The sequence below is a fragment of the Battus philenor genome, unplaced genomic scaffold (genome assembly GCF_028537555.1).
Source record: "Battus philenor isolate CCGP_79_NKW_IND1 unplaced genomic scaffold, ilBatPhil1.0.hap1 SCAF_2, whole genome shotgun sequence".
Lineage (NCBI taxonomy): Eukaryota > Metazoa > Arthropoda > Insecta > Lepidoptera > Papilionidae > Battus > Battus philenor.
This window is the reverse complement of record NW_027181682.1, coordinates 14347488-14762057: the sequence shown is the minus strand read 5'-3', so window position 1 is coordinate 14762057 and position 414570 is coordinate 14347488. Positions and strand designations below refer to the sequence as shown.

General features: G+C 33.8%; 10 protein-coding genes and 1 long non-coding RNA gene across 18 annotated transcripts; 5 read left to right on the top strand and 6 right to left on the bottom strand.

The window, feature by feature from the left end:
* Positions 1-603: 603 nt before the first annotated feature.
* Tctp (translationally controlled tumor protein) lies at positions 604-2461 on the bottom strand. The gene is made up of 3 exons (XM_068764766.1): positions 2346-2461; positions 1884-2142; positions 604-1017 (listed from the first exon to the last, which is right to left on the bottom strand). Exons 1-3 carry the CDS (start codon positions 2371-2373, stop codon positions 786-788), a joined length of 519 nt encoding a protein of 172 aa, XP_068620867.1. The 5' UTR covers positions 2374-2461; the 3' UTR covers positions 604-785.
* A 1115-nt stretch (positions 2462-3576) lies between these two features.
* LOC137922072 (zinc finger protein 184-like) lies at positions 3577-19664 on the top strand. The gene is made up of 17 exons (XM_068764924.1): positions 3577-3711; positions 4111-4209; positions 4302-4401; positions 4506-4747; positions 5142-5337; positions 7707-7939; positions 8697-8940; positions 9933-10042; positions 11052-11198; positions 11608-11763; positions 12382-12526; positions 12875-13076; positions 14093-14234; positions 15494-15652; positions 16418-16591; positions 17688-17837; positions 18355-19664. The coding sequence occupies exons 1-17, from the start codon at positions 3577-3579 to the stop codon at positions 18448-18450; spliced, it is 2730 nt and encodes a 909-aa protein (XP_068621025.1). The 3' UTR covers positions 18451-19664.
* A 727-nt stretch (positions 19665-20391) lies between these two features.
* LOC137922450 (patronin-like) lies at positions 20392-119940 on the bottom strand. 6 transcript variants are annotated; one of them, XM_068765447.1, is made up of 25 exons: positions 119689-119940; positions 75119-75214; positions 55612-55827; positions 51225-51407; positions 48523-48767; positions 47766-47857; positions 46846-46986; positions 44856-45023; positions 43454-43690; positions 42165-42482; positions 41650-41772; positions 39985-40178; positions 36867-36926; positions 36097-36170; positions 35435-35723; positions 34821-35048; positions 33170-34018; positions 32267-32503; positions 31352-31556; positions 30631-30705; positions 28995-29084; positions 27574-27681; positions 24997-25212; positions 22898-23180; positions 20392-21949 (listed from the first exon to the last, which is right to left on the bottom strand). In XM_068765447.1, exons 1-25 carry the CDS (start codon positions 119809-119811, stop codon positions 21805-21807), a joined length of 4995 nt encoding a protein of 1664 aa, XP_068621548.1. In that variant the 5' UTR covers positions 119812-119940; the 3' UTR covers positions 20392-21804. The 6 variants fall into 6 exon arrangements, with proteins under 6 accessions (XP_068621548.1, XP_068621542.1, XP_068621547.1 ...); XM_068765441.1 differs by lacking the exons at positions 55612-55827; positions 75119-75214; positions 119689-119940 and having other exon boundaries at positions 35435-35711; positions 51225-51402; XM_068765446.1 differs by lacking the exons at positions 24997-25212; positions 55612-55827; positions 75119-75214; positions 119689-119940 and having other exon boundaries at positions 51225-51402.
* Positions 119941-122948: 3008 nt separating this feature from the next.
* On the top strand, positions 122949-125674 carry LOC137922224 (serine/Arginine-related protein 53-like). Its single transcript, XM_068765165.1, has 3 exons — positions 122949-123506; positions 123916-124241; positions 125437-125674. Exons 1-3 carry the CDS (start codon positions 123113-123115, stop codon positions 125521-125523), a joined length of 807 nt encoding a protein of 268 aa, XP_068621266.1. The 5' UTR covers positions 122949-123112; the 3' UTR covers positions 125524-125674.
* LOC137922225 (mitochondrial import inner membrane translocase subunit Tim13-like) lies at positions 125390-126205 on the bottom strand. The gene has a single exon (XM_068765166.1). It carries the CDS (start codon positions 126102-126104, stop codon positions 125832-125834), a length of 273 nt encoding a protein of 90 aa, XP_068621267.1. The 5' UTR covers positions 126105-126205; the 3' UTR covers positions 125390-125831.
* A 452-nt stretch (positions 126206-126657) lies between these two features.
* Positions 126658-128285, top strand: LOC137922117 (U11/U12 small nuclear ribonucleoprotein 25 kDa protein). Its single transcript, XM_068764995.1, has 3 exons — positions 126658-126935; positions 127040-127111; positions 127722-128285. Exons 1-3 carry the CDS (start codon positions 126789-126791, stop codon positions 127962-127964), a joined length of 462 nt encoding a protein of 153 aa, XP_068621096.1. The 5' UTR covers positions 126658-126788; the 3' UTR covers positions 127965-128285.
* On the bottom strand, positions 128094-146371 carry row (relative of woc). The gene is made up of 20 exons (XM_068764994.1): positions 146252-146371; positions 145909-146177; positions 144697-144803; positions 144424-144612; positions 143125-143289; positions 142226-142435; positions 140375-140775; positions 139963-140291; positions 139228-139372; positions 138919-139071; positions 138218-138463; positions 137088-137303; positions 135579-135758; positions 134236-134368; positions 133728-133819; positions 133172-133308; positions 131669-131826; positions 130571-130710; positions 129640-129747; positions 128094-129102 (listed from the first exon to the last, which is right to left on the bottom strand). Exons 1-20 carry the CDS (start codon positions 146282-146284, stop codon positions 128968-128970), a joined length of 3546 nt encoding a protein of 1181 aa, XP_068621095.1. The 5' UTR covers positions 146285-146371; the 3' UTR covers positions 128094-128967.
* A 1198-nt stretch (positions 146372-147569) lies between these two features.
* On the top strand, positions 147570-170152 carry LOC137922102 (tyrosine-protein phosphatase non-receptor type 23-like). Of its 2 annotated transcripts, none has more exons than XM_068764972.1 (21): positions 147570-147750; positions 147823-148025; positions 148689-149011; positions 149094-149267; positions 149812-150098; positions 150632-150822; positions 150895-151039; positions 151397-151628; positions 153093-153292; positions 153891-154023; positions 154851-155024; positions 155780-155929; positions 156248-156334; positions 156944-158461; positions 158985-159451; positions 160419-160562; positions 160647-160775; positions 161618-161796; positions 163182-163366; positions 163843-163965; positions 169689-170152. In XM_068764972.1, the coding sequence occupies exons 1-21, from the start codon at positions 147664-147666 to the stop codon at positions 169949-169951; spliced, it is 5394 nt and encodes a 1797-aa protein (XP_068621073.1). In that variant the 5' UTR covers positions 147570-147663; the 3' UTR covers positions 169952-170152. The 2 variants fall into 2 exon arrangements, with proteins under 2 accessions (XP_068621073.1, XP_068621072.1); XM_068764971.1 differs by having other exon boundaries at positions 156938-158461.
* Positions 170153-172191: 2039 nt separating this feature from the next.
* On the top strand, positions 172192-392288 carry spir (spire type actin nucleation factor). Of its 2 annotated transcripts, none has more exons than XM_068765506.1 (17): positions 172192-172792; positions 230236-230273; positions 293263-293386; positions 317625-317776; positions 328358-328558; positions 333371-333543; positions 333958-334021; positions 334422-334536; positions 368630-368745; positions 382053-382170; positions 384358-384466; positions 385388-385505; positions 386678-386824; positions 387638-387739; positions 388173-388307; positions 388542-388729; positions 389426-392288. In XM_068765506.1, exons 1-17 carry the CDS (start codon positions 172531-172533, stop codon positions 389622-389624), a joined length of 2361 nt encoding a protein of 786 aa, XP_068621607.1. In that variant the 5' UTR covers positions 172192-172530; the 3' UTR covers positions 389625-392288. The 2 variants fall into 2 exon arrangements, with proteins under 2 accessions (XP_068621607.1, XP_068621606.1); XM_068765505.1 differs by having other exon boundaries at positions 385388-385532.
* A 1152-nt stretch (positions 392289-393440) lies between these two features.
* RFeSP (Rieske iron-sulfur protein) lies at positions 393441-397483 on the bottom strand. Its single transcript, XM_068765022.1, has 4 exons — positions 397192-397483; positions 396956-397099; positions 395340-395517; positions 393441-393822 (listed from the first exon to the last, which is right to left on the bottom strand). The coding sequence occupies exons 1-4, from the start codon at positions 397394-397396 to the stop codon at positions 393534-393536; spliced, it is 816 nt and encodes a 271-aa protein (XP_068621123.1). The 5' UTR covers positions 397397-397483; the 3' UTR covers positions 393441-393533.
* Positions 397484-405678: 8195 nt separating this feature from the next.
* LOC137922261 (uncharacterized) lies at positions 405679-410729 on the bottom strand. Its single transcript, XR_011107511.1, has 3 exons — positions 410463-410729; positions 410250-410363; positions 405679-405724 (listed from the first exon to the last, which is right to left on the bottom strand). It is a non-coding gene; the product is annotated as an uncharacterized lncRNA (long non-coding RNA).
* Positions 410730-414570: the final 3841 nt, after the last annotated feature.

Below are 414570 nucleotides of genomic sequence, written 5' to 3'. Positions count from 1 at the left end.
TAAGATAACATAGTCTGGCGTTAAACATAATAAAAAGTTCGAATTTCGTTTTATGACATATAAATTTAAACGTTAATTTAATGAAAATAATTACCATCACTTAGATAAAATATTTTTAACTAAAAAGTGGCAAGCCATATGCACTACGATACATACACAATCAACAAGCAGACTAACACCTTTGTTGTACCATGCCCCACCTTAAAATTCTTATGCATACCTAGGTAAGTTATATAATTTTTATATTGAATGGAAACGGTTTACTTTTTTTTATTTATTTGTTTTTAACTCGTGTCGAGTTTATTTTCGAATTGCCTCCATGTGGGGCATGGACCCCACGTTAACAAACACTGCCTTTGTGTTAAGTCAAGACGGTAACATCTCTTTAAAATATAAATATAGAAAATATACTACATAGACAATAAATTTACTAGGGTCAGACGTTTTTATTAGTGTCAAACGTGTTTAGCGCCAAAATTGAATCTTATACTTGAAATTCGCGCCATCTAGTTTTACTTAATGGAACTACCAATAGATTATACGCCGTAAGTTCAACAACTCTACACCCAAATTTAATTATTTAATACGAAATAATAGAAATGGTATTTGTAGATTAATTTATTTATAGTATGCAACATTTATTTTTACAAAATTGTTCAGCCTTGTGATAGGGAGCAGCCAGTCCCAAATGCAGACATGATCACATAAATAAATAAAAATGAGTGGTTAGGCGCCGGTGTTGTAACATTGGAATATAACCGCTTAAGCTGTATGGTATTGTTTAATTAGAACTTTTCTTCTTCCAAGCCATGTTTGAAGAACATCATAATAGGCGTGGACACTCCGTCAATATCTCTATACTCCATCATGGCTACCATGCCATCGCAGTCCATTGATTCTCCAGTGAAAAACTGGAGTTCCTTAAACCTGCCTAGGATGTCTTTCATGACTTTGTTCATGTTGGTTTTAAATACATCTACTTGGTCTGGAGATTTCTCTTCCAATTTTGAGACTAATCTGGAAAAACAAACAAATAAACACTTAATACAATAACATAATTTCACTGACAGAATTCTAATAACATTAAAAATTATCCATAGTAATTTGTAAGCCCTATTTCATGAACAAACATTATAGAAATGAATGTTTTTTCATTAGAGTTCTTAATTTTGCATCAAAAGCTCCAATGATTAATATTATACATAAATCATTGGTATTAGACGATGCATTCTAACAAATGACTTATACACAACAATAATTGTGTAATTTAAACATAGGAGTAACTTATTAATTACTTTTAAACACAATTAACTAATTTGGTAAACTGATGACAGTTAGGCTTTCAGGAAGTATCTGGGATGCAGGCAGCACAAGAACAGTCAGTGATGATCCTTGCATAAGGCCAATGCCTTACAGTGGGTGTATATTGATTGATTTGATGATGATGATAATGATGAAAATTAACAATCACATTTTTGGATGAAGTTGAATTCCATTCAAACCAAAGGTAAAAAGCTAACAATTATCAATGTAATAAAATTAATACATCTGACAATCACAGCCTCGACATTGATGATTAGACAACATACAGATAAGCCATTGACCTCTCGAGTCACAAAAACTGATACATGCAAGAACTTGACTGTAACATATGGACACTAAAAACACCACAAAAACTATAAGAAATATAAAACCATACGACTATATCACTTCCGTTTGTATGACAATCATAATTATATTCATGTTTCTGAAGCGAACAATGTAAAACAGTAGTTCGAAGCGTGACACAGAAAAGATTGACAGTTTCATGAACAGATTACACTATGACACAAAGTGAAGGTTTTGATCACGTTTAAAAGCAAAATATAGTACAGTACACTCACTTTTTCATATAGTCTTTAAGGTATAATGTGTAGGACTTCTTGTCGCCGAAGGCATAAGTTTCCACTAGCCTGTGGTTAAGGACGATGTCCACACCACTTTCCACGGCGGAGTCCGTGCCCTCATCCGCTTCCTCAGCAGAGGGGTTGAAGCCCTCAATTTTGATGTCGCCTTGTGCTCTAGTCACCAATTTACCGGTGACTTCATAGATAACTTCGTCAACTAATTTCATTTTATACGTGTCAGAGAACATCTCATCACCTAAAACAATCACACAAATGAATCATATTTAATTAAACATAACACTTGAACACACATCAGGAACTCAATTGTTGCCTATGTGGCAGAGACGTATAAAAATACGAGAAAATATTAAAGATGTCACAATCACTTTGACATTTTTGCAATATATGACCAAAATAATAATCACAATTTATTCTTAATTTAATATTAATTATATTTACCGGTAATAATATCCTTATAGATTCTCATTTTGATGGATTCAAGGCGATTAAAATAATAAAAACCGAAACTACGGCTCCCAGCCCCAAGAACTACACCGGAAAGGGCTAAAAAAAGAAAGATTTTTTTAAATAACAAGTTTAATGTTGCCATAAAACAACTTAGATCCGAATACAAATACTAGAAACGCAGATATTAAATTCATAAAATAACTTTTTTAACATTTTACAACTGTTTCAAGTATTACGTAAAAGTTTATTAAAATATTGTTATCTGCATAGAATTTAATGACAAGATGCCTTTTATTAATGGGGAGAATTTATTAAAAAAGATAAAAACTTCATAACTTATTATATTATTGATTTAAAATTATAAAAAATCTTTGAATATAAAACGGGTGTGTTTTGTGTTCTCTTAATAATAATAAAAAATTTACAGGGGGCTCATCCTAGAGTTTTGAAATGTTATTCGTAATGGTAGTACCACGTTTACGATTACCGTTTTTAAAAAGAATGTTCATAAATAGTTGTGAATTTAATGAATTAATGACCATGGTAATAACTAAAAGATCATATGGTCATATATAGTGTAATTTAATAATCAGCAACAGTAATGCGCTTTACTGAGATATTCACACCGCGTCTTTTAAAAAAAAACTAATCATTAATACATGTTTGGTAGTAATATACAATACAATAACAAATAACCAGATCCTACAAAATTGTCAAGTTCATAAAAAAAGAATCGAAGGGATAAATTTTAACATTAGATTGAAAACCAATGTCACAAATATTTTCTTAATATTTTTAACTTTTCAACAATTGCCCACCAAGCAGCTCGTGCTTATTTTTAATCGTTTCGAAACAAAATTTTACGAATAACCTTCACCTTATTTTATATAACAAACATTGAACATAAAATATTAAGGTATGTGTAATATGTACCGTCTTCCGTACAAAATATGTGCAGAAAATTAAAATTCTGTCTTTTAGTTAAAGTAGCCTAGACTTACAAAATTCAGAGGGTTTAGGCTATATTTTCATTAACTATTTGTTACAAGTACTACATAGTTTACAGTAGAACATCTGGCATATTTTAAAAGTTAAAAACAAAACTTTTACTTTAGAAGGTTGTATGAAATACAGGACAAATTTATTTCGCATTTTTTAAAGCTAGTAACACTATCACAATTAGATTTAAGGACGTAGATGGCGTTAATTCTCTTGTAACAAGATGGAAGTGTTCCTATATAACTCTACAGTTTGTCGATTATGTGGAGAAGAAAATGACAATGGAAATTTATTGTATTTGAGTGAAGAAAATAACCAAAATCTCAGTGAAATAATTAATACATATTTACCAATTAAGGTAAAGTTAAGTTTAAATAAATTGTGATTGTTTTGACTTCAAAATTATTAAGATGGCTGACTATTTATTTGAAGTAAACATTTTCGTAACTTTATTATGAGCTATCGCTGTATACATTCTCTTTAAAGGTCTGTAAGTGCGAATTATTATAATTAATATTTTCAATTATAATTCAATGTTTAAATAAATCACATTTAACGTATAATTAAGCAAAAACTCAGTAAATAGTGGATCGTCATTTCTAATTCAAAACGCCACATCCGCTAAATTTCTTTTGACATTCTTTGTTTGTTTATTTGGTACATTTGAATTAGATATCAAATGAAGTATTATTTCCAAAATTTTTAATGTTCTGTTCTAAATATCTAAAACATCTGCGTAATTTCCTTATAATTATAGGTATCAGATGATGGTCATCTTCCTCGTACAATTTGTCCTGGATGTACAATACAGTTAGAAGCTACGGTAGAATTTCTTAATTTAATAATAAATGGACAGGTATTTATCAGCTATTATTATTTTTTTACAATATATGTATTATTTTTGTTACCTTTAAATATAGTCTTAAAATATTTTGTCATCATTTGCAGAAAGTTTTACGGGAACTATATCAAAGAGAAAAAGAATACAAAAAGTCCTACACGCCCTCAAATGATCTTGAAGTAATAACTGAGAAAATTATTTACGAAAGTAAGTTTAAGTTAAGACAGACTTTATCTTTTTTCTTTTAATCATTTTATTAACTTGGTTGTGTATACCATGTCAAATGCCCCTTAAAATCTATTTATATGCAGTTAACACGAGTGATGGAGTGTATCAAATTGAACATCCTATTAGCCTACAAGTTGCTGGGTTAGAAAAGCCAAAAAGAAAAAGAGGCAGACCTCCAAAGAAACCAAAGAGCCCCGAGGAGTTAGCAAAGGAGGCTTCTCTCAAAGTACAGGAGGAGAAAAGTAAGAATGAGGGTAACGATAGTGATGAACCAACAGGGAAGCGACGTAGAAAAACACCCACCAGATTCAAGGAAGTGGTTCAGGTATAACTCAACTGTATGTTATTCGTATTTTACCTATAAAAGCTAATACTATTTTAACTAAAATAGTTCTTTAATGTAAATGCCAATACTTATTACTCTGTGTTGTCTCATAAGGCTGTTTTCCACAACTAAGTGGCACTGTATTTAATTTTTATTGGTACATACTGTAGATAAAGTTGTGTTTATTAAAAGTACATCAAGCTTTGCTAATTTCAAAATGGTATTTAGAAATACCAGTAAGTGAAGCAGGATCTTAAAAATGATTCTATGTAAAAAATCTATGTGGTATGCAAATGAGTTGGTTACATATTCATTTAAGATTTATTTTGTGTAATGTAAATCATACTTACTTGTTAAGAGCACAGTTTTCATGCATTTATAATATAATGAACAGGGAAAAGAACTGGAAAGGATATTTAAAGAAGAAGGTGTGACTGACGGTGAAGAGAGTGACTCCGACAGTAAACAAGTTATAACTGACCAAACTGTTAAAGTTTGTGAATCAAAAGAACCAGAAGTTATTGGGCATATGGAAACTTCTGGAGAGTTGGTGGTTGTTGTAAAAGGGAAGGGGAGAGGTCGTCCTAAAGGTTTGTGTAATTGTGTTACGAGTAAGATATTCATATGGAACTATAGGGGATACATTCCTAGGCGACAAAATAAAAAAAATGTAATAAAATCAATTTAATGCAAGTTTTCTAACTTTTAAAAGTTGTTACTGGATCACAATTTTTGTAATGAATGTGAAAGAATAAACAATAAAACATGCAAAGTGGCTATTTTATGGTATGCAACAGAAAGCAACATTAAAAAAATACTTTATTTGTGGAGTGATAAGTCTGCTTTCATTCTGTTTGTTTACATTCTCAAATACTGGCAATACCATTCAAAAATATACTTTAGGTATAGTTGTAATAAGATCTATTTTCCTTTTTTTTAAGTCCATTTAACAGTATTTACCTATTGGAATCCTTTTATTATTCTGTATGTACTTATTAGACCCACAAAGAATGAAAATGTGAATGAAGGAAGTGAGAATTAGGAGCTTTTACTGTACTGTTTTAGTTAACCTGCATAAGTGTATAAAGCTTTTATACATTATCTACAATTTCTCAGAATTGCAAAATTTTTAGTCTGTGAAACTGGTTACATAAGATGTAGACAGCTGACATGCCTGCAGGTGTGATGTGGGTCCACTTTTTTGGCAGAATCTAAATTATTCTTAAATAACACTGCAAATCACAGCATGAGCCGCTTTAGCCCTCTGGCCATTGTCTGCATTGTGGGTTAGCTTGCACATCCTTGTGAGAGGGTATAGACTTCCTAGAAAGGATGTTTAGTTATGGTTGCAATTAGCCATAACTAGAGGTACGGAAATTTCGCAAAAAAAAAAATCACCAATTTCGCGTTTATATTTTTCAAAATTTAAAAATTTCACATAAATTTCATTTTTCACATTTATATTTTTCATATTATAAAATTTGGGTAAATTAGGTTATTAAACAAAAATAATTGTTTAGTAATTTTATTACTAAATATGAAAGTAAAGTTTAACAAATATAAAACTTCAAAGTACAAGTCTTAACATTAAACAATTTTAAATTATTAAAAGATAACATTGTAGAAATTTCAACATTTGACTTCTTAAGCGTCGTTCTTCGGTCCGTTACGACGACATTGTATATGCTGAAGAAGCGTTCAGCGTCCACGCTGTTGGTTGGACTGCAAATACTCTGTAATGCTGCTTCAGCAAAGGACGGAAAGTTGCATTTGACAGCCAGCAATATGTCACTTACATTGGAATTTTCATTTATATTAATAGACCAAAGAGTTAACCTATGAAAGTGCGCATACCCATCAATTAGCTCATTTTGAGGAAATCCTTGGAAAAAAGGAATTTTCGAAAAGCTTACCGTATCTTCCACAAAAGTTTTGTTTTCATATTTAACTCGTTTTTGTTTCTCGAACATACCAAAAATTGTGGATTGCTGTTTAATTGCTGAGGCACATGGCATAGAAGATTTCTTTTTTCAGATTTTATGAGTTTTTTCTATGTATCTTTTTTGTCACCATCCAAACGAATGTTACAATATTGGCCAATCACAATATTTGTATCGGACATATACAGACCATCTTTCTTAAATTCTAGTATTCTATCTGTCAAATCTTTCTTAGGGGGTCCCATTTTATGAGCACAAAAAGAAATATTTTTCTAAAACATTTGCGTGCCCAAAGCGTTACAAATGAACACTGCTCGAGTGCTCGCAAGCAACGTCTGTTTCGTCCGAAACGAACTTCACTCAAGTTCAATTGACGCGAGACGGGACTCGGGCGATACGATAATAATTTAATATACATTATACATACATTTCGCATTTATGTGTAATTTTCGCATTTATTCGCATCTATTTCGTAAATACGAAATTTCCGTACCCCTAGCCATAACTAAACATCCTTTTTCCAGGGGCCATGATAAGAGTTTCTTAAAATGAAACATATGTTGTAATTGGTTTCGGAGACTAAAACATTCTATGTGTAGTGGTAGTCGGGTATTGTGGCTACATTATGCTTATATATGTAGCAATACACAGATAATGCAAGACAGTGAGATAACCATTGATCTGTTTTAATCAAGCTAAGGATGAATTACATGCATCTGTCCACTGGACACATTCCCTTGATCCTAAGTTAGTAGCTGGTTTCAGTTTCACCTGTGATTATTTTTATTTTAACTAGTGATTTTACATGTTATATGGTATCTTGGACAAAAAAAAACACCAAAATGATTAAGACTCATTTTATGTTGACAAAAAATTATTAAAAAATTGTTGATGAAAAAACCAAAGACTGATATAAATCCACTGCATTCATGTATTACACCGTGTTGTTAAACTAATTATAGAAATTGATTTTAAATTTAAACACATTTTAAATTTAAGACATTTAAATGAATTTCCAGGACGAACGCGCCAGACGCGAGAGCAATGTATGATCTGTGGCATGCTATTTTCGAGTATCGGTCGCTACATGTCGCATATAGCTCAACATGGACCTGTATTGTACCAGTGCACTCAATGCAGTGAAACATTCTCCACAAGGCTCCGGTTTTGCGATCACCAGACCGAGACTAAGCATATTGGACAGAACATTCTTCAGTGCAAAGACTTTACACCTACTGAACCATCAAACACGGTGTGTATAATACAGTGAATAAGTTTTTATTGACATAAAACAATTGTTGATTGGTTATATTTATTTATAAACTTTATTTTCCACTTGAAATCATTTATTTATTTTACTTGTATATATTCTGAGAGAAATGCAAGAAATTTTTATCTAGATAGAAACTAGTATCAAATTTAGCTGTCCTTTAATGGCATCTTTTATCTTGAAGCTATAAATTATAATAAATTACTTTCGCTTGAATAATTGTTTAAAATGAATTATAAGAAGGGGAATTTTAAGTGAAGAGTAGTAAGTTTTATTCATTGTCTTTACTGGCATAATTATGTTACATATCTCTCTTATAATACAATAAATATCAATACGAAAATGTATATTACATCATACTATTAGGGGAACCAGATCATAATGTTGTTTCTGCGCATGTCAATATTTCATTGTTTTGATTTGGTAGCTCAATATACTTGGAAGACTGTTGTTAATAACAAAGGTGAATATATTGTTGATGAGAAATAAAATCAAAGAAATTTTAAAAATGTAGTTATGTGATTTTAACTTAAGAAAGCAACATTACTTTCCGGTCCCCTAATATTTTGTCAAGAAACAAAAATTGTTTTGCTCCTTTTAAACACCAAAATAAATGCTTCACAACTCAATCTAAGCTTTAACTTGCTGATTAAAAGAATTAGGTTTATTTATTGAATTCTGGTGTAGTGTATAATAACGATTTTAATAATAACTACAAGAATTTTTATATTGTATACAGAAAACAGGAGATGTTGAAGAAACTAAAAATGCCACAGAAAAGAGTTTGAAAAAAACACAAGAGTCAACAGTCGCACCTGTAAATAATCTAGTCAGTAATGAACAGTCTACGTCCTTGCCAGCCAATCTACCTGATGCTCTACCAGATCTTAGTTTTAAAGTAGAAGACAATAATGATGAGAGCTCAAAAGAAGTCAAAACCGAGCCTGAGAAAGCCGAACTCAATAGTTCTGAAGAAACTAGCAGTAAGTTTTGTTTATATTTTATAATTTCACCTACTCTATACTCTAAGTTTATTCTGATAGATGGCTTTTTTTCCACTCAACGCAAATATCATATTTTATCCTTTCTTTTTTTATATTCAAATAAACAATTCAAATTAAGGTTGTCTGGTGAGAAATGAATTGTACATGTATAATGTATTGTCACATCAAAAGGAAAAACCCATTGTATAATTTACATGATTTCTGCACATGAATAATTTAAATTGAATATAAATCATGAACTTTGTTTATACTTTAAAGTATAATTTATTGCAGATATATCTATAATATTTATATTACACACATTGTTTCTATAAAAAGTTTTTTATCTTTGTCTTAAGTCAAAGTGTCTGCTAATTATACACTTCTGTAAAAGAAAGAAGCTTTTTGTCATTTATTATTATTATCCATAACTTTTTAGTGAAAATTACATTAGTTGAATATATATCTGACTACCTGATCTACAATTATTACTTTATGAGGAATGTTTCGAGTTTATGGTGGCAGGGAGCAAAAGGCATCTAGCTTAAAACGTGTTTGAAAGTAGCAAAGCTAGAAGAAGCTCCTGGGGGTGCCTCAATTCGGGTCGCTACATACTACTTGGGAGGCATACCACTTAGATCGCTTCGATGAATGCTCCATGAAGTGACTAGACTCAAGGGCCCCATGAGGAGATCTTAGATTGGGCTGTCACTCTTAGATAATACTCGCTTAGCTTTCTCAAACAAAGACGCCCGGAAGGGCTGAAAAACGGCTTAGTTGGTTGCTACTGACTGTTTTAGATCACTACTGCCAATTCGGCAAGCATTAGCTCTGGAAGAAGATAGCTGAAAAAACTTCAGCAATGCTTCTAACTAGTATGACTTGAGGTTAGCATTTTAAGACCATATGGTTATTGAATAGCATTTGTCAGAATAATATAGTAAAGGTAGAATTCTACCCTTACTCTCTAATCACGGATTTCTTTTTTTTAGAGAACAAAGAAGCAACTGCTGAGAAACAGATGAAAGTGAAAGATAAAATATCATGCAATCAATGTGGCAAGGAGTTTCGAAGTCGGCAAAGTAAATCGCTTCATATAAAAGTAAGTATTTGTTGTTTAATTTGCCATCAATGACTTTCAAGTGACATCATCTGACATTTCTTCATATATGATTAACACAACTTGAAATATTAGTAGGCAACTTAGTATTTATATAGTAAAATTTAATACTTGCAGTATTACTTGCTTGTTACATTTTATCTTAAGTACATTACCAATAACAGTGTTGCTATCTACAGTTTTGTGACCTATCTTTTACCATCCAGTGAAACAATCAATGTAGACCCTAGCCGAGTTTCTTTAAGACTTGAAGAAAAAACACCTAATTTTTGGTTCTGCAAGTTTGAGTTTACAGGGCGATTGGTTTTAAGCTTTAAATTGCTGAATGTATCCAACCACCTGTATAAAGCGATCACTGTGAAGTGTGTTACATATATATATATCACTGCGACAGCCCAATAACTTTTGACAGTAGAGAATTTTAATGGACAGATAGTTAACAATAATTAATTTTTATGTACAAATTTAAAATTTTTTTTCTTATGATATTATTACTTACATCACTAATACGACTTTTTTTATTTCTGAAACCATTTATTTTGTACCAGTATATTATATATTAATTAACAACAATTGAGCGAAATATTAATTGCTTTAATGTTTTTACACCTATAACCAATCACCCTCTGTAAATGATTCAACCCATTATCACACTAATTATAATAAATATGGCTCTTCAAACTGGAACAATGTAAGCAGTGTATATAATATTTTCTGTTTTGATAGTGGCAGTCATATAAGTAAACAAGTTTCATTATTCCTTCTTCTAAATTGCTTCCTCTCATAGCTGAGGGTTGTGGCCAAATACACATAAGCCTTTGCTACCATTTTTTTCAAGGCTGTTTTTTTTATTTTATTTAAGCGGTCATCCACTATGTTGTTGCAAGCTATTGAAATAGCGTCACTTCAGCGATTAGACAACCGTTATCTAGTCAAGTTTCATTATAAGAGAGAGTAATTAACAATGTATGGTATTTGTGGGTGTGACCAGGCGGTGCATCAAGGCGAGAAGCCATTCAAGTGCGGGGAATGCGGTGCGGCGTTTGGCTACCCCCGTTCGCTGGCCTTGCATTCCATCTCACACCGACGGCACAAGTCTGCCTCCTCCAAGGGATACGCCTGTGATCTCTGTGGGAAGGTAAATGCATTAACTAATACAAATTTCAGTATTATAGTGAGCTTTGTATTATATACCATTGTTAAGATTCCAGACTCCATTGGAACATAAACGAGAACCTCTATTATGAGTGCACACCCTGAGCTACAATTCTACCATATTCCCAAAACTGGACAAAAAATTGGAAGATTAGATGTAATTATGGAAATTTGTGTTGCGGTCAAATCCCAACCATTAATCAATAGTTTTGCATGTCTGAACAAGCGATGCGAACAGTGGCGGCGCTTTATAAGTCTGTGTATAGAATATGCAAATTTTTACAAGCACCAGTCGCTGAAGTTAAATAATAATAAAAATTAAATATTATCTAACTTTTATATTATATATTTTGAATTTGAATGAATAACAAACAGCATGTGGTGTTGATCAGGTGCTGAATCACCCGTCGTCGGTGGTGTACCACAAGCAGGCCGCGCATGCGGGGCAGCGTTACGTCTGCGGCACCTGCGGCAAGCACTTCCGACACAAACAGCTGCTGCAGCGGCATCAGCTCGTGCACTCGCAACTACGACCTTTCAACTGCAAGGTAAAACACATGTATACAGTCCCATTAGCAAACGTAATCGGATATAATCTCAAGATGCCATCCGATCGAACCACAACTAAACCTAAGTAACAGCTGACCAAGTCGGAGTTCGGTTCTCTCTGATCCCTTCTGATAACCTGAGCCAGGGTCTATTTCGGTACTAACATATTACAATTTTTTTTTCGGAGGGCCTCACGTTTCCCCTTTTTGCTTTTTTCCGTATTTGTATTTTTTTTTTATAACTTTGCCATTCTTTACAATGAAAAAGAAATTGCCTTCTCAATATCTTGTGTTCATCACTTTTTAGTCTTCTTTTGCACATCACCTTGTTTCCGTCATCTACATTCCTTGTTAATTTTGTTTCTTTTTAAAGCATCTTGTTTTAAATTATTTTCTTTATTAATAATTTTTAATAATCATATTTTATTTGTAATTTTATCTTTCGATCGATAGTTGGCTTGATATTTTGTGTTCTTGTGGTCGGGTGTGACCCGTGTCTTTAAGGTACTACAACATAATATCCGTTCAAAATTTCATGTTTTTACCATGACATATAACATTTTATAGCTTCTTCAGGAATTAGAGAAGCCTGGATATAATCATTATTCTAATTTCCAGACCTGCAGTGCCACTTTCAAAACGAAGGCGAATCTGATAAACCATCAGCTACTGCATTCTGGAGTGAAGAAGTTTATCTGCGAGATCTGTAAACACAAGTTTGCACACAAAACAAGCCTCACCCTACACATGAGGTGGCATACTGGTTAGTTTGATACACATTACAACTCAATACAATATATTTATAATTCAACAATACCTCTCTTTGTGTCGTGGTTACATTCCAAAAACAACCCGACGCAAAGCGAATTAAGATTTTCTATAGAAAATCATGTAAACATCGAAGATTCCAGGTTTATGAAAATACTATTTATTAAAAAGATAATTGAACAAAGTATTTGTTTAAAAAATTTATATTTATATTGGTACATGGTGTTTTACAGGCACACATACAAATGTTGCCAGTTATATTCATGCGAGACCCCAGATCTGTAATATTTAGTTATATATTTGCAGTATACGGCCCATGGTTTAATTTTTTTTGTGTTTGCAGGAGTGAAGCCATACTCGTGCAAGATGTGCGGCAAGAGCTTCAGCCAGAAGGGCAACCTGTCGGAGCACGAGCGCATCCACACGGGCGAGAAGCCGTACCAGTGCACGTGGTGCCCGCGCCGATTCACCACCTCGTCGCAGCACCGGCTGCACGCGCGACGGCACGCCGCCGAGCGCACGCACTGCGCGCACTGCTCCAACCGGTGCTTATTCTACCTGCGACACACACACACACACATACACACACCATATAACTCATATAAACCGCCTAGCTCCATGGTTACTAAGGCAGACGATAACTGTTATAATTTATAATAATGCATATTTCAATTCAATGGTGCGGGGGAATTAAAACTATGCCTTGGGTCATTACATTACATATTACCACCCGACTGAGTACATATATATAAATATACATAATATGGGAACATAGTAGTATGTGATAGTCTGTGCTGAGGCTCCCTGGGAGTGATGAGATCTAAGGGTAGTTGCCCTGCTGTGTCGAAACTCCCGCGGAATCTGCATAAGCTACTTTGGCAGCAGGGGCAGTCTGATTCAAATAAGTGTGTATTGTGATTATATATTTAACCAGTTATTCTGGTGGAGTATCTAATGTAAAATAAAATGATTCGAGACCTGGTTCCACCTTCCGAGCATCATTGATCATACAAAAGCCGTTGTTTGCATGTTGGCTTCACAACCTGACAAGATATGTCAATTCTGCATTAGCCGAGGCTCCGCAGGGAGTCATATAAAGCAGCTAATATGCATATGCTTACACATGGATTTAAATACCTGGGTTCGATTCCTGGGCAGATATATGCTCCATGTGAATTATTTAACAATGTGTATTTAATTACACTGCTTCTATAACATAGATATAAATAATAGGCGATAATCTGCAAGTCAATAATTTTGCTAGGTGCAAGCACAACTGACATCGAATGAAAAAATAATGTGCAACATTAGACAAGTGAATTATATGTGTCAATCACTCTCTACAAATTGATCACTCTGAAATATGTTACTTAAATTTTTTTATTTTGTTATTATTGTAATGCAACAGGCTAATGTCTTCCAATAGTGCAAAGCCTTAAAAAACGCCTTTTCTTACCGTATAATAATAACGTACATACACACCTATTTAAAACTTTTACATGCATAAAATATTACCCTGTATGAGAGTAGGGAGTTTCTAAGTGTCGTGTATTGGGGGCAGGTTCGCGACACGCAGCGGGTGGTCGAGTGCGGTGCGGCGCGAGGCGGGGGGCCGGCTGCGCTGCACCGTCTGCGGCCGCGTGTTCGTGGAGCGCGCCGCGCTGCCGAGGCACGCGCGCAGGCACGCCGCGCAGGCCAACAGGGTGGGCACACGCACACGCGCTTACGCATAATACGCACCCACGCACATACGCATCAACACACACACACACATACGCAAGAACACGCGCATACATACGAATATAAGCAAATACACGTGAACACGTGCATATATGAACATAAACAAATAGGCGTGAACACGCGTATATGTACGAACATACGACGCACATACCTATGAACGCGCCATACACATACACAAATTTGCGCGCACACGCGCATCACGCACGCACACAAATCACGAAAGTAGACATAAGTGAACAAGAAAAACTAAAAGGAGGATAATGTACGCTTATTATACTGACACTGTACGGAGTGTGTATATTGACTGTGTGGAGTGGAGTATGTATGTGGTGTGTGCTTGATTAATGATTCCAGATATATATAGTGTAAAGTATACATTATAGTTAATATTTGTTTGTTTACTAACATATAAGTTCCATAGTTGGATGAGAAAGAATAAAGTTCACTATTAATTTTGAATTTAGCACAGTATATATAGGAAGAGATAGAAACTAATTTTAACTATAGAAAAAAATATTAAATATCAGAAATACAATTTTACAGTAAATCAAAAGAATATAAGTATTACGTTGCAAATAAGTTGGCAAAAATCGCGGTAGCAAAAAAGCGTGCGAAGCGTCCGAGTACTAGCTACCAATAGCAAGCAGCGGCCGGCGCGAAAACAGCCGAAGTTGACCGATGCGCCAGCGCATGCAATAACCGCTAGCGTAATGTAGATGCGCTCTTTGCGTTACTAAAGGTACGATCATTTAGTGCGCGTCCTTTTACGTCGCCGCTGCATCATACATACTTGAAGGTTACAGATTTTAAAACATTGTATTAAACATAAAACATGTTTTTTTTTTGCATTAGGAAGAGCATGATTATACAATAATGAACTTGAATAAAAATTACACCAGACAAAATGTCGAATTTTTTAAAGGTTTTCAGTCAAATATCCAAAATTTTGAGTTCAACCACAGTTAAATGGATCCTCTTTGGACTATCTTTAACATAGATATAGAAAAAATAATCCAGTGTAATTTGCGTCATTAGTCATACCTAATACCTAACTGCCTCACCCTATATTTAGGCTACAAGAGTTTTGGTTAATATTCAATGTGATTGTCTAGTCTACTATGTATTACAAAAAAAATTACATCGGATTTTTTTCCCTTATTTACGGTTTTTATATAAATAACGTGACTTCAATTATAATATTTATTTGTATTTTGTTGTTTAGCAAGCGAAGCAAGTGAGCCTGCTGGTGCCGGAGCCTCAACAGGTGCAGCCGGAGGTGGAGAGCATACAGCCCGCGGAGGACTCTGAGGACGGCGTTATATACATCACCTACGACGTCGACGAGCCGGAGTCCTCGCTGCACATACTGGAGCGGGACCAGGTCGGCATTTATTGTCCAGCTGATAGACCACCACTGCAAGGCATGGGCCTCCCCCAAAGGTCGCCACAATGACCAGTCTTTGCGCTGACTGCATCTAGCGTCTTTTCTCGACCTTGACCTCTAGTGTTGGGGCGGTTACCCCACCCCTAGTTACTAACTACTGGTCGTCATTTAAGGGTGTAATCCATTACAAATAACAACAATGAGCTTAATGCTATTAAGCATTTCTTTTTTGAAAGGATTGGCTGAATCCAGTCTAAGAAAACAGGGTTTTTAACTTTTTTTGAAAATAAATGAAATAATGTAGGTAGTAGTAATGTTTGTATATGTAGGTAGAGCAAGGTAATGAAGATGCTCTCCTAAAATCAATGATTTCACAAATAATAATTAACGTAATTGTTATATAGTAAGAAAAGGCGCTATCAAAAATCAATTTTACTACATATTAAAGGTAATTGTTGCTTACTTTATGTATGTGTCACTCCCTCTCTCTCCCTCTGTCTTTGTAACATTCCAATAGAAGAAGTAAATGTATGTAACATATTTTAGTATTATCATCTTATACAGGTGATTGGAAATAGTCGTAAAAGCTTTTTGTAGACATATGCGCTATGCATTTACACCTTTAAAACTTTTATACCTATAATCAATCCTTTAAAAGACCAGGAGAGGAAGTAAGAGTAAGAAGAAGTTATTTGCAACCAGCTAAGAGGTACTTTCCAGAGGAAATATGTAACTAATATGTAATGTTTGTGATAATTCCAGACTGTGAGCTTTGATGACGCGAAGATACTGTCAACGCGCGAACTGTACTCGGGCCCATCGCTGTTAGTGCCGGAGCCGGAGCTGGAACAACTTGAGCTGCAGCAGCTACCCGCGGCAGAGAACGACGACCTGCCCGACTTGGTGTTGCCAGACGGGGCGCGACAACATCTTCCCGTAAGGCGTCGCTTTGTTTATTAATTACAACCAAGACAGTGTGTGTTAGTGTTACGGAAACAAAATCAGTTATCATCATTTATCTAGATCCAATATGGGTAATTTAAGATGGCTCAAAGTCACCCAGTGAGCAATGGAGAAGTCTTTACTTTGCTACGTGGTCGAATCAGAAATAAGATCTGCGTAAGAACCAAGATCATCGATGTAGCTCGAAGAATTTGAAAAAAGAATTGAGGTATAGGTAGACCGATAACATGATCAAGAATCTCGACCTTGGCGAAAAAACGCTGGATATGGGAAGGTACCGTTCTTCGGGGTGACTTTCGGCTGACATGATGATGATAGACAATAATCCACCTTAAGCTCGATATTATTAATATTTAGTGCGTCTGGGGGTTATCCTTTGGTACTGAAGGCAGTGCCCCAAAGATTTTTCAAAAATATCTATAAATCGCCATAAAGGCTGTGCTTGGGGCTTCAATACTAGATCGAATCAGATATTAGATCTGCAGCAGAAACAAAGTCACCGACGCAGCTCGGAAAATTGCTACATAAGTGGTAGTGGGCGGGGCATATCAGTCGTAAAATTGTGGGCTCTTGTGACCGAAAGGTCCTCAAGTGGTCCCACACTAGATGGACCAACGAACTAAGAGTCGTAGGTAGTCACTGTATATGGGTAACGCAAGGTTGGTAGCCATCGCAATATTTTTAAGATGCCATGCTTTGCAAAGGGCGTCTTTTGACTGATATGATGTTAGATTATTTATAGTGACAAGTCAACTTATGTATGTCAAGAGAAATATGGCTTTTTGAGCAGAGAATGACCCACGTTCTCCCACATTGACTTGGTTTTTTGTCAGAATCTTCTGTATATATAGTACCTAGCCTTCTAGGGGTTATTACATGTTGCTATCGTCCTAGAGCTCTCCAAGCGTCTCTTTCATTCGTAGAAACCACAAAGGGTAGTGCTCGTTATAGTTGCCTATGTCTCATCTTTTTTATTTGAATATTATTGTAGAATGCTAGATTTTAGGACAATTTTCGCCAAAACAGATTGTTGTTAGAGATGTAAATTAAAATATACTTTTTTTGTCAGGTGACCGACGAACATGGCAACCCACTACACTTCACAATGCAAGACGGCACCCGACTCGCCATCACGTCGGCTGACGGCAAATCTTTGCAGGTTATCACGCAAGACGGTCAGACAATTCCCGTGGAAATTAACGGTTTTACCGATGAGGAGGTTAGTTGCATTTGGGATATCCTTTGCAAAGACTTAAGTTGCAAATATAATTGCAGTCTAGTTGCAAAGTTATACTTTATATATTGTACGTTATAAGGCATGTATTGTCATTCATAAATAATGTATGAGAAAAATTGTAGTTAAATTTTTTTGAAATTGTAAAATAGTATGCACTTTAGGTTTGATTAAAAAATTAAATCTGTGTTCGTGCATAATTAATTTTAATGTGCAGTAATCCAAATTTTGAAACGCTTTTCTTAATATATTATTACTATTTATTGCTTCCGAAATCATTTAATTTTGTATAGAGTTTACCATACATAAGTACAACAACCAAAAGCCTTGGGCAGGCCTTGCACTACGTGAACTGACCACATAGTCAGGGTGACCGTGGCCATCTTTGGAAGGATACTTATGCCTTACAGTGATGGAAGTTTATCAGCTGACAAGATGATGATGAGCTGTGCATTAATATTTTTAATCACCCTGTATAACTTGTTTATATTACATTTGTTAGGAGGTAGACAGTCCAGACACGGTGGTGCACCAGCTGAACTTGCAGAAGAGTGTCGACGGCGCTGCGCCGCTCACACACTACTATACGTTGGCCTAGAACAGCTTAAATATAAGGTACTTTGCTATTTCTGGAAAAGCTGACGGCATCGACATTAAATTATAAAATCTTCATCAGATAAAATTTGATTTATTGTGTTGAGTAATGGAAATATGGTATCTCACTTAAGGCCTCAATCGTACATCGGACTATGCCATAGGCCGTAGATGAACAAAAGTAATATAGCCCTGTGGATTGGCAAGATAAAGTGGCAGTAAACAGGCCACATATTTCGGAGCCAAGTGAACAGATGGCTCTTTAAGAGGTCCGAAAAACGCCTGGATGCTGGCCTCTTTCATTCGATTTTAATAGAAATCTATAGGGCGAGGCTTTTGTCCAGCTGTAGACATCCAATATCTAACATGATGACCTTGAGCATTTAATCCTTATTCATACAAGACTGTTCCTTACAAATTAGGTGACCTATCATTGCTGTGACCGTGACTCTCCTCTTAGCCTTAGGTCTAAGTCTTGAACTAAAATATCTCTGTGTATCAGGGTCTCTTGCTCTTAAGCTGGCTTTTGCTATAAGACATGTCTAGAGCAGCAAATATTTAGTCTGTCCCTCCCCCGCTAGAACCTTTTTCAATCTGAACATTCCATATAACTTTATCAGGTTTTTGTTGTATCTTTTGAATAGAGCTCAAAACATAATATATCTCGAATCTGTTAAGTACTTAGCTTTATAGTATAGTTCAAAGTCGGTGCCGTTGCTTGATAATCATTACATGTTAATGAAAGTGATTTTTTTAATAGTCATTAATTGTTTTAATTGCATAATGTTACCATAATGTGCTGTTAAATATTCTTTGCTCAAACGTAGCGATTGTCTCAAGTACATTTTAGCATTATTTTAACAATTACTATTAGGTATTTTATTGCAATATGAAAATGATAGTATTTATTTTTAATTATATTACTTTTATGTAATTAGTGAAGAGTTTTAAAATAAATATTGCATTTAGATGTGTCCATGTTGAAATGTATACAGGTGTTAAGACGGCTAGGGTATGTGCTTTTGCTAGGATTGAACTGCATTTATAAGTAATTGTATCGTCTATATCGTATTGATGATGAGCTTCTAGTGTAAAGTGCAGTATATGACAAGAGTTATGTCAAATGATAACTTTTGAATAATCACTAGCCTGATATATTATAACAATTTTATAATTACAGGTTAATATATGAATGTGTAATGAGAATTATATTAATAATAAAAAATAAATAACTGTAATAATAGATGCCAAAAATGAATAATTGAAAATTTTATTCTGTTTTAAAAGTTTATTCCTTACAATTCATATTGATTGAATTTAATAACAAATTTGACTACGTGTCAATTTTATAGTATTATAAAAGTAATTTGATTCCATTATAATTCTGTTCTTTTGTTATTTAATGGTCATTAATACTATTAAATGGTTATTAATTACATTAAATATGATTTTAAAATATTTTATTGTTTTTTTCTTTGTGAATGTTTATAACGAATGTTACAAGGGTTTTTATAGTTTGAATATTACATTTGAAATAGCGTTATAAGTTTTTTGCAGTTTTTGAACATTGATATATTTCCAAAAATAACGACAACAGCTGTAGTCGGAGGGGCCCTTCGTACTGACCCTTAGCCTAGACACTCCCTGAAGAGTTCACCGAAGTGATCTATGAGCTAAGCGGCCTCCCAATCCGGTAAAATTGTATGAAGTGGGTCCGAGCTGTGATTCCTCTGGGAGCCCTCGAACTACTTTAAAAAAGGATTTAGGCTAGACTCACAGCGCCCTGCCATCTCAAACGCGCCGAATCTGTAAATGCTATTTTGGGCAGCAGTGACAGTCAGCTTTAATAAAAAAAATTGAGTTATTTCTTTTTGTGTATTCCCAAACTGATGCTATAGGAAGGAAATGAAACACGTGAATAATATGAAATTCAATATTATTTCGTTATGCTTTTATTAATACAATATATTTGCATACAATACACTATCGGTAGTATATAATTGATGACCAATCTCATCGAACAATGAAAAAATGATATTCATCAATTTTCGTTTAACATTCTTTCAATAAATAGCTGTATACAAAAACAATTATGTACAGGATAAGGCAGTACAATTACCACGTAAAGTGTGCCTAGTCTTATTTTAGCTATACAAGCAGTAAAAAATGGAAATTGGATAACGTTAAATGAATTATTTAAACAAATACGCAATTACTAAATCGCCTCGCTCCAGTCGATCAAATAATCACTAAAGAGTTAAATATTACAACGAGAAAGCACGATTAGTTTGTGAATATCTTAACGGGGATGTGTTTACCTAAGGAGGACCGCGCCGGCCGTCGCCCGCGTCCGGCACCCTCTCACTAACATATGGCAACACCGCCACCTGCCTCACGCGCGCCATCCACTAGCCCCGACTACGCTCCCCTCCTCCTCCTCCGGGGGTCTAAACTAAACAGCTACGCACACATTCACAGTTCTCAATTTCTTTTGTTACGTACACTCGAATACATTCAGTCTGATTCAACAAACCACATGTCGAAATAAACAGAAAACAATATTAGAATTAATTACAAGTTAAAAAGAAAGATTAAAAATACGTTTTTGACTTTTGAGACACGATACTCTTATACTAAAACGATTTAGGCCATAACGAGCTAGTGGCATGCGGCGAGTGGACAAGTTGTACAAAATTTGAACACCGACGCCTCAGACTGCCGGGCACACGCGACGGTTGAGCGGAATTAAAATTAAAAATGCGCAAAACAATCACAACGCTAACGCCGGAGCGACTTTGACGCCTAAAACTTAAAAAACAACCCTCGAATATCTTACGTAAACAGATTAAGAATAAACATCGAGCTAGCGACACAATCCTCATGACTATCAACTGCATTGGTTCTTTTTAATCTGTATATAAGATAACCATTCGCGAGTATTAAAACCTAACCAGATTCGAGCTCATTCTATCCCATTTAACTGTACCGTACGACGATACAGGCACCGATTTTGAAGCTGCTTCCAATACTTCGTATGTTCTGCAGTTTTATAAACAAAAGTAAACCGGTCGATATCACAGCGCACTTGCCGCCCGCAATGTCACTCGGTAACGGTGAGAACTGACGTCTGTAGGGTACCGATGGATTCTAAACAAAGGATCAGGAGCACATGAATAAAAGACGATCGATCCGAGCGCAGCCGGTGAACACTGGCACCTAATAATGCCCTACGAAGCGTTCAACTGAAGAATAATAAAGGCTTGACTCGAGTGCCGCCGGCGACTAGAACTTTATTAAATAAAAAACAAAACTTCAGTTTCGCTCGTGGACTAGCAGTCGCGGCGCGGCGGACGTCGCTCTATATCACGAGCGCCATGTCCTTCTTGCTGGGGAGCTGCACCTTCTTGCCTTGCCACAGCGAGTTGTGTATCGTGAACGCGTCGATGGTGACCGTCAGGTGCTTCGTGTGCACTTGCGAGAAGCACTTGCTGCCCGAGTTGTATCTGTGGATGGTCACGTATTTGTTAAGCAAAAATAAAAATAAATGTACCAAAGTAGGACGCCGGTGAAGAAATTACTAGCGCCATCTAGCATAGCAAGCCCGTGTACAAAAATGGGACGTCCTACAGCTGACTTGATCATAAGAATATAAAAACTGTGGTCAGAAGATAAGTATATAGTAATACCTCGGTCGATATATATAAGATATATAATGTAAATATTGAAGTCCGCAGGCATATAAAAGACATCTACGACTAATATTGAAGTTATTGTCGAAACCTTTTTACATCTTAATACAGACTATGGGTAACTTCGACGATTTTTAATTTATTTACAAAAATTATGAATTCTAATAATAAATATGAAAATTAACTCGAAACGCACAAACGCTGAAAATGTTTTAAATATTCCTATAGGCAAAAAACTTGTTCAACGTTCTCGGAGTTAAAAAATAATATCCACTGCCGGAAAAAGTTGCTGACAGACCGGTCTTTGTGGTGATCTTAGGGGAAGACCTATGCCTTGCAGTTTGTTGACTGACATGATGATGGACTACTGGACTGCGAAACATCCTGCAGCTAAATGATGATGAATATATACTGTTTTTTCTTATAGGCGAAATCATCATTATACGTGTTATGCGGACGGGGATGAGTTACCACCCGTGCATACATTTTTTATTATTATATACTTTTATTTAAACTTAAAACATGTAATGGCGGACTTGCATGCTTTATAGGAATTCTGTACCAGACAATTTATTTTGCCTTCACTCATATTTCTTCCTCAGATTTCAGACAAATGCAATGGCAGGTTTGACTTTAATGATTGCGTCGGAATTCAAATCAACCTTCGTATTTGAATTCGAAAATGCAACAATAATTTATAACTAAAAAGTATTGCGGTTGTAGTGGTCAGAAACATGTGATCGTTACAAATGTGATACTTGCTTGAAGAACTTGTCGAACATGCGGTCGTTGACGTGCTTGGGGCCGGTGCCGTAGAGCTTGGCCACGTTGTCGGTGTCGGGGCAGTAGGAGTAGAGCGCGCGGAACTGGCAGCCGGCGTCGCGGAACAGCACCAGGAAGTGCTTGCTCTCCGAGCGCGCGATCTCCTCCAGCACGCGCCGCTTGGCCTCCGCGTTCACGGCGCCCGGGAACACGCAGTACTCCACAGCGTTCAGCATGATGCCGCGATTGGACTTCGTCGCCGGCTGCTTGTACAGCTTCGGACCTGAGCGCAACGTACCCTCCCTCATTACCAACACATGTATATCTGTTTCTACTCTGTTATTACAAATCTATCCTTCAGATGTACTACGTGTGAATTATTCAAAATTCTAATTAACCCATTCGCTACGCGTGTCGCTTATTGACGTCATCTACATGTCTGCCTGTGTGTACACTTGACCATGAGTTCCCGATGTCTTTATTTTTAGAACTAGGATACTTGGAACTTGAACGATGATTTCAGCGGTGTTACTGCACGCACTGCCGTAGCGAAAAGGTTAAAAAAATTAATTCTCCATAATAAAATAAACAGTGTACTAGTAAAATACAAGTAGATTGTATTCCAACGAATCTTACGTCTACATTTAACAACTGATGGATGTCGATGGCATGATGATGAAGTGCCACAGTAACGTGTTAATTAAAAAAATAAAACTAAAATCTCTGTGAGTAAGCGGATGTAAGGAAGCGTCGGTCAAACAAACAGGGTTAGAACGTAGTGACAAATCACAAAACCATGCCTTATGTCTATGACTATAGAGTCTGTGTTGGCATGACATCGCGCGCTGGTGGAACGTGAAAGTGTCGGCTCGTGAGCTACCTACGTAAGACTAGAAAGATCTATGAACCTTTACGCCGTTCCCGATAGGATGCTTCTAGAACAGAACGCACAACTAATGAAATACTTTATCGTCTCACTTAACACATTCTATATGAACGACTACATCTCGTGCCCACTAAATTATTTACTGTTAATTTTAACTACAATCTATAGTTATTTTGTTAAAAAAATAACCAAAATGAATTCATTTTGATACTGATATATTTTATGAAAATATTTTATAAAAATTGATAAATTTTATAAAAATTGTCTTGTATATACATAAAAAATTGTTGATACCGTAAAACTACATCGATTCTACAATGAAGAACAATACTACTACTGGAGATTATTAAATGATGGCTTATATTTTAAACAAATTAAAGACCGAATCTCGTGGTCTTTAATGGTGACTTCTTTTTTAGACCAGAGACATCGCTGTTTAAGTGGCAGCGCGTAGAGGGCGTTAAGGTAGCAAAGCTAGACCCTCTAACTCTTTATTGGCTCCATAGAGTGATTACACTCAAAGGGACCTCGGCTGTCATACGTCGAATCTTCTAGATTATGTGGATTTTGAATGATTTACAATGCATCTTAATAAATAATGCACCAAAAAGTTTTACAAAATTTCTTCTTAAGTAACAAAATGGTGATTTTAAATCGTATAAGTATGCGCCAAATTATGTGGTCCCCGTGTATGTTTTATAGATTTATTTGCGGTCCTTAATAAGTTAAGACGGCCTGTAATGTTTCTATTTTTTGTATACAAGGGCGTTATTTAAAATATGGTTCCAAACATTATTAACTGCATAAAGGCTTTTGAAACTAAATAACTAGCGGGTTTAAAATCTTATAATAATGATATCCTAATAGATATACCGGCGCAACGCTCGTACAAGTTATTAGTCAATCTCCATAGCGATTAATTTATAACTTGTTATATTGTAACTCTTAATTTGTAGAGAATACTTCTAATTGTGTCAAATAATATTGCGACACAAATGCTACAAGTGGCAGCACTATCGTAGTTCACAAGTTATTACATGTTCATTTGGTACCTTAGTTCCTAGATAATTTTGTTGTACAATAATAAAGTTTTCTTTGAAAGATCAACATGTCAAAATCGTGACGTCACGCTTTTCAAAAGCACCTGTGACTACTACTGTACTCTTACAAATATAAAATAGTTTCGTGTATAAGTTTGTTTGGGCGAACTCACCGGAGTAGTCCATGATGGAGGAGTGCGTGGACGAGACGTCGGAGGCGTCGTCGGGCGGGGGGCGGCGGCGGCCGATGGCGGTGGGCGCACAGGGGGCGCAGGGGGCGGAGGGCAGCGAACCAGGCCCCGACGCCGGCGAGGTGGCGCCGCGCTGCATGCCGCGCATGCCCGGCGAAGCGGCGCGCCGCGGCGGAGTAGCGCGCCCCAGCCCCGAGTCTGGGAACGCGCCCACGTTATCATGCTACCCTATCGCCCTACAACCTACCTCCACATCCCTAAGCCTTCATTATTCTTGTAACGCAGCGATTACCAGCCCGTGGTACTCGTACAGCTAGGGATATGCAAGCTCTATCGCCCTACGCCTCACAACTTATCTCCGCACTTATTTATTTATTAGTCTTGTCATTCCCAAAACCTTTGGTATCCATATTCCTGAAGATATCCAAGGTCCTTGAAAATTATATTGGCAACAGCAGCAATACGGACAAGTTTAAACAGTTATATTATATAAACATTGTTACACCTTTGTTGTTACCACCAATACTGTTACCAATGGCTAGTAGTTAAAAACCAACTTTAACTTCAAAATCCACATCAATCAGAGCACATTTAAAAAACATCACATTTATTTTTTCTGCTAGTTCCTTTCCTCGTATAATTCACAAAAAGGTCATGGGAATCGAATCCGCGACCTGATATGGTGTAAATCCTGGTTTTAAATACCTTACTACTATATCTGCTCATATCGATATTTTATTTAATAAAATAAACATCAATTATTTTTAAAGCATTAGCGTACTAACTCATTTGGATATATAGAAGCCCCTCACCACTTTACAGTTTGCAATTATTTCGTAATGTTAACATCGTCCATTGAAGTGTTTGCGTTATACAAAAACAAATATTAAATATTGCAACATCAATGTATTTACAAAGATTTTTTAAAAGAAGTCTTATTCGTCGATGATTAAATTAAACATGTACCGAGTTAATAATAACGTTTAGGCATTAGGTATAACATTAGACTAGCATAAGAATAAAATTAGTAGAAAGAAGTAATATTTAGGTATTACGCAGCCAAGATCGACTTAGAAATCTAGTAATTACATTCGCCTATTTCTATATAAAATAATACAATGACATACTACATTTGTTAACGTTCAGAAAATTAATCTAATTTTATATATTAATTTACGTAAAGGACGGTATGTATTTAAATTCTTTTTCTAAATACCATGTACGAAAATGTTTATATCATTACACACATAAAACTATTTTGGCAAAAGCGCCATCTTTTGAGAGACTGTGGCAACGTAAGATATTCTTAATTTTCTATTGTTTGTATCAGCGCCATCTAACGGCACTGATAAAGAAATTATTTGATTCTATCTTAGCGACGGCTTATGTTGTCTACATTTTTAATATATATAATTAAATAAAAGGAATAACGTAAAATCAAAAGATTTTTATAAAGGTTTCAATGTTTCGAGCGAAGCGACACTATTCCTACGCTATGCGCAAACGCAAAATAAATTTTAATACGGCGAACTGAACATAAGAAGCCGAATTTCATAACAGTCAAAAGCAAAACTTTTTTAATACAAAGTAATTTATATACTTTACAATTAACATCTATATGTATATTAAGTTGAGTTTTTTATTTGACCCACGTATTTGTAAATATCCTTTACGTAGAAAAGTTGCTTATTTAAAAAAGTTACTGATATTAAAAATGGAATAAACGAATTATTTTTTATATTAGTCTACTTATTAACAACAAACGGCTATAGAAAACTTAGTTTAAAAAATTTCATTCAATCATAAATTTTGTAAAGGGTATTTAGAGTGTGCATAATCGAATCGTGTATATTAACTACGCAGTTAAAGTTGCGAGAGTATCTTAGTGTTCGTCTAACGATGCCACGCCAACACCAAACAGTAGATAAGATAAAACATGCATATACAGATATAACCTGAAAGAAATATTACCATATCCTTACATACAGATAATATATGGACCGTAACCAAAAAGTAAGATGTGCACAAGACAAGAAATATCACTCAGAGGAGACATTCTCTATGGATTCTTTAAGTCAATGATATGTTACATATTTTTATAATGTTACTGAATATTCTTTTTAGTTTAAATGATATTTTTTCCTTCTCTAAAATTCATTTAAAATAAATGAACATTTATTTTCGAGATGTTACTATTTGCTCTAGTTACCTCTTATTGTCTGAATACCTTCCAGTGCTTCCACGAGAATTTGAGTGAGTCTTTACATAAATATTTAATTGAATTGAGAGGAGAGGTCGCCATGCTCTTCAGTTGTTTGGGAGGGCGCTTTATACAATAACCTTGTACAGACTATTTAATAAGAAAAATATGATTATTTATATATCATCATAATTATTACATTTCAAGTATCGTATTAAATTATTTTAAAAATAATTGTCAATAGGAATGTCCCCTGCGGAGCGCTGCAACAAAAGTAGAACCCAACGCACCAAGCCAATACCCGGCAGTACCAACGTGAGAGAAGCCTGTACATCGGTGTTGATTCAAACGTGTCTTACCGCACAAGTTCATAAGAGAGCTAGATTTCCTCCCAGCCTTAAAGTTACTCTGGTAAGTGGAATATTTAGACCTTCCACGTGATGACTGAACTTCATCGTTCACACGCTCTGAAATGTTTCCTATAAATGTCATCGCGCAATCACATGCGTCAGTTATGGCGGCGCCACGGTTAACAATGGCACAGACGGAGCGACAACATGCAGCCAATAAGCACGCTCCGCGGTGTGCGTCGCATTCCTTTACTATGCGAGATGCACTGATAAATGCAAACAAAATTAATGCTATGTCGCGATATAGTCTCTCAAGGCAAATCTCGAATGACAATTACATTATATTACAGTAATGAAACAGGAACCAACTGATGCGCGGAAGGTCTAGAGGGGGGTATTTCGAAAATTTTGGATGAAGCTAATAGAAATAAACCGTTTGATCGATTTTAGTTCCAGTTTGCAAACTACATAAATAAATCGCCAAAAAAATAATAATACGTATAAAAGCGTAAATTTTGCATTTGAAGTGTATCTAAACCAATCTATGCGTTGCTGAAATAATACACATATATAAACCAATCGAGGATAATAAATAATAATTTCGAAGCTGCTACAAATAAAATCAAAAAGCACTTTATACTAACTATGGGATATTAAGCTATTGGACCTTCTCGTCGAATAGCACGTGAAAGAGCATTTTATTTATTTGCCACGTGTAAACTTTTTGTACGTATCACAAAAAGTTTATCACGTCATTTATCATTGTTATAAATACAAGAAAACACATTCAATCAAATCAAATATAAATTAAGTTAAAAGTTACATTTTCAAAAATGTGAGTTCAAAATAATTTAATGCTGGCAAAGTATGTCCGGGAAATTTGCTTTGATCGTGAATTTAATTTAAAAATATATTTAATGTACGTTATCATAACATATCCCCAGACATTTTACTCTAGATAATTATATTACTCCGCTTAAAATAGTAATATTTTTAAATTATTAGATTTTTAATATTATACAAGTTTAGTAAAATGTTTAGTTTACTATTTTGAGAGGAGTATAAAGAGAGTGGGCAGCGAAGCAAACACGCCGTGTTAGTTTTCGCATGATAAATATGCAATAATATCTTCAGCTCTGATTTATTATATTATAATCATTGCTGCTACATATGTACTATGTATTTAATTAATTCCATCATCATGTTAGCCGAAACAGGCAGACTGCAAAACATAGACTTTGACTATGTCATCGGTTTACCTGGGGGTCTATCTAAAAATTATAAATAATTTAATCTCAAGCAAAAGCTCGACATCATAGTAAATTTGATAAACAAAAATACGAATTGTTTTTTATGACATGCTATATGATGTAACCAGAGCTGAAGATACAAGGCGCTGGAGCTGGTCAAGCAAGCGGAGTGGAACTGACCTCGTGAGGTCTTGCATGAGCCGCGACGGCCTAACGCGCCGCTGGATGCACTGCCCGGGGACACGCCCCCGCGGTCTTCTACCGGCGACTCTGAAAACCATCGATATTTTATTACTCATAAAACATTTCAAGAAAAAAAAAACTTTAATTAATCTTAACTTAATATTTATCGATCGAAACACTATTGATTTTGCAATTCTGACTTTTGTAATATTAATAGTCGAATTAGGAATCGTGCTAACAATGATCCATAGACGAACGAAAGGCAAGTTGAAGTGGAAGGTTACATAGCGCGCAGAATATATGGCCGCTGGGGTCTTGACGTTTTGGAATCAAGCCGGCAAGTGCGATCTAGGACATTCGCTCACAAAGTGGTCAGACACTTTGATAAAGTCATTGACGACGGTGGATGCTTCTAACCGGTGTTATTGAAAATATACGAGGAAGCCATGTCCAGTAAGGAGCGTTATCTGGCTGAAACGATTATTTATTTTTCCCACTATCTGGACACAGCTCTAAGGAAGACGAAATGAGCTGCAATCCACAAAGTTGGTACAGAAGGCACATGCCATCATTCGAATCTTTCTGTCCTGGATTGGGTTAGGTTTCTTCTTGCGACAACAATCGATGTAACATTAATCACACAGTTTTTGGTTAGAAGGGAATTTAATTTTAACCGACGAAGGTAAAAGCAGTTCTTTACTACTGACCAACCACAGAACTAATTCTGAATTTATACAAAATATATTATTTTGTACTAGTCACCATTCATTTTTCAATAAATTACTGACCCTATGATTATATTAAAACATCTTTGTAACTTATTTGTCGTTTTACATAATATTAGGCCAAGAAAAGAGTATTTTCGCAATTAGAATGAATATACTTGAAATAAAAACTATTTGGTACAACTTGTATCTGGTATTGATAATATTAAAAAAAAACAAGTGTGTAAACTTTTTTCTAGATTATCAAGCTCACCAAGTCATCGAACAAAATAACATCTACATGGAGTTAAATGTAAAAAAATCTCTAAAAGTAACAATACGTTATATCTTGAATATTCATATTAAATGCAAAAAAAACTTTTTTTGCCAGCCTATTACAACATCAAACTAGGAATTTCATGCAATAATACATACACTGTAATTTTAATAAGCTATGAAAATTCAAAAGAAAGCGAGATTAGAGCGTGAACCTTCACTTATGAAACAGAATGAACTATTAATTCTTTTATAATTAAAAGTAAAGTACATCTGACTCTTTTTACACAATTATGAAATAATGTGTTTCACCTATAACAATAAAAACATTTATTAACAATTTTGGTGTTCTACCATGATCCCCTATTTTTTTTATTTATCATTTTGACAGTGCTTACAGTAACTTATCTATACAACAACAAAATACATTTGGGGGATACAATGACCCTAGGTTTTGGTCTAGTCCAAAATAAGAGTGCACAATTATTATATTTGAATTTGGAATGTACATTAATTTTATTTATTTTTTATAATTGAAACAATTTTTTCGTTAAATAAATACTTCTTACCGTGTAAAAAAAAAAAGAGTTGGATGTAGTTGTACAGGAGTTCGTTCGTATCGGTTCATTTGCATGAAGGCTTTGTCCACTCACCTCTGTAGAGGCCGGCGCGCTCGGCGAGGCTGTCCTGGGAGCCGCGGTAGTAGTCGCGCCGCATAGTGCCGCCCGCTGCACACACGCACACGTACAGCCACACGCACACACGCAAACGGGACAGGAATGGTGAGAGGTCATAAAGCACATAATTGTGAGCGTTATCGCTTGGAAATCGGTGCAATTAATTATTAAAAACAAAATTGTAAATTAATTTAAATACACCATTGTGTGTTTATATGTTCAAACAAATTTTATTTACTAGAATGTCAAATTTTAAATTAAAATTTCTCTACTTAAGCAAACATACATTCACATTGCTATTTTTAACTGACAAATGCATTCACCGCTAGAATTTTCAGCCTTATCGGATCTTTCGTTACCGCTACTAAACTAGAAATTTACTCTAGTGTACTAAGCTTAAACAGTTCTTAGGGTAATCTCAACTAAAGCTGTCAATTCCGTCGGATCAGGAGTTCGCAAAGTGCTTAGTTAGTTACAGCATTTGTAGATGCGCAAGGAATCGTGGGAACTGCAAGGTTCCCGTTGGCGACCACGAGCTAAACGAAAAGCCTCCCCCCTCCTTCCCACTAAGTGGACCGACGGGATAGCGAATGTCGCGCGAAGACGCTGAATGCGAGCAGTGCCGGATCAGCGATTTGGGGGAGGCCTATACTTATCAGTGGGTTTCTATAAGCGGACATGAATTAAGGTGTCTTACCCGACAAGTTGGTGGCAGAGGGCTGCTTGGCGAGCATGCCTTCAGCCGCGTGCAGGGCTCCGGAATCGACGTGTATGGTTTTAGGACGCGCGCGCGCCGGCTTGCCTCGCAGGCGCGTGGTACCACCCCCCATGCCTGGACCGCCTGCCGGATGCCCGCCAGTCTTCAGCGTCTCCAGGAATTCGCTTTTATCTAACACTTTACCCTGGAATTAGATTTTTATAATTGTTTACTATTTCTTACTTACAGGTATGTATGATCACTGTGAAATATGTTACATTAATTTGTTTTTTTTTTTTTCTATTAGAATGCGACAGGCTAATAACTACTGGCAGTTCAAAGTCCGCATGTACAAATAATAAACAATAATTATTTCATACGTAGTAATCTGAATTTAAAAGTTTTTTTTACATCATCATTATGTTTACTATTTTTAAAACATTGATTTTTGGATAAGGTAACAAACATAATATACATTATTTGATAGCAAATTGATTATACATTCACCATTTTTCACTACGCCTCTTTTCTAAGAACCAAAATCACCGAGGTAGTCTGAAGAATTGCTTGTCTGAATGAGCTGTGGGCGGGGCATATCGCTCCTGCAACCAATGGTCTTTGGGGTTCTCCAGTGGCGACCACGAGCCGGTAGACGTGGTGCGGGTAGGCTCCCCACTCGGTGGACCGACGGCATAGTTAAGATCGGGGGAAGTCGCTGGATGCGGGCAGCTCACGACCGGTCATCGTGGCGATCTTTGGGGGAGGCAAATGTCTTGCAGTGTGCGTCCATCAGTAGAAAAGAAGAAGTATGCAGGATAATAGACGCCGCGCCTTTCCTACTTCTTTCAATCCTGGTCAACCCATGACTCTAATCAGTTTTTCAATGCTGGTGATTTAGAGTGCATTAGTACGTACCTCCCGCTCGGCCTCTTCGATGGCTTTCTTGAGCTTATACTGCTGCAGAATGGCTTCGCGGCGGCGCGCTTGCTCCTCCTTGCGCGCCTGCTTCTGCTCTTGTGCAGCTTCTTCGCGGGCGCGGCGCGCGGCGGCTGCGGCATCGGCCCGCGCTCGCGCCTCGTCCGCGCGCTGCCGCCGCTGCAGGGACAGCAGCATGATGCGTTCCTTCTTACGTTCCATTTCTTCTGCCGAGTTCTGAAATTGTGCAAAATTGTTGGAAATTAATAAAAAAAACCTTTTTAATCTCAGCAGTAACGTATCAAAAAAAACCGCTCATTAGCGCCATCTAGGGAACACTCAAAGCCATCACAAGTGGTGTGCGCCCACTCCGACTTTAGATCAACAATTCTTCGAGCTACGTGCACCTTGGTTTTTCAACAGATATCCTCATTTTTAATTTGATCTCGCAACGAAGCCCTTCTCCATTCGTATAAAGACCTCCCTTGAAAGCGACCTGCATCCAGCCTCTTCCGACGAACTCAGCTAAGTTGCTTGTTTTCAAAGTGTATTATCAGTATGGCACACACAACGCGCGGTCTATATCCGAGAAACATATATCGAATATGATCGATTAACAAATATCCCTGCGCTTAACTAAATAAATATCTCTTAGAACATTACTATTAAGGTTAAGTACATTAGTTTTGATAACTACCAGTGCTGCCAAACCAATGTTCTGCGCTTTAAAAAGGCGCGGCGTGGTGGCGGTTGTGAAAGTAAAGTATGAACGCCACCGCGACCGGTCTACTGTCGGAACGGGGCGATCGATAGTCCTCCCTCTTTTTCGCGGCGCACGTACCAAAGGCGCGGTACAGCAATTTACTTTGATTTGAAATGAGCTTAGTAAGTGTGGTTGGTTACCGGGTCAGGGTTGAGCTCGCCGATGAGCAGCGCGGCGGGCTCTGCGCTGGCGGGCCGGTGCGGGCGCTCTCTAGGCGGCGTTTCCCTTCGCTGCGAAACGTCGCTAGCAGCGCCCGGTCGCTCGTCGGGCGCGCGTTCCCACGTGCGCTCAGGGCTGCGCTCGGGGCTAAGCTCCGAAGCCGAGCGCTCCTTCCGCGGCGAGCCGCGTTTCGCTCGCAGCGGCGGCTTTGGCCTCTTCGGCTGTTCGTTATCGAACGAGATGTAGAAGCCCTTCTCGTTCTGCTCGCCGCCCTCCTCCTGCTCCATGTGCTGGAACGAGCTCCTGTTCAGCGAGGGCCGCGTTGGCGACGGGATGCGGTACGTGCGCGTGCCCGACGATATGTTCAGTCTGTTGATGCCTTGCCGGAGCGCGTCGTCCTCCGCGTTGCCGATAAACGAAATGTTCTGCGGCTCCATGTCGTCCGGGGGTTGTATCGGGACGGGGGATTGCAGTTGCTGCAAGCTGACGGGTTCGGGCTTTCTGGAAACTTCCGGGAGCGATCCTTGCCGTTGCGGCGTCTTTGAGCGCCGGTGCGGACTCGACGCCAGGGGAGGGGACTGGGACACGTATTGACTGGGGTTTATCACAGTGTAGCTTAAATGATTTTGTGTTTCTCGAATATTTTCGGTACCGTTCTGATAGCGGTCGTTATTATAGTGCACTTGGAAAGGCTGGTTCGTCCTGTCGTGAAGGACGAAGCCCTGTGGGTTCCAGTTGCGCTCGGGCGGCGGTTGCGGCGACGGCGACTTCCAAGTCCTTTGTGATAGCTCGTGCTGCTGCTGGAACTGTTGATGATTCTGTTGATGGACCTGAAATACCAACATAAAGGTATTTACTAAAAAAACAAAAATTGTGCCATACAATTACTGGTGTCGCTTGAAATCGTCGTGCGTCGCTGACACTGTAGAGCGGCCATCAGAAGCGCATTACGTAGTCATCCTCATCATAACTACAAATAGATTTTAGTACAATATTGTAGAAACGACCCACACCAGACGTGCAAAAGCAATTTTGTGCCAAGTTCATTGCTGGTTGTGACTTCATAACATGATATCAGAGCAAGCAGAGAGAATGCTTGTTAGGTGCAAGGTTATTGGCACTTGCAAAAATGTAGAATTACTGCAACAAAGCGAAACAAGTTTCATAAACAAATAAAACTTTACAAAAAATCTTAACTCTTACTCTACTTTCAAAGTTTTAATTACGGAGTGTTTTGATGGTTATTAATATATTCGTTTTTTATTCAACGATATATCAGACGGCCATTGAATATTACAAAAATATTATTCTAATTCATTGCTTAATACAAATACTTTAATGTCCAGTACAATACAGTCTTTATTGATGAGAGCTGCTCGGATTGGGTTGTAACTCCTGGTTCAGTTCAGACACAAAGGCTTCCGATAGAGCCAAACCCTAACTTAGTCGGCTGCTATTACCTGGCTGATAACACTACTAGCACTTTGGAAGAAGACACTTCGTTAAGGCAAGAAAAAAAAGTAGCGGACGAAACTTCAGCAGCGCTTATATCTAGTAAGGACCTTGGTGTGACGAGCGCCATCTCAAACAATAGTGAATGTTGACGGACATGTTGGTATGAGGCGCGTGTACCTGCCAGCCGCGTAGTTCCGTGTTCTCTTGGTGCATCTGCGCATGCTGAGCCCAGGTGCGACGTTGCGGCAGCGCGGGCCCGTCGTGCAGGTAGAACTGGCGTGAAGGTTCCTCGGTCTCGCGGTATCCCTCGTAACCGAAGTAGTCGCGAGGGATGTGGGGCGTGGAGCCGAAGCCAGACGCCAGCCCGGCCCGCGACACGTTGTGCGCCGAACTGAACTGGCTATGCTGCAATGTGCGCCCCGGGGGGTTACTGTGCGCCGGTGGATGGACCAAAAAATTGGAAGGGATTGCTCACGGAACGTGCGAAATGGAGGATTAGCTCAGCTAAATATAACTTAGAGAGCGAGTTTCAGAGTGGAATAGAAGCTTGAGTATATGCTGTAGAGATTCCGCAGTGGGTTATCGAAGCAAGCAGGTGTTTTATTTAGGCTTGTTGCATATATTTCAGTTTAAGCAATATGAAACTCCCATAACTTACAGTTAAAACTTACAACAACAATATCACACATTGCTGTGTTAAGAAAACAATGAATACGTCAAAGATATTTATTATAACAGTAATTGTAAAAGTGGTCAAAAGAATTATATTTTTAGATGTGTTTCACACTCACCAACTGCGGAATGTTCTGTTGAATTTGCTGTTGGTAAGGTGACTGTGGAGGCTGGACCTGCTGGAACAACTGCTTCGCTTGCTGTTGCTGCAACTGCAACTGTTGCTGCAACTGCTGCTGCTGTTGTTGCAGCTGTTGTTGCTGCTGTTGTTGCAACTGTTGCTGCTGCTGCTGCAGCTGTTGTTGCTGCTGCTGTTGGTGCTGTTGTTGTTGCTGTTGCTGCAGCTGGCTCTGTTGGCTGGCGAGGCGCGCGATGTCGCTCTGTATATCCTGCAGGCTAGAGTTCATTCTGCAATAGTTAGACACTGGCTATGTCGATTGTTGTTTTTTACATTTAGATTTTTCATTTTTATACGTAATTGACTTTTCTATGATAGAACAAATAGAATAGCTGTTTTCCACCACTGGGACGGAAACCACGAAAACGAAGTTCTAAAAGCACATGCACAAGTTTATCAATATTAAATTGATAGAAATGTCATTACTAGTGTAATAAGAATTAAATATCATTTTTAACATATGAATAATTAAGTATCATTTGATTTCGATTAAGGACATTTTTATTTACCTTAACTTATGAACTATTATAGCAATTTAATTATTATCATTCCATTTAATTAAAAAATAATTAATGATAAATAAAAAATAAATATTAATCTTACTTTGCAATAGACTGTTGATACTGCTCTAGGGCTATGTTCTCTGCAGATTGATTGGGAGGTTCCACTACCATTTCCTGCAAAGGGATAAGTTAAAATTAAATTAAAATTAAAACGGCTAATACGAATTCATCATCATTATTTTAGACGTTGGACGCCCACGGCTGGACATAGACCTCTCCCATTCATTTCTAAGGGTGGGATGAGGCTTTCATATAGTGTCTTCAGATGACCTTAACAAGTTATCTATCTTATATGTGGACGTCTTATGTTTCGCTTAGCGGTCCGTCACTTTTTATTATTAAGAATTTAAACTACATTTTGGTATAGTCATCAAATGTATAAGCGCCATGCGAAGAATTAAAAAATAAAAATTTTGTATTTTACAATAATGGGACAGGTGAAATATTAGGTTTTTAATGTAAATAAGTAATTAAATTATAACTTAGAAAATTAAATACAACCAAGCAAACACTTAGCGTTTATTACGAGTTCAAACATGCATTCAAAAACAAAAATTCATGCACACAACAATTTGGAATAAAAAGAAATTAATTAAGTAAATGATTAATATTATTATTTTTTCGTATAACTTATTTTTAAGGATGGCTATGTTTGTTGTAAATGACAAGAATTTACTTAAATATATTTGATCGCAACATCCCAATAACATTTATATGGTACATGACAAAAAATCTACAAAAACCCAACATGTCTAACAATTATAACATTCAGAAGGTATGATTGAAAGCAAATTGTTTAGCCCCAGTTACCTGTTTTTGGGGTGTCTCGTCCTTGGCATCATCATCAGCCGGCGTTCGCGCTCCCTTACCCTGCAACACGCACGTGCACCTCCACCGTAACAAACATATTGCGTGCGCGACGTTCGACGTGTACGCACGCACAAAAGCCCAGTACGAACGTAGCAACGTGCTCGTACGTAAATAGCGTACTCAGCAACGTACACGTACGTAACTGACGTATGCAGCAAAGCGCCCTTACATAAGTAACGTTTGCAGCAACGTGCCCTTACATAAGTGACTTTTGCAGCAACGAGCCTGTACGTAAGTGACGTATGCAGCAATGTGCCCTTACATAAGTGACTTTTGCAGCAACGAGCCCGTACGTAAGTGACGTTTGCAGTAATGTGCACTTACATAAGTGACTTTTGCAGCAACGAGCCCGTACGTAAGTGACGTTTGCAGTAATGTGCACTTACATAAGTGACTTTTGCAGCAACGAGCCCGTACGTAAGTGACGTTTGCAGTAATGTGCACTTACGTAAGTGACGTTTGCAGCAACGTGCCCTTACATAAGTGAATTTTGCAGCAACGAGCCCGTACGTAAGTGACGATTGCAGTAACGTGCACTTACGTAAGTGACTTTTGCAGCAACGATCTCGTACGTAAGTGATGCATGCAGCTACGTGCACTTACGTAAGTAACGTGTACAGCAACGTACGCGTTCGTTAGTGACGTACATAGCAACGTACGCTTTCGTAAGTGATGTACATAGCAACGTGTTGGAATAAGAATTACATACAAAAATTTTGTACGTACGTACACCCCGGACATTGCGCTTACAACCCATGCGTTAGTGTACAAGTCATACAAGTGTGACGACTGTACTGAGCGATTATTAGCAACGAATTTAAGAGATAATTATTATTAAAAAAATTAAAAAAATATCAAGTGTAAAAGTTCGAATTATTTATAAATAAAAATAAGCTAAGCTAAAAGTAGCCGATTGCGTTATTTTCGATGTAAAACTAATGCTTAAATATTGCTTTCAATAATAATGGATGGATTTCAAAATTTACAAATAATCGCACAGTGATAATTATATATTTATAAATTTATAGTTGATATTTATGATCTACAGAACGTGATGACATTACATCTTATCAATTTATATTACATTATGTTTGTTTTGCAACGAATTGTGTATCTATGAGTGTAATGTACATTAAAACAAAAAAAAATTGTAAAAATAATTAAATATTCACACTTATAATTTTTTCCATTGAACTCAAGGATACTGAAAAACCGGAAATTACTAGGTTAATTGAATTAAGTGTAAGTAATTATCTAGTTTAATTATCTCATTTGTAGCTTAAAATGTAATTCTGCTTGATATATTATATTTTTTACTATCAACATACAATATAACTTTTTAACAGCCTAGTGATATTGATATTTTAATAGACTAAACTGGCTAAACGTATAAAACATTGAAATTTATCAAAGATGAGTTATTAACAAAACTTGGAATAAAAAATTATAACAATATTGGCTATGTACATAAAATACGTATGTACTTCAATGTAAATAAAATTTCTTTATTCTTCTTGTAGAAGAAAAAATAATTGTTAACGAAAAAAAATGACTTACTTATTGGGTTTGATGAATTTATGTGATGCAAAATACTTAATTATTAAAAATAAACGTTGCAATGAGTAAGCCGTTAAAATACATTGCAGCAGATTTAAACTGTTCAGTACTCTATTTCTAAATTTTAAGCGTATGTTTGTATTCTGTATGCAAAACTATACTTTACATGAAATAATGTTTTCAATCAATGCATAGTAGTAAATAATGTAATCGATATTGCCTCGGTAATTGAAAAAATACTTCAATAATTTATATTAAAATTTTCTCCGATGAAAGCTGTGTAAGCGAGTACGTAACTGTGGCAAACATTCAATTTGTATAAAACAAAATAACGAATCTGATATGGGCTACGTCTAAATAAAAATGGTCGATACTTTTAATCGGCCACTCACCAAGGAGGCCAACTGGTATTGCAAAAATGCATCCTATTAAATAGAAAAACACATTTTACGTTCCGTTGCAAACAAATAGGTTAGAATAAAAAAAAAAGTTAGTTACACTGTTTGTACACCAACTTTCATAAAATATAATATGATGAATGCATTAATTATAATTTTATAAAAGAAGGTTATTTTTTGTGTACTTTGTTATAGTGCAAAAAGATATCATATCATTATTTAAAAAATAGCAATAAACATTCTAATTTTAAAATTCTAACAACCCAAACATTTAATAATTCAAAAAAAAAATTAGCTCACTGCAAATTTATATACTTGGTTTAAATTTAACTACAACTAAAACTATTTACTTTAATCGTGTCTGTAATACAGGTTTAAAACATATTCCCAAAACAAAAAAAAAACCCACACACATACAAAGTAGACACCAGTGCACAGATAAAGTAATTAATTTATTCTGCTATAATTTCAAACAACACTAAACTTCCTTCTTTTTAAGTAATTACAAAATTAACTCAAAAATATATATTTCTAAATTTACTGTCTGTGCAAAATCTACTTAACATACTTCTTCATATATACTAGCTACCACACCTAAGATCCCCAATATCATTTACTTCAAAATTATTATATTGCTAGACCATGCTTTATGGCCTATTATGTATCACATTCATTTTCATATAAATGTGAATAAATATCTAATTTAAATAACTTTGGGAACAACTATTTACGAAAGTTCTACTTTTTTTAAATAATTAACTGTTATCACTATGGTACAAAAATAATAAATAGTTACTATAAATACGGGTATAATTTATTATTAATGATCTTAAGGAACTGATCACAGCAGCTTCACTAATATTAAGAAAAAAAGTTATAGGATAACTGTCATCTGTGCTATCTTTATATATTACTAAGTGACTATATAAACAAATTCAAACAGAGCAACGATACATTTGCAGTGATTACCTTGAAACATGAAATATTATTGTTTTATTAGCTTTTTAATTACTTTAGCTACAACACTCTCGATCTAGTGTTTAGTTGTTGAGGTGTAGGAACCTACTTAGAGAACATATACTTAGAGAGCTTAAAGTACATACCCTGGTGACAGCTTGCAAGAAAGCCTGTTGGCCGAGCTGCTGACGTTGCCTGTTGACGGCGACCTCCATGCGCCGTTTCTCCTGTTCAATGCGTCTCCTCTTCTCCTCCAGCTTCAGTCGTATATTGTTGAGCTGCGCCGCCATTGCCTGCCCGCCGCTCGGCGAAGTCGCATCGTCGGATAGCTCGTCGCCGTCTGTACAATTTATAACATGATTGATTAGAACTAAATAATTTGAATATTGAGACTGTAGAACATTTATTTATAGTATTTTTATATATATTTATTGATTCTTTATTGTGTACGCTAGGACACGTTTAAATAATTTCAAAATAATAAACAAAAAAGTACAATGGGCGGTCTTATCACATGAGACAATCTCTTTAGTAAAGAAATAGCAGAAGTAGTAGAAAAATATGCATACATATATATAGCATACACTTATAATTAATAGGCTATAATAAATATTATAATTATAATACAATAATAAACTAAAAACGTCAAACTGACTTGGATCGCACTAGCCTCAGAAATAATAAAGAAACATGAAGAAAAAGCAATGAATTAACGAATAAATAATTTTACCCATATTCTAATAATAATAAAAATCACAAGATATAGGAATAAATGATATTTTATTGACAAAAATATAAATGAGCTGTCATAAAAGAATATTCAATTATTGTTATTGACAAATAGAACTTTAAAATGATGTAGCAATATACTGCTATATAGCAGCATCAACATCAATCAAATCTATATAGTTATACTCTTATTACATTTTTCATTACTTTTAATTCTTATATATAAGACAATGTCTAGAAGTGATTACTCTATAGTAAGGTTAGCTTATAAGTCTCTGATGCAAAGTTTTAATTCGTAAACAATTTTATGACGTGAATATGTAGGAAGCATGGTATTGTACTCTTCAGGCTAACATATTTCAAGTAATGTATTAATGCTATGGTTTAAGTTAACTAGTGTCGAATCTTAAGTTGGCTGCAGTCTATTACTGACTAGTTAGTCCAATATACGCGTTTCTTTCACATTATGGTCCTGATGTTTTATTTAGCTAAATTCAAACGTGAAAATCTTGCAGATGTTATTATTTATATTAATTTCAATTCTGGATCTAATTCTTTTTTTGTAATGCCTTAATTCTATATCAATTTAAATTAGCCTATGGGAATGATAAAGCAAACAACAACTTAAAATAATGTACCACAAACCACATCTGTTTTGTAATAAATATACAAAAACATAAAATGAATACAAAATGATCAATACACCAATGAATATGGAATAATGTGATTAACAGACATCGGATATTCAGATAAACTTGAAAAATATTACCGAAATTACTTTTTGGTAGGAAATTATACACAAAGACTACAGACAAAGACGGGAAATATTGTCAGCGGTCTACAACCATCTCCCGAGATTTTGTTGATTATCATCAACTTCATCATACCTGTACTGCAAGATTAACGCTTGTCCTAAAGATCAGTACAATGATCAGTCTTGCACTGCCATGCGATGATGACTATAGGCTGGTGTACACTATCGTATTTTTTTATACAAAGGTATTTCCATAATAAGCCAACACTTTATCTTAAATTCTCATCCAAATATTCGATCTCTGGTAACAAACGTGAGATGTACTGACTGGGTTGGTGCTCGTGCTGCATGAAGTGCTGCTGCCACGTGGTCGTGTTGGGCGGCGGCGTCACAAACGTCGTCGTCTTTCGCCGCTCCTCCCGTTCTCCTTCCTGCTTCAACTTCCCCACCCCTAACGGACAATACCACACCCACATAATAAAAACATATATCTCATGTTAATGAATTAGTATGTTAGTTTAAAATTTATTTTATGAAGTTGTGCATGATTAATATGTTATTTATTAAATTACATTTATAACACACTTGTTAATGGGAATATGTGGTCTACTTATAAAGCGTGAAGCCGTTTTTTAAAGATACTATTACTACCGAGTATGTATATTGTCATATAGTGTGACGGCACTAGAACAAAAACATATTTTATGTCTTTATTATGTAATGATATAAAACTTTGATTGGTCTGAGAAAAAACGCCATTAATAAAACTCTAACATCATTGTATATAATATCTGGTAAATATTACTACCACAACTACCACCACCCCATGATTCACAGACAAACCTTGCTGGTCACCGTTGCTCCGGATCTTCATGTCAGCGAAGCTCGTTTTAGTTGCGTCTCCGTCGGTGGAGTCCTTGTCGTTGGCGTAGTACCCGTCCCCTCCGCCCTTGTAGCTCAGCCCGTAGTTCTGATTAAGTGTGATCGTGTCGTTGCTTAGCTGTCTCTTGATTGGGAAGTATGGCTGGTCGACGGCCTGTGGCTGACGCTCCTTGCTACGATCCTCCTGGGCTCCGTTCTGGTAGTCCTCGTGGAAGAACTGTATAGAGCCGCGAATATCCTGCCGCGACGAACGCAACGGTGGGTTGTAATCTATGGGCCCTGGAATTCATGTAAAATGAATATTTATTTATTCATATCATTTTTCTCTTTGAATGGAAACGCTCAATTGAAAGAAATTAGAACCAAATGAAACCTCCTTTATAATGCCATCCTGCAACAACAGATAGAGTAAAAAATCCCACAACAAAACAAAACCAACTAAGCGCTTTACTCTTGGGCATCTTTACATAATTGAGTATGTAAGACACATTAATTAAAGCTCTTCTTAGAAAAAGTTTGTGTTCCAACAGTAGAAATATCAGATAGCTAATTAATATACAGACAAATTATAATTATTATTTGAAATTAGGAAAACAATGAAACTCATAAAATTACTACAATCGTAAATAATATAAATGATGAGCTTTAGGCAAAAGCAAGTTAAGATTGTGAAAAAAATATTATATTATAATTAGTGATTAGCCGGCAAAAAGGTGGACAGGCGGAGCTTCTACCTACTGGTTTTACCAGAAAGCTATGGAGAAGGCTTTTGTTTAGCAGTAAACGTCCTACGATGGAAATGATAATAATGAGACCTATACATGTTCATAGGAGGCACTTGCCAGCCAGCTATACTTCATGTGGTGGAATAATAATAGATATTATTATGGATGTACAGTTAAACAGTGGTAGTCCAGTGGTAGTGGAATGAGATTTGCAATCGTAGGTCGCGGGTTTGATACCTGGGACACAGTCTTATATGTAATTCACACTTTGTGCATTAAGTAGGATTGTCACTGCTTATAAACAAGTTTCCGGAGGATAGGCAGCACCATCCTCTGCGTACCATAATACTACACTGCAATCGCCAACCCGCCTGCCAAGCGCGGCGATTATGGTATATTCCCCCACAGATACCTTAGATCGGCAATGCACGTACAACTATTTAATATGTAACAATGAACGATTTGTATTGCATATAAATGTGTGTGTATTTGTGTAAGGCGGTGCGCATGTGTTCGTGCATGTACCGGCAGGCGCGGAGATCTTTCGCTGTTGCGGCATGGCAGCGACAGTGGCGAGTTCCTTCTCAGGGTTGCGGCCGGCGAAGTGCAGGCGGTCCTGCGAGCCGCCGAAGTTCTCCACAGTGAGCTGGCTGTCGTCGGACACGGAGGAGCGACGCGAGCGGCGGCCCGCGAACGACTCGCGCGCGCCCCGCGACGACGGCCGCCCCGCCGCCACGCCCGACGTCGCGCACACGCCGAACACTGTGCACGAGCATACAAACACAGTGTACATCTTTTTCTTAAAACAATTTTCCATATAACGTGAAAAGTATCGATATCATGCTTTGATAATACATATTTTAATATTCAGCTCTCAAAGGAAAAAAATCCCTCCGCAAAAAAACAGGGCTAAGATTCTGAAAATAAAATGTAACCGTCTAAAACGATTATTACCACGTAAAAAAGACCGTTGATATATTGTTCCTCTTAAGTGAGAGGTAGTTCATTAAAGGACAAAAGGCCCAGTTAAAACTGCCAAAAATAGCCTCATTACCCAGCTAATAGAACAAACTATCTGTCCGTCTCAAAAGATTCGTAATTCAATGCTGTATACGATTTGATACCAATATTTTGGGTTCAAAAAATAGTGATACCAAGTCCACTGTACCGCATCAACCACCTCGCCTCGTTTTGCACCTCAGCAAAACGAGGCAGTACAGCAGTTACGATATCTTCTAGTAGACTTATACGTTTAAAGCTTTATATATATGTATGTAACGAAGAATAATTTTTTACATTGATCGTTCATGATCATATAGCTCTCTGGTGATCTATAAGATGAACGGATTCCATGGCGGTAACAGATGAGATGATGATGATGTAATGTTGTCCTATACGTACGTACGAAAATTGGAAAGTGTGGTGGGTTTTTAGTTGGTTACAAGATATACACATATGTATTCCTTCCTGAGACCTATTCTGACCGAAAAGTATATTTTATCAAATTTCAAGTGTTATGATTCAAGAGATATTGAGATGAACAGACAATCATTTAAATATATTATTTTTTAATAATTTATGTAAATAATGTAATTTAATATTTTGTTAAATAAAAATATTTAGAAGAAAGCCCAGGAGAAGTCGTCACTATATAAATCAATGTGGCGCACGATACATTCATTTCAATGCATGACCGTATAAGGTAGAAACCATTGAAACATGCGATGCTTGCCTTCGCCACTAGCTTTCCAGTGCACTTGCTACTCCTGGCTTCTGAAGGCGAACGCACCCTTGACTATTAAACTATATTCTTCTTGTGATCGTCTGTTAACTTCTTATATGCGTCTTATCGAACTTTCTATTTAAAGAAGTGACCGACGGTGGTAATACCACATACATGGATATTAATAGATAAAAAGAAACAAACCATTGTCCTCATCGCGACGTACTAGCGCTGATAGAGTGGTGATCGCCCTGCCCCTGTGAACTACGAACTCGTCTCGTTGTGGACTCGCACTTCGCCGCTCGGGCGTAGAGCACGCCGACCGCCCCGAGCCCCTTCCCCGAACTACACTCGCCGAAGGCGATCGTGACACTGTGAAATCGACCTTAATGCGTTACAAATAATAGCGACTATTGTTTGAAATAAATTTACTATGAATGTTATTATTGGTACCTTTGTATCACAGGTAAACAACTAAAAGTAAGCCCTTACCTTAACGGAATAAGGTTCAAAGTTTAACAAACGTGATATGTGCAACACATTCGTGTATCACAAACAATCACCGAGTAATACGATGAAAAAGTGCAGATATAACTTGATGAATAACTGGCATGACTCTCAACTACAGTAGCCGAAATTGAATCGTAATATTAGCAGTATAAAAATCAAAATTGAATAGCACCTTTGAATTGACATTACAATACCTGCCGATAAATATGGCACATCGACCTTTAGAAAGAGACAATTAGGTAATTTCGGATTCGTAGAGCGTTACCTCTGTCGCACGAAATACAACGACTGACAAAACGTCACATAGGTAGTGTGGGACAGAGATAGTACCGATTGTCTCTTTCCAAATGTGTGATGTGCAATATTTATCGCCGGGTATTGTACTTATTTAATGACATGTTTATGAAATAATTTATGCTTGTATGTTCTTATTTAAAATTGCGAATAAATATACGTTAACTCTAAATGTACAGTTAACTGTAAAGCATAAAATTTACCGGTGACAGTCGAAATAATTTGAAACTGATTAGTTACCGTATTTCGATACAGTATGAATAAACTTTAATAGCGTAAAACGAGCGCTAAAGCATATTTTGCAGCATTTTAAATTCAACTCTAGCTTTAGCGTTTTAAAATCCAATATTTAGTACATAATCTTATTACATTTCTGAACATGATCAGTGGGCATCTATAAAAACAATTTACATAATAAATTCAAAGTTAAATACAATGAAGATGGATATGATTAAATTAAATACAATAATACGCTATACACTAATTACAATTCATGATATGATACATCATATAAAATGCAGTACAGACATAAATAAATTTAATGAATTTGCAGTTAAAAATATCTTAAATAAAATAAAAACAACATAGTTAAATAACATTTTGGGAGTTCCGAGGACATAATGCCAGAACTCCAATATGCCGTGATATGAAGTTGATATTGTATTAGGATTGAAGCTGTTACATGCAGAGCGCTAGACGAGACCGGAAAGCGTTAATGCCGTGTAGAATAAAGCATAAGCACTCATTAAATAGTGATTCGCACAAAAAAAAACAAATAAAATTAAATTATATGAAAAAACATACACAAAAGCAAATTTTTGTACCAACAAACCTGTTTTTTGATTCTTCGACGACCAACTAATCTTGTATCATTTAAATATGTATATAATAATGAATAGTTGAGTTTGACTGTTTGTCTGTTAATAAATGCTATAATGCTTAACCGGGTAATGTCTTGCCAAGATCTCTCGGCAATAACCCTAGACATTCCTTTAAGCGTTTATAGGCTCGATAAATTTCAACAAATGTTGCACTAGTTTTAGTTTTCTTAACTCATAGTGGATTTTGATATGTTATTATAGAGTTAATGTTTTGATAGAAAATTGTTATTAATTTGTAGGCCTTTAGATATAAATATCATTATAATATATAATTTTAAGTATATAATTATATATAAGATGTCAACTCGAAGTATTCATCTTTTGATGCAAATAATTTATATAGTTAAACACATATTGTCACTGTTGATCCTTGTACTGGACTCAGTGTGGTTACAGTAATGTTTATTTGAATTATTTTCTTTCATGTTATATAAATGAATGCAAGTTTCGTGGTTTGAAGTTGCGGACGTTCTCGACGCTAGTTACACATAGAGCACGGCACTGGGTACCTGGCAGGGGCGTGTGGGCCGCGTGGGCGTGGGCGTGGAGGGGCGCGTGCGCGTCGGCGCGCAGGTCCGGGATGGGCACGGGCGGCGGCGGCGGCAGGCAGCGCTTGTGGCGCACGCCGTGCGCGTTGCACTCCGCGCGCGCTGCGGACACGCGACCACGCACGCTCAGCCGCGCGCACACACGCGCACGTACGTACGCACGCGCGCACACAGTCACCCTGCCTTCACTTACCCGCGCCGCGCTCGTCTCATGCGTCTTACACTCGAGACAGACATACGCATTCAGAGCCAAGACTCGATGCAAGTATTCTAGCAACTGAATGTTAGATGTCGAAGCGCATACCGATTAATGATTACAATTTTGAAAATATGAAAATTTAGTGCACTATCTATGATTAAACCTTTTGTCATACTTAGCTGTATAGCTCATGTTACAGACACGTTGCCAACGTCGATAATGCGAATGAATTACCAAAGTGAATTTTACATTTGGAAAAGACAGGGTGACCTGATAGAGAATGAAACGGTAACCAGCGAAGCGATATTCTTACATCATTCGAAACATATCCAAACACTTACCTCGGTAATACTTCTTCAAATTAGAAACAAATCAACGATTAATTCTTAAAGTATAAGTTCGTACTGCAAATAAAAGTATTGCGTTCATTCAAAACCTTCGTATTGAAATCAATGTAATACCACAAAGCCCAGATTCGCCTAAAATGTACATCAGCGTTACAAAAAGCGCTTCGGACCGCCCCATGATTATTCACTTTTATTATATGGGAAAAATTTATAAGAATTAGTGGGCATAGGACCTTTGATATTATGACCACATACTCCCATTACAGCTCTAGTGCATGCAACATCCGTAATTGATTAATGTTAGATAACGTGTGAACTACTTCAACAGCACTCACCGGTTCCCGGGTACTTTACAGACTTCACGGGATGAACTTCCAACATATTAAACAGATCGGCGAGCAACGCAACCAAGTTTTGACGCATAGATCTGAAACACGAAAATAATAAAATGAATCAACATTGTAAAGACGTCAAGATTTCAAATCTCTAACACATCATCATAATCTTGAATTCTTAAAAGTAACTGGCTGTCCCTACCGATAATAAAATAGCAAAGAAAATAGACTCCAATTTCTTGTGTCGTATCTTTTTTGGAAAGTTTATCTAGCACTATGTCATATGGAAAATTAAACTTATAAAAAATTCTTCAATTTCGTGCATTTCTTATCAGCCGATGGACGTCCACTACCAGGCATAGGCCTCCCTCAAAAATCGCCAGGATTACTGGTCCTGTCTCCCGCGTCCACCGACTACCCGTGAACTGAACCCCTCACTGCTATTATTAATAGTAGTATCGAATATTTATTGCGATGCTTGATTGCATAAAATATTTTTTCAATATATGTATATACATGTCTTTCTTAATTTAATTGACATGTAATGTATGACAGTTAGGAACATTTATTTAATTTATTTTATGATTTATTATGTACATTGGAAAAAAAGTGAATTTTTTTCCAATTTTCTTTTATCATAAGAATCTTCCTCGTGCATTGACGATAAATTAGAAAAAAATATTCGCATCATTCAAGTCTTGGGCGTTTGGCACATCTGGCTATTCATTTTTATTAAAATGTAGCTGGTGGCACTTACCCGCGCATGTAAGCAACGTCCTCAGGCATCATATGGAACACGTCATAAGGCAGACGCTCTCGACAGAAGTCCCGGACGAGCATGAGGTTGTGCAGGCAGTCGTGGATGGACGTCATGCGGCCCACGCGCACTGACGACCGGGGCAGGGCCTCTGGGCAGTAGAAGGAGACCAATGCCGCAAGAGCCGTGCCGTCGCATGCCTCTTGTAGAGTTCGCAGCGGTGGTACTTTGGTCGACGTATCATCCTGAAATGGAATATTCGAGAACATGATAAGACTTTCTTCTTTTTTTAATCTGGCTATACTTCTGCTCAATTACCATTGGGATATTCTGCATTTGTGAGGGGTCAAGGTTCAGAGGGCTTAGCTTAAAACTTCTTTCTTTTTAACGAAGCCCTAGAGCTCCCTCAGAAGCCTTGAGTCGGGCCACTACATACTGAATTTTCGCCAAGATTTTTTGTTGAGACTTCACAGATTTTTCAAGGCTTTGATGACCTTAACCAGGACCTTCGTCAAACTTACGGGTGGACGTCCTTGGTTTCCACTACAGGACGTTATGGTCTCAGCGGCCACCTGTTCTACGCTCTATGTGGCCTGTCCACTGCCCACGAGAATTACTCGTTGAAAATAAGTCCATCACGGTTCAACTTTATGATTCCGACGTTTTGATTACAGCAAACATATCCATGTATAAATTAAAAATATAGCTAGTTGCTTCTATCGAGTTGGGATCCCATAATTAATACAATTAAACATAAAACAGTTATACTTTAAGATACCAAAAGCCTCGGAACAACCAGGACATATATCCAACGATTCAATTCTACAAATGAACATGGGCTCTTTGACTTGAAAATTTGGAAAAATAAAAATAATAATACACGACGGCATAATCCATTAAAATTTACTTTTATTACGAGAACGTAGTTAAAGGAATTTCAACCACACTGGAGCATTATTTTATTGTCACGTCACACGTCTATTTATCGGAACAGTTGCGTTAATAAAAATAGACTTGTGACATATAAATGTCCATTTATAAACGTAATAATATTAAACAAAACGCTTACTGTTCATTTCCTTAAATTATGTTTTATATTCTTAATTCATATAATACAATTAATGTATTATCTGTTGTTAAAGAAATCGTTTAGGGTCGTCATGATATCGTTTCTATTTAACAAACTTTTAATACGTTCTTCTACTCATTAAGTCATTCAAAGTTTCATACACATGTTAATTTTTTATAACCCATATCTTGGTACAGTTCAATCGGATAAAATTATCCAAGGTCGAATTGAGCCTCGGCTTTCCTTACTTACACTCATAAATTATACATTCAAACATACTTCTAAAGAACTTTCGGAATATCAAATATGTTTCTTTCTGATAATACTGTTGATTTAGTTGGGCGATAGGTCCTAAATATATTCGTTTCACATTCCAAATTACTGATTTATATCTAACAAACTCTAATTTATTTTTCTTAATTATTACTATTATTTTTACAAGACTTCAATTCATTAATAATCAAGCGTGTTACAAATTTAAAGTAAATTCAGTTAATATATTAATACATAAATATATTTTCATAGACACATACATTACGTAAATGTGTAACGGAGGATGTCTATAACGGTATCGCGACAATTTAATAAATTAAAATAGAAGATTAGGATTCTCTAGAATTAACTGTTTGGGTTGTTATTTGTGCACTCGGGTCAGTGTTGCTTGTAAGGTTTAATTTATATTTGTTTATTACGAACTATATATGAACTAGAAAAGTAGTACTCGGTCCACAAATGTTTTCCCGAGCATAATAAATGTAACATCAAAGTATTACATGTAATTATTGCATCTAAATATATATAGTGTTTAGAGCAATTAATTCCCACGTCATTAGTAACAATGGTAGCTCTGCGGTAGAAGACTCAGACTTGCGATCGTTGGTCGCGGGTTCGATTTCCGGGATACAGTCTTATGTAATTCACACTATGAACATTGATTATATAGGATTGCCACCGCTCCTAAACAAGTTTCCAGACTATAGGCAGCTGCGTCCTCGGCGTACCATATACAACATTGCGATCGCCAACCCGCCTGTCAAGAGTATCGATTATCGTTTATCTTCCCATAGGTTTGGGGGTGGGGGATATGGCTTTCAATGTGCGTCTAGTGGCTACTACACTAGTATTACAATCTTTCATTAATCTAATATATAAAATTCTCGTGTCACGGTTTTCGAACTTGAACTCCTCTGAAACGGCTTGACCGATTTTTACCAAATTTTATATGCGTATTTAGTAGGTCTGAGAATCGGCTACTATCTATTTTTCATACCCCTAAGTGATAAGGGTTGTTCACCCTTAAAAATTTATTTTTATTTTTTTGACGAAATTTTTTTTTTTTTTTTTAATGATAAAACATACAAAAATACATACAACTCTAAATTTTCACCCCTCTACGATCAACCCTTATTTTTAAATTGAAAATTAAAAATATTTTTTTTGCAAAACAACGTTTGCCGGATCAGCTAGTTTCTTTATAATATTTTCATGATAAGTTAAAGCCATTATAGAAGTTTATTGGTAAATGAGTACACAGTTGCGTGCACAAGAGATATAATTAATATTTTTTATGAAGCCTGGAGAAAGAAATAAAAAACACGTTAGTCTTAATTACATATAACGTAGTGTCGGGTACCTCGGCGTTGTTGAGCGCTGCGCAGGCGGCGTTGATCCACGTGAGCAGTCCATCCTCGTGAGCGGCGAAGTTCGCCTGCGTCGTCAACCCGAAGCGCTGTATAGCGGCCGCCACGCGGTCCGCGGTAACCACTTCCCGAGCGTACAGCCCCATCAGCGCCTCCATCACCGCCATGTGCGCACTCTAAAAAAAAAACAAATAGCACGTACAAAACGCGGCTAACTAGTATTTTAATATTGAAAATATTCCATTACAACGCTAACCATCTTTCCGTTAATCAGATAATAGTAGAAGTGCCAAAAGCATGTGACTGGCCAAATCAAGATCCTCTATAGGGGGCCCTTACGCCAAGGCCGTTCGTGGAGCGTCTGCCTAGTATCATGAAAATCCGATAACGGCAACTAACCGAGGCTTTTTTTACTATACTCATTCCCCCTTCCACGTGTGTTGCAGGGACGTTACATTTCGGGTAAGAGTTTTTCAGGTATTTTTAATATTTATTTACATACTATTTCCTCCACAATACCCTGTATGCGTTTCTTTTGTCCTTCACGTGTTCTATCTTTCTTCATTTGCAAATCTTCTGTCATACATCATCTTTCTTCCTTCATATACATTCCCTGATCACAATTTTACATTACTTATCAGACATTTTTATGTGATACATTTTATTTTTAGTTTTACAATTAAAAACCGTATACCGACATATTGTTCAGCCTGCTTAGATACACTAAAAGAGAAATACTATACGGGTAACGAATAACAGTCGAAATTGAGGTCCACTTTTAAGGGCCTGGGATGTTTTCGATTAGTGCTGAGAGCTCTGGCTTTTATAACTTGGAACAGAATGGTCGTTTTAGTCGCTATATTCCGTCGACGTCAACGCTCGCGTCAGCGCTCATAGCAGTATAAGCGAGTCAAGTAATATATTACCTAATGCATATTAATTGTAAATCTAAGTATCTTCAGAAGTATGTCATGTAAGTCCGATAAGGTGTAGATTTTTGATAATTACTTTGAAAACAACCTAACATGGCATCCAGATATAGTTTCACAACTTATATTACTTCATGCTTTCATCAATACATCTAACCTACAAAGATAGATTGAATGAAACGCCCAAGCTTTTTGCTCGCCATATAAAGCACTGCCCACATACGATTAGACGGCTTTCTGTTGAGTTATCGCAGATCATTCTATTGGCCTTTGTGACTTTTTTTCTATTATTGATTATCGAGTCTCGTATAAATAGAGGGAAAAAGAAGGTTACTTCAAATTATCACAGACAAGATATTATACAGATATAGTACCAACAATAGGAACTCTAGGCTATCTTGACTCTTATATATTCATTTAAGTAAAAGAAACAAATATATCAAACAAAATCGATATTATAACAGATTTAGAAACAGATAGCGTTAGTACTCTCTACTTTATACATTGCATGTGTTACGTAGTAAAAAATTCGCAATAATTATAAATCAATTCAAAACACGCCTTTCACTTTATTTATCGGATGCGATTGCTTAATATAGTAAAAAGGGATATCCTCGTTACCAGCGGCGAACGGAAATAAAATTGCCGTTGATTATAACTTTATTGAATCTTTTCGAATGTAACAACTTTTTAGGCGATGTACAACTTCATTGGTAATAGTTGTACAACTTAAAAGTAATGAATATTTAGTTTATTTGTCAGCAAAAAGCTTTAATACCTCCATCCCATCACCGTATTTAAAGTGATCACTCTAAAATATTTTTTTTTGTTATTGAAATGCCACAGTCTAATAACTCGCAATACAATGTCTGCATGGACAGATATTATAAAATAATGAATTTTAACATTTAGTGCCGTACCCGGCGATAAATATTGCACATCGTTATTTGGAATGAGACAATCGGCTAATTTCGGCTTCGTAGAGCATTATCTCTGTCCCGCACTACCTATGCGACGTTTTGTCAGATGTGCGACAGAGATAACGCTCTACGAAGCCGAAATTAGCCGATTACCTCTTTCCAAAGATCGATGTGAAATATTTATCAAAACGTTGATTTTCGAATGGGGTATGCAGATTAATTGGCAGCAAATGAACTATACATTCACTCTTTTAGGTTTTACACCTATAACAAATAACAATGTATTGTTTAATCAAGTATTGTATTAAAATCGATGACGATTACAAGAGGTAGCTGTAACATTAATGAGTCAGACGGAGGTAGTGTTATTAACAAGTAAGAATTTGATATTACGGTATTCTGCCCACTGCAGAAGCGGTACCTTGTTTCTCGTTATACCGTCGCCGCGTGGGTGGCACCTCGGCTGTAATCTTGAATAACCTAACGACTTTTGTCTCTACTCGATATTGCAATATTTTAACATTATCTGTATATATAAAAATAACTTGCAATGAGCGTATTTCGGCTAATATGATGATGATAAGATTATATCACTATTTTATTTGGTCACTTCTTAACACGAAAACAACTCGACTTAGTTTCCTTTGTATAATTTTCTTATAAAAAATAAAAAATGCGTTGAAACTTCTTATTTAAAAAAAAAGACTATTGAAACGACGCGCGTAGAGTTTATTCGTTATTTAAGTTAACATCTGCATTTATCGAACACCAAAGAAATTAAATCATCATCATATCAACCGTAAAACATAGATTTACAAAAAGACCAATTTCAATTGGTCTTTTTATCTTTTCGCTTCCAAACGACATACATACAACGTATTCGGACCCTTAACAAAGCGTCTGTGTCTACCTTACCTGGTGGTACTACGTAGTTAGTAGTTTATAACTAGCTGTGCCCGCGATTTTGAGTTGTATTTAACAAAAACAATATTTAGTTGTATTATTCTTTTGTTTAAGATTTTTCTAAAATAAAAGTAGCCTAAGTTACTCCTTATTATACAGCTACCTGTCAGTTTAAGTTCCACCAAAATCGGTCCAGCCATTTCTGAGATTAGAGAAAAAAAATTTTTACAAAATGTAATTTTGTTATATGTTTCTATGCATGTAGAAAAACGGTAAATTAATATTACAAACAAACATATAGCATTATTTTTTAATGTAACATTTGTATAACACAAATGGATACTAACGTTTTTGTATAAAATAACATACGTATTCTTATTTAAAAGAAAATAACAAAACTATTAAAGTGCGTAATATATTGAACGTAATATCATTTACTGTAACAATAAATGCCTTCATGAAATAAATTCATGCAGTGTTTCGTGCGGCAAAGCGGTAGATAGCGAAAATCAAATTCCCGATAACGAGGCATTCAATCTTAAGCCTTGTGAATTTGATCGTGGCACGAAAGTGGAATTTTCATACATTCCAAATAGTCTATGGGCATATTATTAAAAAAGTTCACTCCTCAGAAGGAAATTTTTTTTAATACCGTGTGATTGATGATAGGTATAAAAACTTTAATGGGGTAAATGTAAGTCTCATTCGTAAGTCAAAAGCCTTAAAGGTTTTACATCTATTTGCAATCCTCAAATCTAAAGTAATCACTCTAAAGTATGTTACAATTTTTTCTTCTGGAATACGAAAGGTTAATAATCAGCCAGTACAAAGTTTACAGAGATAGATAGTGAACAATAATTCATATTAGTATGTAGTAATTCGAAATATGGAAGAGCCCTTTTTTAGGAAATTATCATTACGTATTTTTTTAGAACCCAGTGATTTTTGGATAGAGTTTAGCATACAAAAATGGAGCTATTCCCTGCAATAAAACATTAACATATAAAAAAATCGTCTGTATATACAACCGGTAATGACGAACTACATGCAGAATGCATTTATCTTCCAAACAGATATTCCAATGACGTAATTGCAAGTTTTGATAAGAGCGATATCGATGTATATTTAGACGTAAGACTCGTTTAATGTACTTATTAAGCATATTGAACGACTGAGTTTATTAACCTATGAATACACTTTCTGTGTACCTAACTCCATCAACCTCATAATCAAGTCTGTTCTTGCGCTGATCGCAACCAACTATTTCCGCGACCTTGACTATATCATCAGATCGTGGTCGCCATTCGATCTTTCGACCCGAGCGTCTGCTGCGAACGTCAATGACCTTAGTCATTCTGCGGATCTCTTCATTTCTAATCAGATCTCAGGAAAGCGCTGAACATCGTCTACGTTGCTCTCTAGATAACTTCGAGTCTCCTTATTAGGTCATAAAACAACCATGTCCAAATCCATATTTCATTACCTACAACACACACCTTCAGACATTGTAGTATTTCGGACGAGATATTTTGAACTTCCCCGAATGCTGTCCATCTTAGATTCGACGAACCGAGTTTACTCTCATTTAACTAATAACGTTGTCCATAAAATAAAGAATAAAAGCGTACCATCTTCAAAGGGTTGGTTTGTATGAGCACGGTCTCGGTGAGGGCGCAGTCCGTAGGGTCGGGCACGGGCACGCCCTTCCGCGCCAACGTCTGAAGGATGTTCCAATGGCTAAGGCTATGGTAGTTCGGATCGGAGTACATGTTGGCCAGCGCCAGGCAGTACAGCTCTGCGTTTGCCAACCCGCCGACTATAGGAGGCTTCAGGTGTTCCTGGTCCTGGAATGAAAAAACATTTCTTTAGTATATTAGGATTAATAGTATTTTGGACTTAATAATTCTTTCTGTACCGAAAAGATGATTAAGTTTACAGAATAACAGCAGCCTAGTTTTTTTAACGCAGTTTTGTAAAGATTTGTATTTATTTTTAATTACATTGTAGCTTAATACTTTGGGTAATTGCCGCGTATTTTTTAGTGGCCCCGTTATTGGGTTCGTTCACCCCGTCTTGGGGAGGACAGGGTCTTTTTTATTGTTATATAATGTTTTCACATACCTAATTTTATTTCTTTTTCCTCTACTTATATACATCACAATTTCATTCATTCGTCATCTATCTTTCGTCACAACACATAACAATCTAACGGCTTTCTTATCTACTTCTGCAGCATATTTGCTACTTGAAGTCGGCGTTACTATTACATTAAATGGCCATAACTATTAAAAACAAAATTACGTAAGTGCCAAATCAGTTGGACATACATATTACGGTAGCCTATGGGTTTGTATTACACAATTACTCCACTTACAAATAATAAAGGAAAAGTTGTTTAAACAAAAAAATCTACTAAATTACTTTAAGTAAGGTGTATTGAGACTCGTAGTCTCTATCTCGAAAATTCCCGTATCCCGGCAGTGGAAATGATCATGATCATCATCGTTGCAGTCGCAGAACGTCCACTGATGGACATATGTAATGTAAGCAACGTAAATATTCTTTAAAAAAATCAGCGAAGCAAGCAAATGAACCTAGATTACTGTTTTGTCTGCAAATACAGTGTTGCGAAGTAATTTGACATTATAACCCCGCGCAGCACTTTTAGGTACGGGTGTTTTAGTTGTGACTATAGAGTCAGACTAGATGGAGCGACGATCTTATATTATGAACATCGATTTCGCATTGCGATACGACTAATTTACTCTCACTAATCTTTGTCAATTTAAACTAAAAACTTTCTTAAAATAGGTCGTCATGTGTTGTCATGTTCACTGCAGGGCATAGGTCCTCCCTCAAAGAGGATATAAAGTCATATACCATAACCATCACTCTTGGCAGGTGGGGTAGCGACCGTAGTGTGGTATTGTGGTACATAGAGGACACTGTAGCCTATTCTCTAGAAACTTCATTGTGAGCAATGGTAATGGTAATGCTCTATAATTAATGCACAAATAGTGGATTACATAAAATAGTATTCCGGCAATCGAACCCGCGACCTACGACTACAAGTATCAATCCTCTACCGCTATTCTACCACTGTTCACACTCGTAAAGTCTCAAATTATATAGATTTTACTTGCGAACGACTTTAAAACATTTTTTTATAGTATCAAAAAAGCTTCATTGATTTTATTAAGAATTTAATTAAACAACACGTTAATTTCAATACTTCTAATGCCTATATCCTGTTTTAATTCTACAGTATAAAAGTGAAGCCTTGTATTATCCATAATTGTTACTAAATTTTGAATGCTGGACATAGTTCCCACCGAAAACTTCTGTCCGATTAGCGCCTAGTATTCTGCAACGGAACTAGTCCAACGTTAGGTCACGTCCTCTTTTTTAATGCGGCGAGCGGCATTCGTGCTTTGTCATTACAAAGCGTTAGGGAGTTTCCACGGCAGAATATATATACAGCTTTCATAATAACAACGAGAACTAACATTATACTAAAATTCTTTATAAATAAAAAGCACAAAACTAGAAAACGACTTGACTTGCGTTTTATATTTTATTACCACCAGATATTAAATGAAAAGGAAATTTGAAGAAAATTATGAACACAATACTTTTCTTTATCCATGAAAATAGAGAAAAACACCGATCTTAACGTATGCCATAAATCATAATTATGAAAACATAAATATTTAAAAAAAAAGTATATTTCTTGTAATCGAAAAAAGCTTCATGCAGATCGCTTCCAACAAGTCTTATTAGAAATATAGCGATGAAGCCCATTTCTAGCGGTCATGTTGTCATGTTGAGTAGCCCAGCAGTATCGGACTCACACTTCCGATCGTAGGTTGCTGGGTCCTTTCCCGGAATACAAACCAATACGAATTGTATAAGTTTGTAAAAAGGCCAGCAACGCTTCTGTCATTAATTAAGGAAAACTTGCTTTGTAAGTTGCAGTATTATCAGATATGCAGTTAGCCATTGTTGCCGATATAGTTCTTCACTATATGGATCGCTATACACAAATTAATTATATTTATACTATTTTAAAGTAGATACAGTTTAGCAAGTACAATGACCGCTTTATATGTACTTCGTTTAAATTCAGTACAAAAGCTTTACTCGGAAGCTCTAAACAGTGTCACGCGAACAGTTCGCTTGGTGCCCATCGCATAGAGTCACGCGTTCAGCGGCGCTCGACAGCACAGTTAGCGTCGTCGAGGTTTGTTTAACAAGTGATGTAACCCCGACCACGCCTTGGCCCGCGCGGCCGGGCCTCGTGACGTAACCGTCGCTCCCTTCCGAGGAACCCGGTCATAAACAACTTGACCGGTTTTTTTAATTCCTTTTTCAAACTGAAATCAACCAACACTCGATTGATGCAACTGACATTTTCTGTATAACATATTTACAATTACCTTTGCATTCCTTGCGTCAGTATATATTTTTTAATGTAATAACCAATTGCCTCGGCAAACTTCGTACTGTCAAAAGTTATTAGCCTGTCATATAAGTCCAAGAAAGTAGTCCAATAAAACAACAAGTAAATAAATAAAACATACTTCGGAATAATCACTTCGTTTTAATAATAAACAATATTTCATTGATAACATTTTGTTGGACGTTTAGACATCGTCGTTTCAGCCCATAGATGCCTACTACAATTCCATGTCTCCCCCAAAGATATATAGGGGGATATATAGCATCATTGCAAGGTATCGGAAATATGGTATTATGGTATGCAAAGGACGCAACACATCCTCTGGAAACTTGTTTGTGAGCAAGCAGTGGCAATCTTATATAAGTAATTGCCCAAAATGTAACTGATTTCTGGGACTCGAGATTGCAAGTCTCAGTCCTCTACCGCTTGGCTACTACTGCTATATAAATAATTCAATGTAAAGGCCTACCTAACTTAAGATAAAAATATTGTTTTGTACAACTAGGCACAGTGCCACACGCTAAATGACAATATCTTTTATATACATTTAAACCTATTTTTCAACTGAGGCAAGCATTTAATAAAACCACGTGGATAAACATAAAAGATGTCTGAAAGAATAAACGTTATCTTGTCTCTGACAAGAGAAGTCGTAGCAAAGCGACGGTAACAATGAGAAACATTATGTAAACAAGAGCGTGGGCGTAGATGGACAACAATTAGTCTACCGCAGTGCATTCCGGGTCCGTGCGCAAACGTGAGCCGTTTTGTCACTTTTGTTCAAATATTAGTCAAGTGGCGTCTCCATTAATCTTCTAGGCCGACGAAGTACAAACACTTTTGTTTGATTGAGCCCTAAGACGAATAAATCTTTTCAAATACTGTGACCGTGAAGTTAAACATGCTCCACATTTTTGTTTGCATTTATTTGTGCAATGGTGCATTTATCTTCGAACATTTAAATAAAAGTTCGAAATGAATAATCAAATGAATAATCAATACAAAATTTAAAAACATTTTGCAAGATATTTCATCTTTAAGAGGCAAAATTAACAAGATACCCTTAAAATGTTAACTGTAGTAGTTTTCTGTAATGCCACTTTGACATTTTTTTATAGTTTACTAGTCCGCTTATGACCACCCGACTCACCTGCCTATTGGAAAGCGACGATGTGGTCGAAGATGAAGCAAGCAAACTCAGTAAGTACCTGTTCCCTATGACCTTGTAAAGACCTAGGTTATATTTCTCAGGAAATAAGGAAGCCGGCAGATTGATACATACTCGGCTGTGAGGATCAGAAATGTAGAATTGAAACGCTCGGTACGCCTCCATGGGGATTCAACCATTTAAGGTTGGTATTGGGTTGAAATCAGTCTCGTCCTATAAGAAAAGGTTGGGTAAGGTAGTAAAGTTTCGCAGCACATTTCATAACAGCTACTCGCTGGCGGTGTTTTTCAGAAACTAACTGTTTATCAACTTTAAGTCGGACATACAAATTACTATTAAAATTTAAAAGAGATACATGACAAAATATTGATAAAGTTGCCTAGAGCTCCTATGGAAACATCAAAACGGTCAACGGCCATGTCCTCAACATCATTCTATTAGCAGATAGACGCCCAAAGCACTGAATGGGGTGACCTATGTATTGCAGTGGGCGCCTTGCAAAGATCGCCAAGACGACCTATCTTGCACTGTCCGCAGTTTAGCAACGTCGTCAATCTATCCTAATAGGGCACCCATCCACGCCCAAGTAACATATATAATTATTTGAACATAATTTTTGATCAACTGCTTATACATATCTTCTTATTAGAACATCACTCGGTGACATACGTAGGCGTCGACGTTACAAAAGGAGTATATTACATCAATATTAAACACACAAATGGTGCGGATTACCGCATAAATCGTCGACAGCGGTTACCAAACAAGCGAGTCCAAACAAATCATAGGCAGAGCCGGGCCGCTGGTAAACAATGAACCAGTTTGTTTCGCCCGTTATGACATTACATTACCATCTCATTGACCATGAAGTGCTAAATGTCACTAAATGATGATATATGAATAGGCTGCCCATTTATAGAGAGGTACTTGGACAGTCCTAGACCAAAGTCATCATGCTGTATACTACATTTAAAAATAGTTATGATTGTCATAATTTTACATAAGAAATATTTGAAATATAAGTTGACTTACAATCGTACTATACAGTATGATAGGAAAAAGGCCTAAAAGTGAAGAGTGAATGGGTAGCTCATTTGCGATATAGCAGGGTGTACCTTCCAAAAATCTATTGCTTCTGAAACAACAAATATCGGAATATTAACTTAGGAAGAAAAAAGTGTTTACAAAATTGAGTTACTACCTTTTAAAATAAAATATTGTTTACTATCTGTTCCCGAATACTTTGTGTGGTCAGAAGTTATTGCCCCGTCGCATTCCAAAAAAATAAGTAATGTAACATATTTCACAGTTATTACTTTAAATAGAATGATTGAAAATAGGTATAAAAACCGCTGACAAATTTAACTATTAATAATGTACACACCTACCAATCACCCTGTACACTATTCACAATTTTATACATGACAAATTGTTATAATAATGTATCATGTTTGTACATTTTAATTAAATTACAATGGAACTAAGACTGTTCCTAACGCGTCTGATTTCTTCCATTAGTACCTGTTTTAATGCAACGTATTTATTAGTACAATTGTTAACTTAAACAAAGATTATAAACGCTAAAATATAATGTACATCACTGTAGGTAAATATTACAGTATTTGTTATAATAATAAGTTATATTAAATGTACTTAAGATGTTTTCTTGAGATACAATCGTCGAAATCACCGTGTCAGCCGAAAGACGTCCAATGCCAAGCCATACATTTCCCCAAAAGATAGCCAAAGTGATACCTCCTACGCTGCATCCAGCGACTTCTCGTGACTACCCACGCCGCAATAAAAATACAATACCAAATAATCATTTTTGTTTATTCCCTGATAAGTCGCGTGCAGCGTGGTCACCCTACACATGGGCACATTCGACACACGGCAGCACAGCTCTCACTTTTTATTTGGAACAATTGTCCGGCACCGGTCGAGCTGTCGAATTTACGCAACCGCGTTAAGCCGTGAATAGTTTTTTGGGAAATTTTAATAGATTTTCGAAATTACAGGCGCCCTTGACTGCGAGTCAACGACCCCGTGGCAATTAATAGAACATATATCAAGATTTAAAAAAATGTAACATTACAATAGGCTATGTGTATCGCAAACGAAGGTGAAAGCACTTTATATCGAGATAGTCGAAATCGGCATTAATGACTGGTGTATCATAGTTTACTAATAGTTGTTATAAACACTAGCGCCGGTTCAATAGTTAAAAGATACAAATCAGAACTAATTCGAAATATTATTACGCCAAGGTTTTTTTGTATTGTCGTAAAAAAAGTTTTCTTAAGTTTTATTATATAGTAAATTAACATCGCTTTCGTATAACGCGGTATAGATGCTTTTATTTCGTATTTATTCTTTTGCTATGTTGTCTAAAAATAATGCATGGTTAAAATTGACTTTTACATTTAAACGAACTTTAATTACAACTGAATAATAAATAACAAATGTGTTAAATAAGGAGGCTTCCTAGTGAAGGCACCCTTGCAAAGTACAGGTCTGCCACAAAGATATCTACGGGGTTATACCACAGTCGCCACGAATGGCAGACGGCTTGGCGACCGCGATGTGGTATTCTGGTACACAGTGGTCATCGCTGCCCATACTCTAGAAACTTGTTTGCAAGCTGTGGTAATCCTAAATTATTGAAGCACAAAATGAGAATTATATATGATTGTATCTCGGAAATGAAACTATCGCAAGTCTCAGAACTCTACTGCTGATATATATCGTAATACAGTCTAATAGTAGAAATTACGGACTATTTCCCTGCCTTTTACTCTGTGGTAAGTTCACCAACATCTGGAACAATACAAGGCTGATAACGTGATAAATATATATATCCAATTAAACAAAAGACGACGCTTCCGAGACGATTAATTTCTAGAGTACTACAACCATTGACTAGTTAATTAGTGCCCATAAAGATACTGATCATAATGATTACGTAATGTATAAACATCTATTCCATAAAACTACAAGCGGTACGCCCCGGGCTGTCGGTAGCAAGTAATAAAATTGACAAAGCAGTCCGTATGTGTCAATAAGATATATCCCGCCAGACGGATCGCGTGTCTCGCTTGGAATAATTAAGCGAAGTGGCGTGCCAGGGCTGGCAACATTGGTTTAAGAAATACCGGAACCCGATAACGGCGGTACGTGAGATAGTAAAACGTTTTACGCGGTAGACATTACAGTGTAGACAGAACGGAGTAGTTTGCGCTAATGCCGTTTCGTATTGCAAAATTTTCATCGTCATTTCAACTGTAGAACTACTATTGTTAGACATAAGCTAAGGAACCGGAACCCAGCGTCATCCTCTTTATCGACAGCGTCATCCACCTTAACCCTCGTCTGTCTACCTGGTGGGTCTCTAATCCGGAATCTTAAAGCAAAAGCAGTTCCATCTGTCCTGATCGCTATCTGTTCAGCCCACTAACTAGACTTGCCTATCCGCTGGGAGATATCAATTACTTTCATTTATTTACAGATAGCCTTATTTTTCATTAATGAAACCTGAAGTGCAATTAAAATAACAAAAACTCGTGTTTTACCTTACTCAAACAAATGGTAAATACGGGTTCGTTTCTTCATACAATCTTATGTATTTCACACTTTGGGCATTAATTATACAAGATTGCCACTTCTCACAACACAAGTTACCGAAATATGGACAGCAGCGTTCTCTGCATACCATTATACTACACTGCGATCACCAGCTCGCCTGCGAAGCGTGATGATTACGGTATATCACCCCTTAAATATCATCGGAAATTCCCTTGCCTTGCAGTAGTAGTCTATGGGCTTAAACGCCGACACTAACAAATGACAACTGGAACGTGGACACGTAAACCTTGCAGTTAATAATTACAATTTTATTTCCTCATGTAAATACAAATTACCCTTCCGTCATTAAATATTTTATCACGGCTGCGTATAATCGTTTCGTAAGAATACTTTGAATTGAAAACTTATAATTTTTGATTTAGTTATCTTTATCGTCTAGGTGATGAAGCTTGACGTTTTTGAACAGGGTGATTGGTTAAAGGAGTAAAAGTTTTTAAAGAGGTGAAAACATCACTCATTTTTCATCGAAAACCTTTAAATCTTCTACAAGGACTTCCTATCAACCTGTATAAAGAGATCACTCTGTAATATGTTATATTGCGGCTGGCAACTTCTGACAGTACAAAATCTATAGGAACAGTAGTAAACCATTATTAATGTTAATATGTAGTAATACAAATTCGTATTACGCTTTTTCTTACTAATTTACCATTACATTATTTATTATTTCTGAAATCATTGATTTTTGGATAGGCTGTAATCATATTAATTTACAGCAAATGAAACATACATCTATAACTATCACCCCATGTACTCGTATCTTAATTTATATAACTGTGAAATTTTTTTATGTAATATTTAAATTATCCTTGTGAAATTTAAACTGCGAAGCTATAACATACGCCCACATAGAATTATAAACTTTTAAATATGTGAAATAGTCACCAGCCCTCAGTTTTCTCGTAATACTAGTAACAAACAAACACACAAGTGTATAGTTCGGCAGCGTCGCCGGCGCAGGTCAAGGAGATGGGCGGCGCTGACGCACCGGTCGTAACATCCGATGCACGTAGCTTTTTTTTATTCCGCTGATGGATATACGACGGCGTCGCGGAAAGCCGTTTGTACTAATTAAAGCCATCCTTTGTACTAGCACACCTCCCGTGATAGCAAAACGTACTAAAAGTACATCAGCTTACTACTTAATAGTTAATGGTCGATTATATGACAGCTGAGAAATCATCTGTAAAGTGCTTTGTTATATATTTAAAAAAAAACGCCATGAATTTATTTGTAAATAATTCGATCGAGAATACATATCTACGCGAGAAAAATCCAAGTAAACGACATAAATATAAATTTTTAACCAAAGCTTAAAAAACTTTTCTATTTTACGTGCAGTAACAAGGTTTTAAGGCGCATTATATACAAAAGTTTAGAAATAGTACAGTAAGTGGTAATTTGAAAAAACAACCTTGACTCCTACTTCCAATCAATCTTTATAGTTTTCACTCTGAAATAAGATATTTTTTCTGCTGGAATGTAACAAACCAATAACTTCTAGCAGCAAAAAGTTTGCAGGGACAGACGACAATGTAAACAATGATTATTTTAATATGTAATAATCCGAATTTTGAAAACAATTACTGTACTATCACATTATTTATTATTTTTGAAATCACTGATTTTTATAAAGAGTGTACCATATATTATTTGATAACAAATTACCTATACATTATAAATTGACAGCAACTCCCGAGATAGGTAATGCTTAGTTGACAAAGTGACCACATTTGCGTAAACCTCCCCCATAGCCTAAGACATTATTACATGTAACATATTAACTTACTAAAAAATGTAATAATAAATTCCAAACTTATCTAGAGGAGAAATTTTTGTTTAGTCAGATAACTTATCTAAATTATTAAGCAATCGACCGATTATGATATTGTATCAATTAACATATGTTTTCATAATTTTGTTTTTATAACACAATTAATGTCTTTCGTGTAGTTTATTTAAAAACGACGGAGGCCTAGCAACGCGTTTTCGTGGATAGTAACTTGAATACAAAATTAAGTTACCAAATAAGCCGAGTGATCTATAGTCCATACTTTCGTATTAAGAAATGTTTATGATCTGGAGAATTTAAAGTAAATGTCGAGATATCATAGGCAAATACAATTTTGCGATGAATTGACGAATTTCTTTTGAAGGATCATCATCAGTCAGACGATACAGATGAAACTCATTCTACGATATACGATATTAGTCAAGCATCGGTTTTCCTTTAGTATTAAATCATGAATTTATCTTCCTAGTCATTAATGCACTTCCGAATTTAATAATGACTCATTGAATAAAACACAGACTAAAGCTCTAAGATACTTTGGAAACGAATGCGTAATTCGATTGATATCGTTGAGTCATTTGAAAGTGGACCGTTGATCGCCGTTATGTTGAGTAAACATAAAGGCAGGCCGCTCCGCTGCAATGCAAAGACCGCGGGAAAGATTAAATAATGTATATTAAACAAAGAGTGTAGTTATTATAATATACTAATCGTGAGAGTAAGACGAACAGGCACACGTGAACATACTACTGTGATCAAAAAGTAAAGTGAATTTATTTATTAAATGTACTCTTTATTTATTCGTTTAAGGTAGCTCTGTTCCCCAGCAAATTACAGGAAAATAAATTGCGTATGGTCACATTCAACGAAAACCAGATGACCACGTGGTAAATATTGCCTTAAGCCTCCCAGAATTCTCAAGAGGGAGGGAGAGGGCGTCCTAAAGCTACGTGGTGGTCTAATATCAGAAAGGAAATGGAAACCCTTTAACTTGATGCAGAGACAACCCAGGATAGAGTGGCCTGGCGCAAATTGATAAGGAGACCTGACCCCAAATAAAGGGAAAAGGGAAGGAAGAAGAAGAGAGAAACTCTTTATTTATACTTTTAAATCAACTTCATTCCCTTCAAAGTTATCCCCGTCCGACAAAAGGCACTTTTGTCAACGCTTTTTCCAGTTCTCAAAACCGGTCGCCACAGTCTTTTCCCGGTGTTACCTTCTAGGCCTTCTTCTGTTCTGTTTTTAAGTCCTCGGATCAATCAAATCAAATCAAATCAAATCGTGTCAAAACGGTGTCTCCGTATCGTCCTTTTAACATTAAATAGCCATTAGTCGCGAAGCCAAATCAAGCAAATACGGTGGGTTGCGGAATGATTTCAGTCGAGTTCGCCAAAAAAAAAAAGTCACGTAGAACCAATGCAGTATCACATCGATCAATCGAAACTTGACGCGTTTGAGACACAAAACATCTTTCAAAAAGGATTGTTCTGTGCCAAAAGATATTTCAAATTTTGACAAACAGACGCTTTGGAATAGTTATATATTGGTAGGTCTACCAACGTAGAAAAAAAAATTACGTGCCTTTCTAATGTTCGGGAGTTTTAAACAATTCCGCCTAACCTTTTGATGACAGTAGTTCTTCTTTTGGTTTCACTCTAAATAATATGTGGTCATGATTATAACACGGTAGTCCTAAAACACACCGCCTTGTCAAGGCTATGAAGTTTACTGGAGGCAAGTCAATCTCAGGATTGAAAAAATTTAAGTCAACTCTGTGCTTCTTTCTGTGTGCTTTGTATCGCATTTTTCCATTAAATTTACTCATTTTGACACACAAAAAAAAACTTTTACCGACTTCTTTTTTTATTTACAATATTAGTGGGACCGGAAAGTAATGTTGTTTCTGTCGACATATTTTGTAGAAGAAACGATTAATTTTTAGTGCTCCAGCATTGAAAATTTGTATACAAGATGGCAAAAGGTTGTTGATAAAGAAAGTAAATATATTGTTGATTTTATATATATTGTGAATTTAACTTAAGAAAGCGACATTACCTTCTGGTCCCCCTAATATAACCAAATTATTATCATCAAAACGTACCAGATACAAATAATTGCGTATTGACTTTCCTTCGACCTAATACTAAGCCGTCGCTAAGCAATCATCCGCAAACGTTGTCCGGAACACAAAGCAAGAGAATGCAATTTCAACTATATCATACTGCTTACACAGTTCATTACAAAACCCTGTATAGCATTTTACTGTCTTACATAATGCAATGTCATTTACTATTAGATATATTATGGTCTACGTCCCCTCAATTTCTGATATAAAAATATATGTTTTTTTTTTATCCACAATACACAGGCGACAGAGCGCTAAAGAAGCTTATCCCAGACCTCCTTATAGTATACTACAAGTTCCCTTAGTAACCTCGGTTCGAGTGTTACATTAATTATGTCACCAGAATTGGAAGCCAGGAACATTGTAAGAAACATATATCACTGCGTGATTGATGTCACGACCTGCAGCGTTGCGGAAAAAGAAGGAAAAGAAGAAAAAGGATAGAAAAGAAGAAAAAGATAGCAACAGGAGAAATAGGGAGAGGTGGACGAGGACGCTCCAAGTGATAGGACGCAAAAGCTTCCAAGAGGGACCTCAACTTGGTCTGTCAAACCTTGTACAACATTTCGATTCACTGCTTGCTTTCGGTTGAAGTTGATGCTGTTAGCCTGGAATCTTTTACAGCTTCGTCGGAACTGACTTTACGGAACGGAAAGTTCTGTGAACTTATCAAAAAAGTTACACCTGGGCAGTCCTACACCAGTCGCAGGATGACGTTAGCATGTAGCAAAAGCTCTTTTTTCCCGATTCAAGCGCGCCCGAGAAGGCTGTATCTCTAATCGATTATAAACAATATTTACTTTACAAAACAAAATAGAAGAACATCACTATAGTACATACGAATAACAAATAGGCAACAATGTGGTTATAAATGGATTTCGAGCTGAAGCCCTACGAGTGTAACCATTTATCTTTTCTCTTACGAAGCAATCTCTTAATTTAAAAGCGTGATTCTATGTTATCCACATCTACCTTACTGTTTATCTTTTATTTTATTTTTACTTAATTCGCTTAACAACTTTGACATTTAGGACACAATAAAATTATTTGTAAATCTAATTCGTTTTTTGAAAAATGTTAGCATTAGTATTACATAATATACGTTCCCCGAAACCACAATTGGTCTGCGATAAGAACAAAAGACTAATATTTCCCCAAGACGGAAATGGCACGGTCTATTTTTACGGAACGCTAATTCCGCGTTTACCGTTCAAACGCCACCACCGCGAACCATTCTCGACCTTAACGCCTTCGTAGACCGTATTTGGCGTGGACGATATCTGTGTTTCCGGTGGGAATGTTTATGTGCGGCGCTCGCAGACGAAACACGTTCATTAGGAGTTATTTCGTGGTTAGTTATTCGTGGATACGTCGCCGATGCAGAACACGGCGGCTTATGGGGTTCAAAAAAATAATTATGTAAATTAATTGCAGTGTCTAAATATAACACATAATAAAGTTCCACGACGGATCTTAGTTTTAAATCTAAAACTAACATACAGCATTCAAGAGTTTTTGATCAATTCGAATGTGTATAACTTGCTTTATGAAGTCTTGTATTATATTATATGTATATTTCTTAACTTACTATGTATTATGTAAAATTAATCGATGATTCAAGTGTTTAAACGCCTAATTGAATTTAAAGCACTTATACTATACACATCGTTGTCAACCATTTATCTGCTATGTGACCTTTTATGAGGTGTACATCTTTTTATTACCAGTTAATAAAAAAACTTTCATATTAAAATACTGCTATGTTAATAAACATTATACAGTTAATTGATTGCTATAAAAATAATTAATGTGTATCAGAATTTTTTTATAATTTTGCAGAAAAAAGTTTCGTTCATCACAGACCTTTGTTAAACATAGGCCATTCTCCAAAGGACCGGTTGGAAGCATCCTGCATCCAACTGAAACCATCTAAATCAAAGTTTCAAAGTTATTCTCATAATCGGTTATATTTAGTAACAACTATAAAGTACGTATTAAACTGGCCGTCTTGTCTATATAAGCATAATCTTTGCTAAAATAATAACCTTTGTTTGACAAAAAAAATGTACAAAGAAAACCTTTTTTGTTCCATTCTTAAATCACTCGAACATGACACATCAAGTAATTAGTATACGCGGGTTATTCACCGTGGAAGGGAGTGACGCTGATATCTGCGTATTTCAACAAGCGAATATCTGCTTTAGTACTGTTACAATTAAGCATGAATTGCTGTGAATATTTAACATTCATACAAACACTACTTTATTACCGAGAACCATTGATAATTATATTTGAATTTTAATCCGTGTGATACTAAAGTACATTCTGGAAGCATGTACTTCGACGTACATCAACTTAAAATATATATTATCGGTGGTATTACCGAGCAATAATGAACTATTTACCAACCCATAGCATTACGCGATGGTTGTCATACATTCATAGTGATTATACTAAGGTTTCAAAGGAGTAATATGTAGCTTATTTTTTGTTGTCAATTAATATACACTTCGTCCAAAAGTAATATAGTAATAAAAAACGTATTCATAATTCGAATTCTGGATATTAAAACTAATAATTTTTTATTATCGGCCCTCGCAGAATTTATACTGCGTGAAGTAATTGGTCTGTCGCATTCCAATAAAAAAAATAATGTTACTTATTTAAGAGTGGATGCGTCTTCCACTAGGTGGACCCACGATATAGGTAGGGGGAAGTCGCGGGAAGCGATCAGTGCAACACCGGTCGTCGAGGCGATCTTTGTGAGACCTGTGCCTCATAGTGGGCGTCTATCGGTTGAAAAGATTTCAGTGATCACTCTATACGGTGTCATTGAAAATAGATATAAAAGTTTAATATATTCTGCTAACAAATGAGCTTATAGCTTATACACTTGTTTTTTTTTCATTACGTTACGGTTTCATTTATGCTTGAATTTATCATACCAGCGACCAAAAAGAAAATTTCCAGATGGCGAGGATTGATAAATTAGTCATATTTGCAATTTTAACCTCAATTAGTAGTATAAAAAAATACTTATTTAATTAACATTATGTTGCAGTTCAATCCACCAGCTTTAATCGGTCAGTATTTAAAGACGCAATTTAAATTTTTTAATCAAAAATATTCCTTAAAAGTTAATGCTTTAAATAACTACGATAGATAAGGTTGTTTAAAAAAAGGTAGGTATGCACCATATGCCTTCCTTCTTTTACGGCGTCATTATTTTTTCCGCCATTTTTAGTGATTTTCAATCTTTCGTTTAATATATTTATAAGAAATTTGTTTTATTACAAACGAATATACATTATAGGGTAATTCAAACAATAACTAAAAATGTTATATTATTGAATTCAAACTATTTAAATCGATGATAGCCCAGCGGTAGAGGACTGAGACTTGACAGATCACGGGTTCGAATCTCGGCATACATTGTTATATAATTCACATTTTGTGCTTTATATGTATATATGATTGCCACTGCTCACAAAAGTAGTTTCCAGAGGATGGAAAGCAGAGTCCTCTGCGTACGATAATACCACACTGCGATCGCTAATCCATCGACCAAGCACAGCGAATAAGATATATATACATATTGTATATATTGTAGATGGCGTGTATGGCCTGTTAAGACGAAAAGAAAGTTGTTGTTCTTTAAATATCCAGATATAGAACCAGGTTGTCTTAATACGTATTTATATGTTACCAATATACATTCTAAAATAATCAAAACAATTACTAAAAATACTATATTGATGACTTCAAAGGATTTAAATCGTGAATGATCTTTAATCACCTTTACTCCGAATCGTGAACCTTTTCTCAATAACAATTTGCAAGATCGCATCCGTTGGATACACAAAAGGGTTACTTGGAAAATGGCCGAGCTCCGATTGATCGAAAATAAAATGACAAAAGCAAACAGAAAACCACGAAGCTATCGTGTGTACGGATAGCAATCAAAGGAAATAGAAAACTGAGAGACGATTTAGTAACCACGTTTCAGACTAAATTAGGACAAGGTTTATTATAAAAAAAAAAACTATACGCTTTAACGAAAAATAATCTAATATACCTGAAACACGCAAATTCGAGTCACTGCCCATGAATCGACCGCGCTCCCCGAGCACAGGTCACGTGACATAAAGTCCGTTTCACACGAACACTCGTCTCATGTACCAAAAGTAGCACAGTCCGCGTCTCTCAGTGAACAATAACCCTATACAACTGGCGGGATCGATACAACTATGGCTTAAAGCTGAAACATTGCAAGTACCGGCTTAGTCTTCAAGGACATTGACTGCGAGCAGATGTTCCGTACTGTAGATCGTAATGCTCATCCAACGTTGACTTTTTTACCTTCGCAAACGAATCGAGGATAATTGTCTAACTGTAACTTCAATATACAGGGTGATTGCTTAAAAACTCGCATTACTACATAACAAATAATTATTGTTAACTCTAATAATGCTAATCTATTCCTGTAGACTTCGTATTGCACTAAATTATAGGCCAGTCACATTCCAATGAAGTTTCATAGTGATCACTTTATGCAAGTTTTTTAGAAATAAGTACTTCACAGCTTCTTGCTGAAAAATGAGCTATACATCCCCAATAAATAATGGTGTATAGCTTGTATCTAGTGTACATGTGAAAACATAGTTTGTATATAAATATGATACAGTAATAACTAAATCACTTTCTGAAATTACAAAGGTATACGATTTTTCGAAAGAATTTGGTGAGAATAATTTGTACAGCTTGCCAACACAAGCGTAATGCCCGGTCAAGCTGCACCGCAAACCGGCTCTAGAGCTGAATGGGGCAAAAGGAGTATCGCAAAAACAAAGCGCAGGAAGAGAGGTGTAGATCGAATAAAGGGCAGCGTCGCTCCCATTCCTTTTCCATTATATTGCCGAGTACAATTCTGTTCGTTTTTTTTTTTAAATAAAAAAACTATTGATAAAGAGTGTTTGTTCTTGGACACATATTACATTAGGTGGTAATGACTTTAACTTTGCGTATAGACGTTAAAATTATATGGCTTAAAATTTCTAAAATAAACTTTTTATATAGTCTTTAAGCAGTGTTTAATTACAAATAACCTTTAACATAAATTATTTTAAATGGAGTAACAATAAAATATAACCGCCGGCTGTTCAAGTCCATAAACGTATCGAGACGACGCTCTTTCAATTTTAATTTAATAAATATTACATAAAGGCACAAATTGCGATGAAAAAGCCTTAAGGTTCTGTAGCGAAGACCTCGGACCCGGCATACGCTGCAATTGCTGAAGGCTGCAACACAGTACAATGCACAGGTGTCCTTTGTTGAGGTCTTCGGAAGACGCAGCATTCAGGCCGCTTTCAACTGGTCTTTTTGGAAAACTATGTGAAGGCTGCTCATTCTTTCTATATATCCTCAGTAAGTCTTCATTTTATTCCTCTTTTCAGTCGATAGAAGCCCACTGCAACTATGTATTACCTCCCCCACAGATCGTCATGATAACCGATCTTTCCCTGCCCGCATATAGCGATTTCCTGCGACCTTAATTATGGCGTAGGTCCACACTAAGTAAAAATCTACTTAAGCCGCGTCTACCGCCTAATGGTCGCCACTCGAGATCCTTTCGGTCTCAATAGTAAGCGAGTGATGTATCACGCTCTATGTCACTTCAGACGAGCAATTCTTCGAGGTACATTCGTAGCTTTGGTTCTTCTACGAATCTCACCATTTCTGATTCGTTTTCGCAGCGAAACTCCGAGGATAACCCTCTCCATTGTTCGCTGGGTGATCTCGAACCTTCTTATGAGGCCCATCGTAATCGGCTCCTTCTCTGATCCTCCCGATCTCTCTCTTCACTCAATTTATATTTTATTTACTCTTCCCTACATACTATACCCTTCTATATTTGTTTATTTTTAACCTACGTTGTCAAGACTACAAACACACGACACGCAAACACACAGACAACCGACAAACCGGAACAAACATTTGCATATATATTTGACGTACAAATTAGGAAGCTCCGGCGGTGTTCCAACTAGCACTATGACCTTACGTGATTTTCAAATTTACTCACTCCAAATAAACCTGAACACAAAGTGTACAACATTTTTTAGTTTGCAACATGTACCTAGATCTAATTGTTAAGAATACGTAAAAAAATTAGGTTTATCAGAGAGCAATGACCTGTTATCTATATTGTTACTTGTTAATGATTAGTGATATAATATATTTTTTTATATTAAACACAACACTACTAGCTGGGGTTACATTTATAACACAATTTTAGCTATCTAATAGATTGAGGCGTTACTTTGCGGAAATCCATACTAAGTAAGAAAAGGACTAATACATTGCTACTAGTACACCGATTAGTGCCAAACACCAAGTGCATCCCACTAAGTGGCACTAATCGATGTAGCATTACTCCTGAGGATGCCTTGTGGAGGGCTGAAACACATGTCGAGTTATTTAACGATGGTAGTTGTTTCATTTACATTGTTTGCCGCATGCGTATTTATCAGCGGGCTGGTGGGCGGTACACTTTATTGCACGACTACTGCTACATAGCGGAAGTAGCTATATATTAGTCCTTTTATTACAATTTCAGCTGTTTTAGATTTAATTTATCATCAGCATGTCGACCCCAATATAAGACATAGGCCTTCCTCAAATATTGCAATGATAAACAGTCTCATGCTGTCAGCATACAGCCCACGTGATAAGGTAATGGAGTGGTAATTTAATAGAATGTAATGGCCTATTTACGCCGCGTCTACCTGTTCATGATCCTCATTCGAGAACCTTTCGCCGTCATCGGCCATCGGTTGAATAAGCGATTAGCCCTGCCCACTACCACAGTAAATTTTCAACATATCGTTAATTCGCTGTAATTCAATACTTATCCACTTTCAATAACTATTTCAAAGAAAAATGTATGACTATAACAAAACATCGTAGTGAAAATGAAAAAACAATGTACGACTGTTGACAAATAAGTGCTAAAGTTAGTTACACCAAATAATTATAATATGTATTGCGCAGTAATATTCTGCGAGACTTGCGATCGTAAGTCGCGGGTTTGATTCCTGGGATACAATTTTATACAATTCACATTTTGTGCATTAATTATATAGGATTGTCACTGTCCACAATCAAGTTTCTAAACGATGGGCGGCAGCGTCCTCTGTACTATAATACCACACTGCGATAGCCAACTAGGCTACCAAGGTTACAGTATATATTCATAGATATCTTTGGGAAAGGCTTATGGCTTGCAATGTGCGTCTATCAATGATCTTAAACGACGACAACCACGATGATTATTCAATTTACTTTAGATAGTATTTAAAAGCTAAAATAAAAGGATAACAAAATAATTATGTTACATCAGCTCTCCCCGGCCCGCTTCGCGAACTAATCCCCTAACGGGTGAAATTTTGTAACACCTGTTCTTAGCTGATTCCTACTCGACAAAAGGAAAATTCCTACAAAATTTCAAGATCTTATGCCTTATGATTCCAGACATACCGTGATGAGTTTGTATATTTGGACGTATACGTGGTGTAACAAGATTGATGAATTAAACGTGGCTCAGAGATGGGATAACTCAAAACCGATCCATTTCACCTCTGATGCATAGCTTCCATGGATCCAGATGGATGATGGAGCTGATATATAATAATTTGTGATTTTTTTTAATTAACTGATTTCTTAATGATACAATGTAACTGTTTGGCCTACGCACATGATTTTTTTCTTAAAATCTGTAATACCGTAGAGATGAATATTTTTTAACACAGTTATATATTATGACGGGTTTTAGGATTAAAAAATTACTTAATAATATTTTCTCCAACATACCTTAAAAACTAGCATGGTTCATGTTGAATCAACCTTGAGTTTCATGTGGCTATTTTAGATGGTTAAAGTTCACTAACCTCATGGTCCCTGTAGAAGGGTTCCTGCAGGTTATCCGGCACCCTGTTGTTGAAGGCCTTGGACAGCAGCCATTTGATCGACGCCCGCTGCTTCGACTGCAACAACAGAAAAAACACGTTTTTTTATCATTCTATATGGACACGCTTATAACTTATTTATTCATTTTATTATCATCTCATACCTTAACATTTATCACTTCCGTACGTAATGTAAAGAATGAAAAGCTGTGTGTGATAGAAGCTTTCACCAGCGTTTAGACGAGGGTGGCAAGAAGCGGGAAAAATAAATAAACGGGTTTAAAAGTGCATAACTTAAAAAGTCGCCGTGACAACTCCTTCATAAACCGATTTCGAAGTAAGAAATTTCAGCCGTCTGTACTTTTAATCCCAGACATACTCACATTTAATATTACAAGAAATAATTTGAATTAACATATTCATCTATTCAAATTTCGACGAATTTTTACAACATACCGATTATAAATTGTTTTGTTTTAATTTATCATTTTATTATTACACAAAATAAAAGAATATTCATATATTGAATGCGTAACTTGTGAATTCACGGTACATGACCCAGAAATCACAACATCAATTCCTATCACAAGTCATATCGTTATGTAAGATATAATATTTAATATTGAAGAAGTAAAAAGTTCAAAGTAGTGAACACATAAACATAGGAGTGTCTGTCAAACAACAGTGAAATTACTCCAATACGGACGAACGGCTGTGACGTAGTTCGCGACAGACATTGTGAGCCCGCAATATGGCCACGTCCGCTTATTGTCGACGCATTCATCTGCAATTGTAAGTCAACTACATCTTAACACGATGTATACAACACTTTATAAACACGCGGCCAAACATTGTCTTAGTGACAACGTGAAAAATCATTGCAAAAGCATATCACTAGCCTGTCTGTGCATTATGAGCTATTGATCACACCACGAAGCTTTAATTTTAGACAGAAATCCTAGTCTTAACAAATATATATATCATTGTTTCAAACTGTATCTATACCTATATCTTCTGCTTTCCTCGAGGCAATTGTCATAGGGAATCGTTATTGACTTGTTCAGACCAGCGGTTAAATGATCTTTAGAAATACATGAACCAAAAGATCAACCTTATGACATGAGGTTGTGTATAATTTTCATAAAAATACTTCTTAATATTTTATTTACTGTTATACAGCGTGTCAAATGTATTTTGTTTGACTGTCCTAAACGAAACGTTCCAAAACATTCTCTGCTTTCCTTTAAAGTCAAAAAATATTTTTTTAGCAAAATTACGTAATGTAAATTTAGTAATATAATATTCAAGACGTAAATGAACTATTTAGTGGAATAGAGATCGCAAATAATCCATTATTGTTTTTCGAATTGTCGTATTACATAATCAATTTTATAGCATTGTTTTAAAAAGTGGTATGTACAAAATTTAGGAATTGATGAAAATTATTTCTATTCTTCTTTGTATATTTTTTCATGACAATTGTCGAAATTGTTCAGTGAAATAATGGATTAAACTATTTTATTGTATTGTCACGTAAACAATACGAACACGAAAAATATTTAATTACGATGGTCATTTAAAAATTTTAGATTTTATTCTGCAATAAAAACTGATAGTAATAAATAATAGGCAATTATTTCTTGATTTCAAGTAATGGATAATCCGTTAGAACGCTACACTTATACGTGATAGATAATTATTTATGAATATACAAAAAAATTAATATTTACTGTATTTTTCATCATCATTTTAGGCGTAGGAGGTATACTGTTGGACATAGACCTGTCCAAAAGATGTGTTATTATTGGAACACCAGTTAAAAGTGACAGCAACTAGCAACAGGGTAATCTTTTTATTATACCCTAAGTCATATTTTTAAGTCTACACTTGTCTATAGAGACACAAGATTCCGAAGCGATCTCTCTTTTACTTCCTAGATACTTTTCTCTATTACTTCCTAGATACTTGACCTGTTAGTTACAAAAGCGTTGATAAAACAAGTATATAACGTTAGTCAAGTCGTAAATTTTCTCCATACTGAACAATTGAAGACCACAAACATCCTTTCAATGCAAGAAACTAAATACACAGACGCGCAGAGATCACGACCGAGAACAATACACCGGCCATTCCACCGCAGCGATGCACGTTGCCTTCAATTGGCTGAATCGATACGGGTTGTAAGGGGTCGGCTGCATTAGAAAACTTTGCAATACATTTATTACGTGTACCCGCAGCACAATGAAGGTGAACTTTACGGAAGATAAACTGCAGAACATCTCGAGGCAGCGTGCAAGATATTATTTTATTGTTACTTTGAATTGAGAATAAAATAACATTATTATACAGAAATATCAATAGAATGTAAAACTTTTTTATTACTTAATTATTTATTCATATAAAATCATTCACTTGGAATAACTTATAGAGATCACATATATCAAAAGCCCAATTACATATAAACTAGATATATATATATATATATATATACTTTATATATATATAAATCAGCTCGCACCATATACATAAAAAATTGGTTATTACTAGTTTTGATATTGAAACTTATGCGAACAAATTCGTACTCAAATTTTGTACAACTATAACAAAAGTGAAATCTAGGAAAACCTATCGGTATCTTTGTTGTTTTCCGCAAGAGACGTCTTAACTTTAAGGAAATGATAAAAAGTACACCTTTATTTATCAGTATACAAAGTCCTATTGTCTATTTTATTGTTTCTGAAGATGTTGATGCTGTTAGCCCTAAGGCTTTTACAGCTTTATCGGTTCTGAGTTCACGGAGCGGAAGGGTCCGTGAACTAGATATACAGAGTCCACATGCCTCTAAAAATACGTTTTTTTTTATAACTTTTACCTGGACTTTCGTACACTGTTTAAGCATTAGTATGTATATCATGTAAACTGTCATCTTAATTATCCTTTTACTATGTACTCTCTAAGCTAACCTTAAAATAATTCAATTGACAATCGTTAAGAATTTCATATATAAAAATAAATATTGTATTTAAATACTGCAATTAATTAACGTGATGAGCGATGATAGATACTATCTATACCAAATCATTACATCACCATTAAAGGTACAATATTTTCCGTTTTCGTCAAAGGTTAAACAATTATTCAAATTGTTTACTTTATTATTTACGTAAATTTAAAAGCCTATACAGTACCCGGCGATAAATATTGCACATCGACCTTTGGAAAGAGACAATCGGCTAATTTCGGCTGTCTCTTTCCAAAAGTCGATGTGCAATATTTATCGCCGGGTACTGTACTAAACTGGAGAATTAAATCATTTAACGTGGCACGGTAATATTCATGGCCTCAGGGGTTACAACAACAAATCAACGCCAATTAATTTCTCAAGAGGATTGATTTACGACGATTCGGGCCTACGTAATAATTTATTAGTAACCATAGATTATGCATTCACCAATCTGCACTAGACTCGCGTGTTGAAATATGGCCCGTCGCAAGAAATTTCACTTATACCGAGAGTTCCGCCAACATTTGCAAAATAACGAGCCCGGTGAAGATACTTATAGGGTAGGGTAAAGCGACTACATGAAAATAAAACGTAAATGGTAATAAAAATAAAAGGAATAAGGTCAATTATTCGTGTCATTAAATAAATAAATAAAAAGTGTACGCAAAAATAGTAAATAAAGAAAACTAGGGAACAGTAGACGAGGAAAGAAAGGAGACGAGTGAAAGGAGAACGTGAAGAATGAAAAAAATTGTTGAGGAAGTGAGGAAAAGAGAGAAAGACTTTGTGAGGAAAGAAAGGAGGGAGAGCTATAAAAATAAAAAGTAAAAATAAAAGAAATATATTTACACCTGCAACGAATACGTTCGCGGTATTCTCGGTGTACGTGACATCGCCGATAAGCTTCAAGAAAGCAGACCACGTATGATTTGGACACTTAAAGAGGAGACCCCAAGAGTATATAGGCAACGTCGTATGCAATCTCAACATACCAGGTTCCAGACCTAAAGGGCGACAGAAAACTAAGTCAATGGATGTTATTAAAAAAGACTTGAAAAAGGCAGACCCTACCATCAGATAGGAATAATAAATGTCAAGGAGAGAGAGAGATATTTACACCTGCATTGTAACGTCACTACCCCAAACAAAGCAGGAGGAACGAGAATAAAAAAAAGAAAAAAAGAGACACATAAAAAGCATTTCTTTAATGTTTTGGTGAAACAAATCTGACATAAGTAACTTCTCAGTTGAAATATAAAACACAAGCGTATTCAAAATATTACAAAACAACTGCCACTGGGACAACTAAACTTGACAGTAATTTTATAGATTATGAATATAAAGCTGTGAATACACTGATCATTATTTACAGCGTTAAACATCTAGCACATATACATAAAAGCCTTAATAACGAATATGCCTTCGATGCCGCTGTAACGGCAACGGTATCACAATAACGTGAAAGCAATCGGACTGTTATAACACGCGGTGAGATCAGATGGAATGATACAGTTGCATGCGAATGCATTCGAACAATTATGTCTAACTTGGTTAAAAACTAAGACTAAAATTACCTTTAATCCTTTGCCGAAACAACAGCGTTCTTGTTTAGAATAAATGAGTAATTATTTTTACGACAAATTAATTTAAAAAAAAAATAAACGTATTTCATCTCACTCCGCGTTTGGAATTCAGCCAAACGAAAATACTTTATCTCGACGTCGAATAACAAATCGTCTGAATTATCAATTCTTGTTACACGCAGGAAAACCGGAAAAAGATATGAATAACTGAATATTTCCTATTACAGTTCTCTGAAAATTAGTCTCCAACATCTGCATTCTCTCTGTTCATCCATCCTCCCTTTTTTGTTGTAACTTCAAATTTACTAACCGTTTTTCCACCAGTAACTTATATCATAAGTACAATACTATATACCTCTGTATTTCTATAGAATATATTTTGAGATTGTTCACAATTATACACTTTGGAGAAGTATTTTCTATGAAGGAAGTAAAAAAATCTGCGTCAATCGTGTTTTGTCGATACTAAATAACTTACGCGATTTCTGTTTGATATACCAGGGCACCATAAACAAGAGACTATCAATAAAGCAATGGGCGCGCTCGTGTCCGGACGAATTATAAGGCAAAAAGGTCGCACGCGTGCCGCCGCATGCCACCGACATAAATAGCCCACGGCGGAGACACTCCCGAATAGGAAACCGGCGACAACACTCCATCATAAAAACTGGAATCCGTCAAACGATGAGAAACCTTAATCACACGCAGATTCATATAAATAACTCTTGTTTTCTTTTGACTATAACAATTCTATAATTGAAAAATAACTAATGATGCAAATTAATTTAAGATATTATATATATTTAGATTATAAGCAGAAGATATAGATTATAAAAACTAAGCTACCACCAGCTCGGAACACTGATCAGCTGAGAATAGCCGCCCAGAAACTCAACAGTTACTCTTTATAAATGAAATTCAACAATGCTTAATGTATTCATTATGTAACTTCTCTCGGGTACCAAAATTATTCAATAATACACGTTTATTTGTAAATTAAATAAGAAAACAAGTTCTGAGGCAGTGTTTCTCAACGTGGGCCCACACCCCACAATATGGCAATTTGATCGTTACGAAGGGCAATTCGATAGCGGACTCAACACGGGTTTAACCCTTTCTCTTTATTAGAATATAAATATGTTACATAAAGAGGCGTAAGAATTTTAAAAATGCTAAGATTGGGCATGGCACATAATAGGTTGAAAAATAATTTTTATAATGTATGCTGCTTTTTCATGATTAAATTTAGTCGTTACGAGTCTACTTTTGTTTTTGTCTTTATATTTAATCTCTGTTTTTACATAAGTATTTAAATTTAGGCACATAAGTAATATTTTAATAAAAATGTGTTGAGAAGCAACCGTCTGAGTACCTTTTACACTCTCATATAAGCGTATATATAAATATATATAAGTCGCGGTGAAATTGATCAATTACGGAATAAATACATACGTATAAGGAAATATTTTAACTTGTCGTTTTATATGTAATAAGCGGAAGAGACTTGTTAATCAGAAATTACATTTCAATTGGCTTGTATGGCAATTTAGATTTACGAATGTTTACATCTTGTGTCTACTATTATTTCAGATTTTATCATATTGCATTACGTAAGTTACAAACTAAACTTTGCCAAGATAGACAGGTAGATAACATTACTCTTGTGTAACATTCGAATGGCTGAAGACGACTGGAATAATAACTAACGTAATGACAAACTGTTTTTATAATATTATTTTGATTATACTTTGAACCAACTATCCCGATGCATATAGTTCAAACTTCCAGAACAAACTCGACATTGGATGGATTACATCTTTCATTAAAGATGAGTCCACCACTTGTTCAAATGATAAATACCTCAGGCCTGGGAAAAACAAACTAAAGAAACTGAGCAGGACCTTATATTTTTTAAAATAATATAGTTAACATTGAAATAGGATAAAATGGACATATCACTCTTACAGTTTATCTTCTATTAAAAAAAAAATTGGCAGTTGAGCAGTAATATCCCACCGGTAGAGAAGTCAGAATTTGCAATCACAGGTCGGCCTTTCGATTTATTAATTATATAGGATTGCCACTGCTCACAAACAATTTTTTTAGAGTGGCATGAGCAGGAGTATAATACCACACTGTGATCGCCAAACCATCTGCCAAGATATCCCCCTTAGATATCTTCGGAGGAGGCCTATGTCTTGCAATGGGCATCTATAGAAAAAAACAAAGAACCCTTAACACACAAACCTTCATTTTTTAAATGTAACAATACGAGCTTTTTAAATTTTTTTTTAGGTCCCTATTGCCAGAGAGTACATTGCCCATACAAAGATTAATAACACGAAGTCGTTTCTTAGGTGTGCAATATTTGTTTTTGCTTCTAGTATTTAAATAATGTATTTCATATACAAACACTGTTTAGAGTTCAATCGGCAGCTTGTTCCAAAAAAAAAAAACAAGTGTAAGCATTCAACAGTGCGAGTGTGTGCGCAATGGTTGTGTAAGTGGCCGGGAGAGCTGATATAAACACAATAAACGTAAGTGTTTGGACGCTTCAATGAATAAGCGATTAGGTGCTCAAACGTTTGCAGAATTTTTCGCTCGACTGTGCGCAAAATATAGTTGCAATAGAAATTTATCTCAATTGATTGTGCTTGACTGTAAACATTGCATATTAAATTGGATACCCGGGAAGACTTCGTACTGACGACAGTAATTGGACATAATCCAATGCAAATAACGTATATCAGAAAGATCACTTTATTTATTAATTTAATGTCTTAAGTAAGATAAACTAGCTACATTTGTGCAATTAAAATGTACAATTCTTTGACAAATACTGTTTTCTTTCAAGTATTATCAGTTTTTCTGAGTGTGAGGTTGTCTGAATCTCTTCACAGGACTCTTGACGGAAAAAACTTCTATAGGGGAAGCGATGAAGAGGCCTACGGTGGTACACGCTTGTCCAGAAAAAAAAAACCAGTCGCTCTTATCTTGAAGACTGTGTTATAATTGTCTGGAAACAATAATGCCGACAGGTTGCTTCACTCTTTGGCTGTTCTTTGCTTGCTTTGATAAAACCCTAATAGATTCAAAGTGTCTCAAAAATTTTTTTGATAAATATATTTCTTTTCACCTCATGTCAATTAAAGGTCAAACTCTGCAATTTTTATTATTTAATATCAAAATAATATAACATTAACCATCGTATACTGAGCAGAAACATGAACGTCCTCACGCAAAACACCGTTTATGCCTAAATTATTAAATTTTGGATATACAAAAAACTAACTTTTTCATCTTTATTTTTTTACATAAATATACCATATTATAACTCATTATTACATCTTAGCGGTAGAACCAAAATACAAAAACAAAATAGAAACTAACAAAACAAAAACATTTGTCTGAGTTTGACTACTAAAACGGTTAACTTTTTTAAGTACTTAATCTTAATATTAACATTTAAAATACAACTTCTGTACAGGATGATCAGTTATTTATTTTTTCTATTGGAAACGTCCTGTTTCAAATAATATTTAATTTTATAAACACTTACGATATTTATTATCTCTGCAACGATTACTTTTTGGATATAATTTATGGGACATTTTAACGTTAATTGACAACAAATGAGGTATATACATTTACTTCCATGCACCATTTTAAATCATCCTGTATAAATACTTACAATATGACCATTGTGTACTATTAACCCAAATGCGTTAGACGATAAAGTCTAAGTATAGCCGAACGCATGCACGTCAGCAAATGACTTCCTTCGCGTAGAATGGCGTCTGGAAGGATATCTGAATAGGCTTCTCAAACTTTCATTACCACAACGAGCGCGTGAATAGGATATAAAGCTAGCGTGTTTAGCCTTTCTTTTTTTCTAATAAACAGTTTACAATAGAGTATATACATACAGCACGTACTTATATGATAATATTTCTTTGCAATATAATAAATCAAGGATTCAACCTTGATTAACAAGCGATAGGTACCTTTGTGGTAGTTAATTATTTCGTGGTTCATTTCGTTTTATTATAAAGTCATATATCAATAAGCTATTAAATACAGATAAGTCTGTAGACTTTAGCACAATCTTCGAAAAATTGCTTTTTCGCTCGTTTTTTATATCAGAACAATAATAATAAATGCCATCAAAGCAAGTGTGTCTAGTCTCTCCAGGTACAAAATGGATGTAGCAGGTAACAGCTAACATAAAGCGACATCTAAGCATTTAATACGGCTATTCAGCTTTTTTATGTATACATATTTTTAAATAAAAAACTTTAAAACCGTTTCTTTTCAGGTCTTTACACATGAATATAACAGGGTACAACTGAATATTACAAAAATTTTAACATTGACATTGGTTATAAATGTAAAATCATTATAGATATGGAAATAAAACTAATTTGTTAGTAAAAAGCTTCAAAGCTTATACACCAATTCGCAATCACTCTGTACAAAATTATCACTTTTAATTATGATAACTTATTTTTTCTACTGGAATGTGACTGATAGACTGATAGCGAAATAAAGTAAACAACCATTAATTTTAAGATATACAAATCTTAATTTCGAAAATGATTTCAACGCATCATATCATTTGTTATATCCGGAACCGTTCATTTTCGGGTACATTGACATACATCATGGGTGTACATTGACAGCAAATAAGTTGTGGTGTATATATATATTATCTTCATTAAAGCTTTCCCATCTAATAGTAAAAATAAAAATTAAAGAAATATAATTCTCACTTATCTGTGAAAATAATATAAATCGGAAGATGCACACGCCGACGACGCCGTCTGAAACGGCCTATTAAATACTTTCGTGCGCGAGCCGTAGCACAAATGACAAGTGGAGCGAGCAGGGCACTCTCTACACCGAATTCGTACTGTTTAATTAACGGGCAATTAGCGAGCCGCTCGTCCACGACATTTCACTCTCTCTCCCGGGACTCGAGGTGGCAGCAGACAACTGTTACTCACCAGCCTCAGTAACCACCGCAGACTAGACGGAAAATTATACTGAGCTGCAATTATTTTTTTTAATAAAGAAAAGACTGAAATGGGTACATGGCTCATGCAACCTGTGGCCGTTGGAGCCCAGAAGTTGGGGGAGCCGACGACAAAGTTAAGATCTTGAGAAGTCGCTTAAGACGAACTTGGGGGAGGCCTAAGTTTTTTAGTGAGCGTCTATTGGATCACGTCATGATGATGATAAAAACTTGGGATTACACATTCTGTATACCGACGCATAAGACGATATCCATCTTCAAATAATTTTAAGTATCTGTGTAGGAGGTAGAATTTTAATAATATTAATATTATTAATTTTAACCCTAAGAGTTGTTTAATAACCCGGTAATGTTCACACGTTAAACACTGTTATTAAACAATTTAATTTTATTATTTAAATAAAATAAAATCATACATAATTTAGGATTAAGACATCGAAAATCTTACCAACGAGTCCCAAGTTATTTTGGCCACATCGACAGCAGAAGAACAGATAACTTCGACAAAAGGGTTGTAGAGAAATTATGCGATAAAACACCGCTTGGTCATTAGCCGCTGGTATAATTAAGTCAGCAATTTCACTCCCTTATAATACTGCCTTGAGGAGATCACAAGATAGGATGGTATAAAAATACCTTGTCATCGATTCCAACAAGATATTAAACGGACACGGCATTAAAAAATTAACGAACGACTGAAAAAATTATAATTATATATTCATATAGATTATACATATTTCTATTACGTTTGTAAAAAGAGCATAAATATTAGTCCTATTTCCAAACTGAACAAATTTTATGAACAACTTGCAATGTGTCATATCATAGCCGTTTAAATTTTACTTATTTTTCTTTCCTAAACTTTCAGTATCGTGTAACGCTATACGGCAGTCTAAAATGTAATTTCAAATATAATTCACTATACGAGACGGGTTGTGCCTACTGTTGTATTTTTAAGTGGTTTTTAATGTAACTTAGGATTATAAGGAAATAAAACTTATAAAAACGTTATCATAAAAAAATCATTAACATATAAATCTTTTTCTTATCTATTTTACTGTTACAAACAAAAGTTTGAATATAAATGATTTATAAATTACATGGCAGAAAGCTGTTTATTAACAGATCATTTGCAATCGTAATTCCATACATAATTTTCATCTAAAAATGTCCATATAGGTTATAAATACCGACTGGTTTGTTATGATTAAAAATAGCTTTGATTATTTTCTCTTAATACTTTATGGTATTAGATATTGAGATACGTGACGTATAGTGTTCATTTGATCCAGTAGTACTCAAACTTTTTTTCTTAGGACCCACATATTGTATCAATCATAGTGTCGTTGCCCGTAAAAATAAATTAATAAAATTATAAGACCATGGTTTCTTAGGTTTTCACAAACATCTTACCATCTTTTTTGTAATTGCTTGTCGTTTCAAACAGTGGCTTCAAACAATTATTTAAATTAAATTAAGTAGAACGGAATTGATGAACTATTTACTGTTACAAAAGACATTCGAGTTACATTTTGTTATTCTATTTTAATATCAATACCATTAACTGTCACGGCAAAATAATAAACTAGAAAATAGTTTTAAAAAAAACACCCAATGTTTCAACCACGAAACCCGGCTAGTTGCATAGTCTTGCGTAAGTGACCTGAGGCGACTGCCATCGATAACAATGCGGCACATCACTTGAGTTTATTAATTAAAAGTCCTGCGCAATATGTCGATGGCTCGTCATCTTGAGACAAGAATGCGCATCTAATTAGTAGTGTCTGCCAAACTGGAAAATTTAAGCTTTTGCGCTTAAAAATAAATGCCTACGTTTTACTTATATGAGTACAATCACGTATATACAGACTCTAGTGTGAAATTTAAATCACAGTGAAGCCACTCTATATTACTCTTGATGTAAGATGATATATAATTGTCCATAACGTACATTACATTAAACCTTTATACACAAATAGCAGTAAGAAAAGGACCAATATTTAGCCACTTCGCTAGTGCCAAACACAGAGTGCTCTAATCGGTGTAACATAACTCCTGAAGATGCCCCGTGGAGGGGTGAAATACGTGTTGAGTAATTTGGCGGTGGCGGTTGTGTGATTCGCATTGTTTGCCGCATACGCATTTATCAGCGGGCTGGCGGGCGGTGCACTTTATTGTACGACTACCACTGCATGTGCGGAAGTGGCTATATATTGGTCCTTTTCTTACTTAGGATGGACTTCCGCGAGGTAACGCCTGATTCCATTAAACAAATAGCAGTAGTCCTCAAAAAACGCTCCTTCGTCACCGATGTATCGAGTGAATTCCAAAGTGAAAAGGAAATATTTTACATATGTTTAGACGCCGGTTTTGTTTCGTTTCGAATGGTTTGCAGCAATAAGAGCAATGATGGACGTACTTTCACTTATTAAAATAAATCTCAATTAAACCTTTCAAAATTAATTCTTTAAAGATATGTAATGTAGCATGAGCAATTTTTTTAACACCCGTTGTTTATTTGCAACAGATAAAAGCAAACCATTGCACCGACGTAAACAACAAAGGGCAATGAATGTCCGAGATGCTATCGGATATCTTCGGATAAAGCGAGCCCATAAATAGGTAGAGCAACGGTGATTCAGCCTGAGATGGACGAAGGAGCGGAGCGAATTATTTGACCACTAGCTTCCATTTAAAGCAAATTGAAGGATATCCAATCACTTTTACTACCGTAATCTTCTATTTTACGTCGTATTTAAAAGAATTTATTACGTCTTAAAATTATAGACAGCAAAGGAAAACCATCATCTGATTTTAAGTTCGATTCTTAAACAGATTCAAATATACAATATTCCCTTTATAATGATAGTTCAGCGTAATAGGAAAAGACACGCAAAATTCGTTATTAACTGTACGTATATAAAAATTACACATCACAGAAATATGAAGTGGGTAATTCAAGCGTTATAGGAGGGATGCTCGAGAAAGGAATACAAAAGACATGAAATAGCAAAATATGAATCCTATATAAATATGATATTCCTGTATAAAAGATAACATAAAAGATAAAATACGTTTATTCAACATAGGAACTTTTAACAGAACTAATGGACGTCAACGAATTATCTCTTTATTTTTTATCTCTTCATTTTTGACTCTACTCTGCTTCGCAAGGTGGAGAAGAAGCATGAAGAAACCCCTCAACAACACATCTTTTAAGAAAGTTTAACACAGATTTATAAATATACACTTTCTCAGATATAGCACAAATGAAAACAAAATAATCAGGCGACATCACTGCCAAGGATTCTTATCATTTAAACTTTCGATTATTGAATAATAAGCTTTTTCGTCAATTTATTTATAATATGCATTTAGAATTTTGTATTTAGACATTGACATAAACAATACATAATGACTAGCTGTATCACAAGGCATCACCTTTTGATTAATTGAAACATGGAATGAAAGAGAAAAACTTTTGTTGTTCATACATCTAGATATCAGGGCGAATAAAATGTACGCGAATATAAATGAAACTCATCATTCATTTTCAATATTTCAAAACCATTGATGAAATGATATATCGAACATTTCCGTTTACATCTACATTGTTTTTTTTTTTTACTTTAAATAGGTAATTTAAATGGATAGAAAAAGTGTAATAAACAATGCAGTATGATAATTGCACACATATATCATACATGACACATATCATTCATGAGATCACAATGATCGATGCATATGTATATTAATTCCTAACGTAAGTACTGAACTTTATGCTGTTTGGTATTCAATAATATATCATAGCTATATATTGTAATTGAATAAATATCGAAGTCATATACCAGGGGTGCTCAAACTGCGGCTCGCGAGCCACATGCATCTCTTTAAACGATTATTTTGGCTTCGATTGACTATCGAATTATTTCAATAATTGAATTTATATTACCTATTTGATCTTTTGGGAAATCGAAATCAGTTACTGGTGTGAATAATAATAACTATTATTCCACCATAAAATTAGCGAAATCCAAACACCGATACAATTAACTAACCGGCATATTAATTACCATTAGTTGTGTTATCATATAAGTGTGCCATTATATTTAACTTCAATACAAACATTTTGTACTTTTGTTTAAATAATTTCAATAAATATGTTTTATGTAAAAAAATCATTCTTTTGCGTGTTTTAAATGCGAATTCAACTGCGGCTCGCATAAAAATTTTAAATTTAGAAAAATTGCTTGCACTATCAAAGAATTTGGCCACCCCTGTTTTATACGATTTTATTAGTGCGAATGAAGTAAAAAATACATAACTAAACCGCACAATGTATTGTATCACTCCCAAAATAAATAACGTTCCTACTTAACTGATTAAACTTTACCAACTCCATAACGATATCGGTAGTTTCAAGATAATTAGACAGGATTAGACTATTAATAAGGGTAGGAAAGGTCAATGATTAGCCAATAGTTGACGGTAAGAGGCTGCAATGGGCGATTGGGAGGCCTCGGGCTGTCCACGGTGCGTTGGCACCTGCCCACGCGGTGAAGCCGTGCCCACGCTCCGTCCGCCCACGCCGCGAGACTAACTTGAAATACGAATTAAGCCTGCCTTACGATGAGTCGTCTTGAAACACTTAATTGTACTTTCATTATTTTTAAATTACATGCCTAATGATAGATCAACGCTGATTAATAGATGGGAAAGCGTTGGGAGGCAACAATATGTTCTTTGTGAAGTAATCAAATAACATTTACTTTCTAAGTGGATATATAGACATATTTTTATTTTCTATAATCTCTTCTTTTTTATTATTACTACGCATATAATCGAAAAACGACTAATTGTTATTTTTATTAAGGACAAAATAACAAAGAACCTCTCATAATCTTTTGTATTATAAATTCGTGAACCAAATTAATGGTTAGTCATTTTACTATACATATATACATATATATATTTATATATATATATATTCATACATACATATATATTTATATTTAAATGTGTGTGTTTGTGTATTGAGTAGACAGAAGCGGGGCCGATTATTCCTAATAAACTCTGTCACTGAAATATTCCAGAATTATGTAAGTATGTTTTTGATAAAAATTTTAAAACATATTTTGTTCAAAGTGTAAAATTACTCAAAGATCTGAATTATAACTAGAAAGCTTCCTACAAACATAATTAAAATACAATTTCCATTGAGTTAAAAAAATAACGTCAGCTAACCAAATTATTAGACACTAAAAATATAAGAGTTTCTAAGATGGAAAGCAATTAATATCCAGTTGGATAACTGTAATACTATCTAGAAACACTGCGCCAGCACTCTCGGCCACGGTTATACGCCCAGATAAGATGGAGATAGTGGCATTATTTATAAACTGGATTAATGTCTTACTACGCGATGTTTCTTGCTAACATTGTAACATTGCTAAGTGCACGCTAGACGCAGTGATTAGTAGTAATGATTACTGCGGAGAGGGTTGTAGGTTTGATACCAACGCGATATATACTTTTAGTTGACTATACTTTGCAGTTGTATCTCGGCAGTAGGGAACTCTTGCGATTGAGAGTCGCATGTTCGATTCCAGTGATCTGTTGTTATATAATTCACACTATGTGCATATGATTGCCACTGCTCACACGCAGGTTTCCATGGATGGGTAGGAACGTCCTCTGCGTACAATAATTTATACTGCGATAGCGATCCCGTTTGCGAAGCGTAGCGATCATGGTATATTTCTCCATAGATATCTTGAAGGAGAGGCCTACGCCTTGCAGTGGGCGTCTGTAGTCTGAAACGACGACGACCATTCTCTAATAATGTAAAGTCTTATACAGGATGATTGATTAAAGGAGTAAACGTATGAATGTGTCAGAAATAACAAATACCAGCAATATTACTTGTATTAATTAATTAACATGAAATTGAATACCAATTTAGTTTAATATTAGTCCGTGCAGATGTGCTGCTAGAAGTTATTGGTCTTCGCATTCAATTGAAAAGTAAATAATTGCAACATAACTCGTACTTCATTGGATTTTCTTTCGCCCCCGCTATCAGGGCCCTCTCGTACCCCTATCTTTGGGAGGGAAAGGGGCGTTTTATTTCATTTAATAATTTTTCACAGTTCTCTTATTTGGGCGCTCTTCTTGCTTTCTTCTCATAATCTTTCGTACTTTATCTTTCTTTCCACATTTCTTCTGCCTTTCTCTTTCATTCGATATCATTCATTCCTCAGTTTTATATTTCTTTATTTTATACTTCATTAGATTGGAAATCGGTGTAAAATATTGAAGCTTATGCTGACAAATAAATTTAACTTTTTTCATAGTTACAAATCTCCCTGTTTGGTGTGGGACAGGGGCGTTACAATTTCGGGTAAAAAGTTTTTCAGATATATTTTTTTCTTAACATTTGTCTTCTTTCTTCCTTTACAGTATCTTTCGAGCTTTTTCTTTCTTTCATCCATTACAAAAATTTTCACTCCATCAGCATTATTATTATACAACCATCGCCTTTGATCCTTCCCCATTCCCAAAGTATCACAAATTATATTATTATAACATTATTGTTTTCTAGTTTTGTGTTCTCTTGTATCTTACATTTTATTATATTATTCATCTTTAATTCTTTATCTATTTTTATATATTTTCACATTCCTTTGGTCTTACGAGACCCTTTATTAATTTTAATACTTATTATCTATTTTTTATTTTTCTCAATTACTTCGTTTATTATTTTTCTGTTGTAAATAATAAAAAAAACTTTAAAGTAATCAACCTTTATAATTTATAACAAAGATATATGACCGTAAAAGGTCAGTTTAACAGGATATGACCTAGTAAGGTCAAGCGACATCCCTATGAAAAAATTCTGAGTGCATAAAGCAAGAGACGTAAAGGGAACAAGAAGTAATTAGTCCATATAAGGACAGCAAGCTGATCGAGCGACTAAGGCATGGCCTCGTCAGATCTACCTCCCAGGTCAATACATAATTTATTACGCGTTCCTAAAATGGACACAAACTAAATCTGTACCAGAAATGATCGGTGTTTACCAATAGCGCTAATCAATATTTTCTTCAGCGGGAAAAAAAAAATCCTTGTAACCACGACTGTACACAAAATGGATCGTGACTTTTGTTCATGTGATGATTTGAGATTCCAAACGAATGAGAAATGAAAAACGAGACAAACATGTCGGAAGTATGAATAATTCGAAGTCAAGGACGACGGCTGGGGTTTCAATGCGAATGCTTTCGCGTCTAGCGGAACTAATGGTAGAACAATTATCTTCACTAGGAAGTCGGAAATTATTGGACCTGCAATGAGTCAATCGGTGATTTTTGATTCATCTCTTCAAAAAGATTCTTCAACCCGATACAATTTTATTAATAACTGAACGCCACAATTAGACACGTAAAAATTATTAGCCTGACATAGTTGTATAGAAGAATAAATAAACGTCTACTTAATAAACCAAAAATCAGAACAAAACAAGTTTATTGCCTTTCTTATATTTTATATAGAATATAATGAAAAAAAAAATTAAAAAATGTATATGGTATTTATTTCGTCATTACAACCTTTCAATATTTTTTGCTTGAATACATCCTTACGCGCCTTTTTTGACTTGATTGACTTCAAATATTTGATTGTTAGGGGCCGGTGTTTTATTTACATATCGAGCGATGTTTTACGAAAGAACTTGTAATTTTTTTTTTAATTTTCCTCGTAATTTACCATTTTTTCCTACCAAAAGCTTTAGTAGAATTGTTCGAGATATCTTCTAGTTTTGCGCTTATCAACACATTAGACAATTCTTCCCATACACACTACAATTCAGGTCATTTTTAATCAAACTTGGAAACGATATGAGGCCAGCACTTGTTCCGACAGCTGTACGTTGCATGCATGCTGCATAGAGTACACGCGGAGTTATTTCATAAATCAATTTCCACACTCCCCCACCCACTGTCTAGACCTCCAGACGCGCGGCGTGATTCTTTACTTTTTATACAAGGTGATAGGTTATATGTGTTTTAAAATTCGGATTAATACATATTGAAATAATTCATTGTTTATTATCTGTCCGTACATATTTTCTACTGCCAGAAGTTTTTGAGCTGTCGCATTCCAATGGAATAAATTGATATCAGAATTATCACTATATATGATGATAGGATATAGGCGTAAAGCATACATTCACCCCTTTAAACCTAATACCTGGGATTATTTCTCTTCTATCCTTACATCTCAAACTTCTTAGCGTCTATTGTTTTTGAAGATACACCATTATATGGAAAGAATACGTGGAAGCTTATTGTCAGCAAAATTGTGGGATTTATTAGTGTACATATTTATTGCTTGTTACTTGTTTATAAATTTTCCTAACAATGTAACGTTCCACTTATTTATATATTCATTCAAGACTGAACAGTAAAGTTTTACTACTGAAAACATCACGTTTTTATATAAAAATAAACAGCTATTGTATGTTGAGCTTCATAGAAATAAGCTTATGGATACCTTAGTTCTCGTCTTCCATAGTACACAACATCTTTTTTCCTTCTTCTATCATTCTACAATTCCATCTTCCTTTCTCAATCATTCCATTCCTTTCGTACATCCTCAAACACTTCAGTTATCCATTTCTATTACAGTATCACAGTTTCAATTAGTTTAATTATTATTTTCTCTTGTACATCAATTTTATCATGGGTTTATTTTACATTTTCTTTTTAATTTCAATGAATCTATTTTAATAACTTTACAATGTTTTATCCGCCTATGTTTTGTTCTCATTTATTGCGTATTGTGCAACTTTCCTAAAGAATTTGAGGACGCACTCTCTTTCATCCTTTTCCATTATAATGGAGGCGTATAGATACACGGTTGTGACATGTTAAAAATATTTGCAGTGGACACAGTGAGGTAAGAATGTAACAGTACGTCAACAAACGCATCGATCGGATGAGGTCATAGCGCTCGACAGCTATAAATATAAAGCCCACGCGTCCTCACACGAACATTAATGATATGGAAAGGTAAATACAAGGCGAGGAGCGGATAATACCTCGCAAAGACGACTTGCCGACAGATTAATAGCGGTGTACCACACACGACAAGACTTCGAAAACCTTAAGACTGGAAAACGAAAGTATCGACGTTATTAAACTAAACCACAATAGTAATTCGTTTATTTTAATAAAATTATAAACGTGCTTCTGTAAAAGTTAAAGAAGAAAAGGAAACAAAAAAAGTTTGTTCCCAAGAACACTAGCGAATCTAAGAAATACCACTTATTTTCTAGATTAAAGAGCTCCTTAATATTACAAATATATTATTTAACTTATTATAATATTTGTTGGATGCAGGCAGCTTTCAATCGATCGTGTTGAAAATCAATGGTAGCTATGTACAGCAGTGGACGATTTTCGACTAAAATTATGATGAAAATTTGTAAATTTGTAATGTTATATTATTAGACAAGTACTTCTTAAATTATTGTCATTATAAACATATAATAAGAAATTTATTGCAAAAATCAATTTCAAAGTTTCACCTTGTAAAATGGAATTTTTTAGATTCGATAGTGTACTTATGGTCGTTCGATAATTTCACAATTACATTTTGCTGCAAAAACCTGTCAGAATTCACGCAGCTGTCTTTTAACACTATTCATATAATAAAATACTCCACGTACATTTGAAAACTACGTTATATTTCATGTAATCATCATCATGGCAGCTGATAGAAGTACACAAGGCCTCTTGCAAAGTTCATCACGTGCACGCATCTAACGACTCCCACCCGATCTTAGATGTCTTTGCTCCTTCTAGTGGGCAACCCACCCACGCCGCCGTCATATGTATACATGTATAATCGTAAAATAGAGACATAATATAATAAATGTACATCTCCGTGTATTCAATATTAAGAAAACATAACTATGAAAGTTAATTTAAATAATCTTTCAATAATTCTTCGCGTTAGTCGAAATACATTACAACAATTGCTTCATACTTGACACAAATCTCTCGGAGGTATGTAGTGCGGATGGAATTCGATGATGTAAGTGTCACAGCATTTGACAATGTAATGATATCGACCTCCAAGCCTACGCAAACTCACAGCGAACTAAGCTGCTTTATTATGATTAATAACGATAAGGAAGTCGATTTGTTAAAAACATACTTAGAGCGTTAGTAAGATGGTCAGGGATACCATTGCCAGATTTCATCTCACACGGGATCATCCCAGGAAGACAACAGAAATGTTATCCCGAACTTCCACTATTTAATATCTAGCCAACATAAGTTCTTTCGTCTTAACACGTTCCGTGCCACAGCAATTTTTGAAGATTTTCCATTCAGGCCGCGTGGGGCGTATACGAGCCACAATTTAAAGATTAAAAAGTCGTTTAAGACGTATGCTTTACAATTTTTCTGTACCGCAAAGCTATGATTAGCGGAAAAAAAGTTATAAATTTTAATACGCATTACGTACGCGCATTCATTTGTTAAAGAATCCTTTGTTTTTCGATGAGAACTGTAAATGGACTGAACGTAAAATGCAGCGGGGGTCCTATACGCCCCACATGGCATGGTATGTGTTAAACTAGGAAAACGCTTTTGAATTGGAGATCATGATGTATGCCCCCCTAGTTCAAGTTCTGTGCTGCGAATTAGAAGTTCTGACTTTGTTTTAGTTATTCTTTTTCGCAACATTTTCTCAGTAATAAAACTAAATTCAAATAAAAAAATATGTAAAGACAATTAAATTGTAAAGAAGAAAGAAATTTTTGATTCTTTCGCTTAGTTTGTACCCTAGAGCAAATTCCAACATCGTTATCTTTCGTTCGCCTTATCAAACACTCGAATTTATTTATACACTGGTTACGAGTGATTACAATTCAGTTCATATGTGCAAAGATATCTTCAACGTTCTTAATCAAATATCAATAAAGATATCTATGGACCTTAGAACAACTTGAAAACCTGGGCGAACTTGATGTAATTAATAGGCTTTATACTTAATTACTTATTTATTTAACAGAATAATACACATTAGCAAAACCTTTTATAGCAGAGAGGGCGGCAAGGACGTTTAACAAAACAGTCAAACGTCATGACGTAGTGAGAAGTTGAGAACGCGGCAATTTCAAATTACTACAACACTCTCTCCAAATTACAGCGTTCCTCATTGTAAAGTGAAACAAATAATAGTAACTAACAAAAACAATAGGTTAAGTTACTTTATACATACATAGTATTACTAAACAAAGTATTACAGAATCAAGTTTTATAAGTACAGTTACATTTTCCTAATACCTAATTTACTTCTTAGATATTTAAATTTACTTTTACATAAGGGTTTAGTAAATATATCAGCCCTTTGTTCATTACTACTTATATACTTTAGATCAATATCTGTACTTTCATATTTCTCTTTAACAAACTTGTATTTAATATCTATGTGTTTTTTCATCGTTTATGATAATTTTCATTTTTTATGACAGATATTGCACTTTGATTATCTATGTTCAGTGTTACAGAATCCTGATTATATTCATCTATATCTAACAAAAGTCTCTTTAACCAAATAACTTCCTTTGTAGCACTACAGGCAGCCATAAACTCTGCTTCAGTTGTAGATAGTGCTATCGTTTGCTGACGTTGACTGGCCCAAGTAACAGCAGCACCATTCTTAATGAATACATATCCTGTCATTGATCTTCTTGTTTCAGCATCATTAGCGTAGTCAGAATCACAATAACCTTCTAGTGTATTATTTTGTGAAGGTGTATAGTACAGACCATAATCACTAGTTTCTTTGAGGTACTTCATTATTCGTTTTACGGCATTCCAGTGAGTACTATCATAACCATCCAGATATCGGCTGACTAAGCTAACCGCAAACATTATGTCAGGCCTGCTGACTATAGCTAGATGCATCAAGGAGCCCACAGCTTCTCTATATGGAATGTTTCTATCTAGCTCCGATGTATTCTTTTCTAATTTGATACCTGTCTCTACTGGTGTACTGTTCCCATTGACATTAGTCATACTAAATTTATTCAGCAATTTTTGTATATATGTGGTCTGATGTAGAAATATGTAGTTTTCTCCTTTCTCAATTTCTAGGCCAACAAAGTTTTTAGGTTCACATACTTTTATTTCAAAATTTACTTTTAAATCATCAATAACTTTGTTTAACACACTTTTATCTTTGGAAATTATTAGTCCATCATCCACATACAGTATTAGGTACACCTTACTACCATTTAACTGACCAATATAGATACACTTGTCTGAGTGACTATTGGTGAAACCAAATTTCTTTAAAACAGAATCAAATGTTTGATTCCAGCACCTGGGTGCTTGTTTTAACCCATATAATGACCTTTTAAGTTTACAAACATGCCCTTCAGGTACATCTAAACCATCTGGTGGATTCATATAGATATCTTCAGTTATGGATCCATAGAGAAAAGCAGTTTTAATATCAAACTGTATCATTTGCAAGTTATCCTGACACCCTTTAGAAAGCAAAACTCTTACAGAGTCATACCTTACAGTTGGTGAGAATGTTTCTGTGTAATCAACCTGGTGTTTCTGTGAGCAGCCCATGGCACATAACCTTGATTTATACAGTAGTCCCGATGGTGTATCTTTCACTTTGAAAACCCACTTACAGCCAATAGTTCTCACTCTATCTGGCTTTTTCACCAACTCCCATGTTTCATTCTTACTGTGTGCTTGCAACTCTTCTTCTATAGACTTTTTCCACTTATCTTTATCCACTGATGACAGAGCCTCTCGGTAAGTTATTGGAGTATCATTTTCTTCGTGTTCTCCATCTTGACAGAGGTAAGTATTAGTTTCATATTTACTATTTCTATTTCTAAGTGTTATATTACTAGGTCCACTAATATTTATTTCTTTTTCAGGTACATATGCAGGATCATCATCGGAGAAGAATGTTTCTTCTTCATCATTATCGGATAATGTTACAGATGAGTTATTTAACTCTCTTGTGCTTTGATTTGTTAGCTCAACAGATTCATCAATGTTCTTTGTTTCATCAGCACATATTTTAACATTATTATTATTTTCTGTTAGCGGAACCATACAATATTTTCTTTGTACAGAATTTTCCAGAAATACAACATCTCTACTGATAAGAATTTTTCTTGTTTTAGTATCTAATAGTCTGTAACCTTTAGTGACTTCTGAGTAGCCAATAAATATCATTTTTCTTGCCTTAGGATCCAGTTTTTGACGTTTAGCATCAGGAACATGAACCATGACTTCACATCCAAAGATTCTAAGGTGCTTCAAATTTGGCTTCTTCCCGGACCATAACTCCTCAGGTGTAGCGTATGAAATGGATCTTGTTGGACAGTGGTTCGTTATGTACGCAGCTGTCGCCACTGCTTCAGCCCAGTAGTGTTTCTGTAAATTAGCATTAAGCAACATACAGCGAGCTCTCTCCATCAATGTACGGTTCATACGTTCCGCTAACCCATTTTGTTGTGGGGTATATGGATTAGAAGTTTCATGTATAATGCCACAATTTTGCATGTATTCAATAAACTCGTTACTTAGATACTCTCTTCCATTATCAGTTCTTAATTTCTTTATTTTGCATTCAAGTTGATTTTCCACAAATGCTTTAAAGTCTTTAAATTTATTAAATACTTCAGACTTGTTTTTAAGTAAATAAATAAATACTTTCCTGGTATAGTCATCCACAAATGTGAGGAAATATTGCGCTCCTCCAACTGATTTCACCTCCAGTGGCCCACAGATATCGGAATGTATAAGTTCTAGAGCCTTCTTAGCACGAGAACCTTCCTTAGGAAACAGCAGCCGGGACTGTTTTCCTTCTTGACAAAATTCACATATCATATCCAGCTTATTGTCAGTAAGCTTGACACCTTCTGCACATTTGGAGAGTTTGTTCAGATCAGTCATATTGAGATGAGCCATCCTTTGATGCCATAAGTAGCTGTCACTTTCCTTTGTATCACATGCATATGCTTGTGCACTACTTAAGTTCAGACGATACATGTTATTCACTAATTCACAAGCTACTACTTCTTTTTGAGATTTGTTGAATATTTTACAGCCATTGTTACTAAACTGTACAGAACATTCTTTCTTTATCAGCTGACTCACGGAGAGAAGATTGCTTGCTAACTCAGGCACATACAACACATTGGTTAATTGTATGGTTTGTGTTTGTCCTACACTATTACATATAGGCAGATCTATTTTTCCACAGCTCTTCACTTTAAGCATTTTATCATCAGCAATACGGATGCTTGTAATTGGAGGTGATGATTCATCGTATAGCCAGTCCTGCCTCATTGTCATATGCATGGACGCTCCTGAATCAACAAACCAGCTCTTACTGTCATTTGCTGCACTGGATGCCGAGAACACAGCGACATATCCAGTTTCTTTGCCTTGGTCCTTTTTCTTTGTTTTGCAATTTTTACTTATGTGACCATAACGGTTGCATTTGAAACAACGGGGACCTTTATTAAACTTCGGAGAACTATCAGAGTCCTTTTGTTTATATTTACTTGACTTACTTGCATACAATGCTACTGACTCGGAGCTCTTTATTTCTTGTAAGAGCTTAGTCTTTACAGAGTCTGCTGTAATCGGCACACCAGAACTTTCGAGGGCCATAATCATTGGCTTGTAGACTTCGGGTAATCCAGCAAGGAGTAATGTACCCAGCCACTCATCATTGATGTCAAATGATATGTTTCGAAGTTTATGTGCTGCACTCATTATTCTGTTAACGTAATCTTCAACATTTTGACAATTTTCTAACGTCGTTGTAATCATATCTCTCAATAAGCCCACGCGTCTTGTCAACCCTTTGTCGTCAAAAGCTTTTTGTAAATTGGTCCACACTTCTTTTGCCGTTTTTGCCTCTTGTATATGTATGTAATTCACTGAGTCAACCAACAATATAATTTTTGCCTTTGCTTTCAGGTCGAGCTTTGAATCAACAGGTTCGCCATTATTTTCGATACAGCACCAGAGGTCTTCATGTTGTAAATACGTCATCACGGCAAATCTCTATGTATTGTAATTATCTCGACCACTTAACTTTTCGATAAGAGTCATTGTATTTGAAGACATTTTGTATAAAAAATATTTTTCTACACAAACCACGCGGCTTTAGGTTATGTCGTGTCAGTTTTAATGACCGGCGACTTTGTATATCGTTATTTCACTGATATTACTTCTCACTGATACTTATTACAAACAGATTACGTTCTGGGCCCATAACCTGATGTAATTAATAGGCTTTATACTTAATTACTTATTTATTTAACAGAATAATACACATTAGCAAAACCTTTTATAGCAGAGAGGGCGGCAAGGACGTTTAACAAAACAGTCAAACGTCATGACGTAGTGAGAAGTTGAGAACGCGGCAATTTCAAATTACTACAACAGAACTAAGTCATCATTTCAGCCATGGGACACCCACTACTGGATATAGGGTATTTCTAAAGGTTTCGAATAGGAATGGCTGGAAGCGACATGTCTTTTTGGACGACCCTAACACGGTGGTCTCGTCTGTCCACCAAGGGAGTTTTACGCTGCGCTTGCTGAACCAGCAGCACGCTGTTCTGCGCAATGCCATTTCAAGCAGTAATTATAGCTACGCTGGGCTATGTTGGTGACTTTCGTTCGTCTGCCGAACTCCTCATCAGATCATCATTAGGTCATTAGAATTCTTGAGTATATCACTCTACGGCTCGTTGAACGACTGTGACTTTACCAATGAGGCCCAAAGAGAGAAACCATGTTTCATTGCCATATGTCATCATTGAAGGATATTGTACGAAAAGCTTTCATAGTTTCTCGAACTTAGCCCCGTCGAGTTTCATTCTTCGATATATACCTGTATATTTTTCATACTCCTATAAATTAAATTATACTGCACAAAATTCTATTGTAGAATTTTTGTAGGACAAAATAACGTTTTTTCTTATAAAGATCTTAGATTTAATTAGATTTTCCCCCCTTTTTCTTCTACAACAAATTTATTTGAAAAAAGTTTTCGTGTTCGAAAGATGTGATTACATTACTTTTCACCTCCGATAGCTATGTGGCTGCATCATTTTTATGACGGTCTAGTGAAATTATTAATTCATGAAAGTATGACACGGGCAAGTGCACTCGTCTTCAGATAATGTACCGTACGGCAGGTGACCCAGTTGGATGGCGCTGTGTGATGGTGAAAGTGTGAGGTTTCTCCGCGCGAAGGGAACCGGCCGGCCGCCCATGCGTACATGTCGTAACATCTGTTACAAGTGGCCCGTTTGACCGATGGACACATTTAGTCGAATGCTAAACACAACATAATCGATTGCGTCAGCGGTCGAAATGCCTATGATTTAATGTGTGAACAACTCATCTATTCAATGTTTACATTTAACAATTTATATTGTTGTATATCCTGATATTCTTTAAAATATACCATATATTGCAATCTTTAAATATTTATACATTCATAAAATTCACATCACAATGTTTATGATTATCCGGAACGACTGAAGCGACCTCAACGTCATTTATCCAAAATGGGTGATTTGTTCAACGAATTAATAATTTTGTAATTTTTTTTTACTTTTAATTAAAAGTATTAAGAGTGGCTCGGACTCTTAATAAAATATGGATGATATGATCTATTAAGCCAAGAACACATACCTCAAACCTTTTAGTAGGAAGTTTGTCTGTTCAAATTTCTGTTCAAACTGCAGTTTATTAGTGTCATGAGAAAACATTTGACAGTTTGTATGTTATATGAATATATATCTTAAAACAAAAATATTAAATGCAATAAGATAATGTTCGAAATATATACGTAAACGTACGCATTTACCGTAACATTATCTAAAAGCCAAAGATACATTGAAAATTTTTCCCAAGTTTTGACACTTAGTATATGATGCTATAAGTAAATGATGTCTAAAATTTTCGTTTCGATTCAACTTAGCTTTCAGAATTCCGTATATACTCAGATATTATTTTTATAATTTTTTGTAGTATACATTAGACATTTTTTCCAATTTCTCTAATTCAATTTTTTTTTCTAAAAATACAGATAATAACAAGCATAAAATTATTTTTAATAATATCGTAATTATTTACGATACGACAGAAATATCTATTTTAGGCTTCTCCTCTTTTGACCATTGCTGTTACATACGTATATATATATAGTGAAGCAGAAAATTTTTATTTTGATAAAAATGTCTAATTAAAAATATATAACAATAAGGGAACAGCTGAAAATTAACATTTGTATAATTCATTAGTATTAGCCAAGTTCTAACATGAACAAACATAGGTTGAAACATTTACGAAGTATTTATTAGTGTATTTATTATAGTATGCGCAAGGTGTTCTCCGGTGCAGACCAGCCGCTTAGACATCTGCCCGATAAACTAACACGAACTGATAACAATTGGCGACCTCACTCGTGCAGCTATAGCTCTATTAATTCCAGTAAAAACACCTTCACTTGATATGTACAAGAAATATTTTTTACTACTGATAATGCTGGTGTTTGCTAGATGCCTTATTGTCACTTACACCTGCCGCTACGGAGTGATATACATGTAATCAATATAGTGTCGCATTTTAAACAACGTCTACGTTGCCCTGATGCGTAATGTAACATACATACCTTTCTGATTTTTATTCGAGTGTTAGACGGTTTCTTCACAATTTTTTCCTTCACCATTTGTAATCACAACGATATAATATTAACACTATTACACGTATATAAATAAGTAAATTTATTTAGTGAACATATAAAAATATATTTAATGCATTTGACACAATCATTGAAATGCGTGCTCAGTGGAGGTATACTTCAGACGATCGTTACGATATCAAAGCACAAACAGCCGTTATCATAGATTACGTGTATCAAAAGGTCGTTATGTATATGTGATTCGGTTAAGTATGATTTATCTTATTCAAACACCACAAATGTACAATTTACTACCTAAAATTATTAATATCCATTACGGATGATTTTTTTTTATTATTATAATCTATATTTCACAGACATTACATCCGTGCCTTTGTTTTTAAAATTACATTTAATATTTCCGAAATTTTAATTTTTTTGTCACAGTGTTTACAGGTCTCCTAACCTATTTACTAATTTAAATTGTAAACTATCTTAAACTATGTTGACGTTATGTCTATTTTAAACAACACCACTCTAACAATATTCAGTTTTAAAATTACGATTCGGTTCGGAGTCACTTATAGTGACTTGTGTATGTCATCAAAATAATGACGATGATAGAAACGCCGAATTTGTTAAAAATTAAAACCTAGTTGAGCTCCCCTTTAGTGACATCTTTCAACTTAACTACGAAAATTCCAAACGAGTTCCAAACAAACCACAACTCTGTTGGGTTTTTTATTCTATGAACATTTTCATTATCACCCTTATTTTTTTTTCTAACGGCCTCGTTTTTGGGGCCTCCCTTTCAACGTCTATCATACGTGGACAGGGTCTTTATTTTAGATTCTAATTTTTCAAATAATTTCAATTAATTTACTCATCTTTTGCCTTTTCAATCTTTGATTCTTTCCTCTAATTTCATTCACAATATTTTTCATTTCTTTCCATGTTTTACTTCCGTTCACCGCCTGACTTCCTTTCACCTTCAGAGTCCAGAGATCTACATTATTTACGTTCATCATTTTTATCATTTGTTTAACAATTTATTTATTCTTAATTCCTGTTTATTTTCTTACTATTTACATCGCACTTCATTTCCATTCTATTTTATCACTGTTGTTTACTATTTTCATTATCCTTTTTTTATAATATCCTTGTTAGAGCAATTCACTCTTAATTATTATTATTTAAAAATCCTTAGCGCTAAAACTGGAACAGTGGGTCTTTTACAAGTCTTTGTTTGATAAAATTTAAGTTCAATGCGTGATAATCAAACATTACACGTATTGCAATATCGTACATAGTTGCCCAAAGACTTATTACTTTCATGAAACCTAGAAAAAGGCATAGACTTATTAAATGGCCTATTTAGGTGACGGCTAGGTCAAACCAAAAGCACTCCGGTCGCATCGAAAATAATAAAATATGAAAGTGAAATCGATAAGTACGTCACGATTATACCACTCTCGTGACTCTGTTGCCACGCGCAAATTTGGAGTTCCAAAGGTAAACGACAGATGCCGGAAAAGGGTTCAAGTAGCATCGAAAAAACAGATACCAAAGTATGTTTAAAAATTAAAAAGTATATTTTTATATATATATATAAAAATATATGTATAAATAACCAAATTTTAACCCACCAATTTAATCTCAAAACGAGATGTTCAAACATTGCAAGTAGCATTTCTACCATGAACAACTAAATAATTGATTTTTTAAATATAATCAAAACATTACAATTTTAATAACTAATATATTTTGATAAAAAAAAACATTATCTTCGGATTATTTTAATTAATATTTTATAAATATGTATGAAACATATATCGAAATCAATTTGAACACAAAAGTATTTTTATAACAGAAATTGTCGAAAGGAGCAGTGCGTTTCGAAGTGAATTTTAAAATCTGTTGCAACAACCTTAAAAGACATGATTTTTTTTTTCAGCCGCGGGACGCCTTCTGATGGACTTAGGCCTCTTTTAATTGGACATGTTGAAAGCTACCTACAGATGATTAAATTAAGAGCATATATTATAAAAGCTAAACATGTTCCATGTTTAAAAACAGTTCAGTCAACCTTCGTTTAAAGTTCTTGCGAAAAATAAAAAGGCCGAGACTGGCGACTTACTGTATATCCACGCTCCGATTTTATAATTTCCCACGGGTCCGGTTCACCCGACATTTTCAATCGTCCAAGCTCCGCTCTCGAATTGCACAACGCGAGCCCTTCCATGTGTTTCAACATGGGTCACTTTACTTTATATTTACAAAACTACGTGCGCATTCAAGTTACAAGCGCTAATATAGCCTTGCAATTCAATTTTAGAATGATGGATAGCAACACACTATTAGCTATAACGTATCACTTTCGATCAGGTGAACGTGTGAAATTTTTAGACAAAACACTATCGCCATGTCCATTTGTTCTTTTTCAAATGCCATCACTATCTCTCACGTTACTAAAATCGAACTCATGTCCATAGTAAAGCTTCGTATATACTCGTATGTTTAAATAAAGTTATTTATAAAGAAAGTCTATTTCTTTATGATTATGTTGATGACTATTTGTTATTTGAGATGAGATATATTGATCTCACTATCACCGTCATTTTAAACAAAAGACGTCCTGCTAGACTTCTATCCCACATATTTCTAATAGAACCTATAGGAAGAGGCTTTTGTTCAGCGTCTTTCAACGGCTTTAACAAAGACGTCTCCTCTCCAGCTTGTATTGTAGATGTTATGTAATATTTTACATAAATAAAAAATAGCCAAACTCATGTTGCTAACCCATTCAAGGATTTTGTTATTATATTTCCGTTAAGATACAAGGTATGAAAATAAACTGAAAAAAATTGGCATTGTAAAAACAATTTTTTTCTCACATGAGTTCAAGAGTAAAATTAAATACCTGTTTCTAGATGTCAATCAAAAAAACAAAATAGGATATTACATCATATTTTATATAAAAAAAATATCGCATATACAAGCATAACAATGAAAATATAGTCAGTATACATTACAGTACCCGGCGATAAATATTGCACATCGAACTTTGGAAAGAGACAATCGGCTAGTTTCGGCTTCGTAGAGCGTTATCTCTGCCGCACGAAATACGACTGACAAAACGTCACGTAGGTGTGGGACAGAGATAGTTCTCTACGAAGCCGAAATTGTCTCTTTCCAAAGGTCGATGTGCAATATTTATCGCCGGGCACTGTACTAAAGACTGTAGGACGGTGTACAAAATGACTTATTTTTGAAAGTAATCTATGTATTTCATTAAAACATTAATTCAATAAATAACGTCATCATTCAGATGTTTATAATAAGTAATAATAGTTTTGTTAATTCATCTTTTCTATATGACTGGGACAGACCGGTAAAAATTTGACAATGCGAAGCCACACAAAGCAGTTATTAATATATCTTTTTATACAGACAAATGCTATAAAAACAGACTGTAATTAACTTTATATTGCGTCTAAGATTATTTTATCTCAACATTTTCACCAGTCAAACTGACAGTTGTGAGCGGGCTGCGACGGTAAAAAATGCTTATCGCCCGCGTCTCGACGTATCACACAGAGCACAGGTAAGTTATTGCAGGTTTCAGACCCACAACACTGCCTCGTAAACATTGGTCAAGTGTCCAAGTTAAGCGTATATTCGAATACCGTGCGTTTTAAGTACATACCTCAATAGCGATAACTAATGACCAGCTGCAAAATACTGTTGTCGACGCTACACTAATTTTGTGCCCACGGTTTACATGGCGTATTGTTAGAATGCTACCTGATTTATCTGAATAAACGGAACGATTTGTTGTAGATGTAAAAGCTCTAAAACTTTTACACCTATTTTCAATCACCTTATATCAAGTTATTAGTACGAAATATGACAAAAACTTGGCAGTATAGTCTGGTGGAATAGATAGTAAATAATAATTATTTTTTTACTTTAGTAATACAAATTCAAAACGCTTTTTTATATTATCACTACGTTATTAATTATTTCTGAAACCGTTTAATTTTGTCTAGGTGCCTACATTAATTGACCGAAAAAAGGCTATACAGTCAGTCCTTGAAAGCTTTTACACCTATAACGAATCATCCTATATATGTAAGCTAACGGTTTCTTGATCTCTTTCCTCTTTTATTGTCAGATAAGAACATTTCAATGATTTTATCTCCATATCACAAAAAATACAAAATACGACAGCATTCTATTCAGCAATGACAGAAAGTTTACTTAACGGCAAATATGTATCTACGTAAATGCATTTATAACTATAAAAGAAATCAGAAAAACATCAGATCTTGCTGCTAACATGAAAAATTACTATGCATAAAAAGCAGTGAAGACATGAGACCTTCAAACGTAAATACGGCAATCCTCAATGTCGGCGCGACTTTCATTCGTCGAGCAAGTCATCGCCACGTCGGAAGTTAGCAGCCGCGGCCCACTTTCGTAACAGTTCAATTGTCGCGCTCAAAAGATAAATTATACAACAAAAACAGACAAAAAAAAAACAATAGGCGCCGTGTAAACCTTGAGGCTGAACTTGACTTGTTAGCGGAAGCTTGTGTACTTCATTGATAAATTTCAATTTACTTAGAACATTGTTAAACGTTACAATAATTATCAGAGTCTTGACTTCGTCTTATATATCTTCGCCTTATTATATTTATTACTGCATATTTGTGGACAGTAGCCTGGAAGTAGAGGGCTTGAGAAGGCTATGTCGCAGGATTGATTCCCCGGGATACAATCTTATAGAACTTACACGTTGTGAATTAAATACATAGGATAGCTACTGTTCAAAAGCACAAACAAGTTTCTAGAGGATAGGCAGAAAGTCCATAAATACCACTTGTCATGTACCAACTTAATGAATTTCTAGAAAGGCTGTCATCTTCTCGAAGCACTTACAAAATTTTTTTAATTTATCTTAAGAATATTATCGTATTGAAACAATAATATTGACAGTGAAAACAGCCGGACAAACCAATCGAGATAAAAATGATAAAACACGTGATAACAATGGCCAAGGCCGTTCAACCCGCACGACGTACCGAGTGAAAGTAAAAACGCTTTTACATCAAATTGAAATATTAATCGGCGGCGACCGCTTTGTGAACTTTTTTATTGCCTTAAGTATTTCTAAACCACAACAAGTAAAGTCATTTCTTACATTAAGTTTTCTCATGTGAACCGCGTCATAAAATCAAGCTTTCTCAATTTAAGAAACCTGGCTTTTTTTTAATGCTGAGTTTGCAATACACGGAATTTGCAATAATTTCTTTTTTTGATGTATTTTTTAGAGTACCCACGTTCAGCAGTGAACGTCCTTCGGCTGAAATCATGACGATGTTGATGAATCTGAATCGTACCGGCGTCATTGTTGCCAGACAATTATAGCTCACGAGTCTTCAAGACAAGAGTGAATAGGTTTCTTCTGAGCAAAAATTTACTATCGCAGGCCTGGTCATCACTCAAGATCAGGTGAGACAGAGGTCAAATGTCAAACTTTAAAAGTAAAAAAAAAAATATGGCTAAAAAAAAAATTTAGACAAATGCAAAAAATATATTTTATCACTTACCATTACTTAGATAAAGGTTCAATGCATCCATAATCCATAATAAATTGTGTTCTATCGAAAAATTTCACTATAAGCACGCAAATGAAAGTTACAGAGGTATGACATCGACAGGACTAGAAAGGTAGACAAAGGTCAGGCCTTCTGTTCTCAAATATCTCGTGTGCGTCTTGTCAATCCCTAATTCCCAGTCTCACCGCTTACATATTACTTCAGGTTGTGAATAACACTTTCACACACACTACCTACAACGACCATACAACGTAAACATCTTCATTTAGCTTTTAAGAACATTAATGCATTAAATCGAATAAAAATCGTTCAGTGGACTATACTCGAAAAACTAAGTTCTTACATCAAATTGGATTGTAATCAAGAGCCAGACAAAAAAAAACAATTTGATAACGCATTCAATATAATAGATAGACGTAGGAAGCTTACATTCAGAAACCATATTTAAGCCACATCATATTTCTGACTTTCACATAAAACCCGGTAAATGTGATCACAGACGTTGACTGCGCTGCAAATAGAGAGTTTATTCTATTTGTTTTAATAATAAGAGAATGCACCGTACAAATAGAACTCATTACTCTGAAGGTAATTTAAAAGGTAATTAATATTTATGACATTACACGTGTAATATTAGAGTGTAATTAACATATATTAACAGAGAAAGCCATAATATTAAAAGTATTTTTAAATGCACATTAGCTTCAATTAAGTTACAACTAACATATATTAATTACATTTTAATTAGTTATCATATACTGTACTTCAAACAATAAAAAAATTAAAATTAATTATACTGGCAGAAATTAAAATAACAAACATTTGTTTATGTCAAACCGCGTAAAAAATACTTTACAAGTATTTTTTACGCAGTTTGACAAGCCACTTATTATTAACCTTAAAATACATAGTACTAGCTGTCACAACAGGCTCTACTGAAGGTATTGTATTTGCCAATCGTAATTCAATAAAAAAATAAGTTAATGTAACATACTTCCGTGTGACGACTTCGTTTATAGATAAAATGTGAAATAATTTAATTTTGCAATCGTTAAAACTGGCTGACACAGCTTTTTAAAAAAAAAAAAACAATATAAATTTGCGTCACGTGAACCGTCAAACGCGCGAAGTTCAAACCGAAAAGACAAAACGTCAAGTACATAGCGATCTTTCAAAAGTGCAGTTTAAGTCCTTAAGTTATGAAAATCGTTTCAGTTCATAGACGCCCTCTGCAAGGCGTAGGCCTCCCCCAAATATATTTATGGGGATATATACCATATCACCGCGCGTGGCTGGTGGATTAGTGATCACAGTCTAATGTTATGGTACGCATACGACACCTCTGACCATCCTCTGGGCACTTGTGTGCAGTAGCAATCCTATACAATTAATGCAAAAAGTGTGAATAACTTATAAGACTATAAACATATAATCCCGGGAGTCAAACCCGCGATCTACGATCGCAAGTCTAAATCTTCTACCCCTGAGCTACCACTGCTGGCACTCATATATAATAATAATTGTACGTAGATACATAATAACTGTGATATTAAGACATAATTTTTTCATATTTCATAATGTAATCTTTAACCATCTATACATTTAAATTTTAAATGTATCGAATGATACTTTATATATATGTATATATATATATATATACAAATATATATATATATATACATATTATTTATATATAAAGTAATTTGAATAAATACATATATGTTACATATATGTAAATGAAATGTTGAGAAATAATGAAATTCACTATAGTTATACCTGTTTATACTTAAAAAATTTAAATATTTACAAATTTTGAGCAACAAAAAAATTAAAGCCATAATAACTGTAAAAGAATAAATTTCTAAACTTATAAACGATAACGACAGCGATAAACAAAGAAGAATAAAAAAACTACGTTACCCGTAGTTGTTATGGCGACAAGATACCTCTGCATCGCCTTTACATTCCATTCACTCGAGGCGTGGAAAATCACCGTGAAAATGTATAAATACTAAATAAGTGATTACTATTCAAAGGTACGTGCGGTCGTTATTTATGGATCTGATGTCGACAGGGCGTACGTGGACACTGACTGCTTCCACAAGCAAACGATTGCAAACATAATACGAGTATTAAAAAATTATAGTTTTTTAATTGTAAATACGCATTTATTACTAATCCGTATAAAACATAGCAATGGTAACTAGGTCTACTGGTCGTACTTCTCAGGTTCGATCCCCGGCGAGTGCATCATCATCATCACCTTGCGCTGCTATGACTATGTCCTTACAACCTTGACTATGTCGTCGGTTCACCAAGTGGGAGGCTTACCTGAAGGTCTACCGGTTCATTGACCCTTCTAGAGAACTAACGACCAGTGCATACTTTATGCGAATTATAACAATACCAAATAAACAATGAAGTATTTACTTTTAATGGTCTTTGGCTCTATTATAATAATCCGTGTAATTTTTGGGAACAGGATAGCCGAGGACAACTAATCTGACATATGTGACGTTCACTTATCAACTATACTTCGCGTGGTGTACTCAAAATTTGTACCAAAAAGCTAAAAAATTACAAAGGCCTAGACACAAACTTTCAAAGCTCCTCTTGTGATCCGGAAATAAACTGTGCTATGAAAATGTTATTCCAAGGTAAAATCTATACACGATGCTGCACAAGATTATGTATCTCAAAAACAAAGTTGGCAATGCGTTAAAATTTTACATATGCGTTTGTAAGTATTACGAGGAAATAAATAATATTAAAAAGATAAATATTTTCATATACAAAATGCGAAGAATTGTAATGGCGTCTCACTAAACATCTAGAAAAAACATTATCGCTTCTTTCTATTTTTTTATATGAAGATATGTACGTACTTTTATCCTGTGTAAATTCTAACAGTATCAAAATAACATATGTCCATTTAATCTTATTTATATTATAGTAAATATTTATGAAAGTCATGTTTCGTTGCACTATGATGTACTATATCAAGATTTAATTATTAATTTTTTTTCTGCATTTGATCATTAATAGTAATCACTTGCGTACGTCATAAGAAAATAAAATAAGAAAATAGAATCAAATAGAAATTTCTTAGTGATGGACAAACGGATCTGAAAGGTGGACGCTTGCGATAGGCTCCATAAGAAGATTTAATGTCACCCAGAGAGCAATGAAAAGAGCTTCGTTCGATGTTTTGCTGCGAGATCGAATCAGAAATAAGATCCGCAGAAGAACAAAAATCACAGAGGTAACTCGATGAATTGCTCGTCTGAAGTAAGGAGCAAATCGGTAAAGCAGCCGGTTCTCCAGTGACGACTAGGAGCCGGCAAATGCGGCGTGGGTATGCCGCACCAATACGTGGACCAACGACATAGTTAAGATGGGCTGAGTGTCGCTAGATGCAGACAGTCATCGTAGCGATTTTTGGGGGGAGGCCTTCGCCTTACAGTGGGCGTCTATCCGCTAAAAAGAAGAACTTCAGAAAAAAGCTAGAAGGTTTCTAAATCCGTCCTGGAGTGAAAAGAGTTCAAAACAAACACTTGCCAGATTTTTGTTGATCATTTTCACAAACGCAAAACACAGTAGTGAGAACATTTCATTTCCAAGCTTCATCATCAATAAAATAATTCATTACGTAGTGCGTTTAAATAAACTTTTTGTTAACTAGAAATATGAGGAAATTCCACGTGGTATTTAGATGCTCGTAATGGTTGATGTTCTGTGCGTGTTGTGTTATTATGTACACAACAGTGGGTTCCTTTTTTTTTTTGAGTAAAATTGTTCGCAGTTGTATTGAAACGATCATTAAAACTATGTTCAAGGAAATATCCCCCATATTTTACGTGACAAGGTTACATCGTAATGATGTTGCGGTACAATGTGCGGAGCGGTAATCATTTGCCGCCAAAAATACAAAACCAGTTTCTCACTTCGGATTGTAAAGATCAAAGTCACTCAACAACCGACTGGAAAGGGCTTCGCTTGGGAACACTGAAATAGCCCAGCGAATTGCGCCGAGCACTGATGACCACCTCACACGGTGGGCAGATAAATGTATTAATATCATAGAAAAAATCTAGATCCAAGCCTCTATCATCCGATGTGGTCAGAGCCGACGGTGGGGGGTTTTAGTCAGTAAAAGTCTGACACTGCCTGGGCCCTCCATTCCTAGGCGTCCATTTGAGGATTTGCCTCTCCCCCCCTCCCGTCTAGAAATTATAATTTAGAAATATAAGGCTCTGACTATGTTAGAGGAAAACTTTGTAATATTAAATTAAAAAAAAATCCGATGTGGTCTATGATGATTGTAATTATTGAACTGTTGGCTGATGGCAAAAGCATGCGTTATCCGAATACAATAATTTGAAAGCGTTTTAAATATTATCGTGAAGAAATTTTAACGCAGTAGCACCGCCAATGAACGCGAAAAACACGTCTACACGTGACGGACATCACTCGAGAGCTACGTACATTCTTATATCTATGACCGTAATAGTCGCATTCGCCTCCGATAGGTTATGGAGCACTTAGATTTCTCTGTTCATCGCCATCCGACATCGCAAACATTATATAGCAGTAGTTAAACTCGCAGGTGAAAGCACTTATGAAGAGAATTGCGTAATATTATTTTTTTACCTACGAACACATTTGTGCAGGCTATAAAACCAACTTCCGATATCTCAACTTTAACTAAGAGTTTCACAATTAATTTAATGTAAATATAAAAATAAATCACCACCGTTAATGACAACATTACTTGACAACGACCTTACATAATTCATTTATCTTCTTTTAAAAGTATCTTGGTATTTTGAAGGAGGTCCTAATAGATAAACTATACAACTTATGGATTTAGTTTACTGTCTGCAGATTCATATGGACATACAACCACTGCATGTCTGTATTTATCAATCACAAATTCGTTTATTTTACATTTTACCAATAATTAAAGTGATCAGTCTGAAACGATAAATTAATTTATTTTTTTCTATTGGAACTTGATAGGCAAATTACTAGTATAAGTCTGTCAAAGCACGAGTTACATCTGTTATGAAACTCAGAACCCTGTAAACAATAAACACTGAAGTCTAGGATCAAGAGCAAGTGTGACCTTGAAGTATGACCTTTATATTTTTTTATGTGCGGTTCTTGGAAATTCTAACCGAGTACTATCTCGAACTTACTAGAACCTTATCCGTGGTATAAATAAGTGTACTTTCCATGACGACATTTCAGTATTGTTTTTCGAGTTATAAGAGATCTACTATCAGTGTTGCAAAGTGACTATTTGGCAAGTTATTTGGACAGTGATTTCTTGAACGATTTGGAAGCGCAGTTTGGACTAAGCGAAAGTATACTTTGTGTTAAAGTAGAGTGACCATATGATTTGTGAATAAAGGACTCCCTGTGAACCAGTGGTGTTTCATTTCGAGTCAGAACCCACAGTAAAACAATATATAAAAATAATTTATTTACATTCTATATTTATTCTCATAAAACTTTGTTTTAATCTACCAAATATAAAAAATAGTAATTTAACTAACAAGAAGTAAATGAGATGCAGTAAACATTTGAGACATAAGATACTGGGGTGGAAGAGGGTTAATTGTACAAACTGGAATTAACACTCGGTAATGTTTAACTCGAAGCTTGTTAGAAATAGCTGAAGTACTTTTCTTTGGTAAGTAATGTGATCGATATAAAAACACGGTCAAAATTAAACTTATTGAGGACTCTAATATTTAAACTGGCTGTAAATTTAATAAAAAAAACTAAATTGAATTTAAACTGCTTCTAATACAGATCGAATACCGTCGAGTACACGTATGTGAAAGATAACTCCGCCAAAGAAACTTACTCGTTTCTTTGAGACGGGCGTGAGAAATGATGTAGCGGCTTTCTTGTTTGATGAATGACCACCGTCGCGCTGAATTACTAAAGAAACCGTTGTTACGGTGCAGAATTTTAAAAACGGAATTAGCACTTTAAGAAATAAAACATGTATTGAGACATATGGAATTGGCAGTTCGCAGACGCTTTTACCTATTCCACAGCCATGCATAGATAATGAATTGATTTCGACGCGATTTATACTCCTAGGTTTCCATCCAAATGTATACACATCCAGTCAATGTATTTTATTTATTTACTAACTTTACTCGTTCATGTTTCGCTGTTTTTATACCTTCAAAAATAAAGTATTTTTTTTTTTCAAAAACCGGGACGATGTTCTTATTAATTCATTGAATTTTCGCGGCAATTGGATGTATGGTTTTTGAATCTATCGAGTACAGACAGACAGATACATATTCATTTTCGTTACTATGGATTATCAAAGGTTTACACCTGGTAATCTTTGTCAAACTAATTATGTTATATATTGGCAAAGTATATCCTTCGATTCTGTTATTAAATAGTTATTTTGTGTAAGTCATCGTATTTTAACTATCATTTATTACGTAAAAATATTTATATTCTAAATAGCATAAAACTTCTTAAACTAAATAGCATAAAAATCTCTTCTTCCTAACGTGATAAAACATTTGTAAATTAAATTAATGTTAAAAATATATACACGTATTTATATATGAATATAGGTGAATATAACTATACATATGTACAACATATATTGTAATCATGAAGGCAACGCTTATTGTTTTAGCTGTGGAAGCATCGCCGCGATTATCTGTACATAAAATCAGCCATAGACAATCACTCAGGTTCGATGCTTTCGTTCGAAATTCGAACCTCGGCGGCCGATCTCATTTACTTTCTAAGATTACATTGCGCAATATCCGCTTTATTGAATTTTAATGGAAAAAAAAGTTAATTAGTAAATTTTTTATAGGCCAACTTGTAATAAGAAACGCATTACTGAAATTTCAAATTCAATTGTTTTTGTAATTTAAAAACGTACAGAATTACACGACTAAAGCAACACTAATGTTGTATAAAATACTGAAATTAGTTAATAGCAAAATATACATAAAAACCTGTACTTTATCTCTCCCGAAGTATGTTTATTGCACATATTGTCACGTTTAGCTCACGCATCGTGTCAATAAAATTAAAAAAAAAATACTTCGCCCACAAAACTACCTAAAACTACTTAATATCACAACGTATCGAAGTAACAGAGGCTTCTAATTGAATTTAGGCACATCGCGTTAAATTGGTGAATTGTTGAACGACTCAAAACGAAACCAAGGCGAGAGGCAATCAAAGACGCATTAAATCAATCAGGTGCTCCATATGAAGACATATAAAGGTTCAATTTTATACGCATATCGCAAGGACATACGAAACGTCGAAATACAAATAAATAAAAATAATTTATTTGCCTTAATAACAACGTTCTTACATTAAAAACATCGAAAGGTGATTGATTAAACCATCCTATACGAATTATATGGGGGATTTGTATATCCAGCAGTAGATGATGTATGGTTAAAATGATGGTGATAATACACTAATCCTAACATATTCTTCTATTTAGGGTATAACAGAGAGGGAGTAGTCGGCTCAGTATAAGCTGACAAACAGTATTATGGGAGCGGAAAATGTCGTTTCTATCTACATTTTTTTACAACCGATAGATTTTTATCGCTCCGGCATTGAAATTTTGTATTCTAGATGTCAAAAAGTTGTTGATAACGAAGGTGAATATATTGTTAATTAGAAATAAAAACTTGTTAAAAATGTAGTGTGAATTTAACTTAAGAAAGCGACATTACTTTCCGGTCCCCTAATAGTTTCGAAAGACGCCGGTTTTCAATCTATCTTACTGCCAAAGGTGTTATGCGTCCTCTAGCATTTGCATTCGTATGTAATTGTACAAGTATAAGTGCACAAATCACAATGTTGGCTATCAGTTGAAGTAGTCATATAGGCTCAAAAGCTTTCAATTGGTACCAATGTTTCATGTGTAAACTCAAATAATAACCCGCCATGTACTGTATTAAGAAACGGACGGGTTTGTATACTGAGACAACGGGAGGAAGTATGTGAGGGCACAGATAAAAGCCCGATGTCGTAATAGTTGCCCAAACTGGCACACTGCACAAATATAAACGCTTTCGTATAACACAGACGGAAACTATAAGTTCAGGTTTTGATAAATGTGATCAAACAAACTCCATATATCTCCTGTATATTCTGCACATTTTCTGGCTTAAGTTTGTGTGTAATTAATTACACACACACACATTTATATATATATATATATATATATTTTTTTTTTCACAAGTCTTTATTTTACTCTTAGCAGCGTAACAATCTTTTCACTCTATATTTCTCTTGACATTACATCGACTTGACAGCTAAACGTCAAAAAGACAAATACGGTACGTTTATGAAGTTATAAGCAATAAGTAAATAAAAACAAGAATAATTTCATCTTTAATCCACACATATATTATTACATTACATATTAAACTAGACAATATTATTTCTAGATAGATATATTATTCTATTATAACATATGCACAGATGGACTTGTTAAGGTCGTCAGAACACGCTCGATGGAGGCTTTCAATTGGACCTATTGGTAGGCCTATGTGCTAAAGTGAATATCCAATGGAGACAATTGAATACGCGTTTTAATGAAGAACAGTGGTAGAAGACTGAGACTTGGGATCGAAATTTCGCAAGCTCAATTCCCGGGATACAATCATTTGTAGTTCACACTTTGTGAATTAATTATATAGAATCGCCACTACTCACAAAGAAATTACCAGAAGATGGGTAGCGAAGTTGTTTGCCTACCATAATACTAAACTGTGATCGCCAACCAGCCTGTAAAGCGATTGTTGTATGGCGATTATAGTATATCCTCCCCATAGATCTTTATAAAAACATATGCCTTACAGTAAGCATACATGAGCGGAAACGACGACGACTCATACAGAAAAACAGAGCGATGTCAATATTTCTTCTTCTTTCTTTTTTGTCTGCCTTCCTAGACTATTAATTTAATAAAGGTATTTTTTTATCTTACTTCTCACTGTTCTGGGCCGTGAAAAATTGCTGCCCGATTCATGACGTCATCCCTCCATCACATTTGGGACCTTTCCCGTGATCGTGTTGTTTTATGTCACTCTCGTTTATTCCTCTATCTATAAAGACAGCGACCTTTCAACTCGTATATTTTCCCATTATTTTTATGGTTACTGAGTGGTAAACTTTTGTTTTTATTCCTTTTTACTTTCGCGCTTGAACCACAAATCTTGTTTTTAAAATTTTTGCATTTCTGTTTATTGAAAGGGGCATATTTATTTACTTAATCTTTTTATACATCATGTAATGCCTTTGTAGACATTCTCTGCGAGCCAAACTAGAGTGCACAGAAAAAATGTATATTATGATATTACAGTGAAAGTACCAAATATCGGCCGCACCTTTTCCTAAACAGATTAGTAACTGCGTCAAATTTATTAATACGCGGATATCCATTAATGATTTCTCTAATCGTAACAAATCTCTGCAATTTATCGTGTACATTTCCAATGACATTTAACATGATTAGAATTCCATTGGCAAAACATTTCGTTTCCCGTAATTCCGATCACGTATTTAATATGAGTTATCTGTAACTTGGCCCGGAAATTGAATAAATCGACTTAATAGAAAAATGGACGGACAGGAAACGACGTTTTCAGAAAAGGAATGTCAAGGGTCTGTACAAGAATAACCGCATTCTGACCATGTTGTACTTGTAACAAACTAATGTATATAATACAGTCAAGTAAATACTCGTTGTTAAGTCGCATTACTCATTGTTGTTTACTAGTGTATGTAACATTCTCTATTTACATATAAATTGAAATTTACTCATACAAAGACACGTTACGATTAAAAAAAATAATATTTGCATTGATAATATAAAAAAAAATTAACAAAGGCCAATTGTAATAAGTTACTGTATTCTAAACATATGACTTGTGACGCTCTTCGCTTTACACATATCTCAATACAAGCATTTTTCCGAATTAACTTTTTATCCGATTAGAACTAGTTTGTAAAGCGTAAACAAAGTTTAAATCGTATTAAAAGTAGTAAAATTATTTTATTGAACGGTAGAGTCGCGCTGATTCTACTGTAAATAATATATCGATAATCAGTACGTGTGAAACTGATTATTCATTCTATACTAAAATAAAAAAGGCAGTAGGGAGGTTACATATATATAAACATAATATAACATAGCACGGAGAACATAGCCCGGCAAGCTCATTTTAATACATTCACCCACAAGGTGGACAGACGGTCTTGGACACAGGATCCAGGTTGCTTCTAATCGGTTCCATTGGAAATCTATAGTGGAGGCATATGTCCAACAGTGGGCAGAAAACGTGATAATGAAATTTTCATAAACGATTTACAAAACCAGTGGATTTCGCTAATTAGCAAATGTACGAATTTAGAGATGGTTATGATCTGGGTCGGTTAACGCGGCGCGGTTCTCCTTTCTCGGGCGAGCAACGAGCCGTGCACCCGAGATACAGCCACGGTCTGATGGGCTAACCTTGGCAATCAATCCCGCCTCATCCCGGCCATATGACGATGACATCACCGACGATAAGGAAGCAATGCCTTATCGGCGGTGATGTCATTGCTCCATGTGGAAGGCGACCAACGCGAGGTTCTCTACGATCGATGGGAACTTTTTCGGGCGGAATACTAAAAAGGAAAGTCGGGTCGACGACCCCACAACGGTCGGTCACTGAAAAATAATGACCGTACTTCTTTTTTTTTTAATAAAACATCGCACGATACCAAGCCTTGACGGTGTATGGAATAAGCGTTAAATAAGAAATGAATCGATTTTTACGTCACGTTATAATCTAACAGAATTAGAAATTTACTAGCGGCTAGAGAGCATCCGAACGGGTGCGCCATTTTTTTTTTGGTATCATTCACAGCTATTTAACTATTTAAAATGAACTCAATAATGTACAACTTTCTAATTATATCATTGTGCATACTCGGATCATACGTGACTCCGATCTATACTCTACATTCCGATACTTTAAATTTTAAACAATTTTGTATTTTAAATGAAGATATTATTTTATTTTTCTTTTATAAATTTGTATCATTAGCACTTTTTTTATCTATTTTGGTAGTTAATTACTATTTCAATAATATTAAACAACCTGAAGCTATTTGTACAACTCTATAAAATCACTATTCAGATATTTACGAGCGAAATATTTATCAAAATATATAATCGTTTTCTTAATGAACTGAAGTATGTGTTATCAACTTGACTTATCTAATAACAAAAGAATATTGATACGCACATAGCTTTACGATACGTAATGGGTCGGCCGAGCGGCGTCATTATCGACATTCTCTGCACATAACACATCACTAGTTGTATGTATAATAATAAAATAGGAAATTCAAAAAAACTTAATATCGATAGAATTTTTTCACATCGACACAACACTAAAAATTAGTTTTGTTCCGATTATTATAAATACCTTGAGATTCAAGTGTTTTTTTATTCAAACAACATATGTACATTCGTAAACTCTTACCGAGACAGCGACCGATGTGGTGGTGACCACATCCCCAGTCTCTTCAACACTTTGACCGTCGGGCGCGCTCAGAAAACGGCGCAGCGTACCGTATCCTGACGCGGAGGCCACCATGGCGACCATCGTTAGCACAGCACAACACAAGTACTTGACAATCGAATAATAATGACACCACTGGTACGGCCGGTCACATCACTACGCGCGGAGACTTCGGCTGCGCGCGCGCCGTTTCGCGCCCGCGGTCTAACTGCCGAGCAAAGCGGCCGAGTCCCCCTACCAAGACGTTAGAATAATTTTGACGATGTGATAGCAATGTCGGCTGCGCATTTCCGTCACATTATGCCGTAAGGCGTGTAAATTATATAGAACAGGAGGAAAGGGACTCGTTAATATCAGTGTTATTGGCACGAAAATATTTTATTACACATTTGTTCTACTAATTTTCTAATAAAACAAATGAAACAGAAGCTGGTGGCTGCATGTTTCTTATATTTTTCTTCCTGCATTTTATCCCTCTCTACTGAGGATCGTGACTCTCTGGAAAATTCATGGCCCACTATGTCACATAATCTTTGTCAGTCTTCAGCTGCTGTAGTATTATGAGAGGTTCGGATCTGATCGGTTTTGTATATGGCTGCGACCACACAGTCGCCATCCATATTTCCAAAGACCAAGTGTTTTTTTTTTCAAGTTTTCTCCTTTATCTGGCTACGTAACCGAAAAACTCATAAAGCTATGTACATGTGTTTATTATCCCTCTAGTACATGATTAATTTATATGGATACATTATTTTGAACTATTTATAATAATAAATATAATATAAATGTATTGTATAAAACTAAACTTCTAAGAAATAATTAAAGACATCTTTACATTGTGTAATGATTTTTTTTTGCTAGAATGTTATATACACTAATCCCATTACTCACAGTTAATATTAATCAATTGATATTTTTTATAATTTTCAGGACAATTTATACAAATCCACAACACATACTGAAATAATTTTTTTGCAAATAATATTGAACAATTGATGTTGTTTCAGCCTATAAATAACCACTGCAAGTCATAGCCTGTATAATTAATGCACAAAGTGTGAATTATATAAGATTGTATCCCAGGAATTAAGCCCACAACCTATGATTGCAAGACTTCTACCACTAGACTACCACTCCTCAAAATTACAAGTATGAAACTTTGACATGACTCATTTGTAATGACTGACCAGACTTTGTTACATATTTTTAAATGATATCATTTAATATATGAATGCTATTTCCCTAGTCTACTATATAACCCTTCATTATAAATAAAAATAAAAGAATTTGCTACAAAAAAATCGTCAAAACTATCTGTCTATTGTGTCAGAAGTACAACAATTTTATAAACATATTCTTTATAATCAGTTTTTTTTTATTTTGGAGTGCCAGAACAAACACTATGATTATAAATTTTTATACATACAGACAATTTAGTACAAATTTGGAAAACATTATGTTTTAATACCAAGCACATAAAATTATTATTGTGAATTACCCCTGGCAATACAGTTTTTAAGAATATTGTATTATTGAAAATATATTGTATAGTAAGTTGAATAAGCCTAACTGTTTGTGATTATTCTCAATATCCTAAATTAATTAATTCAAATAAATAATCACTTAAAGCACAAAACTTTTATTGATAAGTGACAATAATAGCTTCAGCTCTAGACAATCATTATATGTACTCAAAACAGAAAAAAATCCAGTCCTTTATATAGTTGTGCACAACTCTTAAAAATTGATTTATTTGTCATAAAATGACACAGTAATCATATACATAAGCTAAAGAAAACAGCTTAGAAATACTTTTTTTAAAAGTAAAATATATTATTATCAATAATTAATTTATAATATTATACCACAAGTATAAATGCATTTAAAATAAAGTGTATGTTGATAATGATCATGGAGAAATTAATTAAATAATGCAAAAGAAATAATTTGTCTATTTGTAGGAGCCCAATTATAAAATTCCACAAATGGTACAAGAACAAAAGGAGGCCCCACACACATTTGACTTGACAAGTATGGCTCATAACATTGTTCTAGCACCAATAATTTATTCTGCAGGAGTGTGGGCTGCACTCCACTTCACCCACACTTCACCTTGGTTTGATTTATATAATTTAGGTGGCTTCATTAAATATTACTTAGTTTCCATTTAACAAAACAGATATCAATCCTCGATTATTAAATTATTTAATATAACAACATTATTTACTTGTTTTCAAAGACTAGATGTATCTTTATAACTTGTTCAATAGTGTACGGTACGAAATATATCAGATTAGGCAAACGAACATGTGCACACACAAGAAAAACGGTGTACAACCGGCAATTATAATCATATCGGGCTCACCTGTTTGGTCTCCACAGTATCTGTGGCCTCCATGTTGGCATATGTTCGCTCCTGCCTCTCCATGAATTTGAATTCATCAGAAATGCCTAATCCATTTGCAGGGCCGGCCGAATGTACACAGCGCAAGCATAAACATATCAAACGCGACGAATTCAAAATTTTCTAACGAAACAATGTCAATGATCCGACCAAATAGGTTCGACACTCGCAATCCGATACACAAAACTAGAATGCTATAAGGTTTATTGAATCACAAATTTGGACGCATACCGACTATCTCTCTAATACACTTTAGCACCAAAAACTAATACCTAATCTACAACCGAGAAAACACTGATCATCACCATCTTAAAATTTCACACATTCCGTCATCGAGGACGACTGACTCTGGTCGCTGCCCTAAGTGGCGTTCTGATTAACGCATAGTAGTACATATGTCATTCACTAACTAACAGAACTAGTTGAAAAAACTGTATCTACCTAATATTATATTCAAATTCATCTAAAAGTTTAATGTATAAAATTTTGGCATATTTTTCTTAACATGACCTAAAATTTTAGGGTGTTATAATTTAAAAATATTCACTTTTACATTACATAACACTATTTAAAACAATAACGTTTTTTTGTCATCGACGTGCTAAAAATTAAATTTTTTGTCAGTTTTAACCAAGCGCCTGAAATTACATCCGTATTAAATCATTTCTTAAAAAAATGATTTTATTTAGTTTTGTTTTTGTTTATCTATTTTACAAAATTCGCAGTAATACGAAGTCATATTATAATTATTGCATTTACTTTAAATTTACACAGCCATCGCTGCTACTTATTTCTCATTGTTAATCTGTAACGCAACATTTGGCATTGGCGTTGCTAAAGTCAAATTGGCAGTTGAATGGATTGTATATTTTGTCATTAATCAATTGACTCAATAGGTTAAGATTTCGCAGGATTCTGTGAATTGAGTTTGTATATTAGGTTAATCATTATGTTAAACGAATTTATAATTTTATAAGCGATATGCCTCGAGAGAAAAGTCGGTATAGAGAAAAACGCAGTTCTTCCTGTAGCTCTGATTCGTCTTATGAAAGGAAGAAGACCAAAAGTAAACATAAAAGACGTTCCCGTTCAAGAGATCGATCGGAATCCAGCAGTTATAGGAGAAAACGATCAACCTCGCGATCAAAGTACAAGAGACGAAGTTACTCTCGCAGTCTATCAAAAGAACGCTACGAGACTAAGTCTAAGAGACGATCGTCATCTCGTTCTAAATCTAAACGCTCTAGGCGATCACCGTCTAGGGAAAATTCTCACTCTAGATCAAGTTCAAGAAGTCGTTCAAAGTATAGTAAGAGTAGTAAAAGACACAGAAGAAGATCACATTCATCAAGTAGTCATAGCTCTTTCGACATAGGTAAGTAATTTTTTTATATTAGTATCTTTTTTGTATATTAAGAATATGTCTAAACATCTTTAAGGTAACACTGGTATTATGATAAACTTTTTGGTCTTACTGTTAGTTCAGTGACTATATCATCTCCATATGAACATTAATAGTAATCCTCCGAGGAACCCACTTAGAATATTTGTACCACTGAGCAATCCAGCAGCATGAAGGATGCACACAGTTTAACTATCTATAGTGTTGTTTATTCTATGGGAGTTATTTTTGTGGGATGCAATTGTTCATGGTAGTAAGAGATTCTCTGGTATGTATGTATCTGGCTTAGTTCATCCAATAATAAGTTTTTATCTACATAATGATTAAAAATTTATGTTTGTATAATTGTTGTGTTAATTGCTAAAATTTCTTGATGTTTTAGAACACTCATTTAAAAGTACTAACCTAGATGACACCAAAATGAAAGTAGAAAAAGCAATTAAGGCTGCGGAGGCTGCTGGTTTAACAATGACAAAGATTCCCACATATGAATATAAAGAAGTTGAAGTTAAAGTTGACATGCCAACAATTCATGACAGGAATTTAATTGCTGAATTAAACTCTGACAATTTTGTTCAGAAATCATTTACATCATCTAGAAACAAAAAGCAATCACAAAACATTGTGATAGATTTGAATGCGGAAACAGTGAAAGTTCCTGAATCAGAAATTAAAATTCCTAGTGATGACTCAATTATAAATTTTGATGTAAGTTTCTTCTTTTATATTACAAATTGAATAGAAGCAAAATTGTGAATGTTTGTGTTTCAAGTAAAAAAATCTACAAATAGCAATACATTACATATACAAATAGCAATACATCACTGACCACAGTCAATAAAGTAAATGAAAATTCAGTAATTACACTTTAACAACAAAAATAGATGCCTATCTTGTCTCACAGCATTTTCAGAGAACAATCCCGTGCCTCCTGATAACAAGTAACCATGTAGAAGCATCATTATCATTAAAACCTATACCTGTAACAACAATCCAATAGGTGCTCCACTAGTCTCTGGTTTAACACTATTCAACCTTAGTATAATTGGGAGCGGCAAATAATTTAGATTCAATCATGAGCCCTATAATGAAGATAAAAAAAAACACCTTAGCAAAGGTATCATAGGTAGAACTTTGTATATCTCCTGAGACATATACAAGCGTTTAGTAAAACAAGTCATCATATAAACTAATCACATGGTAACTGAAAAAAAGAATCATCTCTAAACAAGTGTGAGGACATACTTCGAGTGATAAATTCTACTGTCACACTATGGAGGATAATAGTTATAAGTTTTAGCAATTCTTAGTAATTTCATAAGGTTTCAATTTTCTGTTTGAACTCTATTCACTAAAAAAATTACTTTTCATAGTGTTGCCACCACCACATAAAAACTGATTTAAGTGTATCTTGCTTCCGTGTATATTTTTGTATCCTTACACTTAAAATATTACAAATAATTTTATTAATAAATAGATGGTAACATTTTTTTTAGTAACAAAGGCAGTGGTCTTATAATGTTGGCAACTCTTCACCTATATTAACCTTGCTCTATTATTTTTAATATAATTTCTCCTCAAAATATTTTCATATCAACTTGTAGTAACAGTTGTATAATCATTTCTATAAACATGGTACTGAGTGTTTTAAATCACATCTGTCCATATTTCATCACCATCACTAATTAAGATATGATGCTAGTTTTTACATTTTATGACCATTTTGTCATATATTCTTCAAGAAAATTAAAACTTAACTTGTATAACATGTTACTACAAATATATTACTGACAACCTTAATTAAAAAATGGATATATAATTGGACAAAGTAAAACAAACAAATTATCATAAAATTAAAATATATTCAAAGGTCATTTTTTTAACACTGTTCCATTCATTTCAGGAATTACCTACTGAAGAAGAACTAAAAGAGATGTGGGTGAAAAAACTTTATCAATATAGAAAAAAAATTCTGAAAGGCGAAATATGAAATTTAACACTCCTGTTTCAAAATGTATAAAAAAACGTCATTTTTTACTAATGCCATTTCCAATATTTTATTGTCGCGTACTGAAGGTCTTTTGCATTGTATTTGAGCCATTTTAGGTCAGTTGGTCATTGTATATTATTTGAAAAAGGTCTTCAATAAAAAATATAAAAAACAACCTAATATATTTTATTATATAACACAACAAGGAACCAGCTCTTTAACTTACAGTTGAATCATGCCCAGAAACTACTAAATCATCTATATTTACAGCACTGTTTGTATCAACACCAAGCAAATGCAAGACAACTTCACATATTGTTTCTCTCGCGCTGGATGCGACTGCTGTATGTCCGCGAAACCAGGTTCCAAGCGTCCATGTACCGGTCCATACACATCGCAATACACTTTTGCTCCGAGCTGTCTAAGGCAGTACCGGGTTTGGTAATACATTTCTTAAAGCATTTCTCAGACATTTTTGTTAAAAGTTCTTGGGCATTTGCAATAGCGATTTGTTGTTTTACTTGGTCCATAAGTTCCTCCTTTTGAGTTCCACTCAATGATCCAGTCGATAGAGAATCCATTTCTAAGTAGAATAACTGTTATTTACCAGAGAAAATTTTTCTTTTAATTTCCAACGGATTTCCTAACAATCCAATGATTTTTCTAACCTCAATGAATCTGTTCGGTCTGTCTCACAGATAATATATAATAAAATAATGTAGACACATCTAACCAAATTTGGTTAACAAACATTTTAAACACAATATTATTTTATAAATCTATTTAACTATAATATTCCCTTTAAATACTAAAATGTACAAATCTTAATAATGAAGCAAAAATTTGTTTATTTAAAAAAGTAGATTGTTTTAAAAAGTAGATTCTAAATTGGTCAAGTTTAGAAGGTCGAGTGATGAATTGATTAATTTTAATATTTGTTTTTAAATTACTGACATGGTATTTACATTACATTTTTATTACAAGTTAATTGCAAGTTCCTGAGCAATTTCCTACACAAAATCGGTAAAACTTAATCACGATCTTAAGAATCACAAATTGCTAACTTGTTAATATAATCTGCGAGACAAGGATTACATTGTTGTTGTTTGTCAATTTATTTCGGTTTGAAAACAAGGGACAGAACATCAAGATTTATTAAACAATATGTGAAGTTAACTTTGTGAGTTGTTATAAGTTATTTATTGCCATAAGCGGCTTGCTGGCTATACAAAGTTATTCTATAAAATCCTTTACTTGTTTAAAACATGGATGAAATAGAAGACGTCGCAAATACAATTTCGCACGATGAATTACTAGAAATTACCCAGTCCTCGCTGTGTACACTTTTAAATTACGATTCCTTACTTTGTGATTTACCTTCAGACATTATTACTGAGGAAATATTGTCACAGGTATTACGAAAAACAAACCAACCTATATTAACACAAATATGCGTGTTTATGTTAACCATCGTTAATTTGTTATACCACAGGATGTTTACTTTTTTTTATAACAGATCGCCGTGGAGCACGGTCAATCAATAAGAATTTTTATTTCAAGGGAAGATGAACCTGCCTTAAAAGTCATAGTAAGTATGTTTAAACCTTTTGAGGTCCTGCATCGAAAATAAAAGTTATTCACTGATTTAATACTAACTTTCTGACCTAACTGCATTACACTTGAAGAATGATTAATTGAATATTTTTTAGCTCTTACCTCTGAACTTGGAGTTTGAAGTCACTTTTAAAGACTTAACAGTATCAAACAAAACAAAACATGGATAAATTAAAAAAATACACAATCAGGATCCTTGAGCAATCCAACAAACCTATTAAAGCTGAAAAGGCAATAAAGAAATCTACACCAAATGATGTAGTGAAAATATAGTTTATATAAATGAAATGATAGCTTGTTATTAAATTTTATTTTTTTAAGAGAAAATTATGTAAACACAACTCCTAGCTTCTTTTTGAATATTATTATCTCGTGTTTGCATGTGTCTTAGTATATTTACAAGAATAGAATGAATTATTTCCTTTTTTACAACTTAAACCTGGAATGAAGGACAAAAAAGGTATTTTATAATCTACATTGTGATAAAAAGTTACTGTTATATAGTACAATGTGTTTATAGTACAATAAAAAATATATATTGCCCATCATTAATATATGATTCTTATTTATCCTAATATTTAAAGGTACCGCAGAAGGCAAGCGTAGGAGATCTGAAGAAAGCCATTGCCAGGCATTTTGAAATCCATCAGAAAAGAACAGGCAGTAAAGTGAAAATATCATGGAAGTACATTTGGAAGACTTACAATTTGAGTTTTGATGGAATCATTTTAGACAATAATAGAAATCCCATTGAAGATTATGGTGTTACCAATAAAGTCATACTTACATTTACAAAAAGAAGGAGAAAGGCTAAAAAAAACATATAACAATTTTTATTCTATATATTTAATTTTAAGCTTACTTACAGTTGAATTCCACATTTTTTGTAATAATTTGTAAAGTTTATTTTATGTAGACATACATTTAACATAATTTTTTTGCAAATTTAAAGGATATATGTAATATATATGTAATACTTTATAAGCCATAAAGAGTATTTATAATAAAATTATAGATAATAATGTACAAAATTAAGCAATTTTGTAAATAAATTGTTATAACATGACTTTCTTGTATTTTAGTTATTGCAATTTTTTGCAATAAAGATAACAGATTTTAATTAATTTACAATAGAAATAATTCTATTCTACCAATATTGCCCTCTAAATCTTTATATATATCTATATGGGAGATTTTTGCTTATGTACTGACTCGTCAATATCTCTGAAACCATAAGAGATTTGAAATTGATAAGAATATTTTTTCCTCTTCACAGCTTAGAAATAATTTTATAAAAATCCACCCACAGGAAGGACAAGAGGCTCTCATTAAGATCGTGAAGTGGGTAGAGGATAGCCAGTATTATATGTGTAGTTTACAAGGCAAAAAAATATATTCTACACCCAAATCTGCATTGTTTTCATGACAGTAAAATTAATTTTAAAGATTATTGTAAATGAATTATATCAACTGATACACGCCCACTGCAAGGGATAGATCTCTCTATCTTAAATAAAAAAAGTGACAGTTTTACTCTTAGTTTAGTGGACTACAATGTAATGTCAATGTAAACATTTTAATGACCACTGTATACAACTTTTTTAGATTTCAATGTTAAGTCAAGTTTAAACTTTGTTGATTATGTGTTCAAAGGTATAAATTTCTTTTTTTATTTTTATTTTGAAAGACTAATGTTTTCGTATCTAACAATTTGAAACTAGAACTCATTCTCCAAAATTTACCAACCACATATTAGGTTTAATATAATAAATTAACATCTATAGTTTCACCTAATGGTTATTGATTTAATTATATGATGTTTAGTCTATTCTATAACTGTTCAAAGTCAGGCTGCGGAGGGGGCTCTTGTGGCAATGGTTCGAAGTCCCCGAGTGTATAGGGTTCCTCGTGCCGTGGCGTCGCCAACGGACGGTCGTATGTGTCCTTCAACAGCTCCGGATCGTGCTGAAATATTAACTCGTTGCAGATATCGAATTGCATAAAACAGAAAGAGTTACTAAATATTTATTTTGAACATCCACTGAAATAATTTTATATATTTGTATTTAGAAAGTGGACTCAATGATAATACCATTTAACTATTCTACAAAGAGGTCAAAAATGTAAGTGTAATGTAGTAAGAAAAGTCTTCGCAAATAGAATGTATAAACTTTTCATGATTTTTTTTATAATGTACTATTTGTGTCTGACCTGTTTTGGGGAAGAAACAAGTTAGCAAAATTTAATTACAATATTGGTTTTTCTTTTTGACAAAATTAGGGGATCTAATGTAGAAAATGAATATTTAAAACCGATAAAATAATTGTGACGTATATAGACTTAAAGTAGTCGCAATAAAATTAGCGTAAGTTGGTAAGCGTAAGTATGAAGTAGTAGAACACTTTTGTATACTCCAGAATAATAATATATAATATATATAATATACTCCAGAATAGTGGATTTTATATGATATTCCAATATTATTAAATATCGATTTGTTACCTGGTCAGCCTGCAGCACGGATGGCGGGGCGAGGTCGTCCAAAGACAGCTGCGTGTTGAGCACCGATGGTGGTGCGTAGTCTGATATCGCGTTGATGTTCTCCACCGTCTGAGTACAAACATTTTTATTATATATATATATATATATATATATACATATACAGCCGAAGATTAAGCATATTCTTTTTATTGAGACATACTTAAACCACATTATAATATAAAAAGTTGTGGTTAGAAAGAATTTTGTTGTCCAGGGTAAGGTGAATATTGCCTCCTACTGGCATTTTAAGACAGCAATTCTTCGAGATACGTTTGTGATTTTAATTCATTTGTGGATCTTCTCATTTCTGATCTCTAATGTATTTTTAAGTTAACAAATAATGCGAAAGCTGAAACAATGTGTTACTAATAAATCAATTAGCAAAAGGAACACTTTTACTAAGTCTCTAACCATGATCAAGCAAGTGTTACTTTTGCCCAACAGCATCCTGGGAAATTTTTAAAATAGACAGGTGTATTTAGTACAAAAGTGTTTTCCATAATAAGTCAACATTCCAACTTAAAGTAAATATTCATACAAATAACTTAATAAGCGTCCGATGTTCTTTTATTTTTATTTTAAAAATTTTTAATTATTATTCATGAATGAATAATTTTAATGAATAATTTTTTACTAGGTCCATTGTATTACTATTAAATATACAGGGTCATTAGTTATATAGGGATGAATGGACAGGACATCAGTTTCCAAATAATTTTAAGGCATTTATATTCATTTAAAACCAACCTGTATAAAGTGATCACTCTGTACTGTTTCTTTAAATTTATATTTTAAAAATACACAGTTGTGCAGACATACATCTAACTGTTTTTGAACTTTTCAAAATGAAATATATAAAATTGTGTTGTTTGTGTATAAATAGTTTTCTTACAGTGTCAGCAGGAGCCGGTTCCGGGGCGGGTTTGGGGGCCATGCTCTCCTCGGAGTTGGCGACGTTGGCGCGCGCCTCCTCCTCCGAACTGTACGCGGTCTTGCGTTCGCACGCGAGCAGATGCGTCAGCATGTCCGTGCCTGATACAAAAAAAAACCAAAAACTTTAATATTCTGATAGAATCAGGCGTTACCTCAATGAAGTCCATCCTAACTAAGAAAGGAGCTAATATATAGCTACTTCCGTTATGCAGCAGTAGACGTGCAATGAAGTGCACCGCCCGCCAGCCCGCTGATAAATGCGCATGCGGCAAACAATGCGAAACACTACTACCACCGTTAATCTACTCTACACACGTGTTTCACTCCTCCACGGGGCATCCTCAGGAGATGTTAGACCGACCAGTGTCAAACACCGAGATACGACTACCAAATGCGAAATACGTTGATAAATACAATACAATTTAAACCATAATATAAATATATGACGTAGATGTATAAACAAACATAATATAAGTATATAAACCATAATCTTTGATCCCTGTTTAACAATGTTTTTACTTGTTCTGTCATTGTTTGACTATAAATCATTAAATGTTCTCAGTGAGATAGTTATAAGGTTACAATTGTAACTAATTTTTATTTGTCTAAGCTTCTAAGTTTGTACTTTCTTACTGCCTTTTGTTACTGTTTATCTCCAATAAAGTAAGTCAGTGAGTAAGTAAATCATTTTTTTTTAATCTAAAACAGAATAAGAGTACGCTATTATTGTTTTAGCCTGATTTTACATTTCTACACACACACACATACACACATCTTACTTTAAGAAATGTGTTAAATGTCGTCAAAAGTAGTTATTTTTAGAAGATGTCACAATCTAATTTATTGGTTGTGTGGTATAAAAAAATTAATAAGTGACCTTAGTTTTTTTGGAGATTTTTTCATTTCTGATTTGATCTGCAGCTTAGAGCATAGCACTCTCCATTGCTCTCTGGGTATCCTTCCTATGAGGCTCATAGTAAGCGACCACGACTTGGATACGTATGTCATCATGTATAAGTAGCGTGTACTAATGGGAAGAGGTGAAACTATGTCGTACCAATGTCGGTTGTGTATCCGCATATGCAGTGCGTGCGATATGCGGCACGACGCGGTGCGTCCTCCAGCTGGTTCGGTCCGGCGCAGTACCCGCTGTGGTTCAACATGGCGCGGTAGCAAGACGTCGCGTAAGGACACTTGCTGCACTTCGTCACGCCCCTGTGTAACACGACGCTATTAACACACGCTATTCAATTAAATTATGCATTTACACGCACTATTAAATTGTCAATAATTTTTGTTAGCAACATAACAGCCGGTCTCGCGCCGGCGCGATACGCCTGTCTGCCAACGTTTTGTCACGGCATCGCGTGAGGTATCATGCTAATGTGTCTGTACTGCGCTTGAATGTTCAAACTTCGTTGGCGAACTATTGGATTTTAGTTATTTTCTATAGAAAAGGTCCGCCGGGTGCCAAAAAAAGCACGAGATCCCAGCACTAATAGGGAGAATTCCTTTCGCAGTGCCCGTCTCGCGCCGGTGCGTGATATTTTAGATTTATTTATTTTAATTATCTTAAATGCAAATTGTATTAAATAATATAATTAGTATCATTTTAAACAACAAAAAAGAAAGTTTGCTTCTGACTGGCTCCCATGTTCAAGACACTGGAAGTAAAGCTGTTAACAGCTCTATAAGTAAGCTACCACCAGCTCGGAATGCTGAACTTTAAAATCCTGGCCAGAAATTCAAGAGTCGTTATTTTTAAATGAAATTTAACAAATCAATTCCTACACATTTCGATCATCTAAAAATATAATGTTATAATAAGATTTATTAAGTAAAATATACTTTTAATTTTAGATTTGAATCTCAGAACGGAAAAGTCTAACATGTGTAATGGAAGTTATATTCAACACTGACCTGAACAATAAATATATATGAATTATTGTACACGGTGTTTGATATAGCACATCGGGTAGTTCGGTTTTGTAAAAAATTACATAGCGCAATGTTCCGGTATGTTATTATAGAGCAATATAACCAATTGTTTATTTAAAACTTAGTAACTTTATGTGCCAAATCAGATGCTGCTTACTATTCTTGGTCAATCGCCTGTAACTAATTTATTTAATACATGTGTTTGTTTCCAATTAAAAATATGTCTGTATTGCATTGTGCATTATTCTCAAAGTGGTTCCTAGAGTCTATGGTATTGTTATTATTATTAAAGAAATCATAATGATCAAAATATTTCATTCCATTCATTATAATGTATACACATTTTTAACTTTATAATTTAAATAAATATATTTTCAATTAAATATTTTAATTAATTACACATACTATGCAGACTATCGTAGTCTGTAAATCATTAAATCATTAATATTATGTAATTATTAAATATTGGATATCATTAATATGATGATTATTAATGATATCGAATATATAATAATATATTATTAATAATATTAGAAAACTATGGGGGAGGCCTGTGTGGATGGCCAAATACACGCTTTAACGTATTGATATCTCTGAAAAAAAAAAGGAAATGTTTAGTTACAAGAAGTGTTTGTCGTTCTCCAGCGGTGTGTCGCATTCCCTGCACAGCATGCCGTCCGGCAGCACCAGGGTCAGGCCCTCGTACGTGTCGCTGATCGCGTGGCTGGTGGAGTCCTTCACGGGCGGACGGGCTTTGTTCTATATGCAGACATTTTATAATTATATATTTATTAATACAATTATAATTATCTAACCAATCGATTCAAATAAAAAACTTTAAAAGCAATATATACACACTATTTCATGTTAGTTGTTCAGAACGGTACAGATACAGTATATACGCGTATTTGTCTATCTGTTTCTATGTGCAAGTGTTGTTCATAGGCCAAATAGTTTATTAATTACATATGATGTATGAAGAAAAGTTTAGCGCGTTTTCCGTTAGATGGCGATATAAAGCAAAAAAATGGACAGTATTGTATTCTGTAGTGTGGAACACTCTATCAACAGCAAACTTAGTTATCCATTGAATAAATCTATATATATTTTTAAGACTTTTAGTGATATAAACCCAAGTTCACAAAATTATATTATATATATGATTATTAAAACATTACCTTAGGCTTATTGATCAAATGTTCTTCGGAGCATAGAGGAGTAGCATCTTCCACGGTTATATGATCTCTGATCTGATGTTCCTTTAATTGACCTGAGAAAAAATGTACAGTGAGTCTAAACAAGTTACATAAATGCCATACCACCACAACACCTGTATTAGAGGCGGCCGCCTGCTCTCTAACAGCGAACAGCGTGGGCGAACGAAAATTGGATCCGGATCCAAACTTGGCTCGCCTGTGGTCCACGCTGCTGTCCCAAGCAGCATACGTAACATCAACACTACACAGTTCTACTCGAGTAGAGCGGTTTACTACGTGCGTACAACTGCAATGCTACTACAACTGGAATGCGTCTGGCCAGCTTCTATTTTATTTTTAAGTTCACGGACTCATCCGCTCCGTGAACTCAGTTCCGAAGCTGTAAAAGCCTCCGGGCTAACAGCATGAACTTAAACCGAAACCAATCAAGCACCAACCAAATGTCATTCCGGAATATTGGTATACATACCGAGATGAACAAACTTGAGTACGCATCTGTTACAGCTGATCTCCAAGTCCTTGTTCTGGTGTTGCTTGACATGGTCAATGTACAGCAACACGTTGGCAGTCAGCTCGTGTCCGTCCGCGTACACCGTCACCACCTGTCGCATTGTTCGTACGTATTAAGTACCTCAATACAAATGTTTATATTTTATTAACCTAATTAAATAAATTTAAAAAATTATGTTTTTGCATATTTGACATAATAAAATTAATATTAGATCAGCTGAATGACTGAATGTGTTTTATTACAAATTCATCTGAAGAGTAGGTATATTAAAACTTATAATTTGTGAAAACGCTTCAAGAATATATCCTCTTGCATTAAATAAGAACTTTACGGAGGATATTTCATAATATATATCCTGGAGACCATGAAAGCATATGACTTTGTCTGTTGGTAACATGTTCTTTCGATTTAATAAAATAAATTTATAGACTCATAAAAAGTTTACAAATATATATATATATATATATATATATATATATATATATATATATATATATATATATATATATATATATTTATATATATATATATAGCGTAGTATAAAACAACCAATGAATTAAAAGTAGTCCAGAGGTGGGAGAACTAAACACATATACATTTTACTCTTATATATGCTAAGCAACCTTTAATGGTTTTGCTATTTGAGATATTGTGATTATTTTTGAATATCCGATCCTTTCAAAGAACTTAATTATACTGTAATCATTAGACCGACTCGTTCTTTGCTTCAAACTAAGTGAACAATATGCTTTTAATTTATTTATATTACCGAAATCAATAATTTATGTATAAAATTTTAATAACATTGAAATTAATAATTAAATATTAAGGTCCACTTCGATGTTGCTGTAGAATAAACAAGAAACAAAATATTTTCTCTAATCTATTTTCAAAACTACTAGGAGGTTCATGTGAAATATTCTCTGAAAATTTCCTTTGGTTAGCAATACTGTATAATGTTAGAAATGTAATTGAGTAAAGAAGGCAGCGAAATTTCAACATTTTAATTAAGCTGATTACCTACTAATAAGATACGTGAAAAGAGGGGGGGGGGGGTAGTACATTTGGTATTAGGGAAAGAATGAAAGGAGGTCGAGGATATCCAGCAGTGGATGAGTGTGGAATGGCGATGAAGATGATGACGACAGTTGACGTATTACTATTGAGGAATATCTTAAGATAAGTTCACAGCATGCTTGACGTCACGAGCTCCAGCGTTGGGAAAACGACGCAAAAAGAATAAGGATATCTAGTGTTGTATGAATGAAGAATAAAGATGATGATGAGAGTTATTGACGTACCTTGAGGCAGTGGGGGCAGTGCAGACGTGCGGAATGCCCATGCGCAGCGGCCGCGTGTTCGAGTGCGGCGCGATGCGCGGAGGCGCGGTACTCACATGCACCGCACGCGTAAGGCAGCTCGCGCGGCGCATGCGCTTTCTGCATATGCGCTGCCAGCGTCAGCACCGCTGCGAAACGAACCTGCAAATAACATTTAAATCGCCTCTAACTATTCAAATCTTATAGAAATTATTTACAATGTCGGAACGCTTAGCACACAAGAGTCTTTGGAATTCGTATTTAAATCTAGCAGTAGAAACTTCCTGGATATTATTGTAAAACTTACTTCATTAAATCGAGTTAAGTACACCATTTTTTTTATTCAAGCATTTTCATGAAGTATATTATAGTAAGATTTTTTAATAAATACCTCAAAATATTATTGGACTAATATAAATAAAATTCAAAACGCTTATTAAAAATAAATTAATAGAAAAGGTATATTATTCAATAAACAAATATTTAAATTATAACAATCCTTGGCAGTGATATCGCTTGATTATTTTGTGTTCATTTAGGCTATGTCTGACAGAAAGTGCATGTGTATAAATCGGTATTGTTATACATTTATAACAGATATGTTGTCAAGTTTCTTCCCGCTATTTCTACACAAGTATAGCACAGTCAAGAGATCAAATATATATACATAGAAATAGTGCAAATTTTTCCTTTCATCCTATTTAGAGAAAATTGGTAATGTTTTCACGACATTCATTACTTATTTTGGAAGAACAATAAATTATAAAAGTCAATGATACTGTCAAAAAGCCTTTTACTTTAAGACTCAATATAGTGTCCAGCACAATAATCAAGCAATATACCTTTTGTTCCAGTAATATGGACATTAAAAACATCAGCTAGTTACTAATTACCAAGAAAATCAATTAAAATATTTTCATAAGGTTAAGAGTTAGTTCTATGGTCCGCCCATAGAAAACTTCTTAACACTGCCTCCTATTAATTAAACATAAGATCTTATTTGAAAATTTCAAGATATTATGTAAGATGTGTTTTCAAGCTGTGTATATTACCATTACTGATTTTTTTTATTAACTCTTGAATTTCAAAATTCAGAATATCGTTTTCAAGAAAGCAAGAAAAAATTTACATGTGCTTTGGATGTCGACTATTTCAACATTAAGAAGTAGTAAGCTACCACCAGCTCGGAACACTGATCTGTTCAGAAGTGCCGGCCAGAAACAGGTGTTCTTTTAAATAAATTTTAATATTTTTTGATAAGTTCATTGTAATTTAAACTATGTAAATGATTCAGTGAATCTCATATTTTCATTTTAAATATAAATTGCACATAGGGCTTTTTTTTGACAAACAAAACATATAATTTATATTGTCCGCACTGATCTATCATAAGGTAGAACACTATGAAATTAACGAAAATAGACAAGTAGAACCTATCATTAATCCATTATCTTACTTTTTAAATATTATAAATGGAAGTTAATAACTAACCTCGCAAATCAAACATGCGTAAGTGAACAGCTCTGGCGACTTGGTGTCTACCGGATGGTTGTGCTTAAGATGCATTTGCAGCTCGTCTTCATTGGGGAACCGGGTTAGGCAGTAGTTGCACAGCACACGGTCTCCATTTTCCGGGATCGCCACGTGCTCGAATATATGCCTCGTCAAGGTTAAAGCATCGTGGAACTCGACGTGACAAAGAGGACACTGTAACGTAACGATTAAAAATAGAAAATATAATGGGCTTTATAAGGATCAAGGTCACCCAGAGAGCTACGCTTGGAGCTTCGCTGTCGTTCGAATTAGAAATAAGCAGATTCAGAACTAAGGTCACCCACGTAGCTCAAAGAATTGCTCATCTGAAGTGACAGTGACCGGGGAACACATGACCTCTCGTTCCCATGAGTTAATTTGGGATAGGGATATATTTTAAAATGATTTTTTCACAATTTTTTTTATTTTCACATCCTCTCTCTCTCTCTCTCTCATCCTTCATAATCTCTCTCTTTATTTCTTTTTTGATCCTTCATATTTTCTATCATTTTTTCAGTATTTATATACATTACAATTCTCCTGCCTCCCGTCCTTCGCCACATTTCATGAAAATTTAATTATTTACATTTCCAATTGAATATTTTTTTTCTTCATTTTTTCTAAACCTATTGACCCTTGAATCGCGGCTTTTGTAGCCTGTCCCCCCAACTAGGTGGAACACACATAGGTGGACCCCCACCAGGTGGACATAGCCAGGATCTCGGATATGTTGAGAAAATAAAGTAAATGGATAAATAGAAAAAATATTTATAGCTAAACTCCTATATTAGGGTTACAATAGTTCCTCACAATTCGATCTATATGTTACATATATATGCTACATATATATCGAAGAGAAACAGTAGTTTATATATACATCACGAACATAACTAGATACCAACTATTTTACTAACTAAAAGGGCACTGGTAGCTCAGCGGTAGAAGACAGGGGCTTGCGATTGTACTATACTGATTTTTATAACATATACATACATATATGTTATAAAAATCAGCCTAGTACAATCAATCTCAATATATATAAATATATTGATATTAAATACATAAGATTTTTTTATAAATATTAGTACCTCTACTGCAATGGAAATACGTTCCATTTCTCCATTCCCTCCACTTTGTCCAAAATAGTACCGTTCCAGTGACACAGTCTCTTCTTGCTTAATCTCTTTCTTTATGTTTTTAAGTGGAATATCGTCCAAGTCATCGTCTACATACGAACGGACCACTTTACGACGCGCCCGCGGCGTGGGTTCTTCTTTCTCCTTCTCTTTTGTTTTCTCTTGCTTAATCTTGGTACGGCGAAGTGCTAGAGGTACCTGAGCAACATATTTAATATTAATTGGCTTTTCATTGAAATAATTTTTTACAAATAGGTAATGGCTTTATAGCTTTTGTACTTATTTACAATGACCCTGTATAATGTGGTCACTCTAAAATATGTTACATTAATTTATTTTTGCTAATAAAATTTACAGGCCAAGAACTTCTGGCAATGTAATCTGAAGAGACAAATAGAAAACAATAATTAATTTATTTAATCCAAGTTTCAAAATTCTCTTTCTAACTTTATTATCTATGTTGTTTATTATTTCTAATACCATTAATTTTTTAGACAGGGCGTCCAATACATACATTAACTGACAGTGAATAAGCAATCACCCTATAGAGCTTTTACATTCATAACCAATTACATATACAGGATGTTTAAGAATAAATAATTTACATAGTGAAAGTTTTTTAAACACAATTTCAACAGATATTATCTACCAACCTCTTCATCATCATCTTCCTCTACATATGTAGTCTTCTCTTTTTTCTTCTTTTTAGGCGGTGGTGCTGGGGACGGTTCCTTCTTCTTTCTGCCCCGCTTTCCGCGACCCATATCTGGTTCCGGCTCTGGTTCGGTCTTTTCTTTGTCTTTCTTCTGATAATAGCAAAAATCAAAACAGTACATCATTATTTGATGCTTTAGGAAGTTAGAAATTAGTCACAGACTATTAGTGTTATTAAAAACTCCATAATATATTATATATATATATATATATATATATATATATATATATACTTCAAAAAATGATACCTTGCTGGGGTACTTCCAATTTTTGAATGGATTAGCTGCTATCTTATTTAGTCGCACTGTGATCGCGTCCTTTGCTTCTAGCTTGGTTTGTTCTGATATATGTTGGACTATATTGTCAAACGCTTGTCCCGGAGACACACCAAACCTGAAATTAAATTGTACACTCTAGTACACAAATTGATGATCATACTATTATCAAGTGAAACACTAAAAAAATATTTGTATTAAGAGGATTTGATGTAATTTTTCAGTAATTTATAAGCACATTTCTATACTGAATAAGATATTATTTTGAATAGATATTCAAAAATTTTAAATATCTTTTATCAAGTAGGCTTTGAAAGGTGCTTTTGCTACTAAATTTAAAAAATAACAATGATGAATGTATACATCATCATATCTACCGAGTAATGAGTAAAAAAATTTTTTAACCAAACATTTTAATCACTAAAAAATATTAGATTTAATTATATTTTTATTAAATTATAATTTAAATTTTAGATAAAAAACCAAGAAAAGGAAAGTCAAAGACATCTTGTGGAACTATTATATATGCATACACTCAGACCCATGAAGGGTTTGTTAACTTTGTAAAGAGGAAGTACAGAAGCTACAAATTTATTTTGTATTTGTTATTATTATGTATCTGTACCCATTTCTATATTCTATATATATAAACTATAATTAAATCAATAAATCAAACCTTTGGAATGTACGCTATTAACTTTAAATTACCTTTCTCTCCAAACAAGTTCATCTAAAAATTGTTGTATAATCTGCCGTGACAACAACGATAAAGTATTTTGGAACATCCTTGGCACAATACGCCTTAAATATTCCATTATATTAGCATTGCTGTTCCTAGCTGGTTGGTCTGAATGTGATGATGACTGTACAACATGTTTAAATCCCATGGACACCAATGTCCCTTTGTCCACTGTAAGATCTGTCAATATGACCGAAGATGGGTGCACCCAATTGCCTAATGGTTCTAGAATTTTCTGGAAACGTTTCTTGTAGTTCTTTTCGTATTCCGCTAATGGTTCGACTGCACGAAGACGTATCTAAAAATATTATTCATATGTTGAATTTTAACTTCAACAAAATTATAAAATAATTTTGTTAACAAAAAAAATCATTGACAAACCAATTTCTCAACAGGATCCAAGACACCCAGGACTTCAACTTTGACCTGCCTCTGAGTGCCATCATGGCTTGTCGTCCCCAGAGATATTACACCAACTTCAACTTTCTTACCGGAACCACCCAACAAACCCATATGTTGATGTATGGCTGATGTACAAATGGCTCTTAACCAAGTGAATAAACCTTTCACATATAAATTGTCAACTTTAACCCATTGTACAACATTCTGTACATTAGTTTGGCATGCCCAGTGATAAATGAGTTTCAATAATACACTGGGAGGAAAAGTAGCACCTTCGAAGATAGAACTCGAGAAAACGGAAACAAATCTTGTGGGACAACATTCTGATATCCATACGTAGCCGCCTGAGTAGGGGAATTTTGACACGTCAGAGTACATTCCTAAAACAAAATGATCTTATTTAGTAAACTGCTATAGTTCATAAACATAACTACAAAAAAAATGTGCAGACATTAATTGTAGAGATACATAATGAATAAGGACATGCAGAAACACATATTAACTGGCATGCAAATAGGTTTCAAGAGTCTTGTGATGGATTTTTTGGAATAAGTTGAAAGAAAAACTAAAAACAGTCCAACACTTATAGTAAAAAGGTATATTTTTAAAGCATAGGAAAGATAGGTCATGAAACAACCAAAAGATAGATTTACATTTGGTTCAATAAAAAAAATTCCAAAATATTTTTTTTCTTCTGCAGAGGTTTATATTATTATTGTGACTACTAGCACTCGGATATCTATAATGAAAAAGGTTCTGTAATATAAGTAAATAATAGTCAATTTAAACTATCGCCGTTATTAATACGGTGACTTAAACATGTTCCCAAAATCAACATTCTATCGAAACAGGAGGATAGAACAAATGTTAACCATCAGCAGAAAATTAAAAAAAAATCTAACCATATACTATTGAAATTATGAGTGTTTATAAATAAATTTACATATATATATATATATATATATATATATATATATATATACATATCGGAGAAAAAGCCACTATAGTATATTTAGCTCTCTCATGCAGAACTGCCTATGCCATAAGGGCACATGAGATCTGTGCCTTAACTTTGACGATATAATAGAAGATATATAGAGTAATCATAATTGTAACTTTAAAACCAGTACCATATTTACATTATATGATTATAGTATAATATATTATTTGAATATACTTAATAAAAATCGGAGGAATTTTTTTGTATTATTGCTTTGTATGAAATGCTTCAAATTCATGTGTATCCAAGGGTCCTGACATAGTTTCCAGTGCTGCTCAAATCCCTAACATTATTTTTATGGTTACAAAAAGCTTTCTATAAAACAAAACTTGGAAGAAACTTTTTATGGTCAATTCACAGCATAACAACATCCAGAGAGATCATAAGGTTCCTCCAGCATAAGCAACAACTTCTTACTGTGCAGCCAGTGATTTTAAATGTTTAACCCACAATAATAAATTTTTAATGATCAAGTGATTTTACAATGTGGTCATGCTAATCTATATACATATATGTATGTATGTATGTATATTTATAATTGTCGTGTTATCAGCTCGTGTAAGCCCACTGCGTGGAATAGGCTTCACCCAAAGATATTTATGGGAGGATGTACCATTATCGTCACCCTTGGAGAGCAGGTAGGCGATTGCGTTGTGGTATTACTTACATGCAGAGGACTTTACCCATCTCCTGGAATATTGTATGTGAGCTGAAGCAATCCTTTGCAGAAATTGTGAATTATATAAAATTGTATCTTAGGAATTGAACCCACGACTGTTTACAAGTTCCATCCCACCTGGTGATCTACCACTGCACTATAGGGAACTAACCTAATTTAAGCTTGTTGGCTGGATGTATAGCGCACCACTGTTCGCAACGCACGAGACCTTGCTGTATTAGCCACTCGGTGAACTTCATGGGTGTGTGGATGAGAACAGACTTGACCTTGCTGTCGAGGGCCGAGCGGTCAGCGGGTGGAGGAGCCTCCTTAGCTCGAAGGTACGGACGAGCGACCACCACCAGTGATGGGAACGTTTTACCTGTAAATTAAAATGTCCAACTTATATTACACATGTTAAGCAGTGGTAACTGTCAAAATATTCTCTTTTGTTTATTGAATGGTCAATAAACATATATGCATTACACTTTGAAGAAGTTACATAATTAATAAATATCATCTCGTATTTATAGTATACCCAAGGCTCATAACATCTTTGACAATAAAAAAATATTTTATTAAGTATGTACAAATCTGTAGTTTTTTACTTTCTCTTAAAAATGTGATAAAATATGTATCCTCTCAAAAGCTCTTTAAATTTATTACAAAACTTGTTAGGTAAATAAAATTGTACATCTATACAGTATTTTGGGAAGACAGCACACAAGTCTTATCTTTAAAGTAACATAACAAGTTTATAGATCTGCAGCAATTTGATATTAAATATTGTACAAGATATTCAAAAAAGAAATGTGGATATTCATACATTAACAAAAGTGAGTGGCATGGCCTAGTTGATTGGCAAATTTAATAGGCAGTACACAGGCCAAATAGTGCAGAAGAGACAGCACCTGGGGCCTTAAGATTCTAAAGCTTATTAAGAAAGACACTGGATACAGACCACTTCCAACCGGTGGTTATTGTAATCCTATTGGGAGGTTATGTTAAGTAGAGGCTGTTCTACAGTTGAAATGATGATCAAGATATTATTGCATCTAAATCGTCTATTACCTTGAAGCTTATTAAATGACACCTCTCTTGAATCAGCAACATTCTTATTACCGTCTTCTTTAGTGAGATCAACAATTGCAGTTGTTTTAGTAGCACTGCCTGTTAGTAAACCACCAATGGCAGTGGCTTCCGATGGTCGGACATTTGTAACTACACTGTGGACATCTGTAACAACATAATTTATTATAAACACAATGCTCATTGTTGTAATACATTGACAATTAGAAGTCTCTTTTTGCAGATAAGCCTGTAACCATATGGTACTAGGTCTGCACAGAGGATACTTGGCTTGAGTCACATATTTCTCATATTATTGTATTTAATGTTACTTGTATTCCTCAACATGTTTTTCTTGATTGTTCAATTTACCTGTGTCTTGAAAATATTTCTTGTTATATCATTACTAATATTCAGCAGAGGCTCAAAGAACATTTAAAAGATGCTGATAGGTGTCGCTCTAAAGAACCAATAGACAAACATGTCGCTCCCAAACTGAGTGACCAGAAAAGGCGACTTGTAGGAATGACATCATGAAGTTAGCAGGCAGCTTCTAGACCCTCATAACAAAACAAGGAAAAGAGAAGACAAATGAAAGAGCTTTCACTAAATTTATAGTTGAAGAAGATTAAAAAAATTAGGTTATTAAGGATTGTAAATATATATGTAGTTGATATTTTTAATAATGGAAAATACATGTTATATTAAACAAATTAAAATATTCCCTTTTTATCAGACATGGGATATTAATATAAAATTAAATAAGTTGGCTAATTATGGAGCCAGCCATGACTTATAAATAAATAAATTAAAACCATCATTCAGACAGTTTCTGCCCTTTCAACATAGGATAAATGAATTTGTTAAGGTTATCAGGAGACATGTGATGCGAGCTGCTTCCTTCCAATCTTATTGGAAATCTATGGAAGAGCCATAGGCTCTTCTGGACATCAACTGCTCTCTTGCGATTAACATGATGATTATGAGCAATAACAATTTTTTTATCTTAATCACATAAATAGATAGTTATTAGATCCACTCATTTGCATCAAAGGATTTTAATTTTAAGAAGTACCTAGCCAACAATTCATTGTTAAATAAATATGCATCCAAATATCAGATCCTATTACAAAAGGTAGTATTCTGTGATTATAACATTAGATATTCAGATATTTAATGGAATCAGGCATTACCTCGCGGAAGTCCATCCTAAGTAAGAAAACATTAGATATTCAGATGCCTGTAGTTGTAAAAATCATAAGAAAGTAGTATAGACAATTAAAATTATAAAGATTTACTTACTGGATGGTGCAAGTGTCTTATCCCTAGTTTTAGTATTTTCTTTATCTTTATCTCTATCCTTGTCTTTCTCCTTTTCTTTGCTCTTATCTTTGTCCTTCTTTTTCTTTTTATGCTTTAATTCAGGTGACTTGGTACGATCTGATGATGGTGAGTAGTCATGATCTTCTTCTTTGGTCTTTCGAGGACGACCTGAAAGTATATCAGGAGCAATGTTAAGATATAACAATGATTTTGTTAAATAGTTGAACAATCATTTGTAAATGAAAACTTTACCTCTTCTTCCAGTTTTAGTTGATACTTCTTTACTAATTGAAAGGGAGCGAGATCTTGATCTAATAATTTCTGCACTCTGTCTCTCCAAATCTTTTAGCACAGGTTGTCTGTAAAGATAATAATAATTATATGTTTCTATACAACCAACACACTAAACACTAATTCAAGTTAAGCTCATCATGCATGTACACATCTTCAGTCACTGGTTCACGGACCACAATTTTCCACAAACTGTGATGAGTCTATAAGAGCAAAATAGGCAACAGCACTTACTTATTCAGAAACCATAGAATTATATATTTTTGCTTTTATGTTGTTGCTCTTTATATATGATAAGTAAGCTTAGAAACTATATAATTAATTATTGTATGGTAAGTCTGATTTCTTATTAATTAAAAAAAGAAATTGTGTGAGCAAAGCTCTTGAATTACATTTGTAAATTATTATTATTTATAAGTAAAAAGTTTGATACTGTAGTGACTATTTAATTATAGTCAGGAAACATATTGGTCTTGTTTTAACAGACTGGTTTCCGCATCTATGCAACCTTGCCGTTGTTTTATGTAAAGATTAAACACATTTATTAAACAACATTATGATAATCAGAAATTTGATATTGGTATAAAATATATAATAACACAAGCTTGCGTAAATGAGAAAATAAACTAAATATTCTTGTACTAAAAATAGTTCAATTTCTAGTTTCTGTTTATTAGTGGCTCATTACAGTAACCTTTACAGTTTCTTACAAAAATCACTTGCTTTATATTAATCTATAGATATGAATATGGATTATTTAGTGGTAATTTTTAACCATTTGACAGTTATACAGCACTATCGCACTTCCATATTTTAAGTCTATATTAGCTAAGTGGCACTATGTTACATTAGTAAATATTTTGTCACTTTAGTGATTTCGTAAATGAAGTGTCTCAAGACATAGAGTGTTTTAAGTTTTCATTCAAAAAAATTATTAAAAACAAAAACATTCAAACTTTAGAGGAAAAAAATAAAAAAAAATACATTATTGTACATAAATAATGATATCAAAATTATCTATGGCACCTTTGGAATGTATGAGTATTTTGGTGGATAGCTGTGAAATGGTTAATGAATAAGTTTATTATAATTTATTGAAAAGAAGTAGCAAAATAAACATTGAAGTACAAGAATTGAAAAAAGGTATTATATACATTGCTGTATAAAACTTACTTTCCAAGAAGTTGATAAGCAGTAAACTGATCACCATTGTACACAATTTCACCACCGGTATTTTTAACTATGTCATCCAGTTTGCTTTGAATGCTTTTATATTCATCGTCGGCATTTTTATATGCTTGTAATTGTACTTCAGACAATTCTTCTTCCCAGCATTCCAGTTCCAAAGTGGGGACATCGGGTCCAAAGTAGGATCGCTTGTATAAATCGGCTTCTATTATTTCTGCTTGTGGAGGCACAACAGGTTCTGGTTGAACAGGAGCCTATAAAGTAACGAAAAAGATAAAAAATGTATTAAGGTACTAACAACCGATTTACTATAAAATTTTCAACGTACATCGTTATCAACTTTCAATTTTTTCAACTTCATTTTTATGTCACATAACTTTGATTGACGATATTATCAAATTATCTTATTTTAACAATTAAAAGCAATCATCATAATAACAAGACAGACGCTAGTATATAGCTACTGTCAAAATACTTGCCACAGAAAATAAATATACTGCATCGAGTACAGCAGCCGCATAGATATCATAAATAAAATACTATGAAAAAATCTAATGATTGTTATAAAATATTAACATACAAAGTGATAATTTGATGTTGTTATTTAGATAGGAAACTCAAACGACTCAATAATAAAGTTGCGATCTCATGCATGAAAAACTGACAAAAAGGAAGAAAACATTAAATAAAAAACAAATGTTATAAAATTATTATTATCATAAGAATAGTATAGATTTGAAAGCCTACTTATGTGTTCGTGAGGAAAACATTCAAACCAGGTAAGTTCAACTTTGAGGAAGAGAACATTTGGAAAGTAAGAAACAGATTCTTATCCAACATTCTTCAGTGTCTAAAGATGAAGTTCTAGAATCAATGGTTTTCTCAGTCTCTCCAGAAACCACTATACTAATACTTGATCTCTCATTATGAGCCTTGTTGGCAAACTCAACATCCTTCAAATGATGAATGATGAAAATGGCCATGTTTAGCATTTCTCTACTAAATCGAATAAGAAATGAGGAGATGTGATGAAAGCCCAGATGTGTGCTTAGCGGAATGGTATTTTTGTAGTCGCAAGAGGCTACATGACACTCATAACAGATGGCCGCTGGGGCCTTCAGGTTCTGAAGCGGAGAAAACGGATCGGCAAGCGCAACATAGGTCGTCCACTAACATGGTCGACAGACGATCGTGTTAAGATTCAAAGACTTCGTCAATTCGTTTTCAATCGGTATTATTACAATTATATGGGTCAGGCCTATGACCAGCTGTGGATGTTTCACGGCTGAAATAAAGATGGTATTACATAAGGAGCGATCTGTATAAAAACTTTAAAGCGGTAAATATATACTTCTCTTGCAGTCAATAAATATATAGTACATCCGATCAAAAATCGACGATTCCAGAAAAAAATAATAATGATTATAATAATAAGTAATGATAATAGGAATAATAAGATAGAAAAATAAACGTTTACAAAATTAAAAATTACTGCATATTAGATTTAATTCTTGTTAACTATTTGTAGGGAACTGTTTGTAATTATCGATGAAATACTATCGTTTTTAATATCAATAAAAGAAAAATAATGTAGCTGGCAATAATTCAATTCTAATCATTTATCATCAATTCTTCCAAACAAAAAATGTTAGCATTCTAGGCTTTACAAATTCTAGACTGTGATGAAATTTGTTCAATCAGTCTGAACAATAGGGGCATATTTTACTTAACAAAGGAATCATGGAAGCGGTACCGAAATTACCGATGATTAGTTTTGAATTAAAAGTGAGCCCTGAGAACACTCATTTCGGACCTAAACTTAAACAGGTACAGTTTATCTGCTTTATTTCTGAAAATCATTTAAAATCACTTCGTGTTTATCATTGTTAATTTTCACAGTATATAGCGGAAGCTTATAGAGAAGATCCAGATAGCTACGGAAATGAAATACACCAACTGGAAGGATTGCGGTCAGCCGCTGTACGAGCTACAGTCGACGCAGCGGGTCTTAGTTCCCTGAACAGATATTTTTGCCAGCTAAGAGCAATGCAGAGCCGATTCCCCATGGCTAAAGGTCAACCAGTCGCCTGTACCTTTGCTTGGTAATATACTAATTAGATTATATGTTTTGTTACATGTATTGATCTTTGTTATTCAACACACCAAATGACATTATTTTCCGATAGGTCTTGCAACATATTAAATCAGCCGCAAAAAATAAATAACTTTTGTTAATGTTAATTATAATATTAAGATTAAATAAACATCTGGATCATATTTATATGATCATTCATATCACTAAAGATATAAATTTTGGAAGATTAAAAATCTACTTTTTTTTTATAAAATTTGACCTATTTTATAAATTTCAATATATTTTCTACACAAAAATTATAATGATTATAAAAATCATCTTATAGTGAGTATATGAACCTCAATTTTGTAAAAACACATTTTTTGGTGTTTTTACATCAACATTTTTATTAAAATAATGAAACCAGAAATTAAGCTTGTTGTTCTGTTTATTGATGTAGAAAGTGTTGTAAGAAAGTTGTTAAGTTATGTAAATTATTACTAATTATAAAGACACATTTCACTATAAGTATATATTAGAGAGGTAAATGATATTTATTTAGGATTAGTAATTGCATGCATATCCTTTCGTATAACCTTAACAGTTATAAGATTTTAAATATTATGATTGTGTGGAACCAATTAGTAAAGTTAGTAAATTGAAAATTGTTACAATTCTACTGTGATTACAGGAAAGATCTTTATGCTAATATGAGCTGCTCGCTAGCAGATATTAGATTTGAGATGGCAAGCATATTGTACAACATTGGAGCACTCCACACCCAGCTTGGGGCAGCTGAGCCTCGTACAACACCGGACAGTTTAAAAGCCGCATGTTCACACTATCAACAGGCTGCTTGGGCATTTAATCATTTAAAAGAACAATATCCACAGCCTCCAGGGGCAGATGTTTCAACAGAAATTTTATCATTGTTACAAGAGATATGTTTTGCGCAGGCTCAAGAATGCATTTTAGATAAAAGTATTCAAGATACACGAAAACCTAGTGTTATAGGTAAACCAAAATTATTGTTGTAAATAACTTCTTTTCATTTTTATTTTAAAACTTTAAATAATGACTGGATGTCACTTTGCAGGTGCTGTTGCTACACAGGTGATGTTATTTTATAAAAATTCATTGGTGCATCTTGGACCTTCAACAGGGACAGACAATATTCATGAAATAATTGGCACAAAGTTGTACAACCAATGGTATAGGTATCTTGTATTCAAGGCATGCTATATTGGCTGTATAGTTTGTTTATACCAAGGTATGACTCATTACTGACAAAGGTGTTATGATAAGATATTTTTCTCATTGCCTATATTTTTGTTATGTCAATGACCTGAATGCCATTGTTATTTAAAGGGACTTTTGTATAGCCAGTGTTTTTATAAGTAGTTATAATCAATTTTTTTTATAATTTTTTAAATGTCTGCATTTTCTATCATAAATCCTTCCAAATAAATTTCAAAACAAGTGCATTTTTTCCATATCACTATTATCTATTCAATTTAGTTATCTTGGTGACTATATAATATGCATATGGTTGTATCTCATAATTTTACACTAGCATCTATCATAACTTCAAACTGGTCTTATTGTAAATAAGAGAGGTGTATGTCAGACTTCCTTAAAATATAGTCAAGCCCAATAATGAATAATTTTTTTCTTAATAAAAGTGCAATATCAGTTATTGTGGCAATCTTTGGAAGACACCTATTCCTTGCTATGGGCATCTTTTGGTTGATATGAGTGAATGAATAAATATTTCGAATCTTATAATAGCTTAATAAGTCCATTTATATTTTCAGGCATGAATGCTGAAGAGCAGCAAAAGATGGGAGAGAGAGTGGCATATTATCAACAGGCTGTGGACAAGCTCGCAGAAGCGAGGAAACTTGCCAAATACATAGAACCCGTTCAAGTGACTCAAGAGGCACTGACCTTCACAAATGATGTTGTAGAGGGCAAGAGAAAGGCGGCTAAGAATGAGAATGAGTTTATCTACCATGAGGAGGTGCCTGAAAAAGATTTACTAATGGATTTGAAGCCTGTGTGTCTTGTCAAAACTCTACCAATTAACTTTAATGATCCTGAGGTAAGATCACAAAATGTATTCTGGTATCTATTTACATATGTTGGTGTATTATTCAAAAAACTTTAAATAAAATTATGTATGTGTTAGTGAGACAAGTAACTGTAAACACTTATGCAGATTATATGCAATTTCGAAAATTTTTCCTTTTGTTAACCTATTATTATGTTGTTATTATACCAATGGATATGCTGATCCAACTTGATCTTAAATCTTGTTGATTTTATCTTTGTTAACGAAAATGATTTATATATAATATACATTTTTTATTGAGAATGATTATCCTGTTATTTATGAAATAAGCATGTACTTTTTCACACCTAAAACTTAAGATACTGAATAGTAGTTTTAGATAGTATATTTTTCAGTATTGCCCTTTAGATTCATTTTAATGATTGGAGAACTAAGTGGCACATGCATTGAGTTGATATTAAAATTTAGATGTGTGTAAATAGAAAACTATTTGTGCACAATATATTTAAATTGTATTTAAGTTGGATTTTTTATAGCTTTATTGTAAACATGGTCTCTTGTAGATATCAGGTCCTGATATTTTCTCTCGGCTAGTACCAATGGGTGCACATGAGGCGGCTTCTATGTATTCTGAAGAAAAAGCTAAACTTCTCAGACAAGTTGTGACTCAAGCTGAAGTAAAGAACACGGAACTTACAGAGTTCATGTCTTCGTTGCAGCTTGACCAGCTTGAAGTCCTGGATTCTGATCAGAAGTATGTTGTAATAATTGATTTATTACAGAATAATCTTTATACATTTGTTTCATTTAATTTTATTTTTAACAGAGTACCACAAGAGATTGTAGATCGGTGTGCTGCCATGAATGCAAAGACAGAGATAATCCAGTCACTAGTTGAATCCATGAACAACTTGGCTGAGGTCATAAGCGATGTTGAACATTCTCTTACAGAAATTAAGTCACTTATTCAGGTTAGTATTTTTTATTACTTAACAAAGAACAACTTGTATTTTTTATATTAATAAGAACTTATTTTAAAATATTAGTCTTTCTAAGCCAGGCTGTAGATCACCTCTTGACTTTGGGAGAAAATAGCATGGAAAAGAATAGTAATGGAAATTCATGATACTTTTGGATGCATATTTACTAATAGTGCTATCGAAACCGCTGTACCGCTTTGGATTTGCGCGTGTTGAGGGGTAGAGGGAATAATGATCTCTCTATTCCATAGTTCATGCTCTTTTATCCTCGACCGTCACCTTGCGCTTTTCTGGTACAGCAGTTATAGTACAAAGTTTGCTTATTATGTAAAACATATAACATTTTAGGAGGAGACACTGAAAGAAAAAGAGTATCAGAAAATGATGGGTCCTCGTCCTCCGTCCATAGTACAAACAGAGATTTCCAGAGAATTTCACAAGTATCAAGAGGCCCACACAAGAACTAATGAAAGCAATCAAGTGTTGCACAAGGCAATGACTTTGCATATTGCCAATCTGAAACTTCTCTCCCAGCCACTGGACATACTACAGAGTAAAATCCCAAGCATTGATAACATTGGTAAGTGATTTTTACAGTTAACTTTTATCACCGTTACCATTTCAGCTGTAAGATGTCTACTGTAGGATGGCCTCCCATAGATTCCATGGCATCCGTTGACTTCTGACGGTCCTGACTTCATTTGAGATCCATTCAAAATCTGTTTATATTAGAGGAACCAAAAAGTAATGTCGCTTTCTTAAGATAAATTCACACGACTACATTTTTATCAAGTTTTTATTTCTAATCAACAATATATTCACCTTTGTTATCAATGATCTTTTGCCATCTAGTGTACAAATTTTCAATGCCGGAGTGGTAAAAATCAATCGCTTTTTCTGCAAAATATGTCGACAGAAACGACATTACTTTTCGGTCCCCTAATATATGAAGTTTACGCGTGGAATAATTTCTTTTGAATTAATGAATTTTTTAGAAGATTAATAAATCAAATGAAACAACACTAAAAGCGGTTCTCTAATAGAATAGACATATCTATTTATCTCTTTAAATAATTATAACTTAAGTTTCAAATTCAAAATCTATAAATTAATCTTAACAAATATTATATTTAGAATAATTGTGTCTTCACTCTTTTGTATTACAGTATCTTGGCTACACATTTGTGCTTATCATGTGGTGTATCATTATATAATTTTGTATCAAAGTTATCGTTTTTGGTGCCATCGAAAAACCATACCTCTGTATTTTTGTTTGGGACAGGGACTTGTTTTTGTATAAATTTTTCAAGTTATAGTTTTATTTCTTAATTCCCTTCTTCATCTTTTAGAATCTAAATAAATCTTCACCTTTCTTTCTTCACATTTTCTTCTACTCTGATATCATACATCTGCTCTTTTTCCACATATGGGCTCTCATTTTTCGTCTCATTCTCGCAATATCACAAACAATTCTTATTTCTAATTTTTATTACTACACGAGCAGTGGTATTCCAGTGGTAGAGGATTGAGACTTACAATCGTAAGTTGCAAGTTCGATTTCCAGTATGCATTGTTATATAACTCACATTTTGTGCTTTAATAATATAGGATTACCACAAACAAGTTTGAAGAATATGGGCAGCAGCATCTTGTGTATACCATAATAACACACTGTGTGACGATTATGGTATATCCCCACAATATCTTTGGGGGAGACCTGTGCCGTGCAGTAGGCACCTATGAGCTAAAACAACAATCTTGACATGCTTTACTTTCTTTAATTTCTCAAACTTCCTTGTTGTTAACTTAGTTATTTTACCTTCATCACCTTTGTCATGAATCACTTACCTGACCTTAGGTATGGTTTTTCTTGTAACTACCTTAATTGTTTTACTGCAATATTGCAGGAATATACGGCGACATCTTTGATTAGCGAGGAGATTCTGGCGTTATCAATTTTCTTTCCTTGTTAATGTCCCCTGTACCTTGTAACACCCGCAAAACACTACAGTTGAGATATAAACAGTATACGTTTATTCAACAGAGGGTCTGGATCGCGATACAATGAAAGAGATGCGGCGCGTTGTGGGCAAAGCGCGCGAGATGCAAACTCAACGCGACTCGCTGATACAAGAGCTGAGGGAGGCAATTAACGGTGATGACATCACCGCCAAGCTGCTCGCACGTAGCGGCGAACCTGTCGACGAGATCTTCCAGCAGGAGATTGAGAAGCACGCACCTAAGGTAAAAGATTTCTATTATCATCCTTCATCACCTTCTTATATGATCGACTTTCATGAAACAGATGTACATAGGTTCTTATTCCAAAAATTATCTTTTTTCGTTAATGAGTTTTTATTAATGGTGTAGCCTGTTACTAAAATTATAGTTTGATCTGTATTTTTTTAATTAATTTGTATTCGCATATAACATTGTAAATTTTGTTGGCAATCAAAATTAATCAAATAATAAATATAAAAGTATAGTTAAAAATTTAATGTTTAAAATACTATATAGTTGATAATTTTTTTTTCAAAAGCCACCAGGTATATGAGCAAGTTTAAAACAAAATTAGTTTGGATTCTTGGCAACATGAATGTTTTGCGGTTTTTAAAACTAGGAGCGAAATGGGAGGTATTAAAGTTTCATCCTTTTTTGTTCTTCTAGATGTTTACAAGATAGTACTGTTAGCTTATGATAGGTTGGGAAATTAGAGAGTTATTGAGAAACCCGGTGTATCGTGTGTAGAATACACTTGTTATGTATAATCTATTAACTTATCATAAGATGACTGAATATCTTAACTTATTAGTTATTTACTAGTGTGATGATTTGTTTATAGGTGAAAATAATTGAGCAGAATCTTGCAGCTCAGGAAAACATTATAAACAAACTGACTTCACTATACGCGGCCTATGGCGAGTCGCGTCGTCTGCTCTCTGACGTGCTGAGGAAGCGGGAAGGTCTTATTAATGGTAAGGAATATTATCTTCTTATCGACGTCATGGCGAACGTTGAAGTTCAGGCTTTATTAGTATGCTGTTGATCGTGGAAACTGTGCTGGACCGCCGAATCGACAGGCATGGACGGAAAAAATCTTTCCAACACGCCACCACATCAACAGTGCTAATTAACATCAAATTACACTTCTATCCAACACCATACAATAAACATTTTTCATTATTAAACATACCTTACCTCACCTTGAATTCAGTGATCTGAAATCCGCAAGCTATAAGGCTTCTACAAAGCGGTGAAAACCGTAAAGATTTTTATTAATTAGGTTTATTAATTACCATACACGTTTTTTTTTTTAATAAGTTCATGGGCAACATTGGTGTGTTCAGCTACATAAATTGATTTTATATCACTTATGAAATACTATTTAATAATTTTTAAATCTTCAGATGCTTTTTTTATTGACCACTATTACAATTTCGTTACTTCCGGCCGACGTTACCATGTTGCCAAAACTAAACAAAAAGTGTCAAGATAAGATTTAACTGGACATATACATTGCGGTTTATGTTAACTTTACGAGTCTTGATATGTTGTACTGAATTTGGAATATACAAATTTTTATAAGTATCATATGGCTGAGCCTTGTTAAATTATCTACTTATACTGATAGGTGAGGTCAAACATTGGCTAAGTAAAATATTGATTTTAGTTTATCACTAACGAAAGTGGAAAATTTTTGTGGACCCTCGTTTACCTCCTTAATTTACCCCTAGACCCATAAGACTTTACTAGTACCACCTTGAGAACTAATGATTAAAACGATAGTTTTTCTTAATGTCAGCTCTGGTTACGTCGTACGACGCATACGAGGAGTTGCTTGGCAAATCACAGAAAGGCTTGGAGTTCTACAAGAAGTTATCTCACAACGTGAACCAGCTGCTGACGCGTCTACGGAGCACGTGTCAGGTGCAGGAAGAGGAGAGGTCGCAAATGTTATCTAAGCAGTCGAGTAAAGGTAAGTATGGCGGGAACAGGTGGAGTATGTACGCCAACAGCTTAGAAAAATTAAATAAGTTGTAGGTGCCTGTTGTAGGTGTACATAGCCTTACATCTAAACGATATTTATATACGTCAATTATCAGCAACCGGAATAAATAGACCTTCGCATGGTTTTTCCGTTATTTACCGATCAACTTTGAGATTCTAGAATTTCAAAATAGAATTCCTATTTTGAAATTCTAGAGTCTGGCTAAAATTTCAGATCACAAAAAAAATATATGAGAATGTCTATCTCCAATAAATTGTTGTTTTTTGTAACAAGTTAAAATTTAATACAATCTAAATCTGTACAAGGAAAATTGGAATATCTGTTCGTAATATTAAAATAATTGCTTTTTACTACTAATTACATTTTTTTTTATTTTAATGACAGGACTTATTTTGACGCGACTTATACTGGCTGGTAACTGATGTAATGAGTAATAAAGGCTACTTATTTTACTATTTTACAAAAAAAAAACAATTTAATTTAAAAGAAAAATTTTTAAAAATATTTTTTGTTAAATTCCACCTAGACGAAATTGCAGGCACAACAAATAAAATTAGTAAAGTACTTCAATTTAAATGACAAATATTACATTTTTTATATACTAATATATAGTTTATTTTATCCTCACCGGTATTATTATTCGCTTTAACTGTATTTGCATTCTTATAATTTGCACTGGTTAAAGAAAAGTAACATATTTAGTATACAACTTCTCTCTCCAGCACCAGCTGTCTCCGCCGCCAGTTCTTCGGCCATGTCAAAAACTCTCGATGCAATCCCAACACCGCCGAGTACTTCTTCCACACCGAAACTCAAAGACTACTTGCCTTATATGAAAAACCGATCACTTGCCAGAAACATTATACCGCAGGGTAAGTTATTGTTAAACTAAATATCTCAAGTGATTAGTTACTAAACAACTAACATTTTTTAGTTCTGCTGACGACATCAATGTCTTACCTACGCATTACAGTGTAATTTAGAAAAAAAAACTGTTAACTGCAAATGAACGTGCGAACGAAGATGTTATTTTTGTTAATATCAGTATGTACACAGTATTACAATGGAAGAATGGTATCTGTTCTAGTATAGGTCTGGTCCACCACACCAGGGATAAGTTGATGTTACGTGTTTTACACTTTACGTTTTTAATACAGTGTGATGAGGAATTAATTAACATTTTTTTTTAGCCCAAGTGGATCCTTTACCAGCAGACACATACTATCCAGACTCGATTTATCCGACCTCTGTTCGACCAGCTCCAGTCGGCTCTGAAGGTAAAACATATATACTTATACATTTTTATTAATCAAAATCAAATTAAATAAATTAACAGTTGGTGCAAAAGTGATCTCATAATGTGAAAGTTTCTTGATTTTTAAAATGGCTCTAAATGTCGCTGTTTTAACATTTATGATGTAGCTTTATATAGATATACTCTATCGCTTGTTGATAAATAATTCTCTATTGTAAAAATAAAGGGATCATCTTTATGACATTACTTTTGCGCCACTTGTTATATACAAAGAGACAGATACAAAGAGACAAACCAGAGACATCGTTTTTTATCGGATTTTTAATGATAAATGTTATATTTGGTACTCCATAACTTTAGTCTCCATAACAATAGGTTCCTAACCTTCAAAGGACTACAACAAAAAATATTCACTAAATCATACCAACGCCTCCTTTTATTAAATGTATGTTCCTTTATAATAAGATAAATATCGTAAAAGTCTTGTAAATGTGTTTTTATTAAAATAGAGGTATTTCATAATGGCTCTCATTATATTCAGACCTGCTACCGCGTGTAAGTAGGCGGCGCCTTTTGTGAAATTATGGGCTAAACTTTAATGAATAGAAAAAAATGTTTGTTTCAGCAACAGATGTAACGCAAATGAGCTTGCCAGATGGTGTAGTAATGCCGTCGCCAATGCACAATGTACCAAATCCATATGGACGTTACGGTGCACCGTACGCACCCAGCGAAATGGACTCTTATGCGTCACAACATACGTACGCATATTCCGTGGCGAGCAAGGCCAACTTCGATAAGGCGGGCTCCGAAGATATGTCAAATTACGACTACACGTCTTACACTCCTTCGCAATTTGCAAACCAAATGGCCGACCCACAGACGTATACGAATCCTTATTACTCAGCAACCCACAACAATACAACAATAGTCACGGACTCACAAAGTTCAGTCCAATACAACAATGCGGGCCAAGCTAATTTAAACCCAAACATGCAACAGCATAACGTTTATAATGATCCGTACACACACGTAAGCCAACCGGGACCAATTCCCGAATCGATATCAATGTACAGTTCCATGAATCAAACAGAGTTAAACGCGAGCATGGCCAACATGCAGATATCGGGGCCAAAAGCCGACCCCAACTTTGCTACGGAATACTCACAGACATATTACAGCATGCAATACCAGCATATGCCCACTGCAAATATGGCCACGTATAGTAACGCTACCCAGGACTCTCAGACAAGCATAGTTTCTTCTCAGCTGCCTTCCGATTATAGCTTGAACTATTCATACACTGGAGATATGGGTAATCAATTCATCAATCAGCAGCCAGTTCAACAAAATACTCCTAACACATACAGTACTCAGTATCAATACACGGGTTCTCAAGACCAAACTGCCCAAAATTATGTTTATACTAACGCAGACAGTACTGTCACTACTACAACAAGTGTCGCCAATGCTTCAGTAAGCATTCCAAACCCATATGGAACACCCGGAGAAATAAACCAAGAGTATACCAGTTCTTTTCCTCAATTAGACGCAATCGACAAACCTATCAAATCTCATGTTACCGGTGAGGCGTTATCTTCCTTACAACCGAGCTATCAAAGTTACACCACCAGTTTTAACGCTCCCGCTGACCAAAACTACCAACCTACCGGCACTAACTACCAAGATCAAACTATTAATTACGCCCACAACTACCAAAATCATCCGGGTTATACTTATAACTCTTCCTCTGGCAGTTACGATTATAATTACGGTTCTCAAAACTCGTATTCAAACTACGGTGTTGCTGAACAAGCGAATATGGACCCTCAGATGATGGCAAAAGATCCAAATTGGAACCCACAGACTGTATACACCAACGCAGGTGTTTATAACACGGTAAATTCTCCTTCCGAAGTTCCACAAATGCAGCAGCAAGTGTCTATGGAACAACCTGTTGGTGATCAAGCTTACTACAATCACCCATACGGTTACCATAATGTTCAGACAGTGAATACAGATCAGCAAGTCTTGGTCCCACAACAGAATGTTCCAGAACAAACTAATTATTCGGCAGAAATGAACCAATCGACATACATGCAGTCTGCTCAAGGTCCCGGAACAAGCGTGACATACACTAATAACCAAGGTAAGATAATGTAATGTTTAGTAATGGAAATAGATGGAGAAATAATTGTTTATCATGTTTAATTCAAATACAGTCGTTTTAACAACATTGTTCACCTTATCATATTATGAACATGTATCTAAGATCCATAGGAATATATTTAAAAAAAAATTAGAGTCATTAAGTTTATAAGACCTGTATTCTGGTTGGCGTTGCCAAGTATATACCTCAATATATGTTGTAAAACCAAAAAAAATGTTAGTACTTTTTGGTTACATTTCAACGATCATCCAAATTTTAAAAACTTATTTTTAATTTTCATCAACATCCATTAAAACCTTATTCTAGTTATTGTTCAGAATATATAAATAATAAGTCCACTTCTTCCAATCACTCATATTATCTTATATAATTTTAATATTAAAACTATATTATAGATATATAAAAATTAATCGAATTTATTGTAATATATTCATATAAATAAAAGTTTTCGTTGAAGCATAAAATTGTATTTTATTTATAAAAAAAAATTATTCCGTTTTAGTGTCGTCACCTAAAGAGAATGAAGTATCCAATGATCAGAGTAAAGAGACAAGCTATCAAACAACGCCAATTGAAGAGCCTGAGACTCGCACAGTGCCAGAAGTACCCAAAGAGGAAAAGATAAAAGTAAAGACAGAACCATCCACTTTTGATCTGTTGTCTGAAATAGATTTTAATGTGGAATATAAACCATTAACACCGGAGATAAAAGTACCTCAGGTGTCCAGTAAGGTTGTTATGAAACCAAGTGTTGTGGTCAAACCCGAGCCCACGGTCACGCGGCAACCGTCAAAAGAGGAGATGATAGAGAGACCGGCGAAGCAAGATATATTCTCAGATCCGAGTCTTTTGAACAGTTTCACTCAGGAAGTCAAGCTTCTGCAGAACATGACAGATTCATTGACCAATAACACCTCTGGCGGTGCAATGGTTCTGGAATCTAAATGGAAAATGTTACAAGACGTTCAGGTGGGTCTTATGACTTTAACACTTCTTACGTAACATTCACTATTATATATATTTATTATGTATCCCTTCAACCAGATGCACGCTTCTACAGTAAAATCCCTTAAACTATTACCATTTTATTTCTGTTAGCAAGATAATAGACAGAGGTGATAAACATGCCTGAGATTAAAAACTAGACAATTTATATCAGAAAAAAAATGTAAAATTTTCCTTAAAGTTCTTTTCGACAGAATCAACATTCCGAAAAACTGTTCTTATAGTGTATAAAATACATATCTAGACTTTTGCAATATGAATGTCTTTAATTTTTTAATGTGCTTACCAAAACCTTATTAATAAATGTCTGTACCATTGTTTCAACCACAGATTAAATAACTTTGTTTAATTCACAGTAGTGTCTTTGTACAGTGCGATTTTTTAATAACTTTATTGTCTTAAAGTTTCTGTGTGTGTAAATAAATAATTGTTATTAACGACTCATTACATATTATATTTTATGTAATTACTTAGATGTCTATGGTTAATGGTAACTATTTTTAATTTTTGTAGGCTTTCATTTCCTTACATTAGATAAACTAGACGTAAAGACACAGCTAGGAATAAATTGATAGTAAATTTGTATGCAGTGGAAGTAGGAGCGAGAGGTATAACAGCAATATCTATGATCTAGGTCTGTCAAGAGTGAACATAGCTAATTGATCTGCTACCTAAAGCAACGCATATATATGATTATTTTTTAGTGAGATATAGAATGAATATGGTCGGTTAAATCCATTGCATTGCAAGGACGCCTTAAACCGTATACGGGCCGTCAGCCCCGAGAACGGTATTCGGTATCTCTCCTTACAACTCTGTGTCCGTCACTCGCATGGTGAAATCCATCAATTTCTAAGAAGTTCAGAGACTTGTATGCTTTTATTTTACATTGAAGGTAAATTCAAATTTTAATTAGTTTATTCTTTTCCAGATGAAGGAGAACATGAGCAGAACAAAAACGGTTGCTATGCAACATACAGAAGGAAATATCGCATCTGTAGTCGTTCCTTTTGACGATTCGAGGGTTACTTTAAAATCTGATCACGACGCCTATATAAATGCTTCCTACTATAAGGTAATCGATTATTTTTTTGGTTTTTTGAAATTGTAAAACGTCATAATTAATATATTTTTGTTAACATGTTTCTTTTTCTTATAGCAATTGGCACCATGGTGCATTCCGCTAATGATTTCAAAATGTCCAACGGATAGCGAGTATGGAACATTCTGGAAGGCAATCATAGAGTATAAGATCAGTTGCATCGTCTGCTTGCAAACAGAGATTGAGGTAACTTGATACTACATTCATTCGCTTTTGTTGTTTTAACTTGACTTCAATACTGAGTCTTAGTTTCTAGATTATTCGAATTTTGGTTAATAGCTCCTTACGTATGAAAATCTCTTTTGTGTTGATTGAATTATGTATATTTTGTCGCACGAACCATTATGAACTACGTATATATTTTTAGCGTGTACAGTAAAGAGTATTAAGTTAAAACTAATTTTAATTTAACACGAAGATTGTTGCTAACTTTATTGTCGTTGGATATTTATTTTTCAATTACCTCTATCTCTTTCAGTTCTTTATCATCGACCTTTTTATTATTGATTTGACGTAATTAGTTCTTTAAATCGAAATTTCTAGAATGGAGACGCAGAAATAGAACTGCATCGTTTGTTCCACTGTTAGAATTCTTAGTCGAAAATTGTAAAACTTTTTAGTGACTGTCAGAGTAATGACAAAACAAAATTATGACGCAAAATCATTTATAATTAATTCATAAATAGGTATATCAGTTCAAAATTGCAAGTATTGATAAAGGGAAATAAAGGAATGTTGTATCTATTTCGTAGCAATATAAATGGTTACAGTACCCAAAGAAAAATATTGCACATCGATATTTGAAAAGAGACAAACGGCTAATTTCGGCTTCGTAGAGCATTATCTCTGTCCCACACTACCTATGTGACGTTTTTTCAGTCGTGCGACAGAGATAACGGTCTACGAAGCCGAAATTAGCCGATTGTCTCTTTCCAACGGCCGATGCGCAATATTTATCATCGGGTATTGTAAAACTGTTATGTTATTAAATGTTCGGACATCAAGATAAATTTAAAAATTCGTTGCAGATGCAGGGTACATCGTACTGGCCAACAGCTAAGGGTCAATCTCTAGACCTTCCCGGTGTGAAAGTAAGCCTTGATGACGTCACGTGTACAGTCCACTTCACTGAGAGGAAACTAACGGTGTCCAGCGGCAAAACCGCCATCAGCGTCTCCCATTACCAGATCAATGTATTTCCAACCAAGTATGTGGATGTTTTAGTCACTGCCTGTTCACTAGATAACAATATTGTGAAAATGAGCATGTTTGTTGATAATTAAAGAAATTATCATCATCGTTTTAGCGGTAAGACTTTCACTGGCTGGATGTTCACTAACTGGTGTACTTCCGTCGACCGGAAAAGTCCTCTGTTTAGTTAGTCGCTGAATGCAAGACGCTTCCTACCGATCTTTTTGGTAATCCATGGGTAAAGCCTATGTGCAGCAATGAACTTCTTACCGCCGAAAAGATGATGATAAATGGCTCGAGCAAAGGCTCCCGAAAAAACCTACGAGCCTTCTTACCTAAAATAAAGTCGGTACAAAAAAAAGTAAGTATGAACGCTTAATATAATATCTTTCATCTTATATCTCAAGAGAAGTCTTCGTAATATATAGATAATATCGTGTTTCCCGGCTGAGAATGTTTTTATCATACTATGGAATGACAAGACACTGCCATATAATCTTATGAATTAACACACGAACTCTGCGTTGCAGTTATTTTTTTTTTAATTTCCTCCATTTTTGGGAGCTTCTCGTACATCCTCTTGCCTTGGGTACACAGGCACAATTTTAGGTTACTAATTTATCGACATTCTTTTTAATTAACCCACTCTTCTCATATCCATCTTAATATTGTTCACTCATTGTTCTTTTTCCCTCTCACATCATTATCTTCCATTCCTATTCATTCTTTTGCGTTTCATACATCGCCACTTTTCCTTCACCATTCGTTCCGGACTGGTACTTCACAATATTTATTTTATTGTCTACATTTATTTAACATTTCACTATTATTTAATATTTTATTTTTCTTTATTTATATCCAATGCCAATATTACATAATTTCTTAGTCATAATTTACAATTTGTCACCTTTTTTTGGTTTCTCTTTTCCTACTATTATTGTGTGTGCATGCATTGCATTTGAGTCTGTCATATGCTACAATATTTGGTTTCTTTAGATGATTTTAGCTTCATATTTTATTGCCTAATAGCTATACCCCGAGTATTAGCCACGCCCTTCAAGTAAAGAGACCAATCTCCATGATATTATTTTGGCATATGTAAAAATAAGCATGTAACTTTGACAATACAAGTATATACGTGACAGTCTTATTTAAGCTATCTCTACTGCTGGCTATATTCGAATGTTGCTTCACGCTGCTAGTCATTTTGGCTTTTACAGCTCATTGAACTCAGGACTAATAAACTAAAACTTCACGCAAGTCTTTTATTTAACTTATCTCTACTGCTATAGTCCTCTACGCTTAAAGCGTTTTTAGAAAATAGATGTTACGGTATGCGTATCTTCTTGTAAAAGTGCTTTGAATAAAGTGAGGACTTAAGAAGTGGTGGTTGTGTGATAGGATCGTGTGCGCGCCGCTGGTGCTGTTGTGCGAACGCGTGCTTGCGGTCACGTACTCGGGGCGGCTGAGCAACCAGCTGCGCGGCGCCTGCGTGCAGTGTGGCGAGGGCGCGGGCCGCAGCGCTTTCCTCGCGCTGCTACTCGTCGCCATGTGCCAAGTGCGGGCCGGCGACGTGCGCCTCTGCGGTAAGTGTCTTCACTACCGGTTGCCTTGCTTTTACTGCAAACTAAGGCTAAAGTCGGAAATAGCTCTAGTAGGGGCTAAATTAGAAATACTCGGTTAGAGTTTCGAACTAAAGTTAAAGCCGAAATTCATTTTAAAAGTTTTAAACCAGGTTTATGGTCAATATACAGGGTTACACCTTTGAAATCAGGCTTTAGTCTAAATACTTCGTTACAGTTTCGATCTTGAAGTAAATTAGAAATACTCTGTTATAGTTTACAACTCAAGTTAAATCCGAAATAATTTGTAATAATTTTAAACAATTGATTAAACTCTAAAGTTATCACATACATCATTATAAACTGAAAGTGCGTTATTCTCTAACTCGATACTAATTAGGTTTCGAGTTATAGAAGGGATTGCTTTGTAAATTATATATCAAAATGTTGAAATGTGCAAAGAAATGTCAAGACACCACTTGATCTGAATAACTGTCTAGATATGTTGGAGTCAGCCTGCGTGAACCTGTACAAACACAGGAGTAACGTGCTGGAGAATCCGAAGTACATGGCCGATGCATACAGAACGGTTCTCTTCTATGCGCAGGGTGTTCTTTGTTCCGGTAAGATATATATTAATACATTTAATTCATATAATTTTGCTTAGGATTATTTACTTTAAGCATTTGTCCTTGTTGTGAGGGAAATTCCAGAAAAGCTAGAAATTGAGATCCCTTTAAAATACTTTTTATTATGCCCAGTATGGTTTTACTCAGGCAGGTCTACTTTGGGAGCAGTCACAGAATGCAATTGTCAAACAAATTTGGACCATGGTCCACGCTTTTTTTTAATTCAATATTTTTTTTAATTCTTTATATATATTATATAACATCACTTCATCACTATCATCACTTCACGATTAAGTGTATCGATAACTTCTCATATCTGTTTTAACTGATCGTTTAATAATTATTATTGATTATATAACACTCATTAGAATAGAATTCAGTTTGAATCTAATCTCAAAATCTCGTAATAAACAATTTTGGATATATATAAGTAATTTACATTAATATCGACCTTGAATTTAAATAGCCTTATTTTCCGAAACAGGTTAATTAGACCTTTGTTTTCACGAATTATTTGTAAGTAAATTTGGGCTAGTTTATTAGTCACCGGTGTTACAATGTACTCGCCGACCATTTGTGGAGATAGACAGAAATGTAGTAGGATTTTCTTTACTACGGGTTTATGTGCTTAAATATTTAAGCACATAAATATAGAGTTATATTACGTTAAGATATATACATACACACACACACACACACACACATAAATATATACATATATATATACATATATATATATATATATATATATATATATACATATATATATATATATATACATATATATATATATATATATATATATATATATATATATATGGCACAGCAGATGGATGCTGATCAGTGATTTATTTTCCTTTTTTTATATTACGTGTGACATTACGTTGCTAATTTAGGTTAGTTATTCTATTTTTTTTGTTAAAATGGCTAACTTCATATTAACATCAGATAGTGATATAGGTAAGAACAAATGGTAAACCACTCTTATCTTATAACAATTGTTGTTGTTTATTTAATTATAAATAAATTTACACAGACATAAAGCCCATGAATATAAACAGAAGAATAATCTTAGATTCAGAGGAAAAAAATAATTCCGCTAGGAACAATCATGCATATTTTGAAACACTACCACATGCAGAGAATAAGTAAATTCTTATTATCAGTATCTATCAGTATCTTGCAATTATGACAATGTAATTGGCCTCTAAAATAAAATTTTATGTGTTGTTGTGCGTATTTCTAAACAAAATAATATTAAAATGAAGTATATTTTAAACGATATTTGATTTTTCAAAATTGAAATTAAACGATTTTTACAATTGTCTAATTTTGAAAGTGGTGTAGGTCCATTTACAGCACATAAATATAAGTTATCGTAGTCTTTATTAGCCAAAAACAAATCTATATAAACAAAATAAATGTTGATAAAACAATAGAAACAATGCCAGACCTCATATAATTTGCCTGTATGTTTAAATCAATAAATATAGTAACCTTTAATTTTTTTTGATACAAAATAAAATGGACTTACACCACTTTCAAAATAAACGGTCCATATAATAGAGATACCGCAGACAGCTAAATTTTAAGATCTATAAATGATTTTAAAGTATTTTCACGTATTTTAAAAATGATTTTCATTTCAAAAATTATGCAATTGTGATGACGGCAGTAATTAAAAAAAAAACACTTTTGAGGTTATTACTTCAGGTAGCCAGAAGTTTCTTTTTTCTGAAAATTTAAGAAATATTTTAATACATATTCCTACGGTCATTCTTACGTTTACGATTAACAAACTAATTTAAAAAGAAATGTATAAAAAATTTCTTTCATCCTAGTCGTTTCAACCTTTAGACCAGTGCTTCCCAACGTGGGGCCTACGCCCCACAGGGTGGCAATTCTAAAGTGGACTCGAATTTAACTCTTTCATATCATAATACGTTATTGTCTAAATTTACGTCACTATAGAGTCCACGATAACGCTTGTAATCTCATTGTCTCGTATCTAGGTAATAGAATTCAGCATGTTGTAAATAATGTAGAGTTATCCTATTGTTAGTTAGTTTGGCAGTTGGTTGTTGTTACTATTTGCGAATGGGTGTGCCGCAGGGATCGATTTTAGGGCCTCTCCTATTTTTATTATAAATAAACGATCTTTCTTATTACATTAGCAAATTATGCGATCTCGTATTTGTTTGTTACTTCATTAATTTTTAATGTAGATCGTAATTAGGATAATTAGGACGAAGGAAACGATGCGATTTAACAAATACTTCTTTGGTTTACTGTTAATAGCTTGGTACTAAACGCAAAGAAAACTAAATCTACTGAATTTACAATGTCAAATGTGAAGGGACAGAAGCTTAACTTAAGTCTCAATAATAAATCTGGGATTCTTCCGAGGGCCGGCAGGTCTTGAGGCGGTAACAACACGAAGTCCGAAGCAGAAGTGTGTATATTTATTCTAGCTTCGCCCGTATCTATACGGATGTAAATAAACAATTTAATTTTTGTCAAATTCCCCTTTTCGATGCGCCGCTGACAACGAAGTAATATTGCTCCTGTAAATAAAGAATTATATTTCTGTAGAATTCCCCTTTTCGATGCGCCGCTGATAACGAAGTAATATTGCTCTTGTAAATAAAGGATTATATTTCTGTGGAATTCCCCTTTTCGATACGCTGCTGACGATGACATAATGATGCCTCTGCATATATATTATGTTAACTGACTCCACGGTATTTTTTGGAATAAATTTGGAATAATAGTGGTGCACACATCTATCTTCTAGACTTGTGTATTTGGGCTACTTTCGGCTATTTTGAGAAAATTGCGCGAAAACTTAATCAAAAAATCTGATGAATATAGAATTCGCGCGTTGCATAATTTCATTTGAACTTCAAGCATTCTGCAAAGTATGTGCTGTGATTTGTATTGTCGTCTATCAGCTGTATCCGTCAGTTTTTTTTTATTTCACATTAAGTCAATATATTACATTTATATTTTTTTCCTTGTGGAATACGTTGACGGTACGCATAAATTCTTGCTTGTACAAAGTCTGACGAAATAAATAGTTAAAAGAGCATCAGCCAAAAGAAATGCATCTGATGTAAAAATGAAGACCGATTACGAGGATAGTTAACACCAACACCTGGTATATTATTTAACGAGGTGATTATTGACACGTCCGTTGATTATAACGAAATTGGTGCGAGCTTAAGCAAATATTATTGTTTACCATTCACAACGAAGCAATCAACGGTAATTTGTTTTGTCCGGCGCGAAAACAACATAATTAGCGTATCCCTCGTTATCAGATCACCAAAGCATTTGCGAGATATGTATGCATTTAAAAAGTAAAAACGTTAAAACCGCTCTGTGAGAAATTCAAGAATTTTTTTTTTTGTTTCTTTAATGTCGTATATATGTTAATGAATAGAAAGCGATATTAAAATAAAAGATTGCTTAAATGCCTAATATATATTCCTATTACTTCTGTTTTGTGATGCGCACATACTTTTACTTTGTTTCTTTTCTTTATTTAAATTTAAGATTTTTTTTAAAGTTTAGATTATTTTTTGATCTGTAGTAATTTTTTGGTTGAGTAATTTTTATACAATGAATTTCAAAATGCATAAAATAATAAATAGTTGAAAAACTACTACTATTATAGTATAGGACTTTTTAATAGTCATCATTTCAGCTGTAGAACGTTATAGAATTACAATAGATTTTTCGTAATAGGCTTGCATCTAGCAACATTTAACCTCCATAAGATAATTTGTCGACTTCTGTCTAGAAGTTCTCGTCTATACAAAGTGGACAGAAAAAGAGTTGGAAGTCAGAGCTTGCCGCTTCTCGCTTTCCACACCAGAACCTTAAAATCCCAGCTGCCATCTGTTCTGCGCGCTATGTGGCCTGCTACGTTAAGTCAGTTACCTTCATTCGTCTGCAGAGAGACTGTTTCGTTGAGTTAAATTAATATCAAATGCATCATTATCATCATTTCAACTATATGACATTTACTCCTGGACATAGACCTCCGCCATAGATTTTTAATAGGAAGGGACCTGCATCCAGCGTCTTTCAACAGCCTTAATAAGCTCGTCTCCACCATGTTAAAGTTTCAGTTAAACCAATTAATTCGGAAGCTAATGAATTGCTTTACTTACTTTAATTAAGGATATTTGTGAAAGTGACATCAACAACACACACAACCTTAATAAGGTCGTCACCGCCTTGTTAAGGTTCAAGCCATTCATTCCGAAGCTAATGAATTTACTTACTTAATTATATTTGTGAAAGTGATTAAAAAAGCTACGGGCTATTTGTTTCGTTCGCATTATTCTTGTTTTTAACTGTGTTTTAAGTTGAGGTATGTCAATATTTAACTTCAATACTAATTTATATCAAATTAAGCTCTTCTGCTCTTTTCACCGTTGACTTATGAAAGCTCTCTATTAATTATTCAAATTGAAAAATGAAAATTGTCACTTCTTGGACCGAACTCGAAACTGGCATGAATCAAAAAACATTAAACTTGGTAAACCAGATTTTTTTCCGCTTTCCGAAGTGGTAGTAGTGATATTAGTCAGGCAGTAGCAACTGACCAAGCCGAGGTATGGGCCATTTGGAATGCATGGCAGCTATTATCAACAAACGACACCCCTAGCCAAAGTCAAATCGTAGGGGCCCTTGAGCCTAGTCACTCCATGGAGCGTCCATCAAAACGATCTCAAAGGCTCGGCGACCTCCTAATCCGATAAAATGTAATAGTACTATGTAGCGGCCTGGACCTAGTCTATCCCTGGAATTTTAAAGCCTTGATATTATAAAATAGGTCTTAGTTTAGGCCCTATCTACACCCAATCACCTCAAACTCGCGAAATATGTTAATATCATTTAGGCAGCTGTGACAATGCGGTCGAAAAAAGAGTTTTTTTTATACATTACTGCCTCTACAAAATACGTATTGCCAGAAGTTTTGCATATAAAAAGTATGTAGTTATGTCTGATCACATTATTTTACGAATAAATTTCTAACAATACTTTAGTAATAATGTGATAATATTTCCATTGTAATGCTTACCAAACAAGATATTTTTTGTTCGATCACATTTGTTTTTTTTTATTCGTCCCTCCTGCCTTGCGTGGGGCAGGGACGTTACAAATTTGGGTAAAAGGAGATTTCAATTTCTTCCTTTTACGCTTCACATGATTGTTCCCTTGCAGATCTTCTTTATATTATCCACTTCCTTATTTCATATACAAACTGTTCGATTACGTTATAAGACCCCTTTTTATAATGACAATAATGATTTATAAAAATGATCAAATGTTTGAAAGTTAAATAGTGTTTTAATTTATTCTTTGGTTCGTATGCAAAACGAAATGTGTTGTTAATAATGCCCCCGTAATTTTTCCATTTTAACAGAATTTCCCTCTTGCGAAAAATTGGCCGAAAACCGAATTGGTCGAGCGGTTCTTGTTTGCGCGTATGAACATATTTAGCCCTTAACTTAATATAAAAATTTAGATTTCTACGTTAATTATAGCTTACAATCTTTCACTTAAAACTTTGTACTGTCAGAACTTCAAATAGGTCACATCAAATGGGTCTGATGTTTATACAAGTTTTACTGGCAAATGAGCTATACACTGCTAACCAAACATCATATAGATGTGAAATATATTATAAGGATTTTTTTAATCAGGGACAACATTGTTCAATGGCGAAGCGGTGTCGCTGCAAAGTGGGGCGGCGGTGTTTCCGCGTGGGCCCGCTACCGCGCCCCCGCCGCCTGCTACCCCGCCCGCTACCGCCACTACCGCTACCTCGAACACGTCCGCTACCCGCATCCAAAAGTTCTCCCGCGAATCATTCGAGGAAATGCGCCAGTCACCGGGCCTTAAGAGCGGCGACATGAAAGACCCGCTCAACTTCCTCGACCCACTTTGGAGCCTCAAGAAGAAGTGAAATGTGATGATTTCGCATGTCACCAACTGACGTGATGATGCCTTTAAATTTATACTTAAATATGTTAAACTCACGTTGTGTAATATTAATCGAAACATAAATCATTTACTGAATGTATATTTCAAAGCCTTAGATGATGTGTCAATTTAACTATTAGGATAAACATCAAAAGCAATAGGTATAATTTTGGTTAAATTAGTATGTGCATTTTGGTGATTAAACTGTAGACAGTTAAATTACTACTCATCTTGCTTCAGGTTTTGTCATTTAAAATCCTCAAGTTTTGTTATTCAAAATGCTTGTACGTAAGCATTTTGAATATTTAAAATCACATGTTTTATTATTCTATATTCTATTAATTCTGGGTGAACAACACCCTGTTATGGGACTACTTTATCACCACTTATAAAAGTTTTAATTCTCGAAGTGTTTTGAATAAAAATAAATTTTAATGTCGCCTATAATAGGGGCAGTTTAGAGTTAATTACACATCGTATTAATATTTGTTTTGTATAATTAAATTGTTAAAATGCTAACATATATGAATATTAAAAATAAATATGAAATCGTTATAAAATTTTCGAAATTGACTTAAAAATTGCCAACGATGCTAAAGTTCAAAGTATTGACAACGGAGAGACTGCAGCAATGAACTAATGTAAGGTATTAAAAGTAGGGACTATGTTTACAGTATTCTCTTTAAGACATTAGTTGATACGAGACTTGTAGGGAGTGGATTGTATGAAGTTCAGAACTGAAGATTCGAATACATTTACTATATTTAAATGAGGAAAGGTAGTGGAATAGGTTAGTTGGCAGCTATTGAAAAATGAATACGAGGTCGTTTTTGATAGATTTTAAAAGTTTTAACATAATTATGAATTGGATTTTGATATCATACAAAGTTTTGGCGGATCAGTGGTCAAGGCAGAATTATTTTATATTTAAAAAAAATCAATGTGAATTGTGGAAGAATCAAAAAATATTCTTAAAACAATAATATACAACATGGAAAATATACTTAAGATCTCATTTCTGAATTAAAGAATGTATATTTTATTAATTATCAGTTTTCATTTATTTTACGAAAATATCACTAAGAAATATCGGTAAATAAAAAAAGAACTAAAAAATTATAAATGAATTGGGTTTAACATCTTTTACGAGTATTTTGTAGTTTCACCTTATATATTCCGAAAGAGAATATGCTAAAATAAACCCAAGATTAAAAATGCTATTTTTAGAATTTCCAATTTCACTGTCGTCATAGTCCAAGGATATACTTATTATAAAGTAAATTAAATTCTATAACGTGTCCTTTCAACAAAGAAAGCGTTCATTTGAAAAGTCATCGGAGGTCATGTGTCTTATAGACTGCGTATAAGTCGACTCCTTTAAAAAAATGCAAGATAGTAAAAAAATAAATACTTATAATAAATATGTATATAATAAAAAATATATATCTAAACATTCCCGTTTGTATGTAAATTTGTAATAAACAAGTTTCTATCGCCTCGTGATATTTAAGACGCTGCCGAATGTGTATTGAGATATGTTAATGTATTTCGTATATTAATTAGACAATGATATCCGAAGCTAGGCTATATGATTATATTTCGTAACATCAGCTAGAGTAGTTTGTACTGATTTTATGATATTCTTCCATAACCTATATTAGTGCAAACATTATTCACCGATAACAATGTTTGCTTTTCAAAATTATAGCAATGAATTTACTAGAAAGGATAAGGAGGATCTATGTATGATATTTAAATTATACAATGAATCACTGTATTATGTTTTTAATATTTTGTAATAACGTTAATACATGATTACATATTCAATAAAAAAACCGAATAAATTAACTCTTTCATTTCACATTTGCGCTACTGTCCACCTATCAAAGAGCGGTGTTCAATCGTCTTGATAAGATAAACACTAATAAAATAGTTCAATATCAATAATTAGGTATCTTATCGAGCTTCAAAGTCAATTGCATTTTTTTTCGCAAATTTCAAGTGTATTTTTGGTTTGTTTAAAATACTATTTAAATAAAACTTTTGCCGACTGTTATTTTACATTAGTTTGTTTTATATAAAAACAGTGTTTTGTGTTCATTGCTAATATCGGCAATGCAGTGTTTTATTACGTTTTGCCATAATGATGAAGGAAGTAATGCGGTTCGGGGCAGGGACCAAGAGCATCTTAATATCGGCTCTGTTGCGGAGAAGTGCCTGTGATCGCCGACACGGGCTAGTTCGGCACGAGCCGTCGTCGTGAATGCACGTTGTATATGTCGGCCGGGCGAGCGACCGCGCACGCGCTCTCGCGATCTTTAAACGCAAAACAAACCGAAACATTTTTACGCCACCCACTTCTAAACGCGAACAGTCTGACAGTGACGTTTCAGGAGACGCGATGACAGTTCACGCATGTAATATATCGTTGTAAACGTAAATTTTTATAATCCGGATGATAAATTTAGAGTGAAATAGAACAAAATTGTGGTGAAACGATCGAGCAGTGTTGTGGATAGTGCAGTGACAATAGAATGGCTCCGATAGCCACTGGGTAGCGCGATGATGCGCAAGGACGGTACCGGCGCGCCCGGGACTGAGTTCTCGTTGGACGCTTCCGATTGCATAAATCTGCAACAAATTCTTCAGGCATTTAACTCGACCATTAGCGAGGAGCATGCTTGGGCCCTCTTTTATCAGGCCGCAAAGTGTTTCCAGAAGTGCCTCGCTGATGGCTCCACCTGTTACCTGGCAACGGAGCCAAGGCATTTGTTGCTTCATAAAGATGGCTTCGTGCATCCCAACACGCTGTTACGACCTAAAGGTAAGTTGATATAGTAAAACATTTGCGAAATGTTTAACTTATAATCAGGTACGGCTACTTTGACAACATGATATGACTTTTAGATTTATCTCTCCAATTTAATAGACAAGTTTTGTAAACAGAGGCAGACATAACCTTTGAAATTCCTGTATAAATACGTTTTCATTTGTAGTCAGTTACGTTTTGAGATAATAACGTTACAGTTATATCAGAAACATTGGAATTGTATACATGATGTGATTTAAAAGATTAATTAATGCACAAAGAAACAAATGCATTGCGATATTGCCAGATAAGTTAGGTAGTAATTATACTCAAAAGTTTTTAAGAAATGTCGCGAATAACTAAATGCTCAAATGTTAGTAAGATGCAATATTTCTGCAAAGATCTAGTAAATATAAGGGTATATAAGTTCTGAGTTTACGACGAAGAACAGGATTTAATAGCCACTCGTAATTATTTAGTTATTAAAAACAATATTGTCACGTTAAAAATGATGTCATATGTTTCTCTGAATATGTTTATCGCTTTATATTAATAGGCACGATGTATTTGCAGCGATAACAGGTTTATTTAATCAATTCAATGTGACAAAATGTCCATGGCCCTTGGCCCATGGCACTCTTAGATTTTATTTTACATATGATGAGACAAATATACGTTTATCAAAACTTAATTTCGCCACACGAATACAAGTGCCCTCACTGATAACTACACGTTATTACACAACTAGATAACGAATGAAACAGCTATCTTTATTTTTTACAAAAAATTAAAGGAATTTTATAATAATGAACTTGTCTATATGGCCGATAACGCATATTCGCGATTCCTAACCTTTTAACTCAGCAAAATCTCTAATTCCATTGTAACGGAGTTTTATGTGAAATCGGAATCCTTTTTTTTAAGTGTTTTCATTTACGAATATTTTTTGTATTTATTAATTTTATTTTCAAATATTGTAATTATCATTACTGCAGTGTAAAATATTTGAGAGGGTATACGCATATATAAATATTCAAATTAAATAAACTACCAAATTTATACCCTACTAATTTGCTAAATTTCAATGAGACTTCTACATTTTTACGTTGAAAATTACTTGATTTTAAAATTTAATGTCTGGTACTGGCAATATGAAACAATAAATATAAAATTTATTTTTAGTTTGTTATTCTTGTGATTTCTCTGCGAGAGGAATGTGAAGATCTGTAGACCAACGACAGTTTAGCAGATTGCCAATTTGAAGTAACAGTGGGCTGTCAACAGGTTCTGTAGTGGAGATTTTAGAAGCGCAAGAGGTCCACCCTTAAGGTGGAGAAACGACCTTATAAAGGTTCCTTTCCTTTGGATATCTACAGGGAAGGCCTATGTCCAGCGGTGGGCGTCCTTTGGCTGATATGACGATATTGATGACACATTTATATGTCCAGTCTAATTTTAACAAGTCTACGTTCATATTAGATCAATATTTTATTTCCATCCAAAACAACACAAATGCATTTATTTTCGTATGGACAGTTAATTTCTAAGTGTAATTGTTAAACAATACAAAAAGGGCAGTTGTCTCATGTATCTAAAGATAAACGATGCGCCCTTGTTCACACGGATACGCTTTGCCAAGGGTTTAAACCACAAGGTTTTTCAGACCACGTGTCTGTGTTTATTATCTCAAAATATAAGCTGACAGACACTATCATACTTGGTACATGGTTCCGGTATTGTTAATAGATCTTAGGTCCAAGGGCGAACTTGAACTGCCTTGTACGACGACTTAACTTATTTATTCTTCAACTAATGACGTAACTTATTAAATTTTCTTACCGGTAGTCAACATAGGGTCAATTTGATTTTTCTGGCCGACCTAGAAATACCTTGACTCGTAAAATTTTGATTGTTTTTGTATGTATGATGCATGGCTAAAACCTCCACTAAATGCTCACGTTAGATATAACGCGAAAGCGATCATCGTAGGGTTTTTGGTGGAGGCCAATACCTTGCAGTGGGCGTCTATCGTCTGACATGACCATGGTGATGAAAATTTGTAAAAAAAATCATAATATATAAAGTGTAAAAAACGTATCTTAATTATAATGAAACATATATATGGTCAAGATAACACAGTTTGCTTTCATAAAATCAGAAGAGACATCGCTAATAACCAGTTAATAACTGTGAATTATATGTCGCACTAAATATACTTAATTAATGCAACATATAAATCGCAAATGTTATAACTCATTTTATCCACACATAAATTTAAATATAAATTTTAATGTAAAACGTGAATCATAAAATTTTGCGCGCTAAATTGTCCTTTGCCTAAAAAAATAAAATTCGTCTATGGTCAAAGGCGTGATTATGTCAGGTTTAATTACAGAATTGTTATACATAAATGGCGTTTAAGGTTACTCTTTAATCTTCGGCCGGATCTGAGGTCAAATGTCCGTTTTTTAATATGCTAATTTGCAATTTCTTACGCGCTGACAGTTTACCTATTGGATATTATTTGAATTTACTGTTACTTTTACGATCTGTTTCGACATAAATACATATCATCAATAAAATCGGTAACCTAAGTTGCTGTAAAATATTGAATAAATATACAAACATATTGACGATGGAACTATTTTATTTAAGACCGATATGAGTAGACTGTCGGATAGTCAATGTTTTATAAATTTCGCGTTACATTGCGCTTTAAATAGTTTCATCATTTTTAACACTACAGGTAAAGACAGCGATGTACGTTGCATTGTTATCGATCAAGGCGTTCCTGTCTGCTCTGGGGTTGTAATTCGACTGAAAGGAAAGCGTCCGAAACCTTTTTGTTACACACGTCGTCTACTAGACTTGAGTAATTCGTTTCTTTAAGACATTTTTGTTTTAAAAGATGTTGGCTGGCCTTCTGCAATTAATTGATTATTAATGCCACTTGGGATAAGTTAAGTACACCATCGAATATCTTTGTTTGGGGTCCGAACCCACATATGTTAGTTCGGTATCTTTGCAGGAACAGAAACTATAAAATATATATTTTTACTTGATTCAATAACCTAAGATGTTATATATCCAATTGATAAGTGTCTCATGATACATTTAAATGTTTGGCTTTTATTTATTATATCGTTTGAATATAAGGGTCACTTATTACACACAATTCACCCAAGAACATGATTATATAACATTAGCGATCACTTCACGACTAAGTGTATCGATTACTTCTCATATCTGTTTTAACTGATTGTTTAATAATCATAATTAATTATATAACACTCGTTGAAATAGTATACAGTTTGAATCTATTCGTAATAAACATTTTTGGATATATATAAGTATTTTACAATAATATCGACCTTGAATTTAAATAGCCTTATTTTCCGAAACAGGTTAATTAGGCTTTTGTTTTCACGATTTATTTGTAAATAAATTTGGGCAAATTTATTAGTCACCGGTGTTACAATGTACTCGCTGACCATTTGTGGAGATAGACAGAAATGTAGAACGATGTATGTGTGTGTGTACATATAAATAAATTGAAGTATAAATAATGAATTATACAGGTAATTGGTGACAAGTGTAAAAGCTATAGAAAGCTGTTAGTTTTTAGACTTATTTACAATTCTGTGTAAAGATTACTCTTGAAATTTTATTGGCATATTTACTTTTGGTAGTATAAAGTCTGAAGAACAAATAGTGAATTATATTTAATTTTAAAATGTAGTATTTCATTTTTTTTGAAACGCATTTACTTTACTATTACGTTATTAATTATCTCGGAAACCTTTGATAGGGTTTTCAAAATATCAATTTAAACCAAATGAGCCATACATTCATCTCTTTCATGTTTTTACAAGTAAAACGACCTGTGCACGAATAAAAATTATTCTGATATATTTTACTGCATGAGAAAAATAAAATGTATCTAGTGTGATAGTGATGTAAGTAAATAACGATGTGTTTTCTCCATGAAAGTACATTAAACAGCTGAAACAGAAGATAAATGAAAATATCTTCTGTTTCGTCTATAAAGAACGCTCGAACTGCAGCGTAAAGAATTGCAACCACAAGTCGCCGCGACCTTGCGACTGGATACGCCCTTAACCTACATGAGTATTACGTCTTTCAAAGATTAAAAAATACACCCGCATTAGTTTTTATCTATGCTGTATTCGCTGGATTTCATACCGAAAATGCATATACATATCTAATTGCTTAGTAATACTGAGTTAAAGATGCGTTTACACGCATATTCGTTTTCAATTGCCCTTTTTGTTATTAGTTTCTATCCTTACCTTACTAGACACGTTTTAGAACTTATGGGTTTTCGTTTCCTTTAATTGACTCCTATTTAAATATTGTCTGTAGAATTTACGGACTTTGAACATTATTAAGTAAGAAAAACCCAATAACAGAGACGAGAACTGTCCAGGACTAACCGATACTATCGGAGCCGGTTTTTCCTCAATCAAGAAGATGTGATAAAATGTACAAATTGTTACATTAAAAGGTTATTGTTATATTATTTATTAAAAAAGGTTTTGAATAAATAGCCACAAGAAGGCATACTTAAATTTTATTTCAATTATTTATGCATACTAATGTCTTATTCACATGCTTATAAAACTGTGCGGCAAATATACAATTTATACTTGAACTACTCTTTATGCTTGTCTTCATCATTGTCGTTTCTGCGTATGTTCAAGGGAAGGTACAGGTCGCCCTCAAATATATCTATGGTTATATACCGTGGCAGGCGAGTTAGCTATCGTAGTATCGTATTATGGTACGCATAGAACGCTGCTGCGCATCCTCTAGAAACTTACATGTGAGCAGCAATTGTGAATTATATAACATTGTATCTCGGGAATCAAACTCGCGACCTACGATCGCAAGTGTCAGTCCTGTGCTGGGCTACCACATCTTCACGCTGAGACCATTGAAATTCCTCTGAAAGTTTAATTTCCATTCGTAATTACAACTTCTATTCCTTGATTGATTTATGCAGATATTTTTTACTTCTATATCACCATCATTTCAACGGTATTACGCCCACCACTGGGCGAAGGCCTGCCCTTTTGCTTTCCAATAGGACCAGTAGGGTAGCACCCAGCATCCAGCTTCTTTCTACGTCTATCCTATGTCATATATCTATTATAATTTTTAAACTATTTGATTAGTAATATATGTATTTCTAAGAAGCTATATCGTATTGAAAAAATGTTCTGCAAACTAATGAGTATCAAATGATAATTCCTATGTATGAAGGCTAGTGTTTGATACAGTTCCTCTGTGTCTATATTAGTACAACAGTTTAGTATCCGAATGACGGTTTTGGCATTAGGTTAAAAAACAAAGTTTTAATAAAAAAAAAAGAGAGACGATCGTGGCTAATAGCTATGAATCTATATGCGGTTTATTTATTGACAGCTGGCCTATTTTCAGAGAATTTAGTACCTGTCAATTCATATAAAAGCTGTAAGCGTAAGATTCAATTGACAATAAATTAGAGCATCGTTTCATTGAAGCGCAATATTATTTAATAATTTTGATTTCTGCAATGATTTTTTATGGTTAAATAATGTAATAATTGTATTTTCACAGATTCACAATTGGAAATTTTAATAATCATTTTTTGATTTTTTTCCGGATTATTATTATTTTTATGTCCATGTTTAAACTCTTGTGCAACAAAAAATCTTATGCTTTAGATATTTTAAATGCATTATAATTTGACATTAACTCTTTTAAAAGAGTAAGCTTATTTATCATCGTTACAAAGATTCATTTTCAGTCGGAGTTGTTGACCTAATCTAACTTTCTTGACGTTTGTGATACAGATAACAAATACGTCCGAACAGAGTTTCTGTTGTCTTTTTTTAATCTAACTTCAACAAGGTGATAAGAGAATGCAAATATGTTTCTCTGTGTAATAAAAATGAAAAAATGTATTTAAAGTTGTTTCAATCTTGGTTGCACAAGATGCGTCTTGTCATGTTAATTTGAGTTTGTTTTTGTGATACGCCATTATTAGTTTCCCGCCAAAATGCGGATTTGGTGGAATGTGTACGATATCGAAGCTGAATTTTTTTTTAATTATACCTAAATGTAAATATTATGGTTATAACTTGAGTGTTTAATTGTCTGTAGTTTTAACTTCCGAAGAAAAATTTCTGTTTCTTCGGAAAAATTTCTAATTTCCCACGTATATGTATGTGTAAACAAAACCATTGTTCCTTGAAAGACTCCCTTCCCATGTCTATTTAAAATTTTTCATAATAAATGATGATAGTTCGAATTTGAAATAAGATGTAAGCTTTACTTTTAATAAAGTAAATTTTCCTACGTGATCTACTTATTTTCGTATTGTTATTGTTATTGCCAGTCATTGACCCAAGTCCGAGGGTCGGACACGCTTCAGGTTCTTGGCAGCCTTTGCAACCTGGTCACACCATAGAGCGTCCGAGAGATTTAAGACTTTAGCCGCCTCCCAATCCAGTAAAAAATCTTTGTTACTACTTTATTCAAGGTTTCCGAGGGAGTCCGCGAATTTAATGCAGACTTAGCCGATTTGCTTTCTATAATTCGTGATGTCCAGAGAGCTAAGACAAACGGTGTCCTTCAGTCCAAAAAATTTTATTGTCGCTGTAATGGGCGTTTAATTTTATTTCTTCTGTAGTTTAAAGAATGATGTATCCGAAGCGAACTGTTGGACGTGTTTAATATAAACAAGGATATGTTTTTCTTCGCTTTACGTCGATTTGCGTTTAATTTGTGTGTCGCATCTCGCGTAGACATTCATGCGATCGTTTATTGTTCTGTCAGAGCATCCGACGTTTCACCCAGCAGATCGGTGCGTGGGAAACAAGCTCCGCACCCGGAAGCCGTCGTGATTGTATACGTCGTTTCTTATTTTTTTTTGTTCACTCTCCTTCGAAACGCTTAATTAACAGGGTTATTGTATCGATAGTTTTCTCTCGGTCATCGACCATTCGACGGTTCGAAAATATTTTCGTGATCTTTGCCATAACTGTTAAATTAAGATCGGTAAACCGGTGAATTTATAACAAACATTCCTATCACATTGGCAATACATATTTTATATATTATTCTTAGTTGTTTACTTATGACAGTCTGTGTTACAAGCCTCGTTACCTCTAGGCTCTTCTGTTTTTAAACGGTTTTATTTAGTTCGACCCGTACGGAATTTATTTGGATCAAAATTAGAAATTGAAATTTAAGCACCTTCCCGTTGTCAGATTGATCTGAAATTTGGTACACACATTTAATTTAGATGACAATACAATATAATAAAATCAATAACATTATAAATCTAAGATGGCCGCCGATACAAAATGGCGGATTACGTATTTTTCCTTAACCCCCTCAATATGGGTATAAAATGGAAGGGCTACACTAGTAAAACACGATGATTATGTCAAAATTTAAAATTCAAGATGGACGCCGTTTCAATATGGCGTACTAGGTACATATTTTTCCACAACCACCACAATATGGGTATCAAAAAACCGTTTAACTTAAAAGTTTTTTGAATGTATTTATTAGAAAGTTATATGGAGCCGTGCACAGTAGTGTCGCGTTTTTTACTGTGTCACTCCACCGTGTGAGTCTGAGGTCGGCAACGCGGCTTCAATAAATTTTAGTGCACCCTTAAAATATTGTTAATTTAGATAAGAAAATCAAAACGTCGTATATGATCGATTATGAAAAAAAATGCAAATGAAATGGCAACCCAAATATCGCACTAAAATAAATTTATATGAAAAATATGTCATTGCTTTTGTCACCATCTATAATATATTTACAAACATTCTTTTGTATTTATTTAAGATTAATAATAACCTTGTTCTGTAATTAAATTTATAAATTATAAAATGAATAAATGAACATGTATAATATAATATAAAGCTTTAAAAAGTAAAGAATTGTTTTACATATACATATTACAAATAATAACAAGGTAATGATAATATTGTAAGAAAAAGCGTTTTTATAATTTGGATTACTACAGTTGAAATTATTTATTGTTTATTATCTGTCCCTGCAGACGTTTAACTGCACGTTTCAATAGAAAAAAATAATTAATGTAGCATATTTCAGAGTGACCAGTGTGATTGGAAACAAGTCCAAAGGCTATAAAGCTTTGACGCCTTACATAAAGAAATAATATAGCGTTTTATTTTTTTTTATCGATCTTTACATAAATCATTACCCTGTTATATTATAACTAGTCTTTTGAATTTAAATAAATAGATAATAAACGTGTCTTTTATGTCATCGCGCAAAGAATATTTGGTATATTTAAATCATTTTCAAGGTGTGCTTGTTATTTAGCATTAAATGAATTATTAATTGTATAATTAATTTGCAAGAGTGCTTTGATTTTTTTATTAAACAAAATAAGCAGTTAGATCTATAACATTAGATTGGACAGTTTATGTGCCTTTGACATATTGTAGTAAAACTGAAAAAAAGTGATGGTGATTTTGTGTCATCGTTCATCATTATATTTTCAGATGTAGATGTCTATGCTTGCCCCAAAGATTAAAAAAAAACTGGTTGGAAGTATCAGCATCAGTATGGAAGCATCCAGCGTGTTCAGACGTCCTTAGAAATATTGTCTGGGCAGACCTTGTGAGTGGATGTCCAACGCTGCTATTGCTGGTCTGTGGTCTCCACTGCAGAACCTTAACGCTCCAGCCCTTTGTGGCCACTGCCTCTTCAACTTTCCAATTCCCTGGGCTATGTCGTTTAAAGTTCATCTAGGGTTCTCCTAATTCTTGATTTTTTTATAGAATCTATATTCCTTAGACATTAGCGTGCGTGCCTTTGTTTTTACAATTATGTCTAATATTTCCGAATTTTATATCTTCTGTTCATGTTTCTGCATATAAGTGTTTACTAAGTCCCTTAAACTATTAACGGGCTTATATCTTAAACTATTTTAAAGTAAATTGAAGTTATTAAATAACAATAATTTTTAGTATTTTTATCATTGGTGTCTTCTTTGTTTTTTTACAAAGCCATAACAATGTCAAGTTTTTAACATTATGATTTGCGCGACCACTCCCTCTTTCCTACTTCATTTTGACATGCTCAGGTTGTAAGCCAGTACGTATACGGTGGTGTGCGTTTTCGCCATATCGATGAATCTTGCGGCCCAACTTAATTCTTGATTTAATTCCTTTTTTTAATTTTAATAACGTGTGACCTTCATGGAGTATGTATTTATCTGTTCATTAACAATTATAACAGGTTCGAGTGAACCTGAAAGTAAGACGTAATGCGCCCACGCCGTAAACCATTAAGATCTTCACGGTAATTTATTTAGCGAAATAACTTCTCGACAGTTTGCCGACCGATATTAAAATTTTAATAGGCATTTGTAAACTAATTATGTCCATTGTTAGCGAATGTTCAGTTAGAAAGTCTTATTTTGAATTTAGAACTAAATGAATTTAATTTTCGTTGCTTTTTATAAATGTGTAATATCAAAACAACTATGATTTTATATATAGAAACAATAGAATCGATTGTGGTTTACAATCAGTTATTAATGATTTTTACGGGACGTAAAATTGATGTAAACATAGTTAGATAATCTACTTGTGTCTTAACAATGTTGGCGATATATTATATAAAGATAATAGTTCATCAAGACAAAAGGTTGTGAATTCTCCGCAAGATTGTTTCGATTCCATTGATAGCGCAGTAGAACTTAAAGTGCAGAGCTATTCAGTTCTATTTTTATTTCAGTGAAACCACGAGACGTGTTTCTCCAGTTCACCACGAAAACCGATACACGAATACCTTAATAATATATATACAAACGAATATTAAACATGAAGACTATGCGTTTTAACATATCTTACACTTAACTTTCTTGATATAAAATTTTACAAGTTTCCATGAGCAAAATATAGAAATGAAAAAATATATCCTTGATTTCCTTAAATATACAACAATTTATTTTATAGTATTTAAAATGTATACTCTGTCGAATGGCAATAAAATCAATATACATGGGAATCCTTTTCACGACGTGGCAGTAAATAAAAAAAACACTCGGGCGAACAGTTTGCTGGCATAGAAAAAAGCGAACCGTGCCGTCGACAATGGAATCGAAACTTCTGGATTTTTAATAGTATATACTATTTTGACCGAATCTTGGTTCTCTCCCTACCTGCTAAACAGTTTCCGAGAAAGATTCCATTCGTGTAATCAGGTAAAGACCGCTATACCGTCTTAGTGAAATTGCCTTTGGACATTCATTCGACTAAAATTGTGTATTTAATGTATTAGTGTAGTATGTACTTATGTTTATCATATATGTATTTATTATATATTTGTTTTCTATACAGTACCCGGCGATAAATATTGCACATCCACCTTTGGAAAGGGACAATCAGCAAATATCGGTTTTGTAGAGCATTATCTCTGTCCCACAATACTAATGTGACATTTTGTCAGTCGTATTTCGTGCGACAGAGATAACACTCTATCAAGCCGAAATTAGCCGATTATCTCTTTCCAAAGGTCAATGTGTAAAATTTATTGCAGGGTACTGTATTTCAATATGAATACCAGGATTCCAATCCCTTCTGCCATTTGATGACGGCCCGTTCTATTTTTCTTACTATATTTTAGTAAGAAAAATAGATCGTTGATCCAAATAGTTGTATGGAAGATTTGAGACCGTTTTTCGTTTCTTCTTTTATTCAATTTATTTGATTTATTTCCTCTTCCTGTCTTGTTGTACAATAATCTGTTAAATGAAAATCATATTTCTGAAGAAATGTATATAATGCGTTATTATTTATGTAATACAGAAATTGGTTAGAATTTTATATTTTAACTAGCTGATCCCGCAAACGTTGTTTAGCAAAAAAAAATTGATATTTTAATTTACAAATAAAAAATAAGGGTTGATCGTAGAGGGGTGAAAATTTATGGTTGTATGTATTCTTGTATGCTGTATCATAAAAAAAATAAAAACAAAAAAATTCGTTAAAAAAAAATTAAAGTGTGAACAACCTTTATCACTTAGGGGTAAAGAAAATAGATAGCAGCCGATTCTCAGACCTACTGAATACGCATATTAAATTTGGTAAAAATCAGTCAAGCCGTTTCAGAGGAGTTCAAGTTCGAACACCGTGACACGAGAATTTTATATATTAGATTAACGAATGACGTATGTCTTTTGCACTTCTTCATGGAGCATCTACCTAAGGAACTTAAGTGCTCGACAGCCGTGTTAATATTCGCTTTTGTATGATGTATGAACACGTTGTTAGGTTTCGACATAATATATAATGTCTTATAAGTGGAATGTGGTTTTATAGATGCAATCACAATGTCTTTTGTCGTCGAGTGTGCTTGATTGCACTCGGAGATATAAAAATATTCTCGTACTTTTACCCGGACAATAAACTGTAAAATGTAAAAACCCATCGCGATATTTTTACGTCCACTGAATACAAACTAATGTAATGTAATATATTTTATTTCTATATTATATATATCTTCTTATTTGTCTCGATTGCTATAATATTTCAATAGTAAAAGTTCATTGGTAGGATGCATAATGTATTTTGGTAATGATTTTTAATTTTTTTTATAGTTTGCTAGCCTATCTTACATGAATTGAAATGAGATAATACATTTAGTAAATGAAAAAGTCATGTTAATCTCAACTTTTTAAAGTACATGCTACCTTTTTCAAATCTATAGATGAATACCTCACCTTAAGTGAAGTAGGAATCGACAAGAGCCCTAGGGAACCCTCGGAACATCGCTCTCTGCTAGTTTTCAGCTAAACGCCCTGTTTACCTTGTTTTCTTGAACCCGCAGAAACTGCGGATGCTTTTTGGTACGTGTAAGGTGTAAGTAAAAGACTTGAGAAAAATTGTAAAACCAAATAAAAAAATAATTGTAAATAAAATTTTGTAAAATAAAAGAAAAAATTGTAAAACTAAGGAATTAGGTGACGGAAGAAAGGAATCGGAAAAAAGGGAAATGGAATGAAAGGGTAAGACATACGAAATGTGGAAAGTAAGAAAAAGAATGAAATTACTTAAGAGGAATGTATGTAGAGTGCGAAAATAAAATAAGGTATGAAAAAATTATTTAACGAAAGGAAATGACTCTGTCCTTCCACAAGATAGGGGAAAAAAGACCCCTAATATCGAAAGCCATTAAATAAAACACATATTGGTTGCGATTTTGCTGCCAGTGATACATATTAATGTACGTGATCTCTTGTTTCTTGCTAGAAAGAGCAACAAATAGTAAACCAGAGTTTTTTTGCTTGAGTTACCATATGGTGAAGGTAATTTTTTAATAGAAACAATACTCAGAGATCCCCGAAGGCAGCGATTGTTTACAAAACTTTTGTTTTGTTTCGAGTTCTTTGTTAAAGCAATAATATACTATTAATGTATTGCCCGAGTGAATATTTGACGAAAGCAGGCGATTTTAGACTTTAATACGAACACGTTTGGCATTTTATCGCGTGGCTAGATCGCAATAGGTGATAATTTCGCCGCAATTGTGTTGTAGTTTGTTGGTCAGTACTTGGTTATTCACAATCCGCCTACGCTAGGTTGCGTTTCAAATGTTCGCGAGCTTTTTAATGCCATAGAAAAAGGTATTAATTGATTATACAATAGTTTACGGTCTAATTCCTAGGGGAATATCAGAAATATCTGATTAGTGATGTAATTACTTGGGGTTAAGGATGCGATTACATGGAGGTAAAAAGTCTACTTCCAGGATGACAGCAATAGGTATACAAGCGTTAAAGCGACAAATTTTTAGCTTATTTGCTATCAATCAATGTACGGTTCACCCTATCTAAATATAAATGGTTTTAGACAAATTTAACAATAAATATCGTAATGATTACACAGTAAGACAAGCGTTTTTAAAATTCGGATCACTAGATATTGAAATTAATTATTGTTTACTATTTGTTCCTGTTGCCTCTGTATTGACAGAAGTTATTAGCCCATTGTACTTCAATTGATGAAATAAATTAGTATGACATATTTTTAGAGTGATCGCTTCATTCGGGATAGACCAAAACTGATGTTTTCACAAAACATTTAAAAATTTGAATGTATTGTTATGCATTTTAAGCCTTTACTGATTATTTCCAATCATACTGTATGTCATTTTGATGGTCCGAACTCGTTTTCTTATTCTTGTTGTTTGTTATTTTACGTATTTATGGACTGGTTTCTATTTAACCTGTTATTGAAACATGAGATTATATTATTAATGTAAAAATAAAAACTGGTTAGTCATATAATGATCAATTTTTGGATTATGTTTTAAAAGAATTAACAAAAGTATCCATGTAACTCCATCCTTACTTTTGCTGGAAAAAGTGCGTACACAAGAGCACTTTGAACAGTCAACGTATTGTAAATTTTATAGAGGTAAATAAATCGTAAATAAATCGCTCGGTACGTTCTAGAATTACAAGTAGATGTTTAGATTCAAATGGTCGTCCTTATGCGTTTGCTGTACAACATAATTTTTCTTAGTCTGTCGAACACATTTTTAGTATTTCCTCTGAATCGATGCATATGTTACAAGTTGTTTATTTTGTGACTGTGTGAATTTAAAAGAGAAATGTCATTCTAGTGGTTTAAAAATGTATCCTTTGATACGTTGTAATGTTTGTGAATGATATAAATCCTGATTATACTAGATAGAAACGTTGCTGGAGTTTCCTCTGCCATCTCTTCTAGCGTTAACGCTTTCCGAAATTGTACTGTTATGCCTGCCTAGACAATAATAACTGACTAAAACGAGATTCAGCTCTCTCGAACGCCCTTGTGTAGGAATACTACGTGGATATTATCAAAGAATGACTTCCCAAGACGAGGTCCTCTTGTGGAAGCGATTTAACAGGTCGGCAACCTTCCTGCCCGAACCAAAGTTCCTCGGAGCACCCGAGCTATGCTACCAGCTTGAATTTGTGAAATCTGTAAATGCCATTTCGTCACCGAAGAAAGACCGAACCAAAAAGTAAGGGACATTACAACACATACATACAATGTATTGTTACAAAGGTGGCGTCATAAAGGTAAATTTATCTTTATGATGTTTATTAAATAAAATTTAATGTGGTATTTACCAAAAGTTATTTGCTAATATGCCCTCGGTAATATAAACGCACGACCTGACACCCCTTAGATTACGTAACGATATACGAGGGCGTGGCAATGCTAATAAAACATTTCAAAGTTCAATTAAACCCTTATATAAAAGTAATTATGACAGCAATCTTTCTTACTTATTATACACAATAAATTGGAACACGAATAAAAGTCACATCAAAATGTTATTGTTAAGAAAATACATAGTATAACGACGTCATCCGAGCATAGATGACGTCATTAAAGTAACTCAAAGAGCGCACAAGTACCAGGATAGCATAAAAGTAGCGCGCCTCGTACGAAAGCTTCCGTCAGGGGGTGCGATGTCCTTGTCCCTCAAGGTCGACGGATCGATAGCGCCGCGCCCGCTCTCATTTGTAACTTCGCCTCCCCCGGGCTGTGACGTCATACCGTATGCGAGGTAATTTGAGTTGCGTAGTTTCCGGAATGAGGTACAAACAGAAGGGAATATTTATGAACGTGCTGATGATCTGCGATGTTATTTTAATTTTCATTAGTTATAAATTATTTTAGTCTAAGAGAAATAAAATATTCATTAATGTATTCATGTTATTGTTCAATTAGGGTCATTTATATTGATCACTTTTGTACTTTACACAGAAAATGCCATAAGAACTCAATTTCAAATTAAATAGAATAAAATTGAGCTCAATTGTAAAGTCATCTTCCAACTTAAAATCCTTAGCCACGTGGGTTCCAAACTTGTCTTGATCGGAGACAAGCCTACAACAAATTGGTTCCATAGCTCAAGTCAGTAGTTGGTCTATACTTAATTTACTAAATAACTTTGTATAAGTTATATTATACATTTTTTGCATTCATCCATAATTTGTATGTCATCTGAAGAATGCAAGCTACGGGGTAAAGGCTACGAGGATCTTAAATGCGAAATGTTTGTTTTAATTGTCGCTTTTACAATATCTTTAATACAGTAGTAAAACAATCTACAACAAAAACAAACTATTCACAATGTCATAGTTATTTTTACGAGTAATTGGTTATAAAATCTTTAGAACCAATGCTACGAACTTAGCTCGAAGAGTTGCTTGTATGAGCAGAGGGCACTTCGCTCGTGCAGCCGACGTGGGGGCGAAAGCTTTTTGAGAGGCCACGAGCTGGTAGGTGCAGCGTGACTAGGCGCCCCTCTAGGTGGAGGGGCGCTATGGATGAGGTCGCGGGGAGTTGCTAGATGCTGGCAGCGCAGGAACAGTAACCGTCGTGATCTTTGGGGGAGGCCTATGTTTTGCAGTAGGAGAAGAAACTATTAATTTTGACATTTAAAATTAGAGACAACGAAATTCGATTAAAAAATTATAAATAAACTTAAAATCACGACTATTGTTAATTTATGAAAACCCGACCATAAATTGCATAAGTAGAGTTGCAGACAACATTTTGTGTGACGACCCTCTGATATTATATTTCGCAAGTGTTATATATATAATTTCAAAATATAATATTGAAGAAAGGAAAAACATTTCTCACCGACCATCAAACAACGTGTAAAAATCTCTCGTTCACAGTAATCAGGTCATTGACCAATTGCATGTCAAGACATAAGACGTTAGTCAGCTTGAAGTGTTAAAGGAAAACATTGATGTAATTGTATTATATAGGAATTACACAATAGCCAATAAGTCGAATGTCTTGAAGGATTTGAAATAAACAGGATTACTACGCGAATCGGAATAATCTTTTTCTTTCAATGTTGGACTCTTGGTATACGAGTATATAAAAAAATGTCGTGATTTTTTATAAACGACTCTTATGGGCCTTGTGACTACATTAAGCGCTTGTCCAATAGAGCTAAGATTGCTTTTGAAGCCGGTGAAATAACTATGTAAGAGCCCAAGCTCTGATTTGCCTTAGTTGTTAAAAATAAGGACGTTTAGTTCTTAAAACATTAATTAATACAAATCAAAAATTTTAAATCGGCTAATAAAATCGTATGAATTGCATTGTCGTTGCAGCTACTAGGCTAACATAATGCAGTAGAGAACACAACATTGATCGCAACGCAAGTAAGTACCACGAATATAGGAACTTCTTTGCGAACCAATGGCGCAGTCGATCGATTCGATCGCAAGTCTCAGTCCTCTACACACACATACACACACACACACAAATATATATATATATATGATTAGATATAGATAATAATATATATATATATACATATTTATACTCTATACACTATATTATCACTATACCACATTTATATGTATGTATATGTATATATATACATAAATAAAATGTAATTTATGTTTTAAAATTTTGAATTTCGAACTGTAACTACAATGCAATCATTTTAAGATTTTTATTTATACAAACAACGTAGTATTTAAAGAAAATAACAGGTGTCAACAATAAAAAAGTTCTCAAAAGCTGTTATCTTCGAAGGCTTTTTGGTAAATGCGTGAAATGAAATGACGCTATTAAAATTTAATATTGCAATATGTATATTAGGACGACTTTAATTTGTACAATCCGAGCGAATATCTCATTATAATAAAATAAAAACTCATTCTTAAGTGAAAGTAGAATGAAAAGAAAGGTGCGAGATACGTATCAATCGTTTTAAAAGTTATCTGTATGTGTTTTTATTTGTTGTTTGTACATTACGATGGTTTTATTATTTTGTTTATCTGTGGATAATGACCCGGGTAATGCTCACATGTTTGTTTGATTATTACACGTGCTCATATATATTAATCATTTTGACTTTTATATAAAATGCTTTCATTACGACTATACCAATACTATTAAAACAATTTATTTCGCAAAGTTCATGCATATGCAACTACCGTTTCACGAGTGTTGTCCTATTTGTGTATAATTCGAATGCCTTACATGCAAAAAAACTCAGTTATATTGTTTGATCAGAAAATAGCGCACTTTATATATAAATTTTCGATAAGTACATATATTATCTTAAACATCTTTACGCAAACATAATTAACAACTATTCATAATATTTTCCATGTAGACATTATAAACAAATATCTTATAGAACCGCTGCCGTCGATAACTGCGCTGAATCCTTTTCTTATTTACGTCGACTATTTATTTAAAATAGTGACGTATATCTTTTATTACGAAAGAGTCTTCATTTTTCAATTTTGCGTTAAGTGGATTCGGAATATGCTCTAGACACCCTTCACCTACATATATAATTCCGAACTGATTTAGAATTAAGTTTTTCTTAGTGCCTTGCAGCTGGGAAAAGAAGGTTCCGTATCAAATAGCGGCAACCCTCTTCCAACAGTCTGCGTTTAGTTTAAGCGAAAAATAAATATTGTAAAAAAAACACTAGCGATACAAATTAGATTTAATATAAAAAAAGGTTTTCTTAATATATTATTAGTGTTGTTAAAATTTTAGCTTTGATAGCCCAGCGGTAGAGGATTAAAACTTGCGATCGCAGATCGTGATTTCGATTCCCGTGATACAATCTTATATAATTCACATTTTAAGTAATTAATATTTAGGATTGCCACTACTCACTGAAGAGTTTCCAGAGGATGAGCAACAACGTGCGCTGCGTCCTATAGTACCACACTACAACTGTCGACCTGCCTGCCAAGCGTGATTATGATATATCCCCCCATAGATATCTCTGGGGGAGGTATTGCAGTGGGCGTCTATGGGTTGAAACGACGATTGTTAATAACTGAGGGCAAAAAAATACATTAAAAGAGTGGCTGTACTTAATATCGCAATTCGGCTTTGTTAGTAATTATGGAGGTAATTAAAGTGTAGTACAGCGTCTTAAATAAGCGAGGTACGGTGAAGTCTTGAGTAGAAAGAGCATTAGTACCGCCACGAGCGTTGACGGTGTACTGGTGGAACAAAGCGGCCGATAAGTTCGCTCTGTCCCTCCCCGCGTACCTATGGCGCGGTACAGCGGTTTCGGTTACACAATATTTACTTACTTATAGAACATTCTCTCGATCGAAGTTTGAATATGACGCTTGGTAACTAGTAAATGGGTAATAGATATGCGCATGCGCACGCGCGTGCAATGACAATTACAACTGCACAAGGTGTAATCGTTGCGAAATTATTGTTTTAAAGTATTAAAGCGTTATCTTATCGAGCAGTCGGTCGTGTGTACCGACTCGATGTCCCGTCGACCGTAATTTTTCATCTCTTGTTTAATCAGGCACTATGGCGGTTTTGCCAGTCGCCACGCGATGGCTCTATCAGCAACGAGTAAAACCTAGTTCACACGTTTTATTATATTCGCTGCATTTATTTTCATATGTTTTATTTAATTGTAAGAAAAACTACATTTCATTTTCCTAATAGCGACACGAGTAATGTACGAAGTCTGTTATAATGTGGTAACTTATTACTTCGTGATATGAAATCTTGCTACATGTCATGAAAAATGAAATGGTCGCGTGAATGCCGAATAATTTCTAAAAACATGGACCTCGTGGTAGAACCCTAACAATGAAAACAATGATTCTCATATACATACTACAGGTAAGAGAGAAGAAAAGTGAGTTTGTAGTAGAATTATATCCTGGCTCCTTTACTTAATGAATTGTTTATAAAAATGACAACCTTTCTTGCTTCGCTCAAGATGAAGTGTATGAAGCTGTTTTTTTCTTTGTTGGTGATATACATTCAAAAAACTTTTCTAGTCTTCTATATTTAAAGAGTACTTAATGTTTAATGTGTTAAAGTGATTTGGTTTCTAATGCTTATGATTCAGAATTGTTGTGATGATGTGTTATCAACGTCATTTTAGCCATAGGACGTCAACTGCTGGACATAGGCCTTATGACGACCTTGAGAAGGTCACATGTCCACCTTGGATATATTTACTTAGAGGAAAATCAGCTTAGACATAAAACCAGGTGTTTGTAAACTTAAAAGCGTTCAGAAAATCAAGTTGCAAATTGGCGTTAGTGTTTCTTCTATTAAATCTAATTATAACTTAAATTGATTGAAGTTTATAAGGGCATTAATTTTGACAAATGCTCATTATTGTGTCGTGAACCAGCCGACGCCGTTCGCGGTTGTTCCGATAAATTTTTAATAGAAAAGAATATGTACGAGAACATGTCAAATGTCGAAGCAAAGAATGAAGAAATAAAAAGCTATCGACATACGATTTTTGGCTGCCGATAGTATTAAAAGATGCAGGATTTGTTGTAGTGTGTACTTAGCGTTATAATTTTATAGCGAAGGTGAAGTGATATGCTAAAACTGTACCATTTGTATACGCCCCGTACTGTTTTGTTAACCTAAAATTCATTGCGCCTGGCGTCGTCACACTAACCCCGAATACGATACCACGCCGCAATGATTGTCGGAGTGCAAACACTCGCTCGTATATTTGTTTATTGTTGACATTCATTGCTTATTATGTGGACATAACATGGACTGGACCCGTATTCACGAATCAATGGACGTGGGAAGCGACTCCGGTTGTAGTTCCGGATTTATCAATATGTACTCATGCAATTGCTACTCCTATGTTTTGTATATTTCCTTTTTTTTGTATATTATTGTTAAAGGAATTTATAGATTTAAAGAGATTTTTTTTGCCATAGAAACAAGACAAGGCGTTTACATGAACTTGACTCGTATTTTTTTGGTTACAGAACCCAGCTCAGCGGTTAATGCTTAAAAAGTGAAAACTGTCTTAATTATCTTTGGCATCTAGCATGTAGCGATATAAGTATAATAAATATAGTACAGCTTATATTAAATTACCTATTAATTTATCTTGATTATTTTGCTTGCTACATACTTACAGTATCTTACAAGTCTGTCTATACTCCATTGCTAATTATTCTGTGTATATTTTCCTAATTGATTTCTTATATTACCTCCTCTCGTTTCTCTGATTACCTTTGTAAGCTATTGCTTTTAGTGGTGTAATGATATATACCATCTAAAGTTTTTCATTGATACATTCTGAAGTTTTTCACCGTTCCTTTTGCAAATCGAATAACATTAAATTCCGATATTTTTAAAATAGTGTGTTATATGTTTGAATGATCAAAATTAGAAAGCCTTGTTTACATTGACCAGTTGACTCATCAGGTCGGTCGCGTGACTAATTTACATGTCTGACTGAGGTGTATAAATTCAGTCTCAAATTGACGATTTCAATGTCATTATGTAAATTAAAAACTTATATGAAATTGTATTGTTATAGTTGGAACGAATTGCTTTAAATGAATAAAATATGAACACGCCGTGTTTGTATTATCAGAATAAAATGTGTACATTGATAATAGAAGGCGTGGATGGTATTAACACTAAATATACCATTACGGGTCAAATGACCCATTTTGATATTGTGCATTGAAAATTTAAACAACATGATGAACTATGGATCAAAAATTTTTGTATTTTGCGTTTGTAAAAGAAATGATCGACGTACCTTTTTGTCTAATTATAAAAAAATATATTTGTATTTCCTTTCTAACTGCCATATTCCATACGTTCTAGTAGGACCCAATAAGTGTTGGTATAATAAGTGTTAAATAAACTCATTAAATATAAGGAGGTTGCTTCAAAACTGTCGTCACAACATAGTAATTTAGTTTAAAATGAAGGTATCAAGCCGGTAATGCATCGTCATGCAGCCAGTTCGCGTGCGATATCTTTCGATGCACCAATTAATATTCGTCGGCTAGTTGTTATTAATCGTTCAAGTTGTTCCCGTCGCACGTACGCGCGAGGGGGCGTCGGACCGTAGCCGCGGTTAAGTAACACTTTTGTAAGCGATGTTACGAGGCGTTAACACGGGCTGATGGGCCAAGGGCGTCTTTGTCGGCGCATTGAACTGCATCGTCGTGTTCCGATTGCACTAGTCTCATTATAGTGGATTAAAGTCCGGCGGTGATTGAATTAAGCGGTCGTCTTTATAAATGTACTTTACAGGGTTCCGTATGAAACAAATTTTTAATATATTTTAAATGTGTTAAGTAAGAAAGGGATTAATATATAGCTACTTCCACTATGCAGCAGTAGTAGTGCAATGAAGTGCATCGCCTGCCAGACCGCTGATAAATGCGCATGCGGCAAATAATGCGAATTACACAAATAACACCGTTAATTCACCCAACGCGTGTTTCACCCCTGCACGGGGCATTTTCAGGAGTAATATTACACCGAATCACTCGGTGTTTGGCACTGGTCGCATTTATCAGCGGGAATTTGAACTGTCAACAGTTTATATTTGCGTCCTAGTGGTTATTTTATTATTTTTAACTATAAAGTGAAGAACTGGACCAAATTACAAATTTAATTATTAAAGTTGATACTAAATAATTAAATTAATTGCGTGGTCTATTTATTTTATTCATAAAAACACTAAGTCGTTCTCATTGTAAATTAAAAATAGAAAATTTTATTGTTTGGACCGAAAGACCACGGATCCCTAAATAGAGTCCGGCAAACATAATGATTGCGTATCTATTTTAAACGCTCTTACTGTTGTAATTTCTTCGACAAATGATGTTTTCATTGTGAATTATCGACTACATAGTATTCTACTGACAATGAAAGTCACTCGTAATAATGATTATGCATTCCGTTTTCATATCTAATTCGTCGTGATTGGTGCTATAATAGGGTGAGAGGTTTTACTGAGGTTTGCATGTGCTGCGTAGTCGAATGTATTTATCTTAATCAGTGAGGAAAATTAGGCCCGCGGTGTTCTCATAATAAATTGTGTAAAGGTAACCTGTATGTGCCTATGATAATAGTTCCATGTTTTTCCATCTTTTTTATTCCATCGCGTTTCTACAAAGGGTGATCAGTTATAAGTGCAAAAGCTTTAAAGGGACGAATGTCAAGCTTATTTAGCAGCAAAAAGCTTTTACAACTATTTACAATCATACTGTATAAAGTGATCGCTTTAAGATATGTTATATTATTATATTATTATTTATTTTTTTCTATTATAATGGCAGATCATTTTTCGCAGTACAAACTCTACACAAAGTCCAAAGACTGGACCGAGAGTAAACGATTAAGTTTATTATACTCGTACCTATGTAGTGATGTGTAAAACGTTTTTTCTTTTTATAATATGTTATCATTGCGTTTATTTACTATAACTGAAACCATTGATTTTTGGGTAGAATGTACCATACATTCCTCATCAATCATTTCATCACTTCTTTAAAGATCTTACACCTATAACAAATCAATTACTCCATATAAAGTTGATTGTTGTAGCGTAGACAAATTTGTATTGATGCATGTATGACCAAGGTTACCAATGTAGCTCGAAGAATTGTTCGTTTAAAGTGACAGTGGGCGGGGTACGTCGCTTGTGTGACCTATGATATTTGGTCGAAAGGTTCTCGAGTAGCCACTACGGGCCGGTGGACTTGGTGTAGTAAGAGACCCTCTTTTAAATGGACCGACGAGTTAGTTAAATTCGCTGAATGCGCGGCGCGTAAGACCTCGGTCAAAGTGGCGATTTTTCGGAGAGACCTATGCCTTGAAGGGGGCATCTATCGCCTGAAAATAAGAAGCATAAGACGCGTTAGTAAATAAAAAGGGTGGATTAATATTTAATACGGTAGATAGTCGTGTTAAGTTATGCTATAGGAATTAAAAGACATTATTATTACACGTAGATACATTTGTCATGCTAACAGGTATCGTGTGTATTGTAAAATCGCCATTGTGTTGTACATATTGAAATTCAAATTAGCATGTCGTTAGCATGTGTGATACAGCGAGTGTTCGTATCACGATTGATTTTCACGTTATCTCGCGCGTCACGGAGAGATTGTTTCAATCTGGATAAAAATAAACCAAGTGTAGTGCCAAAGTAGAAGATGAAGCGATTGTTTGGAAGATTTCATTCGAGTGCGATGGATCAAAACTACATCCTTAAATGATTGATTTATCTTTAACAGACAGCTCATATATATGAAAATGTATCGACAAATATGTTGCCAAGTTCAAAACACATAACCGCATGATTGTGGTAATGTTGCCAACTGTGGTCTTGGATTGAAGATAGAGGAAGGTGATGCTCGGGATAAGATTTGAATGTAAAGAAATATAGAGATTGTGAAGGACAGAGGGGGATTTTGATATAAGAAATAGTGAAGGGTAAAACGAGTTGTAACGTCCATGCCTCACGCTTGGCAGGGGAAAACAATTTCTTTAACCATTAAAAAAAATAACAACACTATCCGACTGTTTTTTTTATATATTTTCGATAAAGTCCAAGAAATCTTTTCGTGTAGTTAAATTTTTTTTGATAAATATAGAAAAAAACAATACTCCTCTTTCTTCAAATTAAATTAAAATATCTGCTCTTAGCTATCAAATTTTTGACGATGTACAAAACGTAAGGAAAATTTGGATTATTTTTGAATATACAAAACCTATTTTTCTAAGCTATCGTAATTATCACTAGGGCCGTAAGGCCTCCTCAGTTGACATAGGCCTCCCCCATATTTCCAATAGAACCGGTTGGAACCGGTCTACATTCAGCGTCTACCGACGACCTTAGCAATGTCGTTGTGTTCATCTTGTGGTTGAACCTTCTTCGCTGCGCTTTCCGGTCCGCTTCTTTGTTATTAAAATATTAAATCAATAAATTAATAAATAATGTAATCGCTTTGAAATATGTTTTATTTATTTATTGTTTTATTGGACTGCGATAGGTTAATAACTGTTGACAGAACAAAGTCTAACGGTGCAGCTAGTTTTAAATACTTTTCTTAAAGTTTGAGAATGTTTTATTGTTGTTAGCAGTTATCTATATTTGAAGAATTATTCAAAACCAATGATAACAAAATGATTTAGAGTTATTCGGAGCTCGCCGGCTGGAAACCGATCCGCACGCGACGACGTAGGATAAGCGGCAGTGGTCCGCGCCGTGTCGCAATCAGAGCGGCGCATGCGCAAGGCCGCGAACCCTGTCACGCCACCATGTGCGCCGGAGATCAAACCGAGGATACAAAGTTCTCCTGGAAAAGTCAACTGAACAGACACGGATGCTGAGATCCAGAGTTCGATTACCAATCTAAAACAACAACAACAAACTTCGTTTCCTTTCGTTAAGAAATAATGGCTCGTTATTAGCACAGACTAAGTAAATTATAAAACAGTGTTCACAATTACCAGCTGAAGTACACCTTTCAGAAATAACGGACTAAGAAAACAGGGCACAGTATAAAATTTTATTTCCATCGAGTAATATAAAAGTAGATTGAAGATCACTTATTTAACATTAATCTACATAACTATTGCTTATCTAAGATAAACGTATAACACATTTCGTATTTCTCGCATATTACGAATAACTTTGGCATTGATCGGAGAAGATTTAAGTAAGAATTAAAATTAAAGAAGCGTCAACCGTGTGTACTTTCATTGATGATAACCTGATCGTATTTGATTTTATTATTATCATTTTTCTTTTAAAGAGGAATAAGATTATTATATCTCATTGCTGTCATAGGTTGTCTAGGTTCTCTAGGTTTGAATAGATGAGACGTACCTCTTATAGTAAATGAACTTGAGACCTCTAGGAACCGTGATTTTGATAAAACTTAACGGTTTGGCGCTAAAAAGTACGCTAAGTTAATAAGGTACATATGACGCTCATGTTTTATATCAACTTTATTATAAATACAAAACATAATTGAGAAATTAATTTCTCTACTCTATCGTGGTATTTGATGTACGATGATATGAAATAGATTAGTAAATTTTTATCGAATTATAATGAAATACCTGAATACTATAGTTTTTTATGCGAAAAGATGATATTAATTTCTAATATATGCGTAAATAATTTTTATAGTTAGTGCAAATGAATTGCGGAATATAAATCAACAGCAACAATTTGTTTGTGTGTGTTTCTTTTAATTAATTATATTATTTATTTACTCTGTTCCGAATGGATTTAATGCTAAGCAAACACAATGGACTATGATAGCGGGGCCCGAATAATTGCAAATGCTTATTCAAAGTATCACAATAGGCTCCTTTCTCGAAACTGGGCCGTAGGTGTTCAGCCGACCTTGCTGGCTCGGTGGGTGGACGGCGTCACTAACTACATTCGGTGTTCGCCGCCGACCCAGCCGTGTGTGGCAATCTCTTTCAAACTCACGCCTGTTATCTGTTTCTATCCTACAGTGTGTGATGTCGACATAGGGCAAGCTTTGCTCTAACGTCGATATAAATTTCTCTGTAGTTTGTCGCACTATATTTTAATGTTTAAAATAAGCGTGTACATATATTGCCCAATGCTCTATTTTGTGCTGTACCGTAATTGGATATTCTGGGTTGTTATCTGCGTGATTGAATAAGGAATCCGCACACATTCAGATTCGTAGACAAATAAAATTCAATAATTTTACATATACAAAGCCGAGTGAATTGGCAAGTAGAAATGGCAGTGAACTGAGTATAACGCGTAAGAAAGATGGCAGCTGAGGCCTTAAGGTTTTGGAGTGAAGACCACGGACGAGCAAGCGCAGCCTAAAATGTCCAAGTCTTTGCTTAGGACGCTAGGTGCTGGTCGCTTTCAACCGGTTCTAGGCTGCAGAGGTCTAACGTCTGTAATGATGATAATCATAATAGATTTATAACCTGGATCATTTTCTACATTTTCTCATACATTCATTTGTATGGATTTATCTAAACAATTTATGAAGATGTTGGGTTTTAATTTAGAACAAACGTGTTATATTCATTTGGAGGCCGTGGACATTGTGTTTCTACAATTCCTGGGAGAAATTAAGAAATTCCGGTTCAAGTCGAATCGTAAAATACGTAAAATAAATTACAACAGACGGTTCGTCCTTACATTACTTAAGTGTTAGTCGCACCAAGTAAGCAGAAATTTGCGATATTGCGTGTGCAATGACTTTTTATATACCATTAAGAGCGAGATGAGCCGACGTTCCCACGTAAGAGAAACGTATTTATTTTTATGTGTTTTTTTTTATTACAGGAATGAACGTGATATGCTTAGAATATAGGTTTTATCAGTTACACTATTAAAATATTGTTCCGTAATTTGTTTACTTATTTCAACTGTTAAAGTGCATATATGCTTAAAATGATTTACATGTCTTGTAAGAGTGTATTGGGTAAAATTGGTTGGAAGTCATGTCGCGGTAATCGCCTTGGAAGCCTTCTAATCCGGTGAAATTATAGTATGCAGCGGCCTGAGCCGAGGTTTTCAAGAAAGCCCTGTAGCTTTGCTACCTTAAAAGAGGTGTTAGGCCAACCGCCCTCAGCGATCTGCCCTTTCGCATCCGCGAGATCTGCAAATGTCATTTGGGTAGCGGGGCAAGTCTAGAGCGTAGTGTTATTTTTATATTTTAGTGGAAGTGTTCTGAATGTCCCAGTTTATTTTAATTCACATTTACATACACAGGGTGAACGGTTATAGGTGTAAAGGGTTTAAAGGTGTGATTATGTATCTCATTTATCAGCAAAAAGCTTTAAAACTTTTACACTTACTTTTAATCAGCCTGTATAAAGTGATCACTTTGTAATATGTTATTTGAATATATTTATTTCTGCGACAGGCCAATAATTTTTGGTAGCACTAACTTTGCAAAGACAGATCGTTAACAAAAATATATTATTATGTAGTAATCTCAATTATTTATTATTACTGAAAACATTAATTTTTGGATAGGGTATATTGTACATTGACGACAGGTGAACTGTACATTCACCCTTTTAAAATCTTAACACCTACAAATAATCAATCATTCAGTATATAATGACAGTTTACTAATTAAATTTTCAAATTGCGGGGACAAAATAACCTCCTGTATGATTTAAATGGGTGTTTTATTATAATAAAAGGTCCTAAATAATATCAAAACAGTAATACGGATTTTTCGTGCTTTTATAGTACAGAATAAAAAAGAGACATGACTGATATGGTTACTTCCCTTACGTACTTATAAAATAGCAGTACTGTAATAATATGTTAGATATATGCTGAGTATATACTAGATATTGCGATAGGTGTGTAGAAATAATAATACGAATAGAACCGATGCAGACTTGTACTGTGTGGTGAGGTTGCGGTGGTGGATGGTGGCGGCTGGTGGCGGACGGCGGCGCGTTAACGAGCCTTAGACTCGGATCGAAATGCGATATCTAACGACGTGGTGACCGCAAGATGGCGATTACACTACACCACACCACGTGATGCTCTGGCATGGTTCGTTGGTATAGGGTATTTATTGCTCTTAAAGGGGACCCTGTATAGAAATAATTTTAATTTACACTACATATAACTTGTGTGAAAAAGGAATATTATTTATTATTTACACTCAATATATTATAGTAAATATATAATGGTAGAAAATGCCTTTGGCATTAAATTCTCTGTTATACATACATTGCATGAGTAGTGTTTAAATAAGTACATGAATATATCGTGTGTGAAGACGTAACATAATTTTTATTTACGCTAAAATATGATTTATAAGATAAAGGATTATTCAATTGTCACTAAATATTATATAATATAATAAATAAAATAATATTCCGTCATCTCACACATATAATGACGGCATATTATTTTAAATTTGTATGACTACATTACTACTATTGATGACCTACATTTATTTATTTACATATATCTTGTATATATTTGTTCTTATTGTGGTGTGGTAGCACAACGGTGGACTGGGACTTGCGATTGTAGGTCGTGGGTTCGATTCGCGGGATGCAATCTTATATAAATTCCACTTACTATATTATATAGAAATACACCCGCTTACAAAAAGTTTTCAGATGGGCAGCAGCGTCCTCTACGTATCAGATTATCATACTACGTTCGCCATCTCGCCGTCCAAGGAATGGTAATTCTCCACGTAGATATCCTTGCGGGAGGTTTATGCCTTGCAGAGGGCGTCTATGGTATATTGGATAGTTATTTTTTTCCATATCTGTAAAATTCGATGAGATAGTTAAATAATAAATTATATATAGTTAACTCTGGTATGTACCTTGGAAATGATAGAATATCTCGTACGGTGTAACTAACGTAATGTTTACGTCAAATATGTTTTCTGTCAACGTAATGAGTCATTTGACCTCTGCTACCACAAAATTTCCGTTTGCAAACGACCAAACCTTGAAGTTAATAAACGTCGTAAATTTTTTGTTGTGACTTCTTTAAATTCGATTAGCCTGATGAACGAAGTTTTTTTGTTTATTTTATGTTTAAGTCGATTATATAAATAGCGAGTTACAGTTCGCATAATAATTCTTAGCTTAATGTTCATTTCCCTATTGTTTCTATTCCACTTGGGTGCAATATTTATTGCAATAACACTGCCCACAGAAACCGATTACACGTAATTTATAACGTCCTGTAATCGGGATATTTCATTTGAATGAAGTTTGATAACAATTTGCGTACGTGCTTTTGAATTGTAGTAATATAAACGTTTTGTGTGTGTGGAAATTTATTGAAATAAAGCCCTTCATCGACGAATTTCGTACTGTGAAAGTTATTCGTCTTTAGATGTTTAAAAAAAATCGTATCTCGGAGATAATTGTATTTATTTATATAATGTTTTAATAAGAAACACACGTAATCAATTTCTTATTGAACTCCAAGACTGGTAATAATGTAATTATATTTTCAATGTCGTACTTTTACACTATTACTTTATTATTTTAAATTTCAGTCATAGTTTCTGTTTTTGTCATTTCATTCTAAACACTATTTACAAAATTTCATCACCTTCCTCCTTCATCACAACTTTTACATTTTAATGTTTTATTTACTTTTATTGTGTTACTTATTACTGTTTTGCAATAATGTAGAAGTATTTGGCGGCTATCGCTATCTCTTATCAGGGAGGCAATGCTGCCGCTCTTTGTACTCATTCCCAGCTGTATCGCCCACTCTTTTCTCTGTATATTAAACAGGGGACAGCAAACAATTGCGTGCACTACGATCACAGGTAAACGAGAACCTCTCCTTGAGTTTAAAACTTTGCAGATACTCCGAGAATTCTCCATTCCCTGTGATTTGACCCTGAACCGTGTCCTCGATATTGTTTTTAATGTTACACCATTACACGTCTTTTTTTGCTTTGTTGGCGAAATATTTGTAGCTTTGTAAGCCCTTTTTGAGGAAGCCTTTCTTAGCAGCGAGAAGAAATAAACGTATAAGACAATTTAATCGTCTTTGTTAAATATTCGATTGATGTTCGGAGCTGGTAGCTTTTCTGTTTCCACAGAGCTTTGGATTCCCAAGCGCTGAGCTAGATCAAGCTGTAAAGGCCATAAAGGCTATTAACACTGACTATAAGTAGCTTTTTCCGGCATTTAGAGCTTCGAGGAGCTGTGAGCTCTATAATAGGGTGCGTCGGTACGCGCTGGAAGCCGCATCAAACGTTCGCCGCCGCTTTTTGTCCCAAAACCAATCGCCCGTGAAATTTCCACGGCGTCTTGTTTACGCCGCCTCTTCGTCGCTTTGGTTATTACACTCCGTAGGGTTGACATATATTATTCATGGGAAAATTTATTTAAGATATTCCATTTTTTGAGAGTTCAACAACTTGGATGTTGTATAGAGTATTTTGTTTGATAATCATCTATCTTTAATGCGTGTCAAAATACGACAATGAACATGGATAAAGCTACTTATATCATGCATCGTAAAATAAAATTTGTGATTTGTTGTTAGACTTATAACGTCTCTATTTCGGAACCGCTATCAACAATTGTGATCCACTGTAAGTGGGTTCTGGGAACCCACTTCAGTTCCTAATAAAATAATTTAGAATTTACCTTTTTTACCCTGTAAATTCTTGTGTAAAAGTGGGCTGGGTGGCCACCAAAGATATTTTTTTATAACTAATAATTTATAAAATGTAAAGAAATATCACGAAGAATAATGTTATATATTTACAATTTTCGACGGCCCTGATAGATAGGGTTGAATTCGCGCCGTTGATAAAAACCTGTGACCTTGTAGTTTTCTGCCCGAGCTGCAGCGGTGACGCGTGAGTGATCAGATGCGTGACTGATAACAGCCGCGCGCAAACAAGATAGCGAATGCATCGAGAAAATGTCTGGTAAAGTAATTACCTTCGCATGCACCTCATTATCTAAGTTCGTGTGCCTTCTGTTCTCGGGTCCCATTTGCTCGGTTAATGTTGGTATGGCGATAAAGATATGTTTTATTTTAAATTAATTAAGTGTTACATAATTGCTTTACCTAGGAAAAAATCTAAAGAGTTTGAGATAAAATTAGAACAACCGAACCGAAGTAGTTTCTTTTTAAGGTACTTTGAACACTTGCGAATCTATGCTGGAAATTTAGAAAAAGTCATCCCGTCTTGAAAATGGAGAGTAAAAATGATCATTAAAATGCAGACCCAAGAAGGGGACAATCTGAGCACTTGTAACTCTTAGCATGCTCGTGTGAAGTCACGAGAGAAGCTTAAGACTGTTTGGCAAACGTAGAAGATAAGAGTTACAATGGAGAGTGGAAGTTTCATTTGTGAGAGATGGAGTCAAAAGTTCGCAACGTAGCAATACTCTTATTTGCCTCGTATCTTTCGGAGCCACCTTGATTTTGATAAAAAAAATCTTTGAAAATTTACAAAAAGATTTTTAATGCCTTTAGCCTATAATATTGTTTGAGGTACTAAAACGTTTTTTTAGTAAAAGAAATCCATATCAATTTTATAACGTACGTTTAAACTACATTTTGATTTGAATTGTCTAATTTGTCTATATGGCCAGTTAGCGGAATTTTTGAAAATCATACAAGTGTTAATGTTAACAATGGAAATTAGGCTTATTGCTTTTATTTAATGTAAAGTACACTATATGCAAAAATCAAAGATTTCAGAAATAATAAATATGGTAATGATAACATACCAAAAAACCGTTTTTTAATTTGGAATATTATGTTTCAAATATATTATTGTTCAAGATATGTTCTCGCAGATCATACTGCTAGAAGTTACTGGCCATGGGTAATAAAAAAAATTTTATTAATGTAACATATTTCAGAGTTATCCAAGTTGATGGGAAATAGATGTAAAAGCTTTAAGCTTTTTACTGACATATGAGCTATTCATTCTCCCCTTTAATGTTTCTACATCTATAACCAATGAACCTGTTTACTAAAATCAAATTATTTTGAATTAAACATCAGAAAGTTATCAACCAATTATTGGACTGGTGAATTATGGCTATATATTTGACGAGGGTCGTCTTTACAATTTGATCATTAAAAAAAAAGGCGATTAACGTAACATGCGAGCCGGTGCCACCGGCAGCGATAATTTCATCTCCAAAACGGGCGATAGCCTCAATTAGCGGCGGTAGTAATTCTCGTTCCACTTATGTTACTTTCCATTGAAGAGGCTTCGAGCAGCTAACGGTTCGTTGCTTTGTCTCTTAGATAAATCGTGGACCAGCGGCCGCGTGGTCGGGGCCAGCCCTTCATGATATAGCGATTGGCCGCGAAGCTTAACGGTATCGATGTTCGAATGTATTATTTTAGCGATCGATACGATTCAACCTCGATTTTCTTTACGAGTCGCCGATGCTCGCACACTCGGCACCCGCGCTTGTGTGAGTCATGGACCATGGCACTGAAATCGATCTATGTAATGTTTGTAAATTACCTAATAATTTGTACTATATTTGTAGGCTTGTGAATATAGCGCTCTTTCAACCTCACTTTTCTAAGTGAAATGAAAAGGTCATTTTAGTGGACGAAAATTATTGAGAAATTTTAATTGAAAGGTCATTGAAAGACGCCAAATGCAGACTGCTTCCACCGGACTGTTCGGAAATCTCTTAATCAGTTCTATGTCCTGCAATAGATGTCCTTTGGTAGAAATGATGATGATGGTGATGAAAGATTCTTTTATAAGAATACTATTTCAAAACGGTGCGAATTAAATAGCACTGCAGCTTTAGGCAAAACAGAGTATATTTCCTTGAGTTGAAACAATTTTGTCCGCTTAAAACCTAATTTTTAGCTCGGTTATATTTCGTGCGTTTTTAGATACCTAATTAAAAAATTATTAAATCATATAGTAAATAAATCAAATAGTAAAAGTAATTAAATCAAATAGTAGTTTTGTGTTGAATACAATTTTTTGGCTGAATATATTTCTTACTGATTTTTCATGGTAATTCTTGCCAAAACTATGGAATGTAACATATAATTCTATGTATTTTTGATTCGTTTAATCCACAATTAATTGCTCGCCCAATATAACAATTAACTTTAAAAATCTTTACATTAATAATACATTGAAAGTGTAGTATATACCAGAATCTATGCCATTTGACGAATCTATTTTGGAATAGTACTAGCAGAAACTAGTTGAACTTCAGATTTAATTTTTCTTTGCTATGCAATTTTTTTTACTTTGTCAATATGTCAACGGAGAAACGACATAGAGATGATTCAATTTTATTACCGGTTTAATCTAATGTGATATTACGAATTGTAATCCCCGGCGTCTGCATCATTAATACTTTAATGAATTGCATGAGCCTACGCCGAGTGCATCGTGTTCACTTCGCACGCTTATCACGACAGAGGTCTTAAACAAGAGCGTCCCGGGCTGAAATTGATCCCTCCTTGTGTCGGCGACAAATCTCGAGAGGGCTGTAAATCATATCTGCACCGGAATACCTTATCATTAATTCATCCTTATAATTCACAATTGAAGTTATCCGTCTCGTCAACTCGTTAAAGACGAGATTAAATTATAAAGTTAGCAGTCATCGTCCGCTTGCGATATGAAACTTTAGATTTAATAAAGTTTTAAACGCCTTTATTTTTACGACGTGAAATATAATTGTCTATTATTTTAAAATTTTATACTAATACAGCAATAGATAACTTAAAAAGGGCCGTATTAAATGATTATGAATTATTATTTAATACATAAGTACGCAGTATCTAACATAGTGCAGCGGATTTGCAAATTAGGCACGTCATTGCGCATAGAACAGATAACCGTAGGTGCCTTCAGGTTCTGGAGTAAAGATATCTACCCATAAGATGGATAGAAGATCGTATTAAGATTATTCCTAATGTATACAAGCTGTCTTATTGGAATTAAAGGTCCTTCGACAAATGATGGTGCAACGATATTCTTTAATATACATCGAAGTAGTTTTTGTTCTTGAGATGTATCAAATAATAACATTTTATTTTTTAATAAGTTGCATCCATTAAGTGGCGTCTTAGACTCTGCTGTCAGATAATACCGAGACGACAGATTGCGAGACCGGGGCCGCAATAGCGAAGCGATCGGCCTCCGTGACGGCCGACAGTTTCAATGTCAATGTCGAACGCTGCTTGCGACCGCACGCCTGTACGTAGCGGACGCGACTGCCTGGCGTCGCGGCCTTTTGCAATTAATGTTTTCTTTTTTTACAGCGCGATTATATGGCTTTATGTGAGAATGTAAGATGCCTAGTATTTAATGATTGTAAATGCATCTTTAGAGCTGCGCAGTCTGTAATTTTGGTCCGTTAAGAGTTTTATTGAATTTGATTAAAATAGTTTCTAGCGTTCCGATATTGTAAGAACATTATGCGATAGTGAAATTCAAATAAATTAATTCATGAATTTTTTTATTATTAAACCATTAGTTAGGATCACTTGGCAAGAGTCAGAAATTGTTTGATCTGCTTTACACCATTAATGAAATTGGTATTTTGTTGTTTTAAAATTAATCTTATTAAGATTATAAATTGTTTTAATAAGTACAATAACTTCAAGTTAATTTTGATTTGTTGTAGTAGTTGGTTGTAGAATATCCCGGCATTAGTTTGTAGAATTGAACCCGGTTAGCTACGATGTTAGGTATCGACCTAGGTGGCCGCTGTTCCATATGTAAAATTGAATATATAAGGAACACGAAAGCCATTGAGCGCGACACCTAACCACCTACATGTAAGGTTCTAGCTTTTCTCGGACCTAGATTTGATGCGTGCGTTGAAACACGGCCTGACTAACGCGCAGATGCGTCTTGAGAGACACCCACGCTAGACGCTGCGTCTTCAAACCAGTCCAGCGGACAGAGCGGTGTACTTGACACTGTTTTATGAATTCTTGATGGTCGTTTGATAACGTAACGATATAGCTCCGCTCTCATTGTGTGGACGTCATTAACTATGTTTGTTACAGATGCTTATCATTATGAATTAAAATGGGTTACTCGCGTAGACGTGTAGGTGTCTATCGATGTAGACGTCTTTATTTAACTCTGTGTATCTATTCACGAGAAAATTGAAATTTATTTTTAACTTTAAGACCAATGTTACCTGTTATTGCCATATTAGATTAACGAAGCTTAATGCGACGGATAAAAGGTAATATTTTGTAAACGCTATATTGCCGGCACTATAAATGTAATTTGAAACCAATTTTAAAACTCAGTGGTGCTCTTAAAAATAATTGTAGTAGAATGTGAATAAAATAATTTGGTCATAGGTAACATGAAAGATTTGTGGTATTGCTAGCATTTTCGTAACACATTGGCGCCTTTGTAATTTTACGTTGACTTTTAAAGTTTTTGGAATCTTTAAAAGTAACGAAGATGGCTTTGAAGGAGGATTCCCTTTTTTTTTCTTATACTCCAGAAGTCACGGTCAAGATCAGGTTTACTTGTGTACAAATAGAGGTCCTGACGTTTCACGTGATATGAAAAAGGAGATAAGCAGTCGTTATTTTTAATATTATAACTGTCTTTCAAACAACATTATAAAGTGTTTTATAAAAAGAAAGCTTGAAACATATACTGCTTTATGTTTACTAGCCAAGTTGTTTCATTAGATATAGTAATAAGCTGTTTGGTTTCTCCTCGCTGAGGTCATATACATGAATACTATGACACGTCTTTGATTGTTTAAAAATGATACAGCGCCAGAAATTTGTTAATGAAATGCTCTGGTAGTGGCAAAAACACTTCCGATCCTTAACAATCTTTTCAAAACAGAACTACCATAAATAGTTGTGTAATAAATTATTAAGATTAGTTTACGTTGAAAAGAAAAAAAAAACTTTATAAGCCGATTTTAAATGAATTTTCTTTGATAGAGCCATCGCGTGCGGACCGAACAATACTCGGAACTATATGATATATGATGACATTCCATAAGATCTTTTGTGTAAATATAATAGATTTTATTAGACCAATGCATTAAGTAAATATTACTAAACAAGTGTAAACATTAATAAATAGCGTTCGGTCGAAAGGATTATTTATCATTTTATAATAAAATTCTAATATTATGTCCTTTTATTAAATTTTTTAAGGATGTGTAAATAAAAAATGTTTCTCTACGCGGTAGGTAATACAAATATTTTGTGAAGTTTATTGCTTTAAGGGTTCAAAAGTACCTTGTGGTAGAGTCGGTTTTTAACACCGCGGTAGACCAAGGTCAATATAATAAAATAATAAATTGTAAGATAGTGATCACAGTTGAACGCGTATCTTCAGTTTAACGAGCGAGGGTGTTATCAGGGTGTCCTGGCGCGGAACGCCCTTGCCTGCGAAAGTTCCCATGGGAGTCAGGTGCCATTGTGTCCGCCCTGATGAATTATTTATGGCCTCATTGTTGTTAAGATATATAATAAAGATCTGTAATAGCATGAGGCGCAGGTAACGCTTTTTTTTAATTTCTTTCCCTATTTTTACGCTCAAATTGAGTAATGGGGTATTTTAAGTGAATGACGTTTCGTGTTTTGTGATTCATTTATTGTGTTCTATATACGTAAAGGAAAAGAATTTCTGTAATTATCTTTTTGTTACTATTCCAGTGATTTAAAATAGATAAGGGTCACGAAGCAGTAATAGCCACGCAGTGGAGGACTTAGATTTGCGATCGCGGGTTCGATTCCTGGGAACCTTATATAATTAATTCACATTTTTTGCATTAATTATAGAGGATTGCCACTGAGATAAGTTTCAAGAAAATGAGCAGCAGCGTTCTCTACCAACCTTATTACAACAATGCGATTGCCAACTCGCCTACCAAGCGTGGCGATTATGATATGTCCTCCCATAGATATATTTAGGAGAGGTCTATGACATGCAGTTTGCGATTATTAACAGAGAAGAGATGCCATATCTGTTACAAGAAAGGAAAAAGCTTTTTTATTGTTGGCTTAGCCTAAAATGATTTCAAGAAAGATATTTTAAACATGCCAATAATCAGAACACTTACCCAGCTACATATTGTAGTACAACGTAAAACACGTACGGGCCGATACCAGATTCAGAACAGTATGGGACTCGTTTCTTTATTGCCCTCTGTTAATGCACGCAAATAGGAATAGACGGTGGGATTTTAAGATTAAAAGACATAGGAATAAGCTATATAAAAAATGAAATACATATATATAAAACGAAGGATATAATTTACGCATAAATCATACATATGTACATAAGTAATGTAACCAATCAATTTATTCCGTACTAAAAAAGTATAAAGGGATTTATGTTTTTTATTGAATCCAAATGGAAATAAAATTGTACAGTGTTAATGTTTATTAACATAATTTTGCATGTGTTATTACAAATTAACATATGTTCTATCATGTACAATATAACTTTGGCTAATGAAGCTAAACATGTTTTATGTATAATTATCTAATATATTAAAAGAGGATCTAATAAATAGGCTGTTTTTTATTCATTAGTCGGTATTCACAAAGCCCGCCACCCGCGGATTTCGAATTAAGAATCAAAAAGTGATGTCATTGCCATCCGAAGCAATTCACGTCACGTTCCGTTCGACGTAATTAAATCGCATGTCATTCGCTATTTTGGCGCTAAAAAAATAACGGTTTTTATTTTATCACACTAATGTTGTACGAGATTCATTACGTCGTGAGGAGATTGACGTTGCAATCGATGATGGCTAAAGGCGATAGCTAACCGTTCAACTTGCCGTTAATTGTTGTTAAGATACGAATAACGATTGTACTTAAATTAAGAATGCAAACATGTGTAATCGCCGTATCATGTATTTTCTTTCTGCGGTTGTGTTACATACATTTCTTTATTTAATTTTCCTTCTATGAGTACACAAGATTGCCAAGGAATTTTTTTTATTGGTTTAATTTGCGCTTTTTTATTTTTTAGTGTTACTAATACATTCACATTTTTGTCAATGTATAAATACCCGTTACAGGAAAAGTATTTTCGGGACAGTTTTTCTGTGAGAGTAGACATTATAATGCTTCGTTAAAGAAATAGCACAAATGTTATGAAACGATCGTTCACTTTATTTATAGGTGAAACTTCAAGATCGATAGTATTGATTATATATTACTCTTTGAACCTAATAAATACCTTAAATGATCTTTGGCGCCGTTTTTTATGTGTGTGCTTGTAAGTATGGGAATTTGTATTCTGACGTAGCAGTCGTGCGAACAACACTTGGTTATACATTTATTGTTAGGATACTATCAGTAGTTAAATTACAACTTCCACAAGTTAACTTAAGTTTATATGATTAAGTTGAAGGTCACGTAGAACGTATAACACGATGCCGCTGTGGTCTTAAAAATCTAGAGTGGAGACTACGCACCGGCAACATCAATTCACAAGGTGTAAAGATAACTTTAGGTCATCGGAAGACTTTGGATACAGTGAGGGTTACATACGCCGCAGTGGTCTCTTTGTCTTACAGTTAAATTTATGATGATGATGAAGCCTTCGTGTTATTATAAAATTGAGCAATTTACAAAAATAAATCAACATACTTTAAAAAAAAAACTTTTGCGCTTAGACTACCACTGGTCACGCATTGTTACAGTATCTGCACAAGCTTACAGCATACACAACGTCACGCGTCATGAATAGGTAAATCATCTATGGTTAATTACATATAGATAAACATAATTTTTTTTTTATTATTTAACTATTATATACTTACTTATGGAAAAATAAGTGTCGTTCGATAGTGTGTTTGTGTAAGCGCGTGAATATATTCAATTATTATAATGATTTTATGACTGCTTCTCCAGTGCTCCACTGTAATTACTTACACTGAACTTTTTTTCAATTAAACGTTATCATTGAGTTTCTCCTAGACATGTTTCCGCGTCATTAAAAGAGAAGGAACGTGGCGCAGTATTCAGGACACCTTTCATTGCGAACGTCGGTTCTCTTATTTTCACTATAGTGACAAGATAATTAGTGTTCAATTTAAAAATCTGAAAAGTTTGGACACTCGTGTATTTTTTAGTCTGTAATGAGGTCTTCGTCGTAAATACGGATGTACGGTGCGGCGCAAGGCAAAATATGGAATTGACCGCCATTTTGTCGTTCGACTGGTGAGCTACTTCTGAAGAAAGTATGATGCCTATAATAAATATTTTCTTCGGTTTTTTCTTGTAGTTATTCGATGTCAACAATAATTGATTTGGTTTTTGAAAATACAACGTTAATATTCATATAAAAGAGTCATAATTACTTATTTAAAATGGCTTATTTTTTAGTGACACGGTGTTAAGAATGTGTTTACATTGGTACAAAATATCAGTTTACGTCTGTAGTTTATATGGCGCGGAAGCGTTCACTTGTTCTTGTTCATGTGTTCAATCTATTTAGTCTACTATTTGGCGTGTGTCTGGTCTTCTATTTAACCTGTAATTAAAACAGGTTGTAGAGGTCATAAAATCAAAATCAATGATGTAGAAATAACGATTAAAATTGTTATAAATAATATAAGAAAGTCAGAGTGGCCGTAGATACTATAACGACGAAATTTATTTACCATTGAAAAAAATAGCCTCGTGTAAATGCGTCTTTATATTCCGTCAATTGTTGACGCTTAGTACAATCATCGTTCCCTTTCTGATAGTTACAAAGATGGAAAGGTGTTATTTCTTGCTAATATGTATAATATAGTACAGTATCTTTAGTATTTATGTTTTCGATCGAAATAGTTTTTTTGGTTTCCATTATTAAAAATATTGATTATACGTTACTTTCAAGCGTCTGCATATTAATTAATGAATTCTGTCGGTTTGTACATAAATAACAATTAAATGCATGAAGCAAGTACTCTGAAGTCTGTAATTTGCAACAATGTATGAAATTATTTTTTTAACATCGGCGATGTCTTTGCGCTTGGATTAGCACGTAATGGTCGGTGATAAAACCCAGTATTAGCATGCACGTAAAGAATGACAAGTTTACAGCACACACATTGCTTTGCGCGAATGTTTCGAAACCGGTTCACAGTCAAGTTCATTATTTCATCGATTAAGAGGTCATTGCATTCAGTGATTGATATTTTTACTGCATCTTTGTTTAGTCATTATTTTTTGTTAGGATAATTTTGGATTATATTTCTGCACTAATTTGTGCGTGACTGTGCAAATTATGGAATATTTTTTGATCTGTTGTATTACTAATTTGTTAGATATTATCATACATCACATATGATTCACTTCATCATCATGTTTTCACCCATAGAAAGTCTATTGCTGGCCATAGGTCTCTCCACACATTTTTAATAAGACCGTCCACACTATTTATAGATGCATAATCAAAGTAAATATAAAAATAAATGATGTTATCGTGGTTTGTGTTAATAATGTGAATGAATAGCTTATTTGACAGCAAAAAGCTTTAAAGATGTACATTTCCATTCACCCTGTATCAAGTGATCAATAAATTTTCGCAATACAAAGTCTGCAGGGACAGATAGTAAACAATAATTTATTTTAATATGTAGTAATCCGAAAAACCTTTCTTAATTTATTATTATTAAGTTATTTATTATTTCTTACATTAATTGACACCACATGTGTTACTTTCACCCCACTTTTAATCATTTACACCTATAAGTAATCACTCTGTATATTAAAGTCAAAGTCAAGGTCAAAACAGCTTTATCTATATAAACATCTTCAATTACCAACTTAAAAATAAGCTTGCATTACATTAGTTCGTAGCGGACACTGAAAACTAACAAGAAACTCGGTGGGGTTTTGTAATTTTATTTTGATGATTGTATTAACAAAAAAAATCTATATTTTTTCTAAAAATCAGAACAATTTATTTTCAAACATCTTTTGACAGAACTTGTGCTAAGGAAATTTTTTGAATTTACTAAGAGATAGAGTTACCGCGTTGAACATGTGGGTGCTTATATAAAATAATGTAATGTAAATAGAAATAAAATTGTTTTTACTGCAGCCTGTCTAGTAACCGTCATTGAAAACAATCTCCGTACGATCGAAGCGAGTCCACAATAAAATTACTCGTCATTTTTTTTTGTTTGCACGCCATTGTCCGCCCGCTCCGAAAATGTTTGGATTGATCGCATCTGAAATTATGAGCCGCGGCTCGGTACGTTGCTGCCTAATGGGTGAAACTGATGTGCTCGTACAAGTTGCTCAGTGATTTACGACTCCAGATCATCTTACTTTCTATAACGTTATGCTATTGAAGCAACTATTTTTAGGTCTGCGAATAATGTAGTCTATGTTCTTTATTATCTACATCACGTGTATAATTTTTTTTGGATGAAATAAAATTTTATTTAGAATAATACACTTTACTGATCATTTTTAATTCGAGTTAGCTTATATGTTTTGTATAAGTTGTGTTATAAATGCTAGTCACCTGTTGAGGTATTTTAGCGACATGATGGCGGGAGTAGATAAACGTCAAGCTGTCTGTTCTTCAACATCTCGTGTGCATCTTGTCACCTGCGCGTTTCCCTGCCTTTATATTCACTCCCTGTAATGTAACAACAATTTATTTTAATAATGTGCCAAATGTGCGAACTATTAAAATGTGGATGTTACTAATTAGTAGTATTTTGTTTAGTATAGTATTTTTTAAATTCTTAGGTAAATATTGTTTATATATATATATATATATATATATATATATATATATATATAAATTTCTTGGTTTATACATATTTCTTACAATATTGGTATATAAGTATATTACGTATATGACTTGCGGCGTGTTAAACAGAAACCCATAACGTAAGAAAAGGACTAATATATAGCTACTTCCGGTATGTAGCAGTAGTCGTGCTATATAGCGGAAGTAGCTATATATTAGTCTTTTTCTTACTTAGGATGGACTTCCGCCGAGTAACGCCTGAATCTATTACCCATAACGTGTTTCTGTTCTCTAGTGTAAAGGTAACTGCGGATGCCCTTCGATATTAAGTTCGTAAGCACATTTTTCGTATTCATAAAGTTTCTTTTACATGTTGATTGTAAATATTAACATATAAGTTCAGTCTCTTCTTATGCTTCGAAGCTTTGAGACTCTATGTTGATCACACTTCATTCTATGCGCTAGAGATCTTTATAACAAACTTACAGTTTGGACCCTTCGTTACCGATAATAGGTAGACGGTCGTGGCCGTGAATTCCCTTCGTCTCCACCGCTGACCCGGTCGTCTAATGATAAAATAGCAACTTTCTAAACATTTATTATGTTTCATTTATTATTATTTTTTAACAACATCGCTCCGATAGTGGTCGTGACGGGCTCTTTTTACTCGGCCGATCTCACTTTCACGACATGTCCTTATTAGTGTTTCGATATTGTTCGATTTTCGATTTCGTTCATCTGCCGTGAGATTGTGGGTTGCCAGTGAGATGTTCTCTTCATCGTTATATTATCTGTTAATTTTTTGGCCAGTGGACTACCCTATCTGTCGCGATCTGTTTTCATGCAGCTTTGCAGCTAATACTTAATATCTTTGAATATGTATTATTAATTGGTCTTGGGATTTCTCTACAAGATCGAATCAGGAATTGTAATATGCGTAGACAAACGAAAGTTACCGACTAAGCCCAGCGGATTGGCATTTGGAGATAGCAATTGGCCACATAGCACGCAAAACATTTGATAGCTGGGGCGTTAGGTTCTGAAGTGGAGATCTTGAACCAGCACGTAGCATAGGACGTCCAGCCAAATGGGGGTCAGACAATTTTGTTGCCGCTGGATGCAAGATGCTTCCAACCTAAAGGCCTAATTAGATAACTGTGGGAGAGGGCTTGACGGATGTTCTCTGGCTCAAATATTCTTTAAAATTAAGTTTTATAACTCTTATCATATGCCTTAAAAGTAAAACCAACATTAATTATGCGCAAAAAGTAAAATTTCTAATTCAGTCAGCATAATTTTTAAAAACTATAGTTCACATTGTACAGCTTAAACTCATTTTCAATTTGTTTTATATAAAAATTTGGTTATGGTCATTATGCAAAAATGTGATAATATCGAAAAAATCGTACAGATGTTAGTATAACAACGAAGTTGAAAAAAAAAACGTAATGATTAGACCTCGTTTTTTACAGCTGTTACTGTTAATGGCGTCGAGTACTCTTTTGATTTTTTAATTATTCTCAGTAATATTATTTTGAAATAACCTTATAAACTGTACTTAATTTATTCAATATCTAAAGAGTATTTACAATAACAACCGCAAATATTAATTACACTAATTACATGTTTTAATGTAAATTCGTTATTAAATAAATACAACGTATTAACTCCTGTCAACCAGTAGAAAGTTAATTATAGAGTAATTTACCCCGGCATGTTGTATGACCACGGGGGGAAAATTATCAGCTAAATGTAGTTGAGTAATATTGGCGAAATTTATTATATGCTATTTATTTAAATAGTCTGTCGCATGCTGCGTTATTAATAGCAGTTTAATGTTGCCAGTTATAATGAAAAATGTAGCAATTAGTGTTTTTTCTCGTTCGTTCTAGATATTTTAATATCTCTCGGGTTTCATTCCATACGCTCCGTTCGGTTTTCGAAATGTAATCCAGATTTCTTCATATTGACCTTAATTTTAATACACTGTATGTGTTGTCCGTGATGCTATTAATATTATTTCACTAAACAATATGGCCGGTCATTCGTCTATGTCGTTCCGCGGGTTGTGAAACTATGAACGCAAATGTACGATGTTTGGACAATTTCATGAACAGCTGGAATTATCTGTGCGAATCTAATCTGTGATATATTGAGATAAGGTAATGATAGCGCTTCGCTTCAGTAAGCCAATTAAAGAGGAAACAAGTCTGCATCAATTTGAATATATTTTATATTAACGTAATTGTTTCTAATAAACAAAAGTCTAAATGTTGTGAATATTGTCAAAAGCCTGTAGAACAAAAGAACGGTAGAAAAAACAGACATCATTAATAAATATAAAAAAGGGACGAAACATAAAAAAATATATAACTGAAGTGTCAAGAAAACCGCTGCGCTGCGCCTTGGGAATGTGGGCGGCGAAACAGGGGAGTCCCATTCCTGACTTTCCTGTCGTGGTGTAGCCATTTCAGTAGCACTATAGTGTATCGTTTCTAACGTTACGATGTTAGTGCAAAGCGATTTACGTTCAGCACAAGTCTTGTGCGATTCTGGTCTTCCATAACCCTGGCAACATTTTCCTATTTACTCTCTTCTCGTAGTGGTTCTCTTTGAGTGAATAATGTCTTAGCCAAAATATTAGATATCTAGGTTAGTATGTTTTTATACTGGACGAAAGATATAAATATTAATTGTGTTAGATATACTGATCTTTTCCTTACTAGGTTGATGATGTTTTTTATGAAATGATAAAAGGAATGTCGTAAAACCATCGCTCGGGGAATGGTCTGCACACGAGCGCCTCGGGCGATCGCTATTCGTGACTCTCGCATATCTAACCCTTGTTTGTGTAAGCAATTCAAAATGTCCCGCTGCGGTGCCCGAATGTAAGCGACGCGATCTTTTGAAATTGAACATCTATCATCCGTTCCTAAATTGTAACAGCGCTTAATGATATTGCGGATTTGAAATTTTTTTTCGGTCATCGATATGTGATATTTAACCAAAACTATTAAGTAATCTTGCCTATTTAATATGATTTATTTTATTCTCTTTTGTCATGGTAAACAATACTATTGAAATATAACAGAAGAATAAGATGGCCTCGCTAATAAAGTATGACGAAAAGAGACCAATATTCCTTGAACTTTACAGAAAAAGCAATCAGTAGAAACAAAAGTTAAAAATAAGAATAAGTGTAAACAATAACATAGCATAAAAGCAAAATGAAAATGTAAAGTATATAGAACAAAATGTGTAAAATAAAATAAAGAAATGTAAAACTGAGGAATCGAATGAAAGAGAAAGGCAGAAGAAATGTGAAAAGAAGGATAAAGTATGAAAGATTATAAGAAGAATGCTAGAAGAGCGCGCAAAAAAAGAGTACTGGGAATAAATTATTAAATGAAATAGAACGACCCTGTCCTTCACAAAGATAGGGATACGATAGGGCCCTGATAGCGGTGGTCATTAAAAAAAAAAACAGAAGAGTTACATTACATTTACAGGATGTTATCAAATACAACAAAATTTTTGAAAAGTTTTACGTGATCCTGTTTCATCCATTATGTTGAATTATAATACTTCATTTACAATAATATATAAATCTTAAACAAAAAACTTATTAACGATATATTGCTAGAAGCTTAGGCTGGAACGCTTCCTCCAGAAACTAGACTCGAGCCAGTTTTTTAAGGAACACGTCGTAGAATGAATAGTTAAATGTTGCTTCTTTGTATTTATTGTTTGTCGTGTATCTTTCTTTCGAAATCAAAGTAAATAAATAAAAAGACATTGAAGTATGGTCAAGGTTGCATCTTTGTATTCGGTGTGCATTCGCAATATATTTAATTTAAACTTTTAATTAAATCTTTTTTACTGCAGTCTTCCGATTTCATGTCGCCTATGCGACAAAAAACTACGATGCCTATATCCAGCTGTTGGCGTATAAAGACTGAATTAGTGACGATGATGTTTCTGAAACTAAGTATGATATTTTGGTACACAAAAGGTGATGATTTTAACAATTCTAAGATGCTTTTTCCATATATATACCATATACAATAATTAGACATTTATTTATTTATTTAACAATTTATTGTACACAATAAAAACACTAAAGTAACAATACAAATATAACTGACACAACAGGCACTACTTATTTCTAGCCAGAAATTTCTTCCAGTAGGCCTACGGAAGGAGATTCATAAAAAGTAAGGCAGACACAACGTGCACAATAATTAAATTGAAATATTTACAATAGATACGACTTTTGACCATAATTACATACTTAACATGAACATAAATGTATACTTACATATTATATACTTACATAAATAAGCATAATAAATAATATATACACATAATATAAGCATAAATACATATATAACTAACAATATTATATATACTAGACAACTAGCGATAAATAGTGCTCTTTGACTCGCTTTTTAAATACAGGTAATGATGGACAATCACGTACTTCGTAGGGGAGAGCGTTCCATAATCTTGCGGCATGGACAGTGAAGGAATAGGAAAAGAAATCAGAGTGATGGGTGGGGATGGCCAGTGACGTCCTTACGTTCGAACGACAAGGTTTGTCCTGGGCCCGGGAGAAGTGGAAGAGGTTACGGAGATAAGAAGGAGCAGAGGGATTGTATAGGATGTTATAGAGAGTAGAAAGAACATGAGCGTTCCTGCGGTGACGGATTGGAAGCCACTTGAGTTGCGATCGGAACTGGGAAACATGATCGTACTTACGTAAACCGAAAATAAATCTAATACATACATTTTGGAGACGCTCTAGTTTGTTTAGAAGCTCCTCAGTGGCACCAGGTAGCACGCGTCAGCGTAGTCAAGAATGGGGAAAAGGAGAGTCTGTACGAGGGAGATCTTGGTTTTCAGAGGTAAAAAGTTCTGGAGACATTTGAGCGAGTGAAGTGAAAAATGTAATTTTTTGCTGACCTCATTGACGTGCTGGAGCCAAGACAAATTGGAATCGATGATTACACCCAAGATTCTTTGCAGATTTGCTAAAAGGTATAATAACGCCATCGTAAAGCAATGGACGGATAGCAGTGACAGCGCCAAGACGCTTTGTAACGTTGCAAGTTAACGTCCCATAAATCTTAGTTAAAATTTTAACCATAAAAAATATTATCACGAGAAACGTCCCATAAATCGCAATACAGCAAAAAATTGTTCAACCCTTAGCGGGTAACTGCGGTGCAAAATTAGACCAGGCCTTCTGCCCACTACCCTTAGTTAAATAATTAAACACATATATATTTTTCTTTGTGTGCTCTTTCTGTTGCCAACAACCACTAGTTAATTAAATATATATAAATACATATATATATATATTTCTACTTAAAACGGCACAGCTTATACATATATGCGCTCCCAATAAGCAAAGCCTGTGACTTTTTCGGGTTTACTACTAGTCCGAATGACTTAGCCCAAGTAGAGATCCGCTCCAGATCGGCATTGATAAGAGCAATAGCATCATCAAGATCAGAGATTTTAAAATGCCGATAGATCTGCAAGTCGTCTGCATAAAGATGGAAGTTACAGTGGTGACTGTGTTTATAAAAACGGAAAACAGGAGTGGTGACAGTACACCACCCTGCGGCACACCCGCACCGAGATCGCACCAGTCTGAGGAGACATCATCAGAGTGGATCCGCTGAGAACGACCACGAAGGTAAGACTCAAACCACGCCAAAGCAAGAGGAGAGACGTTAAGAGAGCGAAGAATAGCGAGAAGGACATCAAAGTCTACAGAATTGAAAGCGCTGCTAAAGTCGAGTAGTGTTAATATCGATAAGACTTGTCCTCCATTGCAAGACGTATATCATCTGTGACCTTTAGCAGCGCTGTCACAGTACTGTGACCTGACCGACATCGTAGTAGTTCATGAATTACCCTAAAAATTATGTTCAAGTATGTGCAAGGACAATTCGGTAGCTATCAAAATTGAAGCATTACGCTTATAAATTGGCAGGCGTAGTGTAGTTTCTTTGTTTTGGTGTTTTTAACGAGGACTTTTTTGTTTTTTCTTTCCGCTATAATATCATTTTACACTTAAGACAATATACATTTTAATTTAAAATTATAAACTGGGATGATTCGAATTAGGTGTAAAAGCTTTAAAGGAGTGAATGTGTCAATTAATGTGTGGTACACAATGATTTCTGAAATAATAAATAGCGTGATGATAATATAGTAAAAATGCGTTATCAAAAGTCCGATTACTACATATTGAAATTAATTATTGTATATTATCAATTTCTGCAGACTTTGCACTGTTAGAAGTTATTTGTCTGTCGCATTCCAATATGAGGGGTAAATATTTATAACATATTTCAGAGTTAAACATTTACACCTATAAAATAATCGTGAATTTAAAATTATTATATCCTAATCAAATCGCGATTTCTAATTTATCAAAGCGTATTACATTCAAAGCATACTTAGCGAGTAAGCGCTATTTTAGCTGTCTGAGCTTTTCTACAAAACGGTAGAAAGCATTCGCCCCGGGGCGACCTATATTCAGCGCTCGTTGCAGTCACATTAGAATTAACTTTCGAAGCTTCTGCTGGCAGCGGAAACTCGTGAAATTATGATCTTGCCTGTATATGTCGCAGGGCTGTCACTGTGAAAATAACTAGACGATTAAAAAAATATATTTTACAAAAATACTTGAATTGACAGTACTAGTTTTTCGTTTTACTTCATGATTTGTCTGTAAGTTAAATCAACTAAACAATTGCTCTACAGTAAGCACATTATTTTAAATTTTCCACTAACAAAATTTTAAATAAATGTTTAACTTAACTTTTCATCGGTATCAGCCCTGGCGCAGGAACGTGGCGCCTTATGTAGGTCTCGTTTTTACTTCTTAGTTATGCGATGTATTTTAATCTAGCCCGTTCACTGATCCGCGGAATTTTAATCTGTGGATTAATATCGATAACGGGCTTTCGATAGTTATTCATGTTTATTTTTTTAGCTTCGTAAAAAAAGTTTTATTATTGAACAACATTCAATTAGAGTGGATATTATATCCTTGTGTGAATAAGATGTCTATGGCCAGTGTTGGAAAGCGTGTGGAATGTATAAATGGATTAAATAAATATAAATAATGGTGGTAATTTAGTTATGATTTTATAAAACTATGTAAGTGTTAAATATAACGTAACAATAGACAGAACAAACGAACAAGCCAACATCGCTGCATCGCGACACAAACTGTCGATATAAAAAGTTTTAAAAAACAAACAAAAATACAAAAAGGTTTTAATTGTCCTAGTCAGTCGTCAACAGCCAGTATAACGAAAATTATTTAATGACGGCATTTAGAATACAATATCATGAAATTGATTAACTGCAATTAATTAACTTGGTTTTGATTACATCGAATGCCGTCAACATTTTCAGATTATTCGAGAATTATTCATCGTATGGGGAAAATAACTATGAATTATGTTCTTAATTAATTATGAATAGATTAATTAATTGTTTTCGTCTTTTGTTTATATGAAAATCATCGGAATAAAATAAAATTGTTTTTTAATATATATGTGTAAAATATGCTAATACATTTAAATTTGAAAAATAATTATGACGTTTAAATTATGAATCATTAGACCAATTGATACCTTTTATTAAATTTTATAACGCGAAATATGCGAAGGGGACTGACATGAGTGATAAAATTTGGTATGAAACAGTGAATTAGATAGAAATGTTTTTGTAAAACCAACGCGCGATAATCTGAAGGTCGGCTGGACGGCCTTGCTCGGCCTATCCATCAGCCGCGCTGTGCGGCTCTTATCTTGTCGCCGAAATCGACGTGCCGGTGCATTCGGGTCGAGTTGCGAAACGAACTTAATGAATTATTTACTCGTTCATAACTGTTACGTTTTACTTTGATTTCGAAAAAAGTAATAATACGTAATAACTCTTTTTCTATCTGTATTAACTAAATGAAAATTTTGTTTAATGGTTACGTATTTAGCGGTTTCGCAACCTTTACTATGTTGTTGGTCCACCTACGAAGGCGGAACACCCATGCCGCTTTTATCAGCTCGTGGTTGACACATGACAACGTTTCTGTTCTCATGTACGGTGTCTTAAAAGAAAAGTAATTTTTGGTTTAATTAGATCGTAATGCCATGTTCTAAAATGTTATTACTTTATTTGAGGGTTACTACGCGAGGCAGTTTACTTTGTGCGAATTAAATCACCGTGCTGATAAGAAATGATGATAAAATTATAATAATCAACTAATCTTAACTAATCTTCTTCGAGAGCCGATTGTGTATGTTATTGCAATTGAAGCCAATATATTTGTCTGTGCTTTAAGAAAATTGAAGAATTAGTGGTTTTTTCGATTTCTTAAATTTGTGTTTAGTAAAGATTCTAGGAATAAACTATTATTGTATTTGCATTGTTTAACATTGTTTAAAAAATCCGCTCCATTAGTAAGATTACATTTTATTCCCCATTCGTTTCTACCCCCATGAAGTCTGAGTATATGTTGCCATTTATGACATTTAAATGATCCCGCGAGTCACGTGACCGCGGTCCGGTCAAGTGTACGAAACAATGGAATTGTTTGCTTCTGTCACGTTCGCGGCGCAAACAATCGCTTGTGTACGTCTGCGAAAGGCGGGAAACGTAAATATTTTCCCGCCAGAAACTGAAAGATGAGAAGTTACCTAACGGAGAGAAAGCGTTTGTAATTCGACAAGTTATATTACGTACCTTGTGTTTGTAAACATTTTCAGTTGGGGATATGATTCGTACATTGTATGATATACTGCTGCTTGGTTTTGTTGATGTTGATGCTGTTAACCAATGGGCTTTTACAGCTTCACCGGAACTGAGTTTACGGAGCGTATAGGTCCGTGAACTTAAAAATAAAACAGAAGACGCATTCTAGTTGTACGATGACATTCGCACGTAGTAAACCGCTCTACCTAAGTAGAGCTGTGTAGTGTTGATGTTAGTATGATATAGGAATTTCAATTGTAGAACATAACATAATCGTTGTTATAGGTGTAGAAGCTTTGAAGGGGTCATTTATTTCAACAGTTCTATTTTTAAACGGTTTTATTTAGTTCGACCCGTACGGAATTTATTTGGGTCAAAATTAGAAATTGAAATTTAACACCTTCCCGTTGTCAGATTGATCTGAAATTTGGTACACACATTTAATTTAGATGACAATACAATATAATAAAATCAATATAATAAAATCAATAGATGACAATACAATATAATAAATCAATCAAACAAAAAAACATTATAAATCTAAGATGGCCGCCGATACAAAATGGCGGATTACGTATTTTTCCTTAACCCCCCCAATATGGGTTTCAAATGAAACGGCTACACTAATAAAACACGATGATTATGTGAAAATTTTAAATTCAAGATGGACGCCGTTCCAATATGGCGGACTAGGTACATATTTATCCACAACCACCACAATATGGGTAACAAATAGAACCGTTTAAAAACCGTTTCACTTAAAAGTTTTTAAATGTATTTTTTTTAAACAGGCTTTTTCTTTTACTATATTGATTTTATATTCGGTCAGAACACATTTTTAACTTTGTTAATTTCCCACATATCTCGTCTAAATTTATTTTGCAATGAATACAATTTATCGTTCAGATGTCAATGAACTCTAATCATTTGTTTTTTTAAAATCGTTAATTCTGTACTGGGGATGTACCGGAAGTATTTATCTGTACATTCATTATACATTGCATTTATAATGTTAACGTGTACATGTTGGTGTGTCCGGGTCCACTGACAGTCTTACACTCTCATTCCGGTAATAAATATATGTAACGACCCGTGTTAAGGCTCTCGAAGCAGCCTTTGGACTTAGTGGCTGAAAACACGGTCTGTCCTAGGCGGTTAGTTAATAAACAGAACAATCTTAATTTGTAGTGTCCCGCTTGTATTCATTAGGTCCATATCTTTGATCCAGCATTACATATGATATTACATTAAAATGTTCACAATGAACAAGTTACCTAAAATTGTGGTCTTTTTTAATAATTGTAGCTCACGAATTATTCTGAGTTAACTTTGCAAACTGACGTCTCTTCGTTTGGTAGCGATAACAAATTTGCAAATAAATTGATTTTAGGTAGCGTATTGTGCGAAAAAAAAAAATCATTAGACTTTTAAATACATTTGAAAACTTGTTTAAATGTATCTTGCGGATATGTAAATCAGAAGTAGAAAAGTTTTACTCATGTTTTTACAGATGTTTGTGGCGTGTGCTAGTGGTATTAAAATTTATTATATTTCTTCTTGGATACTACTTTAGAAAATATTTGTAGAGACAGAGAATAAAAGAAAGAGAGAGAGAGAGAGCGGAAAAGAGACAGAGAGTGAGAGAGACAGAAAGTATGTGAGGGAGAGAAAGAAAGTGAGTGAGAGAGGCATAATAAGAGAAAGACAGAAATTGAGAGAGATAGATAGACAAAAAGTGAGAGAGAGGGAGAGAGAGAGAGAGAGACAGAAAGTAATAGAGAGAGAACAAAGACCGTAAATGCCGATTGATGAATGCCCAACTTGTGTACCTAACCTATGCCGTTTTTCTCAAAAAATTTCTTAAAACCGTTGATAGAAAACTGATGTAAAACAATTCGCCTAAAGTTCGTCGCCATAAGAAAATCAAACCCGGGACCATAGATGTAATACGCAATCCATAATTACTATCACTGATCAAATATATACGTCGTGTACCTTATACAAAGTTGTCAACTATATGATGTTAATGTAAAAAGTTTATATAATTATTTGCGAAGTAAAATCTAGATAAAACTTTGAAAGTGCGAAGTTTCGAAAATAAACTTGCATAGATTAAAGTTGAACGTTTAACCAAATATATTGCTGGATTTGAAAAAATACAAGCCGCGTCATCGATAAAGCGGTTCGCATGTGGGTTGATAAATCGACGCCCAGCGTATAACATTTCGCCCGATAAGTGCCCGTTGCTACATATTTAAATTTTATTACTCACAACCTATTCACTATTTATTAATTTATTTCAATATGAAACGGTATAGATTTATAATATAGAAAGAACTTTTATTATTGGTTTAGCTTAAAATTAATACAGTCAACATAACAACAGTACCAATAATGTAAACACTTATTCTACTATGTACTGCAGTATAGCTGAACACAGGTATCCAGTTGTTTGATTTTTGTTTTTTTTTTTTAACCGACTGGTACTGTTCGCAACCGTAATAAATGATTTTTGAAGGCATTTGAAAGTAAAATACACGATAGAAAAAAATAAGATATGTAAATAACAATGTAATCAATTTTAATGAAAGAAAATGTTGTATTTTTGAATTAGCCGGGTTATATATTTACTAAAACTGTAATTTTTAAGTAAAAATTGTTTTGAATATTTTATTAAGGACGTTTGTGCAAGTTCACATATAAGACCGTCTGAAATTGTAAACATTTTTTAATAAAGAAAAAAATTGTCGTCGAAAGTTAAGACACAAAATAACTTTAATCCTTTATCAGTGCATTTGTTCAGTGACATTTACTGACCACCGTTCAATGCGTTCGAGTTATCCGCTGAAACGACCTATTTACACGCTAAACTGACGCATGATGTAATGTTTAACACGCAAAGGTTCCGAGATATCGGGGTACAGTGACCCGCTCGTAACAACGGAACCGCCCGCGAAATTTCGCAAAACCACGCGAAACGTCACGCTGCCAATTAGCCGTGTACTTTACGGCTGTGTAATGTGAAGGCTGCTACGTCCATCATCGAGGTCTACCGTCCATCATGGATCCCGTAAAGGAAACCGTTGAAACTCGTACAGTAAGAGGAATGATCCTTTGTTCCTGCAAACAGGTCTATACAAGTGAAGTTTGTTCATTTAGACAAATAGATTGGACATAATATAATTGTTGCTACGCAAGGTTTGTGTAATTTATACTAAAAATCAATAAATATATTTTAAAATATTATTACTTGTGGAGGAATGGATCGAGAAAGACAAAATCCGGCAACAGATGAATGAATCTTTAATAATAGATTATATTGTCACAATGTCGATCTATGACCCGAAATTTTATGCCAGGCGTCTTTGTTCCTTCGCAGTCGTTTACTTATTACAGCAGTCCGTGGCCATCTTGAAGCGCCTTGACGGAATCTATTATCTGTTTTCACGTCATCCTGTATTCTGTTTTACTTATAGCCATAGTCACGATGATCGGACCAGCGGATGATCGTCCATGTAGTCTTGTAACGTCTACTTTCTCTTCAAGGAGTATTTGGTCAAAATTATCTGGTTGTTTGCGGGCGACGTGCCCTAAATATATAAGGACTCGTTGGTAACATTTTGCGAAAAGCATAGTTTTTATCATGAGTTTTGTTTTTGTCGCTTAAGATAAATAAATTTTATAAAGTGAGAGATATATGTAGCCTTGAATGGATGGAAAGAGATTTATAAAAAATAACGAATTGTCTTTCAATAAAACGATAGTACCGAACTGTGATCGAATCAGATAGTATTCAAAAGGAAAAAGTCGAAGCCAGTTATGATCATATAACCTAAAAACCTATTATAGCCCGTAACAAGAGACCTACTTATATTATTAGCTTGCTAAATATCTCAATCATAATCAACCTAAACTATTTGACAGCTGGATACAAGTCTTCTCCTATGCCTTTCAAACTATGCATTTCTCTTCTCTCAAAACCTACTTCCAGCACAACTCTTCGTTCCATTCGTATTTTCTGCAAGATCTCCTTGATCTATCATCTCCGATAGGACTGGTATGGCTGGGTCACTTCTGTTTTAATTTATAAATGTGGAGAGATGTCTCTTGTAACTTACTTGTGCTTCGATTTTTTCGTTTCGAATTTCCTTGGAGACATTAAAAGTATAGCTTTTTCCATCGCCTAATACTTCGACAGATCCATAAACTATTACAGTATTTAGTTGAATTTTTCAATGTGAAATATAATATTTTGTTATTGATTTAGACTTTATGGTTTAAAACAAGCTTTAACACGTTTTAATATCGCCTTACTTAAACTGACGCCAGCTGTGAATTTGGTGGATTAGAAAATATATTGGAAAATAGGGTACCTTAATCAGTTCTAATAAGTGTCATAATTGTTTACATATTAAGTCAATAGTACGTAATAGTGTAATGTACATTCGCGTTGCAACGTGACAGTGGGATGAGCGCGTCATGCTCTCGTTGCAAGGGTGAATGCACTTTGTAAATAAACTCGCGAGTTAAATAAATCTCCATATTTGCATATCCGTACAAAACTGCAGCGTTCTAATGTACACTTTATTTGAATGGAGTAAAGTGCATTTCTGTAGGAGCCATGGGAATTTCCCATAATTTTTTTTTCTTAAGAAAATGACTTTCTTGTAACGTCTTGTACTGTGTTTGGTAAATACTGTAGTTAAGAGTTAATAAGAAAAACCGTTTTGTCGTTTAAGAAGTCATCTAATTTTAATAGACTGTGCAGTGATTTTAAATACGTTGCAATTTTTTTTATTATAAGATTACGTTATAATGTTAGAACTCCAAATGCCAATACCACTGTTAGTTATAGGAATAGATTCAGAGTAGAATTTGTTGGAAGCGGCCTGCATCTAAAATTTTCCGACGACTGTTTGTCCACTTTGTGGATCAATATCGCATAGATATTAAAATATAATTTCTACACTTTTATAATCTCTGTGGTATGTGAGTTATGTACATCTAAAATTTATGTTATTAGAATGTCACTATAAAGCTTAGAGCAGGGAGATATTTTTGTGTTATAATTCCTGATAGTTAGGTTTCCCTCGCTAGCACATGCACAATGTGCAAGGACTAATCTAACCGAAATTGGTCAAGCTTATTCCATAAGCTTATGAGCAAAGCTCTGTATCGATATTTAGATTGGAATATGCCGAGTATATTTTTTTTTAATTTGCTTAATATATTCTCATTGATAAAAGGAGGTAATAAAGCAATTAAAATTAGACATTTTTTAAATACATCCCTGTAGACTGTTAACTGTGTAGACACGGAAAAATTATATCTGATACAGTTATGAATATGACAGTTGGGATGTCTACCGAGCCTCGCTAAATTACACCGTAGTCATGTGTACAAGCGTAAAATTGTTCACGGGATGACGGGGTGAACGACCCGGCGAAAGGTTCCGAAGCCAGGGGTGACAAACCTGTGGCACGTGCAGAAAATAAGACACAGTAATTGTTATCCAAAAAACGTATATATCGCATATATTATGTTTGATAAATTATTTAACTGCATTTTGGATGAATTAAATAACAAATATGACCATATATAATTAGGCTTTTACTTACTTACTTATTCAGAGCGTGAAATAAATTAAGGATATGAGTAGAAAGGTTTGACCTCTCTCATAAAGAATCCCTGTTGACTACACTGTCTACGACATACGTAATGCTTATTCAGACGTCAAGAGACCTATTTATATGTCACTCGACATGAGATGTGAACGCAGTAGGAAATTGTTAAAAACAGCGCAATCTTTTATTGTAGACGCTTTTTATACGATTGAGCAATTGTTTCAAGCTATGTCACCTAAGTAATCTTTACTGGATATGAAGCGAAACGGGTTGGGAAAACGGTATAAAAAATTTTTGCCAACTATTTTTCTAGTTCATTAAAATTTGTATGATAATTTTCTCCAGCGAAAATAGACAAAATAATTATAAAAAGGTATTCATGAACCATTTATTATCAGGTGATTTTTAATCTACAGCTTCTGAACCAGAGGCTCTAATGATTTTGTCAGAAAAAGGAAAAATGAAGTAGGAGTCTAATTCATTAATAAAATTTTTATGCACATCTGTCAGTTGTGTAAACAAGTGCATAGTTGAAAAAAAAATGTTTTTCGTCTATGTTTGACATTGTGACCTGTTATTACGTAGTTGATGTGCCTTAATAATAAATTAAATGCCTTAAACGAAATAATTAAATGAATCACAAATAAAAATAATAGTCGACATCTTCGGTTCAGCCCATAGACGCCCACGACAAGGCACAGGCCTCCCCCAAATATATCTATGGGGGGATTTACCATAAGAGCGTCACTTGGCGGGTTGGCAATCGCAGTGTGATATGGTACACAGAGGACGCTGCATTTCATCCTCTGCAAACTTTTTTTGAGCTGTGGCAATTCTTTATAATTAATGAACAAAGTTTAACGAATCGAACTGAAAGCCTTGATGTCCTTTACCACTGGGTTACTACAGCTCAATGCTGATAAAGTCAATAATGTCTGTATATCTTTATGAAGTTTAAACATTTATTTATTCTGGTTTTCTGGTTATTTATTAAAGTGAATACATCTAAATGAAGAAATATGTAAAATAGTTAGGCCGCCTACTACATTATGTAAATACTCGCGTTAATTTTTGTAAATTAAATTTGAGTTAAATAACTTGTTGCTCGTTAAACAATAGAGATATACCGTTACTATTCCCAGCACCGTTAGAGGTTATACAAATTTAATTATTTCAATAACTCGTAATCACTTTTGTTTCAGTTGGTTTGGAGTTAATCTTGTACTTCAGATAAAGTTAATTTATTACTAAAACTTTGTATTCTATTAACAATTTATTACTGTCTTAATTTTGTTTGTAAAATTAGTTCAAATTTTATTAGTAAGTACATAATTTTATACACAATATTTGACCCAAAAGCTTTAAAATTTTATTTAATTACTCATTGCCTTATAAAACATTTATGTAGTTATTATAGATGTTCACTACTGGACATAGGCTTTCCCATAGATTTTCAATATACCCGGTTGAAAGCATCCTGTATCCAGCGTCTTTACACGACCTTATTAAGGTCATCTGTCTATTTTGTACCACTTCATACTTTAAGGCTCCAGCGGCCATCTGTTCCAATGCCTTTGATACAGGTCAATTCTGGCCATGGGCACGAGGTGCTGCGTATTATTGCTCTTCCGGCTTTGTCTTAGTACACCAGGAGTCACTATAAATATTCCAAATAAGAAAATTGAAATTATTACGTGTAATAAATTGTGTACTTTTAAATAGGACCACAGTATTTTTTCAATTTTTTTTGGTATCCTTTTTTTTCTGTGGAATTTAATGGGTTTTAAAGCTAATGTGGTTTATATTAAATTATCTTGAGAATACTTTAATAGACTGTTGTCCAATGCGTAGTCAAATTTCGAAAAACGATTTCCGAATAGATAATTTTTATTTAATATTTGTCGTGTTTACTTGACGTGATTAGTATTTTTACAATCTGTGCGACGTTTCTAATTTATTACCCCGTCTTGTTACAGATGACAGTAGCAGAGAGGAAGTCACGTCGGAGCAGCAGGTACGTGCGTTTTTGTCGTATAGTAATTACGTTAAATTACTTTATTAGGGAGCAAAAACATCGCGCGGCAATGTGTGGCCGCGACAAAAACTCCGGCGGGCATACTTTGATGTGCGCAAAAACCCTTGCCGTCTGATGTCACACAAAAAAAGTTAATCAAATATTCGTGATGAAAGTTTCCGAGCTTCGATCGATACTCGATATGTACATTGATACATTTGTGAAATGTAATTAATTAGATATTTATATTCTTCTTTATTCTATAGAGCTTCAGACAGAATAATGCTGAACGAATTAATGAGAGTATTTGCACGGGAAAATACAACCTCACTTTATTTATCCTAGACTACTAACTGAAGGCACTATTTTATTATTTATTTATACAGTTGACTATTTTTACATTTATTTGTGATTGTGTCCTTCTTTTAGGCGCAAATTTGTATAAATAATTTTGGCTTATTAGCTAAAAAAAATTGTTTATTCAAATATAAAAAATAAAATATATAACATACGATGTAAGGCATGTTGTAAGCATGTATATGTCTGTAACTTATGTATCTGTGACTATTCGATGAATATACTTTTACTTCATTGTCATTTACATATAAAAATAAAATTGTATAAACACAGGAAAGAAAGAAATCAAATGAAATAGGCAAAGTATAAACAAACTGCGGTTTAATCGCAAACGGCTATTTCTTCTAGATCATTAGTTGGGCATATATACTAAGGAAAATTAGTAATCTGCCGTCAAAAGACGGGCGGTCATCAAGCGAAAAATATAGATGAGGTCGAAAATCCTATGTACATATATAATAAAATATAGATTACATACGTTGCACATATTATGATATAACAACATAATTTTATAATACATAAAGTACTCAGAATATTTAAAAAAATATTATAAACATAGTATTAAAAGGTATGTTATTCCATCCAAGAATTGTAAACTGATGTTAATATGTGGGTTTAAATGTTATCGAGACTCGTTCAGAAAGCTAATTATTTTCATAGATTCTTGTAAAATTATATTTGTAAAGAACAATTTTAGAGTGTCTCGCTGGTTCTTCTCAGCAGAACTGCCTTCCGCGCCGGCGGTTACTTCCTGTAGTGCTGACAATATCGACAAAAATGTTTATATTATACAATACAATATAACATAAAAATGTTGACGATTCGAAACTGCTTGTAACAGCCTATTCGAGTAAAGAATGTTTTGATTTCATTTCATTTGATTATTCCACGATCAAGATTATTTAAGCTACTATATGATAATTTAAGAGGGGTAGGTATTGAAAAAAATTATTTTGATTTGTCAATATTGTTTAAAAAACTGTAAACAGGTTTTTCTTAACGTAAATATAATTAGAATTTCAACTTTAATTGAGCACTGGATATCGAAGACGTACATATTCTTTGAACGATACTATACTCGTGTATACAGTAAAATTTCGTTATATATATAGAATTAGTTAACAGTTTTGCTATTATGCCACTATAAAATATGACAGAGATAACACAGCTCTGCCACCATTAATTCTGATTTATGATCGACCTTGGCGCCTCAGTTGCGGCCCATCTCCGCTCTTAAGGGCAAGTATATCATGTTTGCCGTGCAGTTATAATTGGAGTGTACCTGTTGTAGATTAGATACGGCGCCGCTATATCGCAACGAGCCCTGCGTATCACTGACCCAATTGTGCGGTTATCTGATGACGGTGTGTGGACATAGACGAAGTGTTCGCCTAGTTTAGATGACTGCACCAGTTGTTTTATAATTTATACTAAATTTCCTGTCACAGTTCGATCTTATATTTACATAAAGTTAGGGTTAGAGAGAAATAATTCCCCTAAAACTAGGGAGACTACTTCGGGTATAGTTATACATCGCATTCGCAACGGACGTTCTCTCCGTATAATATAACATAGGTATCTTTAGGTAAAATTGCATCTTGGAATCCAATCTCTGATCAAGAATCGGAACGAGAATGATAACATTTGATGATAGATGCTATAAAAAGTTTTGAAACACAAAATCAAAATCCAAAAAATTTATTGCCATGATTTAACTATGAGTTAAAAAAACAAACCAATTTAAAAGAAATTGAGAATGTGTTCGTTACTAAAAGATAAACAGGATTTTTGGTAAGCCTTCATATCGGAACCGACATGTTGCGCTTACACCACCTTGTCTTCTTTCTGTCGTAGAGCATGAGTAACTATGATTCTCTTTAAGTCTACGTGTGTCAGACGACGTAGGTGATCAGCGCAAGTCTCTTTCCGACAAAGAAAGAAATTACTAAAGAAGGAACAATTTCGGTTTAAATTTATATTACTTTAGATAAATAATCGATTCGGTTAAGATCGAATACGTCTCGTTGAAAACACGACGAAACATCAGAATTTAATACACGACAATAACGACGTTTAAATTATGCGTAGGGTAACATGAAATCACTTTATTTATTACTTTGCCATTATGTATGTGGTTTATCTCCGGTACTGTTAGTCGGCTGATGGGGAACCGATGGCGCAGTCGCGCAGTTCATTAGCAGTGATGTAAGTGGGATCGAGTGCGGTGCGTTGTGATCTCTCGTTAGAGGGCGCTGCGGCCTTCGTAGCGTCTTTGACAGGCTGAACGCACCGCTGTCCAAACGGTACCTTCACTGCCTGAGTTATTACCGACGTTCTGAAGTAAGTCGCTGTCAACGGTACACGGTTCAGGGTGTTGTATCAACGCACATTTTTAATTTTAAATTTCGATTCCATAATTTTATTTTGGTTCACTCGTTCATTTGCGACGTTTATGTTTCTCGGGTAAAGAATTATTTCAATTTCGGAAATATTGTTTGTAAATTTTCATATATTAATATATATCAAAAATACGCAAATATTTAACAACAAAATACAGTACTGGTATCGACTTGATGACAGTTGACGATTCGGTTTTTTTTTTTGGTCTTTAAAAGTTAGTTTAGTTAGAGTTCGTTGAAACTATGAAGTATCTAGTAAAAGATAATATGTCTGGCAAATACAGCATAGATAAAGGAATCCAGTTTTTTGATAAAGTTCTGATCATAAATAGTTTTCCTACATCCAGTCAATTAGTATTATGAACATGGACCTATCTTTACTGATGTTGCTGTATAGTACTCGATTATATTTTTTTTATTAATTCTAGTTTGAATGGCTATAGCGTTTTGTTCACAATACGCAAACAGTTGGGGCTGAAATTGCCGCTATTTGATCTGGTTCTTTCTTCTCCCAGCTGCGAGTCACTACAGCGTTTTATTATTATAAACAATTTTTCTTATGGGTTAATTACATCTAAAATTTTATACATAAACAATATAATTACAAACTTTTACTCAATTATACATTCATTCCTACATTATTTTATTTGAAGTATTTGCCCAGGCGCTACAAAACCGTTAAATGACTCGAGGTTCCTTGTTTTTTGTACATTTAGAGCGAGGGTGTAAAAACCGTGGATGCGTTTTTACTTGTTTTTATAAACACTCACGAGGTTTTCTTTGGACAGTTTAAACTATAAGTGTACTTCTATAAAATATAATAAATAACAAAAGCATATAAAAAGTTTATAGGATATAAGCGCCAAACACTCGTTAATATTTTGACTTAGTCGTGTAATATTTTGACTTTGATATTTCGCTGTTCGATTTTTGAATTATTCGAGTTCGCGTTGAACTGGTCTTCCGTATAACTTGTCATTATTATTCAAAACATATCTCCCAAAGATCCGTCGCAAATGAGTGGGCAGGACATTAAGCTTTTATGGCTTTTGACTCGAGCGGTGACAAATTTGTTGTGGCTGGTGGGAAGTACTTTTGGCGCGACGGCGGCGCTTTGCCCGTAGCGCTATCTGAATTGCTTAAACACGAGCGTATTGTGTAATCGCTACAAATAACTGACATTTATTATAATCAACATTTCCTTATACCTTCAGATTAAAGCTACACAAATTTATATACGATACGTACATTAGTCTGTCGGGTGAGTTTTATGATGTTTCCAGAGATCCTATCGTACCAAATTCTAAATAGCTACCATCAAACGACCCTGCGGAAGATCTTTACTACTAGCATATTGCAATTGAAGCCTTTTTGTAGTACGTTTGCAGTTTTAAGTGATTTGTTTTTCACTTCACATATACATATAATAAATATTATTTCTTCTTCCTTTTCCTTTGAAAGTTAAATTGAAATGATGAATTTAGAGTTATAATAATAATTCTGATTTATTCACGGTAATTGGTTTATCATGGCAACAATATTTTCTTTTATCGATTATAGTCAAAGTGACCTCTCTCACGTTTCATGGTGGTAGATTCTTGCTTAGAAGAAACTTGTAGATTGTTAACTTGAAGACTTCTAAGTTATAGTTGGCTGGTAACAACTAGACCGGAAGGTTGTTCCACTCCTTGGCTGTTCCCACTATAATAGTTGTAGCGAAACGCTTAGTGCTGGTGGTAGGGATTTCAATCGTGTACGGATATCATGATGCGTGCGTCTTGTTGTTCGATGGAAGACTGAAAAAAAAAATGTTGGGTTATTTTACGCCTCACCACAGTACTAATCATGCATAATTTGTTCTTTATAGCAAATAGTAAAAAGGCATTGCGCCAATAATTAATTTTAGCAAATATAGCATATGACAGGGAATGCAATTTTAAATATCATTTCTACATGTAAGAAGTTTTGTTATGGAAAATAGTTAAGGGAAATCGGTGTGACTGTTTACAATTGTATTTAATTAAAGTATATCGTTTATACAAAGCCTGTGACACAGTGGCAGTATGTGATATATTTTACAGCGGTTAGTGTATTTATTGTCGGTAGTCCAGCGATAATGGGATTGCCACTACTGACAAACATGTTTTCAGCGCATGGGCCGCAGCTTCCTCTGCGTACCATAATGCCAGACTGCGATCGTCAATCCACCTGCCAAGCGCCTGCCAGGGGATTATGGTAAATTACCCCATCGTCAATCCACCTGCCAAGTGCCTGCCAGGGGATTATGGTAAATTACCCCATAAACATCTTTAGGGGAAGCATATGTCTTGCACTGGCCAAACTACACACGACTAGTGAAGTCAAATGATGTTCTTTGTATTTTATAATCCAAGAACGTCATTTTTTTATTGAATGTTTTCAATACGACTTGATGACACATTCCAGTTTGCTTCAAACGAAAGAAAAATATAAAATTTTTATGCACTTCAGCTATTGGAAGCCGGTTGCAATTCGCGAACAAATTGAACCCTGTCCGCAAAAGATGTAAAATAGGCGTGAGAGTGCTGGTATCGAGGTTCAGTCACACCGTTTGCGGTGAATGAAATGAAACCCGGCCGTATTGGAGACGCATTCCTCGTTAACACTTACCTTGATTGTCGGATACTTTGTGATTCGTCAGCGTTCCACTTGGAGCAGGAATTCAAGGAAGCCGAGCCACAGTACTTGTTCGGTCGCTTTTTGCGCGGGCCCGTGGGGAAAGTGAACCGATAGGCGCGATGCCGCGCTCGTTAAGATATAAAAAAAAAATCTTCTAAAAGTGACCAGGAAGCGTGCTGTGTTAATTACGATTTTAGTGATGCTGTGTTTTATTTTGTTTAATTATGACAATCAACAGGACAATCGATACGTAACGAATGTGTTTTTATTTGAGTTAAATATTAATCATCTTAAAATAAATTATGCTTTTCTATCTAAGTGAGTTGAAGTGTTAGTGAACAGGTAGCTGTTGGAACTTTAAAGTTCTGGACCCACACCCATAAAGACAAATGACCTAGTTAAAGTTTTCGGAACACGTCGGACGCAATCTGCTTTCATTCAAACTTATTGGAAAATGGGGTAGGCCTATGTCCACCAGTGGACGTTGTAAAGTTGAAAGGTTGATGATTCTATATTGGTGTTTAAAGTTTGTACGAGAATTTCTTCATCTTCTTTTTTTTTAAGCCTATAGACAATCATGGGAAAGTATAGACCTTCCTGAAAAATCGCCACGATTACCGGTTTTGTTCTGTCCGCATCCAGCGATTTTCCGCGAACCTGTCTCCGGTCCATCAATACCTCAACGTCTATCGGCTCTATACGAGAATTTTTGATTTACAAATCCAAGTTGCACACCATTCCTATGTGTTTTTGATATATTTAGCGATAAAACGTCCGATCAAGGAACATAAACAATTTTTTTTTATTTTTAATTACAAAAACTTTGAGCGGTGTGTATATTTAATTTAAATATTATAAAGTTACGATTCATAACTCTTCTTATTTAGAGACCTTTAGTTTTTAAAAAAGTTTTATAAAAATTTATTTATAAATATGTGTATTTTAATATGGATATGCCATAATTAATAAAAATGTGATTTTAAAGTTGTTATAAAAATTCTAATTTTGAAATTATTTATGATGCATGTTTTTTTACTCTCATTATTTTCCACTTTTGATCATATATTATAATCACCGGTGTATGTCAGAAGAGAACGTAATAAACTCGGTTAGGTTATTTTTATGATCACTTTAATGAATGTCAATAATAGAGTAATTAGATAGATTAGTTGCAATGTCATAGTAGGATCCTGTGGAATATCTTGAGATTCTTGGGAGGAGCTTTCTAGTCAGAGAACGGAGAGGCGTAATGCTGTCAAAAAGAGGATTAATAATTTTGAGTGCGCTCGCATGGAACATTTTGAAGCCAAACTCCAGCTTCTGAAAACTCGACCCAAGCCCTTCTATAATTACACATATAATGATAGCGGGCAGTTGCACTGCGCTATCTGTGACCGAATCTTGAAAATTAAATTCTGATTTGCGAGTCACATTTGCGCTTACGAACGTCGAACTTATTATTATTAACATTGTGTCGCCGTCGACATATACGTCTGGGAGGACATCATAGTAGAATTTGTTTTTACATTTATTGCTTCTTAATTCATAGGCTTTTAGACACGCGGGTGTTTATTACACAAGCTTACACATTTATAAACAAAGTACTCACTTATTTTAAATAGCGTGGAGGGTGATAAATAGTCAGAATATTTGTACGGATGCAATTTGACGGATTTCAGTAAATATAGTTACATATTGAAAATAAGATGTGTTCGCTAATTCAGATCGATTATTACCACCATAAAAAATATATAAGCTAACGGATGTTATGCATTAGACACAGGTCGTATCCCCTTTTTGTCCACCGTATTCAATAACATTAAACAAGGTCTAATATGTTCTTTGGCGAGTTTCACTTCATTACTGCCTTGCGCTGCCGTCCAACCGTTATTATTCATGTGCCTTTTACTGTAGAAGTTATCGTACGCAGAGTATTAACAGCTTCATCGATAACACTAGGCTTCGCATTAAAGCTATGTACATAATGAACATTAAAGTTTGCTTTAAATCAGGACCGTATAAATTGAAAAAGCCAGTGCCGTTTCTTGATCATTACTTTTCCGTCACTGTTAGCGTTGGAGAGAATATATGTGTTATTAATACGTAATAAGATTGTTAATTATATTCTTTTGTGTGCAATTTTGTATTTTTGTTTTACAATACTTTCCCGTGTGATGGCTCTGAACTGTAATAAAACATGTTTGAATTGTTATAACACAAAAAAAATAATAAAACAATGCTTATAAAGTGATGAAAATTAATAGCTCTTGCTACTGTATAAATAGATTTACGCATATGATCACAAAAAAAAACATCAGTCTGAGTTTGTTGTGGGCTTGTATCAGATTTGAATGCGTTTGGAACACACGTGGCTTTCTTTTAATTAAAAAGAAGAATTGATTCTAGTTCCCAATTGGAACATTGGGTTCTTTTGAGATTCTTCTCATAGCGTACCCATTTTTAATTATAATATTGTTTACTGTAGACACTAGAAAATATATACATAGTTGCATATAAAGTAAAATAGGTGTTCTTATCACAAGAGGTAATTTTTTCCAGACAACCATAGTAATCAAACAGCAGAGGAATAAATAACGAGCAGTAAACGTGTACATATATACAAAACAGACATATATACAAACATATATATGTATATAGCATGTATACTTATAATAAAACCTGTGTAATACATAATTATAATAACAATAATTTATAATAATAATAAACTGACTTGACATAATTGATCACTCTAAATAATCTTAAGTGGATATGAAAATTATTGCACATTAATTGTGAATTATGTAATGCCATCAGTCCCTGCAAACTATATAGGAAAACATAGTGTCATAAAATATAACCATCAACCAAAGTGCATTCATTGCTGCCGAAGTGTTACGCTTCTAGGAGAGAAGAATGTGTCCTAGCAGATGGAGTCAGGGTCTTGTTATGTTCTCACTGCTTGTACTATGTTCGAACCTTTTATTTTAAACGAGTTCCAATTCCTTTTGACGCGAAAAGGAGATTAAATCAATTATGTGATTATATTGAACATGCGTAAGATTAACATTTTAAAAATAGCTAATTTCGTTTTAGCGATACGAATTAGTGGGACAGTCCTGTACAGAACAAAGTTTATGGTCACGGGATTTATTAAATGATTAAATGCGATGTTGGTCGGGGGAATCATTAGCGTGTACCTCCGGGCCGAGTTACGGGTTAATCGAATGGGAAATTGTTTTATAATGCATAATCATCTGCGCATCGATGTTTTGTTTGCAGGCGCTACTAAAACCAACGATGTTTTAGGTACATAATATTTTTCCCCAAATACAAATTGATTGACCATTGCCTCTAATTCATACTGAAATCAAACATAGCCATAAAAAGACAGTTAAATTTAGCAAATTTTTTCTCGTAAGTCGATGATTCTAAATTTTATAATACATAAATAAATTACTTGTCGAAAGATTCTCGAGTGGCATCTACAAACCGGTAGATGCGTAAATGGTTGCATCCCAACTAGGAAAACCGTCCACATAGTCAAGCTTGCGGAAAGTCGCTGGGTACGGGCAGCACAAGACTGGTCATCGAGGCGATCTTTGAGGGTGGTCGATGCCTTGCGGTAACCGTCTATCAGCTGGCGTAATTAGGTATATATTTATTATGGCAGTATCAGCTGTACCGCGCCATAGGTATGCGCGGCGAGGTGGGGGCGGAGTAAAGCTTGAGCGCCAACGCCGCTAACTTTGATGGCGGACTAACGGAACGGATCGAATGAAAACCCTCGCTTTTTATGATAGTTTACTTTTTGCCATTTACTTAAATCATTATTATTATAATTAGTTAAATTAATTATTAATATTTAGTTAAATCAATAAAAACATCATTTTAATTTCCTAGATCAAAGTACAGTATTTATTTTGAAATTAAATGCTTGTATACAAACAAATCAAGTTTTGTGTGTTTAGTATGAAAAAGCTTTTAATTTATTGTTATATGTAGGCGTGCAAAAAGATTGGAACTCATTCATTTTGTGGTTGAACATTTTTATCGTGTGAAGAGCCAATAAAAGATCCAACAGCGCCGATAGGTTTCTACCTTTGACACGGTGTTCGAGCAGGTTAGGTAATGTTAGTACCAATTGTATCCGCTACACAGACTGTTTCCGGTGTTTAATCGTTTCCGTCGCAGCGATGTGATGTCGGCTTCCGACTACATCCATTGCCGCTTGATATTTGCTAAACTTTGCTACGATAGTATCGACCCATCGATGTATGTATGAAAGTTATTGATAACGATTATAGATCGTTACGCGTCCATGAGGTTCGATTATTCTATAAAATTTTATGAAAGGAAGTGAAACCGCCATGGCAACCGTAGTTTATTAAATTAACTATAACGTAGTTACGTAATTTAATAGAACAATGGGTTTTGGTATTTGATTTAAAAAAAATATAATTCGTTTTTTTTAAATGATATATACAAGCAGTTTGCTCTAATTAAACACCCCCCTAAAACATCAATGACAATTAAATATGCATAAAGTATATTACATTGTGATTTATATTATTACAGTATATGTAAAATATATACAGTCTACTATTTTTTCTCTCGTGCAATTCACACGTTTCACCTACCTACATTAATTGATGTATGCACCGTCCAAATGGTTGTTTGGTACTTTGTATGGTACCCTTGTGGGGGCCCTTCACCTTGGTCACTCCATGAAACCTTCACCGAATCGATCGAAGAGCTCGGCAGCCTCCAAATTCGGTAAAATAGTAACAAATAGCGGCCCGAGCCGAGGCTCCTCCGCAAGCCCTCGTGCTATGCTACCTTAAAAGAAGCCTTAGGCTAAGCGCACTTCACGCCCTACAACTCCACACCCGCGGTATCTGCAAATGCCACCTGGGCAGAAGTAAGTCCAGTAAAAAAATTATTTAAGTAAAATAATAAAATGTAAAGCAGACGTTATCATAACCACACCTCTGTTCTGCCGTGATTGATAAAATTTTCCGCTGTGTTCTACATTAGGTTATGTATATTTAAATTTGGCCGAAGTTAACATATAATTTATATTATTCAGTTATTAATAATTTTGTCACCGGGTTGTAAAATCAATTGATCTATAAAATTTCATTGTTTGGTATACGAATACTTATGTTTTCATGGCGGTATAAATAAAGACGCATCGGCGGCACAGTTTCATAAATCGCTCGAGCGTTCTGGTCTCCGAAGATATTACTACGCTGTAAGTCGAATACAAGAAGAACCATGCTTTATTCGAGAAAGAGTAACCTTAATAATATTATTAAAGTTAGTGACATTAAAGTTTTTAAAAATACGTTAAAAACATCTAACATTATAGTGATACTACTATACTAATAGTAAGTGCTAATATTAAGTGCCACTGCACTTAATATTTATATAATACTTCAATAGGCAAAAAAAATCTTTGGTATTTCTTCTGTAGACTTTGTGCAGTTACAAAAGTATAAAATAATGTATGCCGGTATACTTACTACGTATTTAAAGTTTTACCTGTGGCAAGCCTTTAATTTTTGGACAGTTTAGCCTTCATGCCTCCCACGAGCAGTGCCGACCTCGATGATGTTTTAATAGCTACGAGGTGTCCACTTGCGTAAAAACTTTGTGCAAGTAATAATGATATCATCATGATATCATATCATGTATTTGGGAGAAAAGGATTCAGTTGTGGTTCACATTCAAACTTTCTTAAGTCAAGATTACGTATTTACTGGCTAGATTAATGTATCTATTATCCCTGGGCCTCAATAGCAAGTTCACAGTCGCTTAATGAGCCACGTGCTATGTTAGAGATATCTCTTCGGAGATGATTCGTAGATAAACTAAAGTAACTGACAAAGCTCAGTAAATTGGCAAATTGAAGAGGCAATGAGTAGGGTACTTAGCGTGCAGAATAGTTGGCCGCAGGTGCTTTAAGGATATGGAGTGGAGACCACAGAACTGCAAGCGCAGCGTAAAACGTCCACTCATTAGATGGATGACTTTGGTCGTCGGAAGAAGCTGGATACCAGTCGCTTCAAACCGATTCTATTAAAAATCTAAAGGAAAGGCCTGTGTTCTGTGGTTAACGTCTTACAGATTAATAGAAAGAGAGACGACGTGTGTAAGGACGTGAATAAAAGAAAGAGAATGTAAGAAATTGTATTTTGAAAGAGAATAGAGTGAGTATTGTGAAGGACAAGTGAAAAGAATGTCAATGTAAAGAATGATGAAAAACTATTTGTAAAATACTTCCCTGTTCCAACAACATAGGGGGAATGAGACGCCCAGGTTACAAATGTCGAACTCTTTAGATCGAGGTAGCAATTCTAGTGATAAAGCATATTCATTACTGTTTTCGTTTGAGAGCATTGCAGCTTAAACTGGGCTCCAGGGGAGTTCATGCAGACATGATGTTGAGCAGAATATTACTTGATATAACTATACAACGTTTGGTCACTCACTTTGAGGCGAAAGCATTTATCGCGTCCATGAAATATTCTATTTACACTCAAAATCTTGAGTTGAAAAGTACATATTAGATAATCAATTAAATCGATAAAATAACAACTTTAATTAAAAAAGTTTTCGGAAAGACTTGTCAAAATTTATAAGAATAGGAGGACTCCTAATTTTGAAAACTTTATTATAAATCGACATTAGCCAACATTGTTTATTTTATATTTTTAAAGGCTCCGTTTCAAACGGTTATTAACTTGTTCATTGTTTTTTTTTAACATTCTCTTTACTTCACTCACAATTATTTCTATGCTTCCTTTTATCTTTCACAATATTTCACTTTCTTCTTGTACGCATCCTTTTCCATGCATCTTGTTCCTTCTGTCATCATTCTTAGATCACAGATAGTATTAAAGTATCTCAGTTTATGGCTCAGTTTTGGTTTTATTTACAATTCAAATTTTTAACTCACACCTAATAACGTTTATATATATATATATATATATATATATATATATATATATATGTATTATTATAGTAAACTTGTTACATATATATTTAATTCGATAACAAAACGAATAGAACTTCTGCTCAGTAGTAATTGACAGGCCACTCTAATAACTGTTGTTATAAACGCCAATAAATTTATTTCGTGTTCGGCGGTGCATCGATAGTTTTTCGTGTCTCGCTTTTTGTTGTTTCAATTCCGGCCGGCGCGTAATGTGTTTGTGGATGTTTTCACGGTTGGTTTAATGCGTTTAATTCGATAAATGTGTACAAACGCTGTGAGGTTTTTGTGAGGTCGTAAAAAGCAAGCGTCCGTCGACGCAGCTCGTCTCGGCTTATGAACTGCGGCGCCGATTTTATTTATATAAGCTTCGCATGGTTTCCGCATTCGCCTGAATCTAGTACGCGGGTTTATTGGACATAAAATAAGTCGTATTAGTGCGCGGGTCATTCTGGTTTTCAATCGATGGCCTGTAACTCGTCGCAAGCATTACGCAATTCCTTTTCTTTACGTAAAACTAGCTGTCCTGATAGGCTTCGTAATGTCAAAATTTAATGGTCTGTCGCATTCCAAGAGAAAAAAAAAACTGGTTTGACGTTACAAGTAGAAGCACACTTATTGTTTTAATATCTTATAATAAACAAGGATTGCTTACAAAATTTAGTTTCCTATTCCGTACACTACAAACACGTCTTTTTTGTTTTGATTGTCGTTTTTTTTTAATTTAATATACAATCTTTTATTTTAGAGTTGTGTCCATGTTTTGATTGTCCTCAAAACTTATTTAATGGTTTTTTATTTTTTTTATAATCTTTAATTTTAGGTTAGGGTTATCTGTGTTTAGACATGTCAACCTCATTGTGACAATCATGAATTTTCGCCATAACAGCATTCAAAAATCGATATGGAGGCAAGACGAACATCTGCAAAATCGTTTTCCCGCTTCGGACTTAAGTTTTAACTATAGATGACGCGACGCCGACGGTTTTATTTAACGGTTAGGGACAGTTATTTTAATCAACTATATGGTATAGGTAAAGAAAGGTGTTAATTGTATTTTCCTTGCAATTTATGCAAATTTTAATTTTTTTTTGTAATTTATCAGTTTTTACATATGTTACTATTTTATTAATTAAGGATTTTACTTCTACCCGAAAATCTGTACTGCAATCTTCGTACTAGGGTGTAAAGATTGTGTTCCAGTTTAGCTGTAGTGCCAGCGGAAACTGTTGAAAGTGACTTAGTTGATTGTTAATATTATATAAAGGTAATTTACATACTGCGATACGAAAGCGCATCAAAGTTATAGTTTACTTCGAGGTAAACGCCCTGACCTGCTTGATTATGATATATTAGTAAAAAAATTATATCTGACAAAGTTTGTGCAACGTACACTCTTCAAATATAATACCTAAGGTGGCTTAGTTTATTAGCTGTACTGTTAGATTGTAGTTATTACGTTTGTGCCCAATAATTAGTACGTACCGCATAGCTTGCGGGCGCATTTGAACTTGCCAATAATCAAGGTCCCCTACAATTTGTTCTCGAATTTTACGAATTCTTTTGTCTTAAATTAACTATTGTAATGACTTCATAATTTTCCTTTATCTTAAAATTATAGATACATCAACTGGCTACGAAGGCATTTAGCTCCAGAGTGCAGATTACGGAACGGCAAGCACAGCGCAAGACGTCTATTTCGCGATGCAAAAGATTGACAGACGATCGTGTAAAGGCCGTCCAAAAAAGACGCTAGATGCAGGCCGCTTCAAAGTAGTCATATTGGAAATCTAAGGAATAGGCCCATCTATTCGGTTAAAATGATGATAATGCTAACATTTTTAACCAATATGTTAATATGTAATAAAATCTCGTTAAGAAATGGAAAATATTTTTAAATATTTTTTATGTTATTATCAGGCGAGCAGTTAAAATTATTTATAAGTGTTTGTATGCTGGTAAACTATTTCTATTTAATCCTTTTCTAAACCGGTTAGGTATCTGTCGAGTCCGTTCTTGGATATATTGGTGTACAACATCACTACTAAAGCAGTAATCAAATATTTTTCGTTAGTACGCCTTGAGCACAACTCGGAGGCTTTCAGAGAGAAAAATGTTTTTATATTAAAATATCATGAAATTATCAATAGCGATAAAATTGTCTTCTGTCTCTCTGTACGCATTTTCTCAATCTTATCGCTTATCAGATTCAAACTAAACATGATAAACAGCTGATCAAAGTGAAATAGAATAAAGCGCCGTTATAAGATGATACCGAGGCTAATAGATACCGAGTGTAAGTAGTAATCATTGTATGCAGTTAAGTTACCCGAGTTCATTATACGCTGTGGGGAAAAACGGGCGAATCAACCTCGAAACTATAGTGGACGGATGTATCATTTGGCCAATGGTAGGGGCACGTAATGCGAGTATTCGCGGTGCTCATTGCGGTCTAGTCTCATTTGGAATTCATGATTTATGAAGCGGAGCAACTCTTGGCGGCCGATCTGATTCCAAGTTTTATTCATTAATTCATGTTATTGTAAGAGAAAAAACCGAATCAACACCCCTACCACGGATGAAAGTGACTTTTTCAATATTCTCCATAAGGTTTCGAACATCAAATAGAAAAACATTTTGCCTATAAATATATTTGGTACATCGTAGAATTGTAAATTCGGCAACGAACAACAATTTAAAAAATATTATTAATTATGATTAGGCTTTCTTTTTACTATAATAATTAAACATCTTAATAAAATATTAAATTTCTTTAGTTGCATTCAGCTGGAATGGATTCCTTCTTTGTTACGGTATTTATCGTAAACTCGCGCGGCAATTTTAAAAATAAAATGACCCTGCATTGTTATAGATGGCGCGTCGGGCGAAAGAATATATAGCTTACTTCATATATTTTATAGGGTTTCTTGCTGAGCAACGGTTAGTTTCCCTTTTTCATAATTCATAATTTCCATATTAACAATTTTAATTTTATAAAATTTATACTTACAAATGTTTCAATGTGCTGTTTATGTCTATTCCAAATTAGTACTACGTAAGCAATTAATCTGCAATAAGAAGATAAACATTTATAACACCGGACCATTTTACATATAAAGTACACGTTAGTCCAGAAGCCTTATTGTTTATGGTGATTGCGATAATGACATTTTAATCGAAGGTAGGCTGTGCAGCTGCGTTATTAACCCTATTCAAATTACCTAGCATCCACTAACGGTAGAAATGCTAGTCAGTTGCCGTCATAAGTTCTCAAAGAATGGTCCCACGATGTTCGCTCCAAATGGTGGCCCATTGTGTGGTCCGAATCTTGTGGGACAGTTCTTGACCTTGTTCCAGATTTACAGTTAAATAAATCTCGTGTGGATACATGTTGAATCTTTTGGGAACTTTACCTACCCGGCATTAAAAAGCACTTATCTCGACAATTAAAAATTGTGTCCATATTCAAAAATTTATGTTGGGTTTTATTTATGTTGTTATTGGGAAATGGTTGATAAAATGTTAATAAAAAACATAGTTTTTTATATAATAATTACTTGTCACACAGGTGTTAAAAGTTTATTTTATTTGAAACACATATTTTTTAAGGTTTATTAAATCTGGTATTTCTGTTTCCAGAGAAATTATTTACTTATATTTGTTGTTAAAATAATTTATACTTATGAAAAAACTATGACTTGGAAAATATACAGGTTATGGTGCAGAAAGTATTTGGTGTAATTATTACAATCTTTACTTTTCTATTTTTATTTTTACGGAAAATCCCTGATGTTTATGAATAGTGGTGACAATAAAAATATTAATCTGATATATATATTGTAAATAATCTGTTGTATGTCATAATTATCAATTTCGATCGTTCGCGTAATTAGTGTTTGTAAGAATAGACCAATGTTCCCGCCATTCATTGACATAAGTCAGTCTTACGGCACAGAGTATACAAGCGCGGCTAGGGCGCGCGCGCACGGTCAAGGCTAGCCGCTCGCTTTTTATTGGCGCGCAAAAGTTCACCGCTCTCAGTGATTTAATGCCTACATGTGGCATCGAATCAAAATCGATGTCTACTTTTGTATCGAATAGCCAGCCGTGTTTATATCTTTTTTCATGGTAATGTTAATAAAATTATAATTCGATTTTTGATATTTTTTTAATATTTCACTGTAATCGGTTCCAACCACACTTCAGTTTCTGTTAATTTATATTATAAATTAACTTTGAATTGACTTATTAAGCAAGCCACGAAGGACCTGTTGTTTGATTGATGATGTTATCGACAGCCAGCTGTAATTTACATCGGGACATACTTGTATATTAAATAACATATTTTAGTGTTATTTATTCCTACGTACTTAATTTAAAATCATTTAGATATTATTCATGAATATGTTATAAACATAATAATGTTACTACTTAATTTCGTTATTAATCAAGGAAGATACGACGGGAAATTTATTTTATTTGTACATTAAAACCGGTTCTTTTAAAGAAAATATATAAAAGAAAACTTTAAGAGCAGTGACAGACGTTCGAGCTTATAATGATCGGGATTTTCAAGTCGGAATTGAAAGAACTCGTACTTATAGTGACTGACGAACATAAAGTGGTCGAGTTACAAGAATGCGTGCTTTTTCGAACGTTAATCAGCCAGTTAAAGTCTAAAGAAACTGAACTTTTTTATATTATTTAATTCGATGTGAAATAATTTACTAGAAAGTACCGAAAGATAAGACAATGCGATAATAGATTTGTTATGATTGCACAGTATTTGCATCTTAATTTAGAATGAATTCCCATGGCAGTTCGTACAGTGAGGCGGTATTTCAACGGCCGTAAAGACACGGACGCAAGTGGTAGATGCCGACTTGGAGATTGCGTTTTAAATTACGAGTTCCCTGTTATGGTAACAATTTCCCGTTTTGTGCGCAGATAAGCACATTGTATTTGCATTTATAGAGAGTAATTCATTTGTTGACACCGCTCCGGGACAGGCGTTAGACGATATGCGTGAGCGCATGCTACGCTTTGGTGTTATACCCTTTTGAAATCAGTCTAGGTTAATTCTGCCAGTTAAATATGGTCCCTGAATAAATATGTACATATACAATAGGAACGGTGATGTCAATATATATTAATTTATAAATATCATTATCATTTTAGCCATAAGCATTACCTCTTCATCTGGACATAGATGGTTGGAAGAGTCCTGTATACATCGTTTTACGATGACATTCAACGTCACGCTTGCTGTTTAGTGATCTCCAACCCAGCACATAAAGAATTGACCTTCGACACTAATACGACATTAAAAAAAGTTGTCACTTTTTCATTACTTCAGAAAGGATCTTACAACGGTTAACTAACATATCATTAGCTTAATTATACGTTTGCTGTACATCGTATGACAGATCGCAAGTGTTATATAACTTTTTTTAATAACTTTCAGTGATAGGAGTAAAAAATTGTTCTTCTGAGGATTTCTTGAATTTTTTTAATGCTATATTTAAATAGTTTTTACCTTTCTAATTTGATATCGAAATCGATTCGTAATTTTTAACTTATAATATTGAGAGTAACTATCAAATATTCCCAAGAACTAGCACACTGTGTTAATAAAATCGATGATATACATGGAGACGGCTTGAATCGGCTTAACAGAATAAAAATGCCATATAGAAATATCGATTCGTGTTAATTCAATGTAATCAAGTCGGTGCGTGTGAAACAACGCCGCCGCACCGTGATCTGTCTGTATATATCATTTTTCTTTATTTAATTGTAAATTATCAACTTTAAGATGGTCATCTTCGGCGACTGATGGGGGACCTTTGGCACCGGCACCGCTTCGGATTGGGGCCACGCATCCGAACATCGTGTTTGTAACGGTCGCGGTGCCCTCCTAGCGACTATGAGTTCTAGTGACAGGTTTTTCGATGGTTGTAAATTTGTTCAAATCCGATTGGCATTCGTATAGGTTCGATATACGAAATTAAGAAATAAAAAATCTGTCATCATAAAAGGTGATTGGGGTATAAGCTTTAAGTGGTGAATGTATAATTCATTTTTTAGCAAAAAGCTTTCAAAGCTTCCACGGTTATTTTCAAACACCCTGTATAAAGTGATCAATGAGAAAAATTTTACATTAATTTATATTTTCCCTTCTAATATGACAGGTTAAAAACTTTGGCATTGCAAAATTTGAAGGGACGGATAATTAAAAATGGTTAATTTTAAAATGTACTACTTGAATTTGGAACGCTTTTTCTAATTATGAAAAACTATTACAGTTATAATTCCTTATTGCCTTTCACTCTGTATATATGATTGTGTAATTTAAATTTAGGTTTTTTTTTTGTAAGAATTTTAGACAGTTTTGACTGGGTCCTACTTTATTTGAGTTATAGGGTCGTTCAATTACTTCAAATATTTGTCTTCTGTATTTGTTTGTCTTTTGTTTGACGATTTGAATTTTTAACACGATGATAGCAATCTAGTATAAAATTAGTTATGTATAGATGAACAAAAAACTTGTGAATCTATTTGTCTTATTTTCAAGTTAATATCAAACTTTCTAAAACGGAGTCAACAGTTTTTGTGGTTTCCGTGGTAATGAAGCAAACTTGTCTACATCTGAATACGCGAGCAGATCGTGTAACAGACCACAAATCGCGTTTCCTACATCGCTTTCCTTACGGAATCCTGTTAATAACGAAGTTCTCGTGTTCATGGCTTATGTAAAGTGTTCGAATTCATTTGATCTAAGACACTCTATTAATGTAATTTTAATATTACGAAACCCAGTCAAAAGCGTGTTTTCAATCCTTATACGTTGTTTGTGTTTCAAAAATAAATATTACACATGCGAAATGATGGCATCTGTCTAACAATTTCCAGTAAAAAATTACCTTATATATTAAAATTAGAATTTATAATTCAGCTGTAGCTTCACACTTAAATTAAGTCAATAAATCCTATCATAAATCCCCATAAACATGATGATTTGTTATAAACGTAAAAGCCCTAAAATGGTTAAGATATTTGCTGCCAATTAATGTGTGGTATCATATCTATCCAATAGTTTCATAAATAATAAATATCGTAATGATAATATAACTAAACAACGCGTATTCGAAATTCGAACTTCTACATAATAAAACTAATTATTGTTTACTATCTGTTCCTTCAGGTTTTGTACTGCTAGAAGTTATTATCCAGTTGCATTCTAATAAAAAAAAAATTGTTGGAACTTATTTTACAGTGATTATTTTGTATAGGGTTTAAAACGAGCTACACATATAATAGTTTTTACTTGAATTACCAATCATACTGTACCGTATATTTAAGAGAATATCTGTACTGTTAAGATCCATTCGCAGATATCTAATGCATGTGCATTAAATAAGTGTTATTAATAATCATCTGCGATGCCCTACTGTTTGTGAGTGTGTGGACTGTATAAAAGGAATAAATAAATTTAAATGATGGTGGTAATTTAAATATAATTTCACAAAACTAGGTAAGAGTAAATTGAAACGTAACAATAGACTGACTGAAACAAAGGGACATGTAGGACACTTACCGACACAAACTGTCAAACATAAAAAGTATAAAAAAAACTTTAGAATATAAAAAGGTTTTGTATGAAAACCACTTACATTGGGATACTATTTAATATTTGATCGAAACAGATGGTGTGCACTATTGTACAAAACTGTAACAGATATTAATAAAATGTATGACAAGCTTTACGCCATACCTGTTAATTAGATCACGGAGCACTCGCGCTTTCTTCTACGGTTTCATAAAGCAAAAAAAACAACGCATGTCGATTTTATGCTCGCATTTCGAGCTCCTTGTTACGATATCAAGTGAATGATAGAAATCCAGCTTTAACGGGAGTAAGAATTCTTTAAAGAATATCTTTTTTAATAACCAATACAATAAACATATACATGATGTTTGACAAAACTTTATAGCTTTTACTCTTATTTCCAATTAACCCGTATACAGAGATCACTTTGAAATAAGTTACATTAATTTTTTTCTCTAAGAATGCGAAAGGCCAAATTTTGGCACTACAAAGTCAGTAGGGACATATAGTAAACAATGATTATTTTAATATGTGAATATTAAATTGTGAAAACGGCCTTCCTATATTATCATTGTGTTTTTCCTTATTTCTGAAACTATACATGAGTACGTATATATATATATATATATATATATACCTTTATAGTTTTTACGTTTTAGGTGTCATTTGATATCTTGCAAAAGTTACACTTTTGATTTCTTTATTTATAATAAATGCGATTATTTTAGCAATAATGAAGAATTATTATAATTAAAATAATGAAGAATTATTTAAATTAATATAACAAACCATTCAATTCAATAGCATCTTGTTGTTAGCTGTAAATTGAGATTGATAATTTATTGAAGCCATAATATCTCATCGTCTTCTTGTGTCGTCTTCATCATTAAAATGTTTATGTTTACCATTCATCTACAAGATTACTATTATCTAATGGCACGCCAGTAATACTATTTACGAGTAAGGAAATTACAATTACAAGAGCTTGTGAGAATAATTTCTTACGTAAGTTTTGTTATGCTAAAAATTACGATAATGGTTACATCTGCTATATCGTTATTTTATAATCCATGTAAAATCCTCTGTAGCGCAAAATTCAACGACTCGTATAATTCGACGTTTTTTTTTAATTTTCGTGAAGACATTAGGATGAAAATGGATATATTATTAAGTTCCAAATAAAGGAGGAATTTAATCACCTATCCCATATTGTACCATAAGGGAAAAAAACCTTTAAACTGTTGTTGTAAGTAATCTTTTTTAAGACTTTAAATCAATAAATAAAGTGATCAGAAACATGTTTTAAATATTCATTTTTTCTCTATAAATTATCGTTTGTAAATTCGCGTTTGTTTATTTAACATTGTTTCCGAATTAGGTAGGCTACGATTTGGTCCAGTTCATCGTATTCTGACCGCATTTATACTCGAGAGTTATTCCGAATTCTCTTATTCCAATTCTGAAACCTGTTCGTTGTGTGTTGTCTCGTATAAACATGGATGTGCTCACCTATGATGTATGCAAGTTCATAATAGTGTTGAAAAAAAATCGGACCCACCGAAACCTGTTGCGTCCATTGACGTACCAAAGTCACGGTCCCCGATTGGAAGCGACGACCGGTTCCGGCGACCGTTAAAACTTCGTTCGCGATCGGTTATTGGCGTTTATGTGATAATTTCCGACGTTCGATCGGTTTTCGCGTCTCTCTGATAACGAGCTACTGTTAACGCTGTATTATGTATACGCTTAGTTCTGCTTAAAGAATGCGTGATTCGGTGTCAGGGTTATTGACTTCATCGATGGGTTTCTAGTTCTTGGTTTATATTAGAACTTCTAGTTTTTGGTTTATATTAGAAAATAATTTACTACTTTCTGAAATTGGTTTTAAAAGTTTATGATATTTCTTTAAACGATATTTCGTATCCGAATGTTTAAGAAATTCATAAATATTTATTACAAATTTAGAAGTAATTAACACCTGTTGATATTAAAATTTAATAAAATAATAGACTAACACAAAACGTTCAATATGATTTATGATCTGGCAATAAAATTGATGGCATTAAAATCTCTTTCTAAAAATGCATATTAAATTATCACAGTTAAATTAGAAATTTAAATAAATATTATAATTGGAATTTTAGTTGACTTATAATGGATAGATTTATTAAGAAGCTTATATGTTTTAGAGTGAGTGAAAATGGCGGTAGAAAATTGATTACCCGTTCAGAGCTTTCAGTTTCCAGCGCGTCAGTGTCCTATTTATTAAGGTCGTCGCTACATACATTGATTTATTGCTTCATAATAACTAACTATCTAGGCTAATATAAAAACAATGTTTATAAGGCAAAAGATATTTATAAAAATTATTTTGATTGTTTTGAAATAACATCAAATGAATAAAGAAGCAGTTCTTTTTTAAATTCGGTAATGTTTGGCGCCTTTAAGCTTGATATCTGAGAAGTCGCATCCGTGAGATAAGAGTAGCCAATTTGACTAGATAGATTAATAATAGTTTTAGAAATTTTGTTCTAGCCTAGTAATATTTATAACATTGGATCGCTTTTCGAAATGACCGGCTGTAGTTTATCACTCGAAATTTGTAACAATTAGGAATTCTTTTATGAAAGTGACAAACAGAAAAACTGCGATTGAGTTTGTTCTAGGCTCTTCTCAAATCGAAGCAAATTAGGATCCATTTAGGGTTTATGTTAACATGTCATTATACTCTCTCGATATGGTTCTGGTTTCAAATATAGAATAAAAATGAGAGATGAAATGATCCATTTAAAATTATAATATAAATAAATGAATCAATTGGATTTTCGATCATTGTATATGCCCGTTTCATCTCGATGTTTTTTATGCTGTTTGTTAGCAGTTTTAATTTTATATAATTTATACATTGCATGTATTTCTACCTTATTATGATCATCGGAATACGATGGATGCAAGTCGCTGACAACAGGTACTATTGGAAATGTATAGGGGAGGCCTATGTCGAGCAGTGGAGGTTCTGCGGCTGAAATGATGATAATAATGAATGAAATAAACGAATTTAGATATTCACATATGTTTATCCTTTATTGTCGATGGTACAGCGGACTGTGCGGGTAAAACTTTACCAAAGACAAAATATGAAAAATAATAAAAGGACTTATATCAGTGAAATATAATACATATGAAGTTTGCTTATCAATGTTCAGTACGCTGACATCGTGCTGAAACTTTCTATGCGTGTATTCTAAAAGGCAATACCCGCCGTATCGGTATTTCTATATAGACAGTGTAAGGTAAAGCACTTTCTATCGGGTCATTGTGTGTCGTCTTGTCGATGCTATCGCCGGATATCGCGTCGTACATCTATTTTCGCCCCCTTTTGTCTCTCTACGGCTATCAGGTGATCAGTGAAATGTTGGTGAGGCGATGTTGTAAGTCTTGTATCGCTTGCTCGATGAACAGATTTATTTATGAACTAATGTCCTTAACTTTAATATAACGCACAATGTTTGTGGAAGAACAGGTTGCAGCAGAAAGTTGAGTATATAACATGAGAGAATGGAAAGATAATATAGGTGTAGTTGTTTCATCTTGTTAAGGAATAGTGAAATAAAATATATCGTCGTTTTAGCCTATAGACGCCTACTTCATATACCATAATCGCCACGCATGGCAGGCTTGTTGCCGATCGCATTGTATTATTGTACGCAGAGGACGCTTCTGCCCATCCTCTGGAAACTTGATTGTGAACAGTGGCATTTCTATATAATTAATGCACATAGTGTAAATTATATTGAAATATACAATAATCATTTGTATCTCGGAAATCGAACATGCGATCTACGATCGTAAGGGTCAGTTCTTCACCGCTGGGCTACCACTGCTCAATTATAAAACATAAAAAATAAAACATTATTAAATTTTGCTTGTCATCGTTCAAATCACCACAAATCACCGTTCTTGGGTAAATAAGGAAATAATTTTGTGCGGGTACAAAATATTTTACTGAGAAGACAGTCTACATAAGAACTACACAATCTCAAAAAAATATAGACTTAAACAACTAGAATACCGGTCATAAGCACTAGTTGAATGAATTTTAAATGTTACCGTTTTTCCAAAAACTGCATTTCGTTATCATTAAATTATAATAAATGAATTAAAATAAAGGTCGAACTATGTTAATGATGACTTTCGTATACATATGGTATCCGAATAATGGTAAAAAAGTCCGTATTTATAAATTTTGTCAGCTGCGTGTCTATATCTGTCTCTCTATTTGAAAAAAAAATGATTCTATAAATGAATGTAATGTCGGAATGTATCCACGTGCGTTCTTAGTAATCGTGGTTATTAGGTTTTTTGCAAGCCAAGTGCTGTCTCGGACGACTGCCGCAACGCAGGGCTGCCACGCAATGAGATCGTCGTTGTGGTTGAAAGGCATTTATTGATATAGAACTTATATGTCTATTTTCAGTCTATGCACTCTAAAAATAGCTCTAATATTATGTCTAGATGCAATTACTTTGTCATTAAATTTACCTAACATTTTGAGACTTCGTATATTTATATATTAATCTTCTTTGATTCCTGTATTGCTTAATAATAACAATATTAGGTTTCGGTTTAAAGTATAAATAAAGAGAAAATTAAAAAAAAAATAAAATTAACTCATCGAGGTAGGAGTGGCAATAGCGATAGCAATCATATATAACATAGCAATTATGACTTGTGAACAAATATTGGACCACTTTTTAAAGGCAATCAACGTCTACCATGTTTCGATCAAAACTGGATCGGAGAAAAAAAGAGGAAAAGATTTTTAAATATTTCTTCATTTAAAAAAAAAAACGATAGATAAACCGTATACTTACGACAACAACAAAATTATTATAAAGGACAAGACAAAAATTCATAATCTTCGGACAAATATAATCTGTAATTGATGATTATTCCAAACATTGAAAATATAAACACAAAACAAATTGTACAGCCGAGTTAAGCTATCGATTATTGGATTAAATAATTTAAAAGAAAGTCGATGTAATATACATCGATTTTCGTGTTGTGTAAATTGTTTTTGTAAGGTATACATACACCTCTACACTTATCATTAGATATGATTTCGATGCTTTGTCAGAAATCAAATAGCCGAAACTAATCTGATTTCTTAAGTAGACCTATGGTTGAAATGTAGGTTCATATTGAAAAGCAATCTTCTATGGAAAATTTTCGGGATGAACTAGCGATTTAGTGTTGTCCTAGAACTTTATGTTAAAAAATTGTCCTGAAACGCGGTCTCTATTTGTAATGCAGTGTTTTTGTTATGAATTGAAAGAAAATATAAATCAACCAATTTTGATTGTCACTAAAATATTAATTATCTAATATTTAAACAAGTATGTTTGTTATTGACTTGATAATAGTTGAAAGAATATCCTAAGCAGGATAGTGATCTATTTCAATAGTGGCAGCCCCTTAGACAGGTGAAGATGCGGCGGAATGGCACGCCGCCGGCTCGATTCACCTGCTCCTTTGATGATACCCTTCCAATTCCCCTGTTTTTCAACTAATTACATCGCGTACATGGCATCAATTCAATTACCGCGTGCCCCTCTATCCATGGCCTTACTTAATTGAATCGCTGACGCGTTTATGAACGCACTATCTATTTCTTTGGATGTTCCGAGTTCTTGTAAGATGCAGGCGGCTGCGGCTTCCAGAAGCTTGTGACCTTTAAGTGTAGCAATGAGTGTGTAAGGTTTTTAATTTTCACCTGTTGTGTTTTCATTGATGTTTTATTTTTGACATTTTGTGCTATTTACATCTGCGGTTCCGAGTAGTAAGTAATTCTTCTATAACTCTGCATGACTTGCAAATTATAATTTTACCCCGACGTGACATGGTAGCGTACGATCGATCTAATATCTTGGCAATCCGGTCAAATATTTTTCTAACTGGCACTGCCCAGGTTTCCGAGAGAGCCATTAAACTTTGATATTAAACAGGTTAAGGCCAAGCATCTTCTCCTACTACTATTCTTCCGTCACTAAAAATCAAGAACTGCCTTCAAAATACCAGATTCCAACCACTTGTTATTGGTTAAGAACATATAGTACACTTGGAAATAGGATAAAAATCTAAAAATATGCATCATGAAAATATTTTCATCCCGAATAGATATTGAAATTTATAACAGCGTATACATGAAAAAAATTCCTGAGTCTGGAGGATTAATTTAAAAAATATGCGTAGCAGAAAAATATTTGAAAAGTTAAACATGTAGCAACGTACCTTTAATTTAATATATGTTACTAGTATAGGTAGAATATATTGTGGAGATAAATGAACGTTTATTTTTGGTATGGAAAGCGATGGTTGGGGCTGATAGGTTTTCGACTGGTGACCACTAGCCTGTAGACGCAGCATGGACCGACTATATAATTAACGTCGCGGGAAGCCGCTGAATGTAGACTTAGCTTTGCAGTGGGCATCTATCAGCTGAAAAAATGAAGTGACAGCTTTTGATGACCTTGTTTAGGTTTGTCACCTTAAGTTTTGATTATTTTAACAAGATTATCCCATAAACGTCTTATATAATTGTTAAGGGAGATATTCTATAATAGAAATTATCTTGACTGTTGGGGCAGTAATTAGTCACGCGGCGGTACTTAGACAGCCTGTTATAAATTACCCACCGCCGATAAACGCAAAGGAGTTCCATTGTAAATTTCAAGAGTCCTTATGCATTGTATCTTATCGACGATAGTTTCGTCTGAGCCTCCGTAAATATCCTCTTAATATCAGCTAAGTAGCAGTTTCCCTTTTACAAGTAAAAGTAATTTTAAGGTAGGAAATTCACAAGAAAAAATCGAACGTTAAGATGGCGCCCGCTTGTCTGTATAATGTGCACGGAGACGTTAAAGTATGTTATGCGAGTGCGCATGTTTACGTGTGTGTAATTGGATAACGTTTTCAATGAGCAACTCGTATCTCATTTCTATGTAAATAATACCGTTATGATAGATATGAGATTCTTCATAAAGCAAATTCTGATTGAGATTAGTTTAATAGATAAAAAAATCATTAACGTTATATAAAATTACAGATCGTGTATATATTTCTAAAGATAGTTTGATCATAACTATAAAATAACATGTTACTTTTTTAGTTTAGTTAATAGCGATAAAATTATTTTAAACAAGTAACAATGATTTATTTAATAATCTCATCATGAAAATACTTGATATAACAATTCACAGAACAGATTACTAAGTAATTTTATTGACTTTAGTTAATTAAAAAACTAACTTGTAGTCTTCTCACAGTTGAAAAGTAAATAAATACCTAAGACGAAAATGTTAATAAACGTAGATACTTATAGAACTATTTTATAAATAAAATAAACTGTACTGTGATGCGTGGCAGTTAAAATTACGTAATATTCGCAGTATACGAAGTCAAGTCGGACTCACAATGAAGTAGCTTTTTGACAGGACTGTCACTGCTGCCCAAAAGGCATTTGCAGATTCTTCCACCTACACCTCTTAAAATAGAGAAGCGCGAAGGCTCGAATTAGGCCGCCGAGCTTTTACATAGCTTCAAAAACGAACGAAACGGACGAAGTTGCGGGCACAGCTAGTATACAATAAAACTAGGAAGCTACTGTATATAGACCATAAGATGAGAAACTCAAAATACAAGCTGCATACTGCAACTTATCGTACAGGGTAAGATTGACGTGAAGCGAAATATGTAGAAGGCGAAAAGCCTGGCTGACAAACTTACGGAACCCACAGCCGTTCGCTATTCTGATCCATGATGTCAAAAATTAAAATTGTCCTAAAAGTCGTTGACATTCGTAAGTAGATGGCACTTAAAATAAAGAATCATATCTTTTTTTGGTGGGTCATTTGATCCTTACAGTGGATGTTTTTATTTTGGTTGAATCTTAAAGCGGCAAAATTTTGTACTAAGTTTTATTGACTTTTAGTTCAGAAAGGATACGTGTTTTCTCGTAACAGCAAAGCTAGTATTCTGTGTATAGGCTGTACAGAGGGTTTTAATGGATATTGGTCAAATTTGAACTATTGACTATCTTTTTAACTTAATTCTAGCGGATCGTGTTTCTATTCATGCAATAGTTATAATGTTAAAAAATATTCTTTGCCTAAAATATTTTTAATGAATGTGTCTCGTAAGAATAAACAAACATAATTTATTGAACGGAACATGACAACGCTCGTGTAGCAAGTAACTTGTCAATATTTGGTTATCGGGCGTCGTACAAGTAGTGAATTGTTGACGTTACCCCTACTACATGTTTTCGAATAGTTTAAATTTTTCCCGATTCTTTATTTGTTTTTTAATTGTCGGTTGTCTGCGACAGTTTTTCCCTAGTCCGCATTGGAACATAGAAATTAATGTGACTTGCGATAAAATAATCGTATTAATTAATTATTTAGAAAGTCATAAAGGCAATTTTAATCACAGTGTTTAAAACAATCATGCATTAATATAATTGTAAGATATGGAATACGCTTTTATATTGATATAAATTTTTGCACCAAACTAATCGAGTTAGAAGCAAATGGTAGGGGAATGGACCGTATTGCAAGCGGCAATCAGTGGGAGAGTAGAATTTATGGCCCACTGAAGTGTCCTAAGTGTGTCACGGTGGCGTATGGAGTAAAATAAATTACGCGCAGCGACACGGACGATCGATTGACCCGAATTGTGATCAATTTAATCGCCCTGCCTCTACCGAACAGGTTGAGATTTTGTTGCGGAGGCTCCCTGTTTATGGATGTGGGTTATATGGACAGGCGTTGGCGTGTATCCAAATTTTTTTTACATCGCTAAGCGAAATAACAAGAACTATGCGTAATGTTAAGGTGTGTTGGGGTTAAATGGGTGAATAAATTGCTAATTTTTTAGGAAAAGCTTTAAAACTTTTACTTATATATTCTATTTACGCTGCAAAAAGGGATCCCTTTGATTTCAAATTGATTTTAAATGTTACGTTCATTTGAATGCAACAGGCCAATAATTTCTGTCAGTATGGGGACAGATAGTAAACAATAATGAATTTTTTAACTGTAATCTTAATTTTAAAAACGCTCTTTTTACTATTTTATTGCGTTGTTTTATTTTTGTAATTATTGATTTTTGGATGAGGTGTACCATACATTAATTGACAGCTTTTTAAAGTTTTTACAACTGTAATAATTCATTCTATATGCAGTGTGTATCAGAAGAAAGTTTATATTTATGTAGCTTACGAGGTATGTCATGGGGTAGTCTGGCTCTGGGGAAATCAGTCGTTATAGAGTATTTCTCGGGAGGTGGGCTTTGTGTATAACGGAAAGTCATGAAAAAGCGTTAAATTGTTTCGTAACTTAAGGTTTTCACTGGTATACTGGGGCTTTAATTAATTTAAAGTAAAATGCAGCGTTATTACGAAAAGGATTAACTTTCGTGTTTTTATGTAATGAGAACAAATTAGGAATGCGGAGATTCGTTTGTGAACAATGAGACGTCACAAAGTTGTGTAAAAAATTTAAAGAATGTTAGAATATGTGGAGCAAGAAAGATGAAGAATAGAAGAAATTTTAAGAATAGAAGGAGAAAATTAATTAAAAATTTTAACCACAAATAATTTTTAAACCTTTCTGAACCAAGTCTCTATCCTTCATGTTGGGGTGAATGAGAGATCTTCAAAAATGTAGGCCATAAAAAACAACTTTTAAGGTAGCGAAGCACCTAATTTTAACCGATTCATCCAATTGGTAGACCGACAAACACCAAATAGACTTTTATTTTACGATCTCGTCATACCTTTTCAATTGTAACATTACTATTGTCTTATTGTTTAAAATATTTGAAACGTATTTCGTTTTGTAAGGGATACACGAAGCCGATCATTTCATGTTAAAATCGAATAAAAAGTCATGAATTTAATTTGATAATAACCATAGAGAATATTTGACCTAAAACTCTTTCGGCTATACCCGTGTCAGATTAAATTATACCTATTGGATATAAAGTACGGCGTGAGAATAATTTTTTTTTCTTGAGGCCAAAGCCTTTTTTCCTATTAATATAGCGGTTGCGGTGAGAGGTATACCAAACAATTATAACATATGTACGATCTATTAAGGTTATATTTTTGTATACGTTAACAACCTTATGGGGTTTCTATTGTTATATATATTTGCTTTTCAATATATTGAACCTCCGAAAAAGATTACTGTTCCCAGTAAATGTGATATAAATAAAATACCAAAAAAAAAATTGACCTAAGATTCGACTTCAAATCCAAAATATACTTATTCAAGTTGGTGTCAATTATTTTGAAATCTTCCTATGACCAATGTACACGGTTTTACAATAGGATTCTACATAATATTCAGAGCAGCTTTTTTACTAGAATTAAAAAAAAAAGTCAAAAACCAATAGTGTTCCTGGTTGTTTCAGTTCTCAGGTATTTATTATACGAACAGGGGGGTAGATTTAGAGAGGTAGATATCGTGTTTAATAAAGAATTTTAATTTTTATTGTTGAATATGACCTTAGACATAATCTTATAGGTTAGTGGAACAGTGGCTTTTTTATGTTACAACTCGCGTAAAGTCTTTTGTATTTTATTCTTTTATTTCACTTTCACGCTTCACAATCTCTTACAGTCTTCATTGTCTCCCGTGCATCATCTTTTTTCTTCCATCTTCGTTCCTATCACAGTTTTTTACATTATCACAGTTTTGACTCAATATTTTCATTTCATTATCTTTTTTCATTTACTAAACCTATATTGACTTTACTTATGACTACCTTGGGATCTTGCTCGACCCTTTTTAACGTAATTCTGAGTCTTATTCTTTTCTATTATATATTGTTTTAAGTTTTTAGAAGGATTAAAGGTATATAAGGTGATAGTAGAACAGAATGCATACTGCCTTAATAGTAGTAAAGTTGCTCTGGTTAGGTTAGGTTTATAGAATTGGGCTTAAAGTTCCAAATCAGCGGAGAGGTTTTCATGCGAGTGTACTACAAAGCGTGTATGACCTGTAGGTTAAGACTTGTAGCACAAAGATTAAAACAAACTACGGGTGTAAATGTATGTCCTTCGCAAAATTGTTAGGGACATAAAAGAGTTCGCGTGTCCCCCTAACCCAGTTCGCCGCACCGGTGAGAGTTTTGCGCGAAATCAACAATAAATATGGAAAGTAATTTGGTGAAAGAATTTAAATTAGCGATTCCGAAGTGTCGCGTGTGCTCGCCCGGGCTCATTATGCGACGAGACGCCGTTACACGCTGACAAGGGAACTCGCGGGGCAGGGTAAGATGTTAATATCGTCTTAATTGTTCTTCATATATTGTGGATTATTTAACAAGTCGGCTCACCAAAGTACCGTGCGAAGGTTGAATAATACTAAACGTGATAGACATGCTATAACTTCTATATTGTTAGATGGATGTACTTAAGTGTTTATGTTCACGAGTGCAGTATTTTACGTACTTCTTTATGAAGAGGGCGCGGAGCTAGGAATGTGTTTGATAGGAATTAAAAGAATGACTCCATTAACAACTTAGCTGACTGTCTTGCGCCGGCTCGTGATGGCTACCGACCAAAATTTATGAGCCAGTAAGGCGCCGGCATCGCGCTAAGTAACATGTTAACGTGTATTTTTATAATAATTATGTTATTTATGCTAATTATTGATAATAATAACATTTGAATACATTTAAAAAATAAACAACTAAAAAGTTGGTTTCTGACTGACTCCCTCAACTCAGCTATACATTCTCGCATATTTGGCAGATGATTGTGGCAGAAACGCTGATTTAGAGTTCTTCCTATATAAACAAGATCAGGTACTCGCGTCTATAGAAACGCGTCTATAGAAAGCCTAAATCTAATTATTCTAAATCTATTAAATGTGTATTGTTGTCTGTATTTCGAAATTCCTAAAAAGATAATGAACACAACATTCATAAAGATTGTAAACGGAACAGAAGTTTTTTTTTTAATTATTGAAATAGACTAAACTTTTACTTCGATTCCTCCTAATGGTATTAATTTCATATTTTGTTGATTTCTACAAGGAGTTACTTAACACTTTTATCTAAAGATGGTATAGGAATAGAACGATCCTTCATCTAATTTTTAGACGTTATGTGATACGGAGGGCTTTGTTATTGAGGGTAATATGGCTTCAGTATGGAGAAGCGACGTATGTACCCAGTGAGGGTGTGTGATTGAAAGTACAAATCTTAAATATATAAAGGTACAGATATATTTTATAAGCATTCGAACGGTTTACTTTGTTCTTTTAATTGCATATAGCAAAGAAGTGTAATGGTCTGTTTCAGTGTTTTCGACCAAATAAGACGTGTGTGTTCAAGACAATTGTGAATGGGGTATCAATTTCTTGCTTTATACCAACAGGATGTATGGATGTAATTCAATAACCAATTTTATGTATTTTATTTTAGTATTACGTCATTCTATTAATAAGATTGTGTATTACGATGTAAATGTGTCACGGTGACCACACACTGCAGTGGGGTCACAATCGGCCGTCCGGGGCCGGCCCTACTGTTTCCGTTGCTTTGTCACATCTACCTTTTATTGATTACATAGCGTCGCATTCCGTTTTGCGTTCCATTTTTAAATATTTTTTTTTTAACAAACCAGCTATAACGTGGCCATGCATTTTTAAAATAGAAGACATATGACATCTCAAGGAATGTAGTTTTTGCAAACGAAACTAAAGGTGCGTTTTTTAATTGGACGTACTGTAAATAAGTCCAGGGCGTACTCGGCAAGGTGCATCAAGAATATAAATTTAATTTTTTTGTAGACAATGGCCACTAAAGGTAATAACGACAGGTAGAATGGTAACGACTATCAAGCAATTATGGAGAAACATAATCCTATAGGATGAAATTAAAATAAATAAATAAAAACTTAATTAAAAATTCAATGTTCTATGGAATTTTATATCCGGTTTGGTTTCGGTTTGATTACCTAGAAGTCTTCTAAAATTGATATATTTGGTGATAGGTCTTTCTATCATGAAACGATAGAGGTTCACGCTTAGACTACCGCATGGTTTATGTGTATTGTGTGCTAACTAGAATGAGCATAAATATTATTATTTTTGCAATTAATGATGTCGTCTTTAGAAAACTAATGTATGAGGTGAAGAGCGTAGTTTTGGTGTTACACAGGATTTTGCAAATCAAAATTGTTTAACTCCGCATTGCTACGAATAAACCGCATCTTCAGAACCATTAAGTCGTCGCATCACTTTCTAGTATTAAAAAAGATCGTGCATGACGTGTATTGTTCCGTATCAAGAAAGAACTCCATCACTTTCTTTACGTTCTGTCATGTACATCGAATATGTTAGCATTGACATCGTTTAATGTGCTTATTAAATCTGAACAGTTTAAAAATAAAATAAGGATCGCTTCACACTAACGCCGATATGTGAAACATTACTACGTAAGTGCGTAAACAATTGATATTGTTTGTGTATATCAAAAGCAGCGGTGATCCAGCGGTAGAGTACTAATACTTCCTATCGTAGGCCGCGGGTTTGATTCCGTTATACAATTTTATATAATTCAAGCTATTTGAATTGATTGTATCGTATTGTCACTGCTCACATATCAACACTGCGAAGTGTGGTGATTATGGTACGTCTCTTCATAGATAACTTTGGGTACTATACCTGGCAGTGGGCGTCTATAGGCTAAAACGAAGATGACAACGTATACCTTGAACATATATTTTACCGTAGGCTTTACGTCCGTCAGCTGCATGCTTCTTTATTTTTTAAATTCCTCATTTGTTTTGTTTAATTATTTACATTTTAGGAATTTCGTGTTAAACTCGCATCAATTACGATGTGTGTCTTATTTGCCGATCCAATTACTATAATAAAATTAGCATAAGAGTCATCGCACTTGTGTTGCGTTTGATCCTGTTTTAAAATTAATAATTTTTATTTCTGTCTGAGATATAAAGTTTTATATTTGTAAAAAGTTATTAAAAAATTAAGTTTTTTATTGGCAAATAAAAATTTATCTTATACTGTATAATTAAATAAATTATTTGTAAGTGTCAAGTTTAATTATCTATCCACTACAAATATCAATATAGACATCTTGAAAGACGAATTTGTTAGTAAGAAGAAGAATATATGAAAGAAAAAAAAAATATTGAAAGAAATATTATAGCTTCAGATGGATGAAAACGCATCTGTTAGTATATTATAGCTTTAGATGGTTTACTGGTTTTATCGCTCAACCCATTTTCACCCGGCCCGAACGTCTACGCAACGTCAATCATCCGCGAAATAAAAACACCTGCTACGATTACTCATCACTCTACGCGTGTATATTTTTATGTACATACTCTAAAGTAAAAAGAGATTCAATTAAACCGCTAAACTTTTTTCGATTTTACTTTCATGTGTATTTTAATGCATATATCGAGAAGATTGGAAACCTGATGTTTACAAGGAATTGCTACAGTGAAATTTTTGCCATTATTAAAGAGGCTATTTAAAAGTAATTAATTTAATACTTTATTTCTTTTTGCTTTCGTACCTGAATATTCCATTACTCTCTCTAAGAAACCGTACAAGTTGATTTGTATTAAATAAAATTGAACTGTTTTTGTGTAGAAAAGAAAAATAGCGCTCTGGAATTTTTTTTTATAAATTTACATGTATAAATAAACTTTCGTAAATTAACTTTCCAGTAATTTAAAAATATAAAAGAATAATTTATTTGACGGTACTAGCGTGGTCATTATCACACTAATATAGTTCGTTCAGGATACAATAACTACGAATTCTCGAACTCGACACACCGTTTATCGAAATGTTTTCGAAAGTTTTCGTTGAGTGTATTACGTAGTTTAACGATCGTCAACTTCACGGGTCCTGTAGGTATTTACTTTAAATCGTTTCATTGTTCAATTTGCCGCATGAATCGGCCCACGTGCTACTGGGGGCGCGTGGATATTATACGTTCGCTTAATAAACGTGCACCACTATTTGTATTTTATGAAATTAAGTATTTTGTTTTTTTTTTTATTTTCATCTGTATCTGTTTTTGTTTATGGTTAATGTTATTCTTTATTTAAGAATGCAAAAATGTAAAAAGACGAGGTTATGCTTCTTATGTTTTATTAATTAATAACTGAGTTTGATCACAATAGAGAATACTATTTTGAAACAGTTGGGGAAACAAATTCATTCTCTTTTTTAAATGCACATTTCTGTCTGGAAGGCATGGCGCTAAGTATCTTTATTCTTTCTTTACGCTGAGGAGGCAGAGCGTTGATGCGGTTAGCCTAGATCTAGTTTTTACTAACTTAGCTAAAAGTTTCTTTCAAAGACTTGGACTTAGGATGTTACATAGATATTTTATTGGAACGGGAGCCCGCCATGCTCTTAGACTCTTAAAGGGAAAAGTTGTTAGTGCTGTCTCTAAATTTCGCGGTTTCTTTGGCGTAGAAAAAGCTTCGCTCTACGGAGGCATTATCTCATGAGTCTTCTGTACTCAATTTTGTCCCTAAAAATAAGCTAAAACATTTTTTTTAACAAAAACAAATGATGTCAAAAGTGGCGCTTAATTCCGACGTATAGAGTTTAATAGTTTTTTCCTATCCAATTTATTAGCTCATCGACCGGTTAATACAACAATGCGAGATAGATACCAAATCGTCGTCTATAATAACACTCGAAAGTTTTAATTATCACAACAAATCCTAACGTATTTGCAGATGCAATATTTCGATTGTTTATAGAAGAATTAAAGTAACTTTAAGTCGGAGAGGTAAGAGTGAGATTTGATTGTACTTTTGATGGTAAGCTTGCACGTGTATTGTTGTTGGCACAATTGCTTTTGTCATGAGCAATGAAAACATTGTACGTAATGTTACGAATCGATTTCGTCTGCGAACTCTCGTCGTCACTTGACTCTTTGGGTCGTAAAGTAATTAATAAGATTGCCTTTGGCTATCATTACAGGATATACGTTCACTTTGTTCCGACGGCGAAAGCGGATCTCTTAAACTGTTGCATTCGTTTTTATTTTATACTGTTACTCTGATTGATAACATTCTAAAGTCTATACACGATTCACGTGAAATCTATTTAAATAGTTTTTGATAATGTTTATTTTTAGAAAGTATACAATCACTGTTTAAAATAATAACATTTATCAAGATCCAATTATTTCCGGAGTAGACACAGAATAATACGATAATATTAAGCCTGTTTATCCAATCCTAATAGAAATGCTAACGGTTTTGTAAGTAACAGATCAAACCGACATCCCCCTACAGGTGCTTTACGGGCTGTTAGTCCACGGAGCGACCGCGTGAGTGATTTAGCAAAGTTGGTCTAAGAGCTTATTTACAGTAATAAACTTTAAGACAATAGTTTTAAATGCTCAATATACCATAAAATGAAAACAGGCAAATATCATCTTTCACAAACATTTAGAAAAACTGTTGTCTTATATTTCGATAAAAATAATTAAAAATAAAAGAAGCTTTTATGTATGTAACTGAACGTCCGAAACCGTATTTCGGTTGTCAAGTGCCTAAAAAGTTAATTACATACAAAATTCCGCATTTGTGCAATATAACAATGTAATAAATAAAACAGTTTTAAATTATCTAAAGTTCTATTATATCATCAAGCCTTTGACTCAAGTAAGTAATCACGTCCCGTACCGCCTCCTAGGATAGGTTTGCGTTTCTACAGTGGAAACATTAGATTAATATTTTTGGTAAAAAAAAAAAACAAAAGGAAAACAATTATTACAAATTTATTTTATTACATTATTTATTTTATCAAAGTTTTCCTGCGTTTTTGTAAACAACGCAGATCATTAACAATACGTAACATCTCGTCTCTTTATGAATAAATTGTAAATGAATAAGCAACCTTACAACGATTTGCTTAAATATCATTTGCGATCAACATTTATAGAATACACAGGAAATGTCTGCTTGTTTTTGACAGGACAACGAAGGCCAAAGGCTAAATAAATGTTAAAATATTTTCTTGTGTCAAAATTTTAAACAGCTTTTAGTTTTTTTTTTTTCATACTTTTTTTTTAAATTTTGTTCGTTATTAAGACGTCAAAATGTTGCCAGTCACATCGACTAAATATTTTGAAGGTTTTACATTTTATGGAAAATCTGAAATACGATTTGTAATTTTAAAATAGTGACATCAGTGTAACGCCTTTATACATATATATATATATATATATATATATATATATATATATATATATATACTAGTGGAACCCCGTACGTTTTTCGTGACTAGCATTGTCTTTTGTAAGTGTGATTTCACAAAATCCACTTAGTAATTTTTTTAAATCTCATAAGAAAAATCTGGCCAAGTTGTATTCCTGTAAAATATATAGGTAGGAAATAGGCATTTTTAATAAACATCTGCTCAACCCCTCTTAGTAAAATTTCGTATGAAAAACGTCTTACTTAAAAGTTGAAGAGATTTCGTGATGAGTCGAAACTACTAACTATTTTCTTCTAGCGGACCTGATCATTAGGTTTCGATTACATATCTTGTTATTTATTATTACGCTCATAATTTTCGAAATTATACGACGTGGAAATTGCAAATCGTTTTGTGAGATATCGAAATCAAATCCTGCAATTTACGGCCGATAAATTGGCTCTCATCTATTAGTTTGCAGATGATTATGATAGCTGCGGTTGAAAGTGATAATAAAAATTCAATCAGAATTGCGTGCAAACGTACACAGACGTTATAGCTCGTCGCTTTTGCTTATTATCAAATTCCTGTTAAATGACGAGACCACGTAATGTATAAAGATTTTTCGACGGTTGTTTATTAAAGTTTTATTGTGATAAATGTTTTTGTTTATTGGACAATTTAGATTACATCGCCATTTATAAAAAGAAATCTATTTGATAACCTGAGTTTCAGTGTTAATTATTTTTAATCGATACTTTTGTTTTTTTTTTAATACGTGTACGTAACGTAGGGCTGTGATCCAACATAAATCAGGAATGGAAACATCAACAAAAGTTATCGACTTGGCACAAAGGATTGGTAAATTAAGGCTATCTAGGAAGGTTCCATCTTATGCTCTTATTCCTTTTAAATATTTGCTTGTAGAAAAATTAGTGCAACAACCCTCACGTACATATGTCAATTTTTAAAAACACGACTGACAAGAATCGTTTTAAGATATAAATATAGATTCGCTCTAATGTATTTAAAGCCTAAGAAAATCCATATAAAATAGAAATCTTTGATCAGATATTACTTTCATCCGTTAAAACAAAGCTGACACTGATGCTTGTACGTTTTCGAGTGCGAATTTGTTGTTGTTGTTTTTTTTTTTTAAACTAATACAAGCGAAAGGTAACTCTCGCTTTCTAAACTCAAGTGCGAGGTGTAAGACATTTGTTTATCAGGTACGAATTAGCCGCGAGTAGGCGGGGTGCTAGTCGACGGCTGTGGGAACGCGGCTCGCCCACACCGTCACAAATAATGATACACAGGTCACTTGTTTACGGAAATAGTAGTAGTTCTACCATGACTATTCATTTATTTATTACTAGCTGATCCCGCAAACGTGTGCAACATGTTTTGCAAAAAAAAATTAAAGTTTTTAATTACAAATTTAAGATAAGGGTTGATCGTAGAGTAGTGAAAATTTAGGTTTGTATGTATTTTTATATGCTGTATCATAATAAAATAAAAACTAAAAAAGTTGTCTAAAAAATTAAAAATAAAATTTAGGGGTGGACCTCCCTTATCACTTAGGGGTATGGAAAATAGATAGTAGCCGATTCTCAGACATACTGAATACGCATGTAAAATTTGGTAAAAATCGGTCAAGCCGTTTCGGAGGAGTTCAAGTTCGAACACCGTGACACGAGAATTTTATATATTAGATTTTATCAACCTTGGATTACAAATAACGGAGAAGAAATCCCAGTTAAAGAGCCTAAAGAGCTAAAAGAAAGTCTATAGAGCGTATTTATCTAGCGGAAACTGTTAAAACTTGTAATTGTTGTAATTTTCCGAGCGCATGCGTAGTTTTAGTTATAAGTTATGTTTAAGTTTTACGTACACTAAGTTGAATTCTTTTTTAAATTAAAATCTTTATTTTTTTAGTTTTTTAAGATTATTTTATGATCAATATTTAATCAATATTATACAAAAAAACTGCTTTTTTACTTCATTGCATAGAAAATCCCTCGCATTAAGTGGTTAAAACGTATCTTATTGTTAGAACCTCATGGCTGAGGATCGTGGACATGTCAGTTTCTCCTACCATTGCAAAACGTGTCTACATTTTAAATTGTTAAACAATGAAATTCTATAAACTATTGTAGAAAATGTTATAAGAGGCCACTTTTTAAACATTATAAATAAAGATAATAAGATATGTATATATAGATATGATATGTATACACAGACATATATGTATACAAATATATGTCTGTGTATACATATCATGACACTAAACCCTGTCAATAATAAATAATCATTTAAAAGATACGTAGTTTTTGAAATCTTAATGTTAGTGACAAAGTACGATTTTTATTAAAAAAAAAAATTCTGGAATAGTCCACATGACTTTTTTGTAATAGATATTTATTAAAAGAAATGCTAACAACTAGCAGCATTTTAATTGCATTAGCAGTATGCAAATTTCCACCTTTGTTACTCCTAACGACTCTACCATCATGTCCGCAGTATATTGCTCCGTATCTTATGTAATCGTTATAAAACTGTCATTTGCATAACGACATGGATCATTCGACGATAGAGATCGTTAACGAACGTTGCAAAACGTTATGTTACATGCTTAATTGATGAATTTAGCATTTTGAACGAACAGCTTAAAATGGCTTTCGGTATATGAGGGTAGGAAGCAGATTCGATTTCCAAACCGTCGAGGATACCCACTTTAACATTATTCACCAAATGTAGGAGAAAGTATGGCCACATATAAGATATACGAGTCATTCATACCAACACAACCCTATCCAAGATTTTCGAAATAAGGTACTTTGCATAGGATAGCTTTTATGGTAGTTACTTTGTAATAGGACCCGTACATGACGACTTGTAGGGTACATATTCAGATGGCGAAATGACTATAGAGTCAATTATTGTTTTGTAGATGTACCTAGATGACCTCTTGTAAAAGAAATAGTGTGGCAAGTAAGAAAAAGACCAATATTTAGCCACTTCCGCACATGCAGAGGTAGTCGTGCAACAAAGTGCACCGCTCGCCAGCCCGCTGATAAATGCGTATGCGGAAAAATGCGAATCACACAACTGCCACCGTCAAATCAATCAACACGTGTTTCACCCCTCTACGGGGCATCTTCAGGAGTTATGTTACACCGATTAGTGTCAAACACAGAGTAAACTAACACTATCACTAGCACTAATCGGTGCATGTGCGGAAGTGGCTAAATATTGGTCTTTTTCTTACTTAGGACTTCCGCAAGGTAACGCCTGATTCCATTCAAAATGGTGTAACAACCATGGGCCTGTAGACACACACTAATTAGGCCTATAAGACCGCGGGAAGTCGCTATATAGTTTGTCTATACGGGCTACGCTAGACAGGTCATCTATGTGACCTTTGGGGAAGTCCTGCGCTTTGCAGTGGCTGTTTCAGCTAATATGATGATGACAATGAAAAGCAATGTATTATATTTGCTAAAAAAAGGTTTTTCTATTTATAGAATTCATCACGTAATTATATTAAGGGCGCTTACGCAATTCGAAAGTCTACGCCATATTTGTTAATAATTATGAGAATAATTTTAGTCATTGCATAAAATGAACGCATTGAAAACAACTCTGTAACGTGAAATTAAAAACGTTATCTTGATTAAAAAACGGAGTTATTCAAAGATAAACTACGAGAGAGTTATACCGACCAAGGGAATAAAGTCAGTCACAAAAAAGTACGCAAAATACTCGAAGTTTTACCGTGTAAGTAATTATTATTTAAGATGGGAGTCACTACGCTTTGTTTTTAAATAATGGAGTCGTCGTTCTGGCTAAAATATTTTGTAGTAACATTTTATTATACATAACCAACTAACCAAGTTGACACGGCCCTCGGGCGCCCTTGTGACGGAATGCTAAGCGGGTATTATAGACGAGTGACAGTCCAAGTCGAGGTCCCTTGTGCTCCCCGCATTTGTGCATAGTCACTCAGCCCTTACCGCTATGCTATCACTATTCGCATTCCTTTTCGAGTGACTTTCGTAGATCGTCTCAATCTTTACGGCTTTTTTATGTAGTTGTAATCGAATAGGCGTTTGTCTTTTATCTCACCTGATGGAAAGTGTAGATGAATTCGAAGGTGGTACATGCCCATCCAAAAGAAACCTGTTCACTCTACTCTTAAAGGCGCCAGAGTTCAACCTGTCTGGAAAAATATACCCAGGCAAGTCGTTCTAAATCTTAACAACTTTTACAAAACGATCTGTCAAACCGTTTAGTTCGATTTTTGGGTATGTCAACAACGTATGGATGAAACTTTTGCCTGCGCTTAATTCTGTAGTTTTACAGAAAATTCAACTTTAATATTGTAATCTCTGACATGTATACTAGTTTACTTAAAAATTTTTTAACTACCATAAATACGCACACGCAAAAATATACTAATATTTATTAATTAATCATCATATCACAATTTATATAATGATATCTTACAAGAAAGTTTACGTTTCCAAGCAAGCGTTTGATCACGGTCACGAATCTTTTTAATAAATCTAAAACTGTTTAAAAAAAATGGTATAAAACTCGTCTACGGGTAAAATTACTACAATATATTGTTTTGCGATGAACATTTGTGTCTAAAGAGACATTTATATCAACAGAAACTTCGCCTAAAGTGACACTATTAGTGTTGTAAAATGTTGTACGCACTATAATCCCTCAATAACCCTTTCATTCATAACTCTCGTACAAACAACACGTGATCCGCACCCGAGGAACATAATACTGAATACCCGAGAGGCCAAACACTAGTCGACATGCCTTCACTTCCATCCTCAGTGTTATGTTGCCTCGGTAAGTTAAATAAATATAAACTTACTTCTGAGACAACATGCTACATCGCTTTTATTTTCAATTGTATAGAAATACGAAGAATACCGGAAGTTTGACTTAGCCGGTGATTTTCAACCATCAATACCTACCGCTACTTAAGTTATTTGTGTTTATACTTATTATACATGTGAAACTACATGTAAACTACCTCTAATAAACACGTTTTCTATAATCATTTTTCCTAGAAGCACCTATCTAATGATAAGTGTCGTGTACATAACACGTCCGTACAGCCTCCTGTGGGGAGGGAGATTGCTTACGTAAACTAACAGCGTATGTTAAACTGGTTCCAGTGCATAAGATGTCTCAGACAAACGATCATAAATAACACTGTCCCGAAACAGATGCATCGCATGGTTACCATAGCCGAATTAGGAACGTCTTAACATTGAAATTCGCACGCTTGCTGGCTTGCGGCGAAAATACGCGTGGCAATTATTTCACATAATCATATTTTAATTAAAATGCCCTTTCTCGTAAATAATTCCATTCAAAAACGCCGATTCATACTTTCACTGGCATCTTTATTGTACTTTTTTTTTGCAGTTCGAACTCGTTAATTTGAAAGTAATTATAAGGAAAGTTATACGCCTAATTTTCTCGCGAAGTTTGAACATTATTCTAGACGTGATAATTGGAAAATAAAGTCAAGTCCAGTCTTTAAAAACACCCGGCTTAATGTAAGTCATAACTAGAGCGACTAGATGATCGAAATTTGAATCCTCATCATCTTCCTGGGCCTTCCTCATAGATTAACAGTAAGATCGGATGGATGCGACCTTCGTCCAGCATATTTCAACGACCTTAATAATATCGCCACTCCATCTTGTGGATAGACGTCCTGTACTGCGTTTGCTGATACTGTAGTTTCCATTCCAAAACCTTAGAAACCAACGGCCGTAGCTAATTGTAATGTTTCTAATGAGCTTCATGAACCTGTGAGGTTATCGAAGTATTCAAAGACCATGAATTTAAAAATACATTTATTATTCTTTGCAACATTCCGGATTGGGCACTCCTCTTATCGTTATTATGAGAGAAGGCATATGTTGAAAAAGAGAGTATATATTAAGATAAAAAAACCTTAAGTGGAACTACGTATCTTTAACGGAAAAAATATAAAGCTAGCACTATAAAATGAATCCCTATTTCCCTTAGTCACCCGATAAGTTGAAAACGACGACGTTAAGCTTTTTTTAATAAGATTTTTGTGCTTTGTTGGAGTTTATTATTGTAAAGAATTATTAATCTTGATGTTCACTCTCTCGATGCTTGTGAATGAATGAAAATGAGGATTACTCCATATCCAAGGGATCATGACAGCAATGTGGATGCGAGAAGAGAGGTGATTCCATTGTTAATAGTTGTGTCTATTGAATATATGTAGATGAACTCGTTTGCGACTATCCCATAGCAATGTTTACTCTCAATTACCAGGGCAAACGACGTATAATTGAACCCGTTGGCTATCAGTTAGTCTTGATTAATTTACGGTTAAGTGACGGCCGTTAAGTGCTGCAATCGAATCGCCGGTTCACGGTTCAACTGGAACAAGTTACATATAATGCGTCGTACAGAAATTTGATGATCGAACGTATTTACTTATACATGGTGATTGGTTATAAGTATAAGAACTTTGAAGTGAATTTATAGCTCCTTTGTTGTTAATTAGTATATGATACACTATATCCAAAACTGAATGGTTTCAGAAACAATTAAACGTGTAATAATAATATTTTGTACATATAATGAAAAATAAATTTTCGTTACGTATTTCAGTTTGATTACTTTACACAGGGCGATTGGAAATATATGTAAAAGTTTTAAAGCTTTTTGCTGTCACATGTGCTAGATCACACAAAAGCATTACGACAAAAAATATCCATCAATAATAAAATACCTTCTAAAATGTTTTTGACAGAATATACAACAGAGAATGATCAGTTTCAGATATAAAAACAAAGTAACCATTCTACTCGATTAATTTAATGTCGTTATTTATTCGCTGCTAAAATCGTACGCGATGATAATAAAATAATACCTTGTTTTTCGTCTAGATAGAGACAGCGTGCAATTTTAATATAACCGTTATGTCTGTCTCTCTTCCCTGATAAGTCTGTAATAATTCACTGTTATAACTATTTTTTCATATGGTGTCTCTAGACATCTTTTATTGATCCTTTAACAAAATATTTAAATTTAATGTTTTAGTTTTAGAAGTCTCCAAAAATACAAGAATATTATATGATATAAGATTCTTGTATATATTAAGAAATTCTCACTAGGATTATCTGATTGAATCACAACAAATACCTTAATATTTTCTTATTTAAGTCAAAACCTTGTGAACTGATAGTAGGGATATTTATTGAGTCTTTCATGATTTTGATTAATGTTAAATATTTGATAGCTTAGAAAATTAGTCGTATTAAGTGGCAGTAGGCAAGGCACATCCGAAAGGTAAAGCCAAAAGATTCTCGAGTGGCGACCACGATCCAGTAGACGTGGCGTGGACAGGTGGAACATAGTTATGGTCAAGACCGATCATCGTGGCGTCCTTTGGGGCAGGCCTGTGCCTTGCAGTGGGCGTCTTCTAGCTGAAAATAAGAAGTAGAAGAATTTCTAGCCGGAGAAAACTATTTTAGTTCATTTCAGTTTGTATAAGAAAAGAATGCTTTGTGTGTAACTTTCCTCGCAATTTTTAAATTTTTTGAACCATAAAAATCATTTTTGTGCCTTAAAAGACGCAAAAGTTAGTTGAGATGTTGGAGCTGTTCTCGAATTTCACTCTGAGTATTACGACCATTAATTTTTTTTAATGTGAGAAAATGATTTTTTATTTTAGCGGATATTATTCTCTTTTGCAAGTGTCCGTTTTAGAAGGACCTCAGTATATATTTGCTGATAAACATTAGTACAATAAGGTAGTGCACGGTAGTCTGTGTTCCGGTTACGAGGGATTATGGATTTTATATTGCAAAATGTTTTGCAACATTATGGGGATATGAACGCTTCGCAACCACAAGGGGAACTCCCTGATCGTATCGTCACCAATTGATATTAAAAAGTATAAGCTCAATGAATCATGATCAAATAGGTTTTTTTTCTGAATGTTTAATTAGTTTTAGTCACAATTATTTACAATTTCAATGGATCCTTCTTTATGAAAGAAGGTATTTGTTTCAAGAGATGATATTAGCAAGATAACAAATGATATACCAATGTAATAGTTCTAATTTGAAAATATCTGCTGCATTATACATTGCATCATGCGGGAAGAGCGTTTCTCCACGATACAACTAAACAACAGATAGACAAGCCGACTGCCTGCCTTCACGCAACGTCTTTGTTGTTTGAACTAGATGCTAAGACGCTGGGATAAAGTATAAGAGGAAGCGATTTAATAATAATCTACTTAAGGAGACTTTAATTATTGCGTGGATTGTTCGTGTTCTTCTGAAATGGCATTGGGCCCATCGCTTATGCAACTGACGGCTGTTGAGGCCGATTGAGTGGTGGTTACGAATGGGCAGGCTCTCCACTCTGACCAACGACATGATGAAGGTGCGGAATGGCGATGGATGCGGGCATTGTAAGATTGGTCATTGTGGCAACCTGTGGACGCCTATCTGCTAAAAAGAAGAAGCGTAGGGGCTGTTAATGACCTTGTTTGAGTTCGTCATTTTGAACTTTGATTATTTTAACAATAAACGTCTAATTTTATTATTAACGAAGATATAAATCTGATTGCAAGAATTTAAAAAAAAACAAAGTGGTTCTAATATATTTTTGAATCTCTGACGTAATACGTACATACCATAAAAGTAAAGGACTGTAATCCTAATAAAGTTACATAATATCTCGGACTTTGTCATTCTTATAAATATTGTCAAATAGATTATATATCGCGATGTTATAGGTATATTAATGTCTTTAAAATAACTTTGGAGATCATATTGAATCCTAAATGGCTATGGAATCTTTATTAATAATAACACAAGTGTCATTAATTGTGTATTTCTCATCATTTTCATCATCAAATCAGCCAACTGCAGGGCGTGGGCCTCCCTATAGATCAATACCATGACTGGTCTTGGCTTGCCCGCATTCAACTACAATTGATAGAACATTCCTTTAAATATCTACTTTATATTAGAAGTTTTTCTTTAATTTATAGAAACCGCCTGTATCAGTTGATAACTTGAACACGTTTAAAAGGGATTTAAATTATTTTGCATGGGCAAGTGAGACAGTCTTGTTAGGTGCAGCAATGGTATAAAACCGCGTAGGGCTTGCGCATAACCATCAATATATAAATTGAAAAGTTAATCAATATGTTTAGTACCTAAGACATTTTACATGTTTTTTATCTGTATACAATAAATTGTCTGTAGGTTTGCTTTGATAAAGTGAACTTCGATATACGTAGTTCAATTTTTAAACAATACTGTCATAATTGACTTGACGTAATAAATTCGATGGTATAAAACCTAAAGGTCAAAAATCATTCAAATTCAGGGAATTTTATAAGGGCTACTCAGTTCATGTCATTAAATATAAACAGTCAAAATTCGTCAAAGTTACTCAACAATGAGCAGTGGCAGTCAATAAAAAGAGCAGTGGTAACCTAGCGGTAGAAGAGTGACTTACGATCGTAGGTCGTGGATTCGATTTCAATTCACACTGTGCATTCATTATGTAGGATAACCACTGCTCACGAACAAATTTCTAGGGGATGGGCAGCAGCGTTTTCGATGTTCTATAATACTGCAATATGATCGCCAACCCGTCTTCCAAGCGTAGTGACTTTGGTATATCCCCATATTAATCTTTGGAAAAGGCCTATGACTAACAGTAGGCGTCTATGGACGACAAGGGCTAAATAATACAAAGATGTCTTGATACTATTATCTCTTGTGAAACGGTTGTAGCGTCATAATTAGATTGTGTATAGCGCATAGTAAATAGTTTTTCTAACTGGAATCTTGTATAATGAAATACATGGGTTAGATGTAAAACATTTAAAAAATGGTCAATGGAAACAATTGAAGAATTTATGCTTATAAATAAAAGATATATATATAAAACATTTTTTGGCTCTGCATCGGTGAAGTTCGCATGCGGTGAAAGCTCGGCAATAAGTAATGCAGTGCTTGAATACTTAGTGACTGCGAGTGCTTTTATTGCATTGTTTATTCAGACGCGGAAGCCCTAAATCCCCGTCCGGTCAAAGGTCGCGGGTTTCTTCCCGGTGTGCCTGCATCTACTTGCGGTCAGATATCTCACGCGTTGGGTTGTTTTATTTACACCACCTCTCTTTCAGTATATCATTTCGTAATCGGATTTATAATTATTTTTTTAATTGTCTTATTATTTTTTATGACTGATTAATTTTTTCTTTTTTTTTCAAACAAGGTCTTTAAATATGCGTTAGAAGTGTTTTTGTTTTATATACGTTATGAAAGGTATATAAGCTGTGACGTCTTTATTAAATATTTGTAACATAACACTCGAAGACTTGTAATTGATACTCAGTTAAACAAAACCGCTGCTATATATATTGATAGCTGATAGTGTTCCATATGAATAATGAAAGTGGAAAAATTAAAAAAAATATTTCCTTAGGTCTTTTTATAAAAAAGTCGAAAAGAACTTTTTGGATTATGATTATCAGCAGAAAGGAGGAATTCATAATAATCAAAGAGCAGTAGTAATACAACGGTAGGGAACACTTATGATCGTAGGTCGTAGGTTTCATTCCCGTAATATAATTTTAAATAATTTAAACTTTGTGCATTAATTTTGTAGAGTGACCACCGCTCACAAACAACTTACAAAAAGATGGGTAGCTGCATCTGCGAACCATAAAACCGCACTGTGACTCTGTGTTTGGCACTAATCTGTGTAACATAACTCCTGAAGATGCCCCGTGAAGGGGTGAAACACGTGTTGAGTGATTTGGCGGTGGCAGTTGTGTGATTCGCATTTATCAGCGGGCTGGTGGGCGGTGCACATTGTTGCACGACTACTACTTCATGTGCGGAAGTGGCTAAATATTGGTTTTATTCTTACACAATACCACACCGCGATTACCAACCAGCCTGCCAAGGGTTGTGATGATGGTATATCCCCCCATAGATATCTATGGGAGGCCTAAGCCTTGCAGTTGACGTGTGTGGGCAACGGCGACGCCAAAGACATGATCATGTGATCCGATAGGCGCCTAATATAAGGCAATGGCCTTACCTAAAGATCGCTACGATAACGTACTTTGCGCTGCTTGTATCTTAACCGATTTCCCGTGAACTTCTAGAAGCATATATTTTAGACTCGATAGATACACTTGCGCCTTGTTGAGATCTCAATTTTCGTTTACTGGATTTATTGGTGAAGTACATTGGCCCAGTAATAATATATCTAACTTTATGTTGAAAGCATTCGCTTCATATTTTGATGGAGACACTGAAGTAGGGAATCTATTCAAACGTTTTGTTGGCAGGCGAGGAATGTCTACAATATAAAGACGAAGACCGCCTTGCATCTCATCAACCAGTTCAAAGCGAACGTTGGAATTGAACTAAAGATCTTTAGATTGTTTCATTAATTACTAAGAGAAATGTTTGGTTTACTTGACTATACAAAACTAAAAGAAAAAAATATTAAACAAAAAATAATTATACAACTTATCCTATTATGTTTTTATTATTTTATACAGTAGAGATAGAATGTTCTATCGTCTAAGATGGAGACAGACAGAAGGTATAAGTTACTGATTCTTTATATTAATCATAAACAGACTTACATAACTGTGCAAGCCAAGGTTACTCAACTCACATCAGAAAATTCGTACAAATGTTGGCTACTGTTCCTTTGCAAATAACTGATTATTATTATTAATGGTTTATTTTTTAAAATATAGCTATTTATATACTAAATAAAGCTGTAGATAGACTTGTTTTTTCTGTCAGGATACAAGTCTTTTAAAGTTTCTGTGTAGTCTATTATATCTTTTAATCCTATAGGGAAAATTAATCTCTAGAAAGAGACTTATTGTGAATAGCTCAAAGTCTAGAAGTAGCTAAGCTTTGCAATGGATATATTAGTTGAAAGCTACGTCTCTCAATACAGGCATGTTATGTAAAAGACTTAATGAGTGTTTTGGAAAAAAGATGGTGAGAGACATAAAAGGGTATCGACCATCATAGCCATATCTGCTCAGCCTTAGTATATGACTAAGAAGGAAATCACTTCGTTGTGCGGATGGAAGGGTATAATCCTCGTCTTGAGTATTGAATGTACGTACGTGTCGTAACTCTTCATAGCCTTATTTAGATGATTATTGTGAACGGGAGGCGCGAGCAGGCCGATACGATTAAATTGCTGCGGGGCGGTACATCGCATCAGTACATACAGGATGCGTGATAAATGAAAGTAAAACACATTAATATTATTTTTTGTGGTAATTTTCCAACGGTTTAAACGATTACTCATAGGTTATTCCGTTTTAGTAAGTCGTAGTTGTTTTCTGTATATGTTTTCACATTTATTTTACTATGCTTACTTATTACATCGTAATAACTTTTAGACGCAACTTTGCTCCTCGGCCTGAAGGTGGGTAGAGCCAAATTCTCTACTCGTCACTTGGGTAATACCTGTCCGGCGCGTCCACGTCGCGGGGGTGGGCACCACTCACTCCAGTAGGCCGGAGTGAAATTGGTGGCCGAGTTCGGATAGGGACCTAGTGCCGCGGGGTATAGCGCGGCCCCTTGCCCAGGGTTACGGGTGAAGACCTTAACGGCTGCAAAGGCGGAGATGGAGTCCATTGGTACGGTAAAGCAGGCGGAAGAGGCAAATATCCCAGTCGCAAGCTGCCCTCACATATTGGGGTCACAGGTTGCTCTGGAGCTACGCTGCCAGGTGGGGTGGTGTAGTAGGGTTGGTGATGAAGACCGCGGTCGGCAGAAGCACCCATAGCTCTCCAAGAGAGTTACTACCTTAGCGTCAGGCGGCAGCCGGCTGTAAAAACCCAATTGCCAAAACAAATTCTCCTTATCATGAAAGTTACAAGAAATAATAGACGAGATCATACTAGGGCGTACCCCACAAGCGACGCATATACTTTAGAGGCGAATAAAAGGGCGACAAAAGAAGACAACACTAGGGCGTCCCCCGCAAGCGACGTAATTGACACTCTGAGATTCGCTACGTGGAACTTAGGTTCCCTTACCGGTCGCACCAGCGAACTAAGTGAAGTCCTCAAACGAAGATACATTGATGCGTGTTGCTTACAGGAAACCAAGTGGAAGGGTTCCAAGTCTCGTGATATTGGACTAGGATTTAAACTAATATATAATGGAACATTAACACACCGAAATGGTGTGGCCATAGCTCTAAACTCTTGTCTAAAAGATAGAATCATTAGCATAAATAGGAAGTCTGACCGGCTCCTAGCCATAAAACTAGCGCTTGACAATCAGCCACCACTAAATATCATATTAGCATACGCTCCTCAAATTGGATGCTCTAAGGAGGAAAAACAAGATTTCTGGGAGGACTTTGATGATGTGATAGCCTCTATAGGAGTTAATGAAATAAAACTAATCGGCGGTGACCTTAATGGGCACGTTGGCCATAAAACTCCAAATGGCAGTGAACACCATGGCGGTTTTGGCTATGGCAAGCTAAATCAAGAAGGACATAGTATTTTAGATTTTTCAAGTAGACACAATTTAATGATCATTAACACATGCTTTGAGAAAAAGGAAGAGCACCTTATAACTTACAAAAGTGGAGGTAAGAAGACGCAGGTTGATTACATACTGGGAGAAAAAAGCTTAATATCTAGAGTCAAGGACTGTAAGGTTATCCCAGGGGAAGCATTAACAAGTCAACATCGAATACTTGTTACGAAGTTCAAATTGCGGAAACCACTGAGAAATGTCAAAGATAAAACACCAAAAATCAAATGGGCTAAACTGAACGGACCAGAAGGAAACCGCTTGTTAGAATGTATTACAAACTATTTAAAATCTGACTTGGACAACAAGTACCAAAACGTAAATGAAATGTGGTCCAAATTCGAAGATCTAACGGTCCCGGCAGCAAAAACTATACTAGGAGAGTCAAAAGGCATAATTCCAAATAAAGACCCTAGTTGGTGGAACGATACCGTGAAAGCAGCAGTGCGGAACAAAAAAGAGCATTTCAAGGCTTGGCAAGATTCGGAAAATGACGAGGACCTAAAGGCATATAAAATAACCAAAGCCTACACCAAAAATATCGTTGCCCAAGAAAGACAGAAAGCTAGAGATAATTTCTATAGACAGTTAGAGGAAAACACAGACGATTATGATATATACAAAATTGCTAAGCAGCGCCAGCGCAGTACATTGGACATAAACATAAATAAATATATCAGAGATGTTAATGGTAAACTCTTGACCTCAAATAATGACATCAACAAAAGATGGAAAGATTACTACGTCGAATTATCCAACGAAGAATTTCCAAGCGAAAAACTCCCCTCCATACGTGTGACCTCAGGGCCCATCGAAGCCATAACAGAATCCGAAGTTAAAGTAGCGATACTAAAGATGAAGAACAAGAAAGCTACAGGGCCAGATCAGATACCTGCGGAGATATGGAAGCGTGGAGGAATGGTAGCTATAAGGTGGCTTACGAAACTCCTAAATCTTGTCCTCACGTCCGGTACAATGCCAGACTCCTGGCGGAAGAGCTACTTAATACCATTTTACAAGCATAAAGGAGACGTTTCACTTTGTGGAAATTACAGGGGGATAAAATTAACATCACACACTTTTAAACTCTTCGAAAGAATTATTAATAATAGACTGCGGCTGCTAACAACGGTCACGGAAAACCAATTCGGCTTCACTGCTGGTAAATCAACGTCGGACGCATTTCAAGCCATGAGAATTATTATGGAGAAACATAGATGCAATAAAGAAGATTTACATATTGTCTTCATTGACCTGGAAAAAGCTTTCGATAGAGTGCCAAGACAACTTGTATGGCAAGCTCTCAGGTCTCAAGGCCTCCCCGAAAAGTATGTCTCCATAGTAAAAGACATGTACTACAACTGCGCGACCCAGGTGAGAAGCCCGGCAGGACTCAGTGACCCGTTCGAAGTAACAGTTGGCGTTCATCAGGGATCCGCACTTAGCCCGTTATTATTTAACTGCGTCATGCATTACCTCACAAAAGATATACAGAATGCCTTACCATGGTGCCTTCTATATGCAGATGATATTGTTCTTGCAAACAAATCAGCGGATGATTTGCAGAGAGACCTGAACCTATGGATTAGAGAACTAGAATCCAACGGCCTCCGCATAAGTAGATCCAAAACGGAACACATGCACTGTGCATTTGCACCAACACCAACACAAGGCCATAGCAATCTGAACATCAGTGGCATTCCAATACCATCCGTCACTAAGTTCAGGTACCTAGGGTCGACCTTAAGTATCGATGCAGACTCAACCGCTGATGTCAAGAACAGGGTACAAACTGCATGGATGAAGTGGAGGGAAGTGTCAGGCGTTCTATGTGATAACCGTATGCCCATTAAGACCAAGGGTAAAGTCTACAAAGCAGTTGTCAGACCAGCTATGCTCTACGGCTCGGAATGCTGGACTGTAAGTCAGAGACACGAGCAAACACTTCATGTCAATGAGATGAAGATGCTTAGATGGTCGGGTGGCGTCACTAGAATGGACAAAATACGGAACGAATATATGAGAGGTTCGTTTAAGGTAGCTCCGATCCCCAGCAAATTACAGGAAAAAAGATTACGATGGTATGGCCACATTCAACGGAAACCAGATAACCACGTAGTAAAAACTGCCTTAAGCCTCCCAGAATTCCCAAGAGGGAGAGGGCGTCCAAAAGCTACGTGGTGGTCTAATATCAGAAAGGAACTGGAAATCCTTCAACTTGATGCAGGGACAACCCAGGATAGAGTGGCCTGGCGCAAATTGATAAGGAGACCCGACCCCAAATAAAGGGAAAAGGGAAAGAAGAAGAAGAAGAAGAATAACTTTTAGACGCAAACCACTTCTGAACGGGTCTACTGGAAATCCTTGGGGTACGTCCAGCAAGGGACTATCTGACTCAGTAAAATTATAATAATGATATCATACGGTCTACCATATCGACCTCTAAGTCGACGTCTACAGTACGCGTTGTTCGGTATCTTTAACGAAACCTTAAAAGCTTTACACCTGTGTTTTACAACCTGGGGCCCACGCCCCACAGAGAGGCAATTTGTTTGTTAAGGGAGACAATACGAAAGTGGACTCGACACAAGTTTAACTCTTTCACTTTATTATAAAAATTATGTATGTTACATGTAGGGGCATAAGAATTTTAGAAAGGCTAAAGTGGGTCATGGCACGAAAAAGGTAGGAAAATACTGCTTTACACTAAATAAAATGAACTGCTCCGTATTAGGCATTGAGTGGTTGGTTCACTGGACTTGTTCCTGAAGCGTTTTCGAGAACAATAACTTTTATATACATTGTTGTTATATATATACATCTTTGATATATTTAAGATTGTCTGCATAGTTTATTGTAAATAAAGAATACCCATTTATTGTACATTTAGTTAGTTTTTAATTAAATATTTATTGTAACTTCTTTGTAGTCGGAGTAATTAAACATAAAAATGACAATAATTCGATTTTTTTAATTTTTGACATATGAATTTATCGTGCCTAAAATCCCGTTTGATCTAATTACATATAAAATAATTAATTAGATTTATATAATGGCTTAGTATAATTTATTATGTAAAATAATGTTTTTAATTAAAAATTAGAGTATCCAAACAGCGTGATGTTTCAAAAATGGCTAAATTAAAAATATTTAATGTATTATGTATAAAGGTAAAACACGCCATCAGATGAATCCCTCACGTAGCTTTGTCTTAAATATCCCACATCCTGTATATAGTTTTGCACTTGAAGGGACTCAATGATTGAATCGGACGGGCGACAAATCAAATTAATTAGTGGATGCTCGCTTGCGGCCGGAGGGACACAATGGGTTACACTAAATGTTTCCTAATGTCATAAATCTTTGTGTACATATAACGTGGACGTATACTCTCATTTACTACGGAATCTCCTACTCCATCTCGACGTAACAATATATTAAGGTCCAGAAAAAAAAGGTAAATTTTATAAAAAAAAATTAATTACATTTTTGTGTATTTCTTTACCAATGTTTATTACTTGTAATTGACGAGAACTATTCTATTTATGCTTTTGTTTTCTTGAGGGTAGGTGACGAAAGCCTGCAACAATGTTTCGCAACTGCAAATTCGTAATGCAAAATACTCTGTTCATCGGGCTACCCATATTATCGGCGATATTTTTGCGACTGTCTATTAGCGGATAGACTTAAAGCTCATATATATTTTGACGTTTTGTAAATATTACAATGTTTATTGAAGTTAGAAAAAAATCATTATAATTTATTCTAAATCAGACGTAAAGAAGAATAATAAGAAGATCTGGCCGTCGCTAAACTGTCTCTACGATGATGTATTAGTCGAGCAAGTATCGATGACATGTCCAGACACGAATAATTACCCTATTTCTATTGACGTAAAAATTACACTTGTCGTGTAAACAATATCCTTAAATTAAAATGTCGAAGTAATCCGAACGTGTATCCGAACGAACGGTGAACGTGTTCAAAGACGCGTAACGTTTCCAAAGTGTATATATTAAGAAATAGTATCAAAAATATTTTGCTCACCACTTAAAGATACGTTAAATTTATTACATTATGATTATTTTGATTTTAACCTACTGATCGTAAAATTAGGAAATGTTTCAAAGATTACATATGCACATATTTGTAATGAAATTAAAAATTTGACGGCGCGTGGCTAATATTAGGCTAGTTTATTGTTAAAATATTTATAGTTTAAAAATTTGCGTAAAAAATCATCGATCAGCCCATTTTTTTCTGTTTGCCAATTGCCTAGTTTGATAATATAGTATTAGCTACATCGCTTGTTTTCAAATAAGGCTTTACATATGCGTATCGAATGAGCATTTGTGGACGTTACAATTCTTACATATGTTTGGTATTTATATGCCATTTTTTACGAGATTTGTTTCATTTACAATCTTCAACCACTAGCGTACTATTAGTTTATGAATAAGTTATCCAAATTTATATAACAGGCTAAGCCCTTTGTACGAGCCATTGTTCGAAATTTGAAATTTTTCGTGAGCTACAATTAATTAGCATTTAAAACACGTAAACGAATTTTTTGGAAAAATTACATTTATTGAAGTTATATGTCAAAGGTAAGTATTATTGAAGTTATATGTAAATATATGTAATGAAGTTAGATATAATGACACACGTATATGTCAGCACACCTAATAATACTTAAAATGTCGGTTAGTTATTTATGATCGATGTTTGAATTTCGCTAATTTTTTAGAAGAATAATAATAATAATTGTTCACACCAGTAATTTGTTTCGATTTCCCAGGAGCTGACATAGGTAATATAAATTTAAATATTGAAATAATTTGACAAACAATCGGAGCTAAATACAATCGTTCAAAGAGCCGCATGTGATTTGCGAGCCGCGGTTTGGCTACCCCGGATATTTAATTACTATCAACGTTTTCATATTTATTCGGGAACATTTTTAAATTATTTTTTTAAAATGCAACACGGAACACGGTCAAAGGAATTTACGATGCAGTCTTTTGGCAGCGTGCGGATGTTACGTAACCGCCCAGTCGTTTGTGCTAGTTTTCTGATATTTCGGTAAACGAGTGCATCACATTGTCTGGCGCCGAAAGCGAAGCGGCGCATCAAACATATTGTTCTTCTCCATGTTTGTTTTTTGATCGCATTGATAAACTATTGTTTAGACTGCTCCGAGCGTCGCGGCCGCGGTTATAAAATGGCGAAACATCAAAGGCAGTTATATCGTATCAGATTTAAATAACCGAACGTTTTTAACGTTCACATTTTTAAACGACCCCACAACATGTCGTTACAACTTGTTTAATATTCGGAACGTTAAAATGATGTCATCGTAGCATTCTCATTCGCGGAAATAGAGTAGAAGTATTTTAATTTTTTTAGTGCTTTTTATTTACTATTAGACTGATAAATATTTCGATTTCAATTTATTATCAAACTATGTATGTATTTCGGCGAAGTTGCGTTGTTTAATCGAGTAATTGTTGTAATTTTTTTATTGTAAGGTAGACACATACATGTCTTGTGAACAACTATTTGTTAATAACAAATAAAAATTTGTCTACCCTCAATAGACGAAAATTTTTTGGCCTTAGTTGGAGATATAAATAATTAAGCAATGGCGGTAAATGGAATTCATTAGTAAATAACATGTCTAACAAATCTTGATAGAAAGATAGTATTTTAAAGCGCAGTGACAGTGAAATTTCTCCACAACCCTTTTCACGGGCTAGGGGTCATATTGAAACCGTGTTCATTGTGCGACACTGGCCGTTTGGGTTGCTGTTTTAGAGCTGCGGGTCATCGCTGGGGTCATCTTGACACCGTTGAAAATGGAGCGGCCAGTTTGTAGTGTCGGCTCGTTAGCAAAACCACTATGCGAAATATATTGTTTGCAAACGTATTCAATGTAATATAATTATTTTTGTTTCATTTTCTTCGGTCCTTCCATTATAATTGTGCTGTATATAAATGTAATAATATGAACCTTATTCAGAAATGAATCCTGTTAATTATGTATGATGTTTTGGCCACAATGTTAAGTATTAAAAAAAACAGTGAAGGGTAGAAGAAAAGAGATAAAAAAAAAGGCTGTCCTGATATCACATGCGCTGGAGTTAGAGGATGCAGCAAAACATGCAACGAAATGCAACGAGACAGTTAAGCGACGGTGTCAAAAGGAGTCACGATCCTCCTTCTGTCTTACTAGATACGACTAGAGAAAGAGAAAATAATTTTTAGTGAACTAATTAAGAGAGAATTTACAATTGCAGTTAAACATATTTCGTCCTTTTCGCACCTTTTTATTTAACCCTTCGTTTGCTGCAACATGGCGTCTGTCAGTGTTGGGAAAGCATTTTTTTTTTGCCACTGTTGTATGTTTTTGGAGGAATAAATCGATATATTTTTGATATATTATCATTATGATTTTGACTCACTGTTAAGCTTACCAATTTTTTTATATAGTATTATATACATTTGAAATTTCCTTCCGGGGCATTGGGCACCCAACGTATCTTCACAAAAAGTTGTCATTACATTTTATCGTGCATCAAACATGTTAAATGAACGATTTAGATAATAGCATTTCTAATGTTTTTTGTTGTAATTAATAACAGAAATATTAGATTTTCTATTATCATTATGAAATCGCTGATGATAACGTACGTTATGCAGTCTCGCAAACTTATTTTTACATTGGGCAAGAGCTAGAAGTAAAACCGCGGATACAGTGAGTTATAATCTGAGGCGCTGCAACGCGATCCCCGTAGTCATTAGCGGCGTGTTAGCATTTCGCCGGATTAGATACCGACTGGAATTACGGTGCACGCGCGACGAATATCAATACGCGGGCGCTCGGATGCGAGCAGGATTAACGAACTCTGCGACCGATTGGTAACTATCACTGCCTTAATCCACCATCTAGCTAGTTTCACGTATACATAATGATTAGTTATAGGTGCAAAAAATTTAACGTAATGAATGTATAGCTCTAATATGAATGGTGTAAGAAAAAAACATCTTTTCATAACAAAAAAAAAACAGGAAAAACCATTTGCAACAATCCGATTATTACATAAATTAATAAAATTAAAATTTGTTTGCTATCTGTCCCTATTCTGCTGATTCTATATTGCCAAAAGTCTAGCCTGTCTTATTTCAATAGAAAAAATAAATTTTTGTAATATATTTTAGAGTAATTACAGGTTGATTAGGAATAGATGTAAGCATTTTAAAGCTTTTTGCTGACAAATGAGGTATACATTTCACCCCTTCATAGCTTTTAAGCCTATAAACAATCATCGTGTATAAGCATTTATGAGTTTTATATGTAATCATGTTAAAAATAATCCAGTCTTCTATCAATAGATTGTAAGGTATGTTTACATTGTTGGAAAAAATGTCTTTTCTGATCTAGACAACATAAGACGTAATCAAGTATGATGTTTTAAACTTATCGTAAATATCATCTTTTTATTGTTTATTGTACTTGAAAGAATTTAAACTAGGATTCTTAAAGTGTTACCAAATATATACCCAAATTATACTTTCAAAATAAAAAAGATGTTTTGTATATGATTACTACTAAACAGCAAAAAAAATTTTTGCTTTGTTATCAATATGTATTTTGTTAGCATTAGTATTATTCTTCGTTTCGACTGCCAATTTGCAAGTGTAACGGTCAAAAATCGATAGATCTTGCCGCCGACGTTTCCGTAAACATTCTCTGATCGAATCTATTCGCGAGACAATTTCTTCCCACGGTCATTTGTTTCACCTACGTGCATTGCGTGCGGTTTCGCACATCAAAAACCTTGACATTGACATTGTATATTGAACTTTATTTTATGTACACAAAATATAAATTTCGACGAACATAATCCAACGATGCTCTCACAGTTTACTCGACAATTGTTGTATTTTGCATTCAATGTTTTTAACTCTAAGATTTAAAATTGCTTGGTATCTTACATGGGTACGGGAGTCAATATCTCGGGTGCGATGAGTATTAAACAGTCGTGTTTTTACGAGCATCTATCATCCTAAGTGCGGTAAGAAGTAGCTTAAGGACCTCCACCATTTCCTATACGACGAAGTTCTCCCTACGTCGTCGTATGTAACCCTGCTTCCCGTCTTGCCTTTAATCTTTTTATGAATACGATAAGCAGTTTAGATAGTTCAGCTTAATTTAAAATTCTTAACCTTTTATGTTTATATTATTATCGTTATAGAATGACGTATTATAATATGTATAATATATGTTACTTATAATGTTTCATATATAAAATATTTTTTTACGTTAGCATCTCTCTGTACTGTATTATTTGGGTTCGTAGTCAAAATTCTATAAAAAGTTTGAATATTGTTTTTTTTTTAATATAGCACATACACCACAGAACAATAATATTTTTTTAAATAAATGCATATTTAGAAGCCACAAGATAATATATAATTAGCTTGAATAATCGCAAAATATTACGGTCGCTTGAAATCGTCTAATCGCGCCATAAACAATAAACAAACAGCAAATACCTTGCAGTCCTAATAAATGGTTAGAGACGGTGATTTTAAGGCTGCATATCGACTAGATAGAATTAATAAACAGTATGTTTTTTTTTCTATGAGTCTTAAAATAAAATATATTGTATAAAAGGAAAATAGGATTTTTTGTCAAAAAGTGAAAAAAATAAAATAAGGTTTGAAAATCATAGAAAATGCTACACTCAAACACAGCATTTTAATGTGATGTAATGAAAAATACTGTTCGAAAAAAAAAAAAAAACAAAAATGAAAAATAAATACAAGGGGAACTCCCATTGTATTTATTTCCGCTGCTACTGCAGACTAGAACGAACATCAAATTTTTAAACTTGACAGACTGTGGGCATATAATAGTTTTTCTCTAATATTTATGTTTTTTACCTTTTATTTGTGTAACTAAGTTTTAATAGGCGCCACTTACTGTTTTTTTCGAATAAACTATATAAAATATTTGATTAGATGTAGGTTCTAATAAAGTTTATTGTCACTTCCCACTATCTGCGAAACAGATTTACACTTATTTATTCTCTCTCTTCCGTGATTTTTTTAACAACAGTTTTTTTAGACTACTTTATATATATTTAATACGTTGAGAATGAAACTCGAACGTGAATCGTAAACGAATTTTGCCACTAATACGACGATAGCGAATCACTTCGGTGTGTAAGCACCTTATGAATCGGATGTTGATGTTACGGCGTCGGTAGTGCGCTGTTACGCAACTCGTTGCAATCCAATATCGCACGTGATTTGCATACAATGCGCCGCTAACTATTTGGAGCCTTTGTCGATCGTTCGCTTATTGCCCTCTCCGAGGTCCGAGGCCTCTCTTTTTCGTGTTAAGTATCGTTCGTTCGTGTAGTATTATTTTACACGTTTTATCAACAACAAACGTTTTTAACAAAAGCTTTGGGACTTATTTATGTTTCAGTAATAATGAACCTTAATGAGCTATAATGTGTTTATATCATAATTTAATTCTATAACGAAATCAAAAAATAACAGATGGCCGCTGGGGTCTTCAGTTTCTGGAGTGAAGACCACGGACCGGCAGGCGCAGCGCAGAATGTCCACTAATAAGAAGGAAAGGCTAACTTGTTAATGTTGTCGGAAGACGATGGAAGACTGTGAAGGTGGCATATGTCAAATAGTGGACATTTTACTTTCTGAAAATATGATGGATCAGGTTCAGGTCCGGTTGAAAGCAGCCTGTATCTAGTCTACTGACGGTTTTCACGAGATCGTTTATCCAATATATAGCCAGACGTGCACTGAATTGCACTTAGGTTGGCTTTTAGCTAGCAAGCTGGTCTTGCTTAAGGTCCAGCCTCCAGCGACATTCGAGTCTGCGCGCTACGTGGTCTGTATATATCACTTCAACTTACTAATCCGTTGAGCCACGTGTATGCTCAACCACGGATTTGTTCAGCTATGAATTCATTGGCTCAATTTTTCGAGTATTATTATCAAATCTCTCCAGCATAAAGCACTGTATTATAATGTAAATTTTATGCAGCGCTCGAAGCAAATCTATTACAAAAGTAGCGTTTAATGGAGTGTGCAGGGTTGCGTCGCCGCAGCGCCGCGCGGGTGCGGTTGAGTAATCGCACAATGGTGGCCGTTCCGTGCACCGCGTCCGATAGTCACGCGAGGTGCTTCGTTTACTGCGGCCAATGTTACAAATTAAACATTCGCTCCTAAAATGAATTATTTTTTATATACTGTTCGTTATTTATTTACAATCATAATATTATATATGTATATATGTCGCGCTGCCCTTTTATGTGATTACCCGACGATAGCTTTAGCCAATCTACTACTACTCGCGCTGTCTGTCGTCTAACAGATTCCACAATTAATGTATTTTAGAACAGCTAGTCTACTAATCATAGACTCAATGGAGGTTGTAGGTTGCGGATTTGATATCTGCAAGGTATACCTACTCCTTGCATCGATATCAAAAATGAGAGACGTGGCTCTTTGGACATGTTGCTTAGTCTTCATTATGCTGCACATATTTCTGTATTTAATGGAATCAGGCGTTACTTCGCGGAAGTCCATCCTAAGTAAGAAAAGGACCAATATTTAGCCACTTCCGCACATGCAGTGGTAGTCGTGCAACAAAGTGCACCGCCCGCCAGCTCGCTGATAAATGCGTATGCGGCGAATCACACAACCGCCACCGCCAAATTACTCAACACGTGTTTTACCCACGGGGCATCTTCAGGAGTTATGTTACACCGATTAGTGCCAAACACATAGTCATGACTCTCTCTCTCTTTATTATAAATTGTTAAAATATACTAAGTTTATTTTAACAATTTATAATTCTTACTTAGCATATTTCTGTGTCTGGCATTGTAAAGCATGAAGAAAAAATCAAATCAAGTCAAATGATTGGTTCGATCAACAGATGGAACTACGTCCTCGCGTACCATTACCATTGTCTTTTCTATTACCATCAGTTGATCGGAGCTGTGCAGGTGCTTCCAGGCTATTTGTGTGAAAAATAGATAAACTAGCAAACAACAACAAAGCAGAAGATTGTAAGACCGGCTTTAATTTCGAGATCGCGTAAAATGGAATCGTTGGTTTAAAATACAATGTACCAGGGATATATTGTTGTGAATTATATGATATAACCACTGTTTACAAATAGTAAAGGAAAACATAGGTAGCAAATCGGCCTATTTAATGACCAAATATCTGCATGTTGAGTCCTTCGGTACTGTTCCTATCCTCTTTAGAGAAGTAAGCATAAAAATGAAAAGCTACTATTTTGAAACAATGTTTTTTTTAACAGTCTTATGATTTAATTAAACAAAATCACTGCTATGGATAGATCTCATGTAATTTAATTTGTAACAAAGGCGCGCACTTTTAAAAGTAATCAGCATGTCTATTAAATAAAAAATATAATTAAAAAACTAAATATAAACTTAAAAAATCGCCGCAGTCTACGTTAGTACCACACACGCAAATAGTGCCGTGTTAGGCAAGAGTGAATTTGTAACAGCGGTTATGTGGAAGCTAATAACACTTGATAGCTTTTCGCTCTAGTCCAATTTTAGATGAAATGACATCATATATTTTGGAATATATTACATATCTCAGAAAACTTGAGATTTCATAATCATGAATTACTTTAATTGATTAAATTTCATATATTCCTTGTGCCTTTGTCGAGGAAAGTTAGTAAATGAATTGATCTTTTTTATCCCGAAAGCAGGGTTTTGCCTATATACATAGACTTCTCGTCAAAATCTTACAAAAGATCTCTTCTTTCCATATTATTTTAAAGTGCAGTGAAGTCAACAAGGATTTGTATAAAATATCGTATGTAGCTCTTGTTTATTTATTGCATATAAGAATGTTTAGTTTAACTGACTGTTAAGTTTTGGATAAATAAATAATAAAATCTACTTCAATAGTTGATAGTATACAATGAAATTTCATCGTCAAATCTTTAATTAGAGAATATTTTGTTTCAGATGGTAGTAAATCTGGCGCTGGTGATCTACCACGCCCTGGACTACACGCACGCGGAAGATGAGGAGCGTCTCATATCACCCGACCTCGAGGGCCTCATCACCGAAATGACGGCGTGCGATGCCGGTAAGTCCATTCATATTTTGTTACCGATTAATGTCGCTGGGGACTGCAAGATTCTAGAATGGAAACCACGGCCTAATCAAGTCAAGGTCGTCGGAAGATGCTGGATTGTTACAATCGGGCTGAGGCCTTAATGTCCTAGAGCAGAGACGACAGATCGGCACGCACAGCGTGATCTGATCGTTCTGATCAGACAACCTTGTCAAGGTCATCAGAAGATGTTGGATGCAGACCGCGATTCCGTCCGTTTCTATTGAATATTTATGAAGAGGCCTTAGTCCAGCTGTGGACGTCCTATGACTAAAACGATGATGATGATGAGGTAGAAAGAACTCGACTGTTTTATTCTACTAGTTTATATTCTCTTTCTCTTTCTCTCTCTCTCTCTCTATATATATATATATGTATATTATATATTTATATAGAAAATTTGCTTTTATTATGGTTTAGTAGCAAGAGACCATCACGTACGATCACAGAGGTCACGAGTTCGGCTCCCGACTGTGTGTTTACCGAATGGCTCAATGACATATATTCATTTACATATATATATATATCAAGGGTCAGAACTGTACGCGAAATTTCTAAATCCGCGTTTGATACGAGTGGGAGATAACTTTCTATAATCTCTCTGGGATAGTTTTCAGTGCTCGTTGGATGTCGTGTTCGAAGTGAGGAAGATTTCCGTTTTTATTATAGAAAGCTTGCTTGTCGATTGTTTTATCATTCGGATTCCGTGAAGCATCAGATCGCATTCAAAAACATTTATGTAAACTAAGTCCCCGCACCACGCTTGCTTTACCCCAACCGATGAATTTCATTAGCTATTGGACTAATCTATGGCCTCGGATTTTCCGTAAGCAATATGACGACTGAGTTAACGACCAATTAAAATGATACTAGAATACAACAATGTTGAGAAGAAAGTGAATGGTTAGTTTACTTTGTTAGTAATCTTATTAATGTGTAAAGCTTGTTAGTTTCTTGAAAATATATATTAATTTCATAACACCGTTATGTAATAATTTATAACTTGCTATTAGGATTATAAACTTATATGAACTGCTATATATGGACGCGGAGCTGACCGAAGTCGGCGGGATTTGTCGTAACGTGATTCGCAAGTAGCCGGATTACATGCATCGAGGAGGCGTTTGACCATTTTAGCTACGACTAACCCGTATTATCATTAAACACGTAATACAGATTTATTTTGTAACCGCTATGGAATATTAATGTTTCGAAATGTGATAGCATTAAATTGGTATTCCAATTGCAAATTTAAAATGCAGAAGACAGTATTATATTAGTGTATCTATGTTGTTCTTTGATTATGGTAGTGATATTTCTTTGATGAAATCACATAATCTGTATACAAAAAACTGATAGCCGATCGTATCATTAAATGTTAAAACTTTTCATATATAAATTATATTTACTTGAAATAATTTTTAGCTATTTATTTTTCCCTTACAAAATATATGACACATTTCATGCCTTTAGATATACTTCCGGAAAGATTGGTAGCAAGTAAAAGATGCTAAAAGGTTTTAGATTTTATTTTAGTAATATAAATATAAATAAGTACTGACTATTTAATCAGCTCTTGTTATGTAAACAGAACAATTTACTTTACAAAAGCAAAAACGAAAGTCATGTTTCCAGGCCCTGATTTCCAATGGTTTCTTATAAAAGTCTATAGTATAACTTAAACATTTAAACACAGTAACTCAGTGATTTTCGTACATATTATGATTATATGTCATAGAAAAAGACTTCATGACACGTTGCTTATTTTTTTTTAATAATATGTACAAGGTAACAGCTTTGTACGTAGTTGCGTGTTAACCATATACTTATTAAAATTTTTATTTAGAAATTTGCTACTTAGGTTAGTTTACTATCCAATTTATACGTGTACATTAGTATGGAGAGAAATCATACCATAGCAAAATATGGTCGTGACCCAGCAAAAGTTTGTAGAAAGCAAAATTCTGCCCTTGTACTAGAAATCAACGAAAGTAAAAATCGCACGAAGCGAGTAAATACCTTTCGGCTTTTTACGTTAAATTATCACATCACAAAATTCAATTTAGTTACAAATTCGTGACAATGTCAATAGAAAGGGAATTGAAAGAACTGCGTAGATAGTGAATAGCCCTTGTGGTTAGAGATATAACACCTACGGAGTGGCGGGCGTTTTCTCCGCCTGAACTTTCCCCTTACTGACCTTTCGCTGGATCACGATATTCTTCACAACGATACGTTTGCGTGACGAATCCGAATCACCGGCTTCCTTTAATAGATACAATTTATCACTTAATTTCAGTTTATCATTGATTCATTTACACTTTACGACTATTAATTTCTATTATAACTGTCCTAAGTGAGTGTAATACACAAAATTTAATCCTCTTTATAAGTTCGGCACCCTGGGAAATAGAGCCTTCAACAAAAATCATTGGAAGATGACTTTGCAAAAGGCGCATCGTCATAAGGCCAAAAAATTATTTGTTTTCAATATTTTGATTTTGGAATTAAAAGAAGGAATAACATTAAGAATTTAAATATTTATACGGGTTAACAGACTTAATGACTTTTAATATTTAAAACCGATAGCGATCAATCACTGTTTAATTGTAATTTACCGCCTTTAGATGCACGTTTAATAATTTATAAATTGAATTTTAATCGCCTTGCCCTTATAACCCTAGTGGTGATTCCGATATTTTTTTCTGGGATAAGTAACGTTTTCTTATAAGTTATGGGAGCCGACAGCGTGGCAAGTAATCGAATCTCCGATTTATTCCTCTCATGCTGAGATTTGAATGGAGATACGTGCGTCCGAGAGTGCACCTCGCCGTTTACAGTTAAGGTTACGATCGACGTGAAAACACTTCGATGATCATGGTTTGACCTCTAATCTGCCCCTTATCGGTCTTTGGGAACAAAGTTTTATTCATAAAATTAAATGTTTGTTTGTATCAATTAGGTTTAGGACACACTTTTTAATACTTTATAAGTGAATTTAAAAGTAAAAAGCTATATACATATGCATGTATGTATGTATGTTTTCTACACGTTAACTACCAATTACTTCTACTGTTTCCATGCTATGGTTGTCTGTAAGAGATTGCCTCGTGTTTTAAGACCGCCCATTGTACTTTTTTGTTAATATTATGAAACAATTTAAAGGTATCCTAGCGTGTACAATAAAGAATATTTAAAAATAAAATTTCTTTGTGTTATTTGATCCGATGTTACAGAAAATCTATGGGGGAGGCCCATGTTCCGTGTGTAGTCTACTATGTAATACGAAAAGGACGTAGTCATCCTGCGAGGCAAATAATGATGATTATATTTTCAGGATTAAATAAAATCGATAATTACCGATCGAACTGTGGTCGCACTCTCTCTCATCTTCGATTTAGAAGAGTATAACATAAGCCAAGGTTTCCTCAATGGACCTCTTGCGCGCTGTTACTCAATGGAGTTTCCGTCAAAGCAATTTAAGAGTTTCGCAGCCTTCCAATTCATTGAAATAAGTAACCTAACGGCCCGTGGCAAAATTCTTTTGGAGGCCCTCGTGTTTTGTTAATATATATTCCAAACGCGGTAAAGTTCCGGAGACAAGTATAAATATAATACATTGATTAACTGTGTGCTTTGTGGATTTGAGTAGGAAAATATTTAAAATGGGATTAAATATAGATTATAATAAAGCAAATAGAATAATGAATTAGTAATGAAAAAAATAAAGACATGTTTATTACATATTGTAAGAATGTAGCAAATAATTTGATTAAGTTAAACAAATAAGTTATTTAAAGTTAAGGGTTACACGTCTAATGCTTAGGATAATAAAGGAACTTTAACAAAGCAATGGACATGGCAGCTGTGCTATGTTTTGTATACTAGTTATGCAAGAAAATACAGTTCAATAATAGTTTATGTAGGAATTTAAAAAATATAAATAAGTGTCAATCGACAATGTTTAAAAAATATCCTTTGTTTATAAAATATGATATTTTGTTCTTGTAATATTTACCGTAGTTTATTTTCAATTTAACTTTAAAAGTTGTATAACTAATATTTTTGAGGCTAAGTGGGTTCAGAACAAAATATTATCACAACGATTGGCCATCGTGACAAATTAAAATAGCTTGTCATCGCTATATGTCTTGAATTAAGTTGATTTGCGGCAATACATTTCATAACATTACTCTTCCCATGAAAGAGTAATACCTATAATATTACAAACATAGCGGCGACTGGTCCACCGTTGCGCATTAAAACTTGTCGACTACGGAACAATCGCGGGAAATCATGTTCACCATTCATTAGTACATTAACCCATTGCATTCCGTACCGCTCTCCGCGATTTCCGGCTATTTTATTCCGAACATTTGCTGTTATAATTCCACAAATACTATTCTCTATCTAAATATTCACACGATTTGCATTATAGATTTAAATCTTTTGCATCAGAGAACTGTCTTCCACAAGTATTATGGTTGTTAGAATGTGGTGTGTAATAATCTATTCGTCGAGTTAGTGTTACGGCGATACATTAAGTTGTCACTGAGCTTACCGCTGTAGCGTTTAACGGCTGAACCGCTGTCGATGTGTTAAATGATCATTTTCACTTTCTACTTACATTGTAAATACCTGTTAATCCATTTTCCTTATGCCTCTACAATTATATCCGCTATACATTGTTCATTACTTAAGAATTTGTATTACATTGTCGATATTTATACAAAGTGATTCGACATGTGTGCTTTACAGCTTTTGCTCCTATTTCCAATCACCCCTGTATGAAATGTTTGCACTGAAAGTAACATTATTTTTTTTTCTGATGGACTGCCAAAAGCCAATAACTTCTGGTAGTACAAAGTTTACTGGCACAAATAATGTTATTCGAATTTTGAAAAATCATTTTTTTTACTATATAATGATTACGTTATTTGTTATAAAAATTGCCAGCTAATTTTAATATGGTGTACCATAAATGAGCTATACACTCACCAATTTAAAGATTTTGCATTTAAAACCAATTATCCGGTTCATCAAGATAAAAAAACAATTCTTTCCGGGGTTTTAAATGTAAGGTTTTTCTTGCTTATTCGAGTATATCTAATCACTCTGACTGGGCAATTTTATTTATTATAATGCCTTGCATAAGGAGCAGTCCAGTCAAATGACATAAATATGCACTCCTATTTTGTGCCAGAGATAGACGATCTAGATGACTTCTTACAAAAAAGACTACAAAAATTAATGGTCTGTATTAGACTTTAACATATTATAGACTTTAACAATCGAAAATTTAATAAAAAGGATAAATAAACTTGCAATATCGGTCTTAATAGAAAATTATGTATGAAGTTCACGAATCCATTCTATTACTTCATTTTATTACGACAATCAAATTTTTTTACCTATTCCGAGATAACTGTTGTCCTTTTTTAATATTTTGAACGATCTGCTCTTGAATATTGCTCTTCTATTTGGAAGCTCATCATATACCATACATATTTAAAAAATGCGGAACAAACAATAAAGTTTTATGTATTGTTTGACATGTGCAAATGGCTTCTGTAGCAGTTTACTATAGCGAAGATAGACTCGTTCATTTTAAATGAATTACTCTTGAAAGTGGATAAATTAGTGAATATTGACAGCCCTGATTTGCTAATGAAATTTAATTTTGCTGATTCTCGTCCCAATAGCCGTCTGAATAACAAAATTACTTTCGACTTGCCTGCACGGCGAAGTAATTACCGTCAGGACTCGGCTGATTCGGCGCATGTGCAAACTGTGTTATAACAAAGCTAACTAAATAAATATTTTTAATGTTAAAATAACTCAAATAAAAAAAAGTATAGTGTAACTTTGTTAGTAGTATCGCGTATTCTACGGTGTAACTTAGTCTCGCTTTTATGCATATAGTTTTCACTTCTAAAAAAATCGTACTTCTGGTTTATTTTTTTAATATATACTTTGTTTATAGTTATGTGTAATAGTTTAGCAAGCTAATTAAAAAATGGTTTGTAAAACAGGGCCGCGTTTGATGTATGCTTATTTTTTTTATAATACCTGGAAGCTACATTCATGTACCTTTAGAAAGTTACCCTATTGCTATCTGAATGTTAATTTGGAAATGTTGTATCAATAACAATGTCGTTTCTCGTTTCAAATGTACTAATAACGGAATAAATATGATCATGAGTCCGCATTACGGGTACATTCGCTTTCTCCGCGATATTCGTACATGAATATCCCTGGTCGGGATTACGGAGCTCTGGTGCCGTTTGCACGTTGCATTGTTTAAGCCGTGTCGCTTATCGTTGACCTCTGATCCGACACCGTCTCAAGCGCCACCCAACGTTTGTTAACAATGAAATAGTTGATTTTCTTCACCGCTGTTTATACTCCCACCCTTTCTACATATTACCTCAAGTACAGTTATCAACTTAAACGATTATTATATTTTATATTATTATTCAATCACGAAGTACTTATTCAGCTTCATTTTGTTTATTCCGCTTCATTTCTACCTGTATGTATCTTTAGTGAAAATACATATGCGATATTCTTTCGTGTACCGGAATTATGTTGTACCAAAGATTGGCGAGTGTGACTTCATAGTTATCTCGAGAAATATCTAATATTTTTCACGAGGCCTTCGTGACAAAAGGTTCTGAAATAGTATTACGTTAGAATACATAAATCTAAAATTAATATGGTAGGTATATTAATATATTGAAAAAATATAAACTTTCAAAACTGGAAATATTACTTTAGTAACAGAAATACCTTTATATACAGCCAGTGATATAGCCCTGTTTTATGTTTTGTAAGGCATTTACCTAACTTTAGGTAATTGTTATACAAGGCAGCACGGCACATCAAGACAGTGAACAACACGTGATATTTCTCATTGTGTTTCTAATTTTGTTTGATATAAAGCTGTTTTAACTTGAACAAAATAATGCCTACGCACCACTGTTCAATCCTATAGAAAATTGATATAATTAATGGAATCGATGTTGTTGAAGGAGCCATAGAGTTTAGTTAGTAAAAACGAGGTTTAGGAAAGTAGTAAGTGTCACTATGTCTCTAATGCGCAATCTGTAAATGCCAGTAACTGTATGAAAAAATAATGCGTCGACGTCTAAATGATAAAGGTTATTTAGTCTGTAAAAATGGTGTAAATATTTGGTATAAGACGTTTTGTTTCAATTGTCGCGCGCGACTGTACATTATGAATTAGCGAGTCGTATTATCCACCTTTCTCTATTAAGTTTTTGTTTCGATGGCAGCGTTCCGCTTTGTAATCGAATTGTAATCTCGTAACGCGTTTACGGTTTCCTTGTTCGAGAAGAAATGCGACAGGCGGCAGCCGGGGACTTATGGCTTTATAATAGCCCGTGCCGGAAGCCGTGCCGTTTCGTATCATCCGCAATTTTATACCCATCGAAATATTAGTGGCATCTGTCGTATACGTGCCATGTGGATGTGGATGTAATGCCTTCGGAATGGAATTTAGGTATCATTTGCTAGAATTCAATCAATAACAAGTCATAGTTTACTTGATGTTGTATATTATTACAATTACCTAACAACTTTAATTCTTTTTATAAATTAAAAACTATAATATAATACACAGTTAAATTTATTATTTCTATTATTTTTAAATTTAAACAAATTTACAAGTGCATATGTAGTTCAGGAACCGCTCATAAGTTACATACGTGACGTTACAAGAAACGTCACTTCTGACAGCTGTCATTTTGTTGGTGATCCAGTTGGCACATTTTTAACGTAGCTACAATAGGTACATAAATCTTGTCTTGCCAAAATTTCTCAAATAATCTTTAATTCTATGAAAGAATCAGGGGTGTTCATCGGCACAGAAAAAGAAGATTCAAAATCAACTTTTTTGCTGTAATTATGCGAAGCAAACGACATTGCGATGTAATTAATACTGGTAATAAATCGATTCATTAGAAAAATAATAGAAAGAGAATAGTATCTAAATTAAAAAATAAAATTTATTTTTAGCTATTTAGTTCCATGTAAGGAATGGCCCTTTATGTTAAACTGAAAATAAAAATTGGCAATATATAACAATGGACGTGCTTTATTAGATTTAATAAAATTATTATAAACAGAATTAATTATTTTTTTTTTATTTTTTAACTCTTCTGAAAATGTTTTACAATTTTTGGATGTGGTTATAAATGGCCACTAACCAATAAAGATTTTTTTTTAAATATTTGAGCTAACTGTCAAAGTTTTAATTAACATGGCCATACCATTGACTTTCGTATCATGAATACAACCGTTTAAAATACGAAATCGAATTTACCTTTTAATTTATTAATCTAGTATATTTACCAAAATATCCACATCATAGATTATCACAATAAATACTTTAGAAAGAGATTTAACAGATATGCAGAACCATTGTTAGGACGTTTAAAGTACTGTGCTTGGCTTATTTTAAGGCAATTAAAATCAAGTACAGAGCAACAATAAGAGAGAGTAAGATTCGATGATTTTTATCGCGAAAGTATATTAGGGCATCGCGGCACATGTAAATGCAGGTTTATCGGTCATAAGGCAGGTGATTGCTTCGAATACAATAGTATTGGCCGTTGTCTTTCTCCATTGCACTGCTACGATACGTCTTAAATCACTTATGTTTTACTGTTTAACAGACTCCTACTAATATATTCGCAACATAACAAGCTATTTAAAAAGAATGTTATTTTTATGACTGATATAGTTAAGTGAAATCACACTGTTCATGGGATGCAATATATATGGGTGATAAGCACAGATAAGATTTTAATAGCGCATAATAATTTATAATCCTAAATCTCGAGAAGAATTGAACGGTTAAAATAAACAGTAGCATTATTATAAAATTTAACTGACCTATATTTGGCGAAAGGAATGCTCCTAACAAATTTCAAAGTCTGTTGTTGTCCTAGAGAAATCGTCTTGAGTTAGTACATATATACAAACTTTTTATTTAATCCTCGTTTGAATTTCTCTCGAGAAAATATTTCAAGTGCAATGCGAGCTAAGCTCTGCAATACATATTCTTTTACACATCAGCCGCGATTAAGGCTTTAGGATTATGATTTTGAAATCACATTTAAATGATTTCGTTTTAATTTATAAATGTAAACGTATACCTTACATTTCGTTCCAACAATGCGTACCATAATAGTGTTATTTGTCATAGGTGTAAAAGCTTTAAAGGAGTGAATGTTTGGATCATTATTTTTTATTCTAATCAATTAATGTATCTGTTTACTTTATCCGAAAATAAAAAGTTTCAGAAATAATTAAAAACCAAATGATGATTTTGTAAGAAAAAGCGTTTTCAAAACATATGCTACATATTAAAATTAATTATTATTTAGTATTTGATCCAGCAGATTTTGTGCTGCTAAAAGTTCTTGGCCTGCCGTATTGCAATAAAAAAATAAATTATGTTACAAATTTTAGATTGAGCACTTTATACAGGATGATTGCAAATAGGTGGAAAGTGTGCTTTTTGTTGATAAATGAGTTCCACATTCACCCCTTTTAAGCTTTTATATCTATAACCAATCATCTGGTATTATTAAAAGTTAAATATCATATATTCGCAAAAGCCAAATCACTAGTGTAATGTTAAAAAAATATAAACCGCGTACTAAGTGCTTCTCAGTTATCGCCGCCTTTATTCGTCGATCTAGAGTGCCGGAGATGTTCCCACGCCTTTCTTAATTTCAAACACCTCTACTTTTGCCCTGAGCAATCTATTCGTATGGAAATGTGCCGACATAGATCGTAATCTAACGTGTACTTAAAACTAAATTGATAGTCGCGCTTTTTTTTTGTTTAAACAATAACTCATAATTTCATTGTCATATCCGTTTTGTTTAAATTTGGAATTTGATAAAAAACTGCTTTGTATTTTTATAACTTTTCTACTATTCATTTTATATTCTTTGCTTGTCTTTTTTATTTATTTTCTGTAATTTAGCTTCTAATTTTTTTTATCTGTGTATAAAATATGTGTGCGTGCCAAAAATTATTAAAAAATAGATGTCTATTTATTTATTTATTTATTTTATTTAACAGTTTATTGTACACAATAAAAACACTAAAGTAACAATACAAATATAACTGACACAACAGGCACTACTTATTTCTAACCAGAAATTTCTTCCAGTAGGCCTACGGAAGGAGATTCATAAAAAGTAAGGCAGACACAACGTGCACAATAATTAAATTGAAATATTTACAATAGATACGACTTTTGACCATAATTACATACTTAACATGAACATAAATGTATACTTACATATTATATACTTACATAAATAAGCATAATAAATAATATATATACATAATATAAGCATAAATACATATATAACATATATAACTAAAAATATTATATATACTAGACAACTAGCGATAAATAGTGCTCTTTGACTCGCTTTTTAAATACAGGTAATGATGGACAATCACGTACTTCGTAGGGGAGAGCGTTCCATAATCTTGCAGCATGAACAGTGAAGGAATAGGAAAAGAAATCAGAGTGATGGGTGGGGATGGCCAGTGACGTCCTTACGTTCGTACGACAAGGTTTGTCCTGGGCCCGGGAGAAGTGGAAGAGGTTACGGAGATAAGAAGGAGCAGAGGGATTGTAAAGGATGTTATAGAGAGTAGAAAGAACATGAGCGTTCCTGCGGTGACGAATTGGAAGCCACTTGAGTTGCGATCGGAACTGGGAAATATGATCGTACTTACGTAAACCGAAAATAAATCTAATGCATACATTTTGGAGACGCTCTAGTTTGTTTAGAAGCTTCTCGGTGGCATCCAGGTAGCACGCGTCGTCAAGAATGGGGAAAAGGAGAGTCTGTACGAGGGAGATCTTGGTTTTCAGAGGTAAAAAGTTCTGGAGGCATTTGAGCGAGTGAAGTGAAAAATGTAATTTTTGTCATTATAGCATGCTCCTTACCTTTGATTCTTATTTGTTGTTTTAGTCCATGAACGCTCACTGCAAAGCATAGACTTTCCTCAAAGATATCTATGGGGGTTAAACTATAATCGTCACGCTTTGTAGACGGGTAAGCGAACGCAATGTGGTATTATGGTACGCAAAGGACGCTGCCGCCATCTTCTGGAAACTTGTTAAAGCATAAAGTGTGAATCTCAGTCTCAGTCCTTACTGCTGGCCTACCACTGTTTTTTATTGTTATACATTTTGTTTTTAAACATTTATGATATATATTCTACGTTGATTCTGTATATTTATTCTCTTGGTCTCTATGCGTGCCATCTTTTGTCCAAATAGATTGCATTTGGCACATTGTTAAACCATCATTTGTTATCTGTTATTTTTTATTTCATTTTTACTCGTTTAGTAAATTTAAAAACTAGTTACATTTTTACAGGCAACTTATACACCAAGAGGTCTTTGCAAGCTTCCGCCTTTAGCATTATTTTTTTTTTAAATAAATTGTTGCTAGTTGACTTTACTCTTCGAAACGGTTGACTTAGTTTATGTTGTATTAATTCAATTGTAATTCATGGTACACCTTTTTTAATATCTCATACATTATGATACATTCTCATTGTGAATTTGATGGTTTGTAAAATACCTTTTACAACAGTCTACTTTAGTGTTTGTAATTTTATATTTATGAACATGTTTTTGTTAAGCTTAATGTTATTTTGCCTTAATTATTTATACGCTTATCCTTCGTGCTTTTATTTATTTATTCGATAATACCCTCAGGTAAATTCTACTGTCAACTTTAAATTAGAGATAGTTGAATTATTTCAATCCATGACGATAAACTTGTATTGTGGATTGCTATCTATGGAGTGAGTGTAAATTCTATACAGACCGATGTAAATACTAAACGCCAGGCTGTCTGTTATCTCATTCAGCGTTTAAATATCTGTCCAGATAAGTAATCTATTAGACTTTTATAAAGATTATGTATTGTATGCATCGTATATACTATGCTTTGAGGGATAAATTTAAATCATATTTTCTCCTCCGATTTTCTTATATTTTCTCGTTTCATTAATCAAATTATAACCTTAAACGTAATGCACTCAATGCTATATTTACAATTTCAAATAAGGAATTTAAATTAGATAAACATATTTAGATTTTCTGCCGAATTTCTGATTATTATGCACAAGGTGATTGTTTAAAGTGTAAAAACTTTTAGGGGGTATACGTTTACCTCGCTCGCTATCAATTAATTGATGGTACACCTAATCCAAAAATCAATGGTTTCAAAAATAATGAATAACGTAGTAATGATATTGTTAGAAAAATCGTTTTTAGTAGTTGGATTACAGTATATTTAAATGAATTATTATTTAGTATTATCTATCGCTGTAAACTTTGTAGTGCCAGAAGTTATTAGCATGTAGCATTGTATTGTTTCAGAATAATCACTTTATACAGGTTGATCGGAAATAGGTATAAAAGCTTAAAAGCTTATTGCTATCAAATGAGCTTCATTTATTATTTCTGAAAGTGTTCATTTTTGGATAGGATGTACCAAACGTCAATTGGAAGTAAAGAAGTTTTACTGAAACTTTTTTCAAGCTTTTTTAACTATTACCAATCACTTTGAGTTTGACGAAGCTGTAAAAGCCAGAAAGGCTAACTGCGCTGAACACCAATCGAATATAGTTACTCGATGTTGTACATAATATTTTAATACCATCATTTTTATTGTGAAATTCGTTAAAAAATATATGGAGTATCGATATCGATAAAATATTTTATTCTATATTTCAACAGTTTGTGTCGTGTAGTATATTCGACGTGTTATACACATCACTAGTTGGAATTTACAGTGACTGGCAGCGAATGATTGATGTATTCGCACGTAATTTCCGAGAAATGCGCGCGAAATATCGTTGAGCACTCTCACTGAACATTATCTACTAGTTCTTTGTATATTTATTTTTCACTATTATTTTACATTTATTGTTTAATTCCGGAATCGTGCGCCTTGAGATAAACCAAGCTTTATTTCCGGAATTTTATTCTTTTAAACATATAGAATGATTGAAAGAAGATACACAAGTTGTAATGATCGTTTGCTGTCAATCAATGTATGGTACACCCTGTCCAAAAATTTGAAAATATCATTAATGTGAGTAAGAAAAGGGATTTCCGAAATTAAGATTACTATATATTAAAATGAATAATTATATACTATCTGTCCATACTGACTTTGTACTGCTAGAAGTGATTGCCATGTCGCATTAGAGTAGAAAAAATAAAGTAATGTAAAATATTTCAAAATGATGATTTTATACCGACTTTTATTAAATATTTCCTCCTTTTTATAAAAAAAATTAAAATAAACAATAAATAGTTTTTATTAAATATATTATTGAAAGTCGTCGAAGTTCTCATTTCCAATTAGAATTGTCGTGATAAAGAACAACAATAAAAAAATTACAATAGGGAATGAAGGGCGGTTATGACGTGTCGAAATAGATCGACGAGTTTTTGCCATAATTGTGTAATGATCCACGTGGAATGTCCTCGTGCGAAGTGTTTCGTCATGCGTCAAGTTTGTGGAGCATAGCGCCTGTGTGTGGGCGTCTTTGTTTAGTTATCTAGAATATTGTCAGCATTCATTTAAAGCCTAAATTTTGGTAGACGGTTGCCCTATTATTTGAGAAATTTATTAATAATTTCGCGTAATCTAAAATTATATTTATTGTCATAAATAGGAAGAGGAGCTCTTCTTTTCTCTTATATAAATGATAATTGTTTCGACTTAATCGTAGCTATAATATTTCGAATACATAACAAATACAATCCTTTATGTAGTTATGTTTTATTTCGTTAGTCACTTGTTTTGCCTGAATAGCTGTCTATTGGACAGAACTGTAAAGGCATCACGTCTTATTATCTTCTCTGCTCTTTCACCTTTTGTTAAGATTAATTGCAACTATTTTTAACTGGATAAATTATTCGAAAATGGAAGCGATTTCTAACGATACATGGCGTCAGCTCTTGAGATCGTGAATATCGATCGCGTTTTAAAAGGCTCTCACAAACGTCTCGTTATTCATGTAGATAGCGCCGATGGCCAACCGGGGGTCATTTGTATGCCTATCGTAGTGTCACGAATAACTTAACGCTTTCATAGATAAATATATTGTGAAATGTAATAGTTTTAAATTTTATTCATATCTTTGGAAAACACTAATTTACGCTCATTCATACTAAAGACCAACTGATATTCATTTTAAAAATTAACATAAGATTTTTCTTTACAATTTGAAGTAAGTCTTTGAACTGTGTGTGAACACTGTTTCCCAATTTAATTTTTTTTTAAATACGTACATTATAAATATACCATTAATTATAATTAAAAGCTCTGTGTTGAAACTCGATAGAATTTGGCGAAAAGATAGGATTTCTCGATTATCGGCACATTTGTGTTTTCTCCTAACCTATGTGATGTGGAAATTTGAATCTTTAGAGGGAAATACACACAAACATGAAAACTCTGCATGTCGGGCAAATCAACGGAAGATGTGGTTGGTAATAAAATAAAAAGTCATTTGAAAATCCAAAGAATTAGCGATCTCTAACATTGGAGAATCAATTTAAGGTTTCGTGGTCCATTAAGAATCACTGCGAGGGTTTTCTAAAAATAAGTCTATGGGGGGGATATACCATAATCGCCAGATCTGGCAGGAGGTTCGCGATGTTGTGGTACGCAGTTGACGCTGCTGCCAGTTTCACTAATTGTAACTTAAAGTGATAACAAGGGATAATATAAGTTTGTTTTGACGGTCATTATTGATGAACGCAATTTGATACTTGTTATTATTAAAAGTTTTGATGAAGTACTGATTACTATGATTGTTCCGAAATGAAAAACGAACAAACAAATTGTGTTTAATACGTTGATTTAAATTTTTTGTGTATTTAAAATATGTTTAATGTGAAATGACTGCTAACTTTCTCGGATAATCTCAAATTTATTGAAAGTCTTGTGCGATTGTTAATCTTCGTTTGATTCGTAATAATACGCGATCCCGCGATGTCCGCCAGCTGATTTTAAACTGATAAACATCATTTAATGAGATTTACGATCTGTAATCTCGCATTATGTTTATATCGAAGCGATTCGTGAATGTCCAGTTACATTCTTTTGTCGCTCCCTTCAGTGCAGGGTCATAATTCATGTTTAATTCGTTCGGCTTGGTGCATACATAATTTCTTCTGCGCTCAATAAATTCGATATGTCAACTTTGACAACCAATTACCGTTTCAGTTGCGCTGTACCATTTTCATTTACTCCGAACATGTTTCTTTGAGAAAGCGGTTACGTGACTTATGCAAAACGAGGGTTGTTTTAGACTTTTGCTGAGATAGGCGGATGCGACATTGATAAAACGTTTCTTATGATTTACGTTAAATATTTCTATAATTCTTCATTGCCTATGATTATGACTTTATCAGTTATATATTTATGTATTAAATATTTGATAAGCTTGACAATTTCCTTATTTTTTCCTACTTCTAGATATAAATATGTAAAATTTAAAAGCCAGTTGATTTTCGGTTCATGGTATACCCGGATTTGCAGAAATAATATTACTAGCCATGTTTCAATGGTAGATTAGTTGTGTAGAATTTTTCTTTTTAATTAAAGGACTGTAGTTTAAAATACGTATCATGTGCAAAACATGATTATAGCAAACAGTGCATATACCCAACATTATTCAGTGTAAACTACATATGCCACATTATACATAATTTTCTAAATAGCCGTAAATATTCTACGTAAGGTTTTTAAGTAAAACATGTTAATATATTATAATTTATGTTATTCTCTATAAGTCACCAGTATACCTTTCTTCTGCTCACAACAGTATCGGCGACGTTTCACCGCAAGAAACTGTTCAGTTAATGTGTTTGCGTTAACTGTTCGATAGTCATTAACATAGTGCGTAACACCTAATTACCTTCCGTTAGGAGACAGCTCGACGTCTCTGGGAAACCTTCCACAATCAACGCGACCAACGGTTCACGAAGATCTAACAGTTTTCCACTACCGACTTACCTACCTCCCACGATACGTAAATATTAATATTTTCTGATTCGAGTTTTAATGTGAATATAAATAGAAGATATCATCAATAATATATTACGATTATTTTAAATACTATTTAGTGAGAAAACGCTATTCCTTCAACGTTTCTGTATTGTCAAGCCTTTTGTTCAATATCTACAGCATTAACAGATCTGCTTTTGCTGTCTTAAATATATAACGGTATGTAAAATTACACATATTAATGCTTTATGTAATTCTGCTTTGCGGTAAAATTAGTTGCTATGGTAATACGCATTAAACTGGGTACATCAATTCCCTAATCTATACACGTAAGCACGCTTCTGGTGTGGGACAGAGATAGTGCTCAACGAGGTTGAAATTAGCCGATTGTCTCTTTCCAAAGGTCGATGTGCAATATTTATCGCCGGATACTGTAATTGTAAACATTTTCACACACCTTTGAAAATTGTTGCAAATATTACGCGGTGTTAAATAAAGAAGATATATTGATTAAACGCGAAAGTGAGGAAGTGAGTAATTTTGTATCATCGATCACTATGTAATATTGATGAACTGTAAAACGTAAACATGAAATAATGTTTCCCCTTTTATATAACGACATCTCATCATTACGTTTTATAATAGTGGTTATATCTTACTTATTATTGACCTAACGGTCTTCTAAGGATTTCTCGTATCCTTCTAACAACAACCAAGTAAATATCAATTAGTCAATACAAAAGTCAGACGTTACACGTCCGCAGATATTTTTTTCAAATTTATTAGCTTTGAGTCTGAAGAAGCTGTAGAAGCTAGAAAAGCTTACAGCGTCCAACTTTATTAAATAAATAAGTCTTAATTATTAGGTCAGCATATACATACTAATGAAAGTTTTTATATTACATTTCTTACAATGTGATCTAAAATCAATCTTAATAATATATAAAGTTTGTTATTAGAGTGTAAAATCTTTTTAAGGATGAATGTATAGCATATTTGTTGTCAATTAATGTGTGGTATACCTTTTCAAAAAATGATAGTCTCAGAAATAATAACGTGATTATCATATAATAAGAAAAGGCGTCTTCAAATTCCGTATTACTGCAAATTGAAATTAATTATTGTTTACTATTTGTTCAAGTCATTGACTCCAATTCTAATAGAAAAAATGTAACATTTTTCAAGTATGGTTTGGGTAAAAATCTTTAAAGTTTTTGCTGACATAGGTGCTATAGATTCACCAATTAAAAACTTTTGCACTTATAACTAATCACCCTGTATTTGGGCGACTAGACTTCCCCTTGTGAGCACGTATTTGTTTCATCATTCAGGCGTGCTATGTATACTTTAAACATAATGGTCATCCTTTTTCGATTTATTTTGTTCAATTTCCTTTTAACAGTTTCACGGTAGGTGTAACTTTTTCTGGTTGAAGTGAGATAATGAAATTTTACACGCTCCATTAGAGAGGGTAGGACTATTTTATTTTAATTTATTGCTTTTGTTCAATGTCGGTATTTCAAATATTAGTTAGAAATTAATTCACATAAATTCTGATATTATAATATTAAATTAAAGAAACAGCGCTGCTTTAAAGTAAACAGTGAATGACGGTTCTAGGTAGTGAGTATTTGATATAACACGCCAATCCGTTAAAAAGTGCACGAAACGACCTGAGTTAAACTTCCTACGGAACTCACAAGTTTCTTTTCTGTTACTAAAAATAAAGCTTAGAGTAGGGTCTCTCAGCGCCTATAACCTTCAATCTGTTTAAACTGAAAACACTAAATTATAGTGAGTGAAACCGGCATGTCTACGAACCAATTTAAAATAAATAAATCTGCACGTCTTGTTACATCCACCAATTTGAAATGGTATTTGGAACACTAGAAGGCTAGAAATATAAAACTTATGTAAATATCTGCTTTTTGTTCGATCTCGGCTCACTATAATTGGCGAACAGGTGGATAACGTACCGTACCCTCTCTAAGGGTCGTCTGAAGTTCAGTGAAAACATTAAATCACTAATACATTTTTTCATTTGAAAACTATTTTGCAACGATTTGTTCGTTCGTTATTTTTCATCTATATATTAATAAAAAAGAATACACAAATGTGTTACAAATCGATTTAAGAACGAATTGGACCAATTTGGATATTTGCTTTATATTCTCGTTAAGGGACGGTAAATGTTCTGCAAATATAAGTAAGAAAATAGTTGAAAACGATATTTGTCAAATATGTATTAAAATTTATTTATTAACACGTCACTCAGTGTACGAAATGGAAAATCTCATTTTTTGTAAATAATTATTGTTTATTTTAAAACAAGGTGCAATAGAGATATCTCTCTAAAATACATTTTTATTTAAAATTAGTCTTTTTTTAATTGAAACATAAAAAACGTAGAAAGAATGTTCGATAAGATAAATAAGTCGGGTTTAAAGACCACCACTTGATTAAAAAAAATCAATATTTATTTCGTTAACATTTGCGCTGTTTATATACAAAGTACCAGGCTGTCATGAGTGAGTCAGAGCAAACTGTACTAGTTATAACATTACGCAAGACGGCGGCCGGTCGGAAGACACGAGTCAACGCCGGCGCCACTAGTGTCCATTGTTGTGTACGAATACCCGGAGTACTCTTTGTAAGCATTGCTGCAAACTCGCCGTACTGGAGATTTTTGTTTCCACCTCATTGGTTAGCTTTCCTCTTCGTTTTTGCTTTGCTTGTATTAATTCGAATAATCACTGCCAATATGTGCAAATTAAAACCATAAACTTTTAACTTTATGACAGGCTAATCAGTAATCTGATTTTTTTTTCAGATTTCTTCGCTAATTAAATGTAAATTTAACTTTACAGTTGTATCTCTTCATACAAGGTGTATATTAGAATCAAAATTAGGTTTAAAATTTCTTTTTTCTTTATTACTTAGCTTTACCATCAAAAGCAATAATTATCAACGTATTCAGTTTTTAAAATTTTATGTATGTGTTTAAATGAAAAGAGACCATAAAAAAAAATTTCATAACCGAAAATACGGCACAAAACAATGTGTATCTTAAATAAGGAGATATGTCCTGTTTATGTAAAACATCGTTTAAAAAAACAACAAATATAAAACAACACTTAACAAAGATTACTTTGCAACTTTTACACCCCAATGTTAATAAAAAGGAGATGTTTAAATATTAACACTTTAAGTCCTCTGAGACATAGACGCGAATGGTATTGAAAAATCACTTACTGATCTATAAGAATTTTTTTTGCTTTGTAATTGCGTTGTGTTATTATAGTAATATTCTACTTGTTGTAAAGTCTACTATTTATGCTAAAAATGAAATGTGTGATGTACTTGTAAATAAACGGTGTGTGAGTCAGTAAATATTTAATCGCACGACTTCGACAATCTAACGAACTGTCAGTTGCACTTAATGCTAGAAATGTATTGGAATTTCATGACATAAAATCTGTAAAACAAGATCGCCGTGCTTGGGACTCCAACGGTAAATAAAGAATACATTTTTGTTGGGATGCTATTGAAAATCTGGGCCAGCATGAAAAACTTAGGCTTGAACTTGTGTTGCATGTTGGATTATTTATATATTTACGTAATAAATAAATAAATGTAATCTAACTATTGAGGAAGTAAAGTTTTAATTTATTACAACCGTTAAAATTTTCTCGTTAAATACACGCCTTCGTTTACGCTGATAAATGGCTTTCATTAATTAGCATACATTTGTTATTAATACATGTATATATTATAACTATGTAACTAATGACTTTATTTCTTTCGGCTTTATATTGAACGATGTTAATTCACATGTTTGAAGTGATAATTATATGTTAGTATCGAATTCATACGGAGAGAGACACAGTCGACTAATCAAATAAATTTGTAGGAAAATTTGATATTACATAACATTTAATTTTTATACTAGACTTTAATTAATAATGTGAATTATACGTATTACAGATATTCTTGTATATTCTAGAAGTACCCTCTGTAATTCCAAGCTAACTTTAAAAGTCAATAGTGATGATTTTTCATCAGAACCACATCTAAGACTTACCAAGTACCAAATACCTTCATTATGCGGGTAAAAAGGCTTAGCTTTCGCCTAAACGGCCTTGCCTCTCAATCTGATGAAGTAAATAATGTAATACCTCGAGCTGATGCTGTCGAGGAAGCCCCTAGTTTTCTTTTATTATTCGGTCATCAGCATCATTTCAGCCAAAGGATGTCCACTGCTAGGACAAAGGTCTTATCAAAAATTTTCCAATAGGACCTTTTGGAAGCGGCTTGCATAGATTGTCTACCGACATTCATAACCAGGTTGATCTTCTACTATTTGGATGAACGTCTTACAACGACTACACTTGACGGACCGCGTTCTACTCGAAGACCTTAAGGCTCTAGCAGCCAACTGTTCTGCACTATGCGCCATATGCCAAAATAAAGTAAAAAAATTAATTGGCATAGAATATTTGCCTAAACCTCTAATAAAGTAGTATTCAGTGGTCTCAGCTGAAATTCCCGCGAGAGCCTTCAAACTTTGTTTAGAAAACAAAATTTAGGATAAACACCATATGTGTCCTACTTTCACAAATCCAAAGTATATGTAAATTCCATTAACAATATGGTTATATGTAGCATAAGGCAGTTATTTGTGTCTACAGATATTGTCTGAGCTATAAATCAAAATCAGAGTCACGTTATGTATCGAATTCTTTGGCAACGTTATGAATTTATTGTGCTCTCACACGCTATATGCGTTTCGAGTCTGCGGACGAAATAAACACAATTAATATGAGTCAAAATAACATAAATTATCCTTAATATTGTCTGCAATTCGTGTGCAAATATTTCAACGATAGGACGTCCAGTGTTGAAAATAAGTCTTCCTTTATAAAATTATTTATTATGATTTTAATTTTAAAAAATTTCACATATCTTACCGTAAATACCTTCGTACAGATATCAGGGAGTTAATTAATTTTCTTTATTTATCATTATAAGAACACGTCATTTGACATGGATAATGCGATGAGATTAATATGTTTCATTCTATAATTTTGTAGACAGATAAAATATTTACAATTATTTTATATAACGGCGCAATTAAGTTGTAAAATAGCTTAATTGTTAAAAGCTAAAAATATGTGTTTACCCCACAACGATTTATAGGGTAAACACATTTTTTGTAACAACCTTATTTTTAAAAATTAATTGATAACGGTAGACTAATGTTTGTAAGGGTTATTGGTAGGCTTATACAAAGAGAAGATTTACCGTAACTATAATTTATAGGAAGTTTTTTTTTGTGATATTTAAAATATTTTAAGTGATACCGACAAAGCTTACTTCATTCTGTTTAAAACACTATAAAGGCTTTAGCTCGCACATGTATTATAGTTTATGTAAATCTAAACAATAATTAGTAACATCATTTCTATTGATACTGTAACACAAGTAAATTAATTAAAAATAAAGTTTATGATTTCAGTATTAAATCATACGTCATACTATTACTATTCACAAAAATTAATAAGGATGTATTGATTTGAAAATTCATGATGTTAAAAGATTGTCACTACTGCATAAATAGCATTTGCAGGTTCCTATGGTTTGCGATGGCAGGGCCCAGAGGGCGCCTAACCCACGACCTCTTTTAAAGCAGCTTAACTCCGAGGGCTTGCGAGGTAGCAGCGCTATTTTACCGGATTATGTGCAGAACACTGTTATGGGAAGACTCTATCATTATTAGGGGAATGCTCTAGTCATATCTGTGTGTGTCTCGTCATGACCATCGTCATTCCAACTGCCACTGCTGGATATAGACCACACATTTCCAATAAGATCGGTTGGAAATGTCCAAAGTTCCGGCGACGTTAACAAGGTTCACCTTGTCTGTGGCTAAATCAAAATAACTAATAGACATGTTTTTGTGTAACATTTCTATAAGCTTTTTTTTTTAATTTTTGGAGCAGTCTTCGTAATAAGAGCATAGATTGAATATACGATACGGCAATCGAGGTGGCAATCCGTGACCAATGTCAAGTATGAAGCTAACGCCCCCGATTGATAAATCGTGTACATGTGCGCTTGCGCAACCGATATCTTGTCAATATTCTATACGCAGTAATAGGGTGGCCATACGTTTGATTTTGTAATTTAGATTAATTCAAAATGTAAAGAACGTACTATACTGGTTGATTTGTTAACGCTATAAAATATTTATATGGGAATGTAAAACTCATTTTCTGTCAATTAATATATGGGTGTTTACATATGTTAATTGACAGAGAATTTTCCAAAAATCAATGGTTTCAAAAATAATAAATAATGGAGAGATAGTTGTAAGAAAAAGCGAGAGATGTCTTTGGGGGAGCCTGAAAGGCAAGTGGGCGTCTTTGGGCTGAAACTACGAAAATTATTTATTGTTTACTATCTGCCGCCGTAGAATTTTTACTGCGAGAAGTTATTGACCTGTGATAATACAATAGAAAAAATATATTTATGTAACATAATTCCGAATGATAACTTCGTACAGGTTGGAAATAGGTGTATATAGGATAGCAACTTTCAGAGCTTTTCCTGACCAATGATATATACATTTACCCACTTAAAGCTTTTACAACTGTAAGGAATAAACTTGTATATCTATAATGGTGTAAAAGGACTTATTGGTTTTTGTTAGTTAAATTGGTAACACGATAATTTAAATGTATTACCCGGGAATTCGTCGGTAATGCATATATCTACAAAGCATTTTTAATTTTACAGAACCCAGAGAATGGTTAACAACGAAAAAAAGTTTGTCATTATTTCTAGTGTTCATATTATGTACATCGCTATTTTTATACCACAATTATTATAGTTTTATCTATGTATTGTCATAGCTTTTGCTTCACTTTTCTTTACGAGAAGACATATCTTTAGATCTCATATTAAGGATTGCACAACAATGGCTGTCTTACATTTTTTTTTATTTTGTCCTTGATGTTTTTTTTATCATGGTTACCATATTAAAGCAGTGTCAATAAGTGTGACGGATCGTGATCGAAGCGCTTTGCAATATGAATTGGTCCATATATGGCCTTCAAGGTCAACGGTTGATCTGTAGCTGTGTTGCGATATGGTGCGTTGCAATTTCACCAGATTTCTTTTCACCAATTCTCTAGCGGACTGTGTGATGAAATGAAACTATGTACATTGGCATACATAGGGTTGTAAGACTTTGTAGGTTACCTTCATATAAATTAGTAGATTTCTCTTACAAGAAGTTGTCTAAATACATGTTACCGAAATATTCGTGTCTGATGTGAAACAATAATATATAATCCCAACTATTTTCGAATTTTATGGCTTAGCATACATAAAATGATTAAACGAAATTTAGTAAAAATCTAGTACAGTGTAAAACGATTTAAAGTCATTATATAACTAGGAAACGAATTGTTCTAACTGTTAAATTTAATGTTCAGTGAAGGCAACATAAAAAATAAATAAGTAAGTTGTGGGATAATCGTAGACCAGGAATTGTTCGGATCCCTCCTTTAAAGTTGAAAGAAGTAAGTTGCAATTGTAGGGCGTGGGTTGGATTCACGGAATACAAACTTATATAATTCACACTTTGTGCATTAATTATACAGGTTTGCCAATGCTCACAGACAAGTTTCTAGAAGATCGGCAGCAGTGTCCACTGCGTGTCATAATATCAAATTGCGATCGATTAGAAATTGGGTTCTTCTGCCAATCTTCGCAAGATGTACACAAGTGATAATCATAAATGATCTAAAGTAAAATGTAACATAAATAAATGAATTAGTAAATGAAGGGAATTTTAGAATTTAAACTTTTATTTAGGAATTATTATGGGCGGGCACAATATACCACCAGTTGAAAATTCAGCCCCGATTTTCCCCGCCATGAGCGCCACCTAGTATTAAGTAGTAGTAATAGATTATAAGAAAGATGCAAGCCGCTACTAAACTAGTCTTTTTTTTAAATCTATGAGTGAGATTATGTCCAGCAGATGTTATGGACATCAGAGCTGATCAATCATGCATGTCGATTGAATCGAAGGTCAATTGTTTCAGATGAGGAGGAGGAGTGCGGTTTGTCGGAGGGCTCGGAGACGTCGGAGTGCGGGCGCGCCGACACCGACGACGAGGGCATCGAGAGGGATGCCGAGCCGGCGCCGAGGCGGCGGCGTCACTGTACCCGCTTTATGCTCAAGGATGTCATAGAGGTAAAACATCGTAGCAGGTCAACAAATACCACTACAAAGACTATCAAATATACCACCATAGTAAACATCCCTAATAATCACGGTGGCCTCCGATTGGTGGGATCTTTGACTTACTTCCTCTATCCAAGATTATCTTCCCTCTCTCTCTATCCTTTGCCGTTCTTCGTCAAGATGTCTTCCTCCCGATACTCCTATACACCTTCCAACTACTTCTTTCTGGGTCTTAAACAGGTTATCAATGTTCTGAAGGTTTGTTTTAGAGTTATAAACTTAACCAACTTTAGTGTAGATTGTTGAATAGGGCTTATAATCGTAAAACTCCTTATAGATCGCCATACGATAAGTAGTCAGTGTGAATTAAGTGAAAAACTTTTTTTAGTTGACTGTTAATGTGAGAAAACGTCGGACACTTTACCAAAGGAATATTAGTTCTTCAATTGTTTTGTATGTAATGGAAATACGACCTCTTTATTCAGGCTACGGTTACTGTCTTTAAGAAAAGAGTTTTGTTTTACCAATATAATAATTTAGAAAAATATTATGTATTTACTTATGTCGTTGCATTGTCGTGTTATAATGCCACTGATGACTTTTTTATTGTAATTTGAATTATATTTTACAATCACGGTTTTTCCAACCGTATTGATCCAAGATAAGTTATCTTTACACATTCCACTGATTTATATTCATCCAACGACTCCACTATTACGTTGTGTGTAGGATAAAAAATTTTAATCTAATTAAAAAACATGTGTGACTTTATTTCATTAACGACAAAGACTTTGAAGTAATTATGACATGCATGCTTATATCTTTACATCTGTTTAATATTTTGAGCATTGCGATGCTATTTACACTGACTTTTGGTGGACTAATGCGCTAATATTTAATTATTATTAATGTTGCTATAACGAAAATACTGTAGTAAAATAAATCTGTGACATATAAGATAATAAAAATTTCAACTGTCTCCAATAAGGTTACACGTTTTTTTTAATGAAAAGTAACGTAGTTTAAAGGGCGCCTCATGTAGTTTTATGACAAGATAAATCACCTTCTAAAAATGTTAAACAGTCAACACTTATGTAAACCCGCCCTAAATGAATTCAGTATGACGTCGTATTGCGTCACATTGCCGGGGCACGGTGACGCGTACTTTCACTCGCATCAGCGATTAGGCTCCGTCGACCGCTCCGGGCTTTATGGACCCCTTATGGACTCGTTAAGTGAATCTATATTATTACGTGTATTATAATTTTACGATAGTAGATCAGTGGTGTGCGTTTCCATGCATTTCATTCATAGCTTAATGCAGTGTAATTTATTCTTAGCGGCCGGTAACTTGCGCAATAGGACACTTTTAAATGGCTCCCTAATTGTGGGTGTCGTGTTTGTTTTTAAATGTTGCATTTATCTCGTTATAATAGATGTAAGAGAATTATCTACATTTATATTTTTTTTATTAGTCATTCTTTATTCAAATGTTGGTGTTGAGGAAAAATAAGCGTTATTGACACTAGTGAAAGAATATTATTTGTAAATATATTTGAATACGTATGATTAAAATGTGGTTTATTCATTATTACCTTTTATTAAAAAGTTCAGTTTTAAATTTGTATTTTTTTTTAATTTTTTATAATGTTGAAACTCAACATTTGTAACAACAAGAAGGTAATATAAACGTTTTTATTAATGTTTATTATCATTTCGGATATTAATAACACAATAGTTTTAATTAATTTATTTCATACCGCTACAATCTTTAGTTACCTTCCAAAAATTTTTACTCTGTTATTAAAGTACTTGCTTAGTCGGTAGCTTAATACAATATTTTAAAAAGTTTTGTGTTTAAAAATCCTAGGTGGCCGTCTTTGTATAAGTGTAAAGCGTATCATTAATGTTACTTGTGCATGTATTATTTATTTATTCCAATTTCCTTCACTGACAAGTTCGTACATAACAAAATATAAACATTAATAAACTGAGCTAATAACGAAGTTAAGGTCATTATCAATTCAAAAACTTATGAGAGTAAACATAAAAGAAGTAAAAAAAACTTAACAGAGGATAGTGTACTATATTAACGTTGTGCACAGAGTATGTATGGTTTAGTGTGTTTGGAGTGTGTTAGTGGTGTGCGTTTGATTAAGGATTCTTGGTATGTATAGTATAAAGTATGATTGCACAGACTTATTAAGACTAGGGGCCACTCGGGTAAATCATGAACTGATGGCAGGCCGGCCGCCAGAAGTATAGGTAATTATTTTATTTGGTTTTATTCTGGAATAGAATTCAATATTTTTCAAATGTACGAGAGTATTATTTTTCTTGTCGGCGGGCCACCAGTATTCGACCGGCGGGCCACGGTCTGTGCATCCATGGTAAAGTATACAATACATATGCAATGTATATTGTATATAACTTAAGGGTGGTATATAAAAAAAATAATTACCTTTTTATTTTGTTTTTATTTTATTTTACCTGAAAGACATTTCTATATTTGGTTGTTGTAGATAGTGGTACCGAAAGGATCTAGTTCTAGTAGGTAATAATAAATGTTTTATAAACTTACTTCCGACTATTAAACTAAACTGCTCGTCAACTTTTTATTTTCTGCAGATAGAAGCTCAATAGGGCATTGGTCTCCCCCATAGATCCTCACGTTACCGGTCTCGCGGTGTCCGCATAGAACGAATTCCCATTACCTAGACAATGTCGAAATGCCGATTAATCTGAAATTAAAATAATCTTAAAAATTAAAGTGGAGAACATTACCTTATCCGAACAATTTCAAAGTGTGTAAGTGAAAGTTGGTAACTTTAAATCTATTTCGTAAGTTATTTTAGGCAATTCTGGGATACCATAAAAATAAAAAACTAGTTTGTTAGACCTTATGATAGTGAAAATCATGCTTTTTAAACGAAATTCAATGCAATATTTTTATAGTTAAAAGACGAAGAAAAATATGTGGCTGAATTATTTATTTTTACACCCAATGCAAGAATATTAACAGTGGACTGTGAAAAGGCTTCAACAGTAATTACATTCTATGAAATTTTTCAAACTTTTTCGCGATTTTCCATTTTTTTCATACAAGAACCTTCTAGTAATGTTATGGTCAATTATAAAAAAGTTCAAGGAAATTTAAACAGTCGTTCTTTAGTTTCATGTCTTTAAACCTAGGCAAATGTGATTAATTTTTATATGTATAAATTGTTTTGAAACATTAAAATAACACAACTGTATTCTTCCCTTATACTGCATTTTTTAAACATCTTTCATTGTTTTAGATTTGTTTACCATTTATTTTTAAACAATTTCTTTTGTTAAATAAGGAATTAGTCACAAAGTAACCACGTTACCTCTGTTCGTTGACAAGAATTATTATAATTAATTAACAAATGAATCGCAGTTTTGTGTCCGTTTTATATCTTCAGTTCTTCATAAAATAAATTCAACTAAATCTAGTTTTAATGAAAATTTAATTTTAGATATTTGCTTCTTGGGTAGTCACTTTGAGTATTGATATATCATCTTACATACCTTTTTAAGTAGATCCTACTCTGGACATACTCCATCAGCACGTATAGCAAACCTGAACTGTTTGGGTAATCTTAGAGAATTTAGTACAAGATGACGTTGTTTATACACTACATAAACAATGTTGTATTTGAAATTGAGATAGAAGCTAAAGTTTATAGGGTTGATAAGATACCTTGTCTCGTGTTGAAGACGAAGAAGTGGCGTTTCGTACTCCCTGTAATACTCCGTTTTAAGTGGATTCTACAAGTATTGCTCATTAGGTGGCCGATCTGCATGTTTTTTTTTTAATTTGTAACATTAGAATCAGTAAAGAATGACACTTATGTCAGTCTATGTCTTAATTATATAAATTGCCGTGAAAATTTAATAGCCGATTTATTACATTTCAATGTAATGTCCGGCGGATACATATAAGGAGATGAAAGTGAATCGCGTTTATGCTAATTGGTGATAAATGAGTGACTTTTTAAATTATCTAATGGCCATGTCATTTGTCAGAGGCGCCAAATCTGCTTATCGTCGGCGAATTTCAAAGAAAAGTTAATTTATTTACTGCCTTTCACTTGATGTTTACTGTTACTGTTAAAATTTTACGATTCTTATTACGTAGATGGGTTTGTATTTTGTATTTAATTATTCGAAAATACTCGTTTGTGGTCAAATTAGTTTATGTTAAAAATAAGTTGTATATTCTTGTTCAATATACTAAGTTATTATTTGAATTCCGGTCCGGTCAAATGTTTGATATCAATGTTGTACGGCCTTTTAATTATATCCGAGAGTCACGTTTACTGCTACGCCGAAACAATAACTGATATCAAATGAAAATTTTGCAATTAATGAAACTCACGCGAATTTAATCTCTGTTTTCGTAGATATAGGATAATTATTTAATCTTCGTATGAAAGGCGGGGATATTAGTTACGTAGTTACGTTTAAATATGCGTATCCTTTTTTAAAATTATTTTTACCATAAACACCGAAAACATTATTTCTACAGATAACGTATTAACATTAAAAATTTAATATAGAAGAAATAATTAATAGTAAAAAACATAATTTATTTTTAGGAATCTTAACGATTGTTATGATATATAAAATAAATTGTATGTCTTTTATATTAAGGTATATGAATAGTATAATACCCTTTTACAACAATTAAAGTCATGTTACGTATTTAAATGAAATAACAACTGTCCACATTTCGAGCCTCTTTGACAAACTCACAGTCGCTTAACCAGCCATGAAGAGGACCGTGTCCGGGTTTTTTAAAAGTTGCAAACAGGATTGGGAAGATCCACAGATGAACGAAAGTATCTGATATAGCCTGGGTAATTAAAATGGAGGCTTCAGCCTAAAGGTGTTTTAAAGTAGAGGTTGTCCGCTACTCTTGCGCTAGCACAAGGTGTCCAAACGACCTCTTTCAGGTTATCGGAAAGCACTAGACAACAGGTCTTATTTGTAAATTATGGGGAAGGCAGATTACCAATTTTGGTGACTAACCTTACTGAAATGTTAATGATAATTTAAAACTGACTATTTCTTACTTTTGTTTTTATTATGATATATTCGTTTTGTACCACAGAAAATTTTCTTTCTAATAAAACAGCTTTGCAATGAGAACATTCGATTTCCTGAAGCATTGTGAAACATCCGGTTCCGGTGGAATTGACCCACGGGATCAAATTGAAAATGAAGAACTACAGTTGTTGATATTCTTATAGAGTTGATCATATCTGTCGAGAGGGCAACATCAGATGGGGAACTTAAAATTTTGGAGCGGACTATAGCGTATACGGGAACAAGAAGGGTGCGTACGCTTCTTAGTCCCGTATTCGCTTTCCAGCTTCCAGGTGGACTGACGACTTGCAAATAGCGGCCGGTAGTTAGTTGATGAGAAAACGGAAATTTTTTTTTACGTTTTTACTTATTCATTCTCAAGCATAATATAATAAAAATTGTAAAAAAAACACCGAAATTCTTCTATTCTTATTTAGTCCAACAGTTAGTAATTTAGACATCATATTGAAATCATTAATTCACGGCGTCATTTATCAGCTAAAACAAATAAAAATTTATAATATATATTAATAATTTTTTTATGTTTTGGTCTTAAAATAAATCGATCATTATAGAATTTTTCAAAATTCGTTGTAAATATTAGTTTGTTATTATATATTATTATATTAACAGCAATTTTACTAATTTTATTTTCTACTTTGTATGATATATAAAGATCACTTGTGATCATGAAAAGCAGACAAAAGAGCACAATTTTATAGAATTTAGATTAAAATTTAACTCTCCTATTTGACATTCCTTATAAAAGGATAAACTTTAAAAACTACTATAATATACTTTTCAATGACAGAAAGTAATTTTCATTTATATATATTTAACCGATATTTTAAAATGACTCATGCGAAGTTATTACTTAGTAAAAATTTCTTTATTTACCCACTGTCTTATTCATTATGAGTGTGAAATGAACGAAGCAGAAACAGTCTATACCCACGTATTTAATCGAAGTGAGTGAAGATCGATACTGTAATGTTTTATGTATATTTTCTAACAATTACGTATATGTATATATTTTCATGTGTTGTAATCAAATTCAAGTTGTTTAAAGTTTTAAATAAATATGAATTGTTCGGATTGTGGTCGATATCGTGCTGTGGATTCGTTTAATAAATTTTTATCCAATAAATCATCGAAAGACGTAGGTATATTTTTTGATTCTATATAATATTAAGGGAAGAATTGTTATTTGTTATTTCATTTACTATTGTATATTATTATTGAATTGATTATGGATTTTGTTAATTAAAGACCAAGGTTACATGAATATCTGACGTTAAGAAATAATTACTACATATTTTGAATAATTAGTTATTGTAATTTAACGAACGTGGGTTTAGGTGAGTCATGCGACAAATTTAGACTTCCTATTATTCTGACAATCACTATAATGAATTTGTTGTGTTGTTAATTTTATATCACTAGATAACTACATGCCTTTGTTATTTATTGATTAATAGTAAATAGTAATTCAAGTTGATCTGAATTGTTTTAACAGGATTGGGATAATCTTTCTCTATTTACATTTTCTAATGTGTAATTCAAATATTTGTTATTAAGGTTTGAAATCCTAAATTTGTTTGATATCCAATTGATATATTTATTAAGTTTGTTTAAGCACCAATTTATTTTTGTTCTAACAGCTTTCTGTTTACTTCATCACTTACCATACTTTTCAGATCTTGCTTTATCTTATACATTATAAGCTCTTTTATTTATTATATCAATTTATGTTAATTATTTTTTATTGGAGGCCTGAGTAAATTATGAAAAATGTCGAGACTACTTCTAATTAAGTTTGCTATGCTTATTAATGCTGCGGCAGCCAGATTATTAAACCGTGTTTCTTTGTTTATTTTGAAAGGCAATGTCATCCTTCCGAATCTATATACAGGGACCAAATGTCTACATCGTAAGAAGAATGTCAATAGAGTCTAATTTGATAGAAACAAGAATCTGATTGAATTCCCCTATAATGGCATCCTTTAAATTAAAATGTACGAGGATTCCAAACGAGTTAAGATCTCAGAAGTACCTACAAAAACTCAGACGGGGTTTTCTTTGTGGTCTTCTGCTTTTCAGCATATAGACGCCCACTACAAGGCATACCTTACCTAAAGGTCGCCACGATGACCGGTTTAGAGTTGCCCGCATTCAAAGACTTCCCGCGGTTTTATATATGTCGACGGTCTACCTACTGGGGTGCCTAACCAAGCCGCATCTGTCAGCTTTTAGTGGTCACCCTAACAATTTCCTTAATACTGAAGTAGAGCGATTAATTCTCATCGTATTTCTGATCTGGTATTTCCAGTAATTAGAGCAACGGCTCATTTTTCCTAAATTATCTAACATCAACTAAACTATATTGGTGCTTGAACTAATTGTGCGTCTACTAATAGTGGTTTTACTACAGATGTTTAACTAGATATTAGATTCTCTTATTGTATTATCACCGGTTGCGAATATAGATCAACTTCGCTGAACTAAGTTAAAGTCTAGGACCTCTACAATCGCTTATAAATCCTTCGCAGTATAGTAGTATCTTATCATAAGTTTTGTTTTAATGAATTTATTACAAGATAATTACAAGTACCCAGAAATAAGTTAGGTTTTATTTAGCGGTCGTAGAATGAGAACTGCTGGACAAAAACTGCCTTAAGCCTCCCAGAAGTCCCAAGAGGGAGAGGGCATCCAAAAGCTACGTGGTGGTCTAATATCAGAAAGTAACTGGAAACCCTTCAACTTGATGCAGGGACAACCCAGGATAGAGTGGCCTGGCGCAAATTGATGAGGAGACCCGACCCTAAATAAAGGGAAAAGGGAAGGAAGAAGAAGAAGAGAATGATAACTGCTGGACATAGACGTCCTCTATACATAAAAACCTAAAATTATTATAGTTTTTAGATGTAGAAATATCAAACATAAATTTAAGAGTCAGATGTACCGAGATATTTTAACGGTAATGACCTCCTGACCGGTGTAATGGGGTCAGGTGAAACTATAAAATATTGACGAGGTAGTTCCAGTGCAATTTCCTTCGCTTTTCTTTGGGCCTTCGAGACGGGTCGTTGAAGTGGGTCAACGACGTTCACTTATACGTCGAAGATGTTCTAACAAATTGCGATTTTATGGCTGATTTCGTTGGTGTCTAATGTACGTGAGATTAATCGTAGACCCTACTACCGTTTCGTAGCAGCTACTGTTAAATGTAGATTGTTGATGCGAGATGTAGATTAAAACACTTTTATAAGATTTAACTTAAAAAAATCGTATGTTACAATTTGTCATACGTTATAACATGTTAAGTTACCCGGCAGTAAAACATACCACATCATGTTCCATAATGAATTTAAACACGCTTCTACGCCGGTTTAGATTTTATTATTACTATGTACGACAGTGTTCTAAATTTATATTATCAAACTGCTTATATTTATTTTGAAGGTTTTCAAAAATTTTATGATATAACCGATAGATTTACAATCCTCATTTATTAAAAGAGGTTGCATTAGGGATACTGCTCTTAACTTTTAGCTTTATATTACATTTTATTAATTCTTCTACGATACCTTTCATGGTGAAACTTTAGTAATAAATGTTCATTATTATTAACATTAAACCTTTAGTTAGTAATTATGTTCATATTAAAAATGTACAAGGATGAATGGTTTTAAACGTAAGAGCTATAAACAAGTGAATGTATAGCTTATTTGTCAGCAAAAAGCTTTGAAGATTTTACACATATTTTCAATCACTCTGTATATGGTGCTTTCTCTGAAATTTGTATATTTCTATTGGAATGCTAATGTCCAATAAATTCTGGCAGTACAGTCTGTAGTGACAGACATTTAATAAGTATTTTTAAAATTTAGTAACCTGAAATTTGTAAACACTTTCGTACTGTATTATCATAACATTATTGCATATTTCTGAAACTATAGATGTTTTTGATAGCTATACATATATTCATACTTTTAAAGCTTTTACGTCTATTACTATTGACCCTATATACTATATACAGTAATCTTCAATTGAAATGTTATTTATATAAGCGAAAATGAATACGAAACATTTAAAAATAAAAAAAACTCTCTTGGCTTTCTATATTTAAACGGTATATAATGAGTTTTCTTAAACTTTAAGGTAACTCAAATCCAGGTCACCTTTTTGTGTTAAGCTGGAATCGTTCCACATCCAAGGAGGGCACATAGAAAAGGTCAAGTTTTATTTTATAAGTATAAACTTAATTACATTACAAACTTTTAATACAAAGTTATTAGTGAGTCGAATCGGTAAAGTATTAATTGGTTATCCATTGATATTAATAATTGGTTTTCCTAACGCTTATGGCTACGGTGGTCGGAAGCTGTAAAAATACCTTGCTTCGGAAGGCCTAGTATATGATAAAACGAGGTTTATGGCCTGCGCTTTTTCGCAGTAAATTACTTTCGATCAAGTAGGAAGTTAAGAAGACAGGAAAGAACCATAATTTTAGTAGTCTCTTTCTATTCATGTATTACAAAACATTACGACTGCTCAGCGGAACAGGTAAACATTGACTGGAAATTCATTGGTGACATTGGTGTTATGTGTTAAAAATCCAAAAGATGTATTGCATCTATTTATCTGTACTAGGCATACGTGATTTATGGCGTGATTTACTTGTATGTGATAGTAGAGTTTTGGCATGCATCGTCACGTTGAATTATTTAGAAACGCCTTGCCCAACGATTTATCGCGGAGTGCTGGAGCGAGTTGTTAGATATTACAATGAACACCCTTACACCCTTCAATGATAAAAAACATAATAATCAAGAAATTCTCGTAGTAAATTGGGTTAATTTAAAGCAGGGGATTTATGTCCTATATCTACAATACTGGGTGATTGATTATAAATGTACAAGCTTTAAAGGCGTGAATCTATAGCACATTTGTCAGTTAATGGTTTTAAAACTTTAACATCTTTTTCCAATCAACCTGTATAAAGTGATCACTGTGAATTTGTTACAATATTTTATTTTTGCCATTGGAAGATAGGCCAATAAATTATGGTACGAAGTCTACAGGAGAAGATAGTGAACAATAATTCATTTTAATATGTGGTAATCAGAATTTTAAAAACTATTTTTTTACGTTACGTTATTTGTCAAAACTATATTTGTCGGATAGGAAGTGTCATACATTAATCGACAGGAAATGAGCTTTACGTTCACTAAAACTGTAATACGCATAAGTAATCATTTTAAATATGTTAAAAATTAAATTCTTTTGCTATTTCGCTTTTGCATGTGTGGATATTTAAGTAAAACATCATAGTGTCTCAGTATTAGAAATCGAAAGATTAACGAGATTAAAGGACATTTACTTTTGGGCTCTCGTGATGGATGACAGCCCGGAAACTCTGTGAGTGGAGGCTTTTATTGTAACCGTATATACATTGCGCCGTGGCGGGTGTTGCAGCGCTGCGTGTGGCACTGCGGCGGCGGGCGTGGCGCGCGCGAAGCGGCGGCGGCGCACTACCGCGCCGTGTGCCGCGCGCTGGTGGCGGAGGCGCTGGAGCTGGCCTCGTTCCTGGCGCGTGTGCGCGTGGGCGGCGCGCGGGACATGGGCGCCGCCGAAGACTCCGCCACGCACCTCGACACGCTCCACTTCTCCGACTGGGTACGTATTGTCCAAATTTACTACACGATAAAAAAATTACAAAAAAATATTTACATGTTTTACACGCAACGGCGTACTCAATGCTTTAAAAGTTTTCTATACCAATCGAAAACACGACCGAACAAAAGCAAACTAAAACTATTTACATGTTGAAATAAATAAAAAGGCACAGTTAATGTCATTGAGATGAAGGCTCAAAGAGTAATTTTCAGTCAGTCAACATAGAGTGATTCAGAGATAATCTGAGACAAGAGTATATTTATATATAGGAGTAGCCAGGAGTAGCAGGTAATTTTAAAAACTGAATATTGTTAGAGCGTCGTTAAGATAGATAAAAAAAAACCGTGAGCAAAAAAAAATCGGAAATATTAAACGTAATTGTTAAACAATGGCACGAACGCTGATGTCTGTGGAACATAGATACCATTTAAAAAAAGTGTATAATTATATAAATAGACTTCAATATTCATTATCATCATAATTTCAGGGGAGGAATGGGAGGATCTAAAGCCTATCTTGCAGTAGACGTTCTTCGGCTGAAATGATGATAATGAAGCATGAAAATATCTCTACTTGTCACAAGTAATGAAATCGCTAAAACCTGATCATATTTAGGCAGGTTAGAAACGAATTGAATGCAACAGCAGAAAATAATAATATATAATCTCTTCTCTTCTTAGAACTCTGCGTTTCACAAAGCATTCGTGATCGTGTCACGACTCTTGTCATAATCTCCTGTCATCTCTTACCATGTAGACACTCTTTCTGTCCAAAATTTTTGAAAGAAATATATAATTTAACATTTTATGCTACTTCCTTTCATACATAATATGCTAATAGAAAACTTACCAAGTGAAAATGCTTACACGCTTCACGTAACTAGAGACACTACCGTGAATTATCTCTGTTGCAGTCACAAATAAATGACATAAGTATTTCTAGGTGGTATTCAGGAAGAAATTTGTACTTTCGTAACGAATCACGTGAACCAATATTTCACGTCAAGTCAAAGAAAACTATTTTCTCGTTCAATTTTGAAACATGAATCCTTTAATGAGTTAACAAATCCTTCGTGGATCCGAGTGTACACATATATAATAAAGTTACACGAGATATTTTAAACCTTCCTTTTCTTAGTTTTAAATCTAAAATTAAAAGCATTTATTATATTATATTTATTGCATATATTATTAAATAAATCTTTGTTTAGCTTTAAAGAGTTTTTGGTTAGTCGAAATGATATTATATACACACAAGAAAGATAATAAATTTCATTTAAAAAAAGCAACTGTTGAGTTTCTAGCGGGCTCTTTTTAATAGATAAACGTTCTTAAATGTTTATAAGTTGCAAACTACTACAGTTTGTAACTTATAATGATAAAATAATCGACGATTTAAAAGCGTGCATAAATGCCTATTGGTATAAAGGCATTATGAAATTTTGAACTAATCGTGTGTTCTTGAATATTCTATAAATTACCCATCTAAGCAACCGAAGAGATAGACGACCTCCTAATCACATATAGGGTATGCATACCAATCACTTTTCGAGGAATATGATCGTCATGATGTTCGGTCTTGCGCTGCCCGTTTTTTATTCTTCGAGTTACGTCGGTAACTATATAGTGCATATAGTTTATGATAAATCAATCAAAAATTTTACAATATCAATGTCCCCGCAGTTTATATTTCCAACTTGTTTTTGACGAACTAAAAATAAAGATAAAACCGTTTATCGCAATTTCGACTTTGCAACACGTACAACATGTGTATATCAAAATTTGTATTTTTGCAATAAATTATGAACTTTATTTTCATATGTATAAGTTTAATTTTGCTGTAAAGTTTGTCGACGAAGGTGTATCATTTAAATTCCCCGGCGTAATACGTTATGAAAAGCGCGCGAACGTCCGTCTAATGAAGTATGTAATATTAATGGCGGACGGTGATCTAGGAATTTAGCGGTGAATTGGTTGCAAATGGCGGTCCGTGCGAACGCGCGAGTCACCTGGCGCGGGCTAATGGACATTCCGCGTCAATCCAATGCAAAACACATTGATGTCATAAATACTAATATAAATAAATATAAATAAAATAATAATAAAGTATGGGAAACTCTTCAATGATCATGCAGTCCATTGTTGACTAAGGAACCATTTGGTAGCGCGCATAGTACCCAAGTTTCATCAACAAAAATTCCTATGCGAAGAAAATTTATTAACCTTGTTAAATTTATATGATTGGATGTATGTTTAAAAGAAAATGAGATGAATGTATAGCTTATTTTCAATGTTACTTTAATTTATTTTGTCTATTGACTATTAACTTTTGTAAATGCAGTCTGTAAGAACAGAATCTATAAAAGTAAGAACTGAAAGAACAAAGTCTGTAAGAACACAAAAAACTGAAAAACAGACACCAAAAATTAATTTTAATACGTAGTATAGATGAATTTATAAATGCTTTTTATTACTGTATTACCATTTACGTTTTATATTATTTCTGATAACATTTATTTTTATATGAGGTAAACCATACATTAATTGACCGCAAGTGAGCTACCATCACTCCTTTAAAACTTTTAAATCTATAACCAATCACTCTGTATATTAATTGTTCTAAAATATAAAAAAAGGTTTTTAATGAATTATTTAGTCGTTAGATTAAACAATATTTCTATGTACTATATATCAATATATCTTTCTATGTACAGCTTTAACGCTTTACACGAATATCAATTTAATTTCTTATTTTACCAAAAGTGCTCTGAGCAATGTAAGAAAGAATGTTTATAATAAGCATATGTTTAAATTATTTACTCAAAAACGGTATACCATAAGTTTTTTTATCGTCGTCGTTTCATCCCAAAAACGCCTACTGTAAGGTATAGGTCCCCCTTAAAGATATCTATGGGAGCATATACCATAATTGCCACGTTTGGCAGGCAGGTTGGCGATCGCAGTGTGGTATTATGGTATGCAGAGGACGTCGATCATCTTAAAACTTGTTTATGGGCAGTGGCAATCCTATATGATTAATGCACAAAGTTTGAATTATAGAACATTGTATCACGGGAATCGGACCCTAGACCTACCATCGCAAGTCTATGTCCTCTACCGCTGGACTACCGCTGCTCATTTTTATGTAACAATACATAAAGTCAACATTATGTATTGTTAGTACTGTGATATTTATCTAGTGTAATAGCAATCAGTTTACAATTAAAATAATACCGTTATAGCATTTAGTTATTTAATTTTATTAAATATTATTACTAATATTTATAACTTTGTGTTATTATGTTTAACAAATTCGATTTTATATGAAACTATGTTGTAATTATATTAAATAAATAAAATAATTACGTGTAAAATTATGAATACGCGAGTTCGTAATATACCACATGAGTCCCTAGGCTCGTCAACCGCAAATAGAAATTAAAAGGTCACTGAACATGCTCGTATCAATATAGCTGTTAATAATTTACGTCAGAGTGTTTCTTGACTTGGTCAAAAGGCTAAAATTATAACGATATCTTTACCGCCTCTTGTATATTTTTATATTGTTTTAAATTTTTTATTTGCTCGACGATTTACTTTTATTTTAAAAAGTTACAATTTACCATAAAATATAGCATAGAATAAAAAATTAAATACTGCTATTAATATTGCATTAAAGTGATAATACTTCTAGCTTACATTTATAAAAAGCATACACAATTGAGATACTAATAAGCAGTTGTTATCCATATAAAATTATAATTAAAAATCATTGTGAAAGTTAGGAGATGTAACCTGTGCATCACAGAGAAGCCAATTTTAATTATAAACGTCACTTGTTTCTTAACTTTATACATGTAAAAAAACATTCTAACCCACAAATATTTAGCGTTTGAAATAAAAATTGTTTTTAACGGAGAATTTACCTGTTCTGTACCTGTAATAAATTAACACATAATAAATAAAGTCAAAATAAATAGTACACTTTGCCCAGCTATTAACATGTTAACAGCTATCGAACTTATTCTGATTTCATTTGCGTACATTTTGAGAACCTATCAACGTCATATGGTAGATGGAATGTTTAGTATACATTGCGTATTTTATTCACGTGTAGTGTTGGAACTGTGATTAACGACATGTAATACTGTTTACATCGTTATATTTAAATTTAAATTATGCAGGCTATTTGGAGATAGGTATAATAGCTTTAAAGGGGTATTTACCCCTTAATTGTAGAATATCTCATTTCTCAGGAAAAAGTTTTGAATATTTTACTCCATACAAAGTGATTATTACATTATATCTTACTATGAATTGTTTTTTATTGTATATACAAATGGCCAATAATGTTTGAATATACAAAGTCTTTAGGTACAGAAACAAAAATTAATTTCGACATGTAGTAAACCTAATTTTTAGATAGCAAATTAGCTATACAATCGCCCCCTTTAAATATTTTACAAGTATATCCAATCATCCTGTATAATATGGTTAAAATATTATGAATAATTTTACGAGCAAATGATTAATATAAATGTCTCATTCCTAGACGAACCGACGGATCTGGAGAGCATTGCAAGTAGGTAAAATGGCGCCATGCAGGAATTTTGCTTTGGAGCAATACCATAGACTTTGTTTTTTTTTTATTTCAACCGACGCGCCTTAATAATTTCAATGCATGCTACAATCATTCGTGCAATTGCTCCATCCATTTTTATTTTTTTTATTCCATGTCTGTGACTTTGTTATGCGCCTAGAGTTAATTTACAGCAAACGTTTGTCATCGCGAATTGCTATTTTTTTATTTCAGGCGCGTTTCTGGATGCAAGTGATCGGTGAATTAAGAATGGGAGTGAAGCTGAAGAAGGTTAATTACTCCAGAACCCCTATCGAGTACGAATTGACGCCGTACGAAATTCTAATGGACGACATCAGGTCTAGAAGGTACACGTTACGAAAAGTGGATGGTGCTATACCACAGAGGTGAGCATATTAAATCTTATAAGACTTTGGATAGATTTAATGGTTTATGTTCTTTAAAGAGAACCCAGGAGAATACGACCATGGTTTACTGTTAATGTGAGACAGTGTGCGCACAGAAATGTTTAGATCCGGAACATCCTATAGAGGGGACCAATGATCTATAAATACTGTCCTCTCCAAAGTGGCGAAGACGATCATTGAGTTCATTTTAATGGGTTCTACTTGCTACACCAAGTTTTCTCCCCACGTGGCACTGTCTATTATACAATAGACTATTTCGACTGCAAAACTAATTTAACTAACTTGTAATTGTGTTTATATTAAATATTGTAATGAAACTATATATGGAACTCTAAAATTATACTTTTTTGTGCCCTAAACAAAAACCTAACGATATTTTTTTTTATTCAACAGTGTGAAAAAGGATGCACACGCAATGATTCTCGAATTTATAAGAAGTAGGCCGCCACTCAGAAAGGTGAGTAAATAAAGAAATATATCTGCATTTATGGTTCAAGAAGCATAAAAAGAGTTTATCATCCATCAATGTCTTTCAAGATGGGGACTACCTTTAGAAATGAAAACTAGACTGGAAACAAAAAATGTATATTACTAATTTACATCGATAATTTTAACTCTTTGACGCATACAGGATGATTGTTTATATGTGTAAAAAGCCGAATGAGAACAATAGTTTCAAAAATAATATAGTAAGAAAAAGCGTTTTTAAAATCTGGTTTATGTAACTAAAACCGCTGACTTTGTGCTATCAGAAGTTGACAAATCAGCTATACATTCACAGCTTTTACACCTTTAATCAATCATCCTGTATACATTGTATGCATTCAGTATAACTGTATCTGTTGAATTGCTCCCAGGCCTCGGAACGCAAGCTACCGCCGCCGCGGCGAGAGATCACGCCGCGCGAACAACTGCTGGCCTCCATCCAACGAGGCCGCCCCCTGCGTGCCACGCCCTACTCGCGCAAATACTGTGAGTATCATACCTTCGTTAACACTATGATTACCTTTAGAACGGAGATTCCTGTGTATCAACAGCATGCTGTTTGCTGTGGTAAAGTCTGTCAAAGCAGAGTCCATTGCAGTCGATGTTCGCGATTGTTCAAGTCGAAACGTATGTAAAACAAGACGGTTTTTCAAAGAGAATCAACTTTTCTCTAAGCGAGCCGTCGGTAAGAAACGTCAACAGTTATGCGATAGGTATGTAGCTTCATTCAAGGCAACTTCAGTGTAGGATGTCTAGTACGGATAGTCAATTGGATTGTGGAAATAAATCCATTCCTAATTATATACTAAAAGTACTGTAACTTCAGCGGTTTCACCTAATTAAACTTACGAGCGAAAACGGTTGGAATTTTATATTATATATATCAAGGTCAAGGAGAAATTTCCGAAGTTGATTCCAAAAGGTGAAGTTTAGATCTCAGGGGCCAAATAAAACTAAAACTTATTCTAGTGGTCGACGAGGTCGAAAAACCGGCTTCTGTTAATTAATACAAAACTTTATTTGAATTCTTCATACATAACTTATCTAACATAAACCAACTTGTTTTAAGAATGGTAAATATTTTAACAGGAAGTATCATTGCTGTACTTTCAAAATATGGTACTTGTTGTTTTTCTAGTATTGAGTGTAAATAAATAATAATTAGGAAAAAGGCAACGTCCCCGAAATGAATTTAAAAACACTTTATGTAAAAATTTAGAAAATTTACTTTGTTTTTTTGATGTTTAGTCTACAAAATGTTTGAGGAACCTTTTCCTTGACTTAAACATTCCCGGCGCTAATTCATTTATTTATTCATACACTATAATATAAAGTATATATTTGATAGTTTAATGTATTAATTTATGTAAATCATTATTTTTAATGTATGCGTATAAAATTTAGCCCGGTATAGCCATATGAGTAAATTATAAAACGTTCTAAGAACTTCTAATTATTTAAAGTAATTTTAAACACATTGTGTAAAGCGCCATCTATCTCACCATGCTTTAAACGACGCCATTGTACGTGTGATCTTGACATTGAGGTTTATATTCCTTTGCTAATGAAGATCGTAAAAATGTTTTCATGTATTTGATTTATGTATATATATAATCATCTTTTAAGTGTAAGATGGCATCATACTCAAAACTGGAGAACATTCCTATAATTGATTTACCTTTGTTCCAGAACCTTTATCCCATTCCCGGAAACCTTACCACTGAAACATCCCAATGAAGAAGTCTATTTTCAGATCTACATATCACCAGTGCTTAAACATTCTTTTTATAAAATAAACGTTTCTAGTTTAAGTGAATTGAAGAGTTTGATCAAATGTAAATAAGTTAAGTCCAATTACCTTTGAGAAATAATTACTGTTCCACAGAAAACGTTAACCATCCTTATTTTAAAGTGAATCATTTCAAGGACAGTTTTAATACAACACTAGCCTACCCTATTAGCTTTGTGTTGATAAGGTTGGGAAATTTTGTCTTAAACACATGTGACAAATATCAATAGTAATGTTTGTTTCTGTGTAATAAATAGGGTGCGTTATTAGACTTTTAACGGAATGGAAATCATTCGGCTGTATACCATATATATATAAAAAATATGTTCTAAATTCGATTTTTAAATTAATAGAATAATTTACGCGTTTATTGTTTAAGATCTTATAATAAAGATCAAAATAATTCGCTTCTGCTATGCTATTTAGCTGTTATGATAATGTTAATATTTCCACAATAATTGATTTTAGATTCTTTTAACACGCATCTTTTTAGTGTAAATTAGGAGATTATATATTTATATTTTTGAATGATAACAGCTATGCAAAAAAACATATAAACTTGTTTTAAAATACAAGCATCTAACATGTGTCTTGTTTCCTTGTGTCCTTTACGGCTGTGATAGGTCATATTTAAAGCGCCAAGTGTGTTTAATTAAATAATATTAATTTGTTGTCACGTAAAAATTGGACTAGATTTTACCGCTTTTATTCAATGTAATTTTTATGGACTTTTATAAGTAATAAAACATTGCCGTAATAATTTTTGTTAATTTTAATTAGTTAAACCTTCGATAATTTTATTGAGTTCGCGAAATGCCGGTGACTTCCGAAATAGTTTATTTTAGGTAGATACTTTTATGTAGCATGTATACGTGTATATGAATCAGACTGGTCGTGGTTTCAATCTGCGATTATAGCTGGTCAAATTATTTTTAAATAAATATATTGAATAAATATAATTTAAACAGCTTTGACATTTTCGAAATTAAAATATATCAATGTAACAAACGATAAAAGAAAATATAGGTTCATAATTAATCATTTTAAGGGCCAAAACTCAAAAAAATAATGTAACATTCCTCCATCCGCACTTGATTTTTATAAGGAAACTTTGGTCATAAAAATGGAAACATTTTGAGTATAATGACATCCTCAATGGTTTTAAATTGAAAATTTTAATTATCTTAAGACTTTAAAATGTGTTTAAAATATTTCTGTTCACGAGAAGTTCGGAAAGTTTGTGATAACTTCAACTGTGTTTATTTTTAGATTTCTAGTGTTGTTTGCAATTACTAGCGCATTTTTAAGTATTAGCCACAAATTGGTTACAAGTCTACATATATACAGTCCTAAACCAATAAACCGCCAACTTGACCAAATGATCACATAGTTCGTAAAAAGAGGGTCGATTCATTACTCTTACTCTGCAACTCAATACGCAAATTTATTGTGAGTGCCGTCATCTACAATACGATCAACACCTAGTACATTTCAATAACGCATGGACTGACACGTGCTGAAGTTTCCGGATGATTCGATTTGCGTAGCAGAGAGAGTGCGGTCTAAATAAAAGTTATAAATATATACAATGCAATAATAGCACGACCCATTGATTAAGTAATATAACTAGTTACGGATCTTAAGTCTGATCAGAGCTGTATCTTCATGGTGGTGTTCAGCGTCTAATATTTGAGACGTAATAGCCATTTCACTGACCCATTTCTAATGGAATCTACTATAAGTAAACTGCGGTAGTTATAATTCAATACGATATAAAAAAAAATTGTGTAATTATTCGCTTATTAATCTACGCCCGGTCCATTTATCCGTGAAATTAAAAACCACGAACCAATTAGTGTATAACGGTATGAGATTTTTCGTAAACAATACAGATGCTGAAAATGTCAATGAACTTTGTTCATATAACTGAACATCCACGGCTACCGTAGAACTTTCCCTGCTAGGTATAGGCTACTCCCATATATTTCCAATAGGAACGTCTGTCCACAAATACAAAAAACTGGATTGTAACAGCTCTCGACCTTAACATACGTCCAATTTCTTTACCATCGAGTCTAGCTGTTGAGGCTTGCAAGTTTGATCCTACAGGCCGATAGTGTGAATTATATAACACCGTAGTACCGTAAATCTGTGTTCCAATTGACTTATACGATTTAGTTTTTGTAAAGGAAGTCGTAAAGTGTTTTATTGCTTGTCCAAGTTACAACACGTTTGCGTGTCTGCTGCGTGAGAATGATAGTGAAACGTCGATGTAACATTACAAACAAAGGAATGTGTAAAATACTCCTATTGTTGTTACCTTTCTATAAGTTTGAGGCAAACATGTTCTCTGCACTCCTTATCTTTTATAAGATAAGCGCATGTTGAGTAAAGAGCATTTCAAAAATTAGATTTTAACGACATTGCGCTCATTTTGCGTTATGTTTGGCTTAATTTTACCAACCCTCCTCAAGAAATTCCAATGAGCATTTCATGTCACCGGTGTTCTCGGGAATGCTCCTCGGTGAACTGAGGTAGGGAGGGAGAGAACAACAAATGGCGTACTTAAATTATTTTTTTATAGCAAATGCGAGATTGTCGTCACAAAAAATATCTGATCTTCTTCATCGCGATGCTTACCTTCTCAAAGTTCCTTTCAGGTTTTCGATAAGAAAACTGCACGCCTTCTGCTGACAACCTCTGTTTACGTTGAATTTTTCTCAAGTACATTATTAATTTACCATAAGTAAACAACACAACTTCTTAATCAGCTCGTACATACTATTTTACAACGAAGTTCTAACACGTGTAAAAAAATCAGACATACCTGTGTGTAGTTAAAACCGAATACGTTTATAAAGATTAATATTTCCGATATGTCAAATCAAATGTCGAGCGCCAAACGAGTTACTTATATAAAACGTTACTATTTTCTGCTTAATGGACAAGTTACACGTGTAGTTACTGGGCTAGCGAGGCGTGATCTCGATTTTCAAGATAACGAGTTCAGATATGAACATCGTTTCAGTCCATAGACGCCCACTGCAAGGCATATGCCTCCCCCAAAGATATATATAGCGTGATATATTATAATCGCCTCGCTTGGCAGGCGGGTCGGCGATCGCTGGATGGGGTGTTATGGTATGCAGAGGTCCCAGCTGCTCATCTCCTGGAAACTTGTTAGTATGCAGTGGTACATGCGATATGTAATTAATGCACAAAGTATGAATTAAATATAAGATTAACCCGGTAATGGAACCCACGACCTAGGCACTCAAGTCTGGCCTTACCGCTAGGGCTACCACTGCTCAGCAGCTATGATATAATTAACTTTTGGATTTCTATGACCGTATCACTTAGGATCAGATGTACGCCATTTTCATCTCGCCTCTCTCTAGTATTAAAACCAGAGGTATTTGATCCTTTGAAAACTGCAAGCCTGCGCCCTTCGCCAGACGCCTCGCATTTCGACACAAGCCATTCAAGCGCGCCGCGATCTGGTTTCGTAACGCCTCAGCACACAATGGGGTAATAAATTGTACGGTACACGTATCCAAGAGTTAGGACATCGACCGAACAACCTGCCTCTCTAGTCTAGTATCGAAACTAGAATTATTTACTACAAGAAAGGTATACGAACGAGCAGGGAGATCATACGATAAATGGTGAAAGCTGTAGCTCTATTGAGGAAGTTTTCGATCAGAGCGTGTTTAGAACCCTCGTAGATTTAAGTTAAAAGATGCTATAACAGGGAAGGTCAGTTTGTTTCTAATTTCTGTCAAATTAGGTTTTTCTAGCACTTTTCTAATGACGTACACCTGTGGTCATTTTAAACGATGTTATATCAATAATAATATGAATAAATTTAAGTTTTGAAATACGAACACCTGCAACAAACCAAAAGTTCTTAATTAAATTTAAGTTTGTAATGTTTTATTATTATATACCTTCCTTTAGTAGCGAAATTATTTACTAAACATATATTTGGTGACGAAATTAAAGAGAGCTACTACTGCTAGGACCTGCCTCTTCTTAGAGAAGGTGTAGGCCACTATATTCGGTTTCTTCAATGATTAAGTTCATCGTATGCATGTGGTAGCATTGGTAACTATTTGACTCGTATTATATCTTTCGAGAATTGAACCCGTGACCCACAATCATGTAGCAGTTCTTGTTCCTACCATAATACCTATGCGTCCCAATCATAGGTATTTAAAAGTAAACGATTTAAGTTTTACTAGTAACTGTCCTGAAGGATATTTCTAGATTTTCATTACCAGCTAATTGAAATTTGAATTTAGAAACAAATAATCTGGCTTACCTGACTTAGTACGAATTAAAGTCTAAGATAATTCTGTACCTATGGTCCAGTTACATTGACCTCGTTCGTGCTTTCGAATAACAAATCCGCAGTCGTCTTTGCAATACTACATCGTACCATTGCAATATCTTAAACACTAAGTATTGTTCCGTTACGTTTTTCCTTTTAAAATTAAAATATAAAATCTAACTCTAGCAATCTCCGAACTTGTTTTGGATTTGGCTTAGAATAATTATAAGTTTGGTAATTTTACTTAGATTAGTTAAATATTGCGAGTGTCTACAATCGCGAATGAATTGTGAGGAAAACTGTTTTATATTTGTTGGCAAAGTTATAATTGTGTTGGTTCAAGATGTTACAAGTAATATATGATAATTGCATTAATTATTTCAAATTCTTTATATTTTATAGACAATGTAGTTCTGAATTAAAAATGGTATAACTTACTTATTATAAGTATTTAAATAAAGCTACACCAATGAGTTAATATAAATCTGATTTTTTTGTTTCTGTTATCTCATATGTTGGCGCCAAAACGCCGCTATGTACTTATATAGTATGTGTAATAGATATCATACGAATTGGAGTCAATGTAAGTGCCATATGCACTTCGAATAGAATATTGATTGACTTAATAACGTATTCAGGTGCCGTATACTTACTGAAACTTTTTTTTTTGCAAAATAAATAACTACTTCTTGTAAATAAACGGTCATTTATTGTCATGCGGGCCGAAGAAATAATTTTTAATATTTTTTTTTTTATTACAATCTTCTGTCTGAATATTTATACTATTATATCTTTTAAAAATCGCATAACAAGATGTTTTACTAATGACAAAATATTAATAAAAATGGTAATAGATCCTGTCAAATAACTGGACAATAGGCGCACTACAAAAATAAAAAAATAATTGTAAAATCAACTTTGGTAACGCACATATAAACTCATATATATTTATATGGATGTAGCACTACGTAGACTTAATAATAAATCGAATGTTCTCGGAAATCATAATTATAAACGATCACTATAAAATTCGGCTATATCTTATAGTATCATTCGTTAATTACCTCAACAAAATTACGAGAAATAATTATTAATAAAATATCAATTAAGTTATTAATTTATACTTCGAACACGCATAAAAGTAAATACCCTAAAAATAACACTGAGATGATTAAATCTAAAATATTGTATATTATGTAAAAGGCTGTTCGGCAAATCAATAATTTCTTCTATCTACCAACAATAGATTTAGGTCACGGAAATTTCCGACATAAAATCTGGGTCCGTCTGGCTCCGCCGAGTCTCACGAGGCATCTTTTATTGAGGTTTACACAACATCGTCGCGATTATCATAAACATGAATATAGAGATTCTTTATCATCTGAATATTAATGGATAGTTCAATATTATTGTTATTACAGCGCAGAAAGCGATTCCGGTCGGAGATTACCTTTGTCGAAATTGGGTCGATTTTTATAGTTCTACAACCGTTCCAAATATAAACCCATTTTTTCTATATTTGTCATCATCGTGATTCCAGCCGTATGACGTCCACCACAAGATATGAAGCCTTACTCAGATATTACCACAATGGTTAGTTTTAGCTGAACAAGAAAGCTAAATTTCTTTACCTAATTAGTTTAAGTTAGTTATCTTGTTGACATAATTATAATATTTAAATAAATGTTTTATGGGTATCCGGGGCGTCCTTTAAATCAACGCCAACATAAGCGGGTCAGCAAGGACATAAAAAAATCTATACTCTTTTTTTTAATTTGATAGAACAAAAATTTTGCGTTGATGGTAAAAAGTTATATTTTCTGTTAAAGCTAAACCATTGTAGCATGATTTTTTGTCTCTCCTTTACTAATGTCTTAAGTTTACTAACGTACGGTAACATGAAAGTGCAAAAAGAAATTAGAAAACTGAATATTTGTAGTCATATTAATAGAAATTAAATCATAAAACGTTAACATTTTTTTAATTGCAATATTTTTTTCAACAACTGTCATTGATTAATGGGACAATGAACATCTTCTAAGTCAAGAAATGTGATCGACATTCGTCGTTATGTGTAAATTAATGGTTGTGCACTGCAAAAACCTACTTAATGTTCCGATAGCTGACCTGTCATGCGGTCAATAGATGCGGCGAAGTAAATTGACTAGCTCCACAAATGGAGAATGCGTCCGCAAAATTAAATGCAACGTCATTTGGAACAACATTAGTAACGTAATAATAACGGTCCCGAATATCCGAATACGTCATGTTATGTGGAATGTTATGAATCATAAATATAATACGAAGTAATGCAATATTCCTTTTGCGACATCTCAAGAGAATTATAATTTTTTAGTCCTTAGATGTGTATAAATATATTACAATAAATGTTAAATAAAGGAGTGAAATAAAGGCTCCCGAGGAGCGACCGTTAGTTGGACCGACGACATAATCAAGGTTGCGGAAGGTTGCTAGATTCGGGTAGCTCAAAACCAGCCATAGTGGCGATCAATTGACACGATGGTAATAAACGGCGTAAATAATTACGCAATTTAATTTAAATTTACTTATAAAATATCCAATGTGTTACTATTAAAATTCTTTAATTTATAGACGCTTTTAAATAAGATACTTCAAAATGAAATTTATTAAGGCCGTGTACTGCACTTGCGAGGTCAGAATTAAAAAAAGTTATAAAATCTTCGTATTTAATCTTTATATAATTTTACTGCTGACAAAGATCGATAAACCTTGGCTCGAATTGAAATAAGTCCACACTTTTATTATGAGTGCATAGACAAATTATTTATTAAACAGTTACAGTGGCTCTCAAAGTTTTAATCCAGACTTTTTTTCTGTTGTTCTTTTTATTGTATTACATTACAATGAAATTTAATGAAGGTCATTGCAGATATAAACTTACTATGTTTTGTGAGTATATTATAATTGTATTATAAATTAAAAATCGTTACATAATAAAGTGTTTACAATTAATAACAGTTTCTAGTCATAAATATGAATGATGTGGTAATATATGATTTTTCCAAATACCTATTTAAAAATAAGGAAGCTGTTACCATAAAAATTATTAATGTTAAAAGTTATATTAAAACACGTTTGACCGTATCAAATCAATTGGCTCTTTATTTTAAATTGATATTATTTAATTGTAACCTAAATAATGCGAAAATTTGCTCAAAACGATATTTATATTTACATCATCACAATTTTAAATCTTCTAATAAAACAATTCGATACGTCAAGAGTTTGAGAGTAAGTGGCCGCAAAGCAAGGCGGACAACAATCTCGTTTGCCGCAGTCAGTTGAAGACTCTCTTATTGTGTGGATGTGTGTTAAAATAATTTAAATCTTTTAACATTGTAACTGTCATTATAAAATAAATATAAGTGAAAATGTGTGGTGATTAATATAGCTTATTTTATTAAATAAATTTAAAGTTTAAATACAAATCGCGGAAGTGATTGATTTATGTGTACGGCTTCTTTTTACCTGTTTCCGATATAAGTAATCGGATTTTATTGTATAAATGTCGTATTCGATTAATCGCGAGAGGAAAAATAGCGGCTCTCGTTACGCTCGGACCTTTGTTGTTTTCTAATCAGCTATCGATTTGGAAGTCTATTTAATAACAGTACTGTTAAACAGTTGTGAATTTAATTCTAATTGTGATAAAAACTATATTTCTGTAACGATGGGTGTCTGCATAACGAGTACTTTAGCCATGGAAATAAGCCGTAAGTAAATTTTTCTATACGAAGAAATTTGAAGTGATTTTGATAAGAAATATTTTTTATTTAACTTCACATATACGCTGTTTAGGTTTGTATTTGCATAGCACGGTAACATCTATTCCAGATAACCTTTACAATCGTTGGAACATAATTAAAAGGCTTTTATCGAAGTGCTAACCTTTTAAGTATCACAATCAATGATTTTATTTTCCGTTTGAGAGGCTAATTATGACAATCAGTCAGTATATGTTAAAAAAGATATATTAGTTTTAAAGGCAGTTTGTTTTTATTGATAATGCCATACAGAATACCAATGACAAATTAGAACAATGAGTTTTATTGTAAGTAAAGTAATTGATCATCACCATTATGATGACATTCTTAAGATGTCTAGTGCTACATAAGCCTAATCCAAGGACTTCTAAAAGAACAGATAAAGTATATGTCAATTAAAAATGACTATGCCAATTTAATTAGTGTAAATAAATGTATTGAAGTCATGAATTGTTTCCAAAACCACTTTCAATTAGATGAAGTATATAAGTAAGAATTTTTATTGATAGATCTGTAGCCGTACGTCTGTCAGATTGAAATTAAAATTTAAAATAACAATTTTCTCGCAATTTATAATTGTCACTTTTTAAACATCAAAAACTTAGATTCTATGCAATATTTCGACGTCAAGGCCTATGATAACAAAGTTTACATATAAGGCTTGAATTAACTTTACCCAATCGCTATGTCCGTATGTCTAATCACTAAACACACAAAGATGACCTTAAATACTGTTATGAAGCATAGAATTATGTCAATAAAAATAATACGAATGAAACGAAAATTTATAAGTGTCTCTCAGATTGGTTTCTGTGAAATTCTTAAATTATTACTCAAAAGCGACTGGTATAGCGCCTCTCGTTTCGTGACCTTTTTCAACGACATTGGATTCGATCTGAGCACTCGATATCGCTAATACATTTGTATCAATTTAAAATATAAGAATAAATACAAAATTATACATACAAACTTTGTAAAAAAATCTTAAGTAACATTGTCACTTGTATCAGGGGGATCGGAAAATAAAGTCGTTACTATCAACATTTTAACAGAAAATCGATTGATTTTTACTGCATCGGCATACATATGCTAGATAGCAAAATTAATAACGAATATGAATATATTGTTCATTAGAAATAAAACTTGTTAAAATGTAGTCATGTGAATTTTACTTAAGAAAGCGACTTACTTTCCGGTCCTAATATTTAGTACTTATTTTTTTCCAAGCTAAAGTCTGTAGGCGGACCTTGAAGGGCCTGATTGGCTCCTTGAAGCGTCTGTATAAATAATCTTACGCTAAACACCTCGCAATATGTTGAAATAAAATTTTTTTTTGCAAATTTAAAAATCAACGATCTGAGCTAATGTTTCTGAGGCAGCACTCGATATTTGAAGCTGTATAGAGATAAAACATTTATGAGTTGACTTTAATAAAGCTTTACAAAGTTTGGTATGATTAATTTATTACAAATAATATAATATTTACGCACTCCTGTACATAACAAGATCTAGCAAAAAATTAAAAATATATTATGGCTACGTTATGGATTCATTGCCTCAGCCCTTCTCGCGTCTTACGTAACACTTAAATATTTTTACATAACTTCCGTATCCATGCGTTGAAACATATTTCATTTCACAAATAGAAGAAAATCAAAACGGCACACGCGTAAATCTAAGACCGGAACCGAAGCAGGCAGTTTTAAGCAGTTGATAAAAAAAACATAGCGTAGACGGGTTACCGTTGTTTTTATAAAAAGAACAGCTCGACTGCGGGCCAATACACTTGTGACTAATCGGACAATTTCATCAGAAAAGTGAGAACGAATCGCTTTGCACAACTTTCGTAGATTCTGTTGATTTATTTTTAGGCACCATCGCTGTTATTTAATGATGGCAGGTCTATTGATGGACGATAACAAAAGATATTGCCACGTAGCTTTTAAAATCAAATTTAATGCCGTTTAAGTTTATTGTTATTCAAATGACAGTTCATTTTTTATTACAAAACGATGAGCTGAATGAACTTAAAAACGGAATGATTATTTCTTTTAAACAACTCGATGCTCCAACCCGTAATGATAATCTAAAACCATCAGTATTAGACAACGTGTATTATATGCATTATAACGAATTATGAAATGTCTTTCAAATAATTTTATAATTAAGAGCCCTAGAATATGGCATATGTAACTTCTACAGGTGTAGAGGAATGTATGAAAATTTCGAATTTATTTCTTCTGTGAAACCGATGTGTATCTGATTTTATATATGTATTGTTGTATGACGACTTTTTTAAAGGCATTTAACTTAGTATTTAACTTGGTTTCCGGATCTTCTATTACTTTAATTCGTATAGAAATTAATATTTATCAATTTGACCTTTTTAGAATACTGTCAAATTATGTAAATGTTAGTAATTTATTATTAGCACACTAATTGGAATTCGATTGAATTGAAAAATATGTTAAATACTTAGTGTTATTAACTTCAAGGAAGCCGTCAGTATATCGATGTTAAGACTATAATAACTAATAGAACAATTTTATTTTAATTCGATTCACAAAATTTATGTGCAATGTAATTAGTAGAGATGTTTTTTTCAATCAGATGAATGACAGAATAGGTGCCCTCTACTCGCTACCGCTGTGAACCCTCGGAATCTGCAAATGCCACTTCGGTAGCAGTCGAAGTCCGGTCCTAAAAAAAATTATGCCTTTGAAAATTAGATTCGTAATTATTGTCTTCTTGATATGAATACAATTTGCCTTTTTGATCGCGATCAGAAGAGAATGAACTTTATTAATTAAATATACTTAAAACGATTCTCTGTTTAAAAGCACATGGTTTGTTTTTATTTTTATTTATTTTAGTGCATGATTACTTATTTTAGGTGATAAATTATTATTGTCCGCCTTTTTAAATCTATCGGAATATAGAAAAAAAAACCGATCTATGCTTAATTTAATAATGGAAATAATCATTTTAAAAAAATAAACGAGAAAAAATCTTCTTCACATTCGTGAACTCTTGTCAGAGTGGTCATGGCCCGTTCGGTTCTGATGCCCTCGCAGCTGTTGCTAATCTTCATGTAGTTCTGTGTTTTGCGGAGTGGTAGCATTCATTTGCTGACTTGCGCTCCATTGAGCCCTCGTTACGGGTGACATGTGACAGGTGACAGGTGACATCCAATGAGCTTGAGGTTTAGAATTTGTACAGTCGATGACAACCTGAAAAAAAGATTATACTTCTATCTAATTAACCAATATTTCATAAAAAGAATCTCGTATGAAATTAAATTAACTCTTGCATTTTTATTAGTATAAATATAACGTTAATAGCAGTCATATCAAGTAATATTTAAATATTACATTTAATGTTAAACGCTATAAATTTATATTCTATGGCGAATGCTATTATTGACGCAATCGCTTATATTTTATCTTTACACTCGAAAGCAAATCTCGTATTGCGTAAGTGCCTAACGCCATAAATATTTTCTGTCGTTACAATAAAGTGGGGCAACGCTGTTCTGGAGATACGATAACGCGGTATACAGAGATAAGAAGATCGTAAATAGAAAAAAAAATATTTACAGCTGTACCATTACAAATTTTCATTGTGAATTTATAATATTATAATAAAATTATTTCTAGTTTGAATTTTTCTTTATTACCATTAGTTTTTCTCGACAAGCTTGTCATTTTCATGATTACAATGTAGTTTTGAACAAGAAACCAAGTCGAAATGCTTACGGGAGGACTTTGCGTTTAGTCATTCCTTACGTTCCGAATATTTTTTTAAAATTTTTGATCTGCACTTGCGGATTGATTATAGGTTATAAAAATTTAAATTGTCATCCCCTTGTAATATATATAGTACAGCTTGCCATATAAGTTTCTGAAATAATTAATAACTTTATAATAATATAATATGCAAATCTATAATCTTATGCAAAACTCTTATTACTACGTATTATAATTACTTATTGCTTACTATCTGTTCCTTTTTTTGGCTATTCGCATTTCAATAAAAGAGCGATCAATTTAGTGCAAAATCTTCAAATTTTTTGCCAATTAATGAACTACACATTCACTCCTTTAAAGCTTCTACAACTATAACCAATTAATTACCTTGTATAATGTAGCTCAAAGTTATACGTTTTTGAACATTTGAAAATGATTAGAAAAAACACAGTTTAACGGCAGATAAAGGACCCGTGATACCGAGGCGATCTAAGTCGACAGTAGAAACCTATCAGCAGTTTTATAGAATAAACCTGTTTATATCAAGTTTGTTATTCAATAAAACGAGAACACGTACGTTCACTTGTTTACTGAAGTAAAAAAATGGAGGTCGCTGTCAGCTCGTAGACACCTAGTCCGATCTTCCGGTCTGAAATCCGCAGATCCATTCTGAGTTGACTGTAGCCAACTGACCCCTTTGCTAATGAGATTATCTTTGCATTCAACCGCTAAGGCTTCACTGAGAGCGGACGGCTTCGATTTAATAGTAAATACAAATGCATTGTTAATTGAAAAAGAATAATTCAAGGTAATCGTATATACATTAGTAATCAAGTTTCTTTACTTTCTTAATTAAATATGTTTCGGTGGTCGTCGTTTAAGTACGTATATGTTTTGTTCCAAGTTATATATGGTGTCCATTCTTGGTAGGCGGGGGTTGGCGATTGCAGTGTGATATTATGATACCGCTGGGCTAACACTGTTGTTTACTTAATTTTTTTGAACTTTTAATAATCTTTATTAAAAACATAAACTAAATATATATATTCTAATTCTTAATATATAAATCAATAAATTTTACACTAATAGAAATCTACACTTACAGTATAGTTTATGTTATGTTTATGTTATGTGTATAAAATAAGATATTGTGTATTTTCCAACTCCTCATATCATTTGATGACCACCTGCCAAGTCCTGGTTGAAGAAGAAAGCGTCGTCTGATACAATACCAGCACTTGTACTTCATATAAATAAAAAATAAATATCTGTTTTTATAACGTATTCATTGATTACATTCTTGTATTTATTTATCAATTATTTGCACTATCTACACTATTTACAATAGTATATGCGTATGTTATCAATTATTTGCACTATTTAGACTATTTACAATAGTGTATGCGTACGTGCAATACAAAATTCCCATTTCCATTGCTATCTTGTTTAATATTTACTAGGTGATTGTGTAAATATCAATACACCTGTACAAACTTAATATATAACAATAAACAAAGAATTAAAACACATCAAACTCAGAGCTGCATATACGTAAACAAGTAAGCGAAAATAATCAGAAGTAAATGAAGTAATTAAAAACAGCGTATTGTTTAAATAAATAACATGAAATATTTAATTTATTTATAATACAGTGCTTCACAAATGTACGTTTCATGATTGTTAGGTCAGGTCTGGGGATGTAGGGATACGTCAAGCCATCTGTTCGCAAATATCACGGGTGCGTCACTCAGGCTTTCTCCCATCTCACCGCTCACATACTTCAGAAAGATGATAGCACTTCCTTGTATAGTTCATATAAACAATATTAATATACTATCTGTGCCCGCGACTTCGTCCGCGTGGAATTTAACACAAGAAAATTAGTATATCTACTTTTTTTCGTAATTATGCAAGCCGGACATTAATTTCAAAATTTACATAAATTCTTATGTCACCCAAAAACCGAAACTTCATCATTCGTGCGCTGTTTTCGTTTCAATTCATATCAGCATGAACTGTCATGGCAATATACGAAATTCATTGGAATGACACTGACAACATCTGTCATACTAACTTGGAAACCTTCGTAGGCTCATGTACAACAACTTTGCTTAATCATCACTTGGTAAAATGCATAATTTACGATTCTATAGAGGACATACAAACACTCATTTTATATATATAGATGAATGAATATCCTTTGTTTTCATACGTAAAATAGAAGACATGTAATAAAGTTTTCAGTACTTAAATAAAGTACAGAATAGTATATTACGTATATCTTGTTTAAAGCCTATATAGTTTTTTTTTTGATAAAACCTTCCATTGCCATACAATTTGATGTGCAATCTTCAATCGCGCAACGTTTGGTGTGAACGCGGTATCGGATGTGATTTATTATGTTGACCTACTTGATGCTTATTATTTAAAATTACACTTTGGTTGTTATTACAGCGAAAATATTTCAAGTACAATGTACTATTTCACAGCAACCTCTTTACTTACAATTAACTTGCGTTTATGTTTTTAAAATTCCTGACCATACAATGTTAATTCTTAACTGTGAATAGACAATTAAAAACTCAATGAAAAAAAAAACGTAACTTTATAAGCTTGTTTATGGTCCTTACCATACCTTTTTGTGTTGGATAAACATAGGTATATAATTATATCTATATTCTGGTTCATAAATAATTTATGTTTATATGAGGCTTATCTATCACGGGAACACATACAAATTGACTTTGCGGAATATATGAATTTCTAAGATTAAAGTCACGAATATTCACCGACTTCCCCAACGAAAAATTATAATATTTTTTCTATAAGAACCTTGTACAAAGTATATGGGAATTTATAAAAAAGACGAATACTCCGATGAATTTGTGAGGACCTTTCTTCAGCGTAACCAAATGAAATATTATTATTTATGTTTATAGATTAAATCATCTTTTATACTTTATGTTATGTCCATTTAATTTGTAAATTTAAAATTATGACTGTGTTAAGGTTAGAATATAAAAATAATTATAAGTATGTATAATTCACCCGTTTAAAACACGTTATACATATATGCAAATATATCCTTATTTACGTACATAATATATACATACAAGTTTATGTTTAATACGTCTTTCTTTTTTTATGTTCCGTTATTTGAACATGAGACTCATATAATAAATGGATAAGTAAACATGTTTACCGTAAGAAATTTTTTAGCTTACGCATTCGTAAATTAGTAAGACATGAACGCTTGATTCGATTCCAACTCCGTTATTGAATACGGATATACCCTAGACTTGTTTTGCATTTACTAATACAGTTTACACTCTTGGGTATATAGGTGTGATATACATGGTGATTATATAGCCTATTTGTCTACAAAAAGGTTAAGTTTTTACACCTATAATCCTGTATAAAGTGATCACTCTGAAATAAGTAACATGTAGGAGTTCGAATTTTGAAAACGATTTTTTATGATATATTAACATTACGTTATTTATAATTTTTGAAACCGTTGATTTTTGATACAAATGATCCATCCTGTATACTAAAGTTCAAGCCGCGGTACTTGTAACGTTTGTAAAGAAAGTTTTTGGTGGAAACTTCTTATGTTTCGACGGAAGAATGAAGAGGCGAATTTCCGGTCACCCTTTTCTAGGATTAACTTTAAGATTTCAATTGACGAAATTAGGTTAACGTTTACAAAGTAATAATAATTGCTATATTTACTTTGCCTGTAATATTATTAATTTTTGGGTCTGTGACTGAGATAATTGATGATAATTTGTAATATAGAACATTATTTTAAAATTGCTTTTGATTTTGAATATTTGAATACAAAATCATGTCATTAATTTTATACATCCCTTCGCTTCTGTCGTAAATGCAACAACGTAAACATATTTTATATTATCCGTGCTAAATATTATACGTTATAAAACTTTATATGCAATATAATTTTTAAAAATGTATTGTAGTTTGTTTATAATATTTTATACGTTCATGAGGCAGAGTACAACGTGACCTACTTCAATCCGTTCGGTATCATGTCAAAATGTCTGTTGGCATGCAACGGTGTCATGGCGGTGGCACCTTTCCCGCGTTTTTTTACGAAAAGCGGGACGCTGCAACACAAGATGAAGTGCGAATGTTTTTTGTAATTTCAGACATGTTTACTATTCCACTGCTGTTTCCGAATGTAACGTTATTTACATTTTACATGTTGGGCGCGTATTCGTGGCAAAACATAAAGGACATTTAGACGTTATAAAGTTAAATAAAGTTTTCATAACAAAATTCTTTCTTAAAAAAAATTAATCCAATTCCAAAAAAAATTTTCTTTTCTTACTTAAATAAGTTATTTGTTAAACAATTTTGAAAAAATGTGCCGCATTTATTAAAAACCCATTTAAAAAAAAAAAACTTTACTGTTAGCGAACGAATCTTTACGCAACATAAAGCAGACAGCCTTGAGCAGCTAAGTGTTATGATTAATGCAAAGAAAGTTTCGCTAATTAATTACCTTCAACACATAAAATTAAGCGTTGTTTAAATAATATATAAAAAAATAAAATTTTATTTATCCAACATTTAAACTTTCAGAACTCTTATTCAACGTCGATTTTCTTTAAATCTTTTTTTTATTTTTGATTACACTCTGCTTCGCAAGGTGTTTATAGTTGTGAAGAAAAAACAGGAAGATCCTTTGGCTTTACCTACCGAATGTGCTTTGAAGTGAGTTAAAATAAGTTTTTACGTTATTGCTTTATCTAGACGAAATAAATACTTTACCGTTCTGTAGAATGGCAAGGGAACAAAGAACGTTACCTTGAGATATGAAATTGACAGCGTGTTGGACTTTCATGGTCGTATCTGTAAAGTCAAAGTGCCTTGTACGTCTTCATGCAAAAAGCTTCGCGGGTCAAGGAAACTTTGGTTGGAAATTTGCCAAACTGTTTTAATGGCTCCTGTTTTGTGCGTGCTATGAATTATGACTCGGCTATTGCCGAAGACAGATTTCTGTAAAAAAATTAGAATAATATTTTATCGAAGGCCTTTATAAACATTACAAAGATATAGTGTATACTTGTGTTTCTTCTACAGAAAAACAAGCCGTCTCCCGCACGCTTTGTGTATTTAATTGGCACTCAACAACTTTTATGGACGGAATTTGGTAAAATTCATTCATAGCTGACCTGTATTTGATGAAAGGAATATTCTCTTTAAATTTCAAGTCTCTAAGTTTGATGGTTTCAGAGATACCGTGATGAGTCAGAACATAGGTGCATAAATACAAACAAGCAAAGAAATATAATATTTCTTTTTTAAAGATACGCGTAACATTTTATATAACCTGTACGATAAATTGACGTATTAATGTAAATTGAGATTCTAGAAAATATACTTATAATCTACATGTATTTTTTAATTAGTTGCTAATACGAAGTTATTAATATCATAAGCAACTTTAAAACTGGTATATTGCAAATGTCAGTAATTTTCGAATTGCAACGTAGTTATTCGAAAGTAATTGGCACACGTTCGAATAAATTGCGTTTCGATATCGACCGAATTTGAAAGGCATTTACAATATATATATATATATATATATATATATATATATATAATTGGTCGATGATAAACAAGCGATAGATAGATTTTGTTCGAAGTATTTTTTTTAAACACTAGAGTTGATTTTGATTGATGTATTTGAAGAAATGTACAGAAAATCTATTCGTTAGTACATTATATAATTGAGCAGTGGAATCCTAGCGATATGGGAATGATACTTGTGATTGTAGGTCGCGGCTTTAATTCCCGGGATACCGTTTTATATCATTCATCCTTTGTGCATTAATTATTTGACATAACCGCTGCTCACAAATAAGTTTCTAGTGGATGGGCAGCAGCGTCCTTTACTACATAACAACGCACTGCGATCGCCAACCAGCCTGACGAGCGTGGCGATTGTGATAGATATCTATAAACAGAAACGTCAACGGCTATAGATAAATATGTCTAACCTAATATGTCTAACCAAAATAGTATTTACGCTTTCAGATCTGCTTTGTTGGTTAAAAATAAATAGAAACTGTTGCATGAAAATGTTATTTTGTTTATAAATGACACATACCTTTACTTTAAGAGTCTATTAGGGTTCCCTATATACGTACTCTTCTGCTAGGGAAATAGCATTGTCATATTGGATTCCTATTGGCTATAAAATGGGTAATTGTATGTAGTATTCCATAATAGAAACAGAGATCGGGTTTTGAGAGACATTTTTACGTTAAGCTGTTTTCGCTAAGAAATTATGGAAGCGGCTATGAAACTGGTAATGGATAAACTAATATTTTTATCTGTTACAGAAGTTTTTTCCGTAGTTAGCTAACACTTTATCGTTAAGAATCATAAAGGATAATAAACACAAACGAAGTTGTAAGTTGGGATAATTAGGGTTGATATAACTTGTAATTTTTTTATTTGATATACGGATGGATATAAAAGTATGATGTTCGACGGCATCATTATTTTATTACATCGCGTGCACGAAATGTTTCTTGTTTACAATCACAAACTAGTTTCGTGCGTTCGCTAAATGCCAAGTTACTTTGGGCAAGGAGAACGCGTTCTCGTGATATGGTAAAGATTAATGTTGGGCAACCATCATTGAGAGATATCGATATAGTTCTCACAACAACGTGTTACACATTATTATTTCAGGACGTCCACTGTTGGATCTAGACTTCCAACGAACAACTCCAACTATTTCGGTGACTTTCCCAAGATCGTCTGTTCACCTTGTGGGCGGAAGTCCCACGCTGCATTTGCCTATCCTGTGGTCTCATCGCAAAACTTTAGGACCTGCAGGAGGTCTAGGAGGCTATTTATTCTGCGCTGTATATGACCTTTCCAATGCTACTTAAACTTGACGATCCGTTGGACTATATATCACTTACGTATTTTTAAGAATCTCCTCATTCCAGTTCGATGTATATGTGTTAAGGTTTTAAGAGTTGGTTTAATTCTGGGAGTGACAGTTTTTATGGTGTTTTTTCTTCATAATTTGCATTTAAAAGACTAGAATTTCACACAGCGCATCTGTAGTTGATACTTTAACCAAGTTATTATCGTTATAACTACTGAAATGGTTTAATTTTGGATATTAACAAGAAATCAAATATCTAAATTAGTTTAATAATTAGACAAATACGTATAAATTAAGAAAGGTATCAAGATTATAACCGAAAGAGCTAAAATTGTTGAAAGTAAAATTACAATAGCACTTTTACAAACATTGAAATGTGTTCGAAGTTTGAAAACTAATATTTTTTTTACAATCATTTGTTTTAACTATGCTATAATTAGCAAATAGAAATCGCTCTATTACTATCCCATACCTGCTATTTTTTGCGCTTAATGTCTGAATTACATCAACTATGTTACTTAATGTACCGAGCTATATCTCTTTACCGTGATCGTCTTTTTATATCTATTTTTTATATAAGAGAAACATCGTCTTATTCTAGATTTCATAACATGCATTATCGATGTAATTCACATCACTAGCAACGCGGAATCAATATGATTGTTGTAATAAACGGTGTAGCAAATTGTTAAGACTATATTTTTATAGAGAGGTAACTATGCGGATATTACGAGTGGATTTGAGTGTACGTTCTTTATATTTCATTTCATTTTTTAATTCTATCAACTTTTACGTCTTAATAAAAACATTTAAATGGCAAAGGTATTTGTGCATATACAGCCATTACATATATTTAAATAGTATTGCAAAGAAAAGTTTCAAAATTGTAATTATATTAACTTTTTCTTCAACATAACAGTTCAATCAACACATTTATACCACAGAGGGAAATAGAAATCATTTAATTTTAATGGCTTTAGAAAACAATCACAGATAAGCGTATCCATTTTTAGTGAAAATGACGTAGTTTTAAATTTTATTCCGAACATTTAAAATGTAAATCGTATCGTTGTTACGTCAATATGACGATGAAAATTAATTGAATACTTCAACTGGCATATTCAAAATAGTTATTTAAATAATGGCTACGAATCAAAGTTGATGATGATTATTTTTATTATGCTATCAATTTGTTACAAAATTTAATGTTATTCTAATATGTTACGTAATTAAGCAAGATATATAACATTTAAGGAAAACATTCTTTGAACCTTCTTCATTGATTTTCATTAAAATTTCATTACAATAATAATTTACTATGATTAAAATGTTACTTTGTATAAGTTCTAAATCGACCATAAAATCGGAAATTAATTTCTCAGTAACGCTGTTGTCTCACGATGTCTTCCTTCACCTTTAGTTAACTGCGATGAGACGTAATTTGTGAGCATTAAGTGGATTGTTCTTGCGGGTGCCAGAACCATCGTGTTGTAGGAGGGGCCGGGTACTGCGCTTGGGGTTAACGACCTGTATATAAGGTTTAAAGAGGCCTCCTTGTAATCAATTGACGAATATCTTTATCGACCAGACACCTCTTTCTACCTAAGCAAATTTTAAATGATCCTGCTAATGTTTGTTTGGAACTTGACAAGCCCAAATCGTTCAATGAGTCACAGTGAGGTATCGCCATTGTACCTCTTGCTCTTACCTTTACCGCAAATTAAAAGTTGTAGTACTTGTGCAGCTTAGTTGTGCAGGCTTTAGTTAAATTTATTGTTATTTTAATATCGAAACAATAAGCCCACCGTCTGTATTCAAACCCATAAATAAGGATCGTATTTAGTTTAGTAGTGGTGTTATTTAGTTCTCTACTTGAGTTTAGTTTTATATAAATATATTTATTTAAATTCCTTAATAATGAAGTCAGTTACAATAGTCAATCTAAAGTTTATAATAAGTACAGTTTGAATGTGAATGAATGAATGAACGTATTGAACAACCGGACATCGTATTAAGAATATACAGGTTTATATATTTTCCCGCGTCTAAGGAACGATACCGGAGATTCTTTGAATGGAAGTCGGTACGTTTTAATAAGTATGGTAACATATCTTTTCTTTCCTTCATTAGGAACTAGTACTATACTATATATTTATATTTTTATTCTTATATGTAAGCTTGTGCCAGTGTCTCGTGGTACCGAGATCAGAATGGCCGGACTGACAGGTCTCCTGTGCGATCAATAAAAGATAATCTAATCATAAGTCGCCTCATCATTGGTTAAAGCCATTTAGTTGATTGTTACGGTTATTTTTACTTGTTACCCTGATGTGAATGGTCAAGGACATTGCTGAATACAAAAATTATTATTTAATTAAAATTCAATTGCAGAACTTGCAGAACTAGCAGAACTAGCTTAATTATTAGATCTAATGTACAAAAGTAAAACTTAGGCATATATCTTATACGTAAGTCTATACGCTACAGATTGTTACAGGTTTATGGTACGGCATCGTGGAGAGCTCTGATTTATCTGGATAGATTTGAAATCCCGAGAGCACTGGAGGAAGGATTGTTGAACTTCGCTGGTTTACACTGACCCCTTAACATTCACTTGTAGTACTTCGATTCGGACTTCAATACGTTCATGTGCTTGCTGTACTTTTACCTTTTTTTTTTAATAGCCACCTTGTCGGGTGCATTTGTTTCCCCTATCTTAATCTATGACATGGATTTGGATTACGAGTTATTTTTTTCAGTGTTTTGTACTTTATTTTTTTTTTATCTTTCACATAATCTCGCATTCTGTCTTGTTAATTCCTTGTATTAACCTAGTCTTCCTTCAATTATTCTGCTAATAAGCCTCGAACCTTTTTTTTAAACATATAACGGGATACGGGCTCCATTTCCGAGGGTGAGTTAATTCCAAAGTACGATGATGGTCTAAAAAATATGAAGTCGAAAATGGGGCAGGAATAAAATTATTAAAATATTTCTTCATCGTAGTTTTCTGTTACCGTATGTCAATATATATGAGTATATGAACAAAAATTATTGCTCCATTTAATGAGAGGTAACTATATCTTTTGATCTGTGAAGACGCGCGGCCTTGCAACATGGACTGTTTCATAACAACCATGGGAACTAACTTGCATAATTAAATAGGATGATGTTTCCGACAGATATAACGTTTCCTCAACTACACTTGCTAACTTGATCGACCTGAATATGCCTGTTGCGAAACGCACGGTGAAGTTAATTATTGGACGTTGGAGACCTAGTTTCCAACCTACGTAAGCTGGTCTATATATTTATATAAAACTGTTCTCAGCAATTACTGAGCCGTTTTTAAGGCTTCATTGAGAAACTTTGGCGTAATCATTTTAAATCCGCAGATTTATTTATAACTAACCGTCCCTACAGACTTTGTACTGCCAGAAGTTATTGGTAAGTCGTTTTCAAATGGAAAAAAATTTATGTAACATATCATAGTCATATCATATCATATCATATTCATAGTTACCAATTTGAAATTAATAAATCGATTTTGTGATCAATAAATACTGGTCGAAGTATTTGTTCAAGGGTCATGAACTGTCAAAGGCTTGAGCCCGTTCCGGTTTAGAGGCGCCGTATTTGATAAAATTAGGACAATTAACGTGTCAGCTCTGTGCTTTCTAAGTTAGACGTAGTTATGTAAGGTATTTCTTGTTTTTTTTTTGGCTGGTAGTCGCCTCTTCCAAAGATCGCCACGATGAGCGATGCGCTGCCCGCATTCAGCGACTCTCCACGTCCGTAAGTATGTCGTCAGTCTATCTAGTCTGAGGCCCACTCAAAACAGTTCTTCCAGCTCATGCTTGCCATTCGAGAACCTCGCACGAGCCCCATCCATTGCCTCTTCAGACGGAATTCTTAAAGCTACGTCAATGACCTTGGTTATTCTGCAGGTATTACGCATATAAAAATATTTAACCAATGTTATAATCATTCTATATGTTAGATTAGCGCAACGGACTTTTTATTGTCGAACGCTATTGGTCTGTCGCTGTTTCAGAGTAATTATTTTACTTAGTGATTTTAAACATTAATGCAAGTCGTACGATTTTTTTTAATAATAATATGATTATATTTTTCTTGCAATGCTTCATGGTACATAAATTATTGAGTACACACAATACAATTTAAACATCATTGGAACGTGACAGCTTGCGCTGGATCTTTGATCCCTGTTTAGTAATGTTTTTATTTGTTTTGTCATTGTTTGACTATAATAGTTAGATAGTTCTTAGGTAACAATTTTAACAAATTTTATATTTCTAAGTTTCTAAGTTTGTACTTTCTTACTGCCTCTTGTTACTGTTTATCTCCAATAAAGTAAATAAATAAATAAATAATATGTACTATTTGATGAGGAACAATCAAAAATTGTTGAAATGAATACCACAGATGAACGCATCCCCAAAAAAAAATCGCGCGAAATCCTTTGCTTTCCGGTTTAATTACAACGGATGCCTTTCAATTTCGTTGCGTTCACGTTTATGCCGACGCTCTTGATGTTTGTTAACATTTTTAAATTCTTTCAAAATATCGCAGATGTAAATTGACATGGTACTTTACAAATTAATTGGTTGTATATGTAAAAGCTTTCATGCAGAGTTTGTTCTGCTGTTATTGGCCAGTCTCTCGGTGATCGATTTATACAGGTTCATTTGAAATATAGCAGTAGTAGTACAATGATAAAGGATTGAAATTGATTCTCGGGATACAATATCACACTGCAAGTGCCAAACCGCCCGCCAGGAGTATATTACATACAAGACATGAAACGAAAACTTACGTGTAATTAAAATAGGACAATTACTACATATTATAATTTGCAATCCCCAACTCGCTAACTCATAGTGGCGATTACCCCCCTATGTATTGCTGTTGTTGTCTTTGGGTCGAAATGACGACGACAACGGTTGTAAATAAGTGTCAAAGCTTCAAAGTTTTTTCTTGACAAATGAAGTGTTCATTCATGATTACAAAGCTGTAACACCTATAAATAATCACCCTGTATATATTTGTCTTAGTTTTTCCGTAAAACTTTCAAAGTGCTTTAATCTCATCGCTCTACATATTTTTATGTTCAATAATATATATTAATTGTCTCGTTAAGTGGTGAAACTATGCTTTTATTAGTAATTAACTGTTTTCATTGCTTGTGCTGTTTAATCAAACATCTGTTCCTTTTTCAATAAAAAAAAAAACTTTATATAGTCGAATATAGCATAACGGGTTTTCTAAAACAATGACCGCTATGTCGTGGTGAGTGACATTTGAAAATCCACCCTCCGAGAGTTAGAGCGCATGCGGGAACCAGGGCCACCCCTGCCAACCAATATGGCGCTGTTCGCCACAAGTTAAGCACGCGCTTTATATTTACATCCGCCAAAAAAGCTCAAAAAAAACAAAAATAAATATTCTTCGTTTTAAATATTATTTAACATTGTGCCACACAACAAGAGCTTAACAATGTGTTCTGTTTTTGAATTGTAGTAAAGCAAAAGTGTCGCAGTGCTATCGTGTGTGTTTGATACAGAGTAGTAAAGCACGGGAGAGCTCGGTTTCAGGTCAATGCCATTTTGTGTTGTTTGACTGGCTGTTAATAAAAACAAACCGTTCGTGTAACGGATTCTAATTTTAAAACTATTATTCCCATTATAACATTAAAACAGTAATGTTAACATTACTAAAATAAGTGTTTCTTATTTCAACTATAACATTATTATAATTCAGTTAGTGGTAGTGTTTTCCCGCGCTGTACTCTCAAAAGCAAACATTCTATTTACATTGTCTGACGCAATATACTTTTTTTGTGTATGTGTAAATTCAGTACCATTGGTATTTTAAAAAAAACGAACGTAAATATTGGTTGTCAACCGGCCAGTATAAATATAAAAATTAAGACAATATAAAAAGCTGAATAGACTGCGTTTTAAATTCGGTACTGTTGAACTCTTAAAAAAAGAACAAAGTTGGTCGGCGTCAACCAGCTAGTTATAAAGATCAGTCAAGCTGCGTCGGTCGAGGGTGTCGCCGGCGGCTCTGCTGCTGGGAACGCGTCCGGTGTCGGGACTCCTCGAGCCGGTGCGAAGCCCCGAGGAGCCGGCCTTGGACGTTGCTCAGGACAAAGCCTACTGGGGGAGCGTCGCCACCACTATGACGAGTAACATTTTTATACCTAGTTTTATCAATGGATATCTTAATTGCATTTCAAACAATCACCTTTTTCGATCTGATAGACTGGAATAGCACGATCGTAGATAGCAGGTTAGATTCCATATAAACAGCAAACTTTAATTCATAAATTTTTGCTCGCAAACTGTAAGAAAAAAGATTGATGAGAATCTGGTGTACACGAAAAATATATATGGAATATATCGATTTGCATTGGTTACGCGTCTTGGAGGGAAGGCCTATGTCTCAAAAATGGGGACATTAGAAAGGTGATTTTTGAGGTTATAAATGTAAAATATTTAAAGAGAGGTTAATGTATTTTGAAAAAGGTGTTATGTATTTGCTGTTAATTAATATATGGTATACCGTACATAAAATCAACAGTGTCGGAAATAATAAATAATGTAACAATAATCAATAAATTAATTATTGTGCACATGTGTCCCAGTAGACTTTTTTTTCTGATTATTCGGAAAACCATAATTTCAGAGTGATCACTTTGTACATGTTGCATGGAAATAGGTGTTTTTTTCTTTTTAAACCTTTCTGCGGACAAATGAGCTATACATTAATTCTTTTAAAGCCTTAATATTACAAATTATCCTGCAAGTAACAATTATTTTATTTTAAAATAGCTTATTTATAAACCCTACATATTTACCCCTATTATACACGTCTGTGGGATACACTCATAGAATGAGTCACTTATGAGTCATAACAGTATTCCTTGAGAATATTTTCCGTGCATTTTTTAATGTCAGAGAAAACTCTATTTCTTTCATTTGTCATATACACAAATGTAATGCAAAAATATTGGCATAATTCGTTTCAAGGTTAACGAAATCCATTTAAAAATACAATCACTGGTGAAATGCGTGTTTAGATATTAAAAAATACAGTAATAGTTTCCTCAGTTTATAGCCGTAGTAAAAAGGTTCGTTACGAATTATTAATAGATTTTCGTTTAATTTATTATTGCATGAAACATTATATCTTTAGTGATATAAGTGGAATTAAAGATGTAATCCATCCATTATGTCTTTATTAATGTGGGTAGAAGTGTTTTATTGTTTTTTTACTTTACTACACTGCCCAAGTGTTTTGCAGCTTCCGTGGATTTAGAGGGGCAGTTTAGATGGCACTTAGCCGAAACCTCTTTTGTAAATAACGAAGCCTGAGAACTCCCTTATTATCCTCGGCTCTTGTTGCTACAATCTACTATATTACAAAGTTAGATATTTACATGTACGTTGATAAATTTTCATTATTTCGACCTTTCGGGCACCTTCGGATCTAAACGCTGGTGAAAGTCCAAGGTAAAGTCCCCTCTGCTTTTACGCTAGATCACTCCCTGGTGATCGGCCTTAGTGACTTAAGAGCTTTATCAACAGCGTCATCATTTTAGCGCGAAGACGTCCACTACTATAGGCCTACCCTATAGATTTCCTATAGAACCAGTTGGAAGAGGCCGGCCTGACGAAAGTCATCTGTTCACCTTGTGAAAAGATATTAAAATTGATTATTAATCATTAAAATTAATATGTCCGTTAAAAAAAATTGTACAATTATTTAACAATAGTCAATTAAGATTCCGTGATAATGAAAGAATAAAATTTAAATATATTTCTTGTTAGATACCAGTGTTTATAAAGATTTTTTTGAACATTAAATATATATTTATATGATAATAGTAAACGCATAAAAACCTTTTTAATGATGGATTTAAAATGTACAGCTGATAAAAACTCAAGCTACTGTAACATATGTTTTAATTATAGCACCCTGGAAAGTAATTAATATTAGAGATACTTAAATCATATACTAAACAGAAATATATGCGTGTATCCGTTTAGCGCCAGGTTGGAAGTCTATTCACCCACAAGGTGACTTCCTTGTTCAGGTTCTCAGAAGACGCTGGATGCAGGCCGCTTCTAACTGGACTTATAGTAAATCCATGGGAGAGGCTTATGTCCAGCTGTTAACGTCTACAGCTGATAATGACGATATATAATCCGTATAGAAGACGGACGATGTTTAATTTTTTTTTCCTGTCAAAAGAAATCTAATAAAAATATTTATATGTTAAATATTATTATTTACGTTTGTAGTTTTCAGAATAATCCCACGCTTTGATTTGAGATCAGTTGTTCATAATTAGAGTCGATTGTTAGCTGAGGCTGAATCGGTTTCAGCGTATCGTGCAATTCTCAGCGGTCTGACACCGCCCAATTCGAACGGAATGTTTCGTTGATGCAATAAAGCCACCGGCTAGTTACTATGTCCTTCGGATTTTCTACGTCTGTTTCTTTTTTTCAACTTCATATTCTTAGGATTTGGGAGCAATTTAAAAAAAATGTTTTTTTTTTAACTCTCGTCTCTAAATTTGAAGCACATCTTAATAGTTCCATTAGTATATCTTATAGTTATTGCATATTAACAAGATGATTGTCAGTAACGAGAGAGTCGATAAACTGAAGATGTCTCGTATGTATTATATCCACAATACATACAAGTTTATTACCCGAATATATTCACTAGATTCTTTACGTAATGACCGGTTTAGCGTGGCCTCTTTGCAATGAGTCGCATTGGCGTTCATCTTCACTGTCCAAATGTTAAATGTTCCCTACAATGCTGCTTTAGAAGCTAGCTCTATAAAAAGGCTGATGTTAATTCCTTACAGATCTAAATCTTCCAGTAGGTTATAGAAATATTTCACTGTTATACCACTTTCTTCCGCGTCCACCGCATATAAAAAAAATCTTTTAATCGGGTTTTTAAATATTTAATATATAATGTAATCTACGAGTTCCAATACATCTTGTCAATTTTTACCATAATTTTTTAGATTTAAAATGGCGGAGATAGATAAAAATATCTTATTTTTCTCTAAATTATCAAGGTAAAGTACAAACAAGATTAAAAAGATTATACGATGTAAGTAAAAACTTTACTCCTGTTTGGCGTCCTAAGAATAAATACAATTATGCTCTTATAAATATTTTCTCTGCTTTATGGAGGCGGTATTTTTGAGATATTATCAATATTTAGTTTTTCGTCTCTCCTGAAAAGCGATTTTACACTTATCATTTTATTCAGTGGGGGCGGTGATATATTCATAAATTTAATTATTGTTATTTCGTTGACCTTGTCGTAGTATTTGTTCGCATAGATTATGTGGTCTTTATGTATGTTGTTCTATAAGATATAGATTAAATCACAGGCTTAAAGTAATAAATTTAGGTGTCTGTAGTTCATAAGATAGAATAGGATATAAAAAAGTGATATTAAAAATGTCCAACATTGATGCGCGCAGAAAAAAATGGCGGAATGCAAGTTTTAATGCAGGTCTCTATTGGGAGATAAGTTTAAAAGAATTGGCTATCATCCGCCGATGTTCATATTACTTTTATTATTATTTCTTAGCAATAAAGGCTTTTTTATTTATTTATGTGTTCAAAAGTACCACCATAATGCCTTCTTAACCACGAAATCAAATGTAAAAATAATTAGACTTTGATAGTAAAGGTCTATTATTAATATTCGCCCACCTTGATACTAATCGCCATATGAACGAATTATTAACAATCGCTCTCCTCTCTCACCCTCTTACCTACTCTAGTCCTGTCCCCCGACCTCCCTGATTTAAATGTCATAGTTCGTTCTAATATACGTCAAACTTAAGCCTGCCCTTTAAGCACCGTAATCGACTTGTAATTTGAGTTTAAATTAAACTTTGTTTATTTAAACTTTATCAACATATTTCCTCAGATATAATTAGGTGTTTTGATTTAAATAACTTCTTTAGAAGCCTTATAAAAGACTTGGATGTTTTAAATGTGTTTTACAAAGCTGCCATTTCCTTTTCATTAATTCTACTGTAATATAAATTAATATGTAATAATTATTCATGTTCATTTAAATACAATACAAGTAGCACGGACAAACAGTAGATATGTATACTTTTGATTATCGCTGTATGTGTAAATATAGTATTATTTCTACACATGTATATACATAATATATTTATATATATATTTTTATATAAATATATATATATATAACTAACAAAGAGCATATGTATAAAATTTTTGACTTATAGAAGGAAGTACATTCTAAACACGTTACACATCCACTTACCCTAAAAGTCTAAGCTAAAAAATCCTGACATACACCTTACTCACAGATACCTATGAAGGATATACTATAACCGCCACGCTTGGTATGCGGGTCATTTAAGAATGTATCCAGGCAAAAGAACCTGCGTCCTCCGATCTTTTACCACTGGGCTATCACGGCTCAAACGCTGACACACAGTGACATATAAATAAAAAATTAATAAACATTACTTGTGTCTTTTATATCTCACTTGCACTTGTGCAATTGAATGTATCATTTAATTTTATTTCGTTTGAAAGAGTTCCATGTTAGTACCCTCCGATGAAATATCACAAATAAATAAATCATAAGTTGTAATTTTTAATGTATAAAATTAAATTATACATCGCATATAAACATTATTGGATGGATTCACTAGTGTGGCACGTTTTGTACTTTAACCACGTGATAAGAAGCCAAAGCGAAGGAAATCGACTGGCTTAGTTGCATTTACATAATCTAACAACCACCTTGTCACGTTACTTAGCACGTTGGTGGTCGTTTTAAACTTTGTAGTTCACTAGACTTAAGTTATACAGTGTGATATTTGTAAAAACTTTAAAAGGATGTATAGCTAACTTGCTGTTAATAAATGTACGTTATACAAAAAAATCAATGGTTTAAGAATTCAAAATTCATCAATCAGATAACAAAGATAACTATATATTAAAATTAATTATTTTTCACCATCTGTCAATATGATAAATTAATGCAACATATATATCAGAGTGATCGCAGGGTAATTAGAAATAGGCGTAAAGGCTTTAAATCTGCTGACGAATGAGATACGTCTAATACATTTACTTATTTAAAGATTTTACCTACTGCAACCATTTATGTGTTATATTTTCATTTGTAAAATGAAGCGAAGTTTCAAACAACTTGATGGATACAGTTTCTTTTGCATATTACTAATTTTATGAATATCTTATAGTTCTTTTATTTAAGATAAAAGAGTGCACTATTTTGACGCGTGATTTTTGCGCTTTACAAAATCAGATCATTTATGTTTCAGAAGTAATTAAATTAAATAAATCACTACGAAACATACAGCTAGTATAAATTATACTAACAACTCATCGCGGAAATTTATGTTTCGTGAATCTTAATTTTTAAAAAGCATGATTGACATAATACCTGATCACGTTTGAAAATAAAAAAGTGTGTTTGTGAAAAAATTAGGTAAGTTGAAATGTTTTTCACCTGCGCATTCTTCGAGGAATGATGTATACCGAAAAAACAACATCAATTCTCACAATAATGACTTTCAATTGTACCATTTCAATTAGCAGCAACTTTAAACGGTGCAAAAAAACCGTTGAATCCCCATTGTCAAGACTGTACAATTGCGTATTTAATATCGGTTAACTTTTTTTTGTTTTTCAATTTCCCGCGAAGAACGGAGACGTAGACGGCCATTTCCTCCATTGTTTTTGCGCGAGCCCGTAAAAGGCCCAGACAGAAAACGACCATTAGGGTTGAGTAAACGTAAATAATCGAAATAAAATAATACTTGTTTTTAATTAAGAACATTCATGTTGTGATTAAAAAAAACTAAAACTTAGTTTTTAGAACAGCGGCAAAATGGTAGCCCCATTTGAAAGTCGAACAGCATTTTGTGTTCTTTAATTTAATACATATTAATACACATGTAATCTGTTAATTTCTATCTTCTTTGGAAAATTATTAAAAGTTCTGTTATCAATATTACAGTTGGAACTTAATTTCTGCAGTTTCTCTATATTTCCTTACAATTATTCATGTTATTATTACTAAAAAACACTTTTTTAGTTAAAAGTGTTGCCAAAGCTGTTTTCGCCAAAATATTAATAAACGTATAAGAACTAAATTGCTAAAAATGTTAAAAAAATAGCATTCTCCGCGCGTTTAAATAGCAATGCTACAGCGGTGTAGCGTCCTTGCTAATTTTGTAACGGTGTTAATCGCATAACTGGATTAAAAGTAAACAGCTTAAGTGCAGTGACCTGTCGGAAAGTCGTTTTCCATCGCAGTTAAGCTGCACTGCGGCTAATCAGGGCTCCGCAACCGTGGCGCCTTCTGACCCCGTTATAGCACGCCGCTATAATAACGCTATTAGCACATAACTGCTTAATATTCGCGTGACTGCCATAAATGTTCTCGAAACGATACTATCGTGTTACCATCTAATTATCAATCGGTTTCCGAAGACATTATTATAAGTGTTGCAGTTAAAACAGATATACTTTTATACACAGATTATTAAAAACGGGCTCAGTATTTTTTAGTCTATGACAAATAAAAACAGAGTATGCACCAGATAACTATTAATAATACCAACCAAGTAATAATGCGTTGAGGTCAAGGTAATTTAAACATGTTCTCCCGTAATGTTTACTTAGCATTAGCATCATATTTTGCTTTTTAGTTTTATGCACACCAGCACATTCTTTAATTGAAAATATTTTAGAATATATTAAAGGTTTCAAAATTTACGTCTCGGTCGTTATTTTCAAATAATATAAATTAAGATGTGCTTTATATAATCTTTTAAAAAAATAACTGAAAACTAATAACAATAGAATCTTTTAAAAAAATTACTAAAAACTAAGTCTAATAACACGTTTAAAAAAACTAAGTCTAGCGCAATAGACATAGCATGTGATTTCATTTGAAGTCAATCTGCATATATAAAAATGAATCCCTGAAGTAGGAACATTACTAGAAAAAGATGTAACCGATTTCATTCAAATTCATAAATACTTCGTAGAATAAAAAAAAATTAGGAAATCACGCGGATCCTCGAATAATTTTTAGATAATGAAATGACATTTGAAACTGACATTTTTGACAGTTCGGTTTAAATTTTGCAGGTTTTTCGCGCGCTGAAAATTTATATTGTCATTATTATTATTAAAATACTCTATTAAATAAAATGATTACTTAATTCTGTTTTTACTTTTTTTATTTTAAAATGCAATAGTTTAATAACATTTGGCAGTACAGTCAGTACAGTCTTTTAGCTAATGCCGAATAATTCGATGCGGACAAATGTCAAATGATAAATATTACGTTTCCTTATGAAAGGGAACGAGTGGTATGTGATACGGTCGTGACTGTGCGAAGGACAGCGAAAGTAAAAGGCCGCGCCGTAATATATCGCAGTCGGTGCAGCCCTATAATTTGTCAGCTGTCATGGCTGCCCGTTTTAGCTGATTACACGTTACCGCAAATTGCTATGTCCAATAACACGAAAGTTAATGGATGATAAACGTTCTCAAGTATATCTATTCCATAATTTTAATAAAAAGGTGTATTTCATTTATCGCTTATTATAAACTAATCACTGCATATTGTAGCAGTGCAATCAAATGGTTACGAACTGTTAATTACTCGTATATTGTTAAAATGGCTTTAACTCTGGGCTAAATTTCCGATAGATATACTTATTTTCTCGCAAATGGTGAGAAAACATTGCAAAAAAACAACACGTCCAAGGACCAGAAACAACATATTCGACACGTACAAGCATGTAGTAAAGATCCCTCGTTGCGTATTCGCCTCTTAATAACCTTAACTTCTTAGCGGAACATATGTAAAATAAAGGTGTTGTTACAGCGACGAGCGGACCGGTTAGCGGATCGGGCGGCGGGGAAGTCCGGCGCGGCGGTGACGTCACACCACACGCGCCACCGCAGCGGAGGCTCATCAAAGTCGACTTTGATAATCTTGAGGTAAGGAAAGTTACGTTATTTAGTATTATTTACTTTGTACATTATCCAGTAATAATTATCAGTAATAACTGATGGACACGAAACATTGTCTCTCACTCTGGGTATTATTGGTAAGGTTACAATCGCTTAGCAAGCCATTGAAAGATTTATGCTCGAGATTTCTCTACGAATGAGGAGATATATAGACGAACCAAACAAAGCAAGTTATCAATATGAAGAAGCAGTGGGCAAGTCACAGCGCGCAGTACAGATGGCCGCTAGGGCTTAACTTTATGTAGTCGAGACCACGAGACCGATAAGCGCAACGTAGGACTTTCACCTACAAACTAAATATACGACTTTATTATTATATTATTTCTTGATATTTGATGAGAGAATATTGATATAAAGTGATACTATTTATCTATAAAGACAAATAAGTTGTCAACTAAAGATTTTATCTCCTGTAAGGAAAAAAAGATCGCGAAGAAGCGATAGAGAACTGAGACTTGCAATCGAAAGTTGCGGGTTCGATACCCAGATTACATTCTTATATAATTCACACTTTGTGCATTAATTATATGGGATTGCCACTGCACACAAACAAGTATGCAGAGGATGGAGAATAGCATCCTCTGCATAACACCACACTACGGTCGCCAACCCTCCTGCCAAGCGTGGAGACTATGATAAATACCTCCATAGATAACATTCGGGTAGGCATATGTATAGATGTAAAAAAGCCGAATTAAAACGTTTAAAACCAAAAGTATTTAAGAAAAACATAGTCGTCAACACTAAACGTTTAAAATCGAAAAAAATGGGTTTTTTCGGTTTTAAACGGTTTTTTTCGTTTTAAACCGATTGGTTTAATTCGTTTTAAACCGGCCTTACATCTATAGGCATATGCATTGATCGGGCGTCTATGGACTGAAACGGCGACGAAAGATAAAAAAACACAAATTTAGAGCTTTCATTGCACATCTATTTTAGTAATTTTTAAAGGCAATACTTCTTCAATTGTAACATAAGTCTAACTTTTGACAATCTGCGTTCGATTTTTAAATTACAACTGTTAACCGTACACTATGATGATGGTATACCAAAATTCTTATTATAAATAATGAGTAGAAATCCGCATTTATATAAAAATGTACTGCTTTCCTTTACTTACATATTGCGGTTAATTTAACTAATCTAAACGTCTTCTTGTGACCAAAATTATTGACATTTATAGCACGCTTGCTGTCATTTTACATTATCTATTTGTTACGAGTCGACTGTGGAAAGATCATATTTGCGTTTTTTGAACTGGCTGCCTAATTATTAAAAAAATTACATTCCATTTTTAAAAATATCGCAGACAATTTAATATTCTTTATCTGATACGTATTGTGAGGTCCATTTAATAGTTTTATCATTTAGTGTGTTTGTCAAATAGTAATGTAAGAATAACTGCGTTAAGATTTGGGGAAATTAGGTAGCTAATTACACCATCTCATATTTCAACGTTATTAGCGAAAATGTGGCGCAAAATTGTAAAATTTACAGTAATAAACCGTATAATTTTCCATCAGATGATACCGTACGCAAAAAAAAAATCAAAATGCTGATCATTCAAAAAAAATTATCAAGTTTTTTTTATATCTGTTTGTATACTTTCATCGATATTCGCCACGTTTTTTTTTAAATAATTTAAAAATAATTTCATATGTTATTACCGTTCCATATAAAACCAGAGTATGTTTCATTTTTTTTTCCGAACAGGTGTTGCAGTGTTTGTTTGCTGTCAATGCCTCCATTAAATATGTATAGGAACCGAACTGAATCGTTAACTACTTCCGCAATCGGAAATAAAATCCGGAACGAATCGATTAAAAATCTCTAAACGAAAATTAATTAAATCTAGCTGTTTTAAACAGTTTGTTTTTATTTATGAAACGCGTTTTTTGTGTGGTTTTTTAATTCTTCTGTAAAAGAGACTTTTTAGGTTTTCATGAATATAAAGTTATGTAAATTACTTTCTCAAAAAGATTAAAAAAAATACTAATAAGTATATCTACCTACAAGCTGTATATCATACCATTCAAGACTACTAGGCAAAATCTTTTGCCACCAAAGTTCCGCCTATTAAATAACCAACATTTCTATCCTCAAAGAACTCAATATACAGGGAGTTTATCGTTGATTGTCCGAATACGAATCCATCAAGTTGCGGGACATGTAACCCGTGATGAAGTCAATAGATCATTTGATGGTGCAAGGCAAAGTAGAAGGCAGGCGGTTTCGCGGACACTATTCAGCAGGATGGACAGATCTCACTATAACTGCTACTAAATACTTAATAAATGGATATTCTCACTCTGCCAAACACTTAGCTACATGGCGACGTATAGCGTAAGCAGCGGGGGTACCAAAACCGACCAGGGCACGACCACCTCTGACAAGAGTGTACTACTGATAAGAAGAAATGTCTGTACCGTGCATAATTCGGCGAAATAAGAGCGTTAAAGATAGAGTGACAAAAGGAAGTGACCGATACTCCCCCTGGCGAACCACATGCATGCCTATGGCGCGGTACAGCGGTTAAGGTGACATTTTAATGAAAAAATTTGTGTTCCAATGAGTTTTTAAATTATATATTACCAAAGATTAAAATAGAGCGGTCAGGTTTTAATAAATAGTCGCAATACATTATTATAAAACATGCTAATATTGACACAAATCCTTGAGCACTAATAAGGCAATACAATCGTTTATGGAAAACAAATACTAGTAATAACTTTGTATAAATTACTCAACGCTCTAAATCCCACTCGTTTCGAATGCAATTATGGTAGGTTTTAATAAGTAACGGTGTAATATCCATTACATTTTAGAACAAGGTTGATATTAAAATTCATTAACAATCTATTTAGTCTTTTTTTTAATAGTAGGGCTTAGGTATAACCCTTTGCGTTGGAAAAGGACCTGAAGAGCGTTAACGTGACGCTTTTACATCAAATCAGCGAACAATAACTTAGTGTTTAATTACCTTCTATCAACATTGTTATATGGGATAATTTGTTACACGTGTTTAAGTTTTAATGGCCTGAATATATAGCTTAATTGACATCAAAAAGTTTTGTAAGGTTTCTTAAATCTATTTCCAATCAACCAATACAAAGTGATCACACTGAAAAATTTAACATTATTTTTTAAAGGTATGCAAAAGTCTACTATCTTTTGGCAGTACAATTTACAGGTGCCGACGGTAAACAATAATTAATTTGAATATGTAGAAAACGTGAGCAGTGTTAGACCTGCGGTACAGAATTGAGACTTGCAATCGTAAGTCGCGGGTTCAATTCCAGGAATACAATCTTATATAAATAAGATTAACATTATACAGGATTATCAATACTCGCAAACAAGTTTTCAGATGATGGGTAGCAGCGTCCTTTGCGCACCATAATACCACACTGCGATCACCAACCCACATGCCCAGCGCGGCTATTATGGTATATCTCAAATAAATAACGTTACAGAGCGCATCTATGGGTCGAAAGAGATGTAGAAATTCAAATTTTGAAATTTCTTTCCTTACCATATTATTAGGAACTCGCGTAAGAATATAATTGCGTATTTAAACTTGTTTATACGATCTCCTTAGAATACATTATACTAAGATTCTAAAAAATGTAGTGCTTTTCAAAATAGATGATTATTTAACAGTTCTTTTCTCATCGCGTTCAGTTGGAGACCAATGAGGTTTTAATAAATGTAAAGAAAAAACGATGAAATACCGCGTTACGCTCGAGTCGATGACTCCACGGGACATTAATGTCGTCGATCGAGCGTGACCGAAATAAATGAATATTAGTTATTGACCTTGTAAAGTTCCACATATATAGTCCTGTTCTGAGAGAGAGCATATAGGACGTAATCCAGGTTATTGTTTTCGTAATGATGTAATTTAAAACCTGTGAGTAATTTTATCAATATAGTGTAACAGCGTGTTTATCTGACGTTTGAACGCACGGTCTACTATAAAGTCCTTAAAATCTAGACCGGCTTCACTCAGACTGCCGCTAAGTTGTTTTGTTTAGCCGGCCTGGCTGGTAAATTTATTTGAAACAATTTTGAATTTCGTTTCCGTTTAATTACAATATTTTTAAAGCCAATAAAGAGTGATGATTCAAATTTCATTACAAAAAATTATTAATTAATTTTGAATGAGTTTTTTTTTTGTTAAAATCTAAATATTTTGAATTTAATAACTGCTTTTTATGGTTACTGCAGTTTTTGGAAAATTAAGAAATTAGAAATGTTTTCGCAACAATTGTGTACTATTTCATATTTATAACATAATTATAACAACCCACGACACCATGTCTAAAAGATCACTGCCATTTTGAATATATTTTTTTTTTTGCTCATAGATCCTCTTTAGCCACGTCTTTCTAATCCGCTACTTCTGAATACGACGTACTTGCAGAAGCTGTAAAGGTTGATAGCACTGATGTTCACCGAATATGAAAAAAAATGAATATTTATATTGAGAATGGTATTTCAAAAACCACATTTGAATGAGATTATCTATTATTTTAGAATTACCGTTCAGACGGTTAGCTTATTGCGCCACAATGAACAAAACGATGGCAAATGATTCGGGATTTTTTTTGTTTAATACCAAGGAATAAAAATATATATGTTTAAGTTTAAGGGTAGGAAGAGGCGAGGTTTACAAGTGAAATTGAATGTGACGTATTTTATGGACGGCCCCTAATGGAAAATAAATGTTATAATTAACAAAGTTTATGCGGTATTATGGCAACATTAAAACCGCTTGTCATGTTTCGGGTTGAACATTTCAAGCTTTATTGCAACACTGAAGAGATGTAATTACCGACACACCCGTACCCGTGTGCGACATGTTATTGCGTCATAGAATTGTCAATGGTCTGGTTTTTTTTATCGAGCGAGGAAGCACCCAGCCAAGATGACTGTCCATTTAGATCTTTTAATTTTTTTAATGTGAAAACGAAACGATTTTTGTACATAAAATGAGAGCCTGAGGGTAGTGATATGTTTTGAGTTAGGTAAATTAAGTACCCCTATACTAAAGCCTAGGATTAAGATTACCATTTTTTTATATCTCGCAGACTAATCAGACACCATAGCGAACAACGGATTGTTGGCTGTTGCCGGTACATTTTTGTATTCTGCAATTTCGTTTAGTTTTTTATATTAACTTCTAACCATAAATTATTTTTGATTATTTATTTTCTTAATCCAGATCATTTTTAATTAAAAATGAGTGATCTTTGGCCAGTTAATGTTTTTTTTCAATCATCAAAACTTATATATACTAATATAAATTTTTTATACTTTTCTTCATTTCTGACATATTTTTAAATCTAAAATTAGGTAGTTAAATTGTAATAAACAATACATAGCTACATTATTCTAAATAGCTATAACATATTGTTATTTAAATTAATTTTATTAACAAAATAAAATGTTTAGTACTACTTAATATATCAAGTTTATTGTTTGAATCCTGTTTAAATTTAGTTGGGTACCTAAACGTTCATTATAATTCTGGTTTCTATCAGATTCGGCATCTTAATTCTTCTGACATTCTTCAAGGTTCCTATATGCATTATGATATGAATTAATATTATTAATATTGTAATAAATATGAAGTAATTTCGTACTTTTACCGAATAGCATGGCATATATCATGTATGTATGTATCATACACCATTGGGAAGCATTGACATAAACAAACATAAAACCAGGCCATCGTATTCGACTGTCATATTGAGACAACTTCAAACTTTCAGTCCGTACGAAGGTATTTCAAAAGGAGGTCGTAGTTGCAAGTATAAACAGACAATAAAACTGAAGCACTATAAAAGAGAAAAATGTGTACAGATTAATGAAGTAGTCAGAGAGGCTTTTGGTAACGTTGTTGATAAGCCACTCTGTTTTTATTATTACCTACATTATTTCGCTTAAATGAAATTTAATTTCGATTCTGCTTGCCTTTCGATGTTACGCATTTGTGTGTTCAAGTACGGTGTGGGATAATTTATTGAAATTTAATGTGATTCAATGAGACATTAGCTTTATAACTTTTTTTTGTAATTATTTAATCTAATGTATTCCGGTCTCAGGACATCGTAAATGTTAAATTTCCTCGTAAGAATTGCTTTGTAGGTGTCGGTTTGTAATACAAAATCCTTCCCGGTTTGTTTGTTGTGTTTGACAAATTTAGATAAAAAAAACTACAGTATTACTGACTCCGTAGTCAGTAATACTGTAGTTTTTACAAATTTAATTCGAATAACGCTTTTTAGAATTTTATAATATTTATATTTATACATTTTTAAAAGTTTATGCTGGCAGCTGATAAGCATACAAGAGCCGTCTCCCGTTGAAGTGGCCTGTGTTCCGCGTCTTTCGACAACCTAAACAAGATTATTTGTCCACGGTCCTTGGTCTATGTTAGGTGGTTGGGCGGTTACATCCGTTGATCTACGGATCTCAACATTCTTGATCCAATCGCGCAGAGAAATCCCGAGCCATGTTTAGTTTATTGACACGTTGTTAACAGATTAAAAATGAAAACAATGTCCAATTTACTAAGTGACACTTATTAAAGTGACTAATAACCGACTCCTAACGGTTCATAAATATCCTGTAGAAAGTAAACAGTTAGGTACACTTGTGCAAGCACTCGCAAGGTTTCCGCGACCTAGTTTTGTGATGCGACAGAATTCTCGACCTTAATAACCCCTAAACGGGAAGATACATTTCATAAAATTGAAAAGCAACGTTTACGTTTTCAATTTTGAAGAGTATACAATCTTTCAAAACGTTTAATGTTATTCCATGCTTATTATTTCCCGCCCGGACAAGGATCTACATAAGATGTGCAAGAAGTGACTTTTTGTCACAATAAGCACGTATTTGACCGAGTTTTTTTTCTGTCATATTATCATGTATTTGCTAATAATCTATACACTACTGTCTTTAAAATCTTCGATGTTTAACGCTGATATTCGAAAACACTTTATAACATAAACACTTGGGCAACTTTTTTAATAATAAATTGATAGTTATTGATATAAGATTTATAAAGTAAATATAAATCTTTTAAATTTCAATTTAAAGATATAAATAACAAAATTATGAAATTATTATATTATTTAAGTTTAGTAATAGTTTAGTATAAGTTAAATACAGTTTGATTAGTTATAGTTTTAAAAGTTATAAAAGCCAGCAAGAATCTTTACAGCTTTTACACCTATTTACAATTGACCTGTCCGAAGTAATCACTCTAAAACTTTTAGAATGCGACAGACAAATAATTACTCTCAGTACAAAGTTTGCAGAGATAAATAGCATAGCAAAAATAATTTTAGTATGCAGTAATCCGAATTTTATTAACTCTTTACTTTATTAAGAAAACCATTGACATGCAAATAAATTATAAATTCATCCATTTAAAACTTACGAGTATAACAAATACCCACGCTGTGAATAAATAATCATGTTGTACTGTCTCATTTATTTGTTAAGTGTCTTTGTTGTACTAGAAGAACTAAACCGGGCCGTCAGTCGGGTGCGGCTTCCGTAAAAGTACACAGTGACTCTCGACGTCTACAAAAAAAAATAGGAAACGTCACGGCCGTTCAGATTGTAGGGTCGCTAACTGTGCCGCAACCGGAACGGTTCTGCTTTTATATATTTTATAAACGGAACTGAATTTATCATTAGAAAATGAAGCTTTGTTTATTTTTAATTAGTAACTCTTATGAGAATAAGTTGTCAATTAAACGCTTATCTGCTATAAAACTTCTGCTATAAACTGCTATATTTGGAATAGTAAATGCGAACGCTAATTTCCTCACTCGGTAGACTTTGCCTAATCACTCTATTTAGCGTCTGCTTAATTGAACTTTCTAGCTTGGCGACTTCATAACCCGGTGAAATAAATAACGTGTGGAGCCCCTTCTAAGAAAGCCCTTAGTTTTTGTACATAACCCAAAAATATTTAGATGGTTACATAAATTGCGCGGAAGTGCTAGATAATACCTAAGGTAAAGTCCGTAAGACTGGGAGATCGCAATTAACAAGATGCACACGAGATATATGAGGACAGATGACATTGACACTTGTCTACTTTTTCTAGCCAGCTGCTAATATATCACAGTAAGTGACTAGCTGCTTGTGCGCTACCTAAGCTGTTATAATACAAAATTATGTACAACATCAATTTACTTTGTACTGCTCATCGCATCGAGGCTTTACATAAGGCATTAAAGACAACTGAAAATGTTTTTTTTAATAATTATTAAAAAAAAACAAATGGTAATTACCATATACCTTATCTCGTCTTCGTTCTAAGGAAAGAGTATATAGTAATTAGAAGTTTACTTTCGTTATGTACTGTTATATGCGTAATTTTTCGGTATTGTCTTTAGTATGTTAATAATTTGATTATTTACACTTTAAACCTAGATTTGAATATTGTACTAATATGTATAAACGTAAAAATTATTATTATTAAACCATTAATGTATAGCGTGATCGGAAAAACGGAAATACGCTACTCGTGTAACAGAAATAAAGACGGGGGCGATGTAATTGGCTTTTATATCTCTAATCGTATCTCTAGCCTCACTGCTGTGTTAGGGTTATTGATGTTTAAAGGTTAGATCGGTATATCTCTCAAGTGTTCGTAAATGAATTGCGTACTATTCATAAGTAATTGGATGAGTAATAACGACATATAAAATGTAATATACATTTCATTATTATCAACATTTTATTCGTAAGACGTCCTGTGTTGGATATAGAACTTCCTCGAAGATTTTATATTCGAATGATATAAATATTAATAATCTATATAAATCAATAGCTTTTTTAACATACAATAAAGTTGACCACTATGATGGCCAGTGATTTTAATAGACGAAGAGACTTACGGAAAATTATGTTAAAGGTAAATATTAACATGGACATAGCTTCGAGATTCGCGTATCAAAAATTAAGAATCCAGAAAGCAGTGTTATTTGATAACCGCCACATTTCTTTTTAGTCCTTTTATATACGATTGAATATTCGCTTATATATAATGGCGGCTCCCTTTTTTAATTCGAAAGTTAAAAAAAGAAGCCGCCATTCCTCTATTTATACTTACGTTTTTTCTTTCTTAGATTAGTTAGCGTTAAGATGCTGCAAGCTATAGAGTCAAAATGTCCTGAAGTTACAGCTATGAATACTGTTTTAGTTTTCATCTTATAAAACGTCTTGAGGTCCATATTTATATTTAATTATCGGAATAAAGGCATATGCATACTATGACAATAAGTCGCAGCAACTTCGATACGTGCACTTAAAGTACAATCTATTTCTCCAATGATTTTACTCGTTAATATAGCGAATTTATTTACTTAACTTTATAAAAAAAAAAGAAAGAAAACTTTTACACGTATTTCAAACAGTCCTGTATAAATTTAAGTGATCACTCTAAAACTTTTGTCTTACATGAATTTCTTTATTCTATAGGAATACGACAAACATGTAACTTCTGGCAAAATTAAAGTCTGCAAAGACAGATAGTAAACAATAATTGTGATAAATTAATATGTAGTGATACGAATTTTGAAAGCGATTATTATTTTTATCACTACATTACTTAATAGTTCTGAAACCTTTGATTTGTCGATTAAATGTACCATAAATTAATTGACAGCAATTGAGTTGTACATTCACTCCTTTAAACCTGGTATATACATAACATATTACCCTGTATAACTATTAATATCTTTTCTTATCGTATGTGTCATTTAATGTCATACAAACCTGTCTATATACGCTCATATGGAATCCGGATCTCCGTAGAATCTATTATAGCATGCCTTATGTGCAGCCAAGTCTGCGATTAAGCTGAGATGGCGTGTCGATAATTATAGTTTTCTCTTTCTATTTGAAAACTGGCTTGGTGATTAAATAACTAAGTAATCATAAAAGTATTTACTGCTTATATCGCGAGCGGAGAGATTTTTTTAACTACTCTCTATTACATATTTCTAATACTTCCTCTTCAAATTATTAATTCATTTATTCTTATAATTATTTGACAACGACTACAGACGCCCACTGCAAAGCAAAACCCTCCCCTTAGATATCTATGGAGATATATACGGTTAGCAGGTGCGTCGACGATCGCTGTGCTGTATTATGGTACGCAGAGGACGCTGTTAGCCATCCTCTGGAAACTTGTTTTTGGGCAATGTCAATTCTATATATTTACTGCACAAAATGTGAGTTATATAAGATTATATCCCGAGAATCGAACCCGCGAACTACGATTTCAAGTCTCAGTCCTCTACCGCTTGGCTACCACTGTTATATCTACTATGTGTCGTCGTAAATGTTTATTGACAATTAAATCCACCATTACTTAATGTATGTATAAAATGTGAAATTTTAAATAATATTTAAAACAAATTTCTATTACGTTTTGTTACATATTTTATCTATCACAATATTTATAATTATATGTTCGACTTACAATTGTATATTATGCTGTTTAACAGTGTAAATCCAACGTGTGAATAAAAGTTTTAGAATTTTCTACAGCTGTTACTATAAACTAAAAGTCTCTATATATGTCCACTTAAATTGGCACTTCTCGGAAAGTCTATAAAACTAGTCCAAGAACTTTATACATCCAGGGTTGATATTTTTAGAACAGTTTCCAGGTCAAGGTTCAACTATCTTAGAACAATTTTACTAACGACGTCTTTGTCGTTTTACTTTCTACATTGTTCGTATTGTTTACGATTTAAAATGTATCTCAAAGAAAAGGACATAGAAGTAACTTTTAGTATACACAATTAACACCGATATTGTTCTTGACATTATATATTTCATATAGAAATATGTTTGTAAATTGTAGATATATATATATCTAAAGTAAAGGCCACAAAAAATTTCAACTTCAAATTGATACATGTGATGGATCAGCACTAAAAAAATATATAAAAAAATAGTACAGCAAAAAAAATTATATGATCGATTAGTGTCAATATGAAAAGAAATTAAATTACTATAGATATCATAGCTTGAGCCTATTTACGTACATTGCAAGACAGGCCTTCCCCAAATATATCTATGGAGGTATATATAATATATATACATAATCGCGATCTTTGGCAGGCGGGTTGGCTATCACAGTGGGGTATTATGGTAGCAGACGATGCTGCCTATCCTTTGGAAACTTGTTTATAAGCAATGGCAATCCTTTATTATAAACGCTCAAAGTATCAATTACACAAAATTGTATCTCTGGAATTGAACCCGCAACCTTCGGTCGCAAGTCTCAGTACTCTACCGCTGAGCTTATTACCTCTATCTAATGGCCGAACAAACAAAGATGTTTGTAAATAATCATTGTTAACATTAAGACAATGACTTAATAAATAAAGTGATAGTGGAATACGTCTTATTGCACTGCATCTGGCCAGAAATTTTTTACAGTACGGAGTTTGTCAGGGCAGATAGTGTTATAATGAGAGCATTGGTATTAGTCTTCTTGGTATCAAACATTTTTTTATCTACTTAACAATAAAAAGAGAATATCTCTCTCTCTTTGACTTTAGGGACTTTTGAGAAATTTTAAGTGAGATTGCTTAAACAATTTGGAATTAAAAATAAACGTAAATTACTTTCCTTAGAAGGGAAAAACCCTTGAACAAGAAATTACATTAGTATGCACAAGTGAACGCGCGCTAATTTCAGTGCGCTTTCTCCTTATTTTTATATACTAGAAAGTAACATGTAATGGTAAGTAATATGACAGCTCATGACAGAAGCAATGCGCATAGGAATTTGAGATAATTTACATATATAATGTAATCAAAAAGTAAGGTGAAATTTTCATTTATAACTTCCTGCCATTAGGAAGGCAGGTATTTTTTCCTAGATTGGTAAGACTGTCATTGACTGACTTGTCATGATCTTTGGCAAGCATCTGTTTGTCATAAGTTGAAATATCATTTAATTCAGCCCATACCATTTTGAAGGATGTTTTGTGTTTTAAACGCGTCGTCTCTATTGATGCCAAACTTGAAAGACTCGACTCGTATCATTCCGCATCCAACGTATTCGCCTGATTTCGCCCTGTCCGATTTCTGGCTATTCAACAAACTCAAAAGGACAATGCCCGGACACCTTTTTAATACGATTGAGAAGATCAAAACCGAATCGAAGTAGGTCTTAAAGGTTATACTGGAAAAAGTCCATTCAGACTGTTTTGAGGACTGAACAAAGCGTTTGAAAATGGTTGTTTTATCGGACGGGTAATACTTTGAAGGGAATGAAATTGATTTAAAAGAATAAATCAAGAATTTACATTGTATAAATAAATTTAACCTACTTTTTCATCACAATATTATATCTTTTGCAACACAACGTCGCTTATCTCAGGGGACATTATATTAGTTATCATCAGCATTTCAGTCACAAGACATTCACTCTAGGACATCTGTATTTCCATAAATTCAAAATAGAACCGATTGAAAGAGGCCTAAGTTTTTCTGAAGACAATGTATGCAACATTGCCTTTGCCAGAAAAACTTAACGAAGTTGTTCATCCATTGAACGACGCACTTGCCTGTCCGTGGTGTACACTCAAGAATCCGTAACAATTTTTACCACGAAGAGAAATTTTGTATTAGGGAAATTTACCAAAATCTGATAACAATAAGTGTTCTATCTGAAGTTCGACCCTGTTATGAAAATACGAATCATAAATAGATTTCGTATAACAACACTAACGATATCCGTCGGAGATCTTTGCCTCAAATTACCCCATGTAGCATCCGCCTAGGCTACCGAAAAGCTTATCGACAAGTAAAATAACTATAGGCGCAGCGAGACGAGGAAGTATCGGCCGCTCCGTACCCTTAGCCCTATGCTAAACGCGTACCGAATGACGACACCAGGCCACGCTACACCCGCTTAATTGAACTAATAGCTCGACGGCCTCAAAATTATTAATTTGTAGCATCCCAAACAGAGGCTCCCAAGGAAGTTCTTGAGCCTTACTACGTTAAATGAGACCGATGACCTTACGAAGTTCAGCGCCCTCTACGCTCTAAACCCTCAAGCCCACAGAATCTGTAAATAACAGTAAGGCCACAGTGATATTCCGTGAAATATAAGTATAATAATAAAATTGACTTGTTGATTTAAACTTCTATGTGTGTTTTTTTTTTAATTCAGGTATTTTTAAAGAAACCAATGCTTCATAATCATACTGTTTGCAGGACGATGAAGACGAAGACGACACCGAAACATGCATCAGTCCAGAGACCTGCGTGCCACAGCCATTCCCAAGGCACATGGCTCCACAGCAGCCGGCGCCCAAACCCTGGAAGAGAACTGGTACTAATCTGAGCTAACAACCTACACAGTTGGTATAAGACAATGATGAGCTGCAAAGCAAAATAACCGTTATAGTCTCTTCGCAATAGCCGTAAATGGCTTGACACTTACCACACGAGTGCTACCCTCGCTTTACGCTGCGAACGCTCAACGCCAAATCGAACTATCGATACACCAGTAGGATTTATAAATCGATCGATGCACATATAAGTAATACGCATGTTATGTCTGTAAGGCTTCAGGGTAATATAAATAATCTCCAAGTTTTCAAACGAACATTGCATTACTTTTTAACACGAAAAGAGATAAAAAGAATAGAAAGAGAAAAAAAAAACAAAAAAAAATTAATATAACGAAATATAGTGTTGTAAACTATCACTTCAACTACCGTAACAAACTAAAAGTTTAAATTAGATCTACTGTGGTACAAAAATTTAAGATACGTAATCTAATTTTTTTTAATAAATATGTCAGTTTAGCTGTGTAAGTAATAGAGTAACAGGAATGATATTTATAATAAAAACCATAGTCTAATTAACTTCTTCCCGTGCATATACCATATACCGAAAAAGAATGTGGTTGATAAAAAAAATTAAACTGGTAGTTTTTCAAATAAAAGTGCAGTAGTAATATGCTCTAGTATTTGTTGTGGATATTAGAGATAAGTATATTAATAATAAAAGGTTAAAGTATGATACTCTCTCCCACCGCTCCCCCGGGCGCGTCCGGGCCGAGTGCGGGCGAGGCGCCACGTGCGCCGCCACGCACGCGCATCTCCCACCACGAGTATCATCAGTTCTGCGACGAGACGCTCGAGTGTATGACCGCCTTACGCATTAGGCTGCATGTCTCGATGCCTTTTACTTTTGCCTCTTTTTTTAAACCAGCCTTACGTCAATTAGAAATCATTCTTTGTTTTTGGCGGTAAAATAATTTCAAATGTCATAAAGTATTTCATGCTTTCTAACTGCGGAAACTCCTTATTTATTTGTAAAGTTAAGAGTACACCAAACATTAGTTTCTACGATAGACTAATAATGAGGTTTTCAAGAAAGAAAAAAATTGTCACTTTGATTTTTGTAGATGAAAATTACATTCTTTGTTTACAAAATATTTCAGTCAAAATTATTACTGATTCATAAAACTAAAGAAAATAAATTGTAAACTGGCCCTTAAACAAAATGACTTACCGGAAATAATATATTTATTTTCCAAAGTTGCATTACATGTCGCATATTCAATATAATATATAAAATATTATACATTTATAAAAGTACTTAATTAACTGTTGATTCATTTCAATCTATCATTTTATTGTTATTGCAATTTTGACGCTGACTGTACAAATACGCTTCGTAATTGCATTCTTTCACGTTTATTATATATTCACGTACAACTGTAGAATCGCAGCTTTTACGCTAATATTATTTATTTTATATGTAAATTTTTGTTCGGTTTAATTGTCTATATTTTCAAAACAACTAAAGAGGATTTATTTTTGCGGTGTGACGTCGTTCTCATCTAAAACGCTTTTTTCTACGTCTCAGGTGACGAAGCACAAACATAATATCGAATAAGTTGTTTACAGCAAGAAAAACCTGTGACGATTAATGTGGATAGATCAAATCCAATGTTTAATATGTTTTAATTTATCATACCTTTTTTAATATATGAAAAAAACCTAACTCATTGCTTAATACAACACCCTGACAATATTAGTGATTTGAGAAGGAAAAATAAAAATTATATACATTAAAAAGTTTATTATAACGTCAGAAATTAGAACGACTTAATTATGAAGTAAAAATTTTAGTGGCTTGTCTAAGATAAATATATTAAATCTGTTATATCTTAATTACATATATAAACGTATTATTTTGTAATTATTAAATCACAAAAACGCATAAATAGGTTACAAAATCAGATGCAAGGTTCATTGCATTATATTTAGCAATCATCAATCATTAATAATTGTAATAGTTTTGCTTTTAATTACGTTAATAGCAAGCTAATTAGCATTTGCATATATTTATAACAATATAATCTCACTTTCGATAAATATTTTCATCGTTGTTGCAGTTGTTAATTTACATTTAAACATTTACATAATAAAAAATTCGTTCGTCGTTCTTATTTTATTTTTAAAATATTGTTTTTTGTGGTATAAAAATATTGTTATGTTTTCAGCATACGACCTGGCAACACAGTGCCCGTCTCGGCGCGCTTCGATGCGACGTCATACCGTCGCTCACGCCTGCCCACCCACCGATGGGGCGCAATCTTTACCCCACTCCAGGTAATTTAAAAATAATTTTTAAATATATGAGGTTTTATTAAAAGTTAGACCAATAAAATAACTTGAATGTAATGTTTCTAAAATTAGACTGTTTTACCTAACACGTTGCATTACGACCCACCGATGAGCCATATTATTTATTGAGATTACATTCTGAAGTGTAAAAATGGTTAATTATACATTAAATAAAGAATAGTAATTTTTAGCGACAAGCCGCGCCCATATGGACATAATTGCAATTGATGTGTTTGAAGCTATGCTGCTCACTGATTTAAGCTTTGTACAGCTTTATTGAAATTAAGTCCGTTGAAACAGGAGGTCCACGGACTAAAATTTACGCTGGGTGATCGTACCCCAGCTACAACGACGAAAGCACGAAGAGAGACTATATCCACTCGGATACACCTACGCATGTGTATTGTGTAGTGAATGAGGTTTAGCGTAAGTTATGCGAAGCGAGGACTACTCGGTGGTCGGGAGTGATATGGACCTCTCTAGTCCGCCCTCGCTTGAACGCGGACTAGGCGGGCGCGACTGCCGTGTCATGAGTATAAGTGTGTTGAATGTTCGATGCACCGTGCCCGTGTATATAAGTAACATTCACTAACTCACATAAATGCTTTGTATTGCTAGCTGCTTCAGTTACAATACATTTTATTTAAAATCTTTCTTGCGCTTTATTCGCGTATACTAGTGATCACGCCTTTAAAAGGGTACAGATACATGCTCGGATGTTTTTCCTCAATCCGCTTACTCTTATATGTTAGTATTAATGCGAGTAATCTTATGCAAAAGACCAAATACTACCGATTTACACAGTGGTAAGGGTCAGATGAAATCTGTTCTGGAAGCCTATATCCAGAAGTGAAATGATGATAATATTGTAATGAATAATATATTTTATTTATATTCGTATTAAAGGCCAGGCTCGCGTGCATCGTGCACTGGCGCTGCGTCCCTCGCCAGTAGCGACTTGGACGCACAGCTGGGCGAGTTGTCCTGGTCACGATCTTCGCTCCAGGACGAGCTCATCAAGTCGGTTAGTGGCAGCCCTAATAGCACGCATGTGAGTAGATGCTAAACTTTGAGTTTTGTATTTTCGACTTTGTGCTACCTACTTTTAGCGTTCAGTTTACCTTGAGGTATGTGAAATCGGGTAAGTTGTTATTTTGACTAGTGGTCGGATAATCGGATGCATATTTTTTAGCTAAATAACTATGGAAGTAGTTTTAAGAAATTACTGAGCTGGTTTCCGTAACCAAGTGACACTGCGCTCATTTTATCAATCAAATTGATTTTTAAATTTACTCGATAGATAATATTTTTGCTGTTTTTATTATCTTATTTCTAATTTGCACCAAGGGATTTTTTAAACAAAAGTCGTTTCCATTATAAGCCAACTCTTCAACTTTCTTAAAATATGCGTTCTGTTATCCTTTATCTGATCAACTACGTCGTATAATAATCATCAGACAAATATGTTGTGAGTGTATATTATAAAATACAAATAGTTGCAGATTAGATTTGATGGTTGTGCCATCGAGTATTCTTGAAATAGAGATATTTGTTTGATTTACGATAATTGGTAAAAGTTTGTTTGTTTGGACTTTATTTGTTTCGAATTAGGTTTTTTTTTTTAAATAACTATATCTTTATGGACTCTTTTTTATTCGTTGCATGATTATTAAACAATGCCAATAATACAATGACATAATTGTTATTTCAAATAATTTTTATCAGGCTACCGTGTGTGTTTTTATGACTGCATACTACATTAATCTGATATATTTTTCTAATATACGTGTACTATTTCAAATTTTATAAATAATATCGCATGAGCTATTATTTGCATGCATTTAAATATGTACAATCGAGTGCATTAAAGATATTTATTCAAAAATAAATGTTAAATAAAGTATCTTTAATTAAAGAATGTCATTCATGCATTTGACTGTACTCCTTTTTTTTCTTTATTTTGTTTTTCATATTCATATTGTGTCATACTCATATTGTTAGTAGAATTTGTAGTGAATGGTGTTTTGTATTAATTTAGTTCTAGTTTTATTTAATATGCAAGTTTCGTCTAGTACAACTATGAAATTAAATTACATTTCAAAATACCTCAATATTTAACAAAATCTCTGAAGCGGTTTCCTAGATTATTAGTCTGTATGATGCTTCAACGTTCAATTTTTTTTAAATTTTTCTCAGAAACAATGGCAAGAAGCAATTATGTCGGACGACCGTCTCTCTCTGACGCTGGAAGAGATAGTCCACATCAGATCTGTACTGACGAAAGCCGATCTGGAGGCTTTCCCCGTCGAGGGCAGGGTTAAGGAGGATGTGGAGAAGAGAAGGGTACGTTGATCGCTTTAACACTACAATAAAAAATTTGAAGTTTATAATTAATTCGGATAAAGACGGTAACTGCTGCACATAGGTCTCCCGTAAAGATTTCCAATGGAATCGGTTGAAAGTGGCCAACATCTTCCGACGATATTTTACAGATGTACTTCGCTATGCTTGTTGGTCCATGTCTACACTATAGAACCTTAAAGCCTGCGAGTAACACGCGCTGGGTTGCTCGTGCCTTAAGCGACTGTAAGCTAGTCATGGGCAAGTAGTGAGACACTTTAAAATGTTACATTGAAGGGATGGTGTATTATATAGCAACAAGATGTCCCCCGCGATCTTTGCATAGCGAAACAAATGATTATTTTGGAACCAAACGACTCCACCCCTCCCTGCTTCTTTGAAAGTGTACATTTCTTAGCTGATCTCTACTTACCGAAAGAAATATTCCTTCAAAATTCTGAGTGCTTTAGCCTTATGGTTCCAGAGATATAGTGATGAGCCAGTACTTCTTCCTGTGTCGCTACAACCCTTTATGAGTCCTAGTTTCCTCCACGACCCTCTTCCATCTCGCCCTATCCTTCCCTGATGTTTACTAATGTTATCCTTTAATCCTTACATCTTCATTCATCCATCCTCCACTAGTACTACCAGTAGCACTGCCAGTTTAAGTGTCAGGATCCAGTACACGGGTGGAAATCTTTTATTCATGTATAGAAAGATGATAATATAAAACATTTGTACTGGATGTATTTTAAATTGTAATTTCTGTTAAAGTTCATTGTTGATATATTAGTAATGTACAATGTTGTATTCCAGGTATGCTTCCTATGTTTGAAAACAAGATTTGGCATTTTCGGACCCTGGGGGCAAAAATGCAAACTGTGTAAAAAAACTGTCTGTCAAAAGTGCTGTTCGAAGGTAAGTTTAGTCTTATGAGTGTTCTCTAAATTCATTTTAGTAGTATTTGAAATATGGTGTACATGTACGAAATTTTATTTTTTAAAATCCTTATGATAATTTTGCTTTTCTATTTCGAATTTCAAATTGAGTTCACGGTGTAAACGATATGTTTACAGTCGCGCAATTTTATGTATTTATTCATTTGTATGCTTATTAAATGCCAGACATCGATGATCTCTAAGGCATCGTAAGTTAGTGCCAGTCACCAATGCAGTAATCAGCAGGTTTCTAATGAAGTGTCAGTCACCGATGAACATAAACGGAACGGTGTCTAACCGAGTGCCAGTCACCGGTGACGTCATACTGGAACATTGTTCCATTAAGTATTTGACCCCTTTGATGACCCCTATCTGCTCTGTAGTGGATATTAATAGCGGTTTTTTTTATATAGATGCGCATACCGACGGAGCACTTCGCGCATGTGCCGGTGGTGCTGCTCAGCCCGTCGCTGCAGCCGTCGCCGGAGGACGAAGCGCCCTCCTTTCCGCGCAGCCTCATGTCGCGCCTTATCTCGCCTGAACACACCGTGAGTATTTTTTTATTTTATCCAGCATTAGCAACATTCTATACTTTAAGAGTTACGTATGGTATCTTAAGTGGCAACCATTAGCCTGTAAACAGGGTAAGTGCGACGATATTGTCAAGGTCGCTGGAAATTACTAAGATAAGAGTTGTGGAAATCCGGTTACGTAGCATCTTTGGGTGAGGCCTATGCCTTAAGGTGGGCATATATCAGCGTTACAAGTGAGTGGTCTAACAGGTGGCAGTGGACAACACGGTGGGCAGCGCGCCGAGCAGCCCGGTATCGCGGCGCGCGGCTTGCCCGCAGTCCGCGCCGGGCTCCCGCGGCGGTTCCGCCCTAGGCTTCGCAGACCTCGGCGCACCGAACGCTATGACACGCTCAGTCGACGGCCCGGGCAGCATGCCTTGCGTCGTCCACGAGCGCAGGTCAGTATTCACTGCTTCTTAGTTGTTTCTGAAGGTCGTGTCCATCCTGAAACGCCTTAACGAAATCGATGACATGCTCTCTCTATACTATCTTGTCCTTTTCTTACCTTAAGGAAGTAAATGTCGAAAGTCCAGTTATTGATCTAATCAGACTGGGCAAACAAGTATTTCGCTATCCAATACCATAATTACAGATCATTTCCTTCTTGCGTTTAAGGAATGTCGTTCTCTCATTATGGCACTGGACCGCAAGCGTTGTCACCTCGAGACTTAATGTCTCATAAATACAATAGTAGTTCAGGAGTGACAACGAGCGGAACAGATGTGGCCGCTGCGGCCTTATGGTTTTGAAGTAAAGACCACTAACTGACAAGCGCAAGGTAGAAGGTCTACCAACAAGGTGGACAGATGACTTTGTTAAGATCGTCTAAAGATTCTGGATAACCGGTTCTATTGGAAATCTATGAATAGACCCATGTCCATGCGGATTGAAATCATAATGATGCCTAGGTCTAGAAATTTATTGAACAATTGTGTAATAATATTGTTTTCTCTATTATGACACAAGTTTTCTATGACAATGTAAATATAAAACTAAGTCGAGAAAGTTAATTTAATGTAGGAGCAGATATTTTTCTCCTGAGAACATTTATGTTGAGCTTTATGTGTAAGTGGTGACCATTATTGATTTGGCAGGGCGCGGTACGGGCGCACGGCTACGTGTGCCTCCGCGGCTGAGCGACTACGTGGCGTGCAGATGGCGGTCTGCCACGACTGCAAGGCCATGGTGCTTCAGCTCATCAAATCATCGCGGGCTTCACGATCCGCCTCCCGCGACCGGGCGCTTCGCCACCTGACGCTGGACCTCGCGCCCGTCTACACCGCCAACTGTTAGCCAACTCAGCCGACACACATAAACTGTGTAGTCTATCTAAGTCACGTGTCTTATTCCAGTCGACACTAGCGCCGCTTCCGAATGCTTGTTAAACGATCTGACTAGCCCGTATTTCTTGACTATTGCAGCCGATCAAAGACCTATTCGTATTCGTCAGATTCTTATCTGAGTCGCCGGGATGAGTTTTAGAGGCAGTGTAGTAGCCGATGTTCCGGTACAGTATGGCTTGAATTATCCTATCGAAATGTTCCTTTACTGACTTCGATCTTAAATTTGACAGCTATTTAGACAGTGACGACTAAGACGCCGAACACTCAAATATTTTGTGGAAGGATACATAGCTATAACAAACTTTAACACTTCTCGATGAAAGCATTGATACTCAAATAGTTATGGGTACATCAATGCTTTCCTAAATCATTTAATTATTTACTAACTACGCTTTTTGCCGTTTTTGTTCACGGCTCATGTGTATCTGAAACCTTTCCTCAAAACCGCGTAAATTGAATAGAATCGTAACTTCAAAATCATTAAAAGCACAAATTTGTATGGTCATGTAAAATCATTGAAAGTTTTTCATTTTCCGTTTCTCTAGTGTATATATCCTACATAAAATGAGGAGCAAAAACAATCTTTTTCAGAACTGTAACAAATCAAAGGTCGAGAAATGTTTTGTAATTGGGTTAATACTAATGATGATTTTAAATATTTTGAAAGTAGATTAATGACAAATTAAGGTCATTAATAAAAATGTTTTTGTAACTTTAGTTGAAGATATCATTAGTTGTCTCCTTTGAATTGGCACATTTATTATATTTCTAAACTCTTTGAAATATGAGATGATACGATAATAAATTCCTACATTAAAATGAAAAAACAATTTTTGATTAAAGTATAAACAATTTGGACTTTATTGTGCATTGTCGTAATAATAATGCATATCAAGACCTTGATGACTTGACTTCATTTGACCAATGACCAGAGCATCGTTCTCATTTCTGTGAAACTAAGTGCAACATTCATGAGTGGTGTAATCGACTTTTGTTTAGCTACGTAAACGAAATGAGATTTCAATTTAAGAAATCCTTAGAAATTATAACGGAGGGACACGAATTTGACTATAGGACCGAAAACACGAAAAACTAGGTATCTTCCAGTCACTAAACGTAAAATACACTAAATATTAAAAAGAGCTTCCGAGGTTGTGTAGAATTTGTGTTGTTTTCATATGGGCCAACATTTTGATCTTCGAGTCGACTAACGATTTATTTTGACAAGACTATGACTTTGACAGATAGTAATGCTCCTTTTCGTTTTATTTATCGCACAAAAATCTTTGTTTTCATAATTATCAATCGTTAAAATTTAAACTCATAGAATCGATTTTTCATATTGCTGTATCTTAAAAATATATTAGTATATAAATGTTTAACTATTTCATGAAATTATTAAGATAGTATTTTGTCACCTAGATGTATTTAATAAATATTCATATATTTTTCCGAATAATAGTTATTAAAATATGTCTACAAATTGAATGTAAATCACGATGTTCTGTGTTCAAATATATGTAATTTGCTAAAAATTATTTTACGAGAGAAATGTTTAATGTTACATCTGAACGTCAAACACAAAATAACTTTGCTGTGATTTGTCATTTCAAACTGGAAGCTACCCGGATCGTGCTTACTGAAACTGCTGTATTGCAAACGAATCGTGTTCAATCACTGTTCGACAGACATTAACTTATTCGATTGTGTTTAATTAGTGAATAACAAATCGGAACTGCTGTGCCATAGCGATCATTCCACTAGTTACAATGTGTACTTACGAGTGATTAAATTTCACGCAAGATTCGCTCGTTTGTCAGTATATTTTTTTCTTAAGATAAATTAAAAAGAACAAAATCGCCGTTATTTTTAATTAGTTTTCGTTACTATAAGTGTTAAACCAAGTGCTATTTGATGTAAGCAGCTGATCATGCTATATTTCGTTCATATTTATCCTTAATTGTTCACCTTTGCATTGTATAAATGTTAAAATAAGCTTTATTACTTAAGTTGCAAATTTTTTAATAATTTAAAAGGCAAATGTCATTTTGTATTCCAATTTTTCTAAATATTTTATTCAAAATTTTCATTAAGGTGGTCAGTTTGCATTACAATTGTATAAATAAAAAGTACACAATTTGATTAATTTCATTCACTCATTTACATAATAAACTAGTTTAATTTAAATTATTTTGCCAAATATGTAACCTTTCTCAAGGCCTACTTGTAAATATAGTTTTCTTTAATGTCAACTTTGTATTGGTTACTTAAGCCGTACGGATTTCATTCTTTGTAAAACTAAGCTTGCGTTTGTTAAACTGGGAATGTAGATTTTGTTTATTTGGTTTTGATATAATTATACAAAATTATAGAGTTGATATTCTAAAATTAAGATAAATCCTTTAGCATTCATCGGTGGCCTAATACACTGTAACAAATCAAAATATAATATATTTTTAAATAGCAACCATTCCACCACACACAAATTCCTTACCATAGTATCCGAATTTAAACTTGTACCTTATTAAAATTGTATTCCCAGTTAGAACTCTTGTAAATGTATGTAAATTACAGTAGTCTATATTAGATGTTATGTAGATTATAAACATTCTAAAACAAATGGTAATAACGATAAATAAAACAAATTATAAATCGTTTTTTATTTGTTTTATTCTTTTATCCTAATAGTTGTATATGGCAGAGTCAATACCAGTTTTTCGTTATAAATAATTTTTTCTACAGATAATTAAAATTTACTAAATGTCTTTGTCATAAAACTACAATTTACAACTTATATATTTAATTTTCAGATGAAACTAGTTGTTTACTAGAAGAGAAAATTTTTATTAGATATTAAAATCTTGTTTTTAATCGTTTTATAAATATTTATTATCTGGGACTTTAAAAATATTTATTATCTAGGACGGTCATGTGCCTAGTAAAAATTATAAGTTAACACTAAAGAAAGACTCGTTAACATACATTTAAAAAAATCAAGTAACATAAAAATTTTAAAAGGATAAGAATCTACTAGTTCACTAAACAATCTAATAATTTTGAGTTACAATGGCATTTTTAAACACCATTCATGCATACACAATGCATAAATACTTAGCCTGTTCCCGTGAACTATAATATAAACAACAGTTTCAGCCATTTAGTACAAAAATAAATTTAATAATGAAATTCTTCTCAACAGCTTTTTTAATAGTAACAAAGTGTTTAGACGTCACGTTATTCAGCATTATTAATATACAGACGTTGGAAAAGGCTTAAAATGTCAGTGGTATTGGCGGATCTATATTAGATCGCGTTGGTATTGGTATATAATATAATATATATGTAACGGGACTCCTCTCCTCAAGCATCTCCCTGGCATTGATATATAAGGAATATTTTTATTCATGGCATAGATAATTTAATCTTAATAATTATTACATAACTAATGCATCTGCAATAATAAAAAGAACATCTTACTTATTATACTTTAGTATTTTCGTACTATTTATATATATTGTTTCTACACACATATGCATTAGTTTTTTGAGCTTAAAGATTCTTGCAAATACTTTTCCTTTTAAGCTTAAAACAAGATGACAGAATGCAATGAATGAATGAATGACAATAAATTTCTGAAGTCAAATGCCAGCTGTATTATATATTTGTATATTATTACGAAAAGGAATAATATTAAACAGGCAAAAAGTATGTAATCATTTATTTTTATGAAAACAAAAACGAACATTGAAATAATAAAACAAAATAATATCACATTATATTTTATTGATCAATCACTATTGATGTATGGGTAGAGACATTGGTTTATTTAAATAAATTGTCTAATAAATATTGATTTCGCTTAACCTACGACTAACAAGCCACCCTCCACAAAGTTGTAGGGCGGGACCTCGAGGTTGAGTGGGGCGGGGCCCTTGCGGATACGTCCTGACGCGTCGTAATGAGAGCCGTGGCAGGGGCAGTAGTAGCCACCAAAGTCACCTGCGTTAGCAACTGGCACGCACCCCAAGTGAGTGCATACTCCAATAACAACAAGCCATTCTGGGTCTTGAGTACGCTGTTCATCGGACTGAGGGTCACGAAGCTGGTCTACAGGCACGGCCTTCTCTGTGGAGATCTCTTCAGCTGTCCTGTAAAGAGATATTAACATCTTATTTCCTATTTACAAGAGAAATGATTAATAATTTACTATTTAATCTATACCAGGTTGGTCATAAAATTAAAAATTACATCTATAATAGGTTTGTTTATTTATTTACACATATCATAATCCACATCAGATTCTTTACATTAGTTATAGGTACAAGGGTTCCTTCCACATTCACCTAGAACTGACAAGAACCCATGACAAACTGGGCAGATTCTTTTTTTGGTTACTTTCACAATATCCTCTAACAGTACTAGATAAATAAGAAAGGACCAATATCTAGCCACCTCCGCACATGCAGTGGTACAGTATAGTGGTTGTCGTGCACTTTCATGCACGACAACCACTGCATGTGCGGAGGTGGCTAGATATTGGTCCTTTCTTATTTAGGATGGACTTCCGCAATGTAACGCCTGAATCCATTAAATAGTACTAGATAAATCATTTAAAGCTGAATTGATGCTTAAAAATCATTTACGCTGTATTAAAGTTTTGTTAAAATCTTTTGTTTAATATTTTCGTAAATTAATTATAAACTAATTTAGAGACATAACCTGGTAATGTATAAGATTATAAATGGGGTTTTGCCGAAAGGTTATCGCAATTATGCTGTGAAAATTTTATAATGAGTCAAGCTATGTTCTTAAATATGAAAGCATTGCAATAAAGGAAAATAAAGTCTTACGGGAAGACAGTACTGCTCCCTAATGAACCATGGAGCCTTTAGTAATAGATCAAAATATAAATGGGGAGCTATAAAACCTTTATTTAAATGAAGCAAAGTTTGACCTCATTATTATTAAAACCGATGGGTACTCCAGACCAAGACCGCTCCCAACGATTGTAATAGTGATCGGACTTAGGCAGCACACATCCAGCTACTTAACATGACCTTGACTATGTCTTCTGTCTATCTAGTAGGGGCCTAAAACTATAATTATTAATAGAAAATGGGATGTAAAATTGGTCTTATCAAGCAATTTATAAAAGGAGCCTTTGGAATTAAATTTTTCAAAGAGTAGTCCATAAAATGTCAAAAACCTCCGATGATAATATTTACAAAAAAAATTATTATTAATAAATACTATTTAAAAAGTTATTAATTAGAACACTATATTAATACAATGATTACTGCTAAGATTGAAAAGTGTATTATTAGTATGGTGAATCTACTTTATTTACTTCCCATGAACAATATTGATTTTTAACCACTTTGGTATAGTGCATGTCTGCCAAAAACTATACCCATGCCAAGTGTTGACTGTATTATTCAAACAAAAAAAATTTAACCTACCTTTGCCATAAGAGTTTATTATAATAATATTAGGTGAATATGATGCATCATAAGTCTCTCCGCTTGTAATGTACAAAAATCCCATCACAAATATAAGCAAGAGATGCCGAGTGTCTATTTGACCGGCTGTGTGCATTCACCTGTGGATGTTGACTATAGTAGACGCTCGTACCAAAGTGGTTAAATAAAATATCTTAAGTGTATACCTGTGACGAATAAACAGAGGTTTTCCACGCCACTTGAAGGTGACGGACTTGCCCTCGGGGATTTCAGCAAGTTTGATTTCAATCTTGGCTAAAGCCAACACATCAGCAGCAGCAGCCATAGATGATACGAAATGAGTGACAACCGACTTTGCAGCATAAGCTCCAGCAACACCACCGGCTGTTGAAATTCATTAATATTTCAGTAAAATATTGATTACATCACAATTTTATTTCACACTTTATATATTACAATTGTCAATCCAGATTGGTTCACAGATAAGCATTATACAGGTGTGCAAATATAAATGTAGACAAAAATATACAATAATATAAAAAGATAAAAATTATAAAAACAGTACACACTGCAGGCCAAGTACCACAGAGGTGTAACTTTTTAACATTACATGGACTTATCATATCAGTGTCAGGTCCATCACATTGGAGAGAAGAGATATGGTGCTTGGGGTAATGACATAAATTGTAAAATTGTTAAAGTGAAAGGAGACCATATTTTTACCCTCTCCTAGCCAAATTGTATATAATCCTATCATTACTGTTTTGGAAGCTCATAGGAGAGCCCTTGCAATACATTAATGTAATTATAAATACATTGGTGACATGACAGATTTATTTTATTTTCCTTGATTTTTATCATTAATTATGGTTATGAATCAAATAAAAAACAGTTAAAAACACCTAAAGGCTTTATGAATTTTAACTATCACAGGCCAGAATTTTAAAAATGACTACTATTGGATATTGCATATAATAATTAATATTTTGTTCACTTTATTAAAATAAATTTTAATTAGATTACTCTAGCACAATAGTTTTATTGTGCAAAAGTTCCATCTTTCACAAACTGGCACATATGACAGCTTCAAGCTTATATTTTTTAAATGAAGTGAAATATTTTGCCTGTGTGAAAACTATTGTTATACTGTGGATATATTTGACTTATTGATAAAGCCAGTTAAGTGTTAATTAAAATTAGCACTATAGAAACTAATTAGGTATTGATAATAATAAAAGAATATTTAAAATAATTATTTGTATTTTTATTTTATTCTTCTAGAACCACATAGCCTTGCAACCAAACAAAATAGGCACTATGACTTATATCAGTTTTTACAAACTTGCTTTGGAAAAGCATGTGCTTTTGTTTGTAAAAGAACATTCTTTCTAGTAAGAACTAGACTTAATTCATAATTTATTTTGAGCAATAAATAATTTTATGTATTTCAGAGATATACAGTAAAAATGACCTTCTAAAAAGGAAAAAGGCAGTGAATCACAAGTTAATAAATCGCAATACTATAAGATTTAACATCCTTTATAAATAAAAATTTCAATCATTTTGTGCCATAATTTTTTGATGAAAAAAACATTAAACTTATTTACTGAAAAAAAATTGCATTTTTTATATCCAAATTTACACAACTATTTAGTTAATATTTGTTTATTTTGCGGTCTATGCAAGTAAGACTTGATTAATATTGTTTTGAAAATATAATACATGAACAATGGTGATTAATGCATTAAAATCTTTAGAATACAACATTAAAATTAAATAAGTTAAAATAATAGCTAAGAAACTAAAATAAAACAAAACTAACCTCCAGCGATAAGGTAAGTGAAAGAGTTGCGGTTGTCAACATTATCCTTTGCCTTCGATTTGGGGTCCAAGGTATCCTTGCGTCGGTACGAAGAGAAGTCTGGATACGCAATATCAGAGTGGGCAAAGCGCACTTGAACAGGCACTGGAAATGACATGTGTTATGTAACATTAATTTTCACAGTAACTATTGATCTTTGGGGTTAAAAGAGACATGGAAAAGGTAGTTTAACTTACAGTTAGCAGGATGTTTCAGTTTCAAGCTCTGAATAGGAAGAGCTCCGTGCAAAGATTGCACCGTTGAAGTCTTAGGTAAAGGCTGCACGAGCAGTTTGTCAACAGGAGTATGTACAGCAGTCACAGGCTTCAAGCCATTTGCAACGACTTGAGACGAAGCCTTGAAGTATGGGGCCAAATGTCCAGCCCGTGCAACCGAATTCATTTTGATACACTTATAATACGCAATACAATTGCTATAAAAATTTCGCTATGAGCGAATCTTGGCTCGATTCGTAATGAAACGTCAAAAAACAGGATTGCCACTCTAAAGGCAATGAATGTAGAATGTAGGTTAAAAAAAATAATTATTTTCTAAAGTTATAAAAATAAACAAACCAGTTTGTATAAACAATTTCGTAAGAAATCATAAATCTTAAATCGTGAAGTAATCATTATATTAAATGATATTAAAATAAACTGTTTTGAGTCCATCAAAAACACCGCTTGTACCTACACAAAATAAATTGCATGCGCAGGCGCCATCTAGGTAAACAAAAAAATAATTATTTAACTGTACAATCATTATTGACAAATTATAAAAATAAACAAAAAATGTAAATTAAAAATATTATTGTTCAAATTTGACGAATAAATCAAATAAGGTGTAGTATTAGCAATACAATCATAAACATAATTATATTAAAAGAATTTTTTGAGAAGGTCATAGAAGATGTTTAGTACCTACATAAAATAATTTTATGCGAAGGCGCCATCTAGGTAAACGTTACAAATATTACTTAACCAAACAATTATCACTGACAGTTTATTAAAAACACCTATGATATCGACTATTTCTGATGTTTCCTCCTGCTTCGTAGATCTAACAACAACAACCTTTAATCGTCTTTTCTATTTTGATTTTAACAAGAACATTGGATTTAAAGATAAATTTTGTGTTGGTTTTGATTTAGTTACACCATTTAAAAACTTTCTAGATAACAAAGTTCAGTAAGGTATATGAAAAGCATTTTTTACGATACTTCCCTAAATTCCTAAAATGCATAGTACGAATTATTTTTACAGAAAATATTTAACGTATTATATCGATTAGAATAATGCCAGTAATATATTATTAAATATTCATTCTCCGTTGAACATCAACTCGTTTGGATTTTGTTATTGATTTAACAATGCATTGTAATTTAAATGTGAACGATCATTAGGCTTATTTAACTATTTGACAATTGGTCGCGGATGCGCTCACTACGTGACACGACAGCAAACTTACCTCATTTATTTTGTCATCAGTTCATATTGTAACTATCTTAAGAGACAGCTACTAACATAGCAATCTTATATTTCTTACGAAAATAGTGTCATTACTTATATACAGATGGCGTTAGTTGAGCTTTTATTAATAGCAGTTTAGATGATAATAGTATCAACATAACTATAGCTGTATATATAATTTCGTGGTCACTGTCACATTTTGTGCCATAGTGTCCGTGAGAGGCACACACGTGTGACCGCTGCACGTTCCGCTAACGCAAACATTGGCAATGATCCTCAACTCAACTACGCCCGCGGTAATAAAAAACGCAGTCGAGTTGCATGCGCTGCCTAGGTAACCATCACTTTCTTGCAAATATTCGATATCTATATAAAACGAAAAAAAAAACGTAGGTTTAGTAAAAAAATTATGAAATAAAAGTGATCATCCATAAGTCTTCCAATTTAATTGTAAATAACAACAATATAACAACATTGAAGATATTTAATTACCAAGTTGTAATGATAATGTTTACATGGCACCAATAAAAAGTTTGGTTTGGGATTATAGATTATAATTATTTGAATATAATATGACTATAGTGACCTTAACTTGCATAGTTAGTCACTTCCGCAGTACAAGCTCTGTGTCGTCATCACACGCATAATAAACGAATTCTTAGTTTTCACCTGTTCTTGCTCATGCGTTAACACTGTACGTAGTTTGTGGGCAGATGGCGCTAATAAGCGAACTAATATAACTGACATTTCTGTGTTTTGACCAGCGACATTACTAATAAATATATATTGTTTATTATGTTATAACAAGTGTATAGTAAAAGATATTTTTGTGAAATAATATATTATTTAATGTTATAGATGTTATCTTAGTTTTAACAATGAATTAGATTTAATAACACTCTGATATGACAAAATGATAGTGTATTAGGTATTTTTAATCTTACTACAGTATTATCAATTCTTTTGACAATTTAGAAGTGTTTAATAATATTGGTGTATGGTGTTACGTCCTTTTCGCATCACCAGTTTCAGAAGTGAATAGAGCGAGTTTAAATAATGGCGGCCGACGATGCGCGGGGCGCTCTTGGGAGGGTCGGCCCAATTTGAAACGTGGCATTTGCCATTACACAATGAATTTCTTGCCGCATACGGCTGACATATATTGCGTGCATGTCATATGCGTTTTGGAATGCTCCAGCAAATATCGTAGCCTTCTTTTTTCAACAACACAAATCACACAAACAACAACAAATCTTTTTATGTTAAAAATCAAAAATTATGTAAATCAAGCAAAAGTCGACGTAAATAGAATCATGTCTAATCGTAAATAGGAAAGTGATTCGAGTATCAGAATTATATCCAGTAAATGCAATGCATTATGATATCGAATTTTTAGTTTGATTTTGGACTGTTTCCAAATTGATTTTGTGTAATTTGGCAGATTTTCTGTGCTGAGTTTTGTCTGCGAAGTTCAAGATATTATTTTTTTTATAAATAACCTTTACATATCTGGCTTAAGGCGTATTTTATAATAAGCTATTTAGACACTTAGTATAATTGTTCTTCAAAAACAACGTTCAAAGCGTTTAATTCATTGGCTTAGTGAGATTTCGGACTATCTCGTTTCAAGGTATATTCGATAATGCATATTGCGCAAGATTTTGTGTGCTTTGAGTAGTAAGGTACGGCTATCATACGTTGCGTTTATCAATTCCGGTAAAGTCTATGTACAGTTTTATATAATAAAAAAAATAAGGCGAGGTGACTCCAAATAATTTTAAATTTTAGCCATTTCAGTATATATGAACTCAGCGGCATGGTGGCATGTGAATTGGTAGTCTGACTCTTGGGAATTTAGTCGCAATAGAGTATTCTTAGGGAGCAAACCATGATTGTGAATTCTTGCTCGTAAAAGATTTTGGTTATTTTAGTTAGATATTACGAAATAGGTGTAAATCATTGATAAATATAGTTACTGATTATAAAAAAGTTATCGGTATCCACATAGAAAAATAGAGTAATAGATGTGCTGCCAGCATTTAACCAAAGAGTTGAGTCAAGAAAAATAAACGATGAATTATTAGATCATTTTGAATAAAATGTTAACAATAAAAATACATATTTTAAAGGTATATAAACTTCGGACAGGTTCAGGGCAGCGGCATCTGTTAACGATTCGACAATAGGTGAATTTAGAGGGAAGTACAAGAAAAGCAATTGTTGACCTAAATATCCTTGGCGATTGTACTGCTCGTATTGAAAGAATCGATTATTTAGGTCATCGTACTTAGCCACGAAGGGTTGTGTTGAAGTTAAAACGCATTAGATGTCTTCTTTTAAAAATGGAATAAGCAGTTTGAAAACTTGTCTTGATTGTACGCACATTATAGGTATATTATTCTTGGTGACGTATGGTTTTTTTTGGCTTTATTATTATTAATACCACCTTCCGCAGAAATAAAATAAAAGAGCATTGAGGACGTTTACGCCAAAACCGTTTTGGTATCATTGCACGAGTGTACAGTAGCAACGGCTCTAGAACATTTAATAACTAATCGGATTTTTGGTCCATCAAATCATTGTAACACTAGGATAGACACCTCATAGAGTGACATGGCTTCAGCTGAGATTTACAATGCGCGCTTACCTTTGCGATCCGGGGAATTCCCGAGAGAGCAGAGCCTAGACGCAATCAATTGCTACCGTAGAACTTAAAAAGCATTTTATAATATAAAACACAATTTTAATATGAGCTTAACATTAAAACATTAATATCGTATAGGTTAATTAAACGCGTCATGCTTTGAAGTTTATTTTTCATAAAGCACTATCAAAAATTAAAAAAAAAATACATTAAATTTGTAGCTTAACTGTGATCTTGTAAAAACTTTACTCGTTTAACTTAAAGATATTTTATTAAGTTATTGGTTAATTTTATTAAATCGATCGATCTAGTTGATACTGTTACAATTAATTGATGTTATTATTAAATCGTTCTTTAACCTAAAAGAATAGATATTTTCGTGAACAATGTTAGTTAAAATTGATTTGCAATCGTCAATTATTGTCAAGTATTAAGTTGCGGTATATTCATTTGTTTATTCACTCCCCGTACCACCATAAGTTGTCGAGTAGGCCACGTATGCGGAAACCTTCTTCACGCCCAAGGCCATAGAACCAGTTTTAGGACCGGTAACATCATAATACCAACGCAAGCAATTAGTTAGTGACCACTGAGGGATTTAATCCAGAATTAATTCAATTATATATCTACAAAACATTTTTAAATGGGTATTGGAATCACTGTTTTACGAAAGCATGAATAAAAATCACTTTAAGAATAAATTTAAAAATATACATGATATGTTAAAATTTGATGAATAAAATGGTAATGATTTTTATAGTAAAGATTTCTGTTGTCAAACAAAAACAGTAAAAGAACAGGTTGTTTTGATTTACACTTCAAGGCGGTGCTTATAGTTTAAGCTGCATGGTTTAGTTCCCCGGCTTATTAAGATTTAAACAAAAAATAAAAATAAGTTATGAAATAAATGTTAATAATTATTCGAATAATGTACTTAAATCTCGGTTTTTAGACACACTTACATGGTTAATTTTGTAATGTGTACATCAAATATTGTACAATTTATGTAAAAAGAGCAATTGTTTAGTTTTTGGCCGGACTTTCTCAGCAGAATAGCATTACGAACCGGTGTTAGTTTACTACTTGTAATGATAAAATAATCGACGATTCAAAAGTGCGTATCTATGCCTACTTAAATAAAGATATTAAGAATTTAAATTTGAAAAGAAGAAAGTTTTAGTATACAATTTAGAGCTAAACAATAATATCTAAGAAATAGATTTGTGATCGATTAAATTTATTTTGATACAGCTTACGACGGGCCTCATAAGGAGACGAATGAATATTAATAATTTTCATTTACATTGTCGTGTTATAGTTTTATAAATTATTGCTCTAACTAAAGACATTCATAAGTAATATTATGTGTTTGTTTTATATATTCAATAAAAAGTTTTCGATGCAAGAAGTTGCAAATTATATTTGCACATGCAGTTTCGTAGCCGTGCTACATTTCTCGTAGATATCGTAGCTGCATTTGCTACGTCGCAAACATGCATGCGTAGCGAACCATAGACCCTATGCAGTTCGTAGCAGCGAAGTAAATTTTTTTCTGATTGTTCCGTTTTAATTCGTTACACTTAATAAATCAAACCTATATTCCAACAATACACGAACCCGTGTATCCTGTTATAAAAAAGCCAATCGAATCTATTTATTCCATATAAAGGAAATAAAAACAAGAATGTCTAAACAAATTATACATGGTATTCATAATTTTTTTAGCAATTTTTTGGATTTTGTAAAATTGGTTTATACAGTACAATCTTCTTATTCAAATTTGCGATTTATGATGAATATGTCTATAATACTGAAGTTGAAAAAGATGGTAGAGAGCCTAATAATGATTAGGTGCTTTTTACCAGCATAGTATCAGATATCTTTTGCTGGTCTTACATATCCAAGGTTTCCAATCCAGAACTTTAAAGCCACAGTGGTCTTCTTTCTTGCCAACTTGCCAACTGCCACTGCCACCTGCCAATCCGCTGGGCAATGTTGGTTACTTTTGATCCGATTACGTAAAGAAATCCCGACCATAGACCCCTCCGTGGCTAATTGAGCGACTGGAGCTTAGCAACAAGGCTCAGAGTAAGAGACGACGTGTCAACGTCTTAGTCATCAACGGTAACGCACATTGGACGTATTTTATTACGAGAACACAATTGAATTCGAAATAATTTATGTACAATTATTTTATGTATAAGAAAAAAAATAAAAATCTGGAACTATTACTCTAAGTGTTGTGAAATTTTAATCGATAATATTATTTTAAGACTTTCCCAAATTTATCGTTGGACTTAATTATCTGCAACGTATCGTGTTACACACGTGTTGTAACACTTACAGATTTTAATCTTTTTTCGACTATCATCCACTGTAACCTTGCAAATAGATGCAAAGCGATGTAAAGTAGTTGTGAGCTGAAGTTATTCTTATTTCCGAGCACGTGACTCATTGTCTTTCTTGTCCTCTCGGGCGCCCTTGTGACGGAATGCTAAACGGGTATTATCGACTTGTGATAGCCCAAGTCCAGGTGCCCTTGAATAATCACTCCTTGAAGCATCCACCGAAGAGATTTGAGACCTCAGCGGTCTCCCAAACCATTGATATTGTAGTATGTATCGGCCCGAGTCGAGGCTTTTTACGGAGCCTTCGAGCTATCTTAAAAGAGGTTTGGCTATGTGCCCTGTAGCCTCGCGCTCGCGGAATCTGCAAATGCCATTTGGGCACCAGAGCAAGTCGGATCGGGAAAAAAATCAGCCCGTGCTTTCCCCGATCACGGCTCAAGTTCTGAATCAACTTCTCATTTACATAGTCCGTCGGTGGCTTCTAATTGGCGAGCACAAAATTTTCAACGTTAAATATAATCGCAAAATAATACAGGAATAATTTTTTTAATTATTTTTTCTTCACTTTACGTCATTTTTATTTCCTGTTCTCTATTATAGACAAGAAGGCTTTAAATTGACATAATTGAGTTATTTTCTTTTGCGTATTGGATATTAGTTGCCTAAGGCGTTTTCATTATTTTTTACATACTACATACTGCACTGGTTTTCTGACCTTAGCGGTTGCTGCAAATTCTATCTTATTTACCATTAAAACTAGATAATATAACGCAATGAATGAATGAATGAAATTAAATTTCTGAAGACAAATTAGCCAAATTTAATTTCATTCAATCATTATGAGGAGGAATAATAATAAAACAAAACAGTATCATTATATTAGTAATATATTGGTTTATTTCTATTGTCTAATAAATTCTAATATCGCTTAACACTAACAAGCCACGTTTCAAGTTTTTTTTTATGGTCTCCTTTATTGGTGGCCTCTCGTACTCCCCTAATGTGTGTAGGTTCAGGATGTCTATTTCCGATAAGTTATTCACACTCTTAATTTATTTCGTCTGTCATACGTCACATTATCATTCATTCTCTCTACTGCCACACATCACAATACCTTGCACTCTTTATCATTTATTACATTCCTTTCTTTCATCTTCTCTTATTCTTCACCTCAGTTCTTAATATTACAGCTATGCTAAGTAACATTTGGTAATTTTACTTCTTTTCTTTATTTTTACAATTATACTCTTACTATATTTTCTTAAACTAGTACTATGCTGCTATATAATAATATTTGACTTATACTACTTGCTTACATTATCTTGTATTAGCGGTAGACTTGGTCTTATTAATACTCACTTTTTTGTTTATGACATATTTGCAGAATATTAAGAGAATTTTCCGTGACTGGTCGTGGCTTATTAAAGAGGAGATGCTTTACCTCTTTATGCTCGCACACAATTCCATCTCGCACTCATACCTCTGCCTTCCATACACGTGACAGCTGGTGAGAAGTTGCACCTGTTTGGTCCACCGCAGGGTTACAGGTGCACGAGGAACTCTCCTTGAGTTTGAACCTGTGGAGGTACTCCGAGAACTTCCCGTGCCCTGTGAACATCTGAACCAGATCAGTGTCCATATGAATTTGTCGGAGTATTCTATATGCAGTATCTGCGTCCGGGAAGAAAATCTTGGTTGTTGAAGCCGTCGTACCTTCCATTCGCCAAGCGTGTCCAGTCTGAGCTGTCGCTTCACGAAGGAAATAGGACACTTCTCATACTTCGGTTTCTTCTATAACTTTAGGGCCGGAACTTTCGCCAGTTGGTCCGCCCTTTCGTTTTCCACCGTCCCCGCGTGCGCCTTCACCCAATACAGTTTTACCTCTTTTCCACTCTCTCTCGCTTTAATAAAGTTCTCTTTTATTCCCAACGCTAGGGGATGAAGGTTGTCAGGTTTTGAGACAGTTTTCAGAGCGGACCGCGAATCACTAAGAATCGCACCCGTCCTCAAAGTTGCAGGGCGAGACCTCGAGGTTGAGTGGGGTGGGGCCCTTCCGGATACGTCCTGACGCGTCGTAATGGAAGCCGTGGCAGGGACAGTAGTAGCCATCGAATTCGCCAGCGTTAGCAATTGGCACGCACCCCAAGTGAGTGCACACTCCAATTACAACAAGCCATTCCGAATCTTTGGCATGCTGTTCATCAAACTGAGCGTCACGGGGAGCTGGTCTACGGGCACCGCCTTCTCTGTAGAGATCACTTCAGCTGTTCTGTGAAGAGATATTAACGTTATTTCTTATTCACAAGACAAATGATTAATGATTTACTGTTTGACGAATATAAAATTTGTCATAAAATTAAAAATATTCATCTATTTATTTATTCACATCATTATCGACAGGATTATTTACGTTACCTATAGAAACGAGAGTTGTTTATTCGTCCTGGTCTGAAAAGAGCCCACGACAAACTCGGCAAATTGTCTTTTTTTTAAATTATCTACACTATTATAGGATTTCGTTACATTTTTTTTTGATTAATAAACTTCAAAAATAATTTACTAATAATTCAGTGACATGACGATGTGCAGGGGCATAACTTCAGTTGCAGATAAAGATTAAAAGATAGTCTAAATCCATATTATGGAATGCATAAGTTTAATTAAAATAAACATAATAATAGATATTAAGTACTTCTAATTTAAATAATAATAATAATAAGGCATTGCAAAGATTTTATTGCATTTATGCAGTTAAAATGTTATAATGGGTCCATTGGGTTCTAAAATATAAACTTTGTGCAAGTAAAGAAAAAATATTTCTACTTGTCCTTTTAATTTTCCTCTACGTTCTGTGTTTCTGTTACTCTCTGGTATAAAACGGATTTTAAAATCTTAACATAAATTTTCAATTCAAATTACTCACAGAAACTTAATACTTGGTAAAGCATAAATGTCATAAATATTATATTATTAATATTTTTGTTGGCTCATGTAAGCTTGAAAAAATTCTGCATTGAAGCAAAAACTTTTGACCATTGTTCATACTCAATTTACTTTAAAAAAAAAGTTAGATTAAGAAAGATAAAGAAAGAAGATTAGATAAATATTATAAAAACAAAGTTCTTGCCATAAACTCATTCTCTTGTTGACACAATAGTCAGTATATAGATTATTAATATGAAAGCTTGTATTGTCATGTATTGTTAAGTATGGTAGATTGTGCTAACGGTGTCCTATTATGTAAGTACCTCAATTCTGCAATAAATAGCAAAAGATTTATAGTGGCCTATGCCATGCAGTGGGCAGGCAACAATCAGCTGATATGGTGATGATTTTTGATCCTTTCCGTTTTCAAAATAAAGTAGCTCTAGTGTGTAATTTAATCTGCAGTTATCAATTTTTTTTATTGCAAATCAATTTTGACTAGACTGGACTATTACATGCAGTGTCCTATAATCTTTATAGATTACTCAAGCACAATAGTCTTGTGTATTCCACAAACTGAAATATAACAGTGTTGGAACTATCTAATAAATTCATATTTCTTAGTTAGTATTGGAACTATTATTCTTTGATTTATATAATAAATGCTGCAATTTCACCTTTACAGTTTAATTGAGTTTTACATTAGAACACAGTTAAGAATATTTATAGAAGAGTAGAATATATATAGGATATAATAAGAATATCTTTTACTAAGTAATAAACTTTAATTTATGTCTCTTATATTTGATATTGAGATAAAATTAGTTAATACCTAGAGCTTTAGTCAAAATTAGCACAAGAGAAACAGTATCAAGACATTATTTTTAAAATATTTTTAGAGAAGTTCTAAGACCACGTATCCAAGGTTTCCTTGTGTCGGTAAAGAGAAATCTGGATACACAATATCAGAGTGGGCAAAGCGCACTTGAACAGGCGCTGAAAAGGGCATATGTCATATAATTTAATTTTTACGGAAATTAACGATTTATGGGGGTAAAATAGAAATGAAATGAGTAGTTTAACTTCCAGGATGTTTCAGTTTCAAGCTTTGAATAGGAAGAGCTTCGTGTAAAGATTTAACAGTTGAAATACTGGGTAAAGGTTTCACGATTAGTTTGTCAACAGGAGTATATACAGCAGTTACAGGTTTAAAGCCATTTGCAATAACTTGGGACGATGTCTTGAGTATTGGGCCAAGTATCCAGCCCGTGCGACCGAATTCATTGCGATACACTTATGATATACAATACAATTATCATAAAATATTCGCTATGAGTAAACATTGGCTCGGTTCGTAATGAAACGTCAAAGACATTGCCACTTTAAAGACAGTAAATAAAAATTATAGGATTTAAAAAAAAAGTATTTTCTGAATTTAATAAATAGTCAAATAAGAGCGACAAAATCATGATTAATTATAATAAATTATTCAAAAAAAATAGTTTTGAGTCAGTCATAAATGGCGCTTGTGTCTATATAAAAATAATTTTATGTATTAACGCCATCTACTAGGTACACGTAGTAAATATTTAACTGAAAAATCATTATTGACAGTTCTAAATTCAATATAAAAGGTTTCGAGCATCATCGGTTAAATTTGTTTACCAAATTCCTAAAATGCAAAGTACGATATATTATTGCAGAAAATATTTTATGTTCTGAATCGATTAGGATTATGTGAGTATTTTATAAGCATTCATTTTTTGTTGAACATCAATTCTCTTTGGATTTTATGTTGTTAACAATACATGGTAATTCAAATGTGAATGTAAAATAGCAGATGCGCTCGCTACGTGACACGACAGCAAGCCTTTAGAGACACAACTAACAACAATTTCAAATATTATTTAACGGAAATAATGTTATTAAACACAAACAGATGACGTTAGTTAATCTTTTATTAGTAGCAGCTAAGATGATAATAGAACAAAAATTTGTATCAATATAACTAAGCATAAATTAATTTTCAAATGTCGATCTACACAAGCAAAGTAAGAAAAGGACCAATATTTGGCCACTTCCGCACACGCAGTGGTAGTCTTGCAATAAAATGCACCGCCCGCCACACCGATTAGTGCCAAACACAGAGTGGACTCTGTGTTTGGCACTAATCGGTGTAACAATGACTCCTGAAGATGCCCCGTGGAGGGGTGAAACACGTGTTGAGTAGTTTGGTGGTGGCAGTTGTGTGATTCGCATTGTTTGCCGCATACACATTTATCAGCGGTCTGGCGGGCGGTGCATTTTATTGCACGACTACCACTGCATGTGCGAAAGTGGCTAAATATTGGTCCTTTTCTTACTTAGGATGGACTTCCGCGAGGTCACGCCTGATTCCATTAAATACACAAGCAAACCCGAGATATTCCCAACATATCTATAGTTATATAAAGAATTTCATGGTCACTGTTGCATTTTATGTCTTAGTGTCCCCGAGAAGCACACACATGTGGCCGCCGCACGTGCCGCTAATGCAAACATTGGCAATGATCCTTGACAACATAATTAGGCCCGCGGTAATTAATAATGCAGTAAGTTGCATGCCCATATATATACCAAAGGTACCTACATCCTTCTACATAGGATAATGCAGTATTTTAACTGTGGTTAACTTTGATGAAATTCCACAATGTCTATAAAATAATTAAGGGATAATAAAATTATTGTAAATAATATTCATGTTACTTTATAGGCATGTAAGAGTGACCATGGATCATTTTGATTCAATTTATATAAATAATAAAATAGCAATGGCTGATATTTAAAATTAAGTATTAATGATTACATGACCCAAACCAAAAATTTGTTTGCAAATTTTAAAGATTTAAATATAATAAAACAAGATTAATTGACAAAACCACATCAATTAATATTCATCAGGTTCGGAATCAAAATAGAATAGTAGATGTAATGCTAATATCATTATGTTAACAATAATTAAATTAAAATGAATACATAATTAAAGGCCAAATTAATATAATTTGGCTAGATCAAATGTTACCAATTTCTATTTTAATTTTATGTTAAAAATTCAGCATCAGAACATCAGTTAATAAATTGGCATTAATTTAGAGAGAACAAAAAAGAAAAAAATACATTTACCGCAATTATTGATCAACATAGCCTTGGGAATTGTTCTAGACTCATTCGTAATGTTAGAATCTATTATTGAGGGCATTGTTCTGAAGTTAAGATTCAAACTATAATTTACTGCCAATATTTTTGATTTTTAGATAAACTAGTTATCACATTGAGATTTGGAAAAAACAAGCATTGGATAAACTAATTAGGTATAGATAACAAGATGCTATTTTTAAAACCTTCATTTAAAAGTTCTAGGACATGCTATGATCTATAATAGCAGTGACATTTTTAACCAAATTGGTTTAGAAAAACATGTCATAAGAGAGTCTTTAATGATATTTGATTTGGAGCATTAAATAATTTTAGATATAACAGAGGAATATAATAAAAATGATATTGTAAGTAGCAAAAACTGCAGTTATTTCTCACTTAATTAACTTCCAATACTATAAAATATTTAACATTGTTTATAAAATTTATTCTTAACTTAGTAAGTTAAGAATAATTTAAATTTTATGTTTTATATTCAAGTAGTATTTGTTTACTTTACAGTACATGCAAGTAGTTGATTAATATTGGATTCTTGAAATGTAATGTATGTATTATTTATAATTCCATAGATTAGTTAATGCATTAGTGACCACTAATAATGTATCAATACGGGCTTATATATACATAATTAAACGAAAATAATAGTGTAGAAATCTTAGTGAAACAAAACTAACCTCCGACAATAACTTGCAATTGTCAACATATCCTATACATTCAATTTGGAATCCAAGGTTTCCTTGTGTCGGTAGAGAAGTCTGGATACGCAATATCAGAGTGGGCAAAGCGCACTTGAACAAGCATTGGAAAGGGCATGTTATTGTTATGTTACATAAATTTTTATACAAACTATTTATATAAAATAAAATGAAATTGGTAGTTTAACTTACAGTTATCAGGATGTTTCAGTTTCAAGTTCTGAATAGAAAGAGCTCCGTGCAAAAATTACACCGTTGTAGTCTTAGGTAAAAGTTGCTAGGCCGGTTTGTCAACAAGAGTTGGACAGCAGTAACAGGCTTCAAGCCATTTGCAACAACTTGGGACGATGCCTTGAAGTAGGGGACCAAGTGTCCATCCCGTGTGACCGAATTCATTTTATTACGCTTCAGATACGAACTACAAAGATTATAAAATTTTCGCTATGAAATATTCGTGGCTTGACTATTAATGAAACGTCAAAAGACACGATTGCCACTCTTAAGGCAATGAATTTAAAATGTCAGATATAAAAAATATAATTTTTTAAATTTAATAAATATAGTGAAATTAGAGTGTTTCAGTAATAAAATATGAATTAAAATTATAATAAATAGTACGAAAATATACTCTATTGTTTCGGTCATAGATGGCGTATGTGCCCATATTAAAATAATTTCATGTATAAGCGCCATCTAGAGTAAACGTACACAATTATTACATGCCAGAACATTATCGACAGTTTAACAAAAGAAACTATAATATCGAATATTTCGATTTCCCTTGCTTCATAAATATAAAGAAAAATATTCTATTTTTTACAGGCATTAGAATGCATAATCTATTTTCATGCCCCCACAAACAATCTTGTAAACATCTTTTATTTAGCCACAGTATTCTGGCTTTGATCAAGATGTTTTGAATTTTACAAGAACTTTGGATAGAGAAGGTTTTGTGTTGGTTTCAAATTCAATAAAAAGGTTTATAGGAATCATCGGTCAAATTTCTTTCCCACATTACGAAAATGCATCGCAAAGAATATTTTCGGAGAAAACATTTTGTGTATTTTATCGATTAAAACAATGTGAATATTTTATAAGTATTTATTCCCTGTTGGATTTCGACTCGTTTGGATTTTATGTTATTGATTTAGCAATACGTCGTAATTTAATTGTGAACGATCATTAGGCTTATTTAACTATTTGACAATTGGTCGCGGATGTGCTCGCTACGTGACGCGACAGTAGGCGCCTACCTCATTCAGGACTATTTCTATTCTGTTGCCGCCCGCATTTAATTTGTCATCTGTTCATATTGTTGTTACCTAAAAGACAGTCACTAACGTAGCAATCCTGTATATATTTTTAAGTTATAAATTTTTTGGTGAAATAATGTTATTAAACACGAATAGATGGCGTTAGTTGAGCTTATAAATAAGTAAAGATGATAGAACAAAAATATAGTATAAATAAAACTACGTCATTAGCATAAATTAATTTCCAAATGTCCACCTATACAAGCGACCTCGAGATATTTACAACGTCGTTGCGTTTTGTACCTTAGTGTCCGTGAGAGGCACACACGTGCAGCGGCTGCACGTGCCGCTAACGCACACATTGGCAATGATCCTTGACAACTCAACTACGGCCGCGGTAATAAATAACGCAGTTGAGTTGCGTGCGCCGCCTGGGTACCTACGTCCGCTTACATTGCATACGATAGTGTAGTATTTTTATCACTATGACCAACCTTGATGAAATTCCACTATGTCTACATAAAACGATTAAGGGATTATAAAATTATTGTAAGGAATATTCACGTAATTTTATAGACATATAAAATGATCGTTCATCAGTTTGCATCAATTCATATCAATAATAAAATCCGCCATTACGAAATGTATATATATGTTTCCAACAGTCATGGTTCAGTGTTATAGTTGTATTGCACTTTACCTGTTGGAAGATTAAATATGAGGATTTATGCTTGCTTGGTTTAGGTTGAAGTTGATGCTGCTAGCTCGGGAACTTTTACAGCTTCATCGGAATTGAGTTCACAGAGCTGAAGGGTCCGTGCACTTAAAAAAAAGCATAAGCAAAGACAGACGCATTCCAGTTGTACGACGACGAGGCTTTAGGCATGACAGCTACACGGGCAAAAGATTTTGCAATATTCATCAAGACATTTAGGAATAATTAAAAAAACAAGAATAATTAATGTCTATCGAGTTAAGAATAAAAATAGAATAGCAGATGTGATGTTAATATAATTATGTTAAAAATAATAGAATTTAAATGAATATATAATTAAAGGCCAAATTAATATAAATTTGATAAATCTTATATTATCAATTTCTGTTTTGATCTGTTTAAAAGACAGCGCTAAGACATTTGTTATGACAATAATTTAACTTAAGGAGAAAAACAAGGAAAAATAAACATTTACAGAAATTGTTGCTATAAATAATTATGGCGGAATTGGGAGATAGAGTAGATAAAAGTACCATATCCTACCTAGGTAGGATTGGAGTCGTTGTTTTACACATCCACAGAGATTTACTTATGTAATGGGCAAATAACATAACGGTTTTTCTAATGGTGTTTGCGCAAAGGAGAAGTTACACTGCACTGAGTGGATCGTCAGTCCCGCCTCGGCCCACGGTATTGCGAACGTCACGTATAGAAACGACCAATCATCACAGGCCTAACCTAGTTTGTGAAAAAACGGGATAACAATATAAACAGGATTCTGTAAATTGTCATCTCATTGTTTTGATTTATTTATTGTTCTTATTCTCTATATTAAATAATATAAATTAAGAGTCTGGAATAAATGCAAAATTGACAAAATTATGTTAAAAATTATGTGAATCTGTTCTTTAAATTAGTTCGTAATTACCTCGAAAATATAGAAACATGTAGTTTTTGCGATTCACATTAGATTGTACTCGAGGCCCCTTTTAAAGGTTGAGTATCACTGGTATATGTTTTTTGTAGGGCGGTTTTATTTTCAGAGCAGTGGTAGATCGAGACTTGCGAACTTATGTAGCGGGTTCAATTACCGGGACACAACGTTGAATAACTCACACATTGAGCATTAATAAGTCATTGCTACTGTTTATAAACATGTTTCTAGAGTATGGACAGCTAAGTTCTGCGTACCATAATAAAACACTGCGGTCGCCAGTCCCCCTGGCAAGCATCTTGATTGTGGTATATCCTTCCAAAGATATCTTTGAAATCGTCTGGTAGCTGAAACCACTTCTAAAAATATTTGAAATTTAAAATAAAATAACGAAAGTTTTATTATTAATGCAGATCTTTCAAAACCTAATTTAAAGATTTGTTAAATTTAATTGCTTTATTTTAATTGGCTCGTTTCTTTCTTTTATTTTGCAATTTCATACAGTTGAAAAAATAATAAAGACAAAATAATATGAAGGTGCAAATTACATTTGCACATGCAGTTTCGTAGCCATGCTACTTCTCGTGTAGACGTCGTAGATGCATTTGGTACTTTGCAAAGATGCACACGTAGCAGATCGTAGTACAGATGCATTCCGTAGGTATGATGTTATTTTCCGTAGGTGTAATGTTGATTTGAGCAATATGAAAAAATATGTCTGATTATCATTGGCTTGTTATTCAAAAGAGTGAAAATTGAAATTTCATATGTAACTGCTCTTGGAAGTCTTAGTAACGCAGCTATTTCTTCTTTTTTGTATCAAAATTATTAAACTATTTTGTGCTTTATTTCAACACTTACGTGTAATTTCTTACAACTTCAAATCCAACTGGCAACCTGGTGAATCGTTTCACATACCTCAACCTCAATTAACTATTTCGAACGAGTTGCCTTCTAAAGTAACTGTGTTTTGTTATATTCCTGGTATGACGAAAGTAATGTACATACGACGAGATTCAGAACAATCTGTAAATTGTATCCGGAAGCGTTTATGGTACAATAAATAATCAAAAAGATTATTTTATGCAGTTTAGAATACACCTACCATTGGCCTGTGTACTTTGCGATCAGGGCGAAGGGTTTATAGCATGGTTGCACAGACTTATTAAGACTAGGGGTCACTCGGGCAAATCATGAACTGATGGCGGGCCGGCCGCCAGAAGTATGGGTAATTAAAGACAATGAAGAATTGATAATAATTTATTAAAATTAAAAAAGAATTTAATAATTTGAAGCGTGGCACTGCATAGTGCTTACAATCTTTTTTATATTTGGCTCAAGTTTATTTGTAGCAACACGTAAAACTGCTTCCAAACTTTCATTCGCAGGGCGGTTTCG

Coding starts and splice junctions, on each gene's coding strand:
- LOC137922117 (XM_068764995.1), top strand. CDS start 126,789: ATGGATGAAATAGAAGACGTCGCAAATACAATTTCGCACGATGAATTA. Junction 126,936..127,039: donor CTGAGGAAATATTGTCACAG/GTATTACGAAAA, acceptor TTTTTATAACAG/ATCGCCGTGGAGCACGGTCA. Junction 127,112..127,721: donor AACCTGCCTTAAAAGTCATA/GTAAGTATGTTT, acceptor TAATATTTAAAG/GTACCGCAGAAGGCAAGCGT.
- RFeSP (XM_068765022.1), bottom strand. CDS start 397,396: ATGAATTCGGTTGCACGGGCTGGACATTTGGCCCCATACTTCAAGGCT. Junction 395,518..396,955: donor CACTTACCTTATCGCTGGAG/GTTAGTTTTGTT, acceptor GAATTTCAACAG/CCGGTGGTGTTGCTGGAGCT. Junction 393,823..395,339: donor CCTCTGTTTATTCGTCACAG/GTATACACTTAA, acceptor ATCTCTTTACAG/GACAGCTGAAGAGATCTCCA.
- Tctp (XM_068764766.1), bottom strand. CDS start 2,373: ATGAGAATCTATAAGGATATTATTACCG. Junction 2,143..2,345: donor CTATAAGGATATTATTACCG/GTAAATATAATT, acceptor TGATTGTTTTAG/GTGATGAGATGTTCTCTGAC. Junction 1,018..1,883: donor CTTAAAGACTATATGAAAAA/GTGAGTGTACTG, acceptor TTGTTTTTCCAG/ATTAGTCTCAAAATTGGAAG.
- spir (XM_068765505.1), top strand. CDS start 172,531: ATGATGCGCAAGGACGGTACCGGCGCGCCCGGGACTGAGTTCTCGTTG. Junction 385,533..386,677: donor GCAGCCCTAATAGCACGCAT/GTGAGTAGATGC, acceptor AATTTTTCTCAG/AAACAATGGCAAGAAGCAAT. Junction 388,730..389,425: donor TGCGTCGTCCACGAGCGCAG/GTCAGTATTCAC, acceptor TTGATTTGGCAG/GGCGCGGTACGGGCGCACGG.
- LOC137922102 (XM_068764971.1), top strand. CDS start 147,664: ATGGAAGCGGTACCGAAATTACCGATGATTAGTTTTGAATTAAAAGTG. Junction 156,335..156,937: donor AGCTCCAGTCGGCTCTGAAG/GTAAAACATATA, acceptor TGTTTGTTTCAG/CAACAGATGTAACGCAAATG. Junction 160,563..160,646: donor TAAATGCTTCCTACTATAAG/GTAATCGATTAT, acceptor TTTTTCTTATAG/CAATTGGCACCATGGTGCAT.
- LOC137922072 (XM_068764924.1), top strand. CDS start 3,577: ATGGAAGTGTTCCTATATAACTCTACAGTTTGTCGATTATGTGGAGAA. Junction 10,043..11,051: donor GTAAATCGCTTCATATAAAA/GTAAGTATTTGT, acceptor GGGTGTGACCAG/GCGGTGCATCAAGGCGAGAA. Junction 11,199..11,607: donor CCTGTGATCTCTGTGGGAAG/GTAAATGCATTA, acceptor GGTGTTGATCAG/GTGCTGAATCACCCGTCGTC.
- LOC137922224 (XM_068765165.1), top strand. CDS start 123,113: ATGCCTCGAGAGAAAAGTCGGTATAGAGAAAAACGCAGTTCTTCCTGT. Junction 123,507..123,915: donor TCATAGCTCTTTCGACATAG/GTAAGTAATTTT, acceptor TTGATGTTTTAG/AACACTCATTTAAAAGTACT. Junction 124,242..125,436: donor ACTCAATTATAAATTTTGAT/GTAAGTTTCTTC, acceptor CATTCATTTCAG/GAATTACCTACTGAAGAAGA.
- LOC137922450 (XM_068765447.1), bottom strand. CDS start 119,811: ATGGTCGCCATGGTGGCCTCCGCGTCAGGATACGGTACGCTGCGCCGT. Junction 31,557..32,266: donor TCGAAGAGGCCGAGCGGGAG/GTACGTACTAAT, acceptor ATCTAATTCCAG/GGTAAAGTGTTAGATAAAAG. Junction 25,213..27,573: donor CTCTCTTATGAACTTGTGCG/GTAAGACACGTT, acceptor GCGCGTTCCCAG/ACTCGGGGCTGGGGCGCGCT.
- row (XM_068764994.1), bottom strand. CDS start 146,284: ATGAAGTTGAAAAAATTGAAAGTTGATAACGAT. Junction 139,373..139,962: donor GAACTTGTTTGGAGAGAAAG/GTAATTTAAAGT, acceptor ATTTAATTTCAG/GTTTGGTGTGTCTCCGGGAC. Junction 139,072..139,227: donor ATTGGAAGTACCCCAGCAAG/GTATCATTTTTT, acceptor TGCTATTATCAG/AAGAAAGACAAAGAAAAGAC.
- LOC137922225 (XM_068765166.1), bottom strand. CDS start 126,104: ATGGATTCTCTATCGACTGGATCATTGAGTGGAACTCAAAAGGAGGAA.